Here is a 576,716-nt window from a genome sequence, read left to right on the forward strand (position 1 = left end):
TGGCTGCACCAGTTCACATTCCCACCAACAGTGTAAGAGGGTTCCCTTTTCTCCGCATCCTCTCCAACATTTGTTGTTTCCTGCCTTGTTAATTTTCCCCATTCTCACTGGTGTGAGGTGGTATCTCATTGTACTTTTGATTTGTATTTCCCTGATGGCAAGTGATGCAGAGCATTTTCTCATATGCATGTTGGCCATGTCTATGTCTTCCTCTGTGAAATTTCTGTTCATGTCTTTTGCCCATTTCATGATTGGATTGTTTGTTTCTTTGGTGTTGAGTTTAATAAGTTCTTTATAGATCTTGGAAACTAGCCCTTTATCTGATATGTCATTTGCAAATATCTTTTCCCATTCTGTAGGTTGTCTTTGAGTTTTGTTGACTGTATCCTTTGCTGTGCAAAAGCTTCTTATCTTGATGAAGTCCCAATAGTTCATTTTTGCTTTTGTTTCTTTTGCCTTTGTGGATGTATCTTGCAAGAAGTTACTATGGCCAAGTTCAAAAAGGGTGTTGCCTGTGTTCTTCTCTAGGATTTTGATGGAATCTTGTCTCACATTTAGATCTTTCATCCATTTTGAGTTTATCTTTGTGTATGGTGAAAGAGAGTGGTCTAGTTTCATTCTTCTGCATGTGGATGTCCAATTTTCCCAGCACCATTTATTGAAGAGACTGTCTTTCTTCCAATGGATAGTCTTTCCTCCTTTATCGAATATTAGTTGCCCATAAAGTTCAGGGTCCACTTCTGGATTCTCTATTCTGTTCCACTGATCTATGTGTCTGTTTTTGTGCCAGTACCACACTGTCTTGATGACCACAGCTTTGTAGTACAACCTGAAATCTGGCATTGTGATGCCCCCAGATATGGTTTTCTTTTTTAAAATTCCCCTGGCTATTCGGGGTCTTTTCTGATTCCACACAAATCTTAAAATAATTTGTTCTAACTATCTGAAGAAAGTCCATGGTATTTTGATAGGGATTGCATTAAACGTGTATATTGCCCTGGGTAACATTGACATTTTCACAATATTAATTCTGCCAATCCATGAGCATGGAATATTTTTCCATCTCTTTGTGTCTTCCTCAATTTCTTTCAGAAGTGTTCTATAGTTTTGAGGGTATAGATCCTTTACATCTTTGGTGAGGTTTATTCCTAGGTATCTTATGCTTTTGGGTGCAATTGTAAATGGGATTGACTCCTTAATTTCTCTTTCTTCAGTCTCATTGTTAGTGTATAGAAATGCCACTGACTTCTGGGCATTGATTTTGTATCCTGCCACGCTACCGAATTGCTGTATGAGTTCTAGCAATCTTGGGGTGGAGACTTTTGGGTTTTCTATGTAGAGTATCATGTCATCGGCGAAGAGGGAGAGTTTGACTTCTTCTTTGCCAATTTGAATGCCTTTAATGTCTTTTTGTTGTCTGATTGCTGAGGCTAGGACTTCCAGTACTATGTTGAATAGCAGTGGTGAGAGTGGACATCCCTGTCTTGCTCCTGATCTTAGGGGAAAGGCTCCCAGTGCTTCCCCATTGAGAATGATATTTGCTGTGGGCTTTTCATAGATGGCTTTTAAGATGTCGAGGAATGTTCCCTCTATCCCTACACTCTGAAGAGTTTTAATCAGGAATGGATGCTGTATTTTGTCAAATGCTTTCTCTGCATCCAATGAGAGGATCATATGGTTCTTGGTTTTTCTCTTGCTGATATGATGAATCACATTGATTGTTTTACGGGTGTTGAACCAGCCTTGTGTCCCAGGGATAAATCCTACTTGGTCATGGTGAATAATTTTCTTAATGTACTGTTGGATCCTATTGGCCAGTATCTTGTTGAGAATTTTTGCATCCATGTTCATCAGGGATATTGGTCTGTAATTCTCCTTTTTGGCGGGGTCTTTGTCTGGCTTTGGAATTAAGGTGATGCTGGCTTCATAGAACGAATTTGGAAGTACTCCATCTCTTTCTATCTTTCCAAACAGCTTTAGGAGAATAGGTATGATTTCTTCTTTAAACGTTTGATAAAATTCTCCTGGGAAGCCATCTGGCCCTGGACTCTTGTGTCTTGGGAGGTTTTTGATGACTGCTTCAATTTCCTCCCTGGTTATTGGCCTGTTCAGGTTTTCTATTTCTTCCTGTTCCAGTTTTGGTAGTTTGTGGCTTTCTAGGAATGCGTCCATTTCTTCTAGATTGCCTAATTTATTGGCGTATAGCTGTTCATAATATGTTTTTAAAATCGTTTGTATTTCCTTGGTGTTGGTAGTGATCTCTCCTTTCTCATTCATGATTTTATTAATTTGAGTCTTCCCTCTCTTCTTTTTAATAAGGCTGGCTAATGGTTTATCTATCTTATTAATTCTTTCAAAGAACCAACTCCTGGTTCTGTTGATCTGTTCCACAGTTCTTCTGGTCTCGATTTCGTTGAGTTCTGCTCGAATCTTTATTAACTCCCTTCTTCTCTTGGGTGTAGGATCTATTTGCTGTTTTTTCTCTAGCTCCTTTATGTGTAAGGTTAGCTTTTGTATTTGAGTTCTTTCCAGTTTTTGAATGGATGCTTGTATTGCGATGTATTTCCCCCTTAGGACTGCTTTTGCTGCATCCCAAAGATTTTGAACGGTTGTATCTTCATTCTCATTAGTTTCCATGAATCTTTTTAATTCTTCCTTAATTTCCTGGTTGACCCTTTTATCTTTTAGCAGGATGGTCCTTAACCTCCACGTGTTTGAGGTCCTTCCAAACTTCTTGTTGTGATTTAGTTCTAATTTCAAGGCATTATGGTCCGAGAATATGCAGGGGACAATCCCAATCTTTTGGTATCGGTTCAGACCCGATTTGTGACCCAATATGTGGTCTATTCTGGAGAAAGTTCCATGTGCGCTTGAGAAGAATGTGTATTCAGTTGAGTTTGGATGTAAAGTTCTGTAGATATCTGTGAAATCCATCTGGTCCAGTGTATCATTTAAAGCTCTCGTTTCTTTGGAGATGTTTTGCTTAGAAGACCTATCGAGTATAGAAAGAGCTAGATTGAAGTCACCAAGTATAAGTGTATTATTATCTAAGTATTTCTTCACTTTGGTTAATAATTGATTTATATATTTGGCAGCTCCCACATTCGGAGCATATATATTGAGGATTGTTAAGTCCTCTTGTTGAATAGATCCTTTAAGTATGATATAGTGTCCCTCTTCATCTCTCACTACAGTCTTCGGGGTAAATTTTAGTTTATCTGATATAAGGATGGCTACCCCTGCTTTCTTTTGAGGACCATTCGAATGGTAAATGGTTCTCCAACCTTTTATTTTCAGGCTGTAGGTGTCCTTCTGTCTAAAATGAGTCTCTTGTAGACAGAAAATAGATGGGTCCTGCTTTTTTATCCAGTCTGAAACCCTGCGCCTTTTGATGGGGTCATTAAGCCCGTTCACATTCAGAGTTACTATTGAGAGATATGAGTTTAGTGTCATCATGATATCTATTCAGTCTTTGTTTTTGTGGACTGTTCCACTGAACTTCTTCTTAAAGGGGAATTTTAAGAGTCCCCCTTAAAATTTCTTGCAGAGCTGGTTTGGAGGTCACATATTCTTTTAGTTGCTGCCTGTCTTGGAAGCTCTTTATCTCTCCTTCCATTTTGAATGAGAGCCTTGCTGGATAAAGTATTCTTGGTTGCATGTTCTTCTCATTTAGGACCCTGAATATATCCTGCCAGCCCTTTCTGGCCTGCCAGGTCTCTGTGGAGAGGTCTGCTGTTACCCTAATACTCCTCCCCATAAAAGTCAGGGATTTCTTGTCTCTTGCTGCTTTAAGGATCTTCTCCTTATCTTTGGAATTTGCAAGCTTCACAATTAAATGTCGAGGTGTTGAACGGTTTTTATTGATTTTAGGGGGGGATCTCTCTATTTCCTGGATCTGAATGCCTGTTTCCCTTCCCAGATTAGGAAAGTTTTCAGCTAGAATTTGTTCAAATACATATTCTGGCCCTCTGTCCCTTTCGGCGCCCTCGGGAACCCCAATTAAACGTAGGTTTTTCTTCCTCAGGCTGTCGTTTATTTCCCTTAATCTATCTTCATGGTCTTTTAATTGTTTGTCTCTTTTTTCCTCAGTTTCCCTCTTTGCTATCAACTTGTCTTCTAGGTCACTCACTCGTTCTTCCACCTCGTTAACCCTCGTCGTTAGGACTTCTAGTTTGGATTGCATCTCATTCAATTGATTTTTAATTTCTGCCTGATTAGCTCTAAATTCTGCAGTCATGAAGTCTCTTGAGTCCTTTATACTTTTTTCTAGAGCCACCAGTAGCTGTATAATAGTGCTTCTGAATTGGCTTTCTGACATTGAATTGTAATCCCGATTTTGTAACTCTGTGGGAGAGAGGACTGTTTCTGATTCTTTCTTTTGAGGTGAGGTTTTCCTTCTAGTCATTTTGCTCAGTGCAGAGTGGCCAAAAGCAAGTTGTATTGGGAAAAAGAGAAAAAGAGAGGAGAGAAAGAAGGAAAGAAAAGAGAAAGAGAAAAAAAAAGGGAAGAAAAAGAAAAAAAAACGAAAAAAAAAAGAAGAAAAAGAGAAAGAAAAAGAAAGGAGAAAAAAAAGGGGGTGGGGGAAGGAAACAAATCAAAAAGCAAAACAAAACAAAAACAAAAACAAAAACAAAAAACAAACAAAAAAAGAACCACCGGGGAGTATCTTCTGATTCTGTGTACTTTAAGTCCCTTGGCTTCTCCTAGAAGTTGTCCGTCTAGCTGGTGTTCTGGGGGAGGGGCCTGTTGTGCTGATTTTCAGGTGTTAGCAGTTGGGGGAGCTGCTGTGCCCCTGCCTGGTGCAGGGCTTGGTGGGGGTTGTTTACCCCGTGAGGCCGCAGGAGGAACAGCCCCAGTGGCGGGGCAGCTCTGGAAACCTGGATTCAGCTCCGGCAGGAACTCCGTCTGCAGGGCCTGGAGGCTCCGGGGCGGGGCCGCTGATGTGCTCAGCTGGGGCAGGAGCGTCCTCGCTGTCCTGGGCCCTCCCGGCCTCTGCCTGTCCCGGGGGAGGCGGGATCCTGGGCTGTGTCCCGGCGCCCTGTGCTCCGGAGCCTGCGCTGTTGGATTCGCGCTCCCGGGCCGCGCAGCCCCCTCCGTGGAGCCGCCGCCCGAGCCCCTCCGAGCTGCTCCTGGAACCGCGCAGCCCCCTCCGCACGGAGCCTCTTCCTCTGCCCGAGCCCCTCCAAGCTGCTCCCGGGGCCGCGCAGCCCCCTCCGCGGAGCCGCCGCCTGAGCCCCTTCAGCTGCTCTGGGTCCCGCCGGGTCCCGCCGTGCGCGCTGCAGCCCTTAGGGAGCTCGGCGCACTCTCCTGGGTGCGCAGTTGCTGTTACTGTCCCCGGGGAGCCCGAGGGCATCCTCGCCCTCCTGGGTCCTGCTCCAACTCCCCGCGAGCCCCTTTCCGCTCGGGAAGGTCGGTGCAGCTCCTGCTCCTCCGGGACGGGGCTCTCCTGTCCTGGGGACACTCGCCCCGGCCTCAGCCCGGCTCCTCGCGGGGCCCCTCCCCCTTGGAGGCCTTTGTTTCTTTACTTCTTTTTCCCCGTCTTCCTACCTTGATAGAAGCGCGAACTCTTCTCACTGTAGCATTCCAGCTGGTCTCTCTTTAAATCTCAGGCCGAATTCATAGATTTTCAGGATAATTTGAAGGTTTTCTAGGTAGTTTGGTGGAGACAGGTGATTTGGAGACCCTACTCTTCCGCCATCTTGCTCCTCCCCTATGTATTCTGTTCTTGTGTTATTTCCTTTCTTCTGCTTGCTTTCAACTTAAACTTGTTCTTTTTCTAGTTTCTTATTGTGAAAGCTGAAGTCATTGATTTAAGATCTTTTCTTTTCTAATATAGCTGTTTGGTGCTATAAATGTCCCTCTAAGCATTGTGCTAGCTATATCCCACAAATTTTATGTCTCCTATTTTGGTATCACTCAATTTAAAATACTTTCTAATTTTCCTTGAGACTTACTCTTGAGCCATAGATTATTTAGAAGTGTGTTATTTTCCAAATATTTGGAAAATTTTCCATGTATCTTTTTCTTTTACTGATTTTTAATTTAACTCCATTGTGGTTAGAGAACATATTTTGCCTTGAATCCTTTAACTTTACTGAGATTTGTTACATGACCAAGATATTGTCTATCTTGGTAAATTTTCAATGTGCATTTGTAAAGAATATGTTTTCTGGGGCACCTGGGTGACTCAGTGGTTTAGCAGCTGCCTTTGGCTCAGGGAGTGATCCCAGGGTCGTGGGATGGAGTCCCACATCAGGCTCCCCACAGGGACCCTTGCTTCTCCCTCTTCCTATGTCTCTGCCTCTGTCTCTCATGAATAAATAAAATCTTTAAAAATAAATAAATAAAATAAAATGTCTAAGTCTCTAAAATCATGGATTTGTCTATTTCTCCTTGCTCAGCCAGTTTTTGCTCCATATATTTTGGATGTATTCTTTAGGTGCATGTATTTTTAGGATTGTTATGTCCTCCCGATGAATTAACTGCATTATTGTTATAAAATAGCCCTCTGTATTTCTGGTAATATCCTTTGCTTTACAATCTGCTTTCTCTGATAATATAGTCACTCCAGCTTTTCAAAAATCAATGGTAACATGGTATATCTTTTCCCTATCTTTTATGTTTAACCTATTTGTATTTATAAAATAGGTTTCTTATAGGCAGCATATGGTTGAGTTTTTCAAAAAAAACTTTTCTATTCTACCAATCTCAGCCTTTTAATTGGGTTGCCGTGAGACCATTAACTTTAATATGATTATTGATATGGTTCTATTTTTTTTTAAGATTTTGAGAGAAAGAGAGAGAGAGCACATGCAGGAGGGAGAGAGAGAGAGAAGCAGGCTCTCCACTAAGCAGGGAGCCCAACATGGAGCGCTATCCCAGGATCCATGATCTGAGCTGAAGGCAGACGCTTAACCAACTGAGCCACTCAGGCACCCCAATATGGTTCTGTTTAAAACTACTGTCTTGGCGACACCCGGGTGGCTCAGCGATTAAGCACCTGCCTTTGGCCCAGGGCATGATCTTGAGTCCCAGGAATGAGTCCCACATCCGCCTCCCCACATGGAGCTTGCTTCTCCCTCTGCCTAGGTCTCTGCCTCTCTCTGTGTGTCTCTCTCATGAATAAATAAAATCCTTAAAAAAAATAAAACTGGGGATCCCTGGGTGGCTCAGCGGTTTGGCGTCTGCCTTTGGCCCAGGGCGCGATCCTGGAGTTCCGGGATCGAGTCCCGCGTCGGGCTCCTGGTGTGGAGCCTGCTTCTCCGTCCTCCTGTGTCTCTGCCTCTCTCTTTCTCTCTCTACATCTATCATGAATAAATAAATAAATAAATCTTTAAAAAAAATAAAACTACCATCTTGCTATTTTTTATTTTTACCAACTCTGCCTGTTATCCAATGTCTGAAAACTGCCATTTCATATATTTTGCCCATTTTTTGAGTTGTTAATATGGGAAGATGAATCCATTCACTGCTATTTCATCATTGCACGAAGTAAAAGTCCTTCATGTTTTGTTTTTCATACTGATTTGTTATTTATACATGTGCCAAATATGTTCTTCCAATTTATCTTGTCTTTTCATTTTATTTATGCATTTTTCTCATAAAGAGATTTTTAATTTTGATGTTATCAAAGCTTTCATTCTTTTCCTTTAGGCTTATGTCATGCTTATATAATGCCTGCTCTGTTTTTTCTTCTAAAATGTCATCTTTGAAAAGAAGAATGACTCCTCAGTATAAGTTAGTTTTATTTCTAACATCAAGTTTATTAACTATAAAATTAATACATGCACATGGTAAAAACATCAAGTAGAACAGAGGGCTATATATAAAAATGAAAAGTTTCTTTCCTCTTCTCTCACTGCCCTTGTTTGTCAAATTCCTCTTGACAGAAATAACTCCTGTTAAGTATTTCTTGTATACATTCTTCCACACATACTCTCGACAGATACATATACATGTATACTTATTCTTTTGTATATAACTGGGACACACACAAACACATAGAGTTATGCAAACTTCCATTCAATATTCTATCTTTGAGTTCTTAATGTGACTGAGTTTTATCAGATGTTCTCTAGACTGACAGAGGGACCACGGCAGTCAGAGAAGATAGCAGGGGATGTGCATAGGAAAAGGCATATTCATCTCTGTAAAGCTAACATTTAGCATAAGTCTTAAATAACTAAAGGGGGAGAAACTGAGAAATCTGGAAACAAAGTGCTATCTTTACCATTCTTCTCAGGCCAAACTGGTCTCCTGACTGAAAGTTACCATCTCCCAGGGCCGCAAGGAACAACATGTGATGATGGATGAGGATGTGAAGCAGCTGGATCTCTCACCTGCAGTAACTTCCCACTATGTGTCTCTCCCCCACTAGCTTTACTCTATCTAGCACATGCATTTCACTCAAGTGCACAGTTAACACTGACCACACAGCAGGAAAATCTGGGAGCTCAAAGAATATACAGTTGAGTTCTTACATTTATAAACTAATACGAACAGCTACCATTCTAATACCTACTGTGTGAGGGTAGGCACCATGTTGGGAACAACAGCCCTGCAAGGTTAATGTCAATGTATCTCCATTTTACAGATGAGAAAATAGAAACTGTAAGGGTCAAAGTAACCTTTTCAGGATCACAGGGCTAGTCCAGTAGCTTCCAGAGACAACTCTACACCTTAATCAGGTCAGCCTATCTTTCTATCCATCCCACACCACATTCATTCCTATATTGTGGACTTTGTGCTATTTTCTTTGCCTGGAGTTCCCTCCCTCCACTTGTCTTGTCTGGTGTTCTGTGGAAGCTAGGCAGAGAGAGAAACATGGGGCCATATAGGATCCATGCTAGGCTATGCAGAATGCTGCCAGGGATGAGGATCAGTCACCCATAGGAGTCCATGAACAAGAACAAACACATGGGGTAGGGATTAAAAGTTCAGACAGGGAGCTGAGCCTGGGAACTGGAGAGCACCCTCACGAGCCTAGGATGTAGATACTACTGCAGCTCAAGAAATGCTACTGTCAACTTTTGGAGAGCTTTAGGTGCTCTTGGAGAGCTGCTCAGAAAAACAGCTCTGTTGCCTGCAGTCTTACAGCCACTAGCCAATAGATCTTCCTCATCTCAATACTGCTCATTCTCAGGGCCCACATTGAGTTATACCCAGGAAGCCTTTCCCTATCAATTCAACTCATCCCTCTCTCTTTCTTTTGGGAATTATAATTTTACTTAAAATCAGCACCATAAAATAGAACATGTATGTGTACCCCTTCTTGCCCTTTAATAATTTCAAGTATCTTGTTTCTTTGAGTTGATTCATTCACATCATTTTTCTATTGTTTCCCTGTCTGGCCTGGATATTGTAAAGCCTGGCTAGATTCCAGTCCCAATTCTCTATGGAGCTGTGTGACCTACAGCTAGTCACAACCTCTCTGAGCCTCATCTTTCCACCTTTGAGGGTTTCTGTGAAAATGTAGTAAATTTTATAACACAACATATGAACATAAGATGTTATTGCTGAAGACATTTGAACTAAGTGCTTCTGCCTTTCACATTCTATTTAGTGGATAATTCTATGTAAGAAATAGCAACCACTGCTACTCACTTCACACTAGGGTCCTCAGCAAAGGTTAACAGGATTAGAATAAGAATATTGCACAACTGTTAAAGATGGTGCCAGATGGAGGGGGGTCTATATGCAGCTGATTCGGGAGCTCTCCTTAGAAACTACCAGGTGATTCCAGGCTTGCTCATTTTTAAAGCTTCCATCTTTCTGAATGTTTCTTCATGTAAATGATCCGTGTCAATGCTATGAAAAAATGAAAAGAATCTAGTGTCAAGTCAAGCCAACAGATCCCTTCACTAGTTTTCCTATCCTAAGAAGATTCCCATTCTACTGGCTTCTTTGCACCAGTTACTTCACCCATTCAGCCATCTACCTTTTCCCTCAGCCTTAGCTCTTCTCTTTGGGAAAATGCCTCACTTCCTCCTGGACTCTCACATTCGTCCCTCTCTGCCTTTGTCCAAGGCCCTGCTGCACCAGTCCATTATTTCCTGCTCCTGTATATGTAATCTCTCCCTCTCTACAGGCTCCTTTCACTCAACCTAAAACTTTGCCTCTCCTCAGCGAGCCAAGAAGGAAAAAGAACTCCCTCCTTCCCACAGTTCGGCAAGCCCTCCCAGCTACAGACCCACATCTCTTCTCCTTTACACAAATTTCTTCAGGGATTAGTCTCTGCTCCTTCTCCCCCTTCTTTATCTCCAATCTCTTCAAGTCATTGCAGTCTGGTTTCTGGCCCCACCACACCACTGAAACTGCCCTTGACAGAGTTACCGATGGCCTCCTAATGACTAAATCCAATGGACAGAGGTTTCAGTACCCGTCCTTTTGGTCCTCTCTGCTGCACTTGATACCATTAAGCCCTTCTTCCTTGAAACTCACTTTTCCCATAGCTTCCAGGACACCATTTTCTCTCCTGGTTTACTCCATGGGTTTTCCTTTCCATACCCACCTCTTAAAAGTTGGTATTGCCCAGGGGGCTAATTCCCCAGGGATGTTTCTCAGAGGTTCTTCTCTTCTCACTCTCCCTAGAGGATCTCATCCATTGTCATGGCTTCAGCTATCATCTCCAGGGCACACTCTTATATCCAACTGCCCACCTATTAGAAAACTTCCCACAGGGTCCAAAAGGCACTTCAGAAAACTCCACACGTGTGTCCCCAATTAAAACCCACTGACTACAAAAGATGGTACAAGCTCTTTCAGGTGTGTAGTGAGATAAAAACTTTAGGTTTTTTTTAAGATTTTAGTTTTTAATGGATAGAAGCTAGCAAAGTGAAATGAGTAAACTTGATAATTATGGAATTGTAGAGTAAGTAGATATTTAATGCCTTGGAAATGTAACAAGACCTTTAGAACTTTTGGAGTTACTTAGCACAAGTTGCCTTCTCTCTCTTTTTATTTATTTATTTGTTTGTTTGTTTATTTATTTATTTATTTATTTATTTATTTTTAAGTTGCCTTCTCTCTTGATGCATAGTACTCACTGTTGGGCAAGAGGTGGGCCAATATGCTTAGGAAACCCGAGGTCTTCTGGGAATTAAGAGACCAGATACACTCAACCCCTTCTTTCCAAATTTAGAACTAGAAAATTGCATCAGGGTGAGTTAGAGACCTTTATCTAAGGCTCGCAGCCTGGAAAAGGCACCAAGGCCCATAAAATAAAATTTTCTAGAAGAAAGATAAAGGCTAAAGTGGGGCCCTTCACTCAAGTCATGGGCCTCCACCTTTGTGGGGCAAGGGCAGGTCTCACATCAATATACCTGTGGCTAAGTCCAGGAGCTCCTCTAGACCCAACCACCCTGACACATACAGTACTTTAGAGAACAATGGCTGCATGTTTGGGTGTAGACTCGTATATCTGTAACCTCAGTGCCCAATTATGATGGCACTGCAAGGCTAGAAGGGATCCAGACCAGCCAGGGCATCACTGTCTAGTAACCAAACTTCTGTGGGACCAGTTAGGGTCAGTTCTTAAGATCCCCCTGTGGCAGTGAGAAACAACAGCAGCAGTGGACTGACTCTCCAACCAACTTTAGAAACAAAACTGGCTCTAGCTTGAAGACTGGTTTTTGAAAGGTAAGGAGAGGCCTCAAAATGAACCACTACTAGAGTATTTGAAATAGAGTAATGACTGAGTTTGTACTCAGAATTCTGTTAACAGGACTTACTAAACACATATGGTATACAAGGCCTCGCCTACCCCCTCAGCCTCACTTTTTGACACATTCTGCTTTGTACTTCATGCTCCAGCAAGAGCAAACTCCTTGAATATTTCCCACCCTTTTCCCCATGAAGTATCATAAACCATACTGTTTATTGTCTAACTACCTTGTTCATGCTATCTCCCGAGCCTGGACTACCCTTCTCCATCCTTACTCCCATTTCTCTTGGTAATAGTCATGAGACTTAACTCAGGTGGTCCTTCCTTCAAGAAGCTTTCTGTGACCTTCTTGGGCTGCCACGACTCCCTTAAGGCCACATGATCACCCTATTGCATTTTTCAGTTTATGGGCCTGTCTCTACCACTAAGTCATCAGGCCCCTGAAGAGCATAGATTATGTCTCACGTCTTATTCACTCTTGTCTCCTGGCACCTGGCACACTTGACTAGCACATAGCAGGTATTTAGAAAGTACTTGTGGAATGAGTGAAGGTAAGCTCTGTCACTCTAAGGTCATGGCCTCTTTTACTCCTTGACCTTCTGAAAGTCTAGACATGTAGTCTTTATTGAACACGTCATTAATGGTCTCCTTTCCTTGCCTCCAGATGTTCTAAGTTACTAATTTGTCTTCTATATGTATTTACTGTATGCAAAACACTGAGCCAGGAACTTTATTGGGGGGGGGTGCGTAGAGAATACAATGAAGAACAAGATTCAGCCCCACACTCAATCAGCTCTCAGAAAATAACCTTCTTCCTCCAGTCTTTGCAATTTCCAGCCAAGACTCTCCCTTTTAGAAGGCTCTCCCAGAATTACCGTTTTGATCCCACCACAACATTAAATTATCCACAGTTCCCTCTCACCTTACTTGGGTAAATACATATTTCTATTAATTACAGTGTTGTTTGTATTACATATACTCTAACATTCAAAACTGATTTGAGGTCAGTAAATGAGGTCTATTCTGTGTGTGTGTGTGTGTGTGTGTCCTTTATTTTGTATTTTGAGCTATTGCTGCATACTGTTATCAACTTATCAACTGACAAGTTATAAGGGTTTGAAGGTTGGCCTGAAAACACAGTGGAAGCACATTGGTTAAAAGGCAAAGAGCAAGAGATACAGGAAACGGCGTAATAATTTACAATAAAAAGCAAATAATGGCATGCCATCACAAAATAATTTCTCCCTGCTGTCATTTAGGACCTTTGCTGAAGCATACACACTACAGAGCACTACCACATTAAATTACTCAATATTTAAATAAACCTTAGGATTGATCATTAAGCTTATTCCAACAAGTTGACAATATAGACAGCAGTCACCTCTTTTGAGAAAGACACTATGGAATGGAAGTCTCGAAATCTCTGAGGCTTATCATGTCGCAAATAATTCTCTTTCAAGGCAGTAACCACCACACTTTCAAGCCTTTGAAACTAACATACTTCACTTTGCTAGTAGAGAACCAGTTCCTGTTTCAGCCAGACTTGTAATCAGGCCTTTATGCTGTTTTCATTTACACTTCAATCTGTTAAATTGGCTTTGAAATGTGGAATTTTTGCACTCAGCCTTTATTTTCCATTATGTGTTCCAGCTCTGAATGCCAGAAATGAATGGACATTTGGCCACTGATTAGCTGCCAACACAGCATAGCTGTATCCTAATTAAGACTGACTTTGTGGGTCATGCCAGCCTGCTGAGCTGGCAGATGGACATTGACCAAAAAGGGTCAAGACCTCCACTTCCTATAATTGCATCATTACAACTTCATTTCCTTGAGTCTTGAAGATCCAAATGTAAACATTAAGACCTCTGGCAAGTATGAGAAGAGAAAAGGGAAGGAATCTAACACTTATGGAATACCCTCTATGTGCCAAAGATTGTACTAGGTACATCTTTAATTAACGTTTCACTTCATTCAGTCTCCTCGTTAACACCAGATAGTCAGGTACTAGTATTGGCTCCATTTTACAGACAGTGATACTAAAGTACAGGGAGGTTAAGTAAGCGTGGCCATGTAGCTAGTAGGTGCTAAACCTGGTATTTAAGCCAGACCTAACAGAATCTAGATGTGGTACTCTTTTCCCTACACCATGTTGCTTCTCTTAGCAGTGATATCCAGTGCTGCCTGTTCTCTGCCTCTTTCTCTGCCCATGTCTAAGGAGGAGGCCTACTGGTCATTTTACTTACTTTTGATATTTTGCCTAGGCATGGCTTGCCTCAGTTTTTCTTCTTTCCTGACTGCAATGGGCTATGATCAAACCCAACATGTCTGTCTTGACCCTCTCCCTTCCTGCCCTACCCCCGCCATAGTAACTTACTAGAATGTCTGTAGTTTACATATTGGCTGAAGCAGTGCATCACAGAGCATTTGCACTCCAAAATCCTTGAGGTCATTTCCGCTTAGGTCTAGCAATGTTAGGTTCTCGTTTCTGCTGAGGACAGAGGCAAGGGCTCCACAGCACGCATCTGTGAGATGACATTCTGCTAACCTGCGGGGCAGGGGTGGTTTGAAGATTCAAGAAAGAAACCAGTTTTATTCCGAGTTCTGCAATGACCCCCTCATACCATATAGAGAGAGCCTGGAACAAGAGCCCAGTGAGCAAAAGGTCCCAGTATACGTACCACAAAGTCTGCAGTTTGCAGGAGGGTTGTTTCAGCCCTTCACACAGCACCTGCATACCCTCGTCCCCTAAAGCATTATCACTGAGGTCAAGGTCTCTTAGGTACTCATTGGTGTAGAGTGCATTGCACAAATCCTGACAACACTCTCCAGTCAGGTGGCAGGTCCATAGTCTGCCGGGAAGTAAGGTAGAGAAGGCTGGCATCATTTCATCTGCACTGAATTACTTTAGGAATTCTGTTTGCCCATGAGAAAAACACATTAGAAACACACAGTGTCATGTAAAAAAAAATCCCATAGGCCAGGGCCAGAGATTGTAGAGAAGGGAACATTTATTCTCCCTAAATTATCTGGTTCTTCATGTATTGCTTCCTTGAAGATTCAATCACGAGGCCAAAAAAAAAAAAATACTCATTTAATTTTAAGAGTTGCTGAAACATCAGGAAACTATGCCTGTGGCTTTAGTCCACAATACTTACGCCAGATCCTTTAATGGACAGTCAGGCTGTTTTAATCCTTCACACAGCAATTTCAGTCCCAAATCTTCAATTTTGTTATTAATCAGAAGCAGCCTTGTCAGGCTCCGGCTGGAGCTCAGGACTTGGGAAAGGGACTCACAACAAGCTGCAGAAAGGGAACATTCAGAAAGCCTGGAGGAATGGGAATATCAAGGTGGCTGTTAACCATGGAGTCCTACTGAACCTCAAGTGCCAAGGCCCATGAGAACAAGGAGAAGTGGACACTTACACGAGATTCTCGAGAATACCCTTCGTATGCTGCAGACCTTCACAAAGATGCTGTACTCCTGTGTCCCCTAGGGTATTGGCAAACACAAATAGCTCTTTTAACGTCTGACTCACTTGCAAGAAGGAAGAAAGCTCCATACAGCTAGCATCTGTTAGGCAACATGTGCTCAAGCTACCAAGAAAAAAGAAGAAAAATCAGCCACTGCTGACTTTTAACTTCCTGAGAATGTTTTCCTAAGTTCTAGCCATGCTTCAAATTCTAACTCTTGGTGCACTTCCTTCACAAAAGCCTCCTTCTGAAGTCTCCGGCTCACAGTGACCCCCTACCTTTCACTGGATTCATGTGGCATTTCTAAATGATTCCAAAGTATTGAGAACTTCATCACACATTGAACTGTATTGCTCTCCAATTGTTTCATATCTGTATGTCCTTAAGGGCAGCCTTATCACTTGTCTTCTGATAACTCCACCCACCTCTAGTCCAGCATTGGGTGTATATGGGTATCCCCTATAGAGTTAATATTTAAGTGGTGTCATTCCTGTAAACATGTAAGATGGTAGTATACTGGAAAGATCAGGAGATTTGAAGACAGATTTTGGAGTCACCACAATATCACTTTTGAGTGGTATGACCTTGGACAAGTCACTTTTCCCTGTGATCTTCAGTTTCCTCATCTGTACAACGGGAATTAAAAAAATCCATCTTGGGGATGCCTGAGTGGCTCAGTGGTTGAGCATCTGCCTTCAGCTCAGGGCGTGATCCTGGGGTCCCTGCACGGAGCCTGCTTCTTCCTCTGCCTGTGTCTCTGCCTTTCTCTCTCTCTGTGTCTCTCATGAATAAATAAATAAAACCTTTAAAATAAATCCATCTTATTGGATTTAGTGCATGAAGGTGAAATAACTTCTGCCAAGCACCAAGCATAGATCCTGGCACATAGCAGGCATTCAACAAGTTCAATAGCCATAATACAATGCCAGACAGTTCCAAGAAACTTACTCTAGTTTCTCCACTTTACAGTTGGAATGTCTGAGACCCTCACAAAGATACTTCACCCCTGTGTCTCCCAGGGGATTTTCACTCAGGTCCAGTTCAGTGAGGTTTGGATTGCAAATGAGAACAGAGGCAAGGTACTTGCAAACAACCTCAGAGCTTTCAGGGAGAAAGCTAGCACACAACCTGGAGAGAAAGAAAGATGAACACAGACAGAATTGGCTGCTTTCCTGTCCTACTCACCCGCCCCCTACCCACAATACCTCAGAAGCAGAGAAAATAAAGGTCCACTCATACAAGACTGCCAGCCTTGATAATGTCACAGCCTCCAGGAGAGAGAGAGAATCGTACTTTGCTCTCACAACACTGTATTCCCCAGGAGGATTCAGTAAGTGTTGACTGCCCCTCCAAAAAAAGTGTTGGGAGTAAATATCAACGTGACTTCATCTCATTTTAACCCCCTGCATGAATTTAGAATTCTGTCTTATAGCTATTTTCAAATCCCATGAGGGACATGCTATAATATATTTAATTAAGCTTTATAATCAAAAGATCTAAAAGTCCATTATTTATTAATTTTCCATCCTTACAGAGACCCAGCCCATCATCATAATATAATATTTTATATACATAATATTTTCTTTAGGATGAAGAGTGGTTTTTACTGACCTTCCTGTCTTCTCAGTCTTTGTTTCTTCATATTAAGTAGTCTAGTTTCTTGAACTATCAACTTTTTCTTCCAACCCTTTCAAGAATTTCTATGACATATACTACAATCTTGGAGTCCTCAATTTTCTCTTGAGTTACCAGGCTCCCACCTTAGCCTTGAAGAGGGCTCGTAAATAAACATGTCTATATCTCCCCAATTTAGAAATTTTAAATAGAGGCATTTGGTAGGCAGGAAGAGTTTCAAAGTGAAGTTTAGAAGCTTTAAAGAGCTTTTGCTTAAAAAAAAAAAAAAAAGCAGAAGGGACACCTGGGTGGCTCAGCGGTTGAGCATCTGCCTTTGACTCAGGGCATGATCCTGGAGTCCCAGGATCTAGTCCCGCATTGGGCTTCCTGCATGGAGCCTGCTTCTCCCTCTGCCTATGTCTCTGCCAATCTCTCTCTCTCATGAATAAATAAAATATTTTAAAAAATTAAAAAAAACACATATGGGGTACCTAGATGGCTCAGTCAGTTATGCATCTGACTCCTGATCTCAGCTCAGGTCTTCTCTCAGAGTAGTGAGTTCAAGCCCCACATTGGGCTCTACATTGGACATGGAATCTACTTGAAAATAAATAACCCACATATTTATTGTGCAAGTTAATTGTGTCACATTGGCTAGGTCATATAACCAGATATTTGGTCAAAACTTATTCTAGATGTATCTAGGAAGGTAATTTTTAGATGAGATTAACATTTAAATCAGTAGACTCTGAGTAAAGTAACTTACCCTCCATAATTTGGGTGGGCCTCATCTAATTAGTTGAAGGTCTTTCAGAAAAAGACTGACCTCCCAGGGAAGAAGAGAGATTTCTCCTAGCAGAATGCCTTTGAACTTGAAATGCAACATGAGCTTTCCCCATGTCTCTAGCTTGTTGGCCTACTTTGTAAATATTGAACTTGACATCCACCATAATTCACATGAGCCAATTCCTTAAAATAAATCTCTATATAGTCGACCCTTGAAGAACACAGGTTTGAACTGCATGGATTCACTTAAATACGAATTTTTTTAAATAAATGCAGTACAGTACTGTAAATGTATTTTTCCTTCCTTATGATTTTCTTAATAACATTTTCTTTTCTCCAGTTTACTTTCTTGTAAGAATACAATATAAATATATATCACATACAGAATGTATGTCAGTCAGCTGTTCATGTTATCTGTTGGTCTTCCAGTCAACAGCAAGGCTATTCGTTAAACTTTTGGAAGGTCAAAAGTTATATGGATTTTTGACTAGGGGGAGTTTAAAGTACCTCAAACCCTGTGTTTTTTCCTTTTTCTTTTTTTTTAAGATTTTATTTATTTATTCATGAGAGAGAGAGAGAGAGAGAGAGAGAGAGGGAGAAGCAGGCTCCATGCAGGGAGCCCGACATGGGACTCAATCCCGGGTCTCCAGGACCACACCCTGGGCTGAAGGCGGCACTAAACCGCTAAGCCACCCGGGCTGTCCAACTCTGTGTTTTTCAAGGGTCAACTGTACATTTATATACATCTTCTTTGTTCTGTTTCTCTGGAGAATGCTAATACATATACAATAAATTTTTTATTAAAACTATTACCATGGGACTTTGAAGTTAGATTCATGTGAGTTCTGAATTGTGCCTTTGCCATGTTATTTAGTCTTATGGCCTCGGGTCCCCATTTCCTCATCTGTTAAAATGGATATGATAATCTGAAACCTCTCAGAACTGTTGTACAATTAAAGGAAATCATAGATACAAAGCAGTCGGCACAATGCTTAGCACAAAGTAATACTTCAGTAAGTGCGGGCTATTGTTATAGTCATTGATATTACTGCCGCCTACAATAAAAAAAAATTCTTTTCCTAAACTTTTTGCATAGGAACAATTTAGGGACTGTCACTTTTAGTCTTCTCCATGACTCTTTGAAATGTGTTGATCACACAACATCCATCTTGGTTGTATATTTAATTTTTTTTTTTCTCGCAGTAAGGAAACTAATGGTTACCACGTACTTGAGCTTCTGTAATTTGCAATTCGGGTCTTTTAAGCCTTCACAAAGCAATTTCAAAGCCAAAGCGTCCAATTTTGTTTCACTGAATTCCAGATCAGTGAGCCACTGGCTGGTGCTAAGAACAGCTGCCAGTGCCCCACAAGAAGCAGGAGAGAGAAGGCATCGGTACAATCTACAGTGAAAAGAAGAATGACCTCATTATCTTGCTCATGCGTAACCACCCCATGCAAACAGAAATTGACAAAAAAATTCTATGAACACAGACAACAAATTCTCCTGCTATTAAGTTACCTCAATGTCTGTAAGACACAGTTTGGCTTTCTTAATCCTTCACACAGAAGCTTCATTCCTGAATCTTCCAGGGTATTTTTTACAAACTCCAAATCTGTCAAATACTGGTTAGTTTCAAATACTAAAGAGAGGTCCTTACCACAAGAAGCTGTGAGGTGGCAGAAAATCAGTCTGTATGGAGAAAAAGACATTTTAGAGAAGAAAGAAAATAGGACTCTCTTTAAAGGTATCTGTTTATACCTTACAGATGTAATTAATTCTTTCAGTCCACTCAGCAATTAATTTTTTGAGTGCTTACCACTATGCCAGATGCTGAAAACACAGAAATAATTAAGACTCAGACCTGGCCTTGCAGGAATGTCCAGTTGATGGGGCAAAAAATCAGAAAATCATGGATTATAATACAGTGTGAAAAGTACTGCAAGTGGTATGCACAAAGTATCATGGGGACACAGAAGGGTGGCATAATTCAGCCTACCTCAGGATGGGAGCTGGAGGATCAAGAAATAGTTGTAAGATAAAGAAATACTTGAGCACTGCTGTGAAAGGGAAATAGAAATTGAACAGGAGTTAGGTGGATGAAGAGAATGGGAGCAAGGAGAACAGGAGAGGCCAAGGGACAACCCACTCATGGAGCATCCTGTGCAAAGTCCAGTAGACAAGTGAGAGGATGTTTTGTTTGAGAAACTGCCAATTATATCTGACCCTTGAACAACTCAGGGGTTAGAGGCTCTGACCTCCACACAGTTGAAAATCTGCCTGTAATGTTTAACTTCCCCCAAACTTGACCACTATTAGCCTATTGATGACCAGAAAGAAGCCTTAACAATAAAATAGTCAGGACATGTGGGTGGCTCAGCGGTTGAGCTTCTGCCTTTGGCTCAGGGTGTGATCCCAGGGTCCTGGGATCGAGTCCCACATTGGGGTCCCTGCATGGAGCTTGCTTCTCCCTCTGCCTGTGTCTCTGCCTCTCTCTGTCTCTCTCATGAATAAACAAATAAAATCGTTTTTAAAAACCACAATAAAATAGTCAACTAACACATATTTTATGTTATACGTATTACATACTATCTTATCGTAAACTGGAGAAAAAAATGTTATTAAGAAAATCATAAGTTAGGAAAAATACATTTATAGTACTGTACTGAATTTATTTTAAAAATCCACACAGGAGCAGCCCCAGTGGCCCAGTGGTTTAGCACCACCTTCAGCCAGGGGCATGATCCTGGAGACGGAGGGTCGAGGCCCACATCAGGCTCCCTGCATGGAGCCTACTTCTCCCTCTGCCTGTGTCTCTGCTTCTCTCTCTGTGGGTCTCTCATGAATAAATAAATTAAATATTTAAAAAAATAAAATAAAAATCCACACAGAAGTAAACCTCCACAGTCCAAACTCCAGGTTGTTCAAAGGGTCAACTGTATTTGCTATGGCCTATCTTAAAAGACTAGAACGACATATATAGCTCTCAAACTATTAAGTAGTTATCTTCTAGGTTAGGGAAAGGTGAGTTTACAGGTATACTTTCACATTATAGGTATTTAAAAATTATATAAAATGATCACAAGTTACAAAAAATAGTTTAAAATTTTTAAAAAATGTGCTTAATATAAATAATTTCTACGATAGACAAAATATAAAGAGTAAAGTTTTTTATGTACAATATTCCTACCACTCCAAAATAACCACTGTTAACATTTTGGTATGTGACTTTCCAGGTTTTTAATGCATGCATACATAGATATATGTTCCTTGTAACAAATGAAATCATATAAGATATATTTTAAAAAGAAACTTTTTCTAAACCTCCTCTCCAACTCCACCTCCTAGAGATGAGAGTCTGGTGTATACCTTCCCACTCCTTTCTCCAAGCTCATAGAAACATACACACACACACACACACACACATACACACACACAGAATTTGTATATTTTTACAAAAATGTGACCAGAAAAAACATTACATCAACTTTATATGCACTTTGTCATTCCGTTCTCACGGTGGGCCCATAGGTAGAAACTAAGATTCAATTATAGCAGAACGTCATATAGTAAGCGGCAAAGCAGGATTACACCTTAAGTCTGTCTGATTTATCCAGTGGCTTCAGAAAGCCATTGGAGGTTTAAACTCACATGCTCAATTTCCTCTGTCTGGGTAGGCAGGAGACAAACCAGGTATCAGACGGCGGCGGTAGTCCAGGGAAGAAATACAGGTTGGGGAAGCTGGACTAGGATAGTGGGAGCGTGAAGGTAGACAGAATCGAGACTTGGTTTCCGGGTGAAATGGCCAGAATTTAAGACCGTTTAGGGCAACTACAACGTTCAGTGCTGAGCCAATGGGCGATAAAACTGTTCCCTGGCTCCCCCCTCTTCCTCCAAGGGATATGAAAGGTCACTGAGCGATTGGGGCTGCTTCTAGTTCTAGAACATTCCATTTCTAGGAGGCAACGGCCCCTTGGCATGGGACAATACATTATGGAGGGGGGTGAGACTTCTTGTACTCAATTACCAGTACTTCACGGTCTCGATTCTAAATCTTTTCTAACCACTCCTATTGTTTCCCACCTTCACTGACTTTCACCAACGTAGCGGATTCTCTTATGTCCTGGCATTTGGGAGGAACCATCCTCAAAAATTCCCTCCCCCCCCCGCTGTCTCTGGAAGTTGGAACAGTCCCAGAGTAAAAGCCTCGACGGTTGGCCCCAAGACTTCCTTTTCTCGGAGCCCTTGGAGGGAAAGGTGCGTTTTCTCTTTGGGTTTCGTAGGTGGGCGTGGTTAGCCCCGCATACTATCTGGTCTCCACTGGAGAAGTGAGGCTTGGTGGGAGGTGTACTAGCGTGGGGCAAGCCTTAGGGGACCTCTAAGAGGATCTGAGGGAGGAGGGGCAGGGCAAAATGATGGGAGGAGACCGGGCTGAGGTAGGGGCGACATTGGGGTGGGACGGCAGGGGGGGCTGTGAGGGCCCCCGCAGGGTGGACACCTGGTTGATTCATTTCCACAGGGCCAGCCAACCCCTAAAGTACTCAGTCATCATGGCCTTGAAATCTGACGACCCCACTGGTGGGTTCCAGCATGACAATGTGGTAGCTTTCATCAATGAGAAAATGGCTGGGCACATAAAAGGCCCTGAGTTCTACATCGAGAATCTATCCCTGTCCTGGAAGGAGGTGGAGAACAAGCTCAGGACCATCCTGGAGGACACCACAGTGTCCAGCGAGGCCAAAGAGGCCTGTGCCTGGAGCAGCCTGGCCCTGGGCGTGCGTTTCGCCCGTAGGCAGGGCCAGTTACACAAGCATAGGGTACACTGGCTGCACGATTTTGCCAAACTACATAAGTCAGCAGCACATGCCTTGGCCTCAGACCTAAAGGAATTCACAGAGCAGCAGGAGATGGAGCGCAAGGAGGCAGCCTTTCGGCTGCAGCTGGCCCAGTCCAACCTGGCAGAGATGCAGAAGGAACGGGATCTACTAAGGTGGAAGCTCTTCCAGGTTGTAAGATTATCTTTACTTGATCCCCGCCCTGTCTCCCTGCCCCACCCCCAGAATGGATCTCAAACCTGCTCTCTTCTCTCCAACAGCTGGGTTCTACCCAGGAGCGGGGCGGGGTCTCAGAGGAGCCAGGCCTGGCCACTGCCTGTGAGACTGGGACAGAGGGAGCAAGTGAGGAGGAAGATGAGGCCGGAGCTGCTGCTACTTCTACTACCGCTGCTGGTGCCACAGGAAGAGGAAGAAGAAGACAGAAGGATGCAGAGGGGGCAGAAACTGCAAAGGCGATGAGTAGAGGCCTCATGCAGCTGCTGGGAGCTGTGGAGCGGAAAAATTACACCACTGGTGGGCAGAGGGAGGGAGATCTCAGGTCAGTGGAAACAGCCATGTTTTATTTCTCTGGGACCCTCAAGCCTGGGTCCAGAGTCGCACCATCGCCCCTTCCTGTCCAGCTCCCTGCCTCATTCACATACTCCTACTCTTGCCCCTCATCCCCCTTCCCGCCTGCACCCACACCATCCCCACCAGCAGCAACATTCACTGCAGGAGCTCCATTTCCAACATCTCCACACATGTGGTCTGATGCGGGGTCCCAGGGAACAGGAACTCAAGAATCCCAAAGAGACAGGAGAGACTCTGAACCCTATCAGCAGAGAAGACCTCCCATATTTCGCAGGCCTGGGGATTGGGACTGCCCTTGGTGTAAAGCTGTGAATTTTTCACGGAGGGAAATCTGCTTCCGATGTGGGAGGGGAATTTGGCTGCAAAGCCCTCAGTAAATTCAGAAATGTGAAACAGAACAGAAACCTGTCCTAGTGGGAAATCAATTTTGGGGAAAGGGGGGGAAAGGAGGGAGGGAGGTTGCCAAGGGATGAATGGGAGAATGAGGCTAAGAGAGTGCGAGGGAAGTGGGGTGGGAAGTGGAGAGACTGTAGATTGACAGAGATAGACATATTTTATATTTTGATGACCCCTTTTTTGTTCCAGAGTATTAACATTCCACACCCCAGAAGCACCATAGCTTCTTAGTGTGTATCTCTCTCACTAACCCTAGTATCTGGTGGACCTGAGCAGCCATGTATATGACCAACTCACCCTTCTTCCCACCTAGGCTATATGATTGGAGCAGGAATGGACAGGATCTCACACTAGAGAATCTGAACAGAGAGGGAGATTCCATAGGTTGATGCTATGGAATCAGTGGGTCATTTGGAATTAGGGTCAAGTTCAGAGTCATGAATGCCAAGGCCATAGCCAAGGCCTGGCCCTGGCTGTCAGGGAGCAGAACTGTGCACTTAATAGAAGCCAAGTTCTTAGAGGATGCCAGAATGAGGTCCCAGGAAGCAGAGAAGGTACAAAAAAGCACAGGAATTGATCTTGCAACTCCACAGATGGAGAGAGTGATGGCATGACCACTTTTCCACTTTCTGCAATGTGCTACATGAAAATCCAATCTGCACAGATCCCCATTGCTTTAAGCTAATTTGAGTGGGTTCCTGTTCTGGGCAACGAGATTATTTCCAAGTCATAAATGGGTACCAGAAAAATAGTTACACACCACAGATCAAAGAAAATGTCAGAACTGGCTGGGGAGGAGTGTCAGAGAGTTATGGGTAGTGAGGATGCCTGCATCCCAAGAGTCCCCAGGAATGAACCAGACAGGAAGCTTGTTCATGTTCTGAACAAGTTTTATCTCAAGAAATAATCAAAAACAGGCCTGGGGTTAACTCTGGGCATACCCAAAGATTTGCCACCCCTAAGAAACCTATCAGGACTACAAACAGGAGATACCATCACTAGCTGCAGACAAGGACTTCTATGGCTGTATATAGCTCCACAACAGGAGAACTCTCCCCATTCCCCAATGGGAGAACTGGGAACTCACACCACTGCCAAAGAGGTGAGTCAGCAACTTAGAGCGCCCAGATGGTTTGCCAGTTTAGACAACAGACCAAAGTATGATGTTATCCTGAGGGATTCCCTCCCCCAACCCATCACCAGAATAGTAGTGGGAGGGGGAATCTGGCTACAAAAGGTCTCAGTAAATTCATGAATGTGAAATAAACATATCCCAAAGGGAAATCAGTTTTCAGAGAGGGGGGTAAACTGGGAAAAGAGGAGAGAATGGTCTTTGTCTCCTTTCTCATGATTAAGTGGTGTTGAGGGACACTAAATGTATGGTTTAGCCCACAGGTGGAAGGATGGTAAAGTGTCACACCTAGACCAGAGTAAGACAACACAACAGGAGGAGCCCTGGATATCACCCAGGGACTATGGGTCTAGAGCCTGAAGCTGTCATGGCCCTGGGATAGCTCTACACCAGCTGGTTGTGATTCTGGGCTGTCTCCTATTGGGGCAGGTGTGGACAATCATCAGGGTTGGGGGCAAGGTCCCTAACCTGCATTTTCAGAAATATCTCTGGGCTTCTTTACGTCTTTCTAGGGCAGGGTTTCCCAGCCTCATCACTCTCGACACTTGAGAATGAATAATTATTTGTTGCAGGGGGCTGTCCAGTACACTGCAGGATGTTTGGCAGAATCCCTGGCATCTACCCATTAGACGCCTAACTCTCTCTACCCCTAAGTTGTAACAACCAAAAATGTTGCCAGATATTGCTACTTGTCCACCAGAGAGCAAAACTGCCACTGTTTGATAACCATGGAAGCAAGGAGGTCTTTAGGGATAGTGAAGATGGGGGCAGGGGAGGGGAGAAAGTTGCAAGGAGAGCATCCTCAGCAATGCCCAGAGCTACAGGGGAGGCCTAAGATAGATAGGAAGTGAAAAGGGTTCACTGGGTCTGGTATTCACTTTTGATCTTTGAGCAGATCTGGGCTGGGGAGGGACAGAAGCCAAAGCACAAGGACTGGGGAATAAATAGGAAGCAAGAAAGTGCAGTTATGGGGAGCCCTCTAAGGACTCCAGGCTATGAAGGGAAGGAGTGGGGGTAGGACACAGGGCTGAAAGAGAGTTCTTTGGAATGTGGGAGAAACTTGAACTATGGGGAAGGAAACAGCTGAAGAAAGCCTAAAAACATAATATATATAAGGAGATAGACTCTGCCTATTCTATTGGAGGCATTATCCACTGAACTATTCAATGAAAAAAAATATGACAGCCAATTTTTTTTATGACAGCCAATTTTGTGTGTGTGTGTGAAACAAAACTCCCCAAAGTTCTGTAACTCTGCATATGTATATTATAGATTTATGTGTGCCTTATGTTCTAGATTAATGTTTGAAAAAGCATAGAAAAAATATCTGGAAAGACATTTAGCAAACAAGGAATTACCTAGTGAGGGTAAGATCAGAGTTGGGACAGTAAGCGGCAGGTGAGGTGCTGGGGATATAAAGTGGGGTGGGATTTGGGACAGTGGGGTGGAGGGCTTTTAGATTTTCATATATTTCTGTGTTGTGTAAAGTAAAATAAATGCTTACAAAAATACCCAAAAAAGTGTTATTTACTGGCTTGGGTAGATTTGGAAAGGTCACCTCTTCCTCAGACAGGAGGGAAGGAGAACAGACACTGCTCTGTGGTGAGGGATTTGGAAACAAGGGGGCTCCTGCTTGTGTGCTCCTGATGTGGGCTGATAAGCAGAAAGACACCTGAAAGAACAAGAAATGACAGTCACGGTGCGGGTGGGAAGCTTCTGAGCAATGGCACTCTGGGAAATAACTACAGCAGATGGAGGTGAGGCACCGTGGGAGAGAAAAAGATCACTGAGCAGCACTAAGTGGGATAGGACCCAACAAAGAAAACCAAGGAGGACGACAGTGACAACCAGGGAGAAGGGGGTAGGTCCAGGAGGTGTGCCAGACACAAATCTTTTGGATGTTTTAATCTGCCACCTACTCGCTATGGCAAAAATAGCACATACAAAAGGGGAAGAGGCTGGAGGGGCTGGCAGGGATCTGTGCCTGATTCTCTACTCCTTCTAGGTTTGTAGCATATCTTCTCAGTTGCTGTTCTGCTATGGAGAAGCTGAGCACTAGTTCTATTTTGCTTTCAGGTCTGGTCAGCTGGGAGTGCAATTTCTAGCGGCTCCATCTCTACCTTGCAAATACCTGAGTATTATAAAGAGAAGTTCAACTTACTTCAGGTCTTTGATTTTACAGTATGGATTACACAGTGCTTGGCAGAGCAATTGTAGCCGAGATGCTGGCAGATTGCACAGCTGTGAGGACCTAAAAGAGATGAAAAAGCAAAAATAATTTAAAACCAAATAATTAAAAATTTAAGTAATAGGCTAATTTTGGCTTCTCTTACCATACTAGTATTCATTTGACTCTTCCAAAAGCCTTAAGCGGCATTACCCCATTTTGCAGATAAGGTAATTAAGGCACAAAAAAAGTTACGGTTTTTGCCTAAGGTCACATAGGTAGGAATAGTAGGAAAGTCAGCACTCAGGTCTCACTTCAAAGCCCAAGCTATGTCACTGTGTGTCAGGCACCAACGTAAGCACTTGCCATATACAGATCATCTTAGCTGGTCCTCAATGCAATAATGGAAATTTTAATCACCATTTTGCAGATGGCTGAGACAAGTCAAATGACTTGCCCAAGCTATCTTTATAATACAACTATTGCTTGGTTGCCAGTACTAATAGAAAAATTAACAATCACCGAAAACTAGAAGAGTTCTTATGGTACTTCTATTTTTAGTTTTTTGAAGAACACCCAAAGAAAAAAACACTAATTCAAAAATATATATGCACCCCTATGTTTATAGCAGCATTATTTACAACAGCCACATTTTTTATGGAAGGAGCCCAAGTGTCCACCAATGGATGGATAAAGAAGATGTGGCAAATATATACAATGGAATGCTAGCCATAAAAAAGAATGAAATCTTGCCATTTTGCAACAATGTGGATGGACGTAGAGGGTATTATGCTAAGTGAAAGAAATCAGAAAGACAAATGCCACACAATTTCACTCATATGCTAATTTAAGAAATAAAATGAGGAAAGAAAAAAAATAAGCAGACTCAAAATACAGAGAACTAATTGGTGATTGCCAGAGGAGAGGTGGGTGGAGGATGGGTGAAATAGGTAAAGGGGATTAAGAGTACACTTCTCTTGACAAGCAATGAGAAATGGATACAACCATTGAATCACCATATAGTATACCTGAAACTGATACAACACTGTATATTAATTATACTCGAACAAAAAAAAAAAAGCAACTAGAAAAGTTCAATAGTAAACTCTCAGTCACCATGCTTATGAAAGGAATATTTTCGGTTAAATTTTGAAGAAAGTTTAAGCCCTCATAAAGGCAATAGGGCTAAGACAGAGGCTTCATTTAAGGCTGATTTTCTGGAAATTCAGAATGAACCAGGGACCCCTTTTTGTTTCTTTCAGTGTTTAAAAATTCTCTATGTATTTGGCCATTATTTTACTCTACAATATACAGTTGGGTTGAAGCTGTCAAGAACTTGTCAAGACACAGTAGCCAAGGTCCTTGGTAATTCCAAGTCCATGTAACTTCTACCCCTTCCACTCTAGTCCTGAACATAACTCTTGCTGCACTTCCCTTCCCCTTCCCACTTCCCTCAAACACACATATCCCATGCCCATTTCTACTTCTATGCTACTTCTCAATGAGGAAATAAAAGTATCAAATTAAAGACTAGGGTTAGCTCTCTCCCAAGTACAGATTTCTGCCCACTCGCTTCTTCTTAAGGTCCCCTACCCCTCAGCTGGTCCCACAACTAAAAGAGTTGCAATGTCCATATTTTTTCTTTTCTTTCTTTTCTTTTTTTCTTTTTTTTTTCTTTTTGAGAGACAGAGCACACAAGGGAGGGAAGGGCAGAAGAAAAGAGACGATCTTAAGCAGGCTCCACACTCAGTGCAGAGCCCAATGTGTGGCTCCATATCACAACCCTGAGATGGTGACCTGAGCTGAAATCAAGAGTCAGACACTTAACCAACTGAGCCACCCAGGCACCCCAGCAATGTCCATCTTAACCCAAGTACTGAGAACAGACTTACGACCAGTGACATTTTCTAGATAACACAGGTACAAATATTCTTGGCTGCTTTAGTCAGTAAGTCAGTGTAACTCTATTTTTAGTATATAGAATCTGTATTATTTAAGTGGTTTACCTAAGCCTCTCTGAACCCTTTGTAAAGGTGCAAGCCTGGTAGAAAAAGCCCCAGCTTTACAGCAATATACACAGGAGTGCAGTTCTGGCCCTCACTAACCTGGAGCTCTTTGAGGCCTCAGTGATGAAGTATGTGTAGAGGAGAGTGATGACCAATTCAATGTTAAGCTTACCACCTTTTCTAGAATAGTCATCAACACCAAAATAGCAGAGTCCTCAATGATAATCTTGATGACTTATATGCTCATAACACTTTATAAAGCACATTCACAGAGTGACAGTGAAGACTAATATACACACACACTTATAGTGGCTAGCACAGTGCCTGGCACATAGTAAGTGCTCAGAAATGTTAACTTTCCTCATTGTCTACTTAGGCTAGCATTCAGTATGTGACCGATATTCAATAAATCCTTATTAGATTGACTGACATAAAATATGGAAAGCAGAGATTTATCAATAATTGTAAAAATGATCATGTGCCTGACTACTTGAAATAAACTAGAATGCCCATTGTTTCTAAAGGCCAAAACATGGGAGAATAGACATTAATATACTCACTGATTAAGTGCCGAAGCTGGTGGTATGAATGCAGAGGCTCGCTCTTCCTCCTCAAATCCAAGTAGGTGCTGACATTTCAGGGACACTGACAGGTGATTGTGACTGCTTTTTACACAGAATGACATAGCCAGAATGTCCATTTTTGTATAGGTAGGTTGAAGCAATATAATTGACTGTAAATCATCAATTATCCCTTTTGTATATTCCTCTTCCTGAATCTCATACAAACAATGAAACAAGTCCATTGGCTCAATCTGTAACCTAGAAGATTTATCCTTTATTTCTTTCTCAGTCCACTTCAATAACTCTTCTCGAAGTCCTGGAGAGATTTTTCTTCCAAAAATAGTTTCCACAGCCTTTCCCTTTCCTTTATGTAAGAGGCCAAATAAGAACTGTATCGTTAGTGATGAAAACCCTTTTCCATATTGTTGGAATATTTCTTGCCACGTTTTTCCCACTTGACCAAAAAACATCCAGTTGCTATCATTCTTCAGGACATAGAACACAGCAGTCAAGAACTCTTGGAAACTGAAGTGAAGGAAAGTGTAGACACTGGCACTTCCTTTAACTTTTTTCAAAAAGTGATTTAGAAAAGTGCAATTCATATCATATATTCCTATCCCATGTCTCCTGAGGTCACTGACTTCAAATAGGACCTGCTGGTTCTGCAGTCCATCTGCAGCCAAAGAGCAAAGGCCCCACAGGCAACTCTGTCCCTTCCACACTGAGATGCCTGTAAGGGTTTTAAGGCACTTGGAGAAGTAAAACAGATACACATCAGTCACGGTCTGAAGTGACCTCATAAGAGTCCTGTCGCCATCTCCCTGTGACTGCAGGACCCTGCAGATCATCCAGGAGATGATGGGAAGAGACGACATAATGTCAAGGCTTTCATTTTGTTGCAGCTCATAAAAGACCTTCATTGCTACAGTAGCACCTGAAAACTGACTCAAGAAATATGCTCTCTTTTCAGCATCTGTAAACCATACAATCTCTGCCTGGATATGTTGTTTTAACAGAGAGTGGAGCTTCTTCATGGTTGTAGGCCGGGCAGTTATCAGCAGGGAAGATTCAGGGAACAGTTTTTTCCTCACAAAACTACATAAGAGGGTCTCTACTGGCTTCTTCTCCTGGGGATTAGCACTAAGATCCTCTTCCTGGTTATCTACAGGGCACTGAAGCTCAGGAAATCCATCAAGAATGAACAGAAGCTTCTCTGGATACATAGGAATAACGTCCAGGATTGGTCCATCTATATCTTGGAAAGTGTTAGTGATCAGGTCAGCGGCACTAAGGTTAGCAATACTGTTTATTTCTCTGCAGTTTACATAGATGAGATAGTCAAACCTGCCTGGAGTAACCATTCCTGCTGCCCAGTCATACATGAACTTGTGCACTACAGCTGTTTTTCCAATCCCCGCACATCCCTGAAGCACCACAGTTTGGGATGAGCTGGAGCCCTCTTCATCAGGATCAAATACGTGTTCCATATCAATAAAATTATCTTGTTGAGGAATCCCACACGGTGTCTTTTCTGATATACCATGTTCTTTTACAACAAGCAGTCGTGACTCTATATGTTTGCCATGGTGATAACATTTATGGGCTCCTATGTTTAGGTATTTTTCTTTTAGATGTTTTCTAAACATTTCCTGGTAATCTAATGAGGTGACACCAAGAGTTAGTAATCACAGAATCCTAGACAACACAAACAGCTATAACTCATACCACCCTCTCCACTTGGGACATCTTAATAGGTCCTCCAATTTTACATGTCTAAAGCTGAGCTGTTGATTTCTACATGGGTGTCCACCCCCACCCCCAAAAAAAATCCTCCCCAGGCATCTCATCTCAGTTAAATGGTGCCACCAAGTGGCTCAGAAAAATGTTAAGAGTCATTCTTTATTTCTTTTCCTTCTCTTGAATCCTCCAAATCCAATCAATTAGTAAGGCCTATTAGATATACCTCCAAAATAAGCCTCCAATCCTTTCATTTATCATTACATCCTCAAATACCACCCAAGTACAGGGCACTATCAAGTCTTTCCTGGACTGCTAAAATAGCCTCCTACTCATCTACTCTAGCTTATCTATGGCTCCCCTTCACACAGAAGCCAATATGATCTTCTAAAAATACCAATTATATCATGTGACTGCCATGCCCAAAACCTTTCAAGAGCTTTTCATTGCACTTCATATGAAATCTCAAACTCTTATCTTATCTTACAAGGTATACCATGAATCACTCTCCTTCTCAGTCCCTAGGCTCAAGCCACATTAGCCTGGTTTCAGTTTCTCACAAATGCTATGTTATTTCTCACTTCAGGGCCTTTCCACTAGCTATTCTCTCTGCCTGGAACACTCTTCCTGCTCTTCTCATGGAGAGCTTCTTCTCATCCTTCAGATTTCAACTTAAACATTACTTCCTAGAAAAGGATTTGCCTGACCACTCAATTTAAAATCATGTCCTCTCTATTATTGCCTTTCCCCTCACTCTGTCTCCTCTTTACAGCTCTTATCACAATTTATAGTTGTCCTATTTATTTTTTCATTATCTGCTTTCCCACTAAACAATAATCTACATGAAGATAAGGACCTTATTTGTATTCTTCACCATAATACGTTAAGTACCTAGCATGGTGCCTGGCATATAGTAGACACTCAATAATTATTGCATATAGCTATAAATGCTTTTGAATTAAAAACAAGTCATTTGTTACTCCCACTCTGTGCCAGATACTTTACTAGCTCTTTATATGCATTTCTGATTTAATACTTAGCATAATCCCAGAAGTAGGTATTATCCACATTTTATAGCTGAGGAAATTGAAATTTATAACCAGGCTTATGTGTTCATGGGTGTACAATCTGCACATGTCTTATGCTCGGAAGGACCCATTGGTATAATGTTCTGCTGTTGCTATCTTGAAATTCTTAATACTTTTGAATAAGGGGTCCTGCCTTTTCATTTTACACCACATCCCATCAATTATGTAGCCAGTCCTGATTATTACATTAGATAACTTGTCCAATGGTAGAGACTTAATTAAGATTAAGGTTTGTCTAAAGCCATGGTCTGTGTGCTTAAATACCATACTATACAGCTTTTCACTTTCTGCAACTAGAAAAAATAATCCAAGGAGTCAGTTATCAAGTTCAAACTTCTGTTAAGTGAATGTCTAAGCTAGCATTTCCCAAATAAGCGTTCCTTGGAACACTATTTTGCAAGATATTTAAAAAGCTGTGGGAAAGATGTCCAGTGGTCAAATAAGTTAAGGGGAATGCACCCTTTATCTCCTTTTAGAGTTTCTCAATGCATGTTAGCATATCAAAGGATCTGAAATGGCCTACAGTAAAAATAAATAAATAGGCTAATTAACTTGGTTTAATCCAGCATTTCTGGTCTCAAATGACTATAGAACCCCTTCCTACAAGCAAAGTTATCACCGCCTGGACAACGGTGCTCTGTAGAACTGCGTGAGAAATCCTAATCTAGATAAGTGTTGGCAAACTTCCTCTGTAAAATTCTGGAGTTTAGGCTTTTGGGTCTCTGTTGCAGTTATTCAACTCTGCCATCTAAGCTTGAAGGTAGCCATACACAATATGTAAATGAGCGGGCATGGCTGCTTCTAATAAAACTTTATTTACAAAAACAGGTCCCTAGTTTGATTTGGCCCACTGGCTGTAATTTGCTGGCCTCAATTTAGATCACTCCTAAAACAGACAGGTCTGTTCTAGCCATAAAGCTCTGTACAAAAAAAAAAAAAAACAAAAAAAAAACAAAAAAAAAGCTCTGTACATCTGGTACCTGACGACCATCAGTGGTCCTCCTAGTATTCAAATATGTATTCTATATGTTATAAAAGTCTATATGTTATGGCAATTTAGAGCTTCATAGATATTACCCCCTCCAAAAAATCAATGGTTACTGTCTAATGAATATGGGGGAAGAAATGGGAGTGGAATGTGGATGAGAAGCCAGGTTTTTAGGAGGCACTTTTCACAAAACAAAACAAAACAAAAGTAAAAGAGAGAAGACATCTACCTCTGAATTCTTTCCATGAAGATGGAGACTGAGAATTTGAAGCAGCTGTGGGAGGAAAGAGTTGAGATTAAGAGAAGCACAAATACACCTTCCAATTAAAACACGAAATATACAGAAATTTAGCCACATTGTTTCAGCCATTCCTGCTGTTCCCCCAGACAGAAATACAAGGAAGAAAGTCACCTCACATCTATTCTAACTCACCCACAAAATTATTTTTTAACTGAGACCTTCACACACATATATTTAGGGTATAAACATTTACATTTTTATGCTCTGTAAGGAAAATTTTAGGCATTAACTTAAAGCAGCACACATTATTTGAAGTGACTATTTCTGGTATTTTGCTTTCCATTGAGCATTAGCCTATTGCTTCTGTTGGAGATTGTTTTGAGCTTAATTTATTAGTGAGAAATAAGGCACTGCTGATGTTAGTGTAACATATATACAATGATTTAAGATTTGAATACATATACACATTCAACCCAAACACATATATAGATATATAGATAGAAATACACAAATATAGGCACATGTGCATGCATGCATACACACACACACACACACACACACACACACAGCCTCCACATTCCTATAGCTTTTTAGTACATGCACACCTTTAAAAGCAAGAGTGGGACTTATACTTGGGAGAAGGTATGAAAATGTGGATGGGAGGAAGCAGAGTCTGGAGAGGTAGATATAACAATGTCACAGAAATGGGCAGGCAAGTGAGTGGTCTGCTGATGATAATCAGTTTCTATTCCCCATAACTAAATATTTCTTGGAGCTCAGGAATCAGCCACAAGGGGAAGGACTCCAGCAATCTTCACTCTTTGCTCTTTTGTGCTGCCTCCTGTGAAAATCTGTGGTTACAGTAAAGGGAGAGACTTGAGTCTTTTAAGATTATAAATGCTTTTGGGATCATGGAAAACAGTAGAAACCACAGTTGCTTCTTCTCTTTTCTTTTTCCTCATTTTGGAAAACACAAAAATTGTGGAGACATTTTTAAGAGATTATTAATGGGTAAATACTGTATCCATGTAGCATCTCAATATACACAAACCTATACACTGCAACACAATGTTAAAGATTCCCCCCAAAAATCCCAAAGTCCACGAGGAGAAGTAGGAGAAAAAGAATGAACAGGATTATCTATATTATACCATCTCTTACCTCATTCAGTTACTCACCTTTCTGTTCAGATAATAAACTCCAAGTACAGGCAGGTTCCATATCTTTTCTTTTCTTTTGACTGGTCATCCTGGCAAATCAAGAAGACTGTAATCCAAAACAGAAATGATGACTGAAAGGCCTAGTGGAAGCTCAAAGTAAAAAGGAACTCAAGAAAGACTACTCCAGGCACTATAGAGTTAGGGAAGAGAGAAGGCCCAATAATCAAGTAGATTTGCTAGGGTGGGACTACGGGATCACATGAAGAAAGATCAAAACCAACAGTCTTTAACTTGAAGAGGAGAAAAACTAAAAGAAGGTAGAATGTCTGTAAACTTTTGAACAGTACAAATATGGGAAATGTGAAATTGGGCTCTGAATTGGGTTACTAAGAGAAGCACAGGATTTAGAGAAAACACCTCTAATGTCTAGGGTCAAGATAAAAAAGAATGACTGTGTCTTTCCACAACATATTTTTGGTGCCATTAATAAAGGAAGAATTCTAAGACCTTAGATTGGAATACTGTGGTATAAGAGAAACAATCTATAGTATTAGGAGATATAGGCCCTAGTTCCATTTCTATAACTATAGACCTATGGACCTTGAGTAAAATTCTTTCTGGATCTGTTTTATCATTTTCACAATGATAGAAGAATTCTAGAAGAATTCTAAGACCTTAGATTGGAATACTGTGGTATGAGAGAAACAATCTATAGTATTAGGAGATATAGGCCCTAGTTCCATTTCTAGAACAATGGACATATGACCTTGAGTAAAATTCTTTCTGGGTCTGTTTTATCATTTTCACAATGGCTGAGGGAATGTTTGCCCAGGTTTCTCTCCAGGTTGAACATTGTAAGATCAGTGGTTCTCAGTCCTAGCTGCACATTAAAATTACCTTCATACCACCCTCCATAATTTTTTTTGCAATATTACTTATCACTTTATAACACACTTGATAATTTTCTTATGTATAATGCTTATAATTCATTTTCATTCTTTCCCACCTAAATTGAAGTATTGGCCCCAATTCTCAACCTTTGCCATGAACTTTGCAAGTCTACACAGCAGAAGTGAGGCTTATTTTCCCAGCTCTTGTGTTTGCGCTCAGCCTTGAGACTTGCTTTGGCTAATAAAGTACACACAGATGTAACTTAAGCAGGGGCTTGAAATATGCTTGCACAGTTGGACATGCTCCCTCTTGCAATTCTCCCACTGGCATGAGATGAGCCATGAGAGACACAAGTGCCAACTAGTCCACTGGTCTAAGGAGAAATGCATGAAACAGAGCCATACCAGTTTACTCAGTCCTGAAGCACGAAAAGTTGTCATCCCAACCTAAATCAGAGTTGCCCAACAAAGCTCTGCTTAATCAGCTTGAATCCTGGCTAGGCTCCAGAAATGTGAGAATAAGTACTTAATAAGTTCTTAGTTTTTCATGCCACTAAGATTTTATCGTTGTGTTACGTATCATTGTGACAATACCTAACTGATACATCCTGCTAGGAAGTAAATACCTAGAAAGTATTTAGCATAAAGAAGACATTAAATATTCATTGAACAGGAGCACCTGGGTGGCTCAGCTGGTAACGCATCTGCCTTTGGCTCAGGTCATGATCCCAGGGTCTTGAGATTGAGTCCCACGTCAGGCCTCCTGCTGAATAGGGAACCTGCTTCTCCCTCTCCCCGCTGCTTGTTCTCTCTCTCTCTTTTAAATAGATAAATAAAAATTCAAAAATCTTTTAAAGATAAACATATGCTTATTGAAAAAATTGGGATGAATGAATAAAAGCGTTTTTTAAAAAAAATCCAAGGCCAAGTCTGCATTCCTGATAAATTAAATCAGAATTTTTGATGATGAGATTTGGTATTGACTTTTTTTTTCAAAGCTCCCCAGGTGATTCTAATACACAGTCAGGGAAGAGAGCCACGATTCTAGATTCAGTTATTTTTGATAGAGGAGAGTTTATTGGTAAAGCACACAGGCTTTGGAATCAAATAGAAGTGTTCAAGCTCTGACTACCACTTATGATGTGACAACTATTGAATTAATATCTCTAAGCCTCAGATTCTGCAACTGTTAAATAGGAATAACAATAGTACTTTCCTTATAAGGTTATTTTTTTAAAGATTTTTATTTACTTATTTGATAGAGAAAGAGCACGAGCAGGGGGAGAGACAGGGGGAGAGGGAGAAGCAGACTCCCCATTGAATGGGGCGCCCAATAGGGGGCTCGATCCCAGGATCCTGAGATCATGATTTGAGCTGAAGGCAGGCGCTTAACCAACTGAGCCACCCAGGCACCCTCCTTATAAGGTTATTATGAGCATTAAATGAGATAATGCATATAAGGTCTCCAGTACATTACACGGTATGCAGCAGAGGCTCAATAATCCTAAACTATAGCTAATATTGGCATTGCTGTATCATTTGATATGGAATAGAAATTACTTTGAACTCATGTAGACCTTAAACTCCATTTCCACTGCTTTCTAGCAATATGTTGAATAAATTGCTTAAACTCTGAGACTACAGTAACCCATCTATAAAATATGGTGATAATAATAACTTCATTAATGTGTTGTGAGGATTAAATAAGGCAACATACATAAAACATTTAGCACATGACCAAGTACAATATAAGAGGGAAAATAAGCTGGCATTTATTATAACTGACAGAAGTTACATTCCTTTAAGATCTCCACATAACAACTTCATTCTTACGAGATGGAATGTTCCCAGCATAGAGCTATAGTCCTATGCCCTGGATTTTTTCCCCAATTACTAGGAATATCATGTCCTCCAAAACATAGAAACAATCCTCCAGTTACAAATTGCTCCAAGAAGTGTTCTTGCCCTCAGGTAATGATGCTGAAGGGATGGCATTGGTCATTTACTCTCTTCCTGGGAAATTTCAATCATGTTCATTATTTCAATCGTCCTTACAACCTCTAATTCTTTATCGCAGTAGCCTTCTACTCTGCAATCTATGTTCATACATCTGAAGGCTTCTTCAACACAACACCACCACCCCCACTTAGATGTTGACATCTGTCTTTTTATTTCCTTTCATAGCTTTTATTTGGTTCCTCCAGCATTCTTTCACTGATCTGTGTTCTAATGAGAAACTCTATCCCTCTTAGTGGTATAATCAGATTCTCTTTGCCTGAATTTAAAAGCCTGAGTGGAGACTTACAAGTCCTGAAGTTCTGCCACCCAAATGCTCCAAGCTTTCTTAGTTCTGGACCTCCTTGAGGCTTTGTTTTTCAGCATTTCCTTTGGTTTTGATCAACTCCAGTAGTCTTCCCCAAATTCCTATCTTTGCTTAAGTTACTCAGAACCAAGTTCTATTGCCTGTGGCTAAAAAATCCTGACATAGAAATTGTACCAGAAAGTGAGTTACAGTCAACAGACCTTTGGGGAATTATGGGGATATTTTATAACTGGTTATTAGGCTGAGTAAAAGGCTGTGAGATGGCTCAAATTCCAGGATAGCAAAGCAGTGTCTATTGTACTAGGATCTCCACTAGAACATATCGCATCTTTAATGCAAAGTAGTACAAGATGCCCTCTCCAAGGAGACAAATCAAAGTAAGATGTCTCCTCTGGGCGGCTGAATTACAAAATGGTAAAATGGTGTTTCCTTCTCTGGGCTGGAGCAGCACCAAGCTAGGAACACAAGTTAGACAGCAGAATATGCGCTAATTTCAGTCCCTACTCAGATGCTTGGCCCTATGCCTTTTCAGTCAACAAACTACAACTTTTCATGGTGACTCTACATGGTATCCATGTTGCTAAAAATAGGAAAGAACTGCTACAAATTTAACATCAAATCTCACCTCCAGGGCTAAAATGAGACTGTACTTTTAAAAATTGGTATTTAATTCACATATCATAAAATTCACCCTTTTAAAGTATACAATTCAATGATTTGTAGTGTCTTCACAAAGTTTTACAACCATCACTATCTAATTCCAGAACAGTTTTATCACCCCCAAAAAGACACTGTGCCCATTAAGCAAACACTGCCCATTCTCCCCACCCCACATTCTTTAGAAACCACAATTCTACTTCCTATCTCTAAGGATTTGCCTATTCTGGATGTTTCATATAAATAGAATAGTACAATAATGGTGTCTTTTATCTGGCTTTTTTCACTTAGCATAATGTTTTCAAGGTTCATCCATGTTATAGCAATGTATCCACACTTCATTCCTATTTATAACTGAGTAATAAATTCACTTCACATTCACTAGTATGGCTATAATTTTAAAAATGGAAAATGGTAAGGATATGGAGAAACTGGAACCCTCATATATTGCTCATGGGAATATAAAATGGTGCAGCCACTGTGGAAACATTTGGCAGTACCTCAATAAGTTAAACATACAAATAACATATTACCTGGCAATTCCACTCCCACATATATATCCAAAAGAACTGAAAACAGGTATTTAACACAAAAATTTGCACAAGGATATTCATAGCAGCACTATACTCAATAGCAGAAATGTGGAAACAACCCTATTGTCCATCAGCTGATGAATTAATAAGCAAAATGTGGTATATACTCACAACGAAATATTATTCATAGTCATAGAAATTACATTTAGTGTTTGCTAGGAATTGAGAGAAAAAAAGAAAATGAGCAAAATATTTGAATAAACCTTTCACAAAGGAAGATATACAAATGGCCAATAATAGCACATGAAAAGATGCTCAACGTCATTAGTTATTAAGGAAATGCAAATAAAAACTACAGTGAGGTTCCACTTCATACCCACCAGAATGGTTAATATTAATAAAATAGACCCTGCCAAATGCTTATAAGGATGTTGGTGGGAGAGAAAAATGATACAAAGATATAGCAGTTTCACATAAAACAAAACATACACCTATTCTATGACCCATAAATTTCATTCCTAGATATTTACCACTCCCCACTGCAATATATATACATTTTTTCACAAAATAATTACACAAGAATGTCTACAGCAGTTTTATTCACAATAGCCCATACTAGAAACAGCCCAGGTATCCATCAACATAAGAATGTATAAGCAAACTGTGATCTATCCATACAATAGCGTTATTCAATAATAAAAAGGAATGAAGTATTGATACAAGCAACAATGTGAATGAACCATGCAGAGAGAGCTTTACACAAAAGAGTATGTTTTGTGTAATCCCATTTATACGAATTTCTAAAATGTGCAAAACTAATCTATCACAATAAATCAGAATAGTGACTACTTCTGGTGAGGAAGAGGAGATGAGGATTAACTGCAAAAGAGGAATTCTTTGATATGACAGAAATGTTCTGTATCTTGATAGAGGTTTTGGTTATGCCAGTTATCAAAACTCATCCAATAAAACACATGATTCTTGTATTTCACTATGCATGCTAAAGGAGATAGATAATGGAATATTATTCAGCCATAAAAAAGAAATCTTGCTGTTGCAGGAAGTCATCAAGAGGATGTGACCTCCTTACTCCCTCCCCCATCCTTAGAATGTGCATTCCATTTGCCTTCCCCACTCTCAGAAGCTGTTCCAAGGACATAGTCTTGAGAGAGAGTAAAGTGTTGTTGAGCCCATCTAGATGGTATACATGACTAAAACCCCTTGAGGCCTCTATATAAACTTAAGATTCTGGTGGGCAAGTGTGAAGATCTACTCCTCTTGCAGCTGCCCAAGACAAGCCTCACACATAAGCTTCCTTGCTTATTAAACCTGCCACCTACCAATCTGAGGTAGTCTGCCTCTATCTTCCTTCTCTCCCTGCAAACAAACACCTGCCATTTTCAGCAACATGGATAGACCTTGAGGGCATTATGCTAAGTTAAGTAAGTCAGACAGAGAAAGACAAAAACTATATGATCTCACTTATATGTGGAATATAACACAAAACAAAAAACTAGTCCACAGATACAGAGACAGATTGGTGGTTGCTAGAGGCAGTGGATAAGGGGTAGGTGAAATGAGTGAAGGGAGTCAAAAGGTACCAACTTCCAGTTATAAAATAAATAAGTCATGGGGATGTAATGCATAGCATGGTGACTATAGTTAATAATACTGAATTGCATATATGAAAATTATTAAGAGAGTAGATCTTAAAAGTTCTCATCATAAGAAAAACAATTCTGTATGGTGATAGGTATTATTATTTTTGGTGATAGGTATTAACTAGACTTGCTGTGGTGATCATTTCACAATATACACAAATATTGAATCATTATGTTATACACCTGAAATTAATATAATGTATGCTAATTATATCTCAGTTAAAAATCAATAATTACTGGAATAGAAAGCAAACAATAAGAATAGAGTAGATCAATAAAAGGAAATGCTAGTTCTTTGAAAAGACTAATGAAGGGGCTCCTGCGTCCCTGGGCTCAGTCAGTTAAGTCCTGACTTCAGCTCAGGTCATGATCTCAGGGTCCTGAGATGGAGCCCCGTGTCTGGCTCTGCCCTCTGTGGGGAATCTGCCTGTCCCTCTCCCTCTCCCTCTGCCCCTCCTCCTGCTCACGCTCTCTCTCTCTCTCTCTCATATAAGTAAAACATTTAAAAAGAAAAAGATCACATCTGAAACTAAGTATGTACTATATGTTGGCTAATTGAATTTAAATTAAAAAAAAAAAGACTATAGAGTGCTTGGGTGGCTCAGTCAGTTAAGTGTCTGCCTTAGGCTCCGGTCATGATCCCAGGAGCCCCACATCTGCCTCCCTGCTCAGCAGAGAGAGTCTGCTACTTCCTCTCCCTCTGTTCCTCCCCTCCCCCCACTTATGCTCTCTCTCTCTCAAATAAATAAAAATATTTTTAAAAATTAAAAAAATAATAAATAAGACTAATAAAATGGACAATCTTTTAGCAAGTATTATTTCAAAAAGAAGGCACAAATTAAATAAAAGGGAGCCAAGTTACAAAAATGGAGATTTAAAAATGATCAGAAAATTACTTTTTAGAAGTACTATGTCCTATGTTTTTTCTATGTATAACTTTTATACCAACAACTTAAAGCTAGGTGATATGGATATTTCCCAAGAAAATAAATAACTAAAGTTGGCTTAAGAAATAAAAAACTTAAATAGACCAATTAATCATAGAAGATGTGAAATGATAATAATCTACTTCAAAAGTCACCATCCCAAAAACCTTTGTGGGAGAGTTTGACCAGTTGTTTAGGAACAGATTAATCAAACTTTATATAAATTTTCCATAGCAAAGTAATAGAATGGAAATGACACCATACAGTCATAAGGCTAATATCACCTTCATATCAAAATTGACTACTAAAAGGAAAGAAATTATAGACCCATCTCACTTATGAACTTAGATATAAAAAAATGCATAACCTTAATATCAAAATCAAACAAGCACAGGAAAACTATAGGCCATCATTTCTTTTTACAGGTGTGCAAATGGCATTTTTGGTAGGACAATTCTTCCTTTAGCATTCCTGGTCCTCATCTACTAAATACCAGTAGGATCCCCCCCCCACCCCCCCCACACACATACTGACAACTAAAGGACTTCCAAACATTTCCAAATGCCTGCTAGAGGGGTGCTTCAGCCCCAGGTGGAGGATCAATGCTACATCTCCTTTGTGAAGACAGATACAAAACTGCTAAATTAGTCCCTCAAATTCTATAGTATATTTAAAAAGATACATCATTAATCATACATTAATCCTAGGAAAAAAGGGATATTTTACATTTACACGTCTGTTAATGGGCAACAGGGCACCAACTCCTTACTTGGAAAATTAACAATTACAGGGAAAGAGTTAAGCATTTATCCTGTCTTTCCTATAGGACCTGTATTTTAGGCTTACCAAATAGCCATAGTAGATGAGGGATAGTTCTTAAAGAGTGGTATGCTAGCCAACAAATGCTGAAAGAATGATAGAATCGTTACTTTGAAATCCTTAACAAAATAACTGTTTCAGATAACAGTTAACCAAATGGATGGTAAAGCCATTAGGTGAAAAGATGATGGAGAATATTACACTGAAGGGATAAGACTATCATCATTTCTATTCTCTTTCAGTATTACTAAAAGACGAGAAAACTCTGTAAAAGGAAGTACACAGTATCAACTATGAGACAGTCTCACCAAATAATAATAAAGACTCTAATCAAGTGTTTAGCTCTAAAAAAACAAAAAAACAAAAAACAAAAAAAAGTGTTTAGCTCTAACTTCCAGTAAACAAGGAATATAGGCAATATAAAAATAAATAAAAGAGCACTTCAAGGAAGTAATTAGTCAAATCCATGTTGTGAGAGAGTCTACAGGACAACTGGAAGTATCTTCAACAAACCAATGGCATGAAAATAAAAAAGAGGAGGTATTGCTCTGTCTTAGCTTTTTTAAAAACTTGAAAGAAACTTATGCAACAAGTTAGTTGCTAGGAAACTTAGTACAACAAGTTAACCTTGGTTGGATCCTGACTGGAACAAACCCCAAGGATAAAAATATATTTTAGACAATCGGGAAAATTTGTATGGGTGTTGGGTTTTAGTGTGATAATGGCATTATGATTGTACGAGAAGATTTGTTTGTGCTATAATTTTTTGTGATGCACACTGAAATATTTAGGAATGAAGTCAGATAACATTCATGATTAGCCTAAAACATCCCAGTAGAAAAGGGGGGTGGGGATAGCTGAACCAAGTAGGACAAATGTTGCTACTGAAGTTGAATTATGGGTACATGGGGTTTATTTTGTTCTCTACTGTTATTTATGTTTGGAAATTTTCATAACTGAAAGTTTTTAAAAAATTTTTATTTATTCATGAGAGAGACACACACAGAGAGAGGCAGAGACACAGGTACAGAGAGAAGCAGGCTCCCTGTGAGGTGCCCAATATAGGACTTGATCCCAGGGCCTCGGGGTCATGCCCTGAGCCAAAGTCAGATGCTCAACCACTGAGCCACCCAGATGTCCCCGTAACTGAAAGTTTTTAAAACACTATCAATGCAATTCAATTCAATGCTTTAACAATTTAAAGGAGAAAAACCTAAATGTCCACCTTACAGGTAAAAAAGCAAATGACAAACTTTCATATCCATTCTTTCTTTTAAAAAATAAGCCCCCAAAAAGTAAGCCATAAAGAAAATGTAGTTAATAAAGAGCAATTGCCAAAAACCCACCATAAGCATTTTAGAAGCATTCCTATTTTTTTAAACTTAAACTTTGTTAGTTAACATACAATGCAATATTGGTTTCTGGAGTAGAATTCAGTGATTCACCACTTACATACAACATCCAGGGCTCATCACAAGTGCCCTCATTAATACGCATCACCTATCTAAGCCCTTTCCCCCTCTATCTCCTCCCTCAATCAACCCTCAGTTTGCTCTGTCGTTAAGTCACTTATGGTTTGTTTCCCTCTTTCCTTTTTTAATTTTCACCCTTCCCATATGTTCATCTGTGTTCTTTCTTAAATTCCACATATAACTGAGATCATACGGTATTTGTCTTTCTCTGATTTATTTCACTTAGAAGCACTCCTATTAAAGGGAAGGATAAGATAAGGATGTCTGATATCATTGCTACTATTCAATCTTATACAGGGTCCTAGCCAATGCATTCAGGCAAAAACAATGCACATAGAATACAGGTTGAAGACAAAGAGACAAAACTATCAATATTTGCACATAATCTGTATGCCTAACTAGAAAATCCAATAGAATCAATTAACAAACTATTAGAAATAAAATAGAATTAAGTAAATTTGCTGGACACACATGATTTCACACAAAACTCAATAGTTTTCTTATACACCTATAATAATTATAAAATGAAAGAAAAAAATCCTGTTAATAGTAGTAACAAAAACTATAAAGTATCTAGAGGGACGCCTGGGTGGCTCAGCGGTTGGGCGCTAGAAATGATCCAAACAAGATATGTTCAAGACATTTATGGAGAAAATCATAAAACATTACTAAAGAACTAAAAATTTGAATAAATGGAGAGCCATACCATGTTTATTCATAAAAAAGGAAGACGTAATAAAGATGCAAATTCTCCCCAGTTAAATCTGTAAACTCAATGCAATGTCAACAAAAATCCCAATAAGATTCTATATGGGTAAGATGATCCCACTATAATATCCATATAAAAAGGTAAACATGCAAGAATAACAAAATATTTGAAGAAAAAAAGAAAGCTCTTTCCCATGCTAGATATCAAACATGTTACATAAAACTATAGAAATTAAAAATGTGGTATGATGCAGGTATAAATAAATGGATCAGCTGAACCAAATAGAGAATCCTGAAATAAATCTAATACATATTAAAAATCTAGTATTGACTAAAGATAGCATTTAGAAGTCAGTAGAGAAAGGAAAGAGAGAGGCATGTACAAAGATTTACATTGTATCACATTTTATATTAGCAAAAAGTTGTAAATAACCGAGTCAGTGGGGAAATTGCTGTAAAAATTGTAGCCTATCTGTTCTGCAGAACACTATGCAACAGTGAAAAAGAACAAGTTAAATTTATATGTACTAACATGAAAAATTTTCAGACATAATGTTGAGTGAAAGCAGCAAGTAGCAGAGCAATACATAGAAGCATGATACAATTTATATCTTTTATTTATTTTTTTAAGATTTTATTTATTTATTCATGAGAGACACACAGAGAGAGAGAGAGAGAGAGAGAGAGAGAGAGAGAGAGAGAGAGAGAGAGGCAGAGGGAAGCAGGCTCCATGCAGGGAGCCCAAGGTGGGAATCAATCTCGTGTCTCCAGGATCACGCCCTGGGCTGATGGCAGTGCTAAATTGCTGAGCCACCAGGGCTGCCCAATTTATATCTTTTAATAACACTAAGTAATACTGTATATTCTGTGTACATGAAAGAGAGAGAGAGGAAGGGGAAGGGAGAGAGAGAGAACGTTTGCAAATGAATAGAAAAAGGTTTAAGAGAAGATAAGCTAAACAAACAGTGAGTAGAGGAGAGGCAGGGAGGAAATCAATTATGACAGAGGTTTTAGCCCTCCCTTTAACGTTCTATTCCTTTGAAAGAAAAATGTATATATTCACATGTCAAATGTGAATTAAGTACAAAAATAAGAAATTTAAAATCAGCATAACAATATGAATGAGTCCAGTTATGTAAAAAATTCCATATAAGTACTTATTTTTAATATAAATGCATGGAAAAGATACCGTAGACTCTATATTGTTCTGATCTTTTACCATGAATAATATATATAATATAAATAATATATATTTATTATTGAATAATTTAAAAATAAAGACATGAGGGGTGCCTGAGTGGCTCAGTCGGTTAAGTGGCTGCCTTTGGCTCAAGTCATGATTCCAGGGTCCTAGGATCGAGCCCCACATCAGGCTCCCTGCTCAGAGGGAAGTCTGCTTTCCCCTCTCCCTCTGCTTCTCCCCCAGCTTGTTCTCTCTGTCTCAAATAAAAACTTAAAAAAAATAAATACATGGAAAGAGTCAGACACATTAAGTAGAAAAAGCCAGTTGCTATTTTATATATATAACTATATTGTATACAAATACAATAAAAGTATACATGTATCATATGTGTGCATATACATACATATATTCTAATGTACACACACAAAAATACAAACTGGACTTTCACAATTTACATACTCTTGTATTTGATTATTTTTTATAATGAGCATATAGGTATGTCTTACTTAAGAAATATTGTAAAAATTTTGCCATATATATATATATATATACATATATCAAATTATTATGTTCTACACCCTAAACTTATACAATGTTATATATCAATCAGATCTGAATCAAACTGGGGGGAAATAATTAACATACAAATACAGAGAAATCTGATTATGTCATTCAGCTACTTAAAACTCTTTTAAGAGGAGTATTCCCGCTGCTCCTAGAATAAAACCTAAAATAATTAAGAAAACTTGCCATTCAAGCTCAGCTCTCCCCCTTGCTTTATATGCCCTAGGCACAGGAGATGCCTATCAGTTCTTCAAGTCCTTTATACTGTTCTAGCTTCCGGTCTCTGCACAGGCTACTTTTTCCCTCTACTTGGGACACTTCAGGCACCCCTCATCCACCTCCATCTACCCCAATTGATCCTTCAGTTCTCATCATTTCCTCAAGGAAGCCTTCCCTGACACAGGGTCAGGTCTTCCATAAGCCCTCCATAAGCCCTAATGGAACCCTTCTTTTTCCTTCATAGCTCTTCTCACAGTTTGCAGTCTTCTATTTATAGGGTGGGATTATTAATTCCAATTATCACTCTCTCTAGACAGGAAGCTCCACGAGAGGAGGATTTTTGTCTGTCTTGTCATATCCTGATATCTAGCAAGAGCTTAGCAAATATCTGCAAAAGAAATGACTGCTTCTTGTTCATCAGAGTGGACTTTGACTTTGGCACTAGCTCCATTTTCTTCCCCATGGGTGTTATGCCATATGTTGGCAAATTGAACCCCAATAAAAATTAATTAATTAATTAATAATTAAAAAACCCCTGCCATCATATAAGCAAACTCAATGACTATGGATCACTCACCCAATTGTCCCTTGATCTACCCTCATTGTACCTTGATCTCTACTTCTACAATCCCTGATTACATGTCACTTCACTTGCCATTTCTAGCCACTAGTGTTCCAGACCATCTGCTAAACATGGGACCATTCCACTTTAGAATTCCTGAACTCCACTATCTCAATCTCTGGCTATAACCTCCCACTCTTGTTACTTGTTGGTGCTCAGAATACCCACTCATTAAGATCTCCATCCTTTGATTTCTCCCATTCTCCAGGTCATTACCTCCTCGGTTTTACTCTGTAGCCAGTCTAGTCTCCATAGTACACCACTGTAACCACTCTCTAATTAGCAGCCTCACTGCTCTTACCATTTTTAATCTACCATTTTACTGAGCATTTACTATGGGCCACTCTGCATGCATTAACTTTGTAACTTCTCACAACTCCTAAATGAGGTAGAGACTACCAGTGTCCCCTTTTATGGATTAGGGAAAGGATTCTTCTTTTAAAGGAAAAGATTCTTAAAGAGGGGAAGTAATTTGTTCAAGGTCACACAACCAGAAAGTGGTGGAGCAGGGTGGAGCTGGGATGTGACCCCACAGCAGTCAGTACTCTGAATCAGTCAGTAGGTTATTTTGTCACAGAGGGAAAGGTAACTCTAACTACAACAGGGAAAATGAACCATGGGAGGAAAGAGGGCAATTGTGAAGGCTTGAATACCAATGCAGCAATCCAGGTGAGAGCTGATGGTGGACTAATTATTATCTCCCTGAATGTGGCAAAGAATTCAAAATAAAATCCCACTTACTTCAGCCCTGTGACTTTACAGGATAGGCTTGGTGGGCTTTGTATGAAGAAGATGGCACAACTAGGTGTGCCTAGAAGAGACCAAAAAATAGATCACCAGTTTATACATTTTTCCAGAATAAGATGTTTAACTTCTCTGGAAAGATATATATTTCTACTTTTGCTGCCATTTATTAAATACTTCCATGTGCTGGGAATTTAGTGTAGTGTTAGTTACACTCCCAACAACCCCGTGAGCGACTACCCCGTTTTATAGATGAGGAAAGTGATACCCAGGAAGATGAAGACAATGGCTTAGGGTCCCAAGGTTAATTAATGACAAAGATGGGCTCAGACCTCAAGCCCGCTGGTCTCCTTTTAGTCTCTTTTCCCCCAAAGCGCCAACTTAGCAAGGCGCTGACCAGCAGGTCTGAGGCTAGTGAGATCGTCGTCCGCCCCACCCCCTCCCACCCCCGCTCCTGTGTCCTGGCTTTAAAGGATGGCCACGAGATCCCCTTCCGTAGTCGTTCACTGGGCGGGAGGGGAGAAGGCAGAGCGTGTCATCCCGCCTTGTCACCCATCTCTGAGGGCACCAGGACCCGGAGGCATAGCAAACCCAGCCTCGAAGTCACGCGGAGCCCGCGGCGGGCCCGCAGAGCCGGCGACGGCTCAGTCACCTGTCCCCTTCCTCCTCTCACACAATCTAAAGGGACCTATTTGGGGTTTCTACCCCTTGAAGCCATGATATGAGTGGCCACAGATGGCCGTCCGCGGGCCCAGGAGCCCTCTATGCTTATATGCAAACCGTGTGGAGTTTTTTTTTTTTGGGGGGGGGGGGGTGTTGTTGTTTTAAGGAGATGGTCAGTAATTTTCCCCGATTTTCAAAGGGGTCATGTCTTCCCTCCCTCCCCACCTGAGAAATGGCAAGTTAAGAGTCACGACTTTAGGCTCTGCCAGCCCGAGCTTCTCTGACATCTTTACCTCAGTCCCGCACGCACGCAGTGTCAGTCCCACCCCCGGCGTCAGCCAGCAGTCCTTTCCGTTTTCCCCTCCCCCTGACGCACGCCTATACGCAAGCACCCCACACGCACGTACCCCACACGCACGCGCTCCGCGCACACGCTGCCATTCTCCACGCACAGCTCTGCATATACACACCGCCCGAAAAGTTGCTGCGCCAGCGTGCGCGCGCGCGTCCCGCACGCCCCTTCACACTCACTTATTCCTCGCGCCCAGGCGCCTCTGCCCACCCCTCCGCACGCGCATCTCCTGCTTCCAGCTCAGGGCTCCTGGGGGGCTGGCGGGGCCGGACTTCCCCTGCTGCCCAGCTTCTCCGGGCGCCGAGTTGCCGCACCAGCGCGCTCAGCTCACCCCGCCTGAGCTGGCGGCAGCTCCACAGGCCCGTCTGACTGGGCCGCCACTTCCTCCTCACATCCCAGGAGACACCGGGCGGGGTGTGGCACCTCGCGCGCTTGGCCACCAGGGCGCTTATAGGACAGGGCAGCTAGCCACTTGGGCAGAGGGAACTCTCTCAATTTCCTCTCCCTCCGAACGGGATGTTGGGGAGAGGGGGCGTTTCTCATCGCTGGGAAAAGCGCTCACCTGGTTCCCAAAGCCAGTTGGCCCTTCCTCTATTTCCTGCCAGAGGGAAGGGATACGGAGAGGGAGCCAAGGTCTTTGGGGCGGGAAAGGGGAAATGACTCAGAGAAGAGGCGGCTCGGAGGGAGGGACCGACCTGGAAAGGGGGGGCACTGGGATGTGGGAGGAAAAGGCTTTCCTTTTGGGAAAGCCACGGTAGGGGCGGTTTTGAGGGTGTCTTACACAGTCGTGCAAATCCTTCCTGGTCAACTCCAAGTCCTGGAGCCACCGGGTGGGAATATTTCTGAAGTGCTGGGCCTTAAAACTCCTCGTTTACACACACACACACCGCCCCCGCACCAGAGGCAGCTAAGGCCAAGAGCCTGGCTAGTTGCTCACAGGCACCAAGGAATCTTACTGGTCTGAACAAAGGGCACAGGAATTAACTCTTTATGTTCTGTGGAGCCAGTAATAGTCTTTACCTCCTAGGGTTGTTGGAACGATTAAATTAGTTAGTAAATTTCAAGTGCTTAGAATAGTGTCAGGGACACTATAGGCAATCGGTGATAGCTCCTATTATTACAAAGTTTTCATTCAACGGTGATCTGTCTCCCCTCTAGATTATGAGTGTCATGAGGGCAGAGACTACGTGCTTTAGTTAATACTGAACTCTATCTAGCACCTGACACAAAGAGTCTATCAATAAACTATTTGTTGAATGAATAAGTGACTAATTGCATGATAAGTGCCAAGACCCTCTCTCTTCCATGTAAGGAGTACATTTGTGGAAGTTTGAGGAAGAAAGGCTGTGGTGGGGGAAGAAAGTATCACATAGGACCCCTGTTGTTTTCTAGATCAAGTGCTCTGTTCTGTCCTTGGAAAATGGAACGTCATTGGCAATTTCCTACAGGGATACATGGAAAACTGTCAGACAGCTAACCTGAAATTTGAAACTGAGACCTAACTAGAGCAGTATCTGTATTTTGTACAGTTAGTGAATAAATCAAGGGAAGAGGGCTCAAGTGGAAAGCTAAAAAGTAATGGTGTCAGATGTAAGTGGGGGAGACTGACATGCAAGCTCTGAGTGAAAAGAAGTGTGTAAAGAGTATACTCATCTCAAAAGGGAGTCCGATGGAGGTCCCAAAGAAACAGCAAGGTTATCCACCTTTCTATTCTAGTCATAGGGTCCCTGATGATCTGTCCTGATGTCCCAACATTCCTGGTGTAGATATGCAGCTTAGGCTCCTACCACTACATTCAGTAAATTTGCATTTATGGAAATGCATACTGTTAGAGCTAAAAGGGACCTTAGAAATTATTCATACATTTCAATTTATAGTTGAAAAACTAAGAGTCAGAGATGGCAAAAGACTTGGGCTTTGGGATTCTCTGGCCTTGGTACTGAATTTTTCAGGGTCTGAATTTGTTATGTGTCCTGTTATTCTTTTAATCCCTGCCTCCACGCCATCCCAATTCCAAAGACACTGAGCAGAATGAAAGGACATGGATGGAAGGTCATCAGATGAGAGGGAAAGAAAGAATTCTTCAACAGACCCTGACTTTGCCTCCTTTGGCTTTCCACACCCCACCTCAGGGAAGGTACCTGGGCATTCAGCTACCTGCTGTAGAAGAACAGCTCCTCCATGGCATCCAGGCAGTGTCACACTATCTACATAGGTCCTGCAGGCAAAGGCTTGAACCATAGCTAATCTGAGTCTTGGGAGAATGACTGTGATCCTCCCAGAGCACTAGAGGATGGGAGGCCTGCAAGGAGCTGCTTCAAGGCCACTGCTACTTATCTCCCACTGCCTCCTTATGTCCCCTCTACCCTGGAAGGCTGTCAAGAGTTTTTCATCCCCTCCTACTTCCTGGGATCTGATGAGATAAGAGACTTCCTGACTCATCCCTCTCAGAATAGAGCTACAAACTATAAAGCCACTTAGCTGCAATCTAAAACTGGCTTCTTAGCAAAGGGATGCCCCAAACTACCATTGCAGTGTCCTGGCCCCTTTTTCAGTGTCATCCTTTTTGGCATTTGGGACAAGGACCACCAGGAGCAGGAACCTTTGACTACTTTTTCTTTCAATGTGTAAATAATAAACTGAATCAAAAGATGATTCATTGTACCTTTACCTGCTGAATCAGTCAGGCCTTGGACTTGTGTGCCTGACAGCTGCTTGCTGTGAATTTCACATTTCTGGAATATCACAACACCCTCCCTTATCACCAAGGGAGTTAAGTTGGACAAAAAGACATGTAGATCACAATGACTTTTTCCTGCCACTGTACATGAAAGAGAAAACCAGCCCAAATTCCATTTTATGGCTGGAGTAGCAGATCCTCTGCATTCTGTTGTAAAAGACTTACCCGACAGGAAGTAGAGTTAGTATCTATATTCCATTATTTGAAAGACACCTCTTGGCCCCAAATATGTCCCCTACAAGTCTTCCAGAACATTGCTTGCTGCCCCTTTCAAACCTGCAAAGTCTATAGCTTGCCCTCCCCACCTTGTCACTGTGAGGTTGGACAACAAAAGCATTGTCTCTAGAAGGTTATTAACATTTTCTTGTTTTCTGAGAAGGAAGGAAGAGGTAGAGTAAGAAGCTGGAAGAGGTGTGAACTTTCCCTATCCTCCTCCATTAGCACATTATCGATGGCTAATTTATTGATTCTAATTATTCCCTTAGTTTTTTAAAGACTTTATTTATTTATGAGAGAGAGAGAGAGATGCAGAGACATAGGCAGAGGGAGAAGCAGGCTCCCTGCAAGGAGCCCGATGCAGGACTGGATCCTGGGACCCCAGGATCATGCCCTGAGCCGAAGGCAGACGCACAACCACTGAGCCATCCAGGCATCCCTAGAGCCAGACTTTCTGAACGTCATGTCCCAAAAGACATACACAATCTTATCTGTGGATAATAGCCCTGTATTTGGCCTTTGCCTAGGTAGCTACCTCTCCAGTTAGACCATGAAGCCCATGATATTCCAAATTCTTGTCTCTTTTATATTTTCATCTTTCTGTCTCAGGGCCATAGTTTCTATAGGCCCTTGGTCTGACAATCTGTTTTCAAGTCACTTCTGGCCCTACTCTGACCTTAAACAATAAGTACCAGCAGTGGGATTTTCTTTGTTTTCTTTGTTTTTCCTTAATTCCCATCTTCTGCCTCAGTCTCTAAAACTGAATATGCGTGGTATAAGGTCCTTAGGCCTTATACCTTCATTTCTGTAGTCTTTCTGACTTTTACCTGCTCCTGAAACCAGTCTTCGTGATTGGATCCCGATTTCTAGACCCCCTGGATCTTCTCTGCCCCAGTCTCTACCTTTAATATGATAACTGATCTCCACCAAGTCATTTAGACAATGCCGGTAACCCACGGCCATCTCCCTTTTGATCTTTCCCCAATTTAAACTCCAGTGAGAGAGAATCGAGAACTCATGAATACATATATATTTATTTATTTCATAATATAGCATTTTGGATGGCTGGGATATTTTAGAAGGATGAGGCTGTGTAATCCACAGATGCTCAGATTTCTGTCACTAGGAGAGATACTAGTGGTCCAGAGCTCCCAGTACAAACAAGCCTGGGATAAAATATTTGATAAAAAATAGTCTGGCAGTCTAATAAATATTCTAGCCAACAACAACAGCACAGTATATGTCTGAAGTAAAAGGCAGTTTTACCTGCCCTGAGGGCAGTCAACCTGGACAACCTGTAAAACACAGCCAAATACAGCCAATGGTTCCAAGGCTGCAGCTGACTTCAGGAATGGAAATAAGCATGGGAGTGGTTCTTATATGTCAGCCTCACATTCTCCATTCTGTTGAGGAAAGGGTATCAAATATTTGAGCTTATCAAAAAGTCCATCCATGGATTGCTCCATCCAGGTAGTCATATATAAATATGTAAACCATGGAAGCTTAGAAAATTCACCTGGTGTATTTAAGGTGAAAAGAACATATAAGTGATTTTGCTGAAATCTGAATTTCACTGCATCCAAAGTTACATAATGGAATTATATGATAAAAATACAGATGCAGTAATTCTTACTTACAAGTAGTCACAACTCCAATGTGGCATTAACATTTCTATCATATTCTCAAAACAGGTTTAACTTTATTTTGATTATTTTTGTGCTTGCTTTAATAAGACAATATAAAAAGTGGAAACAAGCATAAATTGCAGATAGAAAGAATAATCTGCTAGCAGAAAGGATTGTAGGAGAATAGATTGACTAGGGCAACAACAATGAAAACTGAAGGCATCACCTTCCTTGAAGATGTTAATTAAATACAGGTCCTATTCCCTTTGTCCAACTGGGTTTATTTAGCCAGAGGTAGTCAATGACCGACTTCTCTTAAGGTCCTGGGCATTGCCACGATCTACAAAAGCCTTGAAGTGTGTTTTCCGGGACTCACCACACCCCCACTGAGTGCTTTATCCCCATGTTGTTTCTTGGAAAGCACTTTTCATTATTTGACTCAGAAACTTCATTGGTTACCTCAAACCCAGTTTAATTTCCTACATTATTCAGTAGGCTAAGCTCTGAGTGATTTTTTGCTCTAACCAAAACTTAAATTCATCTTCAAAGAATGGTTTGAAAAGATTCAAAAGTTCTTGAAAAGAATGGTGCCACACACTCTAGACAGTTCCCCAAGTTAACTTCCAAAGAGCTTTTGAGGCGGACAGTAGTCATTTATATGTATGAATCCTGGGACATTTGCAAAGTAATATCAATACAGCCCAAATGGAGAAGTAACCAAGCTTTTCTGCCCAGGAAATAACAAACACCGAAATGTATACCAGACTACAACAGGGAAACTTTGCTTATTCATTCGTTCGTTCATACATTCATTCAATAAACATTAGTCAGGCAACTACTCTGTTTCACACACCATGCCAAATATTAAAAATACAGCAACAACAAAAGACACAGTCCTTGCCCTCAAGGTATTCACAGTCTAATAGGGAAGATCATTATTATACATTAAGCTTTTGTGTGCATCAGAATTACCTAGGAACTTGTTCAAAATGTAAAATTCCACTTATGTGACAAGATAGTCAATTAAGTAGATCAGGAGTGGGGTCTAAGATCAATTGTTCTAACAAACACCAGAGGTGACTAACAGGTGGTCTGAGGACCACCACGCTTTGAAAAACACTGCCATATAATGTGATTATTGCTAGAAGCGGCCCCCGGGGGTGGGGGGAGTGAGGAATGCTCAGGGTACCATGAGAGCTCAGAAGAGAACATACGGCAGTCTGGGGAAGGGTCAGGAGTTAATCTGGTTGAGAGAGGAGGGGGTGGGGAAAGGTAGTCCAGGCTAGGGTCAAACGTAAGGTAGGGAAATTGAAACTGTCCCAGGCCACTAAAACCAAAAGAGTGCAAAAAAAAAAAAAAAAAAAAAAAAAAAAAAAAAAAAACAGGAATAGCTTCAGAGACCCAAGGATAGAGTAAAGAGAATTGGACTGGGAAGGAGGGGGCATGTTCTTCATTTTTGTAGCATTTTCACACTGTTCCCTTAATGTAAGAACAATCCCTGTTTACTCAGGGCATCAAAACTGTTAATAATATCTCTATTCCAGGCCCAGAGAACAACTGGTATGAAGTATGTACTCTATGTCTACAGTAACAAGTGTAAGGAGCAAAGTGGCAAAAGATGAAGCTGGGAAAGCAAACAGGAACCTGAAAAGCCCAACCCTAAGTAAATGGGACCTTCTACTGAATGTTAGGGGAGCCACTGAGAGATTTTATGAAGGGGGAAATCATTTATTTTGTTTAAAATCTCCCCCAAGGAGAGACCAGAGTAACTCAGAAATGAAAGGCATACATTTAAAGCACCACAACAGTGTATTGGGGCTGGAGCTGGGAGGAGGAGGTTAATATTTGTTGTGCACTTTGCTACATGCCAGGTGTTGTGCTAGGCAGTTTATATGTGCTATCTTTTGAAATCTTTGCAACAGCCTTGTGAGGTAGGTATTATTTTACAGAAGAGGAAACAGAGGCTCAGAGAAGTGAAGTGCTTATATCCTAGGTCACACCGCTCGTAAATGGCATTAGAACTAGGATTGTTTTAGTCCAAAGGCTATGTATAAGCTTTCCACAGCAGTAAGCTATTTCCTAGCACTGCTGGATCTGATTGAAGTTGCTCATTTCCTAATTAGCAGAAATTACATCTGGGCTTTTTAACCAAAAAGCCAACTTTGCTGCTAGAATACGTAAGTTTGAGTCTGCCATCTGAATGGGCATCAGTCCTGCTTTCCATGTTAGGTGAATAAACAATACAAAGCTGTTATTTAGGGGATTTATATAGATACTTTGTCTCTCCTACACAATAGTAAGGCATTTGACAGCAAGGGACTGTGTTTTATCAATACATCAGCAGCAGAGTGGTACCCGGCATCTAGTAGTTTGTTGAACGAACGAACGAACGAACGAATGAATGAATATCCACCAAGGTGGTTGAAAGGAAGAGAGGAGACGTTTTAGCATTGTTTCAAGACTCTAGTCTGTGGCTTGTTACAGCTACCACTTTGTACAAAAGTAGTATTTTCGCATCTCCCAAGACGTAGACTCCTTGAAGCAGACTTATCTGCTGGGAAGGAGAAAACTCTGATTCTGACATCCCCAGTCTCTGCAGTGAAACTGACAAAAGCAGAGACCATAAAACTTGATGCCCTTCAACAATAGTGATGAAGATTGGGATGAAAGTTACATTTGCATTTGCCAGGAAGGGTTGGCTAAAGCAGAGGAATAGTGTAAACAAGGTCTCATAGGAAACAATCCTTTAACCTGTTGAAAACAGACGGTTCTCAGGCATTCTCAAGCACTTCAGAAGTGTTTTATCTGAAAATACAAGTACATTTATATGCAAATGGTTGTTGCATCTAAAACACTCCATTCTTACTGATTAAGTAAATAAAGTTCCTAAAGAACGTCCATTGTGCAACTCTTGTTTTAGCCTAATTCTAGTAACTGTATGTACTTGAGAGTAATAAAACTATTTCTTTGAGACATTCTGTGATGGAATTTTTAACAATTCAGATGAACCTCCTGCATTAGGTAGCCTCAGTGAAACCGTGCTACATATAATGCTTCTACTTGGATCAATTTTCTGCCCAGCATAGCATCTCTTGGGCAATCTTGTCCCTCAAACTCTCTTAAACCAATTTAGAGCTCTTCCCACCATCAATGTCATTATTGCACGTGAATGTCTGTGTGACAGGAGAGAGAATGGGAGGAATGAATGGAGGGAGGAAGGAAATATTGCCTGATCTTGATGTTCCCTTTAGGGGACAAAAATGGATGCTATAATTTAGTTTCCCTTCCACTATATTTCTTACTCAAATGAGCAAATCAAAAAATTTACTATGTATATATAATTATAAAATGAATATATAACATATTATTTATTCATTTTATATATATATATTATATATACACATACATGTTTTTCGCTATAATAAATCCTTGATTGTAGGCTTTTATCAAAAACTACATATAATGTGTGATCCTTCCACACTTCAAATCCTACTTAGCCAAACTAGAAAGGCCAACATGTGCCCATGCACACCCTTCTGGCTGGCTAGCCCCTTGTTCAGAGCATCTTTCTACATTATCTACTTAGAATTATCCTAATTCCTTCCAAAATAATTTATACTCCCAGATTACTGGGAATTGTTAATTCTCCAGTGATAAGAGGGGTATTCCCTAGATTTCCCCTCCAATGGCTTGAACTCAGACTACTCAGACAATTCGTTCTGAGAAACTCAATACCTTAATTCAAATATAGGCTTTAATGCACAAAAATTAAATCTGTAATATCTAGTTATTTTGGATGCTTCAAATGAACTTCATTTTGTATCTTGTATATTGGACACTAACTGAGGTTTAGGAAGGAAGGAAGTGCTGAACTAGAGAGCCAGTGAATTATATGCTCTCTTGAAACTTAATGGCAAGCTTTCATCCCAGAAACATAAGGGGATTCTTGAGGCCTGCAGTTGCATTCCTGCCGCTCAGGGTAATCAATAAAATCTGGGGCAGGCAAGCCAGACAGGATCATGAGGGATTTGTTCCAGATTGTGAATGTTGGACAAACTGGAAGAATGAAGGTCACATCAAAAGTATGAAGATGGAGAGAGTTAGCTGGGTCATAGAACGACAGCATGTTGTTGTCATAATCCAGAAGGACACCCAGACGCTTCAACTGTGGGGGCACATCCACCAACATTTCCTTGTTGTTATGTCTCACTACAAAGTTACTATTGCATCGAGAGAAGACCCATGAGGAGGCATTCTTGCCAATCCATTCGTTCTTGGGAGCAGACTTGTAGGCAATACCAATTGCATACCTGTGAGCCCATGGAAAGGAGAGAGAAATGAACATTTATTAATGATCTGATTTGTGCTGGACACCACATGGGATATATAAGAACTCTAATGCGTGCTTCCCCCTTTACAAAATAGTTTACATTTTAGGCCTATAACGTTCATAGCATGAGAGCCGGACAAAGTCAGCAATTAGAGTGTTGGAGTATGGGGCACCTGGGTGGCTCAGTGATTGAGCGTCAGCCTTTGGCTCAGGTCCTGATTCCAGAGTCCTGGGTTTGAGTCCCACATCAGGCTCCCTGTAGGGAGCCTGCTTCTCCCTCTGCCTGTGTCTCTGCCTCTCTCTCTCTGTGTCTCTCATGAATAAAAAAGTAAAATCTTAAAAAAAATAGAATGCTGGAGTAATTTCCAACTCCTAGCCCAGTGTGTTTCTCAAGATTTTATTTATTTTATTTTATTTTATTTTATTTTATTTTATTTTATTTTATTTTATTTTACAAAAGCCAGCCAATTTTTCTAGGAGTGGTTTTCATCACATGTCTTTTAACCTTGACTTACTGGTACTATGTTTGTACTATGGAACTGTATCTCCCAGGAACCTAACAACAGGGGAAAAAGGGAGAAAAAAATAAAAGCAGGATCTACTCACCAGGTGCAGGAACCCATAACTACCTCCCAGTAGTGGCAGCCACTGTCAATGAATATATTCCCTGCTGCCCCATAGCACCCTGTGCTGCTAAACCTCTCTGGGGTATGGCTCTTCTTCAGAGAGCTTTCATCCTTCTCCATCTGCAACCCATCATTGGAGATCTTCAACTTCTTGTGAGTCATTTTCGGATCCAATTTAAAGGGTTGGCCTGAAAAAAAGTAGAGAAGAAGAAAATGCATGAGCAAGTATTTAAGAATGCCATCTTTGTCCCCTAGGACTATCACTACCAGGGGATTCTTGATATGATTCTTGATATTCTTGGGCCAGTGCGAGCTGGCTGCTATTTTTATTACATTATGGAAATAGAGACTGAAGGCATCGTTTTCAATAAAATAATCAGCTGCCCCCCATATGTTATCAAATTAAAAGAGGGCTCTCAGGACCTCATGTTCTCAAATATGTTTTAAACTCTGCTTTATTTCAGTGGGTAGTTTGGGAGTTAAGTAGATCTTAGTGGAAGGAGTATTCAAGGTGAGATAGTGTGAGGGGAACTGATGAGGTTATTGCTGGTTGGTGACAGAACAAAAAAATAAGAACTCAGTAAAGGCCATCCTTCTACCCTCTTACAATTGGGATATAAATAACATGATTAAGTGACTTCATTAGAGTGTCTGATACATCATGAATGATCAGAGAGAACATTTGTTGTGTAGGATCATTCACGACAGAGAATTCCTTAGAACCATTAAGACGACACAAGTGACTAGGAGCCAATTGCTGGGTGTGGCAAGAGCTGGATTATACAAAATGGGTCTGTGGCAGACACTGAACACAACACCCATTCCCTGCTTTTTCTCTTTTGTCCACTTTCACTATAGAGGCCAGAAAAACTATAAAATATTCCTGTTGCTAGCCTCTCTTGCTGCTAGGGGTGGCTAATAAGATGGAAGTGAATGGAAAGAGAAGTCAGACAGATTTGGGGACACTTCGGGGAAAGTGCCTGCTTTCCCAATAGAAGGAGACAGCCATCACATGCACCAACCCTTTTTTCCTTTCCCTATCTTAAAAGGAAATATGACCTCTGGAGGTAGCAATGGCCATATTGTGACCATGTGACAATAAGTCAATATGCAATGGGAGAAGGAGCCTGGGTCTTCTACAACATCATTAGCATAGAACGAGCTGCTGCACTGGCTCTGAACTGCCCACCTTCAAACTTCTTGCTATATGAGAAAGAGAAAAAAATACGATTTGCTTTAGCTACTCACAAATACTATTTATTAAGCTGAGTTAGTTGGATTTTCAGTCAACTTCAGTCAGAAGCATTCCAAACAGGTATGGCTTCTCTGCAGAAGGATCCTACCAGATTATCACAAATAGTACTGTTTTACACAATTGTTTGCTCCAAGCATGGGATGGGGTACAGAGAAAAACCCTGTAATAACACCCTCTCCAAACACCAGCTGCTACTACATATACTTTGTGTGTATCTTTGTGCTCATGTATTTCCCAAGGTCACCAGCAAATCCCAGGCCCAAAGCACAAACTGCTGTGGGTGCCTGCTCAGGACCTCCCTGGTGCAGAGGGGAAATGGAACTCTCCTTTTGGAATCACCATAACGTACTATTTGTTTTTAGTCGGGTGGGTTCACTGTTCCGGCTGCCTGCTTGGTTTATGGCTTTAACAATGAAGATGTAGCGGGTCCCGCTCTGAAGTCCATGCACTGTGTAGTGGTTCTGTTTAATGTTGGGCACAATCATCCAGCTATCCACTGAATTGTACAGGCCTGTAAAGAGGGGAGGAAGATAGAACATTAGCCAGCAGATAATAGAGGATGAGAAGCACACTGACAATTCATTAAAAGCCCCCACTACCACCACCAAAAAAAAAAAAAAAAGTGAATTTCATTTTGTTTTCTTTGGAGTCCCAGGAGACAGAGTGAGGTAAATATCTTCTGTTTCTTTTCTCCCACGGAGCTAGGCTTAGGCCAGGCTCCCTGCCTCTGATAATTGAATGTCATCACTCGTGAAAGTTAGGTTGCTTCAGTTTTCTGCCCAGTACCATAGGAAAGGCCACTCTACAAAAGTCACAGAATCATCACTTTTATGGAGTCTCTGGATCTTTACACCAAAGGTCCAATCCTCTGAGAGCTGACTCTAACCTGGTATGGATGGAGCAGTCCTGGGCAGAGCACAGGAACATGGACTGTCAGAGCCAACAGGACACCCACACACTGTATTTCCCTCATTTGACAAATGGGAAACTGAGAGAAAAAAGTGACTTGCCCAAGGCCACAGACAGATGGTGATGGTGCGGAGAGTGTAATCCTGGTCTCCTTAACCCTAGTCCAGTGTTTTCTCCACCCACTACATGACAATTCATGAGGTAGATAACAATATTCCTTTGTCCCTGCAAAGTATTGAAGCTTCCAGGGCTTATGTATGGCTCATCTCTCCCACCCCATCCTCACCCTTACTTCCAAAACTAACTAGGCTCCAAGGTATCATAGGGAAGCCAAAGAGATGGCATGAAAAACAAAGCCAAAATTGCCATCTCCTCACTTGATACTACCCATTTTTGCCCCTTCCTGGTTCTAATACTCATTTGAAATAGGATGGTCCAGGAACACATTGTTGCCTGGAACCTTCTTCCCTCTCAAGCCCAGAGATCTAGGTTTCTGCTTTCAAAACTCTTTGGACCATAAACACTGATTTAAACAGAGAAAAATGTGCATAATTAAAAACACGTATTTGGATAACTGTGAGTAAAAGAGGGGTTGCTGTTCTATTTGTGAATTATCGAGGCTTCTTTTCTTCTGTTATCTGCTTTTTAATCAGTTTCCGGCTTTTTAACCACAATTCTACCAAAGCATGCAAAAGAATGGGGGCATGAAACATGAGCAGTAAATTTAGTCACTTCTATGCAACCCTCATAAAGGATTTAGTGAGGTTGAAAATTAAAAATAATCATGAGTGTTTTAGCAAAGAATAATAATAATCATTAGTGTCTTGAAAGAGATCCGATCATGAGGGCTTTATAATGAAGTTGATGGGAGGTTAAAAAAGTCTAAAGTAAAACTAGAAAAAGAGGCATAGTGGAGGGCAAACAGAGATGTCCTAGAAAGAATAACTGGTGAAGAAGCTCAGTTATGCTCATGAAAGGCAATAAGGATAAGGGCCAGGAATAATGTTGGAGGGCTTGGTTATCCACGTGCCAATTCACAATATGAATGATAAACTGCAGAGGGAAATAAATGATCTTCCAGATATACTTCTAAAAGTATAAAACAAAACTTCACAATGAAGTACTATGTAGCTATGAAAAAGAATGAGAAGGATCTCTATTAAATGATATGGAGTGATTTCCAGGGTATACGGTTAGTGGAAAAAAAGCAAATAGCAGAAGAGCATATATAGTATGCTATTTTTTTTTTACAAGAAATAAAGGCAAATAATAGAACATACATATATTTGAAGTTGATGACCTATAAGGGATAGGGGTAGGGGCATGGGATTAGAAAGATATGGGAGAGAAGGACACTTCTTTGAATACACCTTTTTTTGTATTATGTTCCCTCTGGGAAACACATTGTCATTCTATGAATTCATAAAATCACAATTAAATCAATATGAGTGGGAAAGAGTGGAGACTAAAACCAAAGGCAAAGTGACACCAACGAACCCAAACACACTTCAAATGAAAAACAACCACACCAAAGGGATGGGGGCAGGAGGAGAACTGAAAACAAATCCTGAACTATTGTTTGTTTCTGTAGTGGTATGGGCAAGGCACTTCCGAAACTGTTGCATATATTATGGGATTAAACAAATGAACACGTGTGTTGATGTTGTTAGGAGCCAGGGTTCTCACCGTGGAAGGAAGAACAGACAAACATGGAATGGGGAAAGGCAAGAAAGAACTTTTGGAGATGGACTGGAATTGGTTGGAGGTATTGGTATGAACTCGTGATTTCTACATATGTGTGTATGTGTATTCATATGCACATGCATGTTAGGTATGTGTGTATGTATATTATGTGTGTGCATACGTGTACATACATAGGTATATGTGTGTATTTCTAGTACCCAGATCCTGTTCTCTAATAACATCCTTCCATTAAAAAGAACCAGGGTTCCTTGGAAAAATGGCTGATTTCAAGGCTGGGGCAGGATAAAGTCCATATGAGCCTAGAATCTTTTGTCACGCTAGAAAGTAAAGAAGTACTCAAGAATATGATGGGAAGATATAAGGACCCAGGAGATAAATGGCCCTTACTGGCTAAATCTGGACAATCTGAGCATCAAAGTAAGCAAGGGCAGTGAAGAATTCTAAATCACTGAAGAAAGTGAATTCATGAGTCCATACTGATAAGTAGAAAAATAAACAGGGGGCAAGTATTTTGCTTACAGTAGAATGCAGAGCGCCAACTTGTAAATGTAGGAAGGGATGCTCATTTGGAAAATCATCATTTTTGCAATCATCAGAGTAAAAACTGATGGGTTTGATGAGAAAGCAGGACATGTTTATTGTCTCAGAGTATCACCACACAGATTGCTTATTAGTTGCAAAAGGAAAAATAGTAACTACATGGTTAAGAAATCCAGCGAAACCTTTGACCAGCTGAACAAAATGAGCATCATTAACGAAGGGCAAGTGGACATCACATGGCTCCAGATGTGATGTCCTAAGGAGGACAAAACGTTTCCAATGTAGTATTCCAGCCATGAATGCATAATCTGAATATAAATCATGAGGAAATGTCAGAAGAACCCAAAATAAGAGACAGTATAATAAAGAAATAAAAGGACATTTTAAGAAAAGATGTCAATGTCATTAAAGATAAAGAAAGGCTGAGGAAGTGTTCCAGATTAAAGGGGGCCAGGGAAAAATGATGATTAAATGCAATACTGGATCCTCAACTCTAAAGGACAATATCGGTTTCTTTCTATGCTATAAAGGATGTATTGGGTCCAGGTGTCAAAATTGGAATATGAATGGTGAGATCAGAAAAAGTATTGTAGCAGATCTCTTAAAGCTGATAAGCACACTGTGGTTATATAAGAGTTTCCTTATTCTTAGAAAACCTACACTGAAGAATTTAGTGGTAAAAGGTCATGATGCATGCAATTTACTTTCAAATGGTTCAGAAATAGAGATAGGTAATGCTAGCAAATGATAAAGGAAACAGGACACAATATCAAAAAATAGATGAATCTGGGTAAAGAGTATACAGGCATTCTTCATGTTACTCTTACAACTTTTCTGTAATTTTGAAACCATTTCTAAATTTTGAAAAGGTAAAAATATAGGATTCCCTGGATATCACTGAGACTTGGCAAGATGGGGTTGATGACTGAATTATGGTAATGGAATTATACAACTTGTCCAAAAGGGAAAGACCACAGTATGGAAATCCATGAACCTGAGTGTAAATGTATGGTGGAGAACATTTGCATGCAAATAAAAAGGAGAGGAAATAGTTTCATATTTGTGGCAGTATATTACAGGCTGCCTGGTCACATGGAGGGTATAGACAGTGCTTTCATAATGCAAAACACAAAACTGAAATAGAGGAAAGATAGACAGTAATGGGGAAGGCAATCAGCCAAACAACTGTTTGAATTCAGCTAACAGACCATCAGAAATATTACTGGCTTGTGACCATTCCAAATCTTAGACGACAAGGGGAGATAGTTACAGATAAAGGGAGAAGCTTAAAAAAGAATAAGGGGAACTACTTCTCCAGACAAAATTCTAGCCAACAAGAAAGAAATTTCTGGTTAAAGAAAATGTGGAGATTGATTATTTTAAGATTCCTCAAATAAATAGTATCATGTAGTATTTGTCCTGTGTCTGGCTTATTTCCTTTAGCATAATGCCCTCCAGGTTCATCCATGTTGTCATGAATGGCAGGATTTCTTTCTTTTTTAAGATTGAATTATATTTTATTGTACGAATATACCACATTTTCTTTATCCATTGATCTGTTGATGGACAACTTTTTGTATGTCAATTATTCCTCAACAAAGTGGTTTAAGAAGAGAAAATGTGGAAAAACCTCAAGGGAAAGTAGCTCTTAGAGTCAAGGTTCAATCAACAGTGGCATAACAGTGGTAGGCCAGAGAGATGGTTAGGACTGGGACCTTGAATCTTCATGACTATGTATTTTCAGTAAGATAGTTTCATCTTTAACAATTATTTATTTGTTTGTATGGTGAGAGGGGGGAGTGGGGGGAGGGCAGGGCAAACAGACTCCCCACTGAGCACACAGCCAGACACAGGGTTCAATCTCACAACTCTGAGATCATGACATGAGCCAAAATCAAGAGTCAGAGACTTAACCAACTGAGCCACCCAGGAATCCCTAAAATAGTTTTGTCTTACCTGCTCATTGCCAGACAAAATTTTGCTCAGTGTTCTGACTTTGTCCCTGTCCTATTCCACTTTTGTTTTCTTTCTTTTTTTTTTGTCATATTTTATTTATTTGACAGAGAGAGAGAGAGAGTGAGCACAAGAAGGGGGATCAGCAGGCAGAGGCAGAGGGAGAAACATGCTGCCCAATGAGCAGGGAGCCCAACTTGGGGCTCCATCCCAGGACCCTGGGATCATGACCTGACCTGAAGGCAGACACCTAACCGACTGAGCCACCCAGGCGCCCCTTATTCTGCTTTTCTATCAGTAACTGGAAGAAGACACAGAAGGCAAGTTGGGAAGGCAGAAACTGCATTTAAAAGGACTTTGGCAGGTTGGAATGTGAAGTCAAAGCTAATCAGATGAAATGTAATAGGGATGAATTCAAGGAGTTGTATTTCAGTTTAGACAATCAAGGATTTGAAATGCCTAGGGATTTCAACTGACTACATGCTCAGTAGTCAACACTCAGTAGTCAGTGTGACTACTGGAATAAGAAGGTTCAGGGCTGGGGCACATCAGCTAATGGACAAGAGAGACAATCCAAAGATCCTCGGAGGTGGTCAGACCAGTTCTGGAGTACTGTATTCACCTTTTGACAGCACATTTTATAAATCATTTTGACACACAGGAGTGTGTGCCTAAAGAGGATACCATGACAGGAAAGGGCCTGAAACCAAGTCACATAAGGAGCAATTTGAAGAACTAAGGATGTTTTGCCTAGAGAAGAGAAAATTTAGAAGGGACATACATGAGAACTACCTAAAATTATCTGAAGAATGGTCATGGAAGAGATGGATCAGGTTTATTAGTGAAGCACAAAAGGACAGGACTAAGACTAATTGGTAGCTATGGGTGTAATTCAAGAAACATTAAGCTTGGGGGCCCCCAGGTGGCTCAGTTGGTTAAGCATCTGCCTACAGCTCAGGTCATGATCACCGGGTCCTAGGACACAGTCCCGCATTGGGCTCCCTGCTCCACAGGGAATCTACTTCTCCCTCTCCCCGTCTCTCCTCTCAGCTTGTGCTCTTGCTTATCTCGCTTGGAAATAAATAAAATCTTAAAAAAAGAAACATTAAGCTTGAAGTCTGAGAGAGTTGGGTTCAAATCTTGACTCCATCAGTTTGTAGCTCTGTAACCTTGGGCAACTCATTTAACTTGAACCTCAGCTTCTTCATCCATACAATAGAATTGGTATCATCTATTTCATAAGGCTAAGGGAGAACTCATGAAGACTAAGTGAGATGATGTATGTGGGAGCATTTATAAATGGCAAACCATAATGCACATATAAATTATTATTGTCATTGTTATTTACTAGGAGGAAGAGTTAGGCCTTCTAGAAGGAAGCACTGACAATTATTTGTAGCTATACAACAACTGAATGGGTTGTTTTGTTAGAAGTGAGCTACTCATCACTGGAACTAGAAATGTTCCAGTAGAGACAGGAAAATCATCTACTGGTTGTCTGATAGAAGGGAAGATTAGCCTAAATGACTTCTAAAGTTTCTTCCAAATCAGGTGCTATGTTCCTATTGCTATTAAGAATTATCCTTTAAGTTCCTATTTACAAAGGACTATATGTCTTTGAAAATAGAGAGGACAGCCTTTAGATCTTTGTCACTTGGACTTTTGTCTCAGCTCTCAAGAGACCACTGCTCTCTCCCACACTCAGGAAGGAGGACAGTCGCTGGCTATAAGACTTCCTGGAGCAGGAGAGACAAGTGCAGAAAAGCATGCTGGAGAGGCATTAGGGTTTGTGACTCTGCAACCTGAAAAAACACCTACAAGCACAGCTACCCAGGCCAAGTGGCTTAGGTTGGAGCTGCACGAGGCAAGTGTTTTTAGAATTTGACCTCCAATGTCCTCTCACCTCCCCCAGCCCACCCTGTGGCCCAGAATTGCTGTAAAACAGGGAAAGGAAGCCTATTGGGAGGGTTTTGTTGGAAAAATTCCTCTCATGTTGGCCTGCAGAAGTCAGACACAGAAGCACAAGTGTGAAGGTAAAAGAAAATATGAATTTGCAGCTATGCGGATCAGGGTGGGAACCCTAGAGTGCACCAGAAGGTGGGAATCAGTTCCAGTCTTGAATCCAGTTTTAATTCTGCTTTCCAGTGCTCCCTGCCACACAGAGGGGAACTCGCAGGTGGATCCCTCTTATCTGGCAATCGATGAGGCAAGTTTCTATCCTGCCTTGTCTTGCTCCAATTCATCTGAAGGTGAAACTAACATGTGAGCTCAGTGACGTCTTTTTGCACATCTTTCATTTTGTGGCCCACAGGCACATGTTTGTGTTCAGTGCAATTCTTGGAGGAAAGGGAGAAGGGGGACAGCGACAGAGGCAGAAGGTTTATCACTGTGGTCACTGATACAAATAGGTACAGGAAAGGAAGTAGTTGTCCTCAAACATAATGTATTTTACCATGGTAATGAAGTGGAAGAAGGGCCGAGGAGAGAGATAGATGTTCACACGCATAGAATCAGGAATGATGGTGGCTTAGTCACTCAGGAATGAATTCTGAGCTGGGTTCTGACCCAGGAGAATGGAGTGACATGGATTAACTGAGGAAAGGCCAAGGATTTCATCAACAAATAGGAGTGCCCCCAGTGACTGCCCAGCAAGGAAATACACAACTTGCTCGTCCACCCAGCAATAGTATTTGCAAAGCCCTGGGGGAGCTTGCACTGTCTACGAAACACTATACTAAACAACCTAACATGTCTTACAAACACTTGCCTCGTGGCGCCCCGGCCAATCTTGAGCAGCTTACTGCTTCCTTACATTTCCTTATCTCTGGCCACAGGCCCCAACTACACCATGACTTACTGATGAAGTTAGCCTGGCCAGTGAATATGGTGTACTGAAGCTCATAGGAGCTGATGCTGAACTCATCGTCCGAGATCCAGTGGACTGTAATGGTGTCATGGGAAGCAGTACAGAGTTCCTCTCGGATACATGGTGGGTTTGGGGCTGTAAGGAAAGGTGGAAAAAAAGGTGAGGAAGGCACACTCTCTGCTAGGGAATTTTAACAATTGCTACTCTTGCTGCCCCACTCAACATCTCAAGGAGAGGAGGTTTTCTTAAAAAGAAGCTTTAGATGGCACACACCAAACAACCCAAAGCCGAGTGCTGAGACCTCAAGTTCCCCCAAACCACTTGGACTTCAATGATTATGATATTTTTAGGCAAAGTATATATAAGCCTAAGGTATGGAGGTGATTGCCCAGTTGTCTACTCTCCCTGTACAAACACACATGTAAATATCGGAGCAACATGGTCATGTGGTTTTCTCATTGCATGACCTTCGACTTATTTTTTTATTCTAAAGTAAGCTTTATCATATATTTTTTGGCAGTATAGCCAAGCACAAATTAATGAGTTCCCTCATCTGTGAAATAAGGGATGATAAATACCTTATAGATTTGTTGTAGATATTTATAATATAAAATTAATACACAGCGTCTGGCATAAAACAGATGTTCAACAAATGACAGTCATTTTATTTTATTTTATTTTGTGTTTATGGATTGGAAGACTTAATATTTTTTGTATATTTTTTATTGCAGTTTGATTTGCTAACATATAGTATAACACCCAGTGCTCATCCTGTCAAGTGACCCCCTCAGTGCCCATCACCCAGTCACCCCATCTCTCTGCCCACCTCCCCTTCCACTACCCCCTGTTCATTTCCCAGTTAGGAGTCTCATGTTCTGTCACCCTTTCTGATTTTTTCCCACAAATGACAGTTATTTTCATATAGAAACAAAAATAATGACAAATGCAAAGTTATTGTACGTGTATATTTTTCTCATGAAGTGGTCATTCAATAAGGTAGCCAGCATTTTTTTTGTAGCCAGCATTTTTAATAGGCTAGTTGCATCCCTCATTTCCTAAAACTGTCTGTAAGCCAGATATTTCTTACATTTTTCTTCCTAATCTGTCAGTTCCTCAAATGTCCTTAAAACCATTTGAATGGCACTTGTACCTATGCAGGACATTTTTAGTATCCCACAATTGCCACCTGAGTTCTAACCCCCTCAACAACAAGTGACAATACATTACTGATAGGCTCATAAGGAGAAATCCATCAGCAACGTCTTTATTTTTTCTTGACCTTTAGGTATGATAGTATACTCGTCTGCCTCCAGAAATACTTGACACATTATCTTTCTTTTCTCTTACATGAGCTAAAGTATATTCCATCTAAAAAGGTATGCATATTGCCTTAAAGGTTATAAAAAGCATTTTCATTACAAATATAGTCCTTTTCTGATTACCTTAACAGTAAGAGATCACCAAAAGACAAATATGTTAAAATAGGAAGGAAACCACAGTATTTTCACACCTGTTAAATAATCTAGCCCCTCCAGCAGTTTCTTTTCTCTGGAAAAATCTAAAGCAAAGTTTTCAAAGGCATCATTAAAATTGATGTCTGGAATCAGAACTTGAGAAGACGCTGTTGCCATAGCGACCCTAGAAAAGAGAAAAGTACATCAACATACATCAAAATAGGTTTACAACCTTTATCCAATGTTTGATTTCTGGTTCAACAAGGCAAAAATAAATGACTCGGAGGGCTTGATTCATTAAGTGAAAAATATCATATCTGTGTTTTTTCAATGGAAACCATTTAAATTTTAATCATCAGGAACCAATTAAGGGTTATACCATATTTATTCACATATGTTCACCCCTCAAACACACTCTCCCATCCTGTCTTAATTTTGAGAAGTAAATACAGGATATTTTCCCCTCTGCATCATTTTCCATCTGGCAGGCAGGATCAAAACTAGACCTCTGAAGGCTTAGTAAGAGCCGTTGGAGATATTTTTTTTCCTTTCTCTTTTTTATGCTAATCAACAAGCTAGCATGCTGGGGCTGAATTCAAGCCTTCACCTGAATACTGTATTTTGTTCACTCTTTTATATTTACATTTAATTTTATTATTATTTATTATTATATAATGTTATCTCCCCAGCTAGTTCTAAGCATCTCAAGAGCACGGTTTATATTTTGTACCTTTCATATTGCCCATGACCCACAACAGTGTTGGATACATGGCAAATAAGTAACTGTTGAATGGATAATCCAATGACTAACAACACCACAGCTGCTAACATTTATTGAGCATTTAGTAGATAGAAGAGACCATGCATGCACTTTACACACATTCTTTAATTTACCTCTTCCCATAATCCTGTGTAGTAATGTTATTTCCATTTTGTAAATGACAATAAGATACAGTGTAAACAAGAAATGACACACAGAAAGCTCAAGCAACTTGCCTAAGGTCACACAACCAGTAAGGGTCAGGAAAAAAAAAGAAATATAACTGAACCATGGTCACTGGATTCTAACCAATTTAGACAGCTCTTAAAAAAATTAAGGTAAATGTTTCTGTGCTTTGGCAATTCTTAACCATGATTACACATCAGAATTATCTTGGGGAGTTTTGACCAAAACATACATGTTGAGGCCCTGTGACAGACCTTCTGAATCAGAGCCAATGAAGAGCTTTGAGCATGCAAATGATGGAATGAAGAGAAACATAAACTTGGCAACAATATGGAATTAGAGTGAACAGAAGAGGTATTAAATAAATGTAAGGAGACCAGAGAGGAAAATTCTTTGGTGAAATACTTAGAAGGGGTTGAGGAGTTAAACATATATCCTCATGCTGTTATACCATGCTACACTTCTACCAACAAGAGCTCTTGGCTGTTTGTGAAAATAGAGATATTTTAGGAACAAACTGTAGGCCAGGAGAAATAAATAAAAGACTAATTCAGTATAATCTTCAGGTCTCACACTGAATGGGTCACTTTTCCAGGATTGGATGAATAAGAAGACAACAACCTCTTTAGGGCAAGAGTTCGAGCAGAAAATTGGCTCATGAAATTTTGTCTTGGCCTCCCCAATCTTCTTTCTTCCATTCATCCATCTATCAATCCATCTGTCCATCCATCCATTCATCCATCCAATACTCACTGAGCACAACTAGTGTGCGAGGCACTGTGCTAGCTACACTGGAGACAAACAATTGTAGTGCTCAGCCTCACAAAGTTCACCATTCATGGAGGGAAAAGACATGAAATAGGCAATAGAAGTGCTACTACAAAGGGAGTGTAACACAAGACCCACCTGTAGGGACTTGAGCATTAAGGGAAATCTCCCCAGAGGAATTTCATTTTAAGCAATGACCCACATGAGGAGTAGGAGTTAGGTAAGCAGAGACTATGTGGATGTGGATGTGTTCTCTCTTGCCCAAAGGCTGGGGAATTAGCAAAGTCATGCAGGGCCTTGTAGGGCATGTTGCAAACTTTGCAATTTATCCAAAGAGCAATGTGAACCATTGAAGCATTTCAGGCAGAGGAGTGATACTCAAATTTATGTTTCAGGAAGAGCACTCTGGCTGCAGTGACGGACTGGAAGGGGTCAAAATTGGAGGCAGATGAGATTTTAATGTGTCTGGGAATGAGAAGAGAGTAGTGACAGGAGCGTAGACAAACAAAACAGAAAGTTAATTCACACAACATGAAAACAAATGGCTAACAAATATATATAAAAGCCCAACTCCATGAAGAATCAAATTAATGCATATTGAAATGATATGGTGTTTAAGATAATAAAGAATGACAATTATAGGAGCTTTTTTGTGCCTGAATTAGATAATGCCTACATATTTTATTAGGACTGAAATTGATAACAAATTTTGGAGATCAATTTGGCATTAAATACCAACACAGATGAAAATGCAAGTATTCTTTGACACCACAGATCTACTTCATACATTTTTTTTTACTAAGGAAATAACTGAGGTGTATGCAAATATACAACTGTAAGGGCACTCAATACACCGTATGTAACCTAATTGTCTAACTATGGGGAATGAGCTAAGTAACATGGTATACATCAAAAGATGAAATACTATGAGGCCACTGAAAATCAGGGTATCTGATAATATCCAATAACAGGGACAAGAACATGATATTTTGTTATGTTTCAAACTTGGGTATAATGAAGCATATACAACACGACCTTCTGTTTGTGAAATATACATTAAATCTAAATATTGGAATACTAGGGGCACCCAGGTGGTCCAGTGGTTGAGTGTCTGCCTTTGGCTCAGATTGTGATCCTGGGGTCCTGGGATCGAGTCCTGAATCAGGCTCTTGCAGGGAGTCTGTTTCTCCCTCTGCCTATGTCTCTGCCTCTCTCTGTGGGTCTCTCATGAATAAATAAAGTCTTAAATAAATAAATAAATAAATAAATAAATAAATAAATAAATAACTTTTGGGATACTATACTCCCAAATGTTAACAGTGGCTGGAAGGTTAAGGATGAGTAAAAATGGCATTGGGGTAACATGTAAGTGTGTGTATGTTTCTATGTTTAATATGTATAAGCAAAACATTAGTTATCTCTCAAGGAACATGGTAAGTGCCATTTGCACGGGGGAAGAAATACTCTCCCAGCTAAAATTTCATTTTAACTGAAGTCTTGGTCCTTAATACATGATTACAATTATTATTAGTGGAGAAGTATTTCAGAGCCTGTGAGAAACCACTGATGAAGATATTTAGGTTGGGCAGATGATTCTCAAGATAAGAGGGAAGAGCCTACAACAGAACCATAAAAAACAATAGGATTAGAGGAATAAGTCAAAGGCGACTTGCTCACAAGGTCAAAAGGAACTAGGTAGGTAGGGAGAAAAGCAGGAGTGTTCATGGGAGCTGAGGTCAGAGAAATTTCAAGTACAAATCGTCAGTAGGGACAAATGCTACTGACTGATTAAATAAGATAAAACCATAAGATAAAACAAAGGAATGTCTATTAGACTTAGCAACAAGGTATCCATTTGGTGACCTCAGGAAGAACACTTGGAATAGTGTGGTAGGGGCAGAAGACATTTCAGAGAGTTAGTAAGTGAGGATGATTAAATACAGCGGTTTAAATTTGTTTTATCTCTGCTCTCATGAAATACCACTGAAATGACAGTCAAAGAATGAAATGTCATAAATCCACAAAGACAAAGAGAATGGAAAAAAATGCCAGCAAGTAAGAGATTGTCAACAAATGTTTGGAAGCTAGAAGGGGATGGAAATGAGTGGTAACCAAAAACAGACCAGAGAAAGCTGGGTCAGGAAGCCAACAACATCAAGCCAATTTTGTGCCGCAGACAGTTGAAAGTTTGTATGCAGAACAGCTAGACCCCAGATCCACTCTACCAGAGACTACTCCTCCCTCACCCTGGCAGGAGATGTGAGGCTTACTCTGTGCAGAGCTTTGATGCTGTACTAAAAGTAGTCTTAAAACCCTCAGCAACCCTTCCTTGCCCGGCTTCCAGAGTGGTGGCAGCCAGGCTTACACCCCTCGTCAGCTACCAGGAGATTGGTGAATTGCTTCCAGAGGAAATGGACTGAAGAGAAAACACCTACAGAACTGAAACTTGGGTCCCCTGGAGTTCCCCTCAATAAAATTCTGGTGTTTCACCTTTTTATCCTATAGAGAAATTTACCATGCAACAAATTGTTCCCATCCCCTCAGGTCTTCCAGTCATCTTCAAGTGCTTAAATTCAAACAGGCAGCCAAAAGCTTACCAGACATTTAGGGAAAGACAGAAACTAAAACTCAGAGAAAAGGAACAGGGCAGTTTAGAAGATGCTTCTTAAAGGATTGTCTGTATCTTCAAGAAGATAAACAAATAGCTTGTATTCACAAAGCCAGGCCAGAATGCTAAAAAGAAGCAAAGATCAAGAAAGAGCTCTTATAAATAAAAATAAGAATGCTGAAATTAAAATTTTAATAGAAGGAATGGATGAAAAATTAAGGTACCATCTCAGATAACAGCATAAGAAAATAGTATCATGAAAACTAGGAAATGAAAGATTTAAAAAATCACAGAAAAAAATCTAGAATGTTCAACCTCTAATTAGAGTTCCAGAAAGAGAGGAGAATGAAAATAAATGGGAGGAAGTTATTAGTGAATAATATAAGAAAACTTCCCAGAATGAAAAGTCACTAGGCTTCAGATAGGAAAGACCTACCTAGAGCCCAACAAAAATGAATGATACAAGACCCACACCAACACCTATCTTGTAGAAATTTCAGAAAAACTGGACTAAAGATAAGACCTTAAAAGCTTCAGATTTTAAAATATAGGTCATATTTTAAAAATCAAGAATCAAACTTAGCAGCGAGTTTCTCAACCCCACTTTGGAAGTTAGGAGACAACAGAGCCATGCCTTCAAAATTATAAGGGAAATTTGTTTCCAACTTATCAACTGTGAAGATAAATTTTAAAAAAATTTAAACAAAAAGGTTCTCAAAAATTTACTTCCCATGTACTCTTTCTTAGAAGACTTTGGGAAAAATTGTTCCAACAAAATTAGGAGAGTAAAATGGTCCATGAAGGGGAAATCAGAGCCTGATGAAGTCCCTAATTCAGAACACTGAGAGTCCAGTAGAATAAATTGGCTGGAGTTCACAGGGCAGAGTACAAGAGAGGAGGATGCTGCACAGAGAGAATTCTGGAGACCTTTGGAAGGTTCCCCTCTTAAGTATTTGACAAAAAACTGATCAACACATGCATATGAGGAAACTGCCCAAGGCCAAGGAAAGAGCCACCTAAAAAGATGAGAGGGAACAATCCCCAGTGCTCACAAAGGGGCTGTAATAGTGTCTGTTCCTAAGAGCCAGACAGGAAAAATCTCATGATGCATGGGGGCACTCAGTGTAGTATGCAGAAATGTCTTGCCTCACAAGTGAAGAAAACTGTTCCTTAGACTAAACAAAGCTCTTATTCCACCTAACAAACCTTAAAGATGAAACCCAAAAGGATCAAGCTATTTTCAAGCACCTTTGCTGTGTCCTAAAACAAAGCTCAGGAATATTTAACAAAAGTATTCAGCACCCAATAAGACAAATTTCATTATGTTGGACATCCAAAAAAGTTATCAGATATGCAAAGGAAGAAAATACAACCCTTAAGGATAAAAAGTAATCAATTGAAACTGACCAAGAACTGACACAGATACCTAACTCTGGGAAATGAACTAGGGGTGGTGGAAGGGGAGGAGGGCGGGGGGGTGGGAGTGAATGGGTGACGGGCACTGAGGGGGGCACTTGACGGGATGAGCACTGGGTGTTATTCTGTATGTTGGCAAATTGAACATCAATAAAAAATAAATCTATTATTAAATAAATAAATAAATAAATAAATAAATAAATAAATAAATAGTATTAGACATTATGATAGGATATCTGTATTCCATGCTCTGTCCACGTTTTGATTTTAATTTTTTATTTGAGTATAGTTGACAATGTTACATTAGTTTGAGTTATACAACACAGTGATTCAACAAGTCTGTATATTAACCTGTGCTTATCACAAACGGAGCTCCCATCTGTCATCATTCAACACTATTACAATATCATTGACTATATTCCCTATGCTTTGCCTTTTAGTCCCATGTCATTCATTCCATAACTGGAAGCCTCTATCTCCATCTCCTCTTCCATCTCCCACCCAATTTCCCTCGGCAGCCATCAGTTTGTTCTTCATATTTATAGGTCTGATTCTGCTTTTTCGTTTGTTTGTTTATTCGTTTGTTTTGTTTTAGATTCCACATGAGTGAAATCAGTCCAAGCAGTCTGAGTTATTTCACTTAGCACGGTCCACCCATGTTGTTGCAGATGGCATGATCTCATCCTTTTTTATGGCTGTGTAATAATCCTCTGTGTGTGTGTGTGTGTGTGTGTGTGTGTGTACCACATCTTTATCCATTCATTTATCAGTGGACATGTAGGTTGCTTTTGTATCTTGGCTATTATAAATAATGAAATAAACATAGAGGTGCAAACATCTCTTTGAATTAGCATTGCATGCCATATATTCATTTTTTGCACATTTTTTATTGGAGTTCGATTTGCCAACATAGAGTATAACACCCAGTGCTCATCCCGTCAAGTGCCCCCCTCAGTGCCCATCACCCAGTCATCCCATCCTCCCCACCTGCCTCCCCTTCCACTACCCCTTGTTCATTTCCCAGAGTTAGGAATCTCTCATGCTCTGTCATGTATTCAAAAGCTAGAGGAAAAGCTAAATACAATAAGTAGAAATATGGATGCTAATAGAAAGATCCAAACTGAGCTTCTAGGGCAGCCCTGGTGGCTCAGCAGTTTAGCGCCGCCTTCAGCCCAGGACCTGATCCTGGAGACCCAGGATCGAGTCCCACGTCGGGCTCCCTGCATGGAGCCTGCTTCTCCCTCTGCCTGTGTCTCTGCCTCTCTCTCTCTCATTAATAAATAAACAAAATCTTAAACAAAAACAAACTGAGCTTCTAGAGATGAAAACTACAATGTCTGAGATGAAAACTACACTATAATAATTAATGGCAGCTTAGGCATTGCAGAAGAAAAGGTTAGTGAATGCCAAGGCATGTCATTAGAAATGATCAAAACAAGAGGCGCCTGGGTGGCTCAGTGGGTTAAGTATCTGCCTTCAGCTCAGATCATGAACCCTGAGGCTTGGGATCGAGCCCCTCATCAGGCTCCTACTCAGCAGGAAGTCTGCTTATCCCTCTGCCCCTCTTCCACTTGTGTTCTCCTTTTCTCTCTCTCAAATAAAAAAACAGAAGCTTAAGAAACTATCAAGGTGAAATACAGAGAGAAAAAATAGCTAAAATATGAACACAGCATCAGTGAGCTGAAAACAACTTTAAGCAGCCTAACAGACATGTAATTGGAGTCTGAATAAGAAAGGAAGGGGGTGGCATAAAGAATATTTGAGGGGGTGCCTGAATGGCTCAGTCAGTTAAGTAAACCAGTTAACTCTTGGTTTTGGCTCAGGTCAGGATCTCAGGATCATGAGATCAAGCCCCACAACAGGCTCCACAGTCAGTGTGGAATCTGCTTGAGATTCTCCCCTTCTCTCTCTGTACTTCCCCCTCCTTACTCTCTCTCTCTCTAAAATAAAGAAATAAATAAAATCCTTTAAAAAGTACTTAAGGAAATGATGACTGAAAAATTTTCAGATTTGCAGAAGTCAATTGTTAATGTCTAAAATTGGGGGGGGGAATAGCAATATAAGGATATTATTTAGAAATGTAAATATCATGGCATCAGAAATACTTAACAGAGTTGAAATTGCTTGGCATTGTTGGAAAAGTGTAGATGCTGGCACTAGACTCCCTAGGTTTGAATCCTGCCTCTAACCCTTACTTGTTGGGTGATCCTCGGCAAATCATATAACCTCTCTGAGCCTCATTCTCTCACTTTAAGAGAGGAATAATAACAGCTTCTATCTCATGAGGCTTTTGAGAGGATTAAATGAGTTAATGCTTACAAGGGCTTAGAATAATGCTCAACACAAAGTAAATGCTCAATATTATTCTTTTTTTATTTATTTATGATAAGCACACAGTGAGAGAAAGAGAGAGAGGCAGAGACACAGGCAGAGGGAGAAGCAGGCTCCATGCACCGGGAGCCCGACGTGGGATTCAATCCCAGGTCTCCAGGATCACGCCCTGGGCCAAAGGCAGGCACCAAACCGCTGCGCCACCCAGGGATCCCGTCAATATTATTCTTATTGGAGAACAGAAATCAGCAGGGAGGAGAAGATTGCTATTTCTTGCAATATGACTATTTTTTCTTTTTTTATGACTATTTTTTCATATAACTATTAGTAATAGTTGAGTTTTTAACTATGCATAAGGATTACTTTAATATAAATAACTTTCAATGTTTAAGAAAAGTAAGTCAGAGGTGAGGAAATGGTATCGTCTTTGAAGAAATTTGCTCTGCGGGAAACAGAGGGATAGGGCAAAAGCTAGAAGGGGTATAAGGGAGAGGAAAGTTGTGAGTATTATATTTTTTAGATAGGAAAGACATGAATGAGTTTAAAAGTGGATGTGAAGTCAACTAGGGAAAGAGAGAAACTGAAGCTATGGGGAAAAAAGGAAGCATGTGGTGCACCTGGGTGGCTCAGTTAGTTAAGCTCCTGCCTTTGGCTCGGGTCATGATCCAGGGGTCCTGAGATCGAGCCCCACATTGGGCTCCCTGCTCAGCAGGGAGTCTGCTACTCCCTCTCCCTCTGCAGCTCCTCCTATGTGTGCTTACTCTCTCTCACTCTCTGTCAAATAAATAAATTTTTTTTAAAAAGGAAGCATGTGGCCAAAGTACAAATGAAGGAACATCTCTACTATTATAATCAAAAGGCAGGAGCAGCCTGGTTGGCTCAGTCGGCTAAGCATCAGACTCTTGATCTCAGCTCAGGTCTTGATCTCAGGATCATGAGTTCAAGCCCCACCTTAGGCTACACACATGCAAGTGTGCCCAGCAATTTGGTTTGAGAAGCTGAGGACTTTGTCCTTTCATACTTACCACTCTATCTCCTAAATAGGACATAAAGTCATTTGCTGGGCATGAGCAGGAAACTGGCATGGTTGAAACTTTTGAGTTGAACACAGAAATTTTGAAATAGCCATTAGAGAGACAAAGCAAAAAGAAAGCTGACCAAAGCCACATAGCAGCATTTCAGGGCTCCAATGAGATTAGAAGCCATAAATGTGTGGTGCAGTAGAACTAACCTCTTTGGTTATGTGGTTTTCTCCAGCAGGGCTCTGCAACTCAAATATAGACATGGAAAAGGTGGGAGGAACTGGGCTGATTCAGGGTTGGGAGTGTTGATCAGGTTAGTGTGATAAAAACACAGTGGAAGAAGGAAGTGGGTATATTGCAATAAGAGTGAGTAGCTGAAATGAGCAATCAGAGATCCTCAATAGGCCAAAAACAGTAGGTAGCCGGTAGGTAGGTGTTGCATCTTAGGAGTCCCGATGAAGTTGAAGAATAGATACATTGGAAGAAAAGCAATCAACTGTAAGTACAGACACTGTAGTTAGAACATGAGATGCTTTAATTTATTATTTAAGCATAATTCTGAGTGATGGTGAGATTCAGCATGAGAGTCATGGAAGTGGGTGGATGGAGTAGAGCAGAGGTGAGGGTCACTGGAAGTGGGGATAGCAAGGAGCCAGGAGACTGGATGGCTAGAGTATCAGATGGGGTCAGCCACATGGATGCTGCCAGTGTCATCAGAAATTACGGCAAAAGCAACAGAAAGGAATACTGTGAACGTGGAGCCGAAGCCTTCAGTAAATGAGAGAGAGGTGTAAGGAGGTCACATTTGCCTAATGAGTCCCTGTAGCCCTTTGAAGCCTTGGTGACTCTACTGAGCAATGTTCCATTTTAGACTTCAGATTCTTTGCAAATGATATACAGATGGCCTTCTAAGTCATGAGCCCTCTGAAATCATATGCAAAATTTTTTTAAAGATTTTTTTTTTTTTAGAGAGAGAGAACAGGCGGGGCAGGGAGAGGCAGAGGGAAAGGGAGAAGCAGGCTTCCCTGCTGAGCAGGGAGCCCAACATGGAGCTCGATCCCAGGACCCTGGAATCATGACCTGAGCCAAAGGCAGATGCTTAACTGACTGAGCCACCCAGGCACCCCCATGTGCAGAACGTTATGGGTATATATCTAATACGCATTTTCCTCTCAGGAAGAGGGCTCGTGACATTCATCACATTTTCAAAGGGGTGACTGATTAAATAAAAGCCTAAGAATTTACTGCTCTCTATTCATCTGTGTGAGACATAACGAAATGAAAGCAATAAAAAACACACAAATACTTAGGGAGGGAACACACCTACCCCTGTGGCCAAAAGTCTCTCTCCCTACGCTAACACCAATATAGAAAGCTCCAGCACTGAGCGGGCAGTGGAGAGCTAGGGCACAGCTAGGGTATGTGGTTGGCTGTATGTTAGGAGAAACAGTAAGCTACACAGAGAGAAGGGTGCCAGAAATCCACAGGGCAATGTAGCACTGAGGCTTCGTAAAACTATCTGGTAAGATCTTTAGGTGGCAGCAGCTACATACGTGCCCTGACAGAATTAAGTGATTTCCAGCTGCACCCTTTTCCTAAGAGATGGCATGGAAAACAGAACCGAGGGAGCTCACCTCTCAGCAATATTCTTTGCAGATTGGAGAAACCGTGCCTGGTCATTTTCTTTCAGGATATGCTCAGCCTGGTTGATGAGGACTGTTGACCGTTCAAGACACTGTCGACAATTAGCAACCTGCTGTGCCAACTTTCTCAGCTTCATAACCTTAAAGGAATGAACAAAAAATGAGATTAAATATCCAGGGCTTTAAAAAGAAAACATGTAGGGGTTAATTAAAAACGATAAAACAACATGAAGGAGATCTGCTGCAGTGATTCTAAAAATAGGCCTATTAATCTCCCATGGTCCCTACACTAACCACTCATCTTCTCAACCTGCCGGCTCTGTGTTTTCACAGGCTCTCCTCCCACCCACAGCCCACTTACTGATGCTGCAACACAGCCAGTCATACACTCTAGGTTATCTACCTCCTCTTTTTCTTACTGGTAACATTAATTTTTCTTGATTATTAAAACAGTGCATGCTCAAGGTAGAGTACTGAGAAAATAAAAAGTATAAAAGGAAACCCTGCCACCCAGGGATCACCATAGATACATTTTATTGTCAATATATTTTCACATACACATTTCACAAGAAGCACCTCCTTGTTCTTTTTTTAATATTTTATTTATTTATTCATGAGAGACACACAGAGAGAGACAGAGACATAGAGGGAGAAAGAAACTCCTCGCAGGGAGCTTGATGTGGGACTTGATCACACCCTGAGCCAAAGGCAGAGTCTCAACTGCTGAGCCACCCAGGCATTCCTACCTCCTTGTTCTTTATGAGTATCTACATTTCTATGTACATGTTTCTCTACGTATCTTTATGCATACTTGTGTTCACAGAATCTGTGTTCTTGGAAATTTCGATTCTTGTGTTAGCTGGAACCACCCAGCATGACACAAAGTACTGATCATCACTCCAGACTCATAAATTCTCACACTGTATACACAGCATGAGCTTATAATCACTACAATGATGGGCAGACCAATAAGCCAAAATCCATACAGACACATGAAGGCTCACACCTGACGTTGACCATGCTTCTCCAGTTCCCAGGCTAAAACCCTGTAAGTCTTCACTTTCCCCTTCATCTTTTATAGCTACTCAGTTGATGATTCCCAGCATTTCCTTTCTAGGAATGCCTGTTATGTCCTTCCCTTCCATTTGTGCTGGCACTTCCCTGGTTTAGGTCTTCCTCAACTCATATCAAGAATAATTCCAGGGGCACCTGGGTGGCTCAGCAGTTGAGCATCTGCCTTTGGCTTAGGTTGTGATCCAGGGGTCCTGGGATTGATTCTTGCATTGGGCTCCCCATAGGGAGCCTGCTTCTCCCTCTGCCTGTGTCTCTGTCCCTCTCCCTGTGTCTCTCATGAATGAATAAATAAAATATTTTAGAAAAAGAATAATTCCACAAGCCTCTTAGATGTTAGATGGCTTCCCTGACTTCAGTATCATCCTCTTCTGATCTCCCCTGCATACCTCTGCTATATCAATCCATCTTCTCCCTTCCTAAGAAACTAGAATGTTTTCCCAATGCCTTTTTGATTAAGCCCAAAGTCCTCATAATAGTATGCATGATCCTTCCATAATTCTGACCCATATTTCTACCATTACTTATTTCTTTCTTCTATTTGGACTGACTTATAATATATATACAGTAAAGCACCCACCTCTGAAACATACAATGACTTTTTTTTCTTTTTTGCATATACATACACCCATGTAACCACCAACCAGGTCAAAATATAGAACATTTCCAATACCTCAGAACTGCCTTGATTTTTACTGGGTTTATAGCACTAGGCCAAACGTGGCTTCTTTTCTTTGCCTCCCTCCCTCCAACCTCATTTCTTCTTACTTTCATGATCCAAGTTCAAACTGGATTCATCGGGATGATGATTGAACAAGGTTACAAATGAACCTTGACATCTGTAAACTCAACTCTGCCTTGACCTTACTGAAGCTCTGTGCTTTACCTTTGTCTCTTTGATTTTGACAGCGATCATTTGCTTCCTCTGCTGGATGATCTCTACCAACTCGTCACATTCTTCCATAAGTTTTGCCTCATGCATAGCAGTATTCACCTGCCAAGAAAGTCCAGAATATTACATAGTGATTGCTGCCTTTGTCCTCTGCTGGCTCTCAAAGGTTCGGATTGACAGCTAAGCATGCACAACTTCTTCCATACCTCCCTCATAAGATCCACTCCTAGAAGAAGGGTAGAGATGATGATATTAATGATGCAAGGGCACTGAAGCACCATAGTTAGGAAGCCCTCCAGCCTCTGGTAGATCATGATGGTTAACGGAAGGCTGGGCAGAAGGACAGATGAGATGGGGGCATGTTATTCCCACTGTACAATTCCTTTTACTCCAGTACCCTTTACTCCTGCTGTTCTTTTGAAAAGAGGATAAGGAGATTTAAGTATGTCAGGAAAAGAGGATCTCTCTCCACAGACACAGCAATATTAAGATAACATTACAACAATCTATTTCTACCATCCTAAAAAATGTTTTTGATTTTCCTTGTTCCCTTCTAATTCTAAAACATATGAATGCACAGCTATAACTTCACAGTAAATATCTGCATGTGTAGATATATTTTAATAGAGTTGTCATTATGTCTCTGTAGATATTTCTCACCTTCAGCTGTCCAGCAGCTGAATACCTATTCCTATTTTGGAATAGTGGCTACATCAAAATATCTCCACTGCAAAGTTGAAAAAAAAAGGGGTGAAAAAAAAGCCACCATTTTCATTGTCTTTCCATATACTGATTTCTCCTTCTTCCCAGCTCTACTACTCTTGGTATTAGATGGTAGGAAGCCCCCCTCCGACAGGGGCTAAAATGAGAGCAGGGATCTTTGGGTGGCCTAAGCGTAAAGGCAAAGGAAGACAAACGAACTTATATCTCTTAAGCACTTAAGATTCCAAGCACTTTATAGATAAATTCTTTCATGTAATTACCACATGTGCTTTATAATAGCGGAGCCATTTTTATTTCCATTTCACAGATGGAGAGACTGAAGCTCAGAAATTTTAGTGACTTGCTCAAGATCACACAGCTATTAAGTGGTAAAGCCAGAATTCAAGCCGAGTTCTGCCAAGTGAAACCACTGGGCTGGCTGGGTGGGCAGACGAGGTTCAGTTCCATTTGAGCAGCACACAGAGCAGTCACACAGGGAAGTACAACCATTCCAAGAGTCTATTCAAGGAGCACTCAAGCAGGGCTCTAGAAAGCTGAGGAACGGACAATGGGTTACTTGAGAGCATCAAAACCTTAGGGGCTAGATATATTAGCAGGGTAGGGCTGCATTTCCAATTGCCAGCCCTCTTTGGAAGACTCCTTTACATACTCCAAACCCAGCAAAATACCTGTCACTGAACCCTGCTGCCTGTTCTCTCATCCTTTGAGGTCCTCGCTGGCCAATTTTCAGTTTCTTACTTAACTGAAATAAAATACCCATGCAGTATTTCAACTCTAATTTATTTCCACTTTCCGGAGGGAATGCCTAATGAGAGCTTACATTTATTGTGAACAAACAGTCCCACCTTGGCCATTCGAATTTTTTTCTCAGACTCTTCCCCCTTTCCCTAAATTGGATCTACTTGTCCAAAGCAGATAACCTCACCCTCTCGAGAAACTCCCAGTCGTGTGAGAATAAGAGATTCATCCAGTGCTCTCTGGATGTGTGTTTAGTGTATTTGGAGACCTAGTTCCTATTTCTAATTTCCTCTGGAAGCTGCTGAGAGTGTAATACATCATGGTGGAGTGCCCTGTTTCTTGTCATTTAGCCTTTGGACTAACCCTTACATAATGTTCACTATATGCTAGGCACTGCCCTCAGCAGTTTATATATACTAGCTCTCTCAATCATCAGAGCAATCCTATGAGGCAGGTATCATCAGCCTCATTTTACAGATGGGAAAAGTAAGCGCACAGAGAGTAAGTAACTCACTCAGGGTTACACACCTAGTAAGTGGCAGAGTTGGGGTTTGGACTCAGGAAGCCTGATGCTAGAGTCCACATCTTTAACCATCACACTAGGCTGCCTCCCCAGGCTAGTGTAACAAAATTCCTGTCCTGTTTCTGACAACCAGCATCTCTTTTGCTCTATCCACCTTTATTCTGTCATCCCATTGTCTTTAGTCATTTCTGATCATTAGAATGTCCTACACTTCCATGTCCTGTGCCCTCGCTCGAGACTTCTTTCACTTGAAAAGTCATTTTCCTATTTGTTTGTTGGACAAACTTCTACATTATCTTTCCAGGCCTTGCTCAAAACTCATCACTTTTGTAACTTTTTCTCACCTGCTTGGATGCAATTCATCACCTATTTATATCCCCACAGCGATATATATGTATATAAAATTCAATTTTACTATTTACTACCTTATACCATAGGAATTTATTAGTCTGTCTTCCCCCACTCAAACATGAGTTCTGGAAGCCAGGACTGGTGTCTTTAACTGTCTCTCCAACATACTGACTGGTACACAGTAGATGTTCAGTAAATATTTGTTGCATTGAATCAAATGGGGGTAGGGAGTATCTTGCTGCTTGCTAGATACGTCCACTTGGTTACTCAAGTTACTCTAAATTCATTATATCTAAAAACAGACTCATCTCTCCCCTCTAAATCTGGCTTCCACCTGATTTCTTTTATTTCTTTTTTTTTCTAATGCTACTATTAGTACTTAAGTTACTCAGGTTCAGTTACTTCTGATTTCTACCTCTCTCTCATCCCCCACATAAATTCACAGCAGTCCCAAAGTCCTGCCCCTCCTTTTCAAACTCACTAAAATTCTTCTGGCAATACAAGGAGGCTCTGAGCCAAGGAATCAGTAAGTTGAAACCCTTATCATCCTTCTGGACTATTACCATAAAAGTCTTATTAATTCATCCCCTTACCTCCAGAATCTTTCCTTTGCCACCCACCCTCATAACCCATCCTATACATACCCTGAAATCAGGAAAAATCATCACCATCTTCAACATCAAACGTATTAAGCATCTTGTGTGTGTGTGTAATGCATTATGCTCAGGCCCTGCTCTCAATAAATTTGCAATCTGAATGGGGAAAAGCCACATGCATATAAAACAAACAAGTCAAGGCAGCATACCAATAAGTGATGTAAAACATAATCTACAGAAATCGAAGGGAAAGATCGCTTTTGGTGGGGAAGTGGAGAAAAGATGCCTGAAGGAAATGGGACTTGACCCTCAATGATGGACAGGACTTAGATTTTAAAGGTAAAAAGGAGGAAAATTTTGAGGCAAGCTAACGAAATTGCACTTTATTCATTAGGCATTATGGTATCTTTGAAAAATATTGTTTGGAAAGTAGGATGGTGAAAGAATGAATTTTTAAAATATATACATATATTTTAGGATGTTTGGGGGGGCTCACTGGTTGAGCATCTGTCTTTGGCTCAGGTTGTGATCCTGGGGTCTTGTGATGGAGTCCCCCATCAGGCTCCCTGCAGGGAGCCTGCTTGTCCCTCTGTCTATGTCTCTGTCTCTCTCTGTGTGTCTCTCATGAATAAATAAATAATTAAAATCTTTAAAAAAATATATATATATATATTTAATTGAAGTGTAGCTGATACTCAATGTTACATTAGTTTCAGGTGTACAACACAGTGATGACTCTACACTGTGCTCACTACAAGTGTAGCTCCCATCTGTCACCACACAATGCTATTACAATACCACTGAATATATTCCCTTTCCTCTACCCTTTATTTCCTTGTGACTTATCCATTCCATAACTGGAAGCCTTTATCTCCCACTTCCCTTCCCCTTTTGCCCACCCCTTGGTCCTCTCCTCTGGCAACCATTAAGTTAACTTTTTTTTTTTAAAGAGATGACCTGGGATTGATTTGATTGGTGGTAATGGTAAGCTGGTGCAGTGGAGTAGGGAGGCGTGCATGATTTAAAAATTACTGTGATATAAACAGGGCCTAGCCAAAGAAGGTAACAGGAATCGAAAGGAAAGGTAAAAAACGAGAAGCACTCCCTTGCTTGGAAATCTTCAATCAGACAGCAAGCTCCTTAAAGAAAGTTTTTATACCCCTTTGTATCTCCTGCTGTAACCAGCACAGTGCCTTACACACAACAAACATTTCCTGATTGATTTAGTAAAATGAAAAATCATAGTAAGAATGACAAACATTGGAAAATGGACTATGGTAAATGCATTTTTTAGAGAGGATGTAGGTTGAAGTGAGGGAGCTAGGGAGGGCTTTGGACAGTTGCTGTGGGCAAAATCAAACAGCCAAGCACAAGTAGTAGAGCAGAAATTTGGCTGAAGAGGCAAAATCCCAAATTAAAGGTAAAGCAGTGACATTAAAATTTTTCCATGTCAAGAAGCAGCCCAAAAGAGCAGGTTCCTTGAGTGTTGTCTAAGTAGGAAATACTCCAGGGTAAAACTGTCTTCATGATGTGAATAAAACATCTCAAATTGCTTTAGAAGGTACTTGAAAGCCCTGGTATTTTCCTTTTCTGCAGTTTTCCTTGAAATTGCACTGACATATTTCACTTGCTTATTAACCCTTAGTTGAAAACAACTGAGCATTTGTGGTTGGGTGGGTGGTTGGTGGAAGATTCCAGATCTTTATTCAGCCTTTGGCTCTTTAGTTTGGGTTAATGGGTTTGACTAGAAGGCTTTATATCTGTGGAAAAATCTGTCCTCCCCGAAAATACCATTAGGGTAATCTTGGCAACCTACTTGTATAAATCTCTCCACCCCCTAAAAAGGCCAATTTTTGTGGGGTGGGGGTGTAGTTTCTGGTGTCTGAGATTGAGTCCCAGCACGATTCTTCCAAGGCCTAAGCACTAGAGAGTACAGGTCTCCCTGTCGGGTCTCCAGGTCATTTTCTCTACCTTGTGCTCTTTTCTTCCTTCTCAAAGGCAGTGAGAATTTGACTGGCACATCTTTATCCAACTGCCTAGCCTACTGTTTCCCAAAGTTCCTTCCTACCTCCCAGGCCAAAGATTAAACCCATAGTTGGACCTGGTTTAATTCCCATCCTTCTCTGACACAGACACACACATCCCATTAGAAGGATTTTACTGTTGGTTACTACACAGAAATAGATACATGGGAGTTCACAAAAGCCACGTATTGCAAAGGCTGAAGAGGCCACCAAAGGTTATTTTGATAATTGTTTCCATTCTGTATTGAAGTGTAAATGGGCTAGCCCTTTTTACTGGAAGCTTCTTTTAGGGAGCTGATTTGATAGTTTCTTGGGAGATCTCCCATAGGTCTCCCTCCATAGGTCTTTTATTCTTGGGTTCAAAGTGCACCAGCCTTCCCTCCAACTTATCCCCATGAGAAACTCCCTCACTCCTCCCCTCTCCCCAGCTCAGCCACATCCATCAGCCCTTCAGAGCACTGAGGATTCCTGTTCAGGTGGGACCAACATGGATGAAGACATAGTGGATGAACTCTACAGCCAGAATCAAGTAAAATTCCTTTATGTGGTTAAGAAACAGGACACCTCGCTGGTGTCTTCATCTCTACAGTCAATGCCAGCTCTAGTTCATTCCGAGATCTTCTATCCAAAGAGATCTTCCACGACCACCACTACCTCCGACCCCTGGTGGATTGTGAAATGCCAACATCGAAGATCGTTTGGGGAAGTTTTTAGCAGCTTCAGTCAAGGGCCTACACTACATACCAGGCACCATGTAGGTTCCTGTGTGGGACAGAATGAGGAAAAAGACTCAGCTTCTGCCTTCGAGGCACTTCAAGTCTTAGTGGAGGAGAGGAGGGTGAATTCTGCTAATTACAATCAAAGGAAGAGCAAAACTAGCAATATAAACAGGACACAAAGCTCTGTGTGGGCATAGAGAAAACTAATTTTTCCTGTGGCAAAGGGCAATGGGGGGTTGGTTAGGGAAGGTTTTGTGTAGCTGCGCTGGTCTTCAAGGATGAGCTGGACTTGGGCACGCAGAAATGAGGTTTAAAGAGAAAGAATTCTTTTTTTTAAGATTTTATCTATTCATTCATGAGAGACACAGAGAGAGGCAGAGACATAGGCAGAGGGAGAAGCAGACTCTCCACGAGGAGCCTGATGAGGGACTCAACCCCAGGATCCCAGGATCACAACCCAAGCCAAAGGGGAATGCTCAACCACTGAGCCACGCAGGTGCCCCTAAAGAGAGAGAATTCTGAGAATGCTGTGAAGAGCATGAACAAAAGCAGAGCCAGGAGAGTTAGAGGATGTTTGGATAAAGCAGATCAGCCTGACAGGTGCAAGGGAGGGAAATACGGCTAGAAACGGAGATTGCAGGTCCATTCTGGAGGATAGAGAGCCACAGTATCATTTTGAGGCTTTGGTTGTACCTGGGTAAGAAAGATGTCAGGATCTTCAAACTACAGTAATGCCTTAACCATCATTGGTTAACACTCTTGTCCAAGAGCTAGGGGAATAGGAAAAGCCGGCAGGGTACTCAAAGAATTGGGAGGGCGTAACAAACTTCTCAACTCCCCATCATTGCTCCTGATGGAGAAGGTGACCACCAGCCCTGCCTTCTAAGACTCTCCAAACACCCAAGAAAACAGGCTCAGGTGGGCTGTATCAGCCTGCAAAGTCTCTTTCTGAGTGAAGGAGATGAGAAGCAAAAGTGGGAGGTAAACTGGACCTCGGGTGGATTTTCAATGGGTTGTTACGGACAGCCTTGTCACCTGGTGTTGCAAAGAATTCACTACTCTCTGAAAACGATGTGTTCAAGAGAATGTGATGTTCTCCCTGTTTCTACAAGCTCAGTTTTATTAGATTCCTTGATTTATTAGATTCCTTGATTACAGTTCATAAGGCTGTATTGTACACTTGAAAACTGCTAAGAGAATAGTAGATCCTACATGTTCTCACCACACTGACAAAAGGAGATAACTATGTGAGGTTGGTGAACATGTTAATTAACCTTACCGTGGTAACCATTCTGTAATACATGTGTATATCAAATCACCACATTATGTACTTTAAACTTACACCATGTTATATGGCGATTATTATCTCAACAATCCTAGGGGGAAAAAAGAAACCACAACGTTTATGAAAGCAGATGTAGTACCTACTATGGCGGCATCTAAGCTAAGGTATTAATTCAGATCACACTAGGGGGATATCAGACACACACACACACACGCACGCACCACCATCACCACCATCACCACCATCTCGGCCCTTTGTATGAGGAACGTTCAAATGTATAAAACAAAGAGGAAAATAAGACCATCTTTCTTTTTATTTTGTTTTCTAATGCAAAATAATGTAACATTTCAAAGACAGTTCTGCCAGCTTAACATTAAAAAAAACTAAATGAAGTAGGGCTGTTTTTCAAATGGATTTTATCTGTTTCTTTAGACTTGAGGGTAGAAGCAGTCACTTTTAAAGGTCTTGCGGGTATGCAAAATTATTAATAGGGTTTTTAGTCCCTTGGACTAGAATAACTACAGTTTAGGAGGAAAAAAAATTAAGGAGGCAGAGTTAAGCAATCTACTACCTCAGAACCTAAGTTAATTTTTTTGGCAGAGGAGTGGGTGAGGAGTTCTAGTGGTAGAGGCGGTGGAGGATGGGACTGTTGCAGTTTGAAGCCAGGTGGATGGGGAGGTGGCAGCCAGGCCATCTCCAGAAGTGACAGACACAGACATTCGGTTGACAGACGTGCTTCCTGCAATAGGCACTGTTCAAATTGCTTCATATATTTTAATTAATTTGCATATCTTATTAACCCTCTAAAGTTGGCACTATGAATATCATTGCCATTCTACAGAAAAATCTGAGAGACATAGAGGTTAGGTCACTTGCCCAAGATCAAATAACTAGTACCTGGCAGAACCAGGATTTGTAGCCAGGTAGTCTGGCTCTTGTCCATGATTTTTACCTGTGTGTGTGTGTGTGTGTGTGTGTGTGTGTGTGTGTAGGAGAGAGAGAGAGAGAGAAAGAGATAGAGAGAGAAGCAGAGAGACTGCTCATACACATGCTTCTTTTCCCCTCAGAATTGTCTCTCAAGATAATCAAACCCCTCAGACTTAACCGTTGCAAACATTTTGTGTAATTACCTCCTGACTTTTGAAAAAATATACAGTATAAATGCATATAATGTAACATTTAGAAAATACACAAAATGCACATACACATACATGGACACACACATATTCTGTTTATTTTACCCTGAGTTTAACTGATAAAAATATTGGCAAAAGAGGGAGAGGACAGTGTGCTCCACTTATAAGACTAAAGAGTGACCCTGTGCCATGTGGCAATTCTGTGTTAGTTTTAGAGTCCTTTCTTTTCAGGGATCAGACCTCCTTTGTAACATTAAGATTAGTTACTTTCATCCACATATTCTCTTTCCATGAAAGATAGCTAGAACATGCACAAAAAAAGTGGGAGAGATATAATCTAGGCTTGTAGCTGGTATTCTATGTGTATAGTTACAAATCCCAAATGAAATGGTAGAAACCTCCTTTCTATCTCTTCAGAACCACAGAACTGGGCAGCCTGGGTGGCTCAGCGGTTTAGCACCACCTTCATCCCAGGATGTGATCCTGGAGACCCGGGATCGAGTCCCATGTCGGGCTCCCTGCATGGAGCCTGCTTCTCCCTCTGCCTGTGTCTCTGCCTCTATGTGTGTGTGTTTCTCTCATGAATAAATAAATAAAATCTTAAAAAAAAAAAGAACCACAGAACTGTTAGATGTAGAAAAGACTAAATAGGGGCACCTGAGGTCACCTGGGTGGCTCAGTGGTTAAGCATCTGCCTTTGGCTCAGGTTGTGATCCCAAGGTCCTGGGGTCGAGTCCTGCATCAGGCTCCCCACAGGGAGCCTGCTTCTCCCTCTGCCTATATCTCTGCCTCTCTCTGTGCGTCTCTCATGAATAAATAATTAAAATCTTTTTAAAAAAAGGGCACCTTGGTGGCTCAGTTGGTTAAGTGCCTGACTCTTGATTTCAGCTCAGGTCACCATCTCAGGATTGTGAGATTGAGTGCCACACTGGGCTCTGTGTTGGGTGTGGAGATTGCTTAAGATTCTCTCCTCCCTTTGCCCCTCTACTCGCGTGCTCTCTCTCTCTCAAAAAAAAAAAAAAAAGATAAAGAAAAGAAAAGAAAAGACTAAAGAAATCATAGGTTCCTAACCTCTCACTTTACAGATAGAATTTCAGTCCTATAGAGATCGGCTTACCGAACATTATACCACTGATCAATGACAGAGCAAGGCTGAAGTCGTTTCTTTTGTGTTCTTTCCACTCTACTGCTCATTTTGTAAAGCACAGCACTTGCTTATAAACCCCTCTAAAAATATAATACTCTAGATTTCACCATAGAAATATGAATTTATGTATACACAAAAAAAGTACATGAATGTATATAACACTTTTATATGTTTTAGCCCAAAACTGGAAAAAGCTGAAATGCTCTTCAGTGGAGGCATGGATAAACAAATTGTGGAACATCAGGAATAAAAAAATTTTAAAAACTAGGACGCATGTGGGTGGCTTACTGGTGAGCATCTGCCTTTGGCTCAGAGCGTGATCCCAGGGTCCTGGGATCAATTCTCACATCAGGTTTCCCAGAGGGAGCCTGCTTCTCTCTCTGCCTATGTCTCTGCCTTTCTCTGTGTGCCTCTCATGAATAAATAAATAAAATGTAAAAAAATTAAAAATTAAAAAAACTATTGATACACACCACAACATGAATGGATCTCAGGGGAATGATGATGAGCGACATAAGCAAATTATAATATGCTACATACTATATATTTCCATGTACATAACATTCCAGAAATTATACAATTATTATTTCTGAAGAACAGATCAGTGGTTGCCAGGGGGCATATGTGACTATACAGGTAGCAAAAACGAGGTTCTTTGGGGTGATGAAGCTATATTGTTCTAATTATGATGGCAATTACACAAATCTATATATGTGATAAAATTCATGGAATTACCAAAAGGTTGAGGGCATGTGAAAAATGGTGAAATTTGACTAAGGTCTGTAGTTTGCTTAACAGAATATTGTACCAGTGACAGTTTCCTGGTTGTGGTAGTTATGTGGTAATGTTAGATGTTAACATTGGGGAAGAGTAGGTGAATCATATGTGGGAACTCTGTGTTATTTAGCAACTTCTATGTCAAATTAAATTTATTTCAAAATTTAAAAGAAAGAAAACACTAGAAGTCCCAGAATGTTTTAGGCAGGTCTGGTGAACCAACATTTATATAGTTTTCTGAAGTTATAACTAATATATATTCAAGCCTTTGCTCAAGTGGCATCTTCTTTCACACCCTACTCTATATTCTAGTTTAATTTGTTCTAGTTTGATTGGGAAATAATTGACATACATCACTATAGACAGTTATGGCACACCAACATGATGTTTTGATTTACATATATTGTGAAATATATGTAATTACCCCAATAGGTTCAGCTAAGATCCATCTTCTCATTTAGATAGAGTAACAAGAAAAGAAAAAAAGGAAAAAGAAAACCTTTCTTCTTGTGATGAAAGCTCATAGGACTCTTTATTTTTTTATACATCAGACAGCAGTATTAGCTCTAGTCATTATGTTGTACATCACATCACATCCCTAGTACTTACTTACCTTATAACTGGAAGTTTGGACCTTTTGACCACCTTTCTCTAATTTCCCTTGCCCCCAGACCCTGCCTCTGGTAACCACATTTCTTATCTCTTTTTCTATGTGTTTAGGACTTTTTTAGATTCCATATAGAAGGGAGATCAGATAGTGTGTATTTTCCTCTGCCTAATTCACTTCCTGTAATGCATTCAAGGTCCATCTGTGTTTTAACGAATGTTAGGATTTCCTCGGGGTTTTTTAATGGCTGAATAATATTCTATTGTATTATATACCACAACTTCTTTATCCATTCATCCACTGATGGGCTCTTAGGTTGTTTCCATGTCTTGGCTACTGTAAATAATGCTGTTATGAACATGGGGGAGGGGGTGTAGATCTATTTTTGAGGTAGGGTTTTCATTCCTTTTGCATGTATTTCCAGAATATATCTGAATCACAATGGTAGTTATACTTTTAAATGTTTGAGGATCCTCCATACTGTTTTCCATAGTGGCAGCACCAATTTATAATCCCCCCAAGAGTGCACAGAGGGTTGCCATTTCTCCACATCCATGCCAACATTTGTCACCTCATCTTTTTGATGATGGTTATTCTAATAGTCATGAGGTAATATCTTATTGTGGGTTTTTAAATATTTTATTTATTTATTTGAGAAAGAGAGACAGAGATAGCAAGAAAGAACATGAGTGGGGAGGAGAAGAAGGAGAAGCTGAGCAGGAAGATAGATGCTGGGCTCAATCCCAGGACCCTGGGATCATGACCTGAGCCAAAGGCAGATGTTTAACTGACTGAGCCACTCAGGTGCCCCCCTCATTGTGGTTTTAATTTATATTTCCCTAGTGACTAGTAAAATGGTGTGTCTTTTCATGTAGAGGCTGCCCTTTTGTGTATTTGTGTATTTTCATTGGAAAAATGTCTATTCAGGTCCTTTATCTCTTTTGTAATTGGGTTATTTGGTTTTCTGCTATGGAGTTGGATGAGTTCTTTATGGATTTTGGTTATTTTTTTAATAATAAATTTATTTTTTATTGGTGTTCAATTTGCCAACATACAGAATAAGACCCAGTGTTCATCCCGTCAAGTGCCCCCCTCAGTGCCCGCTACCCATTCACCCCCACCCCCCGCCCTCCGTCCCTTCCATCACCCCTCTTCCTTTCCCAGAGTTAGGAGTCTTTATGTTGTCTCCCTTTCTGAAATTTCCTACCCATTTCTTCTCCCTTCCCTTCTATTCCCTTTCACTATTATTTATATTCTCCAAATGAATGAGAACATATAATGTTTGTTCTTCTCCGACTGACTTATTTCACTCAGCATAATACCCTCCAGTTCCATCCACGTTGAAGAGAATGGTGGGTATTTGTCATTTCTAATGGCTGAGTAATATTCCATTGTATACATAAACCACATCTTCTTTATCCATTCATCTTTCGATGGACACCGAAGCTCCTTCCACAGTTTGGCTATTGTGGACATTGCTGCTAGAAACATCGGGGTGCAGGTGTCTTGGCGTTTCATTGCATCTGTATCTTTGGGGTAAATCCCCAACAGTGCAATTGCTGGGTCGTAGGGCAGGTCTATTTTTAACTCTTTGAGGAACCTCCACACAGTTTTCCAGAGTGGCTGCACCAGTTCACATTCCCACCAACAGTGCAAGAGGGTTCCCTTTTCTCTGCATCCTCTCCAACATGTGTGGTTTCCTGCCTCGTTAATTTTCCCCATTCTCACTGGTGTGAGGTGGTATCTCATTGTGGTTTTGATTTGTATTTCCCTGATGGCAAGTGATGCAGAGCATTTTCTCATGTGCATGTTGGCCATGTCTATGTCATCCTCTGTGAGATTTCTGTTCATGTCTTTTGCCCATTTCATGATTGGATTGTTTGTTTCTTTGGTGTTGAGTTTAATAAGTTCTTTATAGATCTTGGAAACTAGCCCTTTATCTGATATGTCATTTGCAAATATCTTCTCCCATCCTGCAGGTTGTCTTTTAGTTTTGTTGACTGTATCCTTTGCTGTGCAAAAGCTTCTTATCTTCATGAAGTCCCAATAGTTCATTTTTGCTTTTGTTTCTTTTGCATTCGTGGATGCATCTTGCAAGAAGTTAGTGTGGCCGAGTTCAAAAAGGGTGTTGCCTGTGTTCTCCTCTAGGATTTTGATGGATTCTTGTCTCACATTTAGATCTTTCATCCATTTTGAGTTTATTTTTGTGTATGGTGAGAGTGGTCTAGTTTCATTCTTCTGCATGTGGATATCCAATTTTTCCAGCACCATTTATTGAAGAGACTGTCTTTTTTTCCAGTGAATAGTCTTTCCTGTTTTGTTGAATATTATTTGACCATAAAGTTGAGGGTCCACTTCTGGAGTCTCTATTTTGTTCCATTGATCTATGTGTCTGTTTTTGTGCCTCATGACCACAGCTTTGTAGTATAACCTGAAATCTGGCATTGTGATGCCCCTAGCTATGGTTTTCTTTTTTAAAATTCTCCTGGCTATTCCAGGTCTTTTCTGATTCCACCCAAATACGTCCATTTCTTCTAGATTGCCTAATTTATTGGCGTATAGCTGTTCATAATATGTTTTTAAAATCGTTTGTATTTCCTTGGTGTTGGTAGTGATCTCTCCTTTCTCATTCATGATTTTATTAATTTGAGTCTTCTCTCTCTTATTTTTAATAAGGCTGGCTAATGGTTTATCTATCTTATTAATTCTTTCAAAGAACCAACTCCTGGTTCTGTTGATCTGTTCCACAGTTCTTCTGTTCTTGAGTTCTGCTCGAATCTTTATTAACTCCCTTCTTATGCTGGGTGTAGGATCTATTTGCTGTTTTTTCTCTAGCTCCTTTAGGTGTAAGGTTAGCTTTTGTATTTGAGTTCTTTCCAGTTTTTGAATGGATGCTTGTATTGCGATGTATTTCCCCCTCAGGACTGCTTTTGCTGCATCCCAAAGATTTTGAACGGTTGTATCTTCATTCTCATTAGTTTCCATGAATCTTTTTAATTCTTCCTTAATTTCCTGGTTGACCCTTTCATCTTTTAGCAGGATGATCCTTAACCTCCACGTGTTTGAGGTCCTTCCAAACTTCTGGTTGTGATTTAGTTCTAATTTCAAGGCATTATGGTCTGAGAATATGCAGGGGATGATCCCAATCTTTTGGTATCGGTTCAGACCCGATTTGTGACCCATTATGTGGTCTATTCTGGAGAAAGTTCCATGTGCACTTGAGAAGAATGTGTATTCAGTTGAGTTTGGATGTAAAGTTCTGTAGATATCTGTGAAATCCATCTGGTCCAGTGTATCATTTAAAGCTCTCGTTTCTTTGGAAATGTTGTGTTTAGAAGACCTATCGAGTGTAGAAAGCGCTAGATTGAAGTCACCAAGTATAAGTGTATTATTATCTAAGTATTTCTTCACTTTGGTTATTGATCGATATATTTGGTAGCTCCTACATTCGGGGCATATATATTGAGGATTGTTAAGTCCTCTTGTTGGACAGATACTTTAAGTATGATATAGTGTCCCTCTTCATCTCTCACTACAGTCTTCAGGGTAAATTATAGTTTATCTGATATAAGGATGGCTACCCCTGCTTTCTTTTGAGGACCATTTGAATGGTAAATGGTTCTCCAACCTTTTATTTTCAAGCTGTAGGTGTCCTTCTCTCTAAAATGAGTCTCTTGTAGACAGCAAATAGATGGGTCCTGCTTTTTTATCCAGTTTGAAACCCTGAGCCTTTTGATGGGGTCATTAAGCCCGTTCACATTCAGAGTCACTATTGAAAGATATGAGTTTAGTGTCATTATGATATCTATTCAGTCCTTGTTTTTGTGGATTGTTCCACTGGACTTCTTCTTAAAGGGGAATTTTAAGAGGCCCCCTTAAAATTTCTTGCAGAGCTGGTTTGGAGGTCACATATTCTTTCAGTTCCTGTCTGTCTTGGAAGCTCTTTATCTCTCCTTCCATTCTGAATGAGAGCCTTGCTGGATAAGGTATTCTTGGTTGCATGTTTTTCTCATTTAGGACCCTGAATATATCCTGCCAGCCCTTTCTGGCCTGCCAGGTCTCTGTGGAGAGGTCTGCTATTACCCTAATACTCCCCCCCATAAAAGTCAGGGATTTCTTGTCTCTTGCTGCTTTAAGGATCTTCTCTTTATCTTTGGAATTTGCAAGCTTCACTATTAAATGTCGAGGTGTTGAACGGTTTTTCTTGATTTTAGGGGGTGATCTCTCTATTTCCTGGATCTGAATGCCTGTTTCCCTTCCCAGATTGGGAAAATTTTCAGCTATGATTTGTTCAAATACATACTCTGGACCTCTGTCCCTTTCGGCGCCCTCGGGAACCCCAATTAAACGTACGTTTTTCTTCCTCAGGCTGCCATTTATTTCCCTTAATCAATCCTCATGGTCTTTTAATTGTTTGTCTCTTTTTTCCTCAGTTTCCCTCTTTGCCATCAACTTGTCTTCTATGTCACTCACTCGTTCTTCCACCTCGTTAACCCTCGTCGTTAGGACTTCTAGTTTGGATTGCATCTCATTCAATTGATTTTTAATTTCTGCCTGATTAGCTCTAAATTCTGCAGTCATGAAGTCTCTTGAGTCCTTTATGCTTTTTTCTAGAGCCACTAGTAGCTTTATAATAGTGTTTCTGAATTGGCTTTCTGACATTGAATTGTAATCCAGATTTTGTAACTCTGTGGGAGAGAGAACTGTTTCTGATTCTTTCTTTTGAGGTGAGGTTTTCCTTCTAGTCATTTTGCTCAGTGCAGAGTGGCCAAAAACAAGTTGTATTGGGAAAAGGAGAAAAAGAGAGGAGAGAAAGAAGGAAAGAAAAGAGAAAAAGAAAAAAGAAAAAAGGGAGAAAAACAGAAAAAAAAGAGAAGAAAAAGAAAGGAAAAAAGGGTGGGGGAAGCAAACAGAAATCAAAAAGCAAAAAAAAAAAAAAAACAAGACACAAAAAACAAAACAAAACAAAACACGGGGGAGTATCTTCTGATTCTGTATACTTTAAGTCCCTTGAATTCCCCTGGAACTTGTCCATCTAGCTGGTCTTCTGGGGGGAGGGGCCTGTTGTGCTGATTTTCAGGTGTTAGCACTTGGGGGAGCTGCTCTGCCCCCTGCCTGGTGCAGGGCTCAGTGGGGGTTGTTTACCCTGTGAGGCCCCAGGAGGAACAACCCCAGTGGCGGCGGCCAGCTCTGGAGACCTGGATTCAGCTCCCGCAGTAGCTACAGAGCTCTCTGTCTGCAGGGGCCTGGATGCTCCGGAGCGGGGCCGCTGATCTGCTCAGCTCGGTGCAGAAGCGTCCTCGCTGTCCTGGGCCCTCCCGGCCTCTGCCTGCCCCGGGGGGAGGTCGGATCCTGGGCTGTGTCCCCCGCGCCCTGTGCTCCCGGGCCTGCGCTGTTGGATTCACGCTCCCAGCCGGGCAGCCCCCTCCGCGGAGCCTCCGCCCGAGCCCCTCCGAGCTGCTGCCGGGTCCAGCCGTGTGTGCTGCAGCCCTTTAGGGAGCTCGGCGCACTCTCCCGGGGCGCAGGTGTCTGTTAGTGTCCCTGGGAGCCTGAGGGCATCACCGCCCCTCCTGGGGTCCTGCTCTAACTCCCTGCGAGTGCCTTTCCCCCCGGGGAAGATTGGTGAAGCTCCTGCTTCTCCGGGAGGGAGCTTTCCTTTCCTGGGGGCACTCGCCCCGGCCTTAGCTTGGCTCCTCGTGGGGCCCCTCCCCCTTGGAGGCCTTTTGTTTCTTTTTTTCTTTTTTCCCTATTTTCCTACCTTGATAGAAGCGTGATCTCTTCTCACTGTAGCATTACAGCTGTTCTCTCTTTAAATCTCAGGCCGAATTTGTAGATTTTCAGGATGATTTGAGGGTTATCTAGGTAATTTGGTGGGGACAGGTGACTTGGGGACCCTACTCTTCTGCCATCTTGCCCCTCCCTTCTGTATTTTGGTTATTAACCTCTTATCAGATACACGTTTTGCAAATACTTTTTCCCCCTCAGTATGTTGTTTTTCACTTTGTTCATGGCTTATTTTGTTATGTAGAACTTTTTACTTTGATGCAATCCCACTTGTTTTATATTTTGTTGCTTGTACTTTAGATGTCATATCCAAAAAAAATAAAGTCATAAGTATACATATCAAGGAGCTTCATTCCTGTGTTTTCTTCTAGGAGTTTCCTGCTTTCAGATCTTACATTTAAGTCTTTAATCTATTTGGGGTTAATTTTTTTAGAAAGGGAGATAGAGGGGAGAGGGGCAGAAGAGGGAGAGAAAGAATCTTAAACAGGCTCCATGTCCACCCAGTGGGAAGCCCAACACAAGCTCAAGCTCACAGCCCTGAGATCATGACCTGAGCTGAAATCAAGAGTTGTATACTGGGATCCCTGGGTGGCGCAGCGGTTTGGCGCCTGCCTTTGGCCCAGGGTGCGATCCTGGAGACCCGGGATTGAATCCCACATCGGGCTCCTGGTGCATGGAGCCTGCTTTCTCCCTCTGCCTGTGTCTCTGCCTCTCTCTCTCTCTGTGTGACTATCATAAAAAAAGACCATTAAAAAAAAAGAGTTGTATACTTAACTAACTGAGCCACCTAGGTGCCCCTATTCAGTTAATTTTTGAGTAGCATAATACTCTTCTACATATGAATATCCATTTATCTCAGCACCATTTATTGAAAACACTATCTTCTCCATTGTGTATTTTTGGCTCTCTGTCAAGTTTTAGTTTACTATATATGCTTGGGTTTATATCTCTCAAGTCTGTTTCATTGGTCTATTTGTTTTTATGCGAGTGCCATGCTGTTTTTGATGACTATGACTTTATAGTCTAGCTTCAAATCAGGACATGTGATGCTTCCTAGTTTCTTCTTCTTTCTTAGACTTTCTTTTTTTAAAAGATTTTATTTATTTATTCATGAGAGACAGAGAGAGAGAGGTGCAGAGACATAGGCAGAGGGAGAAGCAGGCTCCATGCCAGAGGTCTGATGCGGAACTTGAACCTGGGGCTCTAGGATCATGCCCTGAGATAAAGGCAGATGCTCAACCGCTGGCCCACCCAGGCATCCCTTTACTTAGAATTTCTTTGGCTACTTGGGGTCTCTTGTCATTCCATATAAATTTTAGGAGTTTTTTTCTACTTTGGTAAATAATGTCACTGGAATCTTGGTAGAAACTGCATTGAATTTATAGATGGCTTTTGGTAGTACTTACATTTTAACAATATTAATTCTTCCAATCCATGAAAATGGGACACTTTTTAAATTTATTTGTTTCTTCTATTTCTTTCATCAATGTCTTATAGTTTTCAGAGTAGAAATCTTTTTCCTTAAATTTATTCATAAGTATTATTATTATTTTTTAAAGATTTTATTTATTTATTGAGACAACAGAGAGAGAGAGAGAGAGAGAGAGGCAGAAACACAGGCAGAGGGAGAAGCAGGCTCCACGCTGGGAGCCCGAAGTGGGCCTCAATCCTGGGTCTCCAGGATCACACCCCTGGCTGCAGGTGGTGCTAAACCACTGCGCCACCGGGGCTGCCCAACAAGTATTATTTTTGATGCTATTATAAATGGCATCAATTTATTTCTCTTTTAGAAAATTCATTGTTGTGCTCACTTCGGCAGCACATATACTAAAATTGGAATGATACAGAGAAGATTAGCATGGCCCTTGTGCAAGGATGACACGCAAATTTGTGAAGTGTTCCATATTTTTTAAAAAAGAAAGAAAAATCATTGTTAATTTATAGAAATACTAATATTCATGTTAATTTTATATCCTGCAACTTTACTGAATTTATTAATTAGATCTAACAGTTTTTTGGTTAAGACTTAGGATTTTCTATACATAAACTCATGTCATCTGCAAATACAGACAATTTTGCTTCCTTTCCAATTCTGATACCTTTTCTGTTTCTTGCCTGATTGCTCTAGCTAGGACTTCTAGTACTATGTTGCATAGGCGTGCTGAGAGTGGCACCCTTGTCTTGGTCCTGATCTTAAAGGAAAAGCTTTCAAATATTCATCACTGGATATGATGTTAGCTGTGGTCTTGTCATATATACCCTTTATTATGTTGAGATATGTTCCTTCTATGCCTCATTTGTTAAGAATTTTTTTATCATGAATGGATGTTGAATTTTGTCAAATGCTTTTTCTGCATATATTGAGATGATCGTGTAATTCTTTTCTTTTCTTTCATTCTATTAATGTGATATATCACACAGACTGATTTGCAAATGTTGAACTATCCTTATATCCCAGGGGTAAATCCCACTTGATCATGGTGCATGATCATTTTAATGTGCTCTTGAGTTTGGTTTGCTAGTACTTTATTGGGAATTTTTACATCTATATTCATCAGAGATATTGACCTGTAGTTTTCTTTTCTAGTTTTGGTATAAGGATAATACTGGCCTTATAAAATGAGTTTGGAGGTGTTCCCTCCTCTTGAAATTTTTACAATAGTTTGAGAATAAGCATTAACTCTTCTTTATTTTTTTTTAAATTTTTATTTATTTATGATAGTCACACACACACACACACAGAGAGAGAGAGAGAGAGAGAGAGAGAGGCAGAGACACAGGCAGAGGGAGAAGCAGGCTCCATGCACCGGGAGCCCGACGTGGGATTCGATCCCGGGTCTCCAGGATCGCGCCCTGGGCCAAAGGCAGGCGCCAAACCGCTGCGCCACCCAGCGATCCCCTAACTCTTCTTTAAATATTTAGTAAAATTCACCAGTAAAGCCATTTGGTCCTGAGGGTTTTTTTGTGTGTGTTAGGAGATTTTAAATTATTTATTCAATTGCCTTACTAGTAACTGGTCTATTCAGATTTCTTCCTGATTGAGTCTTGGTAAATTGTATGGTTCCAAAGTTTTCTTCATCTCTTCTAGGTTGTCCAGTTTGTTGACATATAGTTGTTCACAGTAGGCTCTTAGGATCCTTCAAATTCCTGTTGTAATGTCTTCTTTTTCATTTGTAATTTTGTTGATTTGGGTCCTTTCTCTTTTTTCCTTGGTTACTCTAGCTAAAGATTTGTAAATTTGTTTATCCTTTCAAAGAACAAATGCTTAGTTTGGTTAATATTTTCTATTAACATTAAGACAATGTTCTATTGTCTTTCTGTTCTCCATTTCATTGATTTCTGCCCCAGTCTTTATTATTTCCTTTCTTCTGCTAACTTTGGGCTTGGATTGTTCTATTTTTTTTCATTGTTAAAAAAGAACATTGTTCGTTCTTTAAGGTGTAGAGTCAGATACTTTATTTGGAATCTTTCTTGCTTCTTAAATGTAGACATGTACTGCTATGAACTTCCCTCTTAGAACTGTTGTTATTGCATCCTATACATTTTGGTGTGTTTTATTTCCATTTTTGTTTGTCTCAAGGAACTTTTTATTTCCCCCTTTAATTTCTTCTTTGATCCATTGGTTGTTCAGGAGAGCATTGTTTAATTTCCATGTGCTTATGAATTTTCCAGTTTCCCTCTTTTTGTTGATTTTTAGCTTCATGTCATCATGGTTAGAGAAGATACCTGGTATGGTTTCAATCTTCTTGAATTTTCTAAGACTTGTTTTGTGGGCTAACATATGGCCTAGGTAAAAAATGTTCCATGTGCACTTGAGAAGAATGTGTATTCTGTTGCTGTGGATAGAATGTTCTGTATATGTCTATCAGGCCCATTTGTTCTATAATGTTGTTCAAATCTGCTGTTTCTTTATTGATTCTCTGTCTAAATGATCTATCCATTGTTAAAAGTATTAGAGTTCCCAGCTATTATTGTATTACTATTCATTTCTCCTTTTAGCTCTGTTAGTTTTTGCTTTATATATTTATGCTCCAATGCTGGGCACATAAACATTTACAAATGTTATATCTTCTTTTTTTTTTAAATGTTATATCTTCTTGATATGTTGATCCCTTTATGTTTATATAATGACCTTCTTTGTCTCTTTCTACCATTTTTATTTTTTTATTTTTTTAAAGATTTTTATTTATTTATTCATGAGAATGCACAGAGGAGAGAGAGAGAGGCAGAGACGCAGGCAGAGGGAGAAGCAGGCTCCATGCACCGGGAGCCTGACGTGGGACTCGATCCCGGGTCTCCAGGATCACGCCCTGGGCCAAAGGCAGGCGCCAAACCGCTGCGCCACCCAGGGATCCCCTACCATTTTTAAAGTCTATATTGTCTGATATAATTACAGCTGCATTTACCTTTTTTTTTTTTTTTTTGAAATGTCTTTTTCCATCCCTTCACTCTCAGTCTATGTGTCTTTAAGGCTAAAGTGAGTCTCTTATAGACATCATGTTTTTTAATTTTTTTTTATCCATTCAGACGATTTTTGTCTTTTAACTGAATAATTTAATCCATTTACATTTCAATTAATTATTGATAGGCAAGGACTTACTATTGCCATTTTTAAAAAATATTTTCTGGTTGTTTCACAGAGCCCCTTTTCTTTGTTTCTTATTCTGCTGTCTTTTTGTGTGTTTTGATGTCTTTTGGTATTAAAATGCTTTGACTTCTTTATAGTGTTCTTCTGTGTAATTACTACAGGGTTTTTTCCCTTGTGGTTAACATGAGGCAAATATAAAATATATTAAATTTATAATACTTTATCTTAAACTGATAAAATCTTAACTTGAATAAAATTTGTAAACTTTACACTTTTACTTCTCCCCTCACATTTTCGGTTACTATTGTTACAATTTACATGTTTTTAATATTATATAACTAATAACAGATTATTATAGTTATGGTTATTCTTACTGTGTTCTTTTTTAACTTTTAAACTAGGATTATAAGTATTATTATACACCACTATTATGTAAGTATTGTACATATGTAAGTATGTAGGTCTTATGTAAGTATCATTATACACCACTATTTTATACCACAATTACACATGACTATTACCTATTACCATATTACAGATTCTAAATATGATGATATATCTACCATTAACAGTGAGATTTATGCTAACTTTTTATGTTTTTATGATGTTAGCATAGTTTTACTTCTAGTCAAATAACTCCCGTTAGCATTTCCTGTAAAGGTCTGATGGTAATGAACTCCCTCACTTTTGTTTGTTTCAGAAAAATCTTTATCCCTTCTTTGTTTCTGAAGAACAGATTTGCTGGGAATGGGATTCTTGGTTGAGAGTTATTTTTTAAATTTTATTTATTTATTCATGAGAGACACAGAAAGAGAGAGGCAGAGAAATAGGCAGAGGGAGAAGCAGGCTCCCTGTGGGGAGCCCAATGTGGGACTCGATCCCAGGACCCCAGGATCACAACCTGAGCCAAAGGCAGACACTCAGCCACTGAGCCACCCAGGTACCCCTGAGAGTTATTTTTTCCAATATTTTGAATATGTCATTCCATTCTCCTCTGGCCTGAAAAGTTTCTGTTGAGAAATACACCAATCTTACTCAGGTTCCCTTGTACATAGTGTCTCTTTTTTCTCTCATTGCTTTTAAAATTCTTTCTTTTGACTTTTGACAATTTAATCATTTGTCTTATTGTAATCCTATTTGTATTCAACCTATTTTGGATCTTTTGGAACTCATAGATCTGGATGTCCATTTCTCTCCCCCGGTTTGGGACATTTTCAACCATTATCACTTTAAATCTACTTTCTTCCTTTTCTCCTTCTGGAATTCCCATATTGTGAATGTTGTTTCTTTTCATATTGTCCCATAATTCACCATAATGTGACTATTGTTTCTTTACATTTTGTCCCATAATTCCCAAAGACTTTCCTCACTTTTTCATGCTTTTTTTCCCCTCTGCTCTGACTGGGTAATTTACAATGTCCCATCCTCCACATCACTGATTCTTTCTTCTACATAGTCAAGCCTACTTTTAAAACTCTCTATTATTTTTTTAAAGATTTTATTTATCTATTTGACAGAGAGAGCACAAGCAGGGAGAGTGGCAGGCAGAGGGAGAGGGAAAATCAGAGTCCCCATAGAGCATTATGCCTGATGCTGGGCTCCATCCCAGGACCCCAGGATCATGACTTGAGCCAAAGGCAGACAACCAATTGAGCCACCAAGGCGCCCTTCTCTATTGGATTCTTAAGTTCAGTTATGGTATTTTTCAACTCTAACATTTCTGTTTGTCTTTTTTTTGATGGTTGCTATTTCTTCAACAAAATTCTCATTTTGTTCATGCACTGTTATCCTAATTTCACTTAGTTGTCTGTGTTTCCTTGTAGTTGTTCACTAAACTTCCTTAATAGGATTATTCCAAATGCATTGTCTGACAGTTCTTGGATCTTCACTTTTAGGGTCAGTAATTAGTGCTTTATTAGTTTCCTTTGGTAGTATCATGTTTCCCTACTTTTTAATGATCCTTGATTCTTTACATTTATATCTGTACATTTAAGTAATTGAGCTCCTCTTCCAAATTTCACAGATTTGCTTTGGCAGAGATAGTTCTTCACTAGTCAGCTCAGTTTGGGTTTTCTGAGCATCTGCTGGCAATGTCCTTGGACAGAGGGGATTACTGTTATGGTCTATTTTTGGATGAAGCAATAGTTGGGGCTCTGAGGACAGGAATGGAGGGTTTGCCACTGGCTGGGAACAGTTGGATAGAACTGCTAGCTTGGTTCCCTACCCAAGTGAGGCTGAGGGATAGGCTCCACTGTTGCCTTGATTATCTGGTCAGAATTACTAGATGGCTGGGTCTGGGCATTATTCACTAATGGCTAGTGAATATCAATTAGCTTTCTTGCCTTGACAAGGAAGCAGGTCAGGGCCCAGGGTCTGCACAGCTTATTGTTGGGGGGACAGAATCAGGCCTGAACGTGCACTGGATTCACTTGTCAGGTGAGGCCCCTGGTTTTGCTCTGCAGAAGAGGGAACCAACCAGCTGTGCTCTCTATTTAAGTGCCACTACACTCAGGGCTGTTGAATGGACTATACAGCTTCCCATGTCCTCTGATCAGGTTCCCTGGTCAGACAATCTGAAGGTTTTATTCAATGATGAGCAGAGCTATGAATTAGATTCCCTCACTGGGCACAGCAGGAGAAGCAGTTCTAAAGCCAGTAAAGCTCTTTGTTGTCTTAACTCAAGCCAACCCACACCCCAAGTTCTCTGACTAAATAGGGCCACTGGCTTTATTCTGGAAATGACCAGTTCTGCCCACTTGCCTTTCAGCTTGAGTGCCACTGGATTACACAGCTTTCAGGTATTGTGTCCAGCCCTTCTGGTTAGAAAGAGCCAGAAGACACTCTTCATGGTGGGTGGAGCTGTCTCAGCTCCCTTGCCTGGGAAAGAGTGGGAGAGGCTGCTCCAGGTCACTCTCAATTTCCCAGTCTCTCCAGTTGAGATGAGCCAGGAGTTACCCTCAGCCTTAGCTATGAATTAACCCCTCTGCCTATATATATATACAGAATATCTCGTGTCCAGGACTAGCTTGGCCCTCGGGGTGATCAGCTCTGCCTGCTGGCCTCTCTGTTCAATTGTAACTGGGCTTCACTGCTTCCAGGCATTGTCACCAGCCCTTCTGGCCAGATGGGGCTGGAAAACACTCTCCACAGCATGTGGGACTGGGTTTCAGCTCCTTGTTTGGGCCTGGACAAACGGGGCTCTAGGGCTGGCAAAACTCCTTATTTAAGGATCCAAACCTAGATCTGCACCCCACAAAGTGCTTTAGAGTGTCCTCCAAACTTGATTCTGTGGATAAGCAAAGCTGATGTTGGGATTACTATCTGAGCCAAGATCCATATATGCTAGTTGTTGCATGTATGGATCACAGTCAGAGGGTTGAGCCTCAAAGATACCCTTACAATCCCCATGGTATAAGATCAGAATGGGGGCTCTCACAATGTGACTCGCAATGTCAGGGGGAGATGGGTGTCCCCACTGGGTTCTCTTTTCCCACTGGAGGAACTAGAGGCTCAGGGAAGACCTCTCTGCATGGTGCTGCACTAGACAGAAGGAGAAGCAACATGGTCAACATGTTGCCACTTCTCACCCTTCTAATGCAGTCTGTCTGGGTCTCTGTGGAGCAAAAGGGTGCTTCAGCTTCACCACCCATATTCTGGGATTCTCTAGTGGGGTCTTGTTCATTGTTCTTCTGTGAGGGGAAGCAAAGTCAGGAGCAACCTAGGTTGCCATTTTAGTGATGTCACCCTCCCCTAGTTTATTTTTATCCCTAGCACATATAACCCCTAATAAAAATATATTTGCTATTATGTATCTCCACCAACCAGAACGTAAGCTTAAGGTTAAGTACTTTGTTTCATTCACTACTCTATCCCCAGCACCTAGAATAGTGCATGGCACACTCCAGGTACTCATCGAATGTTTGTTGAATGAGTGAATGTGGGTGTGTGGGCCCTGAAATAAAGATATAATGAAATACTGTACAGCAGGTTATACTTCTTCATTGCATGAAACAAATTTCCATTACACTTTCTTTTTACACAATTACTCAAAATGGTAATTTTTTCTGTCATTTACATATTATTTGATGCATTATGAAAGATTTAGAAAGATGTTAGAACAACCTAGGTCCTAGGAGACCACACATTCTGAAATGGTTCCTTATCCAATGTTAAAAGAAACAAAAATTGACCTCTCTTGGGTAATTGCCTGTGGTTTACTCACTTTCAAATGATGCAAAAAAAGATTGTACTTATAACAGCTAGCCACCAGAGAGTACTGTTTATTCAATTATCCTTTCTCAATATCTATTGTGTACCACACCATGTGCTGGGTATAAAAAAGTGGATAAGACACAGTTCCCACTCTTAGAGTTTACAGTCTGGTGGAGAGACAAATTGGTACTCGAAGTGTTATGATGGAAATGATTCCATCATTTCCTGGAGCATCATGGGGTGCTCCAGGTACACAGGGGAGAAACACTTGAACCAGATTAGGGAGATAAGGAGAAAGGTATAGGGCATGAGTGATGGCTTCCTGGAGGAGATGAGTCTTAAAGGACTCACCTTGCTTCCTGGATGCCTGAGGTGAGTCTTAAAGGACAAGCAGTAGTCAGTCAGCAGAGAAGAGTGTAAGTTGAGGGCAGGGGCTATGTTCACACTGTGCTCCAAGTGCCCGGCCCAAGGCAGAAATATGCTTAAATATTTGTGGAATGAACACAGTACAAAGTACACGTGGGTAAAGGGGCATGCTGGAGACATAGGCAGGGTCCAGATCATGATGGGTCTTTATCTTATAACCTTTGTCTCAATGGTGATGAGGAATAACTGAAGGGTCCGTGGTAGGGGGGTTGACATGTGAGCTTTGCATTTTAAAGAGCTCATGCCCAAAGCAGAGTGGAAAATGGATTAGAGGGGGACAGAATGAGTCAGAAAGACTAGTCAGGACTTGCAGCTTCTGTCATGAATGTGGCATAGTCATGGCCAGTGCTTTCAAGAAGCTGAGAGTCCAACAAAGGAAACCAGATGTAATCAGGTAATTGCAATACAGCACAGTAGGCAGTGTAACAGAGGTACATACAGGGTGCTCTGTCCAAGTTTATGCAACTACTGGGTGCCAGAGCAAGTGGTAGAACCCAGGCTTCCTGATTTCGAGTTCAGGGCCTTTCCCCAAGACCTGCTTTTCACTGCCTTTCACCAGCACAGAATTATGCAAGGGAAAGAGAATGGGGAAAGCCAGTGAAAGATTATGCCTTCTCTAGTCATAAACTAGACTATGGGGAGCATTTAGTCCTTCTTTGTACTCAAGTCTGAAATAAGCATTCCTCCCCAAGACCTTTGTTTCTGGGAGATGGCTTTAGCACCCTGATACTCCCTGTATACACACAGAGCCAAGAATCTCTAACAGGAAGCCCAGGGATATTCACACCCTGACAGCTAAGGTCAGGGAGGGCATGTTCTGAGAAAGAAATCATCCTTTCTGAGACAGGAGACTTCAGATGACAAAAGGGAAAAACAAAAAACTAGTTCCATGTTCAGAAAAGGCAGATGATCACTAGAAGAAAGGCCCAAGTGGAAGAGTAAAAATAACTCAAGAAAGGCCTATATTGCTTCCAAGCTACAAGGGTAGAGTGGGGTGGAAGAGTGGGGGTAGGGAAAGAAGATAGAGAAAAACCAGGAAAGAGCCCCAGGATGAGGGCTTGAAGATTTCTATATGAGCGTATCAGTGAGAAAGGTGACCCCCAAACAATACCCAACTCCATGACTAGGTAACAAAGTTGTCTTGAGAACATATCTCTAGTGGTCCCAACTACCTCATGAGTCAGGACAGAGACTAGAGCTAAAGGGTTTGTATGGTGAAAACCCCAAGGGGGTCAGGGGATCCTGAGGAGAGCCCTTAGGTTATCTTGGTGGGGATAGCCAGAGAGAGAAAGACAAAAAGAGAGAAAGGGGGGGGGTGTAGGGGCTCTCTAGGAAAGGTCCCTGGGAGTCCTGGGGTGGGGGTTTATCTACCAAAAACCAAAATTGAAATTGGAAATCATTAAAAGAATTTGCTTTGGGTCTCACATTAGCCTCTTGGTTCTGCTGCTTACCAACCACCTATTTGGTCTTAGGCGAGTGGGCCAAATTTTCCCTTCTATAATGAGGATAATACTAGCATCTAGCTAAAAGGGTTTTGCACATGCTTATTAAATGAAATAACAGAAATAAAGCACTTAATTCATTTTCTGATATGTGACAGGTAGTCAAATAGTCGTTTCTGTTTTGTTTTGTTTTTACTACAACTACTACTATAATGACAACAACTGTGACTACTATGGCCAGAACCACTGTATCTTCTGGGTGTTTCTGCAGAACAACTGAGCACTGTTTCATCATCTGGTTTATTTTTTTCATTTTTTGTCTGCTTTTGCTTTCTAGAACATACTGGGTCATGATTCACTTGTCTTGGAGATTGCCATGTCCCTTTTCTTATTCATTCCTCACACCTTACACCCTACACTTCATTCCCAAATGCAGTTGGCTAGACAGGGTTTGCTGTGTCTTGGAAGGTAAGATGGCCTCTTTTCCTACCAGGAGCTAGACCATCACCTACTCCCTCCATTCAGAGCAGGGGGCTGATGTCAGGAGGGAGGTCAACTGCTAATTTCTAACACAACACTGATTACATTTCGCATCCTTGGCTAGGAAGCAATTTGGCTGGCCTCAGCTTATTATTCTTTGTTTTTTTTTTCCTCTGGGTTCCCTCATAGTTAACACAATCCCCCAGGCTCAGAGCCCAAAATATATTAGGTGGAGTTGAGAAGAAATAGGTATGTAAGCAAGAAAGCTATCTAACACATTCCCTCATGGATACAAATATGATACCATAATTACATTCCATTTTAGTCTCCTCTGCAGTGCTCTCTGAGGGAGAGGAACCCATATGTCCTGCACCCTCAGCTCCCAGCAGAGTATAGCTCTATACTTTGGAGGCTCATTAAAATTCGTGTGAATGCACTGATGAATATGCACCTCCCTACATCTACTCCCTGCTCCACACAGCAGGGAATCCACTAGTTAGCCTGCCTGTGGTTTTGATGAGGAAGGATGAAAAGAAGTTGTCTAAACTATGAACAGAAAGTGTGGTGTTATGAAAGTATTCAGAGATGGCCCTAGGTTACACTGGCTCATCCAGGGATCCTATCCTGATGGATGCTGTCTTGTGGTGAAAAGTCCTGAGGCTCATATACGTGTGTGTGTGTGTGTGTGTGTGTGTGTGCACGCGCATTCCTGGGTATATAATGCCTATAAATCATAATCTCTCTTCACTGCCACTAGGACAAAGTAGGTAGATCGGTGTGTCTCACTATCACACTGGCTTAGGCAGTAGGCTACCTTTTGGGGGCTTCTTTTCCCTTTACTGATCTGTCCCTGATATTTCTCTTAACATGATTCATCTATATATAAACGGTGAGGGCATGAGCAGGCACAGAGTGCAATTTGCTTTGGGTCTCTACTTTCTACCTAGGACTCAGGGCTCAGTTCCGCACTTTGGGAAATCCAGCATCTTCTAGAGAAAATAGAAAGCAAAGGACAAGGAATCTCAACTTGCTGGGAAATACCAAAGAGCTTAATACACTGTTACTGTTAATCACAGAAACCATTAACTGCAATTGTGTAGTTGTTAGAGTTGTACACTTGTTGTGGTTTAGCCTAGAGACCCTTTCTTCGAATAGATTTGATCTCTGTATTTAATCTCTATAATAACCACCTTAAGAGATAGATAGGACAGGCATTCCTGTCTGCATTTATGAATGAAGAAGTGAAGATCCAGAGGTGAAAGTAAATTATCAAAGTCATATAAGCTAGCAAGTGAGGGAGTTACAACCCAAACCAGGTTTTCTAATCCCAAGGCCAGGGCTCCTTCGGTTTCCCTGTTTCATTCTTTTTTTTTTTAATATTTTATTTATTCATTAGAGAGAGAGAGAGAGAGAGACAGGCAGAGGGAGAAGCAGGCTCCATGCAGGAGCCCGACATGGGACTCGATCCCAGAACTCCAGGATCATGCCCTGGGCCAAAGGCAGGTGCCAAACCATTGAGCCACCCAGGGATCCCCTCCCTGTTTCATTCTAACCATCAAAATTAGCCTGCCCTTTGATCACTCTCTTTGTTGCTATAACTTTTTTTTTTTTGAGGGGGAAAAAAACCCACCTTCCTTTATTTTCTTTTTGAGGATTTTTTGTGTGCTAATTTTTCATTTCTTCTCAGCACCTTTTTCTCCTAGGGGTAACAAAGTGCAGTGGAAAGAATTCTGGATTTAAAGTCAAGCAGGCCTGAATCTGGATTCCAGCTTTGAGACTTCGAAGCTGAGTGACTTCAAACAAGTCAATAAACATCTCTGAGCCCACCTTTCTAATGAGCGAAACAGAAACAATATTACCTATCTGGCAGGTTATTTTAAAAGTCAAATAAGAAAAGGTCTTAGCACAGAACCCAGAATACAGGTAGTAGTTAAGTAACATGAATGCCCATCCCCACTCCTCCACCACCTCAACTTGCCAACTTGCTGCTCTAGTCTGGAAATACGCAATACTTCTTTCCCGGAAAGCTGAGATTCAGGCTCCGATTTACGCATACACTTACTCATCTTACTGTAAAATATGTTGGCTGGCATTTCAACTCTTGATGATTTGTTATTTACAACTGAAATCTCCATAATATTTTACTGGTCAATTGAGATAGTTTGGGAACTTATAACTCATAAGTGCGTATGTGTGCACACACGAACGTGTTTCTAAGTCATATAAAGGCTTAAGTCACTACTCAGAAATTATTTCTATTCTACAAATCATTCTTCTTCATCTCATCTAGAACATAAAGGGCTGGGCTGGCCTTACTTGAACAGTGAGCTAATTTCAACTACCTTGTTCTGAACATAAATATACTGCAGGGGTTCAGATTTATGATCTCATAGAGTTCAGATCTCAAATCTCCAACACCAGATTCCCAGTGCACTTTCTTTTAAAAAAAAAAGATTTATTTATTTAATTATGATAGACATAGAGAGAGAGGCAGAGACACAGGAGGAGGGAGAAGCAGGCTCCATGCCGGGAGCCCGACGCGGGACCCAATCCCGGGATCCAGGATCCCGTCCTGGGCCAAAGGCAGGCACTAAACCGCTGAGCCACCCAGGGATCTCCCCAGTGCACTTTCTAAGGAAGGATGCATTAAGCAACCAATTTCCTGTGCGCTGCCTTTGGACAGTAATGTGGTTTAGTTCACACAACTGGTTCTTTGCCTGGCATCACATTATCCTCACCAAGGAGATGCAAACAATGTGACTTTATGAGAGAGGGATATGGTAGACAAAAAATAGGCCAGGCCAAAGAACAATTGGATGCAGAGTGTAGGGAAAACTGAAAAATGTTTCCTTTTTTTTCTATTTTTTTATTGGAGTTCGATTTGCCAACATAACACCCAGTGCTCATCCCATCAAGTACCCCCCTCAGTGCCCGTCATCCAGTCACCCCATCCCTCCACCCACCTCCCTTTCCACTACTTGTTCGTTTCCCAGAGTTAGGGGTTTCTCATGTTCTGTCACCCTCAATGATATTTCACACTCATTTTATCTCCTTTCCCCTTTATTCTCTTTCACTGTTTTTTATATTCCCCAAATGAATGAGACCATATAATGTTTGGCCTTCTCCGATTAACTTACTTTACTCAGCATAATACCCTTCAGTTCCATCCACATTGAAGCAAATGGTGGGTATTTGTTGTTTCTAATAGCTGAGTAATATTCCATTGTATACATAAACCACATCTTCTTTATCCATTCATCTGTCGATGGAAACCGAGGCTCCTTAGACAGTTTGGCTATTGTGGACATTGCTGTTATAAACATTGGGGTGCAGGTGTCCTGCCGTTTCACTGCATCTGTATGTTTGGGGTAAATCCCCAACAGTGCAATTGCTGAGTTGTAGGGTAGTTCTATTTTTAACTCTTTGAGGAACCTCCACACAGTTTTCCAGAGTGGCTGCACCAGTTCACATTCCCACCAACAGTGCAAGAGGGTTCCCCTTTCTCCACATCCTCTCCAACATTTGTTGTTTCCTGTCTTGTTAATTTTCCCCATTCTCACTGGTGTGAGGTGGTATTTCATTGTGGTTTTGATTTGTATTTCCCTGATGGCAAGTGATGCAGAGCATTTTCTCATATGCTTGTTGGCCATGTCTATGTCATCCTCTGTGAAATTTCTGTTCATGTCTTTTGCCCATTTCATGATTGGATTGTTTGTTTCTTGGATGTTGAGTTTAATAAGTTCTTTATAGATCTTGGATACTAACCCTTTATCTGACATGTCATTTACAAATATCTTCTCCCATTCTGTAGGTTGTCTTTTAGTTTTGTTGACTGTTACTTTTGCTGTGCAGAAGCTTTTTATCTTGATGAAGTCCCAATAATTCATTTTTGCTTTTGTTTCCCTTGGCTTCATAGATGTATCTTGCAAGAAGTTGCTATGGCCAAGTTAAAAAAGGGTGTTGCCTGTGTTCTCCTCTAGGATTTTGAGGGATTCTTGTCTCACATTTAGATCTTTCATCCATTTTGAGTTTATCTTTGTGTATGGTGTAAGAGAATGGTCTAGTTTCATTCTTCTGCACGTGGCTGTCCAATTTTCCCAGGACTATTTATTGAAGAGACTGTCCTTTTTCCAGTGGATAGTCTTTCCTACTTTGTCAAATATTAGTTGACCGTAGAGTTGAGGACCCATTTCTGGGTTCTCTATTCTGTTGCATTGATCTAGGTGTCTGTTTTTGTGCCAGTACCATACTGTCTTGATGATCACAGCTTTGTAGTACAACTTGAAATCCGACATTGTGATGCCCCCGGCTCTGGTTTTCTTTTTCAATATTCCCCTGGCTATTCGGGGTCTTTTCTGATTCCACACAAATCTTAAGATGATTTATTCTAACTCTCTGAAGAAAGTCCATGGTATTTTGAAAGGGATTGCAATAAATGTGTAAATTATCCTGGGTAGCATTGGCATTTTCACAATATTAATTCTTCCAATTCATGAGCTGGAATATTTTTCCATCTCTTTGTGTCTTCCTCAATTTCTTTCAGAAAGGGTCCGTAGTTTTTAGGGCATAGATCCTTTACCTCTTTGGTTAGGTTTATTCCTAGGTATCTTATGCTTTTGTGTGCAATTGTAAATGGGATTGACTCCTTAATTTCTCTTTCTTCAGTATTACTGTTAGTGTATAGAACTGCCACTGATTTCTGGGCATTGATTTTGTATCCTGCCACACTGCCAAATTGCTGTATGAGTTCAAGCAATCTTAGGGTGGAGGCTTTTGGGTTTTCTATGTAGAGTATCATGTCATCGGCGAAGAGGGAGTGTTTGACTTCTTCTTTGCCAATTTGAATGCCTTTAATGTCTTTTTGTTGTCTGATTGCTGAGGCTAGGACTTCCAGTACTATGTTGAATAGCAGTGGTGAGAGTGGACATCCCTGTCTTGTTCCTGATCTTAGGCGAAAGGCTCCCAGTGCTTCCCCATTGAGAATGATATTTGCTGTGGGCTTTTCATAGATGGCTTTTAAGATGCTGAGGAATGTTCCCTCTATCCCTACACTCTGAAGAGTTTTGATCAGGAATGGATGCTGTATTTTGACAAATGCTTTCTCTGCATCTATTGAGAGGGTCATATGGTTTTTGTTTTTTCTCTTGTTCATATGATCTATCACGTTGATTGCTTTATGAGTGTTGAACCAGCCTTGCAAGCATCCCAGGGATAAGTCCCACTTGGTCATGGTGAATAATCTTCTTAATGTACTGTTGGATCCTATTGGCTTGTATCTTGTTGAGAATTTTTGCATCTGTGTTCATCAGGGTTATTGGTCTATAATTCTCCTTTTTGGTAGGGTCTTTGGTTTTGGAATTAAGGTGATGCTGGCCTCATAAAACGAGTTTGGAAGTATTCCATCCCTTTCTATCTTTCAGAGCAGCTTTAGTAGAATAGGTATTGTTTCTTCTTTAAACGTTTGATAGAATTCCCCTGGGAAGCCATCTGGCCCTGGACTTTTGTGTCTTGGGAGGTTTTTGATGACTGCTTCAATATCCTCCCTGGATATTGGCCTGTTCAGGCTTTCTATTTCTTCCTGTTCCAGTTTTGGTAGTTTATGGTATTCCGGAAATGTGTCCATTTCTTCTAGATTGCCTAATTTATTGGCGTATAGCTGCTCATATATTTTTAAAATTGTTTGTATTTCCTTGGTATTGGTGGTGATCTCTCCTTTTTCATTTGTGATTTTATTGAGTCTTTTATCTTTTGTTTTTAATAAGGCTGGCTAATGGTTTATCTATCTTACTAATTCTTTCAAAGAACCAACTCCTGGTTTTATTGATCTGTTCCACAGTTCTTCTGGCCTCTATTTCATTGAGTTCTGCTCAAATCTTTATTAACTCTTCTTCTGCTTGGTGTAGGTTTTAGTTGCTGTTCTTTCTCCAGTTCCTTTAGGTGCAAGGTTAGCTTGTGTATTTGAGTTTTTCCCAGTTTTTTGAGGGAGGCTTGTATTGTGATGTATTTCCCTCTTAGAACCACTTTTGGGGCATCCCAAGGATTTTGAATGGTTGTATCTTCCTTCTCATTAGTTTCCATGAACCTTTTTAATTCTTCTCTAATTTCCTGGTTGACTCTTTCATCTTTTAGCAGGACACTCTTTCACCTCCATGTGTTTGAGTTTCTTCCAAATTTCTGCTTGTGATTGAGTTCAAGCTTCAAAACATTTTGGTCTGAAAATACACAGGGTACAATCCTAATCTTTTGGTATCGGTTGAGACCTGATTTGTGACCCAGTATGTGGTCTATTCTGGAGAAAGTTCCATGTGCACTTGAGAAGAATGTGTATTCAGTTGCTTTTGGATGTAAAGTTCTATAAATATCTGTGAAATCCATTTGGTCCAGTGTATCATTTAAAGCTCTTGTTTCTTTGGAGATGTTGTGCTTAGAAGATCTGTTGTTTGCAGAAAGTGCCATGTTGAAGTCTCCCAGTATTAGTGTATTATTATCTAAGTATGTCTTTACTTTGGTTATTAATTGATTGATATACTTGGCAGCTCCCACATTAGAGGCATAAATATTCATGATTGTTAGGTCCTCTTGTTGGATAGATCCTTAAAGTATGATACAGCATCCCTCTTCATCTCTTACTACAGTCTTTGGGATAAACTTTAATTTATCTGATATGAGGATTGCCACCCCTGCTTTCTTTTGAGGACCACTGGAATGGTAAATGGTTCTTCACCCTTTCATTTTCAGGCTGGAGGTGTCCTTAGGTCTAAAATGAGTCTCTTGTACACAGCAAATAGATGGGTCTTGCTTTTTTATCCAGTCTGAAACCCTCCATCTTTTAATGGGATCATTAAGCCCATTCACATTCAGAGTTACTATTGAAAGGTATGAATTTAGTGTCATCATAATACCTATTCAGTCCCTGTATTTGTGGATTATTTCTTTGGACTTCCTCTTTCTTTTATAGAGTCCCCCTTAATGTTTCTTGCAGAACTTGTTTGGTGGTCACATATTCTTTCAGTTTCTGCCTATCTTGGAAGCTCTTTATCTCTCCTTCTATTCTGAATGAGAGCCTTGCTGGATAAAGTATTCTTGGCTGCATGGTCTTCTCATTTAGGACCCTGAACATATCCTTCCAGCCCTGTCTGGCCTGCCAGGTCTCTGTGGAGAAGTCTGCAGTTAATCTAATAATTCTCCCCATATAAGTTAGGGATCTCTTGTCTCTTGCTGCTTTAAGGATTTTCTCCTTATCTTAGGAATTTGCAAACTTAACTATTAAATGCCGGGGTGTTGAACAGTTTTTATTGATTTTAGGGGGGAACCTCTCTCTCTTCTGGATCTGAATGCCTGCTTCCCTCCCCAAATGAGGGAAGTTCTCAGCTATGAATTGTTCAAATTTGCTTTCTGGTCCTCTGTCCCTTTCAGCACCCTTCGGAACCCTAATTATACGTAGATTTTTCCTCCTGAGGCTGTCATTTATTTCCTTAACCTTTCCTCGTGGTCTTTTGTTTTTATCTTTTTCCTTCAACTTCCTTCCTTGCCATCAACTTGTCTTCTATGTCACTCACTCTTTCCTCTACCTCATTAACCCTTGTCATTAGGACCTCCAGTTTGGATTACATCTCATTTAATTGATTTTTAATTTCAGCCTGATTAGGTCTAAATTCTGCAGTCATGAAGCCTCTTGAATCCTTTATGCTTTTTCCAGAGCCACCAGTAGCTTTGTAATTGTGCTTCTGAATTGGATTTATGACATCAAATTGTAATCCAAATTCTGTAACTCTGTGGCAGAGTACTGTTTCTGATTCTTTCCTTTGTGGTGAGTTCTTTCTAGTCATTTTGCTCAGTGCAGAGTGGCTAAAAACGAGTTGTACTTGTTAGAAGTGCAAACTCTTCTCCCTGTAGCATTCCAGCTGTTCTCTCTTTAAATCTCACATTTTATTTGTAGGTTTTCAGGATGATTTGAAAGGTATCTAGGTAAGTTGGTGGGGACAGGTGACTTGGGGACCCTACTCCTCCGCCATCTTGCCCCACCCCCGAAAAATGTTTTCTTTATATACTTTTTAGCATCGTTTTACTGGCTGCAGTGATGCTGTTGTTACCATTTTAAACATCTTTTATTATGAAATTTTCTAAGCATATTTAAAACTACAGAATATGATGAAACGACTTTTACCCCCCACCACCTTTTCTTGCTGGGATATTTTACAGCAAATCCAAAGCACTGTATATCATTTCATCCCTAAGTACTTCTGTTTGCATCTCAAAAATAAAGGAATATTTTGTTGGATACTCACAATGAATAAATAATTCCTTCATCTAATGCTTGTTTCATATTTAAATTTTTTGAATTATATTTAAAAATGTGCTTTTACAGTTGACTTGTTTGACTCAGATACTTTATGAAGAGGAATGTAATACTGAGTTTTCAAAGGCCTTGCATATTTCTAAAGAATAAATACTGCTGTTATACAGTGGGGAAAAAAGAAGACTCCATCAGTACCCTGTACTGCCTCCACTCTAATTATTGACCCTTAAAACTCTACCTTCAATAATATATGTCCTTTGTGAAAATGCAGATCTCTGTACAGCACTTTAAAAAAAAGATTTTATTTAAATATTCATGAGAGAGAGAGAGAGAGAGAGAGAGAGAGGCAGAGACACAGGCAGAGGGAGAAGCAGGCTCCATGCAGGGAGCCGGATGCAGGACTCAATCCCTGGTCCCCAGGATCACGGCCCGGGCCAAAGGTGGCGCTAAGCCCCTTCGGGGGCTGAGCCCCCCACGCTACCCTGTACAGTACTTTTCCTTCATTCATGAAGCATTAGGAATTTCACTGTCTCAGAAAACAAATTTTGAAGAAAATATTAGAAGAAAAAGTCAGTTATTAGACAAGACAAAGACAGTGAGAATCTTGAGGATTCAGAGGTGGGGACAGCAAGAACTGTAGAAGGAGCTTAAGACCAACATGGATATATTTAACTGCTTAATCAAAACCACTGATTTATCTGATCTCTTTCTGTACTGAGGCATCCCGAGCCCTAAACACTCATGGTTTTATTTGCTATAGGGATACAAGGCCTACTGGATGACACCCATCAGTTTTGTTGACTCTAAACCTAATCCAATAGGAGCTCCTGCCTGGCATCCAAGAATTTTTCCTAGAAGACAAAAAAAGGCAAATGTAGGTAACTGAATTCAGCAGCATTCTGCAACAGCATGGTAGAGGAAAACTTAGGAAAGCCCCATCTGCTCCCTTGTACATTTCTGGTGGGAGTATAAATTGCCTTAGTGAAGAGGGATTGTTGACAACATGTATTAGTAACTTTAAAAATGTGCTTTTCTTTAAACTGTCAGTTGTACTTCTAGGAAACAAATATTCTTAAAAATAGATAAATGATAAGACAAAAGAAATATAGTGTGAAATCAACAGATGAAGTAGGTTTCACACCAAAAAATAAGCAAGGATATAGAGGGTTTAAAAAAAAAAAAACAACTATCCAGCACCCGAGTGGCTTAGTGGTTGAGCATCTGTCTTTGGCTCAGGTCGTTATCCTGGGGTCCTGGGATCGAGTTCCACATCAGGCTCCCCGCAGGAAGCCTACTTCTCCCTCTGCCTATGTCTCTGTCTCTTTCTCTGTGTCTCTCATGAATAAGTAAATAAAATCTTTAAAAAAACTATCAATAAAATAATGTATTAGTTATGTCTTCTTTGTATCCTATAGAAAATAAACCTTTTATCTTCTGTTCATGAAACATTGACCACTTATCATGTACTTAGCCACAAAGAACAACATAATACAGATATTTTAAAAAGTAGAGATTTTATAGGCTACCTTCTCTGATCAGAATCCTGTGAAATAAGAAGAAAATAAAAAAATATAAACCCCTAAATCTTTAATCACTTGGAATTTAAGATACACACCCCTACACGATTTTATAATCAAAGAGGAAATCAAAACAGAAATTCTTAATTTTAAAATTTAAAAAACACACTTAATAAAAAAACATACAGGATACACTTAAAGCTCTACTTAGGAAAATGTATAAATATTGAAAATAAATGATTTAGTTTTTCAACTTAAGAGAAACTTGAAAAGGACAATGAAATAAACTAAAATAAATCAGAAGAGAGGATTTCATTCGTAAAAAGCTGAAATTAATAAAATCAAAATGAAACTATCATACAAAGGATAATTAAAATCAAGAGCAGGTTCTTTGAAAATCCTGACTGTGGAAAAAGAAAGCAAAACAGAACAAAAAACACAATACTGACAACAGAAAGGGGTTACTCTCATAGACAATAGTGTGCTGGTAAACATTTAATAATTGGCTCTCAAAAAAAAGCTACTATTTGTAGTGCTTGCTGATTTCCATGGTGCAAAAAATCCCACCATGGTGGATTTTAAGCAGCCAAAAAAAAATCTAAATAAATGATAACTTTTAAATATGCTAAAAAACAAATAGCAAAATCATACTAAACGGGGAAAATGCTAAAGTCCTTCCAAGATCATGAAAAAGGCAAGGATGACTGATATTGCCACTATTATTCAGCAGTGTTTTTAATGTTTTAGCTGAGGCAAAAGAAAATGAGAAAATCAAATAATTGGTATAAATACTGGTTTAAAAAAATTAGTTTAGATAAACCCAAGAGTCTAGGTGGGCTTTTTGTTCTGTTTCCGTTTTTGTTGTTGTTGTTATTGTTAAGAGACTTAATTTGGTAAGATTATTATATACAACAAGATATGTATAACTGGGATGCCTAGGTGGCTCATTCAGTTAAGCAGCTGCCTTTGGTTCAGGTCATGATCCCAGGGACCTGAGACTGAGCCCCCTGTCAGGCCCCATGTCGAGCTCCCTGCTAAGTGGGGAGTCTGCCTCTCCCTGCACCCCTCTTCGGGCTTGTTCTCTCTCTCTCTCTCTCTGTCGCTCTCTTCATCTCTCTCTCTCTCTAATAAATAAAATCTTTTTAAAAAAGAAAATATATAAAATAGCTTATTTCATATGCTATTTTATTTTTTAAATATTATATTTATTTGAATGTCTAAGGCTCAATTTAGCAAGAAAGTTACTATACCTATTTGAGGAAAACAATAAAATATTAAAGATAAAGTCCCAAAAATAAAACTTAAAAAATGCAGAGATAGGGATCCCTGGGTGGCGCAGTGGTTTGGCACCTGCCTTTGGCCCAGGGCGCGATCCTGGAGACCCGGGATCGAATCCCACGTCGGGCTCCCGGTGCATGGAGCCTGCTTCTCCCTCTGCCTGTGTCTCTGCCTCATTCTCTCTCTCTCTCTCTCTGTGACTATCACAAATAAATAAAAATTAAAAAAAAATGCAGAGATATACCATGATTCTGATTGGGAAAATTTATCATTTCTTTCTAAAACTAATAACTGTAATGCAATGATAATCACAATCCAAACTGAACATATTTTGTAACTGGATACAATTATTTTAAATTTCATGCAGAGAATGGGAACAGAATATCCAAGAATAGCAAGAAAATTATGACAAAGAAATAGCAGATATCACCAAATATTAAAAGTTACCATAAATCCACTATAATGAAAATAGTAAGGTACTGGCATATGAACAGAAAATTAAATCAGTGGAACAGAGTAGAGTCCAGACTAGGTCCAAGTACATATGGAAACTCAATATATGGCAATGGCAGAAGATCCATTCAATGGGATAAGGACTGTTTTATGAATAAATGTTCTTTGCACAGTAACTAATTATCTGGAAGAAAACAAAACTCCATATCCTAAAATAAACTCCAGATCTATTAAAGACTTAAAATACAGAAAAAGAAAGTCACTAAAAACATGAAAAGAGATTTAAGGAGGGGAGACCCTCCTCCATAAACCAGAAAAAAACAAAAGCTGTACAAGCAAATAGATAAATATCAAACCCCTCAAAAAATCATAACACAGGTGACAGATAAAAGGTTTATATCACTAATATAATAACACATTAGATAGATGATGGATAGATAGATAGATAGATAGATAGATAGATAGATTTCCATCCCTCCTCTCACCTAACCAACAAACTCTCCCTGGGCATTTTAATTTTCATGCTTTTAAGTATGATCTATAGGCTAATCATACAAGCATAGATTGATTCTCCTTTAAATTCGTAGTGTCCATGGGCGCCTGGGTGATTCAGCCAGGTAAGTGTCCAACTCTTGATTTCAGCTCAAGTCATGATCTCAGGGTCATGAGATCGAGCCCAACTACAGGCTCTGTGCTGGGCATGGAGCCTGCTTAAGATTCTCCCTCTACCTCTGCCCCTCCCCACCCCCTGCTCAAACTCTCTCTAAAAATAAATTAATTAATTCATAGTGTTTGGCTTCAAGTGGGCTCCCAACATTTTCCAGTGATCCTATATTTCTCTTAACATCTCTCCCACATCTACACAGTGGATTCAACTCATAGTCTTCAAAGTTCCAACCTCACCACCTCCTTTATCACTCATAGTAAAAACACAGCAAATGATCTTACTTCTTTTTTTTTTTTTTTTTTGAAAATTTTATTATTTTTTTTTTATTTGCATTTTTTTTATTGGTGTTCAATTTACTAACATACAGAATAACACCCAGTGCCCGTCACCCATTCACTCCCACCCCCCGCCCTCCTCCCCTTCTACCACCCCTAGTTCGTTTCCCAGAGTTAGCAGTCTTTACGTTCTGTCTCCCTTTCTGATATTTCCCACACATTTCTTCTCCCTTCCCTTATTTTCCCTTTCACTATTATTTATATTCCCCAAATGAATGAGAACATATAATGTTTGTCCTTCTCCGACTGACTTACTTCACTCAGCATAATACCCTCCAGTTCCATCCACGTTGAAGCAAATGGTGGGTATTTGTCAAAATGGAAGGAGAGATAAAGAGCTTCCAAGACAGGCAGCAACTAAAAGAATATGTGACCTCCAAACCAGCTCTGCAAGAAATTTTAAGGGGGCCTCTTAAAATTCCCCTTTAAGAAGAAGTTCAGTGGAACAGTCCACAAAAACAAAGACTGAATAGATATCATGATGACACTAAACTCATATCTCTCAATAGTAACTCTGAATGTGAACGGGCTTAATGACCCCATCAAAAGGCGCAGGGTTTCAGACTGGATAAAAAAGCAGGACCCATCTATTTTCTGTCTACAAGAGACTCATTTTAGACAGAAGGACACCTACAGCCTGAAAATAAAAGGTTGGAGAACCATTTACCATTCGAATGGTCCTCAAAAGAAAGCAGGGGTAGCCATCCTTATATCAGATAAACTAAAATTTACCCCGAAGACTGTAGTGAGAGATGAAGAGGGACACTATATCATACTTAAAGGATCTATTCAACAAGAGGACTTAACAATCCTCAATATATATGCTCCGAATGTGGGAGCTGCCAAATATATAAATCAATTATTAACCAAAGTGAAGAAATACTTAGATAATAATACACTTATACTTGGTGACTTCAATCTAGCTCTTTCTATACTCAATCTTACTTCTTTCTTCATCAAAGAAAGTAGAATTCTCTCTGGAGGATTCCCTCAAATTCTCACAACAAATCAATAGGCAAATATACTTTCATCCTCAACCATCCTTCTGTCCTTCTGTAACAAATAAGTTAGATCTCTCTCCCTCTAGAAAGTTCATCCCTCTACCTGTGCTCTGCATCCCATCCTCTCCAGGTCCTTGCTTGATTCATCTTCCCCTCTCTTTCCTTCACTTCTCGCTGTCAAATGGCTCCTTCCCATTGGCATTTAAAGATATTTATGTCTCTCCTCTAATTAAAACAAAAAAGATCATCCATTTACTTCTTCTGTAAATACTATCCTCTCTTCCCTTGGGTTCCATGGCACTAATTCTCCTAGTTACCCTTCTGATCACTCCGACTCTTTTGCCTGTATCTTAGATGCCAGTATTCAGAGAGTTGTTTTTTTTTTTTTTTTTTAATTCGGAGAGTTCTAACACATGAACTCCCTTAGGTGATCTCATCAACTTCTAAGACCTCAATACCACCTATATGACAGTGCCTTGCTTATCTTTTCTTTTAATTTTTAAAATCTCTATTGAGATATAATTTACATACCATAAAGTGCATCTGTTTTAAGGGGGATGATTCAATGATATTTGCTAAATTTACAGAATTGTGTTATTATTAGTGCAGTCCAACTTTAGAATAATTCTTTCACCCCAAAAAGATCCCTATTTGCTTTGCTTATCCTTATTTCTTTCCTGAGCCACTCTCCTGAAGTTGAGACCCACATATTTAACTGCTTAGTGACATTTTCCTTTGCATAACCACGGGCACCACAAACTCAGTGTTTCTGAAACCAAACACATATCCTTCCCATTTTCTTTTCCTTTTGACCCTATTCTTCTCTGATGTCCCCTAAATGAGTGAATGGCACTGCTGGCCCCTCAGAAATCCTGGGCATCATTCTTAACTTCCCTTTCTCATCCCCTATATCCCATGAATTGTCAAATCCCATATCTTACTTCCTAAAGATAACTCAAATCTGTCCCTTTCTATCCTTTATCATTACTTTACTAGTTCTATCCACTAGAATCTCTTCCTTCGATTAATCCACCCTTCCATCCATCTAACTATCCATTCACCCAACAAATGTGCACCGAGCGCCTACTATATACTGGGAACTGTGCTATAGCAGTCACCTAATTGGTCCCTCTGTCTTTGGTCTTGAATCTTCTCAATGTGATCTTAACCCAGCATCCAGGCAGCATAATCTGTTTCAAGACACACTATTTCCAGACTTAAAATGGCTTCATACTAACTTTTGATTGGTTTCCCCCTGATCTTGGGATGAATTCCAAACTTCTTTTTTTTTAAGATTTTATTTATTCATTCATGAAAGACACAGAGAGAGATGCAGAGACATAGGCTAAGGGAGAAGCAAGCTCCCTGCAGGAAGTCCGATGTGGGACTCAATCTTGGAACACCAGGATCACAATCTGAGCCAAAGGGAGACACTCAACCACTGAGCCACCCAGGCAACCTGAATTCCAAACTTCTTGACATGATTCTTAAGATCATGTCTGATGAGGTCCCTCTTTCCCTCTCTAAATCTCATGTCCCATCATGTCCCTTGGACAAGTCACTTAGCTATGTGAATTTCCTCATCAGAAAAAAAAATGGGGCTAATGACAGTGCCTATCTCAGAGGGAAGTTGAAAGGATTAAATGAGCAAATGAACAGGAAGCCCATATAGCACAATGGCAGGCACATATTGTCAGTAAATGTCCGCTATCATTTTGCATTGCTTACTGCTGCTTCATACTGTTAGCTCTGCTTCCCCAACTAGACTATGGTGTCTTCAAAGACAAAGACAGTGACTTACATATCTGCCCCAGTCCCCCAGAGCCCTTCAAACAATGCTAAGCACACAGTAGAGCTCAAGAAATACCTTCTGATAAAGGTTCACAAAGGAAAAAGAGACAAAGGTTTTATTGACTAAGGGTAGTTACTGTTTAAAAGACAAATACCCACCATTTGCTTCAACGTGGATGGAACTGGAGGGTATTATGCTGAGTGAAGTAAGTCAGTCGGTGAAGGACAAACATTATATGTTCTCATTCATTTGGGGAATATAAATAATAGTGAAAGGGAATATAAGGGAAGGGAGAAGAAATGTGTGGGAAATATCAGAAAGGGAGACAGAACGTAAAGACTGCTAACTCTGGGAAACGAACTAGGGGTGGTGGAAGGGGAGAAGGGCGGGGGGTGGGAGTGAATGGGTGACGGGCACTGGGGGTTATTCTGTATGTTAGTAAATTGAACACCAATAAAAAATAAATTAAAAATAAATAAATAAATAAAAGACCACAAAGAATATACACCAAAACACAGGAACACCATTTGTTTTCACCTACTGGACTAATGACGTGTCAACTGGGTAAGCAGTTGTACAGTGGGTTAGTGTTAAGTAATAGGACTCAGCAGCGCTCACTGGAAGTCAGCGGTTTTCTTCCAATGGTTTGCTGCCAATGCTCCTGTTTTTGACAGAAATGGAGTATGAAAGCATGAAGATGTTTAATTCTACTCCCTGGAGTACAGACAATATGCAACTTGCCTACTCATGTGTGAGATCAGATTTTTTTGCTTCTTAAGTATAAATGTGTTCTCTCTCTGCTACCAATATAACATAAATCCCATTTCATTCGAAAGCCAATGGAATCCTCCTAAAATAGCTCAGATTTCTTGGCTGATGACTGGGTGGCAATCAGAATCCCAGAATAGCCCTGGGAGGCTAGAAAATCCAGAGCTCTTCGGATGCTAGCACACCCTACAAATTTGGCAAGAAGTCCCCTGTGTGCGCACTAGGTAGTACACTGGCACACTGTGATTATTTTCCCCTTCTTTTTCACATACTTTCTGACCATTTGCCATTGTGACCCTTTTCTGCCTTGTCTCCTCACCTTCTCCAGTCATTCTCCTTTCCTGTGATGGCCTCTCCACCTGACATGTTTCTAGGAAAACATCTTTGTGCACTCTTTTGCCAGCTGATCTGGATATAGAGTAGGAGGGAGGAGCTAGAGGTGGAACTCTAGCTCTACAGGACATGGACTCCCATTGGTACAATGCAATTTTGTAGCTAAAGTCTTCCTGATTTAGAAATTATTCCAAAGCCAATGATTGTCTTGTGCCTTTGATGTTGCAAAGGAGAAGTTGGAGCCTGCGTGGGAAATAGAGGAGGGGGGGACCTGCTCTGAACACAAGAGACAATGCTTCTAATTGGAGGAAACAAAAGGTAATCTCCTCCAGGTGTGACCTGGTCTCTCCTATATGTGGAAAATACTAAGGGTTTGAAAAGAACCATCCTAGGGGAAAAAAAACAAACAAACAGAGGTCAAAGAGGACCTCACAATCCAGTTTAAACACCAATTCTCTCACTGGACATAAGTTCTTCTTTCCACATATGCCCTCTTTACAATATCCCCCCTACACACACACACACACACACACACACACACACACGACAAACACCCAGGAAGCCATTGATGAAATTGACAGAAGACGCGTATAGCAAATGCAAAGGCATATAAGAGCATGCACCTGCTCTATGGAAAGCTTATCCCCACAAAGAAAGGTATGCCCACATACTGCTCCAGATATACACCATGCCATTCCCACATGGGCACATCCTCACACAGCACACCAAGACTGGTTATCCAGACAGGCATCACAGAGAGAGAGGCAGAGACCTAGGCAGAGGGAGAAGCAGGCTCTCTGCAGGAACCTGATGCAGGACTCAATACCAGGACGCCAGGATCATGACCTGAGCCAAAGACAGATGCTCGACCACTGAGCCATCCAGGTGCCTCTCCCTTCACGTTTAATACAGCATGTGATTAAAACGAGCAAAGACTTTAGAGTCTGGCCAGATGCCAGCCCTCACTCTGCCACTTATCTGGGACTCTTTACAAATCAGTTATCTGCTCTATGCTTCAGTTTCCCCATCTGTAAGCTGAGAATAATCATAGCACTTACCTCGTGAGTTTATTGTGAGGATTAAATGAGCTAACGCAACCAAAGCTCTCAGCAGTAATGAGAGTTTCCAGAAGCACCTGAGAAGGGTCTGTAAACTTGGATTGGAAGATATGATCTAAGTGAGTAGGGGGCAGGGACTGATGTGTGGAATTCTCGTGCTGTCCGGATGGGAGTCTAGAGCCGATTCCCCGGGCGTACATGCACTTCTCAGTAATCTCCACCCGAGGACACAGGTCCACCATTCCTTGTAACAATGTACCCACTCTTTTCCCAAGGAAATCTATGTATTTGCAGTCATTGGGGTATTTATTTGTCATCTGTTTAAGTGTGATAACATTAAGTACCCCTTTGAGAGTAAATCTTTCCTGTCAATTTCTTTTGTAACTATTAAGAGGAACACGAGCAGCGTGGAGATCGTTTTTCCCTTGCACCATGCTCATGCACAAGCCTAGAAGGAGGACCCCACCAAGCAGTCTCAGGAAGGAAATGCAGGTCCCACAGCAAACTGACTGCGTGACTCGGGTCCGTATCGGTAACCCCCACTCTATTTTCACCCCTCACTTGAGTCTCATGGCACAAAAATAATCTGAGCAAGTAAAAGTGCCTTAATAGTGGACAGTCCTGCTTCCCTCTGCCAACTCTAGCAGTAATCCTCCCTCTACTTCCTACCCCATGAAGGGCTGTTAGGAGAGAGATGCTCCAGGCTCTCAAAAATAGGTACATGAGAGGCTTGCCATGGAGTCAGGAGCACCAAGCCTCCAGATAGATGACCTATGCCTCTAGAGCTGTTTAATGAAGGGAGAAAAAAACATCTAACTTCTCTTATCCCCAGGTTCATCATGTGTAAAATGAAAGTACCACCAATGGTGTCATGGGGTTGTCACAAACACTAAGTGGCATCAGGAACAAGAATGCCTCGGGGCACTTGAATAGCTCAGTTAGTTAAGTGTCTCCTTTTGGCTCAAGTCATGATCTCAGGGTCCTGGGATTGAGCCCTGCTTCCAGCTCTCTGTTCAACAGGTAGTCTACTTCTCCCTCTCTCTCTGTTCTCTCGATTGCTCTCAAATAAATAAATAAAATATTTTAAAAAAGAATGTGAGGTGCCTGTATGGCTCAGTGGTTGAGTGTCTGCCTTCAGCTCAGGGCGTGATCCCAGGGTTCTGGGATCGAATCCCGCATCAGGCTCCCAGCAAGGAGCCTGCTTCTCCCTCTGCCTATGTCTCTGTCTCTTTCTGTGTGTCTCTCATGAATGAATATATAAAATCTTTAAAAAAATAAAAATTAAATTTTAAAAAAAGAATGCCTCTGATCACATGATGCCCGGTACATAGGATTCTTTCCCACTCCCAATCCTTGCTCACCATATCACACAGCTGGACTTCTCTAGACAGACAGGGGAAGACAGGGCATTTCCTTCTCTTTTTAATTTAATTTTATTTATTTGAGAGAGAGAGAAAGAGAGAGAGAGAGAAGGAAGGAGCAGGGGGAAGGACAGAGGCAGAGAAAGAAGCAGGCTCCCTGCTGAGGGGCTCCATCCCAGGACCCAGAGATCATGACCTGAGCCGAAGGCAGACACCCAGCCTACTGAGCTACCCAAGCACCTCAGAAAGGGCATTTCTTTCTTTTTTTTTTATTTATGATAGTCTCAGAGAGAGAGAGAGAGAGAGAGAGAGAGACAGGCAGAGGGAGAAGCAGGCTCCATGCACTGGGAGCCCAATGTGGGATTCGATCCCGGGTCTCCAGGATCACGCCCTGGGCCAAAGGCAGGCGCCAAACCGCTGTGCCACCCAGGGATCCCAGAAAGGGCATTTCAATGGCTGTGTGCATGTCTGTTATACTGGTGGTAGTTATTTTAGTTTTATGGGCACTCTTTGTCTTTGTTTTAGTTTGGTATGGTTTTGGGGGTTGGATTGAGACAAGAAAGATTGAAGGTAGGGGTAGAACTGGAAACATTTAATGGTAAGAGTGGGCTTGACAGGACTTTAGTTTGAATTATTAGAATTCCACCAACTTTCCAAGGGCATGCTGGAAAGGGGGAACCTGGTGGGCTGCAAAGAGTGGAGCCAGGAGGGAATCCAAAACTAGAAACTTCTGGTCATTCAGTGAGTAACTTGGAATTTGAACACCAGGAAATGAGTGGGAGTCAGCAGATGGGAAATGGGGCTATGAAACGAGCTTCATTGAGCCAAAAAAGTGCAAAATCAGAATGAGAGTGCATGCCTCTATGAACTGTTTTGACTATGAAAACATGACTACACCAGAGTTTCTGTGCCCTACAGATGTGGCAGAGGAGAGGAAAAACAATATTAATCCTAACTCATTTTATCCTTACAATCCTGCCATGTGTCCATACCCTCCAAATGTTTCAAATGCAGCAGTTATTTTTTATAAAGATTGTATGTATATGTATGTATGTATTTATTTATTTATCTTTTTATTTGAGAGAGAGAGCGAGTGAGCACATGAGCAGGGGCAGAGGCAGAGGGAGTACCAGACTCCCCACTGGGTAGGGAGCCCAACATGGGGCTTGATCTCAAGACCTTGAGATCATGAACTGAGCCAAGGGCGGATGCTTAACCGACTGAGCCACCCAGGTACCCACATCCTCAAATTTTTTATTTCACTAGAGTATAGCAAGAATGGCCAAAAAGTATGTTTGAAAAAGAACTGAACACTTTATATGACTGAAAAATTATAAAACATTTGCTTTCCTAGTATAAAAATATGCTTACACCTCCGTTTCCACAGTTGATTCAGGTTTTTCACCTATATTAAATGTCAATTGCCCTATACTTAATAGGATTGAATGTAGCACTCTGAACTAATCATTTTAGTGGTATAAATGAATAGACTAAGTCACTATGCACTTATTTTTCATTGTTCATGAAAAACATTTTCTCCACCTGTAATTCCACATTGGTTTTAAAATAGCTATTTTACTCTCACCAGGTGCTAGTAGCTCAAACCCTCCTCGGGAGCTGTTAAGTTGGCTCTACTTGCTCTGTCGACTCTCAAAAAATACAGAACATTTTGACTAATAAATATTTTTTAAAAATCCCAAAGAACTCTCTCTTTTTAAAACCACTAGAAATGAAAGTATGGGTCCCTCTCTCAAACTTTTCTTTCTTTCTTTCTTTCTTTCTTTCTTTCTTTCTTTCTTTCTTTCTTTCTTTCTTTCTTTCTTTCTTCTTTCTTTCATTTTTTGCCCTTGATGAGAGGCAGTAATCAAGAAGAATCTGGGCAGAATAATGGGTGAGTTTATTTAAGTATCAACTTAAAGACTCCCTTAGATATGCTTTCAGAAGGACAATGAACTTTTTCCCCACTAGATAAAATTTAATTCAGTAACTGCAAATGAGCAGCTTATTGAGCACAAGAACCTCTTTTAGTATACCACCTTTGCAGAGTTATTGATGGGTTATTGAATACGGTCATATGGCTGAGATTCCTGACATTTTTAAGCGCTGCAATTCACTACCACTCTCCTTCCCAAGGAGAGTTCTAGATTATGTAGATTAAATTTGAAATTGATTGTGAGCATATGAGAATCACTGTCCTCCCCGCCCTTGAAATAAAGATAAATACCTCTAAAAGTCCTGAATCAAGGAGAGAAATCTCTGGCAAAGGTGTGGTACCCAGAATGTTACTAAGTACTACCTATGACTGCTAACAACTGCTCCTACTACTCCTATTCCTACTCCTATCGCTACAACAACTACTACTGCCATTTACTGAGCTTTGACTATCCCAGGCACAGTAGCAAGTGTTTTGCATGTACTACCTTTCCCTTCCAGGTATGATTAGTCTAAGTTCTACGGATGATGAAACCGAGCTCAGAGTAGTTATGTGTCCAAAGTAACAACAGTGAGCGTGACTCCTGTCTGGTCTGCTCCAGAGCTACCACAACACACTGCATCCCAGAACCTACATACCATTCCTAGAAGGATGGAATTATAGACACTGGGGCTTTGGAGCTGGGCAAGAGAGCCCTTGGTTGGAAAGGTGGCTGGAAGCCAAATGAGGAAGGGAAATGAAGCATGTGTGGTGTGAGTCAGAGTGGACCTAGTGACTCCTACTACTAGCTAGCCAGTCACAGAATAAACAACTAAAGTTTGCATGAGTGTTTGCAAGTCAGATTGTTTTGTACTTCAACAGGTTAATAACTATCACTCCAGTTCTCTTTTTGCCTTCACCATCAAACTTCTGGTGGGCTGCATTTCCTTACAACTTAAATCTCTCCTTGACCTTTCTGAATCTGTCTTCCATCCTCACCTCACCGCTGAACCTTCTCTATCAGAGGTCACTCTGAGTGATATCTTCTAGTATGGCATTGCTACTACTCCAATGGACCCTACCAAGCCTTCCACACCTTGAAGGCTTCTCTTCCTTTGCTGCTTTGACTCTTCTGTTTTTCGTTTCTCTTTTGCTCTCCTCCAGCATTCAAATCCCTCACTCATACCCTTTACACAATCCAAATCAACCTCACGATGGGTCAGGAAACACTGATGATGGACAAGAGACATCCAAGCGGTGTGTACCTTGGCTTTGCCAAAGGAAGCACAGTGGGGTGGTTAGGGGCATAGGCTCTGGAGCTAAAATTACCTGGATTCAAACCCTCACTGTGTTACCTACTAGCAGCATGACCTTGGTAAATCGCTTTATTCCCTCTGTATCTCAATGTTTTATCTATAAAGTAGGAGTGGGCATCTGGGTGGCTAAGCGGCTAAGCATCTGCTTTCAGTTCAGGTCATGATCTCATCCTGGGATGAGTTCTGCATCAGGCTCCCTGTTCCACGGGGAGCCTGCTTCTGCCTCTGCCTCTGGCTCTCTCTCTCTCTCTCATGAATAAATATTTTTTTAAAAAAGCAGGAATAATAATAGTGTTTACCTCATAGAGTTGTCGTAAGGATGAAATGAGTTTACATATATAAGGCATTTACTTGGAACATAGTAAATCTTCATTAAGTGTTACCTATTACAGTCTGTATGAAGGTAATTTCTAAAATGTTAATTATTTCCACAAGTGAATCATTTACTTCTGATATTTGAATTGTTTTTCAAGATGTATTTAATTTTAAAGAGAGAGAGAGAGTGCACACAGGTGGGAGGGGCAGAAGGAGAGGGAGAGAGAAACTCAAGTAGACTCCTCACTGAGCGCAGATCCCAATGTGGAGCTTGATGCCATGACCCTGAGATCACAACCTGAGCTGAAACCCAAGAGTTGGATGCTTAACTGACTGAGCCACCCAGGTGACCCTGTGATCTTTAAATTTTTTAAAGGCACGCCATTCATTCCTCAGTAAGCTCCCAAAAAGCTCCACACTCTTTCCATGTATTTCATGAAGGACAGTTTGTTGTTGTATTCTGAGTGACAAACAATTGGACCAATCTGTCCTGGGCCTTCTTGTTCTAGACTTTCTCCATGGCTTTACGTGCTACTTAGGTGCTCATGAGTCCTATGTCTTTATCAGTTCCCCACACCTCTCTCCTGACCTCCAGATCTAGCCAGCTGGCTGCCTACTGGGCATTTCTTACCTGACTATCTGACCCACAGTGTAACATACCTCTAGTGTCTGAAAAGAATTCCATTTGTCAGGACACTTGGGTGGCTCAGTGGTTGAGTGTCTGCCTTTGGCTCAAGTCGTGATCCTGGGGTCCTGAGATTGAGTCCCGCATCAGGCTCCCCATAGGGAGCCTGCTTCTCCTTCTCCCTATGTCTCGGCCTCTCTCTCTCTGTGTCTCTCAGGAATAAGTAAAGAAAATCTTAAAAAAAAAAAAGAACTCCATCTGTATTTCCTGACTTAGTTAAAAGGTAACACATCTGTTCAGTGCCAAGCTAGAAACCTGGGGATCATCCTACTATTCTCACACCACTTTAACCATGATATCTAACTGATCACCAAGTAACATTGATTCTACCTCCCAGGAGTGTTTTGAATTTCTCCCCTCCTCCGTAACCCTATTACCATAACTCTACAACTGCTACCTTAGGTTGGGCCTTTGTCTCTCCCAGCATTAGTGAAAGCCACCTAACTTGTCCTTTTGCCTTTCCTTTTGACCTTTGACCCCTGCTCTATCTGGGGTACTCTAGCCAGAGCAATCCTGAAATGCTGGCCTTATCCAGTTATTCACCCATTTTAAATCCTTCCATGGATCCCCAGAGTCTTCAGGTTAAAGTCCAAATACCTACACACGGCCTACAAGGCCCTTCGTTACCTGGGCCCTAGCTATTTCTCCACACTCATCTCTTGCAATGATTCTCACATCTCACATTCTGACTGAATCTTGATGTGCCCTGCCCATCCCTCTGCCCTTGACCCTTCCGTAGTCTCACATGAGGTCCCCTCTACTACCTTACCTTATTTTCGTTGGCAAGATTCTACTCTTACTTCAAGAGAACTCTTTTTTTTTTTTTTTTAAATTTCCATCCTGCAGTCTTTCCTAAGTCCCTCGGGCAGACTCAGGTGTTTCTCTCCCTATGCTAGCCTGTCATCTTGCACTTACTTTCATTACAATAATTACTACTTCACACTGTATTTGACATTCTACCTGCCACATAAGTTCCCTGAGTTGAGGGCAGGGACCGTTTCCCATTTATTTCCATCTACTGAGTGTCCACCCAGGGCATAGCATACCATTTTGCCCAAATGACATGCTCTCTTCTGCCTCTACTAATACCTCTGCTCTTCTTCTCAGCAGAGGGAGTAATTTATTCCTCCACATTCACACAGTTGGCTAAAATGCCTCTTCTCTATGAAATTTTCCCTGATGACACTTAATTCACTCCTACTCATTCCTTCATTTCATCATGTCCTCAAGGCTTGGAGAAGAATCTTCCAAAAAACATATTTGTGCTTTAGTGATTTAGATTCGATCCTTATTTATCTAGCTTGACGACTCTCAAACATTTAAGGAGCATGTGCTGAAATCATCCACAGGAGCATGCTTTTAAAAAATTAATTCCTGTTAAAGCACCTATTTTTATGCCTGGAGAATAGTCAAGCATTGGCTCTTGCCCTTCCCAAACCGAATACCCTGTCAGTGTGCGATGCAAGCAGAAAGGAGGAGAACATGCAGCTACCTATGGTAAGGCTCCTGAAAGCAACTGAAGACCCAGCTAAGGGAAGCCATTCAGTTCCTTAAAAGGCTGGAAGAAGGGACCAGAAAGAAATCCACCTGCCCACGGAGCTCCTGGGATGGCCTAAGCCATTGTACTGCAGCGGTTCTGGGGGGACGAAAACAGGTGGCCCATGAAACCTCCAGGAAAGTGCTTTCGTAAGCTCATGTACCTGAAAAGTTAACAAGGCTGAGGAGGTAAAAATGGAAAGACTACACTACATTCACGTGTACTCGCTACACTGCATGCTGCTTCATAAATCTTCCTCTTTCTCACCGGCTACCATACTTTTCCCTAGCTAGGATCCAAATTTTCTGGAGGCCATCAACAGAGTATAGTTCCCAAACTGCCCACAACACACAGGACACAGTGTTGACCAAAGAAACACTTTGTTGTTGACTGACCGATTCTGAAGCTCTGTATTCACAATTTTTTTCTTCCCCTCAATAGTTTCAGGAATGCTTATTATTCACAGAACAGTTCAGTCTTGGAAGCCAAGAGGAAATATTCATCAGTCGGTATACATTCTCCCTGGGCTATGCATTAAACAGGGATTTCCTTTGGAAATGTCAACAAAGGATGCCTGATGAGACAGGACAAAGAACTATATATAGAGATCAAGTGGCAAGAGTGGGAGGTCAAAGCATGCCCTCCCTCAACCAGATTAAAGGAGGCTTCGTTCTGCTCAGGCCTCCTTCCCATGCTCTCCAGCCCCAGCAACAACAACAACAACAAAAAATAGTTTCCAACTGCCTATTCCCCTGAATTCTGGAAGCTGGGCAGCAACTGGAACAGGCTGACTTACTAAAGAATTCAGCCAACAAATCTGTGGTGATCCTAATCTCTGTTTCTGTAATAATAGGAAGACTGCGACTGTGTTTACTTTCGGAGGGAGAATCAAGAACAAGAAGAAAGAAGCAGCAGAGAGGCAGTATTTACGGCCCCTTTATGAAAAGTCAATCTGCTACAACAAAAACATTTGCAGACAATAAGGAAGAGGAACACGTTTGGCAGGAAAATAGCCCTATTCCAGTTCTCTCAGAAGTGCCTGAGCTGGTAGCCTCCACACAACCCCCCTCCCCCAATGTGAAAAGCCTGGTTCATACCACGAATACAGTCATCCCCTATAGACAAAGCTGGATTCGATAAAATGAAAAAAATTTTCAAATCACCCTTTAGTGTCCGGTTCGATCTCATGATAGACAACTTCCTACTATTTATTTCACTGCATAAAGTATTTATAAGCATCTGTGAAGTCTCGAGTCCCTTCTTTCACTGCATTTCTAATCCCAGGGATCATTCCAAAGCCTTCTGGACACACAGGCTCTGTGCTGAATGAGTATAATTAAGTACCCTGGACTCACCCTATTATTATGGAGACGTTTAGGGCACATCCCTAACCTTTCAGAAGGGATGATGTCATAGAGTCCAGCCATGCTCTTCCATGGAGCATCTTGTAGAGTTCCTGTCAAAGACAGAATCCAAAACTGGGGAGCCCATGGAGTTAACTCCCAGAATGCCCTCTTGCCCTTGAACATGTAATGCAGGATCTCATGGTTCTTTGCCAAATGACAGTTAACATTTTTATCCCATTGTCTGTATTTCCTGCACCTGTATATCCAATCAGGGTGGATTTGTGCCATGTGTGAGCCTTTCGAAGGGTACCTGTGGTGTTTTCTTTATACCTGGTACAATGCTGTGCATAAATAGTATTAGCAAAAGGTGACCTTTGGTGCGCCAGAGCAGACAGTGGCCTGTGCGAAGGATCTAACAAGCATCTCTAAGGGATGCTCTTAAACCCCTCCTCTGTTGGTTCATCAGGGGGCTGCTCTTCTCTCCCACTTGGCTTATATTAGGCAGCACTGGTGTCAGCTCCTGAAGGCTCAAGCCTGGAGTCCTGACTTCAGAGAGGCACTGTTAAAACCTTGCCTGTTACCTAAAGGGCCAGAATGAGTCCTCCTCTGTTAATACAATGATGCATTGTTTTACAAAGCTAGCTTCTAGCCACTTGAAAAGAGTAGGGTACTGAATACAAAGGTTTGATTGGTGCAGTGGGCTGGGCAGGGCTGGAGCAGGGTTCTGTTTGGGTGAGGCTGGTCTGAGTGATAAACTTCCCAGGGTGGGAGGTGATAAGATGTTAGAGAGGTCTCAAGGCGAATAAGCAAAGAAAGCAAACTGCTTACTTTGTTCATGTGACTACAACTTATGCTATACTTAATAGTCTTTTTTGATGAGAATGAGGACGGTGATAATTACAAGTTCTAACCACATTTTATTCACTATTAGCTGTTACCCTGCCCTCAATCATGAGAATTCTAAGCCGAGGGATTCCTTATCTTGTCTCCTGCTTACAATGCTCCCTTGTGTCTCCACCAGTGTGGGTTTCTTGTACTGTAATCTAACAGTATAATCAGAAGCTTTGATAGAGTGGAACAGAGAGGGATTCTGACTAACTGAAAAGCACTCTAAAATGCCTTCTGTTTTGTTTCTCCCCACATGGGAAGAATGAAATCGACTAGCAAAAGAACAGTCTAAAGGAAGTCACCACTCACAGAATCATGAGCCCTGAAATCTGGAAGACACATGGAAGGTCAGGTAGTCAGTTCAACCCTTTATTTTACAGGTAAGGATACTGATGCTGAGAGAGAAAGTGACTTTCCTCAAATTTCCATTACCAATTAAGGGCACCCTATGCACCCTGTATCCAGTATCTTATGCACCCTGCCTACAGTGCCACTCTCTTCCACAAATGGAGTGTCCTAGCGGGGATTAAATTGAGATGCTAAACTCATCATCCAGGTACACCCACCCGACTTTAAGAAATGCATGACTTGAAGAAATCCAAATAGTCAGGAGTGCTTATTCACATGAGGACAATTCTTTTTCTTACTAGAAGATTCTCACACTCTCTTAAGTAGAAATCCCTAGGTGGGATTTCACTTGAACCACGACATTTATCTGTCACATAAGTAAGATTAGAACTAGACCATTGGGTTGTAAATAGAATTAGAAACCTTTTTAGCCAATCACTGCCCCAGGAAGAGCCCTATCACATCTCACCCGACCCAGTTTAGAACTTGAAGCCCTACCATGGCCTCTTCAACAAAACCAACACAAAAACAAAGGCTACAGCTGGAGTCCCATGCTCTTGAGAAAGAGAGGGAAATAACATCTTTCTTTTATCACATCCACTTCTGAAAAGACTGACTCCTCTTGTAAGCTCTGCTCTTTGATGTAGACTTGACGTAGGTAACAGATTTCAAAAACCTTAGACTTGTGTGACACTTTACAATTCACAGACAACTTGAACATAGATATCATTTGTTGACGACAAGAGTAGGTGGAATGGTGATGAGTGAGAATCAAGTGAGGGGCATGGAAACAAAGGGAGGAGAGGCTAGAAACAGGAAAAGCCGTCCTGAAAGTACTCTTATAGATATGAGAGGGCACAGAATGAACCTCGGCCTACTCTAAGGACCTGGGATTTCCCAGCTTCCCCTATGACACCCCAGCCATCTCTTTAGGGGGCTGCAGTGTCCAGTTTGATGAAGGAAGAAACACACTTCATGTTGGATTCTCATATGGCCTGCCACTGGGAAAGGAGAATGGACCCCCCCCTGGACCACTGTCTCCCCAGTCCATCGCTGTCTCCCCAGTCCATCACCCACCACCCATCTATTTCTGTTTAACAATAGACATTTGCCCCTTTTCTTGGAACGAGCATCCTAAGGAAATGAGATCCCCTAGAACTATCATTCAGCTCTTCACTCCAAATGGCTTAGCTACATTCTTGACAAGCCTCCAGTGCCCTCAAAGGATCGTCTCATCCAGGTCCTCTGAAAGAGTTGCAAATGTTTGCATTACGTACCTCGACTTGTTGGCAGATCTGTATTAGTTTGGCCATTTGATTTTCTAGTTCACTGTTGCGCTTCACCAGGTTGGTGAGGTTCATCTCCAGAGTTTGCTTCCATCACAGAGAGGGTAAAGCCAGAGGGAAACAGGGAAGAGGGGAAAAAATAAGAAATGTTCAGTGAACTTGAGAACCAATATTAGGTGGAGATCATTCAGTCAGCTGACAAGCATTTCAAAGATTCACTGAGGGATCCCTGGGTGGCGCAGTAGTTTGGCGCCTGCCTTTGGCCCAGGGCGCGATCCTGGAGACCCGGGATCGAATCCCACATCAGGCTCCTGGTGCATGGAGCCTGCTTCTCCCTCTGCCTGTGTCTCTGCCTCTCTCTCTCTCTCTGTGACTATCATAAATAAATAAATAAATAAGGAGAATTATTTAAAAAAAATAAAAAGATTCACTGAGCACTTACTGCAAACCAAGCACTATTCTAGGTGCTAATTATAATAATACTGTACCTTTGCTCCAGACTCTCATTATTGGGGAAAAGATGATATTCACAGCTTCGCGGATACAGGAATTTAATGATATTAAGGAGACCATATGTTTTCTATCATATTTTTAACTTTTTAACGTATATCACAGCATTTCATGTTGCCATCATAGTAACCCAGTGATGTAAGGAAAATAGGTATTAACCTCTCTTTTACAGATGAGTACACTAAGGGAACTATAATTTATTGAACAAGTAGTACTCGCCAGACACGATGTGAGACAATTTCATATATACCATTTAATAACTGTAACAACCCATGAGGTAGGATATGTCAGCATTTTACAGATGAGAACTGAGCTTCTGAATGGGGATAAAGTGTTCTTCACAGTCCTATAATTAGTGTGTGATTAAGCCGAGACTAGAACCCACCTCTCTAGCCTCGGTCATAGCTTTGCCCCAATATTCATGACTTTTTTTTTTTTGAAACATTTTAGATTTATCAGTAGTTTCCTTCAGAAAAAAAAGGTGCTATTTAAACTGTGAAGTTCATCAAAATCAAGCATTGTACCTCACAGCTTCCCTTCTTTGGCCCTAAGACAGTGCCTGTGCTACCCCTGGTGTAACATATCAACGTAGGCCATCCATTGCTCATCATTGCTTACTGGTACATAGCTTCCTTCATGCATACATTAGAAGCATTTTGCAAATATTTTTACTCTAACAGAATTACAATGGTGCTCAGAACTCTTAGCATATTTTCCATTGAACAAGCTACTCTCTTCCCGTTCCCTATGTGGAAAAAAACAGTGTGTTATTCACTCTAGATTGATAATGGGCTTTTAGGGGATCCCTGGGTGGCTAGCGGTTTGGCACCTGCCTTTGGCCCAGGGCATGATCCTTGGGTCCTGGGATCGAGTCCCACATCGGGCTCCCTGCATGGAGCCTGCTTCTCCCTCTGCCTGTGTTTCTGTCTCTCTGTCTCTCTGTCTGTGTGTGTGTGTGTGTGTGTGTGTGTGTGTGTGTGTGTGTGTGTCTTACGAATAATAAAATATTTTCTAATTTATTTTTAAAAATATTTTATTTATATATTTGTGAGACACACACACACACACACACACACACACACACACACTGAGGTGGAGACACAGGCAGAGGGAGAAGCAGGCCCCAGGCAGGGAGTCCGATGTGGGACTCAATTCCAGGACTCCAGGATCACGCCCTGAGCCAAAGGCAGATGCTAAACCGCTGAGCCACCCAGGGATCCCAGAATCTTTAAAAAATAATAATAATAATAGGCTTTTAGATTCCTCCCAATTCCCAAGCCTTCAGCTCCAGTGGCTGCTTCTCCCCCAGGGCCTGTCCCAAAATCTACTCCTCTCATACTCATCATCCCAACACCCCCACAAAGTCTGTTCCAAATGTAATACCCCAATCTCTTAGCCCTGGTTCTGCTAACATTCCTTCCTTTGGTTGTGTACATTTCTTCATTGCTGTATCCATGGCTCCTACAGTTTGTAGTTGCTCAAAGTTCATGTTTTTGATAAGAGGGGTTGGGAGGGAGCAAAGGGATGTGTGGGCAGTGGGAAAGGACTCATGCACTTGGCCCCTTTCTGGTCTACTAAATAGCTGGGGCTCCTTAGTATTCTTGGCACTGGCCAAGAATAAGTCCATCCCAGGGGGCATATTCCCATGGATATATGTATTTCTAGGATGGGGCAGTCTGATCACTAGTCTCAAACTGGATTATGAGAACCAGCTTCATCTTTGCTTCCCTTCTTGCCAGATCTCTCTTTGTTTCTTTGGCTTTATTCTCATGGATGTGATTTTTTCCCCCATGCATTCAACTGCTCTTGGTGGCTTTGGCACGGTTGTCTCCCCTGGCCCCCTTTAATTCTCCAACCATCTCAATCCGCGGGCTTCTCCTTAGCGAGGGTAAAGAGTGTCAAAAAGGGAGAACGGAGGCAGCAGTTAATGATTCGGACATGATCTTTTAGCTAAGTAGACGTCAAGAAATTAAAAAAAAAGGAATGGCAGAGTTCAGCGGTTGAATACAACAAAAGGTAATGAGCACCTACTCTGTTGAGGGTGCAGTGAATATTCCAAGAGAAAGAGGAGGTGAAACTAAGGTGGGTCTTCAAGTATAAGTAGGATTTTAACAAACATAGATGGAGGAGGACAGGGGGTCCCAGGCAGAGGGAATAACCTGAGTCAAAGTGAATAAATTATATAGACATGTTGGGGGAGAGAAATTGAATTTGGCTAGAACAGAAGGTACAAGAGAGTAGTGGGGGATGAGGCTGGAAATGGAGCCGGAGGTCCAGTTTTGAAGGCCTTGAAGGCTGAGGTGAGGAGTTTGTGCCTATTTCTTTTTTGACAACATCTGGGCCACAGTTACGAGCTCAACCTACCAGCAATATCTAGGGCCGACTGGAACAGGAGAGCCTTGGAGCAGGGGCACTGATTAAGAGGAAGCTGTGCTATTCAAGGCAGCTGGTAATGCAGGTCTGGGCCAAGCTGAGAGGATGATCAAGAGAAATACGGTCCAAGAAAGGATTTGTCACTGTTGAGTATGCAGGGAGGGCAAGAAATAAGAGAACTAATAATAAAACGCAGTTGGATTTGGTAAATGGAAGTCACCAGTGACCTCTAGAAAAAGGAGTTACAGTCAAGTCTTGGAAGCAGATGTCAAAATGTTGAGTTAGGGAGTCAGTCAGTTGTGATGATGTGGAGGCAGCAAGTCTGAACTCATCTCCAAAAACTTGGCTGGAGAGGGTGGTGACTAAGACAGAGCTACAGTTTGGTGAAACGGTCCAGCTCAGGTTAGACAGGGGGCATTGGTAATGAACCCAATCCGTTTATGACTTCTACTAGCACAGTGGTCCAGATTCATAGAGCAATGGAAACCCCATGTCTCACCATTGACCATATTGACATATTAGGTAGGCATAAATGTAGACTGAGGAACTCAGAGCAGATACAGTATTAGAAATCTGTGTTTCAGACTGTAATGTGTTACCATTCAAATACAGGGTTCCATGGGGAAAATGTTTTCTAACAAGTCCATGCAACCTGTTGCAACACTTGTCATGAAACTAATATAAATAATTCATAGGGCAGAGCAGGACTAAGATCCCCTGCTGTGTGTTCCTCACTTATGGCCTAGCACTGAGACTCACAGCTTCTGTAAAGCCACTGAAAACAAAAATTAGGGTCGAACACATAATTTGGGGTCTGGTTTTACTATGGACCTTGGATTACCATCACAAAATTATGGCAAATGGTTATTTTGCTCTAGCCCCTTAGCAATTTGCAGAATGCCAGCACATTTTAACGACACAGAACTAGAACTGACAAGATGACTCTAATTTCAACCTTACTTCATTAATATGAAAATGCTTTGAAAAATAAATCTCTGGCTAATGAAAACACCATCTGTTGATGGCTTTTTGCCACTGTTTTCTTACATCCCAAGACATAATTTGAGGAAAACCCCCGAACATTTACTTTACTCACTTCCTCTTCATTTGCAAGGAATGAAAGCTTCCTCTCAAATTGGAATTGATTCTCAATAATGAATATATGCAAAGGAAAGTGGAGAATTGCTGCAATTATGCATTTCATTTCCTCACCCTTCCTTATCACGCTTGGCACTGACGAATCATTTAGAACTAGAAATTCTGGGCCACTCTAGGCTGGAATGATCACATGCATTGATTTGGCCAAATAATTACCTTGCCTATACTCTGGCTAAGGAGACAAAGAGAATACATGCACATATGTGTCTGTGTGGGCATGCATGTGCCTCTGTGTGTGTATGTGTGTGTACACAGTCTCCTTACGTAAAAATAAACATGTCTTTTTGTTACTGTGTTGTTGCGGTCTGGTTTTTAAACACTGGTCTGTTTAAACACTTTTCCTGTGTTGTCCAGTGAATCACCGGGCCCGGGTCCCTCCGTACAAACCTATTTAGGGTAGCTTTCTCAGAACAGCTGAACCATGACAAAGTGGCAGGGGAGATTGGAATGGAGATATTTGCTGGGAGGAAACGGAGACAGGAGGTTGGCAGGGGAGCAGGATGAAGCTCCAATTTCCTGCTGCAGGGGGTTACCTCTGGGTCCTCCTTCTGTGCTTTCCCTGTGTGGGGGTTAGAGATGCATTTGTACCACGAGACTGAGACCCTCTTCACCTCCAGATGACTATATATCATCACGGTGTTTACTAAACTCTACATGTGTCTAAGTAACACAACGGGAGGGGAATATTCGGCTGCTTTGGTGTAACTGGGACTTTAAAAGGCCCGGGTAAGCTAACCTGACGGTCAACACCGGTTCCGTTTTTTATGCAAGTTCCACTTTGTGTCACATAGGCTTGGTCTCTTTGTGTACTGTTCTGTTGTACCCTTGACAAAGTGGAAAATGTTTGCCATTTCTGAGATACCAGGCATGGGCTATTCTTCCAGATAGCATCTCATAAAAAGAGATGGGCTGGGTTTTTTTTAAAGATTTTTTATTTATTCATTTGAGAGAAAGAGCAAAATCATGAGGGGAAGAAGGGGGGAGAGGAGAAAAAAGCAGACTCCCCACTGAGCAGGGAGCCTGACCTGGGGTTCGATCGATCGTAGGATCCCAGGATCATGATCTGAGCTGAAGGCAGATGCTTAACCAACTGAGCCACCTGGGTGCCCCAATTGCTGGTTTATTTTTTTTCCCATTTCTCTAGATACACGTTGTTTCAGATAACTTTCTCACTAGCTCCCTCAAGAAACCAAACATTGCCTCTTCTTTAAAGCCAGAGATTTCCCTGATGGCACACCCTCTCGACCACGACTGTCACTTGTCATGCTCTGTGAAAGCGTATGTCTTTTACACATATGTGAGCACATTTATACACACCTACCTGACACGGCAAGCCCTGAAGTCCTAAAAAGGGGTGAAGCCTTTCTGCTTGCTCTGTTTAAACATGCAGAATTACCACCGAATGCCTGTATACTCTTCAATTTTCTAAAAGGCATGAGGGGAACATTCTCTAAGTCTACACAAGATCCCCACTGCTTCGATGTGGGAATGGAACCTTTGGGGCTGCGGAGGGAGGAGGGAAGGGAAGAAAGGCCGATGTACCCCAAACCTGAGCCTTCCTGATTCACAGAAGACAACACCATCTTTAAAAATGATCTGAGCCAGTGACCCCATTACTATTTATCGACATGCTCTTTTTTTTTTGACATTCGGTCTGCTCACTGATATTCCTAGCTATCTCCAAAATCCAGGAGCCAAAATTTTTAGCACACTTTTGGGGTCACATTCTGCTTTCTTTTTTTAACTGCTTGTCTTAAAATACTAACTTTGCTTTTGCTTCAGTCTGTCACTTTATGTATCAATTACATATGGCCTTTCAACAGCAGAACACACCATCTGGTCCACCAACTAAAGCCCACACCCTTCTGCCAGAGTGTGTTGCTTCCCCAAACATTAATTTGCTGTTGTGTAGACACAGGCTATGTCCCAGAATGAGATACAGGTGAGACACTGGATGTCCAAGGTCTACTCTACTTGAGGCTCATTAGAGATATGACCAAGACTGGTCCTCAACCAGCGAAGCTGGGTGAATCAGGTTGCCATTCCTCTTCTTTCCAGAATGTTCTGACATCATTCCACAAAGACCCATGCCTCCCCTAGTTCCCTCATTAGGAATGCTACACAGACCACCCTGCATTTTTTTTCTTGCCCTTCTCCTCAGGTGGATTGCATGGTTCTATCTCTACCTTAAATGTGTAAATTATTATTTGGACCTTCTAAAATAAAACCCGTACTAAAAACCTAAACCCACTGTTTATTGTGATAACAGGATAGTGAACCAAAACCAATTGACTTTCCTGGAGTTCTCAATGTGGTACTCTACTCGAACTATTCCTCTTTGGTTCCTGCCTCTCATGCACACTCTTCCCTTCTTCCTTCACATACTCTTCCTTCATATTTACCTTCTAGACTCTGAGTGTGCCACAAGGCTCAATCCTGGGCCCTTGCTCAGCTCACCACTGCATGACCCTATCGCTGCTCTAAAGGCCTCCAATCTATGTCTCTAGCCCTAATCTTTCAGCCATCGCAAAGGCCTGAATCTCAACTCCTTCTAGAACATTTGCCCTTTCAGTTCTGAAATTACCCCCATGTTCTCCCTCCTCCAGATACTTGACCAAACTATTTTCTTCCTGCTACAGCACTCCCTGTCCCTTACTCCATCCCCACCCCCCAACTGGACATCCCCAAACCCACCCAAAGTCTCTTTTGATGGTTGTCCTTCCCATGTTCTCTCTCAATCCCTTGTGCTTCCATTGTCATAGAACTCACCACTCTGTCCTGTAACTGTGTCCTTAACTAACCGTCTCCTCACAGTGAGCCAAAAGCTCCACCAGTGTTGGGACTGTGCTCTCTTTACCCTTGTAATCCCAACACCCTTCCTGGTACTTGGCATCTAATAGTGTTCAGTAAACTTTTGATGAATGACCCATGATCATATCAAACTCAAATCTAAAGTCAAATTATACCACCCAAACTGCTAGTACCTTCCTCTAATTTACCCCATTTCTATCCCCAATACCTCTATTCTTCAAGACATCTCCTAGTCCAGAGTCACTTTTTAATTCTTTCTCTCCCATCACCTGTAACCATAGAGCCAGCCATTCACCAAGTCCTGTCAACTCATCTCCAGTTTGGTCCTTCTCCAGCAAATTCATTCACGATTTCCTGTTTTGAGCAGCATGTCTCCCTTTCACAGACTCTTCCTCTGTGCTCCCGAGCATCCTGTGCACGCCTCTGTCATGGCACATACCCTACTGCTTTGGATTTTTTTATGGACTTATCTGTCTCTCATACTAAGTTCAAAGCTCCCCAGGGCAGGGACTGTGCCTGATTTCCTGTGTGCCCAGCTTCTACCATGATGACTTGAATGGTTGAGAGTATTCAGTGAACAAAATGAGTGTTCATGAATTGTCTGTTAAATGAATGAATGAATCCCTAGACTTGATCCCTGGTGCTACAGTTTAAGTTGCTATCTGTTCTGTCTTCGGGGGAGATAAAGAACAAGACATTACCTCATTACATTAACCCTTTGAGAACATGCCTGTCATTATCACATTTTCCCCTTTCAACTTTGCTTCTTTGGGCTTATTCATTCTTTCCATCATCTTTCCTTTCCTATGTTATATTTCTAGAATATGTTCCTTTGCCCAATAAGAACAGACAGGATTGGGATGCTTGGGTGGCTCAGTGGTTGAGTGTCTGCCTTTGGCTCAGGTCATGATCCCGGGGTCCTGGGATTGAGTCCCACACTGGGCTCCCTGCAGGAAGCCTGCTTCTCCCTCTGCCCATGTCTCTGCCTCTCTCTGTGTCTCTCTCATGAATAAATAAATAATCTTTAAAAAAAAAAAAAGAATGGACCATGCTGTGTAGCATTGGGAGCATGTCGTGGACAATTAAGAGACCACAGAAAAGCCAGATGTACAAGCAAGCATGACTTTCTGATCATGGGTTGAAGGCTAGTTTAGCCAGTTTAGAAACCCTATGACAGATACCACCCTCACCCCATACATACGTGTCCACCAACCACATCGTAGGGAGTGCAAATCTGGACTTAAACACTTTGCTTATATGATAATTTTGCTACTGTGGCTCAGTACCTAAGTGAGTCAAATTGAGAAACAAATTTTTCTGCTCTCTCACCTTTAATAACCCAACCCGGCCTCTCTGAAGCTTCTTATCATGACGATTTATGGCATGGCTCATTTATTAGGGAGATCCTTAGTCTCAGCATAGGTTCTACCAAGGCCATAATCCTTATTGGGGGCACCATGCTTATGGCCTTACACACCAGGCATCCTCAACCCAACTTTTCTACAGATATGCCCACAGAAAATTAACACAGATGCTCTCCTCCCACACAATGACACACGTAGACATACACAGACAAACAAATTGAGTCATTCTCAGCTGCTCAACTATGCAGAAATCCACACACTCATATATGGTGACACATACATATATATGCAAATATACTCTCTCTCAACCCCGGCTTTCATAAAGATATTTCTCTCTTTCTCTTATATTAATAGTCATACTGGTTCCGAAATAGTAAAATGCCCAGTGGTAGATAAGATGAGAGGGTATCTGTCTTGGCAGACAGAAGTGGGTGTCAAGTGGGTGAGCAGACAAATGACTGGGAGAAGGTGGTGGCTGAGTGACAATGGGTGGGTGGATGACAGAGTGACTGAGTAGGAAGAAGGGCAAGCAATCAACTCTGATAAGATTCTAGAATATCATATCATATTTTCCAACCTTTTAACTGGCGTTGTGGCTTTCCTTTGAACATTCTCCAAGTCTCACATCTCCCTTCTCTTTGTCTAGCAATCTTGAGCTCTGTCTCAGCCTCTCTTTCCGTGTGTGTGTGTGTGTGTGTGGTGTGTGTTTCACTTTCCCATAACAAAAAACTTACTCTGGTGCCAGGTAATATTTTATAACAACGAGATCCCTGGTATGTAAGTGCAACTGCATTTAAGAATTATTTGTAGTAATGAATTTGTGGAAATGTAATGAGAAAAAGAAAATGTGCTTGTTTATTCCTTTCAGGAAATTCCTCTATTCCCCCTGATTTTCATCAGCTATATTTTTGGCAGGCTATGGGCATGGAAATGTGAAGACATCACTCTCAAAGAGAATTATAATAATCACATCTGATTTATACAGATGTCACCACAGGGTTAGGCAGTTGGAAAATCCAGTACTCCAAATGAATAGGCACTTAAAATTAAGGACATGCCATACTTTTGCTAACACTCTGGTTTTTAACATTATCAGGAGTTTGCAGGAGATTCTTTTTTTTCAGACCCCTAAAGTAGTCATAATGGCAAGACAGATTTATATCTCACAAGATGAGAGCTAAGGCAAGCTATAGACACTGCTATATTTCCCACAGATCCATTATTAATATTCCACTCATTTGGATTTCTTGAGCACATATTATGTGTGCAAGACACTAGGAGGATACTGAAGAAATAAAAGATAATGCGTCTGGCCTCAAAAAATTTATGGTAGAGCTGGGATGTGTTGGGGTGGCCTTGAAGGGTTTTAGCTGGGGACTAAAGAATTGGTAGGATTCCTAAGCAGGTCAAGAGAAAGAGCACAATGGGCAGCCCGGGTGGCTCAGTGGTTTAGCACCACCTTCAGCCTGGGACATGATCCTGGAGACCCAGAATCAAGTCCCATATCCGGCTCCCTGCATGGAGCCTGCTTCTCCCTCTGCCTGTGTCTCTGCCTCTCTCTCTCTCTCTCTCTCTCTCTCTCTGAGTGTGTGTGTGTGTGTGTGTGTGTCTCATGAATAAATAATAAACAAAATCTTTTAAAAAAAGAGCACAGGTCTAAGTTAGGAGTCATAAAAGAGAATGAGTGGTATGTTTAGCAGACAGGAAGCTAATCTGGGCAGAATAAAGGTACTACGTTTGAGAGTGGTAGGGGGCAAAGATGGATGGGTAGCATGTGAACTAAGTTGTACCAGACTTAGAATATCGAGTTGAGATCTGTCATCAATACAGAGCCACTGAAATTTGACCTCTTTTTAGAAAGCCAACATTCATTTTTTTAAGATTTTATTCATTTATTCATGAGAGACACACACAGAGAGAGGCAGAGACATAGGCAGAGGGAGAAGCAGGCTCCATGCAGGGAGCCTGATGTGGGACTCGATCCCAGGACCCCAGGATCACACCCTGGGCTGAAGGCGGGTGATAAACCACTGAGCCACCCAGGCATCCCTAAAGCCAACATTTATTAATGTAATAGTATCGATCTTTTCTACAGGGAGAAACTCATGAGCCAATGAAAACTCTTAACACGTGAAGCATTTTTATAGAAATGTGGCCACATGTCATGAGCTAAGATCATATATTGGGACACATAAGTGGAAAGAGAAGGAATGGAGGAAATAATTACTCTGATAGGCCTTTCTACTGTAATAACTGTTGGGAACAAAACTATTCTTTGAAATTGAAGAATTAATTGAACCACTGGTTGCCTTCCGAAGGACATGTAGTTAGAATGGACAAATAAAGAATGATAATAAACCATAGTAAGTATCCCAAACCCCCCTAATCCACTTTGAGCACATGTTAAGAAGACAGGCTGGCTTCTGGTTATTCCGACCTTTTGTCTTATAACATAACAGTGTGTTTATTCTTCATTGAATAAATAAATACTGGAGACCACTAATCCTACGGAGGGAAGTTAGTACAAATAGGGTAGTTATAAAGGCCAACAGTGAAGCTCCAGAACCAAAAAGGACAAATAAACACCATTTCACTTATGGGCCAAAAGTAAAACCCCTAGATATATGTACTATCATACCCCCCCCCTTCTCCTGTAGGACTCCCATGCTCTTCAGGGCCAGAGGAGTATGCTCAAGGCCATCTCCTCCATAGCTTCTGACAACCAGCTTCCTCCTTTCTCCTTGGGGAAGAATTCGGCAGATTAAGGGAATAATCCCAAATGCTTTTCTAAATTAAAATTAAGCCAAAGAAGTGAGAATATGTGACACTAAGTCAAACTTCCTCTCCGCTTAATATGGAGAACTAATAGCCCTTTACACTTGGACACCAAAGTGATCCTCACACATCTAACACACACACACACACACACACACACACACACACACACACAGAGCAGCAGCAGCAGCAGCAGCAACAGCAACAGCACCTCTCCCTCCCCAAAGTCCAAGATGTTCCAGACAATATAACAAACCACACAGTTGGGAATGATTCATATGTTTCCACTCTCAGTCCAAAAAATGAGCAAAAAAAAAAAAAGTTTCCGCTTAATTTAAAATCAGAATTTTCTGCACATTTCCTTAAAAAATTAAAGGGGAACAATTCAAAATCTGGCCTTTCTTTCTCCAAAAATTACTGATTAGTTACATACTAAATTATCTTTTGGTAAAATACTTTTGTGCTGTGTCCAGCCCTAGAGACTTGGGCTATAGCTACATTATGCCAAATATCTAATCAATCATCCAGTGTTTTCATGTTTTCGGATGTTTTCAAAATCTGGTGTTCTGCAGATACAGGCTTATTCTATCCAGTCTTTTGTTATCTCAATCATACATATGGATACAGAGTTTTCTGTTTGGAGTATTTCTCAAGGCCAGTGCCTTATTATAGTTCCAACACCTGCAAACATTTGGCAGAGACTGTCCCATCCTCTCCATATCCCCTACTCTTCCTGCAACCCCACCTCCATCTCTTGCCATTATGAAGCTGTAAGTTTATACAGTATGTCCTTTCCTTGATGCTGTTAATCGTTTATCTGTGACCCATGAAATGTACAATTGCCAGAGCATAAAGTTAAGTTTCAAATCACATTTCATGGGCAAAACTGAGGTCCAAAACAAAGTGGCAGCAGGCTACAGCAGAAAGGATACTTAGAGTGCAGAAGCTGAGTTCCAGTTCCAATCCTGTGACTTTGACCAAATCACTTAACCCCTCAAAGTTTTAATTTATACCACATGACAGTGTAAGGCTTTGACTAGACCAAGTGCAAGGCCTGGCATCCTAGGAGTCTAAGAATGGAGTCAATGAGATTATTCCTCACCATAGTCTGGAAACGAGTAAGAAAATCACCCTGAGTGGAATCCACAAACATTGAACTTTGTACAAATCTGTACATATTAGATATAAATAAAAATCACAAAAGGCACAAACCACTGTCAGCGTGGCCACTCTCAATATCGCTTGCAACAAATTATGGGAGGGAAAATATATCCCATCCTGAGTATTGCTATCTTCACCAACCTCATGAAATGTTTACATGAGTTACCATGACTTGTTTGGGGCATGGCAAGAGGAAAATCTCCACTTCCTTTCTCCCCTCCTCCCATCCTATCCTCTTCCTTCCACCCTGATCTATCTAGCCAGTCCCTATTTGGGGGGTGGTAATCTCATTAGTCACATAAACATTTTATTTTCCTGGAGTTTCTGCTAAACAGCTCCCTTCTTAAGAGAAGTTAAACCCTATGGCAGGCAGGCCATGGGAATAAAGCAATTTGCTGGAGTTGACATTTGTTAACATCAACATGAGGCAGTAGGGTTTTACAAAATAGGTGCTTTGACTTGCACATAAATATTATATATACAGCATGACAACTTTGGGAAACTCTGTCCAATGAACGCCAATGAAATACTGGAAACTTCCAAGGCAGGCAACTGCAGCCCAGTGCTTCAGTCTCCAACCCACACACACTCAAAAAGAAAAAAAAAACTGCACGTTGGCACATCTAACACTGGATTAAATACTTATTGCCTGCAGTTGAAATTTTGAGTTCAGACAGCTGATTATCCCTCTTGACTTCGTAGTAAACTGAAGTTCCTTTTTTGTCTTTTGTTCTGTTTTGCTTTTGCTTTGTGAGGCAGGCTTAGAATCAGCCCTGTGCTAAGGGCTGGAGGGCAATTTTTGGCAAGCGGAGTGCCAAACCTGTTTCTTTAGCATGTCGAGAGGACAAACACATGTACTACTGTCCTCCACCAAAAAAAAAAAAAAAAAAAAAAAAAAAAAAAAAAAAAAATCTCTCGCCTACATAGAGATACACTCAGACGCCTCCACCCACACCTCCACAGAGACACACCCAACCTTCCCATTGCTATACCCGCACCCAGGCATATCAGCACGTATGCTAATTACAGGACACCTACATAGGTACTCACATACCTAAAACAGGCGGAAAGATCATGACAAAGATAGATAGTGTGCAATATGTCACTGACAGAGGACAGACGGTGTTGTTTCTCTGGGCAGGCTACGTGTGGTACGGGCCAGAGGCTAACTCATCCAGAACTGGCCAGAGGTGAAGGGATGCAACAGGTTTGTGCCACTGATGAAGCAGGTCCCAGGGAGAGTTTGTGAGTGAGTAGGCAATTCCTCACGAGAACAACTTGGGAGTTAATTGACTTGTTACATAGGACAAGTGGACCTAGCTTGATTAGGGAACTTGCTAAGTGTGTATAACAATTGTGTGTAGAGACCAAGGTGTATAAGAGACATTTCCCAGATCCCTTACCTTGAGTTTCTCAAATCGGTCATTCAGGGACGCAACCTGATGGTCTCGGTGACGTCCCACCAGTTTGCATAAGGCACAGATCAATTGGTCATCAGATACACAATACATGTTCACTTTCTCGTTCTCGTGGTCCAGGCAGGTGATCCCTCGAAGGTGGGTGTCTGGCACGGGTTCCACCAGGCGGTGGCTGGTGAAAGGTTTCTTGTTGGGGTGTGTGGCCCGCAGGCAACGGTCACAGTAGGAGACCTCACAGGTGATGCATGTTTTCACTGCATCCCTGGGCGGGTCCTGCTCACAGAATTGGCAAGCAATTCGCTCACTAGACATGGCAGTGCTGGGCCTGTAAGTCCTTTCCCGGCGGCTCTCACTGGGGGAATTGGGCCCACTGACTGAAGCCTTCTGGAAGCGATCGATAATGTTCTGCAGAGTCACATTCCTCTTGAGGCCATCCAGGCCCCGGTGGTTCAGCGAGATAACATACCTGCATGTAGGACACTGGAAAGCAGTAATGGGTTCAATGGATTCACCAGAGCTGCAGCTTGAGACCAGGATGCGGTGGGCACAGCTAAAGCAGAGGCTGTGAGCGCAAGGGAGCAGAAGGGGGTCTTCGAACAACTCCAGGCAGATTGGACAGGTCAATTCAGACTCCAGTGTTTCCATCTTTAGTGAAAATAATCCTGCTGAGGCATTAAGAACCACAGAGGCTCTGCTTTCACCTGCGAGGAATACAAAGCAAGAGTCACTAGGCGTTTCCGAAGGAAACGTGGATGTAGCACAGTCACACACTAGCCAATGGAGGCTTTGCACGCTAGCTTCTCCAGTGGGGCTGGAGCAATAGGAAAGCAATCTGGGAATTAATCAAAAAGTCTTTCTGGGGAATCCCTGGGTGGCTCAGTGGTTTGGTGCCTGCCTTCAGCCCAGGGCATGATCCTGGAGTCCCAGATATAGTCCCGCATCAGGCTCCCTATGTGGAGCCTGCTTCTCCCTCTGCCTGTGCCTCTGCCTCTCTCTCTCTCTCTCTCTCTCTCTCTGTGTGTGTGTCTCATGAATAAATAAATAAAATCTTTTTTTTAAAAAGCCTTTCCCTACCCCCGCTTCAAACCTTGTTTTCAACAAATGTGCGAGTTTATGTTCCTGCACTAATAAATAGAACCAAGTAGTCACTTCTGAATCCTGGTTTGCTGGCTGACATAACTATTCCAGCTTATGAGACCAGTGCAGATCAGACCCCTCACATATTAGCCACTGACATCTCTGGTCCTGGACTGTGATGAGCCTGAGGCCCTGCAAAATTCTCAATCTCCATTCTCCAATACTGGTCTGTATTTTTCCTTCAAGGTAAAATAAAGGGGCTGTGCCTATTTCACATCTAGGGGAAGGAAAAAGGGCCATATTTCAAACTCTCTACTTCTTGAAATGATTCCATTCTGAGAGCTTGGGTGAAAAAGAAGAGCAAGCTTTGGAAAAAAAGGACTGCTCAGCATAGAATAATAAATTCTTCAGAGTGTGAACTCTAATTATTTCCTGGTGTCACTCATGGAAATTCCTGTTCTGTTCCAGTTCTAGTAAACTGAGTTACTAGAGATAAATGGTGCTGGTTTTCACTTCCTTCCTTCACCTTCAGCAAGCTCTTCATCTCATCAAGCTCAATGAGAAAGGACTTCCACTTTTCAACAAACTCAGCAATAGATGCTGATCAATAATGAAGACATATTACCTTTTGGTTTCAGCTGGGTTTTATTATTACACATTCACTGAACTAGCACAAGCCTACCATGAAGCTCACCTCCCCGTGTGTCTTTTCATACTTCCTAAAACATAACAGGATGCAAATCAACACCCAGATATAAATTAGCAAGGCGAGGAGCCAGCCAGTTCCACATCTGGTAATTTTCATTTTGGTATGTGCATCGCAGAGTAAAAGAAGTCACCCAATTAATGAAATTAATGAAACCAATCTCTTGGTCAATCTATCTCTTCTCCCACAGCCATTTCTGAGCTGAACATAATAGATATTGCCATGGGTCTTCTGTTAATTAAAATGAACACACATAAATGTTCTAAGCTAGCCTTAACTAAGGAAAAAATCTATCTTATCGACAGAAGGTGTTAATCTTATTTTTAGAAAAGAGAAAGCCGTCTTTGGCTCGTGAATAACTTTTGTTCATCATCTTACTATCATGGAAGACCCTCACTGGGGCTTGAAATTTTGATTCTGCCACTGAATAAAAACACCAGATGCATCCCTAAAAGCTGTTTCTAGATCAAACCTCTTAGGTGCACTAAACGAACTAGCTATTTAATGGAAATCTATAGGAAAAAGTTTAGAGTAAAGTAAAAGTAAAGAGTCTTTCTGGCAAAACAGCCACTCATGGTTGGTTTGGTAAGTTCAGACTGTATAACTACATTTTTAAAACATGAGACATGCAGTTATTCTGTTTATGATTTACAAGTGCTACAAAATTGTTGGCTGGCAATATGTAGTTTATAATACCTATCAGCATTCACCAATAGAGATGAAAGAGTACAATTACATTGTGCCTACATCACAAGACCTTAAAAGTGGAAGAAACTTTTAGTTAGAGATGATGGATTCCAACCTTTGCTCCAGGCAGGAGTATATCCTTTGATTGTTCCACTACTCAAGTTCAACATGGCCATAAATGAACTTGCTATCCTTCCTCTCTCCTCCCTCCCCCACCCAAAACCCAAAACACCTGTTCTTCCAGTTTTCCCTATCTGGTGAATATCACTAACCAAGCCTATAAACCTAGGAGTTCTCTCATTTACATGTTTATCACCACAACCACTAGTGGCTTCCAGAACCTTCTGTTTTATTTCATTTACATATCTCTGTCTCCAGCCAACTCTCCCTGCCCCTTAGGGCATCGATTGTTTTGTATTTTTATTCAGAACACAGTGCCTCATACATACTGGGTATTCACTAATTGTGAAATGAAGATCCCTTAAAGTAGAAGTCAGAAGAAGGGACCTAGCATTTATTGAGCACCTCCTGTATTCTGAATGGTGTTAAGCACTTTACACACATTACCTCATTAAATGCTGTCAAGAAGCCTGTGAGGAAGGAATTACCGTATCCATATTACAGCTAGGAAATTGGGGCTCAGCCCTGCTAAGTAAATTAACCAGGAACATATATACCCAGTGCACTGGATCAGTCTAATGCCAGTGCCTGTGCTCTTTCCCCTACACCTTTATTTCAATCCTCTCACCTCCTCCACTAAGGTTTATCTTGACTATTCACAAGAGGGCTTCTAAACAGTGGGTTTCCGCTTCTATTTTTGTCTGTGTCCCCCTGAGTCTCTCTGAATCTGTCCCTCATTCCGAGTCCCTTCCAGAATCATATCTTTTTCTTCTAGACCCAACTCCACCTCACACTACATTTTTCTTACTATCTCTTCCGGAACTGCAAGTTTGCCTTCTTCAATGTCTGTATTGGAAACTGCCTGGGAGAGTGGAGTGAGGCCTCCCTCCAAAATAACAGTTGGGGGACACCTGGGTGGCTTAGTGGTTGAGCATCTGCCTTGGCTCAGGGCATGATCCTGGGGTCCTGGGATGAGTCCCGCACTGAGCTCCCAGCAGGAAGCCTGGTTCTCCTTCTGCCTAGGTCTCTGCCTCTCTCTGTGTCTCTCATGAATAAATGAATAAAATCTTTATAAACAAAACAAAACAAAATGACAGGCAGTCAGGAGCATTGCTGAAAGACATTTATGTGTTAAGACTGATACAAAAGCAATTGAGGTCTCTGTGGTATTCTTCTAAATCTTAGGAGTGTGCCAAACAAATTTCTTCCATACAAAAGGAAGAGCTCTTTGAGTTTCCCTGAAATCGTAAATATTGTTCTGGAGTAAGTGGGACACTTGAACCTCATGATGAAATTAAGCTTTGAAAAGTATGCTATGGCTCAGCATTACCTCCAATAAGGTCAAAACAGGACTTCTAACCAGGGAGTTCAGAACCTCTTAGAACTGTTTGAAGAATGTTGTGTGTTTGTCATATATACATTCTCATGAGAAGAGGGCTGTCCAGGGCATTCAAAATGTTCTTAAAAGAGTCCCTGATAGAAAAAAAATGATCCACCTTAAGTGATGTCAGCTCTATAAAGAATAATATAAGATGGTTACAATCTGTTGCCTATGATAAGTAACTTTTCTATACTGTTTCTATCCTGTTCTGGTTTTTTTTTTTTAAAAAAAAGATTTATTTATTCATGAGAGACACAGAAGGAGGCAGAGACATAGTGAGAGGGAGAAGCAGGCTCTCTGTGGGAAGCCCTATCCATGCAGGACTTAATCCTGGGACCCAGGATCACACCCTGAGCGGAAGGCAGCTGCTCAACCACTGAGCCACCCAGGTGCCCCTATTCTGTTCTGTTTTATCATCATCTAGCAAATGCTTTAGCCGAGACCGGGAAACTGAATTTTTTTTCAACTTCTTCAAACATCTGTTCATTTCTCTCATTTATGAGGCCACCTTGTTCTGTCACTGCTAATATTTCAGAACCCTTTCAACTATCTCACATTTTCACTCCCTCCTTGATTATCTAAGCAGCTTTCCTCTTAAAATTTACCTGACACATACTATGTGCCAGGCACTAAATTATACCCTTTACATGCATCATCTCATTTAATTTTCACAATGACCCTCTACAAGATAGGTAGTATTATTACCAAACAAACAAACAAACAAAAGTAACTTGTCCCAGATCGCATTTATTTGCAAGTAGCAGAACTAAGATTCAAACCTAGAATAAGACTAAGAATCCAGAAATCAACTGATATTCTCATATGTTTATGGGCAAATAGCTTTTGATGAGGATTCCAAGTCCACATCAGTGAGGAAAGAATAATCTTTTCAACAAGTGGTATAAGGACAACTGCCTATCCAGATGGAAGCAAAGGGGGTGTGGAGCAAAGTTAGAGCCCTACCTCATACCATATGCAAAAATTATCTCAAAATAAAGCAACAACCTAAATGAACGTGCAGAAACTATAAAACTCTTGGAAGGAAACACAGGTGTAAATCTTTGTGAACTTAAATTAGGCAAGAGTTTCCTACATGATGCCAAATGCATGAGCAACCAAAGGAAAAAAATAGATACATTGGACTTTATCAAAATTTAATACTTCAGTGCTGCAAATGACACCACCAAGAAAGTGAAAAGACAACTCACTGAATGGGAAAAAATATTTGCTAGTCATAGATGTGATACGGGTCTAGTAGCTAGAAATAAACAGAACTCTTAAAATTCCACAATAAAAAAGACCAAAAAGGGGGCAAACGATCTGAATAGACATTTCTCCAAAGATAATACTCAAATAAATGATCAGTAAGCACATGAAAAGATACTCAACTTCATTAGCTATTAGGGAAATGCAAATCAAAACCACATTGAGATACAACTTCATACTCATTGGGATGGCTATATTACTACTTCACACCCACTAGGATGACTATAATTTTTTTAAAATCGTAAATGTCAGCAAGGATTTGGAAAGACTGGAAACCTCAAACACTGCTGGTAGGAATGTAAAATGGTGCATCTGCTTTAGGAAATAGTTTGGCAATTCCCCAGAAGGTTAAAAGCAGAGTTAGCATATGATCCAGAAGAATTGAAGATGTGCTCACTCAAAAACTTGTACACAGATGTTCATAGCAGCATCATTCACAACAGCCACATGGTAGAAATAACTCAAATATCCATCAACTGATGAATGGATAAACAAATGTGTTACATCCATACAATGGCATATTATACCTCAAGAGAAAGTAACAAAGTACTGATCCATACCACATCATGGATGAGATTTGAAAGCACAATGGTAGGTGAAACTGGAGAAGAAGCCAGTCACAGCAGGCCAAAAACTGTATGAATCTCTTTATATGAAATGCCTAGAATTGGCAAATCCATAAGAACAGAAAATACATTAGTGGTTGCCAAGGTCTGGGGAAAGGGAGGGGACAAGAGGGGTGGGGTAACTGCTAATGAGTACAGAGTTTCTTTTGGGGATAATGAAGAAAACATTCAGGAATTAGTAGTGATTATTGCACAACTTTGTGAATATACTAAAATCCACCGAATTGTATACCTTGAAATGGTGAATATTACGATACATCTGAATTTAAAAAAAAAACAAGATTCAAATCCAGGCCTGATCCTGGAATGTGAAGAGTTCACCACTATACTACATTGCCATCTATATAACTATGTAGTCATTCTAAACCCTACTCAATTACTTCTTTCCATTGTTTTTCTAGGTTGGTGATTCTCTGCCTAGGTTTCGCAATACCCTAGAATATCTCTAATGATCAAGGGTTGTCAGAAAATTCTCAGGTCCCAATTTTTATTAATTTAGAAATCACCAGGGGCGCCTAGGTGGCTCAGTCGGTTGGGTGTCTGACTCAGTTGGGTCATTTCAGCCCAAGTCATGATCTCAGGGTCCTGGGATAGAACCCCGGGTCAGGTTCCACGCTTGGTGCAGAGTCTGCTTGGGATTCTCTAATTCTTTCCCTCTCCTCCTGCCCCTCCCTCTGCTCACACTCTCTCATTCTCCTTCTCTCTCAAATAAACAAAGAAAATATTTAAAAATAAAATAAAAACCAAAAGACTCTTAAAAAAATAGTTGGCTTCCTATATCACAATATACTTTTAGAAAGGACAGAGGGAAGCAGCATGACAAAAATGAAACAACAGCAAACTGTTGCAACTTCTAAAACTCTGTGAGTTACTAATTTATACAGAATTAGAGAGTGTGCTAAAGATAAAGACAGGATGTGAGCCTTGAGCCTGATAGAGTGCCACCCGATAACAGGTAATCAGGAAGCTTTTGCCAGAAAACACAATGGTTTGTCATAAAAATGCACTGATGAAGTGCCTGGGAGGGCAGACCAATTGCCATGTGAAGAAACAAATGCCCAGGGATCCCTGGGTGGCTCAGCAGTTTAGCGCCTGCCTTCAGCCTAGGGCATGATCCTGAAGTCCCGGCATCGAGTCCCAGGAGTCCCACGTTGGGCTCCTGCATGGAGCCTGCTTCTCCCTCTGCCTGTGTCTCTGCCTCTCTCTCTCTCTGTGTATCTCTCATGAATAAATAAAAATCTTTAAAAAAATGCCCACATCCGCAGACACTGATCTGTTCCCTTCTGCAACATTCAGGTACCACCGTGTAGTCACATATGTATGTTTACGGATTTGCCCTTGCTCTATTATACCACTGTTTCTGCCTGCCTTATCTTCACCCTGCAACCCCTTTGGGCTAAGACCCCTGAAAAACAGAAGTCGATGAGAAAAAAAAAATAAGAAGGTATCATAAGGCTGTGTGCATAAGCGGAGATACAAAGGAGGAGCTTCGGTGCAGGTGATTAAGATAAAAATAATGCATTCTACACCTACAAAATGAAAGATTGATTTCAGCAATGCCCTCCAAATCCGACATTCTGTTAACTCTGATCACGGAGAAAAGCTGTGATCTGCACTTGGCAGAATTCGATTATTTCAAACGTTATTTGAACATAATTAAAAGCCCCCATTGTGTCAGCAGTTTGGATTCCTTCTAGTTTTCATCTCCTAGGTTTGCAGAGTGTGTCCCTCAGCTCTCATTACCCCCTGAGGAGCCATGGGTGCCCCCCATTGTCCCCTGTCCTCCTTCACAGAAAAACCAAGAGTGCCAAGAGTGTGAAACCAAGCCTGACCTCTGGGCTGGAGAATGAGGATAGAGCTGGGCCATATGACTTGTTTAAAAAACAAATTAATGTAAAATAAACACTCTTCAGGATATTAACAGGAATGTCCCATGAGCTTTTTCTTTAAAAAAAAAGATTTTATGTATTTATTCATGAGAGATGAGAGACAGAGAGAGAGAGAGAGAGAAGCAGAGACACAGAGGGAGAAGCAGGCTCCATGCAGGGAGCCCAAGGTGGGACTCGATCCCGGGACTCTAGGATCATGCCCTGGGCCGAAGGCAGGCACTAAACTGCTGAGCCACCCAGGGATCCCTGAGCTTTTTCTTTAAATAATTACAAACCCATATCCCTGCCTCAGGGGATGAGAGAATGAGTCCCGGCTTTACACTGATATTTCCCTAACTGTAAAGTGTCCTTCAAGTTGAGCTAGAATTACCAGAGGATCTCTTTTAAGATGCCTTCCAGTTCTGGGCGCCGGGTGTCCCAAAGGTTGGGCGTCTGCCTTCAGCTCAGGTGGTGATCCCAGGGTCCTGGGTTCAAGTCCCACATCGGGCTCCCCACAGGGAACCTGCTTCTCCCTCTGCCTATATCTCTGCCTCTCTCTGTGTGTCTCTCATGAATAAATAAGTAAAATCTTTTTTTAAAAAAATCCATAAATCTCCTCTATTGGTGTGATGAGAAAGGCTGACCAGTGAAGGGTATCATCATGGTACAAACAAAATGCATTACTTTCCTTGGGCCAAGCCAAGATGCTGGAGGGCAGTGGCTAGTTTTGCCTGTTGTCCTCAAGGAAAATATAATGGGTATTCCTAGAGGACAATGGTCGGGGAGAGGGGGTCCCATGGGGAGTACAAACTAATGAGAACACCTCTGGGAACGGAAAAGAAAGGCAATCGAATCCTGGAATGCTATTAGTAGTTAAGGACCCCTTGAAGCTGGGGGAAAAAATCATTTGGGAACATAAAAGACAACCAGTGCATAGAATTCTCACCCTAAAAGGACATGGACTAAAGACACAAACCCAGAGAAAAACGAGGCTAGGTGGCCAGTTAAGCATAACTAATAATAACAGTCATCTTCTGTTTCTGTACCATTTGATAGTTTCAAAATGGTTCCAAAAAGCCGTTATCTCATTTGAGCCTCAAAATAGGGCCTGGTTATAGTCCTGGCTCGAAACTGAATTAGCTGAGTGATCCTAGGTAAGACATCTAAATGGTCTGGGCCACAGCCTCCTTATCTGTAGGTTGAAAAATACCGATCCTACCCCGCTGGTGGGCTCTTACCAGAATCACAGGAGGATAAAAAAAATTATTTTTTTCAAAGATTTTATTTATTTATTCATGAGAGACACACACAGAGAGAGGCAGAGACATAGGCAGAGGTAAAAGCAGGCTTCCCACAGGGAGCCCGATGCAGGACTTGATCCCAGGATTACGACCTGAGCCAAAGGCAGATGCTCAATCGCTGAGCCACCCAGGTACCCCTAAAATAAAATTATCAACTTGCTTTGCAAATAGAGATATTCTCATCATACATTCACAGACAGACAGATACAAAGCAAGTTACTGAGGAAAGCAGCAAACATTTGGAAATTCGTCCCAAACACACGGTTGGCGTGATGGAGAACAGTCACACTCCCCCGCAAGTTTTCTGGAGGACCATGTGTCTGACTGTGGTTATTTCTTACGCTCCTATGTCTCCCGTTAGACTGAAGTTCCCTCCCCCCACACACAGGAGGAAAGAACTGGCTCTCTTCTTTTCAGCTTTTATCATGCACAGAGAGCTCAGGACTGGAGGTTGAGCACCAGAGCCAGTTCCTGTCTAAAACATTACTAAAGCCTGCTTAATATTTAATACTATGTGGATTTAATGATGTTTTCTTTACCATGATTAGCTCCTACATCCAACCATTGGCCATTTTATATAATAGAGTCATCATAAACATTAAAATGACTAGCATGATAGCAGAACTAAAAGCCCTACAGCTGCCAAAAAGGCAAAAGATCTAAGGAACCAAGAAAAGGATTTGCCAAGGTAACACATGATAATTGACAGGCATCCTAGGTACAATTCCTAACACCTTTATCTTCATGCAGAATACACTAGCAGTTGCAAGGTTGGAGAGCAAACTCAATCTACCCACTGCTACCAGTCAGTCCTGGTTTCAATCTACTCGAGGACTGCTTTTCCAAACCTCTCTCGCCCAGTGCAATATTTGTAAATTTTTAAATGTTCAGTGACACACCTGGATGGGCAGTCCTCTCCACTTCTACAAATAAAACCGGCAATGTATGTATGTAGGGCATACCGTTGAATGTTAGGCTTGAGTGCACCCCAAGTTCAGATCAGAAACAAGGGACAGAGAACAGAAGGTTATTTGAAATCAAGCTTCTACTCCCTGGGGAATCACATGGATCCTAGCAACACTGAACAAAGGGCTATAGACAAAGCAATTGAGAATTCTGGACTGTAAACCATTTTTCTCTCTCTGGGCTGTATACATTCAGACACGTCACCGTCCTACATTAGCATTGTCTACCAGGCCTATGCTTTATTGCTCCTAACTGGGCAAACTGTAAATACTGGGATTTTTCCGGTTCAGGAGGATTTGAGTTTACGTAATGAGTTTGTTATCAGATCATTTGGTCTCTGTGAAAGAAAAGATCCAAAGACTGGGAACTCTGTTCATCAACCAGAGGAGTCTGGCCTTTAGGAAAGAGGCTGAGACAGAGCCCAAGGTCAAGCAGTCAGAGCTCTGCAGGGAGACAAGAACCCAAATAGGACAAGCCTTACTAATGATACTTTGCCAACCAACTTAGACTGAACCAACATCCTAGTGCGCACTCAGGTGAGCCCCACATAGAGAAGGGAATGGTGGGACGTTGGGACATTGCTCCAAACTCCTCCATTACCCACACTGTAACCCATCTAGCAGTCTGAGCAGCTCAGGATTTCTAAAGGAAATACAGGAGCTGGAAGATTGAGTATCGAAAAGATTATGTCTGCCTACGGTCATAGAGAAGGGGAAGATGGAAAAAGAGAACAGGAGGAAGAGCTACAGACCCCTAGGGTCCACGGAAGACTTGGAGCAGAGTTTTAATTCATGAAAATAGACAGAAAAACCTATCGATCCTTGGAAGACAGGGGAAATAAAAAGGGAAATAGCCAGCAGTCTGCACAGGAGGATCCCTGGAGTTGTAACTTCTTGTCCCAACACCACTCATCTGGTCTTCTCATTCGTTAGCATGATCCAATACACTGGCTGTGAAATGCTTTTCTAGCCTCTGCTCTACACTGCTCAGTGATGAACACAATGTTTCTTGAGAGATCCAAAATAGAGAGATCACCATAATACTACCTGAGTACCAACGTGGCATTTATCAAAAAGTGAACAACGGGAAACTCTCCTGAACTGTCATATATCCATGATCAACATGTTAAATGTCATAATTTGATGATGCTATGCTCTAAGACCTCGCCAGCTTAAGTGAGGAGGCATTTCACAAACACAGTGCCTCGTTTTCCCCTTTGCACAGAAAACAAAACAAAACAAAACAAAACCCGTCACGCTAAACAGAAATAGAGCACAGCCTGACCTCCACTGGCCTCCACCAGCCGCAGAATCGCATGGCCTAACAGCTAGGGAGTTACCAAGATCCACGAAGACCAGATGACAGACACACAGAAGGCCAAGCAGGCACCTCTGGAAACAGCCATTCCAAACACATCCTGTACCTCAGCCCTGCCCTCACCTCTTTTTAGGGGTCTGGGACTCTGCTGGGAAAGAGAGAACCTGAGTCCTGATAGAGAGAGTGAAAAGAGGACATTCTCTCCTCTTCTACCAAGCCAACGAGGTCTGCTGAGTGGGAAAGACCTAGTCTTCCTGCAGTTTCCTTCTCAACTGTCATGGCATCAGCAGATTTTATGGAAGGATGAGGGAATGGATGGGCTCACTACCCAGAGCAATTTTTGGATGCAATTATGAGACTCCCCTGGCACCGATTTAAGATCTGCAAGTTGGAGCAAGTTGCCATGCACTCCGAGGAGGGATTAACTAAACCAATTTCATCTCAATTTGCGCTGTTCAGATGATAGAGTCATGAGGAAACTAAGTCACTGGGGCCTGTAGCAGGGCTTCCCAGGGTGACCGTGCAAGGTACAACGTGCCAGGTGAGATCTAGTGGTCATGAAAGAGGGAGCCAATCAGCCCTTTGTTTTCCCTAGCCTCTACCCCTGTCTTGCTCCTCCCTGTCCTACTCCGGGTGCTGCAGGTAAGGAAGGAGGCCTCAAATGAGGAGGCCAAATATGAAGGCCAAGACCTGGAACTTGGCCCCATCAGCAGAGAACTCTGCACACTGTAGGTGCTCAGTAAATATTGTTGACTCACTGCTGCTAGATGCTAATCATGCTCCTATTGCCAGGCCTAAAATTATTTATGCCGCTTTTCAGTAGAAATTAACTGCCCCCATACAGGCTAAAAATGGGTGAGGTTATGTTTGCAAATGAGTCTGACTCAGACTGTTAGGTTGGAGTACATTAGATATGATTCAAGCTTCAACTTAAAATAATCACCATTACTCCGTATGCCTAGTTTTATGCATGTTTTCATTCAGTTGTACATGCTTTAGGAACAACAAACAACAGAGTCCTGAGTATGGTGATAGATTTGGCTCCTGGGGTGGAGGGTGGCTAAGGATGGTAAGTTAGGGTTTCCAGTAAACCAGAGTTCCTCCTCACACCCAGTCCAGCTATTATCCCCATAAAAAGGTAAATGAAGCGCTTTATTTGAAAAGCGTAATGCTGAGAGTTTATAGAACCCTTTCATCTTCAAAAGACCAAGCAGAGCCTCAAAATGCCCAGTATACAGTATTATGCCTTTTACACAAGTACACCAAGTATAAAAGAAAGGTCATAGGAATGTCCTAGGGCCATAAAACCAATGTGATGTCAGATTTGGGATAAACTCTCTGATCTTCCTGACTCCTAGACCCATATTTCAACCACAGAAATCCAGTTGTGAGGAACGACCAGGAAAAATCTCGTTCACATTATGTATCTATATTAAGGTAATTGATTGGGCAGGCATATATAAAAATAGCAGACTGTTTCTCCCTTAGGGCAGTCAGTAGGATTGCAGAGGGGAGAAAAGGGGGCATGTGAGGGTTGGGGTAATCAGCTAGAGTCAAGCCAGAAGGAGGAGAGAGAAGCTCCCTATTATTCAGCATTTCCCTTCTATTGGAACATCACCAGAGAAGTGATTAGAGAGCATTGGGAGGGAACAGAATAGGGTTCAAGGCAGCCCTTGCCGCCCAACTAGAGAATCCAAGGAATCAACCACATACATGACTGGTCTTTTTATACAGTTTCCACTATATTCCTGTATCAGGGCTCCTCCTCACAGGCACACAACCATCACCATGCACCTACCCCACACTCAGAAATCCTCAAAAAGGCAAATTGGTTGAGGAGCAAGAGGCTGGAGGGCTGGGAGGCAGGTGGAGCACGCACGCAGGTTGGTGGGGGTTAGTCTGGGGGGGACGGTGCGTTCTGCTGGGAGACCTGGGTGGGCAGGTAGGTGTGTGACAACGCAGGAAGAGGGCAAGTGATTGCGAAGAAGGGTAAGGGAGCATGGAAGAGAGAAAGTGAAGAAAACTCAAGACCCCAGGATCCCAATTTCCTGCTCTGTGGGGTTTGGGTGGGAGGGAGAACCAATAAAGAAAAAAAAAGAAAAAAAAAACAATCAAACAACAACAAACAGACACACACACACACACAACCACAAAACCACAAAACGCCTCCAAGAAATAATGTGCTACACACAAAGTGCTAAGTGGCCTAAAGCTCATCATTACCGAAACTGTTTCTGTAAATCTAGTCCGCCGTTATTTACTCCATTCTTAAGAGGCAGGAATGGAAAAACCCTACCTCTCCCCGGTACGGTCGCAGTCTGTCCTCTGGACATAGAGAAGTTTTCCCTCTCTCCCACTGAGCTGGTTTCAAGGCTAGGCCAGAAATAAGGAACCACCCAGACGGAGACCCGGGAATCGCTCCCCTGGCAGAAAAGGGAGTAAGTTTCATCTGGCCTCCCCGCCGGCAGGGTGTCCGCAGCATCCCTGGCTGCTGCAGCAGCCACTGCCGCGTGGAGGGCCGGTCGAGGGGCGCCGCCCGTGTCAAGAAGGCTATCGGCCGCGGGAGCGTGGGAAGGCGGCGGTGCCCTTTCCCAGACTCACGCACAGGCACCGGGGCAGCCGCTCGACTGCCCGCGCCAGGCGAGTCGGGGCGCTGGAGGCCTCGGGCCGCCCCCGCCCCACACCCCGGAGTGCAAACTCCGTCCCAAGAGGGCAGCGACGGGCACCCAGGCCAGGCCGGGGCCCCCACCGCCGACACCGCCACCTCGAGCCTCGCGGTGCCCCGTCACGCCGCCCCGCCGAGCCCCGGGGCCCTGGGCCCCGTGCCGGGCCCCAATGGCACCTGAGAGGCGGCCGGAACCGGAGCCCGGGTCGAGCCGAGTGCGGGCGGTGCCCCTCGGCTCTCGGGGCCGTGGCGAGGGGGCGCGTTTTACCCATAGCGTTCCCGGGTGCCAGCCATCTCCTTGGCGCGCCCGAGGGCGCCGGGCGCTCGCCTGCCTCCGCTGGGAGCTGGCTCGGGCTCCGGCGCGAGCTCCCGGGCCGCCGCCGCCTCTCTAGGCCGCCGCCCGCCTTCGCCGCCGCCGCCGCCGCCGCGCAGCAGCCGGGATCCGCCCGCCCGCGCGCCCCGCGAGAGACAGCACGGCAGCCGCGACGCTACCGCAGCTGGGTCTCCAGAGACGAACTTAAAGAGTTTTAGCCCTTTCGTCCAGGGGCAGCACCATGACACCACGGCAGCACCACACTGTCATTTCCGCCGCCGCAGAGGAAAAAAAAAAAAAAAAGGCAATCCCTACGAAAAGGGGGGTGGGGGGCAAACAGGGCTGGGGCTGGCGCCCCGAGGTAACACTGCGAAGGGCCCCGGGTACCAGGGGCGCTTGACCACCTTCCCGGTCTCACCTTCCTCCACCCCCGCCGCTCCCAGCTCCCCCAGCCCCTCCTGTGGAGGCGCGTTTACAGGTTTTCTCCCCTGGCTGGAGTGACCGGAGAAACCTGAGCAAGCCAAGGCAGCGGGTGGGTGGGGTTCGGGTTACTACGGTACCTACCAGCTGATTCCAGCAGCTTTTTCTCCAGCGCCCTGTCATCTTGAAGGAAGACACACCGAGGGGCTCGAGCGGGCGTGTGTGTGCGAGCGCGTGTGTGTATGTGTGTGTGAGCGAAAGACAGAGAGAGAGAGAGAGCGCAGAATGTGTACGAAATGCAGAAGGAAGACTATGGCCAAACTCTTTTCCCACCCGCCAACCCTCTGATCGCACAAGCCACCAGGTTAGAACAAGGAAAAGGCCATCGCCACCAGCAACGACAAGAGAGTGCCTAGGTCCACCGCACTGGTTCTCAGATGAAGCCGCTCCGGTGCAAAGTTAACTACCAAGTAAAACAAAAATAGTGGAGGACACATAAAAGGGCAGACAATTGAAGGAAACCCAACCCCTCTTTCTTTTTACAAAGGGAGAATGCCTGTGTTTTATTGGCCTTGGGCAGAAGTTGTGGAGATGGATTAAAGCCACCAAAATTTTAGAAAAACAAAAGAGAGTAGAGTCTCATCTGCACATCCAAATCCTTGATGGGCAAAACAAGAGGGTCGTTAAACAGGACAATAGGACAGATGCCAGCCATCCAGGTATAATGTCCCTAATAAGCTAATTGGTCCATCTGGAACCCGGAAGCCTCATTGGTCTGGAGTCAGCCTCTTGGCTGACCTGTCATTGGCTCAGAGACCACCACCCCACTCACAAAGAGGATGAGAGAGGAAAGGAGGAGGAGGCCCCAGAGGAGATTCTGTACCTAAGGTGGGATCAAAGGGGGAGAGGAAGGAGAGAGAAGAGAGAAAATGAAAGGAAACACTCCCCTTTCTCATAGGCCTCCCATTACTGTGCATGGGAACGAGTCCAGAAAAATTAAGGTAGCTCTGGGAGTCTCCCATGAAGGAACCAATAGTAATTAGCCAACACCCCTGTTAAACAATGTGCTAGACAGCCCTGAAGTGGAAACGAAGGCAAAAATCACAACCAGGCTATCCTGATGAAAGTCTGACCCTGAGAGAAATAAGTTAATGAGTCACACCAAAGGCACAAACAACTGAAATCAGAAACAGAAGCGGGACCATATCAGACTTTAAAACTTCTGCATGTCAAAAGAATTAACAGTGAGAAGACACAAACAGAGGGGAAATATTGGCAAACCCTATATCTGATAAGGGGTCAGTATCTGAAATATATAAAGAACTCCTACAACCCAATAATGAAACAAATGGCCCAACTGAAAAATGAGCAAAGGACTTTGGATAGACATTTATCTCTTCAAAGTAGCTAGACAAATGGCCAAAAGTATGAAGAGATGCTTAATGTCACTAATCATCAGAAAAAAAATGCAAGTCAGAACCACAATGAGATATCACCTCACACTGGTTAGGATGGCTACTATTTTAAAAACAAGCAGACAGAAAGGCAGAAGTGTTGGCGAGGATCTGGAAAAATTGGAGCCCTTGTGCACCGTTGCTGGGAATGTGAAATGATACAACTGCTCCAGAAAACAGTATGGAAGTTCCTCAAAAAAGTAAAAATAGAACTACCATATGATCCAGCAATCCCACTTCTGAAAATATAGCCAAAAGAATTGAAAGAAAAATCTCAAGGAGATATTTGCACGCTCGCATTCATTGCAGCATTATTAACAATTGACAAGAGGTAGGAGCAATCCAAATGTCCATGGGAAGATTAAAGTATAAAGAAAAATATGGCATATACCATATACAGTATGGCATATACAGTAGAAGGTGGAATATACATGTCAGCCATAAAAAAGAAGGAAATTGGGATGCCTGGGTGGCTCAGTGGTTGAGCTTCTGCCTTCGGCTCAAGGCATGATCCTGGGGTCTGGGATCAAGTCCCGCATCGGGCTCCTTGCAGGGAGTCTGCTTCTCCCTCTGCCTATGCCTCTGCCTCTCTATGTGTGTGTCTCTCATGAATGAATAAAATCTTTAAAAGAATAATTTAAAAAGAAGGAAATTTTGTCATATGCTAGGACATGGATGAACCTTGAGGATCATATGCAAAGTGAAACCAGTCAGTCCTAGAAGGACAAATACTGCATGATTCCACTTATAGGAGGTATCTAAAATAGTCAAACTCGTAGGAACAGAAATGGTGGGTGCAGTGGGGAAGTGTTGTTCTGTGGAGGCAGAGTTTCCATCATACAGGACTGGGATGCGGGGATAGCAGGGAGGTTCTGGGGAATCTGTTGCACAACAATGTGCACAAGGTTGACAATATTGCACTGTACATTAAAAAAATTGTTGAGAGGCTGATTTTATGTCATGTGATTCCCTCCACAATAAATAATGTATTTTGTCAAAAACTGAGTCAGAAGTAAACTGATCCTAGCATAACAGAGGAATGGATAAATAGGAATTTTATATATATATATATATATATATATATATATATATATATATCATATAGTTATCTCTCAGCTGTTGTTAAATGAAAAAAGCAAGTGGTGTATGGTTTGCTACTACTATGAAAAGCTGATTACACAGGTTGCCTGGGGGTCAGGCATAGGAGGAAGTACTTAACATTGTATACGCCCTTTTGTACTCTTTTGTACTCTGAATTTTTTATAATGTCCCTGTATTGCCTTTCTTTTAAAGATTTTACTTATTTATTTGACAGAGAGAGAGAGCACACAAGCAAGGGAAGCAGGGGGAGCGGGAGTAGGAGTGGGAAAATCAAGCTCCCCACTGAGCAGGGAGCCCAATGTGGGACTTGATCCCAGGACCCCAGGATCCTGACCTGAGCCAAAGGCAGACACTTAACCCACTGAGCCACCCAGTTGCCCCTGTATTAGCTTTTTAAAAACAATTTTAGAAGAACAAGGAGCATAGAGACAGAAAATAGGATAGAGGCTATCAGAGGACTGAAGGGAGGCCAGAATAGGGAGTTAAGTGTTTAATGGCTACAGTTTCTGTTTGGAAGGATGACAAAGTGCCAGAAGTAGATAGTGGTGGGGCTTACACATCCTTGTGAATATACTGATTGCCACTCAAAAATGGTTAGAATGGCAAATTTTATGTTATGTATATTTCACCGCAATAAAATTTTTTTTTATTAAATGAAAAAGGACAGGGCACCTGGGTGGCTCACTGGTTGAGCATCTGCCTTTGGCTCGGGTCGTGATTCTGGGGTTCTGGAATCGAGTCCTGCATCAGACTCCCCATGAGGAATCTGCTTCTCTCTCTGCCTATGCCTCTGCCTCTCTCTGTGTTTCTCTCATGAATAAATAAATAAAATCTTAAAAAGAGAGAGAGAGAAAGAACCAGAATGTATACAGAACAGGTAGAGGTTGTTGTGTTTGTATAATAAATTAAAATATACAGTTGACCTTGAACTGTGTGGGTCTACTTGTACACAGATTTTTTTACAGTAGAGTACTGCAACATATTTTTCGTATAATTTTCTTAATTAAATTTTCTCTTTCCTAGCTTACTCTAAGAATACAGCTAAATTGTCAGGGTGCCTGGGTAGCTCAGTCAAGGTTGAGCATTGGACTCTTGATTTTGGCTCCAGTCATGATCTCAGGGTCATGAGATGGAGCCTCAGGACTGGGCTCCACACTCAGTGAGGTTTCTGCTTGAGATTCTTGCCCTCTCCCTCTGCTCCTTCGACTCCCACTAGCTTACTCTCTCTCTCTCAAATAAATATCCTTTTTAAAAACGATACAGCTATATTGTACACCTGAAACTAACATAACACTGTATGTTAACTATACTGGAATCAAATTTAAAAATTAGGGGCACCAGAGTGGCTCAGTGGTTGAGCATCTGCCTTCGGCTCAGGTCGTGATCCTGGGGTACTGGGATCGAGTCATGCATCAGGCTCCCCACAGGGAGCCTCTTTCTCCCTCTGTTTTAAAAATAAATAAATAAATGAAAAACTTCATAAAAATGTAGAACAAAAAAAGGGTACAATATATAATGCACATAACATACAAAATATATGTTAATCAACTGTTATCAGTAAGGCTTCTGGTCAACAGTAGGCTATTAGTTATATTTTGGGACAGTCCAAAGTTATATGCGGATTTTCAACCACAGAAGTCTGTGCCCCCAACCTCTGTGTTGTTCAAGGGTCAACCTATGTAAATACATAGAAAAGAACCTGGGAGCACACCCAGTGGAAGCGTAGAATTGTGGTGGTATTGAGAGAATTTTTCGGGTTTGAGTCTATATATTTTATAACTGTTTGAATATCCTACAATGAGAATTTCTTTTGTAGTTAAACATTTTTTTATGTCATGGCCCGAAAACAAACCCAAGTTGAGTCACAAGTCAATTGAACCCTTAGAATTCTTTAACCTCACTGGATATGATCTCTGCAGAGAGTTGGAGAGTTTTCTAAAATGTGAAGAAGTGATCGCTTTGGTCCCAGACACCGGAGCCACGTTAGCTACCTCTTGGCAGCGCCGTTGCTCCATTAGAGGACATTTGCTTTTAATGGTCTTTACCATCCTTCAGAAACAACCTCTCCTTCACTTTTTAGCAGTCTCCCCTCCACCTGAGTTTCCAGTGCTTTCAAGCTAGTCCTTGGCTTACCAGAGCTCTATACAGAGTGCTGGAACCCCGTCTTCCCCCCACAGGCACCAGCCCATACTCAGGACCTTTTCTCTCCTTATCAAAACTTAAAACTGTTTCTGGATCCCTTTCACAAAAGACCTTCCTAAGGATTTCAATCAACTAATTTGAGCAAATGTTAATAGCTCCATTTGTCTCTCTATTAGTAGATAATGTTTTAATTTTAACAGAGGCCTTCAATGCATTAACTCAAAGAAATGACTAATTGTGTGGGTGGGGATGGGGGGGTGGGGAGATTTTGCTACTTATGTCACATAAGCAGCTGCTTTGAAAATATCCCCATGTTCAGTGGTTTTATGCAAATTATTGCTGTAAATGTATGAAAGTAAATGTTTCGTATCTGGCAGGAAAAGGAAAATGGGCTGGGAGATGTGATGAAATTATTTTTTAATAATTATTTAATGGTTACCTTTGTATAGAACATGTGTTGATCCTATTATCAAAATAAATCAGATCCATGAGGAAAAAAAAAAAGATACTTGACAGATTCAGCTTGAGGTGTTCAATTGAATTAATCTGGAGCGGAAGTACCACATTGCAGTCCTAGAATGTGAAAGGGACATCTCATGGGCTCTTTTTTTTCTTCAGCTAAGAATTGGAGAGGGGGGTAGGCGCAATGACTCCAGATACTTTCTGCAGAGAGAAGCACAGAGCCCTGTCTGTTTTGGAAGGAAAAATCACAGAAGGGAGATTTTGTTGCACAAGAGAATTGTCGCTTCTGCAGAAGGGAACCTTCCCACTGCTCTCAAAAGAAGCAGCTAGTTGTCTGAAATCCAGAGGTTTACCAAAGGTTTACTAACCAGTGGGGGGCGGGGGGGGCGTCAGGGAGGCTCTTAACAGGATGGTGAGAAGAAAGGTACTTTGGCAGATGCTCATCAATAGGACATTGTTCTAAAACTAGCCATTTAGTGGCTTAAGAGACAGTGGTTCAAGATAAATATGCTCCCAGTATGGAGGAATGGCATGTTCCTGATACTTTTTATCCTCCTTCAATCTATATTTTGGTATTGCCTTTTATTAATTTTGTAATTTATCCAAATTGTTGTTTGTTGCAAGAAACACATATATTTGATATTTATATTATATCGGTAAATATTTTCCTGTAGTTTTTAAAAAATTATTTATTTGAGAGAGAGCACACATGGGTGCACATGAGCAGGGGGGAGAGGAAGAAGCAGACTTCCCACTGACTAGGGAGACTGACTTAGGGCTTGATCCCAGGACCTCCAGATCATGACCTAAGTCCAAGGCAGATGCTTAACCCACTGAGCCACCCAGGCACCCCTTCCCTGAAGTTTTAATTAGTCTTCAGGCCCAAGTCTAAACATTCCCACTGGCCATGTGTTTCTAACAAGCACACCAAGTCACTTAGAGTCAGGCTTCTAAAACCTCGTTCTCGGGGCATCTGGGTGGCTCAGTGGTTGAGTGTCTGCCTTTGGCTCAGGGCATGATCCCAGGGTCCTGAAATCAAGTCCCTCATAGAGGTCCCCACAGGGAGCATGCTTCTCCCTCTGCCTATGTCTCTGCCTCTCTGTGTGTGTCTCTCATGAATAAATAAAATCTTTTTTTAAAATTTTTATTTATTTATGATAGTCACAGAGAGAGAGAGAGAGAGAGAGAGAGAGAGGCAGAGACATAGGCAGAGGGAGAAGCAGGCTCCATGCACCAGTAGCCTGATGTGGGATTCAATCCCGGGTCTCCAGGTTCGCGCCTTGGGCCAAAGGCTGGCGCTAAACCGCTGCGCCACCCAAGGATCCCAAATAAATAAAATCTTAAAAAAAAACATAAAACCTCATTCTCCATGGTTTTTCTCTCATCTCATTACCTGTTCCTCAGGTTCTGTTCTTTCCTCCTCCTGCTTTTCTGTCTCCAAAGGTTGGTGTGTCCCAAGACTCAGTCCTTGGTTCTATTCTCCAATTCTTCTCACTCCCTAGGTGACCTCCTCTACTCTCACAGTTTTAAGTACAAGCCCCATTTTATCTTTCCAGCTCAGACCTCGCCCTTGAGTCCCCATGTGCATAGTCACCTGGCTGTTTTACATCTCCATTTGGAGGCTTCACAGACACCTGTAACTTAATGTGACCCAAGGAAAGCTCTTAGTTCTTACTCCCCCTATCTCAGTAAATGGCACCACCCAACTGTTTTAAAACCAGACACTAGGATGTCATCTTTGCCACCCTTTCCTCTCCCCAACATCCATCATTCAATCCATCAAGTCTTGTGTGGGTCTCCCCTTCCACCTTTGACCCCTTGCAATAAGTACGTGGCCAGAGTGATCTTTTTATTTTATTTATTTATTTTTTGAGAGTGTGAGATCAAGAACATGGGAGGAAGGGCAGAGGGAGAGATAGAGAGAGAAAATCTTAAGTGGGCTCCACACTAAGCACAGAGCCCACCCAACACAGGGCTCAATCTCATGACCCTGAGATCATGACCTGAACCAAAATCAAGAATCAGAAACCTAAGCAACTGAGCCGCCCAGGGGCCCCCAGGGTGATTTTTTTTTATAGGAAATAGGATTAAAAAAAAAGGAAATCTGTTTTTTTGCTCCCTCTTCTCACTGCCATTAGTGTGAAATTCAAATTGCTCAATGTGCTCTATAAGACATGGCATCAGCTGGCACTGCCTACCTCTCCAACCTTATCCTGTTCCACTTTCACTCTTCCTCACTACAATCCAAACACACTGCCCTTCTGACATGCCTTGAACCAACCACAAGCTCTTGGCTACCCCAGGAATTTTGCATATTCTCTTCCCTCTGCTGGTTACTCTTCCTTCTACTCACCATATGGCCCTCTAGCTTCTTTTCTTGGGACTCAGAGAAACCCTCCCTGACTACCTTACCTAAAGTATAACCCTTTCTCATTATTCTCTAAGACAACACTCCATTTATATCCTTTAGGGCATGTATCATTAGCTGAAATTACCATATGTGTTTATTATATGTCTTCTCCACATACATACATACACACTAGCAATACATTGCACAAGACCAAGAGCCTTGTCTATCTCCATCACTTATGTATCTCCAGCACCTAGAACAATACCTGGCTCATGGTAGGTGCTGATATTTGCTGGATGAATGGCAATAAATGAGAAAGGTGCTCCAGAGATGACCTTTACCACCCTGATACAGATTTACCCCCATCTTCGACCTGCAGCAGGACTATCACACATAGAAAGGACTCCTTGGCAGAACGCATGGATTTGTAGCAGATTCATGCTGGGACCTCTTTATTCAGGACCTCGACTGCCTACACAGCAGCAACTTTGAAACTGACTCAAGAAACACTAGTGTCCCTCAAGATATTAACTGGTGTTCAGCAAAAAAAGAAAAAAAAATTCGATCAAATAAGTTTAGGAAATGCTACAGTGTATCTCCCTCTCAGAGACACAGCCCACATTAGTGTATCAAGACCTTAAGAAGTCCTACCAGACATAAAACCTATTTTAGCTTTATTTAGCATTTCCCAAATATGTTTGCCCACAGAACTTTTATGTTCTTCTCACTTACTCTCATAGGACACTAGCATCTCTCAAAATGGAGTTTTGGAAATATTGTTGATGTAGATATATAGGTATCATCATGTAGGTCTATATATATATCTATACAGGTCTCCCCTGCTATCTGAAAGTACTGTGTTGCTATAAAACCTTTCTTAAGGGATGCCTAGGTGGCTCAGTCCATTAAGCATCTTCCTTTGGCTTGGGTCATGATCAATTAGTGAAAACAGATGCTACCTTAGGTCTTTCGTGAATGCAATATGGTGGAACATGAACTTTCAAAAAGCAGGAATACCTGTACCATAGACATGAGTAAGAGTTCACTTAAGATCCATGACAATAGGGACACCTGGGTGGCTTAGTGGTTGAGCAGCTGCCTTTGGCTCAGGTTGTGATCCCAGAGTCCTGGGATTGAGTTCCTCATCAGGCTCCTGTAGGGAGACTGCTTCTCCCTCTGCCTGCGTCTCTACCTCTCTCTCTCTCTCTCTCTCTCTCTCTCTCTCATGAATAAATAAATAAATAAAATCTGGGATCCCTGGGTGGCGCAGCGGTTTGGCGCCTGCCTTTGGCCCAGGGCGCGATCCTGGAGACCCAGGACCGAATCCCACGTCGGGCTCCCGGTGCATGGAGCCTGCTTCTCCCTCTGCCTATGTCTCTGCCTCTCTCTCTCTCTCTCTCTCTGTGTGTGTGTGACTATCATAAATAAAAAAAATAAAATAAATAAATAAAATCTTTTAAAAAATCCATGACAATAAATTCCAACTCAAAGATATTGGTGAAATGAAGTGGGATTTAAATTTTAAATAAGGCATTGCTGGGGGTAGTGCCTTCTGGTTATATTGACCTATTAGGAGGATACTGGCCTGTAACGGGTTAAGAGGCTGCTCTAAATTAATTCAAATCTTCTGGCCTGAGCGAATCATTCCCTTGGGCTACTGAGTGAGAACCTGAAAATAAGATTGATGAACCAACCACCATCATCGGGGAAATTGTACACATGGAAGAAGTACCAGTATCAGATCCTCCTAGACTAGAGAGGAACTGCTGTCAAAGGAGGAAGGAAGGCAGATTTTGCAAATTGCAGACCAGCAGGCTTAATGTTGACCGGAGGCAAGACTCATACCCCTCTTCCTCTTACCTATTTCAATAACTTCTTTCTGTTCCTTGAATTCTCCAAGCTCAGCCCTGCCTAAGCCTTTGCATTTGCTGTTGCCTCTGCTTAAAGTAGGGGTGGGCAAACTTTTCCTGCAATGAGCCCAGAAGTAAATATTGTAAGTTTTGTGGGCCATATGGTCTCTATCACAACTACGCAGCTTCCAGCAAAAGCAGCCATAGACCATGCATAAACAGTAAAACTTTATTTACAAAAAACAGGCTTTGGGCCGGATTTGGCCCAAGGCCCATAATTGGTCAACCTGAAGTATGTTTTGCCAGGACTGTTAAATAGATAATTCCTTTTTGTTCAGAATTCAGCTCAAATAATCATTGCTTCACGGTAAACTATTCAAACCAAAGTAGCCACAAATTTACTTGCTTTGCAATATCCCAATTTAATTCTTTCCTTTTTTTAAATAATAAATTTATTTTTTATTGGTGTTCAATTTGCCAACATACAGAATAACACCCAGTGCTCATCCCATCAAGTGCCCCCCTCAGTGCCCGTCACCTATTCACCCCCACACCCGCCCTCCTCCCCTTCCTCCACCCCTAGTTCGTTTCCCAGAGTTAGGAGTCTTCATGTTCGGTCTCCCTTTCTGATATTTCCTACCCATTTCTTCTCCCTTCCCTTCTGTTCCCTTTCACTATTATTTATATTCCCCAAGTGAATGAGATCATACAATGTTTGTCCTTCTCCGATTGACTTATTTCACTCAGCATAATACCCTCCAGTTCCAACCACGTTGAAGCAAATGGTGGGTATTTGTCATTTCTAATGGCTGAGCAATATTCCATTGTATACATAGACCACATCTTCTTTATCCATTAATCTTTTGATGGACACCGAGGCTCCTTCCACAGTTTGGCTATTGTGGCTATAGCAGTAGACATTGCTGCTATAAACATCGGGGTGCAGGTGTCCCGGCGTTTCATTGCATCTGTATCTTTGGGGTAAATCCCCAACAGTGCAATTGCTGGGTCATAGGGCAGGTCTATTTTTAACTCTTTGAGGAACCTCCACACGGTTTTCCAGAGTGGCTGTACCAGTTCACATTCCCACCAACAGTGTAAGAGGGTTCCCTTTTCTCCGCATCCTCTCCAACATTTGTGGTTTCCTGCCTCGTTAATTTTCCCCATTCTCACTGGTGTGAGGTGGTATCTCATTGTGGTTTTGATTTGTATTTCCCTGATGGCAAGTGATGCAGAGCATTTTCTCATGTGCATGTGGCCATGTCTATGTCATCCTCTGTGAAATTTCTGTTCATGTCTTTGGCCCATTTCATGATTGGATTGTTTGTTTCTTTGGTGTTGAGTTTAATAAGTTCTTTATAGATCTTGGAAACTAGCCCTTTATCTGATACTTCATTTGCAAATATCTTCTCCCATTCTGTAGGTTGTCTTTTAGTTTTGTTGACTGTTTATTTTGCTGTGCAGAAGCTTTTTATCTTGATGAAGTCCCAATAGTTCATTTTTGCTTTTGTTTCTTTTGCCTTCGTGGATGTATCTTGCAAGAAGTTACTGTGGCCGAGTTCAAAAAGGGTGTTGCCTGTGTTCTCCTCTAGGATTTTGATGGAATCTTGTCTCACATTTAGATCTTTCATCCATTTTGAGTTTATTTTTGTGTATGGTGAAAGAGGGTGGTCTAGTTTCATTCTTCTGCATGTAGATGTCCAATTTTCCCAGCACCATTTATTGAAGAGGCTGTCTTTCTTCCAGTGGATAGTCTTTCCTCCTTTACCGAATATTAGTTGACCATAAAGTTGAGGGTCCACTTCTGGATTCTCTATTCTGTTCCATTGATCTATGTGTCTGTTTTTGTGCCAGTACCACACTGTCTTGATGACCACAGTTTTGTAGCCAATTTTAATTCTTTCCATTGCACTTATCACTAACTCACATTTTCTTGTGTTGACTTGTCTCCCTGCACTCACATGCACCAGAATAGTAACTAACATTTTTTGAGCTCTTATTATGCACCTGACACTGCTCAAAGCATTTTACATATATTAGCTCTTTTATTTTTTTAAGTGATAGACATTTTTTAAGATTATTTATTTATTTATTTATTCAAGAGAAAGAGAGAGAGAGAGAGAGAGGCAGAGAGAGAGGGAGAGGGAGAAGCAGGCTCCATGCAGGGAGCCTGACACGGGACTCAATCCTGGATCTCCAGGATCAGGCCCTGGGCCGAAGGCGGTGCTAAACCCCTGAGACACCCGGCCTGCCCTATTAGTTCTTTTAATCTTAATAATAACCTTGTGACAATAATACTTCATCTCCCCATTTTATATATGCAGAAACCAACGCTGAGATTAAGTGATTTACCCATGTGGTCACATAGTTTCACAGGTAGTGATTCCAGGATTTAGAGCCAGCTCATAAGCTTTATGTGATTGGGATACTGTGGTTTATAATAAGAAATAAATATTTGGTCTTTGTCCCTGTTTCTGGCACAGTGCCTCTAAAATTCTGGAATTTCCCAAGTGATGAGAGCAGAAAAATATGTCTTTTTGTTATGTTAATGAGATGACTTTTGGACCACACCTAAGGATGGGAGCTGCTTGCCAAGAGAACCAACCATGTGGTTAGAGGGTTGGAACATTCAGTTCCTCCCCCTCCCACTCCTGACCAGGGAGGGAAAGGGCTGGAGGTTGAATCAATCACCAATGGCCAGTGATTTAATAAATTGTGGCTATGTAATAAAGCCAAAAGGACCAGGTTGGACAGCTTCCAGGTTGGTGATCACACATTCACGCTGAGAGATGGGGATTTGGGATTTGGCATAGAGATTATGTGCCCCTTCCCACATACTTTGCCCCATGCATCTCTTCCATCTGGCTGTTCCTAAATTATATCTTTTTAAAAAGATTTATTTATTTATTTGAGAGAGAGGGAGAGAGAAAATGGAAATATGAGTGGGAGGAGAAACAGAGGGAGAGAAACTCAAGCAGACACCGTGCTGAGCAAGGAAACTGACATTGGGCTCTATCCCACGGCCCCAAATCATGACCTGAGCCAAAATCAAAAGTCAAATGCCTAACTGACTGGGCCACCCAGGCACCCCTGAAATTATATCTTTTATAATAAACTGGTAATCTAGTATGTGAAATGTTTCCCTGAGTTCTGAGCAAATTAATCGAACTGAAGAAGGTGGTCACTGGAACCCTCCATCTCTAGCTGTGGGTCAGAAGCACAAGTGACAACCTGGACTTGTGATTGGCACCTGAAGTGGAGAGGGGGGCAGTCTTTTAAAATTGAGCCCTTAGCCAATGGATTCTGTACTATGTCCAGGTAGATAGTGTCAGAATTGAGTCGAGGGGCACCCAGGTGGCTCAGTGGTTGAGCATCTGCTTTCAGCTCAGGGCATGATCCTGGGATCCTAGGATCAAGTCCCACATTGGGCTCCCCGCAGGGAACCTGCTTCTCCCTCTGCTTATGTCTCTGTCTCTTTCTCCTTGTGTCTTTCATGAGTAAATAGATAAAATCTTAAAAAAAAAGAATTGAGTTGAATTGTAGTATACCCAGCTGATGTCAAAGAATCACCTGGTGGTGTGGGGAGAAACTCCTGACGCACATTGGAATTGGAGGCAGAACTCTAGCCATAGTGCATCCTAGTTATAAGCTCCATGAAAGCAGGGGTTTTTGAGTGTCTAGTTTATTAATGATAAACTTAGAACAGTCTAGAACAATGTTTGGTGTATAGCAAGTGTCCGATAACTATTTGCTTCATAAAAATTTTGGAATGCTCAGATTATTAAAGGGAGGCAGTTTTCACTAAGAATAAGTCCATTAGACCTGTTTTCCTTCTTTGATGAGGCTGCTCACTTAGTACAGAGAACAGGGAAAGGGGAATAGAATTTTGCATTTCTTTAACTTCTAAAAAAGCATTACACAAGGTCTTTCCTGGAACCCTTACTTTACTAGATCTTTCAGTGTCATTTAACACTGCTACTCTTCTCTTTCTGTTTTTTGTTTCCATGACACCACACTTTCCTAGTTCCTTTCACACCTCTATAACTGCTCTTGCTTTGTCCTTGTCATGATCCTCCTCCTCCATCAACATGTAGGTGTTGACCAGTGTCTCATCCTTGGTCCTTGGCTCTTCCCACTTTCCAAATTCTCACTGACGGCCCCATCCATTCTCATTGTTTCTATTTTTACCTTTGTTCTGATGACACCCAAATCCAAATCTCCCAGCCAAAACTTAGCCCAAGCCTTGAGAAATCTCACAGGTACCTCAAGTTTAACATGTCCAAAACCAAATTCAATATCTCCTCCTCAAGCCTAGTCAATGTTTTATATTCCCTGTCTCAAATGATGGCATCACCCAGTCACCCCCATGCCAGAAACCAGAAAGTCATTTCTGCCTCCTTACTCTCTCTCACTCCTCCCCAGAGCTAAACTCTGACCCAATCTTGACAGTTCAACTCCTCAAATATTTCTCAATTCATCACATACCTAGTAGCTGTTACCAACTCATAGCTGATCTCCCTGCCTTTAGTTTTAACTACATCCAAGTCTCCACACAGTCACCAGAATTAGTTTCTTAAAGTGCAAATATGATCATGTAACACCCCTTTGCCTACAAGATGGAGTCCAAACTACTTAAGACCATGCAAATCTCCTCAAAATTGCCAGCTTTATCCCCCACTACATCTCATGCATAGCTAATGTTTCAATAATACCGAACAGCTTGCAGCCTTGAAATTCTCCAAACACTTCTATGCCTTTGCCCACATAGCAGCCTCTGCTTTGATGCTGCTCCCCTCTTGCCTTGGCAGACTTCTTGTCAACCTGTCAGACTCAGCCCAGGGCATTATGTCCTCAAGGAAGGCTTCCCCTAACATGCCCCATCTTGGGCTGGATTAGAAGTCTCTCTTCTGTGTTTTCAAAGCATCCTAAACTGGCCTCTGTCACAGCACTTGTCCTGCCATGTCTGTTCCCATGCTTGTATCACTCCATAGACTGTGAGCTTCCTGAGGTCAAATACTATGCTTTATTCAAAATTGTATCCATCACACCATTACAGTGCCTGTCACACACTGAAATTTCAATAATGTGTGATGAATCAGCGATTTTATGCCCATAACATGCTGTTGGCTCTCTGAGTTCACTTGTAACACTGTTTTTTTTTTTAAAGATTGGTTTATTTATTCACGAGACACACACACACACAGAGGCAAAGACATAGGCAGAAGGAGAAGCAGCCTCCCTGCAGGAAGCCTGATGTGGGACTCGATCCTGGAACCTGGAATCACGTCCTGAGCCGAAGGCAGATGCTCAACCACTGAGCCACCCAGGGATCCCAACTTGTAACACCCTTAATACTTCCTCACACAAAAAACTGTCATATAGTGTGGGAAATGCAATGGTAGGGGTAAAACAAAAGAACAGAAGGGGAACACCTGACATGCTTTACGATAAGGGGTGTGTGTGTGCTAATTCAAACCTAGGCTGCAGTGATAGAAATATAGTATGTAACCAGTGAGGAGATAGTGTGGGTCTATTTGGCATGGTCAAACTATGCCTCAGCAGCATTTCAATCAGTGAGCCAAATTGGATTAGTCAATTAATGCCAGTGGTTCAGAAAGAATAAAGCCAAGTCTCGGGGATGGTTTGAGGAACAGGGAAGATATAACCCGATAAAGTATAACTATAAAGGATTTGATGGTCTTATTCAAATATTGGAAGAGCTCTGTTATAGGTTGAATTGTGTCCCCCAGAAAGGTATGTTGAAGTCCTAACCCCTGGGATGTCAAAATGTGACCTTATTTTTGAATGGAGTCTTTGCAGATGCAACTAGTTCAGATGAGGTCATATTGGCATGAGGCGGAGGGGGGGTGCTGCTCAATTCACTATAACTGATGTACTTATAAGAAGAGAGAAATTTGGCCACAGATATAGACCGAAGATGGCCATGTGAAGAAGGAGCTAGATATTGGAATTGTACTGCCACAAGCCAAAGAACAGGAGCCCTCAGCAGCTAGAAGAGACCAAGAAGAATTCTACCCTAAAGTCTTCAAACAGCCCTGCCAGCACTTTGATTTCAGACTTCTGGTGTCCAGAACTGAGACAAGAAATTTCTGTTGTTTAAAACTACCTGGTTTGCTATACTTTATCACATCAGCCATGGGAAACTAACACTGGCTGTCATGGAGCAGAGGGAGTAGATTTGTCCTGCGTGAGACCCAGTGGATGAAAGATACCAGGAGACAGAAATACTTCTTTATATTGAATGGAAACCTCATAGTCATGCTATCCAAAGGTAAAATGAGTTGCCATGGGAGCTGATAAGCTCCCCATGACCGGAGGCCCAGGCTGGATAGTTGTGTGACAGAAATAATACTAGAAATAATACCAGTAGTAATACAAATTCCATTCATATCCTGATTTGAACAAGCCAACCGCAAAAAGATGCTTATGAGATAAGTGGAGATGAATGCTGATTAGATATTTGATTATATTAAGGATTTCATGTTAAAATTTTAGGTGAAAATAATGGCATAATGGTCATAATGGAAGGGAATCTTATCTTTTAGTGATATACACTGAAGGGTTTGCGGAGGAAATGATACAGGTGTCTAGGATTTGCTTTAAAATAATAATCCAGGAGGAGCCCCTGGGTGGCTCAGTCGGCTGAGCATCCGACTCTTGGTTTCAGCTCAGGTCATGATCTCTCAGGGTCCTGGGATCAAGCCCGAGTTAGGCTCCATGTTCAACACAGTCTGCCTGTCCTTCTCCTTCTCCCTTTGTTCCTCCCCTTGCTCGAGTTCTCTCTTTCTCTCAAATAAATAAAATGTTTAAAATAGATAAAGTAAAATAATCCAAGCAGGAGAGATGACTTGGTGTACACATGAAACATGATTGGCCATGTATTGATAATTATCGAAACTGGGTGATGGATACATGGAGGCTCATTTATACTCTCCTCTCTACTTTTTTATGTGTTTAAAATTTTCCATAAGCAGGGATCCCTGGGTGGCACAGCGGTTTGGCGCCTGTCTTTGGCCCAGGGCGCAATCCTGGAGACCCGGGATCGAGTCCCACATCGGGCTCCCGGTGCATGGAGCCTGCTTCTCCCTCTGCCTGTGTCTCTGCCTCTCTCTCTCTCTCTCTGTGACTATCATAAATAAATAAATAAATAAAATTTAAAAAAAAAATAAAAATAAAATAAAATTTTCCATAAGCAAATGCTAAAAAAAAAAAAAAAAAAAAAAAGCTACTAGCTACCAAGTACTGAGCACTTACAACATCCAGGAACCATGCTAAGTGCTTTTAAAGCATTATCTCATTTAATGTCTCACAATACATTTAAAAAGACTCAATTAAAAAGTGACATATTCTTGTATAGGAAGGTATGGTACCGTTAAAAGATATTCTCCTCAAATTAGTCTGCATAATCCAGATGAAGAGAAAATTCAATTTGTTTAGATTGCTCGAATTTTCAAAAGAAACTCCCAGTGTCAATTTGTATGCCTAAAAACTAAATCTCCACCACAGCTCAATGAAACCTTACTGTATCAGTTTTACAAACGAGCAAACTGAAAGTTGGAAAAGTGAAGCAAATTGCCCAAGGTTGCACCACAACTAAGTAGCAGAAGTAGGATTTGAATACAGGTTTCTTTGACTCCACCATTCTGGGCTTTTAATGCTCTTGCTACTCCAAATGTGGGCCAAGGACCAGTAGCATAGTATTACAGGAGAGCTGCCTAGAAAATGCAGAACCTCAGGACTCTTATCCCGACCTACCAAGTGGAATTCCCCATTCATGTTTAAGAATTGCATATGCTGGGGCACCTGGGTGGCTCAGACGTTGAGCGTCTGCCTTCTGCTCAGGTCATGATCCTGGGGTCCTGGGATTGGGCTCTCTGTGGAGAGTCTGCTTCTTCCTCTGCTTACATCTCTGCCTCTCTGTGTCTCTCATGAATAAATAAAATCTTTTTTAAAATTTCATATGCTATACTGCTATCCAGGTGATTAGACTCCATCAAGGGTTCTATCCTGAGCTCAGATTATACTATATTGTACCTCCGGCGTGGGACCTGTGAATCTGCATATTTACGGGCTCCCTTGGATGAGTTATCAGGGATGAGAAGCACTGGAAAATGAAACCCACAAAAATCTTTTTCAACTCTCAGATTCCCGGGATCCCTGGGTAGCGCAGCGGTTTGGTGCCTGCCTTTGGCCCAGGGCGCGATCCTGGAGACCCGGGATCGAATCCCACATCGGGCTCCCGGTGCATGGAGCCTGCTTCTCCCTCTGCCTGTGTCTCTGCGCCTCTCTCTCTCTCTGTGACTATCATAAATAAATAAAAATTAAAAAAAAAAAAACTCTCAGATTCCCCAATCCCTGATAAGCTTGCAGGAGAGGATGAAGAGCTCAGTTACGTGCACCTGTGGAAAATTACTTGCCTGTTCAACGAAGATAGTCTTTTAGAAGGGACTTTAAGTTTTCTTCTGAGGTAATAGAAGCTTCGGGGTGTGAAAATAGAGTCCAGATGGACAGAATGAGAGGATCAGCAAATATATAAAAAGGCATGACAATTAATATATAAATCTTACATTTTATTTCAAGGAATTGTCAGTGTATACATACACAATAAAATAAGATACAACCCTGTGGCTACAAAGAAATTTGATTGGTTTTCATTGGTGCCATGTATAAATCAAAGTCATTATGCTAGAGTCTATTTTTTTCTTTATTTTGAAGTATAATTGATAGTGTGATATTAGTTTCAAGTGTACAATTTATCTATTCCACAATTCTATATATTACCCTGTGGGTGCCATGGTAAGTGTAATCACAATCTGTTACCATACAGCATTATTACAATATTATTGACTGTATTCCCTATGCTATACTTTTCATCTCCATAACTTATGTATTTTAGAACTGGAAATTTGTACTTCTTAATCACCTTCATCTATTTTGCCCCTCTACCTACCCACCACCCCTCTGGCAATCGCCAGTTTGTTCTCTGTATTTAAGAGACTGTTTTGTTTGTCTGTTTGCTCATTTGTCTTGTTTTTTGGATTCCATATATTTGTCTTTCTCTCTCTGACTTATTTCATTTAGCATGATGCCTTCCGGGTCCATCCATGTAGTCGCAAATGGCAATTTTTCATTTTTTAAAATAAATTTATTTTTTATTGGTGTTCAATTTACCAACATACAGAATAACACCCAGTGCTCATCCCGTCAAGTGCCCCCCTCAGTGCCCATCACCCATTCACCCCCACCCCCCGCCCTCCTCCCCTTCTACCACCCCTAGTTCGTTTCCCAGAGTTAGGAATCTTTACGTTCTGTCTCCCTTTCTGATATTTCCCACACATTTCTTCTCCCTTCCCTTATATTCCCTTTCACTATTATTTATATTCCCCAAATGAATGAGAACATATAATGTTTGTCCTTCTCCGATTGACTTATTTCACTCAGCATAATACCCTCTAGTTCCATCCACGTTGAAGCAAATGGTGGGTATTTTTCATTTCTAATGGTTGAGTAATATTCCATTGTATACATAAACCACATCTTCTTTATCCATTCATCTTTTGATGGACACCGAGGCTCCTTCCACAGTTCGGCCATTGTGGACATTGCTGCTATAAACATCGGGGTGCAGGTGTCCTGGCGTTTCATTGCATCTGAATCTTTGGGGTAAATCCCCAACAGTGCAATTGCTGGGTCATAGGGCAGGTCTATTTTTAACTCTTTGAGGAACCTCCACACGGTTTTCCAGAGTGGCTGTACCAGTTCACATTCCCACCAACAGTGCAAGAGGGTTCCCTTTTCTCCGCATCCTCTCCAACATGTGTGGTTTCCTGCCTCGTTAATTTTCCCCATTCTCACTGGTGTGAGGTGGTATCTCATTGTGGTTTTGAGTTGTATTTCCCTGATGGCAAGTGATGCAGAGCATTTTCTCATGTGCATGTTGGCCATGTCTATGTCTTCCTCTGTGAGATTTCTGTTCATGTCTTTTGCCCATTTCATGATTGGATTGTTTGTTTCTTTGGTGTTGAGTTTAATAAGTTCTTTATAGATCTTGGAAACTAGCCCTTTATCTGATACGTCATTTGCAAAAATCTTCTCCCATTCTGTAGGTTGTCTTTTAGTTTTGTTGACTGTATCCTTTGCTGTGCAAAAGCTTCTTATCTTGATGAAGTCCCAATAGTCCATTTTTGCTTTGGTTTCTTTTGCCTTCGTGGATGTATCTTGCAAGAAGTTACTGTGGCCGAGTTCAAAAAGGGTGTTGCCTGTGTTCTCCTCTAGGATTTTGATGGAATCTTGTCTCACATTTAGATCTTTCATCCATTTTGAGTTTATCTTTGTGTATGGTGAAAGAGAGTGGTCTAGTTTCATTCTTCTGCATGTGGATGTCCAATTTTCCCAGCACCATTTATTGAAGAGACTGTCTTTCTTCCAATGGATAGTCTTTCCTCCTTTATCGAATATTAGTTGCCCAAAAAGTTCAGGGTCCACTTCTGGATTCTCTATTCTGTTCCACTGATCTATGTGTCTGCTTTTGTGTCAGTACCACACTGTCTTGATGACCACAGCTTTGTAGTACAACCTGAAATCTGGCATTGAGATGCCCCCAGCTATGGTTTTCTTTTTTAAAATTCCCCTGGCTATTCAGGGTCTTTTCTGATTCCACACAAATCTTAAAATAATGTGTTCTAACTCTCTGAAGAAAGTCCATGGTATTTTGATAGGGATTGCATTAAACGTGTAAATTGCCCTGGGTAACATTGACATTTTCACAATATTAATTCTGCCAATCCATGAGCATGGAATATTTTTCCATCTCTTTTTGTCTTCCTCAATTTCTTTCAGAAGTGTTCTATAGTTTTTAGGGTATAGATCCCTCACCTCTTTGGTTAGGTTTATTCCTAGGTATCTTATGCTTTTGGGTGCAATTGTAAATGGGATTGCCTCCTTAATTTCTCTTTCTTCAGTCTCATTGTTAGTGTATAGAAATGCCATTGGTTTCTGGGCACTGATTTTGTATCCTGCCATGCTACCAAATTGCTATATGAGTTCTAGCAATCTTGGGGTCGAGGCTTTTGGGTTTTCTATGTAGAGTATCATGTCATCGGCGAAGAGGGAGAGTTTGACTTCTTCTTTGCCAATTTGAATGCCTTTAATGTCCTTTTGTTGTCTGATTGCTGAGGCTAGGACTTCCAGTACTATGTTGAATAGCAGTGGTGAGAGTGGACATCCCTGTCTTATTCCTGATCTTAAGGGAAAGGCTCCCAGTGCTTCCCCATTGAGAATGATATTTGCTGTGGGCTTTTGGTAGATGGCTTTTAAGATGTTGAGGAATGTTCCCTCTATCCCTACACTCTGAAGACTTTTGATCAGGAATGGATGCTGTATTTTGTCAAATGCTTTCTCTGCATCTACTGAGAGGATCATATGTTTCTTGGTTTTTCTCTTGCTGATGTGATGAATCACATTGATTGTTTTACGAGTGTTGAACCAGCCTTGTGTCCCAGGGATAAATCCTACTTGGTCATGGTGAATAATTTTCTTAATGTACTGTTGGATCCTATTGGCTAGTATCTTGTTGAGAATTTTTGCATCCATGTTCATCAGGGATATTGGTCTGTAATTCTCCTTTTTGGTGGGGTCTTTGTCTGGTTTTGGAATTAAGGTGATGCTGGCCTCATAGAACGAATTTGGAAGTACTCCATCCCTTTCTATCTTTCCAAACAGCTTTAGGAGAATAGGTATGGTTTCTTCAAACGTTTGATAGAATTCCCCTGGGAAGCCATCTGGCCCTGGACTCTGGTGTCTTGGGAGGTTTTTGATGACTGCTTCAATTTCCTCACTGGTTATTGGCCTGTTCAGGTTTCCTATTTCTTCCTGTTCCAGTTTTGGTAGTCTGTGGCTTTCCAGGAATGCGTCCATTTCTTCTAGATTGCCTAATTTATTGGCGTATAGCTGTTCATAATATGTTTTTAAAATCATTTGTATTTCCTTGGTGTGGGTAGTGATCTCTCCTTTCTCATTCATGATTTTATTAATTTGAGTCTTCTCTCTCTTATTTTTAATAAGGCTGGCTAATGGTTTAGCTATCTTATCAATTCCTTCAAAGAACCAACTCCTGGTTTTGTTGATCTGTTCCACAGTTTTTCTGGTCTCGATTTCATTGAGTTCTGCTCGACTCTTAATTAACTCTCTTCTTCTGCTGGGTGTAGAATCTATTTGCTGTTTTTTTCTCTAGTTCCTTTAGGTGTAAGGTTAGCTTTTGTATTTGAGTTCTTTCCAGTTTTTGAATGGATGCTTGTATTGCGATGTATTTCCCCATTAGGACTGCTTTTGCTGCATCCCAAAGATTTTGAACGGTTGTATCTTCATTCTCATTAGTTTCCATGAATCTTTTTAATTCTTCCTTAATTTCCTGGTTAACCCTTTCATGTTTTAGCAGGATGGTCCTTAACCTCCACGTGTTTGAGGTCCTTCCAAACTTCTGGTTGTGATTTAGTTCTAATTTCAAGGCATTATGGTCTGAGAATATGCAGGGGATGATCCCAATCTTTTGGTATCGGTTCAGACCCAATTTGTGACCCAGTATGTGGTCTATTCTGGAGAAAGTTCCATGTGCACTTGAGAAGAATGTGTATTCAGTTGAGTTTGGATGTAAAGTTCTGTAGATATCTGTGAAATCCATCTGGTCCAGTGTATCATTTAAAGCTCTCGTTTCTTTGGAGATGTTGTCCTTAGAAGACCTATCGAGGGTAGAGAGAGCTAGATTGAAGTCACCAAGTATAAGTGTATTATTATCTAAGTATGTCTTCACTTTGGTAATTAATTGATTTAAATATTTGGCAGCTCCCACATTCGGGGCATATATATTGAGGATTGTTAAGTCCTCTTGTTGGATAGATCCTTTAAGTATGATATAGTGTCCCTCTTCATCTCTCACTACAGTCTTTGGGGTAAATTATAGTTTATCTGATATAAGGATGGCTACCCCTGCTTTATTTTGAGGACCATTTGAATGGTAAGTGGTTCTCCAACCTTTTATTTTCAGGCTGTAGGTGTCCTTCTCTCTAAAATGAGTCTCTTGTAGACAGCAAATAGACGGGTCTTGCTTTTTTATCCAGTCTGAAACCCTGCGCCTTTTGATGGGGTCATTAAGCCCGTTCACATTCAGAGTCACTATTGAAAGATATGAGTTTAGTGTCATCATGATATCTGTTCAGTCCTTGTTTTTGTGGATTGTTCCATTGGACTTCTTCTTAAAGGGGAATTTTAAGAGTCCCCCTTAAAATTTCTTGCAGAGCTTGTTTGGAGGTCACATATTCTTTCAGTTCCTGCCTGTCTTGAAAGCTCTTTATCTCTCCTTCCATTCTGAATGAGAGCCTTGCTGGATAAAGTATTCTTGGTTGCATGTTCTTCTCATTTAGGACCCTGAATATATCCTGCCAGCCCTTTCTGGCCTGCCAGGTCTCTGTGAAGAGGTCTGCTGTTACCCTAATACTCCCCCCCATAAAAGCCAGGGATTTCTTGTCTCTTGCTGCTTTAAGGATCTTCTCTTTATCTTTGGAATTTGCAAGCTTCACTATTAAATGTGGAGGTGTTGAACGGTTTTTCTTTATTTTAGGGGGGGATCTCTCTATTTCCTGGATCTGAATGCCTGTTTCCCTTCCCAGATTAGGAAAGTTTTCAGCTAGGATTTGTTCAAATACATATTCTGGCCCTCTGTCCCTTTCGGCGCCCTCGGGAACCCCAATTAAACGTAGGTTTTTCTTCCTCAGGCTGTCATTTATTTCCCTTAATCAATCCTCATGGTCTTTTAATTGTTTGTCTCTTTTTTCCTCAGTTTCCCTCTTTGCCATCAACTTGTCTTCTATGTCACTCACTCGTTCTTCTACCTCGTTAACCCTCGTCGTTAGGACTTCTAGTTTGGATTGCATCTCATTCAATTGATTTTTAATTTCTGCCTGATTGGAACTAAATTCTGCAGTCATGAAGTCTCTTGAGTCCTTTATGCTTTTTTCTAGAGCCACCAGTAGCTGTATAATAGTGCTTCTGATTTGGCTTTCTGACATTGAATTGTAATCCAGATTTTCTAACTCTGTGTGAGAGAGAACTGTTTCTGATTCTTTCTTTTGAGGTGAGGTTTTCCTTCTAGTCATTTTGCTCAGTGCAGAGTGGCCAAAAACAAGTTGTATTCGGAAAAGGAGAAAAAGAGAGGAGAGAAAGAAGGAAAGAAAAGAGAAAAAGAAAAAAGAAAAAAGAAGAAAAAAGGAAAAAAAGAGAAGAAAAAGAAATAAAAAGAAAGAAAGGTGAAAAAAAGGGTGGGGGAAGCAATCAGAAATCAAAAAGAAAAAAAAAACACGGGGGAGTATCTTCTGATTCTGTATACTTTAAGTCCCTTGATTTCCCCTGGAACTTGTCCGTCTAGTTGGTCTTCTGGGGGAGGGGCCTGTTGTGCTGATTTTCAGGTGTTAGCACTTGGGGGAGCTGCTCTGCCCCCTGCCTGGTGCAGGGCTCAGTGGGGGTTGTTTACCCCGTGAGGCCCCAGGAGGAACAACCACAGTGGCGGGGCCAGCTCTGGAGCCCTGGATTCAGCCCCCGCAGTAACTTAGGAGTCTCAGCCTGCAGGGTCTGGAAGTTCCGGGGGCGGGGCCGCTGATCTGCTCAGCTCGGGGCAGGAGTGTCCTTGCTGTCCTGGGCCCTCCGGGCCTCTGCCGGTCCGGGGGGAGGTCGGATCCTGGGCTGTGTCCTGGGGCCCAGTGCTCCCGGGCCTGCGCTGTTGGATTTGCTCTCCCGGCCGCAGCCCCCCCTCCACGGAGCCGCCACCCGAGCCCCTCCGAGCTGCTCCGGGTCCCGCCGTGTGCGCTGCAGCCCTTAGGGAGCTCGGCGCACTCTCCCGGGGCACAGGTGTCTGTTAGTGTCCCAGAGAGCCCGAGGGCATCCCCGCCCTCCTGGGGTCCTGCTCTAACTCCCTGTGGGCGCCTTTCCGCCCGGGAAGATTGGTGAAGCTCCTGTTTCTCCGGGAAGGGGCTCTCCTGTCCTGGTGGCACTCGCCCTGGCCTTAGCCCGGCAGCTTGCAGGGCACGTCCCCTTTGGATGCCTTTTGTTTCTTTATTTCTTTTTTCCCTATCTTTCTACCTTGATAGAAGCGCGAACTCTTCTCACTGTAGCGTTCCAGCTGTTCTCTCTTTAAATTTCAGGCCGAATTCGTAGATTTTCAGGATGATTTGAAGGTTATCTAGGTAATTTGGTGGGGACAGGTGATTTGGGGACCCTACTCTTCCGCCATCTTGCCCCTCTTCTGACAGCATCCATTCCTGAGAATATGACCTGAGCCAAAACCAAGAGTTGGATGCTTAACCTACTGAGTCACCCAGGCACACGAGAATGTATTTATTTATTTTTCTCTAGGAGCTTTTTTTTTTTAAGATTTACTTATTTATTTATTCATGAGAGAGAGAGAGAGAGAGAGAGAGAGAGAGAGGCAGAGACACAGGCAGAAGGAGAAGCAGGCTCCATGCAGAAGTCGATGTGGGACTTGATCCAGGGACTCCAGGATCATGCCCTGGGCTGAAGGCATGCCCTGAAACCATTGAGCCACCCAGGGATCCCCGAGAATTTATTTTTTCATGTATATTGAGTCCTTGTCTTCAAGGAGTCCACAGTCTAGCAGGGGAAATGCAAGTGAACAGATAATTACAATGAAGTGTGACAAAGCACTGAGATATGATAAATACAAGCTGCTACAAAGCATGTAGGATGGGATCCTAATAGGCAGTGGAAGTGGGAGGAGGATAGTCAGGGAAATATGAGTCTTGAAAGCAGTGTAGAAGTTATTCATCAGACAAAGGCATTTCTGAAAGATGGCATAGCATGCACAATGGCATGAAAGCCAAAGAGAGGGATCCCTGGGTGGCACAGCGGTTTGGCGCCTGCCTTTGGCCCAGGGAACGATCCTGGAGACCCGGGATCGAATCCCACATCGGGCTCCGGGTGCATGGAGCCTGCTTCTCCCTCTGCCTGTGTCTCTGCCTCTCTCTCTCTCTCTCTCTCTCTGTGACTATCATAAATAAATAAAAATTTAAAAAATTAAAAAAAAAGAAAGCCAAAGAGAATATGGTAACTGCAATGAATGGATAATATCATAGGTGGATAGATTGAGTGTAGAGTAGAATAAAGAGAAGACATGAGATAACCCAAGGACAGATCACAAAGGACTCTATGTGACGTTCCAAGGAATATGGACATTATCCAGAAGTTGTGAGCCATATCTGAATGGTTTGAAATAGGGGAATGCCATGGTGAAATTTGCACTTTAGAAAAGTTATTCAGTACCTATGAGAAGGATGGATTTGAAGGGATGGAGAATGAGGCATAACAGCTGTTGGGAAACAATTGCCAGATAATAAGAAAGATAAAGAGAGGGCAGCCCCGGTGGCTCAGCAGTTTAGCGCCACCTTCAGCCCAGGATGGGATCCTGGAGACCTGGGATCGAGTCCCATGTCAGGTTCCCTGTATGGAGCCTGCTTCTCCCTCTGCCTGTGCCTCTCTCTCTCTCTCTCTGTCTCTGTCTCTGTCTCTGTCTCTCATGAATGGATAAATAAAATCTTTTTTAAAAAATGATAAAGAGAACACAAATATAAAAGAGATTGAGATCTTCAAATAGAACTTTTCAACATAAGTAAAGAGGAAGGACAAGTCAGGTCAGTCTGATTGGGTATATGGGGATGGTGGTGCCACTATGTGGGGTAGGGAATGCAGAAAAAGGAGCAGACTTTTGGCAGAAATGAGGATGGGGCAATGTGTGGGAAGAATATGTGCTACCTCTTCTTTATCTATTCATCAATCAATGGACCCTTTGGCTGCTTTCATATCTTGTCTATCATAAATAATGCTGCTATAAACATAGGGGTGTATGTATCCCTTTGAATTAGTATTCTTATATTATCTGGAAAAATACCCAGACTGCTGGATCATATGATAGTTCTATTTTTAACTTTTTACCCAACACTCAAAAAACAAATAATCCCATTAAAAATGGGAAGAAGACATGAACCGACATTTCTCCAAAGAAGACAAACAGATGGCCAGCAGACACATGGAAAGATGCTCATCATCACTTATCATGGGCTTTGGTTTTGATGATTCAACACACTCGCCAGCTTAGCAGGCACTCAGGCCCACATAGGATGACAACTTTCAAGCAAACAGGCCCCATGCCAACCAGCCCTCCTCCAGGAAGCTTCTAGGTCCAGGAAACTTCTAGCTTAAAACTGAGAGGAGACTCAGCAACACTTCAAAACACAAAGTCTCCTGACTTCTGGCCTTGTCCTGACATGACCCTGAAGTCTTGAGATCTGAAAGTAACTAGATACCCATAAGTGAAGGTTACCATAACATGGACTTCCTGGAGTCCTGGAATCTTTTCCCCAATACCATAAATACAACTCTATCTTAGGGTTTTCCATACTCCAAAATATTAGAGACTGAATTCATACCAGGATTTTCTAAATTACTAGCAAACTCAAGTGGTTACTTTATCAAGTTCATAACCTTTCCCCAATTCTGTGGACTGTCCAATATTGAAGAATGTGCACATTGGGAAGAAGGGATAAAAACATACACTTACATGTTCTAGATATATATTCTATCAAAAAATAAAAGAAAATTGTACAACAGAAAAAAAGGTGAGCAGTTTCAACAGTCAGACATAGAGAAGAGGACAAGGAATATTAGGACCAGAGTGATCTTTGAATTTAGCAATTACAAAAATTTATGTCCTTGGCAAGAATAATTTTGGTGAGTTGGTAGAGCCAAAGCCCAAGTATAGTAGGTAAAGAAGTGATTATAATATATTGTGGATAATGGGAGTCAGATACCTTACTATTGGTGAAGAAAATCAAAATATGGAAAAGGAGGACAGAATGAATCCAGTGGTGTTGAACTGGAATTGGACCATAAGTGTGATTTCATAGTTTTTAATATAGAGATATATGCAGAACGAGACATGGGTATAATGCAGGTGGTCATTTCTGCATGTATATGCATGCATGTGAGTGTAGGTGTATATACATAAGTCTATTTTGTAGTTCTGTCCACTGTGAAGCTCTACAGGCAGCAAACACAATAAGTGCCCAGATCTTGGTTCCTCAATGGCATTCTTCACTAAAAGGAAATGGAGAAATGACTGATTTCAGCACTAGGGCAAGGAAAGTACGAGATGAGCCTGGAATGTCTTGTTTGGGCAAGAAAGCAACAGACTACTCAAGAAGTGATAAGAGCATGTCAGATTGATACTAGATCTAGCATGAAGAGACTTAAGCTGGCCAAATTTGGAGCATTTGAGCATTAAAATAAAATATCATAACAAAAGATGATAACCCATTGAAAAATATAGGAATCTCTAAGTCCACACAGATAGAAATAAGCACATGGAAATTTAGGGAAAGATCATCTTTACAGCAATAAAAAAATGTAGGAGAACTGGTAAAATTGGGGGGGGGGGGAACATTTGGCCACCACTTAGCAAGAATCATCAAGGGATTCAAAAACTAGTGGAAGAAAGTTTGAGGAGTAAAAAGACACTTACATAGTCCTGAAATATCTCCCTACTAGATATCTATTAGTACAAATAGCAACTTTATAGTGGAGAAACCTAGCACATGGGATCTTAATCAAGTGATCAAACTTACTGTAGCCAGTAATGGGAAAAATCCACATTATGTGCCTAGGAGGACACAGCATTTCTGTGATGTTCCTTTCATAGGTACATAATCTGAATCTACTCATGAGGAAAATGCAGATACACTCACATTGAAGGGCATTCTACAAAATAGCTGGTCTGTACTCCTCAAAATTGACAATGCCATGAAACACGGGACTGTAGATCTATTTCAGATTAAAAGAGACATGAAAACTGAGTGCTGCTTATGAAATGAGATTTTCTGCCATAGAGAACATCCTTGCGTCAACGCATTCAGCAAAATCTGAAGTAGGAACTAGATCCGTAGATTAGTATATATCATATCAAAATTAATTTCCTGATTTTGATCATTGTGACTGGGTGATGTAAGACAATGTCATTATTATTAGGAAATGCACTCTGAAGTAATGAAGGGTAAATAGCATCATGTCTGCAACTTACTCTCAAATGGTTCAGAAAAAAAGAGGGTATGTGTGTGAGAGAAAGAGAGAATCAGAGGTGAGGGAGGGAGGGGGAGAAGGAAGGAGGTGGCAGTGGGAGAAAAGATCTGGGTAAAAGGCAAAATAGGCTTTTAAAAAATCTTATTACAGGTTTTATGTAAGTCTGAAATTGGGTCAAAATAAAAAGTTAAAAGAAAAATAAGTGATTCTGAGATGAAGAAGTAAAGGCAGCCATGTCTTCTCCACTAGTTTCACTTTACTTTCTTTCAGATGATTTTTTTTTTATTTATGAGAAACAGAGAGAGAGGAAGAGACATAGGCAGGGGGAGGAGCAGGCAGATGCTCAACCACTGAGCCACCCAGGTACCCCAGTTTCACTTTACTTTCAACATGGCTGCTTGTGAAGGCTAGCTCAGAGGAAGGATGGTGGCAGTTATGGTGGCAGCCACTGCTGTGGTACAGCTGGAACAGGTGTGTGCCAGTTTAGAGCCTCAGGGGAAACATCCAGTAGAAATAGGGTAAAGATACAGAAGAGAGGGAATGTTGCCAGCATGGAACACATTGGTGGAACTCCACACTGATGGGGCATTAGCCTTAGGAGAACGGATAGATCCCACTTAAAAAGACCATGAAACCGCATATGTAGTTTGCATGTAAGGAGCTGGCATGAGAGATGCCCCTCCTGATGGCCTATTATCTTGAAGCATAGGGAGCAAAACAAGACAATACAAAACAAAAAAAGAGTAGGAAGCAAAGTCACGTACAAAGTGTGAGGAGAGGGATGCCTGGGTCGCTCAGTGGTTAAGCGTCTGCCCTCGGCCCAGGGCGTGATCCTAGAGACCCGGATCGAGTCCCATGTCAGGCTCCCTGCATGGAGCCTGCTTCTCCCTCTGCCTGTGTCTCTTCCTCTGTGTGTGTGTATGTGTGTGTGTGTGTGTGTGTGTGTGTGTCTTCTGTGAATAAATAAATAAAATATTTTTAAAAAGTGTGAGGAGAGAGGTCCATAATTTGGAACATAGTATCTGGTCAAGAGTTGTTCTGAGGAATGAGAGAAGGAGCTAATTGGGGAAATGGCCAGTTCTCCAGTATCTCTGAGGGCCCAGCTGAGGGGTGGTAGAAGGGGAGGAGGGCGGGGGGTGGGAGTGAATGGGTGACGGGCACTGGGTGTTATTCTGTATGTTAGTAAATTGAACACCAATAAAAAAATAAATTAAAAAAAAAAAGAACCCAAACACGAAACTGGCTTCTTTGCAAAAGAACAAACACATTGATTGACTCACACTGTGTCAATGATGTTCCTCCTGCTCCACAAAGTTAGTTGCTTCAGCATCCACATGGATGAACCACCTAATTCTCAGTGCCTTGACCTATCCATCTCCCATGGCCTTTTTCCTTCACTCCAACTCAGCCACCTACTCCCATGGCTACCCCTGGACATTGCCATCACCAAAATTCTATGCCCTCTCCCATTTTTATTTGAAACATCCCACTCCTTGGCCACCCACCCTCACTGCCAATGCACACACACACAGCCTCTCTGAGACCTCCAGGCTATTAGCCATCACTCTTCTCAACACCCATCAGCCTGCATTCTGACTTTCTTTCATTCCTTAGTCAGTCCTGATTCCATGTTTCATCCTTGCAAATACAGTCACTTCCCTTGCCATCTCTCCTTCTGTTGACTATATTGGCAAAACTCCAATCCCAAATGAACTCTGCCATCTTCCTTCTTGAAGCCTTCACCCAAGCAGGCAGCTAAATAGTGGAGGGGGTATCACATAACTAAGCTGATTGGTTTCACCTTAAGTTCATGAACTTAAGAGGGCACTCAGTCCTTCCATTGTGCTCTGAATCCTATCCCTTTTCTTTACCTCAAGGAATCTTCTTCAGGTATCTCCTTTCTCTTCTGCAACATCAATCCTTCCCTCTCCTTTGGATCATTTCCATCAGAGCTCAACCATGCTTTAGTACTACTGATCTTAAAATTCTCCCTTGACTGTATATCTAACTCCCATCCCATTTATCTATTCCTGTTTATAGCCAACTTTTCACATATACAACTACATATGCTGACTCCAGCTCCTGCCTTCCCATTCAATACTCAATCCATTGCAATCAGACCTCCACCTCTACCATCCCATCAAAACAGCTCTTGTCGCCAGTGACCTAGATATTGCCTAATGTAATGGACACTTATCTGTCCTCACTTTACTCTCACTATCAGCACTGTTGACCACTCCTTCCACTGGAAATACACTTCTCTCTTGCCTCTCTTGACACCACCATCTCATGGTTTTCCTCCTAACTTCTTAGCCACTACTCATTCTTTTTTGCTATCTGCTCCTCCTTTACCTAATTTTTAAATATTGGTGTTCTTCAGTAGTCTGTCCTATACCGTCTTCCCATTTCATTTCTGTATTCTTTCATTGGGAAATCGCAGCCATTCCCATAAATTTAAGTGCCATTTTTCCAGATGACCCCCAAGTAAATCTCCCAGTCAGAGTTCTCCTTGAGTTCCGGTTGTCCACTTGACACCTGTATAGAGAGATCACAATTCATATATCCAAAACTGAAGTCTGGATTCCCCTAATCATTTCCATATGTTCAGCAGAGAGCACAACCATCAACCCTATTGCCTAAGCCAGAAATCTGTGTCCTCTTTGATTCTTCCTCTTCCCTTATCCTGTTCTTCATATCTCACTCAACAGCAGGCTGTATCTTCAAAACATATCTTAAAACTAGCCACACTTCTCTACCTGCATCACTCTGACCTGGCTACTTTCAACTTTAGCCTAGATTGCAATATGACCTGATTTCTCCACTTGCATTCCCCCCGCCCCCAACGCCAAACTTTTCTCCCACAGCAGCAAAAATTCCCCTTTCAAAATGAAAGATCACATCACTTCATTGTTTAAAATCTTTCAGGGAATCAAAATAAAAATACAAATTCTTTTTTTAAAAAAAATTTTATTGGAGTTCAATTTGCCAATATTTAGCATAACACCCAGAGCTCATCCTGTCAAGTGCCCCCTCAGTGCCCATCACCCAGTCACCCCAACCCCCCGCCCACGTCCCTTTCCACTACCCCTTGTTCGTTTCTCAGAGTTAGGTGTCTCTCATGTTTTGTCACCCTCACTGATATTTTCACTCATTTTCTCTCCTTTCCCTTTATTCCCTTTCACTAATTTTTATATTCCCCAAATGAATGAGAACATATAATGTTTGTCCTTCTCCGATTGACTTATTTCACTCAGCATAATACCCTCCAATTCCATCCACGTTGAAGCAAATGGTGGGTATTTGTCATTTCTAATGGCTGAGTAATATTCCATTGTATACATAGACCACACCTTCTTTATCCATTCATCTTTTGATGGACACTGAGGCTCCTTCCACAGTTTGACTATTGTGGACATTGCTGCTATAAACATTGGGGTGCAGGTGTTCCGGCGTTTCATTGCATCTGTATCTTTAGAGTAAATCCCCAGTAGTGCAATTGCTGGGTCATAGGGCAATTCTATGTTTAACTCTTTGAGGAACCTCTACACAGTTTTCCAGAGTGGCTGTACCAGCTCACATTCCCACCAACAGTATAAAAGGGTTCCCCTTTCTCCACATCCTCTCCAACATTTGTTGTTTCCTGTCTTGTTAATTTTCCCCATTCTTACTGGTGTGAGGTGGTATCTCATTGTGGTTTTAATTTGTATTTCCCTGATGGCAAGTGATGCTGAGCATTTTCTCATGTGCTTGCTGGCCATGTCTATGTCATCCTCTGTGAAATTTCTGTTCATGTCTTTGGCCCATTTCATGATTGGATTGTTTGTTTCTTTGGTGTTGAGTTTAAGAAGTTCTTTATAGATTTTGGATACTAGCCCTTTATCTGATACGTCATTTGCAAAAATCTTCTCCCATTCTGTAGGTTGTCTTTTAGTTTTGTTGACTATTTCTTTTGCTGTGCAGAAGCTTTTTATCTTGATGAAGTCCCAATAGTTCATTTTTGCTTTGGTTTCCCTTGCCTTCATGGATGTATCTTGCAAGAAGTTGCTGTGGCCAAGGTCAAAAAGGGTGTTGCCTGTGTTCTCCTCTAGGATTTTGAGGGATTCTTGTCTCACATTTAGATCTTTCATCCATTTTGAGTTTATCTTTGTGTATTGTGTAAGAGAATGGTCTAGTTTCATTCTTCTGCATGTGGATGTCCAATTTTCCCAGCACCATTTATTGAAGAGACTGTCTTTTTTTCCAGTGAATAGTCTTTCCTGTTTTCTTGAATATTAATTGACCATAAAGTTGAGGGTTCACTTCTGGATTCTCTATTCTGTTCCATTGATCTATGTGTCTGTTTTTGTGCCAGTACCACACTGTCTTAATGACCACAGCTTTGTAGGACAACCTGAAATCTGGCATTGTGATGCCCCCAGCTATGGTTTTCTTTTTTAATATTCCCCTGTCTATTCGGGGTCTTTTCTGATTCCACACAAATCTTAAGATGATTTGTTCCAACTCTGTGAAGAAAGTCCATGGTATTTTGATAGGGATTGCATTAAATGTGTAAATTGCCCTGGGTAACATTGACATTTTCACAATATTAATTCTTCCAATCCATAAGCATGGAATATTTTTCCATCTCTTTGTGTCTTCCTCAATTTCTTTCGGAAGTGTTTTGTAGTTTTTAGGGTATAGATCCTTTAAAAAATATAAATTCTTGACCCACTGGCTAGACCTTGTGGAATTTGGTGTCTGCCTGACACTCTGGCGTCATCTTCCTTGTTTTAGCTTCTTTGGTTTTCTTTAAATATTTGAAACCCACTAAGCTCTCTCTTGAGTCAAGGTCTTTGCATTTGCTTTTCCTTCTGCCTAGTAGACACTTACCACAGTAGTCCTTAGTGTCCTTTAAGTCTGAACTCAAATGTCAACTCCTTATAGATGACTTCCCTGGCCAGCGCATCTATAGTAGGTCCCCTGTGTTATTCTTCTTAGCCTTTTGTTTGTTTCCTTGAAGAATCAACTATAATTTATAATTATTCTATATATTTCTTTTTTTTTGTCTGTGTCCTTTTTGGGCAGAAATCAGTAGGGAAGTCTCATCTTTGTTCCACATGTCAGATTGGATAGCTTAACTGTCTGAAGGATCCAAGATGGCCACACTCATATGATTGGAGCCTTGGTGCTGGCTGCTAATTGGAACAACTTAAGTCTTTACCTCATGATCTCTTTTCCCAGCCAGAGAGTTTGGACTTGACTAAATAGCAACCATGTTCCAAGAGGTTAACTGCAAAAACAAAGCTTGTAGGATCTCCTAAGGCCCAGCATTGACAGTTTTATAAATAATTCCTAACCCGTTCTATTAGTCAGAGCAGGTTACAGCCCAGATTTGAGAAGAGGTGGGGGAAAATCCATTTCTGGACTGGAGGAGTAGCAAAGTCACATTATAAAAAGAATATGTTGGGGGCACCTGTGTGGCTCAGTGGGTTAAGCACCCAACTCTTGGGGGCAGCTCAGGTCCTGATCTCAGGGTTGTGAGATTGAGCCCCACATTGGGCTCAGTGTTCAGCGTGGAGTCTGCTAGAGTTTCTCTCTCCCCTCCCCTCTGCTCCTAAGCCCCCTCTTGCTCGCTCTCTCTCTCTCTCTCAAATAAATAAATAAATCTTTTTTAAAAAATAAAGGTACCATTGTGTATCCATTCCAGTTATTCCTGAATTTATTATTTTATTATTTTTTTAGATTTTATTTTATTATTTATTCATGAGAGACACACACACACAGAGAGAGAGAGAGAGGCAGAGACACAGGCAGAGGGAGAAGCAGGCTCCATACAGGGAGTCCAATGCGGGACTCGATCCCGGGACACCATCCCCAGACTCGATCCCGGGACTCAATCCCAGGACTCCAGGACCATACCCTGGGCCAAAGGCAGGCGCCAAACCGCTGAGCCACCCAAGGATACCCTATTCCTGAATTTAGATCAGAAATTGGTCCAGTGCCCAATCTATACCCAGACAAAGAGAAAGCTCCTCTAGGACAGAATACAGCAAAGAATCCAAATATCTGACTAATTATATATTCCCTCTTCCCACAAAGGAAGGTGTTGGTGGCACTAGCATCAGGGAATAAAACATCAAGGAGCACAAATTGAAAGAAAATGTGTTGGTGAAAGTAGGGCTGTAGGGAAGGCAAATGTTACATAAGAAATTTTAATTGAGGAAAGCCCTTGATATGACCAGAAATGACACAGACCAAATACCCTGCCTCTCCCTTTCTTTGCCCACCTCCAATAAGCTTTTTATTTAGCATGATTTTTAACAGCTTTATTGAGATATGTCACATCCAATACAACTCATCCATTTGAAGCTTTTAGTATATTCACAGAGCTGTGCAACCATCACTACATTTTAAAAACATTTCACCCCCCCAAAATGCAACCTCATACCCATTAGCAACCACTTTCCCCACTTCCTCCCAGATCTTGGCATTAATCTACTCTCTTTCTGTCTCTATGGATATTTTATATACGTGAAATCATACAATCTGTGGTCCTTTTCAACTGGTTTCTTTCACTTAGCCTAATTTTTTCAATGTTCATTTGTTTTGGAGCATGTATCAATTCTTCATTCCTTTTTATGGGCAAATAATATTCCATCATATGGATATACACATTTGTTTATACATTATTCGGTAGATGGAGTATGAGTTGTTTTCCACCTTTTGACTATGATAATTTATGGTGCTATGAACGTTCACATACAAGTTTTTGTGTGGACATATGTTTTCATTTCTCCTGGGTATATACTTAGAAGTAGAATTGCTGGGTCATATGGCAACTCTGTTTAACATCTCAAGGAACTCTTTCTGAAGCAGCCACACCACTTCATATTCCTATCAGCAGCATAAAAAGGTTTCAATTTCTCTACATTCTTACCAATGATTGTCATTATCGGACTTTTGGGTTATAGCTGTCCTAGTGTATGGCAAGTAGCATTACATTGTGGTTTTGATTTGCATTTTCCTGATGGCTACTGATGCTGAGCATCTTTCCATGTGCTTATTGACTGTGTGTATTTCTTCTTCTTTGGAGAAATGTCTATTTAGATCCTTTACCATTTGTAAGTTGGGTTATTTGTCTATTACTGTTAACTGTAAGACTTCTCTATGTATTCTAGATACAAGTCCCTTATCAGACATATAATTCTCAAAATGTTTCTTCCATTATTTGGATTGTCTTTATTTTTTAAATTTTATTTATTTATTCATGAGAGACACAAAGAGAAGGCAGAGATGAGAGACATAAAGAGAAGGCAGAGACCTAGGGAGAGGGAGAAGCAGGCTCCTTGCAGGTAGCCCGAAGCGGGACTCGATCCCAGAACTCCGCGATCACACCCTGAGCCAAAGGCAGATGCTCAACTGCTGAGCCACCCAGGCGTCCTTGGATTGTCTTTCTACTTTCTTGTTGGTGCTCTCTGAAGCACAAAAGTCTTTAATTTTGATGATATCCAAGTTATCTATTTTTTCTTTGGCTATTTGTGCTTTTTGGTGTCATATCTAAGAAGCCATTGTCTAACCAAAAGTCTTGAAGATTTATGTCTATGTTTTCTTCTAGGATTTTTATAGGTTTAGCTCTTTAAGTCTTCAATCTCTTTTAATTTTTGTATATGGTGTGTAGTAGGGGTTTAGCTTCATTATTTTGCTTGTGGATATTCGGGTATCCTAGCACCATTTGTTTTTTTTTTTTTTAGATTATTTATTTATTTATTCATGATAGTCACAGAGAGAGAGAGAGAGGCAGAGACACAGGCAGAGGGAGAAGGAGGCTCCATGCATCGGGAGCCCCATGTGGGATTCAATCCCGGGTCTCTAGGATCGCGCCCTGGGCCAAAGGCAGGCGCCAAACCGCTGCGCCACCCAGGGATCCCTAAAAGGCTATTCTTTATTTAAATACCTAGTAGTGCAATTGCTGGATCATAGAGTAATTCTATTTTTTAACTTTTTGAGGAACCTCCATACTATTTTTCAGAGTGGCTGCACCAGTTCACATTCCCACCAATGGTGCAGGAGGATTCCCCTTTCTCCACATCCTTGCCAAGACCTGTTGTTTTTTATATCGATTTTAGCCATTTTGATAGGTGTGAGGTGGTATCTCACCGTGGTTTTGATTTGCATTTCCCTGATGATCAATGATGTTGAGCATCTTTTCATTTGTCTGTTGGCCATCTGGATGTCTTCTCCCCCCACCCACATTCCCCCGGATAACCATCAGTTGCTCTCTATAGTTAAGAGTCCTTTTCTTTTTCTTTTTTTTAAAAGCTTTTATTTTTTATTTATGAGAGAGAGAGAGAGAGAGAGAGAGAGGCAGAGACACAGGCAGAGGGAGAAGCAGGCTCCATGCAGGGAGCTTGACGTGGGACTCGATCCCGAGACTCCAGGATCATGCCCTGAGCCAAAGGCAGGTGCTCAACCACTGAGCCACCCAGGGATCCCTAAGAGTCCTTTTCTTAATTTGCCTTTCCTTCTCTCTTTTTTTTCCTTTGCTCATTCATTTTGTTTCTAAATTCCACATATGAATGAAATCATATGGTATTTATCTTTTCTGACTGGATTATTTTTCTTAGCATAATACTCTCTAGCTCCATCCATATTGTTGCAAATGGCAAGATTTCATTCATTTTATGGCTGAGTAATATTCCATTGTACATATATACCACATCTTCTTTATCTATTCATCAGTTTATGGACATTTGGGCTATTTCCCAAATTTGGCTGTTGTAGATAATGCTGCTATAAACACCAGGGCACATGTATCCCTTTGAATTCGTATTTTTGTATTCTTTGGGTAAATACCTAGAAGTGCAACAAACTGATTATTACCAGAGGGGAGGTGGGTGGGGCAATGGGTTAACTAAGTGATGAGGATTAAGAAGTGCACCTGTGATGAGCACCAGGTGTTGTATGGTGTTGAATCACTATATTGTACACCAGAAACTAATATTATGCTGCATGTTAACTAACTGGAATTTAAATAAAAACTGGGGGAAAAGGGCAGCCCGGGTGGCTCAGTGGTTTAGCACTTTCTTCAGCCCGGGGTGTGATCCTGGAAACCCGGGATCGAGTCCCACGTTGGGCTCCCTGCATGGAGCCTGCTTCTCCCTCTGCCTGTGTCTCTGTGTCTCTCATGAATAAATAAATAAAATCTTAAAAATAAACTGGAATAAAAGGCTATTCTTTCCCCCATTGAATTGTCTTAGTACCCTTGTCAAAAATAGTTTGACTGTAAATGTGAGCGTTGACTTCTGTACTCTCCATTCCATTCCATTGATGTATGCCTCCCCTTATGCCAGTACAACACTGTCTCATTTACTATATAGCTTTGTAGTAACTTTGAAGTCAGAAAGTGTAAGATTTCCCACTTTATTCTTCTCTTTTAAAATTGTTTTGGCTATCTATTACATTTCCATAAGAATTTTGGGGTCACTTTGTAGATTTCTATTTTTAAAAAATGACTGGGATTTTGAAAGGAATTGCATTGAATCTATAGATCAGTTTGGGAGTTACTGCCCTCTTACCAATATTAATAAGTCTTCCGATCTATGAACCACAGGCTATCTGTCCATTTATTTTCATTTATGCCTTTCTATTTATTTCCATTTATTTAATTACTTTTAACAATGTATTGTAGCTTTCAGAGTATCAATTTGGCATCTTTTTGGTATATTTTCTCCTAAATATTTTCTTTTTGATTTTTATTTTTTTATTTTTTTTTTTTTTTTGAGTTCAGTTTGCCAACATATCGTATAACACTCGGTGTTCATCCCGTAAAGTGCCCCCCTTGGTGCCTGTCACCCTTTTTGATGCTCTTCTAAATGAAACTGTTTTGTTAATTTTATTTTGGATTTTTTTTCAATTGCTCATTCATAGAAGTGTAATTGATTTTTGTATGCCGATTTTGTATTCTGCAACTTTGCTAAACTATTAGCCCTAATAGTTCTTTTTTGTGGACTCCTTCTGATTGTCTTTATACAAGATCATATCACCTGTAAATAAAAATATCTTTACGTATTATTTTCTAATCTAGATGTCTTTTTTTTTGTATTTTCTTGCCTAATTGCCCTAGATTAAAACTTCTAGTATAATATTGAATAAAAGTGCCTTGTTCCTGATCTTAGGGGTAAAGTTTTCAGCCTTTCAACACTGAGTATGTTAGCTATGGGGTTTTCATAAATGTCCTTTATCAGAGTGAGGAAGCCCTGCTCTATTCCTAGTTTGCTAAGCATTTTTATCATAAAAAGGGTGTTGAATTTTTTCAAATGCTTTTTCTGTGCCAATTGAGATGATCACGTGATTTTTATCCTTTATTCTATTGATATATTCAGCGTGATTTTGAAGAACATGGTATATTGTAAGAACTACTGGAGTAATCTTCTAACCATACAGTATGAAAGTCTCTTTACTTAACCAAGAGTATGCTTCACAAGACATTGTTAAATGTTCTTTCTGAGCTTAGGAAAAGACTTCCTTGGGAGTAATCCAAGCGGGAAGCCACCAGGAGGAGTGGTTGAGAGATGTGCCAAGATACTCCTCCAGAAACATTTTGTAATTAAAACCAAAATTTTAATCCCATGCCTTTAAAAATATCTTCTTCTGTTTTAGGGAAGTTGCAAAGGGGAGATCCTAAAAAGTTTGTAAACTCTATTACTGTATGCAGAGTAATCTAAATTGGCCAGAAATGCATGTCAGATGCTCCTTTTTCACCCAGGGAGTAGAAATAAATATGGCTGGGTGGTATTAGTGTTGAGACTGAGTGATATTGGATGTCAAGGCAGAAAGAACAACGCACTTGACAAGTTGCTTGGGAGAGAGAGAGAGCTCAGATATGATGTAGTGCGATAATTTCCAGAGAAAAAGGAACTGCAAAGAGGGGTTTGGACCTAGTGGCCTGACTGGAGGTAAGGGAAAGAGACAAAAGAGTACCCCTGATTAGGGGCACCAGCTTTGACATAGACTCCCTTGCTTTGAACTCCAGCTCTGCCACGTACTAGTTGGTGACCTTATTTCTCTGATCATCAGTGTTCTCACTTATGTAACAGGTACAGAGTTGTTCAGAGAAAATGAGATTGTGTTTTAAAGCCTCCAGCATGGGATCCCTGGGTGGCGCAGCGGTTTGGCGCCTGCCTTTGGCCCGGGGCGCGATCTTGGAGACCCGGGATCGAATCCCACGTCGGGCTCCCAGCATGGAGCCTGCTTCTCCCTCTGCCTGTGTCTCTGCCTCTCTGTCTCTCTCTCTGTGTGACTATCATGAATAAATAAATAAAGTCTTAAAAAAAATAAAAATAAAGCCTCCAGCAAAGTGCCCGGCACAGAATAGTCATTCCATAAAAAGTGACATTCCCTTTCCTCTCTTATTCAGGAAAGAATGTTACTGACCAGAGTGGATGACCTCAGGTCACAGAGTGAAGGAGTCAGGAGAAAGAAGCTGATTTTTATCTAACTTCCCAAGATGTAAGGTCATGAATTCTGGAGATATATGTTTGGGCTCACAAGAGAGCAACTTAAATCATTAACACAAGAATATAATTAAAAAGTATTTGGTGGGGTGCCTGGGTGGCTCAAGTGGTTCAGAGTGAGACTCTTGATTTGGGCTCAGGTCATGGTCTCAGGGTCGTGAGATTGAGCCACACATCTGGTCTCCAAGCTTGGAGTGGAGCCTGCTTTGGATACTCTCACTCCCTCTCCCTCCGCTCCTCCCCCACAGCGCAGGTGCACTCTCATCTCTCTCACTCTCTTTCTCTCTTTAAAAAATACCAGAAAAAAAAATTGATATCAAGTGCTTTCAGGTACATGTTAACAAGCTGGCTTACGCATTGAAATAATGTCTTATCTCACACAATAGGACACTGAGACATAGTGTATGTTGCAAGGTTAGTGGATTTCATCAGCTAGGTAATTTCGAGAAGGCCCTAGTTTCTTTGGCCTCTCCTTTCCCCTTCTAAAGTGTCCAATTCATCCTAGAGCTGGTTTCTCCTGTGATTGTAACAAGACTCCTTGTAACAATCGCTATATGCATACTTTTCAGGGAAAGACAGAGATAACCTCTCCTTCACACATAAACTAAAAATCTTTCATGTCGGTCTTACTGGGGCCCCCATTGGTCATTGTCAACCTCTGATCAGCTTAAGCCTGGGTTCCTAAACCAAACGCCAGCAAGAGGGAGGGAATTGCCATAACTCATTTACACTAATGGCAGTGGCTGTGCCTTCTGGGCTCTAGAAGGAAAATGATCACTGGGGTGTGGAGCAGAAACCCCCAGGAAGCTGGCAATGGAAATGTAGTGTGAGGAACAGACTTTCGTGATTTTAAGCCACTAAGGTTTTTTGGATTGTTTATTACTGCATCATAACCTAATTTATGTAACAATAGAAAAAGTAAATAAAGTGTTGCAAGCTACGCTGAGAGGATGGAGAGAAGTGAAAATGTGGGTGTAAGTGAACTAAATCCTCCTCTATGAAAGCAAGAAGTCAATAGATGTTTAAAATGAAAATAAATAGTGTACACAGTCATGTTACTTAGAAATATGGAGGAATCTGCCAAGAAAGAAACACCCTCCATCAAAAAAAAAAACTTGTTAGAAAAGTAAGGGGTGCCTGGCTGTTTCAGTCGGAAGAGCATGTGACTCTTGATCTTAGGGTTGTGAGTTCAAGCCTCATGTTGCATGCAGAGATTATTTAAAAATAAAATCCTTAAAAAATTAAAAGTTATTGCCTAGGGAGTAGGCCTGGGATAGAAATAGGTGTGGCAAGAGAATTTTTGTTTCATTATAAACTCTTCCAGATATTTTAATGTTTTTATGTTTAAAGAATGTGCCTTTATTCCTTTGATAATTTTTCTAAATTTCCATTTAGTTGACTTTATTTTTTTTAAAAGATTTTTAAACACTCATTTCAGGGGCACCTGGTGGCTCAGTTAAGCAACTGCCTTCAGCTCAGGTCATGATCCCCAAGTCCTGGGATCAAGTCCCACATGGGGGGGGGGGAGGTTTCCTCTCAGCGGGGTGTCTGCTGCTCTGGCTTCCTCTGCCCCTCCCCACGGCTTGTGCTCTCTCGCACTCTTTCTCTCTCTTAAATAAATAAAAATCTTTCTTAAAAAATCATTTCAGGCCCTGGAAACATGACCATGAAATCTTCCTGAAATGGGAGTTGTGCTTCGGTTGATTCAGATTGCACATACCTAATATTTATTCCTAAAGACCATTTTGCTTTTGACCACTGAATAGTCAAACTGATATTCTGACAACCAGCTTCAAAATTAAGACAAGAACTGGGGCACCTGGGTGGCTCAGTGGTTGAGCATCTACCTTTGGCTCAGGTTGTGATCCCCGGGATCGAGTCCTGCATCAGGCTCCCCACAGGGAGCCTCCTTCTCCTTCAGCCTATATCTCTGCCTCTCTGTGTCTCATAAATGAATAAAATCTTTTAAAAATTAAGACAAGAATGAAAGAATTTTTTGCTTGTGCCATTTAATAACATTTCAAACAGAAAAATACAACAAAGGGCCTCTGCTCAGCAAATAAAGTAATTTCAACTTGTGACAAATTGGGTTCTTTGCTGACCTGGTGTTTTTTTTTTTTGTTTGTTTTTGTTTTTTGTTGTTGTTGTTGTTGTTGTTGTTGTGTTCTTTAATAGACTTTTCCAGGGGCCAGAGTTGCCAGTTTTTCACTAATGGATTCCTCTCCTATCATGGGCCTGAGCCTGTTTTCCAAAGCCACCTCTACCAATATCAGAATCTTCACGAAACTCATTTCTTATCTGGCCCCCAGATCGGTGATGGCTATACTGTCTACCCTCTCTAAAGCCGAGATCCCAATCTGTGCAGATAGTATGGTCATCTAGGCAGGTCCCATTTAGGAACAACATGGCATTTTCGGCATCAAATCTGTTATGGTATTCTATAAAACAGAAACCACATGCCGTTTTCTTAATTCTATCCAGGCCCATAAATACATTCTTGACATCACCACATCTACTAAAGAGCTCATATATTTGCTCTTCAGTAGTATAAAAGGAAAGATTCCCCACATAGAGTGTGGAGCTGTCCTTCAACAATTTCTCCTGCTCATCATTATCTCCACCAAACTGCTGGTCCTGGTACTCGCTCAGCTCCAGGGAGGAATCCCCACACAGAATTCTCAGGTTGTTGGACATGGTGCCCAAGGGGCACCGTGAGAGCAGCAGTTTGCGATCCATCTTAGCAGCAGCGACACCCCCACCAACACCCTAAATTAAATTTTTAAAAAACAAAGTTATAGGGAAGGAAGCAGAAACACAAACTCATGTATATTTAAGAGGTTTGTGCCCTGATGCATGGACACCTCAGCTCTTGACTGTGAGGATCGTGTCAAAACAAACCCAAAGTGGAATGTTCCAGGCCCCAGGAACATGGTCATAAAATGCAATTTTGCAAGCCTTCTTGAAAGGGTAGCTACACTGTCCTCGGTTGACTCAGATCCTACATACCTAATCTATTACCAAAGAACAAATTTAATAACAGAATGCTCTTGGAAAATACAGTATAAAACAGTAAAATGAATCAAATTTTCATAGGGAATGAGCAATACTATCATTCCTGATCGAGGACTAGGCATCTGATCTGATAAATCATATATATATATATATATATATATATATATATATATATATAATCATATATTTTATATAAAATCAGGGTCAAAGCCCAAATACAGTTGTACTATACCTTCTTGTGATTTAAAATAATAAATTTATGATTCAAGTCCATACTATGGAAATCAATATATTGCATTGTTAAGTTAGACAAAAAGTCCCTAAATATATATTATCAAGGGTACATGTATCTCTATATAAATGAAAACTTTCTGGCATCATTAATTTCTAAATTAAGATTATATTTTACTAGCAATAAATCCACTTTTAATCTTAGATTTTAGAAAGACTTGTATATAATTGCTTGACTATACCATCTATTTAAAAAACCTCCCCAGGGAATTTTAACTAATGCCCTTTCCCCCTTTACAAAATTTTCCTGCTGCCGTCAGAGGCATTAAAAATGATTTGTTCAGTTTTAGCTGCACTTTTCAAAAATAGGCATTAGTTCCATCTCCCTCTTCTATTTTGTAAACAGTTCCCAAGTTTTCCCCTGCAAGAAATACCTACAGAACCAGATGGAAATGCAGATTCTTGCAGCCTACCCTTCAGAGATTCTGACTCGGTAGATCTAGAGCAAGATCCAGGAACTGGCATTTAACATTTAACCTGCATCCCTCAGCCCTCCGTGATCCAGATGCAAGTGGTGCAAGGACCACACTTGGAGAACTTTGCTGAGGAAATGCTTTCTCTTAAACACTTAATGAACACTCTTTATTTGCCAGGCACCATGCTAGGTGCTATGAATACAACAGTGAAAAAAAGACATGGTGAAAGTACAATTTCAGAAATTATTTGTATCCCTGGAACAAAGCATGAACGATGATCTGCACACACACAGTAGACATGCAATAAATATCTGTCAAATGAATGAATGCATGAGTTCAGAATTGAGTGATGAAGCCAGACAAATAAACAGGAAAATACAATATGGTGTGATTGACACTGTTGTAGAGATATACATGGGGGAAAGGGAAGAAGGAAATGAACCTTTACCGGGGATCTACTCTGTGATGGCTACTGTGTGCAGTTTCTACTACCTCACACAGGAAGAGAGGCAGTTACCAGCGTGGGAGCATCAGAGAAGGCTTCCAGAGGAGAGGCTGCATGCATTGACTCTCATGGACAAGGACGGTGTGTGTGTGTGTGTGTGTGTGTGTGTGTGTGTGTTTGGAAGGAGGATGTAGAAATTTCGAGAATGAACCAGACACAGAAAACATGTGCAAGGGCAGAACACAGAGAAAAATAAAATAGAAAACTGAAATAGAAGCCTAAATAAAACCAGGTGCATGGGGATTCCTGGGTGGCTCAGTGGTTTAGCATCTGCCTTAGGCCCAGGGTGTGGTCCTGGAGTCCTGGGATCGAGTCCCACATCGGTCTCCCTGCATGGAAAACTGCTTCTCCCTCTGCCTGGGTCTCTGCCTCTCTCTCTCTCTCTCTCTCTCTCTCTCTCTCTCTCTTGCTCATGAATAAATAAATAAAATCTTTAAAAATAAAAAAAAAATAAAACCAGGTACAAATGACAGTGCTGTGTAATTCAAAGCAATGACAATTGGGGGGGTGCTTATTTAGATGTCATTTGAAGAGCAGTAGGAAGCCCACTGCCCAAAACCCATCTTCCTGACAGCCTGTCAATGATGGCTGAAAGTCTGTTGCTAGAAACTCATTACTTTGAGTCATTGACAAATTACCCCGTTAAAAAACAAATATCCCTCCCAGATTTCATTTCCTTTTTTAAAAAATCTGGTTACTAGATTGACAGATCAGAGGATGTGATAGTTCTAGTGGATTTCATTTCATCCAGGCATTGGACAAAGTTTCCCATAATTTTCTTGTAGACGAGATGGCAACGTATAGGCTGGACGCTCCAGCTGTTTGTTGAGAGGAGTTTGTAGCTAGTTGAAGAAATAGTTTGTTGTCAAACCAGGAGGGAAGTTCCAGCAGTGAGCCAAAAGGCTCTATTCTTGGCTGTGTCTTATTCAGCTCATTTATGGTATTGACTTACTGTAAACAAGAGCTTTTAAAATGGTCAGAACTGCCTAAAATGGAATGAGCTGCCTTGGGGGACAATGAGCATGAGGCATGGAGACATTCAAGCCAACCTTGGAGAATCCTCTTACAGAATAGTCAAGCAACGGAGAGGCCCCCTTTTCATCAGCATAGTGTATGAATCAAGCATGTAGTTTGAAGTCAAAAGATCTCGGTTCAAATCACAGCTTCACCCCTTACTAGAAATGTGACCTTGGGCAAAGTGCTTTAACCATACTGGTATCAATTTCTACATCTCTAATCCCTGGGGATCAAAATATCTACCTTGCAGCAAATGCTGTGACATTGTTATGTGTAAAAAAATAAAAAGCACCTAGCACAGTGTTTACCTTGTTGTAGATGTTCAATAAATGGCAGGTATAAGACCAATGATGCCATTCTGTGATTCAGTGACTCAGAATAAGATGTATAAAAACCTATCAAATCTTCTAATGACCCAGGCTAGGAGGAACTTTTGAATGGATCTAGGCAGCCTTGAATGATGCTAAATCCAAACTGACAAGGTGATGGATATTACTTAATACATATTAGTGGTTAATTTTAGATTCAACACAAGGTAAAAGGACAGACAGTAAGGGAGATGGGGAAAGAGCACAGGCTTAAGAGCCCTGTTTTAGAATTGGGACTTCATTTTTTCACTCATTTCTTCACTGGAGCACTGTGCTAGATCCCAGGGAAATGTCAAGAACTAAGTGATGCTTCTGCCCTCAAGGAACTCCCAGTCTGGGGAACCAGCGGACTTAAAAGATACATGACAACAAATGTAATTATTTTACTTACAGGAGCACATGCTAGGCCCAGAGGTAGCAACAAAGAAGGGGGGCCGGGAGGGGGGGCTACAGAGCAAAAGAATGGGAGGGGAGAACAGCTTTCTAGAGGACTGATCCTGAAGTCTTTTTTTCCAAAAGATGATCACATTGTATTTATGTTTCAAGTAAGGTACTCAGACTTCTGGAACAAAGTACAAAATGTACAAAAGGCTGGGAAATGGAAGCAGCCAGTTGGTCTCCCACCCCTGTACCCCAGCCACCCAGTTCTCTGAAGAGGCAAATTACTGTTACTAGTTTCTCCTGTAACCATGCTGACCTCCTCCAAGCTCAATTTTGAAAGTTGAATAAGAGTTTGGCTGGAAGACAAGGGGTCATTCTAGGCAGAGAGAACAGTGTGTCCAAAGGCATGGAGGCATAACGGGTTGTTCAGTTTGCTATTATTTGGGCACGAGGATAATGAAAGCATTACAGGTCATGAGGAGGAGATAAGACTGGAAGGGTAGGTAGGGCCAGGTTGTGAAAGCCCTTGTAAGGCATAAGGAGCAGCTGGGACTCTACCAGCGAACAGTGCAGAGTCAAATAAGGCTTGAAGCCGAGAGGAGTGATGTGATGTGATTCACATTGCAGGAAACTAATTCTAGCACCGGTGTGGGGAACAGATTAGAGGGGGAGTAGGCCAAGAGGCAGGGGACTAGTTTAGAAGCTATTTAAATAGTTTAAAGAAAGATGATGTAGAGTCTGGACTGGCATGCTGCAGTAACATAAAGAAGAGACTTAGCAGGCAGCCCCCATGGCCCAGCAGTTTAGCGCCACCTTCGGCCTGGGGTGTGATTCTGGAGACCCGGGATCAAGTCCCACGTCTGGCTCCCTGCACAGAGCCTGCTTCTTCCTCTGCCTGTGTCTCTGCCTCTCTCTCTTTCTGTGTGTGTCTATCACGAATACATAAATAAATAAATCTTAAAAAAAAAAGACTTAGCAAGTCTTGGCCAGTGCTTGAATGGAGAGCCTAGGGTGACTCCCAAGTTTCAGGCCTGCACAACTGTGTGGATAAAGGTCTACATCGCCTGAATGGTGGTAGTGGGGTAGATAGAGGATGGGGGCAGATTTGCATAAGAAAGATGAATTTGGCCAGGTCCCATGAGTTTAGTCACAATTGAGTATTCAGGTTTGGAGCTCACAAGAGAGGTCTGGGGCTATAAATATAGATTAGAGAGTCATCAGCATAGTAGATAAAACCATGGGGATGCATAAGATGATCTAGGGGAAAGGTATAGAATGAGAAAAATCCTAGCAAAGCCCAGCATTTAAGAGATGGCAGAGGAATAGTCTCCCAAGGGGCATAAGAAGAGGTAACCAAGAGGAATGAGGAGACTTAGGAGAGGAACAGCATGACCAAAGTCCAGGAGTAGACACTTTCAAGAGAGGCACGAGGACAGAAGGGGAGTGAGGGGAATCATTTGTTATCTGCCGCAGAGAGCGTTCCGGGAAAATCAAGACTTCAGTATGTTCCTTGGGTTTGGCAATCAGGATGTCATTGGTTTCCTTAACAAGAGCAGTAAGGGTGGTGTTCTGAGGTCAGAACAGCCAGACTGGGTGGGGCAAAAGGCAGGACTGAGTTTTGAGTGGGAGGTGAGGAAATGGAAATGGCAAGTGTAGAGGGCTCACTTTCGAAAAGCTTCTGCCATGATGAAAGGTAAGAAATGGGCTGAGAAAGTCAAGCGTATCTAAATGCTGATGGAAAGCAGCCAATAAAAAGAGAAAGAGTGGTTGAGGATATAGATGAGAAAGGGGACAACCAATGCAGAAAAGTCCCCAAGAGGTGGGAGAGAATGGGCTCTGAAGCATAAATAGATGGATTAGCCTTGAACTGGACAAGCTATGTCTATTCCTCAAAGACAAAAAAAAAAGGATATTAAGATATTAGGACATGTAGGGCCACAGCTATGTGGCAAGATGGAGTAAGGGCAGGAAAATGAGAGTTAGCATCTAATGGCCTTGATTTGCATAATGGAATAAGTGATGGTTTGGAGGTAGAAATGGTTGAAAGGATGAAGCTTGTCAATGAGTCATTAAAATCCCTCAGGATGGTAGCCAGAGTTGGGGAGACTATAAGTGAGGTGCTGAGGTCCTCACTAAGTGAGACCTGGAGGCAGTAGACAACAGGAAGAAGTATTGGAAGAGGGTAGCTATACCATCCCCTGGCCCGCACAGGACTGGAGAGAGCAGAGATCCTCAACCACCAAACTTCCGGAGAGATGGCTTAGTGGATCTTAGGTACTGTATCTGACCCAAACTAGGTGCTCAATACATGTGAAGAGATGTCTTACCTTTTTAATCATCATAAATTTGCACTAGAAGATCACAGGAGGGAAGGGTCCTCATGTACTTGGCACTCGTCAAACCATACAGAGGGTGGCATGTCCATTCATTTTTAGGTGCCTGATTTTTAAGGTACAGCTAGATGAAGGTCAAGAAACCACTGAAGACTGATTAGGAATTGGGCATGTTTAGTCTCACAAAGAGATGGTTAAAAAAGAAGGTATGACAGCCGTCACAAAACATTTGAAGGATTCTTTCTGCTCCATATGGTAAAAGTAAGATTAATGGAGAGGAGTCACAAAGAGAGGACTGCAAGTCCTTTTCAGTACAGTTTTTCATTTATCCAATCATGAAATATGAACTTATCCATCGTATTCAAGTGGAGGCCTAACAAATACCTACCTATAATGGGAGTTATAAAGGCCACACTTGAGAGGGAGAGAGAGAGAGAGAGAGAGAGAGAGAGAGAGAGAGAGATGGAAAAGCAATCCAGTCATTGTGGGCCGCAGATCATCAAGTTGATTTGTAGACACTGTGAGAGACTATTTCCTGCTTTAGAAAGTAGAGCTTAGCTAGAAGAGAAGGCCCTCCCTGACTTTTGCTATTGGGGAAGAATGAGTCAGAGACTCTAAAAATAGAAGAAAAACTTGAAGAATGCCTCAAAATGATTATAATCAAAATCCTGGGGTGGGGGTGGGGGTGCAGAGGAGAGTAGGTGGCAAGGTAAAGCAAATCACCTTCCAGGAAACAAATTTTACTGGCCTTCTGGAATTGGCAGGAGGACCCCTAGAAAAGCCTTTCCAATAACTGCCTCAAACCAATGCTTGGTATTATTTCAACTATGCAGAAGAAATAAGCCAGGCTGTTTTCTACTGCAGAATAAGGCAGCAGCTCTGAGTAAGGAAATAGAAACAAGCTGGGACCGTAGTGTTACAGAGCTCAGAGTGGCAGAAGATGCTCCTGGGTCTTTAACATTTGTATTTCAGAGTAGTTGAGGGCATGTGGATGGTGTGGTGGGTTAAGCAACTGACTCTCAGTTTTGGCTCAGGTCTTGATCTCAGGGTCCTGAGATTGAGCCCCGGACTGGGCTCTGTACTCAGCGAGGAGTCTGCTTGAGATTCTCCTCACCCTCTGCCCCTCCCTTCTGTTCTCTCTCTCTCTCTCTCAAATACATAAATCAATCTTTAAAAAATAAAAATAAAAGAGCAGTTAAGTGTACACTGAAACAGACTGGCAGACCCAAAGCAGAGACAATGGCCTGGGGCAGCCTACAGGAGAAAAGAGAATCATAAAGTACCTGGGCTCTTAGCTGACCTTGTGCCTAGCAAAACTCTTTCCTTCCTCCTTCCTTCCCTCCTCCCCTTCACCTCTCTTGACTGTTCCCTTCTTTATTTCCTTTGTGAGCTAACCAACAACTAATCATGGGCTGATAGACCTTAGGAGCAGTGCTCATGATGTACCTCCTGATAAGGGAAAGAAAAAGGTGGCTGGGTACATACTGTAAAAGCCTGGGTTTGGGGAGTGGGAAACCACTGACTTGCTTTCCCAGCTGTACGAGTAACCTCCATCAAGCTCACTGACCTTTTTGAGCCTCAATCTCCTGGTCTGTAAAATAAAGGTCATTATCATATGTACCCTGGAGTGCTTTTTTGAGGCCAAAATGAGGAGCAGGTATGTGACTCAAGACACAAGAGGAGCCCAGTGAATGGCAGTCATGATTATTGAAAGCCATCAGTTTCGAAGCAAAATTAGAAAGAAAAAAGAACTACTGTGGTGACCCTCTGCAGCCTTGCAAAGTGGTTCAAAAGTATCCCCCGAGAGCCTCCACGAAAGCCTTATCTACCTCATCCAATTCAATTTCCTTGACTCCGGCTCCAGCCAGCAGTCCCGGCTAAAGCATTTCTCATTCCCTTGGATTGTCTTCCTGCTTTGGCTGAATGACCAAGATTTTCAACTTTTTCCTTGCAAATGGACCTCCCTTCTAGTGCATTAAATCTCTCTCTCTCTCTCTCTCTCTCTCTCTCTCTCTCACACACACACACACACACACACACACACACACACACAGGGTGGGCTGGCCTGGCAATGTAACTACCATTTGTAACAATTTTTTTCTTCTATGGAAGAATGCATGTCACCTTCCAAACAACTGACTTCAGAATGAACTTTGAGATCTCAGCCATCTGTAGGAGTTGGAGGCTGCTTTTATGTCAACATATGGAGAAGTGACAAAGGACTAGATAAACCAGGTCCAGAATTAAAGAGGTGGCTGCAAGGTAAATTAGAAGGCCCCGAGGAGCGGCAAGGAGGGCTAAGAGATCAATCTGAGTGCACAGCATCAAGACTCAGGAGGTTAATCCAGGAAGGGAGATATGCATCGGGAAGGATATTAAAAAGCAACAGCAACAACAACACAAACCATTTTTCTATGATATTAGGTCAGGGGCCCCTAATCAGTAGCTTGGAATCTACAAACGACGTCAAAGCCTTACAAATTATCTCGGCAAGATAGTTGGCCCCCTCCTGCCCTGTTCTCTGCAATGTGCCTGGGGTTCTCAGCTCAGAGAGGAAGGCAGAAAGCAGCTCCCCCACCCCGACACTCTGACAGGCAGTCCCCAGGTTGCTTCAGCTTTCCTCTACCCTTAACCCCCCTCTTGCCAGAGTTGATGGAAAGACTCAGGAAGAGCACCTGGGTGGCTCAGTGGTTGAGCGGCTGCCTTTGGCTCAGGTCATCGTGATCCCAGGGTCCTAGAATCGAGTCCCACATCAGGCTCCCAGCAAGGAGCCTGCTTCTCCCTTTGCCTATGTCTCTGCCTCTCTCTGTGTGTCTGTCATGAATAAATAAATAAAATCTAAAAAAAAAAAAAAGCTTCAGGGGACGCCTGGGTGGCTCAGTGGTTGAGCGCCTGCCTTTGGCTCAAGGCGTGATCCCAGGGTCCTGGAATCGAGTCCCACATCAGGCTTCCTGCAGGGAGCCTGCTTCTCCCTCTGCCTGTGTCTCTGCCTCTCTGTGTGTGTGTGTGTCTCTCATGAATAAATAAATAAAATCTTAAAAAGAAAAAAAAAGCTCCAGGAAAGTACAACACAGGTTTACCTTACAAAAAGGCAGAGGAGTCCTGTATTGGGCAAAATGAAACGACTGCTAAAAATGGGGTCCCTGGACTGGAGGGGTGAAAAGCTAGTTCACAAAGACATAGAAAAAGCAAAGGACTTGGGGGAGTGGGCGGCTGGGCGGACTCTTGATTTTGGCTCAGGTCATGATCTCAGGGCCCTGAGACATCCCTGCGTGGGCTCCCAGGTCAGATAGCGAGCCTGGTTTCTCCTTCTTGCTCTCTGTCTGTCCCTGCCCCTGCATATTCTCCTTCTCTCTCTCTCTCTCTCTCTCTCTCTCTCTCCTTCTCTCTCTCTCCCCAATGAATGAATAAATAAATCTTTAAAACAAGGAAAAGCAGAGGACTTTTGTGCCTTCTTACTGAAGTCTTCAGTAAGAAGATCAATTATATATCTGGGGCACTCTAGGGCAGCAAGCTAGCAATCTCCAATATCCACTATTTACAAATGCCCATTAGAAGCAAAGCCCATGATGCTTTGCAAAAACCATTTGCCCTGGTTTCCCTAGGGAAAAGTGTTTCCCTAATCAGGGCAAAAGGGGAGGGGGGAGTGATTGCCAGCTGCTGGTGAGGAAGCAGTTGCTCATGGTTTTTGTGGGGAAGTGGGGTTGGACTGAGGAACATACTTGTGGACTATGTACACTCTACCCTCTGATCCAAAACAATGAAAGTGCCCAAAACACATGGGGAAAGCTTTTGATTCACTTCTACCGGTGGTCTTCAGCAATACAAGGGCTTCACTAATCAGAAAACTAGAGACTCTTTACTATACAGAAAATATTTTCTGAGGACCCAGGATTTTGTTCCACTTTTTCTATCATCAGCTCTGCTAGGTTCTATATGCCTTTGGAAACTACAATGTGAGTACTCCACGTGGCTGGTGATGGTGGCAGTGGTGGTTGGGCTGGTGGGTCTTAGGAAGAAAAGCTTCCAAGGAAAAGCTCGGAATATAAGTCTATGCTTGGACACATCATATCTGAAATAATGTAATGGGACAAACTGCTGAGTCAGATAACCCAGAAGATCAGAGACAAAAGATTCCATCTCAGTCCAATAGAACCCCAACATAATAAAACCACTACCAACAACACTATCAACCACCACCATGTACGGTGCACTTAATTAGGTGCCTGGCACTATCTTTAGTACTCTACATGCATTATCTCATTTATTCCTCAGAGCAAGCACAGATTGTCATTCAAATTTGTTTGAAAGGATCAGGAAGGTAATAATGATATCTACTATTTATTGAACTCTTACTATGTGCTGGGCACTAAGTGTTTTAAATCCAGTATTGCATTAGGCAAATGCTTACTAGGCACTAGAAAATGGGCCCAGCCTTCTTCATTTATCTTTAAGTCTCAATTCAGGCATCACCTCTTCTAGGAAGCCTTCCTTGACCTTTCCAATCTGGCTTAGGTATGCCCACTCTATGTTCCTTCCATCATCACCCTGGGCTTCCATTTATCACACCTTTTATCTCAGAATTCTCTCTCTCATTCTCTCTCTCAGCTCCAGAAGAAAACACTGTAGATATTAGGATGCAATAATATATGGCCTCCATGAAGCAGTTCTATAAGGAGGGAGGCTAAGGGGCACTTGGGTGGCTCAGTCAGTTAAGCGTCTGTCTTTGGCTCAGGTCATGATCGAGCCCCACATCAGGCTCCATGCTCAGCAGTCTGTTTTTTCCTCTCCCTCTGCTCCTCCCCCCTGCTCATACTGTCTCTCTCAAATAAATAACTAAAATATTTTTAAAAATAATACCTAGAAAAATTAGATATTCTTGAGTGCCAGGGATTTATATTACTACTACTTTTTAAACAAATATTAAAATGGTAACTATTAATTGAGCTCTAAAATGGAAGAGTAAAGTGGCCCTCAAGTGAGATTAAGAAACCTGATAGAAGTACCCATTCACACATCCTCTATACAAATTCTTCTCACTCATTTACAACTATATTCTAGCATCCTACACACACAATACCCACACACAGGCAAAACTCCAGATAGAAGTAAATATACAATCACAAAGACTCAAATATCCTAAATCTGTAGGATCTTAGTCTTGTTTTCTTGTTAACTCTCTCCCATTCAAATCATTTCTTAGTTCATTCTCCTTCATACTTGCATATAAAGTTGCCATCCTTTTTGCATATAAAAAAAAAAAAACAAAAGTAAGAAGGGATGGACATTGAGCTCATCCGGTTCAGCTCCCTATCTGCAGACTAGAGGTGGCTATTTGAGATCTCTGTCTAACTTCTACTTGGTGATCCTTAAGGACCCTTGAAAAATTTCCCCACTTTCTCATCTCTGTATTTTATTTCCTCTTGGTCAATCAACAAGTATTTATTGAGCATCAACTATGCCTAAGCACTGTGCTAAGAAAATTTGTGGTTGGGAACATAACAGCTCCTAAACCTGGCTGTCTATAAAAATCACCTGGATGTCTGGGTGACTCACTTGGTTAGGCATCAGGCTCTTGCTTTTGGCTTAGGTCATGATCGCAGGGTTGTGAGATTGAGCCCCGCAAAGGGCTCTGCGCTGAGTGTGGAGCCTGCTTAAGATTCTTTCTCTCTCTCTCTCTCTCTCTTTCTCTCTCTCTCTTTGCCCCTTCCCGCCCCCTCCCTAAAAAACAAAACAAAACATCTGGGGACCTATTAAAATTATAAATCCCTGGTCCCCTCTCCAGACGTACTGGATCTGAATCCTTGTGGTTGGGATCTGTAATGGGCCATATGGTGTCCTTCCTCCAATCCAATATGCTGATGTCCTAACCCCCCAATACCTCAAAATGTGACATATTTGGAGGTGGGGGTCTTCAAAGAGGTAATTAAATTAAAATGAGTTCATTAAGGTGAGCCCTAGTCCAGTATGACTGATGTCCTTGTAAAACAAGGAAATGTGGATACAGACACATATTAGAGGAAAGACCATGCAAAGACACAGGGAGAAGATGGCCATATATAAGGCAAGGAGAGAGGCCTCACAACACCGTGATCTCAGACTTCCAACCTCTAGAACCGTAAGAGAATACGGTTCCACTTGCCAGCTGTGTAACCTTGGAAAATTCATTCCATCTCTCTCGGAGCTATAAAACAAGGCTACCTCGTAGGCTTGCTATGAAAGATAAATGGAAAATGGTTGTAAAAACCCAGAACAATAGCTCGCATATAGTAAAGGCTCATTCATGTTAGCTACTGTTTTAATATTATGAGGTGGTTGTTCTAGAACAAGGATTCCTAAAAATTCAGAGGATAAATGAACTTCAATGGGAAATGTTACATCTCTCTTTTCACTAGCCCCTAACTAAAATTCAGAACCCCTTCCATTACAAATGCAGAGGACAGACCACAGTAGTATTAGCCGCACATGTGATCTTGTCACTGGTGGAAATCACCATTTTAGGTCACATTACTGTGATTACAGGTGTCTTTAGATCGTTTTTACACTCATCATTACTTTGGAGTTGCCATGATTATCATAGCTGCATCTAGATCTTGGTATTTACTACATTAATAACAAGCACTTATATAACCATATCACAACTTTCTGTTTTTAATCTTTGGATAATGGCATAACAATATAATTTATTTCCTTTGTAACCCTACCTAGTCTATGTATCCAAAAACACTGTTATGAGATGGGGCCCATAGGCTTCACTATACTGCCAAAGGGGTCTTTGGGACAAAAAGTTTAAGAAACTCTGATCCTTTTAAGACCCTTGCCAGCTATAACAATCTATAAATCTGTGTTGAGCAATTGTGCAAAGTTTCGGGAAGGATAATCTGCTTTCCCCAATGAAGAGGTTAGCAAAATTGAATTTCGAGGGTAGAGAAATGGCATTGCCTGAAAATCATTACTTGTGTGCTTTAACTTGAACCTAGCTAGAATGTAAATGCCTAGATATGTTGGATAATCTCTTTGTGCCTTGGTTTCCCTATCTCTTAAGTGAGGATGATGGTAGTATCTAATTCACAGGATCCTTGTGATGAATGAAACTGGATGGTGTCACGTAAAGCACTTAGCATGCTACCTGGCACATGGAAGGTGATCAAAGATTCAGCTGTTATACTATTCAATATTATACCAGATTTGCAAGTATCCTTCCTAGCTCTCCACAGTACAAATGTAAATCTTTAAATACATTATGAAATCATTGATTGGGATGCCTGGGTGGCTCAGTAGTTGAGCGTCTGCCTTCCACTCAGGGCATGATCCTGGGGTTCCAGGATCAAGTCCCATGTCGGGCTCCTGCAGGGAGCCTGCTTCTCCCTCTGCCTGTGTATCTGCTTCTCTATGTGTGTGTGTCTCTCATGAATAAATAAAATCTTAAAAAGCAAATAATGTATTGTCTTTTTTCCAGTATGCAATCTTCTGAACAACAGCTGTTATACTTTGGAAATGTTTGATAAACCTGTCATTACAAAGTTACCTAATTGTTGAGGGCACAAGCTTCCAAGTCAGAAAGCTATGGGTTCAAATTTGAATGCCTGACTTACTACTTACGTGACCTGAGAGCTTTAACTTTCCCAAGCCCATTTCATCACTGGAACTATAGTACCTGCTGCACAGGGTAAGGATTAAATGAGATAATATATGTAAAGTACCTGGCACATAGCAGGGACTCAAGAAGTGATATCTATCCTTTTTTAAAAAATATTTTATTTTTTTATTTATCTTAGATTGTGTGTGTGCAAGCAAGGAAGGAGCAGAGGGGGAGGAGGAGCAGAGAGGAAAGTAGAGGGAAAGAATCTCAAGCAGACTCTGCACTGAACATGGAGCCAGACTTGGGGCTCCTTCTCATGACCCTGAGACCACAACCTGATCTGCAACCAACAATCAGATGCTTGACTAACAGAACCACCCAGGTACACTCTATACTTTAGTTGCCAAATGCATGGCAAACTTGAGAAGTGAGAGGATCTCCTTCATGTTTCACATGAGCCCTTCTAAGACCTAGTCCCTCCTCCTTTTCCAGCCTGGACTCTCACTAGTCCATCTCTCATCTTGTTCTCCCACAACACCAACCTGCTTTGTAATCCACACCCAGCCCCCAGCATATCTGCTGCCCTCCCCTCTGGGACTCTTTCTCTGCTCTCTCCATCGAGATTGTCCCTCTCTTCTTCCAGAGCTGACATCTTCTCCATGTTCCCACAGCACTTGCTCCCACCACACACCAGGCCTCCATTATCACTGCCCATTTGTCCTGTTTTTGTGTGTTGATGTATCTGTTTTGCCAGTGAAGCTGTGAGTCCTTCGAGGGCCTGGGCCATGTCTTCTTTACCTCTGAATCTCCACTAATACCATACCTGGCACAGGGCAAGTGCAGAGTAAGTGACTCTTGAATGACCTCATCTGAGAAGGAGACGCCTATTTTATATTCCCGTTTTTTAATTTTTAATTCATGAGAGACACAGAGAGAGAGAGAGGCAGAGACACAGGCAGAGGGAGAGGCAGGCTCCCTGTGGGGAGCCCGATGCAGGACTGAATCCCAGGACCCCTGAGCCGAAGGCAGACAATCAACCACTGAGACACCCAGGTGTCCCTATATTCCCTTTCTGCTCCACCCAGAAAGCCACCACCAGCTCCATGCAGAAGTGGGATCCCCTCTCCACTCACTGGGTTTATGCAGAAGCATTTTGCAGCTTAGAGTGTCTCCATGGAACACAGTATCTGTGAGCAAAGAGAGGCTTCAAAGAGAGGAGCTAAGGAGGCCCTGCCCAGTTCAGCCTTCCCATAGAGGTATACTATATATCAATACAAGCTGGACTTGTATGGAAACACACAGTAGCTTTCTGACTCTATCTCTGAACTATCTGGATTTTTCTCTAAGTTATATTTGTTCTTGATCAGCCTGGATATAGTATGTAAAGCTACACTGAATTATTAACAACACTGCTTGAAAGCAAGGACTACAACAAGGGAAATGTCAAGGGGACAAAATCTTGGGTTTAATGGTGCCAAATGCCAAGAAGGAAATACTTCCACTAGGGCCTTGTCTCAAGGTTACACACAAAGATAAGAGGACTTGGGACGCCTGGGTGGCTCAGTGGTTGAGTGCTTCCCTTTGGCCCAGGGCATGATCCTGGGGTCCTGGAATCGAGTCCTGCATTGGGCTCCCTGCATGGAGCCTGCTTCTCTCTCTGCCTGTGTCTCTGCCTCTCTCTCTCTCTTTCTCTCTGTGTGTGTGTGTGTGTGTCTCTCTGTCTCTCATGAATAAATAAATAAAATCTTTTAAAAAGAAAGATAAGAGGACTCAGGCAAATATAGAAGCAAAGGGCTCCAGCAATTCTCAAAACACAATTTAAGTAAACATTTATGGAGCTAATATATTTTGTTATAATGTTTAACATAAAATAATTATAAACAAGAGGGAAATCACAAAACACTGTAATTAAAAAACAATTCAGTAGGCTATAAGTCTGCACAATGCATATGAAATTTCATATTCAACTACCTCCTCTGGCTTTTACCCAAGAACATGAAAAAAGAGAGAGAGACAGATAAGACAAGGAACAAGGGGAAATTAACTCATCTAAAGAATCTGCTTTTGAGAGACTAAACTGAATCCTCAGTAGTCTGTGAGAGCACAGGGACCATGGTCTCAGTTCTGCCGCTCTGGTCAGTGACTTCCCAAAGCGTCTGATCTTGGGATCTTGCCGGGAGCCAGGGATACAGCTTATTTCTGGTTTTCTGGTCCCTACAGCAGAGAAGGCACTGTCTTGTCTCCATTTCCGCAAGTTGCAGGGGCCCCATTTAAGACCCACAGGGCCCTGGGAACAGGAGTTATATTTGGCTGCCCTTTGCTCCTCATCACAGAGCTGCTGCTGGTGGCACCCAGAGGGAACTTCAAATGTACGGAAGTCCAATCAGCAGGGACTCACTAGAAAAAGGGTGGCTCTGGCCCTGACTGGTGTCCAGGTGTACAGACCAATCATGGGGGGGTAGGGCTTTGTGGGTAAAGGACAAGCCTCGGTTTTCCTCCTGCTCTGAGAACCAATGCAGTGTGGATTCCACTAGGAGGCATCTCTGTGGTCTCCCAAACACTGAACTCCGGGATAGAGGCAGGGAACTTTCCAGGTCCGAGACACAAGATGGCAGTATACACTGCTCTATGGCAAGGGCCACGGGCTCGTGGGAGGGAAAAAAAAAAAAAGGCAAGCCGGAGGGGGGTGGGGAGTGCCAATTGAAACTGTGAAAATTGAACATCCCGAATATTTTGAATCATTTTTTTCCCCCAGGAACCTATAATCATCGAATCCTGCACATTCCGTAATGGTCTGAGCCTCCCATTCCCGAGCCACCCGGTGAAAGCCTACCACTTGCGCACCCGGCGGGTCCTCGCATTTCACAAAGCCGGGGTAGGACCGGAGGAACCAGCCTGCTTTGCTCTCGGCGGGTCTGACCTTTCACCTTTCCTCAGCCCCAGAACCACCCTCTCCGGGGAGCCAAAGCACCCCGCGCCGCCCGCAGTTTCACGCCATCCCCCGTGTATGAGAGTTCCCTCACCACAGCTCTTGAAGGGGTGAGGGCAGACACCGACGAAAGTGGCAGGCGGGGACCGGGATAAGGGGGAAGCAAGCCTGGGAAAGTAGAGGACGATAAACGACGTGAGGGGTAAAGGGGTAGAGGGATAGACCCCACGAGAGAGCGTGAGGGGGGGGTGTGGGGGTGTGGAGGCCAGGGGCAGCGCGAAGGGTAAAAATAGAATGGGGTAGAATGCAAGGAAGGGGAAAAGAAAACGAGGGAAAAGGAGAAGGGATGGGGGAGAAGGCGGGGGAAACGAGGAAATGAAGAGGAGAAAAATAAATAAGGGAAGATGTGGGGGGGGCAAGAAAGAAATGGAAGAGGGGCGGAAACGGGTCACAAAAGAAACACGTTAAAGAAGGAAAATGAAAGAAAGGGAAAAGAGTGGAGAAGCGCCGAGAGAGACGGTAGGGCAAATGGAAAAGCGAGCCCAGGGAGGGAGAAGGGGCAAGGCAGCGGCAAGCCGGCCGGGAGCTGGCATTCCCGGAAGCCAGGGCAGAGATCGTCTCCGAAGGGGTTCAGGGAAGAGAGGCGAGAGCGAGTGTGGGGGAGAGGGCGAGATCAGTGAGAAGGGGACAGAACCGAGGCGAGTTTGAGCGTGCTTCCGTGAGTTTTGTTGAAGGCATTCCCCGGGCGCTCCTAGAGCGTGCCCGGCACTCTCGGACTCCCTGCGGGGGGCAACCGTTCTCTCCGCATACCGCCCCCCACCCCCAGCCGAAACCGGCTTGTAGACGGCCGGCGGTTTGAGGCAGCCACGAGACGGGCTCACGCGGGCAGCGTCTCTCCTGCAGGGGACCCGTCCTCCGTGGGACGCGCAACATCTGCCCTCCCGCGGAGCTTGGAGAGCAGGGCGCGGTAGCGTCCCCCCGGCCCGCCGCGGGTAGATTTCTGACGGCGAATGCACCCGGAGCGGCCAGAGAGCCCAAGCGGAGGCTCGTGGCGCGCGGACGGGAGGGGGAGAGCCGGGTCCGGCCCCCGGGAGCGCGGGCGAGGAGGGTGCGAGCGGCGGTGCGGGTGCGAGGACTCGAGGGTTCTGAGGGGGAGGGGCGGCGGTGGGGGTGGGGGCAGGACCCAACCCGCAGCGGGAGCCGGCGGCCGCCTGGGGAGCTGCGGGGGAGCGGCCCCCTGGGGTAATTTACATGCTGTCACAGCCCCGTGCTGACTCCTGGGCGTGCAGCTAGCTCCCTCGCTCACTCGCTCTCGGCTCCTGCCACCGCGCAGCCGGCACAGCCCAGGGGAGCCCGAGAGCGGGAGAGCTAGCGAGCCGGAGAGGGAGGGAGCAAAGGAGTGAGGGAGCGAGGGCGCGCCCCGGCTCTCCCTCTGCCCTGCTGCCCGCTCTTCCCGCTGCCACAGGTCCGCGGAGCCCCACTGACACTTGGGAAACTTGGAACTGCGCTAGAGCCGCGTGTGGCACCTACGGGCCGGGGTTGGGGGGTGGGCAGCCCCAGCCTCTAGAGGAGGAGGAGGAAGTGAGCCCGAAGGATCCGCTCAGAGCTGTTTGTCCAGCTGTTTCTATTCGCACCCAGAGCAGCCCAGCCAGGAGGGGCCAAGCCGAGGGTGGCTGGCTTTAGGCACTAATTTTCAACTCTTCTCACAGCTTGTGTTTTCCAGACACCCTGGAGTCCCCTCAGTCCAGCCCGGCAGGCGCGCACCTGCCAGCCAACCCTGACCTGGAGGGCCAAGGGGCCCCTGAGCCAGAGAAGATGGATCAGCCCAAGACCGACTGCCGCTCACCTGTTGGCCTCGACTGCTGTAACTGCTGCCTGGACCTGGCCCACAAGAGCGGGCTCCAGCGCGAGAGCAGTGGAGAGAACAACAACCCAGGCAGCCCTACCGTAAGCAACTTTCGGCAGCTGCAGGAGAAGCTCATCTTCGAGAACCTCAACACCGACAAGCTCAACAGCATAATGCGGCAGGATTCGCTAGAGCCGGTGCTGCGGGACCCCTGCTACCTGATCAATGAGGGCATCTGCAATCGCAACATCGACCAGACCATGCTCTCAATCCTGCTCTTCTTCCACAGGTGGGTGCCTGGGCAGATGGGTGGGCACGCCTTCCCAGCTGGCGCCGTCTTCTGCCGGACCCTCACCTCTGACCGGAAGGGCGACCGGGATGTTCACCGGGTGGAGGTAGGGGGTGGGCATTGAGGAGGCGGGGCTCCTGGCTGCCGCTGCGACCTGACTCAGACCCTTAGGCTACCTGGAGTCTGATGGGGCTGAGGATGGTCCGGCAGGTGGCAGCCCTATTTTGAAGGGTCCCCGTGGAGACTTGCCTAGGGGAGTGCTGGAGGGAGGTGGACAGAGCCCTAGATAAGTTTGGTGGTAGCCGGCGACGCCCCCTCGTCAAATACCCACGTTTCCACCGCCGTTTTGGAGATTCTGCCGCAGGATGCTCCCAGGATCCGTCCCACCCTTCTCAGAAGCTCATTTCTAAAATGCAAACTCGGGTTGAAATTGCAAGGGCTTTTAAATTACCGAGTGGCCCCGACTGACATCGATGGCAAGCAAACTGTCAAGACAAATTAAGCTGCTGTTGGTGTGGGGGAGGGTGAAGAATAAGAAAAATTAGGCATCTGTGAGACTTTTTTGCGACTCTGGATGGGGATACACCCCCACCTCCGTGGATCGCAGCCTTCAATTTCCAGTGATGACTAAAGGCAGCCCCAGAGGGAGCATCCTAACACAGGTGGGTAATTGAACACATGTCCGCGCAGGCCTGTGTTGAAGTGCAGGTCAGACTTTTTTTAGACATCCTGCTGAAGAGCAAGGAAGGAAGGTGGAGAGGAGAACCAATGGGAAGACACAGGGTGGCTGCTGTCCTCCAGTCTGAGACACTCTGGTAAGAGCCAGTCCTGGTAGCAGAGAGACAACTGAGGCAGTTTTGAGGCAGCGGAAGCAGGAAACCCAGCCCCGGGCTTGGTGTTCTTAGAACCATCACCACAGGACACTGGATGGAGTATGGGGGATGTGCATGTGTCTATGCCCCTGTGTGTAAGCACACGTATATAGGGGTGGATCTTATTCTCGCTCAACAACAAAGGTTATGTAAGAGAAGGAGAACCCTGCTGTGGGAGACCAGGGTTGTGGTACAAGATATGGCTCTACCTCAGTGTGTGAACCTGAGCAAGTTCCCTGATCTCTCTGGTCTCTTGAGGTTCCTTGTAGTTTTGAGAGTCCAGATCTTGGGCAGGTGGTGTGTTGAGCCAAGGTAATGAGAAATTTTGAGCACCCACAGAATATTGAATCATTGAGTGGCTTTTCGGTGGAGCACACGTAAGAAATTTTCAAAGCAATCCTATTGGCAGGAACTACCCTCCCTTGGTGCTAAGACCAGGTTTGCCTCCTCAGCTGCAAGCAGTGCTGCAGACTTGGTTAGTATTGTCATAACAAGTTGTATTTCTCAGGCATTTTCCAGGCCATCAGAGCCCTTTCTTTTATTGTTTCACATGAGGCATCAATTGTCTGCAAGAAACCAGGCCATACGGAACAGGTTTCGAGGGAATCTTCGTTTCTGGTGAAAGATTACTGCAAGTGTATTCACACCACAGGCGCCCCACAGCCCTGCCCAGTTAAAGCTCTAACAGGCTCTTAATAATCCTCCGCTGCTCCATAGGAGAGTGGTGGTGGGGGAGGGAAACACCAGGAAAGAGCACCTGTAGGTTTTGGACTCTTTCAACTGGGAGAAAAGCTGCCCCCGAAATTGGCCTTATTAAAGTATAAGAGGGGATGTTTCCTGGGCCCTGGCTCCTAGGTTCAGAGCCTAGGAGGGTCAGACCTAGATGAGTGAGGTGTAAGGCTGAGAGCCTGAAATTAGTGTTGCCTTGTGCCATGCCTTGGGATGCTTTCTGGTTGTCTGGGTTTCTGGAATGGAAAAACCTCCTTTGTCGCATACTCCATGGACTCCTGTCTGTTGACGCTTGGTTCTTGGGAAAGCCTGGAAATGCTATGGGTTGGGCTTGGAGGTGCTGAGGGAGCCGGGAAAATGGTTGAGGAGGTGTACCTGTGTACCATGCCTCCTGGAAGGAGAGCAACTCAGTGTCCCAAACAGCTGAGCATCAAACCTGCAAGCCCTTAGACTTCCGTGAGGCTGGAGAGTGACAGGGTCCTGTGGTCACAGCCCTAGAGTTCTAGCAGGATGAAGCATTGTCTCATTTGCCTTGACCTTTCCCGGGCCCTTAGAGGTTGGAGATTCTGAATGTGGTTTAGGTTTTGCCCAGAATGACATGCTCCGTAGCAAAGTAAGAGACAATTAATGCTGGTCATGGGATTTCTCCAGTATCTGAGCTGGACAGCCTTCTCCAAAGTGAAAATTTCTTCTTCCTTACTTCATTTATTCCCTGGGCATCTGTCTTCAAAACTCAGCCATCATTTTTTACTTCTGTTCCATTTAATTATTGGACCTTTCAAATTCCCGCCTGGACGTCTTTTCCTTTAGTTTGGCTACTTTCAAGGCTGCCTCTCCTTCTGCAGCCCACTCCCCGGCTTCCAGGGCTCCTATATCCTGGGGAGGAAGGGCGGGGCACATTACTCACATTTACCTGGTTTGTCTGCTTTGATTGGCCCCTGATTCCTGGCTTACCTCTTGGAATCCTTGGAACACAAGAATGTAAGCGATTTGAGGGTAGGACCTGTGTTACACTCACTTGGTTTTCCCTGGGCTTCTTGTTATACAGCCAGTCCTCAATAACTGTTTATTATTATTATTATTAAACTGGATGACTGTTTAATTATTGGTGTGGTCCTCTATAAAGATTTTACAACTTTAACCTAATCTTGGAAAATCCTAATTAATATTTAAGTGTGATTTCTGTTGTTTGAACCACATGCATTTTACTCAGTCCGGTAGAGGTCCTGATGGACAGTGTTGTGTATATATCTATGAATCGGTGGTAATGGGCAAGCAGCTTGTTGGTATGTAAAGGTGCCTCTAAAATACTGGGTGAGGGGAGGGAAAAAAAATAAAATAAATACTGGGTGAGGGGAAGATACCATCCCTTCAATCTTGTGTTAGGCAGCTAATAGCAATTATAGATTAATAGCTAACATGTATTGAACTTTTACAGTATGTACTAGCATTCTATCTGCATAACCTCACTTGATACTCACACCAACCCAATGAAATGGGTAATGTTGTTACCCTTCTTTATTTTATAATAAAGGAAATTGAGGCTTGGGAAAATTAAGTAATTTGCCTGATGCCTCACAACAAAGGGTAAAGCCAAAACTCCACCCAAAATCAGACACTAAAGAATTGTCTGCGAAGAAAGAGTTGTTAAACAGAGGTAAATATTAGCCCAGAAACTAATCAAATGGTTAAAATGTCCTTACTAGGTAAGGTGACCAACCCTCCAGCTTGAGGAAACAAGACTTTCAATGCTCAAACCAGGACAGTCCCAGGGAAACTGGGATGGTTGGTCACCCTTTCATTTTATTTTATTTTTTTTAAAGATTTTATTTATTCATGAGAGACATAGAGAGAGAGGCCGAGGCATGGGCAGAGGGAGAAGCAGGCTCCTGGCAGGGAGCCCAATGCAGAACTTGATTCCAGGACCCCTGGATCACAACCTGAGCCAAAGGCAGATGCTCAGCTGCTGAGCCACCCAGGTGCCCCCAGTTGGTCACCCTTTTATTAAAGGAACTCTGCCTCATCATTTGAATATGCTTCTAAAATTGGAAAACTTAGGAGGCAGATAGAATATACTGGGCAAACAGCTAAAACTTCCCATTTAAATGTGGCTTCTGAGGGGCACCTGGCTGGCTCTGCTGGTACAACATGTGACTCCTGATCTCAGGATTGTGAGTTCAAGCCCCACGCTTGGTGTGGAGCCTACTTAAAAAAACAAAAACAAAAACAAAAAAACAACTGGTGGGAGGCTTGGGTGGCTCAGCGGTTTAGCGCCGCCTTCAGCCCAGGGTTTGATCTGGGGACCCGGGATGGAGTTCCACGTCAGGCTCCCTGCATGGAGCCTGCTTCTCCCTCTGCCTGTGTCTCTGCCTCTTTCTCTCTCTGTGTCTCTCATGAATGAATAAATAAAATCTTTAAAAAAAACTGTAAAAAAGTAAAATAAAATATGGGGTGCCTGGATGACTCAGTCGGTTAAGCATTCGACTCTTGATTTCAGCTCAGGTCATGATCCCAGGGTCCTGAGATCAAGCCCCATTTCGGGCTCTGTGCTGGGGCCTGGAGTCTGCTTGAGATTCTCTCTGTCTCTGTCCCTCCACCCCTCCTCCTGTTCATGATCTCTCTCTCAAATAAATAAGTAAATATTTTTAAAAATTAAAATAAAATAAATGTAGCCTATGGAAAAAACCTTGCAAATTTGACATTGAGGGGCCTTAATTCTCTGATCAGTGAGGTGTGGCAAGCTGGAAGGGAAGCTTTTGCCACATTCTGTTATCGTCACAAATGTTGTAACCTCAAATTTATTTCTAAGGCTTTATCCAAAGCTTCTCAATCAACTCTGTTCTGTCTTTGGCCCCCAAGCACACCTGTCCGTTGTGGCCTGAGACCCTTTAAATCTGATTTTGCTTCTAGCTCTAAAAGTCCTAGTTGTCTATCTTTCAGTTCCTAGCTGGCAACAACTGGTTCCCACACTTAGATGCTCAGAAAATAATAATAGCCAAAGACGTTGAATTGCTTTGCATGTGCTAATGACTTTAACTCTCCCTATTAAGTTGATATATAGCAGCAAGGGGGAAAGATAGAGATTCACAGATCAGGTTTCCAAGAAAAATTCACACATAAATTATTTGTGCTTCTCTAAGTGAGTCGTAGCACAAATGATTTCATAAGTGTATGTTGTTGGATTTGACCTCTGAGGGTGGAGCTGCTTACGTGGTATGATTTGAGGGGCAAAACAACTCCTGACTCCTACCTGCCTGCTATAGTGTCTAAATTCCTAGTCCAAGATTCAGTTGTGGCCATATACCACCTAAAACCCCTCCTCCATGGTCCCAGTGGTATGCAGACTACACTCTGAGAAACCTCGAATTCAAGATTGTAACCCTTTGTCAACTAATTTGCCATTTGATTTTAAGGATGGAGGTTTTTTGTTTTTGTTTTTTTTTTTTTTTACTGTAGTGAGGTTTTGGGTTTCCCTGTGGTTAAGCCTGTCATTCTTTGCCTTTGTGGTGTTTTTCGCTTTTGGTATCAAGCTTCGAAAGACCTTCCCTGGCTAAAAGTAATTTAAAAGAACTATTTCCTGAGTACCTGGTAGTGGTCTGACAAAGAAGGGGCACTCTTGGATTAAGGCCCACACCCTGTTAAACACACAAATGCATCTGCAAACTTAACATTCATGGTTTGGGTGCCTCATGAGAATCTTCAACATGTAAGAAAATTCTCTTTTTCTTGAGGCACAGGTGTGAATTCTATGTGATAAGAGGCTTTTGCTGATGTATGTATATGATATAGCATGTGTATATATATGTGTTTTATGTGTGTATATAAGGTACATTAGTAATATATACATATATAGCAGTAAAATAGATATAACATAAAATTTGCCATTTTAACCACTTTAAAGTAGACAATTCGGTGGTGTTGGATACATTCATGACCTGGTGCAACCATTATCACCATCCATCTCCAGAACTCTGTCATCACCCCAACAGCAACTCTGTACCTGTTAAACACTAACTCCCCACTCTTAAGTCCCCCCAGCCCCTCTTAAACTCTATTCTTAACTTTCTGTCTCTATGAATGTGCCAGCTTTAGGTATTTTATATAAGTGGAATGTACACTACGTGGCGTTTGGGTCTGGCTTCTTAGTTTAATGTTTCCAAGGTTCACCCATGTTGTGGCATGTGACAGCACTTCATTCCTTCTTAATGACTGAATAATATTCCATTGTATGGATAAACTGCATTTTTGTCTAACCATTCATCCATCCACGCACACTTGGGTTGCCTCCACCTGTTAGCTATGGTGAAAAATGCTTCTGTGAATGCTAGCATTCAGGTATTTTTTTTTTGAGGCCCTGTCTCTCTGGGGAGAACACCCCCTCCCTGAGTCAGCTGCTAGGGCTAGTGGTTACAATGAAAAGAAAGCTAAAAAAGTTTAATGAAGCGGTGGAAATAGAAGTTTTGTATGGGGAAATGGTGGGCTTTCAGGATGCTTATGAATTAGAGGACTGGCAGAAGTTTTAGGGTGCCCCTTTCATGAATGGACAGGGACTACCATACCTTTTAAAAGTCACAGGTGACATCATTACTGATCATTGACTACCTTGTGTGAATTTATTGATCAGACCTTCTTTCAGGGAGGCCACTCACTGGGAATAGTGTTCTATGGAAATGACACATGGGAAAGCTAAGTTTGGAAAAGAGAGATAAAGAGACAAGGCTGGTGTCCACGGAAGACCTGCTGTAGCATGGAGCTCTGAGCAGTATGAGAGCTGGAGAAGTGTAGTTGGAAGGTTTGTGTTCTTAAAGAAAACTGGTAGGGGGACACCTGGGTGGCTCAGCTGGTTAAGCATCTGTCTTCAGCTCAGATCATGACCTCAGGGTCCTGGGATTGAGCCTCAAGTGGGGCTCCCTGCTCAGTGGGGAGTCTACTTCTCCCTCTGCCCCTTCCCCCCTGCTTGTGCTCTCTCTCAAATAAGTAAATAAACAAGATCTTAAAAAAAAGAAATAAAATGTTAAGAACAGAGCATGAATTTCACCCACTGCTCCAGTTTGCCAGTAACTGGACCCATGTGAGCCCACAGCACAGAAAATAACTCTTTCCAGGGTGACCTTAATTTCCCTCCCTGCCTGAAGAGAAGGTTAACACTCATGTTTGTATTTGCACTTCCAGATAAACTAACACATTCTCAATTCTAGGTAGAGTGTTGGCTTCTTTCCAGGACAGGTCTTGAAGGCTAGGAAGTCTGGGTAAATGGAGATAAATGTGTCTGGCCAAGGCTGCCAGGGTCTTCTGTCCTCTGAGTGATAGAGCCCAGAAGAGCGCTTGCCCCCGTCTTGTGAGCTGGTTGAGGGGAGTGAGGCCAGTCCTGTCTGCACCTGGAGGTGGCCGTTGTGCTATGTTTGCTTATCGCGATGCTGCTCCTACCTGAACTTTCTCCTCTTATGTAAGGCATCCCTCAAGATAACTACAAAGCCATAATCTGCCACGGCTGGCTGGGTTTACATAATAAATTGGTTGGTGTCATGCAATAGCCTCTCGAGCCCTGGAGAAGCCAACGTGCTGCGTAGGACTGAAGCTTGGGCCCATTTAGTAGAGCACTCTGTGTGCTTGGTGCACTCAAGGGAAGGCATTCCATGACCACAGGGGTCAAAAAGACGAAATTTCCCTTTTAGATGAAGACGGCAATAATGGCTCAGGACATGTTGTGCTGTCCTGGTGCCTGCAATAATGGGACAAGTGTTAGGACCTCACTGTAAGACCACAGCTTTGGCAGAGCAGGCCCTCCAAAGAACCCTGTGGGCTGATGGAAGCCCCATGGAGTCCAGAAGGCTAGATCCTAGGCTCAAAGCAGGTTTCATGAGAAATCATGGCAGGGGCTTAGGGAGGCCACTGGATGCTGTGCCAGTTTCATCTGGGCTAAGGAATTGGACTGGGAATAAGATAGAGGCCTGTGAAAGTAGAAAGCAAGCTTTTTCCAAATGCTAATCCAGGCAGGGAGGAACCTTATCAGTGGGCAAAGCAAATTCACCTGTACTTTCCAGCTGGAAAGCCCTGCTGCAAAGCAGCTATTGCCTTTTTGGAAACAGTATATAAGAGGGATGAGATCCCGCCGGCATGGGAGACCTACTGGGAAGCTTCCCATGGTACACATAGTAGACCAAAGAGAAACAAGAGATAGAAGCAGGCTTGGTCAGTGATGCCCCAAGGCACACCATCAGCCTTCCTCTCCTGTGAGCCACTTTCCTCCAATAGGCCCAGCCTAAAATCGAGGCCCTGCCTGTGGACAGAGCCCCACAGGGACCTTCCCCATCCTTCCTTGAAGGAAGAATTTATTCATGAAATAGTCTCGGGTATTCAACCCACTTCCTCTTGTCCTCTCTTCAAGGGAGGTGGAGAGCAGCTGCTCACAGCTTAGTGGTCTGGCCATGATTCCCATCAGAGCTGTTTAGGCCATTGGTTGGCTAGGCCTGCCATCCCTGAGGAAGAAGGGGATGAGAAGAAGGGAAGTGGTTCCAGTGGCTCCTTCCTGGCTTACCAGCCAAGCACCACCACCACCACCACCCTCTCTCACCTTGCTTAGCCTTACTTCCAGGACTAGGCTGGGCCTTGGCCAGCCTGAGGGCCCTGACTCATATCTCACATAGTGCCTTATGTAACAGGGCCAGGGTACCGAGGCATCAAGCTTCTGCTTGCTCAATGGCAGGCTTCCCTGGGGCCAGGCATTCAGAAGCCTGTTGGGTGGGGGTCTACAGAGTTCATCATGTTTCCAAAGGAAAAGCCTACTCCTTTCCCTCTAGTGTCTGGCAAGCAGTCTGCTCAGAAGCAAGTACCAGGTTGCAAAGGTGATTCCCCACCACCACCGCCACTCCACCACCACCGGGCCCCCACACTCAGCAGCAGATGTAAGCAGGCAGGTGAGCTGCTATGGGCTTAGTGTAGTTTGGGGCATTTGGTGGGGGCAGGGAGGGTGACTTCTTTTAGCACCTGACCCTACACCACTAAAGAGACAGCCTCTAGTGTGCCTAGAGGGGCCCCAGGACCAGTCTCAGAAGTCCCTCTTCCCTTTGTATCTGCTTGTTGGTTCAGGGACTGCTCTGGGAGCCCACACAGAAGGGTTTACGACAAGCCAGAAGAGCCCTTTAAAAGAACACCAATTCCCAGCCCATTCTTCATGAAGCCTCCCAAGTCCCCAGGCTGGTCTGAATTCACAATATCTCTTAGCTCTCTCACTGGCCTATTGAGAGAATTATACTACCAGCTTGGTGCATCCGAGCCCCCAGCACAGTAATGCTGGATTCTCTGACATATTTGTCTCTCTCATAAGCTCATTTGACTATCTACAACACAGAACAGGCCAATGAATCAGGTGTTCCCTTGCCGCCAAGTTTGTGCCTAAACTAAGAGATCCTCTTCTTCTCTTCCCTCATCTTTGCCTGAGCCCATCCCACTGTGCTGCCCATGGGCGAGTGGCTCCTAGGCTGGGGGTAGTTGGGGACACTCTTCCTCTTTTTCTCTAACCAAAGAGCAGTGGAAACAAAGTAAAAAGAAAAGTGTGGAAATAACCAGCAGACATGGGTGGGTCCTAAGCTCAGATTCAGGAATCCCCAGACAAGCTCAAGACCATCATCTCGGGGCACAGGAGATATGGGCCCCTGAAGTCCCCCAGATCACAGCCAGAAGCCACTCAATATTGGGGAGCCAGAGGAGTTGGTGCAGAATTTCCCGTTCTTGAGACCCCTCCCGGGCTGTGAACCCCTTGTTTCTCCTTATCCCCCCGCCCTTCCCATTCAGAGTCTGTTGCTGTAAAAAAACAAAAACAAAAACAAAACAAAACAAAAACAGAAAAAGAAAGAAAGACAAAGAAAGAGCCCTGCTCTGTTTGACAGCAACATACTCTGCCTGCCCAGGTACCCGGAGACATGAATGATGGCAGCACCTCATTCGGCCTTGTACCGAGTGACCAAGCATTTCAGACAATCAATTCATCATTTATTGACTGAGATCCCACTGTTGATCGAGCACCCACTGTGGATTTCTTGAGCACCTACCCTGTTTAGCACTGAAGAAGGCAGGCAAGGTGGCAGAGGCTAGGATGGGGCCTGGAGAACTAAGAGTGTAACTGGGGGAGTGGAGTAGCTGTACCCGAGGTCAGTGGGGATCAAAGTAGTTCCACTAGAGCAACTGCAGGCCGCATAGGGACTCCTGCTCCTTGAGGGAAAGGCCTGAGGCTTGCTGCACCCTGGGTCCACAGGTCTGGAGCTTGGGTGGTACCAAAGCCCAACTAGGAAGGGAGACTCTCTCTGGCTGCAGCTTCCAGCAGGGCCTTAAGAGTGGGTTGGCTTTGGCATGTGGGAAGCAGCTGCAGGGCACTCTGGTTGGGACAGGGGAGGGAATTCTTTCCAGTGGAGCAGGGATCAAAGGTAGGAAGGGGCTGGCCTGGAGTAGGGACAGCAGCCAAGAACACTTTCTCTTCTTTCTAAACTGAAACGCAGAGTCACCAAGTTTCAGGGGCTAGAGGAAGGCCCACTCTGGCCCTCCTCTCATGGCTCCTCTTTGACTCTGGCTGAGCTGGCCCCTGGTCCCCTCTCCTCAGGGACCTGGGCTCACCCTGGGTAGGTGCAGGGGCCTGGGAGCAAGAAGGCACCTCTCTTTTCTGCCTGGAGAGAGCTCATTGGGACCAGGTGAGTTGAGCTTCAGAGTGCAGTCAAAGGTGGGCACCAGGAGAGCCTGAGGGGTATGGCTTCATACCTCAGCACCCCTTGCCTTGATCTACCCCAGACCCTTCTGAGGTAGGTGACAGAACCAGAGACTAGTCATGGTGTGGCCAAGAGAATATATACACTATCTGCCCCAATGTCTTTGAACAGATGTTGCTGGCAGCCCCACAGGAGGCCATTTTAGCTCTGTTTGCACCTGGATCAAATAAATCCTTCTTTCCCATATGTCCTACCAGGGAAGACCCCGGAGCAAGGCAAAGGAAGGAGGACAACATCAAGCTGATAGGAAAGGCAGGTGAGGGAGCTACGGTAGTGAAAGGAGGCAGCCTCAGGTCGCCTATGGAAGGGAGGGGTGCTGTTTAGGGTCAGCACTCTTGCTTTCTGGGACCATCTCCTCCAGCTAAGATGCCAGGTGCTCACACTCCTAGCCTTTCCCACCAGTGCTCTGGAGAATTCACATTTAAATTCATCAACAGACTCAGTCAAGAAAAAATATTTCTTGCACACCTTCCCCTGTGCCAGGCTCAGTGTTAGGCACTGGGAAACTCACAAGAGACATGGGTCACAGCCATCACGGAATAATCAGATGAGTGGGAGAGAGAGACATTAACCAAATGGTCACACTAATGAACGCACAATTACAAATGGAGTAAGTGCCAAGAGGGAAAAAGGAACAAGGCTCTATCAGGGAGTTGTTTTTTTTTTAAGATTTTATTTATTTATTGAGAGACACACAGAGAGAGGCAGAGACATAGGCAGAGGGAGAGGCTTTGGCCCAGCGCAGGGGAGCCCAGCGCAGGACTCGATCCCAGAACCCTGGGATCACGACCTGAGCCAAAGGCAGACACTCAACCACTGAACCACCTAGGTGCCCTGTCAGAGCTTAATGAGGAATGATCAGACAAGGCTACCTGAAGCAGGGATACTTGAGCTAAAGAAATGAATGTCTAATACTGAAATCATCAGCCCTGATCTAATTCTAATCAGCAGACCCAGGCCAAAGAAGACATTTTTAGGCAGAGGACTTACTAAGGAGCCCCTAAAATTGTACAATTAGGTAGCGCCTTACACTCTTGGAAATATCTCTAGGCTGTGAGTGGCTGTCAGGTCCAAAAGAGGAAGACTAACAACATTCTGACAAGAGGAAGAGATGGGTTTGAAGCCCACGGGGCAACTAGTACTTAATGTCATCCTTTGCTAAAAATAGCCCATGACAGTATGGAAATGTGTAAAGGCTGGTCCTGGGGACCGGTGATAAAGTGGGTATAGCCTGTGGGGAGGAAAATTTGGTTTTGTAAATTATTTACTGTAAAGAAAAAAAGGAAAGGGGGAGGGTCGTCTGGATTTTCTTTTCTCTTTGCAGGGCTCCTTCTGAGTTATGAATGCTTCTCATTGTACAGAGGCAGTGGGACACAGAGCTCCAGGCTGCACTCCTTTCAGGAGCCCAAGGTGTAAATTTTCTGGGCTGCAAATGTCAGATATTCATCCAGGCTGAAAAACAACCTGAATGCAGAAGGGGAGGGAGGCTATACTGTGCAAAGGGGCAAAGAGGTTGATCGAGGGGATCCAGGGAGCTTTAATTTGAGAGACATGGGTCCCATCATAATGGCAAGGTGCGTGACAGCTGAGAGCTCACTGTGATCTAAGGGATTCGAGTTGGGAGGGGTCCAGATAAGGCCGACAAGACTTATTTAGCCAACAGGAGGTAAACCTTGGACTTCCGGGGGCTTGTGGGGCTGGGCTAAAGGAACAAAGATGATGGCTCTAAGAGAGTTTGAGGATGGAGTGGATGGAGGCTGGTGAAGAGAGAGAAGAGAGGTTGAACTTCAAATATAAGACAAGTCACAACTCAGGGATGGTAACTAGCTGCTTCCAAACCACACCAGGAACAGGCCTCTCTTATAGCGTGAAGAACTGAGATTAGATAATTGGAAGAACTTCCTGATGAGCTAAATGAGGGTACCACGGGCTGCCCTACTGATGTGTAAATGTGGGGAAGGTAGTGACGGTAATAATAAAGAACTGGATAAGAGAGCCGGTTATAAGGAAGGGGACAGAGGGAGACAGACCGGCAAAGAAGGCAGACGCAGGTGCTCCTAAGTTAGAACAAAGTGCGTGTGTGGTATGTGGAAGTGTTTCTCACGAGAATACTTTCATAACAAAAATGCCTGTGAGATGTCCGTTGGATATCAGTCATTAAAGCTGGCACACACTCTCCTGGGACTGGAATGTCTGAGGGGAATGGACTAGAACTGTTAGGGTACCTCCCCAAGTCCTCTGGCCTTCTCAGATTAGCCTCAGTGGGGCACCCATCTTCCACTGGCTGACAATTTGGGGGAGCACTCCTGTGCTGGAGGCCCACCCCACCTACTTGTGGAGGAAGAGGATTCCTCCATCCACGCACACAAGGAAGACTAGACATGAGGGATGCAGCGGCAGTCAACAAGCCAGGCAGGATCCCAGTGGCAGGAAACTTACAATCTAGTGGCAGAGACAGACATTAAATAATAATTAGACAAATAACTGTATCATTGCAATTAATCAGAATGAAGGAAAGGTGCAGAAAGCCATGAGAACACAAGCTGAGGTGGTTCTCCCTAGGATTAGGAGATCTGCAAAAAAGAAGTCACCTTGTTAAGACCATGGGCACTGCATGTACCCCTTTGTGAGTGATTCTTGTCCCAAATCAGTAGCGAGGAAAGGCAGAATGACCTCAAATCACTAAGATGTGGATCGTGAAGTTCCTCTGGCTCACTGAGGCCTTCATGTAGAAGCAAACCCTCAAAGACACTTTCTCGTTGCTGAGATCAAGCAGCCTTGATTTAGGTAGAGTGATTCTCCAAGGGCCTTAATAGACTATCATCTGAAAATCAGGATCAGGAAGACTTTGAAGAGCTCACTTGCCAGATGAACAGGATGAAGGGCAGTGAAGAGAATAAAGAACTAATGCACTGAAAATCATACTTGGCGTTGGCCCCTAGAAATACCAGGTCCCCAAAACGCTGTCTTTACTCTCCTATTCAAACGCGGGAGACTTTGCTAGTATATTCTAATATTCACTGCAAGGTGTGCCCAGGGCCGTCGAGTCCCAGGAAACCAAGATTCTAGAGAAGCAGGGTCCTCCTCTGCTTTTCCATGTTCCTCTACCAGAGGAGTGGGAGGTGCTGGCCCTGGTAGGCAGCTGAGATGGGCTTCCTTCTTTCTCTACCCACGAAAGACCCTGGAGGGGCCACCAAGAGGCAGAAAAAGACATTAGCCACCGTGTGTGCTCATAAAGCACGGGGGCTTCACATCTGATAAACTACCACTGACAGACTCTGTGACCTTGACAAGTGACTTCCCTGGACCTCAGTTTTCTCATCTAAAAAATGGCGGAGGGAGAGTGTGGTTGGAAAGGTTAAGTGAGAGGATGCTCTAGGAAGCATTCAGTCAAGAAAAGCCAGCCTTCCTTTCCTTAGGCATGTCTTAAATGGAACCAGAATAAAATCTTCTCTGACTTTCCTTGCCTTCCTCTCTTACCAGTCCCCTCTGTCCCCTCACTGACCCCTCCCCTGGCTCCAACAGTCACACACCCTCTCCTGCCCAGAGCCAGCTAACACCTGCAACACAGCCTGGCAGGCTCTCTCCCTGTCAAGGCTTGCTCTCTGAACCTTCTTCATTCACATTCATTCAGGTATAAATGACTGAGAAGGCGTTTGGCCTTCCTCCTTCTGAGTGGGGTGAGGGGGGCGGGGCGGACAGTGTGGGTAAGCAGGGCAGGCTGCTGGGACATTTGAAATTTTTACCAGAGATCAAAACTTACAGGAGTATGAGGGCACTCTACCGGCATTGCTAGCAAACGAAGAAGGATTTCAGAGGGCAGTGAAGCTGGGGACCACCTCTTCCAGTTCCCGAGTCTCCCCCTTCCCAGGGTGGGGGGGGGGCAGCTCCTCTCACTTCCACACACATCTTAGACAGAGCCCCAGAGGCTCAGATCTAGGAGGACTTTCATGGCCATTTGGCCCCATCCCCTCCCATTACAGATCAGGAAACTGAGGTCCAGAATAGGCTGTGTACCTGCCCCAAAACAAACAGCCAATTAGTGACCAGCTGAAAAGAGAAACCATGTCTCCTGATTCTCTGACTCAATGGTCTTCCAACTTCTTGTCTCTGGACGGCTGTGTGCATCCCATCCCAGTAGGTACACAATACCTCCATGCCAGGAGACAAGCTTTGGGTCCACGTGATGCCAAAAACAGTGTTTTTTAATTTGGTTTTATTTAATAGAATTGACCAGTGGTTTGGGTGTTATGGAGCCTCGGCCCTAGAATCCTGCTTCTGCTCAGGCGGGGGCTGTGTGCCACAGCCACAGTCATGCAAGGGGGACAGAAAGCCCTGCTGTTCGGGTTGGAAAAGAAATCAGTTGCTGAAACATTGGTCTTTTTGAAAGTTCCAACCACAGGGGCTGGCTGGCAGAGCTGCCGTCTGGGCTCCCCCAGAGGATCTGGCCCTCCCCTTCAGTCTGGGAGTTAGTTTAGGAAGCTGGCCTGGCCTCAGCCTCAGCAGAAGATCCGGAGGGCAGCACTTACCCCTGGAGCTCCAGCCTTCTCTCAGAGCCCAGGAGCCCCTGAGGCACTCAGGGCCAAGAACTTCCTCTTGCCTCCACAGCCCAGCCAGCCCAGGCTGGCCCTCAGACTCTCTGAGCAGTTTGCTTTTGAGCCTGAGGAAGAGTTCCCAGTTGCTCCTGCCCTAGCTCGGCAGCTACAGAGAGAGCAATTGAGAGATTCCAGAGGAAAGGGAGAGAGGGAGGGAGGGAGGGAGGGAGGGAGAGAGGGAAGGAGAGAGAGAGAGAGAGAGAACCAACCTCAGCCAGGCAATCGAGGCTTTCCTGGGCAGTGATGAAATGAAGGGGGAAAGGCTAGAGGAGCCCCAGCTTGTGGAGGAGCCCCAGCTTGGGGAGGACCCTGAGCTCATGGAGGAGGCACAGTTCCTGGAGGAGCTACAGCTCGAGGTGGTGGAAAGTGGGTCAGATTTAGATCCAGAAGATCTGGGTTCCAGTCCTGACTTTGCCACCAATCTGATGCTTGAGCTTGAGTAAGTAACTCCCTACTTTTCTTGGGGGGCTGCTTTTCCTACTAACAGAATGGGGGAGGGGAGAACCAAGGTGGTCTCGAGTCTCCTCCAACTCTGATATTCCTGAAAACACCTCGAAAATCCTGCTGTGTGTGGTTGGGATGCACAGATGCTTTGAATAAGTCAGTGGACTCCTAAATGTTGGAATGCTGTGGTTGGGGAGAAGGGGTTCACAGGAACAAGAAAAGGGAAGGAGAAGGTGGTAAATGTGCACAGAGCCTTGACCTCAAGAGGGAGTCCAGGCTGAATAGAACATTGGGGTCAATTTTCAAAACTCAAAGGATGATGGGCTTGGAATGAGCTAGTAAGGAGAACTAGGATGTTTGGGGGTGTGGTCAGTGCGTGGTTGCTAAGGAGCCTCTCTACTAAATGTCTCACAGTGGCTCCTTGAGCCCCCAAATTCAGGTACTCAACCCAGAATGCATTTCTTGAGTTCTTCCTATGTGTCTTTGTGGAAATTCTCAATTGAATTAGTAGTATTTTCAGGTCTCGGATGTTCACATCCAGATCTAGAAGAGAGACTAAACTGACTCCTTGTCTTAGAAACCTGTTTTCTCGGTAAATCCTCCACTTTTACCAGACCCACTGCTGCATGACCCAGCACAGGGCCCTTTAAAAATTTGACAACCACTATATATATAGCTACTCTCTCCCCCCACTAATGCACAGATGAGACACCAGAAACCAATCTACTTGGTGAGTATTGGTATTTAGTACATTGCACTGCGTTCGGATTCCCTCAAAGTCAGCTGTCCCTCCCTGGATTATATGGTGAGGGTCTGTAAGCCATAATTGATGACATTTCACTAACCAGAGAGTTCCTTCTGGGGCCAGACATGAGAGCGCAGGGCTCCCCATATGGCAGGTCATCTCCAACATCCTCTGCCAACTGTGTCCCCATCAGCACCTCCACTGCCGGGGAAGCTGCAGTAGGGAAAGTGAGTAGAAGGGGAACACCCCACCCCTACACAGACACCTGTCCAGACACCTGCCCTAGTGCCCGCATCCGTGCCACCCCACACTATGCTTCTTGCGACTAGTCCTCATCCTTCTTGACTCGGCACCTTCAACAACCGTTTCTTGCTACTCCATTAATCAATCACAGATTCCTAAGGTTGGAAGGGATCTTGGAATTCTGCAGGAAATAGCGCTGCACTGTCTAGAGCCCTGTGGTCTTCCTTGGCTCCTTAGGAGCTGTCCCAAGGGGAGAAGAAGAAAGGGAAGAGAGAGAGGAGGGGAAGGGAGGGAGGCCAGGTAGTAGGTGAATTCGAGAGAGGGAAAGGGAAGAGGAAAGAGTTTAGAGGAGAGAAAAAGAAAGAGGGGAGGTATATTGTATCACCACCTGACCAAATAGAGGTTAACACCTTCAAACACACAAGGTCACAAATAAGAATCTATGCGTGTCCCTTAAAGCTGTAGGGTTTGGGTCCTCATCTGGCTTGATTTTCCTCACCACAAGGTTTTCAAGCTGGGCTCCCCTGAATTAGAAGGTGTCTCCCATGGGTGATGGAAGTTAGGGGGCTCTGGACAACCCTGGTCCTGCCCCTGAGCCCAGGGGGCAGAGTTTCCAGTCTCAGAAAAGTTCTGCTGCTCTAATGACTTTATATCCAGAGACACTGAGAGCATCCAGCTTCCATTGGCGGTGGGGGTGGCAAGGGATGGGGGATGATTATCTGTTTAACAGCAACAACAAAAGTTGTAAGTCACCAAAGGACCTGAACACTCCAGCCAAAACAGGATCTCTTGTAAAGCATAGGAGGGGGGCACATTGCCTGGGCCCTAAGACATCTTAGCCCTGATTGTTAGAAAGTCCTGGGGTTTACCTAATAGCGGCACACCTCTTTTTGGCCAGGAGAATACTTGGCCTTTCAGGTTCCTGCTGCTGGACGAGTTCCTGCTTCGGGCCTACTTTGTCTCCTGATGACCACCCGAGGAGTAGGCTCTGGAGAGGGAGGGTAGCTGACTTCCCAGGGAAGACAGTGTTCCCAACTAGGGGCACCACATGTTGGGGTGGGGGAGAGTTGGCCAGCCAGAGGTGTCTGTGGCCTTGTGTGAGCGCCTGGCTGGCCAGGCAGTCTACTGATGTGGGCTTGGGGCACTCCAGCCAATACAGCCCCTGGGGCCGAGGCTGAAGAAGTCCACTCCAGAGAGGGCACTGTCCAAGTTAAGTGAGGTCTAGTGTGGAATTCTCAGCCAGAGGGAAGGAGCACTTGACTGGGAATAAGGGCTCTGTGTTCTGCTGCAAACTCCAGCCTTGGCTGGGGCTGGCACCTGAAAGGAGAAAAATAATAAGGGCCCAGGTCCTGGCCCAGAGAGGAAGGCATGAGGGAGGCAGGCCCAGAAACAGTATTCAGGGCCAGGCGGGCATTCTCAAGCCCTGCCGGCTTTACATTGGAGGAGAAGGATATAAAGCCTTGCTTGTTGGCGGTGGGGACCATCTGCATGCGCTATATAGAGAGTACTGTTTCCCCGAAGTGTGGTAAACATATGCTGGTGGTATGCAAGAGGATTTTAGGTGCTCTGTAGACTAACTTTGTTTTTCTATTTTTATAGCTGTTTATTTATTGGACAGGTAGGGGGAGAATGTGTCTAACACATGCACCTTGTGATTTCAAAAATATTCCTAAGATGGGGGCATTTTTAAGAAGTGAATCTACTTAAAGTTATTATTTTAAGTTTTATTTATTTATTTATTTGAGAGAGAGAGAGAGAGAGAGCATGCAGTAGGGAGAGGCAGAAAGAGAGAGAGGGAAAGAGTCCCCAGTGGACTCCATGCTGAGTACAGGACCTGAGGCGGGGCTCCATCTCACCATTTCAAGGTTATGACCTGAGCCAAAATTAAGAGTCGGTCTCTTAACCAACTGTACCACCCAGGCGCCCCTAAGAACAATACTGGTGGTACTGAGATGTGGCTAATATCTTGACAGTGGTAAGCAAGCAAATCACTGCATTCCAGGCCGTACTGCCACACTGTGTTAGCAGAGGCGGGCAAGAGGAGACAGAGGATAATAGGGGCCATCCAGTATGATTTGAGATCATCTCATCCATGTACACCTAGCTTGAAGGCCTCCTCTGACAGCCCTATTCCAAGCGTAAGAACACTCTGCTATTTTTATATCCATGGTGTCCTGCTCTGCCCCATGACACTCAACACTCCAGATTACCAACCAGCAGGCCTTTCCCTTGCCCCAGGGCACTGTCTTACCACACTCCAGAACACGCAGGGGTGGGGGTGTGGGGGTGAGGGAGCTGCAGGAAAGTTGGTGGGGCTGCCCTCACCAGCTTCCACTGATTTCTTCTCAGCATTGTTCATTGGCAAATTCAGCTCAGATGTAAGGAGGTATTTCCAGGAAGCAGGTCAAAGAAGTTAACAATCTTTCTCTGAATGCACAAAACCACAGTAGGACAGGAAGTATGTGACGGTGGCAATTTACATGGACTGGAGCTGATTTCTGGACAGATTTGGACAAGATGTGGTGGGAAATTTGTATAAAATCAGACTGGAGAACAGGGTTCCCATTTCTGCTAGGAGTGTGTGATGAGCTCTGTCTGTGTAAATAAGTTCTGTTCACTTCCTCCTTCCCTTGCCTAGAGATAGGGAACTTGATTCTTAGCCTTGCTTCCTCCCAGAGCTCACCTTGCAGATTATGGGGATGAACCCTGGGGAAGAAGCAGAAAAGTGGTAGTATTATGGGCCTGGTCTCCTGCCTCCCAGCTGGGCTGCACCTCAAGAGCCTTATATCTCTTTCCTCTGTTGTTTGGTCCCTGGAACCATCTTTAGCAAAAGGCCCAGGCAGAGACAGTTGAGCAGCAGACACCTCTAGGAAAGGGAATACCACAATATCCTCTGGTGGTACATTCCAGTGTTTAACAACCTTTGCCCTTGGAGACCGTTCCTCCTAAATTCTGTCCTCCAGCTTTCTTATACACCACTTAATATGCTTCAGTGGTGGTTATTCCACTCCTTGCCAGCCCCTTTGCCAGATCAATTTTATCTATTTAAAAAAAAAAGACTTTGAACCAGCTTGTATTTCTCCATCCTTTAGACAATGTCCAAATTTTCCATCCGATATTTCATTCTGTCCTCTGTAACAGCTGAGAATGTAACAGGCACACCTTTGCCTTTAGCCAAACACCGCCCCCCACTCCTGCCCGCTGTTAATCTCTTCTCTGACCAGTGACACACATTTGGAAGATGGCAAGGTAGGAAGGGAGCAAAATTAACTGGACCTCGGAGGACCCAACCACCTGCCCTAACCCCCTGAGCTAGCTGTCAGGAGACGGGAGCAGTATAGAATTTCATTAGTGGACGATGGCCATGGAGTAGAGAAGGAAGATGACCTCAGAGTTCCTACATGTTTCTTTCCTATTTAGAGCATCCAGGATCATGCTTGTTCCTTAATGATACTAAACTGTGTGCCAGTGATTCATTGCAGCCTCTGCCTTTAGCTGCCCTACCCACATAGCCCCATTATTTTATCTAGGTAGAGTTACACTTTGATTATTCCTATATTCAATATCCAGTTTGTGGAATATCCATAGCAGTCACTGAATCTCATGTTGTCCCCACCCCCCACCTTCTAGCAAGTCTCTGGGTGCTCAGGCATGTGGGGTCACTTTGACACCAGTCTATGTTGAGCATAAATAAAGAAGGCTCTTGTGAAAATAAGTTATCCACTCGTGCATGGATTCCAAATACAATCATAGTGGAATTCCGTGTGGCTGGGGTAACATCAAATATGGGTATAGATAATCCAAAATAAAAGGTAATCTGTAAAAAAAATTAAAAATCACGTGTAGCTCACTTTGAAATTGTGCTGTGGGTCTAGTTGTTGTTTTTTTTTCCAGTAGTTCTGCCTTCCTCATTATTTGGGCTGATACAAAAATGAGCTTGCATTCCTGGAGTGTGCAGAAACGGGGAGGAGAAGGTGGATGAGGGGAAAGCTGAGGTGAGACCACATATTGCCATGGACATTGTGCAAAGTACACGAAGACACCCAGAAAGACTTGGGAGTTGGCTTTGGGTCACCCAGAAGTCTTTTCTGTGTGGCTTTCGAATGTGTCCTGTGGTGGTTTATGCTGTGGATTTGTCCAGGAAATTCCCAGGGGCCTGTCCCTGGGTACCTGGTTTGACCTGGGGAGACACGGGGTCAAGGCACTAACCAGGAAATCATAAGCCCCTTCTCCCTCTTCACTTCACCATAGCCTGATGGCTGTATTCCTGTGCCTGGTCTGGTCGTCTGACCCATGTGAGTCTGAAGGAGGTGGTGCAATTCATCTGAGGAAAATCATGTCCTAGACAGGAAGGGGCACGGCAGCCTCTTCAGCAACGGATTTATGTATCTGTCATGGGAGGGAAGTGTGAGCTGAGAAATGACTCCCAGAAGTGCTAGAATTGGAGGAGGCAGCACTGCTACCTTTCCCAGTCTATAGCATATTCATCTGGGATCTCTGCCGTCTCAGAGAGGCCCCACATCCTGGCCCTTCCTCCTGTGCTCTCTCTGGCTCAGCACACACTTGGGCAAAGAGGGCAGAGCTGGCCAGGTGTGCCCTGCCAGTGGCCGAGCTGGAGCTGAAGGCTAAGAGCAGAAGCGGGTGCTGCTCTCTGTGTATCAGTTAGAGACCAAGTGTCTTGAAGCAACCACAGCAGTGTGCGGCCGCCGCAGCTGGCCTGGTGGCAGTGTGGGTGGATGGGGTTCCTCGGTCCCTGGAGCCCACAGAGGCCAGGGAGGACTCTGTCGGCCGAGAGCTAGACTTCATGCTTGCTGTCTTTGCAAGAATTGATTTTTGCATTTTTGGCCTGCCCTGCATATCTTGGCCATGGGCCTCTGTTGAGCCTGGGACCATGTCTTTGCTCTGTGTCCCTTCCCCTGATGCGAGACTGCCAGACCCTCTCCCTTGGCAACCTCATTAGGCTCCTGTGGTGTCTCTGGAGAATATAAATTGGGCAGCAGTGTTCCATCTTATAGGGCTTTACTTGTCCAGAAGGCTTCTAACCTCTCCAGTGCAAAGGGACCCTGGCACATTCCAGCCCTGCTGTCTTTGGGGGCACCCACTCCACTCAGGTCTGTGCCCAGCACTAGTGGAGACAGACTCCTGGCTTCCACATGCAGGACTTCATGCATTCCTTCTTTATTCTTTGTCTCTAGGGTAGGGGCTTGGCCAACGGAGCACATATCACCCCCTACCACTCCCCCAGCCATGACGAAGAACTAATGACTGTTTTCATTGCTCCTTAGAGAGCAAGGGGTGGCTCATGCCAGGCCTTGGAGCCCAGTAGGGAAGGTGAATGGCACCCCGGCTCCAGAACTCACCAGCACATGGTTCCTGCATTAGGTGGGCAGAGATGCATATGAATTCTGGGGAAATGCCTCTGTCTGGAGAAGAGCTTGCATCTCCCTTGTTGTGAACCTAGCTGCCAAAATCTGAAACATTTTCAGCCTGGGTAGAGGAAGCAGGCACATCTTTCAGGAAAATGGTGAACTGGGTAGGATTTGTCTCTCATCCTCTTCTTGTCTTCCTCTTATCTTTGACACTCTCTCTTCTGCCCTAGACTCCCTTCCAGCACAAGCTCCCTCCAACTACCCTCATCTGCTCAGGGCTCTCAGCTGCATATTCCAGAACTTTCCTGACCCCCTGACCTCTCAGTTGTCCATCCCTCCCTGGGGGAGACCTGCTTTCTGCTACTTCAAAGGGGACACAGAGACTCCAGCTAAGGTATAAACAGCTGGCAGTAGCTGAATGTGCTTCCCTTCCCAAGTCTCAATTCTGCTTAAACACGGACCCTCCAAAGGAGCAAGCAAGGTGAGAACTGTGGCCTCAGCTGCAGGCTGCTGGAGCTGACCTTTCTGGGCAAGACTGTTCTGACTTTTAGCCTCTCAAGTCATGCTAAGCAGGCAGCCACCCCTCTCCACCCACGTGTAAGGCCGTGTAAGGTAGTCCCTGGAGATGCACTCTCCTCTCCCAGAGGTAACTGGGAGAGCCCTGGCTGTGCCCCTCCACCCACCCAGAAGCCCAGACATAAGGGGCTAGGTATCAGGGTGAAGGCCGGAGCTTAGCCTGAAGATCAGAATTGGGGCCGCTAGGCCTCTGTGCCCTCCCCCCAGCCAGCCAGGCAGGCACTTTTGAAAGATGCAGGGAAGAAACTGGAAACACCCCCATCTCTTGCAAATGTACCTGACTCAGTTAACTTTTTAAGTATCTGAGAAAGCAGGAGTAGTGAGGCAATTGTGCATAATAGCAAAACCATTCTGGCTTGAAAGGAAGGGCTCTAACTGCTTACAGAGCAAGGGTTATAGTCATTCGGAGGGGTCTGTTGCGAAGCTATTTTTGGCTCATTCGCTCTTCTTTTCCTCCTTGAGTTCTGTTCCTCTCAGGCCCCTCTGGAGCCCCCCTTTCCACCTCCTTCCCCGGGTCTGTACTCACACAGGCTTATGCAGGGGAAGTAACCCCTCGCCAAGTGATTCTCTCATCCAACACATTTTCTGAGATGGTCCCACTGCTCCCTTCCAGAAAAGCAAGGACAAAGACTGTCTGGACCCATGTAACGACCTCTTCCCTTCCGCCCAGGCACACCGGAATTCCAAATGTTCTCGTTTCCTTCAAGCACAAATGGCTTTTGCTGCTGATCCTCTGCTCTGGGTTACCCATTTCCTGCTCAGCCCTGGCACAGCAAACATGTCTCTGTAGCAGCTACCTCAGGGTAATTTGAGAAGGAGCTCCAGGCCACCACATGTGGAAAAGGAATCAGGGGAAGACACATGTGGAATAAGAATCTCCTCGAGAAAAGATGTTGGGCTTTTTGGAAAGGGCCTGAATGATGTAGAAATACCAGTACCGGATGTTTCTAGGATACCAGCATCACTTACTCTAAGGTGATTTTGGGTGATGATGGGGATGATGATATCCTCCCCACTGCAGTGACCTCAGTGACCTCAGTGAGAGCCCTGACACCGTTCCATCTGCCTCCCAAGTCAGCACCTACCCATGCCCTGCCTGTGCAAAAGTCCTGGGTGTGTATACCCCTATCCAGCCTGGATCCTTCTGCTTTTGCCTGCAGTATCTCATCGGTTTCTGCCTAGTCAGTCAGCTTTGCCCTGTTGCCGAGCCTGTTTGGGTGGGGAGGGTGGGAAAATGGAGCAAGTGTGCCAGGAGGGGACTGTTCTCCGCCTCCCTGCCCCCTGACTCTCCAGCTGTCTTTGTATTGTTACTCTGCTTGTGGGCTCCCATCCTGACCAGGCCCAAGAGCCCACCCCCCGCAGCCCCGCACCTGGATTGCTGGGTCCCAAGTTGTACACACCAGCAGCACTTCCAACCCTCCTCCCCCTGCTCAGCTCCTGGGCTGGTGGCTGGTTTCTGTCTGCCTGGCTGGCCACTGACCCCACCTAAAGATGTCTGGCCAGTTCCTTCTGGCCTTTTCCTCCTCACCATGCTAGGGATGCTAGTTCATGGTGGGGCCACAAGTTAGAAGGAGCTACCACAGTGGATTCCCATGCCCCAACCCCCACCCCCACCCCAGGGAGCAACTCTCCCCCCCCTCAGAGCTAAATGAGAAAACAGGAGCACTGTTCAGTCATTTGGCCTGGGCCTTGTTATACCCATTTCTAGATCCCTTTTTTTTTCATAGGTCTTCCAGCACTGATGGCCAAAGCAGCGACCCCATTCTAGGGTAACCCAAGAACACAGACCTTAGGCAAGGCTGATGAGTACACAAAAAGTGTTGTACCCAACTCTGTCTGCCTTTCTATGGCATTCTCTAACCACCACCTCCTGCTCTCTGCCCTATACCCCTATCCCCCCCAGTGCCCAGGCTCTGGCTGTCATCTGGATGCTCAGAGCACTGGGCACCAGACATGAACTCCTGCTCTACACTTTTAGTTTTCCAGTGTGTTCCTTTGGAGCCCTAGGGACCCATAAAGTGATCTTAAGGGCAAGCAGAAGACCCAGCCAATGGGGCTCCAATGCCTCCCACCCCAACCTCAACTACTCAACAACTCCGGCAGCTCTGCTTTTTTTTTCTTTTAATAAATTGGGTTTTCCCTTGAGACTCCATTTGAGAGAAAGGGTCTAACTTTAAAAATTATTTAAATTGCTACCCTAGACCTTTCTCTTCTCAATGCCCAAATTAACTCACTCCTTCCTTGTCCTTGTTCCTCTGGTCCTGAACTCTGCTAGGGGAAATGGCAGGGGAACACCAACCAAAAAGCCATCCTGCTGATGCCACAGGCTTGCTAGCAGTGCCAGTGTCTTCACACAGCTAAGATGGTGAGGAGAGCAGGCAAGTTGGCATGCTGCTCCTTTGCATCATGTGGCTGCCTCCCCACCCATCATTAATAATAATCCCTCGCATTTGCATAGCACTTGACAATTTCCAAAGCACATTCACAGACTTTATCTTATTTGATCCTTTGGAAATCCCGTGAAGGCCGCCAGGGCAGGGGCTGTTATTTACATTTTATGGACTTGGGAGACTCTCAAGACCATTTAATCGTTGGCGTCTCTGAAGAGCTCGCTAAAGGGAACTAGTTGGTATGAGCTAAAGGGCTGGTTAAAATGAACAAGAGTTGGAACAAAGGTTATACGAGGAGTGACAGGAGAGGGAGATGACACAGAAGGGAACAGCAGAGCCCATTGCTGTCTCCAGTCCATCAGGCTGGTTTGTGAACCATCTGGGAAGTAGTATGGAACTTGGGCAGGGCAGACCCAAGGAGGCAGGGAATTTCTCCTTCCCTGTGATGAGTGACTGTTCCGGCTCCTGAGCCAGCCACTGCCCCTACCTTGTCTCATTCCCATTTTACAAACCTGACCTGATCACACAGCTCCTTGGAGGCTCAGGAAGCCGAGCGTCAAGTCCCAAAACTAGAAAGGCCATAGAGATCTAGCCCCACCCTCATTTTATAAGCAAGGAAGCAGGAGCCCATAGACAAGAACAGTGTTGCCCAAGGTCACACGGAGAAGCAGAGGCAGAGCTGGTTGACACCAAGATCTCCTGACTTGCAGTCCAGAATGCTTTCTACTGTAACCCCCTGCTGCCACTGTGTGTGTGTGTGTGTGTGTGTGTGTGTGTGTGTGTGTGTAGGGGAATATGTATAGAGATGTGAAGGAAGGCTATGTGCAGTGCCTGAATGCCTGTCTGGTGAACTTCTGTGGCCTGGATTTTGTACCCACGTGCAATGACTGGAGGTTAAAGCCATTTATGGGGCCTGGGGTATGGTAGGGTATGAGAAAGACAGGGTTTAGGGTTTCTCTCCCAAGGGGATTCACCCATATAAACTGCTCAAGGTAATTAAGATCCCCAAAGAATTGGCAGCTGCTTGCTGAACAAATTAGACTCTGCCTTTATGGGCATGTTCTGTGCTGGAGATCAGAGGGCCCTCCCTGATGTTTGGTTCATTAGTCATTGTTCCCTGTCAGAGCAAGCACTCAGAAAATTGGACGTCTGGCAACAGCCTGTATTCAGAAATTCAATAGCAGGAGCAGAGATGGCAAGAGCGGAGTGTCTGGGACAGTGCTTCATGCACAGTAGGTGCTTGGAAAATGCTTGTTAGCTAACTAATGAACTAAGTAAAGAAAGCTTTTAGTCCTCCATGCTATTCAGAATGAAACAGTGTCAATAGCAGATCCGATTGCTTTTTAGCCGAGCCACATTTGAACTTTCTAATGGGCGGGCTGGAAGGACTTGGATAAAAACTCACTGGACCCCAGATTTCCTATGCAGATGGCACTACATAGATCACACTGCCCACACTGCCCTTGGACCTTAGGACTAGTAGACTCCAAGTTTGCCCATGACCTCTTTTGAGTCAAATCCAAACACCTTTCTCAAGTCCCAGTCTTCTTTGGCTAGAACAGAGTAAGCCTGGCAGGGTACAAGATGAGGACCCAGGACAGGTGGGCTTTAAAATGAACTTTTCCTTCCTCACCATCTCGCCACAGGCCAGGCCTGCTAGGTGAATTTGGACAGACACTTTAGTATTGTTCTTAAATGTCAGGGAAAGATGTTGTTTTTGTTTTGTTTTGTTTTATATCTTCTACTGAATGTCACTAGTTCAAAATACCCAGGATTCCTTGCAAAGGTCAGCTAGCATAGCAGGACTAACAGAGTCTTAGAAGCTTTTGGCAGTCGCTAAAGGTTACCACTGGTGTCTTGTCTATAGGCCAAGGGAGTGAACTCTGTGAGGGATTTCAAATGTCCTTGATGGACTTTTCCACCATACTAAGAGCCATTAGAATAAGTACTTTTCAGATTCACCTAGCTATCTAGTTACTCCTTCAGATCCCCTCTACAAAGGAAGAAAGCACTAGATTTTACTGAGCACGGCCTTCTTTTGCCTTTGTTGGGGAGGAGGATGTGCATGTGTGTCCATGTGTAACTGTGTACATGTGTCTAGACTTGAGTGTGTGGAGGGGATTTGGGTAGTAACATGGACATGCATAAAAAATAGGTTTAAGGTACATGCAAAAGAGGTATGAAAAAAATATATGGTAAATATAATTATGTGGGGCAGGGGGAGAAGGATACCTGTGTTTGTGAAGGGACAGCTGGAAGGTTAGTGTCTGGTGGGAAGGTTGGTGTTCTTGTGTGTGTGACATATGTGTGTAACTCCATCTGAATCTACTCCTATATATGGAACTTGAGAGTCATGGTAAAGAAGGATATGTAAAAGAGGGGTGTGTGTGTGTGTGTGCACGCGTGTGCGCGCGCACACGTATGTGTGTCTGGTGAGGGTTTGTGAGGGTGTATGTCTGGATTACCCTCAAGTCTTGGGCTTGCCTGGGAGAACCATCTTGGCCTCTATTCCTTATTCTCTACCCCAGACCTCCTTGAATTCTCTGCCTCTGCTTCCTCCTCCTTAAGGAGATACTTTCTACCATGAATCCCCCCACCTCTCTGCTTCATGATCTCTAGTACTGCCCACCCCCACAGTCTCCTCTCCCTGGCCACCTGCAGTTTCTACCAACAAAGTGGGGGTGACTGCACGGTTGAGAAGGGCAGCACTTAATGACTGGGAAACAATCTCTGAGCCAATGAAATGTCTGCCTAAAGATTGTTCTTGGATCAATGGGAATCCTGTGGGTCACCCTTGGACAGATTAACATCATTAGGAAATGTAATATAGATATTCAATCCTAGAATTTGGTGAATTAATTAAATCCTTGTTTTTAGTTCTGTTGAGAAGGAAAATCATTTATTATCTTTAGTCTGACCCTGTGCCTTCAAGAGAACTCTTATTCTGTGAAAATAAGGGCTGAGGTAGGCAATTCACACATACTCGTGAAATCTAAGCAGATTATCTCACCAGTGGCTATACTGTAATAAACTAAAGTGACCTTGGTTTAAACAAACAGATGTTTGGGGCTGATAATTGAAGTGCAAACATGACCCTAATTAATGACTTGGTTAATAGTAAGTAGTTCACTCTTTGGAGATACTAGCTAAATTTTCAGTCTTAGCTATAATACAGGTCTCTGGACAATGTTTGTATTCTTCATGTTAGAAATGAGAGATTTCTAGCTACTTAGTCTGTGAAGCCACTTATGAAACAGGAGAGAAGGAAAACCAGACACAGTTCTGATGGGAATGAGTATTTTAGGAAAAGTATTGATAAATATACATCTATAAATGTACTCCCACCATCAAAAACCAATCCCCTTATATCTTCTCCTAGGTGAACCTACAAACAAGGTGTATGTGGATACCCACAAATGAATAAACATGTTCTCTAAAGTCAATAATTTCCTATCAATAACTCACTCTGGCTCTGATGCAGTCATGTGGCTCAATTCAGGGAGACTGCCACTTCTGAAAATGAACCTAGAAAGCAGCCTAACACCCTGTTGCCAAAGAGATGGATGAAACAGAGTAGAGGATGCTGGGAAATAGAATGTATGCAGCTTCTGGGCTTAATGGCCACTTGGTGTGAGACACCCCACCCTTCTCCCAACTGCTTATCTGTTATTTAATGAAGAGGACAGGGAGGCAGGTGGTTAAGTCAACTGATGTGTTGGATTTGGGTGGCCCTCCCCTCAAGAATAGCACTTTCTTTGCTGCAACGGATACATCCAGCTGCAGATTTCCATCATCACTGAATACAGATGAATTCAGAAATTATACTGGCCTCCTCAATTGTTGCTACTGAGTTGAACAAGCACTATTGGGACTATCCTCTTGGCCACACCACTGTCCTGAATGCCACAGGGGGAGGGAAAAGGGGAGGAAAATAAAAAAACACCTAAGACCTTGGGGGGGTGGAATACGTGCAAAGAACTAACTCAAGCATGCCCTGAAGACATACATCCGCAAATGCAAAAGAACACATACCAAAACATCTCATAAAATGATGGGCTCTATAAAATGATAGGTGGGGATCCCTGGGTGGCGCAGCGGTTTGGCGCCTGCCTTTGGCCCAGGGCGCGATCCTGGAGACCTGGGATCAAATCCCACGTCGGGCTCCAGGTGCATGGAGCCTGCTTCTCCCTCTGCCTGTGTCTCTGCCTCTCTCTCTCTCTCTCTCTGTGTGTGTGACTATCATAAATAAATAAAAAGTAAAATAAAATAAAATAAAATAAAATGATAGGTGGAATTAAGTGGTGGCTGCAACTGTCTGGAATCTTGGTGCAGAACCTCATGAGTGGAAAGTCAAAAAGGACCTTGTTCTGTTGCTTGTATACCACAGTCCTCAGGAAGAACAAGAGCAGTGGAAGTGGTTAGAGTAGCTTCCAAAGTGTGTGTTTAAGTATTAAAAGTAGTGGGCATGATTGTCTTCCGTGCTGAGCTCTTTGTTTTAATGGAGCTGCTCCCAGATATCCAGGCCACCCTGTCTCAGAAAACAGCATGTGCTATTTCCATGCTGGCCATAGTAAAGCGTTAGCAGCTTCTAGTATTGCAGGGGTGGCCATGTCAGAAAGGGCAGGGCCAACACAGCTTCAGCCCCAGCCCAGGGCTTGAGCACAGACACAATCGATATAATTTTGGCCTAAGCATGCCAGGGTCAGCCTTGTGGACTTTGACATTTGCCTACAGTCTGGCCCCCGAGGTGGCTCAAAGTTGAGGAAGCTATGCATGGCTTAAAGCTGGTAAGTACTCCCACCCACCCACTTCCTCTACTGTGTTCACAATTGGCATATTACATCTGGGCTAGGCAAGAGCAGGTGGGCTTTGAATTCCCAAGGATTCATATATCTGTGTCATATATCTGGGTTTGCCTCCCTCCAACTCCACCCCCACTCCCACCAGTGGAAAAATTAGGGCTGGGCTTCCACCTCGTTACAGACTTTGAAGCCTCAATATAAAGAATATTCCAGGAAGGGTAAAGGCAGGGAAGAGCGGGGGTTCCCAGCCCAACTCAGGCTTGACATTGAGCCCCAGGTATGATGCCCAGCTGGCCCAGCAGTGCCAACAGGCAGGACTATTGATAGGTGAAAGGGATCTAGAGTGCTCACAGCCCCTTATGGCCACCCTCAGCTCATCAGACTACATTGCCCACTTAGGTCTGGGTCTGTAGCTTCCAGGTCCCAAAATGTCTGCTTGGGCCTCAGGTTGGGATATCTTCTTTCAGCCATGGCCAGGACCCAGAAGTCTTTGGGACAGTGCCCTAACTTCCAATGCCAGTTGTTCCGCTAGCTAGCAGAACTCTCTGCCTCACTCTGGGCCTCAGTTTCCCCATATGTAAGATGAAGTGGTGGGACCAGATGATTCCTAAAGTGCCTTCTGGCTCTGATGTCCGGTGACTCTAAATGCCCTCCCTTATTTTCAGGGGGTAAATGCTTTTTATGAGGGGGTGAGTGAGGGCCAGGGGATGCTTGAGGACCTTCAGCGTGGAAGCTGCTCCAAAGTTCCCCGGCTGCATTCTTTTCTGTTTCTCCCATTGCAAAGGGCCCAGGGCCACTCTGGTTTGGGCCACAGGCACGGTGGTTCACGGTCACCCTGAGCGCTACTTCCAGTGGGGCGGCCGCCTCCCCCCGGGGCTGCAGAGGAGGTGCTGTGGCTCCCACTGGACTGGACTGGGCAGGGCCCCCTCCCCTGGGTGGCAGCCTTGCAACTGAGCCCAAGAGGTACCCTCAGAGACCTGGCCTCTGGGGCCCCCCCCCAGGGCTGGGTGCGGGAGTGGGCTCTGTGCTTGGGTCTCCCAGGGAGCGGGGACTTCTGGGGACCACATGAAGAGCCCGTGCAGGTCCCTGGGTCAGATAGTTGCCCTGGGGGATCTGGGAAATCGGGTCGCCTGGTGGAGGCCCTGCAGGGGCTGGCAACAGTGAAAGCAATTTGTCATTAGGCTGTAAATGAGCCTGGCGGGGGCTCGGTGACACTCCATGCTCCGGTTCCTCCATAAGGAACCCAAGAGGCCTTCAAGCCCGGATCCTAACTTCACCAGGGAGGAAGGAGACAGGCTTCCATGAAGACACAGGACCAGGGATTGGAGGGAGGGCTTGTTATTCCACAGATCATGTGACCCCGGGGACTTCCCCTGTTTTCCCAGTCCTTTCCCGGGAGACTTTAGGGAGCTGGGACCAGCCTAGGCGGGGAAAACAGTGATGACATGCCACACAGAAGGCAGTGTTGGCCACAACAAACGAGCACAGCCTCTCAGACAAACACAAACACACATAGTCTCTCTCTCTCTCTCTCTCTCTCTCTCTCTCTCTCTCTCTCATTCTCTGTCACACACATACGCGCGCACACACACACACACACACACACACCACGCATGCACACCAGGGCCTCACTGCACACCCATCTCAGGTGCTCCATTGTGGCACTGGCTTTCTGTGAAGACATGCCGGTGGCCCAGCCCACATCACCTGCCAGGACAACTTCACTTTGCCTGGGTGTGAGGAGGGGCAAGGTTCCTTGGAAGGGGAGGGGCATTTTGCAAAGCGAAAGAAAAAGAAAGAAAGAAAAAGAAGAAAGAAAGAAAGAAGAAAGAAAGAAAGAAAGAAAGAAAGAAAGAAAGAAAGAAAGAAGAAGAAAGAAATAAAGAAGAAAGAAAGAAAGAAAGAAAGAAAGAAAGAAAGAAAGAAAGAAAGAAAGAAAGAAAGAAAGAAAAAACAAAGCAAGGCTGAAGTCCTCCCACAGGCAGGCTCATGCTCTGGGTGTGCGTTCGCAGGCCAGAAACTACAGAACTGGGAGTACTGCCAAGTGCTTTATCAAAGGAAACAGCCCGCCCAACAGCTGGAGATGGGCTCCTGCCAGCTGTGTGTGTCTCTCCGTCTCTCCTTCTCCTTTTCTCTCCCCTTCTCCTATCTCCATCCAGACATCTCCTGCAGCCTTGCACTTTGCATCAGGGAGGCCCACAGATGGACTTCCTTGGACCGCAGAGTACCCTTGATGCTGAGTAACTGAGCATATTGCAGCCCCAGGTGGAGGCAGGGGAGGGCTGTCATTGAAAAGGGACGGGCTGCCCCACTGAGGTCTCCTGGCATTGGGCACAGGCCTGCTGGGTGGCGGGCACTGCTGCTGCAGCTGGAGCCTTGGGGAGACACAGTAAAGTAGTCCCTCTGTGGCCTCTGCTTCGCCCACGGTGGGAGGCGGGTGCCTGGCTGGGCTGTGTGTGTTGGCGGCAACAGGGTGTTTTCCAGCAACCTCAGCAACTTTGCCATCCATATTCATTAATTAGTTAATTACTTGGATTCATTTCTCTAAGCCTTGGGCTTCCCAGGGAGGGAGGAGACAATATGCTGGTGGGGGGAGAGCTCCAAAGAAGGGTGCTCTGGTGGTGTGCATGGTGGGGGTGGGGGGGTCCACTGGCAGACACTGGGGAGAGTGAGGGTGAGGATAACCTCCTGTGGTTTCACTCCTTCTTCCAGCCCTCACCCATTTCAGGCTCTTGCCTTGCCAGTTAAAGTGCCCAGGACTGTCCTAAAAGATGGCTCTGAGCTGCCTCTGCAGAAGCCACCCAATAAAGAATGGTTCTAGTGGGGCTTCCTCACTCTTGACAGTGGAGCTGAAGGCAATGGCCCCATCCCCGGGGAGGCCCAGGGGCTTAGAATGTACACAGCTTGCCCCCCTCACCTCAATTGACCCCTTGAGGTGACTCAAGGCAAATCTAACATTTCCCTGGCCAGCCTAGCTGCATCTCAAGGCTAGGGTCCCTATTGTGGTCATCTCTTTGTTCCCAATGCCCACCACACTCTAGGGACTTCAGTAATGCCTGGTGACCCAGCTTCTGGGGAAGCCACTTTAAAGCTTGGGTTTTGAGATGCCTAGGTGTCTCAGTGGTTGAGCATCTGCCTTTGGCTCAGGTTGTGATCCCAGGGTCCTGGGATCGAGTCCCACACCAGGCTCCCCACAGGGAGCCTGCTTTTCCCTCTGCCTATGTCTCTGCTTCTCTCTGTGTCTCTCATGAATAAATAAATAAAATCTTTAAAAAAATAAAAATAAAGCTTGAGTCTTATCGAGTGGGAGGCAGCAACTTGGTCTGTATGTATTCCCCCAAGGTGGCCAAGTTGGGCTTATTTTTTATATTCTCTGGCCGTTTTACTGAGTACCAGTGTCATGGCAGGGCATCACGTGGAGCCCTGTGTCACCAAGAAGCATAAGGCTGCAGACTTAGATGATCTTAGCTCTAGTATCTGGTGGGCATTCTGCGGCCCACCCTCCCTCTTTCCCATCATCACCCCACCAGCTCTCCCATCGTTGTGGTGCAAAGTAGGCACTCAACAAATGTTTATTGCTAGTGTTCATTACTACTGCAGTGTGTGCATGTGTGTATGTATGTGTGTATGTGTGTGTATTGAAGGTGTTTATCACACAAAGCTGGCCTGATAGGGCTACTTGCTAAACCACTGACAAACCAGAGGCCCTGACCAGGTTGCTCAGAAGATACCCTAGCAGTTTGTTTGTCCAGCCCTGGCAACCACAATCCTGGGTGGAAGTCAAGAGCCTGAGGCAGACTTTAACCCCTTATCCTTGATTCTGTCCTTCCCAAATAGGGCTTGCCCTCAGGCCATAGGCCAGAGGAGACTGGCTCCTGGGCATTGATTGGGCCAAATTCTTCTGAAAAATTTTGCCTTCCCCCACAAGTTCGCTGGACTCTGGCTCCCCGACTCCCTTCATTTGGGATCTTATTTGTCTCACGGGTTCACCCCACCCTACGCTCTAACACATAAATCCTTGGTACATTCTCCCCAGCCTGTTGTCAGCCCTCAGTATATCTGAAACGACCAGGACAGGACTCGAAAGGAGTCATTTTATCATGGCCTGTTGATGACCATCTCCTTCAGGGTATGGGTGTGAGTGTGTGTGTGTGTGTGTGTGTGTGTGTAGAGCCTGCAGACTTGGGGTACCAGCTTCTCTGCAAATCTAGACCTTGTGGCATTAAGATTTCTCCTTCCTACTCCAAATACTGACTGCCTGACCTTCCAGCAGCAGCAGCCTTGGGGAGCTGGGCAGGCAGACAACAGGGTACTGACGTGGGCTTGTACACGAGCTGTGATCTAGGCCTGCGCGAATGGAAGCTTGTGGGGCTTGCCCCCTCCAGTTCCCTCACAGGGGCACTTCCGATGGTTGGCACCACCAGCACGTCAGCTGCAGGGAGCAAATGGTGCAAGGGAAGAGATTCCAGGTCTCCTTTGGCTACGGCTGATTCCTTATTTCCTCTCCTTTCCCAGTTCAGGAGCATTTGTTGCCGTCTGAAGGGCCGGGCAGTGCCAAGACCACAATAAACAGCTTGTCCAGTACACACAAGCTCTTTGGACACTGAAATGTCAGCTGGCCAACTGGCTCACAGCTAGACCCTGCTGCGTGCCGTTTGCATCCGGCCCCTACAATGCCGCTCAGCACTTGTAGAACCGTGTGTCATAGCAACAAGCCTGGGGAGTGGGGGGCCCCCCCACCGTGACCCGGTCCTAGCTCTGAGACACCAAATTTAGGAGCTGCACTAGGGTCCCTGGTGAAAAAAAAAATGACTGGCTTAGGGACCCAGGCTCTGCAGATCTCAGAGAAGCAAAGTGGCCTGGCCTCCTCCCCGCCAGGCCTGGCCCCAGGGACAGCCAACCGCCAGATTCCCTATGCCCCATATAGCTGAACCACTGAGTGGTATTAGGCAGGAACATCTCACCCAGTGAATGCTAGTGGAGTGCAGGGCACACGCCTCCAGAGAATGTAGACAGAGTACAAATGGCAAGAGATGAGAGGGAGAGGTAGCGGGGTCTGGTGGCAAAAGTGCCAGGCCAGGATCCAGGAAATCTGGGCTCTGCTCCCAGCCCCTGCCACCAACTCCCTTGGCATCCTTGAGCAAGATCACCCAGAGGGCAGGGTTGGGGGAGCAGGCGCAGGGCCAAGGCCTTGTCTAGGAGAAGGTGAGCTGTGAAACTTGGTTCAGGCATTGGGGGATTGGGGGTGGAGTGTTTAACCAGGAAAACTTTCCACTGAGAGAGGCACCTAGTTGTCTTCAGATGCCTTGGATAGATCTTGACCGGCAAAAGAGCCAAACGTAGTGCCCCGAGGACATATCAGGAGAGAGAGAGAACCACTTCTTCCAAAATGTCCTGTCCTTTGCCTTGCTTGGGAAGACAACAGGCAAGGAACCCTGCTGTGGGGACTGAGGGCAGAGGGCACAGTTGTGCTCTGTGATCGTCCTTACGTCTGCCTCTTACAGCCACCCATAATGACTTCTCTGGGGGCGTGGCGTGTTTGTCCCTGGTCCTCCACGTTTGTATGGAAGAGGCGTCTCCCACTTCACCACCCTATGTGCCCATGCCCCAATGTCTCTAGTGTCCAGAGACCCACACACTAACTCTCAGGACCTGCCTTCATATCTCATCCCTAAGTTTCTTTTGTCTGGGAGCAAAAAATGTGCTGTTTCATCCGGCCCTCAGTGCTCAGAGGGAAGTCATGAGGCACAATAGTCTTCAATAGCACAATACACGGTTGATAGAAGCTACCAGTGTCTGACCCAGGCTTGGTGCTCGATAAATATTTGCCAAACGAATCCAGGCAGGAATAAACTCACAATATTTTCCTATAAAGGACTGCATGTGATAGTGGAAATTTGAGGCTTGGTGGTAGGACCAGTTTAAGGATAGGAGGAAGAAGCCTGTTTGTGACCATGCAAATAACAGCACAGGGGCAGCCACCCTCTGTGTGCAAGGAGGGAAGGTAGGATACACCCACTGGAGGTGGGGGCAGGATGTCTGGGAAGAGGGCCAACATCCACTCTAGTCTGAGGGCCTCAGACACTTCCCAGGGCAGGAAGGCCCCATGGTGTTGTCTAATTGGCTTTCTGATTGTTCTCTTCTTTAGTGAAGGCCCAGTGTGGTAAACCGGTGTAGGGCTGAGCTTCCAGAATCTCTACTGGAGTTCTGAGCAGCTTCTGGTTATTCCCAACCAGGAGTCAGTTGCCCAGGAGGGCCTTGGATCTGATTAACATCACCTGAGGGAGCCAGGAGGGTCTTGGGGGGGGGGTCTTCACAAACCATTCAGACCTTAATATGCCCCCTCTCTCCCTTAGGTTCAGGGGCTCTGGGAGGTGGGAGCCGGCCTTTGCAGATTCCTGGCTTCACTTGCCAGATTCCTGGCTTCGCTTGCCAGATTCCTGTGTTGTCTATGCCTTCACAGCAGGGTGGGTGAGAAAGAGCAGCTCAGGAGGAAAACACAAACAGAGGAAAGGTCTCTAGGTCGGTTGACGTTATAAGTGCTATTGATTTTACATGATTTTTCCATTGGGAGGACAGTGAACTGACCTCGTTTTGCAGCCGGCTCACGCTTTGACGCCACCATCTAGGCCATGAACTGAGAATCCAAGAGGCTATGGCTTTATGTCAACACATATTTGATAGTCACCGCTCTTGGCAAGGCCAGGCAGGGCCTCTAGGGGTGAGATATGGGGATATGGGAGTGGTTGCTGGCCTCTCTGCTCCTTCCACCTTTCACCAGGGACACTGTAGGACCCTGGACCCAAGCATTCTCAGATCCTACTGGATCTGGATGGCAGGGGAGGAGATTGGAATCTTCAAGGAAGGACTCTGGACTTAAAGCTCAGACAGGAAGAGGATAGTTGAAAGAGCACCGAACTTGGCAGTTGGGGACCCAGGCCTTCATCCCAGCTGGGCCCCCAATTAGCTATCCCAATTTCAAGCCAATGACTTCCCATCTCCTGTTGTCAGTCTTCTCCCTTGTTAAGTGATCAGTGGAACTAAATGATCCCTGAGGTCCTGTCCAGCTCTGAAATCTGTCAGGTTTGCAAGAAAGGCAGAAGTTAGGAAGGAGGAGAAGATAAAGGGGAGAGGAAGAGGCAAGAAAGGAAATTTCATCAGAGTACAGAAGGGGGAGATGAGAAAGCAGCAGAGGTGCACTGCTTCATGATGAGTGGAAGTGGCTAGGAGGCCCAGATCCTGTTCCCAGGTCTCCCACTAATGAGCTGTATGACCTTAAGCAGGTCATTTCCCCGCTTTGTGCCTTATTCAAGTAGGAAGGATTAGTTGGCTCCCTGCCCCCAGACCACTTTTCTGTTGGGAAACCTAGATATATACATGGAAGGGCACCAGGGAATAGAATCAGTGGCGAGTGGTGTGACATGGACAATAGGTACATTTGGAGATGGGGAGAGAAGTGGCTGGTGGGCCAAGGCCTTACCTAAAGGACAGAGAGAATAAGAGCAGCGGCTGCCAAATCAGGCAGACCTGGATGAAGTATTGGCCCTTCCCCCTGCCTAGCTGTATTACCCTGGGCAAGTCATTTGCTCTAGCCCAAATTTCACTTTCCTCCCCCATCAAAGGAGGGAATGGAACTCATTGATCCTCAAGGTTCCTTCCATCTCTCTGAATATGTAGGAAAACAAAAATGCAACAAAAAGAGGCCAGAAATGCCAAATAGGCCAAAGGGGAGGATTGCACATTTAAGGAGGAAGCCAGCTGGTGTGCACAGACTTGTTTGCCAGGAGAAAAGAAGGATGATGCTCCCAGAGCAATAGTGGGCTGCTGGTGGGGGGTGGTAGGAAAGGAGAGGAAGAAAAAGAGGAAAAGGCAAGTCAAGGTCATCTCAAAGTAGTGATTGGGAAGGTTAGACACCGATGCATGTTCAAGGAGAGAGGGCTTAGTGGGGAAGGAGCCACCTCCTGGCATGGCGGTACCAAGCGGCTCCCAGACCATGTTGAGGGTGGTGGTGAGTGTTACAACAGACTCACCAAAGGGTAAGCCCTGAGTGGACAGTGGGGAGTTGGAACACTTTCAAACCCATGGGGCTTCTTCCATGGAGGCAAGCATGGTCAGAGGCCCATCACTAAGAATTTGATACTCTTAGATTTTATGCATTACTGACCTCTGCCTGGGACCAGAGAAAAAAGTCTGGGCAGGTTATGGAACTGAGGGCCTAAAAGGGGATTCAGCCTGCCTGGGATCATGTGACCATGTCATTGCAGGACCAAGAGCAAAAGTTGGTCTCCTTCCCGATTTAAAGCATCGGCCTCTGGTGTGGCCCCTGTCCCATCCATTGGATGCTCTTAAAAGAATCCCTGATTGAAATTGTTGGGCTCTTCAGTGGGGGTGTGTGTGAAAAGTGAGGTGAAAAAAAGTCAGTTCCAGGTAAATGAGGTTCTTGGGTCGTTGTGAGGCCCAGCCACATTGGAGGGTAGCTGGTGGGCCTTTTGGCCACCAGGGTCATGCTTGGGGCAGGAGCAGTGACAGCTGGCTTAGGAGTGAAGAGTGTATGTTCCAGAGTCAACGAGGTCCTTAAGTGCCAGTGCTAGGTGTGTGATATTGGGCTGGTCACAAACTCCCTGAACTGCCATTCCCTCATGTATCATCTGTAAAAACAGAACAAAACAAAATTACATAGGGTTGTTGTGAGAAATCAAGGAAATAATGCATGAAATGCACTTGGCACAGTGCCTGGTACCTAATAACCTCTCAATAAGTAGTAGCTATTATCATCATCATTCTTTCCATTACTGGTTTAACAAATGTGAGATTTGGTGATCTTTCTTACCAACCTCCCACTGCCACCGAAGACCCAGACTCTACATGGTGGACTCCCCTCTTCCTTCGTTTACCTCAGAGTCCTGCCACTGATTCAGCTGCTTCACCTTTGGGCCTCTGAGACCACCTTTGCCATCTCTGTTATGGGACCAGCCTTCTTGGTGGCCTCCAGGGAATCCCACCTCCCCCAGACCTGCCTGCCAACATGGGGGCCTGGCAACAGGCAGAGGCAGGGAGGGCGGCAGGTGGCCAGGGCCAACAGAATGAGGCCATGCTTTGCCACCTTGTCACCAGTCCCTGGCAAGGCCTGGCAAGGTCACCTTTTGCTTCTGATTTCCTCCTGGGAAGGGCAGGTTGAAAGGAAACCCTGAGGGAGCATTCAGAGGAAGGCAAGGGCTTTGCCCCCACAATCTGGGGAGAAACCTTCTTTCCAGTGTTTGCCAGACCAAGAGACATTCCAGCCAAGGGGACTGCCATGGCCCTTGTACAGGAGCAGTGCCGAACTGTGGTGGGCATCACTCTCTAGCCTCTAGGAAAAGCTCAGGAGCTCCTGATTTGGGGCAGTGGTGGTGGGGGGAATCCCAGATTTTCTTAGGTAAAGAGACTCGTGGGTGAGGTCCTTCAGAGGGAACTGATTGCTTATTCTGGGAAATTCAGAGGGTGCCCCAAACTGCTCCCAGCCTCTCATCCCGGGGGGGGGGGGGTGGTTCACCAGAGAAACTGTGGAACTAGGCCAGGGAGGGCCGAGATCACATTCTAGTGTGCAGGTCCTAGAGATCAAAGAGCCCAGCCCACTATCGGGGTTGAGAGGTAAAGGGGAAGATTGGAGGGAATAGCAGGCAGGCAGAGCCTGGCGAATCTAGAGGTGGAGCAGGCAATTGCCTATCTGGCTTGATTTCAGGAGGCTCAAAACAGACTCCACCCCCAAAGCTCCACCCTGCCCCCCCCCTCCCCACATAGCCAAACAATGGTATGTTTTTTGAGCACATGCTGGGTGTTCTGTTCTGTGTTCAGCCTCTGTAGCAAATGGTCAAGTTCAATCATTCCCAGCCCCAACCCCCACCCCAGAGTCCTTCCTTTTAAAAGCTTTTGATGGGGATGACTGAGGTCAGGGCTAAAAGAGTGGTCATTCGGCACACAGATGGCTGGAGAGGGAGAGAGAATGACTAGAGGCCCTTGGATGGCAAAGGAAGGCCTACTGGTACATGATGGGTGGTGAAGAGGACAGGGGCAGGGCAGGAGATGTTCTTAAAGTGGAGCTGAGGTGCACAGGAGACCAGACGTGGCTTAGGGCCAAACCCTAGAGGAGAGACAGGACAGGAGAGAGGAAAGGTTCTAGAGGCGCACTGGCATCTTTTGTAAGGAGGGCCCTACAGTCCAACCTGAATGAGTCCTTCAAGCATAACAGAAGGGAGACATAATAATTCCTTTTATTTGTCCAGGACCTTGCCATTTAAAAAGCTCGCTTTCTCTCCCCCCCCCCACATTCTCTCTCTCTCTCTCTCTCTCTCTCTCTCTTCTTTCGTCTTTATAATAGCTCTGTCAAGGTGGGTAGGTCATGGAGTGATTGACGCCCATTTGACAGATGAAGAAATTAAAACTCTGAGAGATGAAATGACTTGCCCAGGGTCACACAGACCATTTTAATGGGATTGATGGAATCAGAACTTTGGTCTCCCAACTCCCCAAGGAAAGCAAATGCCAGAATCAGCCTAATGAGCATTCAGAGCAGAGTGTGGAGGTAAGCACCTCCATAGTGTTATCTTGGGAATTCTGGGAAGGGCCCCCCACCCCATAGATACAAGTGAGCCTCACTCGGCTCACTTGTACCTGAAGTGTCACTCTTAAGAGATTCATTCTTTTGGATTGAAACTGTGGCCCCTGTTACAATGTGATGGGTGCTGGAGGAAAGGGTGGGGCCATGGGAGAAAATCTTAGCACCTCTGAATAATGCCCAAGATTGCTCCTAGGAGAAGGCCCTAGCCACAGAGTGGGGGAGAGGACACAGGGGGGATGTTAGGAGTGGAGAGGAGGCTGTGCAGGCAAACCTCCCCCTTTTGTGTAAGAAGGGGAGGAGTTGCATCAGAGTGTAAATGAGGGCAACACTGAGAAGGGGGGCAGGTCTGCCCAGAAGTGGGCCTCTGAGAGCTCTGATGGGTGACTGTACCAGAGTCCTTGGAGGGAGGCTGGGGGGGAGGGGGATTCCACATGGCTCTGTAGGGAAGACAGCGGGGCCGCCTGGACAAGGAAGTAGGATAGCCTAAGAAGCTGGAATTGTGGAGGGGTGGGTGGGGGTGGGGGAACTATTCAGGGAGCTGGCCTAAAGCCAGGGGCAGTCCCAAGGGGGTGAGCTGAGGCTTGAGAGCTCCAGGCCCCGTTCCAGCTCCTGACCTTGAGTCACCATGCAACTCGGCACTTTTCCTACCTCAGTCCAGACACCCATCAGGTCTCTGTTATCTCGGCTTCCTGTTTTACAGAAAACTGTGTAAAAGTGACTCTCCTGACTCCTCCTGACCCACCGTGCCCTTCCTACAGCCCTTACCACCCTCCCATCCAGCATCCTGCAGGCCTCCTGGGCCTCCTGGAAGCTCTTGCCTGCTACTTAGGGTCCTGAAGGCTGCTCCTGCACCCCACGGTCCTCAGCACAAGGGCCTGAAGGCTTCACCCAGCCCTTGGCCTGGGCCTCTCCACTCAGAGGCATGGCTGCATCTGATAAAGTCAAGGCTGAGAGATGATTAGAACCAGCAGCAACCTCAGAAGTCACTTTTGCCATTCAGTCATTTAGTTCGTTCATTCATTCTATTATTCCATTTGTTGAGCGTTGCTATGTGCCAGACACTGCTCTAGACCTGTGGCGTATGGCTTCATGAAGCCCCCAGTCTAAAGAGGGGTATCATTCACCAAGTAAGCACCCAAGTCAATATAAATTTGCAGCCCTGATCCTGTCTTTTTACATACAGGGGAAACTGAGGCCCAGAATGGTTACAGGACTTTTCCAGGGTTGTTCTGGTAGTCAGGGACAAAACAGGACCAGAACCCAGGTCTCCTGATTACTATTGCAGTGCTCTTTCCACCATGTTCTAGAAATAATACAGCATCAGTATAAGGACATGGTATTTATCCTTCTCTGTAGAGCCAGGCTTACCTACAGTCAGAGTAGCCTGTGGCCTACTTGGCAAGATTTGAAGATCCCTGAAAAACAATATCCCCCCCTCCCATGGTCATCCTCCCCCCACAGTTCTTTCCCTTTCCACCCCAAGAAGCCCCACCCATGCCTAAAATACCACTGACTGAAATCTATGGGTTAAAGCCCCTGTGGTAGGCCTGAGGAGAACCTATGAGCCATTACCTATCATTGACACAAATACAAATGATTTGTCCTTTAGGATTGGCTCCCAAACCAGGTATGTTGCATTTGGTGGAGGGAGACTGAGTCTCCCTTAAAGTGGACACTTCTAGGGAGGACGGGGCATCCCAGATGGTAGTAAGGGGGGCCCACGAAACTCCCAGCAGCAGGAGGACACAGGTCACCTGAGGGGACAGGCAGGAGGAAGGTACCTGAAAAAGGAAGCAGGAAGGTTCTGGAGGCAGACACCTGCTTCACAGTTTGGCCCCGGGGGCCAGCCCTGTGCCTACAGCATGATCCATGACATTTTGTTTTAAAATACATGTTTACATTTGGTCTTTCCTTATACTAGATTATACTAAGTCTTTTGTCCCTTCTGCAGCCTGGCGTCTGAGTGGTTTGTACGTGCAGTTCCTGAGGGGCCTTCCCTGAGTCTGGTCAAGCAGTTGCCCTTAAATGGCCCTCCAGTCCCTGAGTTGATCTGTCTCATCCTGACCTGCCGGGGGCCTCCCCTCTCTTGGGACTGCAATGGGAATCAACCAGCCTGCACCCTAGGGCTCCCCACCCAGACCCTGCTGAGGTTTCCAGTTCTTCTGCAGCTGTGATGGAGGAGGTTTCAGTGGGAAGAAACATCTGTGCCTAGAAGGTAGCCTCCACTGGAAATCTCAAAACAAAGCAAAATGCCTAGCTGGAGCCGACCCAGAGCTTTGGAATCAGGGGTTCACGTTTGGCCTCTGCCACTTACTAGCTGGGTGATCCAAGGCAAGTCACTTAACCTCTCTGGGCCTCTGTTTTCTCATCCACAGAATGGACCTAATGACAATATGATACCCACCCCCTCCTGTCAACTACCTCAACTGTTGACAAGGTTCCAAAGGCTAATGTATATAAGGCTCTTCGCACAGTGCCTGCTGAGCTATCAGTACTCAAGAGCTGCTGCTGTTCTTACTCAGACCAGATGTGGCTTTGAGATCTCCCTGTGATAGGTCAAGACCTAACAGCTGTCCTTCGCGGCCCCCTTGTTGAAGCGAGGCTTTTATAAGACAGGTTTGCGTAAAGTGAGGCCCACCTGTAGGGCATTCTCCCCGTGCTGGTGATTCATGGGTGGGATGCATTCCACCCACCTAATTTAAGCCATTCTACATTTTCTTCTCCCTGACACGGACGTGTTTACAGGAGGACAGTCCCATTCAAAACAAGATGAAAATACACTGCTGGCCCGGAGCCCCAGGCTAACTGGTTTCAGGTCCTCTCCCAGCTGTCAGCACCTCACAACAGGGCCGTGGGGTGGGGTGGGGGCTGCCTGGCCCTATTCCCCTGTCTCCCTCCCTCCACCCAACCTGGCTCCACCTGGTGTGAGGCAGTTGGCCATCACCTGGTTAAGCCAGAGCGGGGCTTCAGGGCTGAGGTTCTGCCAGCATTTTTACAAAAGCAGGAAGGAGGGGTGTCAAGGGGCGAGGGCCACCGGCCACCCTGGCGAGCTCTGGTGTGAGGATTGTGCCTGCTGCCAGGGTGGCCCAGTGCAAAGTCAGAGAGGAGGACTGCCAATGGAGAGTGGCAGGAAATGGCCAAAGAAAACTCCCCCAGCAACCTGCCTTTCTGCCTGGCACTCCCCTCCCCCCCACCAGCCAGACTCATTCCTTTGGGTTAATAAAGGAGGCTCTGGGTATAAAGAAGTGACTTCATGGGGAGGGGGAACCCAGCGACCCCTTATCAGCCACAGAGCCTACCTGAGAGTCCCCTTCTCACCCATGCCGCTTATAAGCAAGTAAGTAGAGGAGGGTATATGCAGGGAGGATGCCCGAAGAACAAGCAAATGAGATCCCCTGGACAGGGAATGCTGAAGGTTAGTGTTGCAAAGTAAGGCTCTGGTATATCCCTGCTCCTCACAGCTTCTTCAGAGCCCATTCCCGAGAAGAGCAGGAGGAGATGATCTCCTTTGTCATAAACTCCCCTGCTCTTTGAGCTGCCTGCTCAGGCACTTTGGTCACATTGAGAGCGAGCCCAGGAATATGTGGGTATATCTGCCTGTACCCCTGAGAGCCCAAAGCCCCATTTAGCCAGAAGCTGTTGTGAGGCTCCTTCGCAGGCAGCACTCCACCCGTCTATACTTAGCCAGCCCCAGGGCAGTTCCCCCAGGAGCCCCCTACTATTCAGACCGCACTAGGCAGGCCACGGTGTTCCTTCCCAGAGAAGAACTGAACAGTGCCCCTCCCAAGAAAGTCTTTTCATTTTAACAGGGATCCTCAACACTTCAAACCCATGGTGACATTAACAGTGAGAATTTCCTTTATCTTGGCCAGTATTGGTTATTTTTGGTCAGGACGGGGTTGTTGTTGTTTTTGCCTGACCCTCCCCCACCTCCCCCCCACACACACAGCATTCCAGTTATATGGCTGTCACTCGCTCAGAATCAGGCCTGCTAGCCCCAAATCCCTCTTTGATGTTGCTGCCAGCCGAGACTTGGCTGCCCTGGTCCCGGGCTTCATCACCCTCCACTGCTCCCTGTGGGTGCCCTGTTCCCAACTGACCCAGCCCCTCCAGCTAAAGATGGAAACTGACCAAAGTCCCAGCATTAGTAGAAAACCATGAGCGGGTGCATACGCACAAGCACATGCACACGCACACACACGCACACACACGCACACACACACACACACACACACGGGTGAATTATACCTTTTATTGAAGAGGTCGGGCCTTGGTTCCAGGTTGTTAGTGGCTACTTAATTAAATTGTACTTGGGTTAGGTTTCCCAAGTATGTTTGATTTTCACTAGTCTTTCATGTTTTTTAACTGCAGAATTGCTCTCAGACAGTGATTGTCTCCAAATCACAGTGTTAACAGAAGGCAAATTCATGAATTTGCCTATATAGTTCTTCCCTACAGAGGCTATTAGCAAAGTTCTAACACTTGTCCAAACCTTTTAGTTATTCATTAAGCATGTATTTACCATCTTGAGACTGTGTGCCAGGCACAGGTCCAGACTCTGGGGGCACAATGGTGAATAGGATAAACCCCTATGCCTGCAGAACTTGTATTCTCAGTCTAGGAAGCCAGTCCATGCTCGCTGAAGATCTTGTGTGTTGCCCACTTCCAGTCATGGTCTTATCTGGCTGTGCCTTTAGTCCTGCTTGAAAGACTTGAGGTCCTGCCGATTACTGACTGCTTGTGCCATCCAAGAGGCCCTTGAGGCCAAAATGTTATGTAAGTTCAAGTCCTGTGTACTGGGACAGATTGCTAAAGAACTTCAAGAGACTGAATTTACTTTTTTAAAGATTTTGTTCATTTATTTGACACAGAGAGAGAGAGCAAGCACACAAGCAGAAGAGAGAGGGGGGCTTTGACATGGATGGAACTGGAGGCTATTATGCTGAGTGAAATAAGTCAAACGGAGGACAAACATTACATGGTCTCATTCATTTGGGGAATATAAAAAATCATGAAAGGGAATAAAGAGGAAAGGAGAGAAAATGAGTGAAAATATCAGTAAGGGTGATGAAACATGAGAGACACCTAACTCTGGGAAAAGAAAAAGGGGTAGTGGAAAGGGAGGTGGGTGGGGGGTTGGGGTGACTGGGTGATGGGCATGAGGGAGGCACTTGGCAGGATGAGCACTGGGTGTTATGCTATATGTTGGCAAATTGAACTCCAATGAAAAAAATAAAGCCATTTAAGTATTAAAGATATATATAAAAAAAAGAAGAGAGAGGGAGAAACAGACTTCGCACTGAGCAGGGAGCCCAATACGTGGCTCGATCCCAGGACTCCGGTATCATGACCTGAGCCACAGGCAGATGCTTAACTGACAGAGCCACTCAGACACCCCTCAAGAGACTGAATTTAAATGTTGATTCCACTTTGATACCAGTCCCTCATGTTACCCCCGCCCCCAAGCAGTACTGGTGACTTGTGACACAATGGAAACAAAACTTGGAACCTGGACAAAAAGTTAGAAATGCCAGACTTTGAAATAGCATTGATAGGGCTGCTCACCCAGTGAGCCGTTGTGTCAGCAGTGTTTGGGGACCAGGACCCTTACTCATCGTGGAGCAGTGTTTGGGGACCGGGACCCTTACTCATCATGGTCACACCCTTGTTACTTTCCAAAGAACATGGCTATGCCACCTACAGGATGTCCACCAAGTCTGGAACCATAGGCAAATATCGTCCATGTTGTTGTAAAGACATCGTCAGTCTGCAAAAAAAGAATACAATGATATTATCTCTGTTTCCAGACTTTGGGGTGTCTGTACACATATCCACCTTGTGTGGTGTATATGTCAGGGAGAGAAGCATCATTCCCATGTCATGAATAAGCAGATGGCAGCACAGGGGGTTTAGAGCCTTCTAAGCAGTCCACCAGCTGTCTAGTGGCCAAGGTGGAGAAAGAACTCTGACCTCCTGATGTACTTTCTTCCTGTTTGACCAAGTTCATGTAGAATGGGTGCTAAAGCCAAGTTTCTCAGGGAGCACCTCCCCTGGCATAGGCACTAGGGCAGTCCCTCTCGATTCTTACCATTATTCTCTAAGAGCTCAGGAACCAGCTCAGTGGGCCAAGTCCATTATTGCAGTAGCCTGCTGGAGAAAAATCACCCAGTGACAGGACCAATGCCTCTGGATTATCTCCCAACTGTGCTCTGGCCCCAGTGCCCCAAGATAACCAGGGACTATCTTTGAAACTCCTTTCTTCTCAACTGCTGAGCTAGGAACTGTCTATACTTGGCCATTCCTCAGTTTCCATATTTACTTTAGCTCTTCTGCGGATCTGTCAACAAACTCCATGGTATTATTAGTTTTAGCAAATAACAGGATGTCAGAACTGTTGACCAGGATTTGTTACTTTGCTATTGGAGCTGTATCCTGGGACATAGGGGCCAGTGTTCCTCTTATTTTCTAAGGTGTCTGAGCTTTGGCAGGAAACCTTTTCCGGGCAGGCCCACCACACTCTGCCCATGCTACAGGCCCTGGAAGGCTACTCCACCCACAAAGACCTGGGCCCTTTGTCCTTGCTCAGTGGTACAGAGATGTCCAAAGGTAGATTCCCCCCCCAAAAAAATCAATACAAATGTTTTTGAATTTTCCAGTTTGGTGCTTTACCCTTAGACTTCTGCTATGGCCTTCTGTACTTGGTAAGATGGTGTTGGGACTTAACACTCATGTTGTAGAGAAGGGTGGGGGAGAAGGGTGGTATTTTAAGCTGGCACTAAGAATTTCCAGGCTTTGGCCCCAAAATATCTTTCTCTTCTAACCCCACCCCCCTGCACTGCCTGTCTCAAGGAGCGAGAGGGGAGGTTAAAAGGGTCACTGTTGCTGACAGGCAACCAGGAAGTCCAAGCCTTGGGGGAAGCATAGCCTTTGTTTATTTAAGCCCCAAACCTAGCAGGCAGTGTAAATTAAACATAAAAATAAAATAAAATACCAAAACACAGGCCGGATGCATGCCACAGAGAGCATCGAATTCCCCTTCAGCCCTCCCTTGGGAGAGAGGAGTTGGCTGAGCAGTGGGGGCAAACCTTCTTGCTAGGGAGGAGCTCACAAGCCATGGGAGGGGTGAGGATGGTAGGGGCAGGGGAGCTGAGGTTTGGATCAGGGTGGGGATAAGCATGTTTGCAGAAATCCTGGTGACTCTTTGTAGTCAGCCCCAGCAGGCTTCTGGGCAGGGTGGGGGTGGTGGGGAATTAGTCACACCCCTCCAGCCAATCTCAGAATGGACCCATGTTTGACCTGGTGGTGATAGCCACAAGGCGAGCAAGAGCTGGCTTTTGTGGAAGGGAGGCAGGGCTGGGTTAATTGACCAAACTGCGCTATTAGAAAAAAATCAGCCCTTCCCTGTTCTCTCCCTCCCCCCAGGGTTCTTCTCCTTCTTCATTCTGGGATGCCCACCTTCTGTCCTCAAACTCCCAGGCCAAGAGTTCCCGCCACTGACAGCTGTGAAGTGTCTTAGAAGCAATCTGTTCCTTCTAACAGGCAAAATGTGGCAGAGGTTGATTTATAAATAAGAGCAGGTTTGGGTTATCCTTCTAATAGCATCTCTCATTCATGTTCTGATCAAGTGTTCAGGAGTGAAAGGGAAAGAGAGCGAAAGGCAAACAGACATTAGACCTGGAATGTGCTGAACTCTATCATTGTGTATCATCCAAAGTAGATCTTGGTGACCCTGACACTCTGGGGGCTCTTTGGGTAGACCTTGTTTTGGCCGTCCCCTTTAGGCCAGCGGTTCTCAAAAGCAGTTCTGTGGAGTAGAGACAGAAGAGTTGCATCCGACCCATCGGAAAACACCCTTCCCAAGCCACACACTATTCCACTGGATCTTCTAGGGCTAGAGTCCAGCCATAAGTTCCGTCTAGGAGATCCTGATGTTAAGAACCCCATGAGGACCCATCCGTTTCCCTCTGCAGCCCACCAGCAAGGTGTACCTGCTGTGTGTCTGGTCGCTTTCCAGTGCTGATCTGCCACTGACCACTCTGTTGAAAGTAATAGGAAAATTGAGTTCATACTTGAGTACTCGTCACTGATAATAGCAGACCATGGCCCTTTCCCAGGGCTTTTGGCAGGAAGAATAAACATTCCTAGTTCCTTGAATTATAAAGCGGTCCTGGAATGATCATTAGAATCCAAGGTTCTGATTCGGATGGTGACGTTTGTAGACACTACAGTAGTCTGGTCGGGCAAAGGACTGAGAGGACTTTTGCTCAGTGCCCTTCAAATCAGACTTCTCAGGTAGCCGGTCACATGTGGCATCTGTGCCAGGGCTGGCTCTAGTTAGAACTGTCCTCATGAGGAGCCTGGGAGAGCCATTTCTTAGGCATTCATATGATTGATTGTGTACACGTAATGCTTGGGGTTTGTTTGTTTTTTAAAGATTTCAATTATTTTTTCATGAGATACAAGAGAGAGAGAGAGAGGCAGAGGGAGAAGCAGGCTCTCCACAGAGCAGGGAGCCCGCCTCAGGACTCAATGCCAGAACCCTGGGCTGATGACCTGAGCCGAAGGCAGATGCTTAACCAACTGAGCCACCCAGGCACCCCACGTAGCACTTGTTTTTTGTTTCTCCTTTATTTTAATGTGTGATTGACATCTTTGAAACCTGTGGACCTAGCGGCACCAGGGATTCCTGTTCCTGGTGTACAGGGTGAGGCTTCAGCTGGCTCCCCCCGTACCCCCTCTAAGCTTCCCCTAAGACCCCGTCACCTAGGATGTCTGCACAGCACGTGGTCAGCTCTGGATGTTGGAGAGAGCCAGGGCTATGTCTTTTGATACTCTGGCTTGGTCTAGAGTGTCCTCCTGCTTTGCCATATTGCCATGTCCTATTGCTTTACTGCTTCTTTTGCATCAGGAGGAAGCTGGCAACAGCAAGAGACACACAGAGACAGGGAGGCAGAGGGGGAGGATCTGCATGATGCCCTTCTCCTGCCTATATCTGTGAACTGGACTTGGTGAAAAGCTGAGAGAATGTTTACATAAATGTGTGTGTGTGTGCTTCTGTGCTTCTTTTTCCCTCCTGGTGAGGTGTGTGTTCCTTGTCAGCAATTCTCAAACCAGGCCAGGAGGCTTTCCTTAACTCTCCCAACACTCCTTTGAGTTCCCTGGCACTGTTCCCATGGCTGAGGTTGGGGGGACGGGTGGCCTGCCCAGGAAGGAGCTTGCCTCATTTCTCTTCTTCTTTCCGTTTGGCCAGTATCGTGTCCCCTGCCCTTCCCAGCACTGCCTCACTCCAGGGAGGCTGCCTTCCTTCCATCCAGGAAGCTCTGGGGTGAGGGTAGGTGGCCAGAGAGTAGGAAGCCCTTTTCAGAGCCCCTTTTCACCATCCAGAGTCCTACCACAGAGGATCAGGGAGCTACCTCAAGTGAGCCCTTGGTGAATAGCTCTGCTGTGAGGTAAGCGATGGCCTGAGTCATACAATGCAAGAGCCCTGGGAGGCTCCTCATGCTTCCCCATCATGGCCCAGGTGCCCAGGCGCCTAAAGAGGCTGGCAGTATTACCATCATTTTGTTCCCCAGGAAACCTGTACCACTACAAAGGTCACCCATTCTATATAGCAGGACCCACGATGGAGCCAGGTGCTCCACCTTGGCTTCTTCATGGGCCTCTTGTCTGCTGGCTCCACATCCCCAATAGGATCCTCCTCATTCTCATCTTCCAAAAGCATTGCCAATAGCCCTAAGTCCTCCACATACCACTCAAAGTAACCTTGACAACTAACAGAAAAAAAATGGGTTGGAATTTCAGGGTTGCTTCACAGAGCAGCAGGGATGGAGAGAGCCCCTGCCAGTGTCTCCTTGGCTCACACAGGCTGGTGGAGGGCTGGTGCCAACAGGAAGAGTAGCCATGTTCTTGCTGCTTTCTTTCCCTGCCCCTGGAGTGGGCTGTGACCAGGGGTAGAGTGAGGAGTCTGCCTGCCTAAAGATGGCGCAGGTCTGGGAGGGTGAAGTGGAGCAGAGGTGAAGACCAAGAGGAGCCAACCGAAGAAGGAAGACCAAGAAATTGGCAGGTAGAGGTGACCCACCCCCCCACCCTTGACACTGTCCATCTCAGAAGGAAGGGACGGTTAGACCAGAGAGAGCAGATCTATGCTTTGTTTCCAAGCAAAGTTTACAAACCCCTCGGTTTACAAACCCTGGGGGTTAAGGAAGAGAATCAGAGTGAGAGGCCCTGGCACTGTTGGCCACCATGTCGGGGAGCCTTTGGTCCCACATAGAAACTCCGAGCCTTGTGGCTGCTGTGTTCTCCCCAAAGGCTAGGGTGAGGAGAAGAAGAGCACAGCCAATTCTGAGGAATGAAGTGATGCCCAGGCATGGCAGTGGTGTGGCCCTCCTGAACCCCAAGCTACCCTTCAACCCACCCTCAAGCCCTAGGCTTTCCCCTGCTTCCCGAAGCAAACATTTCACTGAGATTGAACCAAGTAGGAGCCTCCTGATTGTACCACAGGCCCAGGATATTCTGGAAGGAAGCACGATTTTTAACTTGTACTACCAGTTGGTTGGTAGGTTTGTTTGAATTTCCCCAAAATGGGCCTTGCACTTTGAATGGGCATTCAATCAATTTTGAACTGAATCAAGTGGAACCGACTTAAACTGAATGATTAGGGTGATGTGGAGAGGGAAGAGGAGGAGGAGAAGGAGGTGATGCCATTCACCAAGGTTAATTTTGTAGTCTGTTCTTCAGGAATATCTATTTCTGTCTCAGGGCTGGGTCATGGGAAGGGTGGAAAAAAAGAGGGCTTGGAAAAAGTATGGAGGTAGATTTTCCCAGCTGCGAGGCATAAAGTGAAGGGAGACAGGCATAAATATTGACACAAGGTTCATGAGATTTAAGATCCACCGAGCCAAACAGCATTCCTGGATCGTGCTGCCAACGCTTCCAGTCTTGCAGAGGCACCAGGACAAACCGCCTCCCCCCGCCCATGAGTAGCCATCAAAGTTGGGGTGACAAAGATGGTTCCAACAAGGGCCCTTTTTGTACCTCTCTGAATGAGGGGGAGTGGGCGGGCTGCCCTGTCAGAATGGGGTTTGGTTCTGCCTGTCATCCATCGTGTCACTCGGAGATTGTCTGTGAAGCTCACATGGGACCCTGTCCGCGAGGGAGCTGAAAGGCACGATTCATGGCTCCTGTCGTCATTTGGTGTCAGGATTTGGCCCAAATTGGTTGTCAGAGCTGCTTCTCCAAGACAGTGTCCATCTTCACTGGGGCTCTCCTCGGGGTCCCTCCCACACTGGCCTTCTGCTTCTGTGTCTACATCCTCCTCTCCTGTTTCCTGCCGCCCAGAGTCAGGGTTCTGGGCCTTGGCCATGCAGGGCAGTTCACATGACCCACAGAGGACAAGGCGCTTTCTCTGTCACTGTCTTTCTTTCTTGCTTCCCTCCTTCTGGACTTTGGGGATTTTCCATGAAGCCAAAGTAACCATGTAAGTGGCAGTGGCCTTCCTGTCTCTAGTCCTCCACGCTGGAGGGGAATCAGAGGGGAAGAGAGAAGATAAGACAGACGCAAGGACAAATTTAAACGATGGCATTTCAGCCTCCTTATTCCCCCAGCCTCTTCAGAAAAAGGGACACGTAAGTAATTAGAAGGAGACAGAGCTTCAGCCGGAAGGGGGCTTGGGGTGGAGGAGTCAGTGGGGAGGGCTGTTTTTCAGCCATCCCATTAACTGTGCTAACGTTCCAGTGCTCAATATCCTTTTTGATTTCCTTTTCCAGCTCCTAGCCCTGTGTTTGCTTTGTGGCTTGTCCCGTACCTCTCCCATCGCGTCTTTTTCCGCTTCTCCTGACACAAGGCCTTGTGTTTTGCTGGCAGCATTGCTGAATCTTTGGGTGGAACACTGCCTGTAGAAAATAAGGAAGACTTGCCTATAAAGAGTTTCCTCTGGGCTGCATGGTACACAATGCTTCAAGTGTGACAAAAGGGGAAGTGAGATGTTCCCCCTCGCCACCACCCCCAAACCTACCGCACCCACCCCTCAGCAGCAGCATGCCCAGATCCGGCCCATGGCTTCTGCAGCCCAGACTACCCAGTCTCTGTCCCCCTGCCCCGTGGGAGCCCCAAGGAGGAAGCACTCTTGTCCTAAAGAGTCTGGCTTTTGAAATGGAACAGACCTGTGAGAATGCTGAGACATTTCTCCCAGCTTAAACAGGTCAACTTCCAGGGCCTCCTGAAATGGAGAGGCTTGGCCCTGTCCTCATGATACCACTCTCCGTCTAAAAGGTCCACCGTGAGAGTGAGGGAGGGGCAGCTGCGTCTGTCTAACTGCGGAATCCAGTAGCCTGAGGGCTAGACCTGAAAGCCAGCAAAGGATCTGGCTCATTGGCTGGGCGCTGTTGCTGGGCCGGCTCTGGGTCCAGCCCAGTGTTGTCGGGTGCAGGATGGAAGAAAGGGAATTTAGACACATTCACACAAGGCTGCTGGGCTGTGGATTCCCTGGCGCACTGTTTCCTGCCTGGGTCCCACCTCCGCAGGACATAAGGATGCAGAGAGCCCTGTGGATCAGCAGTTTGCTCAGAAAAGTTAGGTCAGATCATAGATATCTTGTACAGCATAAACTTGGACTGGCTGCAAGGTTTTGCGCAGATATTCTGGGCAGAGGAATTTTCTAGAGTGCCTGGGGTTAAGCAGAAAATCTTTTGGATTCCTCCTCCTTCTTCCCCTCTCCCCCTCCTCTTTGCCCTTGTTCAAAAAATCCCTCTACAAGGACATTTATATGCATTGTCTTGCCTTAGCGAGCTCTGGGATCTGGGGATCCAGCCATCGTTTCGTTTGCTAGTGGTGGAGCCTAAGGCCTCAAGGTGGCTGGCCACTTCTCACTTGGCTATCAGCTGGCAAACTAGAAGTGTAGACAGCATGAGAGATGGACTGAGTGTGGGCTGAACCTGGGACATCCTTTTAAAGTTGTTTTTTAGGGATCCCTGGGTGGTACAGAGGTTTGGCACCTGCCTTTGGCCCAGGGCACAATCCTGGAGACCCGGGATCGAATCCCACATCGGGCTCCCGGTGCATGGAGCCTGCCCTCCCCTCTGCCTATGTCTCTGCCTCTCTCTCTTTCTCTCTCTGTGACTATCATAAATAAATTTAAAAAAATTAAAGTTGTTTTTTAAAACCAAATCCCTGATAGGAGATTGTTTTCTTGTGGTTGGCTTCATTCTCCTAAAAGCTGAGCACAGCAGGAATATGGCATGGGCGGGGGGGGGGGGGGGCAGTTAATTAAGGATGCCAGTTAGTGGGGCCCTAGGAACTGAAAGTTTGCCAGGACTACGATTATTATTCTCAGAATGCTTCCCTTATTTGGGGTATCGTATACCACAGGACGAAATATTTCCATTGTGGGAACCCCCAGTTAGATCAGTATCTCCTATTTCCTAGACGGAGTGAGCTTTCTTTGAGGACTGTGTGGCTGCCTTTTGAAATCATGCGGGCCCGGCCAGCACTCCCATAAGGTTCACTTGGACTCTTTGGATATGCTTCTGGTCCCTGATGCTGCTCTTCCCTTCCACAAGGGTCAGAAAAGCCGAGTGTGCTGACAGTCGGCCTCTGGACCACTTGTCCTGCCACTCAGCCTTTCTTCCTCCTCACTGCTTTCCTTGGCACCTCCCACCCAGCCCCCCACCGCATAGATTTATTTACTCCACACCCACTCCCTACCCCACTAAGTGTGGTAGGAACAGACTTGGTCTCGAGGTCAGGGAGACCTGGGTTGGAGTCCCAGATCCATAATTTCTTAGCTATGGTGCCTTGGACAAGGTAGCCTCTCAGACCCTTGGTTTCTTCATCTGTAAAATGATGGTGACAGTGCCACCACCACAGGCCTTGTGGTGCATCTGGCCCAAATGTCTGGCCCATAGCTGATGCTCACTTAGTGGTAGCCATGATTGTCAGTGAGTCTCAAGCTAAGCTTTTTTTTTTTTTTTCAAGATTTCATTTAGTTGAGAGAGGCAAGGAAGGGGAGGAGCAGAGGGGGAGTGAGAGAAACTTCAGCAGACTCTGTACTGAGTGCAGAGCCCAGATGAGCCCGTGGGGCTCAACCTGGGGCTTGATGTGGGGCTCAATCTCGCAACCCTGAGATCAGGACCTGAGCTGAAACTGAGAGTCGGACGCTTCACCGATGAAGTGACCCAGGTGCCCCATAAAACTCAGCTTATTTTTAATTGAAGTATCATTAACTTAAAATTCAAACACAGCCTTGCTAGCAGACACAACTTCTTTTCCTTTCCCTTCCTGAACTACCTTGATTTCTCTGCCTCTGAGTCCATATAAGGGAGTTACCCTGGAGAAGGAGCTATGTTTCCTTCAGTCCTGTTGCTCGCCTCCTTAGTGGTGTTTTTATCTCTGCCAATCCAGTTTATTTCTCCCTCTCTTTTTCTTGTCATAGTCTCCCTTGGAAGTTTGGGGATGGGTAGCAATAGTTAGTTTGTGAGAACCATTTACAAGCCAGGGAGAGGTCTGAGGCTCTTCCTGGGGCCAAAGAAGCTCTATGTGGCACAGAGGGCAGATTAATATATCAGGGAATTCCAGTAGTAGTGAGGCTTCTGATTTAAGAAAGCTTTTTTTCCCCTCCCTCAGCTAATGTTCTTAATGACCTATAAACAGAGTCTGCACTCTGTTCTGCTTACCACACACAGCTCCATGCAAACACTTTGTGGGGAGGGCTTGTGACCTAAAGGTAACATAATATCTTGAGATTGGGATGGTTTCCCGCCTCACCTAGGGTGAAGAAAAACACCATCTTGGGCTCCTGGGGTGGGTTTGCTCAGATACTTCTATTGTCAGCCCTTTTCAGGTAGGATGGCCTTTGTACATTTGTTACCACCTATGGGACACAGTAGGAGCCCTGTGTCACAGCAGCCAATGTTGGCTATTCGGTGGTGTAACTGCACTGGCGGTCTGGTGAAAAGCAAGGCCTTAAGACTGGGCTTAACTGGGGCCTTGGCCAGGGTGTCAGTGCCAGGCACCTGGTTAGAAGAAATATCCTGAGGCAAATAATAATTACCTCCTTTGCTGATAAGAGGCCCTAGTACTTTTCCAGTAGCCTGATTACATTAGGGTATTTCTTTGGACCACAGCCTGAGTCACAAACTGATCCATGGGCACTGGCCCTAGCTTCATCCAGACTATTGTATATGTGGTGGAACCCAATGTTCCCCTTCTGGTCCTGAGTTGGTGTAAATAATACTAGCAGTTGCATCATCACCTGTGCCTTCAGGTTCGGTGGCCCCCTCTGGCTGCAATTCTGCCTCTGTCCACCAGGTGGCCTCACTTAGGAGAGAGTAGGAGCAAAGCACCTCCAGCCTCTGCTGCCGCCTTTTATTTTTTAAGCTTGAAGCTGAAAAGAAGAAAAGTGTATTTTGATGGAAACATATGTAGCTTTTAGTTGGAAACATTATCCTTGTAACTGGGAATCTGTTCGTTCCCAAAGTAGCCTCTTCGCCCTACCTATGGCTGGCCCCATCACAAGTGTTTCCCTAGGATGGTTTGTAAATAGCCTTGGTTTGCAGTTTTGTTGTCATTTGCTGTTTATAGGAAAGTAACAAGATCTTGTTTTTAAAAACACAGATGTGAAATCCCGGATAATGTTGCATGTATTTTCTCTGCAGAGTAAGGTGTGGAGACCAAAGGAAAGGGGCTGGCATCTTGTGGTTCCTCCAGTGCTCATCCCCCTGCTGCCTCCCCCACCTCCGCCCACCTCCTCTGTCACTCACTTGGCTCCCAGCTTCCCCCTTGTACGTGTTCCCCCACTCATCTGAGTTCTCGGGAAATTCTCTTCTCCCTCCATGCGCACTGGCACTCACAGAGTAGAGTAGTCCAACCCTGTGCTCAGGTACCGAGCATGTCACAGATCTGTGCATGTGTCAGCACCCATCCAGAGGAGGAGGTCAGTGGGTAGGTGCTGGGGTTGGGGGCAGACCAGCGGGCCAGCTGGCTGGGTGATAGGACATGCAAGTGGCAAAGTATGTGTGCAGAAGAGAGTTTGAGAGGGCAGGCGGCAGGAAGGAGGTGAGCCTCCTGATGATCAGAGTGGGTACAGGGCATGTGGTATGTAATGGCGTTGCAAAGCCATGGGGGTATGCTGGCTGACACCTGGAGAAGAGCTTTGAAAACCAGCGCCCCCCTTTACTGAATGCTGTCTGCTCTGGTTAGGGCATTCGTACTTCTCTAAGAATCCGCTCCAGTTCGGTTTTTACCAATCTCCGGAACCCTCTTTGGAGATGCCAGTTGGCACAAGAAAGTGCTGAACTGTTTACAGCCCTAGCCTAAGGTTCAGGGAGGGGATGTGGTTTAACTGGACCACAAAGCCTGGTATAGGACTCATTTGCATGGCCCCTGACGCCATGTGACGCAGCCGGCTCCTCCTATATAAAGAAGCAGGAGCCGAAATATCTCCGAGTCTGGGTTGGACTGGCGGCTGTGGAGTTTGTGACACACAAGGTGACACCCCTCGAGTCACTTCCCTTCAACTCTGAAGCGCCTGCCTGGCTTCGGGTCCAATCGGCAGCCTTCGCCCCCCTCCTAGCCCCCCGGGCAGGACTTGCGGAGCCCAGACCCGTGCAGCGCGCCAGCAGCCCGCAGCCACCCAGCCCGCCCAGCCCCGCCAGAGCTCCGGCCTCCCAAGCCATGAACGCGGAAATGTATCAGACCCCCATGGAGGTGGCGGTCTATCAGCTGCACAATTTCAACATCTCTTTCTTCTCTTCCCTGCTTGGAGGGGATGTGGTGTCCGTTAAGCTGGATAACAGGTAACCGCGGGCCGCAGCTCCTGAGCCCAGGCGCCGGCGGGGACTGGGCTGAGAGCGGGATCTCCGAGTGAGCCGCGCGCTGCCGTCCCCGTTCCCCTGCGGTGCAGCATCCTGGGAAGGGGCGGGGGTAGGGGACGCAGGGAGGAGGGTCACCGCCGCAGTCGGAGCGTCCCTGTGGCCGCTGCGCCGTGAGAAGGAGCTGCTGCAGCCCGAGGCAGAGGGGCGGCGGGGCGGGCTGGGCTGGGCAGGCCTGGGCAGGGGGCTGGCCACGCGCTGTGCGCTGCCGGGGAGCAGGCCGGAAGCTTCCGAGCCAGGAAGGAATTCCTAGCTAGCTTCGGAGCCCGGTAGGTGCCCCCCGCCCACCGCGCGCGCCCCAGGGGTGGGGGAGCCTTTTGGGCCAGCGCGGGGTTGAGCCGCCGGCGGGGGACTCCGTGGGCCTCGGGCCCCTATTGTTTGCCCGTGGCCCGGCCCGGCTGAGCAGGCCACACTCGCCTGCGCGCCCCGGGCCCCGCGCGCTGCTTCACGCGGAGCTCTGTCTGGGCTGCTGCGGCAGGAGCCAGCCCGGTTGGGGAGGTGCAGGCGGCTTGCTGCAGAGGCCCCAGGGAACAAAGTGCCTGGGACTCCGGGCCAGGGAGGCGGGAGAGGAGGAAGAACCAGGGCAGAGGGAGGACTTTGGCCACAACCGCCAGGTGCTCAGAGTGGAACTGAGTGGGTAACGCGGTGGCTTTGCTTTTTGTCTTGGCAGTGCCTCTGGAGCCAGCGTGGTGGCCATAGACAACAAGATCGAGCAGGCCATGGTGAGTGGCATCACTGAATCATTCCCCATCCCCAGACTGAGCTGCTGCTTATGTAACTTGGGGCAGGAATAAGGAGGTGGGTGTAAAGGCCTTTTGCCAAGAGCCTGAGGAAGCTGCCGGCCTGCTTCTTATCCCCTTGGAGGCCCTAGGTAGCCTCCCATCAGAGTGGCACCTTATAGGGCATTTGCAATCTGCCCTTCCTGACTCCCTCCTTTCCTCCACCCTCTCTTTGCAACAGCCTCTGGCTCCCTCCTTGGGCAGTGTGCAGGGCAGGGAGCTCAGACACTTGAATTTGTCTGCATCCCTCATTTGGCAGGGGCCAGAGCTCATTGGATGCAACCGCACTGCAGTACCTCTGCAGAGTCTGGGCTAGGGTCAGGAGTTGAGAGGAAACAGGAAGCAAAGCACCCTACCCCTTCTCCCTCTCCTTTACCAGGTAGAAGTCATACTCCACTGAGCAGCCAAAATAGCTGCTGGGGGTTGGGGCATCCAGCAGTTAGCCACCACTTATTTATGCCTTGGTGCCCAGTGACCCAGCTCCCTGCCTCCAGTGCAGTACTCAGATTCAAGAGAGGATACAGCAGTCCTGGCACCTTCTCCTAGGGCCGGTGTCCTCTTGGGCCAGGTGGCACTGCTGGTGCAACTCAGTGTGCCAGGGCATGTGGAGAGGAGGAGACCCCCAAAATGACCAGTTTCGTTCTCTTGGGGGAAGATGTATACAGGAGATAAATCAAATGGAGTGCCCTGCAGGTCCCTCTTGCAAGGTGGGCCAGCAGCAGGACCTTGGGTGGCATTGGGGACAGAGCCGAACACCAGCAACCAGCAGAGGTCTCGCCCAGAGGCTCCTAAGTGGCCAGCTTTGAAAGTCACTAGAAACTCACAGAAGAATCCTCTGCAGCTAGGAGGGCTCCCAACTCAGGCATGGCCCCCAACTCGAGCATGGCCCAGTCGTATAGTGCTCCCAAGTGAAGCTGAAGCACTGTGGAGGGGGGTGCGTAGGGGGATAGGGCCTCGGGGCCAGTGTGCTGAGGGAAGACCCCGGGGGGGGGTGGTGGCACAAGGCACAGCGCAGGCACCCTGATGGCAGGTGCTTCAGAGGGCCAACAATGGCTCCTGGACAGCTTGTGATTCCTGCCCCACCCCCCTTCATGGCAGGATCTGGTGAAGAATCATCTGATGTATGCAGTCAGAGAGGAAGTAGAGATCCTGAAGGAGCAGATCCGAGAGCTGGTGGAGAAGAACTCCCAGCTGGAGCGTGAGAACACCCTCTTGAAGACCCTGGCCAGCCCAGAGCAGCTGGAGAAGTTCCAGTCCCGTCTGAGCCCTGAGGAGCCAGTGCCTGAAAGCCCACGAGCACCTGAGGCCCCTGATGGTTCTGCGGTGTAAGTGGCTCTGTCCTCAGGGTGGGCAGAGCCACTAAACTTGTTCTACCTAGTTCTTTCCAGTTTGTTTTTGGTTCCCCAAGCATCATCTCACGTGGAGAACTTTACACCTAGCATAGCTGGTGCCAAGAGATGTCCTAAGGACATGGCCACCTGGGTCCACTCCAGTGACAGACCCCTGACAAAGAGCAGGTCTCTGGAGGCTGAGTTGCATGGGGGCCTCATCACCTCCCCCACCAGCCAGTGAGCCTCTAATGCCACGCTCCCAGGGCCTGGGCAACTTAGCTGCAACTGGCAAAGGAGAAAGTAGCATGAGGTGTGATGCCAGTTTACTCCAGAAAGCATAAGGGGTCTGTTTTTTCATTTCCATGGACATCTTCAGCAGCTTCACCTGACGACTGTTCCTTCGGAAGAAGCCACTTGTGTTTTTAGGCAGAGGCAACCTCTCTCTCCTCCCCTGCCTGGCCAAGGCGGGGCCACGGAAAGGAGAGATTGAGCCAAGTCAGCCTTCTGTTGGTTAATATGGTCTAATGCATGGCTTTGTGCACAGCCCAGTGTGGGATTACAGCTTTGGGATGACCGCTTACAAAGTTCTGTTTGGTTAGCATTGGCATAGATTTTCTATATAGCCACACGTGCGTATATATACCCATAGGGCTAGATCTATATCTTAGTGTAGCGATGTATACATAGACACATACACCTCTGTGTTGAAGGGCCTAACGGGTTTTGGGAGTATCAACTGGTCCCTTATCTCTTAAGGTGAATTCTTTGAACGCTGTTCATTTACCAAGTTGATCCAGTGTGTCCTTTCTGTTAAGTAAGACTAAAGAGTAAAGGCGGGGAGGGGGCCAGCCTCCAAATGCAGCCACGGATGTCTTGCTGCTGCAGCCCTTGCCCCATCTGTCCCCTGCAGACAGGTGAGGTCCTCTTTCGAATGCCAAAACCCACTATTCACTGGTGCTGACGACATAGAATGGGGTTGAGAGAAGATCAGCGGGGACTTCACATTGTCATTCAAAACCTTGTGTTTTTTTATGTTTGTGGAAAACCTTCAAGTGAATGGAATGATTGCCTTGCTGGTGTCCCTTTGTGGACCAGGGGTGGGAAGAGGGGATAACTTTGACCCTGATGGTGCCTGGGTGATGTGCTCAGGGAAGCTTGTCTCTGGGGGTTCTGTGGCAGTGAACACTTTCCACTCTCTGACACTTTATCCTGATTTATGTCTCCAGGATTTGGATTTTGATTTTTCAAACGTAGCTTGAAATTTCAATAAACTTTGCTCTTTTTGTTTTCTAAAAATAAACCTGGCATCTGAGTATAAATTGGGTAAGTGGTGGGAGCCCCTCGCATTGCTGGGGGCGCTGTTTCCTGGGCTCACTGAACCTGTGTGAGCACCTCCTAAGTAACAGGCCAGCACTATATCCGTCTGTGATCCTGCATAACTTGTCAAAATACCCTCATTATATGGGTGAAGAGGCTGGGGCGTGGCCAGTGTAAGTGACTTGCCCAAAGTCACACAGCTTTTATGGCAGATTGGGACCCAACCCCACGTCTCCCTCTGTCTTGCTCCTGCTCTCGTAAGATAGCTTCGCAGCAAGTGGCCAGGTGACAAGTAACACATAGGTTCAACTTTATGGGCTGATGTGGGAGGAAGGATACCCCAAGGAGACCCAGAAGGAAAGGGGAGGGTATCCATGTGAAGGAACCAAATAAGTATGAGTGGGCTTCTTCCCCCTTCTGAAAACATCAGAATCCTTTTGCGCATCCTCCTTAATACCAATCTACACGAGACCCTTGACTTTGGCAAAGGACCTAAGAGGACCCTTATGAGAAAAGGACACAGAATGTATGTGGTGCCCACACCGAATCACCCTCACCCAAGGGAAGATGCTCTGGATCCCTGATGTTGTACTTGTCACTGCTGAAAGTTGGCTCACAAAACCCATCCGCTATGTGGGCCTGGCCGGGTCTAAGGATCCTGACTCTACTTCCTTCCCCTGGCTCTCCTTAGGGGCTGTTCTCACCCATCACCCTGGCCCTGGCCCCAAGTCTCTGGCATCTAGAGTCCTGCCATTTTTCTTGATTCGGTCCTCTCCTCTACCACACCCTCACCTGCAGCCACCACAGATCCTAAGCTGTTCAGTGAGCCCTGCCGCATTCCCAGGAGGATGATCCGATTCAATCTCAGCTTCCTCTGGCACCTACGCCTATCCCTTTGCCCCTTGAAATTCAGCAGAACTCCCTGATTTTTCTGAGCCACAAACCTCAAGGACCCAAGAGATCTCAGCTCCCCTCCTTTGTGCCAATTGCTGCCCAAATACATTGAAAAAGCTGAGCCTTCATCATGGTAGAGGTCAGATGTGATGGCCTGGTTCCTTTCCAATTGCCAGGACTCTTTCTGCGGAATGTGACCAACCCCGGCTTGCTGGCCTCTCAAGTCCCAATTTCCCCCACCTTCTAACCTCTCTACTCCCGATGTCAAGGTCCTTGTCTACACTGGCTGCGTGCACACATTTCCCAGCTGCCCAAGGCCCATGCAGTCGCCTGGGACCCAAACACCAAACACAGCTCTCCCCACTTCCCGAGCCCCTCCCCGTTTCAAAGAAGTGCTGAGGGACTTTCTGACTCTTCAGTTCATCCGGAGACTTCCCACACTTTGCAGCCAAACAAGAACCCACAGTTGAAAAAAAAAAAAAAAACCACAAACAAACAAAAAACCACCATAAAAAACAAAAAACAAACCCAGAAGATGGCTCAGCAAATGCTTGGCTCTCTCTGGTCGTCCAGCTCTTCCCTACAAGAAAGGGGAAAAAACTGGCCCAGTGGTCCCATAGTGGGAAAGAAAACAACCCTGTTTCCTAGGCAACCCCGACTAAACAGAGACAAACACTACAGCTTCTGAGGCCACAGCAGTTGCTGGACTAGATAAGAGGAACTTGCTGGCTGTTTAGTCACATCCAGGAGCAGCTCTTTGTTGTTCCTCAGAAAACCAAGTAGGGGTGTGGGGTGGAGAAGCAAAAGAACACAGGGCTTATAAGCCTTCCGGGGCTTGGGGTTCTGGGATTGGCTGGTCCAGCTGGACCCAGAACAAGGGAAAGAACCAGAGGAACAGCAGCGCCAAGGCTCTCCTGCCTGGGCGTGCCTCTTCCTCCAGGAACACTCCTACCTCTTATGTCACCCGAGCCCCACTGCAGCCCTCCCCACACGTCCCTCAGAATCACAAGCACACAGCTATGTGCCTCTGCTCGTGAATGCGGTACATTCTATTTCTTGACCTTAGAAAAAGGAGTGGTTATGGTTTACCTCAATCTGACGAGACAGGGAAACTGAGAGCCAGAGCATTTAGGGCTCTTCCTATGGTTCCCACGTACCCCACAAGGCAGTGGTTCTGGGCCTTGGTGACAACAAGGGACCCTTCTGAAATATCAAAAGTACGCTCAAACGTTCCCCTCCCCCCAACCCAAGAATACTTGAACTTTCAGTGTTCACTGAGAGAGCCAGGGAACTCATCGTGACAAACAGTGCCTGAATTCTATGGCACTTTTTTTTTAAGATTATTTATTTATTTATTTATTTATTTACTTACTTACTTACTTATTTGAAACGCACAGAGAGACAGAGACATAGGCAGAGGGAGCAGCAGGCTCCCAACAGGGAGCCCAACGCGGGACTTGATCCCAGGACCCTGGGACCATGACCTGAGCCAAAGGCAGACACTCAACCACTGAGCCACCCAGGTGCCCCTCCATGGCATTTTTAAAGGAACTCATTGTGTTTGCCACAAAAGCGTAGAGGTGGGTTTGAGAAGTAGGGCAGAAATGTGGGCGTAGATTATCTGCAGACAAGGATGACTGGGGTGCAAGGTGCAAAGCTCTTGGGCTGGAAGCTACCACCAAGAAAGGCTTTCCTGGTTGGGCTCCCAGAGGTAACCCAGGGGAATGGGGGAGATGGTGGCAAGCAGATCTGGAAGCTGGGTGTTGGGACTGGGGTATAGGAAGAAGGATTCTAGAAAGATCCTAGGAAAGAAGGCACACAGCCCATTGTCCCTTTGGGGTATTCTGAAGTTGTCCTAACCTCATCGTAGGGATTCTGGGAAAATCTTGCTTTCAAATCTCACCCCTTCTCCTCCTAGTTGGCTGGAAATTAATAAACATAATTAGAGCTTTGTAGAAGCCCAGTCCCTCAGGTTGTTTCCTGCAGAGAAGCTCACTAGAACCCAAACACTTAATATTTAACCACCTCTGCTAGATCAGGCAAGGTTTGACAGAGGACTCCTTCAGTCAGCCATTCCAAGCAGAAGCGGTTTCCAAGGAGAAGCTGGTTGGAAGGGGTCGTAATCACAATAATTAGGAATAATAGCTAACACTTCCATGGCACGCACTTTGCGCCAGACACTGTTCTGAGTAAGCCCTTTCCCGTTATATTGCCTATTGAAATCATTTCCACAAGCCCATGAGGATATACCATTAAGATCCCCATTTTGCAGATGGGAAAATGAAAACACCAAGACGGCTCAAAAAGTTGAAGCTGGCCCCCAGCTACATGAATCAAGATAGGATCTAACAGGTCTGAGGGAGCCAGGGTAGGCTTAAATGATGTGATGCGAAAGATATTTGCAAATAGATGGGTGCTGGCAGCTGGAGAGGCTAGAGCAGAGAAAGGCTTGCTGAAGGCTGGCCAGCTGTCACTGTAATCCAGGTGTGAGGTGATGGGGGCCAGCCGGGGGACAGGGACAAGGGTCGTTGAAAGGAGACAAAGGGACAAAACTGAGAGACACCGAAAGGGAATGCTTCTCCCAGTGTGGTCTGTGGTGCATGCAGGGGGCAGGGGAGTTCCTTTAAGTACAGATTCCAAGGCTAGGCTCTCAGACTAAAGAGAGGAGCGGGGCTTGGAAACTGATCACTCTGACAAGCAGTCCTGGTAATGCCGGAGGATATGAAAACTTGAAGTGTGAAGTGAAGAAGCAACATGATCTGGTAACAGGGTGAGTCTGGGAGGAGGGAGTGAAGGAGCCCCGAGCTAAGGATCACTTGAGAGGTTTTTGGGGGTTTTATTTTTATTTTTTAGTTTGGTTCTGTTGTTTTTAATCGTGGTAAACCACATATAACATAAGTTAGCACTGTAGGTGTACAGTGTAGTGGCACTCAGCACATTCATATTGTAGTGTCACGATCACCACCATCCATCTCTGGAAACTTCTCAGCTTCCCGGACAGAAACTCTGGCCCCGTTAAACACTGAGTTCCCCATTCTCACCTCCCCACCCCCAGCCTCTGGTGACCTGATTGATTTGAGTCTGGAGGACTGAGGATTCCAATTCCTGGTTCTGTTCATCCTCATGTTGAGCGCTCTGTCTGATCAGGTTGCTGGAGAAATATCCACCTTTAAAAATCAGCCCATGGCAGGGCACCTGGCTGGCTCAGTTGGTAAAGCATGTGACTCTTGAACGCAGGGTCTGGAGTTAAAGCCCCACCTGGGGCATGGGGGCCTACTTTAAAAAAATTGCGGGGGCAGCCCTGGTGGCTCAGTGGTTTACATCGCCGCCTTCAGCCCAGGGCATGATCCTAGAAACCTGGGATGAGTCCCACGTCAGGTTCCCTGCGTGGAGCCTGCTTCTCCCTCTGCCTGTGTCTCTGCCTCTCTCTGTGTGTCTCTCATTAATAAATAAATAAAATATTTTTTAAAAATTGTAAAAGTCAAACCATGCTCAGCGCCATGTAGTTTTGTAGAGGCAGAAATCACCTACAACTTTATCCCAGCCTTTCTCATTTCTCGAAGCACTTCTGATTGACTGTATTGTGACAACACATAAACTCCGAGTCACCAAACTCAAATGGCAGAGGGTGGGCAAGCTGCGCGGGAGACATCTTTGGATCAGCCAAGGAATAGGGTTGCCTTTAAAAGACTTGTGTCTGATACAGATAACTGGAGTGGGCAGGAAGGGCAGGAAAAAGAGATAAGTCAGAGTGGGTGGGCAAAGGAAGACAAGAAACTAGAAGAGGAGGAATGTGAACAAACAAAAAAGGTGACCCCAGCACATTGGACCTTCCTCAGTGGGGCTCCTCTGCTGCTCTGCTCTTGCTCCCACTGATGAGCTGCGGCCACCACCTAAGAGAAAACAGAATAAATTCCCTGCCAAAGACTGGCTCTGTGAGTCCTGACCTGTCCTAAACATCTCTTCTCTGCTGCCTCTTGCCATCCAGAACCGACTCATTTCAAATGCGAAACTAACCTAATTGTCAGGCAAAAGGCCCAAGCGATGTCCCTTGGAATTCAGGAACACAGGGATAAGAGACTAGAAGTCTGGAGGGGGCTGTCCCAACCTCCTCACTCCAGGAGAGGACCTGGAAGCCCATATAGAGAAACAGGCTTGTCCCAGCTACTCACATGGTCAGCAGCGGGGCCAGGATGAGCTGGGCTTCAGTGTCCCCATCTATAAAATCTATAAAATGAACAATTGAACCAGAGCAAAATTCTTTTTTTTAAGATTTTATTTAAAAAAAAAAGGGGGGGATCCCTGGGTGGCACAGCGGTTTAGCGCCTGCCTTTGGCCCAGGGCGCGATCCTGGAGACCCAGGATCAAATCCCACGTCAGGCTCCTGGTGCATGGAGCCTGCTTCTCCCTCTGCCTGTGTCTCTGCCTCTCTCTCTCTCACTGTGTGCCTATCATAAATAAATAAAAATTAAAAAAAAACTAAAAAAAAGATTTTATTTATTTATTTATTTATTTATTTATTTATTTATTTATTCATAAGAGACACACACAGAGAGAGAGAGAGGCAGAGACATAGGCAGAGGGAGAAGCAGGCTCCCTGCGGGAAGCCTGATGATATACTTGATCCCAGGACCCCAGGACCACAACCTGAGCCAAAGGCAGATGTTCAGCCACTGAGCCACCCAGGTGCTCCCAAAATTCTTTTTTTTAAGATTTATTTTATTTATTTTAGAGAGAGAGCAAAAGCCAGAGGGGCAGAGAGAGAGGGAGGGAGAATTTCAAGCAGAGTCCCTGCTGAGTGCAGAGCCCGATGTGGGGCTCAATCCCATGAGATCCGGTGACCATGAGATCATGACCTGAGCCAAAACCAAGAGTCAGATGCTTAACCAACTGTACCACTCAGGCACCCCATCAGAGCAAAATAGCTCTTAACCTTGACTGCACGTTGGAGTCACCTAGCAAGAGTTTAATGCAACCTAATGCCTCAACCTCATCCCCAGAAAAGTTGAGAAAATCAGTCTGGGATTAGAACTTAGACATAGGCAGTTTAAAGCTCCCCAGGTGACTCTTGGATGATCTGGAAAGATTGTTTCAAGCTTGACATCTGGACCCATTCATTCAACAAACATTGGTACCTACTGTGTGCCAGGTACTCTGCTGGGCACAGACCAGGTCAGACATGGACTCTGTGCTACTGAAGCCCATTTCATGTTTCCCTATGGAGAGAGCCAATGAAACAGCCTGCTTTATGATTAATAATGGCAATATTCTTCTCTTCTGTCTGATGTGTGTGTGTGTGTGTGTGTGTGTGTGTGTGGACTGATTCTGACTGCAGGCAGAAGAGAAGGGGTGCTATTCACCAGCCTCCTTAAACTCTAAAACAGATGGGGATGATGGGCAGTATACGAATAATCCTATCACCCCTTCTCAATCACCTCCACATGCCTCTCCTCCTCTAACTGTTGGAGTGCCTCTGGACTCCACTCTGCCCCCTCTGCACTCTCTCTGTCTGGTGGGGTCCATCCATTTCCAAGGTCTTAAACAACATCACCTTGCTAGTGACTCCCACATTTACACCTCCAGTGCTAAGCATCTCCTTGAGCTCCAGCCTCAAATATCCAATGGTCTCCTGCAAGCTCCATTTGTCTGTTTCACAAGTGTATCAGGATCTACTGGATCAAAGTCAGCCTTAACTCCCACCTCCCGAGTGCACCCACCTCAGTGTGGGGCCCATCATCTATACAGCTGTTCAAACCAGAACCTTGATTCCTCTTTCCCCCTCAGCTCCCATATTCAGCCCATTGCCCAGCTGGTACACTCCATCTTCAACATGCACCCCCAAATCCCTCCATTTCTCTCCAGCCCTGTCGTCACTCCCTGATCTACACCACCCTCATCTCTCACATGGGCTCCCTGTCTCATGTGGGGAAAAGGCTCACACCTTGGGCTCCCTGCTTGCCTACTGGATCTTGTCCAATTCCACAGAGCAGCAAGAGTGGCTTTCTTTTTTTTCTTTTTTTAAGAGTGGCTTTCTTAATGCAAAATCAGATCCTGGTGTTCCCTTGCTTGAAGCTTATCAAAGGCTTATCATGGCACTTAGAATAAAGTCCAAACTCCCTCCCACGGCCGACAAGTGTCTACGTGATCTGGCCTCTGCTGACCTCTCTAGCCTTTTGACATGTCACTCCTCTGCTCTTCCCAAGATCCAACCCCACTGAGTTTCTTTCATTCCTCCAACACCCCACTCTCTGCCCGGCAGTTTCTTTCTATCCTTCGGAGCTCTCCCTTCTTCTGAGAGGTTTTTGCCCATAACCCTGTCTAAAGAAGTTTATTTCATTATTGTTTCTTTTTTTTAAGATTTTATTTATTTATTCATAGACACACACAGAGAAGGAGAGAGAGAGAGAGAGAGAGAGAGAGAGAGGCAGAGACACAGGCAGAGGGAGAAGCAGGCTCCATGCAGGGAGTCCAATGTGGGACTGGATCCCGGGTCTCCAGGATCACACGCTGAGGCAAACAAAGGCAGGCACCAAACCGCTGAGCCACCCAGGGATCCCCCTCATTATTGTTTCTTTCAGTGCATTTATCCCAGATTGTAATGACCAATTTACATATTTTTGTTTGTTGCCTCTACCTCACCACACTGGAAGCTCCCCAAGGGCAGGAGCCACACCAGTTTTGCTCAACACTACAACCCCAGGATCGGGCACAGCACCTGACACAACTGACAAATAAATGTATATGAGTTTCAGATACTGTGGCAGGTGATGGTGAGTCAGGGAAGAAATGTGTGGAGGGGGCAGGCAGTGCAGAGCTTTCCCAAAGTCTTTCAAAGCATACAAGTAAATGGTCCGTTGATTGCATCAATTATGAAAGCAATGAATTATTTCTTCTTTTAATATTTTTTTTTAATTTTTTTATTTATTTATGATAGTCACATAGAGAGAGAGAGAGAGAGGCAGAGACATAGGCAGAGGGAGAAGCAGGCTCCATGCACCGGGAGCCCGACGTGGGATTCGATCCGGGGTCTCCAGGATCGCGCCCTGGGCCAAAGGCAGGCACCAAACCGCTGCGCCACCCAGGGATCCCTAATATTTTTTTAACTGAATTTGTCCTACGTGGCAGGCAACTGGGCTAGTAAGCACTGAGACGTGAATCTGAGAGATGTGATGTGGGTTCTCATGGGGTTTATTGTGAAGGGGAACTGCATACAGCCCAGTGGTGTTTCCATGCCTCTTGATGAAGAAAATCCTAACTGTTGGGGCACGTGAAGCATCCAACTCTTGATTTCGGCTCAGGTCATGAGATGGAGCACCCCTCCCCCAAGTCAGGCTCTGCACTCAGAACAGTGTCTGCTTGAGATTCGTTCCTTCTCTCTCCCTCGGCCCCTTCCCTCACCGTGCATGTTCTCTCTCTCTCTCTCTCTCTCTCTCAAAAGAAAGAGTTCTCACTGTTTCCTTTAAGATATTCTGTATGCTCACATTTCTCCATATTCATATTTTAGCCCATAAAACTCCACCTCATTATCTTGAGTGACTTCTCAAGATAATTTTAGGGAGTGGGTATAAGTCAGTTAGGATCAGCTCTGATTACCATTACAGAAAAAATACTAAGAGTTGCTTCATAAAGGTAGAAGTTTATGTCTGCCATCAGAGAAGTCTGAAGGGTCGACAGGGTGACTCTGTAAAGTCACCAGAGACCTAAACTTCTTCTAAGCTACTGTCCCAACTTATTTTGCATGTTGCCTCATTGCCCATGATGGCTGATCAAGCTCCAGACATTGGCTTGACATCTCCTTGGCCAAAACTTAGTCTGGTCACTCTTCCTAAGGGAGGCTTTCTTTAACTGGGTACATTCCCATCCCCAAACAAATCCAACTCTCTGTCTTTAAGGAAGAGAAGACTAGATGTTAGAGTAAGCAACCAGCAGTTTCTTTTCTAGGAGTGTGGATGTATTCAAAGGTGAGAAGGAGGGAGAAGAAAAGAGGAAAGACAAACATTATATGTTCTAATTCATTTGGGGAATATAAATAATAGTGAAAGGGAATAGAAGGGAAGGGAGAAGAAATGGGTAGGAAATATCAGAAAGGGAGACAGAACATAAAGACTCCTAACTCTGGGAAACGAACTAGGGATGGTGGAAGGGGAGGAGTGCGGGGGGTGGGGGTGAATGGGTGACGGGCACTGAGGGGAGCACTTGACGGGATGAGCACTGGGTGTTATTCTGTATGTTGGCAAATTGAACACCAATAAAAAATAAATGTATTATTAAAAAAAAGAAAAAGAAAAGAAAACGCATCATAGAGGGGTCTGTCATGGTTGACTTTCACATAGGGGAAAATGCCTACTGCTGTGGGCCAGAGCTGACAGGCAGGTGTGGCCATCTGCCCTGGGAAGAGAGCAAGCAGAGTACTCCCTTGGTTGGGTGGTGGTGGTTGGTGGGGTCTGGGGGGAGTGTCCTCTGCTGCTGAAGAACCATTTTCTCAGAATTGTTCATCCAAAGGGGACTCAGGAGATGACCCAAGAGGCTTCTCACCAGAAGATTCCAGAAACTGGGAGCCCCAGCTGTCCTTTTAAATGTCTTTATGGAGGTAAAAGGGATAATGATCCCTAAAATAGGCAGCCGCAGGTCAAAATCTGGGGCTCTGGTATCCAAAGTCAACATTCCAGAGAATGCCCTCTTAGATTTTGGTGCTGCAAAAGTTACATCAATATAGGACCATTGAATCTTGGGGCTGCAAGAGGCCTTGACAGGCTTCCAGTCCGGCCTCATCTCACCACTCACCACTGTCTCCTACCCTTCCACCTCACACACTCAAGACAGACAGGCTGCATTGAGATGTTAATTTGACGTGATTATTTCCTAATAGGAAGGTAGCTTTTTGCAGACCAAAAAGATCTTTGTGGGTAAAAATCACCCAATTATACCCAGTTCCCCAAACCTGGGAATACAAGATCTGTTTCAATAGTCTTTGAACTTGCTGAAGAGCCGTTGCTAACCCTATGAAGAATGACACAGACAACTAAGTGTCACGGAAGGACAGACTGCTCTCTGTGAGTCTCTTCTTCTCACCCCAAAGGCAGCCATAACATGTCAGCAGCCTCTGCCTTGCAGAGGGGTCAAGGAATGGGTTTCTCTTAGTAAAAGGCAAAGGGTTCTTTAGAACTTTGGTCCTAGGGGCTCCCAACTGAATTCTTCAACAAGGTTTTCCTTTGAGGGTCTTACAGCTTATTTACCTTCCATCTCCCCCATCAAATCTGCAAAATGGAACAGCAGGGAACCATTACGAACTGCTGGGGAAACTAAGACTTAAAACATTTCTCCTGGGGTGCTTGGGTGGCTCACTGGTTGAGTGTCTACCTTCAGCTCAGGGCATGATCCTAGGGTCCTGAGTTTGAGTCCTGCATCAGGCTCCCCACGGGAGATTAAAGATTTTAAAATCTTTAAAAAATAATATAATAAAATAAAACATTTTTCTGATGCTAGGCAGGGCCCATTCTGGTGCCAGGATGAGCTATGGAAGTCTGTCACCTGACCCTGCCCAGCCACTGTGCAAGAATTCCTCAGGCAGAACATAACTTCTGCCCCTCTCACGAATGTTGAGCATTCTGTTTTTTTGCCCTTAGGAAGAACTGGTACGTAACTGCATTCTCTTTCCCCCATTGCACACCTTCTTCTTTGCAAAACCAAGGAACTAGGTCACATTACCTAAGTCTATGCAGCTTCAAAGGGCTCAACATCAAGCCTCAAACTGTGGTCAGACACACACATTGGAGAACTGCCTGTGTTCTCCTGGGTACACAAAGGAAAGCTGCTATGTTCCCAAGTTTGGCAAATTGTATTTTCATACATTTCTGATCATCTTAACCCATGTGACCTATTTGCATTCCTCTCCTAGAGAGGCATTAAGCTCTCTTAGGAGTACATAAAACTAGCCCAGACAGGCACCCCATTAGGGTACGGGAAGAAGAAGGTTCCCAGAAATCCCTGTCATCAAAGGCACCAAGGCAAACCCCCTTCTTCTTTAGATTCAGTCATTCCAGTCATCTATTTGTTCAGCCAACAAACAATAGAATCTATTGCATGCTGGGCTCTCTGACAAAGGCTGCTGATCTCATGGAGTCTCCCTTCTAGTGGAGGGAGGGGGCAGGCAGCAAAGAAACAAGAACTGGGCACTGGGGTGGCTCAGTTGCTTAAGCATCTGACTCCTGATCTCAGCTCAGGTCTTGATCTCAGGGTCATGAGTTCCAGCCCCACGCTGGGCATGGAGCCTACTTAAAAGCAAAACAAAGAAAAACCAAACCAACCCCCCCCCCCCCAAAAAAAAAGAAAGAAAAAACAAACAAACAAAAAACAAGAACATCAGATAGAAAGGAAGTTGAGACTGGGAGAGAGGAAGGAACTTGCCCAAGATCACACAGCCCAGGTCTTCTGACTCCCTGGCCTTCATTTTCTCATTGAACATACATTGAGCATTGAGAACCTAACCATGTTCCATGCACAGTGCTAGGCATAGAAGATGGAAGATGAAGAAGACAGACAAGGTTCTTGTACTGACAGATCTTATATATAGTCAGGGAGACAAAATACAAACACATAGTGAAAAACTATAGGGACTTTTGGTTTCCAGTCCAGCATGTAAGGAGCTTAGAAGTCACCACTCCATCAAATAACAAGTAAAAAGCTTAAATCCATTAGAGAAGTGAGGTCACAGGGCAAACATCTGTCTATAAAATTGGGAAGACAGACAATGAGATACAAAGAATCACAACTTAATGCCAAAGCCCAGAAGAAGAACCTCCATGGGAACCAGTACTAGGGTAGGAAAACCTAAACTATAACTGAAGAATTGCTGGTGGCTCAGTGTGAACCAGCCTTAGATCTAAAATAAAAAAAATCTAAGCTTCTACCATAGGAAGCTAGAAAAAGAAGAGCAAATTAAATACAAAGTATGCAGAAGAAAATAAGTAATAAAAAATAGAGCAGAAATTAATGAAACTGAAAACAGGAAATCAACAGAGATAATCAACAAAACCAAAAGCTGGTTCTTTGAAAAGACTAAAATTGCACCTGGATGGTTCAGTTGGTTAGGCATCTGCCTTCAGCTCAGGTCATAATCTCAGGGTCTGCTTCTCCCTCTCCTTCTGCCCTTCCCCCCAACACATGCTCTCTCTCTCTCAAATAAATAAATAAAATCTTTTTTTTAAAGCAAAGATCAGGGGCACTTGGGTGGCTCAGTGGTTGAGCATCTGCCTTTGGCTGAGGTCGTGATCCTGGGGTCTTGGGATCGAGTCCAGAATCAGGCTCCCTGCAGGGAGCCTGCTTCTCCCTCTGCCTATGTCTCTGCCTCTCTCTGTGTGTCTCATATGAATAAATAAATAAAATATTTTTTTTAAAAAAAGAGATCATTAAAATCTATGTCTCTAGCTAGGCTAAGAAAAAAAAGCCATAAATTACTAATATCAGAAATGAAAGAGGAGCCGCTGCTACAGATCACACGGACATTACAAGGATATCATGAACAATTTTTTGTGACCCAAATTTGATGACCTAGACAAATGGACCAATTCCTTAAAAGACAATCTTCCAAAATTCACACAAGATGAAATAGACAATCTGAATAGGCCTATAGCTATTAAAGAAATTGAATCAGTAAATAATAGCCTTCCAAAACCAGAAGACATCAGGCCTAAATGGGCTTACTGGTGAATTCTATCAAACATTTAAGGAAGAAACTATACCAATTTTCTACAATCTTTTCCAAAAGACAGAGGTAGAGGAAATGCTTTCTAACTCATGATATGAGGCCAGTAGTATCAAAAACCCAAAACTAGACAAAGCTTTATGAGAAAAGAAGACTGTAGACCAGTATCTCTCATGAACATAGATGCAACATACTGTTTCAACAATATACTGTCATAGTTAATGCAATAAGATGACACTGAAAGAAAAAATATACAGGTTGGGAAGAAATAAATAATAATAATAATAATAATAATAATAATACCATCTCTGTTCATAGAGGACACGATTGTCTATGTAAAAAATCTGATTGAGGAGCACCTGGGTGGCTCAATGGTTGAGAGTCTCCTTTGCTCAGGTTGTGATCCCAGGACCCTGCAGGGAGCCTGCTTTTCCCTCTGCCCATGTCTCTGTTTCTCTCTGTATGTCTCTCATGAATAAATAAAATCTTAAAAAAAGAAAAGAAAACATGTTCAACATCATATGTCACCAGGGAAATACAAATTGAAACAAGAATGGGATACTACTACTACTTATCTTTTATAACGGCCAAATGCTGGTAAGGATGTAGACTCTTATCCATTGCTAGCAGGAACACAAAATGGTACAGCCATTTCAGAAAACAGTTTGACAGTCTTGTATAAAACTGAGCACAGGGGTGCCTGGGTGGCATCTGCCTTCAGCTCAGGTCCTGATCCCAGGGTCCTGGGATTGAGCCCCATGTGAGGCTCCCTGCTCAGCAAAGCGTCTGCTTCTGTCTCTCCTCCTCCCCCCTGCATGTGATCTCTCTTTCACTCTCATGCTCTCTTCTCTCTCTCCCTCTCTCAAGTAAATAAATAAATCAGTATCTTTTAAAAAACAAACAAACAAAAGAACCTGAACATATACTTACCATACAATCTGGCAAGCATGCGTCATGGTATTTCCCCAAATGAGATAAATGCTTACGTCCACCTAAAATTTTTTACGTGGATGTTTAAGGCAGTTTTATTCATAACTGCCTAAACTTGGAAGCAAGCAAGATATCCTTCAGTAGATGAGTGCATAAATAAACTATGGTACATCCAGACAATGGAGTATCACTCAACACTAAAAGGAAATGTGCTGCTGAGCCACGAAAAGACATGGCGGAATCTTAAATGCATATTACTAAGTGAGAGAAGCCAATCTGAAAAGGAGACTCACTGTAGGATTCCAATTATAAGACATTCTGGAAAAGCCAAAACTATGGAGACATTAAAAAAGATTAGTGGTTGCTAAGAGCTGAGGAGAGGGAGGTATGAATCAGTGGAGTGCAGAGGATTTGGGGGGTAGTGAAACCATTCTGTATGATACTATGACGATGGACACATGTAATGATATATTTGTCGAAACCCATAAGACAGACAACCCAATGGATTTTGGGTGATCATGATATGTCGGTGTAGACTCATCAACTGTAACAAATGTCCCACTGGCAGAGGATGTACATAGGGGAGGAGGTTGTGCTTTGGAAGGAAAGGGGGAGCTCTCTACTTTCTGCTCAATTTTGCATGAACCTGCAACTGCTTTAAAAATGAAGATTGAGGGATCCCTGGGTGGCGCAGCGGTTTGGCGCCTGCCTTTGGCCCAGGGCGCGATCCTGGAGACCCGGGATCAAATCCCACGTCGGGCTCCCGGTGCATGGAGCCTGCTTCTCCCTCTGCCTGTGTCTCTGCCTCTCTCTCTCTCTCTCTGTGACTATCATAAATAAATTTTTAAAAAATTTAAAAAAAAATGAAGATCGAAAAAAAAAACAAAAAAAAAAAAAAATGAAGGTCGAGGGACACCTGGATGGCTCAGTGGTTGAACATCTGCTTTTGGCTCAGGTTGTGATTGCAGGGTCCTGGGATCAGGTCCTACATCGGGTTCCCCAGGGGGAGCCTTCTTCTCCTCCTGCCTTGTCTCTGCCTCTCTCTGTGTGTTTCTCATGAATACGTAAATAAAAATATTTTTTAAAAAATAAAAATGCAGGTTGATTGAGGCACCTAGGTAGCTCAGTGGTTGAGAATCTTCCTTTGGCTCAGGGTATGATCCTGGGGGCCCGGGATCGAGTCCCACATCGGGCTCCCACAGGGAGCCTGCTTCTCCCTCTGCCTATGTCTCTGCCTCTTTCTCTGTGTCTCTCATGAATAAATAAATAAAATATTTAAAACAAACAACAAAAAAAAAACAAGTCAATTAACTTAATTTTATTTTTAAAAGATTTTACTTATTCATTCGAGAAACAAATAGAGAGAGAGGCAGAGACACAGGCAGAGGGAGAAGCAGGCAGAGGGAGAAGCAGGCTCCATGCAGGAAGCCTGACGTGGGACTCGATCCCAGGTCTCCAGGATCACGCCCTGGGCTGAAGGCAGCGCTAAACTGCTGAGCCACCCAGGCTGCCCTCAATTAATTTTAAAAAATGGAATGTTGGGGTAGCAGTTCCCTTAAAGATCATCTGTTCACTTATTTGGCATACAGGACAATTGAGGCCCTGAGAGCGGAAGGTACTTGCCTAAAGTCACACAGCAAGCTTGTAGCTAGGGCCCGTGGGTCTAAATCAAATGTTTTGTTTCTCTGCCCAACATATATCATGCAAGGGGCAGCACATCCTTTTCTCAGTTAGACAATGACTTGCATGAGCTCTTCCAAAGCCACTTTACAGGCCCTATTGTCTGCAAAGGGACAGAACGTCTTAGCCCACAGTCCTTTGCCCTTGGAGTGCAAAGCTGGACTGATGGGCCTCCACTTCATCAAAGATCAGTGCTGATGTCCCACTCAGATCACACTTCTGCGGCAAATTATGCTGAATGTTCATGGCCATTGGGGGGTGACCTCAGTCTGAGTGCAGAACCAGGAACTGCGCCTGGGGCCTCTCTCCCTGTCCTGGTCTCAGCCCTCCAGCCCTTTGGGTCTAAGTCCAGAGCTGGAAAGAATAATTGGTGAACTCATCAATTAGGTCCTATTTATTCATTGTAAAGTCTCCTGCTCTGTTTTAAGGGAGACTTTTTTACCTTGCTTATTAGCCTAGACCCTTCTGCGTACACGTAGCTGTGCTGGATGGAGTCTGTACAGATACATCCCATGTGTGGACCATTTGAGGTCCGCAGTGGGCCAACCAGTGCCCCTGTAGAAACCAAATCCTCCAGATGTCTCTGAGCAAAGCCCAGGAGCCTGTTTGAACCAATACGGGATCATGCCTGTGCTCTGCAAGTTTGCAAAGAGCCCCAATTCATGCGTGAATGATTGGTCTTTGCTGCTTCCTTCACATGAAAACTAATTTCATGAGAAATAAGCCTTCAGACAGAGAGGTCTCCCTCCTTCTGCTCAACCCTAACCCCTCTCCTGGGGCTCTCCACGCCATCTTAGCACTACCCCCACACACACCCATACCCCCTGACTCCACTGGATAATTCTTTCCTCTTCTGGGTTATCAGCTTTGTGTGTCTACTAATGCTCCATAGCTAAAATGGGCTGTTTGGCAAAGGTCCCTGAAGAAGGGAACGCCAGACCCAATGGCCATTTTGCAGCCCCAGGCACTGCTGAACACATTCCCTTGGCATCTATCTTCCCCTGGGCCTTGGTAGCCCTTGGCTCTCCTAATTCTTCTGTTTTTTTTTTTAATCAATGAATTAACATAGAGCATGTCATTAGTTTCAGAGGTAGAGTTTAGTGATTTCTTAGTTGCATATCATACTCGGTGCTCATCCCATCAAGTGCCCTCCTTAATGCCTGTCATCCAGTGGCCCCATCCCACCTCCCTTCCAGCAACCCTGTTTGTTTCCTAGAGTTAAGGGTATCTTATGGTTTGCCTTCTGTTTCTATTAACACTCCTTTAAGCTAACTTTATGGGCTCTTACTCGTCTGCCTGTTCCATGTTGGTGCTCCGTAGGACTCCATTCTTGGACCCCTTCTCTTCTCACTATAGTACATACACTCTCCCGTGTTGGCCTCATCTTTTCAACCTCCATGTATATGGTCCTGCACCTATGGTTCAGGCCCGGATCTCTCCCCAGAGCCCCATACTCATACCATCCAATTTCTGAGTGTCCCATGGACACCTCACACTTGACACATCCAAGATAACTTACCACCTTTCCCCACAAATTCTGCCCCTCCTAACTTTGCTCCCCATCTTGCATAATGGCTCTGTCAAACACTCAATCACTTAAGCCAAAGATTTGGGAATTATCCCAGACTCCTTCCTCTTTCTCCTTCACACCCAATCTGCCAATTTATCACAGCAGCTATACCTTTTTTTTTTAATTTATTTTTTATTGGTGTTCAATTTACTAACATACAGAATAACACCCAGTGCCCGTCACCCATTCACTCCCACCCCCCGCCCTCCTCCCCTTCTACCACCCCTAGTTCGTTTCCCAGAGTTAGCAGTCTTTACGTTCTGTCTCCCTTTCTGATATTTCCCACACATTTCTTCTCCCTTCCCTTATATTCCCTTTCACTATTATTTATATTCCCCAAATGAATGAGAACATATAATGTTTGTCCTTCTCCGACTGACTTACTTCACTCAGCATAATACCCTCCAGTTCCATCCACGTTGAAGCAAATGGTGGGTATTTGTCATTTCTAATAGCTGAGTAATATTCCATTGTATACATAAACCACATCTTCTTTATCCATTCATCTTTCGTTGGACACCGAGGCTCCTTCCACAGTTTGGCTATCGTGGCCATTGCTGCTAGAAACATCGGGGTGCAGGTGTCCCGGCGTTTCATTGCATTTGTATCTTTGGGGTAAATCCCCAACAGTGCAATTGCTGGGTCGTAGGGCAGGTATATTTTTAACTGTTTGAGGAACCTCCACACAGTTTTCCAGAGTGAGCAGCTATACCTTTAAAATACATCCAGAGCAGGACCTCTGCTTTCCATCCCTAGGACTACTGGCTTCCATGTCAATCTCTCCCCTTGGGTGCATCCCCCACACTAAAGCCAGAGACACTGATGCAGCATCAACTGGCCCATTTCATTCTTTGGCTCAAAATATTCCAGTGGTGGGATGCCTGGGCAGCTCAGTGGTTGAACATCTGCCTTGGGCTCAGGATGTGATCCCAGGGTCCTGGGATCAAGTCCCGCATCAGGCTCCTTGCAGGCAGCCTGCTCCTCCCTCTGCCTGTGTCTCTGCCTCTCTCTGTGTGTCTCTCATGAATAAATAAATAAAATCTTAAAAAACAATTCCAGTGGCTCCTTGTCACCTGGAATAAAATTCAAACTCCCTGCCATTGCATAAAAGGAAGTCCAGGTTCTGCTTTCTGCCTTCCTTACCCGCCCTTCAGACCTCAATGGTCACCCCGCCCGCCGATGTACGCACACACACACACAGTGCCCCAGCCACTTTAAATACCAGACTTTTTCCCCTTTCTGGATCTTTGCTCCTTATCTCAGAACCGTCCCCTCTACCTGGCCAATCTTGCCAGTCAACCTGGCAACCACATACTCATCTTTGAAGTCAGCAATGGAAACCTTTCCTGGGACCCCAGGCTGAATCTACTATTCCCTCTGCCATGTCCTCTACAGCATCTGTAAGCCACTGTCAGAAAATATCTCTGGAGCATCTGTAATAGTGTGCTGTTCCCACCCACTTTCGTAGGTCACAGATTCTATTCGTTTCTGGTTTATTCTTCTTGTGTTTCTTTCTGTACATGTGTATGGAGGCGTCTGTATCTTCCTATGCTCCCTTTTTCTTCCACAGAAGGAAGCATTCTACAAATACTTCGTTTTTCATTTTGCTTCTTTCCACCACCCCCGCCCACCAACACATCCAAGAAATCACTCCATCAGTTCATAGACAGCATCCTGATTCTTTTTATCCAGAGGCATAGGACTCCATTCTGTGGCTGTACCAAAGACTACCCAATCTCTCAGTTATGAATGGACATTTGGCTAAGTTCCAAATATTTTGCAATTATAAACAACACTGTAATGAATAACCTCGTGCATATGCATTTCCAGATCGTTGGAGGCACACCATCAGGATGAGCCCCTAAGAACGGTATTGGTGAGTCCAAAGGTAAAAGGGCATATCTGATTTTGTGAGATAAGTTTCAAGTTCCCCTCCAAACGCTGTAATCAATTTTCTTGTCCACCAATAATGTATGAGAGTCACCCTAAGGAATTTTTGGAAGACAATTTGCTCAGGACATGAGTGAACTCCATTTCCTAGCTGTCCCGTCTCTGTGACTGATCCACCCCAGTATTCAAGAAGGCACCTCCACCCCTCGGCACAAAAACCTTCCCCTTGAGAACTCCCATCCTGGGCGGGGCAATGGGCAAACCCAAGGCCTGTGTAGCTGGAAATGCTCCTTCATCTTCTGCCTTTCAGGGTCTTTTTTGCAGAGAAACAATATGCATATTATACTGCCTCCAATCACACAAAGCAACAGGCGCATCAGAATATTTTTAATCAAGTGTGAATTAGCTTGAGGAACGCAAGAGGAAGCACAAGGAAAGTTTAGTACTTTTCCATGGTCAACAAATACCAATGTAGTTTGTTCAAAGGCTCCTAATGATGACAGGCATCCATCCTATAAATAAATAAACCATCTTATTGAGAGAAATAATAATAAAAGTAATTCACTGTGCTTCAAGGATCACAAAGTGCTTTCTCTCTCTCTCTCTCTCTCTCTCTCTCTCTCTCTCTTACTTATACACACACACACACACACTATCTCATTTGATCCTTACAATAGAAGCATCCATGCTGGAGCAATTGCCTTGCTTGGCCAATCTTTAATGTACATTAAGTGGTTCCTGGACTTGAATTGTGATTTATCCACCCAGACTTCAAAGGGTTAATGAGAACTGAACTCTGAACAACCTGAACTCATTAAAGGCATAGGGTTGGAAGAAGCCTGGGATCAGGAAGTGGTCAGGAAGCCGAGTCAGCCTCAGGCTCGAATTTCCCTGACTGAGAGCCTCGGATGAATTATGGTGGAAAACCCCCAACTGCACTGTATCCTCTCCCTTTAACTTATGCATTTAATAAACAGATCACATCGTTCTTCTGAAATAAGGAAGGCAAATAATTTCCTTGGATGGAAGGTTCCAAGAAGCCCTTGCAGTTTTGTGTAGACCTTCAAAAGAATTTTTGCAGACAGAGTCTGTGAAACTTTTTATACCGATCTATTAATTTTTCACTAGGCTCCCCTGCCCTCATTAATAGCATTAGCGCAGAGGCCAGCGAACCTGTCCAGTATTTGTCAAACATCCCAGAACCCCAGGGAGGGATCCAATGCTATAAAGCAGGTGATGCCCTCATGAGGCATTTCTCTTGCCAACTTTCCCAGCTGGCAGTGCCCTCCTGCTTCTCTCTGAGTGCCCAGGACCACCCCCGCCATGGCACCATTGTCAGGAACAAAGCGAAAGAGACCTGCTCTTGATTCCTCTGCTCGCAACAGCAAGGCGTCCACCTGCTTCTATCAACATGGCAGGCTGGTACTCAAAATGTAAAATGGGGAGGCAGAATCATTTTCTTTCTTGGGCATTCCTAGCTTGTCAGAGAACTTCAAGGGCACTATGGACAGTGTAGTAAACTTGCTCCTTTAAGGAAGCAGTTATGAGTGCAGGGTGTGGGGTGAGACAGACCCAAATTTCAATCCTGGCCCTGTCCTTTGCTAGCTATGTGCTCTTTGTCAGGTCACTTAAATTCTCTGAGCTTCATTTTCCTTATCTGTAAAGTGTATCTACCTCACAGGGGTTGCTGTGGGGGTTAAATGAGATGGGGACTGTAAAATTCTTAGCCTGGTATCTGCCGCATAACAGCTACTAGACTCTTTTTTTTTAAGATTTTTATTTGTTTATTTGAGAGAAAGAGTGAGTACAAGAAAGAGAGAGCACAACAGGGGGGAGAGGCAGAGACATAGGCAGAGGGAGAAGCAGGCTCCACGCAAGAAGCCGGAAGCGGGACTTGATCCCAGGACTCCAGGATCACGCCCTGGGCCAAAGGCAGGTGCCAAACAGCTGAGCCACCCAGGGATCCCCTAGAAGTGCTTTTTAAAGAGCATTTACTTCGACCCCTCATTTTCTAGATGAGGGAACAGATCTAGAGGGAGGTTATCCAACCCGTTAATGAGAGAACCAAGATCAGAAAAGTTTTCCTGATCCTTTTCAATTTACTGGTGCCTCTCTTGCTTTAAGAACGGTACTCTCAAAGCAGATAGGTAGGTGGTGAATGGAGGCCTGACCTGCTGGAACCCAGGTGGAAAAGATGGCAAATGCCGTTTGGGCTGGGTGCCGTGTAAGTGGATACCAATGCCAAGTAGCAAGTGAGGACTTGTGAGATTATTTTCATGATTGTCTACACCCAAGGCTATTTCAGCAAAGCCTTCACTGACCATCCCTTTGGTGTCGTTTCTTCCTAATCGGTCTTCAACAACGTTCTCCCCCCAAAGTAAACGTTTCTCTCTGGCAAGCAAAGTGTTCATTCTCCTTGGGCTGATAGCAAAGGCGCCTATCCCCACGGCCTCGGGGTGGGTGTGGAGCGAGAGAGGGAAGGAACTTCTCTCCTCAGCTCACTTTGTGGAATGGGAAGCTCTATGGCTTTCACAAGGACAAGTGTGTGTGTGGGGGGGGGGGGGAGGGTGGAGCAAGGGTGCAGTGGTTCTTGTGATTGGCCATCCTCGGATGTGGCGTGTGAAAGAGCAGCCAATCCTATTAGAGCTCGGGCAGCACGCCCCGCCCCCCTGACCTCACGTGGCCCCGCATGAGGTTGCTCCTTGCCTGCTGGGAGACTGAGAAGCTTTGGGAGTTCTGTCCAGCTCAGCACTTTCTTATACAGTGGAAGCAGGAAGGAACTGGCCAATAAGTATTTAGCTCCTGGTTGAGCTATGGCCAGACTAAACAGGGCCGGGATGTGAGACTGAGGGCTGAAACCCACACCACACCCCATCCCACCAGGCAGGGGAGCTACAGAGCCTCACACATCAGGGACACTGACACCAGGGTGCCTTTATTTCCTTCCCACTCTGAGCCTCTGCATTGCCTTCCAGAACTCCCGATGCTCCATGAGGCATCAATGAATTTATCCAACCCGTATCCACATAGCCTTCCCTACTTGGTTTTCTATCAACCTCCCTCTTGTGGGGAAAACAGGGCCAAGAAGCAGTGTGACCTAGGGAAAGTCATTCCGCTGGTCTGGGCCTTGGTTTCCCAATCTGTACAATGTGCAGGCTGGACCCGTGCACCGAAGTCTCCACAGCTGCCATCCTAGGCGAGCTCACCATGGTAACTGCCTGATATGTCACTCTGCTTCCCCCATGGCCCCCCTCAATCCATTACATCGCAGCAACCAGGGGACCCTCAACCATATATCAGGTCTCTCACTACTCCTTGGCTTGAAACCCTCCCATCCCGCTTTATTTATTTTAGAGATTTCATTTATTTATTCATGAGAGACACATGGAGAGAGGCAGATACATAGGCAGAGGGAGAAGCAGGTTCCCAGTGGGGAGCCTGATGCGGAACTTGATTCCAGGATCCCAGGACCCCAGGATAAGGCAGCCGCTCAACCACTGAGCCACCCAGACGTCACCCCCTCATCCCACTTTAAATAAAATTCAAACCCCTTTCTGTGATTCAAAAGGCCCCTACCTAGCTGCCTAGTCTGGGCTCCTGCCTTCCCACCCCTCACTCCCTCTGTTCCAGCCACACACCAACTTTCTTGTACTTTCCACAGGCATGCCAAGCTTGTAACTGCCTCAGGCCCCACCACCTGCCTGAGATGCCTTCCTCTCGCTTTGTGCCTCCTTAACTCCTTGTCTTGCCTGTGGGTTTGGCTCAAGGTCACTTCCTTGGATATAAACCCCTCCATGAGTGGCAGCCCCCATCCATTCCTGCCAGGCTAATTCAAGTTCTGCTGCTATATACTTTCACTGGGACACTGTTCTTTTCTTGCATAGACTTCTCAGAGCTATAGTAGTTTAATGTCTGTCTTCCCCCACTAAGCTGTAAGCTCTGTGATGCGGGAGACTTGTCTGTCCTGTTCACTGTATTATTTTTGGTAACTTGTGCAGTGCCTGGCATATGGGAAGAGCTCATTAAAAACTGATTGGCTGAGGAGCACCTAGGTGGCTCATTTGGTTAGGCATCAGACTCATGATCTCAGCTTGGGTCTTGATCTCAGGGTTGTGAGTTCAGGACACATGTTGGGCTCTGCACTGGGCATGGAGCCTACTTAAAAAAAATGGTTGGGGGCACCTGAGTGGCTCAGTGGTTGAGTGTCTGCCTTTGGCTGTGTCATGATCCCGGGGTCTTGGGATCCAGCCCAGCTTCAGGCTCTCTGCAGGGAGCCTGCTCCTCCCTCTGCCTATATCTCTGCCTCTCTCTGTGTGTGTCTCTCATTAATAAATAAATAAAATCCTTTTAAAAATTGTTTGGTTGAATAGTGAATGAATGAATGAGTGCATGAATGAATGGATAAATAAATAAAGGTTCCTGCCAGCTCCCACCTTCTCTGGGGCTCTAACTAGTAATTTTGACCATTGACCTCCCTGTTAGGCAAGCCAGGAGGGCCAATCTGTCCCTGGAAGACTTGGAATGTGGTCTCTCATGAAGCCAAATGCAAGGACTTTCATTTATGTTATTCATGCCTCTTGCTACTTTCATTAGTGATTCAGCACCGAAGAAGCTACTGGGCACCTACAGTATACCTGGCCCTGTCCTGCACGCTGCTAGTTGAAAGAAAGGCATTCATCTGCCCAGACTAGGACTGGGCTCTTCAAGAGCTTGCATGTAAATAACCAATTCTCTTGTGCCGGGAGCTAAATGCCCCAGAGGACAGAGGAAAGAGCAATTAAGCACTGATTGTCCTGTGGAAATTTAGTAGAGGAAAGGGGAGGAGGAGAAGATTGTGCAAGGGGGTAATCTGATTAGCGATTGGCGGTGGTGCTGGAGTGCCTTTCCCAATGGAAGGATGAATCTCAGGGAAGGCCACCCATGTGGTGGGGAGCCCTTAGGGGGAGGGCTCTCTGTTCATCATGTGGCCACCAGGGGCTCTGCCTGGGCCAGAGAGAAGAAACCAGAAGAGGGTTTCCTACAGGTGCATCCAGGAACAGCAGAATCCGCAGGTCACACTCCGTGCCTCCAAACTGGGCGGTGCTGGAAATAAGCACTCTGGGGGCCAGAGGACTAGCCTGTAGGTGAGAGGGAACCACAGAAGGGGAGATGATGACCTGAATACATGAAATGCATCATTTATTTATTGTACAAACATGTACGAAGGGTCAGGCACTAAGTATTAAGTGCTGTGAGGTTTGCTGGTGCCATCTGCCCACCTGTCAAAGCCAGAAACCAGAGTCTCATCCTGGACTCTTCCCTCTCTCTTACTTATCACCTCCAGGCAATGTTTCTTTTTTTCTTTTTCCTCTTTTTAAAAAAGATTTTATCCATTCATTCATGAGAGACACAGAGAGAGGCAAAGACATAGGCAGAGGGAGAAGCAGGCTCCCACAGGGAATCCAATGTGGGACTCGATCCCAGGACCCCAGGATCACGACCTGAGCCAAAGGCAAATGCTCAACCACTGAGCCACCAAGCATCCCTGGGCAATCTGCTTCCCTGGAACCTCACTGATTCAATCTCTTGTCTGTTGACTCCAGCTCTCCTCCCCAGCCTCCCTGGCCACTGCTTTCGCTCCAGAGCTCACTAATTGCTAATTCTTGCCTGGACCTCTGCAGAAGTTTCTTCACTGCCCTGGCCACACCTAGGCTTGCCTCACTCCAATCCGTTTCCCACACTGTGGCCAGACTGATGGCCTCTTATTTTTAAACAGCTTTATCATGGTATGGTTTGTGTAACATGAAACTCACCTATTTTAAGTGTACAATTCAATGATTTTTGAATATTCACAGAGTTGTGTAACTGTTACCACAATCCAAATTTAGAACCTTTCCATCACCCTGAAAAGGTCCCTTGTGCCCATTAGCAATCACTTCCTGTTCCCACACCCCCAGCCTCAGACAACCACTAATCTACTTTTCTGTCTCTATGGATTTGCCTTTTCTGGGCGTTTCATATAAATGGAATCATGCATTGTGCGGTCGTTAGTGCTAGGCTTTGATTGTCTCTCTTAACACCAAAGTCTGCTCAGCTAAAATCCTAGAATGAAATGGTAACTGGCTGATGGATGTGTTAACCAACCTAACTCTAGTCCTCATTTTACAATATATATATGTATCAAATCATCACAGCTTAAATACACACAATGTCATATGTCAACGTTCTTTGTCAAACTCTCTTTAATGGCTCTCTGTCATCCATCATCCAAACGTCTCATTGTACTGTTCAAGGTCCCTCATGCCAGACCCTGCTTTTGACCTTCCGGTGGTTCCCAAAGACACACCATGGTCTTTCTCACCTCTATGCATGTGTGCTTATGGTTCCCTGCCAGGAATGCCCTTCACCTCCCCTCTAAGGATGCATATAACCTCTATTATAAGGTATCCAACATCCCCTTTCCCAAATTCTTTATTTTTATTATCTTTAAATTTATTTATTTTAGAGAGGAGGAGCATGCAAGCAGGGAGGAGAAGCAGAGGGAGAGGGAGAGGGAGAGAAGCAGACTCTCTACTGAGCGCAGAGCCCAAATTGGGTTTGGATTTCACAACCCTGAGATCATGACTTGAGCCAAAACCAAGAGTCAGTCACTTAAATGACTGAGTCACCCAGGTGCCCCAAATTCTTTTCTTTTTAAGACTTAAAAAATTTATTTGAGGGAGGGAGAGGAAGAGATGGAGAGAGTGCAAGCTGGGGGAGAGACAGTGGGGGAGGGAGAAGCAGACTCCCCACTGAGCAGGGAGTCTGACACAGGGCTTGATCCAGGAACCTGGGAAACACCATCTAAGCCTGAGCCAAAGGCAGATGCTTAACCCATTGAGCAACCAGGTATCCTCACCATCTCCCTAACTCTTTTCATCCCTTATGCTTCTGTAAGCATGTTGTACCCTGTACATGCTTTATTCATTGCACAACTCACTTTGCCATGTGAGCTCCTTTGCCTAGGAGCTCCCTAGGTAGCCTGTGAGTTCCGTGAGGGCATTGGAAACAGATATCCTTACCTTAGAAACAGATCCTGGCTCAGAATGGGTGCTCAATAAATGTTTGTTCAAAAAACAGAACTACACAAGGTTCGGCCCAGAAACTACCCTATGGCAGCTCACAGTCTTGTGAGAGAGTAAATAAACCATTGATCAGCCAACTTACATTGACTGAGGCCTCACTACCCAATGGTGGGAGGAGGGAGAGAATAGAAAAGGATGAGGCATCATGCCTCGTGGTGCAGTGGAGGAGAAGACACACTCTCCACAGATCAGCAGGTTGCCATTCGAAACATGACATCACCAAATGTTAGGTGGGACAGTGGGATGTGTCATGATCCCAGAAGAGAGGGGAGTAACTGCTGTTGGGACAACATGAGTAAGTGTCATGGAGGAAATTGAGGGTGGCAAGGATTAGAACAGAGGTGGAAATGTAAATAACATTATTGGTTTTTTGTTTTGTTTTGTTTTTTTAAATAGGCTCCTTGCCCAGCCTGGAGCCCAAAGCCAGGGGCTTGAACTTAGGAGCCTGAGATCAAGACCTGAGCTGAGATCAAGACCTGAGGTGAGATCGAGAGTCAGATCCTGGAGTGCCTGGGTAGCTCAGTTGGTTAAGCTTAGTGTCTGGTTAAGCATCTGTCTTAGGCTCAGGTCATGATCTCAGGGTCCTAAGAAGGAGCCCTGCATCGGGCTCTCTGCTCTGTGGGGAGTCTGCTTCTCCCTCTCCTCTCTGCTCATGCTTTCTCTCACTCTCTCAAATAAATAGAAATTAATTTTTTTTAAAAAAGAGTCGGATATTTAACATACTGAGCCAACAGTGCCCCTGGAAATGTCATTAGTGGATGACAGTGAGAGAATGGCCTGGGCAACATCTTGGGGCAGAGTGGTGGATGGTGTGCAAGAGGGAGGGCCCAGGGGCAAAGGACTCAAGTCAGATGCTGATGACGCGTTCCAGGAGATGATAAGGACCTGAAACATAGCTGTTATCAGGAAGAATGGATACACAGCTGGAGTAGGGGTTCCCGCCTTAGCAGACAAAAAATCAGGACACAGTGCAAGAGACGTACTTAAACTAAAATATTACTGGTCAGACATCCGAAATTCTATTTAGCTGGGTATCCCTGCGTTTTGTTTGCTATCAGTACACTGGCCGAGAGCAAGTTTGAGCCAATCCATGAAGGCCTTGAATGCCATTCCAGAATATTTACTCTCTGCCCTGAGAGTAATGAAGAGCCACTGAAGGGTTTTACTTTGAGGGTTGACATAATCACATATGCCTTTAGAGAGATGGCTCAGGTTGTGGCAAGGAGAGTGGATTGGGGGTTGGGTTGGCTAGAGGCTGTGACAGCAATTCAGGGGACAGCGGATCAAGGCCTGAGTCAGAGAAGAGGCGGTGAGCATAGAGCAGAGGGTAGAGTCCAGGAGCAACCCAGCTCCAATCAGATGATGCTACATTAATTCTAAGTACACACTGAGGGGTAAGGCATGGGGGTTGTGAACAAAGGGCCAGGGCCAGTGGAGAAGCAGCCTACTAGGGGGGAGGGGCAAAACATCATGTGATTTTTCCCACTGCCTCCTGCCACCCGAGGAAAGAAAGTGAGGTGAGCACAACTGTTAGCTTAGTTGGAGGAACTTGAACGGCTGCCATAGGAGAAACCCCTCCTAGTCTCTCCCCTGGCTGGTCAGCCCTTTCCCCTTGGGCTCCGGCGTTGGTCCAGAGAGCACACAGTGTTCTCCCAAACAGATGCATGCACTCTGCTCTGGGTGATTCACTGTCCCTGGCCAGAAGGGCCTGCCTGCTGGGGCAGGGACCAGGCAACCTCTAAGAACATTCCAACAAGCCCCCTGTGCAAACCTTCATGGAAGGTTCGCACCAGGGAAAACAACAGGTGTCTAAACAGCACTGCCTTTTCTGGGGCGACTTTTAGCCTGGCTGATGAAAGAGAGGCTCCACCTTAGCGCTCCTGGGCTCAAGCCTAACACTCCTGGGGGATGCAAGAGCCCAGAAGGCAGAGCCTGCTTCCACGTGCTGATTGGTTCCCCTGTAGCCCAGACCCTTGTGCCAACATCAAGTCCCACCCATATCCCATGATCCTTGAGGCTGCACATGGACCTGCCCATGGCACAGACCGGGACCACAGGCTGATAGCAGGGAAGAGCTCTCCTCTGCAGGCTGCAAAGTTGGTCGCAGAGGATGGGGTGAGCCTTTTCCCACGATCCCTGCTGTCTTTCCCAGGCTCTGAGGGAGGCCCTGGTCCCTCAGGGCCTGGGGTGGAGTTGCCAGAACCTTCCTGGGTAACCTCAGAGGTCTTTAGGCTATCAGTGTGGAGGGGGCTGTAGCTCTAGACTCAGATGGAGTGGAGTTCTCGGCTTCACCCCCCACCCTGCCCCCACGAGTTACTTAGTGGTTCTCTGTGCCTGGATTTCCACCGCCAATGTGTAAACTGGTGGTGATTAAGGCACTTGAGAGAACTAAATGAGATTATCCCTATAAAGCATTTAGCCTTGGGTCTGGCACTTAGAAAGCATTCAGTACATGCTAGCTTATAATAATTATGCCCCTCTGATTTCTCCCTCTCCCCTGGTCAAATTCTTTTCCCCAAGGTCACAGCTCAGGACTATCCCCTCAGGCCATCCTTGCCTGATGACAGCCTCACCTTACCTCTCCCAACCACCAAGCATCCTTCTCTGAGGAACTCAGTCCTTATTCCCCTGATGGTAGGTCTCCCAGGGCCTCTCATCCTAATTCAGAACCACTTGCCCTCTATACCTCAGCCTTTTCCCTTTTGTCTCCTGTGTCATTGTGGGAGAAGGGGCCAGGGCCAGAGGGCAAAGAGCAGGGGCAGAGAGCAGGCTGGCTGGGCCTTGGTGGGGCAGAGATGCTGAGAATCTGTCCTGTCAGCACCTTTTTCATGTGGGGAGGCAGGCGCTGCCAAGGGACTGAGCTTTCTGAGAATGTCCAACACCGGCTTCTGTCCAAAGCTGGCCTCCCCTGGGGCCATAGCCCCCACTCCAGCAGGTTTTCTGATGTTTTTTTTTTTTTTTTTTTTTTTTGGTTTTCTGATGTTTTGGGTGGAAAGAAGGCACAAGAAGCTCAAAGAGATCAAAAGATCAAATCCTATATGGCCGTGTCTGCGGCCCCTCAGCCCAGCCCAGCCCAATGCTGGCATCCTCCAGGGCTCTCTTGCAGGTGCCTGTGTGCTCCGATTCACAACGCTCACCGAAAACGCAAGGGGACAAAGCTAGTCTTGAAAAGAGAAAGGGTCCTGGAGAGCCCAGCAGTGAGCCGCCACGAGAGGCATCCAAACTACAAGAGGCCCCCAAAGGCACTTTCGGCGCCCCCCGCGCTTCCAAGGAATTATAAAGAGCAAGTGTGAAAGTGTCCCCAGTGCTAGATTAGGAGAGCCTCCACGATCAAGACTTTCTTTGATTTAACACCAACTTTTCCCCAGCTTTTACTGCACCTTCTAGGTAGAATCTCATTAAACTGTCTCCAATCTCTTGGGGAGGGGGGAAGGCAAGCAAGCCCTTGAGAAAAAGAGGACACGAATCGCCGCATTCCAGCCGACTGCAGAGAGCAAATCAGTAGTGTGGGGGGGCGGATAGAGATGTTATGCTTAAAACATCTGGGAAGTGCTATCAGTCCTGTAAAAGCAAGGCTGCCTGGGGGGCCTTTCCATTGGCCTTGCCCATCTGTCTTCCTCCCACTCAGAACGAAATGTTCTGTCTTTCTGTGGTTATAACCTCTTTTCACTTGGAATGACTTGCCCACGTCTGGACCTTGCTCAGGGTTGCAGCTCCGCCAGGCTCGCACGCAAGAGCGGATTACCCAGGGAGCCCCAGGGGAAGGGCCCCGCCCCGCGCCCGCCCACTTTTCTGCCCCGCCCTCGCTCCCCCGCCCCTCGACGGGAGCGGAGTACCCGGCGCCGCGCGCTCTCCGGCGGCTCCCAGCCCCGGCTGCCCCGCCACGCTCGCTTCTGCTCACCCCCCTGCGAGCACAGGTCTTCCCACACGCTGCCACTCGCGGAAGCGGGGAGCCAGGAGCGGGCGGGCATGTGGGCTGCCATGCTGCCGCCAGACAAGGGCGCGGTGGGGGGTCTTCCCGGGCGGCGGCGGCAGCGGCAGCGGCAGCGGCGGCCCTGCCTGGGCTCCCGGGGAGTCCCGGCTTGCTTACCGGAGGCTTCTGGGAGAATCGGAGTTCTTTAGATTTTCCAAAAACCTCTGACAAATGTCCTCACCCCAGCTCTCCCCAAGAACCAGAACAACAGCCACCGACTGTTGGGGAGGGGACAGGGGAGGAGGAGGTAGGAAACGTTGGGCTTCAGAAACCCAGAATTTGGGTGGGATTAAGGTCAAGGGTGGCAGCGCCAGGCGGGCGGGACAGGACCTAGGAAGCCAAGCTTGGGGGCTTGCAGCCAAGCCGGGGTCAAATGCGTCTGGTGCACCCAGATAACGGAAAAAGGTTAAGTGGCCAGGGTGTTAAGACAGTGCTTCTCAGTTTTGGCTGCAAAGTAGAATCAATCACCTGTGGAACGTCAAAATCCTGATGCCCAGGGCCTCATCCAAGATTCATGTTCTCAACCAGATTCATGATATCAGAAGCCCAGGGAGGGGTGGAATCCAGGAAGGGTAGTTTTAAAGACTCCTTAGGTGGTTCCAGTGTGCAGTAGAGGTTGAGAACCAGGGGTTGCAAGGGGAGGCAGAGAGCTGGTCCCAGGACCCACCAAGAGTGTGGAGCCTAGGAGTAAACCCTGGAGCTTGTTAGAAATGCAGACTCCCCTGGCCCCAGGTCAGCCCTAGGGAGTCAGCATCTGCATTTTTAAAGCAACAGCTTTACTATCAAAATTCACCCTTTTAAAGCATACGATTCCATGGGTGTTATAATTTTGTGCAGCTACCACCTCTATCTATCTGATTTCATTTCCCCATCCCAAAAAGAAACCCCATGCCCATTAACATTATGAGTCTGCATTCCCTGCTCCCTCAGCCCTGGGCAACCACACTTCCTATCTCCCTGGATTTGTTTTGGATGTTAGCATCTGCATTTGAACAGAATTCGTCAGCAAAGTACAGTTTGAGGAGCACCAGTGTGAGAGACCTAAAAAACCAGCAGCCCTCACTCCCCTCCCACACTTGTTGTCATGTAGACACGTGAGTGCTAGATTTTCTGCTTTTTCAAGAAAAGCCAGAACTCAGGATTTTTATGCAACATCTTCCACTTTTAAAAAGGTTGACAACTAATTCAGAATTTTGGAAGACACTGTTGGGCCAAGCAAATCCTGCCCCGCAGGCTGGATTCAGCCTCTTTGCTGCCACTTTTGTGACTTCTGATGGTCACCAGGTTCTTACCCACCCCCACCCAAATCCTTCCTATTCCAGCCATGGTCTATTTCTCCTTGATCTAGTTTCCATGGAACAACCATTTAGTAGCGTCCTCATAAAATCTTCTCACATATTATTCTTCCCCTTCTCTAAACTGACAATGCATTTATTGAGGACCTACTATGTGTTTGGTCCTTTATGCTTTTTGGGATCATTTATTTAAAAAAAAAAGATTTATTGATTCATGAGAGACACACACACAGAGAGGCAGAGACATAGACAGATGCAGAAGCAGGCTTCCCGCAGGGAGCCCAATGTGGGACCAGATCCCAGGATCCTGGGATCACGACCTGAGCCAAAAGCAGACACCCAACCACTGAGCCACCCAGGTGCCCCACTTTTTGGAATCATTTAAATCTTTACAACAATCTTTTTTTAAGACTAGGCTTCCCACCCAGCTCAGAGCCCCATGCAGGGTTCAAACTCACAACCTTGAATCTAAGAGTCAGCTGCCTAACTAACTAAGCCACCCAAGGGCACCCTTCATGACAGTCTTTCTGGCAGATATTGTTATCCTGGTTTTAAAGACCAGGAAACTGAAGCTCAGAGAGGTTAAGTAACTTTCCTGATGTTGCACAGCCACTCAGTGTCCAGCTGCTGGACATTTGTACCTGAGCCCTGTCCACTTCCTCATGCAGCTTCTACTTTACCTGCTGTATTTGCCTGCAACTTTTCATCTCCTTCTTCCTCTTCTGAACCTTCCCATTTGTCCCCATTTCTAGATACACCTCTGACTCTGTGAGCCTAGGACCTAGGTTTGCTGAGGAGTGTCATTTGCAAACACTCAGCCTTGTTTCCCCATAAGTACGCTCATTCTTCTCAAGTATGTGTCCTGATCTTCGGTTTGGAAAATGTGGCCAACATGAGTGAGCCATGCTCTATTTTAAGGCTGATTCATATTCAACTTGTGGTCAACTCCCTCCTTCGCTTGGTGTTTTTCTTGTTTATTTGTGTTGAGCTAAATTATGCTGTTAGGTTTTGTCACTAACAAACCCCTTGCACTTGTCTCCACTGAATTTCATCCTGGTTTCACCGGACCTTCTTCCTCCAACCTGTCCGACTGGAAGGTTGCTGCGGGTTTGGCCCCCTCCCAATCTTTATTTCCAAGTACTTCAGGCTTCAGGGAGCTGTCTCCACCTTCTCAGATGTCCCATCAGTCTCTCTCACTTCACTGCTCTGGAAATCTTAGATAGGCCTCCTGTGTGATGGTGCAGACAGGTGGGGGGAGGCAGAATCCATGCCCCAAAACTGGCGAGGGGGTTAGGATGGTTTGGCTGTGGCTGGGAGTGTCCCTTCCTGGTGGCCTTAGGTTGGAAGCGCCAGCCCGTGCCAGCTCCAGACCTAATCTGGCACCGGGAGGGGGTGTCAGGGTTGTGTGGGCCTCTCTTCAGATCAGAGAGATCCTCAGTCCTGGGAGCCCCTCTGGTAAGAGTCAGTACTGACCTCTTGGGACATCCCATTGTCTGAGTGCTGTGGAACCCCGGCTGGTTGGTTGCTAGGCATGGGCAAACAATGTAGTGTGACAGTTCGCCAGCCCGCCCCAGGGGCCTCCCCAGGCCACAAGGGTGTGGTTTGCAGTCTGGGTACATTCTGTACCCTCAATCCGGGGGCGGGTTTGTGGTTCCTGGTGCTGCAAAGCACAGCCCCGCCCAGGCCTTTCCTCTCCAGCTACAAAAACAAAGCTTAGACATCAAGAAGGGAGGAATTGAAACAGAGGCTGGCACTGTATAGCTGGTCCCCGATGACTCCAAGGCAGACCTGCCCCCTTCCCGTTCCCTGAAGGCGTCCCACTTGTGGAAGGCCAACAGTGTCACTGCTTCTCTACAACTGGCTTTTCACTTCTTTTCTCATGTCTCACTGAATGACTGCCTGAGCCCCTGAACAATTGCCCGGGTGTGGAGGGTGAGATGGGGAGGTGCAGAGCAGTGCTCTTTGGGGACCAGCTGGCACTGTCTTCCCCAGAGACCCCAAACCATGGGTTTCCTTTCTCTGGCAGGGATCCGTGGCTCCACATTCCTCTGTCCATTACTCTGCTGAGAGTCCTGGGTCTTTGGTATTAACATTAGTAGTAGTAGTAGTAGTAGTAGTAGTAGTACTAGTACTAATACTATTACCTAGCACCATTCACAGGCCCATGTAGTACTGGGTGCCTTTACCCTTTTCTGTGTAATCATCACAGCTACTTTGTGAAGGGATTGTTGCTGATACCTATTCACACTCACTGTGGGCAGGCACTGTTGCAAGCACTTGACACATCTCATTTAATCCCCACAACAATTGTAAGATAAATCCCTGTGCTATTATTATTTTATTTTTAAAGATTGTATTTATTTATTTATTTGAGAGAGAGAGCACAAGCAGGGGGAGGGGCAGAGGCAGAGGGAGAGGGAGAAGCAGACTCCCCACTGAACAGATAGCCCAACACAGTACTCCATGCCAGAATCCTGGGATCATGACCTGAGCCCAAGGCAGATGCTTGACCGACTGAGCCACCCAGGCGCCCCAGTCCCTGTGCTATTATCAATCACATTTTAAAGACAAGGAGACTGAGGCACAGAGAGGTCAAATACTGTGCCCACGGGTAGAATCAGAATTCAAACCCAAGGCTGCAGCACTGGAGAGTCCGTGATCCTTCCGCTGGCCTGGACCACTTCACTCCCCCCATATCCAGGACAATTCTGAGGACTTGACAGGTAGCACCTCTTAACAGTCTTTTCACTGGAGCATCAACTAGCTTAGGCCTCAGAGGGGAGAGAGTGTTCCCCGGAGAAGCTGGGAGGGGCAGGTGTGACCTTTGCTTCTATGTAGGGATTCCCCAGGACGCCCTGGGAACCAGGCCACACCCAGCTGTTGCTGGCAGTGTCAGCTCTGGAGTGGGGTAGGTGAATGAGTCTGTGTGTGCGTGTGTGCGTGTGTGCGTGTGTGTGTGTGTGTGTGTGTGTGTGTGTGCAGGTGCTCACATACAGACTGGAGGGGTGGGGAAGGAGGTGACCAAAGAAACTCCCCATCCCAGGGCTCTCTGGCACCCTCTTCAGGCGATGCACACTCACTGCCGCTCCTCTCTGAGTGACTAGTTTCAGCCACCTGAGAGGCTCTGTTTAGGGATCTGAAAACCCACCACCCTTCCCTGTGGGCTGCAAGCTCTGTGGACTAGGCCGCTGCTGAGTCTGTTTTCATTCTGTTCTATTCTTCTTTTCTATCATTTTAACCCCTTTGAAGTGTACAGTTCAGTGGTGGGAAGTAGATTCACACTCTTGGCCACCCATTCGCACTGTCCATCTCTAGAACTTCTCCATCAACCCAAACTGAGACTCTATACCCACTAAACAGGGATTCCCCTTTCCTTCCTCCCCTCAGCTCCTAGTGAGCACTAGGATACTTCCTGGCTCTAGGAATTTTACTATTCTCTGCAACCTCACACAAATGGAATCTTATGGTATTTGTCCTCTTGTGTCTGGCTTCTTTCACTTGGCATAATGTTGCCAGAGTACATCCATGTTGTGGCATATGTCAGAATTCCGTTCTTTTTTAAGGCTGAGTGGAACTCCACTGTACATGTACACCACATTTTGTTTATCCATTCATCCTTTGAGAGCCATTTGGATTTCCACCTTTTGGCTGTTGTGACTTAAGTGGTGAGCATGGGTGTACAAAAATCTGTCTCAGCACCTTCTCTAGGAAAATTCACAATCTATTACCAATGTTCCCCAGCACCAACTCTGGCGAACCTCTCCGGGCTTCATTTTCTATTTCTGCCCTGTGTCGTTATGGTCATACTCTCTCTCTTTGAGGGCATGTCAGTCTCCGGCTACCATCTTTGTCAGCTCCCTGAGTAACAGGACCACAGCTGCAATTGCCTTTGTGCAACCAATGGGGGACAGTGTCGTGCAGTGGTTAAAGGTGTGGGTCCTGAAAGGAGACTGTGGGAGTTTGAATCCTGGCTATCTCCTGTATAACCTGAGGCAAGCTACTTGGCCTCACAAAGCCTTAGTTTCTCCATCTGTAAAACGGGAGTGGAGATAGCCATATTCACCTCAGGAGATTATGAGGAACTAAGTGACACCATATACAGGGGCGCCTGGGTGGCTCAATTGGTGAAGCGTCCAACTCTTGATTTTGGCTCAGGTCATGATCTCAGAGTTGTGGGATCTGGGCCCAAGTCGGGCTCCACACTCAAAGCAGCATCTGCTTCTCCCTCTCCCTCTGCTCCTCCCACTGTTCGTGTTCTCTCTCTCTCTCTCATAATTAAATAAAATCTTAAAAGAAAAATAAATGACACCACATACAGAAAATCATCAGTACAATCCCTGGCACACAGTAAATGCTAAATAAATAGCTGTTATTTTTAAGTCCCCTTTCTCCCCTTCACTACCTTTTTTTGAAAACAGAACAAACAAAAACAAAACATCAAGGAGCTGGAGGGAGCCACCCTAGTCTGTCTTCCAGGGAGGGTTGGTGTTGAATTTAGAGACTTCCCTTCTCACCATCACTCACCCCCTTCCCTGTGTTGGTAGTCTGTTCAAGCTGATGCCCCTCCACTGGTGTGAAATGCTTTTGTGAAGTTCGTGTAAACAACATAGAGACTACAGAAATTGTTCTCTTTACTCCTGCAATCCAGCACATTGTAGCCATTGTGGGCTTGATAACCTGGAGGTCCTGTGGGGCTTCCATTCTGGCCAGAGAAGGCTGAGGAAAGCTGAAATTGCAGCTGGCTCTAAGAAACCTCTCCTCCACCCCTCGGGAACCTGTGACAGAGAGGACACATTGTTTATGGCTCCCAGGCTTGAAGAGAAGAAAGTAAGCCACCAGGCTCAGTTTTTTTTCCGTGCTTATCAGTCAAGATAGCCCTATCTGGTTAGTCCTGTTGCTTAAAGCGACATATTAATAGGGTCTATTAATAGAGTCAAAACCATCACTTCAGTCTACTCAATCATTCTCTAAACATTGATTGGGCACCTGTTACAAAGCTGGCGCTGTGGTATCCAGAGATAAGCAGAATGAGATCCCTGCCCTTGAGGCACCCAGGCCAAGAAAAGGCAACTCTTCGACTGCTCTGGGAGAGTTTGAAGAATGCCCTCCTAGGTCCTCCAGGAGGAGCCAGGCAACATTTTCCAGAGGCAGTGCTGGCTTTTGCGTTGACTCTTGAAAAATGAGTTTGTCAGAGCAAGAGGCATGGCAGGGAGGTGAGCACATTCCCCCAGGGGACACTTGTGCATCAAGGGTCTGAAACTGCTGTGGGTGCCAAAAGACATGCCACTGGCTGGCGGTGGCCGAAGCATGAAGAGCACAGGAAGGTGGTGAAGATGTGAGACAGGCAGGGCAGCGGGGCCCAGAGCATGGAGAGGTACTGTCTTATTGTTGGTATTTTCTTTGTGTTGTAAGGAATTTGGACTTTATCCTGTGGGTTTTCTACTTGTGCTTTCTGGAGTACTCAAGTTCCACAGAGTGGCCTCTTTGGGGCTAACCTAGTAGCCGCTAGGGGTGAGAAGGGTGGAAGGTGGAGGAGGACACTGGGTGGCTAGAGCTATAGGAGCTCCACCCTCTCCAGTGAGAGTAGTTCCACATTTACTTGTGTTAAAAGTTTAGTTTTTTGGTTTCAAAGATTATTTTTAAACTGACATTTATTTAAGAAAAAAATTTTTTTAGATTGGGAGAGGAAGGAGGGGCAGAGGGAGAGAGAGAGAGAGAGAGAATCTTAAGCAGGCTGGAGTCCAATGCATGGCTTGGCCTCATGACCCAGAGATCAGGACCTGACTCTTTGTTTCAGACACTTAACTGACTGAGCCACGGAGGTGCCCCGAAGTGCCACTGTTTTTATTTTTTATTTTTATTTTTTAAGACTTTATTGACTTATTCATGAGAGACACACAAAGAGAGGCAGAGACATAGGCCCGAAGGGAGCCTGATGTGGAACTCAATCTTAGGACCCTGGGATCACGACCTGAGCCAAAGGCAGACGCTCAACCACTGAGCCATCCAGGTGCCCCAAAGTGCCACTGTTTGTAAAACAAAAACAAAAACAAACAAAAACAAAAACAAAACAAAAAACACCACCTACACACAAGTTTGAAAACTGCTGCTGTGGACAATGGGCATATATCAAAGGATTTGGAGTACAGGAGTTGATCCATTTATCATAGATGATAGATGATAGATAGATAGATAGATAGATAGATAGATATTTGATGTCATATCCAAACACTCCAATATTTAGAGATCATGAATATGAGAAGGACCACGCACAGCAGACTGAGAACAAGCAACGTGTGAGGTAGGAAAAAACAAGAAACTGTGGGGGAGTCCCAAATAAGATGTGATGAAGAGTTTAGAAGAGTGAGTAATCAAGACGATAACTGGTGTTGAGAAGCCTAGCAGATTGAGGACAGACAATTGGCCATTGGAGTTGGTAACTCCGAAAGAACCAGGGGCCTTGACAAGAACAATTTGGTGAGTTGCCAGTGGGTCTCAAAGCCAGCTGGGCTGGGGGCCACCCTCTCCCAATAGCATGCCAACAGCAGTTGTGGCTAGGCCTTGCAGCTAGCCAGGCCAAGGGCCAGTGCTTCCTTCAGCACACTTACAGTAATCACAGCCCTGCCACAAAAGGATACTGCATGTAGCCCACAGAGGGGGACAGCCCTGCAGCACCTGGCTCTGGTGGCTGGGGGAGTATTGTCCTTCTGGGCCTCAAAAGGACATCTCCTAACTCTAAGACTACCCTTTTCAAGACAAAGAGATCTACCTGAACTACTTAATACACAGAAACAAACACAGAGAGTTAGGTGAAATGAGAAAACAGATGAATATGTTCCAAATTAAATAACAAGATGAAACTTCAGAAAATGAATGCAATGAAACAGAGATAGGCTATCTACCTGATTGAAGATTCAAAGCAATGGTCATAAAGATGATTACTGCACTGAGGAGAAGAATGTGTGAACACAGGGAGAACTTCAACCAAGAAAGTAGCAATCAGAACTAAAGAATACAATGACAGAAATGAAAAATATAAGCTAGAGGGAATAATAGCAGATTAGATGATACAGAAGAATGGATCAGGAATCTGGAAGACAAGATAGTGGAGATTACTCAAATTGAACAGCAAACATAAAAAAAGAATTGTTTATGAAGTAAGTCAGTCGGAGAAGGACAAACATTATATGTTCTCATTCATTTGGGGAATATAAATAATAGTGAAAGGGAATATAAGGGAAGGGAGAAGAAATGTGTGGGAAATATCAGAAAGGGAGACAGAACGTAAAGACTGCTAACTCTGGGAAACGAACTAGGGGTGGTAGAAGGGGAGGAGGGCGGGGGGTGGGAGTGAATGGGTGACGGGCACTGGGGGTTATTCTGTATGTTAGTAAATTGAACACCAATAAAAAATAAATTAAAAAAAAGAATTGTTTAAAAAAATATTTTATTTATTTATTTATTTATTTATTTATTTATTTATTTGAGAGAGAGAGAACACAAGCAGGGGGGAGGGGCAGAGAGAAAGGAGAGGGAGCCTGATATGGGGCTTGATTCCAGGAAGCTGGGATCACAACCTGAGCCAAAGGTAGATGCTTAACTAACTGAGCCACCTAGGTGGACCAAAAAAGGAATGTTTAAAATGAGGATAGTTTAAGGGACCTCTGGGACATCAAGCATATTAACATTCACATTATAGGGGTCCCAGAAGAAGAGACAGAAAATGGTGCAGAAAAGTTATTTGAAGAAATTACTTTTGCAAACTTCCCTAACCTGGAGAAGAAAACACATCCAGGTCCAGGAAACACAGTGTCCCAAATAAGACAAACCCAAAAATATCCAGATGAAAACATATTATAATTAAAATGTCAAAAGTTAAAGAGAGAATCTTAAAAGCAACGGGAGAAAAGTAATTAGTTATACCTGAGAGAACTCCACAATACTTTCATCAGTTTTTTCAGCAGAAATTTTGCAGGTCAGAAAAGAGTGGCATGATATATTCAAAGTATTGAAAGGAAAAAAATTATAACCAAGAATACTCTACCTGGAAAGATAATTATTCACAATTGAGGGGGAGATAGTTTCCTGGACAGTCAAAATCTAAAGGAGTTCATCACCACTAACCCAGCTATATAAGACATATTAAAGGAACTTCTTTAACTAGAAAAGACCAAAGCCAGAAATAGGAAAATATATCAAAAATCCCATTGGTAAAGGCAAATATATAGTAAAGGTAGTAGATCAACCACTTGTAAAGCTAATCTGAAAGTTAAAAGACAAAAATTATAAAATCAACCATATCTACAATAATTTGTTAAGAGACATGCACAACACAAAAAGATGTAAAATATGACATCAAAACCATAAAACGGGGGGAGGGGGAGTAAAAGTATAGTGCTTTAGAATGTGTTCAAACATAGGGGTTCCTAGGTGGCTCAGCTAGTTGAGTGTCTGCCTTCAGCTAAAGTCATGATCCCAGGGCCCTGGGATCTCAGGGTCCTGGAATCCGAGCCCAGCGTTGGTCTCCCTGTCTAACTAGGAGTCTGCTTCTCCCTCTCCCTCTGCTCCTCCTGCTCATGCTTGCATTCTTTCTCTCTCAAAATAAATAAATAAATAAAATCTTAAAAAAAGAATGTGTTCAAACTTAAGTGATCACCAACTTTAAACAGACTGCTATACACATAGGTTGTTATACATGAACTTCATGATAACCGCACACCAAAAACCTTTTTTTAAAATAATAAATTTATTTTTTATTGTTGTTCAATTTACCAACATACAGAATAACACCCAGGGCTCATCCCGTCAAGTGCCCCCCTCAGTGCCCGTCACCCATACACCCCCACCCCCCGCCCTCCTCCCCTTCCACCACCCCTAGTTCGTTTCCCAGAGTTAGGAGTCTTTATGTTCTGTCTCCCTTTCTGATATTTCCTACCCATTTCTTCTCCCTTCCCTTCTTTAATAGGTACGAAAAAAATAAAGGGAAAAGAATCCAAACATAACACTAATGAAAGTCATCAATTTGTGAGGTAATAGAGCAAGAGAACTACAAAAATGACCAGAAAATAATGAACAAAATGGCAGCAAGTGCATACCTCAATTTTATTTTCAATGTAAATGGACTAACCACTCCAACCAAAAGACATAGAGTGGCTGAATGGATTTTTAAAAAAGAAAAATCCATTTGTATGCTCCTTACAAGAGATTCCCCTCAAATCTCAAACATGAACAGACTGAAAGTGAAGAAAAAGATACTCCATGCAAATAGACGCAGAAAGCTGGAGTAGCAATACTTATATCACACAAGAATGACTCTAAATCATAGGGTGTAACAAGAGACAAACAAGGGCATTACATAATGACAAAGGGATCGATCCAACAAGAAGATGCTAACACTTGCAAATATTTATGCACCTAACCTAAAAGCACCTAAATACATAAAGCAAATATTAACAGGCACAAAGGGAAAGATGGGCAGGGATACAATAACAGTAGGGGCCTTTAATACGCCACTTACATCAATAGGTAGATCATCCAGACAAAAAATTAATAAGGAAACAGTGGCCTTAAACAAACATTAGACCAGATGGACTTAATAGACATATACAGAACATCTCATTTAAAAACAGCAGAGTATGTATGATTTCACTCATATGTGGATTTTAAGAAACAAAATTGATGGACAAAGAAAAAAGGAGACAAACCAAAAAACAGACTCTTAACTCTAGAGCACACACTGATAGTCACCAGAGAGAAGGTGGGTAGGGCGATGGGTAAAACAGGTGACGGGAATTAAAGAGTATACTTATCATGATGAGCACTGAGTAATGTATAGAATTGTTGAATCAGGGGTGCCTGGGTGGCTCAGTGGTTGAGTGCCTGCCTTTGGCTGAAGTCGTGATCCCAGGGTCCTGGGATCAAGTTTCCCATCAGGGTCCCCTACAGGGACCCTGCTTCTCTCTCTGCCTATGTCTCTGCCTTTCTGTGTGTCTCTCATTAATAAATAAATAAAATCTTTTTAAAAAATTGTTGAATCATTATATTGTACACCTGAAACTAATATAACACTGTATGTTAATTATAAGATTTTAAAAATTAGCTAATTAATTAAATTTAAAAGAGCTTAATTAATTAATTTTGAAACAGCAGAATACACATTCTTCTCAAGTGCACATGGAACATTCTCCAGGATAGAGCATGTTAGGCAACAAGACAAATCTCAATAAATTTAAGAAGACTGTAATCAAATCAAGCATCTTTTCCGACAACTACACTATGAAACTAGAAATTAATTTTAAGGAAAAAACTGGAAAAAACACAAAATGTGGAGACTGAACAACATGATTCTAAATAACCGATGGGTCAATGAAGAAATTAAAAAGGAAGTAAAGAAATTACCTTGAGACAAATGAAAATGAAAACACAACATTCCAAAATCTCTAAGACACAGCAAAAGCAGTTCTAAGAGGGTAGTTTATAGCAATACAAGAAACATCACCTCAAGAAGCAAGAAAAATCTCAAATAAACAATCTAACCTCACACCCAAAGGAACTAGAAAAAGAAAAAACAAAATCCAAAGTTAGTAGGAGAAAGAAATAATAAAGATCAGATTGGAAAGAAGCGAAATAGAAAAACACAGAAAAATCCATTAAAACTGAGAGCTGATTCTTTGAAAAGTTAAATGAAATTGATAAACCTTTAGCCAGACTCATAAGAAAAAAAGAAAGAAGGCCCAAATAAATTAATCAGAGATGAAAGAGAAGTTACAACCAACACCACAGAAATGCAGAGGATCATCAGAGACTACCACAAAAAAACTATAGGCCAATAAATTGGACAACCTAGAAGAAATGGATAAATTCCTAGAAACATACAATCTTCCAAAACAGAATCAGGAAGAAATAGAAAATCTGAACATATAGATTACTAGTAATGAAATGGGATCAGTAATTTAAAAACCAGATGGCTTCACAGGTGAATTCAACCAAACCTTTAAACAAGTGTTAATACTTGTCCTTCTCAAACCATGGCAAAAAAATTTAAGGGGAAGGAGTGCTTCCAAACTCATTCTATGAGGCCAGCATCACCCTGATATTTAAACCAGATGAAGACACTGTGAAAGAAAAAGAAGGAAGGAAGGAAGGAAGGAAGGAAGGAAGGAAGGAAGGAAGGAAGGAAGGAAGGAAGGAAGGAAGAAAGAAAGAAAGAAAGAAAGAAAGAAAGAAAGAAAGAAGAAACGAAGAAAGAAAGAAAAGAGAAAGAAAAAGAAAGGAAAGAAGGAAGAAAGTTACAGGTAAATATACATGATGAGCATAGATGTAAAAGTCTTCAACAAAATATTAGCAAACTGTATCTAACAATACATTAAAAGGATCATCCACAACAATCAAGGAGGATCTATTCCAGGGATGCAAAGATGGCTTAATACCTACAAATTAATCATCATGATTCACCACATTAGCAAAATAAAGGATAAAAATCATGATCCTCTCAGTAGATGCAGAAAAAGCATTTGAGGGGCCTCTGGGTTGTGCAGTAAGTTAAGCATTTGACTCTTGGTTTCTGCTAAGTTTGTGATCTCAGGGTTGTGGGATAGAGCCCCACACCAGGCTCTGTGCTCAGCAGGGAGTCTGCTTGAGATTTTTTTCCTCTCCTTCTCCCTCTCCCTCTACCATTTCCCCTATTTCTCTCTCTCTCTCTCTCTCAAATAAATATTTTTTAAAAAGCATTAGACAAAATCCAACATCCATTCATGATAACAACACTCAACAAAGTGAGTATACAGGGAACATACTTCAACATAATGAAGACTATATAACAGACCCACAGCTAACATCACACTTATTTTTTTTTAATTTTTATTTATTTATGATAGTCACACAGAGAGAGAGAGAGGCAGAGACACAGGCAGAGGGAGAAGCAGGCTCCATGCACTGGAAGCCCGACGTGGGATTCAATCCTGGATCCCCAGGATCGCGCCCTGGGCCAAAGGCAGGCGCTAAACCGCTGCGCCACCCAGGGATCCCTAACATCACACTTACTGATGAAAAGCTCAATGCTTTTCCTGTACAATTAGAAACATGACAAGGATGTCCACTCATGACATTTTTATTCAACATAGTATTGGAATCCTAGTTACAGCAAGTAGGCAAGGAAAAGAAATAAAAGGCATCCAAATTGCTAAAGATCAGGTCAAACTTTCACTATTTGCAGGTGATATGACACTATATACAGCAAACCTAAAGATTCCACCAAAAAACAATTAGACCTGATAAATGAATTCAGAAAAGGTCCCAGGATACAAAATCAGTATGCAAAAATCTGTTGCATTTTTATACACTAATAATGAAGCAGCAGAAAGAGAAATTAAGAAAACATTCCCATTTACAATTGCATCAAAAAGAATAAAATACCTAGGAATAAATTTAACCAAGGAGGTGAAAGACCTGTACTCTGAAAACAGTGACATTGATGAAAGAGATTGAAGGTGACAAAATAAATGGGAAGATATCCCATGCTCAAGGATTGGAAGAATTAATACTGTTAAAATGCCCATACTACTCAAAGCAATCTACAGATTCTATCAAAATACCAATGGCGTTCTTTCCAGGACTAGAACAAATAATCCTAAAACTCATATGAAACCACAAAAGACCCTGAATAGAAAAAGCAGTCTTGAGAAAGAAAACCAAAGCTGGAGGTTATCATACTCTCAGACTTCAAAATATACTACAAAACTAGAGTGATCAAAGCAGTATGGTACTGGCACAAAAATAGACACATAGATCAATGGAATGGAATAGAAAGCCCAGAAATAATCCCACACTTACATGGTTAATCTATGACAAAAGGGGCAAGAATATGCAATGGGGGAAATACAGTCTCCTCAATAAATGCTGTTGGGAAAACAGGACAGCTGCATGCAAAAGAATGAAACTGGGCTATTTTCTTACACCATAAATAATAATAAACTCAAAAAGATTAAAGACCTAAATGTGAGACCTGAAACCATAAAAATCCTAGAAAAAAAAAACCATCAGGAGTAAGCTCTTTGATGGTGGTCTCAATAATATTTTTTTGAATCTGTCCCCTCAGGCAAGGAGAACACAAACAAAAATAAACCAACTACACTAAATTGAACTAGAAAGCTTTTGCGGGGCACCTGGGCAGCTCAGTCAGCTAAGCATCTAACTCAGGCTCAGGTCATGGTATCAGGATCCTGTGATGGAGCCCCACATCCAGCTCCATGCTTAGCAGGGAATCTGCTCTTCCCTTTCCCTCTGGCCCTCCCTACGGCTAGTGCTTGCTCTCTCTCTCTCTTCTCTCTCTCTTACACACACACACACACACACACACACACACACACACACATAAATAAATAAATAAAATCTTTAAAAAATAAAAAGCTTTTGTATAGTGAAGGAAATCATCAATAAAATGGAAAGGCAACATACTGAATGGGAGGATATATTTGCAAGTAATATATTTGATAAGGGGTTAACATCTAAAATATATAAAGAGTTCCTACAACTCAATATCAAAGAAACCAAAACAGTCCAACTAAAAAATGGACAGAGGACTTGAACAGACATTTTCCAAAGAAGACATCCAGATGGCCAATGGACACACGAAAAGATGCTCAACATCAATCATCATCACAGAAATGTCAGTGAAAACCACAAGGTATCACCTGCACTGAAATGACTATTATTAAAAAGACAAGAAATCACAAGTGTTGGCAAGGATGTGGAGAAAAGGGAACCCTTAGGCAGTGTTGGTGGGAATGTAAATTGGCGCAGCTACTATGGAAAATAATATGGAACTTCCTCCAAAAATTAAAAGTGGAACAACCATAGGATTCAACAATTCTACTTTAGGTATTTGTCTCAAGAAAACAAAAAACAGTAATTCGAAATGATATATCATTCCTACGTTCAACGCAGCATTATTTACAATAGCCAAGATGCAGAAGCAACCTAAATGTCTATTAACAGATAAAAGGATAAAGAGGATGTGGTAGGGACACCTGGGTGGCTCAGTGGTTGAGCGTCTGCCTTTGGCTCAGGGCATGATCCCGGGGTCCTGGGATCCAGTCCCGCATTGGGATCCCTTTCAGGGAGCCTGCGTCTCCCTCTGCTTATGTCTCTGCCTCTCTCTGTGTATCTCTCATGAATAAATAAATAAAATCTTTTTTTTTAAAAGTGGATGTGGTAAATATATACAATGGAATAGTACTTGGCCATAAAAAATGAAATTGTGCTCTATGTGACATGGATAGACCTAGAGTGTATTATGCTAAATGAAAGAGGCCATACAGAGAAAGACAAATACCATATGATTTCACTTACGTCTGGAATCTGAAAAACAAAACAAATTGAACAAACAAAACAGAGATACAGAGAACAAACTGGAGGTTGCCAGAGAAGAGGAGGGTGGGGGGAAAAATGAAATTGATAAAGGGGATTAAGAGGTACAATCGTCCAGTTATAAAATAAATAAAACACAGGATGTAATCTACAACATGGGGAATGTAGTCAGTAATATTTTAACAACTTTGTATAGTGACAGATGGTAACTAGACTTATTATGGTGGCCATTTCATAATGTACATAAATATTAAATCACTGTATTGTATGCCTGGAATTAAAATTATATGTCAATTTTTCTTCAATTTTGTTTTTTTTAAAGATTTTATTTATTCATGAGAGACACAGAGAGAGAGGCAGAGACATAGGCAGAGGGAGAAGCAGGCTCCCCATGGGGAGCCTGATGCGGAACTCGATCCCAGGATCCCGGGATCACGACCTGAGCAGAAGGCAGACACTCAACCATTAAGCCGCCCAGGTGCCCCTTCACTGGGTTTTTATGAAGAATGAGTTCATTCATTGAAAGTGTTTTTTTTTTTTTTTTTGAAAGTGTTTTGAACAGTACTGGTTCCTGATTGCACTCCAGAGTGAAGTTTGAGAATCGGCTATCATTTCTGTATGTTTTAAGGGTCACTGAATTTTAAAAAATATGTATTTAAGAGAAATAACCACTTCATGGAAAAAAGCACCTATAAACTTCTGAGCACTGTCGGTTCTTTTTTTTTAAAGATTTTATTTATTTATTCATGAGAGACACACAGAGAGAGAGGCAGATATACAGGCAGAGGGAGGAGCAGGCTCCATACAGGGAGCCCAATGTGGGACACAATCCCGGGACTCCAGGATCACGCCCTGGGCCAAAGCCAGGCGCTAAACCGCTGAGCCACCCAGGGATCTCCCTGAGTACTGTCAGTTCTGATGGGACTGGTCATTGTGCTAATCAGGACCACAGAGAAGGGCATTCATTATGATCCAAACCATCCACTAGCCAGTGTGTGGCAGTGTGAAATGGACAGTCCTGCATTGCTCATCAAATGGAAAATCAACTAGCTAAGCAGTGGTCCTATCAAACCTTCTATCTGGCTTGCCCTTGAACTTCTTACTATGTTAAATTAACATTCAGGCTACCCTAGTCTACAGGGGCATCTCTGCCAGTTTAGAAGCTTGGTAATTGCAGGAACCTCCCTCCTATGGCCAAGGACTAGAAATGTCTTGTTAGTGGCCCAGTACAGGCAGATCTGCAGCAGCAAAGGGATGAGCACATCCTCCAGTATCTGCTAAGATCACTAGACTGGCTCACAGAGCTGGGAAATCCATAGGATGGAAGGGAGTGGACAGAGGCCACGACAAGAGTGGTCAGAAGCATGTGCCCAAGAACCGCCAAAGCTGGAAGGGCCCTTAAAGATCCCCTAATCTTTCTATCTTTAGAGATTAAAAAACTAGTGTCAGAGAGGGGACAGGACTGGTCCAACATTGACCAGCCACTCAAGTAGTGGGTCAAGGGACAGAGCTTGGGGCTCCTATGTTTTCTGTAGGGTCTTCATGCTTTTTCCAGAGATCACTCTGCCTTCCCGGCCCCTCAAATCCTTCACCTGTGAATCAAGGTTAGCTGGGATGCAGCTCCCTTTGAAAAGAATTAATCTCTTCTATGCAACCCTTTCTTGGTCCATAGACATAACATGACATTTAAAATATTAAAAAATATTTTTTTATTTATTCATGAGAGACACACAGTGACAGGCAGAGACATAGGCAGAGGGAGAAGCAGGCTCCCTGTGGGGAGCCTGATGCAAGACTTAATCCCTGGACCCTGGGATCACGACCTGAGCCCAAGGCAGACACTCAATCGCTGAGCCAACCAGGCATCCCAATGGCCCTGTTCTTATAGCACGTGGTACGGACATTAGCAAACAGCAGAACCAGCTGGAACCTTGGATGGATGAAGGATGGTTCTGACGTGTGGTCAGCGGCCAGAGTCTTCAGTTCTAGAATGATTAAATCAAGCTGCTTGCAATGCATACGGAGATGAGGATGGTGGCGAGAGGTGGGGATGGGGGCAATGCAAGAAAGTGAGGCCCCCCTCCCAAGGCCCAAGACAAATGATACCTGGCTGGGATAGAAGGATGGAGGGGAGTGTCTTTGACAAGCAGACCAGAGGGGAGCCCTGGGAAGCTGCTGGAAGGATATAACAGGGGATAAGGGAGGGGTGGTTGGGAATGGGAGAGAGTGAGTGAAGCCTGGCAGTTACGGAATTATTCCAACTTCACCTTTTCTCAGAAAAGTCATTGTCTGCTTACAAGGACGCACAAGGTAAGTCAGGGCAGGATACATGAAAGCTCGCAAAGCAAAGGCAGCCAGAAAGCCAAGCCAAGAATAAGGGTAGAAATGCATACTATAAAAGCCTCTGCTCCCACCAGGGGTGGGTCTCAAAGTTGGCCATAAGCTTTCCAGCAGCCAACAGGAAAGGGGAAACCTTGTCATTATACAATTCACAATGTCCAGAAGATAAAAACAAACTCGTTGCTCAGAAGGGCAAGTGTTCTTAGTACTAAGATCAGACAGGAATTCCTCCCGGGGGTCCTCAGAGAGGATGCTGTGGGATACAATGAACGACATCCTTGACAACATCCTTACAATAGCGGTAGCAACGTGTTTCAAAGGGCTGTTTTTCCTAAGGACCCGCAGAATCAACAGCCTGTATCCCACTGTAGCCAGGCAATTTGGAGCTGAAAATAGCGCATCAAGGTGCAAATCAGTACATCTAGTATGTTCACACTGGTGGGAAAAAAGAGGGTTATATATGGGCATGCATATGCATAGAACTTTTCTGGAAGGATAAAATGGTAACAGTGGTGGCCTCTAGGGAGAGGAAGTGGAGGACACTGGCCTGGGATAGGAAAGATATTTCCTTTTTTTGGCGTATACCATTTTGTACCACCTAGATTTTTGTTAACTGTTTTTTTTTTAAGGATTTTATTTATTTACTCATGAGAGACACACAGAGAGAGGCAGAGACATAGATAGAAGGAGAAGCAGACTCCCTGCGAGAAGCCTGATGCAGGATTTGATCCCCAGACCCTGAGATCACACCCTGAGCCCAAGGCAGATGCTCAATCACTGAGCCACCCAGGCGCCCCTGTTAACCAGGTCTTATTTTTTCAGTAAAATTTGAGTTACTGAATTTTACTTCCAATTTTAGTTACTGCGAGAAAAATCAACCTCGTGGACAATCAACTCAGTTTCCTTGGCGGGGATGCATGACTGCTTATTTTTCCTTCCACTATTGATTTGTCAGAGAAATGAAAAACTGGTAAGGAAATGGCGGCTATGGGGAATTTAAGATAGCTGTTGCACAGAACGTACTTACACTTTCAGATTATTCCCTGTTTATCTGAAATTCAAATTTATCTGTGCATCCAGGATTTTTTTTAACTTTAAAAAATTGATATAATTGACATCGAACGTTCTAGTGGTTTCAGGGGCACAACATAATGATTCAATACATGTGTATACACTGCAAAATGATCACCACTGTAAGTCTAGTTACTATCAATCTGGTATATCTCACTATGCTTTAAAAAATTTAGAAGATTTTTAAATTTGTGATTATTAGTTTTAAATATTTTATTTATTTACTTTAAAGATTTTATTTATTCGTAGAGAGAGGCAGAGAGGCAGAGACATAGGCAGAGGGAGAAGCAGGTTCCCTAAGGGGAGCCTCACACTCAACGTGGGACTTGAACTCACAGCCCTGAGATCAATAGTTGAGTGCTCCACTGACTGAGCCAGCCAGACATCCTCGAGAAGATTATTTAAATTAAATAGATTTGGCATACAACTTTCATATTTTTTAAGTCCACTATGCCGGGATACCTGAGTGGCTTAGCGGTTGGGCGTCTGCCTTCAGCTCAGGGCATGATCCTGGAGTCCTGGGATCGAGTCCTGCATCAGGCTTCCTGCATAGAGCCTGCTTCTCCCTCTGCCTGTGTCTCTGCCTCTCTCTGTGTCTCTCATGAATAAATAAAAAAAATCCACTATGCCAATCGAAGGCTTTTAATTGGAGTATTTAGACTCCAATTACATCAAATGTAATTATTTGCTAGATATCCTGGAGATCAAGACCACCATTTTATTGTTTGTTTCCTGTTTGTTCTGTTTTTGTTTCTTTCCCTTTACTGCCCGTGTGTTGCTTTTACCATTTGTAGAGTTCTCTTTTATTTTATTATTATTGTTATTATTTTTTTAGAATTCTCTTTTAATTCTAGGCACATGTCAGAAGGCATTGCGGGTTCAGTTCCAGACCACTGCAAATAAAGTGACTATCACAATAAAGCGAGTCAAATGAATTTTTTGGATTTCCTGGTGCATATAAAAGTTATGTTTACACTAAATTGGAGTCTATTAGGGGTGCAATAGCATTATGTCTAAGAAAAAAGTACACATCTGAATTTAAAAAGTTTGTTGCTAAAAGTCTAACCACCATCTGATCTTTCAATGAGTCATAATCACTGATTACAAATCATGATAACAAAAAAAATCATCATAACAAATAATTACAAAGAAAAAGTCTGAAATATTGGGAGAATTGCCAGAATGTGACACACAGACACTAAATGACCATATACTATTGGGAAATTGGCACCTGTAGATCTGCTCCACGTAGAGTCTCCACAGAACTTCAATGTCCTCAAAGCAAAATAAAGCAAAGCACAATAAAAAAAAAAGTATGTCTGTATCTATAGTGCTTTGGGATGCATCTCTCTGTACAACATTTTTAGTGATTCCTCTAGGCATGATATAAAATATGCATAGTTTATCACAGCCTACTGCTGCTATCTGTGTCTTACCATTTGGAGTGAAACCTTGAAACCTTATCTCCCTTTATGTCTCTTTACCCACCTTCATTCATAATTGTCTTTTATCCTATTTCTTATTTTTTTCTAGATTTATTGAAGGATAATTGACCAACATATAATTATTTTAAATATTCTATATTAATGTGTCTCAGTGTAGATTACATTTAGTTTTATCCTGCTTGGGGTTCACTCAGCTTCTCCAATCTGTTGGTTTATGATTATTTTGGTTTTGGGGGGGTATTTTTGTTTTGCCAAATTTAGGAAGTTTTCGGCCATTATTTCTTCTAGTACCTTTCTAGCCTCATGCTCTTTCTCCTCTCCTTCTAGAACTCTGAGGTAATGATTGTTAGATTTTGTTGTTGTTCTTAGAGTCATACTAGTCCTCAAGTTTCTTTCTTTTTTCCTTTACATTTATATTCTCTCCGGTATTCAGAATGAGTCACGTCTGTTGCTCTATCTTCAAGGTCACTCACTAAGACTTCCCTCCGGCTAACTCCATTCTGCTGGTGAGCCTAGCTATTTGGATTTTTGTTGTGGTTTTTTTTTTTTTTGGTATTTTTCAGTTCTAAAATCTCCAATTGTCCTTTTATATCTCTATTTCTTTGCTGAGACAATCTATTTTTTTTTTTTACTGGTTTCAAGTGTGTTCATATTTGCTCATTGAAACAGTTTTATGATGGTTGCTTTAAAATCTTTGTCAGATGATTCTAATATCTTTATCATCCTGGGGTTGGCATCTACTGATTGCCTCTTCTCGGTGAGCCTGAGATCCTCCTGGTTCTTGGAAAGACAAGTCATTTTTTATGGCAGCTTGGACATGCGGGGTATTATGAGACTCTGGATCTTACTTAAAGTTTCTATTTCAGCCAGCTTCCTCAGACACCATGACAGTGAGAGAAGAGAGATGTGGTCTCATGATGAGCCAGGTGAAATAGAAGTCCAGGATTCCCATTCAGGCTCCAGTAACACCCAGAAGCTGAACAGGAGTGGGAGTTCAGGATCCCCATGAGGCCCTCCCTTTGAGGGACGGGAGTACTCCTACTTGACTACACAGAGTGAGGGGCCTTGTTAGGGCCTGGTTGTGAAAGCCAGGGGCCCATGCTAGGCCTTTTCTGAAACTTCCTTGGTGGGAGGTTGGGGACACCTCCTTACAGCTTAGTGAGAGTAGAAATATTGGCTTCCCGCTGAGTCTTTGCTGGCTGGGGGCAGGTAGAGCTGGTTTTCTTTGCAGTATCTGGTTGCCCTAGAGCAGTTATTGTCTATAAGTTTTCTGTCTTGTTAGGCTGCTTCCTTCCTGTTCCTTTGCCTAGAAAGAGCCAGATTTTGTCAGGGCTTCTTTTGTCTGAGGCCCTTTGGTTGTTCTGGGTGGCCTGTGTCTCCAGTGCCCAGTCTAGGATATGCAAGGCAAAAAAAAAAAAAGTAGAAAATCACCATTATGCTGTTGCTCAGGTCATATGGACCCTAGCTACTCTGTCTTCCTCTCTCCATCTTTCAGAGTCTTATTTTTTTAAAGATTTTTATTTATTGGGGCACCTGGGTAGCTCAGTGGATGAGCGTCTGCCTTTGGCTCAGGTCATGATCCTAGGGTCCTGGATTTGAGTCTCACATTGGGCTCCCCACAGGGAACCTGCTTCTCCCTCTACCTATGTCTCTACCTCTCTGTCTGTGTCTTTCATGAATAGATAAATAAAAATCTTTTTTGAAATATCTTTAAAAAAGATTTTATTTATTTATTTGAGAGAGAGAGAAAGTGAGAGACAGAGCAGGAATGAGGGGAGAGGCAGAGGGAGAGGGAGAAGCGGACTCCCCGCTGAGCAGCAAGCCCAAAACAGGACTCAATCCCAGGACCCAGAGATCATGACCTAAGCCAAAGGCAGACACTTAACCAACTGAGCCACCCAGGTGCTCCCAGAGTCTTATTTTTAAAATTATAGAATGCTCTGTGTTTGACATCCTGCATTTTTATTTTCTAAGGCTGGCAACCCTACCCGGGATCCCTATTACTCTTGTTGAGGCCATGAAGACAATGTGGGAATTTTGGATGCTTTTTCAACTACAAGGAATGGAATAATAAGGTTTGCTCAGTCCCTATTAATTAATAAAATTCTTTTTTGAGAGAGAGAGAATTCATCTGAACAGCCAATTTTTTTGCACATTTCTGTTAATCAAAGTTTTATTGTACTTCTAGAACCGTGGCCAACTTCCCTTCCCATATATTTGCCAGTGACATTGAGTTTGTGCTAATGAGGCCCTCTGCTGTCTGCAGAGAGAAGGGCAATTCCATAAATCTGGCCGCTGTAGCAAATTTCACTGCAGTGGAACAAGGTGGATCCGGAGTTCATAAATTACATTCAATGATTAGTGCAGCCGATCCCCAAACTTTGGGGAGCTAGGATGCCCTAGCTCTGTTTGACTCCAGAATACTCTTTCTCTCTTCACATAGATGTGTAGTGACATAGGTTAAAAATGAAGGCTACGCCAAAGTCCATTTTTGACATTTAGTAACAAGCTCTCCCCTTAGCACCCAAATTAGTGTCTCGGGGCTTCATTGGAGCAGGCCTGGGCATGGCAGCCCATCCTATTTGCCAGAGAGAGACAGGACTCACAGTGGCCAAGCTAGGACATGGGGTTGTGCTAGTGTGGAAATTTCCAGGGCCCTTTACTCTGCCAGACTAAGAGGGCAGTAGAACAGTATTAGAGCTAGGGAGGCAGGCAGGCCTCAACCTTTGGAAATAGGATGGCTATGCCTTCAGCATCGACTTCGGCTCCATCCAGGCCTTTGCTTGACAGCGTCCTGAGTAGGAGCATGAAAGGAGGCAGTGGGAGTTGACCTTGTCTCTCAGCGGAGGAAGGAAGTCTGTCAAAGGGAACATGTTGGGGCACCAGGGTGGCTCAGTGGTTGAGCATCTGCCTTTGGCTCAGGTCGTGATCCCATGGTCCTGGGATCGAGTCCTGCATCAGGCTCTCCACAGGGAGCCTACTTCTCCCTCTGTCTATATCTCTGCCTCTCTCTGTGTCTCTCATGAATAAATAAATAAAACCTAAAAAAAGGGGGGGCATGTTGCATATTCTCAGGAGGCCCCAAGAAGGACTGCAGGACACAGCTACTCTCTCCACTAAAAAGCTCTCCAGCTTTTCCCTCCCATCCTCCAACCCATGGGAACCGAGTGACAGTGAGCACTGACTCTTTGCTTTTCCCAGCAGGGAGGAACGAGGAGAACTCATGCCTCTCAAGTGCCAGGAACTATATCAGGGGCTTGATAGAGTTTCTATCACTATTCCCAGCAGCCCTACTACTAATAATGGTGACACTGCCATCAACTGAGGGCTGGATTATATGTCAAGCACTGTTCAAAGCATGTTGCAAGAGTCTTTTCATTTCATCCTCACACCACTACCACAAGGCCTATGCTGTTACTGCCCTTTCCTTTTTTTTCTTTTATTTTAAAAAATATTTAAATTCAATTTGCCAACATACAATAACACCAAGGGCTCATCCCATCAATTGCCCTCCTTAGTGCCTGTCATCCAGTTACCCCATTCCTCTTCTCACTCGCCTTCTGCTACCCTTTGTTTCCCAGAGTTAGGAGTCTCTCATGGTTTGTCTTCCTCTCTAATTTTTCCCCACTCCTATTTCCCCATTTCCCTTATGGTCCCTTTCACTATATCTTATATTATATTCCACATATGAGTGAAACCATATGATAATTGTCTTTCTCCAATTGACTCATTTCACTCAGCATAATGCCCTCCAGTTCCATCCATATCCAAGCAAATGGTGGGTATTCATTCTTTCTGATGGCTGAGTAATATCCTACTGTGTATATATACCACCTCTTCTTTATCCATTCATCTGTCAAAGGGCATTGAGGCTTCTTCCACAGTTTGGCTATTGTGGACGTTGCTGCTATGAACATTGGAGAGCGGGTGTCCCGGCGTTTCACTGCATCTGTATCTTTGGGGTAAATACCCAGTAGTGCAATTGCTGGGTCGTAGGGTAGCTCTATTTTTAGCTTTTTGAGGAACCTCCACACTGTTTTCCAGAGTGGCTTCACTAGTTTGCCTTCCCTTCAACAGTGCAAGAGGGTTCCCCTTTCTCCACATCTTCACCAACATTTGTTGTTTCCTGTCATGTTAATTTTAGCCACTTGCACCAGTGTGAGGTGGTATCTTATTGTGGTTATTTTTAAAAAATATTTTATTTATTCATTCATGAGAGACACAGACACAGGCAGAGGGAGGAGAAACAGTTTCCACGCCGGGAGCCCAATGTGGGACTTGATCCCGGGACCCCAGGATCACACCCTGAGCCAAAGGCAGATGCTCAACCGATGAGCCATCGAGGCGTCCCATCATTGTGGTTTTAATTTGTATTTCCCTGATTGTTACTGGCCTTTTCTTGATTCCACAGCTGAGGAAGGGTAGAGCTGGGATTTGAACTCAGGTTCGACTTCTAAGCCCACCCTCTCTATTCTCTTAGTCACTACACTCAACTCTTGGTAAATAATGGAAATCACATTTGAATGCTCATCTATGAAAAACTTTCAAACCTACAGGTCTAAGCAAGGAAGTCAGATTGATAAAAGCCATGTGACAAAACCCACAGGCCTTCACACAGGAGGGCTTGTGACATGTGTACATGTACACATGCACACATATGTACACATGCATTGGAGAGATCTTAAGCAGTCAGAGTGGGCCTCAAGGTATTGATGCCCTTCTGCTAGGCCAGCCAGGTGAGAGCCACAGAGGTAGTAGCAGCTCAAGTGTGGAGAGCAGTGGCTGGAAGGAGCCAAGAGGGGACGGCTGGGGTGCTGGTCATGTTCTGTTTTTGTTTTTGTTTTATAAGATTTTATTTATTTATTTATTTATTTATTTATTTATTTATTTATTTGAGAGAGAGAGAGAGCCTGCCGGAGTTGGGGGAGGGGTGGAGGGAGAGGGAGAATCTCAAGCAAACTCCGGAGTTTAATCCCATGACCATGGGACCATGATCAAGAGACCATGATCAAGAGACCATGATCTGAGCCAAAACCAAGAGTCAGATGCTCAACCAGTGGAACCACCAGGCACCCCACATTCTGTGTTTTGATCTAGGTGCTGGGTATGTGCAGTTGGTGAAAATTGAGTGACCTATACATTTGTGAACTGTGAACTTCCCTATATTTTATAGGACAAAAAACTTTTGATTTCTTCAAAGACCTATGAAGTTCTGGGAAAATCAAGTAGATGTATTTTTCTTACTCATTCTGGTGAGTACAGTTAAAAACTCTGGACATTATATATGAAACAACCATAGAAGACTCTGGAAGGGGGCACCTGGGTGGCTCAGTGGCTTAAGCATCTGCCTTCAGCTCAGGTCCTGATTTCAAGGTCCTGGGATAGAGCCCCGTGTCAGGCTCTCTGCTCAGTGGGGAGCCTGCTTTTCCCTCTCCCACTCTCTGTGCTTGTGCTCTCTCTTTCTCTGTCAAATGAATGAATGAATGAATAAATAAATAAATACTTAAAAAAGAAGAAGATTCTGAAAGGTGGTGAGAAGGCAGACCAGCTAGAGGTTTCTAACTCAAGAAATAACATGGTTGTGAGTTCCCTGGGTTTTCTTTTTGCCTCATATATTCCAGACTTGGAGCTGAAGAAGCCAACAACTGGGAACCGCCAATGGGCACAGACAAAAGAACCCCAGCAAAAGACATCTCTCTCTAGGAAAGGGGCAGGGTAAGAACACATAAAATTTTAGGTATTAATCTCTCTACTATAGCCAAACAGCACAGGAAAAACTGTGGCCCCACCCCCATCAGCAAAGGCCAAGTAGGGAGCTGAGACTTTGACTTCAGGCTGTAATGAGCACCCCAAGCCCTTGCCACACCCCCTGCCAAGAGGGGTCACAGAAGGCAGAGAGAGAGAGAGAGAGAGAGAGGCGGGGCTTTCATCTGGTTGCCTGAAAATGAGGTTCCCCCCTCCAGTGGTATCAGTGGAGACCACTTGGGGAGCCCAGACTTCCATTCCTGCCAGGCAGTAATAACTACCCTTCCTGGTTGGGTGGTGTCAGATCTGGTGGAGACTTTAAGATTTTCACCATTACCTAGCAGCAACAAAACCACATTCCTCTGACCTTGTGGTGTCAGTGGGGGTCAGGTGCAGAACAGATACAAGGAACTAACTCCTACGCGTCCCAGCCAGGAGGTATCAGTGGAGACCGGGTGGGAGCCGGAACTCCAAATCCTACCCTGCAGCAACAGGGAAGCTCCCTAGTTGTCAACAGAGGCTGAGTGGGACCTGTACTTCAAACTGAGGTGATGCCAATTTCCCCTTCCAGAGCTGGAACAGTGTTAGAGGGAGCCAGCTAAATCAGAGAGCTGGGAAAGACTTGATGAGACACTTCAGCAAAGAGGATATAAGGATGACAAATAAGCACATGAAAAGATGTTCAACATCATTAGCCACTAGGGAAACGAAAATGAAAACTGCAATGAGCCATCACTACACACCTATCAGAGTAGCTAAAAAAAAAAATGGTGACAACACTGAATGCTGGTGAGGATGCGGAGGAACTCATGCTGAAAACCAATCTCTCTCTGTTCTCTGGAGTCAAAATAGAACACAAAGACAGAGTTTGGGGATAAGGAGGAATGAAATGATAGGGATGCCCGGGTAGCCGGGGAACTGACTCTTGATTTTGGCTGGGGTCATGATCTCAGGGTTGTAGGATAGAGCCCCAAATCGGGCTCCACTCTGGGCATGGAGGCTGATTAAGATTCTTTGTCTTTCCCTCTGTCCCCACTCCCCATTCACTCACTCCCTGTCTCATAAATAAATAAATAAATAAATAAATAAATAAATAATAAATAAATAAATAAATAAGAGGGGCAAGAGTTTTATTACTTTTATTACTTTGAAGGCTAGTGCCTTCAAAACTGCAGATCCACCTTGCTGGGACGTTAGTGTGTACATCTTAATTTCCATTCATCTTTATGTTTCTATAATGGCTTGAAAACTGGATCACTCATACATTGCTGGTAAAATGCAAAATGGTACGACCACTCTGGAAACCAGTTTAGGAGTGTCTTAAAAAACAAACAAACGTGCAACTACCACGCAACTCAGTGACTGCATTTCCGGGCATTTGCCTCAGAGAAGTAAAAAGTTAGGTGGATGGCTCAGTGGTTGAGCATCTGCCTTCGGCTCAGGTGGTGATCCTGAGGTTGTGGGATCAAGTCCCGCATCAGTCTCCCCACAGGGAGCCTGCTTTTCTGCCTATATCTCTACCTCTCTCTGTGAGTCTCTTAAGAACAAATAAAGTATTTTTTTAAAAAGGTTAGGTTCACACAACAACCTATACATGAATGTCAACAGTGGTTTTATGCTTGATAGCCAAAAACCAGAAACACTGTCCTTCATTGGGTAAATTGTTAAACTGGTACATGTATACCATGGAATTCTACTGCCTGCTGAAAAGGAACAAACCATTGAAACATACAGCTTGGATGAACTTCCAGAGAATCAGGCGGAGTTTAGAGAAAAAGCCAGAAGTTTACATGTTGTATGATTCTATTTATTTTTATTTTTTTTTAATTTTTATTTATTTATGATAGTCACAGAGAGAGAGAGAGAGAGAGAGGCAGAGACACAGGCAGAGGGAGAAGCAGGCTCCATGCACCGGGAGCCCGATGTGGGATTCGATCCCGGGTCTCCAGGATCGCGCCCTGGGCCAAAGGCAGGCGCCAAACCGCTGCGCCACCCAGGGATCCCTGTATGATTCTATTTAAACAGCATTCTTGAAATGACAAGATTTTGGAAGTTGAGCATAGGTTAGTTAATTGCGAGGGGCAGGAGGTGGGTGGGTATTGAAGGGGCGAGCTGGGAAGGAAGTGGCTGAGGTTATCCAAGGCAATGGTGGGCTCCTTGTGGTGACATCACTGTTTGTGTCTTGTTTGTATCAATGAATCAATTCTGGTTGTATATTACACTACAGTTCTGTCACATGTTACACTGGGAGAAACTGGGTGAAGGGCATATGGGATTTTGTTTTTTACAACCGCGTGTGAGCCTGTAATTATCTCAAAACAGTTTAATTAAAAAAAAAGGCATAGGGACTCTTTTTAGGCTCTGGAGCCCTGGCCCTCCTTTGGAGGAGTCTCTGATTGCCATTTCCTATCGGGGTTGTTGACGTACATAGCCTTCCAAGTCTGGCCTTGGACCCGTTCAACTGTTACTGTAGATATTTAGTTAACCTGCTGCTGCAGCAATTGCTTCACTTAGGCAAACCTCCTAACTACACCAAAATAATCTCATTGTGTTGAGGTGACAGATGATGAGTTGAGGCTTTTCACACACATTTCTTAAATTGTCCGTAATGTTGCTGTAAACTGTCTATAACTTTCAAAAGACCCCCTCTTCCTTTCTGTTTCAGAGCCTTCTGTTGGCTTCTACTTATTTCCCTCCTTCAGATAACCTATAATCCAGATTTTATCTTGTGCATTTAAAACCCTTTATACCTTTCTCCAGGACAGCCCACCTTTCCTTGGGTACATGACCTCCCACACTTCTCCTTGTCCTTTGGATTCCAGCACCCAGAAGTCTCAAGGCTGGCCTAGTTTAGGGCCCCACCACTTCATGACTATCTGGAGAGAGCATTTGGGCAAAAATGTATTGATGGCCACCTGTCTTCTGGCTGCAATGGCTGCCCCGGAAGCCCTCCTGGGGACGTGCCCTGGGGTACCCTTGACTGAGTAGTTCCTCAGTAACCTTCAGCCCCTCATCCCCCATACTCCACGGTACCAGCATCTGCTGTGCACCTGGGCCAGAACAATGGAAGTTGTCCTGGGCTACTCCTTCTCCCTCAATCCTGAGGTCAAAACGTCACCAGGTTCTCTGTTACTTTCGTCCCCGATCGACTATAAATTGGTCTTCTCTCCACCAGCACCTCTCTCACCTTGGCTGTCCTCAGCACCTCCCCTCGGCCAACTGCACAGCTTCCTACCTGACCTCCCTCTTTCACTCTCGCCCCCCCCCAACCCCGTCCATTCTTCACATCACTGCCAGTCTGTTTTTTTTTTTAAGATTTTATTTATTTATTCATGAGAGAACAGAGAGAGGAGTAGAGACACAGGCAGAAGGAGAAGCAGGCTCCCTGCTGGGACCCCGACGCAGGACTCCATCCCAGGATTCTGGGATCACAACCTGAGCCAAAGGCAGATGCTCAACCACTGAGCCAACCCAGGCATCTCACTGCCAGTCTGTTTCAAACTGTGACTCCAATCCAGCCAGCACCCTGCTTAAATTCCTCAGTGGGTCCTCTTTGCTGCCAGGATAAAAGTTCAAACACCATAGTAGGTCTTCTGCAAGTAGGGTTACCATATGATAGGCTTGCCTTGTTATCTGAACCAGGGTACTTTTGAGATCAAAAGGTGATGCCGTCAATAAATACACTTGGACAGTAGGTGTGTGTAGTCACTCTACTAAGATCTTTCATGATCTGGTCTCACCAGCCCCATCCCTCATCACAACTCCCCATCCTACCCCCAAACACACACACACACACACACACACACACACACACACCATATTCTTTAGGGTGCCCACGTAAGCACATGCTAGTCTGTCTGCTGGAAAGACCCTTCTCCCCATTCCCCTTTGGTGAATTTCTAATCAACTGCCTCAAAAGTCAAAATTATTTTCTCCAGGATGTCTTCCTGACTCTCAACACTGGCTTAGGTGCCCCCCTCCTGCACTCCCATCGCATCTTGCTCTTCCTCTCCTCACAGTCCTTATCGCACCCAGTGGTAATGCCCCATCTTCCTGTCTAGACCAGAAGGCCCCGGGAAGGGGGATGTGGTCAGATCTGTTGCTGTGTTCCTAGCATTTAGCACAGTGCTTGGTTGGTGAAAACATCTCGAGTTACACGCTTAGACTGTGTGTGCGCCCCTTCCCACCTGCTGAATGAATGGGAATTGGGCACCGTGTGGTTCCCTTGGCTGCTGGAGACGCTACAGGGAAGAGGGGCCCCGGAGGGCCAGCGGGTGCACAGACTCCCATTCCTGCCTCTGGAGTCGGAGCCATCTTCCCCAAGTGTCCTTTCCTCCAGCGTCCGCGTGGCTCCCCCTGCTGGCAGCTGGGCAGCAGTGACAGGTCCCGGGGGCCAGGCGGTGGCTGCGGGGAAAGGGATTGGAGAGAGAGGTGTCCTCAGCCAAGCTTCAACTCCTCCTGGGCAGCCCTCCCGTCATCGTGCTCCTCCCCAGCCTGGCTGCTGCCCTTACTGCCCCGCAGGGTCCCCATCCACGGGGTCACCAGAGGCCCTACTCCAGGAACATTAAGGGTGAAGACTGAAGTTGGGTGGTGTGGCTTTTCCCTGCCGGAGGTAGAAAACCTCTGCTTGGTGCATTGCCCTTGCAAAATGGATTGATCAAGCCTGGCTGCCCTCTTTTGTCTTATTTCAAACCCTGGATCAGAACCACAAGATGTGAGCTCAGGGCAATTATATGGGTGAAGCAACAAGACCCAGCTGCAGTGTGAGTAGACATGCTGTGTGGCAGTGGGGACTTGGAAAATTTAAGAATGGAGCCAGCTGAAAACACAAAGGGTTTTGGGGGGGTTATGGGATTAAGCCTGTGGCTGTGCTGCAGTTTGATTTTGCTCCAAAGTGAGCTTTTCCCTCCCCCCACTTGTAATGTTATAGCTGGTAGTAGAGCTACTGGAGGAATATATTGGGGAAAGGAGCTCGGGAAAGGGAAAGATGGAGAAGGGCCTCACTCTGGTGGCTTGGAGCATGGGCAGGGACAGCAGCCTGTCACCAAGGGGCATATGATAGGCCAGCAACAAAGAGGATCACACTCAAATGGACTCAAGCTGGAGCAAAGAGCCAGCCAGGTCTCTGAGTCTCTGGGACTGGCGAGGTGACCAAGGGCTGGGATGGAAAACAAAAATATCCTACCCTGCCCCTTTGTCTCCTTCCACTTTGCTCAGCAAGCAAACACACACACAACCCATAAAAAGCAACCCCCCCAAAAAAAACCCAAAACAAAAAACCAAGGGAACGTCCTCAAAAAGGACCAAAAAAAGGACAAGGGGCCTAAAAAACTTCACAGTGAGACTACTTAGGAACATTGGAGGCTAGGGGCATCCAGGTGTGCGGGCAGGAGAGGGAGGCAGAAAAAGAAGTGGAAGATGGTAGGTCTGGAGGAAATGTCTTTCTTGTAGCCCTTGGTGCTGAGACATGAAGTGGTCTCAGGGATGGTGGGGTGGTAGGAATCTGTCCAGGCCCCCACAAGCCTTTTCCCTTTGCAATCCTCTTTTTTAAAGATTTTATTTATTTATTCATGAGAGACACACAGAGGCAGAAACCACTGAGCCACTCAGGCCTCTCTCCCTTTGCAATCTTAGGGGCCATGGAGAGAACTAGTCAATCATGACCCCGGGTCTTCGGCATGAATATGCCTGTGGCTATCTTAGTTCCCCTACAGTTGACCCACAAATACCTAGACTTGGAAAAAAAGGGACTTAGGAGAAGCACTTTATCAGAGCCTTATGGAACACTAAACTGTATCCATCAGGATTTGGGGTAGAATTTCCTTTACTCTTATACAAAGGAGTATTCTCAGACTAGTAGAAAAAAAGATGTGCAAGAGAAAAACAGGCCTCAAAACTTGGCAGGAATAGAGTGTGTGTGTGTGTGTGGGGGGGGGGGGGTTAGAGTCCTGAACTGCAGCATTCTTGCCTTTAAACCATGACCTGACGCCATGACGTCATGGCAGCAACCACCTGTTCTAAGCAGCTATGGGGCTGGCAGGCGGTGGGGAGGCCTAGTGGTGGTAGGGAGAGGAGTTGGGGGAAGATACCATGGTGTACTCTTTTGGATAATCACTTGCAAAAGGCTGAGCCTGTAAGAACAGCCTTTTGGGAAAGCCAGCAGTTGGCAAGAGGCAGCAAATGACTAACAGGCACAAGGTCAATCCTGAGCCTGAAGATGAGATGTGAACTAACTTCCAGTATGTTCTTGCCCTATGGCTGTACTAATTCTAATCCCCCTTCTGCCATTTGCAGCTATTGCAAGGGCAGTATAGATGGCTCTGGTGACCTCAGTTATCATGTGATGGGTGGCAGGGAGAGGGGGATGCTTTGGCATCCCCAGAGGATGGTTGCAAAAGGCCTTACCACTGGCAATGAAAGCAAAGTGCCTGGCAGGAGCAGGGCAAGGGGAAGCCAGAGGAACAGGGAAGCTTGGGCTCAGGGCTCCAATCAACTGAAGAGGCATCTGGCTGGAGACCAGAGCTACAGACAGAAAGGTAGGAGGCTGGCTCCCCCTCCTGATGGTAATGGCTATTTTCACAAACAGGGCATTTATTCCCTCTGTGGTCTTTAGTCAGGGGGGTGGGCAGCAGCAGCGCAGAACCTTCTTCCTTCATCCTCACTTCCAGTGTTTTTTGTGAGGGAGGTGCCACCAATAACCAGATTCCTTTCCAGAAGCCTCTTCCCCTCCCCCTGCAAACAAGCGCTAGTAAGATATGGCAGGGGGCACAATTACTAGGAGGGACAGGTTCGCCCCCTTTTTTCTAAAAAAAACAAAACAAAACTTTGGGCTATTTCTATGATCTGAATAGCCCTCAGGTCAAGGGCTACATGCTACGAACAGCAAATTGAATAAGCTCTCTAGCAGAAAACGCTTCTATTCCAAATATGGCAGGGAGACTAGCAGCCCCGTTTGAGATGAATCTTTTTTTTTAATTTTTTTATTTATTTATGATAGTCACACACAGAGAGAGAGAGAGGCAGAGACACAGGCAGAGGGAGGAGCAGGCTCCATGCACCGGGAGCCCGACGTGGGATTCGATCCAGGGTCTCCAGGATCGCGCCCTGGGCCAAAGACAGGCGCCAAACCGCTGCGCCACCCAGGGATCCCCTGAGATGAATCTTTTTATAAGGGTACTAGCTTGGGGACTCTGTGGGGTTAGCATTCTTCCAAGGAATCTCCCCTCCCCTGGCTCTGAGGGTGGAAGGTGAGGGAGCTGGGGGTGCCTTTTGCTCAGAAGCAGGCCTGTTAGACCTTGGTGCCATCCAGGACGCATGGAGCTCTCCCACTAGAGGAAAAAACCAGAAATGGCCTTGGGGTGCTTATGGCACTTTGCTGGAGTGTCACAGGGAACTGAATACAGACCCCCCTCCCCAGCCCCCCAGGCAGAGGGGCCAAAGTTGGGGACTGAGGGTCTTTTCTGAATGACCTTAAAACCTCAACCTAGGAACTGAATTACCCAAGGAGGCCCATGGTAGAGTCAAAATATTGGGACACAGCAAGCCCTGGCCAATTGATCTAATATTTTGAGAAATTGCAGGATCGGTAGGTTAGGGAACTGATGCTCTGTATCAGGGGCTCCCAGAGCAAAGGCTTGATGAGGTGAAAGAGGGCTGGCATGTCGGGAGCACAGACTTCAGAGCTCACCTCAGTCCTTTTGGAATCACTTTTTCAAAACACTGATTGTAAAGTTGATATCCCAATATTCAACATAAAGCACAACCGGAAGCAGATAAAAGCAGAACTAGGCTTTGAAGATAAAGGAGCACTCTGCACCAAGCTCCAGAAACATGTGGCTTTCTCCAGAAGCAAAAGAATGCCCTTATTTGATGAGGTAACAGAAAACTCACCTAACATTTTGGAATGCATTATAATTCATTCCTCAACTGTACACATTTATCTTCCCCGGTTTTTAACTAGAAGGCCTGAAATTAAATGCCACACGTGGCATTTACTCATCTACTGATAGAGGGAAATTTTGCATTTGGCGAAATTGGTTCCAAATGGATTAATTATAGAAACTATGCTCTTCCTCTAAGAAAGCACTGAATTTCTAGCCCCAAGGATGAGGACCAGAGATCCAGAAGGCCTTATATGCACTGTAACTCAGGTACAATGTGCAGAATCACGCCATACCTAGTTCTCGGTAAACCCAACATCTTAAGATCTTACAGTTGAATAGAACTGCTGCCAAGGTCTTCTCTCAATGCAGCCAACAGTTTGGAAACACAGAAGAGCTATCACTGGGCAGCAGGACACCCAGACCAAACCTTTAAGCAGGAAGACCAGTACAGATATGATGCAGACTTCACAATCACACACAGACACTTTATTAGTTTCCTCTACAAGAGACAGTAACATCAGTCTTTTTAACAGAAATCTCGGGTCATTGGAGAGGCCAAATAGATGGCAGAAAGATGAAATATTTAAATTAATCAAAAGGCACTACAACCCCACCTAAAACCTATGACCACAGCGGTAGTGGGCTAAGGAAGATTATGCTATGGCAAAAAATAATCTCGTGTCAATGTGAGAGATTATGGAGCAGGAAGCTGAGTTTGCTTTCCAGAAGACTGTGGTATGAGGAACATTTGTGCCCCAGAGGACATCTGACCAGGGGAAGGGCAAGACGGCTGAAGGTCAAGCCAAATGGAAAGAACAGGTACAAAGGAAAATCCAGGCAACACAGTCCCCAAGCTGGAGGGGATGAAGGATCAGGCTTTTTCCTCTCAAGAAGCATTCACTGCCCTGTGTGCTGCCTACCCCCAGGCACCCCCCACCCCCACTCCAGAGATCTGCTCACACTGTAAGTTGCCCACTGGCTCCATATTTACAGGACTGAGCAGCCTGAGCTGGGGCTGCCTAGGGTTCTTGCGGTCACTTTGCAGGCTTTTGAGAACTTGTCACAGGTTGGGGGGAAAGGGAGAAAGGGGGTGGGGCTTTGTTGTCAGTAGTTCTGAACCAAGGAAACCCTGAAGTATTCACATGCAAAGTAGTCTGTGCTCTCCCCTCCCCAGGGGAACATTCAAACACCCCTATACAACACCTTCCAAAGCCTGAAATCTTGCTGTGGGCTCAGTGGTAGTTAAAGCCTCAAGCCTCACAGCATCAAGCCAGAATGAGACAAGGTAGGTGCAGGCGGGGAAATCTCAGCAGTTAATCTCAATCTTTCTCTAAATTTAGGAGAAATACTAATATACCCTGATGAGGGGTGTAGAAAGCTTCACCAGAGCAAGCCGGGCCTTCTGCTGAATCTGTCCTCAAATACCAAGGGGGAAAACAAAGGGGTGGGGTTCACTTTATTTGTAAAAAGCCTCAGCAGTTACTCTATTATAAAGGGACGTGGCTGAACAGGTAGGAAACTGATTCCCCATTGTGAGTTCTCCTGATGGCTTCTGCCAGGATCATGGAGATATCGATCACCTATAAGAGCCAAGAAGGGCATTAGGTTAGCAGCACACAGACAGATGATGGACCCATTGCAGACACTGATGAGCAGCTCAACGAGGGGCCTTCCCCTTAAAACTGCTGCCCTGGGGCTGCACCCCCTCGTGAGTCGTGCACCCAGCTATAGTCTGCAGATTATTTTTAACATGACCACTTAAAAAATGATCCAAGTGCTAAGGGAGGGAAACTTTTGACTCAGACTCACCAAGATAGCGGTGAGCTGACACATATGCATTCTCAGCAGTGAAATAAAAAGAATACTTAAGATGGGGATAAAAAATCCTTAAAAAATGTTCCGATTCCACATATTAATCTCAGAAAGCTAAGGGATTACCGAACACATTTTTAATTAAGTGATGCCTTGTCCTTTTAGTGCAATAACACCTTGAACTTTAGTGTCTAATTACTTGGGGGAATTAAAGGAGTGGTCCCAGGACCTCTTGGTTTTGTCAGTCCCAGATGGAGCAGAGGAATATGGATTTTAACAGGAACCCTAGGTAATTAACTTCAGCTGTTTCTAGAGCATGTGACATTCTAAGGCGTGTACCACCACTTTAAAGGTTTCCCTGTGTCTACAGGGGCCAACAGTTAAGAGTGACACACACTGTAAAGCATGGACTTGCAAATTTGAGTGTGTGGCACAATCACTGAGAGAGTCTGCTGAAATGTCGAGTCCTAATGCTCTGTCCTCCAGAGATTCGCCTAGCAATCTGAATTTTTACACGTGATATGTATTTTTTTAATTCTTGGGTCACAGTTCCTGATGATGGACCCTTAAGAGCAAAGGAGGAAATCTTCAGCATCCAGACACCTAATTCGACATAGACAACCACCTCCTTAAATACGTAGCAGAGTCCTATTTTGCAAGAATCTCATCCTTACCTGTATTTTGGAGCAATGCTTCATCTTATCCTCCTGAGGTATGGTATTGGTGACTACGACTGCTTCAAAGCATGCGTTGTTAATGCGAGAGATGGCCGGGCCAGAAAAGATTCCATGAGTCAAGATAGCATAAACTCTGGTGGCTCCAGCTGAGAGAAGTCTAGAGAAAAAAGCAGAGTTGCTCTGCATTATTCTCACTTATCACTAGAGGACCTGAGTTAGCGGGGAGGAGTACATTAGTCAGCCTGAGTGCCTTAAAAACAAGAGCTTTATCTTTCACTTCTGGAGGCTGGGAACCCAGAGATCAAGGTGGTGACAAGGTAGCTATCATCTTGAGGCCTCTTCTCTTGGCTTGTTGGCAGCTGCCATCGCACTGTGTGCTCACATGACTTCTGTATGTACATATGTGGGGGGACCCGGCTCTTAGGTATCTCTTCTTACAAGGGCAGTATTCCCACGATGAGGGTCCCCACCTCATGATCTCATCTAACCCTAGTTACCTCCCCACAAAGGCTCCATCTCCAAATATCATACTGGAGGGTTAGGACTTCAATGTATGAACTTTAGGGGAGGACACAATTTAGTTCACAGCAAAGAGAAATGGGACTGAGAACTTACCTAAGTTCGATTAGCATTGTAAAAGACTGGCAAAGACTACTATGCTCAACAAAATCCATCACCTTCCACCCCGCCTCCCCAGGCACACAGCTGGACTACATTTCCCAGCCTCTCTTGCAAAGTTAGGAGTGGCCATGTGACTTAATTCTAGCTCTCAGAATGTGGGCAGATGTAATGTATACCACTGGCTGGGCTTAGAAGAATCTTCCATGGGTGATTCCCCATGGCTTTTTTTCCTTTCTGGCTGGCCAAACTAGAAATGTCTTCCAAGGTAATACTGGAAGCTTTATGTTAAAGATGCACCACCACCACAAAACCAAAAGAGGGATACCTAAGTCATGAATAAGAAACTATCATGTTAATCAACTGACATTCAGGGAGTTGATCTATTATAGCAATTCGCATTACCTTAATCATACAAGGATGAGATGAATTTTATAAATGTATACTCCAGGATCCCAGTCAGGAATCGCTCAGCACATAAATATTTTCTTAGCCTCTATTATCTGCCAGGCCCCGTGCATGGCACAGACACCCTGAGGTTAAGGAAAAATGATAAGAAACAAGGCTCTCCACAGTGGTGTGGATTATAAGCAATAGGGAGCCAGTTAAGGTTTTCAAGGAGAGGAGTGATGGGCTCTAGCCTTAGTTTTGGACAGATGAGCAAGTGGGGAGGCAATGAGAGAGAGATGGACTAGGGAGGTAAGAGATTGGTGACTAGCAGCAGAGAGAACAGAGTGAAGGAAGTTTAGAACTGTGCAGGCAAGGGATGAGAAATAATATGAACAAAGGTGGTAGCAGCTAAAATGGACAGTCAAGAGGTAAGGCCAGGGTTTCTGGCTTAGGTGAAATATAAATAGAAGAATACGGTGGACCCTGCAACAACACAGGGGGTTAGAGGCACTTACCACCCCCCCCACACAGCTGAAAAATCTGAGCATAACTTTTGACTCCCCCAAAACTTAACTACTGATAGCCTCCTGTTGGCCAGAAGCCTTACTGATAACATAAATGGTCCATGGACATATACTTTGTGTGTTATAGTATATGCTGTATTTTATAATACAGTAAGCTAGAAAAAAGATACTGCTATTAAGAAAACCATAAGGAAGAGAAAATATACTTACAGTTCCTCACTAGATTAATAAAAAAAAAATGCATGTAAGTGGACTCACACAATTCAAATCTGCATTAAGGGCCAACTCCTATCTTTTCAGGCCCATAAATTTCTACTTTGTTTTTTTTAAGATTTTATTTATTTATTTGAGGGTGTTTGAGAGAGAACACGAGCAGGGAGAGGGGTAAAGGGAGAAGCAGACTCTCTGCTGAGCAGGGAGCTCAATGTAGGACTCGATCCCAGGACCCTGGGATCATGATCTGAGCCAAGCCAGACACTTAAATGACTGAGCCACCCAGGTGCCTACTTTAATTTGTTTTTAAAAACTATCAGGGTACTTGGGTGGCTCAGTGGTTGAGCGTCTGCCTTTGGATCAGGTTGTGATCCCGGGGTCCTGGGATCAAGTCCTACATCAGGCTCCTTGAAAGGAGCCTGATTCTCCCTCTGCCTATGTCTCTGCCTCTCTCTCTCTGTGTCTCTCACAAATAAATAAATAAAATCTTTATACAGTTTAGCACAATAAAACTAAGGAAATCTGGGGGGTCAAAGTAAAATATTCATCAATTTATGCATACTGCAATTCAAGCCTACGGTACTAACTCCCAAAGGTAGTTACCATCCCCCTCGGTTCACTTCTGAGGAGCAATCAGCAGGCTTAGGGAATGGAGAAAGTGGCTAGTTTTTCCCTTCTAACCACCCACCCCACCTTCCCACACTCACTTGTCGGCCGCATGGCAGATTGTGCCACAGGTATCAGCCATGTCATCCACCAGGATGGCCACTCGATCCTTCACGTCTCCCACCAGCACCATGCGGTCTACTTCGTTGGCCTTCTTCCGTTCTTTGTGAATCAGAGCAAAGTCCACGTTCAACCGGTCTGCGATGGAGGTCACTCTGCAAAACAGGGTGGTCGCAGTTACATCTGTGCCCATGGCTGTGGGGCTCCTAAAGACGAAAGCCTGGGACTAAACAATGGGCTCCTTTTCCAGGGGAGTATACTCCTTGAAACCAAACTGTTCCCAGGGCTGGAAGAAAACAGCTCTAATTGATTGACTTCTCAAAGGCCAACGGCACCAAGTGGGTTTTATAGATGAATGCCTCCATATCCTGAGAGCAGTTTATAAGCATATTAGTCAGACGTGGATTATAATTAATTCTGGTTTACAGTGAGGGGAGAGCCAGATGCCTCACCAGTCCCAGAAGCAGGATGATGCTCAGGCACGTTCATTTAATAGATTGGCAGCAGAAGGGGAAAGAGAAAAAGCTTTATTAACGAAGGCTGGGAGTGTACAGATTGTCCCAATTTGGCATGCAGATGTTGTGAGAGGAGCCAGCCTGGTCCAGTGCCTATGCTCTCACCATACTCCCCTCAGTGATCCACCAACTGTTATTGTCAACTGTACCTGGACACCAAGCCTGGAAGTTTCTTTTAGGAGTGCTACAAAGAAAGTTATACTAATTAGCTGAGAAAACTGGACATCATGCTATACAGCCCTAAGTCATCTCCAAATCAAAGCATCAGTCTTATTTTTCTATTACAAAACAATATGAACCAAACTAGAAGGTGAGACAGACGATGGAGCTCTGATGACAAAGTACCATATAATTCACTCAAACAGAAATTGACTAGGTGTGAATGACAGCGTGCTGCCCCAGTGACATGTAGGCCCATGCTTCACTGTGCCATCCTCACCATGAGTGAAGCCTATGTTCTGGGTTTTTTCTTTTTTAAGGATTATTTATTTGAGAGAGGGTACACACACATGAGTAGGGGCAGGGGCAAAGGGAGGAGAAGCAGACATCCCTGCTGAGCAGGGAGCACATTGAGGGGCTCAATCCTCCTCCATTCAAGGACCCTGAGATCATGACTTGAGCTGGAGGCAGGTGCTTAACCGACTGAGCCACCCAGGCACCCCTGGGTCTTGCTTTTTAATGCAGCACTGACCCAACCAGAGCATTATGTCTGGTTTCTGCTGCGACTATGGTCACATAATGGAGTCTGTGCTGGGTAGAGGAGAACCCATGACCATGTCATAGAAAACATAAGATCTGAACCACAACCTGGACAGCATATGTACCCTGACCTAAATGAACCACACCCTGTGCTCTCCATTACTACTGTGAGGGCAGTGGGCATCAAGAATAACCAATCTGCTTGGAACATTTAGTTATCCAAGACAAATGCATAATCAAATGAGCTCAAGCATCCCAGATCATCCAGACTCAATGGCCAACAACCTTAATACAGACAAAGCAGGTCTGGGCCAAGTTACTCCCTATGCTCCTGTGAGGAGAACTCTGTGCATGTCACCATCACACAGGATCTCCACCTATGCCAAAAACCCTGCCAAGATGCAAGTGATAGCAAGTGATAGCCACTCACTCTGAAAATACTCCACCACGACAAGAAAATTATTCACACAAAGACAAAATAGTATGGCAGCAATATGTTGTCTACTGAAGGCAGTTTTCCTGTACCCAACTTTGGGGAGGAAATCCTGCTGGATTATTTCAAACACGACTATTCCCCTAAGTCTTGTGGCAAGGTGGGAAAGTAATGCCCAACAAGTTGAGTCTGACCACTACCATTAGGGGGATGGTTTTTGGGCTCTGTTGCTTCACGGATGATGACTAGCGATTATGTGAGACTCACAAAAGCCCTGTCTAGCTGGATAATGAACTCCAAATTCTCAGCTTAACAGTTCTGTTGAAGTTACTGAAATAATGAGGCTGCTGAGAAACAGTCACTGAAAATTTGAATGGCCTTTAGAAAGATCTGAATGAGCTTTTCCTAGTCATCTGTATTTTGTAGCTTCTTCATTCTATTTCTGCAACAAGAACGTATGTCATCCTTTTGAATGCATTACTAACAAGGGATACTCTAAGGAAATTGAGAGCTCTTAGTGTGCGCCACGTGAGCTGCAGAGCACTGACATTGGCCATCCTTGGCCATTAGCTTGTTTATAAAATGTTACGGTCTTGGTTTAAAATAAAGTCCCTCCACTTTATTTTCCTTCCCTGCTTAATATCTTAATGCCAGAATGAAGATGGTCTAACCAACGAGCATCACGAGTCTAAAAGCCTACTCATCCACTAATAGCAGCACATGGTTGGAAAGTGGGTGCCATTCATTAGAAATCCAAATTTCCCACCATTCCTGAGAGTTGTACAGTGTGGCTAGCTAGCTCTGTGGTGCCAGGCTACTCACAGGTTTCAGTCAAGCTCTATGATACTGTAACTATTTAAGCCCTCCACCCCACTTAGTGCTGTCCTGTCTTTCAGGCAGTGATGCAGGCCAGTAAGAGGGTTAATAAAACTACATCTGGCTCATGTCCCAGCCACACCCATTCTGAAGTACAGCAGACCCTTGAAAAACATGGGTTTGGACTGTGCAGGTCCACTTTATGAGCAGATTTTTCTTGAAGTACAGTACTGTAAATGTATCTTCTCAGTGACATTTTCTTTTCCCCAGCCTGCTTTCTTGTAATATGGTATGTAAAACACATAAAATACAGGATAGGTAACTGACTGCTTATGTTACTGGGAATACTTCCAGTTAAGAGTTGGCCCCCAGTAGTTAAGTTTTGGGGTGGTCAAAAGTTAATGTGGATTTTTGACCACATAGGTGGCGGGGGTTGATACCCCTAACCCTCATGTTGTTCAAGGGTCAACCATACTTAAAATAACTGTCACTAGCTAGAAAAATATTACTTTCTGATGTAACTGTCTGAAAGATTTCCGTAGTACTTTGAGAATAATAAGCATTCTGGCCATACCTCTTAGCTCCACCAGCATCGGGTGAGACAATAGTACAGTTCCTCCACTCAGAGATGTTCTCCCTTATCCACTTCAGGACAGCTGGCTCTGCATACAAATTGTCCACTGGGATATCAAAAAAGCCCTGAAGAAAGAAGCTGAGTCACTTTTGCTTTGTTTTCTGCACTTCCATTTACAAATGACTGCTGATACAAAGAGGTTACTAACTTGCCCAAAGAATACCTTCCTGTTAGCATTCCAACAGATTAGAAGTCATGCCCAGTGTAGCAGACTAGAATGGGCTCCTCAGGCCTGGGCTGCACAAGAGGCCAGCCGACAGGGAAGCAGCCTGCCCTCAGCTAACCCACGGCTGTTCATAGGAACGTGAAAGTGAGCCCTTGGAAAGATCGGCCCATTCAGCCCATACCAGAACGGCCCAACATGCAGACTTGTGAGGTCATACTTACTGCCTTACGCCACCAAATGTTGGGCTGGCTTGTTAGCTAACCCAGTTAGAGATGCTTTGATACACAAGCTTAGTGGAATATATCTATTATAAATGGCCACACAGAGTAAAGAGAAATCAGGAGATCTGTGTTCCAATACTAGGTGCTATAAGATTAGTGGTGCTTCTCAACAGATCTGTTTCTCTTCTACAGAATGGGTAGAATCACCTACCCCATGTACCTCACTGGATTGCTGCAAGCCTCCAACGGTGATCTGAAAGTCCCTTTAAGCAGTACAAAATATAAGGTAGTATTCTGCTCCCTTTATTCTATGTTTATGCTAGAAAGTATGCTGATAGCTGTGGTTCTCAATTTGATGATGACCATTAACAGTTCCTATTTACTAAACACCCATCCTGGGCCATGCATTCTACCATCAATTTCATACTCACAGTTAACAATGCGGCATGTATTCAAAGAAGTTAAATAACTTGCCCAAGGTTATAAAGCTGCCAAGTGTCAGAGCCAGGATTCAACCTCAGTTTGAAACCAAAGCCTCTGCTCTTCTCAGAATTCCAGACTACCTCCCTTATCCAACTACCCCAAAGCAACTAGGACCAGGAACAATGCTTCAGGTAAGGATGCTTACAGTGATGTCAATGTCTAGTTACTTTGAGCTGTATTTGGGCATGTGTTTGCTTCTCTGCAGTCTCTAGCATTATCATTATTATTCCTCCCCCGTCCCTTTCTAATGTCAAATATTTAGCTTCCAGATACCTGAATCTGAGAAGCATGCAGGTCCATGGTGATAATATGATCCGCGCCTGCCACAGAGAGCATATTTGCCACAAGCTTGGCTGAGATTGGAGCCCGGCTCTAAATGGGGGGGAGGGAGAAAAGAACAACAAAACCAAAAAGCCATTTTGAGACACAATCCATTTGGTCAAGAAGCATTTCTTTATTGTGCACTTACTATGTTTAAGGTACTGCACTACAAGGAAATTCATACAAGGTGCCATGGCCATTGGCTTTACGAGTAAATCACAATCTAGCACAAATATTAAGTGCAATATCACTTTTTCAAATCAGGATGTTTTTCAAAAAAGAAAACTACCTTCCCACCTTTTGTTTTCTTAACTTAATGTAAACATTTTCAGCCTATCAAGTGTTCCAATGATCAATTATTTAAACTAGGTAGACTTAAAAAAAATCTTTTTCACAAGAATTTTAAAAATCTCTTTTAACACATACATACTCAAACCTGTATGACATGTAACAGGTCAAAATTTAAAGCTCTAGCACAGAATAGAAATTATAGTTTATTTTGTAAATTAGTACCACTCATCCACTCATCTGGAGGTCAACCTTCCAGCAACTTCAGCTTCCTTAAATAACAGGTAAATATGCTGGCTGCAATATAAAATAGCAAAGCCCATGCTCTTTATACTCTGTAGGAGCACTACAATCTCTCAGAATAAAAATATCTGGCCTTCTCCCAGACATTGTAAGGAAACTTTGGGCACTGATTATTATAATAGTCCTGGCAAAGTTTTATGTATATACCTTAACCTCTAATATACCAGATGAATGAGGTGAGATGTGTATGTGTATAATGAGACCAAGCATTCATGTAACCAACTTTAAGTTTTACAGAAGAGGTCATAGCTGAAACCCCAAGAGGGTCCCAGGAGATCTACCATAGCTTAAAAAATCTTTTCCACAGTAGCTGGTGTTTAGTCCTACTGTCACAATTAAAAAGTCATAGTGAGCTAAATGAAAGTCACATACATATGACTGGAACAAATACAAACTACCAATGTGTTGGTTTATATAAACCAACCACATAGCGATTGTTTTTGAACACTGGGTAATACCTATGAGAATGCAATAAAAAAAATAATACCCTCTAAATATGCGTCTGAGGATTAAGGATTTGTGTGTGTGTTTGTGTGTGTGTGTGTGTGTGTGTGTGTGTGTGACTTTGGGCAAGTGCTTCTCCTGATTTTTTAAGTTTTTTTAAAAAGGAGATTCTGCGCTCACCTTATCCTTCTTATCCTGCCGGGCATAAGGGAAGCATGGGATGACTGCGGTAACCCGGCTGGCTGAAGCAATCTTGCAGGCATTAATCATGATCAAAAGCTCCATTAGATTGTCATTGATTTCGCCACAACCACTCTGAACAATGTAGACATCCTCTCCACGTACGCTTTCTCCAATCTCCACGCTACAACAAGAAAGGAAGGAAAGCAAAAAAACAAATAAGAGATTTTAAGGCACTATACTACACTTCTACAGACAGTGAGGTCTAGAAAGTATAGCTTCCCTACTACTATGCTGCTCATGGATTATAGCACAGTGGGGGTCATGTGGACACTGATCCCTTCAGACTTTGGGTGATCCCCTGGAGAAGCCCCAGTACCAGAAGCAGTTTTACTGCCTTAGTTCAAATATTACCTACTTTTTCTTTTTTAAAGATTTTATTCATTTATTCATGAGCAACACAGAGAGAGGCAGAGGCATAGGCAGACGGAGAACCAGGCTTTCTGCAGTGAGCCTGATGCAGGACTCGATCCCAGGACCCCGGGGATCATGCCCTGAGCCAAAGGTAGAAGCTCAACCACTGAGCCACCCAGGCATGTCAATATTATCTACTTTTACATGTGATATGGCATGAAGAAGATTGGCTAAAGTACTTACAAGTAATTGGACATAATTTCAGTGAGCTGCCTGTATCTCATTTCATATAGGAATAGAACATGTAAATGCAAATTTGATACAGAATCTGGGACTGTCAAAATCCACATATAACAAAAGCAGAAGGATCACGTAAGGAATGAATCACTACTGTTCTATAATGATGCCTTCTACGGAAGCCAGTATCACATCTACCATATCGGCACTTCACTCAATAAATAGTCAATGTTCATATGTCAGTCACTTCTAAGTGCCAGAGACACATGGAGAATAAAACAGATGTGGTCCTCCATTTTATGCTAACTATATTCTATTGAATTAGTAAGTCTTGTTTAAAAAAATATTCCACAGGAATTTAATTATGGAGTAGGGCTATACTTTACCATAAAATGAAAATTTTAATATCCATGCTTGGATCCTTACCAAGAATAACTTATGATTAAAAATCATAACCTCTGTGATACCTCAAAGCAACACCATTTCCCCAATTAATCCCATAGGTGAGGTGGGGGTATTTGTGGGTGTGTGTGTGTACAGTACATAGTGCGCATTCATCAGGAGTAGGTCAGAATAATTGGTAACTCCCACTGATCAAGAGAAAAAGTTGAACAAGAGGTAATTCCATTACCAGAAACAGCTGATACAGTTGTTAATTAACATTTATTCCTTTCCAATCCAAATAACAGTTAATTTTTAAAATAACGGGGTTCGTTTATATAGTAAAGCAAAAAAAATGAAGAGCAAATGGTAAAAATACAGAGGGGGGAATACTTTTCCAAGGCATTTTACGTTTTTACAAGGCCAGTATTCACGAGACACCTGAACCAGACAAAGGCAGCATGAGAAAACTACACAGAGGGAGAAATGGTGCAGGTGTGGTTACAACAGGAAGGAGCCTTGTGGTGACAAGATGGTTTTGTATCTTGACTGCATCAAGTTCCATATCCTGCCTCTTGCATTACACTCCAGTTTTACAAGAAAACTATAGTTTGGAAGAACTCTGGCTGGGAGCTTCGGGAAAAACTGGGAAATGCATACACAGGATTTCTCAGTATCGTTTCGTAAAATTCCAGGTGAATCTACAATTGTCTTGAGATTTGATTTTAAATGAACAGGGCGTTACTAGACTTTGTGTATACTTGGGTAAACTGTTACTGCAGCCCTCCATGAAAGTAGAGGTCATGAAAGCGCTGACTAGAAACAACAGCATTTCTGTATTAAGTCAAAGAGCCTAGTTCATTTATATTATGTTCTCAGAAACTATGTGATACGGTGAGGGAATGTGGAAAACTCTGGGTTGCTTTTGACTTGAGAAATAGCTCATCTCCAAATATTTTCTCCCTAGCTTACTATGCATCGGTCACACAGTCTTCCTCTTCTTTCCCTGAATCTGTCCCCCCTCATGTCATTGCCTTGCACTTCCCACTACCTGGAATGCTCTTCCTCTGATGAGCTCATTTATTTCTCAGGTCTTTAGTCAAAATGTCTCCTCAGACTATCTTAATTAAACAAATGACTTCCCTGAGGACCAAAAGATTAAAAGTGACTTTAAAAAAAAAATCAGCGCACTTGGGTGGCTCAGTGGTGGAGTGTCTGCCTTCAGCTCAGGCCGTGATCCTAGGGTCCTGGAATCAAGTCCTATGTTGGGCTTCCTGCTCAGTGGGGAGTCTGCTTCTCTTGCTCCCATCCCTCTCCCCCTTCTGCTCCTGCTCTAGCTCACACACACACACTCTCGCTCTCAAATGAATAAATAAAAAAATCCTTAAAAAATCCAATCAACTGCACTGTATGGGCCTCATTTGCATGCCAATTCAAGCAAACTGAAAAAAAAAAAAAACCAGCACATTTATGAGACAGGCAAATTTGAACACTGGCTGGATATTTTATATTGAGAGACTGCTGTTAATTTTTTTTTAGACAAGAAAATGGTACCATGGTTACTGAAATATATATGGATGATATGATATAATTTATCTAGGTTTGTCTCAAAATAATCATGGGTGTGTGTGGAAGGGGGAATTAATAGATGAAACAAGATTAACTGCTGAACTAGGTGGGTGATGGGTACACTGATAGTATAATGGTACTATTCTACTTTTGTTTGAAATGTTCCATAATAAAGTGACCCTCCCCAGTTACTATCCTCCCAACACTTCTCATAACTTGTTATCACCTTACTTTTTACCTACGTGTCTCTTCTCTTAGAATGCAAGCTCCCTGAGAGCATGGGCCAGGTCTGGCCTGCTCTCTTGTAGCCCCAGCTAGCTAGAGCTGCTGTGACACAAAGGGTGAAGGAATTAATACCTCCTCAGGATTAGGATGCCTCTTGAGATCCACTCAAGTCAGAATGGAAACCTGCAGGCGTGCTATTGACAAGACTGAAAAGACTGGCTTCTATCATTCACTGTGATCCACTTCTAACTCACTCTGAGTGAGTTACTCAGAGTAATTCACTTCGCACTGGAGGCGAGTGAGTCTAACATGTTTGTCTAAAAGATTTTGCTTAAATCCGCTCATACCCTTTTCACAGATACTCTGCTGGCAGAGATTTCGCTTTGGGTACAACTACAACCTGTTGGGCCCACCAGAATAGGATAGCTACGAAGAAATTTGTGGCAGGATCCTGGAATTGTGATATGAAGGCAGCCTAATGAACAATATGGCAATTTTGTGCATCCTGGTTTGGCGGAACAGACATGTATTAATCACCAAGATCAGCCTTAAAAAGGAACAGGACTCTGTTGGCAACGTCAACTATGCCGTTAACTATGCCGATGCTGAAACTGCTTTCTGAAGACATTCTTCAAAATTCAAATGGACAAGCCGGGCAGGGGGTGGGTGGGGGAAAGCTAGGGAGGGTTTTCTGGGAGGGTAACTTCCTTGCTTTCTGAAAAGTAGGTTCTAGAATGGCACTGCCCAATCTGGGAGTCACTGGACTTGTGTGGTTATCAAGCACTTGCAATGTGACTACCATTTCTGAGGAACTGAACTGAAATGTGCCGTAAGCATAAGATTCACAGTCTATTGTCAAGAAAGTTTTAAGTAAGAGGAAAAACGTATCTCCATTTTCACGTCGCTTGTGTTAAAACTATCATATTTTTGGAAATGCTGGGATAAATAAAATACATAAAACACAAGTGGACAAGGCTAAGTAACACCTCCTGGAGGAGACCGTGTTCTGCAAGTTGCTCATCGTGGAAGGCCAAAGTTAAGAGGTGGTGGTGTTTAAAGGGACTTCTCAGATCTCCTCTACTCACGTTGCCCACCCTTTGAGAAATTCAAGCTGTAAGGGCCCCTTCTATGTTTTACGGTGCACAGTTCCAGTGTTGACCAGGTACTTCAAATACCTGAGAGTGACTTCAAAACTTAGGAAAATTTTAACCCCTCCCAGAGGTATGGGGTGAGCCCCATACCTCATCACTTCCTTGATTAAGAGCTCCATTTCCCAGGGGCAGAACCAAAGTCAGGCACACTGACTTCCAATAAAGTCAACAGTATCCTCTACATCTGAGATGGGAGGCCTATGGCTCTGATTGCAGTCAAGAAAACAGAATATAATATCTGTGGTCCAGACATTCACTCAATCAGAACCAGGTTGTCTGATTAGGAGCTAGGGAACAGCAGTTTAACAACTGATCCAAGATGGCATTAAGAGAAGGGCTTATTCTCTATTTCAAAGCTTTCTTATTTTCAAGTAAGACCAGAAAACAACATCCTTAGACCATGATGGCTTATCTCTCTTTACAAATGCCTCAACTACCAGAGTCAATATAAAAAATACCCACAAGAGGCACCTGGGTGGTTAAGTTGGCTAAACCTGACTCTTGACTTCAGCTCCAGGGTCCTGGGATCAAGCCCCATGTTGGGTTCCACACTCATCAGGGAGCCTGCTTGGGATTCCCTCTCCCTCTGCCACCCGTCCCCCCTCTCACACCCCCTCCCTCCCTCTCTCTCTATCTCTCTGGAATAAATAAATAAATCTTTTAAAAAATACCCACAAAATTGCTTACATTGTTCCTTATGTTACTAGATATCATTATTTAAGGATCCCACTCATAAAATTCCTAGAATTTTGTGCCCGGAGGGATCTAAAGAATTTTATGAAAATAGAAACAGAAACTACATAATCCACTGCATATGCCTTTATCCCTTTGGCTGCCAGGATGCCAAGGGATACAGTTCAATTAACACTGAACTTCAGTAATCACTTTATGCCAAATTCTTGGCGCAATTATGATAGTCCTTTGTTCTAAAAGGCTTCTGATGCATCTATTAAATGAACCTTTTGTATGTGTGACTAGCATGAAACACACTTCAAATCCTTTCTTGAAAGCAGATAAGGTATTATAAAATTAAATTATGGGGTGCCTGGGTGGCTCAGTCAGTTAAGCATTTGCTTCAGCTCAGGTCTGTCTGGAATCGAGCCTCTCATCAGACTCCTGTTCAACACTGAGAGTCTGTTTCTCCCTTTCTCTCTCCCTCTGTCTATCCCCCTGCTCCTGTTTGCTCTCTCTCTCAAATAAATACATAAAATATATTTTTAAAATAAATATAAATAAATTATCACAGCCAACTGAACATCAGGGATCATTTGCTAAATACAATGATACTTTAGTAGAAATGGCTCTTAAAAATATTCTAATATCATAGGAAGTTGAAAAAATAATTTTTTACAAGAGCACCAGCTCAGCACCCAGCACAATCACTAGTAACATTTTTGTGTTATTTTATCACCTGATGATAAGTCAACCAGCAGTTCAGTCACTTCCCAAAGCAAAATTCAGGTGTAAATCTTACCCTCAAGCATAGAAAGTGTTATGATCAGGCATGTATCTAATAACTTGAAAATTTTATTTATTAAACTATACTCAAAATAAAGTGGTGCAGGGGCAGCTAGGTGACTTAGTTGAGTGTCCAACTCTTGGTTTCAGCTCAGGTCATGATCTCATGGGTTGTGAAACTGAGCTCCATATTCCTGCTCTATATTCAGTGGGGGGGGGGGTCTGCTTTAAGAAGTCTCTCCCTCTGCCCACCTCCCTACTCACACACTCCTGTGTGCCTGCTCTCACTCTCAAATCAATCAATCAGTCAAAATAAAGTGGTGCAAGTAAACTAGGACACTGCCTTGTTTTACTGTGCATAACTGTGATCTCACCAATGAAGATCAATCCTTCCCTCCAGTAGTGTTATAGTGTATGGACTTTCATAAAGCCCCAAAAGCCTGCAAACTATACTCAGCTTGGTTAATAAAAAGTTCAAGGAATCCTCAAAAAATCTGATTTTTTCTTATGGTTGCCTCTAAGTCAAAGAGATGATAAATTAGGCAGCGATTGGTGGTAGAACGGCTGTGCCTAAAACCTGTTTGCTCTTAATGTAATCTATCAGGTGGAAAAACCTGGTTTAGCAATTTAAAGAGTAATACTCCATGTTCTCTCCCTCTAGCTAATGGCGTGCTTTCCAAGTGGCTCTGGGCCAATCTTTCTCCCAATCTTCTAGCGAGGCCAGAATGGCTGTCTATCCAGTGAGAAAAGTAGCTTCTTCTTTACCTTTCTTCTTTAGCATCAGGCCTGAGTGCATCCATCTAGCATGGAAGGCTACACAAAAAGAAATAAAGTGAAATCTAGAAGGCAGGTAGCATTCTTAAGAAAATTTCAAGAATTTAGATAGAGGCATTGGCATGTGCAAAATGCAAGGGATTAACTAACCAGGGGATATGGTTCTTAGGAAAATCCTAGGCAACCAGTTAGTCTTTCCCCTCCTGGCCTATCCAGAGTAATGAAATAAAACAAAGGAACTTATCACTATTGATGAGAATCAAAAAATTAAAAACTTTAGTATATTCAAAAGTTTTATCGTATTTTTTTAAAGATTTTCATTTATTTGACAGAGAGCCAGAGAGCACAAGTGGGGGGGACGGTAGAGAGGGAGGGAGAAGCATACTTTCCACTGAGCAGGGAGCCAGACGCAGGACTCCATCCCAGGACCCTGGGATTATGACCTGAGCCTGAAGGCAGGTGCTTAATAGACTGAGCCACACAGGCATCCCTATTAAGAAGTCTTAAAAGTCAGATGAGATAATGTATCAGCAAAAATTTAAACAGTAATACCCAGAGTTGGGCAAATTATTTAACCTCTGAATATTAGTTCCTTCATCCATAAAATGAGGATAGTAACTTCTCAACAGTATTGGGGGGATTAGTGGATAAAGTAGTTAGCATAGGAACTAGCACATCTTAGGCACTCACTATACATTAATTAATTATTATTAGTATTGTTATTGCTGATGAGAGCAGAAACTGGGTCAAGTTTTTCTAGAGAGCAATTTACCAACATGTTACCAAATGCCTAAAAAATGGTGTAATGGTCCCCTTAACCTAGTGATTCCCCTTCTAGGGATTTGTCCTAAGGAAATCAGAAACGGACAAAGATTTATTATGTTCAAAGGTTTTCATATAAAAAAAAAGCATTAGTCAAAAATGGGAAATATCTACCAGCAGGGACTTACTTGGTTATCTACAATTATGGTAAAACCATAAGACTGTATGCAGCTATTTAAAACCATGTAAACTAAATATTAAGAAATTATTCAAAATATATTGCTAAGTGATGAAAGTTATCAACATTTTATATTTTAAAAAAGATTTTATTTATTTGAGAGTATCTGAAGCAGACTCCACAGAGCCTGACACAAGGCTTGATCACATAACCGTGAGATCATGACCTGAGCCAAAACCAAGAGTTGGACACTTAATTGATTGAGCCACCCAGGTGCCCCAAACATCTTACATTTTTAAAAAAGATTTTACTTATTTATTTGAGAGGAAGCAGGAATGGAGTTAAGGGCAGAGGGAGAGGATGCTGGAGAAGCAGACTCCCTGCTGAGGGGGAGCCCCATGTGGGGCTTGATCCCAGGACCTTGAGATCATGACCTGAGCTGAAGGCATGTGCTTAACCAACTGAGCCACCCAGGCGACCCAACAACTTACATTTTTAAAAATTTTTTATTTATTTATGATAGTCACAGAGAGAGAGAGAGAGAGAGAGGCAGAGACACAGGCAGAGGGAGAAGCAGGCTCCATGCACCGGGAGCCCGACGTGGGATTTGATCCCGGGTCTTCAGGATAGCGCCCTGGGCCAAAGGCAGGCGCCAAACCGCTGCACCACCCAGGGATTCCAACATCTTACATTTTTGAAAAAGTATATAAACACAAACATCTGGAAGGTAATAAATTAAAACGTGAACAGCTGATCGTGGGTGGTAGGATTATTTGAGGTGTCTTTTTCCCCCTTGTCCTCTTATGTATTTTCCACATTTTTCTGCAATACCATCACCACCACCTTTTATCAACATTCACTGCATTTATTGTGCTGGGACATCATTCTAAAAACTTTACTCCTATCTCATTTCATCTTCACAATAATTCCATGGATAGATATTACTTTACAGATGAGATTACTGAGGCAAAGAAATGCAAAGATTTCAATGGTAGGTTCTCTGATTCCAGAGCATGAGCTTCTAAATCCCTTTTATCTATCTCTGTCTCTGTGTGTGTGTGTGAGATACATCCACCTACAATATATATGTATGTATGTTTCCTAAATAACTGGACAGTAATGGATGATCTTGACTGGCAGAGAAAAGCCACGCTGCTCAAGAGAGCGCCAACCCCTGAGATTCTGCCAAATTGTACAGATAGCAAAACTATCTCATTTGAGGCTGGGCTCTGCAGTTCTACACCTGATGACCCAGAGTACCCACTGAGCTGCTCTGTCCATGTCCTTTAGGGCCCAAGAGTTACAGAGGGCAGCAGTTTCCATTTCTTCAGTGCAAAAGAGCCAAAGGTGAAGGCGGGGAAGATGGGGAGGGGGGAAGTTCCATAGGTAACATATTGCAGTATGTTCAATGAAGATTTCATTTCAGAACATGTAAGGAACCAAAAAGCTAATGATTAAGCCTGAAACAGGGAAACCAAACCAGTCAGCAATTTTCCACGTTGGGCTTAATCTTAACTAGCATTTCCAAGCATGCTATTATCTGGCTGTTTAAAAATGAAACCAGCCTGATCTCTGTCGTAGATTGGGATTGCTGATGAATTCAGATCAGTCAGAACACTAAATTGTTCTCACCCTCCCCATCTCCCAATATACCTTCAGGTTCTAGGGTGTTGTATGAGGCACAGGGTGAAGGGTTAACAGAAAGAAAAATAAGGTCTTCGTGTTTTTCCTACAGGTGCAAAGAAAGGATTTAATACTACAGTCCTGGGTGGCTCAGTCAATTAACCATCTGCCTTCGGCTCAGGTCATGATATTGGGGTCCTGGGATCGAGCCCCTCATCAGGCTCCCTGTTCAGCAGTGGAGTCTGCTTCTCCCTTACCCTCCCTCCCTGCTTGTGCTCTCTCTCTCAAAAAAATAAATAAAATCTTTAAAAAATAATAGTAACCACAGTTCTCTAAAAGGGTCAAAAAACCTCCCTAAATGAACAACATTCTTGTTCCCTACCTACAATGCCACTTGCAAAGTCTGGTCCTGGATTGTCTTATTATTATTATTATGGCGTCATAACAGTGTGGTCACAGGTAAAGACAACTGCTTGGCCAGCCTCTTCTAAGCTATTGCCTGGTTACAGACCTTGTCAGCGTTGTACTATCATTTGTATCACAACCAGCGGCACAATAGTCAAGTACCCAGATGGGAGCTGTCCACTACAGATGAATGCTTTTATCAGCAGGTCTAGGAAGCATAGGGTAGTTACACTTCAGTAATAAGTTTAAATAGGGAAAAAAGAAGGAAACAAAGGCATCTAGGAAAATATATTGAAAGTAACGTTAACTAATTTAACTGGTCACTAGGTTTGGTGTAAACTTTCCCCTTAACAGATGACTGCCATCTGTGAGATTGTGGGCACTGTTCTGATTTGATCATCAGGGCAAGGAAACACGAAGTAGGCCTATCAGAACCAGAAAATTCTACATTCAGGTGGCAGGATCAGGTAAGGAAGTTTATCTTTAATATGGCCCCCAAGGTGCAGGAGGAAGTTGGAAGTGGGGGGAGGGAGCAAGTTTAATTAGCAAGGCAATGAAAAAAATTCTAGCTGCAATGCACTGCAATTCCGGTCTTTCACTCCGTTATCTTTCCACCATTATCTTAACACTCAGGGATTAAAAAAAAAAAAAAAAGCTGATTCCTAAATTCCCATGAGGGGTTAGAGAAGTGGACAAATTCAGGATAGACTTTGCTCCTGAAAAATAGGTCTCTGCATTTCGCTACACTGGGGAAGGTCAAGGATTCCAGAACTAAGGTTCCCTAAAATATTCTGGATGGCTCCAGCCGGCATGATGCTGGCAATCAGGATGCTGAGCTAATGCATCACTTTATCTGAGCAACTGCATTTAACTTCAGTATGGCTCCACTTCTAAAGATGTGATTCTGAAGATGTGAAAATCCAATCGCCTGCCAATGCGAGGGAAGTCCTCAGTAATAATTTTGGCGCCCTCAAGTACATAATGTCAGTTTTCCTCACTACGAAACCCAATCGACACCATTTCGAATTGAAAAGCTCCTTAGTCTCAAAGAGAAACACCAGGAGAGTTCAAGGGTTCAGTACGCTGTAAGGTTTTCCCAAGCAAGCTGGTCCAAGAGCTACAGTGAACCCAGTCCCGTCTGGATGGCTCAACAGTGAAGCGACAAAGCCACGTGTCCCCTTGGCTGAAGCTAAGCGTCTTTCCCTTTCCGTCGCTCTAGGCAGCCGCTATCCCCGCCTTGGGTCCTCCAGCTCTTGCCCTCAAACCCAGCAGCTTCGCCTCATGCTCCATTTTGACTCCACCCCACGGCACGGTGAGAATGAACGTGACCCTCCCGCGAGAGGTAAAATAACGGAAACAAGCCGCGGGGCACGCTAGCCAAAAAAGCTGCCCCTTCCCCCGCCCCAGTCCCGGTCCCTCAGAACTCACGCGGCGGCCCCATCCCCCTACCCCTGGTCGTCCAAGCACTGCCCCCGCCGCCCCGGCAGGTGAGGCCGGTCGGGGTCCCAACTTGGCCCTTACCAGGTCTCTTGATTGCTGAATTTCTTAGTCACCACCTTGCCTAGCTCCAGGCCCAGGCGGTCAGCAATTTTCTGGGATAAGTCCTGGTGGGAGCTGCCGCTGAAGATCTTAATATTCGGCATCTTGGGTGCCTACCCTAGGCACTCTCTGCTCAGCGATCACGGCTGCTGCTGAGACGGGACCTGAAGTCGGCCAAGAGACTCAGTGCTAACCGCTTCGCGTGGCTACTCCGCCATCTTACATTCCCGCCTGGCGTGCGGCTCTAAGTTACCCAGCGCCGGGAAGGCGGGGTCAGCGGGGAAGTCCACACCCCGCCGCCCTGATTAGCTAAGCGGGCGCGAGGGGCGGGTTCTCGATGTAGCTTGCCTGGCCTCCAGATGGCTTATGTATTGGCTGGAGGCCATGAAAGGGGCGAGGCTAAGCCGTAGCCCCTCCCTCCGTAGCTAGGCCACCGGAGAGCGCTGGCTGGTGAGCGCCAACGCGAACCGCGCTTCATAGTGGGTGGAGGGATGTTGGTGACGCGTGGTACCAGATCGTTCCCGCAAGCGGCAAATCGGACACGCTTTTTTTTTTCTTTCACCACGAGAAAGTCAGTCTGGCTCTGGTTTACAGTTCCTTTTAAGAAAATCCGTTTATCAGGATGGCAGCCAGTTTCTCAGAATGAAGGGGGTATTTCTGAATAGGAGTTTGCATGTTTCTGAATGTGATTTTTATCTCTTTATAAGAGCAGGGCTGATTTGAAGTACGTTTACATTACAGAGAGACACCTGTGGCACAGGTGCCTCCAAACGGCATCTTTGCCCTTTGCAACAGTGTAGTGTCACCTTTGCCTGGAAGACAAATCCCAAGGGGAAAGTGACCTAGGGCACACCACCTCAATCATCCAGAGACATGGCAAGAAAAAGTTGTATTTTGTTTCGGATGATGGGGCCAAGTGTGTTCAAACAAGAGGAGGAGTGTGGGTTTTCCAAAATACCTTGGCAATAAAGGTCTACTTTATCTAATCCTTGGAAAGGAGAGAAAATATAGTATACGTATGGGAATTCAGATAAATAACCCTGAATGAATCACAAAACCTATTTTTGGTTTTATCTGCCTCATGTGAGCCTCAGCTTCATTTCTGCATGTTGCTAATGTGGCCTCTTATGCCATGTTCTATTATTTCTATGATACTTGCTAATGGGACCAAAGAAGATCTTCATTCCTTACCCTACATTTTCATTAAGCATATTCCGAGCACAGGTTAGAAGAAAAAAATCATACAATTTTAGAACCATACAATTTTAGTTATGAGCACCATCACTACAAGCTGTAAAAATAGAACGGACTTGAGAAATCATCTCGTCTCCTAGCTTCATCTTACATATGGTGAAACTAAGACCCAGAAATGGGAAGGGATTTGTCCAAGTGGTAAAGGTAGAAAATACTCAGAATAGCATCCTATCTTTCTCTTATTGCCATGTTCAGGAGTGTCCACAGAAGACCTCTCCTTCTGACCGTTTGTCATACTTCTACAAGTTCAGAAATTTAGCATAGGCCCAGGTATCTAGGGGTACTTGGAGAAGGAAGCAAACAGCAAGACAAAATAGTAGCCCTCCACCATACCTCATTCATTAAATATTTACTGAGTGCTTTATTGCATGCAAAGCAGTGTGGGGGCACCTGAGTGGTGGCTCAGTGGGTTAAGCCTCTGCCTCTTAGTTTCAGCTCAGGTCCTGATCTCATAAACCTTGTGATCCAGCCCTGGGTCAGACTGTGTGTTCAGCATGGGAGTCTGCTTTAAGATTCTCTCCCTCTCCACCCTCCCCGCGACCCCCCAACTCTGTCTCTCTAAAATAAATAAATAAATCTTTAAAAAAAAAGCAGTGTGCTAGGCATGGAGGGAACTAGAGAGTATTTGCACCCAAGGAATCCATTCATTCAAAAAATATTTATTGACTACTTTATTTTTTGGAAGATTTTATTTACTTATTCATGACAGACACACAGAGAGAGGCAGAGACATAGGCAGAGGGAGAAGCAGGCTCCCTGTGGGGAGCCCGAAGTGGGACTCGATTCCAGGACCCTGGGATCATGACCTGAACAAAAGGCAGACGCTAAACCACTGAGCCACCCAGTCATCCCTGTTGACTACTTTTAATGTACTGGGCCCTGTTCCCAGCTCTGAGAATATGATAGTAGACAGTCAAAAAAACCCTGTTCTTGTAGAGATTTTGCTCTCAAACAAGAAAGGTGTCGTTAAAGATAATATATAATATTTCAAATAGTGGTAAGTGCTGTAGAGGAAAATGAGGCGAGGAAGTGGGATAATGTGCTAGGGTGATAGTAGGGGAGAGGGAGAGTATAGTTTTAAATGGGGTAGTCAGAGAAAGCTGACCTGGGAAGGTTACATTTGGGCAAAGACCTGAAGGACATAAAGGAAGGAACCATGTTGCTATCTGGGACAAGCAGGGGGAACAGCAGAAGCAAAGACCCCAAGGCAGAAGAGTATCTAACTTGTTTGCAGGATAGTAGAGTGGGTGGTGTGTCTGGTACAGAGTGAGTGTTGGGGCAGCGGGGTTGGAGCACACCTGGAAGAGTAAATAAGGAAAATGAGGTCAATAAGGCAAGAGCAATCGGTGGGAGGCTGCCAATCATGGACCTTATAGGACCTTGTAGGCCATTCTATGGATTTCTGCTTTTACCCAGTAAAGTGTTTTGTTGTTGTTGTTTTAAGCAAAGCATGACATGATCTGACTTCCCTTTTAAAAGGATCATATCAGCTGAGAATAGCATGCAGGGGGCAAGATAGGAAGCAGGGAGACCTATAAGGAGTCGGCTTCTTAGTAGAGAAAATGACACACTTACACAAATAATTATAAGCCACAGTACAACAGAGAAGCCTCCACTGTGGCAGAGCCCTTAAATGCAGCAGCTTGAGTAAGACAGATGATTTCTCTGACATTACATGCTGGCCAGTCTAGGCTAGTGGAGCAGTTCTTCTCCCCACAAGGTAATGGGCACATCCACAATTCTAGCTCATGGGAAGGAACAAAGAGTTCCAGGGAAGGGATCTCCTTTGCAGCAAGTCAGGTGGAATTTGTCCACTTCACTTTCCATCAGATCCCTTTGGCAAGAGCTTTGTCACATGGCAAGAACTTAGTTGCAAGTCATACCTAGCAAGCAGGACCAGGAAACATCTTGGGAGGTGGCCCTGTGCCCAGGCAGAAGAGGAAAATGGATTTTGGAGGTACACCTAGACATTGGCCACAAGACCCAAACAAAGTGATACACAGACTCAGTGGTAAAAGGTATCACCTCTGAGTGGCACATCCCGGGAGGTGGTTGTGAAGGTAGAACTACATGAGTTAGGGTGAAGAATGAGTAGGGTTTTGACAGGCAATGACTGGGAAGAGGTGAGTCTCCCCAGGCTTGAAGCAAAGGTGAGGAAGTAGAGAGGGATTTTAAGTAAAAGGAAGTCCTCTACTTTGGCTGGAGCATCAGGTACTATGTTGAGACTTTATTCTGCGAGTGATGGGAAACCATCATTCTGGAGTAAGGGAATGACATGATCATAATTGTGCTTTCAGCAAATTTATCTGTAGAGAGGATGAATAATAGGGAGAAGACTGGAGGCAGGCAAACCACGTTGGGAGGGTGAGTCATGTCCTTAACTGGGCCATTAGTTAAAGGGTTTAACAAGAGGGTCGGAAGAATATTATTTGTGAATCTCAACCTTTTGGAGATTATGGACCCCTTCAAGAGTTCTATGAACTCTAAGTTGGTTTCCTGTGAACTCTTCTATGGATCGTCCTCCAGATAAATGATCAAGGAACCTTGGACTCATCAGAGTAAAGCTCAGGGCCCCTGGGAGAATTTTGTAAACACCCTCCTCATTGGAAGGGATTTTTTCCCTCCCCTACCCGGTAGGGCAGTTCTGGTTGTGCCTTCCCCTGAGATCCCAGACATTATAGGAGAGTCTGAATTCATCCATTTATTCAATCAGATGTTTCTCTACCAGGCACCTCTTGGGCAGCAACTGTGGGCAAAGTACAGTGCTCAGCCTTTGGATTATAGAAATGAATAAAAGATAGCCCCTTTCCTCAATATGTTTTACAGACTTACAAATGACTACTTTAGAAGCAGATAAAGAAAGCCGTGTTCTCTCTTCCCACCCCCAGCAGGACTACAAGAAAGTAGCGACACCAAAGTCTTCTCTTCCTGGGCCTGCCACTTTAATATCAGAACTTGGGTGCTACTCCAGGATCAGTTTTTACTAGCTGAGCTTCCTGGTCTTCTTCAAACAGTCTTTCCTGTTCTTCCTGGATATTAGCATTTCTTGCAGGGGATTTTCTCATTTTTTAAAGATTTTAAAAAAATTATTCATGAGAAACATAGAGAGGCAGAGACATAGGCAGAGGGAGAAGTAGGCTCACCATGGGGAGCCCAATGTGGAACTCATCCCAGGATCCCGGGTTCACTCCTGAGCCAAAGACAGATGCTCAAACACTGAGCCACCCAGGTGCCCTGGACTTTCTCATGTTAATGAAGGCCCTATGAGGAAACCACCCTTAAAAGGATTTTATACCACCTTGGAAGGAGCCCTCCAACCTTTCCCATGTGATAGACAGATGACAAAAAACCTGATTGCATGACGGTTTCATGGAGGGTTAATCAGAGCAAAGAGCCCACCAACAAGCCCATAAAATTCCCTGGACTTAGAAACTCTCGTGGCAACCCTCTTGGGTCCCCTCCCTCTTTGGGAGCTTTGTACTAGTGCTCAATAAACTTTGCTCTGCTGCCCACCACCCTTCATCTGTCTGGTCTATCTCTTCACTCTTCGAAGCAGGGTGACCAAGAACCATGGACCAAGGGAAAAGAAATCCTGCAACAGTTTCTGTCTCCCATGTTCTGATTTTTCCCTCTAGAGGCTAGCATGACCTGTCTTCATTGTTCATGTTGTTCAGTGATGGCAGCTGGGTATCTCACTTGTAAGCACAGCAGAGGGCTTTCAGAGGCCGCCACAAAGTGCATCACATCTGGAGAGGATTCCCCAGGTGCTGTAGCCAGCCACCCCCACCCTGAGCTCACCAGCTGTCAGCAGTTGGCCCTGAACTCCTGGACTCATGTTTTCTGTGACTTCAGCAAGCATGCGAGCTTTTTGAGGGCAGAGACCATGTATCTCCCACACCCCCCAGCATAGCCCTTGGAGTGGATGCAAGGACATATATGTAAATCATGGTTTTTATTAACAGAAGTCTATCTTAAAATTAGTCCTCTTCCAGAAGCTTTATCTCACAAAGCACAGTTTGCCTGTTTTACCTTAAGTTGGATTTGGCTGGACCCTTTAGCTGCATTCTCTCCTGGGGGTTCTAAGTTGGTTTCCTGTGAATGTAAGCTTGATTGTACAAAGGTCAGTACCTCAGGAAGCTAGAATCATCTAAAAATGTAAGAGATGGGAGACTTTAGGGGTGACTGGGCTCAGTCGGTTAAGCATCTGCCTTCGGCTAAAGTCATTATCCCAGGGTTCTGGGATCGAAGCCTGAGTTGGGCTCTCTGCTCAGTGGAGGTCCTGCTTCTCCCTCCCCCTCTCCTTCTCCCTGCTGTTCTGTCTACTTGTGCTCTGTCAAATAAATGAAATCTTTAAAAAGAAAGAGAGATGGGAGACTTTGGCACACCCTGGTGCAGAATAGCACAGGATAACCTCCCCCACCCCACCCCGCAGAGGCAAGTGGGCTCTGTCGTTTGCTCTGGTGTTTGTTTGACTTTTTTGAGGTCTGGTATTCTCCCAGTTAAATTACCGATTTGGGGGAATGTTTGGGTGATGCTAGAAGTACTTGCCTTTGTTTTTAAAATACTTCAATGAAAGTATGTAGAAAAAGGTGCTTTTTAAAAGTTTAATAGGCTCTCCAGTTCAACCCACTCATTTTACATAGCGAGAAACTTCATACTCAGAGAGAGGAAGTGAATGTCCAAGGTCACGCAGCTAGTTCTTGGAAGCACTTTGAGTAGAACCAAAGTCTTCTGGCTCCTGGTGTGTGGCCCTTGCTTGCAGCTCTGTTACAGAGCCAAGCTAGCGTGGGCTTGGTGCTGCAGAAACTGCAAGTCAAATCAAAATCTTTTCTAATGTTCAGCAGGGGGAAAATCTGTCCACTTGCTACTTGGTTCGTTGAATTTTTTCCAGGTCCCTGGAGGCATTGTGTGAATATTCCTGCCATGCCAGGTTAGAAAGGGGGCAAGAATTTTTGTCCTTGCTCTCACTTTCTTACTGATTCCTTTGTTCTTGGTGGCCAAGACTCTTGCCATTGTCATAGCTGGTTGTTTTGCCTAGAAATCATTCTAAGAAGTGGGGATTACAGCTGCTCCCAAGAAACTGCAAACTAGCTTGCCCCTACTGCAGATTTCGCCACAAGCAGGGAGGGTCAGATGGGCTCCTTAGTTTACAAGTGGGCAGGCCAAGGGATGGAGTGATTAGGGTTCTAGAGAAATCATAGAGAACGTATTATCTCAGTGGCTTGGCCACTCCCCACTGTCATAATTCCATAATTGAGAGAAGGGATTTCCCATAGCCACACGTTACCAAGGTCACACAGCATGCATACCAATTAAAAGATCAGATTCATTGCCTCCCTATTGGCTATGACTACATCTAACATTGCAGGAAGCTCTTAGGCACAACACAAATTGCTTTATTTGTTAATCAGATGGCTTAAAACCTAACATATGCTCCTAATACCAGTTTTTGTGGGGTGAGGGGAAGAGGAAGAAGAGGTCATTTTAAAGGGAAGGCAGGCCTAGCATGTCATCACCATCTAGAGGGCTGAGAAGCTGAAGGAATTGCATGAGGACCCGGGATGTCCTGGTGAGGATGGTGCAGGGAAGGCCACTAGGGGGTGGGAAGCCAGGCCAACTTGGCCTCCTAGGCCATTTTGCCATGATCCTGGGAGCTGAACCTCCCCCTCCCCTGTGGCTCTTTGAAAGTCCTTTCTCTTGCTGCCCTGGGCACAATGCCATATGTTGGCACCCTGCTAGGGTAGCCGTGGGGCCCACAGGAACTAAACGTGGCTGTTACAACTGGGAGCCGCCACTGGGAGGCTGGCAAAGAGTTGGGAGTTGAAAGCCCTTTCCTCTGAGCTAAGAGCCTGAATGTTGAAGAAAAATGAGAAGTTCGAGCTTCCTTCCAATTATAGCTGCTTCTAACAAGGAAGAGAATGAAGAGGGGACGGGAGTACATCAGAGAACCGAGCCAGGGAATTGGCCAAAGGCCAACAAGACTGAGCCTCAGGTCCTCCTCAGGCGTGTCCACTGCAAGATGAGGCTCTTCACTGAGGTAGCGGGAGGACTCCCTGATTTCAAAAGGAAGGCCTCAGGGGGACGGGAGATCCCGCATACCCCTCTTGAGAGGAAATGACTGGCAGATAGCTTTGACCAAGGAGAACAGTGAGGATTTTAAAGGAAATGGGCACCTGGGTGTCTGGGTGCCTGCTTAATTCATTTCAGGGCCAGTTGCAAAGAGGCAGTTCTATTTGCTCTTGTTAAGCTCACTACAGCCAGGATGAAGGATTTTTATAGCTGCTTTTACAGCACCACCGTATTAGTCCTCTGAGCTGCAGAGACAGAGGCTGAGGACCCAGTCAGCTTCGTTTTAGGGAAGAGATGCAAGGAGGTAAAATGACTTGCCCATCATATGGCAAGTCAGTGACTGTGCCGAAAATAGCACTAAGCCCTTATTCTGGGGAATTGCTCAGCTTAGTCCACATGGCCTCCCTGCTTCATTTGTTTGTTGCAGGTGCAAAAAATCTTTGGCTTGTAGGGAATCTGGCTTCCCCCGCTACCCTTGGGGCCCACCTTCATCTCAAGTGTATAACAGGCAACATGGGAGGCAGGGACTGGGAGGGAGGGAGGTGGAACCCACTTCTTCCTAGCATCTCTTCTTGGCACAGTGCCATGCCAGGTCTCATTCCTGAAGAGGTGCTGGACCCCTGCCTGCATGCCCAGATTCATGGATGTAGGCCCGTCTTTGATGGCCTGCCTTTGGGGCCCATGCCAGCAGTTAGCTCACCTAATGGGCCTTGAATGTGTCCAGAATTTCCACCAAAGCATGTCTAGTAGTAGAGGATAGTGAACGCTGAGTAGGTGGGCATGGGAACATAGCTGGAAGCATCAGACATGAGTTTCAAGTGTCTCTAAAAAAATATTTTATTTATTCATGAGAGACAGAGAAAGAGAGAGAGAGAGAGAGAGAGAGAGGCAGAGACATAGGCAGAGAGAGAAGCAGGCTCCACGCAGGGAGCCCGATGCGGGACTTGATCCTGGGATTCCAGGATCACACCCTGGGCTGAAGGCTGTCGCCAAACCGCTGACCCACCCAGGCATCCCTAAGAAAAGATTTATTTATTTATTTATTTATTTATTTATTTATTTATTTATTTATGAGAGAGAGAGAACAAATGGTGGGGAGGGGCAGAGGGTGAAGGAGAAGCAAATTCCTCATTAAGCAGAGAGCTCGACTTGGGGTTCGATCCCAGGACCCTGAAATCATGACCTGAACCGAAGGCAGGCGCTTCACCGACTGAGCCATCCAGGCGCCCCAAAATGATACATATTCTTTACAAGGCATGCAACTTGTGCATTCCTCACCATGATATTTTGACATAAAATATTTAATGTATCATTCACGTGATATTTTCCTCCCAAATCTTTTTTTAAAATATTTTATTTATTTATTCATGAGAGACACACAGAGAGAAGCAGAGACATAGGTAGAGGGAGAAGCAGGCTCCCTGTGGGGAGCCTCATGTGGGACTTGATCCCAGGACCCTGGGATCATGACCTGAGCTAAGGTAGACGCTCAACCACTGAGGCATTCAGGTGTCCTTCCTCCCAAATCTTTGGGAAAAATGTGTAAGGAGTATGGAGTCTGCTCAGACTCCAGTTTGAGGAGCATGGTGGGAGTGGTGTTTCATAATTTTGATGGTGGCTTTTTGGACACATCAAATTTCTACCCACAAATTTCTATGCACAAATACCAGTTCACTCCCTGGTTCTGAGAGGCACATGGCACTAGGGCAGCCTGGTGAAGAGAGGAGGGGGGGCAGGTGGGCTTGTAGTACCCCACACTTCACACCCCAGTGTTACCCATGACCTGTTGGCTATCCATTTGCTGCCTGGATCGCCGAGCAACATTTCCAGGCCACCTGCTGGTGAGTGTGGCTGCACCTGTGCCTCTGTTTCCAAGGGAACTGCCTCAAAGGTGGGGCTGGGCCGAGTCCTATGGAAAGCTGATGAAAGCATGTGTGGGTTTGATCACTCACTAGCTTATCACTTACCAGCTGTGTGACCTTGGGCTAGTGATTGAACCTCTCCGTGTTCTCCTCTGAGAAATGAATACAATCATAGTCTCTCGTAAGCTTTTAAAAATATATATAAATATAAATAAATAATTTAAATATCTAAACATATCTAAAACATATCTAAATATTAATAAACATATATTTGAATAAATATGTATATTTAAGTAAGCTCTTTGCTGACTGTGGGGCTTGAACTCAAGACCCTGAGATCAGAGTCACATGCTCCACTGATTGAGCCAGCCAGCCGCCCCATTGTCTCTCTCTCAAAGGGTTGCTAGGAACAATAAATTATATCACACATGTCAAGTACTTAGCACAGTGCCTGGCATATGGCAAGTGATCACACAGTTGTTTTCGCATATTTGAGGGAGGGGGTCAACTTTTCTGTGTTGTGGAGGGTTCTCAGCACAGGACAGACTCCTGCTCCTTTTAGCTGAAGCTGTGAAAATAAGAATGAGGAGTCCACACCCAGAGGGGAAGATGGACACCACCAACAGGAGGACTGGGTAGCTCAAAGCAAGCTCATTCCTGAATGGGTCCAGAATCTACAGCTGGAACTGTCAGCAAGGGCACCAGAGCATGTCCCTGTAATACTGGGAGTGTGGGAAGCACCCCAGGGCTTGGTGGCATGGGCGAGAAGTTGCTATAAGCACTGAAGTGAACAAGAACTTGCGTCTCTGTGAGAAGGCAGGCCTCCGTAATTTTCCTACCAGTGGCTTCCAGAAAGTCAGGTCACTGGGACTAAGAGACCCTCCTGGAATTCAGGCCATTTTTCCAGAGCCCAGGACTGAACCCTCAGAGGTTATGTCCTCCTACTCCATGGAGTACCTCCTCCTTGCTCCAGATGCACACCCACAGCCTGACTTCCAGCCTACAGGATGGGGAATGGGATGCGGTTCTCACTTGCATCCTAGCAGCTGTTTGGAGGAATTCAACCCTAAGATATACACTGATGCCCCTTCCCAGTGCTGGCAGCTGATCCTCCTTTGCCCCTTTGGCAGGAAGAGTTTTGGCTGAGGCAGGTCCTTTCAATTCATTTCTGATGAAATTGTGTATTACCCACAGTGCCTTGACAAGAGCTTGCAAAAAATGTGGCTCTGCCAGCACCATGGGCATCCTGGGCCCATGCCAACAGCATGAACCCTTTAATTGGCTGAAGTCAGAAAGCAGGAGTCAGGCTTTGGGAACTCAGGCCTGGTAGTGGGTGGCTGAAGAGCATCGTCTTCAGGCTCTGGCTCAGGCTGACCAGTGAGGTTGATACTGGTAGGAAGATGGCCTTCCCCAGTGCTTCTGGGTACCACACAGTGGTCCTGGGGCCACAGAAAAGACCAGTGGCCACCTCAGGAGAGCGTCCAAAGCTTCTGGAAAGTAGTTAGGGGAAGAGCGCTGAGTTAATGGGACTCTGGACAATGGACCTGACTTCACATTCTTTGATAGGAGGAGGCCAGGCTGCCTGGCCTTGTCCAACCGCACTGCCCTGGGTTAGCCTTTTCATGAGGTACAGAGTTCTGGGAGGGCTCTCTCATGACACTCATCTCATCCAACAGTCATTCATTCCACAAGTATTTATTGAAGGCCCACAACACGCAGGGTCCTGTGCAGATGGGTACCCAGGGCATAGAACCAAGTAAGAATGCTTTCTTTTTTTTTTTTTTTTTTAAAGATTTTATTTATTTATTCATGATAGTCACACAGAGAGAGACAGAGAGGCAGAGACACAGGTAGAGGGAGAAGCAGGCTCCATGCAGGGAGCCTGACGTGGGATTCGATCCCGGGTCTCCAGGATCACGCCCCGGGCCAAAGGCAGGCGCCAAACCGCTGCGCCACCCAGGGATCCCAAGAATGCTTTCTGACCAGAGGGAGCTACTAATGTAGTAGAGGACGAGAGGCACCCCAAATTTCTGGACTGTCCAGTTAGGTCATTTTAAGTGGTAACAGGTCTCATGTTACAGTGGGACTGCCTTCCGCTGAGTCCCAACCTTGGGACTGTGGGCAGTAGCTCCAGCGGGCGGCTCCCAGAAGAACTCTGCTACAGGGGCTGTCAACCCTATGGCCTCCCCCATGCAGAGGGGAGCTCTGACTGCACTGTTTCTGGCTCCTCTGTGCTCTGCTCCCAAACCACTTTATTATTATTTTTTAAATTGTATTTATTTATTCATGAGTGACAGAGAGAGGGGCAGAGACACAGGCAGAGGGAGAAGCAGGCTCCCTGTGGGGAGCCTGATGCAGGACTCTATCCCAGGACCCTGGGATCACGACCTGAGCCAAAGGCAAATGCTCAACCACTGAGCCACCAGGTATCCCTTCCCAAACCACTTTAGCTAGGACCTCCGCAGACCTGAGGAGAGAGTCCATGTCCAGGGTTTGAGAGGAAGTAATTAATCAGGGATCCAGTACATGGCTGTATCGTTTGTGTGCCTGGCCAACAAGGCCAGTAGGGATGGATGGAGCTGAAACCATCAAGCCTGAGTGTCCACAGGGCTATCATCACCCAGAGAATGATGCCCTTTCTAATTCATCACGGGGGTGTGTGTGGCAGGAAGAACATTTATCTAGTTGGCATGAGGGTGCCTCATATGTTAGTGGGGACCTGTGACTACCAGAACAAAATGAGAGAACAGAAGAAGCAAAATCATTTCCCTCCGTTAGATAGCTTTCTGAAAAGCCAGAGAGGTGAGCCCAGCTTAGGGTCCTGGGGCTCCTATTCTTTAGAAACATTCCCCACCTCTCAAGAAATCACCAGAGGGCATGGCAGGAGATTCCCAATAAGAAGGCAACCGAGCTCTACTCTGAAGCAACTGGGCACGTTTCAGAGGGAGGGGGCCCTATTTCCCAGTTCTACCCAGAGAGCTGTCCCCTACCTCGTGTCTGTCCCGTACCTCCCAGGCCATTGGGTTTACTATGCACAGAGCCCATTGTGTTTCTGTGCATCCCACCCCACTCCAACCCCCACTGCCTGCTCCCTTCAGCCTGTCACAGCCCGGCTTAAGAGAAAGGAGGTCACATTCAATTCCTGTGACCGTGACTGTGACTCATAGGGGGCTTCTAAGAGGAGCAAAGAAGGGGGAGGCAGCACGAGCAGGGCCCTAAGCTCTCATCACTCACTGGGACCTGGGTAGGTGGGAGCAGGAACTTGGGAGAGCACTGGGGGGTGGGGGGGCACCAACAACCAGCAATTCAAGGACAGAAGGACACCCACAAAGAGACACTGCAAAGACTTATTGGGATAGTAAGATGAATAGATTTAATCATTCTTGTTTGAAAAACAAGACATAAATTAGTATATATATATAATTTATATATTTTATGTAGTATATATACTATATACAGACATTAGAAAATGTGTCCTCTCCATGAGGCTGAGGGAGAGGTGAAGGACGGTGGTGGAATGACTTGGGGGTGGGGGGCGGAGGAGGCTGAGTGGTGAAGGTGCAGGATCAAGGAGTTGGTAGAAGAGGAAGAGGAAGATCACCACAGTGCTAGGGCTTCCAGTGGTCACGGGGTGGGGGGTAGGGAGTGGGGGGAAGGGTTCCCCAATGGCTGCATCTCTGGCCCATTAAACAATTTGGTCCTGGGGGAGGAGAATCAAGGAAGGGGGCGGGGGGGACCAGTTTCTGGGGAAGGGCTCCCCTGATCCTTGCTGGGAGAAATTACCACTCAGGGAAGGGAGGGGAGGGGGCTTTATTGCGCTAGGGTGGGGGTTCCAAGGATGGGTGGGGGGTTAAGCACAATGTACATCATTATAAAACTCACATAAGAATGAGAGATTACACATGGTGGTGAAAGGGAGGCAGACACAGGGCAGGCATGAGCCTGTGGCGAACAGGGGAGGTATGGAGAGGTGGACAAGAAGCAATCTATACAGAAGAAACATTGGCTTTCTATGTTCCCTAACAGTGGGACAGCTGGTAGGGACTCCGTGTCTTCACTCCCATGAAGGTTATGGGGGACGGGGGTGGGGTGTAGGGGGGCATTGTGGCAGCAGCAGTAGTTGTGTGTCAGGGACGATGCTAAACAGTGTGAATTCCCTTCCAGAATGTCTGGGTGGTGGAGAGAGAGAGAGACAGAGAGAGCGGTGCAGGACTGCACCAGGTAAGGCGTTCAGCTTCTTTTCTTAGAGAGACAAATCCACAGGTTCAATACACAGCCAAAAGCATATACTCAGGATTAACATATCACGCTAGCTTCCAGAAGTTTAAGATATAGTCATCGACACCCCCCACCCCTACCCGATCCCCCCTCCCCCCACCCCCCATCCCCAATCCATAGCTAAGTCAAACTCCTAAGGACAGTCTGTCTGGTAGATGTTGAGAGAGGAACCCCACCCCTGAAGCAACAGCCCCTGTACTTAGCTGGGCCGGGCTGGGCCAGGCTGGGCTGGGCCGGGCGGGCTCCAAGGCCTGCCATGGGTCTCCCCAGGGCAGACGTTTTCACCCGTACCTTACCCAGAATGAGTGGGGTGATCCCAGATGCTTGCTCCCTAGTGGACTGAGCCACCCTGCCCATCAGTGAGGGACAGGGCACTTTGGGGATGGCTGGTATGGAGCTACTGTGCCTGGGGGCAAGGGCTCCCAAGGCTGACAGCCTATTGGGCTGGCTGTAGACAGCCCTGTGTGGTGGCTGTTTTCTGCAGACCTACCATCAAGGCATGGGCCCTTTAGGGTGGCTTCTGCAGAAGTGAGTGAGTGTGAGCCCAGGGTGGGTGGGCACAGCTGAGCTGAGTGCCCTCTCCCCTCCACTGGGTGCTGTGCCCTGGTACTACTGTTACTGCTCCCGGGAGGGGGAGCAGACTCCAGGAGGAGCTCAAGGCCCGCGGGCCTGCCTACTTCAGGCCCTAGCTCCCCTGGCCCCCAAAACAGAAGAGGAAGGTGAGCCTGATGTCACCTGTCAGCCCTAAAGAAGAGATAAAATCCAGCTCTGCGGCAGGCAGGCGTAGTGACGAGGGGCCTTTGCCCTCACAGTGACGACCAGAGGCTGGGGAAGAGGCAAAGATACCCAGGGTGGCAGCTGCCGGAGCCCGGAGGGACAGCCTCAACCCAGGGAGTTCTCACTCCCTGAAGACGGAAAGCTCTCCGACCCTGACAGGGCTGGGCAGATGCATACAGGACACACCACAAGATGCAAAGACCACAAAGCTCTGAACCTGGGGCCGTGGTTGTGGGGGGCAGGCCTGGGTGGGTGCCCTACTTGATGAGGGTTTTTAAGGAGCGGGTGAATGTGCTCATAACAGTCGCTGAAGTTGGGGAGCCCGGGAAGTGCCCTGTGGCCACCCCAACAGCTGCTGCCTGCTGCTGCTGCTGTTGCTGCTGCTGTTGCTGCTGCTGCTGCTGCTGCTGCTGCTGCTGCTGCTGCTGATTAAGGTTCCGGGTGGTGGACTCCTCGGCCGCACGCAGGAGGAAGGTGTAGTTCCTCACCACCTCTTCAACCTTGGCCAGCAGCTCTTGGCGCTGGGCCTCGGAGCGCACGATGAATACCAGCCGCACAAAGGTCTCGATGAGGCTGCTCAGCACCTGGAAGCTGCCCGTGATGGCTGCCAGCATGTGAGTTGGGCTCTTGTCCACATTGGCCACGCGGCGGCAGGAGGCCCGGAGTTCCTTGAACTTGAGAGAAAGCTCGAGCTTGTACTCAGAGATCTGAGATACATAGGGCTTTGGAGCGCGGGCCTCAGGGCTGGCCACGCACTGCCGCAGGACCGTCAGCAGCTCGTTGGTGTCCAGCCTGGCGGCCAGGAAACCGTCGGGCAGGCCGTAGGCGCGGGCCCGCAGGGCACTGATCTTGGCCAGGCTCCCCTCGAAGGTGGAAACCCGCAGGTCAATTTCCTGGGTGCGGGAGGCCTCGGGGCTGCTGCTGCTGCAGGTGGTGGCATCCAGCACCTCCAGGGTCCTGCTCATCACGGGCACCACCTGCTCTTCCAACTTCATGCCCGGCAGGATCTTCATGGGGATGGAATAGGAGAGCTCGTCCTTGCCATCACTGGTGTCATCCCCCATGTCGCACTTGCGGTAATAGAAGCAGTAGCGGATGGAGCAGCATTTGCCGCTCTCGCTGTCCTCATCCAGGTCGACGGGCTTTCGGTACACCTCTTCCGGCAGTGAGAATACTGCCATCTGTCTGGGGCCTTTGGTCTCGGGGGCAACCTGGACATATGAGGGGTCTCCCAGGGTTGGTGACTCCAGTGGCTTGTTTTTGGGACCCAGGCCCAGGGGGAGGCCTGCCTCTACCTCCTTGGCCTCCCTAGGCAGCATGCCCAGGGGTGGGTGCGGATAGATGTCTGAGGTCAGTGATGCCCTGTCACCCTGATCCAGTTCGCTGATACTGTAGCGGCGCATCAGCTTCCGATAGTTGGGTGCTCCCAGACACTCCCCCCCTGAGGCACACGTGGTCAGGCAGGAAACGCCACTCTCTGGGTCTGATCGGCACTCTCGGGATTCCAGGCTTGTGGAGCGGATGCGCCCCATGTTGGTGGGGCTGCTGAGGCTCAGGCCCGGGCCGGCCTCTGGCTGCCTCTGGGTCAGGGGGACTCTGTCCCTCTCCCGCCCCTGGAGGCCGGGCACTGGTGTCTGAGGGACCTGAGGCCGGCCCCCCCGGCAGAGGCGCTTGCAATCACAGCTACGCCTCTGCTCCCGTGACATGCCAGGCCCCTGCTGCACAGGGCTGCTGCGCAGCTGGCAGCTGCAGCGACCTGGTGCCGGGGGCTGCAGGTACTCAGTGCCTGGCAGCTCCCCCTGGCTCGGGGGCTTCAGAAGCTCTTCAAGGAACTCGAGCTCGTACTGCTTTACCTTCTGCAGCTGGGCCTGCCGCTCATCAGTCTCCTTTTTCTGGCGGGTCGGGAACGTGGCAGAGAATAAATTGCGGAGCCGGAAGGGCCCTCGGGAGGACTTGGGCTTTGTGGGGCCTTCAGAGGCTGAGTGGGCTCCATCCAGGGTTGTCTCCAGCTTCAGGGAGGGCATGGTGCTCACCTGCCGGCTGGCAGCCTGAGGCCTCAGGGGGCTTTGGCCCCGAGGTTGGCAGCTGGGGCTCTGGCCTCGGGACTGGCTGCTGGGGCTGTGGCCATGGGGCTGGCAGCTGGGGCTCTGAAGAGCCATGGAATAGCCGGCTCGGGGTACCAGGCTGGTCTCCTCGATCTTGCTGCTCTGGGCCATGCCCTCCAGCTGCCCCTTCTCCCCCTGGCTGGATACGGTGCCCTGCTTGTGCAGGGTGGGCTTAGCACCCTCTGGCCCAGCCTTGCCTGCCACCTCCCCTATAGACTGCTTGCTCAATGACTCTCTGCTCGCTCGTGAAAGGTAGCTTTTGGGAGGGAAACTCTGAACAGGCAGCCTGTCCTCTTGTGGGGAGAGGTGTGGGCTGTCAGCCCGGCTGCCTGCAGGTGCTCTGGAGCCAGAGGAGACCTCGAGGCTCAGCTGCTGCTGGGAATTCCGAGAGGTCTCTGGAGCACCGGGGCTTATTTTGAACTTCAGATTCTTATTGGCACTACCGCTCATCATGCTAACTTCCGTCCTTCCCATGCTGACCTCGGGCCTCCCCACGCTGGTCTCCAGCCTTCTCTCCCCACTGCTGGGGGGGTTCATTATGGCCCTGCTAGGGGTAGGGAGGCTCTTAGGGTGAACCACCTGCTGGAGGGCGGCTGAGATCATAGCCGGGGTCACGCTGCCCTTCGGGTCTAAGAGAAGCTTGGGACTCAACCTGACTTCTTTGGGCACGTTCTCCCTTAGTTCAGAGACCTGCTCTTCACTGAGGGACGGTGTGGCTGCCCTCAGTGACACCTCCAGGCCTGCCCGAGTGTGGCCAGGCCCCTTGTCCTCAGGAACTGGGGACAGCAGGCTCAGATTCTTCTGCTCACTGAGCTGTGGGGACAGCGCCGGGTGCACTGCCAGGGCGTATGTTCGCTCCCGCTGTGGCTGGGATTCTGATGTGGGCAGCTTCCTCCGAGTGCCAGGGGGGCCGGGGCTCTGGCCTGTGACAGTTGGCTGCAGTGCTGGGTTGGGATCCGGGCGCCCAAGAGCATAAGGGGCTGTGAGGACAGCCTGGGCTGCGCAGCTCTGGATCCGGAAGGGCAAATCCTTGCGAGCCAGGAGGCTCTCCTTGTTGAGGTGCTGGGCCAGAAAATAGGTGGTGTTCTGGTGCTGCTTCATGGCAGACATCATCTCTGACATGTCCGTGAGCTCTGAGGAGTTGGTTTCATGGCCTGAGTCCAGCGATGATTCAGGGGTGATTGTAGCCAGCACAATCAGACCTGGAGGGACAGGGAGAGGGCTTGCTGCACTTACTCCAATCAAGTCCTTTTGCCAGCCATATGGAGAAAGTTTAGGGGGGTGGGGGCCAAGGGCAGCCAGCAGGATTGAAGCTGGGGTGGGGGTGGGGAAGCCTGTCAGTTCAGGCAGGGGGGGCAGGGGGAGAGGAGGGGAGAGTTGGGGAGGGGCAGAAGGAAGCAAGCTGGAAGAGGGCTCCCAAAGGGTGGGGAATCCGAAAAAGAAACAAAAGAGGCAGAGAGGATGTCTTCTGGGCAGTTTGATGGCAAATTAACATGCATGGCACATGCAGAGCAGCATGCTGATCATCACTATTTTTAGATTCAATAGTTAGGAAATGTTTGTCAATTGTCTTGAAGAGGGCTGCCAAAGAGATGCCCCTCTCTATCTAGCCCTCCTCAACTGGTCAGGCCTGCCTACAGCGAGGCCCTTTCACCTGCATCTGTCCTCTCCCCAGTGACCACAGGGGCCTCCAGCTAGCCTGGGAGTAGCTTGTTTCTAAGCTCCAGACTCTGAGCAAAAAGGAACGGTGGCCCCAAAGGCTAAACACAGCGGGGGGGGGGGTGCCCTACCACCAAGGATGCCCTCATGCACACAGGAAAGGTAGGGGCTGGTACTCTCCCAGGTCTCAGCTGGGCTGCCTCCTCACCCACTCTCTTCGTCTTCTCTGTCCACACTTCCTCCTGCCTCACATACTTTCTCATCCGCCCTATTCCTCTTTATTCCTATTATGTTGCTGTAGCGTTCACCTGGTGAACACCTTTTTTAGGTGTCTCTCTGTTCACCCGGTGAACACCTTTTTTAGGTGTCTCTCTGTGTGAGCGCGTGCGCGCGCTTGTGTGTGTGTAGGTATGTGTCGTGAATATGGGTGCATGTCTGACACATGAGCTTGTCTACAAGATGGATGTATGTGTGTCCGAAATGGGGAATAGCAGGCATGTCGGCTGGCTCTCCCACAAAATAATCACTACTAGTAATGGCTACTACTTATGAGTAATACTAATGGCTTTACTTCTTTTTACGTTCTGGGCAGTGCTTTGCTTGAATGATCTCCTTTTGTGCTCACAGCAAGCCTACATGATACGACTGTCATTACAGACCCACTTAAAGTGACAAAAGTGAGGTTCAGAGAGGGTAGGTGCCTTGCCAAAGGTCATACCGAAAGTGAGCCAAGAAGCCAGGACTTGGGCGGGTCTGACTGGGAGCCTATGTTCTTAGGCAAGATAAAAAAAAGAACTCAGCCCTGAGCAGGGTTGGCTCCTGGCTCCCCTGATCCTGGGTTACTAGGTGGTTAGCTGGTCATTTTTTTTTTCTTCCAGCCATGTGCATGCTGGATATTCTTTGCCTGTCTTCTAGATCTCTCACAATTTTGCTCTGATTCTTCATCCTGGCCTGGCTCCGGGGCTGTCACAGCCCCAATCCCTGGGGTCCATCTGCAAGACATTTCCAGAGATGGAATGGTGAGAGCCAGAGTTCTAGCTGGAGATGAGCAGCCGGCCCCTGGCACAGCATTGTTGATTTCCTGATCCTATCTGAGCTACCTGTGGCCATCCACTGCCCTGGCACACCACGGTTACTTTGACCTCAGCTCAGAAATAAGCAATATCACCTGTTGGCCCTACCTGGCCGGCAGAAGGGAGGGGAGGCAAGAGGGAGGAGGAACAATAGGCTTTTACCTGCAGTCTGTGGGGGTGGGGGGTGTGGTCCATCCTCTGAAGCTGCCAGGGCTTCCAGAGCCTGCAGAGTGGACACCAGGGCATCATCTAGCTCCTGGGCATGATCTCGTACTGTCCGGGTCTGCACACTGTCAATGAGTGTCACTGGAATCTCATCATACAGGAGCCCACACAGGTGGCGTCCTTGCTCCTGGCTCTGGACTGCCCGGCGCTTGGGGTCGTCCTCATCAGAACTATTGTCTCGGAAACCAGGAGGTGGGGCGGCAATGGCAGGCAACAGGGAAGTGCTCTCATCTTCCTCCTCCTCCTCCTCCTCGCTCCCAGGGGGTGGGAGGGACATCAAGTCTACCATATTGTCACGAGAAGAGCTGGGCTTTCCACCTTTGCGAGGGCCCAGCTGCTCCTGGAGTTTGGCTTTGCAAGAGTCACAGTAGAAATTCAGGGCTTCGGCCCCAAGGGAATTGTCCAAGGTGTAGGAGCGGGCCCTGCTGGTGCAAGGCTCATGGTTGAGGCTGGCTGCATCAAAGTCATCGGGGATCGCCTCATAGCCTTGGCCGGAGCTTTTGGAAGTGGGATCGGACTTGGTCCGGGGCCTGGTCTCCTCAAAGAAGATTAAGTTCTCGTTGACATCCGTCCGGCTTTCCTGCTCCTTCCTTTGTTCCCGCATGTGGAGGTAGCAAAAGCTGACAAGCTCAGAGTCGGCAGGTGGGGGTGTGCAGTGGTTCGACTTCCGGGGGCTGGCGCCCATGCTGCCCACATAACTACTCTCCTTTTTCCCCAGGTGGCCCCCAGTGACAGGGCGGTGGGCGCTGTGCATGTAATCTAAACCCAGAAAGAGAATCAACAGATGAGCCCTGGTGCTCAGGACCATGGCTGCAGCTCCCTGGTGTTTCTGGTACACAGCTGGATGGCAGGTACCGACAGAGCATTATTACCTGGCTGCGAGAGACCCTGAGAGTAGCACAACAGCCCCATGGTGTCTGAAATGGAAACCGGCATGGGGTGACGGGGGAGGGGCTGAGCAGCTTGGTATCTGGGTCCAATGGGTCTCTTACATGGGTATATCTGCTCTTAAAGTCAGCTGTTAACACACTTTCACTTTTTAAAGTCTGAAATCCCCCTTCAGATTGTCCCTGCCCGTCCCCACCTCTCAGAGCCTTTTCATCCCCCCAGGGCTCTGTTACTCTTGTGTTAGGTTCGACCTCTTCTGGCAGAAGGCAATAAATCTAGCCAGTTACTTAGTGCCTTGGTGGGAAAATGCAGAATGGACCACATACAGTACCTGAAAATTTGCATTTCAGAGAGGACTGTCATGGAAGGACCCTAAAAGAATAAAGCTCTACTTATAGTATTGTGGGCCTCTGAATGTGCAAAGTCTATGGGAAATTCGCTGGGATGTGTGGATGTGGGAGGAGGATGTGGGATGGGAAGCATTCTTCCGAGTCCTCAGATCTCACTACTTCTCTGTATCTGTGCAGGGCCAGCCTGCCTGCTCCAGTAGAAATTGGGGTAGAATGTTCTTGTCAATAGCTTTTAATGATGGTAGGTGTGTGCATCTGAGAATTATCCATCACAAATGAAATGCTTTCTCTCTACATGGCTTCTCTCGCGTAGACCGTTTCGGGGGCCCTTCCCCATGTCATCTGGGAGAATATACTCAGACAAGGCCAGTTCATTTTGCTACCAGCAGACAGAGCGACAGAGGGCAAGCAGGCACTAACTTAGGCTAAGGTCATCACACACCACCCCATTTAATCTTCACAACAAGCCAAGGAGGTAGGTGCTGTCACGATCCCCACTTTGCAGAGGAAGAAACCAACCTGTTTGGTTATGTGACTTATCCAAGGTCACGAGTCATAAATGGCAGCCTGTATTTGAGCGCAGGTCCGAGGGACTACAAAGCCCATGTTTTAAACCATTGCTCTATCGTTCCTCATGGTGGTGAAGGTACCAGAAAACAAACCTTCAAAATGCCTTCTGATTTCCAGTTTGACAGGGTCAATGTGTCAGTGTTGCTTTTTAGTAGACCTTCCAACCATTACAAAAGGATGGTGCTGGCACTTCACGACACAACACCAAAATACATGAAGCAACAACTGACCGAACTGAAAGGAGAAAACCACACAATTCAACGGCAGTAATTGGACACTTCACTACCCCACTTTCAACAAAGGATAGAGCAACTATACAGAAGATCAACAAGGAGATAAAGGGCCTGAACAGCTATAAACTAAGTAGACGTCACAAAAATCTATAGAACATGCCACCTACCAACAGCAGAATATACATTCTTCTCAAGGGTACCTGGAACATTCTCCAAGATAGACCATATATAGGTCATAAAATGAGCCTCAACAAATTTAAAAGAAATGAAATCATACAAAATATATGTGTGTTTGAGCACAATGGAATTAGAAATCAGTAACAAAGAAATTTGGGAAACTCACAAGTATGTGGAAATTCAGTAAAATGTACCTAAATAACCAATGGGTCAAGGAAAAAATCACAAGGGAAATTGGAAAATACTTTGAGATGAATGAAAATGAAGATACAACATACCTAAACTTGTGGGATCTAGCTATATTAGTGTTTAGGGATAAATTTATAACTATAAATACACATTAAAAAGAGATTTCACATCAATAATGTAACCTTCCACCTTAAGAGACTTGAAAAAGAAGAGTAAACTAAACCCTAAGTAAGCAGAAGAAAAGAAATAGGAAAGCATAGAGAGGACAGAAAAACACTAGAGAAAATCAATGAAAATAAAAGTTGTTCTTTGTTGTTTTTTGAGAGAGAGAGGGAGCACATGTGAGTGAATGGAGGGGTAGAGGGAGAGAAAATTCCAAGCAGATTCCACATGGGGCCCGACATGGGGCTTGATCTCATGACTCTGAGATCACAACCTGAGCTGAAAGCGAGTCGGACGCTTAAACGCCTGAGCCACCCAGGTGCCCCAAAAGATGGTTCTTTGAAAATATCAATAAAATTGACAAACATTTAGCTGTAGAGACCAAGCAATTAAAGAGAAGAGTCAAATTACTAAAATTAGGAATGAAAGAAGGACCATCACTACTGACTCTACAGATATGGACTTGATTATAAGGGATTTTAAAAAGAAGCTTATACCAGAAAACATTAGATAACCTTGGTGAAATGGACAAATACCTAGAAATACATGATCAAACTGACTCAAGAAGATAGAAAAACCTGAATAGGTCAATAGCAAGAAAAGAAATTGAATTAGTAATTAAAAGTACCCACTCCCACTAAAAATAAAACTCAGGCCCAAATGGCTTCACTGGTAAATTTTGCCAAATGCTCAAAGCACTTATACAAATTCTTCACAGATTCTTCCAAAAAACAGAAGAGGAAGGGAACACTTCATAACTTATTCTATAAAGTTGATACTACCCTGGTACCAAACCAGACAAAACATCACAATAAAACTACAGAGCAATATTTCCTATATAGAAACAAAGTTCAACAAAATACTAGCAATCTGAATCCAGAAACATATAAAAAGCATTATACACCACAACCAAATGGGATTATAGGAATGCAAGGTTGATTTAACATCCAAAATCAATGAATGTAATATACCATGTTAAGAGAATGGTAGACAAAACCCACACAATCATCTCAATAGACTTGGGAATTCTTGAGAAAAGAATTTGGTAAAAGCCACCACCCTTTCTTTCTTTAAAAAGTTTATTTATTTATTCATGAGAGACACACAGAGAGAGGCAGAGACATAGGCAGAGGGAGAAACAGGCTCCCTGCAGGGAGCCCAATGCAGGACTCCAGCCCAGGACTCCAGGAACACAACCTAAGCCAAAGGCAGATGCTCAACCACTGAGCCACCAAGGGGCCCTGAGCCACCACCCTTTAATGATAAAATTCAAAAGGCTAGAAATAAAAGGGAACTTCCTCAACATGGTAAAATTATCTGATTATCTGTGAAAAATCCACAGCAAACAGACCTGATAAAAAGACCTGGTAAAAGACTGAAAACTGTTTTAACACTTCTACTCAACACTGTACTAGAAGGCGTAGCCAGGACGATTAGACAATAAAATTAGATATAAAGTATCCAGATTGGAAAGGTTCTCTGCATGCAGATGACATGATCTTGTATAGAAAAAATCCCAAGGAATCCACAAATGCATTATTAGAGCTAATAAGCTTAGCAAGGTTGCATGGCAAAGGACAATACAAAAATTAATTGTATTGTTATACGGTAGCAACAAACAACCTACTAATGAAATTAGGAAACAATTCTATTTACAATAGCACCAAAAGGAATACAATACTTAGGTATAAGTTTAACAAAAGAAGTGCAAGACTTGTACAATGGAAACTACAAGCATTTGTGAAAGAAATTAAGGAAGATTTAAATAAATGAAAAGATATTCTATATTCATAGATTGGAAGACCCAATCTTGTTAACATGGCAGTACTTTCCAAATTGATCTACAGATTCAACATAGTCCCTATCAGAATCCCAACTGACTTTGTAGTAATTGACAAGGTAATTAAAAAATTCATATGGAATCACAAAGGACACAGAATAACCAAAACCGTCTTTATAAAGAACAAAGTAGGCAGACCCACACTTCCTGATTTCTCTTTTTTTTTAATTTAAGATTTTAGTTATTCATGAGAGAGAGACACAGAGAGAGGCAAAGACACAGGCAGAGGGAGAAGCAGGCTCCTTGAGGGGAGCCTGATGTGGGACTCGATCCCAGGATCCCCGGATCACGCCTCAGCCAAAGGCAGATGCTCAACCGCTGAGCCACCCAGGCACCCCCACTTCCTGATTTCAAAACTTAATACAAAGCATGGTAATCAAGATGGTGTGATACTGACTGAAGGGTAGACACATAGATCACTGGAATAGAATTGAGAGTCCAGAACATAAACTTTCATGTTTATGATCAAAGAGCCCAACTGAAAAATGGGCAAAGGATTTGAACAGACAGTTCATGAAAGAAGATATACAAATGGCCAATAAGCATATGCAAAGATGTTCAACACCATAAGCTATGACGATGCAAATCAAAACCATAAGATACCACTTCACCTCCACTACAGTGGATGTTAAAAAAAAAAAAGACGGATGATAACAAGTATTGGTGAGGGTATGGTAAAACTGAATCCTCCAACATTGCTGGTGGTAATGTACAATGGTGCAGTCCTTTTGGGAAACAGTTTGGTAGTTTCTCAAAGTTAAACACAGAGTTACCATTTGACCAACAGTTCCACTCCTAGTTGTATACCAAAGAGAATTGAAAACATAAGCCTCCACAAAAACTTGTACATAAAGGTTCATAACATTATTATTCATAAAAGACACAAGATAGAAACAATCAACTATCCATCAACTGATGAATGGATGAAAAAAGGCAGTCTGTCTGCCAGATGGAATATTATTTGGCCAAAAAAACCAAATGAAGTAGTGATACATGCTACATCGTGGATAACACTATGCTAAATGAAAAAAAGCAAGCCACAAAAAGACTGTAAAGTGTATAGTTCCATTTATCCACAATGTCCAGGATAGACAAAGCTATAGGCCCAGAAAGTGTGGTTGTTTAGTGCTGGGTGGTGACTAGGGGGGAACTAGAGAATGAACACTAATAGATACAGAGTTGGTTTTAGGAGGGGTAAAAATTTTCTAAAATTAAATTGTGGCAATGATTGCACAGCCCTCTAAATACATTATATACACTCAGAAACGCTGAGTTGTGAACTTTAAATGGGTGTATTTTCTGGCTTGGAATTTATATCTCAATAAAGCTGTTTATTTAAGGAGTGCCTGGATGGCTCAGTCAATTAAGCATCCAACTCTTGTTTCAGCTCAGGTCATGATCTTGGGGTGTTGAGATTGAGTCCTGTGTCAGGCCCATGCTCAGCATAGTCTGCTTGAGATTCTCTCTCCCTCAGACCCTCACCTCACTCATTCTCTCTCTCTCTCTCTCTGTAAATAAATAAATAAATAAAATCTTTTTAAAAAAGCTGTTTATTAAAAAAATAAAGTACAGTACTGGGCAGAAAGTGAACTCTCAATCTTTAGAAAAAGAGCCAAAAATGTGCTCTGCACTTGAAAGAACTTTATGGGGTTTATCGTACGTAATCCTGTCAAATCTCTCCTGAGGTAGGTCCTGTTATCCTCAGTTTACAGGTAAGGAAACTGGACTCAGTTTATGGAGTCTATTCATGATCACATGACTAAGATAGGGCAGAACCATGACTAGAATAGAAGCCAAGTCTCTCTACCTTCAGATTCTAAGCCCTTGCTGTGTTCCATAGACCATGGTGCCCCTTTAAAGATAGACTCAGGTGCACCTGAGTGGCTCAGTGGTTGAGTGTCTGCCTTTGGCTCCAGTTGTGATCCTGGGGACCTGGGATCACAGGAGTTGGAGTTAGTGTAAGTAATTAAATCCAGTAGGTTCAATTTAGGCCTTAGTGGCTGTACCTAGGGTGCTCTGGATCAACTTGGGGAATAATATGTAACTACCCTCTCAACCTTAGTGAAGAAGTGCTCTAGGGCAGTGCTAAGCCTGAAGCACAAACTGTCAGTTCAAGAGGTTTCTATCCTCAGGCACTTTCCACAGATCCAGGCCATCCACCAGGTGCTAACCACCTATGAGACAGCTGTACCATCAGTGCAGCCAGCTTGGCAATAAGCTGCCATAGAGGTGGCTCCCAGGGGCATGTCCACTAAGCAGGTGGTTACTCTTTTCAGACAAGGGCTGGAGGTCTAAGGATGGATTCTCTCCCTGAAAGGTGGGAACATTTCCCAACATTATGATTACAAGGCCAGGTGATGCCCAGACCACCACTTGGTACTGTGATTTCCAGATCCAAGTTGCAGCACAGTGCTGTGTGGCAGAGAAAATATGTCTGGAAAAGTGCAGAGCTCCTCCAGACATAAGGTTAGAAATGCAAGGAGAGCCAGGTGTGCTCGGCTGATGGCTGGAACAGTGTGCCTCTCAGATTGCAAATCTGCTCTAAATTGCTAATCAGCTTTCCCCAAGGGGGATGTCCTCGTCTAGCTCTCTTTACTCAGCCACTCAGAAGACTGACTTAAAAAAAATGCTTGTAAAGAACAGGATGGCAATCCAACTAGAGTTATGTTAAAAAATATATGCAGTGTGTGTACACACACATATATATACACACATACATAGAGTCAGGGCAACACTGAGTCAGCCAGATTTCTATTAGTTGGCTTTGTTATATTCTACAATCTGATGATCAATACTGGTCAAAAGGGGCACCGGAGTGGCTCAGTGGTTGAGCAATTGCCTTTGGCTTGGGGCGTGATCCTGGGGTTCTGGGATCGAGTCCCACATTGGGCTCCCCACAGGGAGCCTGCTTCTCCCTCTGCCTATGTCTCTTCCTCTCTCTGTGTGTCTCTCATGAATAAATAAATAAAATCTTAAAAAAAAACGGGCACAGGGATGACCTAGAGGCCATTAGAGACACTCAATTTCTTTCTGAATCATCTGAAAGCATCTAGTATGTTAGGTCAAGCTTTAGTACTCTGTGCAAGTTGCTGGTTTTTAACTGCATGAAAATAGGTGAGTTGTGCATCGGATATACACAGTAGCCATTAACCAGAATATTCAATTTACCAGACCGAGCTGTCTTCTAACCATGGGAGAAAATCAGTGAGTTCTTCTGACTGTGCCCCACCACTGGGACCCCCAAAACCTTATTTTCCTGTATCTCCCACGATACTGGAGACAGCTGGTGGCTGCCTCCAGATCTCCCAATAGCTCCGTACAGGTGAGAACTGGCATTTGTTTGAGACTTTCTCTAAGCTGTGTAGGTCCTCAAGCCCAGGCATTGTTCTGTTGTGGCAGTTGAATTTTCCCTATGCAAATTCAAAGGCACTCACGACTGTACTGATATTGTCCATTCAATCAACACTCTGTGTTATCCCACTAGACTGTAAGTTCTGTGAGGGCAAGGACCCAGCATATAATGAGTTCCAGACAAATAGTTGATGAGCAGCCCCTGGGTGGCTCAGTCAGTTAAGCATCCAACTCTCGGTTTTGGCTCAGGCCCTGATCTCAGGGTGCTGAGATCAAGCCCTGTGTTGGACTCCGGGCTGGGCGCTGAGCCTAATTAAGTCTCTCTCCCTCTCCCTCTGCCCCTCAAACCCACCCAGTGCACTGGAGGTGCATGCATGTGCTTTTTCTCTCAAAAAAGAAAGAAAGAAAGAGTTGCTGAGTAAATACATGAGATAACTACTTTGGGGAAACCACTGATAAACCCAAGAGGCAATCCCTCACCTTCCATGTCCCTAGTTTCCTTTTTTCCTGGGCCCCCAGTGAGATGCAATGCTTTCTTTCCTAGTTGCTGGTTTCACAGCAGCCTTTAGGCCCAGCAGGCTAGGCACGGAGTTGGGCCAGCTGGCAGCTGCTGTGAGACAAGAATATTGCACCAGACAGAGAGATCAGGCCCTTAGCAGGCTGCAGTGCTGGCCCTGAGGAAAAAGCCCAGATGAGTCTGGCAGGATGCCCGTTCCCTATAGGCCTCTGCTAAACAACAGCTGGCCACAAGGGCTTCTTTCCTGGGATGCAAGTGGGGGCCCAGGGAGGAAATGTGTTTCCACTTTGTACCAGGAACTGGTGGCCCCGCATCATAACCTGAGTGGAGGGCTCCCCAGTGCACTGCTTGCAGTCCCCCTTTCTGTTTCTGGGGGTCACAGGATCAGGTGTGCACACTAGCCTCCTATAGTATATAGCTGTAATGCTTATCGTGCCCCACCCACCCAAAGCACTTAGTGGTTGCCATTGATCCAGCATCTAACAGCTCAAAAGGCCACATACTGGGCCCAGGCATGGACCCACACCACTGAGGAGGCGAAGCGGTACAAAGTGAACAGCACGGTGCTCCATCTGGCTCCTGCAAAGAGACAGGCCCTGTGCTGGAGGCAGCTGAGCCACTGTCACTCTGAAGGCCCCAGCGGGGACTCTCAGGAACCAGGGAGGGGCTCTAAAGCCATGCCTAGCATTTACATAAGCCTTCTTTCCAGGCTGAAATCCCTTCTAGAGAATCCAGTGAAACTGATTCGCCTCTGGAAAGGCAACAGGGGTGTGTTCAGCAACAGTGATGAGGAACAGGAAGCCCGTGCCCTCACTTGGAGGCACTATGCTCAAAGAGATTTATACCTAAGGGTGACACTGACCAGGATGCTGATGGGATAACAGAACCCTTTGGGAGGTGGATAGGATTACAGAGCCATCTCTGGGGCCTTCCAAAAGTGGATCCCCCAAAGAGCCCTCACTTTTACCTCTGGTTCTTGGCTGGGCTCCAGGCTCCCCTCTTCTGCCTTTCCTTCTCCCTTTCTCTCTCCCTATCCTGCTCTATAAGAGGCATCATTTACTTGGCTTTGATGACAGAGAGCATCACAATGCTAATCTAGGCTTGGAAATCACTTGGCCACCTGCAGGCTTGGTAATACCTATGGGCATCCAATTCAGAGCTGTTCACCTGGGGATGTGTGGCAACTCGGCCTCTTGGTTTCTTCCATTCCTAGTCAGTTCCTTTGCTTTTCTACATGGAGCCTCCTCCTATGCCTTGGGGCCACCTGTCCTTTCCCCAGCCTATGTTTGGTGGATTGCCCTCCATGTCCTGTGGATGATGTTAGGAGATGTACACATGAGTTTGTTACGATGTTCATGATGAAGACCCATGAGGGGATGGGGGTGTGTGGGGTTGCACAACTCTCTGGGAGCTGGGACATCCATTGGGAGTTGGCTTCTACTCCCAAACTCCTCCATCTAGATCAGATATGACCACACTGTAGCCCTGAAGAGTGAAGAAATGGCTGACCTGCCAGGCAAATGGATGGAGAGGCTTTGGCAGGCAAGGAGGGCAACAGTTTCTGCCATGATGTTTGAGAGCTGAGCTGGGGATGGGGTGGCTCTACTGAGCTGCATACCTGGGAAGCCTCATGTTGGGGGTTGCACTTGACCTTGTTCTTCATGGTCTCTCTAAGCCTCCTGCTGGACTGTACTCTGCGCCTGCACAATCTTGCCTACCCCCAGACTTAACTTCAGGCAGCTCTGTCAATCCCCATTATGATGAACAAGAGGAAGATTTTATCTCCACTTTCAACCTCCAGTTCTGCTGAGTCAGAGCACCCATGCCTCTCTCCTAGATCCCTGTACCTCTACTGTACCTCTAAAACTGTGCCTTAGATCTGGTGCAGTTCTCTAATTGGGCCTACTTATCGCTTATTTTCAAATTTTGATCTTACATTCATTCACTGACTTGATCATATGCAATGTGTTGTCACAGGCATCCTTTCTGGGCCAGACCCATCTGAAGGCCAGCTGTCTTTCCCACTAGCTTGTGCCAGGTAGGACCCAGTGGTATATAGTGCTGGCTGCTGGGAAACCAGGGTGCTGGTGGAATGGGGTAAGCAGAGCTCCTCCCTCAATGTTTCCAGGGTCCAAAGGCCCTCCAGTATAGTGAAAAACTGAGGCTGAGCCCTACCTGCCTTGATCATTGGAGGCGGAAGTGGCTGGCTGGCAGGCCTGGAAAAGACCATCTTCCTGGAGTCCAGAAGGAGACGGCAGTACCCCGCAATCAGGCAGGCAAAGTTGGTGGCTTCGGGCCACTCCATCAACAGCACCAGAGGCTGTGGGAGAGAGACAAGAAGAACTGTGAGGACGTGGGAAAGAGGGGAGCGAGTGCATGTCCAGGAGGATGACAGTGAAGAAAAGATGGCTCGCAGAGGTATGAGAATCATACTTTCTAAACCAAAAATCAAGGTGCGTGGACCGACAGATCATTTCATCTGAGTTGAGAGCATATTTATGGTTAACTCATACTCAAGTGTCAAAATTAAATCAACCTTTAACTACACATTTAATGAATTACCTTTACTTAAAAAAAAGATTAAAATTATATAATATCGTGTGACTGCTGCATGGCTGTATTTGTGTTTGTCAGGGCCCGGCAGATATGTGGGCCAGATTAGGAGAGTTGGGGTGAAAAAAAAAAAAGGAGAGTTGGGGTGAGTCCTAGCTAGAGTCCTGGGAGTCCTGGCTGGACTGGGGAATATCCTTGATAGAAAGTTCCTGAATCCACGAACTATCTCTTGATCATCTTTATTTTTTATTTTTTTAAAGATTTTATTTATTTATTCATGAGAGAGAGAGAGAGAGAGAGAGAGAGAGAGAGAGAGAGAGAGAGGCAGAGACACAGGCAGAGGGAGAAGCAGGCTCCATGTAGGGAGCCCGACATGGGACTTGATCCCGGGTCTCCAGGATCATACCCTGGGCTGAAGGTGGCGCTAAACTTTTGAGCCACCAGGGCTGCCCTCTTGATCATCTTTATAACCCATCTTGCCCAGTACCTAGAATAGCTCCCATGACATGGACACTCCATGCAATACTGTGCCTTCTGGGCCCAGTTCTCTCGGCCTGCAGACCTGCTCAGACCTCCATGCCCTCCCCTTTTTCCTCAAGTATCCTCAGGATGTTAGCTGGTGCCCTCTGAAGCAGTTCCTTGGTCAAATACATGTGTGAAACACTGGGTCAAACAAAAGCTATGCAGAGAGACGTACTTATGGGAACTCTCAGACCCTTTCACATAAGAATGTGCACTGCAAAATGTTAAGAGGTGGGCTTTAGGATTCCAGTGTTTCCAAATTATTTGACCAAAACCATCTATTTTCATAGAAAGTCTCATGGTAGTCAGTTGTATTTTTTTTAACCTACTCTGGGAAGTCTTAGCATACTCTGTTACTTTTGTTCTTGACCCTAAATCAGTCAAATTGAAACGGGGGTTGGCTGCTTGACTGTTTTGGTGACTTGGCACCGATATTTCAACAAAAGATGTATCTCCCCCAAATCAATACCTTTTCAAGAAACCTTCCCGATATCTGTATTGTGATTTTGAGAAAGTGTAGCTTGAAAATAAGTTTGGGCCAGACGAAATCAGCCATGGGAGCATTCCTCCCCCTGGGATCAGGGCAGTGGCCTCCAGATAAAGACCAATGAAGACCAATGAAGACTGGCTGAAGAGGGAGCCATGGGGCCATGACTCACCTTGACTTCTGGGGGTTCCCAGACCAGGCATTATGAGCTAAAAGAATTAGGGTGGAATGAATCCTTCTCTGACTGGTGAGGTAGCTACTGCAACAGTCCAGATGAGAGAAGATTAGGGTATCCACAAGGGCAGTGGCAATAAAAGGAACATCATGGAGGACTTGGGTGAACTTGGTCACCAACTAGACTAGCCTTCTTGGCTTGGGTCATCACCTGGGGAACAATTCTGAATCCAAATCATCTCTTCTTTCAAGTAATGTTGCAGAAGTCTCCTCGCTATCTCCCAGGATCCTGACACATAGCTCAAGTTGACTATTTTGTAGCCCATTCAGACTAGTGGTTGGCAAACTTTTTCTGTAAGGGGCTAGACAGCAAGTACTTTAGGCCTTGTGGGTCATACATTCTGTTGCAAAAACTCTGCCATTGAAGTGAGAAAACAGCCATAGACAATCCCTGAGCTAAACAGTGGGTATTATGGGGTTCTAAGAAAACTTCATTTATAGAAATGAGCCATGGGTCAGGTTTGGTTTGATCTGGGAGTAAAGCTTCTTTCCAGCTAAACACAATTGCACATATTCATTTTCACACCTCTCAGCTTGTTTCATTTGCCAACACCAATCCCCTTATCCTTTGGAAATTCTTCTCTTAGCTTCTGTTTCCATAAGGTGATACTGGGTTCTGATTCTGTCGTCTCTGACCATTTCCATCTCTCTCTTTGGCTGGCTCTCCTTGCACAGCCTCCCAAGAGTCACCACCCTCAGCCTGTTTCTCCTCTTCAACTCTTTTTCTTTAAAGATTTTATTTAGTTATTTGACAGAAAATGAGAGAGAGAGAGAGAGAGAGAGAGAGAGAAACACAAGCAGGCAGAGTGGCAGGCAGAGGGAGAGGGAGAAGCAGCCTCCCTAGGAGGAGCCTGATGCAGGACTCAATCCCAGGACCCCAGGATAACAACCTGAGCCTAAGGCAGATGCTCAACCACTGAGCCATCCAGGTATCCTACCCCTCTTCATCTCTTTTCCTATCTCAGTGCTCGCACGTTGCTACGTCTCTATCACACAGTCTGGTGCCAGATCAAATCCTATCTTGAATTGTTTTGTTAGTACACAATCCAATAACACTGCATGCCATGGTAAGGCATCTGGATTCCACCCCACGGGCAATGAGTTGATGATACTCCTATGGAGCTCACTCGATATCATCAGGAAGAAGAGGAACCATCTGGACTCTGAGGAACAACTGGCTCCTTTCTCTAGTAAGAGGGGGACCAGGGATGAGAGATCACCTTTGGGTCTTTTTTTTTTAAGTTTTTATTTTAATTCCAGTTAGTTTACATACCCTTTGGGTTGTTATTAAGAAGGGGCAGAGGGAGTGTTTGTACCTTTAGTTAATGGATGCTTCTGGGTCACAACAGAATGATCAACCTTGTATATAGCCAAATAGAGACATAAGGGGAATGGGATGGGGGAAGGGAAGAGCGCCGCCCCTCCTGTTAATGGCAGAAGGAAACATAGACGTTTGGCTATGGATAGCTGCTACCACCATTACTAGGAGGACTTAAGACTGACTAGGCTTGCCTCCACAGTATTCGCAGACATCATGCCTGCCCCTGCTGCCATTGCTTTATTTCAGGCCCTCCTTGCCTTCCTCCACTACCAAAACTTCTTGAGGCATATATGAATAGGTGACAAGTGGGCTGAGATCCTGAGCCCCTCGGCCTCTGGGTCCTGTTGCCTCTGGCCACAAGCTGCCTCATGTGTTTATTCTAGTGGGCCACAAAAATTGTAGCATTTTTCATGATACGGAAAAGGGGGAGCACATGGTAACCTCAGGACTTCCAGTAGCCTCCTGGTAGGCCTTCCTGCCTTTAGTCTCTATCCACTTCACTCCACATTGCTGCCCAAGGTTCTCAGACACAACTCTCACTTAAAATTTCCAATATCTTGTCACCTAAAATCTATTGCCCTCTTTTAAAAAAAGATTTTATTTATTTATGTGAGACAGAGAGCAAAGAGAGAGAGAAAGAGCAAGCACAGAGGGAGAGGGGGACGGAGAAGCAGACTTTTTATTGAGCAGAGAGCCCGACTTGGGGCTCGATCCCAGGACCCCGAGATCATGACCTGAGCCAAAAGGCAGACACTTAACCGACTCAGCCACCCAGGCATCCCAAACCTGCTGCCTTCTCATGTCATATAAATCCTTTAGGACCTGGACCCTACAGCTCCAGACAAATCTCCCACTAGCTTGCCTGTGCCCTCTTCCCACCCCTGCCCCTCTCCTTATGCTCCAGCAATGACACCCTTTCCAGAGATGCTAAATTCTTTGACCACTTTGTATCTTAACTCACGATATTCTCTCTGGCTGAAATGCTCCTGTGGTCCACTCTGTCCACCCAGCAAATTGGTCTATTGCTGGTGGGCTGGCTCATGGACAGCATGACCCACCAATAGATAGAGCCATTCATCCTAGAGCAGGGCCAACATGAGTGGAGCTTATAATCTAACAGGAAATCAGACATCCATCAAATAATCACACAAAGGAATATGAGTGGTATGAGTGGACAGTATGGTAAGGACCATGAAGGAAGAGTACAGGGAGTCATTGAAACAGAATGTCCTGGATCTGTGTGTGGGTACGTGGACGTGAATGTGTGCTCGCGTAACTAATTTGGTTTTGGAAGCTGGAGAGAGCTTCTCTGAGGGAAGGGTATTGACTGATGAATAGAATGACATTCCATTTGACCAAAGTACAGGCTGATTGGCTTAAAAGACTGATGGAAAGATGGACGGACTAGCTGGCTGCAGAGCAGTCTGACTCACCAATGCCCTGGCTGACAAGCTGGCTACAGGACAGGCAGAGTGCCTAACTGCCTGACACCCGGACTGGCTAGCTGCCTGGCTGGCTGGCTGGCTGGCTAATGGACAGCTCAGAGGCAGAGTGGTTAGCTGGCTGATTGGCTTACCTGTTGGACTTAACTTCAGTTTTCCTCCTTATCTCTTTACCTTCAATATAGCCTGATGTGGGTAATGAAACGGCACAAAGACAAAACCCTGTGCACAGAGAAGGCCAGGCACATCCCCAGCTGGCTCAGCACAGCACATCAGGAATCCATCCTCTGCGTGCCCACACAGCCAACTGGGGGCCCCCAACATGGGCCAAAAATAATTTGTCAAAGCAACACAGATGTTCTTTTCGCCAGCAGGGGTAAAAATCAAATCAAAGGCAGGCAAGCAAAGAGGTTGGATAGGTTTTCTTAGAAATCTTCAAAAACATTTTATTTTAAATAGGATTTTAATGATCATGATGTCTAAAGTAATGCCTGTCCCTACAGAAAGTGCTAGACCAGTAAAGCTCAAACACGAGAATAGGAGACACACAGGGCCCCAAGAGATACCTTGGGACATTTCTTTGATGATTTCTTTTCCCCCTTGTGTGCTTCTGTGGTAATGGGGTATGGTAATGGCCCACTGATGTCTCAGTCCCAGACTGCTGTCTCTTGGAGAAGGAGATTTGCATACTGTCTCACGTTCAATCCACTAAGAGCAAGTAAGCAGAGTGAAAAACTGTAACAAAATATGCCCAGGCCATCTTCAAATGTTCAAGGAGAAAAGGGGGATGGTGTTAGAGACATGGGCAGCCATGAGAAGGCAGTGTAGGGATTAACTCTCTATGCCCCTTCCCAGAGTGCTTAGAGGGTGCTAGGAGCTTGAAGGCATCCTACACTTTGGAATGCCAGCTAGGAAGGGGACTGGCCTTGGGTAATCTCATTGTGCTCTAGCATCTCTGAAAACTAGAACAAGATGGAAATCTGGGGACACAGAAGGGTAAGGTTACGAGATGCTAGTCCTTGGGCCCAGGGGGCCAGGACATTTGGGGTCTTGCCTCCATGGCACTGGGGAAGGCTAATTGGACATAACCAGCCAATTTGGAAGCAAGGCAGCACACTTTAAGGCAGTGGTTCTCAGGCCAGACACACATTATGATTGATCACCTGGGAAGCTTGAAAAACATACATACTCCAGCCTCACCTTACCTCCCCCCCACCCAGAATTCTGGTTTAGATGGTCTGAGAGGAAGGGCCCAGGTAACCATTGGCTTTTAAATCTCCGTACATGATCCTGATGTGCAGTCAGTGCTGAGAACAACTGCTTTGAGTCAATAATCTTAGTTTTACCAGGCCCTTCCAGAATTTTCCCAGAGTGGCATATCTGGGAGGAAATGAGCCAAGTGTGGTTTCTTTTTTTTTTTTTTTTTTTTTTCCAAGTGTGGTTTCTAACTTCCATGTTCCTTGTTAAGGAAATTCAGATATTCTTTCTTCAGTATACCTTACACAGTGGCATGCTGACAAACACTAAACCACTAGTTCTATCAAGTCCTGATGTGCAGTGCTTGCCAATTTCCCTAGTGTACATATTCCCACCATGGCTGCTTTCAATTTATCCATGTGATGTCACTGAATGCAGAGTTGGGAAAGATGCGCCTGTGTAAAGTGGCTCCAGTGTGACACTGAACGTAAATGACAGACTCCTACTGAGCCCAGGGAAGCCATTCCCCAGTAGGCGCCTTCCTAGACCTGACCCTGCCAAATCCTTCCCTTTGTTCATGCATGTGGAGAGGCACCACTCAGTAGCCACAACACTGCTGATATGGAGTGCCTCCAGGAAGCTTCCTTAATCTCCGAACTAGAATTAATTTTGCCCTCTTCTGTATTCTGATGTGCTTTTGGTACCCCTTCTCTGGCACCTTCTTTGGGATGCCATGTATTGACACACTTCTATCTCTCCAACATCCCAGAAAGCTTCTTGAGGGCAAGGAGGCCTGTCTTTTTGTTTCATGCCTGTATTTCCCATTGGGGAGCTTCCTAGCAATGCTGAGTTCATACTAAATAACTTGTCAGAATGGAAGCCTGGAATCTTTTTTTCCCTCCCTAATTCTTTTTTTTAAGATTTTTATTTATTTATTTATTTATTCATGAGAGACACACAGAGAGAGGCAAAGATATAGGCAGGGGAGCCCACTATGGGACTCGATTCCCAGGACCCCAGGATCACGCCCTGAGCCAAAGGTCTCAACCACTGAGCAACCCTGGCGTCCCACCTCCCTCACTCTTCCTATTTTTCTCCCATCACCATATCATCGATCCTACCTCTGCTGATTTATCTGCCAGAAGTATATAAATACCATTCTATTTCATAGCGCCTGGACTCATGGTGATACACAAAGCAGGCATCTCTGATTACAGATGCATCTGATCTCATGTAACAAAACTTGAGTGTGAGCAGAACGTTTCTCAGCTGCATCTGTCTTTAACGTAGGATATGAGAGTCTCCTACTTGAAGGAATCTCATGGTTATGTTAGTTTCCTGTTGCTTCTGTAATGAGTCAACACAAACTTAATGTTTTAAATGATACACATCTGTTCTCCTACAGAGGCGAGAAGAAGGTCAGAAGTCTGGGTCAAGCCTCCCTACGCTAAAATCAAGTGTAGATAGGGCTGCATCCCTTCTGGAGGCTCTAGGGAAAAATGGCCTTTTCTGGCTTCTGGAGGCCACCCACAAGCCTTGGCTCACGGCCCCTGAATCCGTTTTCAATGCCAACAAGGTCAGCCCGAGTCCTTCCTACCTCTCATTACTCTGACTTTCTCTCCCACCTCCCTCTTCTACTTATAAGGACCTTTGTGGGGACACCTGGGTGGTTCAGGGGTTGAGCATCTGCCTTTGCCTCAAGGCATGATTCCGGGGTCCTGGGATCAAGTCCTACAATGGGTTCCCCTGCCTATGTCTCTGCCTCTCTCTGTGTTTCTCATGAATAAATAAATAAAATATTTTTTTAAAGGACGCTTTTGATGACACTGGGCCCACCTGGATAATCCAGAATAAGTTCCCTATCTTAAGGTCAGCTGATTTGTTCCATCTGCAACCTAAATTCCCCTCTGCCGTATCACATGATCCAGGGTTCTGGGGATTAGAGCACAGGTATATTTGGGAGTGGGCCATTATTCTGCCTAGGAGAAACATTCCAGTGCAAAATGGATCATTCTCCTGTGTTTTTTTTCATATGCACTGTATCGCTTGCTTCAAGTAGCATGTACTTGAACTATCCACCACCTGGCGGTTGCATCACCTACCTAAACATATGCTGTTTCCCACTCAGCAAGGTGCAACCTTCTCCTAGCCCCCTCCATTCACCAATGAGATGTCCCATTTATCCCATAATGTGGTCTCTCACCTCTCCAACCACCCACAATTTGGATCCTCTGTGTGCTGCGTGCAGAGCCCCGGTCTTCAGTGTACCCAGGATCCCCAGAAGCAGGCAGTAAGGGTTAGGTATAATAAGACATATACGTTGTGTGTGCAAGAGAGGAACATATATGGGCATACATGTGCACGCCCATGGTGAGTCCATATGTTTCCATATGCTGGCTCTTTTACATGACCACTGCTGTCCCTCCAGCTCAGGCCCTGCCCTTGTCACTTCACCCCTGCACCAGTGCCACCAACCCCACCTCGCCTCCCTGGCTTCCCAGCAGCCTTGCCTTTGAAGCTTTTAACCAGCTTGTTCTGCCCACCCTCAATCTCCAATCTATTTTTCTCGTTATTGTCCTCTTCAGCCAAGCAACTATGCTTATCTACCTGCACATATGGCTTGCTTATTTCCATGCTTGCTCTCTGCCTGTGGACACATCCCACCTCTCTCTCAGCTAATCCATGCCTATTGCTTCAAGATCCAGCTTAAAACACTCTCTTGTGGGAAGCCAGTTCTGGTTGACCCCTTCCCGTTCTTTCGTTCCATGTTCTGCACAATATTCACCTGCAAAATTTACTTCCTATTAACTCTCCGTCATTGCTGTTTTGCTTTTCAAACAATAACTAGTCTAATTTGTTTAGTACTCGCTACGTATTAGGCAACATGCTAAGTAAGACCTTTTTAAGTACGTTTTCTCAGTTAATCCTGAACCACCACCTTTGCGGTAGGCCTTTCATTGTGCAGTTGAGGAAATCAGTGTTCAGAGAGGTTTAGACACTTTGTCAAGGCCACACAGTTAGGAAGTGGTAGAGCTGGGAGTTGAACCTGATCTGTCTGATTCCAGAGCTCCATACATGTTCTGATGTTGTGTTATTAAGGCAGGCTATGTGTCTTTGTGGGTCTAGTCTCCCCAGTAAGAGTGTGGTCCCTCCTGGGCAGCATTCATGCGCACACCTGTGGCTGGATCACTCCTAGAAATGAGAATAGTGCTCCTCACTCAGTCTATACCCACTGACCCTGTACAGCTTGGTTTCTTCCGGAGCTCTGGCCCCAGAGGTCAGTGGTTCTTAAATCTGGCTATACTATAGAATCACGTGGGGGGCGCCTGGGTGGCTCAGTCAGTTAAGCATCTGCCTTTGCCTCAGGTCATGATTCCAGGGTTCTGTGGTTGAGCTCTACATTGGACCCCCTGCTCAGCAGGGAGCCTGTTTTTCCCTTTCCCTCTGCCTGCCACTCCTGCTTGTGTTCTCTCTCTCTCTCTCATCAAATAAATAAATAAAAAATATTTTTTAAAAAAAGAATCACTTGGGGAGCTGAAAAGTAAATAAGTCCTGATGCCCAGGCTGCACCCCGACCAATTCGATCACAATATCTGGAAACAGGACCCAGGCATCTGCATTTTTAAGATGCTCACAAGGAAATTCTATAGGGCAGCCAATGTTGAGAATTACTTGTACGACACAGAAAAAGATTCCGTCAGAAAGTCATTCCTTTATTTTAAACCCTTTTTTTTTTGTTTCTCAGGAAGTCACATCTACCCTGCATGCATCTTCCTGTTTTTCCTCTCTCTTCCCTACCTATCCATTTGGCTTTTTACCCAAAAACATCTGAGGAGGGCAGCGATCATTGGTTGAGGAAGTGGCCGCAAGTCAATTAGAGATCAGCTCCAGGCAGGTTCCTAAACCAATGGGAATACTGGAAATCACAGGTGGAGAAATTAACATATTAAAGCTTTCTGAGTTTCACAAAGACAAAAACAAATAATTTGCTCTTTTAGCAACAGCAAACACTCCATCTCTTAATCTGCTAACAACATCTCCCCTTGGGAAATCCTTTAAGAAAAGAAGATTGCATCTCCTCTAATAGCTTCTGCCAACTGGCAGGCAAGCCTGCCCCCCACCCATACTGGTTACTGGGTGTTCAACACGAGAGCATGGAGGGGCTGGCTGACCGTGGCTGCCAGACTCTGCACAGGTAACAGGTGCTTGCCAGTTGGAAGGAGCCCATCTCTGGAAAAGGTTCTAAGATTCTGGAAGGATGGGACTCTGGGAGGTAAAATGTGGACGAGGTTCTGCCTGTTGCACGTCTCCCCACCTCTTTAGGTCTGTCCACATACTCAGGCATCCCTGCCTCCACAATTCCAAGGATGTACTCTGGTAGGGTTCCACAACTGGTGGGCACATATCCCTTCTGCTTCTGGGGTGACCAGATAGGGCCTGGGGAGGGCCACTGTCTCTGGGGCTGGACCAGTTATCCCATCGTTCCACACAAGTGCTGTGCTGTGACACAAGAAAGATTGGGAAGCCACAGTCTGGGGATCACTGAGAGTTGCATTCCCCTGCCCTCTGCTGAAGACCCCATGTGGGTTGATGTGCAGTGCAGCCTTCCCCAGCACTGGCTGACCCTAGCAGGTGGTCAAGACAGCATGCCCCACACACAGGGCTGAGAGAGGAAAGAAAGAAGAGTGTGGAGGGGCCCAGGGTCGGAACTGCTTCAGAATCACTGACTCTCACTGACAAGGCTCAGACTCTCCTTTCTCTCATTCACTTCTTCCTCTGGTCCTAGGCCTGTCCCTGGAGAGAAGGGGCTCCACAGAGCTGGGCTCACCTTGGCATCCATGATGCTGGTCTCCACCCGGGCCACGCCCTGGTTCTCCCGGAACAGCTGGATCTTACTGATCTTGCTGAACTCCGACAGCACAGTGGTGAGGTTGGTTTTGAGGTCAATGACGTGGCTGATGCCGTGACGGGGTCCCACCAGCAGAGTGGTGGCTGACTGCTTCTCGTCCTAGGGTCCAAGCATGGCAGGCGGCATCCACAGAGAGAAGGGTGGAGGAGGTGACAAAGGAGGCAGGAGGAAACAGAAAATAGGCATTGAACTGGTTCTGCTGGGAGGTCTGGAAACATCTGGGGCTTTGGGCCAGGACGGGAGGACAACGGTGAGGGGAAGATGGTATGGGGTGCTCCTGTTCTCAGGGCAAGCCTGGGGTCAGTCACCGGTTTCAATGGACACCTGAGGCTCAACAACTGGCTAAATGAGGTAGAGAGTAGCGGGGCTGGCTCTAGCACAATCGTGATGTTGATGAGGCTTGTGTTTTAAAGCTCTGCTGCATCCTCTTCCGGCCAAGCCTCAGGAGGTGGGGGGCGGGTTTCCATTCATTGCTGCAGGCCACTCCAGGCCCCCCACCCAGGGCTCTGAATCCTGTGACACCAGTGGCATCCTGTGTCTGTTTTCTACATCCTTGCCCAAGAGCCACTTAAACCTACACTCCTCACCTGGTGCCAGAAGCTAAACGGACACTCTGCCTAAGGTGTTAGGAGTTGAAAGGGTGCTTAAGAGCAGGGTTGGGGGATCTGCCTCCCAGACATTTGCTCTTTAATTGGCAAAACCCAAAGGAATGGCCTATAAGGATTTCAGCAGTGGTGTTTTGGTGGGGGGGGAGTGCAAGGGTGGGGGGTGGAGGAAGGGGGTAGGACTTTCAGGGATCTGCAAATCCCAGTATGTAAATTGTCTACTTCAGCGCCTGATGGACTGGATTCCCTTAAGTGGTCCTGACAGGCTCCTGAGCACCATCAAGCCTGAGCCCTCTGCTGGTCCATTCCCTGGCATTAGCATCACCCCAAGGAACCTCTTTAGGTCTGCTATAGACACTTTGATAAGCAGCTTTCCAGCAGTGTGCCCCACGAGCATGATAGTATGTTCCCCAGAGCATGACAGGCACCTGGATCCAGTCAGCAAGGTGATTTGAATTTCCTTTCACCACAGCTCACCAGGGTGAGCCAGCCTGGGGCACAGGTTCAGGGGGACCAGCTGTGCATTGCCAGACAGGGCGTTACTGCAGTAGAGGCCTTGGGCAGGTAGGGGAAAGCAGGCAGACTCAGAGAGCCTGGGATCGGGGGGCTGCAGGGGTATGGGAAAGGCAATGAAGCAGAGCAGGGAATGGCAAATTCTGGCCCAAGGGCCCAATCCAGTCCATCACCAGCATTTGTACAGCCCACACTCTCAGAATGATTTTTACATTTTTAAATGACTGGAAAAAATTCAAAAGAACCATATTTTGTGACACATGAAAAATCACATGAAATTCAAATTTCAGTGCCCATAAATAAAGAGATACTGGAATACAGCCATACTCAATGTGTCTGCATTGTCTGTGGCCGTTTTTGTGCTGCAGTGGCAGCTAAATAGTTGTGACAGAGACCCGCGTGGCTTACAAAGCCCAAAACACATGCTATCTAGCTCTTTACACAAGAGGCTTGCTGATGCCTGAAATCGAGGAAAGGAGATGCAGAAGGGTCATGGAGGGATAACCAAAAACAAATATGGCCTCCTACTTGACCATTTTACCAGAGGTGGGACTAGAGCACCACGGGAAGGGAGAGGGAGGAAGAGGAGGAAGAGGAAGGTCTTTAGAAATATTTGCTGGCAGAGAAGGCCACCCTAAGGCTCTAGTGGAGTCTCTCCTGTCCCCACCCAAGCACAAGTGCACATAAGGGACTCCCTCCCTGCCATGGCCCTCACTGACCAGTCCCACAGTGTTGAACAAAACGCCCGTGAAGGTCGGAAGTTCGTTCAGAATTCGAAGATACTGGAGCTTTGCCTGAATTGCAGAGCCCTGTGGAAACAATCCATCCAGACATGTGAGAAGCCTGAGTGGCCCAGGAAAAGCAAACATGTATCCTCAGGAGGGAATGTCAACATCGCAGGACGAGGTGCTAGTCAGACTCATCAGCAAGCCACACTGGGTGTGTGAGGAGACCCTCAGAAAAACCTGAAAGGAAGGCTCTATTTGGATGACTCCTGTCTCTAGCCATCCCATCTCCCTTTCTAAACCTTCCTCCCACCTCCCAATCCCAGTGCCTTCAAAACCCAGCTGATTCATTTTGTTCTTGGGACAATTCATCAACACCTTCCCCAAACTCAGACAACCCCACCTCATCTACACCTCTGTCCTGAGATGCCCTGTTGCCACCCTGGGACTGGCCAGCCCCAGCCAGGGGACCCAATCAATGCCTTTAATCCTGAGCACCCCTAAGCCTCAAGCCTGCTCTTCTGCTACCATCTCCTAATTAGAGAAGTCTTTTTCAGTGGGACCAGCCTCCCCCAGACATTTGGGCCAGGAACCTGTGTCAACACGGGGCTCCTCCCTTGTGGGCCACCAGCCACCACATATCCTTGACTGTACCTCCTAACTTCCTCTCCAATCTATTTACTCTCCTTTTCCTCAACCCCTCCACCCCACTGTTAAGGACAGCAACCTAAAACAGTTTAATCCTGTTGGCCACTGGCTTAAATCCTCCAATGGCTTCTTGATGTCCACAGGATGAGGCATACAAGGTGCTCCAGGAACTGGCTCCTGCCAACTTCTTTGGCTTTCTCTTGTGCTCCCCCCTCCCCCAAGCATGTCCCTAGCACTCTGTGTACTTGCTTATGCTGAACTATTTGCATTTCTTTTCATGCACAATGTTCTCTTATATCCCCATGGTCTTGTACAGATGGTTCCACCTGCCTGCCTGGGAGTTCTCCTCCACCCTCCTCCCCACCCCCCCATCTCCCCCTCAGCTAGACAAACTTCTCTGTCAAGACCCAGTTCTGGCATCAAATGCGCCACTCCCTGGCCTTTGCTATCTCTCTCTAAGGCTGGGTTGAGTGTGCCTCCTCCTCCGTGTTTCCAGAGCCCCCACGCCTGTCACACAGTGTTGTGACTGTCGTGTTTCCCCACTAGTCTGTGCCTGACTTGAGGGCGGGGAGCAAGCAGGCCCTCTTCATCTTTGCCTCCCCAGCCCAAGCATGGGGAGGGGGGGTCCCTTAAAAATGTTTCCTGAGGAGATAGCCCAGGAGCACTGATGGTCTCCCTCTGGGAAGAAACAATTTGATTCAATATGCACAGCAAGGTAGGCATGGCTTGACTCTCTGGGGAAATCTGCATCTTTTGAGAGAAGCTCATGGGTAATACAAGGAATCTGGAATGGATGGACCAGACAGGATGCGACTGTGTCTGGTGTCTAGGTCTGTGGGCTGATCTGGTGCCTTTAACCACCCCTCCTGGGAAGGAAGGGACCAGAAAGAGAGAGACCTTCAGGGGTGAAGGGAGGGGAGAGGAAGCCCTCAGGGGGCATGAGAGGATGTGCAGAGAGCTGAACAGGGCTGTGAACCCTCAACCCAGTGACCCATTCTCTAGATCAAGCCTTGTCTGACCAGGCTGCACTTTGATCTCCCGGAATTCCCTCTCCCCCAGCTGACGAATAGAAGGCTGATGAGGGACAGAGCAGTCCTTTCCATGGAAAACACAGCAGGTATTCAATCGGCACTGATTCAGTGGGTGAAATGATCCGAGAATTGCCCCCTCACGCATCTTGGCCCCTTTGCTTTGAGAATCCCAGGCTCTCTCAGGGACCTGGCCCTGAGGAGTCTCTGGGTGAGGCTCAGGCTTGAAGAAACCCCTCTCCACCATCATCGCCCATATCCAGCCAGGCTGGATGTGTACCCAACTCCAAACCAGTGGGAGGGGGTCCCCAAAAGATCAGATCTGCCGGGAAACCACACCGTAGACACCCCTGCCCCCCGCCATGGCCACTAGTTCTTGAGCAGGGCACCCAATGGATGCCACTGGGTACCTTGGTGCTACTGGAAGGATGCATTTGGTGGGCCTTCAACTGCTGAGATAGAGATTTCCGGAGGTTTTTCTCTTTGATGCCCTGTAGGAGGGAGGGGGGAAGAAAGGGTTCCAGGCCCCATTCCTTCCTGAGAGCAGAAGAAAAGCAAGAAATTAGTGAGCATGACAGAATGGGACAGAGAAAGGAAAATGGCAAGGCCAAAATTAGATCTGAGAGGCAGAGGGAGGGACGGAGCCTGCAAGAAAAAGAAAGAGGGATGGAGCAAGAGAAACACATTGGCCCCACCTCCCTGGAAGAAGCCAGAGCTCAAAGGCATCATGGTCTAGGTGTGAGGAACTGTCATTTTCATTCCTAGCCCCGGCCCTAAGATTCCTGAAAAGAACAGTGCAGCTCGACCTGTTGCACTTTCTCCCTCTATAGCTATTTTCTGTCTTCCCAGAGGGCCCTGTCAGAACTCACTCTACGTTCTTGAGCGAGATCTTCTGACTAGGTCGAGTGGCTGAGACCGTGATATAGATGTGAAGGGCGGCGAGGTCCAAAAGCATCTCTGGCTTGGGTTCCATTCCAAAGCGTTCTCGGATAACATCGTTCCGACTCTGCAGCAGAGAGCAGTTCAAAGCCATCAGTTAAAAAAGGTGTTTGCTCTCCAGCCCTCATCCCCCGATCTACTCCATGGCACCCCAGAAAAGCATTGCAGCATAAAGTAAGACATCCTAGATAAAGGGGAAAAGGAAGTTTCTGCCCTTGGGGAAGAGGCAACTGAAGAAACTTGGCTCTCAGGGACACTATTTGCTTCATTCATCAGATGCTGGGCAGGCTTCTCAGTGACAGATGCACACAGTGGCAGGGCACAGATGGGCAGATCATCTAGATCACTGCAAAAGTGAGACATGACACCACTTTCTTTCTTTTGTCTTGTTACAAGAGGCCTTCCTGCCTTTTATTGGAGGCCTAAACTCACTCCCCAGCCATACAGGGATCCTCTACTAGCTAGGTGGGAATAAAGAAAGATACTGGGAGGAACTCTCCATAGACCTCAGACCTCAAAGCCCAGGGTGAGAGATGGACCATAGGGATGGGGCAGATATTCTGTTCCTTGAGGTCTGAAAGTCAAAAGCAGCAATGAGTCAACAGAGAAGCCCCTAACATGACAGCCCCCAAATCCTGAAGGTCAGAGTCCCAGCTATTAATGATTCAGCCTGGGTTAGACCAATTGCCCATTTGGCTGAGGTGAAACTAGGATGAGTTAAGGGACTAGGGAGCCACAATGGTATCACTACAGCATAGGAGAGAGTAGAAAAGGAATGCTTCATCAAGGACCATCTATGTAGAAAATCCAAGGGAGGGACACCTGGATGGCTCAGCGGTTGAGCGTCTGCCTTCGGCTCAGGTCCTGATCCCAGGATCTGGGATCAAGTTCCGCATCGGGCTCCTTACAGGAAGCCTGCTTCTCCCTCTGCCTATGTCTCTGCTTCTCTTTGTGTATCTCATGAATAAATAAATAAGATATTTTTAAAAATCCACGGGAATCTACCAAATGCTTAATAAAACTGATGAGTTAGGAAGGCTGCAGGATATATTAGAAACATACAAAAATCAGTTGCGTATCTACATGCTTGCGACAAACAATTGGAAATTCAAATTAAAAGTCAAAATACCCTTTACAATAGCATCAAAAACTATGAAATCATTAGGGATAAATCTGTCAAAAATAAGTGAAAGGCCTGTATACTGAAAACTAGAACACACTGATGAAAAAGACTAAAGAAGACCAAAATAAATGTAAAAATATCCTATATTCATGGGTCAGAAGACTCGGTATGGGGAAGATGTCAATCCTCCTCGAATTGATCTATAGATTCAACCCAACTCCAATCAAAATCACAGCAGATTTTTGGTAGAAATTGACAAGCGAATTTTAAAATTCAATGCAAAGAACCTAGAATGACCAGAACAACTTTGAAAGAACAACAAAGAGGATACATGCGACCTGATTTTAAGACTTACAAAGCTACAGTAATCAAGAGTGTGATGTTGGCATAAAAATAGATAAGTAGATCAGTAAAGAGTTCAGAAATAGACCCACACACATATATAGACAACTGATTTTTGACAAAGGTGCAAAGGCAAGACAGTGAAGAAAGGAGACTCTTTTCAACAAATGGTGTAGGCACAGCTGGATTTCTTTTTTTTAAGATTTTATTTATTTATTTATAGAGACACACAGAGAGAGAGGGAGAGAGAGAGAGAGAGAGAGAGACAGAGAGACAGAGAGACAGAGACACAGGCAGAGGGAGAAGCAGGCTCCATGCAGGGAGCCCGACATGGGACTCGATCCTGGGTCTCCAGGATCATGCCCTGGGCTGTAGGCAGCACTAAACCGCTGCACCACCGGGGCTGCCCTGGATTTCTATAGAAAAAGGAGAAGGAGAAGAAGGAGGAGGAGGAGATGAAGAAGAAAATTGGTCGATACCTTGTACTGCATAAAAAAAATTGTCAAAATGGATCACAGACCTAAATACAAAATCTAAAGTACTAAAACTTCTAGAAAAAAAAAGGAGAAAATCTCTGTGACCTTGAGTTAAGCAAGGATTTCTTAGATATAACATCATTAGCATGATCCATAAAAGCATCATCCATCAAAGAACAAACTGAGAAATTGGATGGACTTCATCCAAATTCAAACATTTGCTCCGTGGAAGATACTGTTTAGAGAATGAAAAGAGAATCCATAGACTGGGAGAAAAACTGCAGATAACTTATCCAACAAGCAACTTAGATCCAGGATATATAAACAAGTCTCATAACTCAGTAACAAGAAGATGAACAACCCCAATAAAAAAGTATGCAAAATATCTGAAAAGATACTTGACCAATAAAAGATGTATGTTGGCAAACAAACACATGAAAAGGTGTTTAACATCATTAGTCAGGGGGAAATGCAAGTGAGAGGAGATACTACTGAGATACCACTGAATACTATTAAAATGACTAAAAATAAATAAATACTGACAATACCAAGTGCTGATGAGGATGTAGAGAAACTGGAATGCTCATACATGGCTGGTGGGAATGTAAAATAGTATTACCACTCTGGAAGACAATATTGGAATTTCTTTTTAAAAAAATGAAAGAAAGACAGGTCTACCATATGATCAAACCATTCCATTCTTAGGTGTTTACCCAAGAGAAAGGAGAGCGTATGCCATACAAAGACTTGGGCAAGAATGTTCGTATAAGCTTTGTTTGTAGTAGCCAAAAACCTGGAAACAACCCAAATGTACATCAGTAGGTGAGCTGATAAAAACATTTTGGTACATCCATACCACATAATGCTACTCAACAATAAACAAGAATGGAGTAATGATATACACAACAACAAGGATGGATCTCAAAATCATTAGGCTAGGTGAAAGAAGTCAGACAAAAATAAAGGTATGTACAGTATGGTTTCATTTATATAAAAACTCTAGAAAATGTGGATTAATCTATAGGGATAGGAAGCAGGTCAGTGGTTGCCTGGGGGTTGAGGGTAGGGAGGAAATTACACAGAAGCTTGAGGAAACTTTTGGGAAGTACTGGATATGCTCAGTATCTTGATTGTGGTGATGGTTTTGTGCATATAGACATATGCCTAAACCCATCAAACTGTTGTTTTAAATATGTTCAGTTTATGTGTCAACTAGACCTCAATAAAGCTGTTCATTATAAAAAAGAAGAAATTACAGGTGAAGTCCCTATCATCCCGAAGGGGAGGGACAGTGTGAACATGGTCTTGACACCAAATTCCAAAAACAATTGAACCAAGATGATCCCTGGAAGCTTGGATGAAGAAATTTAGGGCCAAGAAAATGAGAACCAGACTTAAAAAATGCATAGAGGAACCACAACACATCGCCCCCAGAGTGCTGGTACAAGAGCTCAAGGCTGTTGGAGAAATGTTCCTAACATTTTAGATTGTTAGAAGGAACAACCGTGATGCCTCACAGCACATCTGCAGGTGTTGTTGTCATAGACATCATTAGAGATGAGTTCTCAGCTTATTTTTCTACTCTTACACCAAGCACTTTGGGTGTTCTGTGAGCATCTAAGACTCAACGTATCCCAAAAATGACCTTAGCTTTTCCCCAAGCCCATTCCACTCCCTGTATTCCTTAACTCTACCAGATACACATTGAGTCAAAGCCCACTGGTTGTACCTTTTTGTTATTTCTTGAATCCCACCCCACTCCATTCCAACCTGCCCTGGTTCTGGCCTCCATCATGTCTCCTTTGGATAACTGCAATCGCTTCCCAGCTGGCCTACTTCCTCGGCACTATGTAATCTTTCAAAGTGGCTCATCTGCCTGGGTGGCTCTCCTTTTCACATTTCTGTATCCCCACCCCACAGCAGAATTTCTTTACCCCTGGCTACCCATGAGAATCACCAGAGGAATTTGGAAAATATCAACATCTGGAGCCCATTCCCATAGATTTTGATTGATTTGGTCTTGGGTGGAGCAGGACATTTTTTTTTTTCAAACCTTCCCAGGGGATGCTAAGTGCAGCTAGGGGTAAGACCCACTGCACTAAATCAGTGGTTCCAACACCATTGGACATGGGAATTCCTTGGACAGCTTGTTAAAAACATGGGCCTGAATCATTTTGAAGTCAGAGCCTATCAGGCCCTTCACCACCTTGCTTCCTGTCTATCCCATTTCATTTTTTATTGCTCCTCACCTCACATTCTGCACTCCAAGCATAATAAATTGCTCACAGTTCTCTCACCAAACCATGCTGTTTCATGCCACCAAGGCTTTTTAGGTGCCTGCCACTTTGCCTAGAATGTGCCCCCTCCACTCTATATCCACACACAGCAAACTTACACTCATCCTTCAAGGCCAAGAGCATGCACGCATCACTTTCTCTGTGAAGCCTCCACTGTCCTCCTCCCAAGAAGAGTTGGTAAGCTGCTTCCTGGCTGCTCTTGCTGGCACTGTACCCTGCCATGATCATAGGACCGATGCACTGTTTTATATGCACTCATGCATAGGTCTGTTGATGAGATCTAGTGGGCTGGGACAGTTCTGTGTTTACCTTGATTGTTAGCACCTAGCACAGGGCCTGCTCCACATTAACGCTCAGCGAATGTTTCTAGAAGAACTGAATTGGGAATCATCTTACTGGAGCTAGGCATGGGGGGTTGGGACCCCCTGTTACCCCAATGGGCTTTGGAAACCTTGAGATCCTGTGATGGTGACAGAGTTACAGGGTTTGCTTGCTCCCCAAAACGGATGAGATCTTTCCATACACACAGACAGGACTAGAGCCACAGCCAGCTCTGGTCACCAGGCCTAAACAATGTGACCATGTGCCTACAATGGTGGCAGGAAAGGAAAGGGTCTTTAGAGCTACCTGAAGGATGGAGTACCTTACAGAGTAACTTCACAGTGATGGCAGAACTGCCTGACTGCTTATTTGTCCACTGGGCTGCCTGTCTGGGTATCCCCAATCAGACTCTACCTGGATGTACAGGTACTCGAAAGCAGCAGGATCCCGCCGCAGCAGTTCCACGGGGTCTTTGGGGAAGAAGCTGATTCGGAAGAGGCATTTCATTCCTTGGTAGTGTGTCCGCTGTACCACCTGAATCCCAGGGAGGAGAGGGGTGAGGAAAAGAGATCTGGGAATCTGTGGCTGTAGCAAGGAGAGCTGGCTTGGTGCTTCCTCAAGGCAGGGCTTGGGGCAGAGCTGGGCTGTTGCTCATCACTCCCCCCACCTGGCTCATCCCGATGATCCTTCAAGGAAAGGTCTATCCTGCCCCCCTGGTCCAAAGTGACTATAATTTTTAGATCACATCACCAGGATGTGGCCTTTATCCACAAATGGGTCTAAGGCCCAAGATACGAGGTGGGAAGAAAGGACTCCTGGGAACTTATCCGACACTCTTCTTGCTGTGGGACTAATGCCTTTACCCTGCAGAGAGGCTCAGCACCAGCAGAGGAAGTTGCTAATTAAAAGCCAAATGGAGGTTTTAAAAGCCCAATTGGAGGTATAGGTGAGACAAGCTGGCCAAATATTGGTAACTGATGAAGCTGCCATAGGCCATGAGGATTCATGATACAATTTTTTAGACTCTGGTGTATGTTAGAGGTCTGTTTTTGTTTTTGGTAATAAAAAAGTTTAAAATTCCATTTGGAAAAAGAGCCTGATTGAACTCAAAAGGCCTCTTGAGGGGCTGGGGGTGGGGGTGGGGAGTTGAATAGGCCACCCTTTCAAGCTAACAATCTTCGCATTTGGCTGACGGCTAACCTTGAAGAGTTTTTCTTTCCTAAAATCCTCTCTCTCTCTCTCTCTCTCTCTCTCTGTGTGTGTGTGTGTGTGTGTGTGTGTGTGTGTGTGATTTTGGTTTTTGTCGCATTCACATCTCCATTTAGGCATTTCTTTTTCCCTTCCCTCACCAATCTCTTCCCTCCTCTGGGAATCCTGATCAGCTCTGGTTTGCCTATCTGGCTCTTTCTGGGTGCTTTACCATTGGTGAAACACCGGCCAGCATTCCTGGCTTTCCCCAGCCTCTTTCTCCTACTCTGCCTTGGCAGTTGACATGGGTGACATGCTGCTTGTTCTCGGCCCCACTCAGCCCACCCTTGTTCCGGTCTTGGTGGTTTCAGTACACTCTGCTTATTGACCTTTTCATTTTAAAGACTGTCTGAAGGCTGAGTTTCCTCTCAGAGGCAGAAAAGTCTAGCAGGCAGGGCTTTTAGGAGGCAGGAGGCTTGACAGTGACTCACCACTCCATACCCTTCCCACTAGAGACCAAGATTCACAATCTCCATGCCCTTCCTAGGTCACAAGGAACACAGCCCAAAGTCTGCTGGATGTGGTTCATGTAGATCTTAGCTGAGAGCTATAACTTCTGCGGGCTGGCTGAGCCAATCATGATGAATTTTCCAGAAAGAAGGTACCTGGAGTCCTCTTCCCTAGTAGAGGCCACATGCAGCCCTCAAGCCATGCTGAAGGAGTTACTTACATAAGCCAGGGGCTGCTTGTCCTGGAGAAGCAGGAACTTGTGATTCTGTTCCAGCCCGGCATATTCAAGGACGAGGGCAAAGTGCTCAATGCACCTCAAGGAAAGCCGGTCCTGTAATGTCACCATCACGTCCTGTGGGAGAGATGAGAGCCTTGAGAGGGAGACAGCTCCATTCCAGTTCTGCGCTACTCTCAGCACCCAACATGGGAGCGGGAGACTGAACACTGAACAAGAAAGATGGCTCCCAGGGAGGAGGCTGGGAAAGGGGCCAGAAGGAGACACAGGCCTTTAGGATGGCCCAGGTCTTCTCTAGGATGAGGACAGTGACCCATGAGGACTTGAGCCCTGGGGAGCACCGAACGTGCAGGAGGTAGAGGGAGGGGTTTCAGAACTTGGCCTGGCACAGGCATATGGCAAAATGTGGTCACAACCCTCCCTCCCTCCTTCTCTCCTTCCACTCAAAATGTTTTCCAAGCACATATCAAGTGAGCCACCGAATAAGGCAGGCACTATGCTGGTTCTCCCTTCACCTTCCCTAAGCCGGAATGTTCTCTCTAGTCTGTCTACCAACCCTTTTCTCAGGAACTCACAAATTAAGGGCCATAGTCATGTGATTAAAAGTAGACTCTTTCTAGATTCAGAATCTAAATTGAATGACTGAGTTACTGGCAGAATGTTCATTTCTTTTTGTTTGTTGCTGGCTTTCAGAGAATCAATTTAGCGACTTGAAAAATGTGTCCGCGCAGAGGCACTGTGTCACGTGTCTTGTGTATAGTCATAAATCTGACTTCTTCTGGGCTCTGTCTGCTCTGCTGCCCTACTTTTAATATTAGGATGTCTGCAAACACATCCTTGGGGGCTGCCCAGATGTCAGTTTTGTGACTTCTGCCATCTATTTGCTGGGACTTCAGCATACTCGAGGCTGCAGTATGTGTGTGTATGTGTGTATGTTTGCCTGTATGTTCAGGGAGTCAGCCCAGCTCAGCCCCTGGAGGCCAGAAAGAAGCCTCCTTGGGAATGAGAAGCTCCCTTACAGCCAGGGTTGCCGAACAAGCCCCTCAGTGAATATTAAAAGACGCTAAGCCATTCAAATGTGAGGCTGGAAACTGGTGGGTACTTGAGAGTATTTCTTTGTATCATCCAAGTAGCCACAGAGGTGCCAGTATTGCTGGAGCTCTGGCAGGGACAAATGAGGTTTTCTTTGCAGTTTAACTGCACTAGAATTGTGGATGGCCAAGCTGGTGATTGCCAACTGGTGTTACAAGTGGAACAGCCCCCGTGCCAGACTGTCGATTCACCCAGGTACCTCTCTGGGACAAGTGGCTTGGCAGCTGCTCCATGTTCCATGAATGGCCAGTGTGTGTTCCTTCCCTGAAGTAAGGGTGAGATCACAAGTCAGGGGATACTGCTGTCCTGGAAGGCTGGGGCTACCTGGAAGCAACAATGTCATTGTGTCACAGTGTCATTGCAAGGTGGGGGAAGAAGCCTGGGCCAGGCCAAGTTCCAAGGAGCAGATGTTCTGGGATGGAGACAGATCTACAAGGGACATACCGGCCCATGAATAAACACCACGAAGGATTCTGCTGCAGAGAGATATCCATATCTGGGGGAGGGCCATGTGGACACTCCTGGGTGGCCTGGTTGTGCTTCAATGTCTCTCCCATAGACTGAGACCTCCAATAGGCAAGAGACCATCCCAGGAGCCCCTAAAGAATATATTTTGGTCTGGGGCCCCTTGGGGGACCCACCCAGGCCTAAGCCTTCCAAAGAGACTCTCAGTTCAATCCACAAGGGTTAGGCCCAGTATTTTACGACTTGGGCGCTATTGGCACTTTGGGCAGGACAATTCTTCATCATTCAGGGACTGTCTCACTCCCTCCAGGGCACTCAGCATCTCTGACCCTGAGACACTCAATGCCAGGAGCACCATAAACCATGTGATGACCCAAAATTCCTAAATGCTGTCTGGGAGGGGAATGGCAACTCTGGCTGAGAAACATTGGCAAGGCCAACTCTGAACACCTGATAATTCCTCTTAGAGAAGTTTCCTGGCTCAGGGGTTTATTTATAGGGTTGTCTTGGCCACAGCCTGGGGACTTCAGGATGACTATTAGCCAAGGTGGGTTTTCTGGCAGCTGCTATTCCACTGGTTGCATGGAAATTCATTTTGGGGAATGGCATTCTCTTTCTAGATGGAGTCCAGAAGGAGCAAGAGTGGTTACTTCTGTCCCATTTCAGAGTTGAACCTGGGGTTTCATCGTTTCATTGCCTCTCTTCCTCAGGACTAAGGGAACCACTACAACTTTCAGACAACTAGCTGAGCTCTTAAGAACAGCTCAGTAACTGCTCTTCCTATGAAAGGAGTAGCCAAAGGGACTGTTGCTGGACGTTTCACATGTTGGTTTGGTGCTTAAGATCTGGTTGTTATGTTAAGTGAAGCATGGCTAAGCTAATCTCCCAAGAGATTGTGTTTGTTGATTTCTGTGTGTAAGTGTGTGTAGGTGTTATTGTAGCAATATAAATCACTTTTGCTTTATAAATGTTTTAATGATCTTCACACTCCTTAGCTCCTCAGAGTCTTGAAGGATCCCTTATAACACTGACACAAAGGAGTTCACAAGTGGGAGTGTACAAACATGCACTCATGCCTGTGCATACATGTGCAGGCATGCATGCGTATGCACTCACACACACACACAGTTGCGCACTCAGGTCTCCCCACCCCCACCGCCCGCTCATCCAAGGGCTGTGTGTTCTTGCAGCCTGGGGCTCACAGAGGCAGAAGTTCAAAGGCCACCTTGCTTCCCAGCAGCAATTCTGTGCAGACTCAGGGACACCCATGAACCAGCAGCCTTGTGTGCCCTAGAAAGGACAGATGCTAACCCGAGAGGCGAGACCCTGTATGTACCTTAACAGTGGTCCGGCCATCAAAAGTGAATGATTTGATCTGCCCATTTTCTAAGAAAACCTTCAGGACGTTGGGGATGAGGAGAAGAGCTTCTTTCTTCATCATTTTCTGTGAATAGGCAGGAAAAGGTCAAGGAGAAGGGCTCATTTAGAAGGCAAAGGGGAACCAGAGATGGGGTATAGAGAGGAAGAGAATGGAGCAAGGGAAGGAGACAGGGAGCCACAGATATGGAAGGACAGAGAGACAGAGGAAAGAACAGATCAGTGATGATGTCACCTGCAGACCAGAACCAAATGCTCTCAGAAAACACTGGGCCATGTCAATAGTTAATCCTTCATTTGATATCACGGCACACCCCCATTCTACTGTGACTCAAAATTCCACAACATAGGGTGGTGCTTGGCCCTCAGAGACCAGATGGAAGGCCTCCTTAGGACCCACCTCACTTGCCTGCTCTTACGTCCTGACTCTTCCCATTCCACCAGGCTCTTCACACCCAGAGATCACATCCATGTTCCTGCCTTTGTGCTCCCAAACTCCCTCCTCTCCCATCTCCTTTCTGACCTGGCCCCTGCCTACTTCTCCAGAGTCCTGTCTTGCCAGGACTGTACCCACCTTGCTCTTCCATGCCTCTATACCTGTGACAATCATTCAGGGACTGTGTCACTCCTTGCAGGACACTTAGCATCTCTGACCCTGAGACACTCAATGTCAATAGCATGCCAAGTCGTTGGGATGACCCATAACCCCTCAGACATTTCCAAAAACTCTCTGAGCATGCACAGTACTCATCCTGATTGAGAACCACTTTGGCAAAGCCTGTTTTTGAACACCTGATAACTTCTGAGCAAAAGTTTTCTTGGCCCAGATGTTCCCTTATTTATAGAGTGTCGCGTGTTAAGCTCTCAATAAATATTTGTTAAATAAAGACTATTCTCTCTGCCTTCCTCTTTCCCTCCTTGGCAAACTCCTATTCATCCTTCAAAACCCAGCTTAAATAAAAATTCTGTACAGTCCAAACTCATCAGGTACTTGGACCTGGTGTTCCCATGTGTTCTCATAGGAACATTATACACACCTCTTTCAGTGTTCTTAGTGTATTTTTGAGGAATGTTTGTCTTTCACAAATGGTGACCTTGGAGCACATCGATGTCCTATTTAATCTTTGTAGTTCTGACATTGAGTGGAGTTCCTGGCATAGTTGGTGCTCAATAAATGGCTGCTGAATATATGAGCAGTAGATGCTTAATATGTGCTTACTTGAATGATAAGAATTATTAAGAGAATCCAATCATTTCCCTGGGCTATCACCAGTTTTGTAGGAACTGAAAAGCCACATAAGATGGCCAGAAATCCTTAATTCAATGGGCATTCATCAAGCCTCTTGTGTATACTCCACACCACGCTAAGTTCCATGAGGATTAGGCAAAAATAGAGGACTGGGTTTGGTCTTATACTCTTATTGCAGTGATCTGGCACACACACATGAATCCACTAGAGACCAATTATAAAACCAAAACCAAACCAACAGGTAAGATTTCCTAGGTGAGGCGAATTAAATTTTGATTTTGAAGGAGATGAAAGGCATAGACTATTAGAGGTGCCAGAAGAGGGAGAGTCCACATCTAGGGACTGTCGTGGACATGAAAAAATAAACAAGCAAGTCCTCCTGGGTCAGGGTTTGGTTGGTGGTGGTGGGGATCCAGAAGTCAAACCATGGTAGGAAGTGATGGGGTATCAAGTTGGAAAAGTGTGAATTCCTGGTTCTCTCCCTGGTCCTGAGATGCCTTGCTCCTACCAAGCCCAGAGGCCCTGGATCCCCAGGCTGGTGACACTCAGAGGTGGCAGGTTTTATTTAGCACACTGGGTTGGGCTCAGGTAATTACTTAATTGATTTTGCTTAAAAATAGAGTTGGCAAGGAACGCCCACAGGATTTATTTTTGCTCTGGCTGCTTAATAAAGCCCCAGAACACCATGGCCAAGGGATAATAGGACAGCCTGGAGTTACCTGGGCCTGGACTCCCCTAAGTCCCAACCAATGGTGAAGCTACCAGAGTCTACACTGGAGGCATGGGAGGCTGGAGGTGACATCAGGTAATTTCCTGAGCACAGCTAGAGTGGGAAGATTGATGTCCATCTCATTCATATTCATATTCTCTCTCTCTGTCTCTCTCTGTCTCTGTCTCTCTCTGTCTCTGTCTCTCTCTCAGATAGGAGCCTCACACTGCACTTGCTGGCCTGTCCAGGAGCAACGGAAGTAACCCTGGGTGGGTCCTAGCCACTCTGGGGCATTTGCTTTTAGGTTGGTCTGGAGTCGGGGCTTGATCGGTCTGTGGATAGCTGCAATGTATGGAAAGGGGAGTCATGGTGTAAGAAGAGGAGAGTGGGGAAGAAAGAGTAGAGGGAAGAGGCAGAGATGGGAAGAAAAAGGGAAGAGAGAGATGGAGGCCTGGTGGTGGCCTGGCCTTGACTGATTGCTCTGTAAGGCTGAGATGGAATAGTTTGTCCTTTCCAAGTTCAATCTGCTTTTCCTCTGGCTTCTCGAGGGCTCAGGACACAAATGTCCCCTCAGTGGCTTTGATCTAACTGTGTCCTTCACCATGATCTCCAGGGCTTCTGGACTGTTCCCTCTTCTCTCTGCTCACCACCCCCTACTTCTCTTTAGCTTCTTCTGTTAGGGCTGACATGGAGCCCAAGCACCAATTATTTGACAGCTTCCCCAGTGGGACCCTGTAGAGTCCCCTGGGCTTCCAGATTTCCTTATATGGGGATGGAAGATGGCCTGGACTGAGTTGGGGGATGAGTGCCAGGGAAGAGGAGATGGAAGACACCTCTGTCCTCTAACCCTTCTTCTGAGTAGCTCTGCTTCAAGGGACTACAGAAGTGCCTGGCACCCCACTGGTTTCTACTCAGGCTGGGCCTGCTGACTTTCCTCAACTGCAGCTGTGCCTCTGTACAGAAATGCCATGGGCCTCATGAGAGCCCAGCCCACAAAAACCTGCAAAAGCATACAAATGCCTGTTAGCTCTGGCTCTCTCTGTCCTCACCCCCATTGGCTATCACAGGCTTCTGCAGACTCCTGGGGGACTCCAGCCATAATCCATGCCTGCTTAACACACACCTCTCCGCTCTCCACCCATCTCTTCTCATTTACTTATCTAGAGTGGGCAGCTCAGCTCATGTACATCCCACAGAGCAGTAAGAAAGACTGCGGGCTGGCCATGACCCTCACAGCCCACCCCCACTCTGACCCAGCCTGGCAGCTCTAAGGCATGAACCATCAAGCATCATCCACTCCTTGAAACCATACCCTCAGCGTGGGATTCCGTGTTGTCTCAATCTGAACTACTTCTCCCCAACCCCCCAACATCACCAAGTGGTATCCAGTGGCAGGGAACAGGTGTTTATTTTGCATCCATAATCAAAGCTTTGTGACAGTGAGAGTCTAGTCTGTATCATTTCCCCCAGCTGCTTGCTGGTGTCTTCTCCAGTCAAGACATGCCATTGCAGGATCACTTCAGTGTGAAGAGGGCTCGATTTCACCAGCCACTCCTTGCTCTGGATCTTCAGAAAACCATTACCTCCTTCCCGCCTCTATCAAATAGCCCAGAGATGTTTGTGAAGTGCTTGCGCTGAGTGCATGCTACTGTGCTACAGATGGGGATTTCTCTAAGCACCACGAGAATCCTAAGCAAAGTGATACAGATTCTGTGTCCCTACAGTGCTCAGGGCTCTTCTGGATGCCACATACTCCTCTAACTCACCACCAGCCTGGAGCCCCGTGATCCTCCGCTTCCAACCCGTTCATAATACCATCCACCCCGAGTAGCAGCAGATGAGTACCTGCTCCAGAGCCAGACATCCATGGCCAGGCTGATTCTAGCCAAGGGCCGAGGACAGGGAGCTAAAGCTGCACTTACTGCGTCTGTGTCTCCAACTGCCACCTGCTCAGAAAATCGGACCTTCGCAGGATTCCATCTTAGCCTGGCCTTCTTTGCAGCACTGATGAAGGCAGATTTGGGAGACTGGAAAAAGAACAGAGGGCCGGTGAGTTCTCTATCCCTGGGAGAAACCTGACCTTTGCCACGCTGGAGTTAAGATGTCTCAGTATAGGTACACTTTGCCTTACTGATCCATAAGTCAATAAATACATATCGATTCCCTATTAGGTGCAAGGCAATGTGCGAAGTGCTTCCTTCTATGATTGGTGTGTTCTGAAAAGGCCGGGCATGAATTGAATTTGGGTAAACTGAATCCCGTAATGAACACTCCAGGCCTAGGGGAGTGCACAAAAATTATCTTGTAATGACATACACTGAATTATTATATATTTGGTTTTCGTAGTGTGAGAATAACAGTGGTGGCTTTTATTACATCCAAATATGAGCATCTCAAAGGATTTACAGAAATGATCTTACTCATCTCATAGATATGCCCTGCCCCTAGGAAGGAGATTATAGAAAATAATTCAAGGAAAATCAGGAGTCTTGCTGAGGGTTCCCCACCATGTCTTTGGGGGGCATTTATTCAATCATGTGACACATTTAGGGAAGACCTCCTATGTGCCAGGCACTGTTCTAGGTGATGAGGGATTCAGAAGTGAACAACACAAAGCTCCTAGCCTCAAAGAGCATCCATCTAGCAGGAACAGAGACAAGAAACAAATCAATATCCTATTTTAGGTGGCAAATAAGGACCCTGAGGACAAATCAAGCAGGGTGAATCAGGACTACACAAGAGAAGGTACAACTGAGCGGGGTGGGGGGGTAATGGGGGTGAGATCTCTCAGAGGAGGTGACATTGCAGCAGTGACCGGAAGCAAGTGAGGGAGAGAGCCATGTGGTACCTGGAGAAAGAGCCTCCCAGGCAGACAGAATGATAAAGGCTCCATGGTGGGAGGAGGGTCAGGGTGCATGAGGAATAGCAAGGAAGCCTAGTGTGGCCAGAGCAGGGCGATGAATAGGGAGCCAGAGAGGTTTTGCTCAGAAGACACAGCTAGGAGCTGGATCATGTAGGGCCTTGTCAGCCATGGCAAGAACTTTGGTTTTTACTCCACTGGAGGGCTTTAAGCAGATAGGATCTGACTTGCATTTTATTTTTTTTAAAGATTTTATTTATTTATTCATGGGAGACATGCAGAGAGAGGCAGAGACACAGGAAGACGGGGAAGCAGGATACCAGGACCCCGGGATCATGACCTGAGCTGAAGGCAGATGCTCAACCACTGAGCCACTCAGGTGTCCCTGACTCGCATTTTAAAAGGATACCTCTGGCTGCTATTTGGAAAACAGTGTAGGAGGGTTGACACCCAGAGCAGAGTGACCAGTTTGGAGTCTCCTGTAATAATACAGCTGAAATATGATGGAGGCTTGGGTAGGGTAGTAATAATGGAGGCAATGAAAAGAGTAAATTTTGGCTCTATTCTGAAGATAGAATGAGCTGATGTGTTGACGGATTGGATGTGGGAGGTGTGAAAAAGAGAGGAGTCAACTGGAAGAAGGGAGCTGCCACTTACGATGATGAGGAGGACTAGGGGAGTACATCAGATTTGGGGCTCCTTCAAACCACCTCCCCTACCGGCTTTGTCAGGGAGTCTTGGAGTCCCACAGTCAAGAAGGCCCCTGCCAGCTGGGAAGGGGATACATTAAGTTCTTTTCTGCCATTTTTTGAAAGATTTTATTTATCTATTCATCACACACACACACACACACACACACACACACACACAGAGGCGGAGACATAGGCAGGGAGAGAAGCAGGCTCCCTGCGGGGAGCCCGATGTCGGACTCGATCCCGATCCCGGAACTCCAGGATCATGCCCTGGACTGAAGGCAGGCGCTCAACGGTCGTGTCACCCAGGCATCCCTCTTTTCTGCCATTAATGCTGCAGTTGAAATTCAGTTACCAGATCAGCCACAGGGGCAGGGCCCTAAGATAAAGGCACACCAGAAATAAACGTCCTCATCAGGTCTGGGGCCCTGGTCCCAGCTGTGTTCTCTTCCAGAGCCAGCAATCTCATTCTCCCTAGAGGGCAGTTTGCAGAGAGCCACCTGTTCAACCTGAGTCCACCTCAGGCAGTGGGTCTCGGTCCGGGCTGTGTGGCAAAAACAGGGGAGCAGCTTTCAAAACCCCTGATGCTTAGGCCCTGCCCCAGATCAATGACATCAAATTCCTGGGACTGGAGCCCAGGTATTGGCATTTTTTAAAAAAGTTCCCAATGACTTCAAAATGCAGCTAAGTTTGCGGGGACCCGCTGAGCTAAAGGAACCATAGACTTTTCATCCTAAGCCACAGGGGCAGTTTGTTGGCAGCAGACCATATAGCACAATGAAATCCAGGGCTAGAGATCATTGCAGAAAGTGATTACAGTATTGATTGTTCATGGGGGTCAAGAAATGCTTTTGTGTGTTGTGCAGTGTGATGCTTAAATCCTGGGCAGGGGCTGCAGGCTGAGGCAGGAGCACAGGGAAGGGGCAAGACGGAAAGATCTGGAGCTACATTCAGGCAGCTCTACTTGGCTCTGTCTCCACAGTAGTCCAAATTTCCACCTGAGGTGCCACAGACACCTGGCAGGTGAAATCTTCCTTTCTACCTATCCCTATCACCACCTCCTTTATCTGTAATCATCCAACATCGATGTCTTCATGCACTGTGTGGAATGAGGCATCTCTAGAGGCCTTCAATGGGCCATGTAGCCCACCCTTCATTTTTTACACGTGAAAACAGGGACCTGGGGGCGCCTGGGTGGCTCAATCAGTTAAATATCTGACTCTTGGCTTTGGCTTAAGTCGTGACCATAAGATTATGGGATTGAGCCCCAATAGGCGCTCTGTGCCTAGCGCAGGGTCTGCTTCAGATTCTCTCTCCCTCCCACTCACTCTCTCTCTCAAATAAATAAATAAAAATCTAAAAAAAAGAAAGAAAGAAAGAAAGAAAACAGGCCTAGGAAGAGGATATAGTTTGCTCAAAGTACCAAAATAATTTGGTAGAGGAGCTGAAACGTTCTAGAACCCAGATTTCCTGCATCTTGGATTGGCGACTATGTCCCACAACCACCTGAAACTGGGTGTCCATTCCTGATCTTTCACTCACTGGTTCTGGTTCGACCCTGGTCCTATTGAATGGACCTGTGAACATATGAAGAAGCGCAACTGGTATCCTTCTATGTCTTCACCTATGAGGAGGGGGGGACAGGCTCCTTGAAATCCCTACCAAAAGTCCCAGATTGGATCCTGCCCTACCTACAGATACCACTATAAACAAAAGATTCAGATATTTATAGGAGCAAAATTATGAAGGAAGAAGTGGGATTGCCAATCTTTTCAGGGACTGTAATCATTTCTTATGTCTGTGGTAGAGCTATTTTCAGCTTGTTTGTGCCTCGTTCCTCATTGACCCTTGTCCTATCCATCTCGAACACTCCTTCCTCTTCTGTCTTCAGCCTTGATCACTGACGGTGACACATTCATTGCCAGCTGGTCTCTGCTACATGTCACGGAGTCATGTCTAGCCTTATGCCTCCACACAGGTGATGTCTGCCTTGCGGTGTGATATGAGGGGCTCTCAAAGGTCACCCTGTTCCAAAGCATCTTTGAAGCTCAGCTATGGGGCCTGAAGTTCTTAATGCTAGGATCACCCTTGTGAATGAAAATATGAGAACTGGGAATGTGCGGATCAAAATGTGGATGTGATACAAGGGAGGAGTAATGAACTTAATTCTGGGGACAGCAGACTGCGGGCCTGCCTGGGCCAAATCCTGCCCACCACCTGTCTTTGCAAATAAAACTTCATTGGAATACAGCTGTGGTCTTCCTTTATGCACTGCTTATGGTTGCTTTTGCAACTATCACGCATGGCCTACAAAGCTTACAATATTTGCTAGACAGTCCTTGACAGAAAATGTTTGCTGACTCTTGCACTAGCTCGTTAGCATACCCTCACCCCACCGTTTCTTTTTTTCAAGATTTTATTTATTTATTCATGAGAGACACAGAGAGAAAGAGAGGCAGAGACACAGGCAGAGGGAGAAGCAGGATCCATGCAGGGAGCCCAATGTGGGACTTGATCCTGGGACTCCAGGATCACACCCTGGGCCTAAGGCAGATGCTCAACCACTGAGCCACTCAGGCGTTCCTCACCTACTGTTTCTAAATTTTTTCTGATGGTAAGAATCCCTGGGGAGTGCTTGCTGAAACACAGATTTCTAGGCCTATGCCGGACTTAAAAACTCAGAACCTCTAGGAGCATAAAGCACAGGAATTTATATTGTTGAAAATGTCCTAACCCATTAAGCATAGATTAATTGAGTACCCTCAAGCTGGGACATCTAAACTCTTCACTGACCCCATTTGTCCTGCAAGCAGTTGGGAGTCTCATTTTGCAACAGGCACCCTTGCCGACAAAAATGAATTTTGGCTGGAAACATGAGACCAGAATCACGAAGCACCACCGGGGCCACTGCAAGCCCCTTGAAGCAAATATGTGGCCAGAAGCTCAGTGGAATAGGCAATAAGAGGAGAGAGTCTGCCTCTCTCTCAGGACTGAATTCAGCAGCTGGTGATTCTCTGACCATTTTTTAAATTTGGTGGCTCTATTAGTACAGATTTCAGGGTTGTGTTCAAAGTCAGGTATATGGCCCAACATTTTCGTGCAAGATAGGGCCCCATTTGGATTTTGAGAGGACAAAGCTCAGGTTCCTGAAGCTGACAGCCTCTTATCCTCCTTTATGTTTGTTCATTGTCTTTGACACCTGAGCCTACTTATAAGCAATTCCCATAGCAACCACTGGGAGTCGGGGATGATGGAGAGACATCTTGGTTTCACCAGACTACTGATGAGGGACCCAGGGCACCAGTCCTATCTGCATTTGGGGTCTGGGGGTGAACATGTCCTCTCTCCAGCTTCCAAGGCCCTCTGTGAGCCACACACAACCCTCATTCCTCATCTCATCTCTGGCCTCGTCAGGTGGTTCTGCCCATAATTCCCTGGGCACACTGGGCTGCTTCCTACAGAAGTGCTGGCTCTTCACCATCCCTGCCTTTCTGGGCCCCTGGTGTCCCCTTTGCTTGGCTAAATGCCATCTCTAAATCCCAGCTCAAATTCTCCCTTGGTCCTGGGTTCTTTCCCAATTCCTCTAGCCCCCTCCCTGGATTTCCTTTAGTACTCTTCCCCCCCGACCCAGAGAGATGGGGGGCAGGAAGAGCAGAGGGAGAGAATCTTAAGCAGGCTCCATGCCCAGTGTGGAGTCTGCCATGGGGCTCGATCCTACAACCCTGAGATCATGACCTGAGCCGAAACACAGAGTTGGACGCTTTACCAATTAAGCTGCCCAGGTGCCCCTAGAGTACTCCTTGTGAATCCATACTGCCAGTGCTTATCTCCCCCACCAGGTTGTAAAAGAAGAGATGGTGGTATTGGGCACCTGGGTGGCTCAGTGGTTAAGCGGCTGCCTTCAGCTCAAGTCTTGATCCTGGGGTCCTGGGATCGAGTCTTGCATCAGGCTCCCCTTCCTGCAGGGAGCCTGCTTCTGTCTCTTCCTCTTTCTCTGTGCCTCTCATGAATAAATAAATGAAATCTTTAAAAACAAAGAGATGGTATTTTACTCAATATACCCCTAGAACCAAGCATAGAGTTGCCACAGGATAAAAGAGAGTAATTGGTTGCTAAGTTTCATAATGAATTAGTTCACCAATTCAGCAAATGTGGTTTGAGTATCTACTACCAACCAAGCACTATACCTCAAGAAGCTCTGTGGAAAACTAGTACTTTTGCAGTAGTTCTCATTATTTTGGCTTGTTTTTTCTAGGCAGGTGGCTCCAAGAGAAGGGGATCCTGGCTCTTTGGGTAAAGTCTTCAGTATCAGAAAACTAGAGTTTCATTTGAAGGGACTGTCTACTTTCTTTACCAGGGCCATTCTAGGTCACAACAAAGTACTTTAAAAATATTTATTGAGGACATAGAGGACATACCATGTACCAAGATCTAAGGGTATCTAAATTAATACACATCTAGTCAATCATGGGGGATAGTTGGTCACTCAAAAATTAAGGAATACATATATATGGGACCAATAATTGGCTATCAGTGAAGTATGGTTTGAAGGGCCCTGAGAATGGACTTCTGTGACCATCCCACTAAAATACCCTTGATAATCTGCCATCATAAAAATCACTCTGCCAAAAGAAAAATGTCATCTGAAAGAGACTATGTATTAGATCAGTAGTTCTCGATATGTACCTTGGCTATATAAGAATCATTTTGGAAGCCTTTTCGAAAGACCAACACCTGGGACCCACCCCAAAGCTTCTAATTCTATTGGTCAGGGTTAGAGCTGAGTATCAATAGTTTTAAGAGCTTCTCAGGTGGTTCTAATGTATAGTCAGGATGAAGAACCACTGTATTGGACCCTCATCAGCCACAGAATGCAGAAGCCGGAAGGAGCCTTAGAGGTAAATGATGCCTGGGCCACATGCCAGACCTACTGTGAGACTGTGTTCTGGAAGAAGCTTGAACACAATGAGAGTATGGTAAGAGGTGGCAGTCTCCACGCAACCCTAATAAATGTTAAGTGCCTGCTGTGGATTCTGGAATGCTGATCTGCGATGCAGGGGCTATCATGTTGAAAATATGCTGGGGGGTGTCAATAAGCTTTCATTATAACTTGAGAGAAGATTCTCCTTCTCAGTCAATTTTTGTGACTCGCGGTAGTTATGTTTTATAAAGTCACCTTGAACACTGAACTAATGAATACTGAACCATTGCTCCTAGGAGAAATCGTGTGTGTGCATGCATGTGCGTGTGCATGCATGTGCGAGTACGTGCATGTGCACATGAGTGTGTGTATATGCCTCACACAGATTATAACTCTGAATTCTAAAAACAACTCATCCTGGTAGATTCTATTTTATTTCACTAGAAGAAAATGAAGTTCTGAAGTGTGAAGTGACTTGCCTGAGGCTGCCCCACTAACAGGTGCCAGAGTTGGGATTCAGATTCCATCCAACTGTTCCAGAGCTTCTTGCACTACACTGCACTGCTCCCTGCCATCTCTGTCTTCTGGACCTCCATGTGACAGCTGAAACAAGATGGCAGAGCACAGCCTTATTTGACCTCAGCTGGAAATGCATGCCTCAGGGGACTCAAATTTTTCATCCTCTGCCTAGTTCACAAATAACCAGGAAAGCACCATGGGTATTGATTTGGGGGTTATAAATAAATTTTGGGGAGTAGGTGAGTTTGCAAATACAGAATCTGAAAGTAGCAAGGATCGACTATACATGTATGTAAGGCAGACATTTAGTTGGGATGTGGTGATATGGCCATACCCATTGTAAAACAGTGAGGGTTTCTTTCACACTGATTTAAATGCCACTGCCTCAAGCTTCCTGGGTACCACCTGACCTCTCTCCCAGGACCTCTTTACCAATGGTCAGCTGAAGGGTTAACACCTGGTACAGTTAGGAGGCCTCCTAGTCACTGCTCCAGTGCCTGTGGCTGGCTTACATTCCGATTGAATGGCTCCTACTGTGCAGGTTAATTGTTTTGGCTGTTACCCCAGTGTGTATGTGCTCACTTCTGTGCTCCAAGGTTTTAGAAAGCATAAGGCCAAGTACTAGAGTGTAAGCTCTGTTAGGGTAGGAATCATGTCTGTCCCATGTACTGATATGTTCCCAGCTTAGAAAAGCACCTAAAATGGTAGGCATTCAATAATGTTTGCTGAATGGATGAATGAGTGAGACACTCTCATTGAGGCTAATCAGGCAAAGCTGTTTGGAAGAGTCTTAAGCCAGGTCTTCAAAGAAACTGACATGCATTAGCAGAGGTGTGGACCAGTACAAGGACAGAAGCTGCAGGGCAGTAGGAACAAAGATCTATACCAGGAGGAGAAGGAAAGCAGCCTGGTTATAGCAAAGAGGCCACGGGATGGGACCGTGGAGACATCAGAAATGGAGGGCAAAGGGGTGTTGGGGGCACTGGGATGAGAGCTAGAACACAGGTCGGAGGGCAGCATTAGGTTCTTCATTCTGCACCTAAGTCTGGACACTTGTGTTTAGGTTGCCATGATGGCTGGAAGCTGGGTTTCCTTTATTCATTTAACAAATACTTATCGGATATTTACTCTGTGGCAGGTGCTCCTCCAGGTGCTGAGGTGGGGGGCAGCAGTGAATAAAACACAGTCCCTTATCCTTGAGGAGCTGACATTCTAATGGTGTTTGGGGTGAAGGTAGACTAAACGGTCTGTGGCACATCCACACCATGAATACTACGCAGTGATAAAAAGGAAAAGGTGACTGAGGCTGGCAAGAACTTGCATGACTCTCAAGGGCACTGTGTTGCAGGAAGAAAAACCAATCCCAAGAGATTATGCACTGCATTATTCTGTTTGTATGATATTTTGAAATGATGACATTCTAGAAATGGGAAACAGATCAGTGGTTGGTGGGGACTAGGGTTGGGGGGTCATGGCTGTAAAAGGGCAAGGTGAGGGAGGTCCTTTTAGCGATAGAACTGTCCAGCATCCTGATGGTGTTGGTGACGTCATGGACTGGGATTGGGGGAGAGGAGGGGTGTGGCTATAAAAGTGCAAGGTGAGCAGGGGTCCCTTTAGTGATAGTACTGTCCAGCGTCCTGACTGTGCTTCACGGATCCCACACATGTGCCAGACAGACCCTGAACTACACACACAGATCGTATTGCTATCAATATCCTGGTTTCCACATTGCACTTTGGTGACATAAGGTGTAGCCCTTGGGAGAAACAGGGTAAAGGGTACATGGGGATGTGTGTACTAGCTCTGCAGCATCTTGTGAGTCTGTAATTATCTCCAAATAAAATGTTTACAAATATGAGACTTTAGCTTGGGGGAGAAAATGATGCAGTATTGGGAGACAGCGATGGGCTGATGCTTTCTTATAAAGGGCAGTCAAGGAGGGCTTCTACAAAGAGATGACATTTGAGGACACCTGACTAATGAAGGAACTCACAATGGGTCTCTGTTCAGAGGTAAAACACAACAAGCATGTTTTTTTTCGGGGGAGAACTGGTAGCTATTTCATTTCATGACGGGAGACTGGGGGGCTGGTAATGACCGTCCACTGTCTGCTAGGCAAATGCACCTGTGCACTAAGGAAGGGAAGGAGGGGTCTATTGGTAACACCCACTGAGGGGTGGAGCTTGCCTTCCCAGAGATATGGGAGAATTGCAATGGAGAAAGGCCTATCTGCCACACAGCAACTATGAGAGGGAGAGGGGGGAGGTGGAAGGGAAGGAAAGAGAATATGCACATGTAAATGTGTGTGTGTGAGGATCACACACACTGCTGCGGAAGATGACTGGGAGCCATGGGGAAAGGCAGTTAGTGCTAGAGCTTGATTTGAACCCTATCCCTGACTCATGAGCTCGTGCTTGCCACCTGCACGCTGTTCCTGGCTTTGCACAGAAATGCTGACTCTCTGGAAAATCCTTCCCTCTGTCTCCATCTGGGAAATCATGCCTCATCTCTTGAGGTACAGCTCAGGTGCAGCTTCTTCTGTGCAGGCTGTCCTGATTTCATGGTCTCCCACCCCCAACAGATGTAACCTCTCCTGGGGCCATGGGGGTGGGACATAGGTGCTGGACAGGAGGGGAGTCTTGGGGACATTGAGAAGGGACAACTAGGCTGCAGATAGGAGGGCTCTGAGTTTTGCATGTAAAAGTTTGGCACTTGGGTCTGTGCATTTAAGATGGCTCTAACAATGGGACCTAGTAATGGACCCTGGGCCTTCTAGATCTGGCTCTTGAGGAGAGGGGTCTGGAAAGTTTTACTTTTAATAAGTAGCCGTGGGGTGCTTGGGTGGTTTCGTCAGTTGAGCATCTGCCTTCGGCTCAGGTCATGATCCCTGGGTCCTGGGATCCAGCCCAGCATCGGGCTCCTTGCTCAGCAGGGAGCCTGCTTCTCCCTCTCCCTCTGCCTTCTGCCCCTCTTCTGCTCTCTCTGTGTGTCAAATAAATAAATAAATCCTTTTAAAAAGCAGTCCTATTGACTATTTTGATCAGTCAAGTTTGGAAAACACTGTTGTAGTCTAAACCCCTCAATTTACAGATGGGAAAAACAGGTTCCAAAAAGGGAACTGACCCACCCAAGGTTACCCAGCCGGTTAGTGACTGTCCCGGGACAAAGAAGAACCTTTTTGTCCAAATGTACTTTCTCACCAACATCACATCAAATTCCCCTCACACAGTGCCAGCTCCCCTACATCACAGGCCATCTGGTAAACCCTGTATGAATGGACGAAGGAGACTAGCTAGCACCCACTGTCTGCAAGGACTTTATGGGAGCTAGACACTGGACAAAATACATTTTGATGGGGCACATCAGAAAAATAAAAAAGTAGAAAATCTGTCTGGGACCAGGGCAGTGAGTGAGCAGCCTCAGGATGGGGGGGTGGTAAAAGCTGAAGGCATGGGGCAGAACACAGCCCTGGACAGCCTTTCCAAAATCCCCGAGCCTTAAAGGTGAAAGCAAATTAAGATGTTCAAAAGGTATGCTTTAAGTTCACTCCTAAAGCTGTGGCTCACAACAGGTTGATTCTAGTACTCTCTGTCCACCTGCCCCTCCCATTACTGTCACTTTCCAATATGAGATTCTGTCGCCTCCGTCGCGAGGAAGGATGGATGAAGAAGGAACAGAAGAGTAGTGTATCATGCACTAGGTATTCATCTTGCATAAGAAGCAACACCAGAATTCTCCCCTGGGCTGCATTTCATGGATATGGATTAGGTCAGCAGGCACTCTGGATATCTGTCTGGCCTTGCCTCCCATCATTTGAAGCAGCTGACGTAAACGATCCATAGAGGTTCACGCAGGCATCTGAAGATGGCATTACCATAATCTCTAGGGCTGTCATTTTTTAGGTCTTCCCTTTATGTTCCCTTCTCACATTCTCTCTGTAGAACTCCCCAAACCTTAAGAGCAATTTTATCCATAGAAGAGAAAATTCTCAAGGAAAACGAAAGGCCTGAATTATGGAACTAGGAGGGCACACACTCAGAGTCCCGGGAACCATGTACCATGATTATGGGCAATGTGGTCTTTAAGCCAGAAGCGAAATTCAAAGAAATAACCCAAAGGAGGTCATTTGGTTATCATGACTCATACTCAGCAGATTTGTTTTAATTGAAGGACCAAAAAACGAGAGCCAGGGAGCAACAGATGGAACCAAGGCTTCTCCAGACAGCAAATATTCAGAAGGATGAAGAATGTGAAACTCCTCTGACAAGAATTATGCCAATGATCAAACAGGCTGTGAGGTATGAAAATTCTTTCCCAGGAATACAAGATCCTTTAAAATAACTGAGAGAAATGGAAAGAGTTTGACTCGAAGGATGTTCCCCTCTCCTCACTGAACTTTTTCGTACATTTCTGGGAACAAAGGTATTCAAGAGGCAGACTTGAAATCACCTGATTCCCCGTATTTAAGAGAGGCCAAGCCCTGCCCTGCCCAGTATTTAAGAAAGGTCAAGCCCTGCCCTGCTCAAGGAGTTGGAACATTTTCCACATTCAGTGAAGCCAAGTCCAGGGATGGGAAGCTCCTGGGAGAAGGAAAGAGTTCCAGGAAAATCTGTCTCTTGAACAGGATAGGGCATGGAGTAAGTCAGATTATGCGATACGTCTGCCCCAGTCCCTACCACATTTTTTCCCATTTCACATGGAACAAAGCCGAAGTCCTTATAGTGGCTACAGGTCTTCCCCTCTTTATCCCACTTCACATCCTGGCTTCTCTGCTCCCCAAACATGCCAGACATACTCCTGCCTCAAGGACTTTGCACTGGCTTTTCCCTCTCTGACACCCCCACTCCTTCCAGTCTTTCTTTAGTTGCCACCTTCTCAATGAGGCTAATGCAGACCAGGCTATTTAGGGTTGCACCAGCACCCCTGTGCCCAGCACTCCTGGACCCCACTTATCCTGATCCACTTGCTCTCCTTCAATAACCTTCATTCATTTCCAGTATGTCATACAATTACATCTTTACGGTGCTTATTGTAAGGTGTATCTCTTTCCATGAGAATGTAAACTCTATTAGGATTTCTGCCGTCTTATTCATTGCTATATATTCAGTGCCTAGAACAGTGTCTGGTGTATAGTACTCGATAACAAATATTCATTGAATGAATGAAATAATAAAAATTTGCCAGCCCCCGAGGTTATAAAATGAATGAGCTATGTCTTGATCCTGAAGGAGCCCTGGACTCCATCACAAAACTGGGCTACCTGTTCTAGGGTGCAAAGATACTCACTAGAAGCAGAGCGAAGACTTCTGGGGGGTCAGGCTGAAAGAACCCCAACCTGCCCTTGATGGGGTTGAAAGGCCTTACTTAATTTTGGTGTGGTGGTGGAGGGTAAAGAGTAGAGTTGAGGGGGATGCAATGGGCCACTGGATTTGGAGAAGAGACAAACTACAAGTCATTAGGGACTAGACATGTTCCAAGATGTGAGCTAGAGGGGGAGCATGTGGAGGAAGACCTACTCTGGACTTCAGGAGGAGCACTCCAGAGGTCTCCAGAGCTAGTGAGAGGGTGTTGTTCCAGACAGTGTGCTAAGTCTGCCTTTGAAGGGGAGGGAGGGGCTTTGGGGACAGGTGGGATTTGGGAGAATAAGAAAGATGAGTGAGATGAAAAGCATTCTAAGCCAAGAAGGCCTGAAGGAGATGGAGGTAGAGATACAGCAGATTACACAAGGCAGGCAGAGAGAGCACATAGTTCCATTTGGGAGGAGACAAAGTCACCAAAACTGAAGACAACCCATGGAATTGAGGGCCTTCACCTCTATCCTCTTATTCCTTATCAACACATGTCTACAAGGAGGCATGTGGGTGGTATGTGCATGTGCATGTGGTGGGAGTATGAGATAGGGAACTGTATATAATGTATGTGTGTGCGTGGTGTGTGTGGTATGCGGGGTACATGGTGTGTGTGTATATGGTATGTGGCATGCATGGTGTGTGTGCATGGTATGTGTTACACATGGTGTGTGTGTGGTATGTGTGGTGCATGGTGTGTGTAGGGTGTGTGTATGTTATGTGTTACACATGGGGTGTGTATGTGTGTGGTATGTGGGGTGCATGGTGTGTGTGTGTGCATGTGGTATGATATGCATGTGTGGTATGTGTAGGGGTGAAGAGGGGGAAAAGTCAATATGATTACTCCCACGTACAGATGGTGGTACCCCCTGACACTCCTTTCTCACTCTTTCTTGCCCCCATCTGTGGAGGACACTAAGAGGTCACATACACAGCAAGCAAAATCCACAATGGCAGGTTCCATTCCTCAATCCATTAGCCAGGGATTCAGATTTTCTTCTCCTCAGGTTTTTTGTTTTTTGTTTTGTTTTGTTTTGTTTTTTTGTGGGGCGGGGGCTTTGGAGAGGTGAGAAACAATGTCTGGCTCATCCTGTGCTTATCTCAGAGTGTTCTTTTCTCTTTTTTTCCAGAGTGTTCTTTTAGTGGCTTGTTTGGTTCTTATCACTGACTTGGTCTGTCCCACTGCACAGTAAGTCAAAAACCAAGGGGCTTGGGTGAGGGGAGTAGTAAGGTAGAGGGAGTTGCCTTCTTGCAGAAGGTTCTCCTTTGCTCATGTCACTGGAGAAGGCTGAGCCAGAGAGTGTGAGGGACACTGGGGCCCCGGAAGGGCTGGGTAGCCAAGAGCCCTGGCTAGGGTTGCTCTGCCTGAAGGGCTTTCCTCTCAGGGCCAGGGAGGGCTGTGGTAGCCCTGTGCCACTGATGGGACAGATGAAGGGTTAGTGCTTAGGTCTTGCCAAGGCTCAAGAGGCCCCCTGTTGCCTGATGAGTTCTATGAACCTCACTCTGGGGGCTTCACTCACATTCTCCTCATTAATAGCCACAATCTGGTCACCAGCCAGGAGCTTGTCCTCAGAGAAGCCTCCTGCAGAGGAGAAGGGAGAGGCATGAGGGCTTGGGGCCATTGTAGGGGAGGGGGGGAAGCACAGATCTGGGTGGGAGTCACCAGTGCCTGAGGGAGCTGAGGCAGGTACTAAGAGCTTGTAGGAAAGTGCACAGGCCACAAAGCTGGTGGTAGGGATGCTGCCTGTGCCAGGCAGGGGACAGAGGCTAGAGAGGGAGAGTATAGCATGGATTTCCTGTGGCTGGGAGTGGTGCAGGAGCATAAGGAACCTAAGCCCAGGCCTGGTTCTCAGATGGGGTGAATAAGTGCTTTCCTGGCCTGGTCCTGAAGAGGGACCTTGTTTTCCCTTTCTCCAGGAGGGATCTGCCTAGGTGCGAGGAATGACTTTCAGACTACTGAAGGTGGTAGAGGTGGCGAAGTGAGGAGCGACACGGAACCTTCTTACCTGAGCAACATTCCTACTCAATGCTCTGGAATGATTCAGAATTCACTTGCTGGGAGACGACAGGTGGATGGACCAAGAGCCCCAAAGGATTTACCTTCTTTCATCTCTGAGAGATGCTACTCTTCTACACACAAGGAGATCAAGGCACAGACCCTAAATCATGGGTAGTTGGAAATTTGCCTTCTGTCCCTCCCATCTGTGCTGTTGAGGTTAAGAAAGCAGGCCTGTCTGAGGGCCACACCTTCTTACTTGGGGTAAAGAATGGGGGTCGATGGGGTGCCGCAGGGTGTGCTGTCTCTGGTGTTTAGCCAAGATCTTGGAGAAAAAGGTTTGCAGAGATTCAGGGAGAAAGAGAAGTCGGGCCCAGCCTCACTGAAAGCCAAAAGAGATGTTTACTGACAGGTCCCACTCTCAAACCAGCCTTGACACTTGTTTGCATCCACTTTAAAGGGCTGGATCCTAACTGTTCCCTCTCTCTACAAAGAAGTGTGCTGTGCAAATGCCAGAAGCATAAACACACAAAACAACCATGTCACCTGAGTGTGGCCCTGGGGCTCTGGAGCATGGGGCCTGTGTGCTGAGGGTGGCTAAGTGGCTCAGCCAGTGGGATTCACCACCATAACTGCACTTGTCCCCAACCCACCAGGCCAAAAGTCTCCTGATAGCAGTGACTTCAGGAGCAGAGAACAGGGTGGTGGAAGCTCCACTCTTTGCATCCAGCCACATCTGAACTCTAGTCCCAAGTCTGCGATACACTGGTTGTGTGACCCTGGACAAGACCTTGAATCTCTGTGAGTCTCTCTTGCCTCCTTTGTAAAAGAGTTAAATAATGGTACTACACATTATAGAACATGGGGAGGATAAATGAGATGATGAGTGTACGGCACTCCAAACAATTTTGATAAATGTCATAAGAATTTGCTAGACGGTAGTTATAGTCCTCCAAGGAGGGCAGTTCCTTCAGCTCATTTTATTCCTTTTATTTACTCTGGCCAACATGCCAGCCTTTGGGTAGAGGCCACTCTACGTCTCCCCTACTCCCTCCCTCCCTTTTAATAGAAGCAGTCCTCATGGAACTCAACAGACAGGCAGTGGTAGCATCAATCTACTACTGCTTTCTGGAAATGGTGTGTTGGCTTGCTCAATCATGATTGGTCCTCTATAGGATGTCTCTTGTCTTTTATCTTATCGTCTCAAATATAGAACCCAAAAGTCCTTGGCATTTGAGAGCCACTTGGGCCAGAAGCAGCAATATGATCAGACCACATCTCTATAGGGCTCTGCCTGTTAATCCCATGACTTTCTGTGGCTCTCACCTATGGCTTTCCCCATTCCCACTCCTCTGCCTCTTACTTTTATTTCTTTTTTTCTTTAAAAATTTTATTTATATGTTCATGAGAGACACAGAGAAAGAGGCAGAGACATAGGCAGAGGGAGAATCAGGCTCCCTGCAGGGAGCCCGATGTGGGGCTCAATCCCAGGACCCTGGGATCACAACCTGAGCCAAAGGCATGATGCTTAACCACTGAGCCACCCAGGTGCCCCTGCCTCTTCCTTTTCAAACAGCTTAAAGCTGACCCTCTTGTCTAAGCCCTAGGGGTTTCCCTTGGCCCTGTAAGTCCTGTCTCTTTTGAAGGCAAAAGCAGGAGCTTGAAAGACTCGAAAGCCTTCCACCAGACTGCATGACTGAGTCTGGAGCCTTAGGTCAGCCACGAACTCCTGTACTGGATTGTTATTGCTGTTGTTGTTGTTTTCCCATTCTGCCCTCTAGTTGAAAAGGGAGCTTACAAAAATCTTTCTTTTTCTTTTCCTTTGAGGATTGCAAAATTCATCAAATTTCTGCTAGACCAGTTTGTACTCTGGCTGCTCCTCTTGACTGAGCAGACAAACTGTTGTAAACATCTAAAGCCTCAGGCCCAGCAAGTCAGGAATAAAGCTTCTTTCTGCCCATTTTTTTTTCTGTCAATGCCTAGCAGATGTGGAATGGAACGGGGCTTAGGCCATTGGCCATTTCATTCATGATGGCCAGATCCCATAGTTCGGGGGGGGGGGGGCGGCTTTCATGTGTGTCATCCCACCTGGTCCCATCCAAGCACTGCTTCTCCCGCGTCAGCATCAGACAGATCCAGGTCCAAATCCTGGCTCTGCTGCCTCCTGAGTGCCCCTGGACAAGCTATTTCTCTTCCCTATGCCTCAGTTTCTGCATTTGGTCAAATGGGCCTGACTACTTACCTTGCAGGCTTGGCTGAGAGGGATAAACAAGACACAAAAAACACACAGCAGGTGCTTCATCAATGACAGCTATTGTCACTGGCACTGTGGCGCTTGGGGATTTCATGGCCCTCCCCCGTCCTCTCCCACCTATGGCCTGTGTCCTGACTCCAGCCACAGTGGCTGACCTTTTTTGTGAGTGCCTACCAGTCTCCACAGACTGATAGTGAGTTAGGTTCTTGGGGACAGGAACTGCATATTGTATTTCCCTACTGCCTTGCTGAGCCTAGGGTAGGCAATCTATAAATACTTGTTGAATGGAATTGAATAGACATTTTTTTTTTAATCCAAGGCAGTCTGGCTCTTTTATGAAGGTTCTATCAACAGAAAGGCTTCATTAAAACCGAGACTCTACTAAACCATCAACTTTGGCCTCTGCCCAGGCCCCAGGCAGCCTCTGTGGTTTGTATGGATCGCTCATAAAGCCCAGCTCCCTTGCAGGGTTATTAGCTGGTGAGGCTTTACCCACTCTTTGCTTATTCCCTGGGATCACAACAGTGAACTGGGTGGGTGCTGGGGGAGAGGACACTCTGAGGAGCAACTACCTGGCCTCACAGATTGCACCATTATAGGCCACTCACTGCTAGCCATGAAGCCAAAGCCATATATAGGGTGTCGGTGAATGATCACTTGTCACATTGTCTCTGCTGGCAGCTGCTCACATTCCATAGCATTTGTGCTCTCTTCCTGTATCACATAACTGAGGGAAGGGGAAAATGGTAGCAAAAGAAGATGCAAAGGCAACTAAGCCTCAGAATCAGCTGGGAGGGCACATGGATGAGAGTGCTGGCTGTGGCACATCTTAGAGAGTTCACACACTTAGCTTCCTATGTCCTCTGGAGCCAGTGGAGGCAATGATTGCCTCGTATCTCAGTTTGGAGAAAGATGAGTCTAGAAAGGAAAAGCCACTGGTTCACATGGCTGGAGCCAATAGAAAAAAAACCTGTTGCCTCAGAACTTGACATTAGGGTCAGTCTTTTCCTCCAAGATATTGGGACTCTAGGAGGAGCCTAGATGCAAAGAGGTTATTCTGACGGTTAACTGGCATCGCCTACTGAATTGGCGATTGACTCCCTAATGGAGACCCAAACTTCAAGGAAGGAACCAAAAATCAGGCAAGTGAGTGGGGGAAGGAATGTGAAGTCGCTTCAGAATGCCCCTTTCATGAAGTCCTTGTGCAATTTTAAGCTTTAAATATCCTTTAGGTTGTATGCAAAAAGAAACTGTTTAGATGATATGCGCTAATGCTGAGGACCGTTACCTTCCACAACTGGATGGAAAGACAACAGGGTTTCAGGTAGTGGCACAACTGGGAAATGGTCCCTGTGGGCCAGCAGGGGAGCTATGTCTTGTGGCTGCCAGCTGATCTGCACCCCAAGGAACTGTGAAGAATCGCCGTCCCTGTGCCGGGCAGAGATGACAGATATGCTCTCTTGATACCCACAAATGAAGTTGCTGGAGCTGACAAAATTTAACGTGAGGAATTTAGGACTCAGGCAGCACTAGGACAAGGCCTGACTGCGGGCAAGGATGGGTCTAAGCATAGAATTTGTTTGTTTTTCTTGGTAAGCATAGAATTTGAATGAAGAGCCCAGAGGAGTGAGGGCATGGGGACTGTGGGGCTTGTGAGGGCACTGTGTGCCAGAGGCAGGGAAGTAGGTAAAGAGGGCAATGAATGGCCAACGGATGGGGTGGGGCAGGTGTAGATGGAAGAGAGGGCAGCCAGAGCCAAGAGATTCAGAGCCTTAGCTTTCGCACATGGCACTGCTCAGGCCCCAGGCTAGTTCTGGTGTAACAAATGGGGTTTGACTTCCCTAGCCTCAGTGTGTGTATTCTTGAAAATTAAGGATCCAGGCAGGGCCCTTCCGAACAAGATATAGAGGGGCAGGAGGTGATTAATCAAATGGGTATAAGGTTTGTAAAAGAAGTGGAAGGTTCTGACACCACAAGAGTGTTGACTAGCTACGAATACCAAATTCCTCAGCTGTAAATGGTTTCAAGACATTAGGTTGTTTATCAGGACACAAATTTGATAATTAGACTTTAGGACTATTTATATGGGGGGAGATGATGGTGGTGGTGGGAGATTTAGAGCAATTGTACAAAAGAGAAATTCATAGTCTGGGGCTTGTCTCTCTCATAGAAGAACTCTGAAAGGAAGACAGACCACGGCTGATGTAGAGCGGATCACATCAACTCTGGGGCACCCAACCAAGCTGGCTTGGGGTGTGTCTGTTTGCCCTGTAGGGAGGAATAAGGGGCTGGCCAGGACACAGTGAGGCCCCCTGAAGGCAAATTCAGAAACCAGCTCCTTCCCTCCCACACTAGTAAGACAAATGGCCATTTTTTCAGTGGAAAGTCACTCAGAAGCTGGGACGCTGCTGGCTGGTGTCCTTAGATAGGCACACTCCCAGGACAGGGCCTTGATAAGGATGACCTCAGGCTAGCACGTCTTTCATTTCTGCTCCTGAGGGCAGGCAGGAGTGTGGTCTGGAAGGGAGCCAGAGAACATTTTCCCTGCAGCTGCCATCTTGCCTCACCCCCTGGGGCTGCTTCTGAAATAAAGCACCCTCTTTGCTTCCTATCTCCGATCTCACTGGCACTGAAGGAGCCTCTTCTTGGGGTGACATTGGCTTATTTCGGACATGGGCCACTAGCCAGGGCAAGCTGGAGGCCATGGTGTCCCTGCTTTACATGCCACAGGCTACATAGCCCGACAGGTTCTCTCCTGAGCTCAGGACGGTGTCAGGGTCCCCAAGCCACTGTAAGCTCGGTTTTGCTGTCTTTTTCTTTTTCCGAAGCAGGGCACGCTTTAGCCTCCACTGGGCCGAAGGCACCGCCAATAATGATGCAAATAGAACACTCCTGGAGCCGGAGGAACCAATAGAGGAAGAACCTTTTGTGACAAGTGTTTTGCTTTCCTGTTTTGACTCATGGTAATCCATCAATAAGTATTTATTGATTGCCTACTCAGAGCTTTGAAGGACACAGAAGTTACAGACCTCTGCCCTCAAAGAGCTTCCGCATACAGATCTAGCCTGGGGAAGAAAGGGAAGCGTACACCAAACAGAAGAATTAGCATGGTAACTGAGAATAGTATTTAAAGTCCATAATTAAGGTCTAACTAGTGTGTTCAGAGAAGGGGGTGGAGAAGCCTGGGAGAGTCCCCCACCCCCAGAGGGGGTGGGAGGAGTGCTGGATGACCAGGAAAGGGTGTGGAGGGAAAGAGAGAGACAAGAAGCTGAACTCTGCCCATGGGCAGCCCCATCGTCCCCCAGGGAACCCAATTATTCCTAGAGCTGTAGACATGTCTCCAGATGGGCCTGAAGCGCAGCTGTCCCTAACCAGATCCTCCCCCCACCCCACTCCGAATCAGCAAGCAGCCCTTGCCTCCCACAGGACTTCCCTCCTTGGAGGTGGGGGAGGGGGGAGGCCTGGCAAGGCACTTTCACTTTGAAAGATGTTTACTTTCTGGTCCCGACAAACAGGGTGACCCAGAACAAAATTCCAAAGCAGCCAAAGCTTGTGATCCTCCGTGGACCCCAGCTTCATTTCTGGGACCTGCTATGTGTTTTGGTTGTTTGCCTCGACATGTGCAATGCCTTCCTTCTGACCCCTGTTTACTCAAGGCCTCTGAAAGGTGTCCCCTTGCCCTGCTCCAGGCTTGCCCTCTCTAGTAAGTGAACTGGGTAAAAGCCTAGACTTTCTCTTCTGCCTAATGATAATGACACTTTATAGCCAAGTGCTTCTTTTCATTTTTACACCCATTACCTCATCTGAGAAAAGGTGCTTTAACATCCATTATCTCCTCACAGTCTCTAACTATCCTGCCAAATATGCTTGGTGACTGTTCCTCCTCCATCCTGGCCCTCAAGCTAGGTGACAAAAAGCAACGCTAGGAGGCTAAGTACATTAGCAGCCCAGCTGGAGCCAGATCTCTCTCAGATGGGGCCCTTGATCCTGGTGCCCCATCACCTGCCTACAGCCACTCGGGGTCCTGGACCCTTTTGGCTGTTCAGTCCTCACTAAGGGGCTGGCCCAACCCTGCTGCCAGCAGCACTCCATGTCCAGGCTGAGTCTGGAAGGCCGGCCCATGTTCTCATTACCCTATCTCTAATCCTGTTCACTCAGCATTGTTGGGAGAATGAAATGAGATCATGGCTGCAGAAGCACTTTGCAAGGTTAAACACATCATACAGATGTAGAGGTGGCGACACTACTGGTAGGTAGCCTGGTTCGGGGTGGCCGGAGGGGTAGAGAAAGGGAGCCGAAGATGAACTTCACCTACTTCCCGCAGTTCAGGGCCCTTCCCCCATCAACTCCTTGCCTGCAAGAGGCAGCCCCGTGATGGACTCTGTCCCCTCACTTCCCAGGCAGCCCGGTGCCTGATCCAACTACTAGATGGCTGGCACTCTGTGGATGCCCTGACACCAGTTCCTCTGTGGGTTGAATGAATCCCTCCCTGCTGTCCAAAGACAAGACTGTGAGATGGAGCTCCTACTGACAACTGTTGCTAGGCAGGATGTGGCTAAGGGACATGTGAACTGCAAAGAAGATGGATTGGTTCGGAGCTAATGCTCTTTCCCAGGCACTTCTGGGCAGGAAGATAAAAATGTAATGACTAGATTCCCTAGATTTCTGTACCCCATCCCTCCTTGCCTTTGGCTCCTTTTTCTTTACATTTGGTTGGCTCCTTGGGAAGTCTTGTCACTCCCCTCACAACTGTCAGGATTTGGAGCCGTGTGGGGCCAATTAGCCCTCTGATTCCAATCATAGGAGCCTGACTCTTCCAGAAGCTCCAGAGATACAGCATGGCAGCTGGGCCCCCAGAAGATGCCATCAATTCCTGGTGTCAGGGATGGGAGCCCCCTCCCTGGGGCTCTGAAGCAGCTGCTCTGGATGCCCTCTTGTAAGGAGCTTGGACACAAACTTATCTTCTTGTAAAGGGGCTCTTGCTTTGGCTAGCTGTTCCTCACTTTAACAGTGCTGCTCAGACTTTGATGTGCATGTGAATCACCTAGGGGTGCTGCTAGGATGATTCTGATGCAGTAGGCCTGGAGTACTGACTGTGATTCTAGCAAATTCCAGAGTGGTGTCCATACTGCTGGCCCACCAACCACACTTGGGAAAGCAACGATCCCAGACAGTGGGGAGGTCACAATCAGGTGGGAGGACAGAGGTGCTTTTACGCCACTGGGATATGGAATCAAAGGCCCCAGTTGAAACACAAATACTTTCTTGGAAAAAGGACACATAAAGTCATGCCAACAAAAGGCTCACTAGCTGAATCAGATTTATCCCAGGAGAGAAGAGGGAAGGCTCTCAATGGATGTGAAGTAGGACAAGTAAGGTGGTGTTAGGGAGGAGAAGAAGGTCTGGACAGGGTGGACATTAGACTTAGCCCTTCTGAAGACTCTGGTCAGCAAGAGACAGCCTGAGGACTTGACACCTCTGGAACTAAGGTGACGAGGATGAAGAAAGAGAAGACAGTGCAGAAAACAACACCATCCGTATATTGCCTCACTCCGGCCCCACAACAACCCATTTTACAGATTAGGAAACTGAACTTCAGGAAGAGAGGTAAAGCAACTTGGTCCAGGACATACACCTGTATGCACTGGTGGGGCGGCAATGTTGGGACACCCAGGCTTATTTTCCTACACCATTTTTTCTTTTTCTTTTTTTAAAGGATTTTTTAAAATGATTTATTTATTCATGAGACACACAGAGAGAGACAGAGACACAGTCAGAGGAAGAAGCAGGCTCCCTGTGGGGAGCTCGATGCAGGACTCTATCCCAGGACCCTGGGATCATGACCTGACCCCAAGGCAGACGCTCAACCACTGAGCCACCCAGGCATCCCTCCTATGCCGTTTCTGCCAAGAACCTGTGGACTGGGCATATGCCCAGCAAGCCACGATGAGGAGACTGGGTGAAAGGATCTAGCATACCGCTCCTCCGAAAGTGAGCTGACACTCGTCCCGTGGTGGTGTCACAGTGGCCTTCCTTGAATCACCTCCGTGGAGGGGACATGGTGGGGACTTGGGCCTCAGAATTGACTGCCCACAAGTCTCTAAGTCCACCCTCCCATACGGGGTACTCGGCTCATAGGACCTCACGTGCCTATTAACTTCAGTCATCACCAGAAAGAAGCCCACCCACTTCTGGTTGTCCCTCGGTACCCAGACTCTCCTCTCCCCATAGTGGTCTGTTCCTGCCCTAATGACACTCTCCTCCTCCTCCCTTCCAACCCTTCCATTGTGCCCTCTGGAACTCTCAGCTCACAGCAAAATCTCCGTCACCAGTTCGTTCTCTGAAAGTGCCCTTTGCTCCTCTCTCCCAATGAAGGCCTGATTTCTTCCTTGAGGAATAAACATCATTTATCCCACAGCCCTCTCAAATGGAAGCTAGATATTTTTTTTCTCACACTCAATTCTCAAGATCTTCAGGACCTGTATGTGGGGTAGATGTCCTCTTGCCTGCTTGCCAATGTCACTTCTAGGCCACCTCCTTGTGCCAAAAATCCTGCTTCTTTGAGGACCATGCCCACTGCCAACCCCTACCACTCCTTCTTCCTCCTCATTGCTATCTACAACTTCCTGGGTAGCCCCCACATTCACTGAGGACTTCAGTTCCTGGTCACACGTGATCTCCCCATCTACTCCAATTCTTTTTATTTGATCGTGGCAAAACATACATTCATATGAAATCTGCCATTTTGGCCATCTTTTCAGGATACGACTCAGGGGTGTCAAGTTTATCACATTGTTGTGCAACCATCACCACCATCCATCTCCAGAACCGTCTCATCATGCTATATTGAAACTCTGGACCTACGAAACCTCCGCTCCTCCTTCTTCTCTCCCCTCCCCCAGTCCCTGGCAGCTACCATTTTACTTTCTGTACCTATGAGTTGGCCTATTCTATGAACCTCACATAAGCGAACAAATATGACATCTGTCCCTTTCAGATTGTCTTTTTTCACCTAGCAGAATGTCATCTGTGTTGCCACATGGGTCAGAATTCCCTTCCTCTTTAAATGTAAATAACCCGCTTGTACATATGTGCCACATTTTATTCACGTGTCAATGGATGCTTGGGTTGACTCCACCTTTTGGCTCTTGTGGATAAAGCTGCTATGGACCGGAGTGTACACGTATCTGTTTAAGGGGCACCTGGGAGGCTCAGTGCTTGAGTGTCTGCCTTTGGCTCAGGTTGTGATCCCGGAGTCCTGGGATTGAGTGTCACTTCGGGCTCCCCACAGGGAGCCTGCTTCTCCCTCTACCTATGTCTCCGCCTCTCTCTCTGTGTCTCTCGTGAATAAATAAATAAATAAAATATTTTTAAAAAGTATCTGTTTGAGTCCCCTGCCTTCATGTCTTTTGGGTAGATACCCACAAGTGGCACTGGTGGGGCAGATGGTAATTCTAGGTTTAATTTTTTAAGGAATTGCTCTATCATTTTTTAGAGGGCTGAGCCATTTTACATTCTTGACGATGATGCAAAAAGGTTCTGATATTTCCACACCCCTGCCAACACTTGTTGCTATTTTTTTTTTTGATGAGGATGATAGCCATCCTTGTGGGTGTGCCCACTTCAACTCTTAAAATTCAGTCTGTGGGACACCTGGGTGGCTCAGCAGTTGAGCGTCTGCCTTCAGCTCAGTGTGTGATCCCAGATCCAGGGATGGAGTCCTGCATCAGGCTCCCTGTGAGGAGCCCGCTTCTCCCTCTGTCTATGTCTCTGTCTCTCTCTGTGTCTCTCATGAGTAAATAAAATCTAAAAAAAAAAAAAGAAAGAAAATTCAGCTTGCACCTGGTGATGGGGAAGCCTCCCACAACCGCTTCCTCCATTTCACTCAGTCCCTCACTCTGTTGTCACACCTAGACTTGGGGTGCGCCACCTCCCAGATCTCCCTCGCCAACATCCCGAATTCACTACTACCCCAGTCATCCTGCCAGTTTACCTCCACAGGACTTCCACTGCAAGAATGATCAGAAGCATCGTGATCACTTATTCACTTCCCACTTGGTATTCCCCCTTCCTAGAAATCTCTTCTTCCATTCTTTGCATTTGCAGGATGGCTGTGTCATCCTTCATGTCTCAGCTTCAATGTCATTTCCTCAGAGAGGCATTCTTCATGCCCTTCTCCTAATTATTTACTTTCTTACTGTCCTTCAAGCTCCTTCTCATCTTTGTTTCCCTTCATGTTCAAATTAGAGATCCTGGTCTATCATTATGATCATTCTCTTGCACCCACCTTCAGCTCCCTTACTTCCTTCTCCCTTGGCTATTCTTGTCTGGCAAAACCTCATCCCTTGATGAACTCAACCATATGCATGCCCCAGGCCTACATCCAAATAGCTGAAAGCAGCTGGAGAAAAACCACACAACTGGATCCAAGGCTTTCACTTTACATTCATGGTCTCCAACCTGGTGTGGGCTCTCTATGCTCTCTGGCCACCACATTCACACTCTCCAAGATGACTATTTCATAGCTCCTTCTCTCTCCTCTATCTTCTGCACTCCCCAATGGCCCCGACAAGCCTCTCTTGATGACCTTATCCTGTATGTGATTGAGAAAACACCAACCATCAAATGAGAGCTACTCCCCCGTCATCACCATCACCAAATCTATACTCCACCCTGCCTACATCTGTACCCATGATTCCTCTTCCCCTCCAATGAAAATGGGGGATGTGTCTTTTCTACCAATGGCAAATCTCTTCATTTATGCTCCGGTCCCATCCCCTCTCATCTTCTGAAGGATTTTGCTCCATTGGGCATTCACACTCTTCCCTAAACCATAATGCTTTCGACCTCTCTGGAATCATGCTAGTGCACTGATGGAAATAACTCATTCTTGGGGCACCTGGGTGGTTCAGTGGTTGAGCGTCTGCCTTTGGCTCAGGTCCTAGGATTAAATCTCACATCAGGCTCCCATCCTTAAGAAAATAAACAGAAACCATCTCCCTCCACTCCACGTCCCCTTGCACTGTCCCTTTGTCCCATTCCCCTTCATAGCAAAATTCCTCAAGGGCAGCCCTGGTGGCTCAGGGGTTTGGCGCCACCTTCAGCCCCGGGCATGATCCTGGAGACCTGGAATAGAGTCCCACATCGGGCTCCCTGCATGAGGCCTGCTTCTCCCTCTGCCTGTGTCTCTGCCTCTCTCTGTGTCTGTCTCTCATGAATGAATGAATGAATAAATAAATAAATAAATAAATAAATAAATAAATAAAATCTTAAAAAAAAAAACTCCTCAAGAGTTTTCTACATGTATTGCCTCCACTTCAGCATCTCCCACTTACTCCTCGATCCACTAGAACCTGGCTTCCATATCCATTACTCCACAGAGTTGCTCTGATGAGGGTGACAAATGGCCTTCAAGGTCATCTCTCACCTCTATCTTACTCAACCTCTCGCTGGGTTTGGGAAGAGTCGGCCATTCCCTTGAGGTGGTCTCCTTTCTTGACTTTTTAAAAAAATTTTAAAAAAGATTTTATTTATTTATTCATGAGAGACACACAGAGAGAGACACACACAGAGAGAGGAAGAAACATAGGCAGAGGGAGAGGCAGGCTCCCTACAGGCATTCTGATGCAGGACTCAATCCCAGGACTCCGGGATCATGCCCTGAGCTGAAGGGAGATGCTCAACCACTGAGCCACCCAGGCATCTCTCCTCTCTTGAATTCTGTAATGATCTCCTGAGTCTCCAATGACCTGTCTGCCCGCTTTTTTCTTAGTCTCTTTTGTGGGCTTCTCCTCTGCTACTTAATCACTAGATATTGCCATGCTTCCCAACTCGGTCCCAGGCCTTCCTTCTCTGCTCTCTTTTCAGGAGATCTCACCAGTCCCCTGGCTTTAAGTACAGCCTATGTGCACACAATCCTAAATTTGCCTTCTACCCGCACCTCTTCTGTGAACTCCCAAACTCTTATATTCCAACGATCTATTCCAACACCTGTGCATTTAAGTCTCACAGGGATCTTGAACTTAACATGTCCAAAAGTGAACTCTTGGTTTTTACCTCCCCTCTAGCCTAGGCCTCACTCAGCCTTCTTCATCTCAGTACATGGCACCATCATCTCTTTCTCTTTCTTTCTCTTTTTCTTTCTTTCTTTCATTTTTATTTTGTTTAAAAGATTTTATTTATTCATGAGAGACACACATAGAGAGGCAGAGACATAGGTAGAGGGAGAAGCAGGCTCTCTGCAGGTAGCCTGATGTGGGACTGATCCTAGGACCCCGGGACCATGACCTGAGCCAAAGGCAGAAGCTCAACCACTGAGTTACCCAGGTGCCCTCATCTCTTTAATTAAGACTCACGCCAGAAACCTGAGAGTCATTCTGGAATCCTGTCTCTCCCTTTCTGTAACCCCCCTCTCCCGCCAACAAATCCCTCGGTAGGTCTTGGCAGCTCTTCCTTCACAATCTTACCAACACTGTTCATCTGTATGGCTATCACCGGGTTCAAGTGACTATCATCTGCCCCATGGATTTCTGCGGCAGCCTCCTTCCTGTCTCCCACGGCCACTGCTGGTCTCTATAGATAACGCAAAGGCCAAATCAGATCCTGTCACTCTCCCTGCTTAAAACCCCACAGATATTTCCCACAAGTGAGTAACAACCAAACCCCTTGCCAGACCCCTCTCATGTTATTCTTACTCTGGCCAAGGACAACCTGTCCCCACTGGCCTTTGTGCACTTTCTGAACACATCAAGTTCTTGGCCCCCTCCAGGCCCTCCCACTTGGTATTCCTTATTTCTTTGGAAACCTCTTTCCCCATTCTCCCCATGACTGATCTTTCACCCTTCAGGTCTCCACTTAAATGTCACCTCCTCACAGAGGCCTTCCCTGAGAACTCTGCCCTGGTTGTCCCCATTGCTACAGCCTGTTGGTTTCCTTCAGGAGACTCCTCACATTCTACATTCATTTATGTGATTATTTGTCTATAAATGCCATAAGGGGATTGACAAGGTCTCTCTTGTTCAACACTGTATCCACCACCTAGTACAGTATCTGGCTCATAGTAGGTGATTAATAAATGTTTTCTAAATGGATCAACGGATGCATGGGTGGGAGGGATTTTGAGGTGTACAGGTTGCAATCCTTTGGCCAGTTCATGCGACTCATTACCGAATGCCTACCGGTCCTGTCTCACCCTGCGAGAGAACCATTTCTGGATGGGGCCAGGCCAGTGGAGAGAAACCCCCCAACACCCCAGGCCCAAGACAAAGGTGGGGAGGGGATGGAGAAAAAGCAAAAGAGAGTTATGATATAAAAAGAGATGGAGGCTGGCATGGCTCCAGTCCTTTTAGGGGTTGGGGGGTGGGAATTTAACAGCTATTCCTTCTCTGGGAAGGAGTGATTCTTTAAAGGCAAACAACTCTTTGTTCAGAATGGCCAAAGGTCCAGGGGGTGGGCAGGATAATTGGATAGCCGTTCCCACTCCTGGAAGCCTCTGGGGAGGAGATCTGGTTTTTGTCTGAGGGCTACCTCCCTCCTTCCCTCCAGGTCTTCATGGCCCTGCAAATCCCTCCTTAGCTGAGCCTGGAGAGGCATCTTATGGAAGACCCGCTGGTGTCTGGATTCATTTCCTGGTTGTCCAAACAGCTGCTTTTCCCCAGTGGGCTGGGATGGAGAACACCTGCCACCCATTCCAACAGGTCACAAGGGAGCAGGTAGAGAGACAAAGATTATCTGTCCTTCCACAAATACCTGGGAGCCTGGAGACACTTCACAAAAACCAACCCCATGATGCTTCTGAGAGGGCACTATGGGGTACCCTCAAGGAGGCCGGCCTCCCCCTTTCCCTATTTCTCCCCTCAGGGGCTACACATCCTGTAGACTCAGACATGTCTAATAGGCCCAGACACACTCCTAAACCCTCCCTGCTGGGGCTGCCAGCCCAGTGACAGATGTGAGGACTGTGCCAGATGTGAGGCTGATGCCATATGGCACTACGGGTCACGAGGCCTAAAGCTGCTGCCACGAAGCTGTGGTAGAGTTAGTGGGGGAGGCCTTTGCATTTTAGCCCTCCCCCAACTTACCTGTCATTGGCAGAGGCAGTGAGGGAGGACTGGAGCCATGAGATCTTCACGGGAGCTTAAAGAAGTTGTTGTGTCCCTCTGAAGAACCCTGGAGACCCCAGTCCCCCACCCCCCTCTCCATGTACCACCCCAAGTACTTCCTAGGGAGGCAGAGGCAGAGATTGAGCCAGAAGGGGAGAGGACAAGGAATGGAGAGGAAGATAGCTAGTCAGGAAAGGGGACCAGACAGAGCCAGGGTGGTGTGTGTGTGTGTGTGTGTGTGTGTGTGTGTGTGTGTGTGTGACAAGAGGCAGAGAAAAACAGAGCAGTGGAGAAATGACACAACAGGAAGGCCTTGGAGACAGTGAAGGAGGAAGGCCAGGATTGAGGAAGGCAAGCCTGACAGACAGCCCATGGCCCCCAACTTCCAGTCTGCATTAGCTTTTTGGGGGCTGCTCCATGCTTCACCTGCTCTCTAAATGCCCATGGGCCACCCCCAGCTCTGAAACCCCCACCCCCCTCCCTCAGTCTCCTGCAGCTAGCAATGAGAGCCGTCTGGTATGGGACTTGGGGTGATCAAGCTCTCTGGGGAGGGTCACTGTGATTATGCCACGCTGACACTATGACGGCCCTCCCTAATCTCATAGCTGGGACATGGTGGAACACAAGGAAAACCCGAGGACACCAGTCTGACTTGGGCTGATTCCCTAGCCGGTGTAGGCTGTACTTTTCTTGTGAAAGGGAATGAGATCAAGAGGAGAAAAGAGGAAGGGGAGAGAATTGCAGAAGGTGGGAGGGAATGGTCATGATGGGAACAAGTGGAGCTGGCAGGGAAGGGGGCGGCAGTCTTGAATTCTTTCCCTTGGTCAACACATCTTTCCAAGACCAGGCTGGGCTGCAGTGATCTGGCACAAGATTGCTAGGCTAGGAGAGGGTCCCTGGCCACCCAGATCTCTCTCTCTCTCTACTCTTGGATTCTGGCATCTTGTCAGCCAGCCAAGGGGTGAACTGTAAACAACACTTGGAGGCCAGAAAAGGGGGAGCAGGTGTGGGCAGGAGCTGCTGGAAACATCCCAACAAGTAGCTGCCTCCAGCAGCCAAAGATCCAGGGCTCAAATCGTGCCCCTCAGGGGGCTGCTTGGCAGGCTCTGGCAGTACAGGGCTCCCAGCAAAGCCTCCTGAAGTCAAACAAGGGCCTACTTGGCTAGCTGACTGGCCGTGCAGTCTCCCTCCTCTCTGTGAGGCTGTCAAACGCTGATGGCCTGGGCCACCAGCCTAGGACGCCCCCAGCCCCTGACTCCAGTCAAACAGCCACATCTCAGAGTTGGCAGGGATCTTGGAGGTTATTTACTTCACTCTTATCCACCCTCTGCTGACTTCCAGAAGAAGTAGGGGGAGGCTTTCTAGAGGAGGGGCTACCTTTGGGGAAGTCCAGAAAGAGAGCACTGCAAGCAAGAGCAGGCCTGGAGACAGAAGGGAGCAGGGGGGCTATGGCTGCAGCATGAAGATGACAAGGCTGAGTGGAGGAGGGTGTGCCAAACACAGCTTCAGGACTGGGACCCTTTCTTTTCTGCCTGATTGCATCTCTCCGCTGAGAGGGAGGGAGGAATCATAAGGTCTTGCCTAAAGCAAAGGGACAATGCTATGGAATCAGAGAAGGGGGAGGGAGGTTGGTGAACCCTCCACCTAAGGATAAAAGCCAAGGGCAAGAGCAGGAGCTGAGTTACTATCTCAGGGAGCGTCAGTTTGCCCCCAAACACTCTGCCACCTCCCCTATATTGTTAGTCTGGGGGAGATGCTGCCTGTTTCCTGGAGGTGGGGGCAAGAAATTTACAAACTTCAAAGGCACAGCCTGTGGGCTTGTCTCTGGGTAGGGGTGAGGGTTGCGGGGTGTAAGGAGGTTGCACCCTACTCTCCAACCAGGCTTGTGGGGAGACAGAATCCTAGGGGATCCTGAGAACTTGCAGGCCTCCAACTCAGCAACACAGATTCAACAATGGGCCCACGACAACCTAACTCGCTAAGGTAGAGAACCTGAATCAGGCGTTTTAGAAGGAGAAAGGGAAAGAAAAAAGGGTGGGTTTGTTTGTTTTTGTTGTTTTGTTTTGTTTTTTGTTTTGCCTAAACTTCAGTTACCCAGAACATCCTATTCACCAGAAAAGCCCTTCCCAGGCATTCAGGTTTTGAGGTTTTGGCATTCCAGTGTATCTGTATTTTTTTAGTGATTAAAAATCTACAGAGCTGGAGCTGGGACTATTGCAGAATAATGCAGGCTCTGCTCCTATCTCCCTTTTTGTAAGGGGAACAATAACGGAGGCCCTTGCTTGAGTCACAGGCTCCATCTATCAGTTTTTAGATACATTCATTGGCACATTTATTATTTATAGATGCAACAAAAATTGACCAAGTACCTCCTGTGTAGCGGGCATGGTGCTGGGTACCGGAGCTATGAAGATTAGATAGGCCAAGTCTCTCCCTTCAGGGAGGGTGCAGTCTGAGGTGCGGGCAGGTATGTGACCAACATAAAACCCCGTGTGGCCTGGAACCACAAGGGGCAGCAGAGGATGCTGAGAACACAGAGGTGGGCTCATTCCCCAGAGCCCACAAGACTTCCAGCAGACACCCCAGCCCCTCTCCTCAAGCTTAGTGGTGAAGGTGAATAGGAGGCTAGCGATGGTCAAGGCAGAGAAGGATGTTCCAGGAAAGGAATGTCAAATGGGGCAGCAAACGAATAATAAGGACGATTCTGGAAAGAGGAAAACCTCTAGGTATTTAAGCCACTGCGACAAAAAGAAGAAATCACAGACCAAATCCAGGCAAAGCTGAAGGGATTCTTCAACTTCTGGTGGCAGGAGTGAGGGCAGAGGACTTATGTTGCCCACTGGTCCCTCTCATGTGGCCCTGTGAGATGATGCACTGTACCCAGAGGAGACCACACTGACAACCAGGGACACAGTTACCAGCCATGCATCCTATGCAGTCTCCAAAAGATACACATGGAAGGCCCCCCTCTCACATCACAGAAAGAGGAGGGAAGGTTAGACAGACCAGCAGATGGAATGAGATGCCCCAAAATAATGGAGACCAAAATCACAGAGCTCTCCCCACCCTATTATGCCCACATTGAAGAGGAACCACAGAAGCCAGCTCTATTTAATAGGCCAATGCGGGGGGGGGGGCAGCTATCAACAGTCCTACTGCAGGGCCACATGCAATACAGGAAGAGCCCCTCCCCTTGGGATCTGGCCACATTCTGTCCACCCTACTGCAACCATCCTGGGGGAAGGAGGGATGACCACGGCCCTTCTAGTAGTCAGGTTAAGTCCTGGCCAAGAAACAAGCCCCCTCAGCTGCCCGAGGAGATGGGAAGATGGCTTTGCTCAGCATTGCATGTAAGGCTCTAAAAACTTTCCCCGAAAATAATTCCTAACAGAGGTACTCCGATAGAGCCATAATGTTGGATTAACAACTTCAAGCCAGCAGACCAGACACTTGTGTAATTAATAAAACTTATAAAGCAGAACAACTTACTGATGTTATAGGCATGGCATTTAGTACAACAACAAAACAAATCCATGCAGAATGCCACCTGCTCTTTGGGGAACTCTTTCTTCTACAACCTGTACAATCCTTTCTTTAATGTCAACAGGGGCCAAGGAAAAGAGGGAACAGTGCAGAGCTCCTGGCAAATGGCTGGGGAGGGGACAGCTAACGGGGTCCAGCTGGGGTAGGTGACAGGGGGTAGAGTCGGGGGAACCTGTGCCTCTTGCACACATCTGCGAAAGCTTAGCTCCCATCGGTCTTTGGATGTAGTGGTTCTAGGCTGGAATCCCATCTCTGTGGCAAGTTAATTCAACCTCCTGAGTCTCAGTCCTCTCATCTATAAAATGGGGCTCCCACTAGTACCCACTTCAAAGTACGTCCATAAAGATTAAATATACAAAGTGAGTATACAAATAAATATAAAAAAGTAAATATACAAAGCTCAAATCAATAATGGCTATCAGTGGGATCCCTGGGTGGTGCAGCGGTTTAGCGCCTGCCTTTGGCCCAGGGCGCAATCCTGGAGACCCGGGATCAAATCCCACGTCGGGCTCCCGGTTCATGGAGCCTGCTTCTCCCTCTGCCTATGTCTCTGCCTCTCTCTCCCTCTCTGTGTGTGTGTGACTATCATAAATAAATAAAAATTAAAAAAATGGCTATCAGCAATGACGTATACTGTTGTTCTATGTAGGCACCTACTAACAGGGTCTGCTGTCCTGTTGTAGTCCATCCGGTTTGCCTTTCTCCACAGAATCTAACAAGGGTGGCTCAAATTTCTTTAGATGGCGGGTTCCGACTTCAGATCTACAGAATAAATTAGCTTTTCTGTGGGGGAAAACAAACCACTTTCCTACTTCATTAAAGCCTATTTCTCATAACACTTCTAGTGGTTAACAGTGGGGGTGCTGAAATAAGACGGGATGGAAATCCCAGCTCTGCTTCTCCCCAACTGTGGGACCTTGGGCTTGTTCACCTTTCCATTAACATCACTTCCATTTTCTCATCTGTAAAATGGGGATAACATGAAGATCTACCTCCTAGGGTGGTTGTGAAGATGAAATATAATACATGCTGAGCCAAGGCACACAGCTCTGAGTGAGTGCCAGCTACTGTTATTGTACATGGATTCTTATTGCTACCTAAAGAGCAATGCTAGGCACAAAAGCCATCAGTACCCATAGGGATCATCAGTACTCTCAGTAAAGATGAGTGGGGGTTGCGGAGCATAGGGGAGATCTGGTTCTTTTCTGAGCAGGGGACTAAGTGACTTAGGCTAAACTCACCTTTGTGATCTCACCCAGGGGCACTCCCTCTGCTTGAACGGTACACAGCTCAAGAAAAGAAAGGGACAGAGGTATGTGCCTGCTTATTCAGATCTGCCAAGGTTGTAGGAGAGTAATGGACTACCTCCCAGGGTGGTCTTGTTTCTCAGCCCTTCGAGGCCTGCCTGCGTGAGCGCTGGAGAGAGGGCAGGCCAGCCTGGGAGCCGTGGGCCTTGGGGGAAGCCGGGGCGCTGGGGGCAGGACGCCTGGAAGCCCTGGCGTTGCCAGACATGGGGGGGGAGGTGCTCCTCGCCTGGGGAGCAGGTGGGAGGTGCGGGGGAGGGGGGGGAGAGCCTGAGGCGGGGTGAGCTCCACGTGGAGGGCAGTGGGGAGGGCAGACTCGAGCCCCAGGAGGGGTCGCCCCTGCTCCCTCTCGCTGGGGGGTGAGGGGCTGCCCTCCCGATTTCCCGCTCTCCTCTCTCCTGCGCTCCCTCTTTCCTGCTCGCTGCCCCCAACCTCCAGCGGAAAACTTCCCGCTCACCCCGCCACTTTTCCACAGGCGTCCAAATGCTCAGCCCCGCACAGCTTGTCTTCTAGTCTCCTCGCAGGCCCTGTGGTAAAGGGGCCCGCGGGCGGCCTGATCCCCCGAATGGCTCCTGGGAGGGGGGCGCTCAGGGCTCCGGGCGGGGTGCAGGGAGGTCAGCTCCCAACGTGCCAACTCCGGCCCATCGATTGAGGGGGAGCGCACCCGGGACCAGGGACCCGTTCCCCGCTCCAACCCCGAGTCACTCCGAGGGGTTGGCGGGGGACCCAAGCGCTCAGCTGCTCGCCCCCCATCTCCCCCCGCCCCACTCCAGACTCCAGCCTCCGGGGCTGGGTGCCCGGCTTTCTGGCCCCTGCCCAGGCGAGCCTGAACCCGGCGGCCCGGAGCGCCGTACTTACTGTAGGGGCCCTTTCCTGGCCGGGGCTGGGCGGATGCCCGACCCCGGGAACCCTGTCGGCCGGCTCCCCCTTGCGCTGCCCCCGGCTGTGCCCCGCGCCGACCGTAGAGGCAGCGGCGTCTGTAGGAAGAGAAAGATCACGACTGCCTTAAAACCCAGTCCCGCTGTGACCAGAATCTTAAAGAAGGAGGCTACTGGCTTGGCCCCAGAGCCGAGGCTGAGGTGGCGAGGCTGAGGTGGCGAACTAGCGAGGCCCGCTGGTAAACACCGCGGCGGCGGTGTCTGCTGCCTCTCGCCACCCCGCAATCTGCCGCGGAGGAGCCCCCCCCTTCCTCCCCCTGGGGGGGAGCCAGGGAGGGGCCGTGCGGATAATCCAGCTGCCACTGGGCGAGCACTCTGGTCTCTGGGGGGGGGGGGGGCCGGCTCCCGTGCTCCACATGCATTTGCTCACCCTGGCATCCTCCCCAGCTCATAGAAATTAAAATCAACGTCCAGGGGAGCGAAGCAAATAACCCCAGATACACGGGCTACCGATAAGTGTTGGGGGAGGGGGACGGGGAGGCCAACATTGAAAATCAGTGGGATCTCAGATTCAGCTGCGGGACTCAAAGGCCACTCCATGCTGCTACAAAGCAACATTTGAAAACCCATGTCTCCACTTCCCACTTCCCCCCTTTCTCTGACAGGACGAGGGGACAAATGGCAACTCCAGGCCTGTTTGCTGGTGAGGGTGGAGGTGGGGACCCTGGAAGGCAGGATGCTGTCTACAGTGCCTCCTGCCAGGGAGTGGCCATCCCCCTTTACCTCAGACAAGTCACCTACTGTGTGCCAGGCCTTGGGGGACACAAAAGGTATGGGAGGTAGTACTGGTCCAGTTGCCATACAGGAGATAGGCACTGAGCCCATGAGGTCTGGGTTATGCTAAGGAGGATCAATGGTGGGGTGTGTGTGTGCAGAGGCCCTAAAGGAGCCAGTAGCCAGTGTTCTCAGGGAGCCTCTGGCAGGGACACAAGGAGAGAACAGCCTCAAGGGGACAGGGTGCGGAGGATGCTCTTCCCTTTAGGGCTGATTGTGACTCCTCCCTGGTCCTGGAGTGAGGGCCCACACCACTCATTCCTCTTTAAAGTGCTAGTAGAAAGCAGCCTGTGGGGAGGATTAAGCCTGTGGCTTCCCTATGGGAGCTATCCTCATCTTCCTGCCTGGACAGTGACATCTGTGAAATGGGAAAGATCTCTTATTCCTTTCTTTCTAGGCAAAATGATGAAACAACACAGTATGCCTGCCCTTCTATGCTCATCACAAAAAGGGGCAGTTTGTATTCCCCCTTGCCTCTTTCCTGCTTATCCACTGTCTTTCATTTAGCAAATATTTATTAGTATCTATCATGTGCCAAGCACCATGCCAGGTTCTGGACACCTCCATGATTCTGTGGGGGCATCCATGCATGGGAGGTGGAAGGCACACGGGGCTGCGAGTTAGGAAACAGATTTTAAATCCTAGTTCTTTGACTAAATAGCTGTGTGGCCCTGGATGAGTCATGTGTCCTTTGGAGACCTCAATCTTCTTGTTGGTCAAACAAGGATAATAACACCTTCCAGTCCTAATTCACAGTCAGTGTTTATGAGGTTCAATGGACATAATAGGTGTGGAGGAGCTCTGAAAAGTATAAAGCCACTAGACAAATGTCAGGGATTAAGCCATCTCCAAGGTGGGAGAGGTCTGCTGGGAAGTAAAGCTTAAAAGAATTCTGGGCTAATTCTCCCAAATTGATTGCCCTGAATTCCAGCTTCCCTGAGTCGCCAATCCTGCACCTGAGCAGGAGTCTCTGCTCCGTGAAATATTGTCCTTCCTCAGCAGTGCCCCGACACTCGCATTAGTGATGGCCTGGCCTAAAGCCAGGAAGATTGTTTGGGGGGGACCTGAGTGGCCCCAGGGGACAGTCTTGGATCTGGGTCTCTAATTCCTGGCAATGGTGGCACCTTCCCCCAACCGGAGCCCACAGAACCCAGGACCACACATGTCTGGATAGAAACTTCATTGAGAAGACATGAACAGAAATCTCACAGAGGAAGACATAGACATGGCCAACAAGCACATGAGAAAATGCTCCGCATCACTGGCCATCAGGGAAATACAAATCAAAACCACAATGAGATAACACCTCACACCAGTGAGAATGGGGAAAATTAACAAGGCAGGAAACCACAAATGTTGGAGAGGATGCGGAGAAAAGGGAACCCTCATACACTGTTGGTGGGAATGTGAACTGGTGCAGCCACTCTGGAAAACTGTGTGGAGGTTCCTCAAAGAGTTAAAAATATACCTGCCCTATGACCCAGCAATTGCACTGCTGGGGATTTACCCCAAAGATACAGATGCAGTGAAACGCCGGGACACCTGCACCCGGATGTTTCTAGCAGCAATGTCCACAATAGCCAAGCTGTGGAAGGAGCCTCGGTGTCCATCAAAAGATGAATGGATAAAGAAGATGTGGTCTATGTATATACAATGGGATATTACTCAGCCATTAGAAACAACAAATACCCACCATTTGCTTCGACGTGGATGGAGCTGGAGGGTATTATGCTGAGTGAAATAAGTCAATCAGAGAAGGACAAACATTATATGGGCTCATTCATTTGGGGAATATAAAAAATAGTGAAAGGGAATGGAGAGAAAATGAGTGGGAAACATCAAAAAGGGAGACAGAACATGAGAGACTCCTAACTCTGGGAAACGAACCAGGTAGGGGTGGTAGAAAGGGAGGTGGGCGGGGGGTGGGGGTGACTGGGTGATGGGCACTGAGGGGGGCACTTGATGGGATGAGCACTGGGTGTTATTCTATATGTTGGCAAATTGAACACCAATAAAAAATAAATTAAAAAAAATAAACTTCATTGAGGCCTCCAGAGGACACCCATTTAGGAAGCCAAGGGCTTATGTCAGACAATGGAAGGGGGCCTTGAGGGTGGATGCTCTCTTTTGAAGGAGGGGAAGCTAGGGATTCTGGGTTTGCCTAGCGAGCTGAGATCTACAACAGAACTACTGGAGCCTTAGGGAAGGTCTTCAGCTTGCTCAGCACACCCCAGCAAGCCACCCCAATCTAAACAGACCTATAATCTAAATTACAAGATCGCACCTGCTATGCACATGCAGCTTCAAGCTCAATCGCCAAAGTTCCAGAAGCAGTCTCCCCTACCCCCTGCTACCCTCTAAGTAAACACATACCCTCAGGAAACACGAGGCAAACCCTTTCCAGACAGATCCCATGGTCTATTTTCTCCCTCTCCCGTTTCCCACCAGACCATCACTGTGAAGCCGCTTCCATAATAAAATGTGCTAGAACTGATAAGGAACATGAAGGGGCTCCAAGACCAGGGCATCATGGCCGGTCAGGCCCAGAGCTGCACTGCACAGCTCTGGAGCCAAACTAGAATGGAAGCCAAGGGTAGCAACAGAAGGGAGCTCACCTGCTAGCCAGCAGGTCCCCAAAGGAGGAGGAGGGGCTGAACAGACATACCCCACGCCCGGCCTCCCTTGGCAGACTTGGAGCCCATCCCTCTTGCAGTGGAGGCTCCTCTCGATGTCTTCATAGATTCCCTTGTCACATCCATCTCGCCCAGGCTGCTCTTCTTAATAAAGTGCCCCCAGAGCCACTCCAGACAGCCTGATGTTATCCTTTACTCTCCCATCCTTCTCCTCTGCATGGGCCGCACAGCAGTGATTCAGGCCTCCCGGGTTACTGGAACCCTCTCCTGGAGAAAGGCTTCCTGAGCACCCAAGCCAGAGGGTGAATGGAAGCTTTGGGTGTGGGCCTTTGCACCCCCCACCCCACCCCCGCCCCTCAGGATGGCCTGGGCCCTGGATTCAGATCCTCATCCTGAGTCCCCGTGCCTACCTCAGCCTGTATCGTCTTCCATGGGCTGGCTGCTGCGGCTCTCCTCCAGCGATACAACCTGAGTCTGATTCGCAAAGTCTTTCTCTCAGTGATTGTCAATAAATCCCACACCTATATCCCCCTGAAAGACTAGAGAGCTTCACAATCCAAAGGAAAGACTCACCGACAGTGAAATTTCAGGCACAGTGACAGACAACTGAGACATATTTGATCACATCATGTTTACCTATGGGTAAGGTTGGTCCTGAGGATATTCTGGCATTTTCCCTCGACTGTAACGAAGACTTGGAATAATAGCAAAGAAAGCAATAGAAAATACGCTGGGCTGGGAGCAGGGCATCTTGCGGCTCATCCGGGCTCTGGAACTAATTAGATGTATGGCCCTACACTTTCCCCTTCTAGATCTCTGTTTCTCCATATGTCAAAAGGGAGCTGAGTTGTAGGGTCCTTTCCTATTCTATCAGGGCACTGAAGTAGACTGATGTATCCTTCAGAATGGGCCCTCATTCCACAACACTGGACAGGGCACTGTGTGTCCATGGGAGCTAGACAGGCCCTATGGGCATGAGTCTAGCCCTGCTCTTCAACAGTGCAGCCAGTGTCTGACCCACTTTTGCCAGGGAACAAAGAAAGAATTTGTGCATTGCCCCAGCCTCATCTTGCAGACAGGACCCCTCAGATCCCCAGCAGTAGCTCTCTGCACGCTAATCCCCTGTGTCCTCCAGGACTGATTCCAGCTGTCCCAGGTCAGGGCTGACATTATTACTAGTGAACCCCCGTACCACTATCACAAGTGTTCAGACTTTATATTCCTGACTTAGTGATCACTCAACACCCGTCCCCCAACATACACTGCCAGTGCCCTCTGATGGTCCCCACCTCTTTCTGATCCAGCAACCAAAGGGTTAATGCCTGGCCAGTAGGGCCCTTCCAGAACAATGCTTTAGTTCTAAGCTGTGCATCCTACCTGGTCAGTGTCTGAGCCCCACAGGCAATACAGTATTTTTAATATCACCCTACTCTAGGATTCTAGTCAAGTCCAATGCCCCTCCCCCTTTCCAGGCCATTTCTTTGGGAAACTTTGTCAAGGGATTCCTGAATTGAGGTACTTCCTGCTCCTTGCCTCTGAGCCAGGGGGTTCCTGGTTGTTTCAGAGAAGAGAGGAAAAGAAAGCAGCAGGACCTGGTGGGAGTCGGGCATGGTAGTTAGTAGCAGGCTGCCCCGTGACACTCCTCTGCCTTCTGGTCAGGATCCAGCTGCCAGAGGGTGAAGCCAAGTGCACTGAAGCTGGAGGTACTCTCTCTCCTACGATTCCCAGAAGGGGACCCTGATTCCGTATCCCCCCCACACCCCATTCCCCCTCACCGGAGACCTGTCAGATGCTCCTGCCTACCTGGGGGACTTACCACACTGTCTTCTCCTCCTTCGTGGCTGACCACTTCCCTTCTGCTTCTCCATCAGAGCCAGCCTCCCTAGCACTGACAAGCCCCCTTGCTTGGCCCCGGGCTCCCCTCCCTCTGCTCTTCTTCCGTCCCCCGCCAAGGCCCGGCTGCTCCAATGGGTGCTTTGCCCCCACGGTGCGAATGTTCTGTTCTCGCAGGGCCTTATATTAATTTGCTCACATTTCTGATCTGCTTTGTTAATGTGTGTGGCCTTTTCTCCATGTGTAGCGCTGCTTCCCGCTGCCTCTGCTACCTCCCCACCTACACCCTCCTTAATTTTGTAATAGCGGGCTCTCCCCTGTGGAGAGGGCATGAGGCTTTTTCAAAGCCCTTTCTTGTAAGTGCTTTGGTAGTTTGTTCCAGGCCCACTGAGGAAACAAACAGGGTGTTGATTACCTAGTCCTGTGGGCCCAGAGAGAAAGCTGGGCTCCTAGGGGTAAGCGGGCCAGTGTGTGTGGACAGATCCTGCATGATGGCAGAGGAGGCCTAGGAGCACAGCTCTGCCCCCACAGTGCCCTACATGCTTACACCATCCACCAGGGACACTGCCCCCTGAGGTCCTCAGCCAAGTCCCCTGGAAAGTGCGCAGCGGCGCATGCACACGTGCCCATAACCAGTTTTGCTTTGGGTTGTGTGAGAGGGTCACAGAATCTCTCCAGAAGCCAGGCTCCATACATCAGTATTTTCTTAAAGCTGCTCCAGTGTTTGTTTCTCATATGCAGCCAGGTTTGGGGCAGCGGGGTAGGGCGGGGTGGAGGGGGGAACACTGCTTGAAAGGTAGATGAGGGTGTAAAAGCTTTAGCTGCTGAGAGCTTTCCTGAAGACCTTGGCTGTCCACAGGAAGAACTGGAGGTGGCCTGGGATGTGGATGATGGCCTCACTTCTCTGCCTCGGTTCTTTCTTTCTGCCTGAAACGAAATCATCCTGCAGGCCTTCTCAGCACCTCCCCAGGCCTGAGGTAGCTGGGTGAATCAGCCAGCCCCTAGGTCACCGCATGAAAGGGTATAAAGAAAGAGACACATCCCCCTCCCCCTAGACACAAGATGGTCAATTACTGTGTAAGTGTAGCCTCAGAATCTTCTGCTGGCAGGGGTGGAGCTGAATTCCCTGAGTAAGGGTTGGGGTCTCTCTGGAGGTAAAGGATGGAGACTTTCCTGTCAATCACCCAGGAAGAGATATTCCTCTAGTAAAAGACTGGAACTTCCAAGGAATAATAATCATCCTGACAGGTGTTTCACTTATTTTACCTCACTTAATCCCCCAAAGTAGAGATAGTGATATTACCCCTTCTTTTACATATCGGGGAGCTGAGGCTTCAGGGATGAAGTTACCTGCCCAAAGGTCACCCAGCTGCTAAGCAAGTGTGTTTTGTTTGGCCTGCACAGTGTTTTTTTTTTTTTTTAATGCTGATTTGTTGTCAACATTTAAAAATCCTCAGGGCACCTGGGTGGCTCAGTGGTTGAGCATCTGCCTTTGGCTCAGGTCATGATCCCAGGGTCCTGAGATCAAGTCCTGCATTGGGCTCCCCGCTGGGACCTTGCTTCTCCCTCTGCCTATGTCTCTGCCTCTCTGTCTCTCATGAATGAATAAATAAAATCTTTTTAAAAAATCCTCAGATTTCATGTAAGGTTGTGGATTTCTGGCTAACCTGGCAAGCCTGGGCCTCTAAAGTCCCACCTGACCATATGTAGATGGAGCTAAGTAGCAGTGCCCCTTCTGGATGAGGGAATGGGCTCTCTCCAGGTCACTCCAGTCCCCACCACTGCCTCTGTAACCTAGCCTTGGGACCAGGCGTCAGCTGCCGTTCAATATTGTTCTTGTACTGTTGTGCTGCTATTCTTATTAAAAGAATAATAAAGAGGAGAATAAAACATTTCTGGGGGCATACATCTGATCTTGCCCTAGTGAATATATTCACTCCTTCGGGGGCTGGCCCTTGGAGGCATCCGAGCTGATGATCCCTCCACCCCATTCTTCTTGACTGCCTCCCTAATGGGGGGAGAGGGAGCACTGGGAACTCATTTAGGAGGGCACTTGGACTATATAGATGGCCTCTAGCCCATGGAGGCACGCTGGGAGTAAGGAAGAAAGAATGGGTCCCCAGAGGACCCCTGCAGTGACAGATGACTAAATGGTACTTTCTAGGGCAAACTGTCTAGTCTAGCTTCCTGGACCTTATCTGTGAAATGGGCATAATGATAATAATAGTACCATGCCTCCCTTTTTGGTATATTATGAGGATCAAGTGAGTATATGTATGCATGTACATTTAGAATAACACCTGGCTCAGAGAAAGTGCTTGACAAATGTTGGTTTCCCTTTGTCATCTCCTAGCCTTTAACATATGGTTTTGTCTGAAAAGTTCCTGCCTGATCTAAATAATACCCTGCAATGGGTCAACTTTACAAGGGAACATGAATCTTATGGATGCTTCTTCCCCACTGAAATGGTCTCCTTCTCGGGCCCATTGTGGAAGTTCCAGGTAATGTTTTATTCTGGAGGATGGCATTTCCTTCTCTTGGGGGAAGGCAGTCTTGTCCTGCCTGTGGGGACCATACCAAATTCTTTCACACTTCCACACTTTTACACTTGTTCTTTCCTTACTCAGCATGCCCTCTGCTGCGTCATCTACCTGGCAAACTCCTACACACCTTTCTGGATTCAGCTTGAGTCACCTTTTCTGGAACACCCTCTCTGAGCCTCATCTGCCCTCCCAGGCAGAGCGAATTTAAAAGTCTACCCTCCATCAGACTGTGAGCTGGGTGCGGGCAGAGCAAGGCACCTATCTTGCCCACTGCACCATCAGCATCCAGCACAGGTATAGGTACTCAGGGAATACTGAGGGACATGGGGGGACGGGGATGTCAGGAAGAGAAAGGTTCGAGAGGGCCTCCTAGCAGCCACATTTTCTGGAGCTCTCTGGCTCCTGGTAGACATCTGAAATCTGCTTCTGTGTGCTCGCACCAAGTTCTTCAAACTCACATTACCAATTCTCTATGCCCCTCCTAGGATTAGTCTAAGGCTCATCTGTAGGGTAGATGGATGTGCTGTTTTTGAAGATTTTATTTATTTATTTATTTATTTATTTATTTATTTATTTATTTATGAGAGAGAGCGAGCACAAGCAGGGGGAGCAGCAGAAGGAGAGGGAGAAGCAGATTCTGTGAGAAGCAGGGAACCCAATGCAGGACTCAATCCCAGGACCCCGGGATCATGACCTGAGCTGGAGGCAGACGTTTTGCTGACTGAGCCACACAGGTGCCCTGGACTTGGTTTTTTGTTTTTTGTTTTTTGTTTTTGTTTTTGTTTTTTTTTTTTTTTTTTTTTTGAGCCTTCTCCAACTTTCCAGCATGCTCTTCTTCCTTGAACTGCCCCTCACTGTGATGGACTCACATGCTTCCATCCCCAGGCTGTTGAGGGTGTCCCCAAAGCACTGGGCACTTCCTGGGGGATCCCTCCTGAGCACCCAAACTGAGATAGTTTATGTCCCCATTCTCTTCAGGCTCTGCTCTCCTCATTCCCAGACAACATATTTGAATCCCTGATGTCTCCATCTAAAGGGGATTGCCAGCCCTGGGAGGCTAGCCAGGGAGCTATTTCCAGGTGAGAGGAGTTCCAATACCCCATCAGTCCTGCCCCACGGCCTGTCCCCTAAGTCAGGAGGGGATTTTTTCTCACTTCATTGTAAGTACTGGTCTTTTGTGGGTGAGCAGGTGAGGGTAGCTGGGGTGAGATTTGTGTCACCCACCCTGCCACCCTCCATTAACAATAACCTAGGGCAGCCATAGAAGCCTTCTGGCTCTGCTCAGCAGTCTTCTCTCTCCACCCCCACCCAGGGTGGTCCCTGTCGCCATCTCCTATCCCCATGCAACATCCCTGCCCTGGTTTCTCTAGATGATCTGAGTTCCTTTGCCAGGAATAACCTGCTGGTGCACAAAAGCAACTTGAGAGCCATTAATGGGAAAAAGCATCTTTCAGAAAAGCCAGATGATTCTGAAGTATTAATGGACACCTTTGCGATCCCGTCTCAGAAGGAGCTAATGTCGTGTAAGCTGGCACTGGGTCAAAGACTGCTTGGCACAACAGCCGTCCAACCCGGAGAACACATGCTCTAGGAGCCAGGATGTGCCAGGAGAGCCCGACGAGACCTAGCAAGCAGTGAGAAAGTCTAGGATGTGAGCTCCCATAGAGTGCCTATCCCAATGCCACATGTGTGTGCACACACACACACACATCCAGTGACATAGGCGGGGCCACGAATTAGCACCAAAACACCACCCACATTCTTGCTATAAGACCCACATGTGATTTGCCAACAAATTGCAAATTAACCTCCTAGTGAACAGATTAATGGTATTCATGGTAATTTACACTCCAAGTTTCATAGCAACAGACTTTGAGCATTCTGGTTGCATAAGAATTCAAGGATTTTCAAGTTCCTGGAGACATTGTAGTAATTAACCTGATAAGCCTATGCAAATTAGCCCCAATTTGAAACTGTCATTTTTGAATCCAATATCCAAGGTATTTGCCCAGAAGGTTGCCCATCGCCACTCCAGCTCCTTGGCTTGAGGTGTTAAGCTGACAGATGCCAGTTTGCATTTGTCTATGCAAATGACGCCCCAGAGCAAACTCCCCATCAGGCCCAGAAAGGGGCTGGACAGGTACAAATGGTCCACTTGCATGATGACAAGATGAAGTCAAGGCTTCCAGAGAAATGGGAAAGGGGCCCCAGCCAGTTCACACCAGACTGACAGAGCTCTCTCTTTTAAGACCCTTGGTGTGAGGACAAAAATTCTTGACTCGCACCAGAGTTTAAGCTTTCCACATGAAATTCACGAAGAAGCCTCCTTGTGGCACATTTTCCAGAAAGATCAGCTTTCTAAAATAAAACCAAAAGCTGGGGTTCCTTCTTCTTCCTTGGGAAGGTTTAATTGGCTCTATTGCCCATTTTGAGCAAAAAATCACAGACCGTACTCAACTCTCATCAAATCAATCAGTCTATGGGCACAGCTTGCATGCTCTCCCCATGGGTGGACTAGTTCCTGTCTAATCATGTTTAGCCTCAGGGGGTGGCCACTCCTCCTCACCCCCACCCACCATGTTTAGCTCCATCCCTGACCTCCTTCTTGTTTGATCTCTGAAGATCAAACTCAGACTCCCTGAACCCCCTGATTAATCTAACCTGGGCTTCCAGCTGTGTAGGGGACAGTAATGAAGTGCCATGGAGGAGAGTACTCCTGCCCACTGGCTACCCACTGCTGCTCCCAGTGCAGCTATCCACAGGTTGATCGCCCTCCATGCTACAGCCCCACAGATTGTCCTGAAAACAGCTTTCTGGAGCCCCAATTTTGTGGGGTAGCACACAAGCAGGGAAATATCACAGAGAAACTGCCCAGGTCACCCGGACCAACCTGACACTGGTGGGCTAACATCTGGAACTCAGAATTCTCTGAATGCAAGGCCAGACAGGGCAATGATGAAAGCAGCTTCGTCACTCTCCAAGAGCTAACACTCAGAGGTGATAAAACACTCTCAACTTAAACCAGGGCTATTTGGTAGTAACCACCTTTGTCCATCCTCCTGACCCATCTCTAGCAAAGTGATTTCAGAAGTGTTGGAAAGCTCCCTGTGTAGCCGTCTGGCCTCCTCTCTGAACATATACACTCAGCCACTATTCTCAGGTGGTGCCTGGAGCTACTCTCTCTCATCTACTTACCTTCCCACTCTTACCATGCCCATGCCCCTATTCACTGAGTGGCCAACCCTTCTTCCTTGACTGCCACAACCACTTAGTGTCTACTGCTCTAGTTCCCAGAACTGTGGGCCCAGGACCCTGGAGACTGCAGAGTCCTGCAAGAGGGATGCACATCCATACACTTGGAAGCATCACCTGTGGATATGTCAATCAATAGCTGCTGCTGCTGCTGATGATGATGATGACGATGACAACTCCCATTTGAGGAGCATTTACTATATGGCAGACATTTTACATGAGCTTGCCATGGAAGATCTTATTGAGTCTTTGTAACAACCCTACGAACTTGGTATTATCATTAGTGTTTTGCAGACAAGGACACTAAGACAAAGGTTTAGGCATCTTGCTCAATATCACACAGGTAGTAGGTGGCTACACCAGAAATCGAACCGTGGCTGACAGATGCCAGGGACCAGGCATTTAAGCACTACCTTAAAACATCCCACTTGTGTACCTATCACTATTTTCCAAACATTAGGCAGATGTCATAATGATTAATGAAATTCATGTTAAAATATCATACATTTATGTTAGTTTGTGGTCATTCTGTGTTTCTCAACCAAAGGATACAAAGAGTAAAACTGCTGTCAAGAAAGGTCCACAATATGTTCCTTGACTTTAGCCAGATTTGAGGACCATGGGCATTTTGTGCATGGAGTGCTCCCCATGTTCTCTCACCTACGAAGGCACTTATTCTCTTACATGTTCACCTCCTGTTTTATCTCAAAGAGCCTGTGTGTCTCTGCAGCTATGACACGGGTGGGGAGCCATGTGTGTATTTGGTCATTCATTCAACAGATACTTACTGAGCTCCTACTACATGCCGGACAGTGTCCTAGACACCAGGGATATTGCAGTGAACAAGGCAGATAAAAATCCCTGTTCTCGCAGAGCTTGCATTCCAGTGGGAATTAACAGATAAATGGGTGAAATGGATGATATTTTAGGGAATGGTAAGTGTTTGGGAGAAAAATGAAGCAAGGAAGGGGATACAGGTTTCTGGATGAGGGGGTTGCAATTCGAAATAGGGTGATCAGGGAAGTCCTCAATGCTCCTCAGCTGAGCAAAGACTTCAAGGAAGGTAAGGAGTGAGCTCTATAGCTATGGCGGGGGTGGGGGGAGCATCTGTCAGGCACAAGGAAGAGCATGTGCAAGGTCCAGGGACAGAGTGTGTCTGGAGTGACCAAGGACCGTGAAGGAGGCCGGTGTTACTGGAAGTTTGTCTGTGACGATGCATATGAACGGCTCTGTGTGTAGAGGTGGATTCAGGAGTGGGCTCTATCATTAGCACACTAGGTGGTTCATAAAGGGCCACCTTGACCTTGGCTAGCTCACAGGCCTAACTCTAGGCACAATTATGAGGCAAATGCACGTGTGTGCTACTCCTCCATCCCCTAGTCCTTTTGCTTTCCCCAGGAGCCCATTTGGCCCCTCAGAATTCAGAGCCTTCCTGATGCTCTCTGCCATCAAAACCAGTCCCCCAGCCTGAGGAATAAGGAGCATGGCTTGGGAGCTGCCCAGATCTGGGCTTGCCTCATGGGTTTGCCATTACTTCCTTGGGTAAAGTCACCTACCTCTCAGAGCCTGAACTGCCTCATTTTTATGATGGTAAGGTATGCCAAGGGTTCAATGATATCATGCATGTAAGATGCTGGGCCCAGTGCCTGGCACATAGTAAACACCCCCAAAATGGAAGCTACTGTTATTCATTCATACCCAGGTATCAAGTTTAGAGAACAATCTGGATGTCTCAGGTCCCCTAAAAAGCCTACGGATTCCTTGTAAGGAAAATTCTTGAATGTATCAGTTGTAGATCTGTCATTAGAGCGGGGAAAAAATTCCAGTAGAATCACTATCATGGGGAGTGTCCTATATTTTTCACATTATGAATGAGCATTTGTCACATGAGAAAGGCTGAGATGATTGTTGGCATCAATAGGCAACCTTTCCCCGGGTGGGTTTGCCTTTAGCTCTAAACTGATGGGGCTCGGAACAGTAGTGTTCCCGACATCACTGAGCAGATGAGACTTTCAAATGAAGCCTTGGATCTTCTGAACCAGCATGAGAAGGTATGCCCGTAGTCCATTCCCTTTTCCCTCTGATGCTTCTGTCCTGGTGGGAGTGCAGGGGAGGTCAATGTGATGGTACCAAACCCAGAGCAGAAAACCTCAGGTCCTCCAGCCTGAAGGACCACTTCCACACGTCCCCATGTGCCACCCTACTGCTCATATCACCTCCTCTTCCTGAACTCTGAGCAGACGATCCTGGCCAGTCTCGCAAAGTGGCCACTGAGAAGATGCCAGATGACAAGAGCCAAGAAGACTTGCTGAGAGGTTTGCCTATGTCCTAACTAGAGCCTGGGCATGGCAGCCCCTTACTCTACAGGATGGTTGCCTCCTGGACAAATGTCTCAAAAATCAAAATTTCACATATCAAAGCCTATTTTCCATTTAACTTTTCACATAAAATTGGAGACATGTTTCTCTGAGGAGAAAAAAACTAGAGCCCTGAGACTTAATAAAAATCACATTTATAAATGCAATGTAGCAACACACTTGAAAATCACAAATGTGAATGGAAAAATTGAGAAGTTTCCTATAAAATATTAACAATGCCCCCAAATGAGTCACAAGATCTGAATACAAAATAGCTAGTGTTATTGTAATGTTTGGCACAACAGCTTAAATGCCTAAAAGAAAAACAGCGACAGCTTAGCTGCACAGAACATACCAGACTGAAAAGTTGCCCAGCTTTTATAAAATTGTCTTTCTAATGCTCTATAGCAGGGGACCGGCATGCGGCATTCTTTAGAGTTTCGGTAGTACTCGAGAGAAGCTGTCAGGTTTTAGAAACAAACAGGTTGATCCGGCCCAGAGACTAGAAAAAGCAGCACAGCTGTGGCACTGCTTGGAAATGTGCCAGGAAAGGAGTTAATCGAGGTGCATGGGAAGACTTTCTAGGAGCACATGACTCAGAAGACTTGAAGCTTCTGTAAAGCATGTCTGCAGGTACCACATAAGGGATAGCCCCACCTCTGCAATTTCAAAATATTGTTTTGGCTGATGTCTTTCAACGGAGTCTCTAGGCAGTGAGAAATTCCTATGAAGGCCTCTCTAGCCTTGGCCTCTCCCCTGAAAGTATGTCACAGAGAACACAAGTCATAGAAGAGTCCCCATAAAGGTGTTCTACGGACAAGAGTTTGAAAGATGGAGGGTACTCTGAATGAGTATTTCTCAAAATGTAATGTGCATACATATGACCAGAGAATGCTATTACAATGCCGGTTCGAGATGCAGAAAGTCTGGGGTTGAGGTCAGAGAGTCAACATTTCCAGTCAGCTCCCTGGGTGATACCTATGCTGCCAATCCCCAGGACACACACTTTGGGTGGCAAGGTTCTAAAAGTCCTCTTGTGGATTCATGATTCTCATTAGTATGTGAAGGGCTCTGTGAAGCCCTGTAGTAACTTTAGCTTATCCAACCCAGCATTTGTCTAACTTGTTTGTACTCAGAAACCTTTTTTTTTTCTCCCCATGGTACCTATTAATCCCTTGCACTCAGGGTACTATGGAAGCCAATTTGGGAAGTGGTACTCAAGTGAATACTCCTCCACCTGGAGTGACTTTACATCGTTTGAGAAGTAGGTATTTGGGGTCATGGCCCATGGACCTCATCTAGAGCTAGTTAATATCCCTGCAGAGATGAAGGTAGGCTGGGACTATGAATTGCCATTGGTTTTCAGGCTCCCAGCTCAATGATAGCAAAACACCATAAAACTCTATTTACCGTGGTGCCATGCCCATTCTTTCCCAAAATGCTTTACAACCTTAATGTAGCTTGAGCTGAAATGAAAGCAGGGAAAAGCGAGGAGATTTGGAGCAGAAAGGAATGGGTATTTTTGAAAGGGGAATGGAAGGACATGATGAAGAAATAGCACTGAGAGGAGACAGGAGGTAAGGGACTCAGGGGTTAGCTGAGGCCAGGGATACAGTGAGAAGAAAATATACACTCTATAAAACTGGTCCCTCGAGAAGGAGAAGGAAAAGACATGAAGGGAAGAGTCACCTGGTTTACCTGGTCTCTGTCTATACGGGGTCTCAGTTGCATATTTTCCCAAAGTTCTGCTATGCAAAGTGCTTGGCTGGGAAGGCCCTCTTTGGGCACATTTCTCATGCTCATGGCATCCTGAGGGAGAGGGTCCGGGTTGTCAGCTCATGTAGGAGGGCATCTGCTCATGCCCACAGTAGTCCACTACTCCATGCCCTATCCCAGCTGGCAGATGGGTCTGGGAGAGCTCTCCTGTTATTAGAAGCCAGTGGTGGGCAGTGCTGCCAAACTGGAAATTAAGGGAAAGGCAGGCATCCACTGACATGGGAGCTCAGGTTCTGGAGTCAGACGGAGGCCACACCCCAGCTCTGTTATACACTGGCTGTGAGGTCACAGGTAGAGGAGGCTGTCTGAACCTCGGTTTTCTCTTCTCTAGAACAGGGCTATGAATAGGACCTATCTCACAGCAGTAGGGGGAGGAATGGTTAGGGTGATCCTGATAAGATGATTAGGACAGTGCCTAGCACATGATAAGAATTCAGTAACTGTTGCCTGCTGTTAATATTATTTCTGTTTATTATTATTGAAAGCAGCACTTGGCCCCAAGAAGGTGTTTGGCAAACAATCACTGATAGGATGACAGGATGACAATGACCACGATGCTGATGTGCTTATTGATGATGAGGGAGCTTGCATTTCCTCAGCCCTGCTTTGGCGGCTCACGCCAGGAGGTGGTGAGTTTTGAAAGGCTTTGCAGTCCAGCAGTCCCAGATTTGAATCCTGGCTCTGCCACTGAGTAGTAGGTGAGTCATCTTGCCAGTTGTAAACTAAGGACGATAATTCTAGTTACTTCCCCGTCATGAGGACAGAATGAAGTGATGTATATGAAGCCACAAGCCCGCTGTCAGCCATAGGCACTGACAGCTGTTAGCCAGCTAGCTAGTGATCCCATGTCCGAAAACTTGACAGAGCTCTGGGAGGCAAAGTTTCAGGAGTCAAGGGGTCCTAACAGTCCAGGCCAAGAATCACAGACAGGACTATAAAAGGCTTACATACACACCAAGTGCCTTTGAAACACTAACTACCATGTCACACACATAAAAAGGAAATAATGTACTCAGGCCCGTATACAGAAACCCACCTGTTTGCTGAAGAGAATTTCCAGTGCCTAGGAACTCCTGACTTGGAGCTTAGCGTTTGGTTTGTTTGCTTTCGAAATAGTGCCTTTCAGTCCGAAAAGAGGAACTCAAAAAAAAAAAAAAAAAAAGAGTACTGGGGACTCACTACACTATACTATAATGATCCAGCACGCAGCAGGTTTAGGTCATCACCAAATCCAAAGCACCTAGCCCAGTGGCTGGCATGTGATGATGCCCAGGAAATACCACTGAGTAAAATGTCACAGTTTTCATCTCAAAGTCATTTTGTAGCCACAGTATAGATTCCTTTAGGTCCTGCAACAGGGATGTTTTTCCCCAAACTTGGGAAAGTCCTGGGAGTCTGTGAACAGGCCAAATTGGAATATTAGCCATAAGGGCTAGACACCCACAAGTACACAAAGACTCCCTCAAGTGGATACACAGTCATTCTTCAAGTGCTTTGCCAACTTTGGGCCTCCCCTGCAAGGTGTGGGCTCTGCTTCTTTGGATGGAATAGCAGAGCTTGAGTCTGTGATGGTTCTCCGAGCCAGTGGATCTCGAATGATGTGGCCATCCAGGGTCCTTGTCAGAACCATGTGGATCTGGGGTGAAGTTTCAATCGGCTCACAGGCTAGCACGAGAGTCTCCTGGAAGGAGAGACCTGAAACTGTCTTGAGGGGAAGATTCTGATAAGCAGCTTGCCTTAACAGCATGGGTAGGCAGGTGCCAAGGCAACAGAGGAGACAATGTAAATGCTGGGTGGTGGAAATGAGCAGAACTTTGGGTTGTGGGAGAACGATGAGGAGAGGAATGAATGGAGGGTAGAGAGGATGACATGATAGGAGGTAAGAGCCTGACTGCGAAAATTACCAGGGACCCAGAGAGTCCGGGATTCTGGACTTCACATTTTAAGTTGTCTGTGCTGCTGTGAGCCTGCTCTGTCTCCCCAAAAGCCTTCTACACCAGATTCCTTGGGAGAATGGTTATTTGTATGGGATTAAGGAAGAGGGCCGAGCTCCATATTTCGGTTGGCATGAAAAGGTGTGATGAGTGGAACATCCAAACCCACACTTCTTAATTCTGGCTGTAGATTAGAATCACCCAGAAAGCCCTGGGATACCCTTGCCCCCCATCCTACCCTGGAGATTCTGGCAATGAAACTTCTAAAGGCTCCCCAAGTGATTCTGAATGAGCATCCGAGGGGTCGAACCACTGGCGTGGATGGAGTTCTTTCAGGAGAACCAGGTGCTTGTAGCCTAGGGTAGGGGACGAGAAGGCAGGCCTCCCCTGGGAATGCAAAGATCTGGAAGGGTATGGATTTTGAAGGAATTTTATCTCCTGCAGGGCAGGGGAGAACACATGGACACCTGGATTACAGGGATAGCTGGTGCCAGTCATCAGATTTTTTCCTGGGCCATCCAGTCCTTCCTTCTTGGCTGAGCCATTAGAACTCCTGACCCAGCTGGCTCATTATGCTCCACCTTGATGTGAACATATCTTCTCTCTCATTCCCATCTGGCAATATTTGCCCTGGATCCCATTTATTTGTGAACCTGCTTTTGACAGGCAGAAGCCAACGAACTATAGGAAAACTTTTCTCGGGAAAAAAAAAAATGTCCATTTTAATGAAGGTCTTCGGAGGGTGACCTGACACATGGTAATAATAATTTTCTTCGGGGATGATGTCAAAGCATGGAGAATGTATTTTGTGGTTGGGAGGGACCTGTGGAGGTTCTCAAAGCACACCATGTGGGTGGATGACTACCCATGAAGCTGCTTATTGGAGATCCACACCTGAGAAATATCTGGAACATTCTTTGGGTGTGACTGGAGATGGCACCCAGGGATAGCCCAGCCTCACGGGGCTCTTCTCACACCCAGCCAGGCTACTGGTGTCTTCCTCCTTACTTCCTCCTTACCACTGGCCCTTCTAGCTATTTACCCCTCCAGTATTATGTGGCTCTGAATGAAGTAAGCTTTACAGGCAATGCTACCCTGTTAAAAGCTTGCTCCATCATGGACAAGGCAGGAGTCAGCATTTCAGTGGTAGCTGAAAGCTAGAGAAGGCAGAGGGAGAGAATGGCAGATTGTAGGTGCCAATTCCCTGGTTTTTATAGGCCCTGGCCTGAGGGATGGATCATCCTGTCATACCTCCTAAATGCGACAAATGCGTGCTCTTCAGGGGGAAAACCATTAAGCAGGATAGATTCAAGAATTGTCCTCTTTTCTCAGTAGCCCTGCCCTCTACACTGGGACAAGAGCTTGAGATGAGGACAAGAGCTTCAAAGAGCCTGAGGTCCCAGAGGCTATACCTGTTGGCAGTGGCCATGGCTCCCCCAGGTAGGTAGGAGCTTGAGTTGAGCAGACTGCATGTCTCTAAGTCAGAATAGACATGTTCATTTGCTGAACCTCTTCCTTTGTGGACCTCAGATTCTTTCCTTACTGGGCACAGAACTAGGGTCCTTTTTAAGACCTAGCAAATAAATTAAATCTAGAACGAAGCTGCGTATATTTGGTAACATACTGAACAAAAGTTAAACAGCCATTATATCTGAGCAGGACTGGACATTTAATTTGGTTCAGGAACTTTCTCCAGAGCTGGTAGATGTTTGTTTGGGAACTCTGTTCACTGTCTCAACCTTCTCTCCTGCACTTCCCATCTTCCCATTGGCCTCCACCCCCAAGAAAATCCCAATTTATATGTTCCTGCTATGAGGCCTCTGCAAAGATCCACCAGGTCCTTGGCCAGATGCCTGAGAATGAATGACCTCACCAGCAGAGGAACACAAGCTACACTGCATGAGAAGTTCTTCCATCCATCATGGGGCACCTTCCCCTTTCCATCCCTCTCACCAAATTACTCGGTTGGCTTAGCCCACTGGTGTGACTAAATTGGAACATTCTCTGGGGCCATGTGCTTGTTTCCAGGAGAGTTCAAAGAACCAGGAAACAGACATTTCTGACTGTGAGCTAATGGATCTGGGGTTCCCTCCTCTTTATAACCCTCACATCTTGACATGACCAGATCTTTGGCCTTGGCAATTAGTTGACAATATCAGTCATCGGGGATTTGCACCCACCTCTGGGGAGTGGCCTGAACTGAGAAGTTCCAGAGGTGGAGGGCAGGGTGGTGGTGGGGAAGCAGGCCCTGGGAAACCAGCGGTTTCTATTCCCTGAGAGGCAGCAGATGAAATGCTGTTGGACTCTACAAAGCTTGGCTCCTGTACAGTATCCATTCAGAGCTGGACTTGCCCTGGCTTGCCCCTGGAGGGGCATCCCAGCCTTCTGCCCCAGCCCTGGTCCTGGCTCTAAGACCCAGAACTGCCACTGCCTCGTGTGTCTCAATCCCCCTACTCTTCCTGGCCAGGACCCACACTGGGCTCTCCCCCGCCAGGGAAACCAGATGGAGCCAGCGATGCCATGACCATGCAGGCGGGAGATTGATGCTTTCTTTCCCTGCCCCTCCTTCCACTGTCTGGCTCCTTCCAGCTCTGGGATTTGGAGAGGAGGCAGAGAGGGAAACCGCTTAGATGTTCCCATTCACATTCTTCTCGATTCAAGAGCTTTTGCTAGTCCTCACTCGAAGGGGGCTAAGCGGAGAAGATGCTGGCATCTCCGTCAAAGTGGAAAGGCTTTGGGAACCTGGCTCCTTCCCTGTTTCCGCCTCTCTGGCTGGCCCCATGCTGTCCCAACCCCAGGATCTCTTCTTCTCCAGCAGCACTCTGTTGGGTGGTTCGTTTCAGGCCCATCTGGCACCATCATCCATCAGACTCTGGGAGGGCCCTGTGAGTTCATTTGGAAGCCTTGGGCCTGTGTGGTGGTCCAGGACTACTACACTTTAGGCATAGCTAGAAGGAGCGACTCGGATCCCAAGGACCAACCTTCCCATCCTCCCCCTCATGCCCAGAAGGTTTCTACAGCCTGTTCCTGGCCCTGCCACAGCCCCTCCCCTGCAGCCCAAGGAGAATGGGCTGGGAGTCTGGTGGGGTCCTGACATGGCACTATGTCATGATGTGGACATGACAAAACTCTCCAACCCAGAGCCCCTGGCCACTGTCTTCCTCCCTGCCTACCCTGCCTCGCCTACCCCACATGTACGTTCCTTTGCAGTGAAAAGCACCAAACAGGAGGCCTCCATCCAGACTGGCAGGCAAGGAGCTAGAACAAGCTGCTGGCTCTGGACGAGTCAGCTGTACCCCCCCACTCCGCCCCCACATCAGAGCCCTACTGGCCTAGGGGATGTGTTCTGGCTTTGACAGCTGACTACAGAGGGGTAGCTGGGAGGGCAGGGCAAAGAAACAGGGGACACAGCAGCCAGAGTCACGATCAGACAAACAGTTGGCACCAGACTACTGGGAAGGGAGCAGGCATCCAAGATGTGGTGGCTGAGCCAAACAGGTGGGCAGGGCCCAGAGGCAGGAAAATGCAGCGCTGAGAAAGCTCAGAAATCTGCCAGTCTTCATGAGGTGGGCCCCAGGCTCCAAGACACCTACCTTGCTGGATTCCCTGCCCTCGTACTCAGAAGGTGGCTGGCAAGAATGAAAGGCCTAGGACTAGGAGGTACACAAGGAGGGAATGGGCCATAGCAGGGAAGCTTAGGAGCCTGGGATGGGTCACCATGGAGCACCAGGGCCCATGGCTGATGGCAGCCAGAGCCACAAGTAGTCTATTCAGTGCCTTGTGTAAAAAGCTTAGAGAAAGCTCCTCCCTCTGGGGGAATGCAGCCCCAGTAACAGGATGGTTTTGGCAGATGAAAAAAATGCACCCCTTCATCCAAGTGGATTTGGCCCTGCACTAGGGTTTGGGGAGCAGAGCTCTGCCCCTACTTAGCTCCTTGACTAAGCACCTTTATGCAGTTCACAACCTGCAAAACTATACATGGTAGCCCTTACTGCAGCAAATAATCTCCTCCTTCATGCTGAAGTTCAGGGAGACTGGGCTGCTGAAAGCCTTGCCCACATCCTGTCCTCATCTGTTTAGTAAAGAAAGGTCTCTGGACAGGGACAATAGTAAATCCAGGATGGGGCACCAGACCAGCAGGAAGCCACACTGGTGACACTGGGGTGGAGATACCTTTTCCTTCCCAAGGGAGTTATTTTCCAGGTCCTTCTGCCCAACAAGGACTTGGCACCTTTTTGTTTCTCTTATGTTTTATTCTGGCGTGAAAAGAATGTTCACTTTTTTTTTTTTACCTCCCCAACCCCGTCCCTTGGATTCCCTGCCCCTGAAGCCCCCCACTTTAACCTCCCACTTAACTACCCTCTCCAATAGTGTCAGTGCTCCTATGCAAGCAAACTCTTTGGGGGGGCCTGTTCCCTTGTGCTCTGCTCTCAGGTGGAAACTGAGCTGTATTAGTGGGGATGGTGATCCTCAGTTTCCCTATCTGTATGTTGGGGGTGGATCAAGGTTCCTTCCTGTCTGAGGTTCTGTGACTACTGTCCTACTTCTGCCCCCCAGGTTTGCTCCCTGGCTCTGCCTCTTTGTTAATGCGACAAAGGGCTATGCCGCTCTGAAACCTGGGGTGGAAAAAACTAGGGGCCCCAGGGCATCCTCTGGTGAGCCCTGTGCTCAGCGTCTCAGGTAAGAAGAGTTAGGCCGGGTCACGAGCTCCAGATGGAGACCAGGGGGATGGCCCAGCCCATAGCCTGCCAGCGGCTACCTACTAACAAGCACTTCGCTGACATTAACTTCATTTCTGAGTGGCCTTTCCAGTAAAGCCTCGGCTGACAAAGGAGAGGGAGGGGGAGCAGGCCAGAGACAGAGTGAGGACCCACTGGAGCTTGGCATGCCTCCAGAGCACAGCCACCTTGCCAGGAAGGACAGGAAGGGGGGGGCAGGCCTTTTCTGAGACTGGGTTTCTGTCTGTGCCACCTTGCCAAGAGGCTTGAGAGAAAGAGAACGCTCAGCTTATGGGGTTTCTGCTTGGCGACACATGGTGTTATGATCTAAATGAAGAAGGACTGGTTTTAGGACTCAGGGGCCCCACCTGGACTAATTAACTGGGTGGCCTTGGGTAAGTCCCTTCCCCTTTGCCGGGTCTGGGTTTCCTGCGGCGTCTGATTCGAAAAGACACCGAACTAAGAATCGCAAACCCCCTACTCTGTCTTCATTGGTCCCATCTCCCACCTGCATTGCATTCATTTGTTCTAACCACACAGCCTAGGCCTTGCTCCCGGCCTTGTTTCTTTTAGTTCCACACTCCATTATTTTGGAATATGGCTATCAAATGTGACACGGAAGGAGATACAATTTTCCAAAGGCTGAAGTCCAGGGGACTCAGGATATGAAGAGAGAGGTCACCAAGTATTCATTCTGGCCTGTTCTCTTCCAGACCAGCTGGCTTCCTCCACCCTCTCTTAGGCCTCCCTACTTGCTCAGGTACTCATTCTCTCTCGTTCTCTCTCTCTCTCTCTCTCTATCTCTGTCTCCCTCTCCCCCCCCCGCTTGCTCCCACTCTCCCTGGCTTGTTCCATCCTCTTGGTGGCATTTATCCTTTATGGTAATTAATGTAGACACCAGGCAAATGCTGGCCAAAGGAAAATGCAAATGAAGTCCCTGTTCCTTTCCTTCGTGTGCAGGGTCAGTCAAAGCTGTTCTGTCTGTTGAGGAGGGATGAGGCCCTGGTGGGGCTGAAGCAGGGCAGGTCCAGCAAGACAACAGCAGGGACAAAGTGACCCCCACAAATGAAAGCTCATCACATTGTTTTTTGGGGGGGAGAGGCAGGGAGCAGTTCTCACCCTAATGGCTCTGCAGACTTCTGAACTGACCCTTGGCCCTGCCAGCAGTGATCTTGATGGCATCTTTGTGATCCAGGCAAGAACATCTGGAGGGCCCCGGAAGTGAGCCAGGACCTCCCCTTCCCTCTCATCAGCAAAAGCTCAAATGAGGAACAGAACATATGTTGGTAGGGGCCAGGTGATCAAATCATGAGATCCTTCCTGTTGATTATGCCTCTCAGCCACCCTTGCACCACCAGGCCCCTGTGGGCCGTCTTTCAGAGAGTCCTTCTGACCCTCACTTAGAGGATGTACAATTTGATGAGATTTCAAGAGTGCAGCTGGGTGGCACAAAGCCAACTCACATGAACTGATGACAGTTTTGGCAACTTCTATTTCTCTGCTCCGTTCAATCATGGAGGACTCGTGACCATCGCCAGGGGCCAGAGGAGGTGTGGGGTAGGAACTGGTCAGTGAACCTCTGAATAACTTGGAGCTCTTGAGACACCCCTAAATGTAAGCTGTCTCATGTTGCAACCTAAGGACCCTCCATGTTACAGCTTTCCTGTGACCCACCCCAGGGAACATTCAGAGTGGACAACTGGCTCAGCTCTCATGTCTTACCTGTCAACTGACCATTATTGGCCAACCATGCAACAGTCCAGCTGCCTCCTCTCCACCATGTGTTCCAATCTCCCACATGCCCTTTGGGTCCGGGTCCCATCTGCTCACATGAAGAGTTTCTTTGATTCCCTATGCTCTATTACTAATATTTTCAAATATACAGAGCAGCAAAAGTGGCCTCAAAACCAATACAATAATCACCTTCATATTCATCACCTAGAATCAACATTTATTAGTATATGTTTGCTTTATCTATATTTGTGTGTATATTTTTATATATATTTGTATTGTGGTAAAATACCACAACATAAAAAATGGCCATTAAAATGGCCATTTCAGGGGCACAATTTCAGTGCACAATTCAGGGGCATTAAGTATATTCACTGATGCCCATCACCAATGTGCATCGTCACAACTTTTTCATCACCCCGAACAGAAGCTCTGTACCCATTAAATACCAACTCCCCATCCTTTCCAGCCCCTAATTATATCTTTTTAAATGCTGTATCATTTTAAAGTTTCAAATATCAATGACACTTCACCCTTAAATACTTCCATCATTCATCTCCTAAAAATTAGAACATTCCAATATATCCACAATGCCATGCTCACAATGAAGACAATTAATCTACTACCCAGTTGTCAGTCTTCTTAACTAAACAAAGGCTTCTATATGTAAAATGAGAGGCATGAGTCACATCTTGTCACTTCATAAACTTATGAAGTGCTATATAAATGTGAGATATTAATAACCTTATTAGATGATCTTGTAAATTTGCTTCAGCTCCAAATTTCAATGCGTATTTATCATCTTCTAAAGGATTCTGCCTCCAGATCAGGTGAGGTGCCAGAGAGGCCACTCCCAACTCCTTCCAAGCTACCCAGAGCAGGGAGACATGCCTCTGGGTGGGAGCCTCCATTCCAGCCTGGCCTTTTCTACTCTCGGACCTGATCAGCAACAAATAACCATGTCAAATAAATCTGTATGAATCCCATTAATGACTCCACAAAAGGAGTAAAAAGACCCTAAAGTAGGTTCTTGAGACTTGACACAGGAAAGGATCTTTCAGTACTTTGCCACAGCCAACGGGGCCATTTGGAGGATGGCACTGGGTGTGACAGGTGCCAAAGAAAGTGGGGTATCGAAGGGCCTTAGTCCTTACCTCCACCACTGTCCTTCCCACCCCCTGCTCCGACACCTCCAAATCAGGTTCTCGGCCCTGTGCCTTGAACGTTTGGGCTCCTCAGTCTCCATATTTGTCTCTGTCTCCAGATATGTTCACACGGTCAGTAATCACTTGAATTTCGGCTGCTTTTTTCCCCAGCCATCTTAACAATCAATTTTTGGATGATTGCATGACTCGGCTTTGCAGTCTAGCGCAACCAGGCACTGAGTCAAACATTTTCTTTTTCTTTATTTATACTGTGTCTTGTTTCAGAAAGGATTTAAAACGAGGAGACAAACATCTAGTAAACACCCTGGACCAGATGCTTGAAACTGTGTGAGGTGTTGTGGGAAATGCGAGAAAGAAACTTCTCTCTCTCTCTCTCTCTCTCTCTCTCATCCTCCGTTAAGCGTACTATTTGTGGGGAGACACGACTCTCTTAGGAGGCAGTTAACCACAATGTCGCTGGCCAGGGAGCCCAGAGCCCGGACACTGGGGTTCTTACTCCCAGCTCAGCCACTCACCAGCTATGGCGAATAGAAAAACCATCTTACTTCTCTGGGCCTCAGTTCCTTACAGGTAACATGAAAGGAGTTGTGCGCATATGTCTGTGTGAGCAGGGAGACAGTGCAGAGGCACTGGTAATACTGGTTTTCTGAGTGGATTGGATCATATGGGCTTGAGAGGGAGATACGTTTTCTCTTTAAGACTCTCTGTATTTTTGACTGCTCATAATGAGCATGTATTACTTTTGTGGTTAAATAAATCCAGCATTTACAAGTGGGGATGGATGGAACTAGCTAAATTCTGGTTTAGCTCTAACTGTGATCTGTGATTATGGGTGGTTCACACAATACTGGGTGTTTGGGGTTGAAAGAAGGGAAAGCTCAGCAAGAGCTTTGATAGTCCGGAAAGGCTTTCCAGAAAAGGTGAGATAGCAGGCACACTCTGGACTGGTATAGACCAGGAGAGACATCCCCGGCATGCGGTGGAGTTGGCAATAAAGTAGCCAAAGGCTGTCATAGGGGGCAGGAGGGGTGCAATGAGGAGAATAACTCTTTCCCAAGGACCAGATATATCCTAGGTTGCTGAGGGGCAGCCGATCATAGGCTGGGTGGGGAGAGAGCCTGAGAGCAGGAACAGCTCAGTTCAGTGCCCTCCCCAGGGGTCAGGCCTAGGCCCACCTGCCCTGAAAGCAGCTACGGAATCTGAGTAGCAGAAAAGTCTAGAGGCCCCAGCCTGGTGCTCTTGGATCAGAGTAAGCATAACACTTGGGTATTAGCTAATCAATCTCGTAAATTCATCTCCCTTTTACTGGGATCTGTCAGGAAGCTGATTAAATGCTATGTGAGTGGGATTTGGCTCAGATGCTAGCCGGGAGCTTGGGGCTGAAGTTTTTCAATGTTCAGCTCATGCATAAAATTCATAGTTTATTATTACCCAGACTTGCTTCTCTAGAACTAGCCAGATGGGAATATTTCTATATGACAGTCCTATCCTGGGTGAGCCAGTTGCCTGGCCTCTCTCCCCACAGTTCTCTCTGCAGTAGGTGCTGTCCCCCCAACACACACCATAAGCTTAGCTCTGTCTGCAGAACCACCGAGCCAGGATGCCAACAGCCCTGGGGCACTCATCTGGCTCTTCTTTCCCGGGGCTCCAAAGTGATTCCCTAGGGTGAAGCCAGCTTTCTATACCTCGGGTATCTTAGGGCCAAGTTGGGGAGCAGGCTAAGTATGCCACTGTTATCACCTCTTGCCCCAGTCCCTGGCTAGATGCCCTCTGGCTGTCCCTCTAGCAATGGTGTCCCACTCATCTTTGCTTTCCTCCCTCAGGGGCCCAAGGTCCCCCAAGTCACCTAAGCCTGGACTCCTACCCCTGAGGTCAGTCCCTCCTCTTTCCCAAACCCTCAGCCTAACCAGGTGAAGCAGCTGGGGAAGAGGTGGGGGTGGGGAATGAGCCCAGACCACAAACTCCAACTTTTGCTCCGTCTACCTCCCTTTCTCCTATCTGCTCCAAAGTCTAAACTTGCCACCCTCTCCTCCAACCTCCACTGGCATCCTGCCTGACTTAGGAGCCTCTGACTTTCATTTCCTCATTTGGAAGGACTCTTCCAGCTCTGAGATTCCACTTGCTGTGATTATGAATAACGACTCCAGCAGTCATGGTGGAATTGAAAACCCTGCATCCATTCCTACTGTCTTCCCCGGTTTGGTCCCCAAAGAATAATGATGCCAGGACCAGCACCTGCCACGTAGGAAGCACTCACCAAACACCAGGCCCAGGGCTCGTTCAGAAGTCTCAAGGCAGGAATTCTATCTGAACCTGCAGCCTGGCTCAGCGGTGGAATGGTGAAGGCTCCTACCCTGGCACGTTGTTGAACATGACTAAGCCTCAGTTAGGTGCTCATGATGAAACTGGGGCGGGGTGGGGGGAGGCTAAGGGGTCTGAATGGGGTGGGGCAGACATGGTATGCCCTCATGGGTTAACATTCTAGTGAAGAAATGGGACAAATGATAAAATTTTAGCCAACAAAGGCCCAATCTTGTGAGCCATCAATTGCTCATAAACATTTTTTTCCTTCACTTCACTGTTTGAAGAGGCAAAGGGTATGGAACTCAGCAGTGTGAGGGGTTAATTCAAGTAAGTAATTCCAAGAGGAGGGGGGTGGTCTGCTTTCAGTACACATTTTCACCTGGAAAGTGGAACCCATGCCCTCTGATTTCTAGAATCTAGCGTTCTGACTGCTGTACTATACCATCTTCCTGTGATCCTAAACATTGGGGCTGATATTTAGAAAGTCAGGTCCTTAGTCATCAAACACAGAATTCACTTCCCTGGGCCTTACATCCTAAGGCAAGAAAGAGGCCTCAGACTTTATAGAGAATTTCCATGGTGCATCAAAATGAAAACCCTTGACCTGCTAGAAAACTGCATTGTTATCTGCGCAACCCCAGATATTCTGGTCAACTGAGGTTTTGCTCCATCTATGGATAATTCTCCTTGAGGCTTCTGGAAACAGTGACTGAGCTGACATTTCATTGGCTCGGAGATTCTTCTCGAACCAATGATTGCTTCCCCCCTTTGGATGTTGTTGGGGAAAGAACGGCTCAGGCTAAGGTTGGAGAAAGGGACCATAGAAAGCAAACACACAGTCCCAGCCGGGGGGCCCCTCTTCCAAGAAGCAGAGCAGGTACTTGAAAGGGAGGTCAGCGGAGGGATGAGGGCCCAAGGAAGACCCACTGCCCACAGGCCAGCAGACAGAGAATGCGTGTAATGCCCCTCACAACCACCGCAAGTGTGTTACCCACAGGGATGCAATGTGTCTGTACCAGGAGAGAAACTGCTTTCCCTGGGAACATACACGCAGATATGCATAGAGATATTCAGACACATTTGGAGTCCTTACTCTAAATTCAGAGCTAGTCCAGCTGCCAGTGGAGATGGGCCTGAGAGTCCCCTAAAATAAGATTAAGGAATCTACACCCATTCTCTTTTGGGAGTCTCCCATACCAGGCCTTCCTTTTGCCAACCTGTCTCCCTAAGGCTGCTGAGCAAGAAGCCTCCGGAACCCCACCTTCCTACCCACTTCAGGCCACCCCAACCTGTTGCAAGCTTTCGGGCCCCTTTTGCTTTTTTCCCTTTCCTTCCTGCTGTTGGATTTTCTTCGATGTCATCTTCTCTGGCACACGGTGGGCACTTTATAGATGTGGCTCATTGGTGGCCGCAGTGCCAAGGGCTGCAGGGGGGGCGAGGAACCACCCTTCCCCAGTGAGCTCTAACAAGCACCTGCACCCTCCTCTGCAAGTGCGCCCAAGAAAAATGCAAAGGCAGCTTCCAGACAAGCCTCCTACACCCACTACCAGGGAGACTGTGGCCCCTACCTTCTTCCTGTACAACAGTGTAGGAGGCCACTCGTTGGCTGCACTTTGCCATCTGAATTTGTCCTCCTCTTTGCTTCATTCTTTTGTGTCTCCTATACTCCTCTCTTCCTTGATTTCTTCTTCTCTTTCCCTTAGCCTTTCTCTCAATCCTTGTGCCTTTTCTTTTTATCCTCTTTCTGACCTCTCAGATCTGTACAGCCCTCACTTCACCTCCCTGTCTCCAGAGCAAACTGCACTCGTCCAGCTTCTCCATTGCTAATTCCTTACCCTGGAGCTCCAGGGGTTTCAAGCTCTTCCCTCTCTGCAGCTCCTGGAGATACAGGAGCTGCTGAGTCTGCCCTAAGCTGTGAAGCCAGGGCAAGTTGTGGCGAGCCCAGATCCTCACCTCCTGCTGCAGGAAATGAGGTTCCCCTTGGTAACTAGGAAAGGGTATCTGCATCTCTGGGAGGAGGACGACTGTGTTCTTAGAGCTTTGTGTTTTGAACAGGTCCTTGAACACTCACACACACACCTGCTTCAGTGTTTCTTGATTTCGGAAATGTGATCAAATAGAAATTAGCCATTTGGTGGAAAAGTGGGTGCATGTGTGCGTGTGCACGTGTGTGTGTGCACATGTGTGTCTATGTTGGGGTGAGGGTGGGAAAGTTCATTAAACACATCAGAACCTCTACTCCTGGTTAAGCCATGTGGAGATGGAGTTGACATGGAGTAGAAACTGTACTGCAAAGTCAAGTTTGTGGGATTCCAAAGAGTTGTATGATCAGGACCTTCACTGCCAGCCTCTGGCCCCACTGTCTACCGTCTACTTCCATCTCATCCTAAAATCATGCTCAGGGCCAACCAGCTGTGGGTAGGATAGACAAAGGCAGGGGCACCTGGGTGGCTCAGTCAGTTAAGAGTCTGACTCTTGATTTCGACTCAGGTCGTGATCTTAGGGTCTTGGGTTTGAGACCTGCATCGGGCTCCACGTTGGACATGGAGCCTGCTTGGGATTCTCTCTCTCCCTCTCCCTCGGCCCTCTCCACTCCTCTCCCTATACCTGCTTGAACCTGCCTGTTCAAGCATGTGATCTCTCGAAAGAAAGAAAGAAAAAAAGAAAGAAAGAAAGAAAGAAAGAAAGAAGAAAGAAAAGAGAGAAAAGAAAAAGAAAAAGAAAAAGAAAAAAAAAGAAAAAGAAAAAAAGAAAAAGAACAGATTTGGGACTAGGACATATCAGGATTATTATCCCAACTCTCCCACTTACTATTAGCTATGTGCCCCTGAGCAAGTCACTTCACTTCTCTGAGCCCCAGTTTTTTATGTCAACTGGAGATCATTTGAGTGTCTAATGCATGTAAATCCATGTAAAGCCCTCAGCAATAGAAGACACTGACTCTCAGGGAAGTTTCTTGATTGGTTTGGGAAGCTGGGTCCTGCACTGGGAGACACAAGCCTCATTTGGTTTGGGGGCTCTGGGTCAGAGCTGGGTAAATAGGTACTAGCAGCTACCACTTATTGGTGCTTTACCTACTCAGACCCACATTTCCTCATAACCACGCTGTAGGCTGGGTACTATCTATCTCCATTTTGCGGAGGAGAAAATGGAGGTGTTGAGAAATAAAGTGACTTGCCCTGGGTCACAAAATGAGCAAGTAGTAGAGCAGGGATGGGAAGACAAGGGCTATAAAACGGAGGAGGAAGTGCCAGCAGGCAGCCACGGTGTAGACTGTGCTGTTAGCCTGGAGCTGGCTGGGCCCCCCTCCCCAAGGTCTCAGCCTCCTGGGGGCCCCTATGCCACCCCCCTCTGGGCCGGTGCAACCCTTCTTTACTATTAGCCAAGCATACCACCCTGAAAACAGTGGCTTGGAGCTGACTGTGGGAGGCGGCCAAGGGCTAGCTCAGCAGAAACGACAAACCTCCCACTTTAGCCCCTTGTGTGAAGCTAAAATTAACAACTTTCCCAACTGCAAACAAATGCAGTTGCTGAACCTGCATTCCCTTCCCTTGCTTCTGCTGCCACTGGCTTCCTGGCACCATCCCAACTCCACACCCTCCCTGGCCACGCCCATAGGGCTGAGCTCCATTGTGAGGGGGGGTGCTGCAGGGGAGGCTGATACCTCTGCAGGAATGTGGGCCAGGGTCCCAGAAGAGGCCCAGGACATCCAGCAACTCCAGGTAAGGTCAAACATCTCCCTGCTACCATCCATCCTACCTTCTGGCTCCTCCCTTTGTCCTTTTGTTACCCCAAATCTTTGGCTACAGCTAAGTCCAGTAGCTATTTGTGCTGACCCTCAATTAGCCAGGGTATTCCACATTTCCGCTTCACTAGAGCCTTTTTGCCAGCTACCATCAACTCTTCTCCATCTGCTGTCAGTAGCCTCTAAAACGGCCCCCCAAATCTCCTGATAGTCACATGCTTATGTATACCTTCTTTCTGTGTGGGAGCTAGACCTAGTGGCTCATTTCTAATGAAAAGAATATGGCAGAAGGGATGGCATAACACTTCCAAGATAAGGTTATAAAAAGACTGTGGCTTCGGCCTTGAGCTGGCCTGCTCTTGGTCATGCTCTTGCTCTCTCTCTCTCTCTCTGATCAATCAAACCGGAGGAAGCAAGCTGCCATGTTGTAAGCAGCCTCCTGGAGAGGCCCACATGACATGGCAAGGAACTGAAACTCTCAAAGCCTGCTGGCAACCACATGAATGAGTTTGGAGGTAGATCTTTCAACCCCAACTGAGTCTTCAGTTATTACAGCTTTACCACAACCTCATGAGTGGCCTTGAGCCAGAACCACATAGTGAAGATGCACTCAGACTCCTGACTCACAGAAACTGTAAAATGTTAAGTGTGTGCTGCCTTAGTTTTTATTCTTTTTTTAATATAAGATTTAATGTATTTTTTTGAGAGAGAGCGAGAGAGGTCACAGAGGGAGAAGAAGAGGGAGATGCAGACTCCCTGTTGAGTGCGGAGCCTAACACAGGGTTCCATCCCAGGGCCCTGAGATCAGGACCTGAGTCAAAATCAAGAGTCGGACGCTTAACCAACTGAGCCACCCAGGTGCCCAAATGTTTGTTGTTTTAAATGGCTATGTTTTGGGATCATTACATGGCAGTAAGATAACTACTGTACCACCCTGTGTCATCCCACTCCCTCAAAGCTCCTCTTTTTCCCAAGTGACAACGATAGCCAATGACCTAATGTTTAAGTTTTTTTTTCAAGATTTTATTTATTTATTAGAGAGAGAGAGAGAGAGAGAGAGGCACAGACACAGGCAGAGGGAGAAGCAGGCTCCATGCAGGGAGCCCGATGGGGGACTCCATCCTGGGTCCCCAGGATCACACCCCGGGCTGAAGGCAGTGCTAAACCGCTGAGCCACCCGGGCTGCCCCCCCCCCTTTAAAAGTTGGATGAGGATACCTACATTCAGTTAAAAATGTTTGAGTCAAAAAAATAATAATAAAAATGTTTGAGTCATGGGGCACCTGGGTGGCTCAGTGGTTGAGTGTCTGCCTTTGGCTCAGGGCATGATCCTGGGGTCCTCGGATTGATTCCTGCATCAAGCTCCCCATGGGGAGCCTACTTCTCCCTTTGCCTATGTCTCTGCCTCTCTGTGTGTGTCTCTCATGAACAAATTAATAAAATCTTTTAAAAAAATGCTTGAGTCTCCAGATTGCCACTAAAGAACAGTGGGGATTTCAGATACTGGTAGCAGGAAAAGATTATTGGAGCAGAGGACCCACTTACTTTGTAAGCATTAGTCCTGAGCCTAGGCAATGCTCCCAGCTTCTTTGAACCCCCAGATGATCAAATTGTGTCCCCAAACAACTCAAGGTTCATGACAGTATCCAGATTGCAACCTTTCATACCAGTTTTGTTCTTGGATAATGGTAGCTAAAGTTTACTGAGTACTAACTAAATGTCAGACACTTTTCTGAGCACTTTTTCTGAGCACTTTTCTGAGCACTTAAATGATGAATTTATTTAATCCTCACAAGAGCTCCATTCTACAGGGGAGGAAACTGAGGCACAGAAGAGGTAAGTAAACTGTCCGAGTTCAGAGTCAGTAAGTGGCAGAGTGGGGATTTGAGCCCATGTTAGTCATAACCATGTTCCTGGAGGGGAGCCCACATGTACTGGGCAGGAGGGACTCTGGTTATCAGAAATTGTCAGGACCTTTCTTTTTTTTTTTTTTTTTTTTTTAAATTTTTATTTATTTATGATAGTCACAGAGCGAGAAAGAGAGAGAGGCAGAGACATAGGCAGAGGGAGAAGCAGGCTCCATGCACCGGGAGCCCGACGTGGGATTCGATCCCGGGTCTCCAGGATCGCGCCCTGGGCCAAAGGCAGGCGCTAAACCGCTGCGCCACCCAGGGATCCCTGTCAGGACCTTTCATCTCTTTCATCTTCCTTGTATTTCCTGGCTCAAAAACTGACAGCGGCTGTCCACTGCTTTACAGATTAAATCCAAAGTCCTCTTCATGACCCTTACCACAATTTGGCCCCAGCCCACATCTCTTTCTCTCTTCTCCGCCATGTAACTTTTGCTTCTAACTGCAAGAATCCCCTGATTTTCTCCCACCTGTTAGCTATCTTCCTGACCTGGCCAATGTTTCTAGTTGGAAACTAGTAGATGTGACACAGAAAGGGTTTTATGGTCAGATCACCTGGAGAAATCTCAAAGATCTTTCCTCTTATTTTTTAAAAATTTCAAAAAAAGATTTTATTTATTTATTTGAGAGAGAGGGAGAGAAGAGAGAGAGAGAGAGAGAGAAGCAGGGGAGAAGTTGACTCCCTGCTCAGCAGGGAGCCTGATGCGGAGCTGGATCCTGGGACTCCAGGATCATGGCCTGAGTCAAAGGCAGACGCTTAACCCACTGAGCCACCCAGGCACCCCAAGACCTTTCGTCTTATAGTGGCCATCTCAGATTCCGAGGAGATGACTGTGAATCCTCTGAGTGGAAATGCATCTGTTTTGCCAGAGTGAGACTAATGCTCCTAATAGTAGTGATCAAAGCTCTGTACCCTTGCACTTTACCCAGCAAAACTCCATCTCCTTCTGAAAGCCTTCCCCACTCCCTCCTGCCTGTCAGTTCTCTGTCCTCAGGCCATTCAATTCTTAGCTAAAATGTCACTTCTGCACAGAAGCCTTCCCCACCCCCACCCCCGACTGCCCCAGCTGAAGTAGCTGGGACTTTTCACCCTGGTCCCTTGTTTCTTTTCTTCCTGGCACTTACCAATGCCAATAGTGATGATTTATGGGTCTACTTTTTAATATTTTATTTATTCATGAGAGACACACAGAGAGAGGCAGAGACATAAACAGAGGGAGAAGCTGGCTCCCTCCCCTGCGGGGAGCCTGATTTGGGACTCGATCCCAGCACCCTGGGATCATGACCTGAGCCAAAGGCAGATACTCAATTACTGAGCCACTCAGACATCCCTATGTGACTGCTTTTTCAGTGTGTTCCCGTGGAAACAGACGCTCCATGAGGGCAGGGATTTTTGTCTGTCCCATGTCCCTAGGACCTATAACAGTCGTGGGCACATATAGAAAGTGGTGGGTAGCCGTCAAGAATGTGTTGGGGGAATAAAAAAGATGTTTCCCCTGGGAGCTCCTTTTGTGTGTTATTCCCTAGCTAGAGAACAAGTATCCTGAGGGCCGAGCCTACGTCATAGTCGTCAACTTCCCATGGCATCTAGAATAACACTGGGTCCAAGTAAATCCTGAGACCATACCAGTAAAATAAAATTGGTGAGATGTCTGGCCCCATGCTCCATCCGTTAACTGCACTGCTCTGCCTCAACAGGCTGCTGGGGATGTGGGGGGCCAGGGATGAAGAGCAGGTGCAGCCTTCTTTTTTTTTTTTTTTTTAACCGCATGATGTCCTAGCCTTGGATTTCACAAAGGGGTGATGGGGGTGAGGGGGCAGAGGGTTGGCAGATTTTCAGCAGTTTCGGGGCAGTGCAGAGTTTGCAGGGCAGAAGGTACAGCAAAGTTCAAAGGAAAGATGGAAAGGGCCATCGTCCCAAAGCCACACGTGTCGGAGAAAAGTGATCTCAGTCCTGGGGCTGGAGTGGGCATTCAGCAACCAAACTGTAAGGTCCTCAGGACTTTTTTGAGAGTTCAAAGCAAACTCTGGGGTTCTCTGTGTGAGTTAGGGACCAGTCTACTACCGGGGACCTTGGTGACCTGGTGTGGGAGAGGGAGATGAGAGGAGGCACCAGAGAGAGAGACAGAGAGACAGAGACAGAGACAGAGACAGAGAAAGCCTGGGGTCTTCACATCTGAGAATGGAATTGAGGGAGAGGAAAACAGCCCATTTCCTAACCTTAATGCAGTTAGGCAGCAGAATAAACTGCCTAGTGAGGAGGTTGACTCACTGGCATTAGAGGCATTTGAACTAGGGGAAATCACATCCTTTGGGGGGTTATCAGTACCAGTGAACCCTTCCTGGCTTCGGGCGCTGTAGCTCAAATGCATCCGTGTGTTTGTGCACTCACACAGACATACTCACACTCCCACACCCTGTGAGAGGAGAAATGACCCTGCTCCATCTCCTTGGTTCCACTGATGATGAAAGGGCTGGTGTGCCACAATGACTTTTATCCCTTCTCCCTCCTGGCAAGTCAATTCTGTGATCCCGATGTGCCCCCTGCAAATATCCTAGTGTCCCCTAGGCCTCCTCAGTCAGGAAAGATTCAACCAGCTTGCAGCAGATTTACCTTCTCTCTCTCTCTCTCTCTCTCTCTCTCTTTCTCTCTCTCTCTCTCACACACACACACAGCCTGAATACTTTCTCATCACCACTGCTCTCCCTTTCTCTTCCTCTCTCTCTGCCTCCCTTCTTCCCCCTCTGTCCCTCCCTATCCTGAGCCATTTTCAACAGATATCAGCTGGACACTTTTGCCCTTCTGCCTCCTGCCTTTGTGCGCCCCCAGCCGTTTTGATCCTTGACCCCTCCCAGATTCTCTTGGCAAAAGGCAAGGGTTTTCTCCGCCTCTGGAAGTATCTCTGGCATCTCCTTTCCTTGCCTTTCCCCCCTGCCCCTGCACTCTCATTCTAGCACAAATCTCAAAAGCCCCCTCCACTCCATTGAAGGGAAGAGGAAAGAATGAGACCCAAATAAAGTGGATCAATGGGAAGACTGAGAAATTGACATTGCACCAGAGGTCTGGGAGGAAACAGTGGACATTAGGCAGGGAATGGAAGGGGAAAGGCCCTAGCTGAGAAGCCAATGACCACAAATGGCCTTGCAGGGTCCTGGTCTGGCCAAAGCTGCTCCGCTGTCTCACTGTGGGCTCAGAGCCCAGAGCACGAGCCTCCACCAGGGGATGGCTGGTGGAAAAACCTCGAAGTGGGGGGAGCTGGTTTCCAGCACTCCGTCTTGATTTCCTCCCCTTTTAAGTTCCCTCTCCCAGATTCCCAAAGCCTTTTCCCCCTGTCCCAAGAGTCTTGTACAGCCTCCCCACAGCTAAACTCAGGCATCTGTGTCCCATTTCTGCAGAACCTTGGGAGGATAGAGTCATTTGTGTATCCAGGTGTGAAACGGTGGGGCATAGCTGAAAGCTAAACTCCACCGAGCTATTGTGTGGATGTTAATAGATTGTACTCAGAAGAGGAAAACGGGAGGATGGTGAGCTGTGGTCAAATACATTCTGGAAACCTTAAGTAATGTTAGCAGGTTCTTCTACTTGTGGGACTTCTCAGGGCCTTTCATGTGCTAAGGCGCACTGTGAAGGCCTAAGAGGGGGGATACAGCATTTCTCAGACATATTTGGCCATTGAATCTTTTCTTATTTTTGTAGAGCAGCTTACAGGGCAAGTGTTTTATTTGATGCCTTTCCCCTGTTGTGAGAATAGCATGTGTGTTTTCACAACAGGCTTTAAGACTTACCCCTAAAAGAGTGACCACAATGGTGGGAAAGTAGGCTCCCTTACAGTTAGTGGAGGCAGTGATGTTTACACTGGATCAAGCACTGTGTGTGTGTATGTATGTATGTATGTATGTATCTATCTATCTATCTACCTATAAAATCAAGGCTCAAAGGGAAAAGTTTTGACCAGAGGGCCCTGGTGCTATGGCTGTTTCATGTCACACATTATGGGTGATTGCCACTTACCAGATGGCTTGTTCTTATCCCATATAGTCCCAAGTTACTCTAATATTTAGGCTTTTAGGGCTGTGCCTGGGGGACTGGAATGGAGGAAATGAGGGGGCCTATCTCCCCCAAGACATTCCTATTTCTCACGTTGACATGCTCATGTTTAAGAGCTGGTCCTTCCTTTTTTTTTTCTTTTTAAAGATTTTTATTTATTTATTCATAAGAGACACAGAGAAAGAGGCAGACATAGGCAGAGGGAGAAGCAGGTTCCCTGTAGGGAGCCTGATACAGGACTCTACCCCAGTATCCCGGGATCCTGACCTGAGCCGAAGGCAGTACTCAACCATTGAGCCACCCAGGTGCCCCCATGAACTGACCCTTCCTAAAGCATTTGACATTTGTGCTATTGTTCTCCACTGACACCACCAGTCCCCTAAACTCCATCCTCTAAAGCCTTCTATTTTTTTTTAAGATTTTATTTATTTATTCATAGAGACAGAGAGAGAGAGAGGCAGAGACACAGGCAGAGGGAGAAGCAGGCATCATACAGAGAGCCTGACGTGGGACTTGATCCAGGGTCTCCAGGATCACGCCCTGGGCTGCAGGCGGTGCTAAACTGCTGCGCCACTGGGGCTGCCCACTCTAAAGCCTTCTAGAAGGAGGCTCAAGGAGGGCTGGCTGTGAGCCTCAGTCCTCTCTCTGGATTTTCTCATATATGTGAACCAGGCATTTCTTTACAGGGCTGGGAAAATGGGGGCATGAGGGGGGGCTGTGCTCAGTCACACGGCACCCCCGTGAGCCTACTAAGTGACCTGACCACACAGGCTGCCACAAGGAGCCTCCACTGGCTCCTGCCAAAAGAAATGGGATGTGGGGGCCCTTTCTACCTGCTAGATGGGATGCTACCCAATTCACGAGTCACTGAAGAAGCCAATTAGATCTTTGAATCTAGAAAAAGAAATGAGAGAGAGAGAGAGAGCACTGAGATGCTCTTCAACCTGGTAAGCTGAGGGGTGGGCAGCAAGCAGCTCCTTTGAAAGAAAGGGACTTAGTCTTGGGAAGGGTTGGTTGCCTGGGAACAAGATGTTATCCTCCATGAAACTGAGTGCTCTCCAAAGATGAAAACTGTACATTATCAAGCTCTTCATAAAAGCCATGTCCACTGTACTCTGTGCTGGTTAGAGCACCACAGCAGGACTGTGTTCAGTTCTGGGCAGGACCCCTAAGAAGCATTCTCACAGACTGGAGTGTTACCAAAGGAAAGTGACTGAGATACCCTAAGGCCAATAGGGTAAGGCTTCTTCTAGGCCCTGGACTGCTGTTGAAAGCTGTGAATCCAGAGGGAAGACATGTAGGTACGCTTAGACAATTTTTTTTAAAGTTCAGGCTTGAACTCACAAGCCTGATATCAAAACCTGAGCTGATACCAGCATTGGACGCTTAACCAGCTGAGCCACCCAGACACCCCCCACTTACCCAACATTTTACATCCAATTCCAGGAGGTTCATGGACCTCCAGGTTAAGAAGTTCAGCTGTGGAATAAAACCACAAAAGGAATCACTGAGCAAATTGAGGGCAGGCCACTCAAAAATGTGCTGCATTGGCATACTGATTATTTTAACTAAAAGTTACTTAAGAAATAGCCAGTGCAAAAACAAAAACAAAAACATTCTGACCCCCCACTTTGTTTCCAGAAAGGAAAGAAATCTCCCACATGAAAGGTTCCTTCCCTGTCCCAGGAGGTAAAGAGACATCCTTATTACCAGAGACAGGGAATTTATGGCTGAGAAGGCTGTAGAGATAAACCTGTTACTTTTTACTAATTTACTACCCTAGCCCTGATTCTGTTTAGAATTCCTCACTAATTGAAGCTCCCAAACATCAGTATCTTTGTCCTGTCAATTCATCACAGATTTATTGTTTCTTTGTCTGAAAAGTATAAAGAACTGCTTTCCTTGGTCACTTCTTTAGGTCTCAATTGCATTATTGGGCTTCTGTGTGCATGTAATGAAACTCTGGGTTTTTTTTCTCTTGTTAATCTGTCTTAGGTCAATTTAACTCTTAGGCCAGCTAGAAGAATCTTGAAGAGTAGAAAAAAATTTCCTCCCCAACAGCAGATTTAGCCACAAAGGGTCAAATAAAGTGAAAGTCAAAAGACAGACATACTTGAGGAAATGTGATCACTATATTCAGATATTTTTAAGGGGCTGCCAAGAGAAAGAGAAAGAAGTTATTGGAAGAGACGGCTTTTAGCTCAGTCTCAAAAAAGTTCTAATTAGACTAGTTCAACCCTGGAATGGGCTCCCTTAGGAGGCAGTAGATGCCCTGCTGATGAAGGTTAAAAATTCGAAGGGGTAGACTGAACTAGATGATCTTTTAAGGACTGTCCTCCCAACCTTACACTGCCTCCCACTCGTGTGTTTCTGTCTCTGTCGCTGAGATCCTTCTGTGTTTACTGTAGTCACAATCTTGCCAATGAATAAACCCCAAAAAGTGAGAGCAGATGGGAAGTGGCCTCATGCTCTGGACTGCCTGTCCCCTCACTCTTCCACTCCCACCTTTGGGCATGTATCTTGCCAGCCCCCTTGCTAGGGCTCTCAGGTTTACCTGGTGCCAGCTAGTTAATCTGATTAACTCATCTGCACTAATGGGATCATGAATGCTAATGAATTAATGTGTTACCTTCCCAAGTGATATATTTGCATTTTTAGCAGAGGTCTTAGGAGATAATGCCTTAACTGGAGTGATAAATGTTGAAATTTCAGCTATTTGGCAGTCTAGTGAAGAAGATATTTTTGGAAAGGGAACCTTTTTCCACCCTTCACATCATACCATCTGCTGGAAGAGGAAAAAACATGTCCCTGCCCTTGAGGGGTTTACAGTTTATAAAGTTGGGGAATTACAATTGCTGACATTTATTGAGCCTCTATCAAAGTGTGGGGCTCTGTGCTAAGTGCTGTATACACATTATGTTCAAGTCCTCACAACAACCATCTGATGTAAGTATTCTGCAGAGAAAGGAGCTGAACCTCAGAGAGGGGTTAAGTCACCTCGTACCTTCTTTCACTGATTCTAGATGTTCGACACCACGTTTTCTTGGATTTCCCTGAGATGGAAAAGGTGCTGCCAGCTAAACTACGATGAGCCATGGATTGTAAGAAGCATGTCACTTTTAGAAATGTTAAAATCGTGTCTTTGAAACACTGAAATACACTGTATGATAAGGCCAGCTCCAGAGTACATGCTCTGCCTAATGCTGTTCACATAACCCAAGTGAGAACCAGTGGGGGAACACTTTGATATGATAATATAGTGGCAAGCACATATTAATATTTTAATACAAAACAATTACATAAGGACAGAGAAGGTGGCACACTGAGTCTGAGGTAAGTGGTGGCACGTGTCGACAGGGTCGTGAACCTCAGCGGTGGCGGGGGGGCGATGGCAACAGGGCCAGGATTCATGGTAGAGGGACTAGGTGATACAGGGTCTGAGGCTGAAGTGGAGGGAGGAGCAAAGAGCTGACTGTTGGGCATCAGGGAAGTTCGGTTTTGAGGTTATGCCACACTGGCTGGCTTGGTGTGTTAGGGAAACCCTTAGAGATAGGTTAGTTGGATGGGAAAGGGTTTTTTTTTTTTTAATTTTTATTTATTTGGGATAGTCAGAGAGAGAGAGAGAGAGAGAGAGAATGAGGCAGAGACACAGGCAGAGGGAGAAGCAGGCTCCATGCACCGGGAGCCTGACGTGGGATTCGATCCCGAGTCTCCAGGATCGCGCCCTGGGCCAAAGGCAGGCGCTAAACCGCTGCGCCACCCAGGGATCCCAAGGGAAAGGGTTTTTGAAGGCCAGGATGAGAGATATCAGTTCGATATGATGGGCACACGGGGGCAATGGTTGATTCTTGAAGTTAATGCTAACATATTAGGAGAAGCACATTCTGGCCACCAGGATGAATTAAAGCCAGAGGCTTCCTGAGGGAGAAATCAGCACTGCACAAGAGGGTTGTGTCATCAGAGGCAGCAGGATTCCCGGGCATTATGAACCTTGAACTCTCAGCTCTGTCTCTTGACCTGCAGTCCCCTTCTCTCTGGACTGTGTTCCTCACCTTCCATCCACTGACAAGGGTTTGCTGAGCCCCTACTATGTGTCTGTGCTTATGACACTGCCCTGAATGACACACGGATCACAGGGGCCCCTGAAGAGCCCACTCTCTAGCTACAGAGGAAGGTACACACACAGGAAGGAAGTCAAGGCAATATGACATAGTATGATCAAGTGCTAGATTGTGGTGAACAAAAGGTCTGGATTCCAAAATGGAAGAGGAGGAACTGTGGGTGACTATTGTTTTCTTTTTTTCTGTATTCTCAAAGTTTTCCACTATGTATAGGTATTACTTTCATAATCACGGAAAAGTTAGAATTTGAAAAAAAAGGAGGGCAGCCAATGAGGGCTGGAATGATCAGGAAGGCGTCACAGCAGCAGCTGGACTGGAGCTTGTTAGTTAGAGGATGTGATGGAAGGATTTGCAGAGATGGAAAAAAGGGGGCCACTGCAGGCTGGGGGGGCAGCAGAAAGTTGAATGCAGAGGGAAGGGTGAGCTCTGAGTGGGGTACAATGGGTCAGGGAGAGTAAGGAGACTGATGGAGTTTGGGGTCAGGAAGAAATAGGTCAGAGGCATTTTGTATATATGTTTATAGGATTATATATAGCATCTGTATACACAGTGAAGCTCAGCTGTTGTGGAAGGCAGGCCTCAGATACCAGGGAGAGGCGTTTCTATTTGATAGAGCAAAACGGAGCTATTATAGGCTCTTGAGCAGGGAAGTGACATGATGAAAGATGTCTTAAGGATATTCCTTTGGCAGCGGCTTGAAGGGTGGCTTGACAGGGAAGGTGAGGCTGCACGCCGAAGGACCAGACAGGAGGCTGCGGCAGGAATCCAGGTGTGAGGGAGCGAGAGCCTGGGCTCTGATGGCAACAGTGGGAATGGTCAAGGAATTACAGATTCATGAGGTAGTGGTGAGAGATGAGCTGCCAAGGCATGGTGGTGACTGATGGTATGAGGAGAGGGTGACTCATCCCAAGGCTCAGTCCACGGGCTCCGGAAAGAATGATGGCATCGCTAATAGAGACAGAGATCCAGGAAAGGGCTCGGGGCTGGAGATTGGCATGGAGGCTAAGGCTGGAGAGGAGACACCACAAGTCTGGTTGTAGTTGGGGCGAATTTGAAGTGATGGTGAACTCCGAAGATCAAATGTCCTTAAAGGTAATGATGAAATGAAACCGGAGCTCAGGTTAAAGGCCAGCCTTTATCATTTCCAATAATCACCCAGAATTCCAAAGTGGGACAAGCTGCATTTAGACAGCATGGAAACCTCTGGGAGTGGGGAGGAAAAAAGCAGACCCAATAGCCAATTCCAGTTTGGACTTTGCAGGTGATGAACTCTAAACTATGGGTACCAGCAGGCTGGTGAGACTGTTTACAAAAATCCCCCTCCTGAGGTACCTGGGTGGCTCAGTCGGTTAAGCATCCAACTCTTGGTTTCAGCTCAGGTCATGATCTCAGAGTCGTGAGATCAAACCCTGCCTGAAGCCCCGGGACCCACATTGGGCCCTCGCACTCAGCGAGAAGTCTGCTTGGGATTCTCTCTCTCCCTCTCCCTCTGCACCCCCCGCCCCACTCACTGGCACAGGTACTCATGCTCTCTCTTTCCCTCTAAAATAAATAAATAAATAAAACTTCTTTTTTTAAATCCCATTCCTTTTTCTGCCAGTCAGTGATTTCCCTACATATTTGAAAGATTACAGCTCGACTGTAGGTGACGAGACGAGTGTAGAACAACACTTCCTTTATTAATCATTATCTGCACTCTCAGTGATTTCGCTGATGGTGGCAACAGAGCCAGTGTGACACACAAAGCCCTCTGCAGCCTGGTGAGTGGGCTTATCTTCAGAGTCCCAGCCCACAGAGTCCAGACTCCTGGCCACCTTGATACAGGATCAGAGGCCAGGCCCATTAAGATATAATCTGGGTGCCTCAGTCTCCCTGTGTCAACTGGAAAAGGTATGGGTAGCTGACTTGCTTGGGTCTGGGTTAGAAGTGGGAAGATAAACAGAACAATTAACGAAGGGAAAACTGCAGTAATAAAAGATGAAGCTTGGGAGAGAAACAGTGAGCATACACTGCTGCAGGATTTCCAAAATGAGAGGTCTTGGTTGACCGGTTGACTACCATGCCACTTGGCACCACCATGTCACCTTCTGGCCACTTTTAATGAATGGGCTTTTCCATGCAGAGGGTCATAAATAGGACAATGGCTCCAGTCAATGACTTGGATTCCCTCTTTCCAATCTCCTACCTCCATAAGCATCTTCCACTTGGGACACCTGCCCACTTCTCAACCACCCTCCTTCCAACCATCACTCCTACCTCAAACCAGCAACCAGAGGACTGATCTGAAATCAGACCAGAAATCTTCAGCAGGGAAATTCTGGAAACCGCTGGCCGACAGACTATGCAGTATGAGAGTGTGTGTGTATGTGTGTGTATGCATGTGTGTGTGCGCACATACACATGTGAGTGTTCATTCACCAGTCTAACCATCTGTTTCTCTGTTTTCCCAGTGGGTTTGGATCAGAAGCAAAGAGAGATCTGTTTGGGTGGTCCTACTCTTGGAGCTGAGCTCTCTTGGTGGTTAGGAGCCTACAGCCTGGGCAGACTCATACATCTTTAGAAGACATCATTCCTTACCCCAAGAAGAACCAGTGAGAGAAAGGGGCTAAAATCCCACAAATATCCCTTTATCTTCAGTTCTCTATTCCCTTCCAACCCAGGGATGAGGGGCTGGGCCCAGACACCTGCCTGGGGCTGATCTTCTGGGGGTTGGGCAGGGAGGGGAGAGCTGGTGGGAGAGCAAATGGGCAGGCAGAGGCCTCTGCCATCACCCTCACACCCACCTGTGGGCTCCTCACTTATTTCTCTCCTACCAGCTGTAACAACAGAGCTCCTGCTGACATAAAAGTGCTGTGGTAGCTCTCCCCATGCCCTGGCACAGGTATGACCTCCACTGGGACTATCCCAAGTGCTGAGAGGCGTTTTCAAACTTATTCCACCAGGGAAGCTGAAAGGCGTCTCTTCTTCGATGTCAACGCCCTGAGAGGTCTCAGGAATTTGAAACGGACAGCCCCTGCCTCCAGCTTCCCTAATGGAGGTAGAGCACTCAGCACTCCATCTCTGCCATCATCTCACTCGGATTCTGCAGCCAGATTCCCCATTGCTCCCTCTTTCCTGTCCTTCAGGTGGAGGCACTAAAGGTCCCAGGTGCAAATCTACTTTCCCTGGGATGGTTAACTGACTAACTCCTTATTTCCTAGCTCCCCCTGACATCATGACATGTGAAGGCTCCGAGGGCAGGAGGTGAAGAGGGTGTGAGTACTGGGAGTACAGGAGGCAAAAACAAGTGGAGAGCATCTACTTGGTGGCTTACCAGCCATGCGGAAGGCTGAAGTGACTTTTGGGCCTGACCCTCCTCTTCTTGCCTACTGCCATAGCTCTAACTCCCTCTCGGCTGGAATGCTGTAGTATTTTACAAGCTGGTCTCAATTCCTCCTTGTTTCACTCAAGCGGTTTCCTATCACACTGCTAACCATCCTGCAACACTCCGCATTAATCCTCCAACAGCCCTTCGGGGTCTCTTCAAGTCCAGACTGCCCATGCTGACATCAAAGGCCCTCCAAATCCAAGTACCCCTTAGCCCCCAAGTCAGTTTCCCTCACTGCCTTGCCCCTGGAAGTCTGCTCCTTTGCTGGTCAACAGTCTCAATCTCATACATTTCCCAAAACCTAACTCAAAGTTTAGCATCTTCTGGAAAGCCTCTCCCTCCCTTCCAGCCCATACTGGTCCCTCCCTGTGCTCTGAACCCCTACGGCGCTTAGAGTTTAAGGCATATAATATAGCATGTAATTGTCTTCCAAGTTTTATTATTCTTAGTTGCTTCACATGGGCAAGTATTACTTTTCTGTTAAATCATGTATTTCTAAAGAGCAGGCCCTTTGTTCTCCCCTTCTCATCCTGACGTGGGTATTGGGCTAAACCCAGGGGTTCTCAATCGACTCCTGTTGCCTTGCCTTAACTTCAAAATGAAGGAAGAATGAGATGAATAAAGGCCCTCTGAGGATCTTCTCTGTCCGTCCATATTCATTCTCTCTCTCTCTCTCTCTCTCTCTCTCTCAATGTTCCAGGCAGTTGAAGAGCTGAGGCTGCCCAGAGAGGCCTAGCCAACCAATCCGCTGTCAGATCTCTAGTTTTCAGTACACTCCCACCTCCTAAGGCTTTTCGAGCAGATCAATAATGCTGCTTAAGTGATCAATCTGAGACACAATGGGCTGCAGGGGCCAGTGTTTGATTAACTTTAGAGAATAAATGTATTCTGGAGGAGACAGAGGAGGGAGGGAGAAACAGAAGAGAAAGCAGGAAGAAAGATGATCTGGGGGAAGGGAAAGGGAGATCTTTTATGAATGGGGATATGATAGAATGGAGCTGAGAGTAGTTCTCACCTGATCTGATTCCACAGCAAGTTCTTATTGCGGCAACCAAATAATCTGAGGTTGTGCTCAGAGCCCACTGATTATCCCAGGGCTGCCGGGCAATCTTTGACCTTGGCAGGACCATTGCTGCCATGGGGTGCTGAGGGCCTAAGAGTGGATGGAGAGGTAGGTGTGGGATGGAGACTGAAGGGGAGCCTAAGGAAGGGCTTGGGCCATGAGGGGTGCTCCCTGGCAGAGTCTACAGTAATCCCAAGCTCTTGCATCCTTTGAGGCCCAACCCAAGACTGGTGACTCTGATAGCCATGGTGATATGGGACAGTTGGCCAATCCGCAAGGTGTGATAACAGCATTACCTTCTTACCAGCATACCTCATATGTATACCTGTCCATTGGTATATATACCATCCTTCCTCCCAAGGTTCTGGGTCTGGAAATCCAATTATTTGGCCATTAACAAAAAAGAGGAAGGCCCTTTCTGATTTTTTTCTGGAGGGCCCAAACTAGCTATACCACTCATCACAATTTTTTCTGGAAAAGATAGTGTTGTCTGGAAAGAAAAAAAATCAGAGCAGATGGCTGATTACTGGGAGAAAGAGAGGTCCTCCTTTAATCTAACCATGATTCCTGCTGCTCTCATTAAAAACCCATCCTTCACAGATAATGGGATTGTTACTCCCCTTATTACAAAGCCTCAGCATCACCTTTGACTCTTCTTCCTCCCTCATCCTGCTCATCCAATTGGTAGGCAGATTGTTTTTTTTTTTTTCTACCTCCAATACTGACCAAGCCACCTCCATCTTTCTATCCCCATATGACTCTTGTAAAACCAGCCTTCATGCCTCCAAAATGACCCTATTTGAATCAATCTGCCAAAGGAAGAAAATTTAAAAAAGGAAAAATGAGACTGAATCTAAGGAAACGTAGAGCTAATTTCTACTTACAAGAGATACAGGGAATTGCCGAACAAGCTAAACAACAAGAGGTAGTAAACAGACCAGAATGTAGGACAGCATGCACAACAACCAGCCTGCCGTCTCTAATAAGTCAAAGAGAGACAATTTTTGAAAGGGCCTCAAGATACATAATGACCAAATGTGATGTGTTGGGCTTTTTGGGGTATTGATTCTAACGAACCAACTATAAAACAAGTTTGAGCTAGTTGAGGACACCTGATTATGGACCGGATCCTGGATAGTGCAAAAGCATCATTGTTACTTTTGTCTGCTGTGTTAATGAGGCTATGGTTATGTGAGAAAATGTCTGTGTTTTAGAGATGCAGAGAGAAGTATTAGGAGTGAAGAGACAAGAGTGATGTCCAGATTTTGTTTTAAAACAAAGCAAAGGATTAAAAGGATAAAGGAAGCAAATATGGCAAAGTCCTGGTAATTACTTAATGTGGATAATGGGTAAATGGGGTTATTATGTATTTTATCTATTTCTTTGAGAAATGTTTATAATAAAAAGCAGAGGTAGGCAGTACCGGTAGCCCAGCAGTTTAGCACCGCCTTCAGCCCGGGGTGTGATCCTGGAGACCCAGGATCGAGTCCCACATCAGGCTCCCTGCATGGAGCCTGCTTCTCCCTCTGCCTGTGTCTCTGCCTCTCTCTCTCTCTCTCTCTCTCTCTGTCTCTCATGAATAAATAAATAAAACCTTTAAAAAAAAAAGCAAAGGTAGTAGCCATCCACTGTACCCCAGTCTCCCTTTCTGGCTTTATCTTCCATTCCTACCTCATTTCTCTGTGAGTCTATGACACAGCTACTCTACATACTTGCTCACGTGATTCTTGCCTGAACTTCATTCCTTCATTTGCTCATTAATTCATTTGTTTATTTGGCAAATATCTATCCAGGGCCTCTTAAATGCACTAGGCACTGTAAATGCGAAATCACTGGGACAGAGGACAAGGGACGTCCTTCATCTTTATATCCTCCCCAGCAACCAGCACAGCACCTTGCACATGATGGGTGCTCAGCAAATGTTTATTGAGCTGATGCACAGGGGGAGATGTGATAGAATTCCACTCTAATATGATCCAATGAGTATTTAATCCCACCCAACAGACGCTTATTGAATACCTACTGCATGGGGGGCATTGTGTGCTATAGGGATGAAAAGAGAAACAAAAAACACCAGGCTCTTTCTTCCACTGAGCTTATGAGGTAGATCACACATGCCCATATGAGAAGTTATTTTTGTATGTGAAGAATATATGAGTTAATGATTCAAGCCATGGGAGTGGGGTGTATGAGTGATGTACTTGACAAATGTATTTTATTTATTTATTTTTAAAAAGATTTTATTTATTTATTCACGAGAGACACACAGAGAGAGGAAGAGACATAGGCAGAGGGACAAGCAGGCTCCCTGCAGGGAACCTGAGGCAGGAGTCGATCCCAGAACCCCGGATCATGCCCTGGGCCAAAGCCAGACACTCAACCGTTGACGCCTCAACCCAGGCATCCTTGTATTTTAGAGCCAGTTAAGGGAAGGAAGAGTTCATAGTGGGGAGAAAGGTCACTTGAGTCTAGAATGATCCCAGAAGACTTCACAGAGGAGGTGAATTTAACTGTAGCATTGAAGGATGAGCACAGTGGTACTGGATGGGAGGGAATACAGGCAAGGAGGGAGGGGTATACCTGGTCAGTGGGATGGCATGAACAAGAGCACAGGTGCCCCCCAAATGTACAAAAGACATGTCTAGGAGACCCTGAGGAAAGTAATTTGGCTGGAGTGGAGGGTCCATGAGGGACTATTTCTCCTGAAGCAGAAGTTCCCATGGTGGGACCTAGGAATCTACAAGTGATTTTGAGAAACACTAAGATTTGAGAGTACATCATGGGGACAAGCAGTGTGGAATAAAGCTCTAAGAGTATACAATATTAGGCCCAGTCAAGGAGAGTCATGGATGTCAAGCTAAGGAAGCTGAAATTTATCCCACAGGCCATCAGGTACCCCTCAAGGGTGTTGGTCAAAAGTATCACGAATAATGGAGATTTGGGAACATGAATGTGGCAGGTGTGGAAATCACAGACTGGCTCGGAAAGACACTAGGGGGTGGGGTGGATCAGGGTACAGTTGGATGGTTCTGAGGCTTCTAGTCTGGGACTTGAGCAGTTTTGTGTAACAGAGGTCAGAAGAACAAGTCATCTTTGAGACATAATGAGATGAGGGTGTGTGTTGAGTCTGATGTGATAACAGACTATCTGAGGGAAAATATTCAGCAGGTAGCTGGGAATACAGGAGTGGTATTCAAGAGAGAGGTTATGTTGAGGCTAGAGAAGTGAGAAGGGTCAGTAGAGGGGTGGGAGGGGAGGCCAGGACACAGTCCTGTGCCTCTGGTGACAGAGGAAGTGGAGAGCAAGAGGAGGTGGAGAACACCCTGATTTGAGGGGTGGGAGGAGGGACTAGCAAAGCAGAGAAAAAAGGAGGGGTCACGGGGGGTGGAAGGAGACACAGACAGTATAACCAGGCAGAGGGCTCTTCAAAAACTCAGGGATGGCTAGTAGTCTGGCTAATGCCAAAGTGAAGTTGAGGGTTAGGAAAGGTCACTAGCTATGGAATGCATACAGAGACCCACTCATCTCATGTTTGTCAACACAGACAGGCCCAGTGGCTCCTCCATATAGCAGGGAGCTTTGTCTCTCTCTCTCTCTCTCTGTGTCTCCATCCCCACTTCCTCCTCCTCCTCCCCCTGCCTGCATGTCAGACACACACTCTGATTTCCAAGTTCATTTTCAGACTGCCCAGGGGAATAAGGTGCTAGCATGCCACTGAGCTGTTTGGGCTGCTAACCTTCCATCGTAAGGATGGTGCTCTTAGAAAAGGGGACGCTGCCTGGATGGGAATGAATAAAGAGCCCCAAGATCCCTCCCCTCTCCTTACCAGCTCAGCTGGGGGACGGGGGAGGGCCAGCACTGGAAGGGAGGGAAGAAGGTATGCTTCCCTCCCCATCAGCCCCTAGCCCTTGGATTTCTCAGCAGAGCTGCAAGGTCCAGCCTGTTTTGAGTCCTTCATTTTGGTTGCTGATAATGCAAGAGAATGTTTATCTTTTTGAATTTATGGGAAGAAGGAAAACAGAAGTCCTTGAGAGAAGAGCCAGAACAGTTTTCTGCTACTAATGCTAATAGCCTTAAGGCTGGCCCACAGCTGAAGCTCACTTGGGTGTGGCTTCCGCCCAGGGGCCTGTCCAAGCTAACGGTCATTGCCCACAATGAATGAGGACTGTCCCAGCTCCCCCTAGAAATGACTGCTAGGGCCCTGTGAAGGCATGAACGCCCATAAGCCAAGCTTGTCTGCATGTGCCTCACTTCCCATAATTTGCTCCAGGTGTGTGTGTGGCATGCGTGCGTGTGTGTATATACGTGTGTGCACCCGCACGTGCATCTTAAGGTTTCAGCTATAGCCTAGAGGCTCCCAAAGACAGGAATCCTTTTTCTATTGCATTGGTGCCACATTCTCAGGATGCTTTGTCTGGTGCTGACCAATCCTTTCTGCAGAGTTGGGGGGGGGGAGGATATAGGGTGCTTCTGTTGTCCTGCATCCACCCTGTCCTGCATCTACCTGGGCTCCCACCAAGGGCTGGAGTGGGGACTACTGCAGTGGGGCAGTGCCAGACCAATGCCTCTCCTCCACCCATGCCTCCCTGAGCCCCCCTGGACTCCCTCCTCCACCCCAGCCCCAGGATTGCAACTGCCTCACCCCCACCCCAAGTCCTGGCCAGCTTGTTGCTGCTGTCAGCCACTTTTTCAACCCACTATTGCTCCCAAAGGACCTCACTGGTGGCAAAATACCCCAATCAGGCCACAGGGCTCACTTCCCAAAACCCTGGGACTGTGCCACTCACAGGTGGGGAAGGTCCCCCTGACTCATTAAAAATGGGGCCTGCAGCCTCCTAAGAGTCCTTAGCCTCCTCATTCAAGGAGGCAGATGCTCCGTTGCACTGTCTGAAGCCACAGCACCAACAGCATCACTAGCTTGTGTTTATGAGGGCACTTGCTGGTTTAGGGCAGCTAGCCCTGCCAGTCTGCAGGACACCTCAGATCTGAAAGATGCTCAGAGCCAGGAGCCCAGGGCTCCCACCACCCCTACCCTGGCTAGCCTCCTCTCTCTGGTGGCCATCAGCCCACACTCGCAAGGTAGTTGTGGTGGTAGGTGTCGGTGGGAGAGAGAGGAGGATCCCTCTGCACACAGCAACGAGTGTTTCTCTCCCACTTGGATCACATCCCCTCCCTTGTCAGAATCCTGCAGTGGCTCCCAATTGCCTCTTGCATCAGTTTGAACCTTCTCTCTGTGGGCCTCAAAGCCCTCCATAATTACATCCCACCTTCCCACATCCCTACTCCCACACACACATCACGCATAACTCCGGGCCAGACAGAGACAGTAGATGATGCCATCCACAAATGTTCCAGCCTGGATCGGACCACAGGTGCCTGACAGCCCTACTAACAGAGCCATTCCTTTGCCTCCTTAAAAACGCAAATGTTACCTGAGAGGTGAAGGCAGTAAAACATTATCAGCTATGAGCACCTTGGCCAGGCAAGGACTATGCCATCTGATTTGACGGGGCAGGGAGCAAAGCCTGGCCAGAAAGGTCTAAGGGGTGGGGGAGGGGACCCAGAGGCTTTGGGAGCAGCCCATGGGAGGGGTGCAGGGACCAGGCTCTGACGTCGAAGCCATCTCTGTCACGACTTTACCAAGGGCTAGAATCTGACTCAGTGTCTCTACTTAAACCTGCCAGACCCACTCGACTTCCCCTCTCCTATCTTGCTGCCCCTTCCATACGCGTTATATCTTATTTCAACTCAGGGATGCCCTCACACCAAGCTGCTGGGGTTGAATTGCTTCTCTTGTATGAAAAAAAAAAAAAAGGCACGAAATTGGGTAGAAGCCGGCATGTTTGCGGCAAGGCCAAGTCTTGTTGAGGTCTCCCTGGGGAGAACTGAGAGCCTTCAGCTCTTTGGAAATAGCCAGGGCTTCCTGGGAAGCCTCTCTGGGCTCCCAGAAAGCTGGGAACTGGATTCCCTAGGCTTCTGCAGTAAGCTTAACGGAAAAGGAAGGGGAGGGAGGGAGAGGCAGGGTCCCCCAGCTCAAAGCCAAAGTGCGCCTTTCACCCCAGTCCGCCAGCAGGGAAAACTCACTTGGGGCTTTTCTCTGAGTCAGCATAGATTCCGCACCCTCCACTCCTGAAAGGGGCGCCCCCAAGGGAACCTTGGTCTTATAACAATTTCCCCAAGGGGCAGGAGTCCAAAGACTGCCCCGCCCTCCACCAGAGCTGCAGGATGCTGAGACCACCCGGTGGACACTGGGGCTCTGCAGCTTTACCAGCATGCCAATGGGAGGGGACAGGTCCATCAGAATTTAGTATACACCGTGGTCAAGGGCTCCTGGGTGACACCTGCAAGGGTGGGGGTGCCACCTGCTTCTGGGGGGAGGCGTTAAGCATTTGCCCCTGCAGTGGTTTCAGTGTGTGTGCGCGCGTGCGCGCGCGCGTGTTTGTGTGTGTGTGTGTGTGTGCGCGCGCGCGCGCGCGCGCGCGCGGGGAGGAGGCAGGGGCGGGGATGGGGTTGGGGGAGGCCCAGGAGCTCCTGGGTGGAAGGGCACCACTCTCAGAGTTAGCAATGCTTCCCCCCACCCCAGAATGGAGTTCTTAAGGGCCCTGGTGTAGGTGTCTACCGTAGCTTGGGGTAGGGGTTGGCTGTGTGTTTGTGCGTGTGTGTGTGGGGGGGGGGGAGGCAGCAGGTACTGGATCTGCAGTAATGTGCAGTTGTCATGTAGTTTCTCAGGGATACTCTGAGACAACACACACTCACATACACACTCTCCAAGCTCCAAAGCACCAGGCTGGGGAGTAGAAGTGTGTGTGTGTGTGTGTGTGTGTGTGTACAGGTTTTTTGGCACTGGGGAGGTATGCATAGCTATATGTGTTTGGGTGGACTGCTTAATTAGCATCCTGGTGGAGGGGCAAGTGTATCTGTGAGTGTGTGTGTGTGTGTGTGGTCTTTCGATGGGGGTGACTAGCTGAGCGCCGGGTCTGTGGTGCGGCTGTGTGTGCGTGTGTGCGCGCGTCCGTGTCCGCGTGTGAACATGGCCTCAGGAACCACACACATGCTTCAGACAGCTGTTTCTGGCAGCCCTGGGGCTCGAGCTTCTCCGGGCACCCCTGCTAAGTGGTCACCTCCCAGCAGCCAGGCCCCGCGTCTCGCCAGCTCTCCCAACTGTGCCCAGGGCTCCGGCGCACACACAAAGGCACCACAATGAACGCGCTGCACTCCCCTGCACTCGGCTCCTCACCCTGCATCCCCGGTGGCCGAGGCGAGCCCGCTAAGCCGGCGGCTCTCCCGGCAATGGGCGCGCAACCGGCCGCTCCCCACGCCCGCCCAAACTCCGGGCGGCCCGACGCTCGGCGCCCCCTGGCCTGACCCCGGCTCCCGGGGGCGCCCAAGCGCCGGGCGCCCCCGAGGCGGCCCGCAGCGGCAAGCTCCCGCCGCGACCCACTCCTGGCCCAGCTGAGCTAGCGGGCGCGCCCCCCGCTGAAGGCAGCGCGCCTCTTACCTTCTTCCTCCGCCTCTTCTTCCTCCTCCTCCTCCTCGTCTGCAGCGGCGGCGGCGCGGCGGCGGCGGCGGCGGCGACGGCGGCGGGACTAGGGCGCCCGTGTCCCCGAGCCCGACACGGGCGTGGGGCTCAGTGGCGCCGGGCAGCGGGGCGGGCAGAGGCTGGCGGGGCGGCAGCAGCTGGCCCGGGACACGCGGAGCCGGCGCGCAGGCGGCGGGCTGCGGGAAGGCTGGCAGCGGCGCGCGCGGACTCCTCGGGCGGGCTCCATGGCTGCGCCGCGGGCGGCACCATCGCCGTGGCTCGCTAGTCGCTCTCTCGCTCCAGGAGTGCGGCAGGCGGCGAGGTGACGGCTGGTGGCAAGGCGGCCGGACTGCCAAGGAGGGGAGGGGAGGAGGGGCGGGGGAGGGGTGGGGAGGGGGGAGTGCAGAAAGAGGGGCCTCTCCGGCGCCTCCCGACCCCCGAGTGCTGGCGTCGGTTTCCCCGAATGGGAACGCGGCTTAAAGGCGCAGCTCCCGGCTGGGTCACAACTAAAAATAAGCACAAAATTGACAATTGGGGGAAAAGAATCTCTCAAGGCGCAAACCCAGCAACCCAGCAACCCAGCCACCCGGCCCGGCGCTGCCTCACTTCTTGAACCTGCCGGTTTGGTTGGTCTCTGCCAGGAACTGCTGGCAGCTAACAGGGCAAAGCCAATTTCCAAAGTGAACCCGGGAAAGTGCGGGGGTGGGGGTGGGGAGTGAACTGCGGAGAAGGGGCGACGGGGAACTCTCGCTTAGGGACTCTGTTCCCTGGCCCCTGACCTTGTCTCCCCGAGCTCCCCGAGCTCCCTCGCCCTCACCCCCAATCTGCACGCCATCCACCGGGGTTGCCTTCCCTGCGGCTCCGCTCCGAGTCACCACTACCAACATCCACAGGCACCTTGAGTTTGAGCTCGGCTCCTGCTCCCAGCGTCTCTCCCCGGCGCTGGAGTGCGAGCTGTTGCCGAGCCCAGGCCCCAGCCCGGGAGCCCACCTCAGGAAGAGAACGATCTGCCAGCAGCAAAGGTCCGCTTAGAGCTCGCGGTTGGTTTGGGGAGAGGGGAAGGAGGTTAAGGTCGGCCTGCGTGTGTGTTCACCAGCCTATGGAGGGAGGGTCCTGCGTAGACACACATACACACCAAAGGAGAGTAGCTAAGCACATAGCACAGTGCCTGATGAATGAGCTCAGGACACTTTTAAGAGACATGCTATGAATACTAAACATGTAGCAGCCAAGATTCAAGAAAGCCTCTTGGTCTCCTAGCTGCCCTCGACCCCTTTGGGGGAGTTTTAGGGGCCAAGAAAAAGGCCACTCTCCCTCTCCCACAAAGGACAGCCTCAGCGAGGACCCAGGGGGACCCGGATGCTCGCTGACTAGTCTGGGAGGGGGAAGTTGAGGCCAGGGAAGAGAAAAGCAGAAGAAGCTGTGGAGTTGGGAGAGCCACTGGTGATGACAAACGCATGGTGAATTTCCCAGTGTCAGGGGCCTTTCTGAGAGAAAGCTAACAGACACATTGGGCCCTCAGCAGTTCTAAGGTGAAAAGTAAGCCCTCCTCAATTTCCCCTGTGTGCCTGGACTCTGGAAGGGAGGCTGCTCAAAAGAGGGGACACGTTCCAGTTGGAATCACCTCCTCACCTCCAGTTCTCTTTATTTTCTAAAGATTTTATTTATTTATTCACAAGAGACATACACAGAGACATAGGCAGAGGGAGAAGCAGGCTTCTGGTGGGGAGCCTGATGTGGGACTTGATCCCAGGGCCCCAGGATCACTGCCTGAGCCAAAGGCAGATGCTCAACTACTGAGCCACCCAGGTGCCCCATCTCCAGTTCTGTTTAAACAGGAAAGGCTGGAGGGCTACTGAGGGGCCACTGTGGAGCAAGAGGATGGTCTCGTAGGATGTGTGTGGAATTTCCAAGATACAGAGGATAACTCTGGGTGCAGAGCTCTGTGGCTCCCCTGCAGCTAGGATCAGCAGTTGAGTAGCTGACTAGCAGATTTGGCCATCCATCCAGTGAGCACACTTTTGCTTTCTTCCTGGCACTTCTTATCTTGAAAGAAGGGATGGAAATTCCCTGCATCTGGTGGGGGGGGGTAGTCCAGGCTGAGAAAACAAGCCGATGGAATTATTAAAGATGGATGGTGAGTGAAAATAAAGACATTCAGGGAGAAAAACACAATATTCCTGGCAGATGCATAGGCAGACCTGAATACAGGAGAATGCTCTGAGGAACACAACACACACACCAGGACACACACACATAGTCACACGTAGGACCAAGACATACTGAGCTAATACAAAAAAAAAAAAAAAAAGAAGAAGAAGAAGAAGAAGAAGAAGTCTAGCCAGAGAAGTGACTCACACTTGATTTCTAGTCCTTCCAAAAGAGAGAGGTGACGAGAAGCAGGGAAGAGTTGGCCTCCTATCTCCAGGGATTGGAGAGGGAGCCGGGAACCAGCTGCCCAGTATGAATAATGCTATTTGTAGCCAGACAGTTCCTGGCTGGCTTCCTTGGGGTGATGTCTGGGGGAGGGGGGAATACCCTCCAGAGTCCCCTGATCCTTACAGAGTTTGTTCCCTGATCCTTACAGAGTTTGTTCCTTACTAATAATAACACAGATGCCAACAAGTTAGTTTGTGTCAGTTCTTACCATAAAGCACAAGGGATTAATAACCCATTGGAAGGGACTCTGTCACTGTGCAAACGCAGGTGTAGGGCATCTGGGTAACCAGTGAGGCACTGTACAGTTTAGAATGGTGATTAAGGGCACAGCTCTTGGAGTCTACTTCTTATTAGATGTGTGACCTTAGGGAAGTCATTTACCTACTCTGAGCCTTACTTGTGGGATGGAGATGCTAGAGCTTCCCTCATACAGTTAGCCTGAATATTAAATGAGAAAATGGATATAAAAGGTCTCAGTAAATGGTAGCTATCCTTTCTCAAGACCAATCTCCCTCCTAGCTAGCTGCTAAAAGGCTCCCCATTTTGTTCTCATTCTGCTTCATTCCAGTCTGATCTCATGTAGCATTTGCATTATTTCTTGCTCTTGGCCAAAGTGAGCTCTTCAGCCTGTGTGCACATTGGCTGACTTCATTTACAAAAGGAGATCTTCGGCCCCCACCCCCACCCCCCACCCCAGTGAATCACAAAGGTAGGGTTCTGGTTTTGGTTTTGTTGTTTGACAAGAGCTGAGCTGTGTGCACGCCCCATGCTCAACAGAAATGAGGGGGGAGGGAGAGTGAGGAGGCAGGGTACTGAGATGATCCTTCAATTCCTAACCCTGCACCAGAATGCAGCAAAATAAACACTTGCGGGTCAAACTGGGACCCTCATTCCAGTCACACTGGTATTTGCAACGATTCCCTCTGGGTAAGAATTCAGTCCTTTCAATCTCATGACAATTGGATGAGGAATGAAGATCTTCCAGCCAGAAGTCTATTTCCTATTAAAATCAATATGTTGAGATGACGCTAATAAGTGGCATTATTTTTCTCCCCCATGGACTGAGAGCAAGCAAACAACCAACTCACCGTTAAGTGAGAATCCAGGGATAAATGGATAGAATCTCTCTTGGCCTCCAGTAATGATAGTAATACTGACTACCGTTTATGGACCCATCACTCACTGCACATAGGGTGCTTTGCCACCGCTCCTTGGGAAAGAAGACAGTTCTTCATCCTAGGGGATACAATTAGTTCCACTCCCCTGGTAGGACCTCCAGCCAGCCCTGAAAGCTTTACATACATTAACTCATTTCATGATCTTACTTAGAGAACATCATCATGCTTATTTTACAGAGGAGAAAACCAAGACTCACGTTGCAGTAAATGATGGAACCTGGATTCTAAACAGGTAATGACAATTAATAGTAATACTAAAATTATGCTTGCTAACTTTTATTGGGAGCTTATTATAGGCCAGGCACTGTGCTGGAATTTTGCAGCATTATCACATGTAATCCTCATAGTAAATCCAAGAGGGTAGGTCCTATGGCTATCACTAATTTGAAGGGAAACCGGAGACTCAGAAAGGTCAAGTAATCTCCACAAGATCACACAGCTAGTAGGGCCTAATCCAGGATTTGAACCCATGCCAGTTTGGCTACAATGGGTATAACGTCTCCCAAAAGGCTGTGACTCCCAGCCTTCAATTGAGGTTACACAGAAAAGATAGGCTGCTGGCATTTTTTTGGAGACGTATGAAGCTGTCTGCCTCTGCCGGGTCCACCCAGCCATCTACTAACACTCAGAAAAAGATGAAAAAATGAAAAGGAGGGTACCACTGATGGTGATGGCCAGAGTATGAAGTGCACCTGCCTAAGGCAGCTAGGGAACCCCCTGGATGGCTGGGCAGGCCCTGGGATGGTAGGAGGGATGGCACAATTGGAAAGATCCTTTATAATTTTCACCCCCAGCCTTTTTTGCCCCATCTTGCCTTTCAGCAAGACACCCACCCATACTAAAGCATCTCAGGCCAACCAAGCCCCTGGTGTTTGGGACAGGGTCATGGAGGCAAAGGGAGAGGAAGCTCTCATGTTCCTGAGCTATTGGGGAAACTGGGAGCTAGCAGGCAAGCTGGATGACAAAGAGGCTGCCAGAGAAAAATGGAGAACAAAAGGATCGTTTTCAAGGATTTGTCACTAGGAGGAAGGACAAAAGGTTGGGCAATTATGCTAAGAAGGCTTTTTGGTGGCCCTCTGTGGGCAAGCCCAGCCGGACTGCGGGTGTGGTCTGGGAGACCCTGAAGGAAGCTGCTCACATCAGGCAGGCAGGGCCATGAGCCACAGACTGCAGCCAGCCCTTTCCCAAGCCTGGGCTGGCCGCTGCCTCCTCCCCCTAAACGCAGCTACTCAGCTGGCCCTGCTGCCTGCTAGTTGAATGGGTCCCCCTAGCTCCCTGCTTCCCAGTCTCTTCTTGCCCCTCCCCTACGCAGCCTGCTAGGGAAGTGACCAGTCATGGGAGGGGGAATCCCCAGTCAAAATTGAGGATCATTTCACAGTTGTGCCCTGTGGCCAGAATGTAGTCACTCTGTTCTTGGCTCCTCTCTGGGGTTTGGGGTCAGAGGGACACAAATTTGCATCCATAAAGCCCAGGCAGGTTTCTTGCCTTCCCTGCTCCTGCTTCTCTCACTTACCTAAAGTATAGGCAGAACAAAATTTCCTTCTGGCATCCCACAGGTACCTCCCCCCAGAAAGCCCCCCCCTTTTTTTCCCTAGATCCTCTTTGAGCGCTGTCCCCTGGACAGCTCCTCCACCAAAATGTATCCATCCCTGTCCTAGTCCAAAATAATTCCAAACTAATCTATACTTAGGTAAACACAGAGTTTATTTTTTTTTAATTTTTTTTATTTATTTATGATAGTCACAGAGAGAGAGAGAGAGGCAGAGACATAGGCAGAGGGAGAAGCAGGCTCCATGCACCGGGAGCCCGATGTGGGATTCGATCCTGGGTCTCCAGAATCGCGCCCTGGGCCAAAGGCAGGCGCCAAACCGCTGCGCCACCCAGGGATCCCTAAACACAGAGTTTAATGGGCAGTGCTTCTCAACCTTTATACACACACACACATACACACACACACACACACACACACACGCGTGCGCATGCATTCCCACAGAATTCCTAACAATAGAATAAAGTGAAGATCTGGAGGCGAAGGCCAAAGTGGCCCAAAGTGTCAAATTTCTTCCAAGTCTCACATGTAATTTCAAAACATGAATGTCCACATTCCACTCCATACTCTGGTGGTTGATTTACAACAGACAGTGGTCAAATCTGTGCATAAGTGGAAGCCCCAGAACACTGAACTCTGTTTATCCCATGGCTCTGTGTCCTCCACAAGGTACATTCGAGAAGCACTGAAAAATGCATCATCCCAGAACCTGCTTTTGATACACGATCTCTACTGAAGAGAGTGGTGAGCAGAAAGAATGACTAGAACAGTTTGCAGTGTTGGGGTGTGGCAGGGTGTGGAGGGGAGGGGTCACCCTGTCTTCTTATTAAGCTCTATTTCCCCCTCAGGACTCCTCTGCACCTCTAGGTCCCAGAGGGCTCAGGCAGCAGTTGGTGTGATTAGAGCCTTCCCCTTATTCAAATTCACCCCCCCTCCCCCACTGGACTGTGTGTGCAGGAAATTCTCATTTGGGTTAAGGCCCAGTCTCCAGAAGGTCCTGGTAAATTGCACATGTTATCTGGAATGGACAGCACATTAAGTCATTAGCGCCCATTAATGCACTCGCCTGAATAAATCTATCAGATTGCCTGTCACCTCTTGGAGGCCAGAGCTGTGAGGGGATGAGACATTGACTGGGGACCTTTCCTTAGGGTGCTATGGGATGGGTTGGAGGAGCTCTAGCACAGTGTTTCCCCAGCTGTGAGTCTTGACCTCTACCCCAGCCCCAGCCCCCTGCTGCATCAGAATCCTGCAGGGAGCTGTGAATAGGCTGATTCCAGGGCCCCATCCTGGGCCCCAGGACTCTATTTAAAGAGCACCCTGGGTCACACTTGTGTCCAAGCACAGCCAAAGCAAGCCTGAGAAGAGGAATGCTGCTCTGGGGGTCTTGGGGGCCAGGGCCAAATGGGCAACCACTGAAGGCCTGGACTCAGACTTCCCCACCAGCTTTGCATCCTCTTAGCTCGACTTGGGAGCTTCCTTTTTTTCATTCCCTTCTCTCTCTCTCTCTCTCTCTCTCTCTCTCTCTCCCCCTGCTATTTTTTTTTATCTCTTTCTAGAGAAACAGCTTTTGCATTGCTGCCTCCTCCTCGCCCACCTCCTTCAAGCAGAGGGAGACCTGCAGAGAGGGCCAGTGGCCCAGGAAGGCCTTGGAGTGGGAGCTGAATTGACAGACTCTGGGGAATCACCCAACATTTCCTTGTGTGCTTTCCCTTGCTCCCCCCTGCTGGCATCTTGGGCATGTTTGCCCTCCTGGAGTTCGGAAGCAAAACACCAATTTAAATTGATGCTGACAGAGCCTGTCAGATGCCAAGTGCTTGCCACTGCTGTTGCCACCAGTACAGCTCATCCCTGTGAGGGAGTCTGGGCCTCTGCTTGAGACATTGCTTCCTCAGGGCTGGCCTCCTGGCCTTTGCTCACCTCTGTCTGGGTCTGGAGGTGGAGGTGGAGTGAAAGGAGAATCTGGGTGGATGAGAGCAAGTGCTCCTAGGCTGATGAGCAGAGGGCTGGGTTGGGCCACTGTGTGGTCTTAGATGCTTTACTTAACCTCTCTGGGCCTAAGGTGTCTCTCGGCGGGGAACCTGAAGGAGAATCTCACACCTGCTCAATGCTTTTCACAGGGATGCAGACTTACAGGAGGATGTACGTGAACCTTTTTGGAAGCAAAATACCAAAGGCAGATGAATGTCTCTGGAAAGCCCCTAGGGAAGAAAGGGTGTTTAAGTCTATGTCCCTGCAAATCCCGACCCCCTCCCAGGGAGGGGTTCCTTGATCATCTGATGAGAGCTAATGAGCCAATGAATTTCTCTCCCAACACCCCGTGTTTGTTCAGAGCCAAGCTTTCAATATCTTTGTCCAAAGGTGTGGCTTATAATAGGAGGAATGTTCTACCTGCAGGCAGGTGGCTGAGGAGTTCGAGAGTATGGGGGCATTTCCTGGTTCACCCTCAGAGAACCCCTTATGAGCGCACAGGGCTTTACAGTTGGCTTTTGTTTGATCTTCACAATAATGCTGCGAGCTATTCAAGGCTGCCCTGTTCCCCCATTTTGTGGATGAGGAAGTTGAGGCTCAGGTTGGCCAAAGGACCGCCCAGGGCCCCACAGGTAGGAAGCCAGTGATTATTCCCAGAGTGTTCCTCCCTCTTTTCCTTGCCTACTCCACCTAAGCAGAGCACAGGGCTCAAGAATACCAGGTCTTGAGGGGTCAGCGGCTTCTCCCATTCACTTTTCCTGTTTGTCCCTGATCTGTTTTCTGTGCTCTGTTTCTCTGGCTGCCATTCAACAGACAGGGAAGGAAAAAAATAGCTTTGCAAGGAAAAGCAGGTGTTGGTTTGCATCTTGGTGGGATAAAGCAATAACCCCCAGAATAGGCCTGATGAGAACATGCTCACTGCTGGACTGTCAGTAACTTGCTGTGTTTGACGTGGAGTCAATTGATTAACCTGTCTGCGACTTCTCATCTCTTCAACTTGCATAAGCCTCTCTATGGTCATGGTGGGGTGGGCCTAACAGGAGAGGGAAGGAGAACAGGTGGGAGCTGGGGCCAGCTAATGAAAAACAAGAGCCGAAAAGCACTTTGCAACCATTCCTAAGTGATGCATGGATGTTTAATGGCATTCATTGCCTCCAAAGCCATGGCTCACAAATGGGAGGCATTTGTGAAGGCACTGGCAGGCAGTTCCCCTATAATTCAAGAAGCCTCCTATTTAGGAGAAAGGCCTAATTATAGCTTCTTTTTCTTATCTCCTTCTCTTGTTCATTAAGACCAAAGGACATTTGCTCGGGAAATCAGATCTTGGTTTCAGAAGATTTCATCTGCTTCCACAAATTGAATTTCCCACCTGGAGTCAAATTCTCTATTTATAACAGAGATATCATCTGCTCAGAAATCTGTCCTTGGTATGGGCCTAAGCTTGCTGAGATGTGCTTTGAATAGTGACCAGCCCCATGGGCTTGGCAAGCCTGTGAGAACTAAGGCTGTGGTCTCAGTGGGAGTGAATGGGTGACGGGCACTGGGTGTTATTCTGTATGTTAGTAAATTGAACACCAATAAAATATATATAAAAAAAAAAAAAAAAGGAAATCCCTTTAAAAAAAAAAAAAAAAAAAAAAAAAAAAAAAAAAAAAAGGCTGTGGTCTCAGAGTGTGGAACCAGACTGCGTCTTTTAGAGAGAAGCTTGGGCTTGGGCTGGCTTTGTCCGGAGACCTGGCCCCTGTCAGCGATAGAGCACCTTTTCAGTTGCTGCAGCTGCAGGAGGTTAAAGTCTCAGTCTGAGCTTTGGTCTTCCTATCTTCACCTCCAGTCTACCCGCCTAGACAGGTCCATCTCGCCAAAGCATGGCTGACACCACTCCTATCCTGCCTTCTGTATGTTGATTTTGTAGTTTCCCCAGCCTGTGCTGCTCTCCCTCCTCTCTGCTTAGCCAATCGTGTCCCTCCCCTGAGGCCTCAGCCCCATCACCTGCGAGAGTCCCATCCTCCTAGGAAAGCTGAGCGCTTCTCTCCATGCTAGTCATTTGGCACAGAGCAGAGCAAGTGCCAGTCACAGCACTTATATTCTTGGCTTTGACTGTAATTTGTCCTTTTGTGGGCATAGCCCTGTCTCCTTATCTTTGTGGGCATAGACCAGGCTTTATGCTCCTTCTGATCTGCCAGAGGGCCTGGCCCAATGCTGGGTGATGGCTGGTGGTGGGGGTATGGGGGCAGAGCTGGGTCCAGGCTGCCTTCCAATTCTCATAGTGCCCCAGAGTTCTGCAGTCTCTGATGGCTGCTTTGTTTTCAGGAGGCTTGAGCCTCCCCCCTCTCCATCCTTTTTTCTTGTCCTTCACTAGAAAGTCCTAGCACCATTCAGTAGCTCGCTTTTATTAATCATTCTGATGGTTCTTCCTTGGACCTTCTTCAGTTTCTCTGAAATTAATGAATCCAGAGCAGGAAAAAAAAACAACTGGGAAGTCAGAGAAGTTTGTCTTTCATACGACCCTCCCTCAGATGGGTTTTCAGTGTCTGCCGTGGAGCCAGCCAGCCACTGTATTCCCTAAGGCATACCTGAAAAAAACAAACAAACAAAAAAATTCTTGATTGCCTAGCTAGATCCTCTGAGTTTCCAACCCCTGGGTAGCTGGAAGCTGGGACAGGGTGGTTGTTCTAAACTGCATTTCCTCAGTCTCAAATAGGCATGGTGGGAACTCATCCTTAGGGAAGGAAGTCTCTTTCTTTGCTCTGGAGAGACCACTTGTAGTCACCTATCCACTCATGGGCCATGAATTTACTCAGATACAACTACTCCAGTCTGGCCTGGGAAATCTTCTCTTTAATAAGAAGATGGGGGAGAGGCCCACACCACCCGTTGGCTGTGGAGCAAGAGCCTATATTTACTGAGCCGTTTCCAGGTGCCAGGCATGGTGCCATGCGGGTTAGTTACATCAACCTCTCATTAAATCCTCAAAATGAGGGACACCTGAGTGGCTCAGTGATTGAGCATCTGCCTTCAGCTCAGGGTGTGATCCCAGGGTCGTGGGATGGAATCCCACATTGGGCTCCTCATGGGGAGCCTACTTCTCCCTCTGCCTATGTCTCTGCCTCTATCTTTGTGTCTCTCGTGAATAAATAAACAAAATTTTAAAAATCCTCAAAATCATTCTCCGAGGTAAGTGTTTTGATCCTTGATTGCAGATAGGAAACTGAGGCACAGAGAGGTGAAATAATTTGCCTAAGGTCACTAGGTAGTAAGTGGCAACACTGGGATTCACGCCCAGGTTTTTTAAGCCAAATGTGAACTTCACCACCACTCTATTCCACCCTGACGAGTAAAACTGTCTTTGTGGAGGTGCTAGGGTGGCCCAGTAGGTTGAGCTTTGGACTCTTGGTTTCTGCTTAGGATTGTTATCTCAGGGTTGAAGTTTGAGCACACCCCCCCCCCCCGGGCTCTGCATTGAGCACAGAGTCTGCTTGGGGTTCTTTCTCCTTTTCCCTCTGCCCTTCCCCCTTTTTCTCTCTCTAAAAATAAATAAATGAAAAATCTATCTCTGTGGAGCTAGAATATAAAAAAGCACCACCCAAAAAAAAAATAAATAAAATAAAAAGCACCACCCTTGACTACTTTCTCTTTGCTCTTCAAGGCATACTTTTAAGCTATCACCTGTGACTTATTTATTTTCGTCATACTTAAAAAAAGATTTATTTATTTATTTGGGAGGTGCAGAGGGAGAGTGAGAGAGAATCCCAAGAAGACTTTTGGCTGACCAGGGAGCCCAGATGAGGGGCTCGATCTTGGGACCCTGAGATCATGACCTGAGCTGAAACCAAGAGTCAGACACTTAACTGACTGAGCCACCCAGGTGCCCCTTTTTCATCATATTTTTAACAACCAAAATGTCTCTCATGCCCTACCCATATCTCCTTTACTAGTTTAGTGAAGAGAAGGCCAGGGATGAGAACACAGGCTCTGGAACCAGACTGCTTGTGTTCAAATCCCAGCTCTGTCCCTTTCTAGCTGTGTGACTTGGGGCAAATTGCTGAATCTTTCTGCATCTTCTCTTCCTTGAGTATAAATTAGGGCTGATAATAATCCTCACCTCAGAGAACTGCCAGGAGAATTAAATGAGGTTATGGATGTATAGTGATTAGCACAGTGCCCGGTGCATAGTAAGCTCTCAGCAAATGCTATCTATTATTATTCCCTCTTCTTTTGCCCTTAGATACCGAGGGTTTCCAGAGACCTCAGGACATCCTGGGATTGCCAAGGACTCCCTGCCATGATACCCTTTCAGACCTGCTGGTGTAGTGCACTCCTCCGAACATCAGCCTTCTCACCTGTGCCTTTTTCTCATCATATTTTTAAAAAGATTTATATATTATTTATTTGAGGGGAGAGGTGCAGAGGGGAGAGAGAGAGAGAATCCCAAGGAGACTCTTCACTGAGCAGGGAGCCCAGATGCAGGGCCCGATCTTAGGACCCTGAGATCAAACCTCATGCTGAGTCCCAGTCCCTCCTCTAATTGTTAGCTCTGAGAAAACAATCCTGTCTCCCTCAAAATTAAAAAAACAACAACAACTGCTGTGCTTCAAAAGACAAGATTACCAGAGTGAAAAGGCAACCCATGAAATGAGAGAAAAAAATGTGTAAACCGTGCATCTGATAAGGGATGAGTAGCCAGAATATATAAAGAACACTTATAACTCAAAATCTAAAGAGGAAAGAACTGAGTTTTAAAATAGGCAAATGACTTTAATAGCTGTTTCTCCAGAGAAGACATATAAATGGCCAATAAGTACGTGAAAAGTTCCTCACGATAACCAGGCATTAGGGAAATTAAAATCAAAAACCACAATGGGATACCACTTTATCCATTATGATGGCCCACTGTAAATAACAACAATGACAGAGAATGCCAAGCATTGACTAGGGTGTGGAGAACCTGGAACCATTATATACACCACTGTTGAAAAGGCAAAATGATGGGGCAGCCGTGGAAAATGATATGGTGAATCTTCAAAAAATTAAACATAAAATTACCAGGAGGAGGTGCCTGGGTGGCTCAGTAGGTTAGGCAGCAGACTCTTGGTTTTGGCTCGGGTCATGATCTCAGGGTGGTGAGATCAAGCCCCATGTAGGGATTAGGGATTCTGCCTGAAGATTCTCTCTCTCTGCCACCCCCCTCAATTCTTGCACATGTGCACACTCTCTCTCTTCTCTCTACAAATAAATAAATAAATCTAAAAAAATAAAATTACCAGAAGATCCAGCAATTCTATCTTCTGGTTGTATATACCCCCTAAAGAATTGAAAGGAGGGACTTAAACAGGTATTTGCGCACCTGTGTTCATAGCAGCAATAGCCAAAAGGTGGAAACAGTGCAAATGTTTGTTGGTAGATGAACGCGTAAACAAAATATGGTATACATATATGATGGAATATTACTCAGCCTTAATGCTGATACCTGCTACAGCATGGATAAACCCTGCAGACATTATGCTAACTGAAATAAGTCAGACACAAAAGGACAAATATTGTATGATTCCACTTATGTGAGGCACAAAGTCACAGAGGCAGAGACCAGATTGGTGGTTGTCAGGGATTAAGGGAAGAAGAGAATGGGTAGTTGTTTTTTGGGTACAGAGTTTCAGTTTTGGAAGACTGGAAAAGAGTTCTGGAGATGGATGGTGGTAAATGGTTGGGAAACAATGCAAAAGTACTTAATGCCACTGAACTATAAACCTGGAAATACTTAAAATGGTAAGTTTTATGTTATGTATGTCTTACCACCATTTTAACAAAGCAACCCTTTAAAAAATAAATTCCTTGACCTTGTGATGCACTTGGCATATGATGGTGAACAGGACAGACAAAATTTCCGCTCCCCTGAAACTTACATTCTAGAAGGGAGAGAGAGACTAAAGTCAACAAAGGAACAATCGAGATATTTTCAGAGAGCAATCAGTGCTGTGAAGAAAATAAAACAGTGGTGGAGGAAGCTACTTTAGATTTAAGTAGTCCAGAAATGCTTCTCTGTGGAAGTGATGTTGTGATATTTCACCTGGTTTCTGAGTGATAAAAGGAGCCACTCCTCTGGGAATCTGGGGGAAGGACATTCTAGGTATAGAGCATAGCTAGTGCAAATGCCCTGAAGCTTGAACTGGCTTAGGGTGAATTAAGAACCTAAAAAGGCAGGTGGATGTGGAGATGAGTTTGGAGAGCAAGGCAGAGGCCAGATCCCAGAGGGACTTACAGGCCATGAGAGGATTTGGATTCTAGCCTAAATCCAACAGAAAGCTGTTAAACAGTTTTAAACAGGAGAGTGACATGATCTGAATAACCGCCTTAAATAGATCATTGGCATCTGTGTGGAGGATGGATCCACATGAGAGATGATGCTGGTTGGGGCTAAGATGGGAGTGGTAGAAATAGAGAAGTGGATAGGTTCTGGCTATATTTGGAAACTTGACAAACTCTGTTGGAGGGTTGGATGTAAGAGATAAGGTAAAATGATGACAAAAGGATGACACTTAGATTTGTCCTGAGCAACTGGATCATTGGTGGTGCCATTTACTAAAGATGAGTGAAAGTGGGAGAGGAGTGATTTTGGGGATAGAAATCAGGAGTTCCATTTTGGCTGTTATGTCTGAGATGCCTATTGAGATACCCAAGAGGAGCTGCCAGGTAGGCAGTTAGAAATAATAATGATAATAAGAAATAAATAATCTTTAGTGATGCTTACCATGTGCCAAGTACTGTCCCAGGTGCTTTACACATTAATATGATCCAATGATCATTTAATTCTCAAACAACTCTGTGAGGTCATGTAGGATTATTGTTCCACTTTAGAGAAGAGGAAGTGGAGGCGAAAAGGTTCAACAACTCGGTCAAAGTCACATGGTAAGTGGCAGAGCCACAAGTCTGGAGCTCGGGGGGTGGTGGTGAGTGCTAGACACAGAAATAAGGAGGTGCTCATCTTATTAACGCTATTTAGGATCATAGGGCTAGATGAATTGATTTTGCAAGGAGGGGGCCTTGGGGTTGAACCCTCGAGCAGCTCGCACATCTGGAGAATGAGAAGTCAGCAAAGCAGACCAAGGGAGCACAAGGCAGGGTGTCAACTCAGAAGGTATGGCATCACGAGAGCCTAGAAAAGACAGTGTTTCAGGTTGTATCTAGTGCTGCCACGGGGGCTGGTGTACTGGGGACCGAAAAGGAGCCCCATCAATAAGATCAGTGTTGGAGAGAAGGAAGGTTAGTTTCCTACTATTAACATGCCAACACCTGTGTAATATCCTGCCCCTTTCCTCCTCTTTCTATCTCCTCCCCTCTTCCCTCCCTTTATCCATTCAAATACACCGAGATCCACATCAGTACTAGAATTTATGGAAGGTCACTAAAGGTTTCCCACCTAGAATCTCACCATATCCTATTTAGTATTTGCTTTGGAAAGGATTTGACAGTCAGTCCTAAGTCGCAAGGCAACCTTGGGGTGTTGCTCATTTACTGAAGGTGAGGAAATTGCCACCAAACTCAGCAGTTTGGGCCTCCTTCCTGCCTTCTTAGGGGCACAGCCTCAGGGGCATGGCACCCTCTAATCTGCTGGAAACCTCTTCTCAGTGAACCAATACATAACTAAAGATGATATATGCCTTTCTCTACACCAAAAGACCTTCCAAGGGGACAGGTACACTCTCTTTCTCACAGTGAAGACCCACAATACAGTGCTGTCTTGCTTCAAGGATTCCCTGATTTGGGACTGTTAATTTGCTAACTATTCCCAATCTTGTTCCAGCTCTCAGGAAAGCCTGTTCATCTTCTACCCCTGGTCTACACTGAGTCTGCCTTGAGTAACCAGCTGGTTTCCTCTACCTTCCAGGCCTCACCGAGATACACACTGCTTTGTTTTGCTCTTCCTTTAATTATCCTTTACTGAGCTTCCACCAAGATGAGGGGACTGGTTTCTCATCTACTTTTAAGGTGAGGACCTACAGGCAAAGTTCATGGCCAGAGGGACCTGTCTCCAAGACCAATTACACTGTAGCTCCATTTCTGAGTGTATACAAACCTCTTCATTTAGCAGGGGTGTGCCCACTGTACTAGGATAGAAGGATGGTATTTAGGAAGATGAGGAATTCCCATAGTAGATCTTTACCAGGTATTAAGCCTCTTTGTCTTTCTAGCTCTGACTTTAGACATGTGCAAAAAGAATAGAATAAATCAGATGATTTACGAAGGGCCTTTCTGATTCTGATAGGCAATGGTTATCCAGGACTGGGGTCTACAGGAGATGGAAACGATCAAAGGGCAATCTCTTCTTTAAGGAAACATAGCCCCAAAAGGCTCCCAATGTCTGGAGAAGAATAGAGAAATTTGCTAGGGGGAGAAGAGGAGCAGGGGAACATAAGAGGGGGGGAAAAGACTTTCAATTCCAAATAAGAGTGGCTAACATTCGTGAACTTGAATCAGGTGCCAGGCCCGTTACCTATCTCATTCAATCCTTACAACAACTCCATGAGTTAAATACCGCTGTCACCCTCATTTTAGAGAAGAAAAGCTCGCACAAAATAGGTAAGCAAACTGTGCAGAGCTGACAAATGGCAGAATCCGGCCGCAAACTTTGGCGGTCTGACTCCAGAGTGTGTCCTTAACTATTCTACTGCTTCTGGAGACAGGAGAGCGAGGTTGTATCAAATGCAAAGTTCTCTTTGGGTATTTGGTGACCATCTCAGAGAAAAGAAAGCCAAGCCACATGCAGGAGCTGGGAAGAAACCAGTTAGATGTTGGGGAAGGACCGGAGCTTGACTGTGACTCTCCTGCATATACCAAGGCCCTCGGCTCAGGACTCCTCACTGTCTAGGGTGACGTAGCCTCTGCTGCTCCCTGGACCTTTGGGGGCTGAAGAATCCAGGGAAGCTGTGTTCTAAGGACCATGACTACCTGTGTCCCCGAGCCATTGCTAGTGGTAGTGAAGACAGTGTGCGCTGCCAGCCCGGCCCCAAGTTGTGCGCTGCTACTGGCTTTTTCTATCCCCCTAAGAGCAGGAACACCACATCTTGCCTTTGCCCTAGGCCCCCAGAAGTGTGCCCAGAGCAGGAGGGCCATTTTTCACACTTTCCACTCCAAGTCCTTTCTACTGATGAGAAATGGCCTCAATATTCATTTTTCTCCTTGCAACTCCCAATCTTTCCTTCCCCTGAAATAGGGATCCCTGGGTGGCGCAGAGGTTTGGCGCCTGCCTTTGGCCCAGGGCGCGATCCTGGAGACCCGGGATCGAATCCCACGTCGGGCTCCTGGTGCATGGAGCCTGCTTCTCCCTCTGCCTGTGTCTCTGCCTCTCTCTCTCTCTCTCTCTGTGACTATCATAAATAAATAAAAATTTAAAAATAAATAAATAAATCTGCCAAAGACTGAGCGACAGACAGCTATAGTACAGGATGCATCAAATAACCCCTGTCTTGGACCTTCTTCATTCCAGAAGGATTCTGAGTGATGCAGTGCCTCTTGACAACTCACCAAGACCCTGGAATCAGGCCAGAGGGAGGTTCCAAACACCCCGTAGATGAAGCTGAAATCCTGAAACTGTTTCCTCCCTGGAAAGGAGGAGGAACCATTTCAGGTGCCAGGTTTCTAGGCCCGCCAAGCAGGGGCCTCCACCCTATGAACCCTCTGGCCCTCAGCCCACCCCCTCTACAAGCATCACCCATAATTTTTTATTGGCCTCTTCCCACTCTTTTCGCTCCCCTCAGGACAAGAACATTTTCACCAGGAAAGCCCGGCCAGGCCAAGGGAATTCCAGTCTGGTTTGAACCTCAAAATCTCCCTACCTGGGACTTTCCAGTGGGCAGGTATGGTGCCGAGGTCAGGAGACAGACACTTCACAGGTCACCTTTCCTTATCTAATCAGGAGTAAGCAGGTCTGCCCAAGCCATTCCCCCACCCCCCACTCCTGTGGGGTTCTTAGGGAAGTGGCTCTGTAAGATCCTAACAGCCTGCTTCCCCTGCTCCCTGCCCCAGGCTCTCTGTTGTGGCCCCAAGATAGTCTACATACGAGATCAGCCCCCAAGCAGTCTTCAGACTCTTCAGAGCTGTCTGAGGCGGACCACTGAATCAACCGCATCTGAATCAACCAGCCTCCGCTGGCTGGCCCAGGCCAACGGAGAAGAGGCCACCTCCCCAGCTGGCTGGAGGTTCAGATCCCCTCTGCTCTTCTTTTCTCAACTCCTTGCAGGAGGCCTATTTAGAATTTCTTTTCCCCTTCAAGGCAGTCTTTGATGTTCTTTTTAAGAGGATTTCTGTGCTGGAGGAATAAGCACATACCAGATTCCCACCCCCCCTCACATCCCCACTAGGAAAGGTTTAGAGCCCTTTTTGCGGAAGTGGGGGGCACGCTACTATTTGGCTATAGGTCCTTTGTCCTCTGATGCCCCTCCCTCTTCTTATTCCTCGGCCTTATTCCTGCCTTTCTGCAACAGGACATTTTCCATCTCAACTGCCAGCTGGTCCAAGAGAGGAAGCTTGGAGAGTACTTTGAATGTAGAGTTCTCAAGATGATATATGTGTGGCACCACCCTGATCCCTGGGCTGCGTTCTGTGCCAGGAATGATGGATGCACTTGTGGAAAAAGACACACTGTTCTTGTCCTCATGGACCTTACAGTCTCATGGGGAGAAGGACCTTAAGGGAGTCACCACACATGTAATTCAAGTCATTACAAGTTGGGATGAGTACAGGGAAGGATGCAAATGGTGCTCAAGTTAGCGAACAACAGGGATGGGAGAACTTGGATTTGACTTTGATCAACCGGACACACACACCTGGTTAAAACAAAGCAAACACTACGGAAAAACTTGTAGTAAAAAAAGAGCAGAATCCTTTTCTCCACTTTTCCCACCTTCGGTCCCACAAAGCCTCCACTTTTAACATTTCTCTTTTTAATTCTTCTGATGTTTGAGCTCCATTTTTCTAAATGACTTCCCTCTGTCCTCTTTTCTTGATTTATCAAATGAGATATCCATCTACTGGATTTCTACTATGATAGTTGAGAATGCAGTGCTCAATGATGCACATACTTCCATGTTTCCATGCCTCCCAATAGAGGTATATAGTATTGTAGTTAGAGTACTAGTTGCCTCTGGAACATTGAAAAATGTAGACAAACCCTTATATATTATTCTGTCAACCATAGACAGCATCTTTTGACTCCACACTTTCATAAAATGGAACTATCCAAGTCTGTACTGTGCCCTACACCTCTTTCTGCTCTTCTACCTCTGGTTTCTGTGTAACTACTTACACATTGTCAAGGTCTATGGCATTGACATTGTCGTTTATAACTCTGATAACACCTCCTGTGCTTTGTTCATAGGTGGACTCAAAAAGTTGACAACCAGTAAGCAATGTTTATATTATCATGACCTTGTAAATAAAATTCCCTGATGACAGGGATGTGTTATCATTGTCATGGGCCTTAGACACTTTTGTGTTGGTGGTCCCTTCCTTCATAAAAAAAGATCAAAAATCATATTTTATGGCTTATTACTATAAAGTGAAATGTATTAATATTATATATTAAAGTATTTTCTTTGACCTAAATTTCAGTTTTCCTTCTGATTTTTAAATAAATGAGAACATTTTCATGGTATCAAACTTTGTATAATGAAATTATACACATGTTTCCTTTCATGTGTGACTTTTTAAATGACACAGGCAGAGGGAGAAGCAGGCTCCATGCACCGGGAGCCTGATGTGGGATTCGATCCCGGGTCTCCAGGATCATGCCCTGCGCCAAAGACAGGCACCAAACCACTGCGCCACCCAGGGATCCCTGAGCACTGGGTGTTATTCTGTATGTTGGTAAATTGAACACCAATAAAAAATTAATTTATTAAAAAAATAAAAAAATAAATGAAATTAGTGTGATTTTTATAATCTTTTAAAATAGCTATATTGAAGAATAAGTGACCTACAATAAAGTACACATGTTGGAAGTACACAATTTACTAAGTCTTGACATATGTTTATATACATGAAACCATCACAATGAGAATAGAACATATCCAATACTGCCAAAAGTTTCTGAGGCCCCCTCTATAATCCATTTTCCCCATTCCTAGGCAACCACTGACTGGCTTTCTTTCACTATAGATTAGAATTTTGTATAACTGGAATCATGCAGTAAGTTTTCTGCATGACTTCTTTCACACAGCATACACAGCATATTTGTGAGATTCATCCATGTTGTGTGAATCAATAGGTAATTCCTTTTGATTGCTGAGTTGTATTCCATGGTATAGCTATACCATAATTTGTTTATCTATTCACTTTTACTGGGCATTTAAGTTATTTCCAATTTTTGAAAATTGTAAACAAAGCTTATAAGAACATTTGTGTACATGTTTTAATTTTTTGATTTTTAAAAATATTTTATTTATTTGAGAGAGAAAGAGAGTGAGAGTAAGAGAGAATCTGAAGCAGACTGCACTGAGCACAGAGCCTGATGTGGGGCTTGATCCCACAACTGTAAGATCATGATCCAAGCCAAAACCAAGAGTTGGATGTTTAACCGGCTGAGCTACCTAGGCGCCCTTGTATACACATTTTTATGTGGACATGATTTCTTCTCTCTCTAGAAGTGGAATGGCTAGATCACATAGTAGGCTTAGGTTTAACTTTATAAGACACTGCCATAGTGTCTTCCCAAGTGCTTGTCCCATTTTAAAATCCTACCAGCAAGCAATCAGAGTTCTAGTTGCTCCACATCCTTACAAAATTTGGTAATTGATAGTCTATTTTATTTTATTTTTGTATATTTTTATTGGAGTTTGATTTGCCAACATATAGTATAACACCCAGTGCTCATCCCGTCAAATGCCCCCCTCAGTGCCCGCCCCCCTCTTCCTGTTCCCCCTGCCCACCTCCCCTTCCACTATCCCTTGTTCATATCCCAGAGTTAGGAGTCTCTCATGTTCTGTCTTTTTAAATTTCTAGTGGCTGTATAGAGGTGCATTACTGCTTGAAGTTTTATTTCTCATTTCCTGAATGATCATTTTAATGTGCTTATGAGATATTTCATGTGTTCTTTTATAAAGTGACACTTCAAATCTTTTTCCCATCAAAAATTTGCTTGTTTCAATATTTATTGTTGAATTATGAGTTCTTTATATATTCTGGATACAAATCCTTGGTCAGATATATGATTTGCAAATATTTTCTCTCAGTTTTGGGATTGTCTTTTCATACTCTTCACAGTGTTTCTCACAGAGCACAAGTTATATATATATTATATTTGCAAGAGTTCTATATTTTGATGAAATCCACTTTATCAATTTTTTTCTTTTATGATCAAGCTTCTGGAGCCATGTCTAAATACTCTTCTCCCAACCCAAGATCTTGAAGATTTTTTCCTGTGTCTTCTAAAAGTTTTACAGTCTTAGCTTTACTATCCATTTTTAATTCATTTCTACATAAGGTATAAGATTTAGATCAAAGTTCGCTCTTTCTTTCTTTCTTTCTTTCTTTCTTTCTTTCTTTCTTTCTTTCTTTCTTTCTTTCTTTCTTTTTCTTTCTTCCTTTTTAAGATCTGTTTATTTGAGAGAAAGAAGAAGAGAAAGAGAGGGGGAGAGAGCAAACACACATGGGGGAGGGGCACAGGGAGAGGAAGACAGAATCCCAAGTGGACTGTGCTGAGCATGGAGCCCCACACAAGGCTTAATCTCATGACCCTGAGATCACGACCTGATCTGAAACCAAGAGTTGGATGATTAACTGACTGTGCCACCCAGGCTTCCCAAAGTTGGTTTTTTTTTTTTAAACATAACTGTTTCAGCATTATTTGTTGAAAAGGCTCTGTTTTTTTTTTTCTATTCGATTGCTTTTGCACATCTGTCTCTCTTATAGGTCTCTGGACTCTCTCTTCTATCCCACTGGTCTATGTGCTATCCCTTTATCAATATCTCATTGTCTTGATTACATAGCTTTATATAAATCTTAAAATCATTCAGCGTGATTCATCTAAATTCATGTTTTTTCAAATATTTTCTTGACTTTTCTAATTCCTTTGCCATTAGAAATGACAAATACCCACCATTTGCTTCAACGTGGATGGAACTGGAGGGTATTATGCTGAGTGAAATAAGTCAATCGGAGAAGGACAAACATTATATGGTCTCATTCATTTGGGGAATATAAATAATAGTGAAAGGGAATATAAGGGAAGGGAGAAGAAATGTGCGGGAAATATCAGAAAGGGAGACAGAACATAAAGACTCTTTTGCTTTTCTATATTAATTTAATTTAATTTAATTTTTTTATAAATTTATTTTTTATTGGTGTTCAGTTTGCCAACATATAGAATAACACCCAGTGCTCATCCCTTCAAGTGCCCACCTCAGTGCCCGTCACCCAGTCACCCCCACCCCCCACCCACCTCCCCTTCCACCCCCCCTAGTTCGTTTCCCAGAGTTAGGAGTCTCTCATGTTCTGTCTCCCTGTCTGATATTTCCCACTCATTTTTTCTCCTTTCCCCTTTATTCCCTTCCACCATTTTTTATATTCCCCAATGAATATATTTGGGGAATATAAATATATATATATATAAAATATATATATATATATATTAAAAGATTTTATTTATTTACTTGAGAGCAAGAGAGAGCATACACAAGCAGGAGGAGGGGCAGAGGGAGAGGGAGAAGCAGACTCCCTGCTGAGTGCAGAGCCTGATGTGGGGTTCAATCCCAACACCCTGAGATCATGACTCAAGCTGAAGTCAGATGCTTAACCAACTGAGCCACCAGGCACCTCCATATTAATTTTAGAATAAGCTTGTCTATATATACAAAAACCTGGCTTTTTGATAGACATTATGTTAAAGCTATCAATCAACTTGGAAGAATTGGCATTTTAAACCATGTTGAGCCTTCCTGTCCATGAACATAATATGTCTCCCCATTTACTTAGGTGTGCTTTCTTTCATCAGTATGTAATAGTATTCAGCATATAAACCCTACACATGGCTGGGAACTGTAGCATTGAAAAAATTAATTCTAGGGGATCCCTGGGTGACTCAGCGGTTTGGCGCCTGCCTTTGGCCCGGGGTGCGATCCCGGAGTCCCGGGATCGAGTCCCGCATCGGGCTCCTGGCATGGAGCCCGCTTCTCCCTCTGCCTGTGTCTCTGCCTCTCTCTCCTCTCTCTATGACTATCATGAGTAAATAATAAAAAAAAATTTTTTTAAAAAGAAAAAATTAATTCTATGTGACATTCAGTTGGCTGTTTCAGTTACAAAACTCAAGTCTTCCATCAGCTTTGGGGGATTTGATTGTAGTAATCTTTTGATAATTTTCTCTCTTCCTTCTTTTTGGATTTTCTAATACTTGGATGTTAGACACTGAACCTCTTGAATGTTTATTGTTTTTCTTTCCTCCTTTACTTTCCATCTGTTCCTCTTCATTGTGGGAAATTTCCTTATCTTTATTTTCTAATCCTCTGTAGTAGGCAGAATTCTAAGATGGTCCCTAATACTCCTGAACCCTGGTGTACATGCCCTGTATAATGCCCTCTCCTTGAGTTTGGGTGGGGCCTGTGAAGTTGATGGGATATTTCTCTCATGATTAGGTTACAAGGCAAAGGTGATGAGATTTTGCAAATGTAAGGTCCTAAATCAGTTTCTTTTACTTAATCAAAAGGGAGATTATCCTGGCTGGGCCTGATGTAATTAGGTGAGCTCCTGAAAGGCTGTGTAGGACTCAGAGACAGAAGGTCAGATAGATTCTTCTGCTGTCCTTGAAGAAGAAAATAAGCATGTCATAAACTGTCTAAAGAGAGGGGCAGCTTCTAGGAGCTGAAGGTCTTCTTACAACTCTAAGGAACTGAATTCTGCCCACCACCTGACAAGCTTGGAAAGGACCCTGAGATCTAGATGAGAAAGCCTCTTGGGTATACCTTGATTGCATCCTGATGAGACCCTGAGCAGGGAACCCAGATGCTGTGCTTGGACTTCTACTCTATAGAAACTATAAAATAATAAATATGTGTTGTTTTCAGCCACTAAGCTTCTAGTAATTTTTATGCAGCAATAGAAAACAAATGCACCCTCTATGGCTGTGCTTTGCCAAGCATATATTTTTTATTTTCAAGTGCTCATCCTTTTAAAACACTAAACTCACTTATTTAAAATAAGTAATACTGGGATCCCTGGGTGGCGCAGCAGTTTAGCGCCTGCCTTTGGCCCAGGGCACGATCCTGGAGACCCGGGATCGAATCCCACGTCAGGCTCCCGTTGCATGGAGCCTGCTTCTCCCTCTGCCTGTCTCTCTCTCTCTCTTCTCTCTCTCTCTCTCTCTCTCTCTCTCTCTGTGACTATCATAAATAAAATAAAATAAAATAAAATAAGTAATACCTTTCACATGGTTCAAAAATCAGAGCAGTATACAAAGGTCTACCTATATTAAAAAGTTTACAGAATGCCTGGGTGGCTCAATTGGTTAAGTATGGGACTTTTGATCTCAGCTCAGGTCTGTACCTGAGAGTTATAAGTTTAAGCCCTGTGTTGGGCTCCCCTGTATGGAGCCTACTTAAAAAAAAAAGAAAAGTTTTGCAAAAAAAAAATCTCAATTGTTTCCTTTGTTCTTATTTTGTATACCTTTCTATTCTCGTTTTACAGATGTAATACATTCTCAAATTTCTCCATGGATACTACTTGGGGTTTTATTTATTTATTTATTTATTTATTTATTTATTTATAATAAATTTATTTTTTTATTGGTGTTCAATTTGCCAACATACAGAATAACACCAGTGCTCAACTCGTCAAGTGCCCCCCTCAGTGCCCGTCACCCATTCACCCCCACCCCCCGCCCTCCTCCCCTTCCACCACCCCTAGTTCGTTTCCCAGAGTTAGGAGTCTTCATGTTCTGTCTCCCTTTCTGATATTTCCTACCCATTTCTTCTCCCTTCCCTTCTATTCCCTTTCACTATTATTTATATTCTTGGGGTTTTATTTAAAGTTACCTTTAGTTCTTTGAATTAACTCTACTTGTTCCATTTATCTTGTGATTTCTCTTTAATTCTCCAACCTTTCCTTCTATGTCTAATGCTCCTTAGTTTCCTGTTTATCCTTTAAAATGGGGCAATAAAAAGTGTGACTGGGAGCCGAGTGTATGAGGAGAACTTGTCAATGGACAGATTTTGCTTAAGGAGTTTGGGAAGCTGGTTATGAATCTTCTGTGAGAGTACGAAAGTGGGGGAGAAGAGTCCAAATACCAGATTGCAGAAAGCCTAACTCTGAGGCACTAAAACCCAACTAGTTGACCTCATTCTCTCTAGATACTTTGTTCAGTTTCTGTAAAGGAGAAACCCTTTGTCTTTAGGCTGGCAAGTAAATATTTGGCTGCCAGCTTGTCTCCATGTTGGGATTGGGGGTCAACTCTTCTGCGCACAGACCTTCAGTTGTGAAGCCCCTTTGCTGGCTTCACTGCTTATTCTTTATCACTCTCATTCTCTGTTACACTTGCCTCTGAGGCCAGACCGTGCTAAGGTTTGCAAGGTAGGCAGGCAGCCTCTTTAGCTGCAGCATTTGCACACATAGTTAAAACTGATTGTTTGCTCCACTCTGCTTCATCAGTTAGCGCTCCTCCAGATGCTTTCTGACTTCAGAAATTTATTTAAATTTCTCATCCACTGACAGCTCCCCTCCTGTTCTCTTTATTGTGGTGGGTTATGCATTTTAAAATTTCTGTACTATTATTTTAATGAGGTCTCTGGAGGGAGATGACTTAAATGTTTGTGCTCAGCCTACCATCTTGAACTGAAAAAAAAGGTACAATGGAAATAATAGTGGTGCCTATGACTTAGGCTTTTGAGGATTAAATGATTTATGCATGTGAATTGCTTAGCACAGTGCTCGGCACATGTCGGCATATTTATAAATATTGGTTGTTATTATTATCATTGCTTTGACAGGCAATTGGGCAAAAGAGGTCTGGACTAGGAAATTTCTCCTGATGCCATGAAAACCACACCCAGCAGGTGACCACTGCAGCCAGTGTTGAGTCAGTCCTGGTCTAAATCTGAGTCTCAGTGACTTTCGTTCCAAAAGGGATGCTTCAGGAAGCAGCTTTAGGTTTGGAGAGAAGCTATGGGGATAGAGAGGTGGGTGAAGGGTTGAGTTGCATGCATTAGGGAAGCAGTGAAGCAGAACCAGAGCGGCAAAATCCCAATTTTCTCTTGCAGCAAACAGGGAGCCAGCTGTGCTGATGGATGGAGGATGGTCCTCAGCAGCAGTAGCAGCAGCAGCAGCAAGCTCAAGTAGAGACCAGAAGTAAGGCAAAGAGGCTGACAACAAAGAGCTCAGATTTGCCATTGACTTGAGGAAGCCAGAGAAGATGGAAGCTAGAACCAGGAGGCAAATTAATAGGAATTGGATTTTTTTGGGGGGGAAGAATTGGAAAGCGTCCCACTGGCCACTCATTCTTTCACTGTTCTTCAGGCTCCCTTGATTCCTCCTGAGTGATTGTGGGCATTGTACTTGGCTGCACTCTCTAACCCCTGACATAGGCCAAGAGGATGGGCCATTAGAAGCCTGGATCCTTTCTCCTCCTGTGCAGAGGAGCCAGCTCCCAGAGGTTGGAGCTAGTCTTATATGCACTAGGAGGAGGGAGCTTACCTAGATTTTATGAAATCTTTAGCAGAGCTAGCAAAAAACCCTCCTGACTACAGATACCTCTCTTGCCAGCTTGCTGTGCTGCTTGAAATCCCACAGTTCCTTTGGGGTTGGTGTCTTTAGACTTCCTAGTCAAAATGCAACTGTCATGGGAAGTTTAGTATTGGGGCATGAGTTTGTTACCAGCTAGAAGGGATTAGGTCTAATTCATTCATTCAGTCAAACTGCCACCTAGCAGAATTCCCAAAAGAGGTGGGAGAGGGAAAAGGGGTACCTGTACTTGGCAGAGAGAGATAGAAAGGCAGATCAGGAGCATGGGTACCCCCAAGCAATCTTGTCGACTTGGGGCGGGAGGCTGGAATGCTTTCCACAGCCCCTTCTCCCGTGATTCTAAATTTTTGAGAGGCAGGAAGATTTAATGAGTTGGTAATTCCTCGTTCTTATTTGAGAATTTCATAGTATCCAACCACTTGAAAAAAGAGGGAAAGACAACAAGGTCTAGGGAGTGAGTGAAATGTTGGTAAAAGACTTTGGGGTGAAGCCCGAGGAGCCCCTTTCCTTTACAACACCTTTAGAGAAATAGGGTAGAGCTAAAAGAGCCCTGAAACCTGATGTGAGAACTGTGATTGTAACCCAAACTCACTATTTCCCAGAGCAATAATTTGCTTTCTCTGCCTCAGTCTCTTTATCCATATAATGGGCACGGTAATCCCTGCCCTGTATGTGTATATATATATATATATAGAGAGAGAGAGAGTTCAATTTGCCAACATATAGCATATCACCCAGTGCTCATCCTGTCAAGTGCCCCCCTCAGTGCCCGTTACCCAGTCACTCCAACCCCCCCGCCCACCTCCCTTCCACCACCCCTTGTTCATTTCCCAGAGTTAGGGGTCTCTCATGTTCTGTCACCCTCACTGATATTTTCCATTCATTTTCTCTCCTTTCCCCTTTATTCCCTTTCACTATTTGTTATATTCCCCAAATGAATGAGACCATATAATGTTTGTCCTTCTCCAATTGACTTACTTCACTCAGCATAATACCCTCCAGTTCCATCCACATTGAAGCAAATGGTGGGTATTTGTTGTTTCTAATGGCTGGGTAATATTTCATTGTATATATATACCACATCTTTATCCGTTCATCTTTTCATGGACTCATTCCACAGTTTGCCTGCCTCCATATCTATACAAGATTGTTGTGAGAGCCAAATAAAAAGACATGGGAGTGGTCCAAATTGCCAAGAGGTCTTTACTGTTTGTTTGTTTTTTTTTAACTTTAATTCCAGTTAATTCACATACAATGTTATATTCATTTCAGGTGTACAATATAGTGATTCAACACTTCCATTCATCACCCTGTGCTCTTTAAATACGAGAGGTTTTTATTTATTAGGCTTTACAAGGGTATAGTAGCTGGCTTCAGTTTGAAGGAAGATTTTTTTAAAAATAACTTTTTTTTCTGATTATGAAAGCATTATATAATTACAGAAAATATAGAGAAGTATCAAGAAAAAAATTAAAATCACCCTTAATCCCATCCAGATATAGGTGCCTTTATGGATTGGGATTTTGATGTATTTCTTTCCAGTCTCTTTTCCTCCATGAGGGCAGAGACTGTGTCTGTTTGGCTTACTGCTGTATCTTCAGAACCTGCCACTGTGCTCGGCACATATTAGATCCTCAATAAATATTTGTGGAATTAGTGATTAATATACTTATTTTCATTAAAAAATTCTGTGCATACAGCTTATATCCTGCTTTGTTTCCCTAAATATAGCCTGAACACTTCCTATGACATTAAATATTCCTTAAAATATTATTTTTAATGTCTGCACTGTATTCCATCAAGCAATGTATCAGCCCTCTATCTTTTGACTTTTGTACTGCTTCCAACCTTTCGCTATTTAATTAAAACAGATAAATACCCTCATAGCAAAACCTTTGTGCCCATACATGTTTATTTCCTTTGGGTTAATTCTTAGCAGTGGGATTCTTTGGTGACATGGTAGAGCACATTTGAAAGGCTTTTAATGCCTGATTGCCCTCCATGAAAGTTGTACAAATTTACTTACCCACCAGCAAGGTCCATGCTTATTATTTTTTAATACAGGTAAGCTTTTGATTTCAAATTTGTCACATAGATATAAACATAGTTTAGTTCTATATTTTTCCTTCGTGACTTCTCTCATTGTATTTATGCTTAAAAAGTCCTCTCGGGAGATACTTTAAAACGATAAAAGGTCAATTTGTATGTGGTTCCTGATTTCGCAATGCAATGTATTCAAGGAAGCTTTATCATGAGGTAGTCTACATACTGGGAAATTAACTAAGCTCATGCATACACATGGCTATATTCATTTATTCCAACTGGATTGGTTTCATCAGCAGAAACTAATGAATATGTGGGTAAAAGCAGCAAGAGGTGAAGTATAGGTGCTCACAAAACAGTGTTACAGGGCAAGCAGTGAAGAAAAGCATCTGCCTCTTAATGGGGTCTTAAGAGAGTTCTCAAGCAAACTCTGTTCAAAAAACCCCCTTCCAATGTTGGAAGAGCCCTACAGTGCAAGGCCTTTGTGACTGGCAGGTGGAAGGGAAGTTTAAGAAAGGCTTGAGATTATTCTTAGATTAAGGAGATGCTGGAGAGTAATAAGCCCTTCATAGAGGTTTGCCCTTGATTCTGACCTTCCTTGACTGGGAATCTTGAGTGATTTGAGGGCTGGGTGGCTGGGCTTTAGAATGAATGAAGGTCAAGCTGATTCTCAGCAGAGATGTGGGGCAGGGTCTCAGTCAGTGAAAGCTGCTTGTGACTCTTTCTGGACAAGAGGAGGTAAGAAAAGTTAAAAAAGGAGTTTAGTTCTTGATCGCCTCTATCCCTACAACATCTAACAGATTGCCAAGCACATAATGGACACTCAGTTAATATTTGTAGAATGGGTGAATTAAAAAACCAATAGCTGCTTTGTTAGCATATGCACCTTGAATTTCCTGTCCACCACCTGGTATTTTCTATGCCTTGACTTTCTCTTTCACCATCTAAACTTCTGTATCCTATTTCCCATTCTCTCAGGGAGACTTTCTCAAGATCCTAACACTGGATATTCTTTTTTTAATAATAAATTTATTTTTTTATTGGTGTTCAATTTGCCAACATACAGAATAACACCCAGTGCTCATCCCGTCAAGTGCCCACCTCAGTGCCCGCCACCCAGTCACCCCACCCCCCGCCCTCTTTCCCTTCCACCACCCCTAGTTCGTTTCCCAGAGTTAGGAGTCTTCCATGTTCTGTCTCCCTGATATTTCCCACTTATTTTTTCTCATTTCCTCTTTATTCACTTTCACTATTATTTATATTCCCCAAATGAATGAGACCATATAATGTTTGTCCTTCTCCGATTGATTTATTTCACTCAGCATAATACCCTCCAGTTCCATCCATGTCGAAGCAAATGAACACTGGATATTCTAATCATAAAGTTGGGTAGTGGTTAAGAGCATAGGCTTTAGGACCACGTAGATTTGGGGTACCACTGTCAATCTACCCTTGAGTGCTGTGTGACATTGGTCAAGTTATTTGTCATTTCTAAACATCGATTTCTCCATCGTAAGACATGGTTGGCAATAGTATCTACCTCTTTGCGGTGTGGTGAGGATTAAATGAGATATTACATGTAAAGGATTTAACATAATATCGGGTACATAGCCAACATTCGGTGGCTGGTAGCTGTATTAATTTTCTGTGGCTGCTATAACAAACCACCACAGAATGTGCAGCTCATGCACAATAAAAATTTGTTTCTTACAGTTCTTGAGGCTGGAAGTCCAAGATTAGAGTGCCAGTATGGTTGGGTTCTAGTGAAAGCCTCCTCACTGGTTTATAGGTAGCTCCTTCTGATTGTGCCCTAACATGGTATGAGGGGAAAGGGAGTTCTGTGGGGTCTTTAAAAAACAACAACAACAAAATCACTAATTCCATCTATAAGGTCTCCACCCTCATGACCTAAGCACCTCCCAAAGGTCCCACCTAGTATACTATCACTTTGGGCATTATGATTTCGGCATATGAATTATGAGGGATGCAGACATTCAGACCATAGCATGGCTGTAATAAATTACCACGAATTTGTGTTTTAAAACAACAGAAATTTATCCTCTCAAAGCTCTGGAGGCCAGAAGTCCAACATCAGTTTCACTGGGCTGAAATTAAGGTGTTGGCGGGGCTTTACTCCCTCTGGAGAGAATCTATTCCTTGCCTGTTCCAGCTTCTAGTGGCTGCCAGCATTCTGTGGTTTGGGGCTACCCCTTACTCCATTCTTTGCCTCTGTAGTCACATTGCCTTATCTTCTGTCTGTGTGTTTTATCTCCCCCTGTGTCCCTCTTATAAGGATATACAGGATTACATTTAGAGTTTACCTGGATAATCCAGAAAAATCTTCTGTAGTGTAAGGCTTAAAATTTTACGTGCTGCTTTGATGTCTTGAGTCTCATAAGGCCTCAAAATCCTAACCGTGCTTTGCTCTTGCCAGCTATATCTCCCATCCAGCTGGAAAGGACCTCACCCAGCTGGTCCCCTTATCATCTGGATCAGCTGCGCCCACCTGGCCCAGTCCTCAGCCTGATGGGTTTCACCTCCCTGAACCCCTGCAAAATTATTTAAACAAGCCAATCACATCTTCCCTCTAGAACTGAGGGATGCCCTACCACTTTTTTACTACAAAGCCTGCCTTTCACAGATCCTTTGGGTTTGCTCTATTCCCAAGTGCAACCCTCGTGTAGCCCTGCATAGCATGTTGTGTCCTCCTCCCCTGGAATGTGAATGCATGTGACTAATAAACTGTTATCCATCTTATCCATCCAGTGTCGGATGCCATGTATTTGACCATCCCCGGAACCCTAGAGTGGGACTCCCTCCCTCACCAGTGGGTTGAAGAAGATGGGAACAAGGCATCTCCACATATCGAGATGCTTAATTTAATCAAATCTGCAAAGACCCCTCTCCCCCGACCTTGGTCATATAAGGCAGCATTCATAGTTTCCAGGGATTAAGAGGTGGCTATCTTTAGTGGGACCAACTTTAGCCTACCACAGTAACCTTTATTATTATTTAAGAGAGTGCAAGTTGACAAACCTCCTGGTAACTTGAAAGGGCCCATTACTTAATTCAGCATATCTCTGAGTTCCTGCTGATTTTTTCGCTAATGAATACCAAGAACTTACTCAATTTTTTTTTAAGGAAAGTAAGGCAACACTGAAGCATAAAGAATTTAAGACTATTTTTGAACACAGGGCAGCCTGGGTGGCTCAGCGGTTTAGCGCCGCCTTCAGCCCAGGGCGAGATCCTGGAGACCTGGGATCAAGTCCCATGTCAGGCTCCCTGCATGGAGCCTGTTTCTCCCTCTGTCTGTGTCTCTGCCTCTCTCTCTGTCTCTCTCTCTCTACCTCATGAATAAATAAATAAAATATTTTTGAACATCACTTAATAGTGGGAATATTCCTCTCTGGTTAACAAATCTTATTCCAGTTCTCCCCTCATACCTGATTTCTATGCCTGGGGCAGAGCTTGCTGGTTGTCCCTTATATCCATTCTCCTTTTCTTCCACCATAATAGAAATTTTAGGGAGGCACATGGGTTCCTAGAAAAAATATTCTATTTCCTAGTTTCACTTCCAGCTAGAAATGGTCTTGGGGCCAGTGGTATGTAATATTTAGGCCAGGGGGATGTAAGCTTGAGTGATAAGTGTCAGCTCTTAGGAGTCTTTTTGATGACAGCTGACCATCTCTTTCACTTCTTGAAAACTTCCTGATCCTGTTCTCTAGAATGCAGGTGTGGTGGTTGGTTTAGACCACTACCTTGAACTATGAAGCCAAGTGCTGTAGAAATAGCCGAACATTTAGTTGGAAGTCACCTTGATCCCTGAAGACATCATGGGAAGAAACACTGTGAGCCCAACACATGAAAGAAAAATGAACTGTATTGTTTAAGTCACGGTTATTTGGGGTTTTCTGTCAGTGAAGTTGAACCTAATCTAAATGACAGAGAATTTTCTCCTCCTCTTCCTTTTTGGTTGTTCTCCGTTGTTCTGGAAAAAGCCCACTTGCTAAGAGACTTCAAGTATGATAACCTTTGCTCATTATCCTGTATTACCTCAACGTTCATGTGGACAACTCATTCAACTGGCCTCTCAGCTCTTTGATACCTCATTCCAATAACTTTGCCCTTTATTCTACCTCAACCACCCATGCCTGTTCAAGCTCCAAAATCAGTAATTCAGACATCCTACTGTATGGCCACAGGTTCCTCTTCTTCTTGGTTACTTATTCAACTATTTTCACAATGACTCCTTTTTTGACCTAGTCAGCATCTCCACCATTTTGACTCCTTAATTTTCCCCCAGTCTGTCAACTCTCTTCTTCCATTCTCATTCAGCTCTTATTACATGATCCATAATTTCAACGTTTTCCCACTGCCCCCAATTCTCCTGTCCCTCTGACTTTTTTCTGCTGCATCTGTCTGACAAAACTTTGATTCTGAGTGAACCCTATGATCTACTTTCTTGATTTTTTAACCTAAGCACCCAAGCACTGCTAAAAAAGTTATACCATAAGGCAGACTGGGATCACCATAAACTATCACCACGACAATAGATTATTCCGGTTAAACATAACACATTGAACACCTATTCCCTCATCAAACTCTGTCAAAATGGGAGTAAAGAAAAAAAATTTTTAAGTATAAACCCATGGGAACAAAGAACAGAAAAACAGACTATAGAGGATAAGAGATGTGAACACATTTTCAGAAGATGGAAGCAGGTAAAGGAATTAGCAGAGCGGAAAAGGCTGAATACCAAGCCCATGAAAAGGATGATGCTGATGAGAAGCAAGCCAATTCACCTACAGAATCCCAGAGAAGCTTAGGATTGGAAGTGCTAGTTAATGAGTACAGTTGAGCTGGCAAAGAAGTAGAGCTGTAAAGAAAGGAGTTTGCCTGAAAACCTGTATAAGAAAGAGTTACAACCTTGAATCTCTTGGTCCATCCTGGTAGAAGATAGGAGATTTATTCCATGAAGAAACCTAACTAGGGAAATTTTGGTTTTGGGAATGTCAGGCACAGAGCACTGCAACATTTGAAAACAGTGGGATTAAGCCAAAGTCTGTCAGTAGTGACACCCCTTTATCTCTTGTGTCACTTAGCTCAAAGCATGTTAGCAGCTAGATATATAGTCACCAGGCATGGGACTGGAGGATTGCTTTCCAGAGAAACTGAACAGCCCAGAGATCTACAGATACAGGCAGGCAGTCCTTTCTTTCACAGGAGGGAGGGACCATAAAAATAACCATGCAAAGTAATCCTAATAATCAATTGGAAAAATTCTAACTATTCCATGATTTTTTTAAGATTTTATTTACTTATTCATGACAGAGAGAGACAGAGAGAGAGAGGCAGGCAGAGACACAGACAGAGGGAGAAGCAGGCTCCATGCAGGGAGCCTGACGTGGGACTCGATCCCGGGTCTCCAGGATCAGGCCCTGGGCTGAAGGCAGGCACTAAACCGCTGAGCCACCCAGGCTGCCCTATTCCATGATTTTTAAATTGTTTTGTGAAAACATTAAGAACTCTCTGTTAGGCATAAATGTATAGGGAAATGATGAAATAGTAAAACTTATATTTAGTACATTGCAATTTAAAACATTAGAAACATTGAGAATTAAAGAGTGTTGTGTTGTGTTTTACCAAGAAGTAGTTTGAACAGAGCTTGCCTTCTTTTCATAGTATAATTTACGATGTGGGGCCAGCACCTTTCTATGCCTTGTCATGGAAATTGTCATAACCTTTTCTAAATTTGGAACAGCTTCCAAGATTTTGTCTTTTGCACTTTCAATCTTATGAAGCATAGCAGAATTCCTTTAATGCAAAGTGTTTTTTGCCAGCGTCACTTCCTTTGGGACACCTTCATCCTTTCACAACCACTTTCTTCATTTATGTTGTAAGTTTGTCTTCACTAAGTTTTACTGGCTGCATATCTAGAATCTCTCCTTTATGGCCCCTTCGTGATCCTTCATCTTTTGTCATATAAGTTATCAACAGAGTTGTCTTTCAAAAAAGACTTGTTTCATCAGCATTAAATGGTTGATGATCATTATAACCACCTGCCTTAATAATATTTGGAATCTGGGTGCAGAGTTTATGTCAGTATCCACATCTGTGCTACTAGCTTCACCAGATAGATTAATGTTAACCAATTCATGTCAATTTCTGAAATGGTTAAAGCAGACTTAACTGGCAATAACTTCAATGCTTTGGCCCAAACACTAGCCAAACTGATTAGGGTTTTTTTTTTCAGTCTTTAATCCAAAGTAGAAGTAAACACTCCATTTTAATCATAAGTAGCTTTCTGTTCCTACTGCAATTTAAACTAAAAGATGTTGATGCAACTTCACCTGGTTTTTTTACATTAATTGAACTTGTCCAATGTTGTCCTTACCACAGCTTCATGCAGGTCTAGGTCTTGTCCAATCTTTGCTTTGCTGCTGCCATATTCAAATCACACCCAATTTCATTTCCAGCATTTTCACTTTTCATTTCTCTGCTGTATTTTCATCTTTGTTAGCCAATTCTCTCTTTTGATTATCCATTTTTGTAAATGCCATGTGAGTTTCTCACTGTGAAACAAGGAGGCAACACAACTGCAGTACATACTTTGTCATCTATGCATGAACTGAATAATGGATTCACAGTAGATCAGTCACTAATAGACTTTGAAAGAAGTGACACAGTCTTGATGCACATCTGTTATTTACACGGTGACTTGTTGGCTAAAAAGCTAGCATTGTAGTTTTGCTTTATGTAATTACTTACAGTTAATATACTGTGGTAACTGAAATTTGAACTGTGCTGTTGGGGGACTAATGGTAACTGACATTTGTTTATACAGGAATCATGAAAAATGAGGATTGCTGATAATGACTACTGTCGCTCTTCCACTGAAATGTCTGTGTTCCTGCCCAATTATCTATAGTGAAAGTTAGTAAGCCCCACAGTGAGTAAGTCTTATTATGAGCGAGCTCTAGAAAAACTTCCATTTTAAAATATAGACAACAGAGCATCACCAGGCATTTGACGAAAACCTTTATTATGAAAGAAAGAAAAAACAGACAGGGAGAAAAAATCCTCAGATACAATCCATAGAGCAGGAAACTTGGGAAACAGTGATTAATAACCTCATAGAGTTAAGATATTTCATGCAATAAGCAGAAATAGGATCTTTAAAAAGAAAAAGGAATGAGGAATAAGAAAGAGCTATTAGAAATTAAGAACAGCATACCTGGAATTTAAAAAATTGCTGGAAGAGTTGTAAGATAAAGACTCTTACACAGAAAGTAAAGCAAAAATATAAGGTCATGGAAAATCAGAGAAAAAGAAAAGAAACATTAGAAATTTAATGTCGATGGCCAAAATTTAATCAAGAGGAGTTCTAGGAACAGAGAAGAGAGAAAATTGGATAGAAGGAGATTCTAAAAGGAGTAGTGTAAATTTCCCAGGAATGAAGGATAGATATGAAGGTCCAGATTGGAAGGAACCAATAAATGCCCAGCTCAGTTAATGAGAAAGGATCTAGACTATGAAAGCATCCTGAGAATTCAGAACACTGAGAATAAATAGAAGATAGCAGAAGCTTTCAGAAGGAAAAACAGCTTACATACAAAGGAGTGGAGAATCAGAATGGCATAATTTTCAACAGCCACCATGGAAGTTAGAAATTAACAGGGAAATGTTTTTAAAATTCTAGGGGAAATTCTTTTTCAATAAAAATTTTAGATATACAACAAAACTATTAATCAGGATTTGGAATAGAAGGAATATTTGTAGACATGTAAGAAAACTTAACTGTCATGTACCCTTTCTCAGGAAGTGACTAGAGGAAGTGCTCCAGGAGACAGGAACATTTGGGACCCAAGAAGTGAGAGATTTATCATAGAAGGGGAAGGAAAGGAAACATTAAGATGAGAGCTGTGCAGCAAGCCTAGAGGGCAACCAGTCCAAATTGGAGCAAGAAGATGGAAGCCTGCAGGACAGATGTCTCCATCAAAAAAAAAAAAAAATCCCCAGAACCAATAGAATCCCAGATGTCTTCCACAATATAAAAAACAATATTCTGGGGAAAGGGAAGTTAAAAGAATCTGGATAGTAGGCAAATAGAAAAATCAACAAATTTTTTAAAAAGGACAAACCCACTCTATGGAGAAAAAGGGATGTGGAAAAAAAGGAAATACAGTCATAGCATACTACTTGGCTCGGCAATGAAAGATATTGTCATAGTCATGTTAATGTAAATAGTAAGTATCAATTTAAACAATAATTGTGATGTAACTCACTGGAAAGGTAGAAGGTAGAGAAGTCTATGTGAGTGTGAGTGTGTGTGTGTGTGTGTGTGTGTGGTGTTTTAAAGAGCAAAACTAACTACTCCTTAAGTTACAAATGATTTTTTAGTTCTCTATTATTAAAATGTTCCCTCTCTATTGGATCTTTTAGCTTTTTAAAATGTTTGAAACTCTCCCATTAGTAAAATTAAACAAAAGCAAAAAGATAAGAAAACCATATAGCCAAACAAAAAAGTCTTTCAAACTCACACGACCCTTCAGCTAACCACCCCCTATCTCTTTCCTACTCCTGATCACAGCCAAATGTCTTGACAGAGTAGTTTATATTCACGCTTTCTATTTCCCCTGAAAAAAAAAAAAAAGAACTACTTATTCTGCAAAATAAGTGAGTTTGGCAAGATTGCAGGGCACAAAATAAATATATAAAAATCAATTGTATTCTTATAATATGCCCATTCTCTGCAAATTGATCAATACATTCAGTGCATTCCTAATTAATATCCCATCAGATTTTTTGGTAGAAATTGACAAGATGATTTTAAAATTCATATGAAAATTCTAAGGACCTAGAATATAAAAAATTATTTTGAAAAAGAACAGTGTTGAAGTATTTATACTACCTGACTTCAAGTCTTACTATTAAAAAATACTGATCTAAACAACGTGGTATTGATGTAAGAACACACAGATCAGGGCAGCCCAGGTGGCTCAGCTGTTTAGTGCCATCTTCAGCCCAGGGCCTGATCCTGGAGACCCGGGATCGAGTCCCACGTCAGGCTCCCTGCATGGAGGCTGCTTCTCCCTCTGCCTGTGTCTCTGCCATGTGCTCTCTCTCTGTCTCTCATTAATAAATAAATAAAATCTTTTAAAAAACCCCACACAGATCAGTGAATAGAAAAGCACACACACATATATTCTATACATACAAAATATAATATACATAAATTCAACATATATAAATTATATATATATAACTTATTTTTGACAAAGGTACCAAAGTAATTCAATAGAAAAAAATGGTCTTTTTAAAAAATAGTCCTAGAACTACCAGCTATCCTAATGCTAAAACCAAACCTCTACTATGACCTCTCTCTAGACATAACAATTAAGTTGAAATGGATAATATATCAAAACATAAAACCTAAAATTATAAAACCTTAGGAGAAAAATGGGAGAACATATAATGTTAGGGAAGGCAAGAGCTTCCTGGAACACAAAAACACAAACCATAAGAGAAAAATTAATACATTGGTCTTCATCAAAATTTTAAAATTTTGCTCTTCAGAAGACAGCATTAAGAAAATGAAAAGAGAAGCCACAATACATAGTATTGTCATACATATCATACATAGAGAAAATAGTCACAATACATAAATCAGATAAAGGACTTGTGTCAAGAATATATAAACACAACTTGTCAGTAAGAAGACAACAAAATTTTAAAAATGAGCAAAGGATTTGAACAGACACCTCAGAAAAATACGTGTGAATAGTAAATAAACACGTTAAAAGATATTTAATAACATTAAGTCATCAAAGAATTGCAAATTAAAATCACTATTCATCTAGTAGGGTGGCTAAAGTTTAAGATTTTGGCCACATCAAGTGTTTGTGAGGATGTGAAGAAGCTGGAGCATACAGTGCTAACGGGAATATAAAATGGTACAATCAATTTGGAAAACAGTTCGGAAATTTCTTTAAAAATGTAAACTGTTGCCTACAAAGTAACCTAGCTATTTTACTTCTCGGTATTTAACCAAGAAAAATGGAAGCCTATGTCTATGCAAAGGCTTGTACACTCAAACATTCATGGCAGCTTTATTTGTAAAAGCCCCTAAATGGAAAATATCCAAATGTTCATCATTTGATGAATGGAAAAACAAATTGTGGTAAATTCATATAACAGAATACTACTCATCAATTAAAAGGAACAAATTATTGGTATATTCATCAACATAGATGAATCTCAAAATCATTATGCTGAGTGAAAGGATCCAGGCCAAAACAAGTACATATTTCATGAGTCCATTAATATAAAATTATAGAAAATGCAAATTAAGATGTAGTGACACAAAGCAGACCAGTACAGACCTGGGATGAGGGTGGAGGGAGGAATGGATTACAAAGCGGCACAAGGAAACTTTGCAGGGCTGATGGAAATGTTTGTTATCTTGATTGTGGTGATTGTCTCACAAGTATATATGTAGGTCAAAATGGAGTAAATTTTATACTCTAGATATGTGCAGTTTAGTTTACTTCAATTATACTTCACGAAAGCTTTAAATATTTTAAAAATATTTTTAAAAGAAATCAACTAAAACATATATGAATTTCAAAATCACTATGCCAAGTGAAAGAAGCCAGACACAAAATAACACATACTAGGATTCCATTTATATGAAGCTTTAGAAAAATCTAATCTAGAGTGATGACTCGAAGCCAGATTAGGCAGTGGAGATCAACTGAGAAGGAACACAGGTGTATATATTTGTCAAAACTCATTAACTGTGCATTATAAAAGGGTGTATTTTATATGTAAATTATAGTTCAATAAAGTTGGTTAAAAATTTAGACCATCCCTATTTTCAGATGATATGCCTGGTTATCCACAAAAAAATCAAAATAATAATAAAATAATAAATTTTTAAAATTAGAATAAAAATAAGATAAACTCTGAGGATAAGTGGATAAAAACAAAGTCATTGTTAATGAGGTCACTATACAAAAATCAATTGTATTTCTACATACCAGAACAAACAATCTGAAAATGAAAGTGTAAAAACTACACCATTACTCTGGATTGAATCGCAGAACAGAAAGAGGATATGAATGGAAAAGCTAATGAAATTCAAATAAAATGTGAAATTCAGTTCATTGTAAGGTGCCAATGACAGTTTCTTAGATATGACAAAAGCACCATAGCAATGTAAGATGTAAACAATAGAATAAATTGTATAAGGGTTATACAAGAGCTCTCTGTATTATCTTTGCAACTTTTTGGTAAACCTAAATTTAGTCCAAAATAAAAATTTTATGCATTAAAAATCCTTAAAAATAAAATTTAACAAAACAAATCAACTAAAATTTGTATCTAATAATAGAATTATTTTAAAAATCCTTAAAAATAGTAATTTTATTGGACATCTCCAGTGGGATATACCTTAAGGAGAAATATAATTACAAGCAAACTAATAACACCTTAATCCTTAGTGTATCAACAAAAATAGTCATCCCATTTACTAACTGAATTCAATGTGATCTTTTCAGTCTTCTCATTTTTAAGTTAACTTACAAATAATTTACAGAAATAAGGGGATCCCTGGGTGGCTCAGTGGTTTAGCACCTGCCTTTGGCCCAGGGTGTGATCCTGGAGTCCTGGGATTGAGTCCCACATCGGGCTCCCTGTGTGGAGCCTGCTTCTCCCTCTGCTTGTGTCTCTGCCTCTCTCTCTCTCTCTCTCTCTCTCTGTCTCTCATGAATAAATAAATAATTAAAAAAAAAAGAAGTAATAAAAAATTAAAAAAGAAGTAAGCATAAAGGCATAGTAACTTTTATTAAATCATTTAGGAAGGATTTTAATATAACATGTAGTTTTGTATCCAGTAAGTTTTGGCACAAAAACATCATAAATGGTATAGATAGAATGAGGTCACTTGACCTCAGTAAAAAGGTATGGCTCAGGTCCATGTCACAGAACACTGCATAATAAAGTACTTCATTTTAAATGACTGAAATTCCTTTTTGTGTGTCTTTTTTTGGTTTGAGTATTGTCATTTCTTTTTTTTTTTGTCTATAGAAATATTTAATTAAGTTGTCAATTTTTGAGACTGAAAAAATTCATCTACATTATAGATCTTCAGCTGAAGACTCATAGTCTGAAATTTCACTTACACAATTTCACTGTCATCATTTGAGTCTGGAGTGCTGTTATCTTCTTTCTCATATTCACATTCTGAGTCATCTAATAATTATGAATCACTCTTCTCTGTCAATTTTCCTCTATTTGCCATTATAGGAAGAAACTTTTTAAAAAGTCTGCATTCACAAATGGGTTTATTAAAAGCTAAAAGCAGGTTATGAAACAAAACCAAAACCAAAACCATTTATAATAGCATCGGAAAACATTCAATACCTAAGAGTGAAACTAGGAAAATTGTTCAAGGCCTCTAAGCAGAAAGTTCTAAAACATATTTGAGAGGAAGTAAATAAGACCTAAATAAATAGGTAGATTGTAAATGGATTGTAAGTCTCCATATTGTAACGATGTCAGTTCTTGCTAATTTGATCTAGATTCAAGATAATCCCAAGCAAATCCCAGCACGTTATTTTCATTTGTGGAAACTGACAAGCCAATCATAAAAATCATATGTAAATAAAAATGGCCAAGAATAGGCAAATCAATCTTGAAGAAGAAAAAGAAAACAAAACATAATACCAGAAATTAATCTATATCTAGCTGCAATTATTAAAATAATGCAGTATTGACACAAGGATAGAGAAATAATACCAATGGAACTGTTTGGAGAACCTAAAAACAACTTCACACAATCAGATTTATGTCAATGATGACATTGAAGTTCAATGGGGGAAAGGATAGTGTTTTCAAAAGATGGTACCAAATCACTTGGTTATCCATTCAGGGGAAAATGTATGTTGACCCTTACCTTATACCATACACAGAAATGAATTATATATGGATTGCAGATATAAATGTGAAAGGTAAAACAACAAAACTTTTCAGAAGAAAACTTGGAAAATATCTTTTTATAGAGTAGCCAACTTGAAGGAGCTCTCAGTGGCCAATTTGGGGCTATATGAACAACAAAGTAAATAATGATAGCAATGGATTATAACCCACAGAATAAAAATAAATATATATGGGTACATCTCGATATAAGTAAATAAGTGAATGAACAAAGCAGCAGGGATGGGGATAGCCCTTTCTTACAGAATAATCCCAATTAATAGATGTAGAAGGAATAATGGAAATTGATAACCATTATTAGGCAAACATCACAGTAATATTTGCTACATGCAAGAAACATTGATGAATGCTAAAATTAGTGGGCAAATGTTTAAGGAGAAATGGGATATTAGCATAGTCTCAAAGTATCTCCTTTCAAAGGTTTATCAAAGGGCAAAATAAAAAATTTACAATGGAAAAAAGTCTAGCAGACACCATCTCATCCAAGTGATCAAGGTTACTACTATCAGTAATAATAGGGCCCATTGACATCATGTACCTCCTGACATGATGCAGAGAAGGACACAACATCACCTCTGTGGTATTCTTGCAAAAGAAAGTGCAGAACCTCAATATAATCATGAGAAAACATCAGACAAACCCAAATTAGGAATATCCTACAAACTAGTACTCTCCAAAAGTGTTAAGTTTATTTTATTAGTTCCTTATTGGTGTTATAACAAATTACCACCAACTAGTGGCTTAAAACAAAATCCATCTATCCTCTTACATTTCTGGAGGCCAGAATCTAAAGTCAAGATGTCAGTAGGGCTGTTTATTTCTGGAGGTTCTAAGGGAAAAATCTGTTTCCTTGCCTTTTCAGCTTCTAGAGGCTGCCAACATTCCTTGGTTAGTGACCCCCTCCTTGCATTGCTCCATCATTTTTCTTCTGTTATTACATCTCCTACTCTGATTCTGATCTCCTGCCTGCCTTCCCCTGATGAGGACCCTTATGATTGATTAATTGGGCCCACTTGGCTAATGCAGAGTGATCACCTCATCTTAAGACCCTTAACTTAATCACACCTGCAAAATCCCTTTTGACATACATGATAACATTCACAGGTTCCAGAGATTAGAACATGGACATCTTTGGGAGCCATTATTCAACCTACCACAGTCATGAAAGACAAAGATCAAGGAACTGTCATAGATTAGAGAAGACTAAGGAGACGTGATACTTAAATACAATTGGATCCAGGACCAGAAAAAGGTCAGCAATAGGCCAACTGGCAAAATTCAAATAAGGTCTATAAATTAGTTAATAATAATGTAATGTTCACTTCCTAGTTTCTATAGCTATACTATGGGTACATAATATGGTAACATCAGGGGAAGCTTGGTGAGGGGGTATGCTGATTTCTAGTAATATTTTATGTAACTTTTCTTTTTTTAAAATATTTTATTTATTTATTCATAGACACACACACACACACACAGAGGGCAAAGACACAGGCAGAGGGAGAAGCAGGCTCCATGCAGGGAGCCCAACTTGGAACTTGATCCTGGGTCTCCAGGCACTAAACCGCTGCACCACCAGGGCTGCCCTGTAACTTTTCTTAAGTCTAAAATTATTTATTTTTTTAGTCTAAAATTATTTCAGAATAATTAAAAGAAAGACACAAATAACAACAATCACCCACAGTAAGATACCACTACAATTCTACCAAAGGCTAAAATGAAAGAAAAAGACAATACCAACTATTGGTGAGGATGAAGAGAAACTTGAATTGTCGTTTATCACTGGTGGGAGTATATAAACTCATACAAACATTTTGCAAGCTCTTTGGCAGTATCTTCTAAAGCTAACTATACATTCATTCTCTGTGACCCAGTGATTCCCGTTTCTAAGAGTATACTCCATAGATGTGCAAATACATTGACCAATAGATGTATACATGGCTTTCACTGCCCTGCAGTCTTGAAAGGGGAAGTGAGAGAGACCTATCAACTGTCTTTGGATAGTGGGGGTCACTGCTGTTGGGGAAGCACAGTGGCAGAGTGGGGGTGCTGAGCTTGTGAAAGGGATTGGACAGGAGGAGGCAGTGACCTATATTAACCACAGGGAATCAAAATAAGAAAGAGAAAGAATCACCCAAAGCAAGGGAAAATGGGAAAAGTTCAGAAGGACAAAAAACAATAGAACCAGAGTGCTACTGTCAAAAAGCTGGAACTATGGAGCTTGAAATTACCACCAACAAATATTAAAATGTTGGGCCCTTCAGAGCCTCTTTATAAGGATACCAGAAGCAGCATGTCATATTAAGCCTGATATATGGCAGATTATTGTGTAAACTACTTTATATAAATCCCAATTGATTTACTTATGGTTCATTTGACCTTTGAATTGACCCTGACTTTTTTATTGCTGATTTTTCTCCCTAGTTTTCATCATCCTATTTCCACCCACTTCTAGTTCCACCCACTTACTAAATACAATTGACTCATACATGTGAATTAAATCATTATTGTTCACATTTTTACTCCCCTGTCTCTCAACAATACTCTCAATTTGAACATTTTAGCTTGAACATTTCAGATAGGTTTCATATTTCTATGTCACTTTTCAAACTTTAAAATGACATCCACCTTCATAATCAACAGTTGCTTTATCCCGTGAATTCCCCTCTATTAGGACAGTATGGCATACTTTGGCTTTTGTAGCCTTGAGAGATGTAGAGAACATATACCAGTCCAGGACAGAGTAGCCCAAAGACTTGGGAAATAATATGAACAAAAAAATGTTAAAGAACCTGGCCACAGGGTTTATTGTACGTCAAGTATGTGAATGGTTTTTGTGATAAAATACTGACTGGCTGTTTTCTAGTGTCACCAAAGAAGATAGCAGGGAGTAATTGGCTTAAATTGAGGAACATCATTTTCAATAGAAGCAAGGGAAAATTTTGTGGTGTGGGTTTTTGGTAAGAAAGAAATCTTGGAGATTGGTAGGAAAGAATAGAGTGGTGAAATGGAAAGTGCTTCAGACGAATGGTGACAAAATAAAAGTGCCAATCCCTCCTTACTATAAATGTCACCATCCACAAATCATTTAACTTCTGTGGCACTGTTTCCCCATCTCTAAGATGACTTGATGAGCTTAAGATTTAGTTGTTTTTAAGTATATTGGATAGATTAAGCAGGATCCTTGTTGAGGGAAATTTCCCTACAAGATGTATGGCCAATGATATTTTTCAGTGTAACAAAATACTGTTCAAGGTTATGACGGCTGTGGTGTGATTTTTGCCTTTTCCTTATTTTGTTTGAGTAAACTGCGTTGATACATTTCTTTTCTTTTCTTTTCCTTTTTTTAATTTTTTTAAAAATATTTTATTTACTCATGAGAGACAGAGAGGCAGAGACAAGGGCAGAGGGAGAAGCAGGCTCCCTTCGGGGAGCCGGATGCAGAATTCGATCCCAGGATTCCGGGATCACTACCTGAGCTGAAGGCAGTTGCTCAACCACCGAGCCACCCAGATGTCCCTTCTTTTACTCTTTAAAATAGAACATTTGTCATAGACTAGTATCCCTTATGGATATAGATGCAAAAATCCTCAACAAGCTTTCTAGTGATGATGAAAAGATCATGAAAAGATATGAAAAGATATCCCTCCAAAAGGACCTTCCTCCACCAGTTCCCAAAAGAGAAGAAGAAGCACAAGAAAAAGCACCTGATACAGAGCCCCAACTCCTACTTCAGGGATGTGAAGTGCCCAGGATGCTACAAAATCACCATCATCTTTGGCCATGCACAAATAGTAGTTTTGTGTATTGGCTGCTCCACTGTCCTTTGCCAGTCCATAGGAGGAAAAGCAAGGCTTACAGAAGATATGCTCTTTTAGACAGAAGCAACACTAAAAGCACCCTGAATCAAGATGAGTGGGAAACTATCCCAATAAACACATTTTGGATTTTTAAAAAATCCTCAAAAAAATTTAAAAAATCCTCAACAAAATACTAGCAACCAGAATCCAATAGCATATTACAAAAGATAAAACACCATGACCAAGTGGGACTTACCCTAGGAATGCAAGGGTGATTCAACATAAGAAAATCAATGAATGTGAAGCACTACATTAATAGAAAGAAGAAAAAGCCCATAATCATCTCAATTGCATCAAAGGACATGACCAAGAAAGTGAAAAGACAACCTACAGAATGGGAGAAAATATTTGCAGATTATAAATCTATCAAGGGTCTGGTGTCTAGAACATCTAAAGAATTCTTACAACTCAACACACACACACAAAAAAAGACAAGCAATCCAGTTAAAATGAATGGCAAAGGATTAGAATAGATGTTTATTCAAAGGAGATATACCAATAGTCAACAAGCACATGGAAAGATGTGCATCATCTTTAGTCATCATGGAAATGTGAATCAAAACCACAATGAGGCAGTGAGGTATCACTTCACACTCACTGGGATGGCTATTAACTAAAAACAAAAGGAAAACAATGAATGTTGGTGAGGATTTGGGGAAATTGGAAGTCTTGTACATTACTAGTGGGAATTGAAAATGGCTCAGCCACTGTGTAAGACAATTCGGTGGTTTCTCATAGAAGTAAACATAGAATTACCATATGACCTAAAGAGTTAAAGCACTGAAAACAGGTAACAAACAAATACACGAACACTTTCGTGTGTAGGAGTACTGTTTGCAGTAGCCAAAAGGTGGAAAGAACCCAAATGTCCATCAATGTATAAATGGACAAATTGTGGTATATACATACAATGGAATGTTATTCAAGCCAAAAAATGAATGCAGTCATGATACACACTATGTAGGACATGCAGATGACCCTCAAAAAAGCTATGCTCAGTGAAAAGAAGCCAGACACAAAAGGTCACACATTGTATGATTCCAGAATGTCCAGAATTTACATGCAATACCCGGAATAAATCTGTAGAGGGTGAAGGCAGGTTGGTGGTTGTCAGGGGCAGAGGGAGGGGAAGGAGGAATGGAGAGCATCTGCTTAACATGAATCGGGTTTCCTTTTGGGGTGATGAAAATGGTTTGGAACAAAATAAAGGTAGTTGTTGCACAACATTGTGATTACACCAAATGCTACTGAAATGTTCACTTTAAAATGGTTAATTTTATGTGATGTGAATTTTACCTCAATAATAAAAAAGTTTTAAAAATAGAAAGCTTGAATTTGACTTGCTGCCTATTCACATATGTCCTGGAAAAAAAAGTTTCTGTCTAGTACTTAACTACTGGCTTATTTTAAAGCAAACATTTAAGGAATGTGGACCTACATGGGTTCTTGGATTATTTGGAGTAGGAAAGTTATTTGGAGACCAATGGAGGGGGGGATTAGCCTTGAAGCAAATTTCTCATTGTGCCTTTCAATCTATGGGCATACAATGAGAAATATTTTATGAATATTTAGAATCTTAATAAATCATTCTGAAATTCATGAAGTTAGCTTCGTAGGATCGGACCCTAGGGTGGTCTTTTCTTAAGCTTTTTTTTTTTTTTAAAGATTTGTGTGTTATTTTCACAAAGTTTCGCTTTAAAATGTTTGAGTGCTTTTTGGAAAGTGATTTATATGGAGCACATTAATGATTGTTTAAGTACTAAAAATAGATATATTCACAATAATGTACTATTGGGAGATGCCTGGTGGCTCAGTGGTTGAGCATCTGCCTTTGACTCAGGTCATGATCCTGGGGTCCTGAGAGCGAGTCACACATCAGGCACCCCGAAGGGAGCCTGATTCTCTCTGTCTATGTCTCTACCTTTCTCTCTGTGTCTCTCATGAATAAATAAAATTTAAAAATTTTTTAAAAGAATGTACTATTTGTAATAGTCCCAAACTGGAAATTATCCTAATGTTCTTTAACAGTAGAATGGATAAATTAATACAATGAAATACTACACTGCAATGGGACTGAATGCAATGCTACTACACACAATAATATGGATGTATCCCACAGGTAATGTGAAGTAATAAAAGCCAGACATGAAAGAGTACATATTGGATGATTCCATTACAGTTCAAAAATGAGGAAAATTACTCCATGGTGTTATATATTAGGGTGATGATTACCTTTGCAGGGGCCAATTACTGAAATAGGTCACAAGGGGACTTCTGGGGTGTTCTCTCCCTTTTAAAAAATATACATTTTTAAGAGCAGTTTTAGGTTCACAGTGTTATTGAGCAGGAGATACAGAGAAGTCCTATATAACCTCTGCTCCTTCACATGCATAGCCTCTCCCATTATCAATGTTCCCCATGACACTGGGAAACATTTGTTAAAATCGATGAACTTACACTGATACATCATAATCATCCAGAGTCCATAGTTTACATTAGAGTTCACTCTTGGCGTTGTACATTCTATGGGTTTGGACAAATGTGTGATGACATGTATCCATCATGACAGTATCATACAGAGTAGCTTCACTGTGCTAAAAATCTTCTATGCTCCACCTATTCAACTCTCCTTCCCTGACAACCATTGATCCTTTTACTGTCTTCACTGCTTTGCCTTTTCCAGAATGCCGTATAGTTGGAATCATACAAAATATAGCCTTTAGTTGTTCTTTTTTTGCTCTGGATGCTGGTTACATGGACGTGTTCAGATTGTGGAAATTCGTCAAGCAGCACACCTGATTTCTGGTTTTCTGTATGTATGTTATACTTCTATTAAAATATCCCAAAGCAAACAAAATCAGCAGACAACACCACAATCCCTCAAGCTCACAAACGCTTTTGGCTAACTGCCCTATATCTCTTTCCTCCTGCTTATCACGGCCAACTTCTTGAGTTTTCTATACACATTGCCTCTATTTCCTTACTTTCCTCTCATTCCTCAACCCACTCCAATCTGGCCTTCTGTCCCCATAACTCTACTAAAATAGCTCTCACAAAGATCACCAATGGCCTCCCATGTTGTTAAATCCAATGGAAAATTTTTTATCCTTGACTTGCTTCACATCCCAACAATATTTAATACTGCCGACCATGTCCTCATTTTCCAAAACATTCTCTCCTCGTGGATTTTGTGACACAATCCTCTCATGGCTTTCTTCCTACTCTTCTGACTACTCCAGCTCTGTCTCTATCCTCCTCTTTGTAGGCATTAAAATGGTTTCTGGAAGGGTTTATATTTTAGCTCTAGGTTTTCTCTTTCTACACTTATCTCCTTAAGTGACCTCATTCATTCCCATGGCTTTCAACTCAACTTATATACTAACTCCCAAGTTACAGCAATATCCCTGACTTCTCTAACCTCACCGTAATATATTCATTTACCTAATATACATCTCCATTTGAATGTCTCAAAACATCTCAAACTTAGCTTCTCTAAGACTAAAATCTTGATTTCTCCCTGTCCCAAGCCTTTTCCTTATTCATCTCGGTAAACTGCACCAGCATCCATCCACTTGCTCAAGCCAGGGATTTTTTTTTTTTTTATTCACCAGTGGCTCATGCCCCCAATGTGGGAGTCTGACACCTCTCTTCCTAACTGTCAACTCTAGTCATGAAAAAATGGGGGACTGTGGGTGAAGGTGAAAGGATTCACAGCAATCTTTTCTGGAGCTTTCTCTGAGGTCCGACCAGGTAAATATCTGTAGTAGATGTTGTGAGGCACCATTGAGGTCTCTCCCTCCCCCTCCCCCTCCCCCTCCCTCCACCCTCCAGCTGCTGGAAGTGTTTAATGCTGATGACTCACAGTTATGTCCCTCTCTTGGAATTGCTCTTAGCCAAAGATGGACCTGCCCAAGGTTATGCACTTTCAGGTAGGTTATGGTGTGGTAAGCAGCACATAGCTAATGAGAATACAGAGGCTCACTTCCCTAGGCTCAATTTTTGACAATTCTGAAAGGTCTTCCTGGCTCTGGAGCTTCCTATGGGAATAGCTGTGGCTTTCCAGTTCAACTTCTCCTCCCTAGTCTTGCTTTCCTCACTCCCTCACAGGCATTGGTCCCAAGTGTACTCCCTCATACCTTCCTGGTATGCAAATCTCTGCATCAGAGACTATTTTCAGGAAACCTGACCTAAGATAACAAACTGAAAATAGATTTACCTAGAAGACTGAGGAGGAAGAAGTAACACTCCAATTGACACAAAAAGACAAGTATTAATACTAGGGAGGGGGCACTTGGGTGGCTCAGTGGTTGAATGTCTGGCTTTGGCTCTCAGGTCGTGATCCCAGGGTCCTGGGATTGAGTCCCGCACCCAGCTTCCCACAGAAAGCCTGCTTCTCCCTTTGCCTATGGCTCTGCCTCTCTCTGTGTGTCTCTCATGAATAAATAAATGAAATATTTGAAAAAAAAATACTAGGGAGGGGTGGGGGTGAAGCAACTCTACCTTAAGGAAGAAAAGATGGCTGCAGTACAAAGAATAAATTGGAAAGTCTGTATTTTTCAAGGCACAGCTAATAAAGATTCCACCTCTGCTCAGCAGCAGATTTCAGCTGGATCCCTTTTTATGCATCTAGTCTAGGTTACCACTCACTTCTGTTTCCTTACAAAAACAAAATCCTGGTCAGGTGCCTGGGTGGCTCAATCAGTTAAGCATCCAACTTTTGGTTTTGGCTCCAGTCAAGATCTTGGGGGTCATGAGATTGAGTCCCATGTCGGGCTGTATGCTCAGTCCAAAGTCTGCTTGAGATTCTCTCCCTCTTCCACTGCACCCCCCTTGCACTCTCGCTCTCAAATAATGAAATAAATAAAATCTTAAAAAAAAAAAAAACCACCACTCCTGGCCCACCAACCCCCCCAAAAATGGCACTTTGCTCACAGCCACAGTATGAAAGGGCTGGTGGTGGAGGCTCCTTCATCCTCTGTGCACATCTGTCCCCAATGCACAAATACACAAACACACACACACACACACACACACACACATGCACACACAAACAATGACACAGAATATTAAGTGCCACAGACCAGGGTCTAAAAAATACTATACACCTACCCAAGGATATTTATATATATGTATATTTTTTAAAGATTTATTTATTTATTTTAGATAGAGAGAGGAAGTGAGAGTGAGTGAGGGGAGGTGCAGGAGGCAAGAAAACTTCAAGCAGACATCCCCCGCCCTGCCACCACTAAGTGTAGAGTTTGATGCAGGGCCCGATCCCACGACCCACGAAATTGTGAGCTGAGCAAAAACTAAGAATCAGACACTCAATCAACTGAGCCACCCAGGTGCCCTGAGGATATTTATATTTTTGAAAAAAAATCACCAGAGTTGGGGTGCCTGTGTATCTCAATCAGTTAAGCATCTGCCTTCAGCTCAGGTCATGATCTCAGAGATGTGGGATCAAATCCCACATCACATTGGGCTCCCTGCTCAGTGGGAAGTCTTGCTTATCTCTCTGTCTGTTCCACCCCCTGTTCATGCTCTCTCTCTCTCTCTCTCTCTCTCAAATAAATAAAATCTTTTAAAAAATCACCAAAGGGGAAGACTATACTCCAACTCAAGAATTAAGGATTTATACTTGTTTTCTACAGTTTTATAGTTTTAGCTCTTGTATTTTAAGTGTCAGATTCTTGAGGTAATTTTTGTATATGGTGTAAGGTAGGGGTTCAAATTCATTCTTCTGCATATAAATATCCACGTGTTCCAGCACAGTTTGTAGAAAAGACTATTCTTGAGCCATTGAAATGTACTGGCACCCTTGTCAAAAATCAATTGACCAGAAATGGTAGGGCTAGCATTTAACTCTTTCTTTGAAAATCATTTTTTATGTTCACTAAGGCGAAAGTAATATATATTCAGGACACATGGATGGCTCTGTTGGTGAGGTATGTGACTCTTGATCTCAGGGTCATGAGTTCAGGCCCCACACTGGGCACGGAGGTTACTAAAAAATAATAGTGTGTGTTCATTGCAGAAAAATATATGTGAACAAAAATGAAGATCATGTATCATTCCACCTTCCAATCTCAATGTCACACAATCCACTACTGTAAACATTTAAAAAATATCCTCCCAGACTGTTTTCTGAAGTGTAGTGTTTTACAAAAATGATGTTATACTATAATGCTGATTTGTAGCTTGCTTTCAAAACAGCCTCACAGTGCCATTGATATATTTCCATGTCAGTAAGTATAGATCTATACCACATTATTGGTTTTATTGACTTCATGACAATCCATAGTATGAATGTGCCTTAATTTTTTTAACCCTTTCTCCTATTGTTAGTCATTAGGTAGCTTCCAATGTTTTCTCAATATAACATAGCTGTCATGAATACCCTTATGCATACATCTTTACACACCTGTCCAGTTATTTCAGAAGTAGCAAACTGCCAACACATTGGCTGATTTCTACTCACAATTGTGTTTTGTTTGGACAGCACATCTTTTTAAATAAAAAAAAAAGTTGTGTTGAACTCGGAAGATCCGTTAGGATATATTTCTAGAAATAGGATTGCTGGGTTTCATAACATTCAGTTCTGATTTAGCAAGGTTCTGCTATTTGCTTGTCCTCAAATGATCATTGGACTCTCTCCCTGGGATAGTATCATAATGGGTGAGTGGAAGACAGAGAGGATGGTGATCTTGAGAGGCAAGCCTTTAGAATGATTCTCTGAATTTACTGATGACCTTACCAAAAAATGTCTCTTTCGGGATATAGTCTATCAAACCAGGAAGACTACAGGCTTAAATACCAAAAGACCTAGATCTAGCTATTTGACTCTGCTATTATTATATAGCTCTGTAACTTAGGGCTATCTATTTAACCTCTCTCAGTCTCATTTCTTTACAAGGTTAGAATCAAATGAGATACTGTGTGAAACGCATTTTGAGATGCACGGAGTTCTATACAATTATAAGGCAGCACTTGGTTTTGTAAATTGCCAAAAGTGTGTTTACATGGGATCAAACAGACTTAATCTTAGAGTGTAAAGCATTGAAGCATTGTCCACTGTCAGAACCCCGCTTTTAGAGGAGCTACTTTCCAAGGATAGACATGACTCTAGGTTGCCAGGATCTGATCTGGTGCACTTTAGTTTTACAGTCTTTTACAGATGGTTTCACATGCCAGATATTGTGGGTACAAAGATGATTATGATTAGTCCTTGTCTTTGCAGAGCTTAACAGTCCACTAGGAAGAGACAAATATGTATTGAGATCATCAGACAACAGAGGGATAAAGGATGTAATAGAGGAGCGAGCCAAGACTGCAATGCATAGGAGAAAAACTCGAGGGCCTTTTGAGGCAGGTTTCCACAAATAACACTGGGGAGGAGAAAGGATCAGGTGTGTGTGTGTGTGCACGCACGCGCACGTACACATAAACATAGGTCATGGTAGTCTATGCCAATTGAGCCAATCTAGGGCTAGACTTTATCTTAGACTCTGTGCTCATTTCTATGCATTTACATTTTCTTTTTTTAGTTTTGTGTTTCCCTTCATTTCCTAGTCAAGTTCTTTTTGAAAAATGCTAATCTGGTCTTTGCTGTACTAACAGGAAAAGAGATTTGGCTATACCCATGCCAAGAGACTTGGAGAACCCAGAGTGTTCTGGAAGCCACTCTTGCTGGTAAAATAAAGAGCCCACTTGCAAACTAGGGAAGAGCTTGAAGGCACGCCTTCCTCCCTCTAGGCTGGCTTCATCTTGTGCTCTTGCTGGATCATTTCCAGACCCATCACCCTCCTTCAACCATTTGTGTGCTGCCACTGCACAAAAAAGCCAGCCAGACATCTCTTGCCCTTCGCTCTAGCCTACCTCCTTCCCCGAGTTTGGATCGTCTGAACTTTTCCACTACAAATAAAAAAAACCAAATGCAATGATTATTGAAGCCAGAGGAAATAAAGGATGTTGTTCTACTCTTAATGCTTATTAAATTTGGACTTAATCTTCTTCATCGCAATTAAGACTTTAAACCAGCCAATATACTTAAACGAGGTGAAATGAAAAGACTTACTGTAAGAGATGACAGGAGGCTCTTCGGGAAATTAAAATCTCCAGAGATTTCCAAAGTGAGAGTTACTGAGCCAGGAAGGGGAAAGAAAGAAAAGGGTTTTTTAAAGCTTCATAAACAGGATGCCAATTAGGTCCTGGGATTTAAAAAGCTAGGTGATGTCAGTGTTATTGATGGGAGGTGGGGTTAACTGGAGGCAGGAATTAATAAGCACTGCAATATTTCCAGATCCTTCTTTACTTCACTCTTTTCAAAATCCTGGCTGGGTGTGCCCTTCCCATCTCACTTTACTTTTCTGTAACATGGGAAGAAACACATGGTGATATTTGAATTGCCTACTTGCTTCATAAAGGTTAAAAAAGGTCTTTCCCCAGTTACCAAGTTCCCAATCCTGCTCTGACACTGTCAAGGCTGTCACTTGAGTGAGCTCCCTGCCTAGTTGCTATAGACCTCAAAGGTGTCAGAGCAGGACTTGGCTGGGAAGGCAACCTCTGCAGGGTTTCCTAAGTGCCTTATTCTTTGTCACCTTTATGGGCAGAGAGTCCTTTCTCAGAGACCCCGGTCTCCCCCTCCCCAGCTATCTCCCAAGGCAGACCAGAAACAGGCCTAAGGAATGGGAAGGATGCTTCCCAACTTGGGAAGTTTTCCAGGGCCCCGTTTCCACCATCCAGAAGTTTGATTTACTGGCACCATCTGCGGGAAGACAAATGTTCCATTCTGGCTGTGCTGGTCAGATGTAGGGAAGAAAGAAAAGAAAGAGAAAAAAATGGAGGAAGGCAGATTAGTAAATCAATAAACACCCAAGTGACATCTAATGAATGAACAAATAAAATTCCTCCTAAGAAGGTGGTGGGTGTCCTGAGATGGTGATGTTGAAGTGGAAGGGGTGACACTTTCTTTTTCTTTTTTTTTTTTTAGCCCAAGGGTAATCTCTTAAATTCTGGGTACAAACAATACAGTATAACTCTTATGGTTGCCATGACAACATGAATCCCTCTTCTCTGATGTCAGACTGCCCTCCCCCCTCCTTCGGAATCTAGAATGCCAGTTTTCTTTCTGCAGCAAATGGTGTGCTTCGTTTCAGGGGCTAAATAATGGGCTCATCTAATAACTGCTTGTCTCCCAGGACTGTTTGTTCCAGACCCCTAAGGCCACATTCCTTTTGGGGAAGAGGGTGCCTGACATGTGGGAGACTAGACCAGGGCAGACAGATTTTTTTTTTTTATGTTAGGTATGTGGCCTGTTTCTGCTGATGTCTGGGCCGGTGTGACCAGTCAAAGATCTGCACCTCTCCTCCCTCCATCTTTTTTTTTTCTTTTTTTTCCCTCCCTCCATCTTGTGGGACAAAGCCATACCCACCTTTAGGGTAACAGCTCTAGGTTCTGCTTTGGGGAGCAGGCTGTGGACAATGGCATACAATTGACCCTTGAACTGCATGGGGGTTAGGTACACCAACCCCCTGTGTAGCTGAAAATCTGTATACAACTTCTGACTCCCCCCAAACTAAATTACTAATAGCCTACTGCTGTCTGGAAGCTTTATCTGTCAAATAAACAGTTGATGAACACATACTTTGTATGCTTATGTATTATACACTGTATGCTTGCAATAAAACTAGAACAAAGAAAATATTAAGATAATAATGAAGAGAAAATACATTTATAGTACTGTACTGTATTTATTGAAAAAAATCTGCATAAAAGTGGACCCACACAGTTCACACTTGGGCTGTTTGAGGGTCAACTGAAATTTGAAGCCCTCCTGCCAAAAATCTCTTCCCCAGTTGGCCTACCTGAAACCATTATTATCGAAATCATTTTTATAGATGAAAGCCTTAAGAGTAGCTGCCAAATGAAAATGCTCCCTGTGCATGGTAAGAATAACTAGCTTGTAATATCCTAGTGTAAATTAGAAAGGGAGAACAGAGCTTTTGCGGGAATGGGTGACAGGATAGATCAATTCTGATGCGGGAAGGGGGAAGAATAGGTTTCATAACACAAGACACTCATCAGTACTCAATGACATTCCACATTCCTCCCGAGCCTTTTCCCCTATGTCCTAGCTCAGTAAACTCAGGAGGCATTTTTAAAAAAGATTTTATTTATTTACTTGAGAGAGAGAGACAGAGTGAGCAGAGAGCACAAGTCAGGAGTGGGGTCGTGGGGGAAGAGGGGCAGAGAGAGAGGGAGAAGCAGACTCCCCGCTGAGCAGGGAGCCAGATGCAGAGCTTGATCCCAGGACCCTGAGACCATGACTTGGGCTGAAGGCAGACGCTTAACTGACTGAGCCACCCAGGGACCCCTGGGAGGCATCCTTGATATCTCCCTCTAACCACTTGAGTCCAACTAATCATTAATTCCTGTCAATTTTAACCTTTAACATTTTTCAAATCCATGCACTTCTCTCCACCTCCATCATTACTACCCTCATTCAGATGCCCAGCATTTCTACTCTGGGTCATATTACTGCATCAGCCCCCTAAATCATCTCCCTGTTCCCACTGTTGCTCTCTACCCTGCAGCCAGAGCAATCACTCTAAAGTGAGAATGTGATCAGGTCGCTCTTCTGATTAAAACATTTTAATGAAAAAAAAAAAAAACATTTTAATGGTGTCCTGTTGCTCATTGGGTTGAGTCCAACCTATTTAGCACAGCTTTCAAGACCTCCACACAGGACCTATCTTGCGCATCTCCAGCTATATGTCACATCTTGACCTTCACCCAACACTTCCCACATATCCTACACTCTAGCCACAACTGTTTCCTGTGATTTGTCAAGCTCATCATGTTTCTGATCTTTTGCATAAGAGGCTTGCTTGCCCTAGAACCCCCTCCTATTTCTTTCCCCTTCAACCAGTCTACTCCTAATAGTCTTTCAAGGGGCACCTACTCTGGGTCTTTTTTGGCTTCTTTCCTCCCCCCCCACCCCACCAAGTCTAGATTTAGTTACTGTTCTGCCAGAGACCCACAGTACTTACACATCTCTCAGGAAATGCACCAACCATGTTGTACTTACACATCTTTCAGGAAATGCACCAACCATGTTGTCTTGTAATTACTTGTTGACTTATCTATGTATCCCAGTAGATTGAGAGTTTCATGAGGGCAAAGGCTGGGTCATTATTCATCATTATACCTCTCATTCCTCACACAGTATCTGTCCATTGTCAATGCTTAGTAAATACTTATTAATGAATGAACAACATCCAGATGATATGGAGAAACTGGAGGAAGGGCTGCCATTTTAGGTGAGGGAGGGATGACAAAAGAGGAAACTGAAACTCAAGGGTAAAAGGATAAATAAAAGTCAGAACAAGTCCGAAAGAAGAGCATTTGAGGAGGAACAAGGCCTATCAGATATTAAAACATGTTATGATGTTACCAAAAGATGGTTGAGTTCTTGAGGACAAAAAAACAAAAAGTAACCCAAAAAATGCCTATTAATCTTCAATACATGTGGGAAATTAGTATATTTTAAAGATGGCACATCAAATTAATGGGGAAAAGATGGATGAGTCAAAAATTATATTTGTGTAATGGGTAAGCTGAATTCTCTAACTTATTCTTTACTTCAAAGGAAATTATATATGAATCAAAGAATTGAATGTGAAAAATTAAACCTTCAAAGCACTAAAAGAAAATATGGAAGAATTTAAATACATATAATCTTGGAAAAGGTAAGTCTTTCTAGGCAGGCCATGGATCCAGAAATCATTTTAAAAATTGATAAATGTGACTACATAAAAATTTAAAATTTCTGCACAGCAAAACACATAAAAATAGTCAAAAGAGAAATGAAAAACTGCCACAAGATATTTGCAACACTTACGCAAATGACTAATTTCCTTAATTTCCAACAAGCTCAAACAAATCATCAAGAAAAACATCGTCAACCCGAAGACAAACAAACAAATGATAAAAAGAGGCAGTGCACAGAAAAAAAATACAAATGGCAAATTACACATGTAAAAAGATGTTCAACTTTGCTCCTCAACAAAAGCATGCAAATCAAAACAGCAAGATGCCCTTTATTCACCTACTGCACTGGTTAATATTCAAAAAGATTGACCATATCTAGCATTGATGAGGGTATAGGGGAGCACGTAATTTAACGACTGTAATTTTTTTAAAGATTTTATTTATTTATTCATGAGAGACCCACACAGAGAGAGAGGCAGAGACACAGGCAGAGGGAGAAGCAGGCTCCATGCAGGGAGCCTGACGTGGGACCCGATCCCAGGACTCCAGGATCACGCCCTGGGCCAAAGGCAGGCGTAAAACCGCTGCGCCACCCAGGGATCCCAACGACTGTAATTTTTAATGTACATATCCTTTGACCTAGAAATTCCATTTATATAGTAAAGTAATTAAAAGCACAAGCTCTGGAGTCAGATTGCCTACATTCAAATTCTGTCTCTGCAGCTTAGCTTTGTGACCTTGGGAAAGTTCCTCAACCTCTTTAAAGCTTCCCTTATCTGCAAAATGGGGATAATAATAGGTTTGTCTTAGTCTGTGTGGGCTGCTATAACATAACATCACAGACTGGGTAGTTTATAGACAACAGAGATTTATTGCTCACAGTTCTGGAGGCTAGGAAGTCCAAGATCAAGATGCCAGCATAGTCCAGGGTCCTGGTGAGGGCCGCCTTCTAGGTTGCAAACAGCCACCCTCTTGCTATGTCCTCGCATGGTAGAAGGGATAAGGGCGGTCTCTTGGACCTCTTTTAAAAGGGCAATAGGGGCAACTATGTGGCTCAGTTGTTAAACATCTGACTTCAGCTCAGATCATGATCTCAGAGTCCTGGGATGGAGCCCCAGACTCGGCAGGGAGTCTGCTTTTTCCTCTGCCCCTCCCCCCACTTGTGCTTGTAGTCTCTCAAATAAATAAAATCTTTAAAAAAATAATAAATAACATAGAATAAAATAAAATAAAATAGCACTAATCCCATTTATGAGGGCTCTGCCCTAATGACCTAATCACTTCCCAAGGCCTCATCTCCTTATACCAGCACATTGGGCATTAGGGCATCGAGACATGGGGGCATCAGGTTTTGGGGCATATGAATTTTGGGGGAGACACAAACATTCGATCTACAGCAAGTATTCACTCCAAAGAGTTATAAGGATAAAATGAGATAAGGCATGTAAAGTGCTTAGCACAGTACCTAGTGTAGAGTAAGCACTCAATAAATGTTACCTGTTATTATTTTTATTGTGCTCAAAGATGCATGCATTACTATATTCATTACTGTATTTTTATAATAGCATCCCCCAAGAGAAAAAAAACCTGCTTTAGAAACAATCTAAATATCCATCAATTGATTAGGGATTGGTTTAATAAATTATGATATATAGTGTAGTACCATGCAGGCATTGAGAAGAATGAGATGAGATACACCTATATGGACCAATATGAATAAATATCTAAGCCATAACTGTATAAAATTCATTTTTCCATTTGTGTAAATAAAAAAGGAAATAGGCTTCTTTCTCTATCTACACACCTCTCTCTCTTTCTCTCCCTCAAGGTTACTCAAGATAATGAAAATAGTGTTTATCTTTGGAGATAGTCTGATAGATGGGAATATGGAAGGAAGAGTTTTGCTTTTCATTACTTTTATGTACTGATTTTTTTCATCATGTACATATCCAACTTTTAAAAAAAAATAATTGAATAAACTCAGATTGACCACTGTTCACAACACTCACTGCAAGAGCTTTCACATCACTCTGAGTAAAAGTCTAAGGCCTTTCAATGACCCACAAGGTCCTCATAGTCGATCCTCTTGCTTCATTTTTGCCTGTCTGAACTTCAGTCACACTCACTTCCTTGCTGTTCCTTGGACCTGCTAGCCAGCGTCCCACCTCAGAACCTTTGTCCCCACCACTGTTTCCTTCTACCCTTGAAGTTATTCACATGGCTCACTCTCTCACTGTCTTCTAGTCTTAGCTCAGAGGCCACATCTTTAGTGTGGCCTCCTCTCCCACTTCAAATCACAACTTCTGACATCTCTAGCCCCCATAGCCTGCTTTCTTTTTTCCCATAGTGTTTATAACAATCTAATATGCTATATATTT

General features: G+C 45.0%; 7 protein-coding genes, 1 long non-coding RNA gene, 1 other non-coding gene and 1 pseudogene across 38 annotated transcripts; 5 read left to right on the plus strand and 5 right to left on the minus strand.

The window, feature by feature from the left end:
- Window positions 1–7,734: 7,734 nt before the first annotated feature.
- LOC140627229 (NACHT, LRR and PYD domains-containing protein 12-like) lies at window positions 7,735–49,400 on the minus strand. Of its 6 annotated transcripts, none has more exons than XM_072815290.1 (13): window positions 49,316–49,400; window positions 34,436–34,523; window positions 33,246–33,290; window positions 29,201–30,860; window positions 26,629–26,718; window positions 19,056–19,226; window positions 18,766–18,936; window positions 16,085–16,264; window positions 15,089–15,259; window positions 14,821–14,991; window positions 14,344–14,514; window positions 14,040–14,210; window positions 7,735–9,807 (listed from the first exon to the last, which is right to left on the minus strand). In XM_072815290.1, exons 2-13 carry the CDS (start codon window positions 34,503–34,505, stop codon window positions 9,726–9,728), a joined length of 3,153 nt encoding a protein of 1,050 aa, XP_072671391.1. In that variant the 5' UTR covers window positions 34,506–34,523; window positions 49,316–49,400; the 3' UTR covers window positions 7,735–9,725. The 6 variants fall into 6 exon arrangements, with proteins under 6 accessions (XP_072671391.1, XP_072671394.1, XP_072671389.1 ...); XM_072815293.1 differs by having other exon boundaries at window positions 34,436–34,506; window positions 49,316–49,358; XM_072815288.1 differs by lacking the exon at window positions 49,316–49,400 and adding an exon at window positions 48,933–49,234 and having other exon boundaries at window positions 34,436–34,506.
- Window positions 11,500–23,343, plus strand: TEX13B (testis expressed 13B). Of its 2 annotated transcripts, XM_072815306.1 has the most exons (5): window positions 11,501–11,637; window positions 21,642–21,791; window positions 22,054–22,540; window positions 22,630–22,907; window positions 23,084–23,343. In XM_072815306.1, the coding sequence occupies exons 3-5, from the start codon at window positions 22,085–22,087 to the stop codon at window positions 23,118–23,120; spliced, it is 771 nt and encodes a 256-aa protein (XP_072671407.1). In that variant the 5' UTR covers window positions 11,501–11,637; window positions 21,642–21,791; window positions 22,054–22,084; the 3' UTR covers window positions 23,121–23,343. The 2 variants fall into 2 exon arrangements, with proteins under 2 accessions (XP_072671406.1, XP_072671407.1); XM_072815305.1 differs by having other exon boundaries at window positions 11,500–11,637; window positions 22,630–23,343.
- Window positions 49,401–52,724: 3,324 nt separating the features above from the next.
- On the minus strand, window positions 52,725–255,977 carry MID2 (midline 2). Of its 10 annotated transcripts, none has more exons than XM_072815300.1 (10): window positions 255,167–255,977; window positions 151,277–151,992; window positions 137,713–137,808; window positions 81,663–81,770; window positions 79,697–79,845; window positions 69,028–69,155; window positions 67,419–67,652; window positions 59,895–60,056; window positions 58,271–58,478; window positions 52,725–57,644 (listed from the first exon to the last, which is right to left on the minus strand). In XM_072815300.1, exons 2-10 carry the CDS (start codon window positions 151,934–151,936, stop codon window positions 57,242–57,244), a joined length of 2,148 nt encoding a protein of 715 aa, XP_072671401.1. In that variant the 5' UTR covers window positions 151,937–151,992; window positions 255,167–255,977; the 3' UTR covers window positions 52,725–57,241. The 10 variants fall into 10 exon arrangements, with proteins under 10 accessions (XP_072671401.1, XP_072671398.1, XP_072671404.1 ...); XM_072815297.1 differs by lacking the exon at window positions 255,167–255,977 and adding an exon at window positions 166,149–166,499; XM_072815303.1 differs by lacking the exon at window positions 255,167–255,977 and adding an exon at window positions 166,149–166,494 and having other exon boundaries at window positions 67,509–67,652.
- On the plus strand, window positions 99,882–99,988 carry LOC140628841 (U6 spliceosomal RNA). The gene has a single exon (XR_012026776.1). It is a non-coding gene; the product is annotated as a U6 spliceosomal RNA (small nuclear RNA).
- On the minus strand, window positions 208,019–209,083 carry NCBP2L (nuclear cap binding protein subunit 2 like). The gene has a single exon (XM_072816420.1). The coding sequence runs from the start codon at window positions 208,744–208,746 to the stop codon at window positions 208,219–208,221; it is 528 nt and encodes a 175-aa protein (XP_072672521.1). The 5' UTR covers window positions 208,747–209,083; the 3' UTR covers window positions 208,019–208,218.
- On the plus strand, window positions 224,822–287,375 carry TSC22D3 (TSC22 domain family member 3). 13 transcript variants are annotated; one of them, XM_072815308.1, is made up of 4 exons: window positions 224,822–224,954; window positions 226,554–226,979; window positions 284,636–284,687; window positions 285,843–287,375. In XM_072815308.1, exons 1-4 carry the CDS (start codon window positions 224,923–224,925, stop codon window positions 286,071–286,073), a joined length of 741 nt encoding a protein of 246 aa, XP_072671409.1. In that variant the 5' UTR covers window positions 224,822–224,922; the 3' UTR covers window positions 286,074–287,375. The 13 variants fall into 13 exon arrangements, with proteins under 13 accessions (XP_072671409.1, XP_072671412.1, XP_072671417.1 ...); XM_072815311.1 differs by lacking the exon at window positions 224,822–224,954 and adding an exon at window positions 225,234–225,363; XM_072815316.1 differs by lacking the exon at window positions 224,822–224,954 and adding an exon at window positions 225,483–225,542.
- A 64,371-nt stretch (window positions 287,376–351,746) lies between these two features.
- PRPS1 (phosphoribosyl pyrophosphate synthetase 1) lies at window positions 351,747–372,719 on the minus strand. Its single transcript, XM_072817742.1, has 7 exons — window positions 372,444–372,719; window positions 361,746–361,929; window positions 360,483–360,581; window positions 359,280–359,404; window positions 356,224–356,397; window positions 353,769–353,928; window positions 351,747–352,862 (listed from the first exon to the last, which is right to left on the minus strand). The coding sequence occupies exons 1-7, from the start codon at window positions 372,563–372,565 to the stop codon at window positions 352,770–352,772; spliced, it is 957 nt and encodes a 318-aa protein (XP_072673843.1). The 5' UTR covers window positions 372,566–372,719; the 3' UTR covers window positions 351,747–352,769.
- Window positions 372,720–386,033: 13,314 nt separating this feature from the next.
- On the minus strand, window positions 386,034–517,917 carry FRMPD3 (FERM and PDZ domain containing 3). Of its 3 annotated transcripts, none has more exons than XM_072815321.1 (12): window positions 517,796–517,917; window positions 430,470–430,574; window positions 426,549–426,656; window positions 423,641–423,772; window positions 422,137–422,256; window positions 417,094–417,230; window positions 416,635–416,761; window positions 414,543–414,632; window positions 412,625–412,804; window positions 402,216–402,360; window positions 391,701–392,522; window positions 386,034–390,008 (listed from the first exon to the last, which is right to left on the minus strand). In XM_072815321.1, the coding sequence occupies exons 3-12, from the start codon at window positions 426,651–426,653 to the stop codon at window positions 386,959–386,961; spliced, it is 4,908 nt and encodes a 1,635-aa protein (XP_072671422.1). In that variant the 5' UTR covers window positions 426,654–426,656; window positions 430,470–430,574; window positions 517,796–517,917; the 3' UTR covers window positions 386,034–386,958. The 3 variants fall into 3 exon arrangements, with proteins under 3 accessions (XP_072671422.1, XP_072671423.1, XP_072671424.1); XM_072815322.1 differs by lacking the exon at window positions 517,796–517,917 and adding an exon at window positions 464,944–465,062; XM_072815323.1 differs by lacking the exons at window positions 422,137–422,256; window positions 423,641–423,772; window positions 426,549–426,656; window positions 430,470–430,574; window positions 517,796–517,917 and having other exon boundaries at window positions 416,635–416,715; window positions 417,094–417,218.
- LOC140627237 (uncharacterized) lies at window positions 490,150–536,551 on the plus strand. Its single transcript, XR_012026076.1, has 5 exons — window positions 490,150–490,310; window positions 521,611–521,665; window positions 529,179–532,936; window positions 534,706–534,804; window positions 535,432–536,551. It is a non-coding gene; the product is annotated as an uncharacterized lncRNA (long non-coding RNA).
- Window positions 536,552–562,341: 25,790 nt separating this feature from the next.
- On the plus strand, window positions 562,342–562,603 carry LOC140627803 (small ribosomal subunit protein eS27-like; annotated as a pseudogene).
- Window positions 562,604–576,716: the final 14,113 nt, after the last annotated feature.

Source organism: Canis lupus, chromosome X (genome assembly GCF_048164855.1).
Source record: "Canis lupus baileyi chromosome X, mCanLup2.hap1, whole genome shotgun sequence".
Lineage (NCBI taxonomy): Eukaryota > Metazoa > Chordata > Mammalia > Carnivora > Canidae > Canis > Canis lupus.

Bases quoted from the DNA above. Each gene is read 5' to 3' on its own strand.
- TEX13B (XM_072815305.1), top strand. From the start codon at position 22,085: ATGGCCTTGAAATCTGACGACCCCACTGGTGGGTTCCAGCATGACAAT. The intron at 22,541-22,629 runs GTTGTAAGATTA...TCTCTCCAACAG, and splicing joins TAAGGTGGAAGCTCTTCCAG to CTGGGTTCTACCCAGGAGCG.
- LOC140627229 (XM_072815288.1), bottom strand. From the start codon at position 48,979: ATGCGCGTGCGGAGGGGTGGGCAGAGGCGCCTGGGCGCGAGGAATAA. The intron at 30,861-33,245 runs GTAGATGTCTTC...TCACCTCATTAG, and splicing joins TTCATGGAAAGAATTCAGAG to ATTACCAGGAAATGTTTAGA. The intron at 19,227-26,628 runs GTAAGTTGAACT...TTCTCCATACAG, and splicing joins TGTAAAATCAAAGACCTGAA to ACTGATTTTCTGCCACCTCA.
- MID2 (XM_072815294.1), bottom strand. From the start codon at position 164,939: ATGTCCAGAGGACAGACTGCGACCGTACCGGGGAGAG. The intron at 81,771-137,712 runs GTACGTAATGCA...CTTTCTTGGCAG, and splicing joins AGATCTGCCAACAAGTCGAG to GTGAATACTGCTATGCATGA. The intron at 79,846-81,662 runs GTAAAGCACAGA...CATTCCTTTAAG, and splicing joins TCAAAATCAAAGAGACAAAG to GTTATGAAGCTGAGAAAGTT.
- NCBP2L (XM_072816420.1), bottom strand. From the start codon at position 208,746: ATGGATCGCAAACTGCTGCTCTCACGGTGCCCCTTGGGCACCATGTCC.
- TSC22D3 (XM_072815307.1), top strand. From the start codon at position 225,855: ATGCACCCGGAGCGGCCAGAGAGCCCAAGCGGAGGCTCGTGGCGCGCG. The intron at 225,971-226,553 runs GTGCGAGGACTC...CTCTTCTCACAG, and splicing joins GGGTGCGAGCGGCGGTGCGG to CTTGTGTTTTCCAGACACCC. The intron at 226,980-284,635 runs GTGGGTGCCTGG...TTGTCTTGGCAG, and splicing joins ATCCTGCTCTTCTTCCACAG to TGCCTCTGGAGCCAGCGTGG.
- PRPS1 (XM_072817742.1), bottom strand. From the start codon at position 372,565: ATGCCGAATATTAAGATCTTCAGCGGCAGCTCCCACCAGGACTTATCC. The intron at 360,582-361,745 runs GTGAGCGCAGAA...CCCCCCATTTAG, and splicing joins GGCAGGATAAGAAGGATAAG to AGCCGGGCTCCAATCTCAGC. The intron at 359,405-360,482 runs GTATCTGGAAGC...TTCTTTCTTCAG, and splicing joins TGCATGCTTCTCAGATTCAG to GGCTTTTTTGATATCCCAGT.
- FRMPD3 (XM_072815321.1), bottom strand. From the start codon at position 426,653: ATGATGAAGAAAGAAGCTCTTCTCCTCATCCCCAACGTCCTGAAGGTT. The intron at 412,805-414,542 runs GTCAGTGAGGGC...CTTGGACCCTAG, and splicing joins TGTTCAACACTGTGGGACTG to GACGAGAAGCAGTCAGCCAC. The intron at 390,009-391,700 runs GTAAAAGCCTAT...CTGTCCCTCCAG, and splicing joins CCCACCCCCACAGACTGCAG to GTCTGATTGTGCTGGCTACA.